This window comes from Thermobia domestica, chromosome 8, assembly GCF_964235325.1.
Source record: "Thermobia domestica chromosome 8, izTheDome1.hap1.1, whole genome shotgun sequence".
NCBI lineage: Eukaryota > Metazoa > Arthropoda > Insecta > Zygentoma > Lepismatidae > Thermobia > Thermobia domestica.
The window spans coordinates 286897997-287371196 of record NC_137461.1 but is presented as its reverse complement, the minus strand read 5'-3'; the positions used below and the strand labels follow the sequence as shown (position 1 = coordinate 287371196).

The following is a 473200-nucleotide window of genomic DNA, read 5'->3' as shown; positions in this document are numbered from 1 at the left end:
TGGGGACAGGAGGAGGAGAATTTGGGGAAGGGCTTCTCAGTGTTCTCCTCTGTGCTCGTGTGTGACTTACTAATCGTGGATCTAAAAATACCATTTGTATTTTTTCCCCCGTCGTGTAGCATGGACACAATTCTCAATGTTTTGTTGGTTAACTTGTTTTTCTGTGAGTGTTTCGGCTATGTGTGTGTGTCGATATAAAATATTAGTTATGTGTGTTATCTGTAGACTGGATGTTCGACTGCTGTGTTCTTTTGTTCTTACAGTTCTTTTCAGGGTGCTCTGTGTGTGTGATCTATAATTCGCCATGAGTAGATGTGATGATTTGGACTGGTTGATTGCAATATTTGTTTAGAGGTTTTCTGAATAGCTTTGTGAGTGTCTGCTGTTTTCCTGTCTCTGTCTTCATTGTCAGGATGGAAGCCACCCACTTCATGATTTCTGACATGGTTTGTTGTATTGGAGAATTTACAATAATATCTCTATTGATCGCTGGGGTGCTCTTCATCTGCTACTTGTAGTGTGTTGGTATTCTGATCCTCGTAAGGGCCGCTTCTGCCTGGTGTAACTTCTTCCTGGTTTCATGTGATGTTTGGTAGCGTGTTGTTCAGACTGTGTCTGGATCTCTTGGGACGTGTGCTGTGTCTTATTTCTTTGCATGTGATGCAGAAGTTGGCATTTGGTGAAGTAGAGCATCTTTCTTTATGTGCTTTCCTGCAGCGGAAACAGACTTTTGGATTGGTGCAGAAGTGGCTGCAATGATAATAGCGATAGTAATTCCAGAACGGTGTGGATATGCAGTCATGCGTGAGGCCTCAATTTTGTATTTTTGGTTTAAGAGCACAATACCAGAGATGAGTTTATTTATTTGTTCTGGTAAGTGTGAGAAAAGTCTTAACAGGGACAGAGGCTATCTTTGCGAGAATTCTGATTGTTGTTATTAATATTCTGTTTATCTATTTCTTCTTGGCGTTAGAGAACTGGGTTTGATTATCGGTGGGAGCTCATGTGGTCCACGTCTCATATCTCCTTGCTGCTGAAAGACAGACTACACTCAATATTGACTCAACTCTTTTTTTGACACCTCCAATGCCGACAACTCATACTCTGTAACATTTCCAATACGATGCAAGGGCTTGGAAGAAACCCGGAACTCAAATCCTGATAAACAGTGGTGGATCCATAAGGGGACTCGAGGGCATGCTCCCTTGAACTGAAGATACGAGGGGCGCTATAATGATTTACACTCACTTTTTACATAGACCTATTCTTTCAGGTTGCATGGCAACTGATGTGTCCACCTTCTCAATATAATCTCCCTTTATCTTCCTGAATTTTGCGAGCTGTGTGCCAGCTTCAGAAGACCCTCCTGGAACCAGTTGTTTGGAGTCCTATGTATCCATGTTTGGACAACTGCTCAAGTTCATAAGCATCTGCAAATCGACAACTGTTACCTTATACATCGTATAATGTAACATAGCCCGGAAGTTTTGGGCAACCAGTATATATATGAATTTAATATTTATTAAAATTTTATTTTTAATATATAATTAATCAATGACTTGATTTGAAGTAGACCGCAAAATTTGCGTTAAGTTCCTTGAACTAATGATTTTAGTATATTTAGAGGGAAATATATGGTAATATATTTACATTGAATAATTATTCGTATATTTAGCTAAAATATAATATTATTTTGGGAAATAAGGTAATATCTGGTCGTATTTAATCCTTTCCAATCAATTTTCATTCATATTTTTGGCTTAGGGGATCTTCAAAAGAATTCAAAATTTTTATTTCAAAAATCTTCTTTAAAATTTTTCATTTGTAAAGTCAGCCATAGTAGCTTCTTGAAGCATCCCTTTGTTTAATCTAAATTATCTGTGATTGGATCTTCCGCAATCACAGGTGTGGTTGAGATTTTTCGGCTTCTTTGATCTTGATAGAAACACCTATCATCGTATAGTTACGTCACAATGAACCTCCAATTAGGGATCTTCTTCCCTTTGTCATTGTCTTTTTCCAGAAGCGGTTTTTAGTGATGGACGTACGATTATCTCCGTCCATAAAAAAAAAAACGTGAAAGAGAAGTAGTTAAAGGTTTCGACACAAAATAATTGATACCTTTGATATCTGTGGACATAATATGGAAGGCAGTGAGTAGGTTGCTGTGCTCAACGGACATAGGATTTTCTGCAGTGAGAGCAAATCTTTCACGTCAGACCGAAAGTGGTTTGGGGGAAAAGCCATCTTCACTGTCGACTCATGGATGTCAGATCCGATGATTTTATTTTTTGTGCACTGAGGTAGGCTCTCCATCCTCGAGAGCTGGTGTAAAATAACAACAACCATCAGACGTGGGAGAGAAGTATTCTATATTTTTCCCATGGAATCCAAGTAAGTTATAGAAGATAGCATCAAAATTTTCTGTTGTTTTGGCCACGTGAGAACCTCTAAATTCTAACCTCTTCCGGATTGGAAAAATGTGTTATGTTATTGGTGTTGTGATGCCTTATAAAATGTGCTAAACGCTGCGTAGTTTTCCCTAAGTTATACTATATATAAAATCTGCGATGTGACATAAATCACTCGTTCAATGGAGGGGGGGAGAAATTGTTCTTTTGGAGCTTCAGTGTGGATGTTTGTTACCAACAGTCCAAGAAATGTGTGTACTCTCGAGTACATATATTTCACCCCAAAATTATATTTTAAATATGTAATCTCGTATATTCTTTTTTTTATTTATTATTTTTCCGTACTGCTATATTACAAAATTAAATCCATTCTCTGGTTTGTGCTTACCTTCACTTTAGTTTGAATACGATGAGACAAAATGTATACAAAGTTTCGACTCACATTGATAATAAGGGTGCTTGCATAGCTATTGGTAATGGGAGATGCTCGTCAACAACAACACGTTCGTCGTGTATTTTGAATTCCTTTCACCAGAAACCAGAAATTCGAATTTTAAGCACATAATTTAAGACTTTTTTTTTTTCAATTCAAAATTAAAGCTGAATGGTCGACGTCCCATACGTCCTCGGTAGAATGGCAGGGTGTGTGCTATATTATTAATCTGTTGAATAAAGTGATCTTTATATGTTTTAGGTTAAGTTAGTTAGATAGTTAGGCTAGGAACTAGGTTAAGTGTACTTTCTTTTCATGTAGATTTATTTAGTGTATGTATTGTCTCAAAGAAAATGTTTTGTTGTGGAATCAAAGTGGATGAGGTCTGAGCTCATACAAGGGAGGTCACCTTGTTGGTATAAATCCTCCGCGCTGACCCTACTTTCACAACGGTATCTAAAAGAGAAAATACTAAGAAAAGAAAGTATAGTATGTAGCACACAGCCGTAATAAGTGGTACCTGTGTAGTACAAGGCTCATGTGGTTATAGTAGTAAATGTCTTTATTTTCAAATTGTTTTTGACTAAACTAAACGTATGTAGAATTGTTCATGTTATGTGAAGAGAGTATGTAATGCAATGATGGTACCCATTCAGCTATGTCAAGAATTTCCTCAATTTCCAACCTTTGCGATTTTTTTTTTTAAATGTATTCTCCTGTTATTTCTTATCATACAGAAAGTTAGTGTAATAAAGTGTGCGAGTCGAAACAAAATCTTTCATTGTCCAGTGCAAAGCTAATTATTTTAAAACTATGTAGTAAAGTAACTTCAATAGTATTGTTGGTACTCAGAAAGTAAAGTGTTTAAAGCAGTACGTAACGAAAGTAAATATAGCGTCTTGAAAACTCACAGAATCGATTTCACTTAGTGTGACCGGGGTTGGAATCACAGACCTGCCAGGAAATTTCACTTCGTTAATAGGATCAACTAAATTCACTTTGGCATTCAGTTTTTTTTTTTTCGAAATTCCATCCCGTTGCGCGATTTAGATTTGATTCGAGAATTTTTTTATCTGGGTTAGTAAACACACACATTTAGATTTTCGAAGCACTCACCGTCAGTTTCACTCTTGGGTCAGTGTCTTGTTCTGTCGGATTGTAGTTTGTAACCTTATCTCGCGATGGGATGCAGGCTATGAACTGCGGATCGGGATACTGGGCTGCGAGTGAGAATGAAGGAGGCTTAGAAATCTTTATATTTAGGGTCAACTTGAGTTCTATTTTCCGGAGATGATTGGTGTAGTGGATGGGTCAGTGGGTGTTGATAGCTTACTCGTCTGGGCCCGGTGGGTTCGCGTTCAGCGGTCAGTGACACATTCACGCAGCCATAGTCTCGAGGAAAGGGAACATCATACAGAAACACAATATCAGTATCATCATCATTATTTTTATTTTTATTTTTATTTTTTTTACATTTTTTTTATTTTACATTTTTATTTTATTTATTTATTTTATATGATTTTTTTTTTTGTAAAATTGGCGTTCCACAGCCAGGATCTGTTATTCCAACCTTTCGCGAGTGCTAAGTGAATCATATTGAAAGAGCAGTGTAATGTAATGGGGACTGTTGTGACAAACGACTCCTTGAACGATGTGTAGTCACTCTTAAGTTTGTATATGTGTAACTTGGGGAAAACAATTTATATGAAATGGAGATGTCTGCTGGTAGCAGGTCAAGTACTGAATCCCGTAGCCCGGATGAATATGTGTGTTGTAGTGAGGAAATACAGGGCTTCAGTGTGTATTGTGACGGTTGTTCTGGATGGGTGCATGCACAGTGCTATGATATAACTAACGAGCAGGTAGAAGAATTAAATAAGTGTAGTGAGCCCTGGTATTGTAAAACGTGTGTGGCCAAAAAGCTGACTGTGCGCTCGCTTTCCAAGTCACAGGAAAGTGAAAGTGAACCGAACACCGCGACGCACGACTCGGGAGAGAAACTCTTACACAACGGTGGAGAGAATGTTGGAACTGCAGGTTCACCTGCATCCGTGACAGACCTTGCAAAAATGTTAGAACGTTTTAGTCAAACCTTAACTTTAACTCTGGACCAAAAATTTGAAAAGGTTGACAGTATTATGAACCAAAGATTTGAAAAGGTAGATAATAATTTGTACGCGATGAATCAAAAATTTGATTTGTTAAAGTCGGAAATGGAGCAAATTGTAAATGAAAGAGTCGAAAATGTAAACAAGGACGTATCGGACCTCCGGAACGAAGTTCGCGATTTATACACTTCGGTGGGGGAATTTCAGGATACGATAACAACGCGGGTGGACACCGTTGAGGAGAATCTCCGGTTGTCAGTAGAAAAGCAAAATCGCAGATGTGATCAGCTCGCCAAAGAACTATCGCATCTCGAGTTGAGCACCCAGAAATCTTATGACGTACTCGAGGCTAAGATCCAAACTTTGGTGAAGGATCAGGAGCAAAGTAAACCAGGTCGTGTCGGTCGCAAGCGGTCACGTGACTTTGTTGGTTATGAGGGGGTTGACTCTGACGGAACAGACTCTGACACCCGAGTGGATGTACCAGTCTCTTCGGTTGGGGAGACTCGTACTGTCCCAACGGTGACAGTCTCTGTCTGTCAGCCGACCAGAGTTCACGCTAAGAATGTCTGGCCGTTTGACTTAAATTCGCATTCGTTGGTCACGAACAATTCCAGTCCCGCCTGTGGGGATATCATGAGTGGTCAGGTTGCCTCTAGGGCTTTAAATCCTTTATTGACGTGGTCTCAGGCTTCGGTCTCGACTTCCAATGTATGTAGCTTAACTCATGTAGTGTCCAGTAGTGCCGCAGACAGGACTCCTTCGTTTGTTGGAATTCCGGAGGGAGTATGTAGTCACACAGTGGTATCGATGCCAGGCAACTTACCTTTTGGCCCAAATTATACCTCTTATTCGAATTTTGGACAAAATTATAATAATGCAAAGAGCCCTGTGATTGGCTGCAACTCTCCCCTGAATCCCGGCAGATATGAGGGATGTTCTGGAAATAGAGCGTTAAATTTAAGGCTGTCGGAACTAAATCACTTACCAAACTTCACTGGAGAATATGGTTTGGCCAGGTCTTTTCTTGAAAGTTTAGAACAGGCGTTTAAGATAATCTCTGCGTCGGAATACGAACGCATGGTTTTGGTACCGTGTTGTTTGTCGGCTGGGGCCAAGACTTGGTACCAAACGGTCTGCAAAGACATCAGCAGTTATGCGGACTTTGTGCGTCTATTTAAGGAGCACTATTTCTCGGCCAGGATGGAACGCCTGCAGAAGAAATTCATCCAAGGAATGAAATTTGACCGGTCCAAGTATAACCGGCTAACTGACTTTGCCTGGAAGGTCATAGCTGAATACTATGCTGTGGCACAACATCTAGATGAGACAGAACTCATTGAAATAGTCCTAGATTGTCTGCCAGCTGGAGATGCAAAATTGTTGCGAGCCGTGGAGCCCAAGAATATTCAGCATCTGATTGTTAAGATAGCCGAAATAGAAGGTCATCCGGAACCTGTGGAACCTGTGACAGATAAGAAATTCAAGCGTCTGCACATTCGGCAGGCGAAGATAGGAAAAAAGACCGAAAAGAACGGAAAGGCGCAACAGACTAAAGACACTTCGTCGCAGACGGAGGAGGACGAAGTAAAGAAGAATGGTGATGCCAAGAAAAATGGAAATGGCAATCAATTCTTGGGGAACCGAGGTCGAAGAAGAAATTTTCAGGCCAGAAGACCCTGGTTCAACAACCGAGGGCAAAACTGGGGGAACGGAAACCAGAATGCTCCATATGTTTCCAACCCTAACTACCAATCGGGAGCAATGAACTTTGGATGTCATCGAGGTGCATCCCAACAGTGCGCGCCGAGTTCGAACCACATACCGGGAGCGCAAGCCTATCCGGGATACATGCCGAATTTGCCTCCTGGAGGAGGAGTGGCAACTCCCACATCCACTCCTTCCCCAGCGGTGAACATGGCTATGTCCACTGGTTGGCCTCCGCCGTATACGATGTTCATGCCGCCGATGACGCAGCCACCGGAAGTAAATAGGAATAGTTCAGAGAATGCATGTCGCTGCTTTCACTAAGGGAGATTGAGGACTGCGATATGGATTCCTTGAACAGAAACAAAACATAGTCGAGAAAGAAAAAAAAAAGAAAGAGAATCGTAGGTTAAATTTAGATTAAGGTAATTCTTGTTTGTTTTGTGTCTATTTTGTGTCCAATTTTCTTTTCGTTCGTTTAGTGTAGTTATAAATTCTTTGTTAGGATTAAGGTCTCTGAAAAATTTTCAAAACATTTCCTATATTGATTGCATTGCATTAGTGTATTTTATGATTAAAATGTTAGGATAGGAAAAAAAAAGGAGCTTAACTTAGGAATTCTAAGTTAGATTTTTTTTTTCCCGAAGCTCCCGGAGGATGTTACCTTATACATCGTATAATGTAACATAGCCCGGAAGTTTTGGGCAACCAGTATATATATGAATTTAATATTTATTAAAATTTTATTTTTAATATATAATTAATCAATGACTTGATTTGAAGTAGACCGCAAAATTTGCGTTAAGTTCCTTGAACTAATGATTTTAGTATATTTAGAGGGAAATATATGGTAATATATTTACATTGAATAATTATTCGTATATTTAGCTAAAATATAATATTATTTTGGGAAATAAGGTAATATCTGGTCGTATTTAATCCTTTCCAATCAATTTTCATTCATATTTTTGGCTTAGGGGATCTTCAAAAGAATTCAAAATTTTTATTTCAAAAATCTTCTTTAAAATTTTTCATTTGTAAAGTCAGCCATAGTAGCTTCTTGAAGCATCCCTTTGTTTAATCTAAATTATCTGTGATTGGATCTTCCGCAATCACAGGTGTGGTTGAGATTTTTCGGCTTCTTTGATCTTGATAGAAACACCTATCATCGTATAGTTACGTCACAATGAACCTCCAATTAGGGATCTTCTTCCCTTTGTCATTGTCTTTTTCCAGAAGCGGTTTTTAGTGATGGACGTACGATTATCTCCGTCCATAAAAAAAAAAAACGTGAAAGAGAAGTAGTTAAAGGTTTCGACACAAAATAATTGATACCTTTGATATCTGTGGACATAATATGGAAGGCAGTGAGTAGGTTGCTGTGCTCAACGGACATAGGATTTTCTGCAGTGAGAGCAAATCTTTCACGTCAGACCGAAAGTGGTTTGGGGGAAAAGCCATCTTCACTGTCGACTCATGGATGTCAGATCCGATGATTTTATTTTTTGTGCACTGAGGTAGGCTCTCCATCCTCGAGAGCTGGTGTAAAATAACAACAACCATCAGACGTGGGAGAGAAGTATTCTATATTTTTCCCATGGAATCCAAGTAAGTTATAGAAGATAGCATCAAAATTTTCTGTTGTTTTGGCCACGTGAGAACCTCTAAATTCTAACCTCTTCCGGATTGGAAAAATGTGTTATGTTATTGGTGTTGTGATGCCTTATAAAATGTGCTAAACGCTGCGTAGTTTTCCCTAAGTTATACTATATATAAAATCTGCGATGTGACATAAATCACTCGTTCAATGGAGGGGGGGAGAAATTGTTCTTTTGGAGCTTCAGTGTGGATGTTTGTTACCAACAGTCCAAGAAATGTGTGTACTCTCGAGTACATATATTTCACCCCAAAATTATATTTTAAATATGTAATCTCGTATATTCTTTTTTTTATTTATTATTTTTCCGTACTGCTATATTACAAAATTAAATCCATTCTCTGGTTTGTGCTTACCTTCACTTTAGTTTGAATACGATGAGACAAAATGTATACAAAGTTTCGACTCACATTGATAATAAGGGTGCTTGCATAGCTATTGGTAATGGGAGATGCTCGTCAACAACAACACGTTCGTCGTGTATTTTGAATTCCTTTCACCAGAAACCAGAAATTCGAATTTTAAGCACATAATTTAAGACTTTTTTTTTTTCAATTCAAAATTAAAGCTGAATGGTCGACGTCCCATACGTCCTCGGTAGAATGGCAGGGTGTGTGCTATATTATTAATCTGTTGAATAAAGTGATCTTTATATGTTTTAGGTTAAGTTAGTTAGATAGTTAGGCTAGGAACTAGGTTAAGTGTACTTTCTTTTCATGTAGATTTATTTAGTGTATGTATTGTCTCAAAGAAAATGTTTTGTTGTGGAATCAAAGTGGATGAGGTCTGAGCTCATACAAGGGAGGTCACCTTGTTGGTATAAATCCTCCGCGCTGACCCTACTTTCACAACGGTATCTAAAAGAGAAAATACTAAGAAAAGAAAGTATAGTATGTAGCACACAGCCGTAATAAGTGGTACCTGTGTAGTACAAGGCTCATGTGGTTATAGTAGTAAATGTCTTTATTTTCAAATTGTTTTTGACTAAACTAAACGTATGTAGAATTGTTCATGTTATGTGAAGAGAGTATGTAATGCAATGATGGTACCCATTCAGCTATGTCAAGAATTTCCTCAATTTCCAACCTTTGCGATTTTTTTTTTTAAATGTATTCTCCTGTTATTTCTTATCATACAGAAAGTTAGTGTAATAAAGTGTGCGAGTCGAAACAAAATCTTTCATTGTCCAGTGCAAAGCTAATTATTTTAAAACTATGTAGTAAAGTAACTTCAATAGTATTGTTGGTACTCAGAAAGTAAAGTGTTTAAAGCAGTACGTAACGAAAGTAAATATAGCGTCTTGAAAACTCACAGAATCGATTTCACTTAGTGTGACCGGGGTTGGAATCACAGACCTGCCAGGAAATTTCACTTCGTTAATAGGATCAACTAAATTCACTTTGGCATTCAGTTTTTTTTTTTTCGAAATTCCATCCCGTTGCGCGATTTAGATTTGATTCGAGAATTTTTTTATCTGGGTTAGTAAACACACACATTTAGATTTTCGAAGCACTCACCGTCAGTTTCACTCTTGGGTCAGTGTCTTGTTCTGTCGGATTGTAGTTTGTAACCTTATCTCGCGATGGGATGCAGGCTATGAACTGCGGATCGGGATACTGGGCTGCGAGTGAGAATGAAGGAGGCTTAGAAATCTTTATATTTAGGGTCAACTTGAGTTCTATTTTCCGGAGATGATTGGTGTAGTGGATGGGTCAGTGGGTGTTGATAGCTTACTCGTCTGGGCCCGGTGGGTTCGCGTTCAGCGGTCAGTGACACATTCACGCAGCCATAGTCTCGAGGAAAGGGAACATCATACAGAAACACAATATCAGTATCATCATCATTATTTTTATTTTTATTTTTATTTTTTTTACATTTTTTTTATTTTACATTTTTATTTTATTTATTTATTTTATATGATTTTTTTTTTTGTAAAACAACCACGCAGAGGATTTCTTCATTGCCCTGAACAGGTGGTAATCGCTGGGATCCAAATCCGGAGAGTACGGAGGGTATGGCAGCACTGTAAACTCTAGTTGATTAATGGCAGCAGCGGTTTCCCGGCTGGTATGAAAACGTGCATTATCATGATGCAGAATCATTTCTTTTGCCCATTTTCCAAACCGCTTCGTTTGAATAGCACGTAGTAAGTGTCTGAGGACATCCACATGCTCTGTACTGTTAATCATGGCTCCACCTTCCGTATTGTCATGATGTTTCTACTGCATTGATTTCTGCTTTGTTGTCGGCTCATGGTAATGGAGTCAGGTCTCATCATCAGTCACAAGCCTAGACATGAATTCTTCGGGATCATGAAGTTACAGAAGTTCCTGCACGACTCCGCATGACATTGTTTTTCCTCTGGAAACGAGAGTTTTGAAACCCATCGTGCATTGACTTTCCCAACTGTAAGTGGTTGTACACGATGTGCTGCAGGACATTTTTGATTATTCCTGTGGCATTCTCCATTTCAGAACATGTGATACATTTTATCTTTTGAATGGTCCTCTCTACAATGGCAATGGTGACTGGTGTTGTGACTGTCACTTTTTTTCCGCCGAGGTACTATCCACTTTCCAATCTTCTACGCAGTTGTACACTTTTTCGCGACCGTGCATGTTCACACACTATCACAAATCGCCTATGGATTTCAACAGCGGCCACGCCCTCTTTTCATAGAATCCACGATGTCCAGCGCTGCCCTCCATAATCATTTTCCATGTTATCCGTTAGTAACACTCACAGAGGTTGAAGAAATGGGCTGCACAGGGAGCTGCTATCGTCCTGGTTGCTAGTGACGCTCACAATTGGTAGGAAAGATTTTAAATGCCTGTGACTGCCTTCCCAACTTCAATGGTTCATTGCACCTGGAACGACAAAAAATTAGTGTAAATCATTAGTACGTCACTCGTAAACTCTTTTTATGCTATCTCAGCGATACGAGAAGACAATATATATATATTTTTAAATCAATATATTAGATCAACAATCTGCTCTCAGTTTATTGTTTCTACAATCTACCTAATATCCAGAAGTGTCACATCAGGTAATATTTTGCTCCCCTTCCGAACCTTCCATTCGAGCATGAATGAAGAGATGTAAACTTTCCCTGGTCTATTGGCGAACCTATAAAGGGGTCCACGCTCTCTCAAGGGAAAATATAGCCTTTTCAGTGTTGTTTCCACAGATGACAAAATATTCTTTTTGTCAATATATGTGAGTAATGATCTCTAAACCGATTGTTGGTACAAATTAGCTAATATTCCCGAATGTTACAGCAGGTAATATTTGGCACCCCCTCTGAACCTATTATTATTTTGGGCTGAAATGGAGAGATGTAAACCCATTGTCGTCAGCAGCACATAAACTTTGGGGACACAGACTACCTGGGGGACTGGGGTATATGGAATACCCCCAGGAATGCGGAGGTCCGAGGGACCCTCCCGGAAAATAAGAATATAGTTTTCTTAGATTGCATTTTGAAGTATTTTTGATTAAGAAGCAAACAAAAATTTAAACATTTTTGTGTTTTGTTTTTACCTTTGATAGTTTAGTTTTTTTTTTATATAATGTGGTACTAAAAAAATACACACACTTTACAGCGTGTTTGATTATTCAAACAGCAAATTTAAAACTTGTTTTATAATTTTAGCTAAATTACACCAACTGTACGTCAAAAACAAAATAATGATTAAAAAAAGTAGTATGAAGTGAATACTCAGAAACAATAAAGTATTGAAAACAGGTTTTTAGCCCTACAAAGCTACAACTAATGTAAATGAGGCTCAACATTAGTTTAAAAATTAGTTCAATTTTTAAAATTATTTTTAAGCTAAACTAAATTTGCTTTACTAAACTAAATTCGCTAAATTCGCTATCTAAAAAAAAATGTTATTTTACAGTTTACTCCACCTTCATCTTCATAGGGCCAAAACTACCTTTTTCCACAATTTTTAAACAAATTTTTGTGTTATTTTCTTTATATCCACTTTGTCTAATATTGCTTTGTGAATTGCTGCATGGTTGATCCTTTTTTGTAGGGATGCGCACGAGACAAGATTTGTGGCTGTCTCGTCTCGAGAATGTGCTGTAAAAGTGATGTCTCGACTCGAAAAATGTATATTTCTCTATTGGAAGAGACGCGTCTCGACTCGAATTTTGTCAGGAAAATCCTGTCTCGACTCGTCTCGTGCGCATCCCTACTTTTTTCGATCATAGTTGACCTAAGATACTTAAAAAAAAAAAAAAAAAAAAACAACAACAATTGGAAGGGCGGACGAAAACCGTTTTACAAATATTGTGGGTACACGTCTTCAGTGGGATTGACACCTGTGTACAAACTTTCTGTTTTCCAGTCATGGATCTAAAAGGTGTCGCGCGCCTCAAGGGAAAATATAACTCTTTCAACGAGAAAAGATGATTAAGGTAGTTTGGTATCAACTAATAGTCTGGTATATGTGTATTGTTTGTACAAACTAGCCAATATTCCATACTGCTACAACCTCTGGTGTGTGGGGTCTCTGGTTCGATTTTCGATGAAGTAAATTTATGGTGGACAACATCGTGCCCGTGGGTTTTCTTGGGTACTCTTGTTTCCTTCCGCATTCTTATTCCGCCAATTCTTCATCAGCATTCACTTGCATTAACCATCCGTCTTCTTTAGCTTAAAGAGCATGGTCACGAGACGTTAAACTGAAATATTTCATTTAATTTTTTCTCAGGTGTTATAGCAGGTAATATTTTGCACATCTTCGAATCTTCCATCCTTTCCATATGAAATGATGAAATATTAACTCCGTTGCTTCTTAACGGATCCAGAAAGGATTGCGCGCCCTCTCTCTCACCGGAAAATATCATTCTTTCCGTGTTCTTTCACCCGTGTGGAGCTGCTGGTCTATCAACTGGCGCCTCCTCTAGGTAGCAGATAGGGGAATGCCTTCTAGATATAGAGGGTACCGGAAGATTTCGGGGTGAACCCAAACCGGCACTGCTGCCTTGCAGTTAATAGAGGAATCTCCAAAGTCTAAGGGAAGAAAACCCCGACAAAAAAATCCAGTCCTCCAGAGTAGGGGTTAGGCATGGTGCTAACAACTCTACACCCGAAAAATAAATTGTTACGAAACCTAAAGAGCAGCCTCGGAATGATGGATGTAAAGAAATGCGACTTAAATAATGGACAAATGGTAATGACTTGACAATGGCTACATGGAATGTAAGATCAATGAACCGGGAAAAATGAGAGAAATTGCTGCTGAAAGTGCTCCAAAAAATAAGATGAAAGGATTCAGGAAGAATAAAGAAACAGAATTATACAGTATTATATAGCGGACCTAGTACAAGAACAGGTCAGAGTTACAGGTTTCATGATCAATGAAAGAATTAGGAACAGCTTACTAGCATTTGAGCCGATTAGCTATAGCCTATGCACAATTAGACTTAAAGGACGGTTTAGGAACATCACAGTAATATCGGTCCACACTAAGACTGAGGAAAAAGAACAACAGCATAAAGAAGAATTTTACACAAGTTTAGAGAGTGTCCAAAAAAAAAATCCCAAAGTATGATCACCTGTTGTTAATGGGGGGATTTTAAAGCCAAGATAGGTAAAGAAGATTTCCTGAGTCATGTGGCCGGAAACCACACACTACATGAGGTCAGTAACGAAAACGGTAAAATGTTAGATGAATTTGCGGCAAGAAACAAAGTACGTGGTTCCCGCACAAGGAGATTCATAAAGGGACGTGAAAAATACCAGGTACGGGAGAAGTTAACCAAATATATCATGTGCTAACATCAGAAAGACATGGATCATCAGTAATAGATGTCAGAAGTTGTCAAGGACCAAACTGTGACTGAGACCATTATCTAGTTAAACCAGTAATCAAAGAGAAAATAGTAACAATTCAAAGCGTTGAAACGACAAAGAGAAAAATGTGGAATACCAACAAACTCAAAGATAAGACAGCAAAACAAGAGCATCAGGAAATATTATCAGCGAAGCTACAAGAAGACAATGAAGATGACATGAATAGGACTAGGAGGACATAGAAGATGACTAGGAGAAAATAGAAAATATGTTGAAGGATGTAGCCGAAGAAACAATAGGGAAAAGAAAAAAATGTAAGGAATGAGGATTGGTTCGATGAAGAGTGTAAAAATATCATGCAAGAGGAAAACAATGCTAGGAAGAAAATTGTGGCTAAAGAAACAAAACAAAACTGTGAGCAATACTAGGAATTAAGAGAAGCCAACAGAATGTGCAGAAAGGAAAAGAAAGAAAGTATAAATAACCAGGTAAAAGAATTGGAAAAACTCAACGAACAAAACGAGAGAAAGAAATTCTATAAGGCGATGGATAGACTGAAGAAAGGATTCCAATTAAGAATGATAGGATGGAAGAATAAAGAAGCCATACTACTAACGCAAGACAAAGAAATCCTGCAAAGATAGGCCCAATATTTTAAAGAACTACTAAATTTAAAAGAACAATCAATAAACGAAGAAGAACAGGATAAGAACGAGGGGAATGAAGAGGTAGTACACCGACTAACTAGAGAAGTATAGAACTGCATAGGTAAACTCAAGAATAATAAAGTTACAGGAGAAAACGAAGTAGTGGGAGGACTAATCAAATATGGAGGATACAGCATAATCAACGCGATCCACGAATTGATTGTAAAAATATCGACAGGTGAAAGAATGCCTGAAAAATGGACAATTGGAATTATTTGCCCAATTCTTAAGAAAGGAGGTAAAACAGCATGTTAACACTACAGAAGAATAACACTGCTAAACACTGCATACAAAATATTAACTGGAATAATACAGGAAATAATGAAGATGTACACAGAGAAAATAGTGGGAGAATACCAATGTGGATTCCGTCCAAACAGGAGTACTGCAGACCAAATTTTTGTGATGACACAGATGATAGAAAAACACATAGAACCAGGGTGGCCAAACTGTGGCTCGAGGCCCGATATTTGATTACGCTAAAACATATTTGTTTAAGAATATGATTGAAAAGTTGGTGAAAACACAAAATTTAACCAAGCAAAGACTAATTGTAGAAGAAAGTGGAGTAATTTAAGAGACTGAATATTTTTAATTGAAAATTTTGCAAATGAACAAAACTTGTAAATTACGTTATGACCCACAAAGTATGATTTGGATTATCATGAACTTCATTATTTGCTTGAAGATGCTTTTTGAGTTTCCATTGCCTTAACCAGCTTGCAAATCTCGGGGGATCATGAGAGGGACATGTCCCCTCCAATCTTGGAACTGGGGGACTATCCCTTCCAATAATCCGATTTAAAATGTGTTAAAAAAAAAAAAAGTGTCACAAAGGAAAGTGAGGTGTTCAACTGTTTTCTAGTAACGGCATGTTTTAATCAGTAGTCGAAGTGAGATGGTATGCAGTGGTATGCCATACCGCCTCTGGTATTTTAATGATGAAGGCATACCGCCTCTGGTTTTCCAATTATTAAAACATACCATCACTAGAAAGTAGATGCTAAATACCTTTAATAAATCCATTTTTATACACAGTAATTGACGAATAAATTTGCACGTAAAAGGTTTTATTTCTTGTGTAGAAAAGCTGACAACACCGATATTTTTCTTACCTTTTTCCTACTTTTGTTTTTAAAACGAGGTGTCTGCAAAGAAGTTCACATAGTTTATATTTCGATGTGCCATATTGAATTGTTTCTTTGTTATGTATGTGTGTCTTCTTGCCTTAATGCATATAAATGCCGTGTTTTGAGCATGGGCAGGTTTAGGATAGTGCTGTCGAATTTTCGTGACATTTGCGGGTTTTGAGAAAACCGGTTTTCTGAAAACCGAAAACAGCAAATGCAGTTTTCAAAACCGAAACCGCAAGTGCGGTTTTGGAAACCGAAACCGCAAAAGCGGTTTTCGAAACCGAAACCGCAAATGTGGTTTTCAAAACCTAAACCGCAAAAGCGGTTTTCAAAACCGACATTTCGGTTTTATGAAATTTCACTTTTTTCAAAAACCGGATTTCGGTTTTTTCAAAAACCGATTTCGACAGCACTAGTTTAGGAGTTGTCTGTTGTTGGAGCGGACCTTTCGGGTGTTAAGAATACCCTGGCACAGTCGAGTGGGGAACCGGCAGTTTTCCCGCAGGAGGTTAATAATATCCTAATTCGATATTAATAGAACATTTTCGTCTATAATTCTTTATAATACAACATAAGGGGATATTTTGTTTCAGAAAGTTGGAGAGGGTCGAAGTCTCTCCATGTCCCCCCCCCCCCGCGTTACTACAGAGAAGTTCTCCAATGGTTTTCAGTCATTATGTAAATAAAAATGCAATCTTTTTAGGCAATATACCCTCACTGCTTTTCAACATCGGTATGTCAAGTCAAAATCGTAATAAGACCTCTGGATTTTTTTGAACTTTGTACATGGTTTTAATCATTCAAGAAACAGAGACGGTATGCCTTCATCGCTGAAAACCACCGCATACCGTCTCACTTCGACCACTGATTGAATTCCATTACTTGTTTTGATACATTGTGGGGCAATGATAGCATTCTCTCATACTATAGAGCAGTGGTTCTCAAACTTTCCGATAATTCGGACCACCTGTTCATTCGAAAGTGATCTGCGGACCCCCTTGCAATGCTATCTGAAATTTCACATGGCATTTAAAAAAATATATATAGGGCCTATTAATTAGAATTACCACTGACGAGAATAAGATCAAGAAAATTAATTCAATAAGTAATTTATTCTTAAGATACATGATTCTTTCCTACTGAACGAAATTTCAATTGAAAATACAGTAACTTTCAAGACTGAAAATTAGTTTTTTTTTTCCTTTTAAGGAAATTTACTTCATAAGCAATATTCTCAAATGTGGGATCACTAAGGTGAGGAATGAAATTCTTTGTGTTTTTCCGTATTTGCGTTGAAATCTGGAATAATTTTTGCTACAATCAATCTTAGGCCTTATTCCACATTAAGACGATTTCGCTTTAAGGTTTTAATACTGCAAAGAGCAGGAAATATTTGCTCACATAAGAAGTGGTAGGGAAAGGCATCGAATGTTGAAATGCTTTTTTAGTCAACTTTTCACACTTATAGCGCACACGCAACCGAAACCTACAAAGTTCATTTTCTTTGAAAACATTTTTACATGAAGTATCGCAGGGTAGTTCCAACAGCTGTTCTTGTTCAATGTTAGAGAGATTCATACTCTATATGTCATGGATTTCTACGTTAGTGAAAGGATTTTCAATCCAACCATTATCAGGTTGTGAGACAGGGAAATATTATCGAAAATTTGCAGCTAATACTTCCAAATGTCCTACAAGTTTTTTGTGAATTTCAGCAGAGTTTTTCACCTGAAGAATCAATTAAGTCCTTGACCACTGGAAATGATGAATAGTTATTGTTTTGCACTCGTACTGTCCACAGCTGCAGTTTCTTAATCTTAAAAAATATTCTTGCATAACAGCTGTGAGTCCCATTTTATTATATCACATTTCAGATTTTAGGCGTCGCGGACCCCTTGGCTAGGTCTCATGGAGCCTACTTTGAGAACCAATGCTAATAGAGTACCGTACTTACTCCATTATTATACAGTAATAAGATAATTTTACCATGAAGAATGTAAAGTATTATTACACGTATTACTGTATAAAGATCATCCTACATTTCGGTTTAAAAGAGAACATACATATAAAAACACAGAGAAAAAAACATACCGGTATTTTGTTATTTTATTTGCTTGTTGTTTTCTCTGTGATAGATATAATATTTACTTTAGAAACTTAGAGCCTGCAGCAATCATGACACTATTAACTGAGGAAAACGTTAAATTAAAATATAAACGATAGATGGCAGCTTAAGCGCTTGCATGAAAATAAATCACATATTCAAGTTTTCTTTTAACACAATGAACTACTATTCACTTAAAAATAATTGAAATAATAATATATTTGTAAATAGAATTTTAACTTTTGAAATATTTGTGATCAGCAACATTGTTGTTTGTATTGTACTGAAGTTTTCATTCCTATTTTTGAATTAATTTCGAAGTGGGGGAGAGAAGTTACCGCCTTGATTTGCGATCAGTAGGGTTACTTCTAACCCAAACTGGTACATGATGATATGTGTACATGAATCTTTATGATTACGTACACGCACTATTGTACTAAGGCAACAGTACAATTTGTGCAATCTGACACCAGTTTAATATTTTGTTTTGAGAAGTTGAGGAATATATTCCTCCTAAAATACTAAATAATTTGGTTCTTTCAATACGGTCTTTCATTCTGCTTGTGATATAACCCTATCATGACTTGTGGCTCAGTATGGTCAGTGTTGAATTCAAACATTTTCACTCGGGGGGAATGTGAACTCCTCGGGGGGAAGGGTTGTTTTTCTGTATTTTTGCAAGAAAGCAGCATATTTAACAATTCCATTCACATGCACATTTTACCTAATATTGAGACTAATTGCTGATAAACATTCAATGAGAGATTATAATTAAAAAAAAAAAAAAAAACAATCGTTTAATTTTATCTAAAACATTAAATAAAGACTGACAAAAATATTTTAGACTAAACTTTAACTGCTATTTACAGTAGCTATTTTTATTATTTCCTATGTTCAGTAGTTACTGTTTGTTACTAATGTAGAAGTTTTCAAAAAGATTTAAATTAACGCAAATATTTTTTGTCCTAAAACAAACATACATAGGAATATCTTAACAAAAAGTTATCATTCTTTTCCACACTTCTGATTCTAAATCAAGCATATTAGCCTTGGTTTCTTCATTGCATACACATCAATAGTTTAGTTTACGAAATCTTCAGTAGGACTGTCTTCAGTAGGATTTTCCACGACTTTATGCCGTGTCATGGAAAATCAGCGCTTGGGGCGAGAGTATACGACGGTAGCCCCAAACGTGTGAGTGAGGTCGACAGACCAGCCGCGAAAGGTGAGAAAATTTTAAAAGTAAACCCTGCTTTTCCTTGATTTTGAGCACTTTTTATTACTTTTTTTCCTTTCATTATGTATGTGCGTATGTGTTTCATTCCTCTCTTTTTTCTTTCCTTCTTTTCTTTTCCTTTTCCCTCCCGAATTTTGCGCCCCTTACTTCGGCGCCCGGGGCCGTTGCCCCTCCCCCATTGCACGGCACTGAGCAGGATCTTCGTCACCTTCAATAGTAATCTTTCACTTATATACTACTATTATATTGATAATTCTATATAAATCTCTAACCCAGGAGGGATAACTGTTCCTCCCTGATCCCTCTGAATCTCACCCTTTAACTCACTTATTTTTAGTTAAAGAAAGGCGTGTTTACTTTAACAATCGTAAAACACATTTACGTCTGTTACTTCCGATGCGAGAAATGGAATTTAGGCACTCTATTTCAAATAATGCAAGAACTGTACGTTTTCAAGAACTGAATGAAGTCTGCTGACATCAGAGATCATATGGAATGATCAAAGCCCTATCTTTCCTTTCCTATCTCAATCTGTGCTAGTGCTACCTACAGTACTAATATATAATATAGGGTGAGAGTATAGTAGCTAAAAATACAAACCTTTCTTCAACAGTTGAAAATTTCATGTTCTGCCAAATTCGGTAATAGCGTTAAGAAATATAGGTTTTATTGACTATTTTGGTATTCTATCTTAGATGTTACATGTTTAATATTTATATAGAATGGGTCTGCGTCATTTATATGTATATTGAGAGATCGGATTTCGTCTGCACGTGCACGGAAAGAAAAGCAAATAATTGGGTGAAGTAATTTCTACATTTTGTGACTGAAATTTTGGAAGTTTCTCCGGGGGGGAATGAATTTTCTTCGGGGGGAGATTCCCCCCCGGGCTACCCCCTGAATTCATCCCTGAGTATGGTTAATATTAACCCTTTTGCCCTATTGGCTCTACAGCAACATTTGCATATAAAGTACGGAACAAGAATAAACGACCAAAGATCCCATTAAAATTAATAACGATTTTGGTCGTTTATCTTTGTCCCATACTTTACTATACCTGCATCTTTTATGGCACATTAAAATCATATATTTCTTGCAGAATGTGTCTGTTCTTGCCTGAATGCATGTAAATGTTGTTTTAGTATACGTTGTCTGCTGTGGGGGCGGATCTTCCGGTGTTTTGGAAAAATGAAATGAAATCTTTGAGTTTTACGTCTTACGATTATGTCGGCTAGGCTAAAGGAGACGGAGATAATGAGAAATGGATGGAATGGTGGAATGAAGAAAGTGAGAGGAAACGGGAAAACCCCGAGAAAACCCACGCACACGGTGTTTGTCCATCCACAGAGTTCACTTGGCGGGAGCAGGCTTTGAATCTGAGACCCTATGCACCAGAGGTGAACACTCTACCACTGAGCCACCGCGGCCTCCGGTGTTTTGGAATACCCTCTGTCGAGTGGGGTTCAGTAGTTTTCCCGCAGGAAATTGTAAATATAAAAAATCTTTTTTTTAGCATTTTCGTATATAATTCTCTATAATACAACAGAAGGGGATTTTTTAAAAAAAACTTTTTCAGAGAATTGCTGCCGGGGAATCAAAGTCTCTCCCTCCCACAACTACAGAGAAACTCTCCAATGGTTTTTAGTCATTATGTAAATAGAAATATAATCTTTAGGCAACATAGGGCCTACCCTCATTGTATTTCAACATTTAGATATTCGGTATGTCAAGTCAAAATCGTAATAAAACATACAGCCTCTGTTTTTTCCCCCACTTCGAACACTGCAGACGTGTATCCACGGGGAGGGTAAAATAAAGTTCAACTAATAGATGCTTATTTTAACATGTTTACTAAAAGAAATGCCGAATGTTTATAATAGAACAAGTACAAGTACCATTCTTCACACGTCAAGAATAACGTTTAAATGAATGCAGTGGCGTAGCAGCTGCCCCTGCAACCCCCGCAGTGTGGGGGGGGCCTCGAGGTATAGGGGGCCCCGAAGTCTTGCGATGAATAAAGATTTAAAGAAGTAGAACTTCAACCTTACTTCTGTCGGCTTTACAACTAGGGCCCCTTCTCTATACTTTGCGGGGGGCCCGCAAAAGTGTGCTACGCCACTGAATGAATGCATTGTTTCGTACCTTTAAAATAGAAAGATTTTTTGCTAGTATGAATCAATGATTATAAGATATTGCTTATCATTTATCCTCGGTAGAAAGACATACTACTTCAGATCCATCTTGATTATTATTGAAACAAGTTACATAGAGAAGAAGGTTACAAAATAATAAATATAGAAATTATAAATTTTAACAATTTACGCCTATCATAGAGGAAGACCTCCATGCACGAACTTATTATGTGTTGCTTCTTAGCATAATTAATTAAGTAGTTAGAGGAAGGCTTGATGATATAGGCTGAGGTCCATACTGACAAGGTCGACTCACGATGCCCGCTTTGACTGATCAATTGACTGACCCTTTGTTTACCATTTGTTTAATTTAAATACCCTGTTTTTGGCTTTTCACCTGTATTTCACCTAAATTCCTTATTTTGATTTTGTATTTTGACATTTTCACTTTCAAATTTAGATTTTACTTCCTTGAAAGTGCGTTTACGGAACTTCAACCTGTTTGTTTTTTTTATTTTAATTGCGTCTTGTGCTTATTTCATAAAAAAATCTATTAATTATTAAAATTGGAATTTTGTTCAGTATTCATTCACAGTCAATTAGTTATAATTTCGCCACTTTAAGTTAATATTTACAGGGAGATTACAGATATTGAAGAAATTTGCAATTGTAACAATTATTTGAAGAATTTTTGTCCATTACAATTTTCTACTTCTTTTTATCATTTACGGAGGGGGAGGGGGGGCGAAATTTTGTTTGCTTACACTTAAGAAATATCTAGAACCGGCCCTAATTATTCGCAGTAAAATAATTTCAACGAAACACATAACTAAACCTGAGAGACTGCAACACACCTCAAGCTGTTCACTGTTCAAGAGATGTTACTTTTCAGCGTTTCGGGTTCGGATAACTCACTGTACTTTAACCTTATATTCTGTCTTCTCAGAGTAGGTTCCATTTCGATACAGATTCCTCAGTAGTAAGTTGAAAAACAGATGATTTATTATTTGTTTATAATTAATTTTTGTAATTACACATGAGGGTTTGATGTCTATACGAAGTTCCCTCCCTAGAAAGCACAAAGGGAATGAGGTTTCGGGGAAGTGTTCGGAGGTGCCTTGGGAATTTCCCCCCTTTCCCCCTTCGATTACCACACTGCCTCTCCCTAGAGACTTCAGGGAATCAAGTCCAGTGCAGACTTGTCAGTCAGACTATCGAATGAACGTTTAGGTAGCAGAGAAGCACGTAGGAACAATATTTGAACAAATACAAAAACTATCGGGCTATCGAATAAAAACTATCGATAGTTCAAAACTATCGAATAGACTGAAATAGTGTGACGTCACATCCTTTTCGTTGCCATGGTGATGGCCATTTTATTTTCTAAACAACGAGTTGCCTAAATAAGAAAGAACCTAAATGCAAAGCGAGAACAGAGATGAACTATTTTTGAATTGCAAACATTAGAGTGAATGAAATATTTATGTTTCTTTTTAAACATTTCTAATCAATGAAACTAAAACACAAATAGAAAACAAATGTACTCATCTTGTTCATAATGAGATATTAACCTTAAATAATTCTGGAAAATTTTTGATTCATTAATATAAGTATCACAACATTGCGTACGTGAACATGATTAATGTTTTACGGTTGTTTAGAATATATGGATGAACCTTTTATAATTGGATGTTTTCTTGTAGTACTGTCTCTAAATGATTGTTTTTTTTTTAAAAAAAAAGAGAAAAAAGTTGATAGGGAATATGAGAAAATATCTGACCAATATCCACTGATAATCCGGATTGAAAATTTCCAAAGGCCTGCTTTTTCCCCTTTAGTTTGTAATATTGTAGATACTAATATTGTGTACAAATGGACATAAGAAAAGTAAATGTGCCAATAGAATTTATATTGCTCTTTTAAAAATCGTAAATTTTTACAGTTTTCCTTGGGCCGACAGTTTGTCAATTTGCACGTTAGGGAGTTTATGTTGTGTATAATTTCTTCTTAAGGTGGATTACATGATAATAACTTTTACATTAATTATTTAATTTCTACCTTATCACTTAGAGATGTGGCGCTTTTAGAAATAGGTTCCATAGTCTTTATATAGTTTCTTGATTTTATTCGTGGTTTCCTAAACGCATTTCCATATTCTAAATCTATACCCTTTCCCACCAACTTTATTAGTCGTTAAAACATTTTATAATTGTAGCTAAATTTACAGCCATTTTCCTTGTTTGTACTAAACTTTAAAATACACCATTCCCTTTACGCGTTTGTATAGAAAAAAACATGGCGATCACCATGGTAACGGAAAGGAACTGACGTCATCACTATTTCAGTCTATTATCATTCGATAGGAAAAAGTATTCGATAATGCCCATCACTGTGTGAACTACAATCATGTGGCATTGCTCCCATGTTTCCTACAGTAGGTTTTCTGAGTTTGTGAATATGCTCTCCTCAAGGCCAGATCTATGGGTGGGGGTAATTCTCGGGGCTTAGGGGGCGGGACAAGTTGGTTGAGAGCATGTAGGGGGCGCCATTTCGAGGCAAGATTCTGGCTAATTTGGAAGACCGCATGGACGATGATGGGATGGTTGGTGGAATGAAGAAAGTGGAAGGAAATCTGAGCTGAAAAATGTTCTCGCAGCATTTGATGAAATTATAACCACTTTCTCTAATTCAGAAGTCAAATCAGTTGCCAAAAACTATGAAATCAAAGATCTGAAAATTGTAACTAATTTAGTATTTTGGGACTCAGTTTTGCATGAAATAAATGGAGTTTATAAACAAATACACAGTGTTTCTTTCAGAAAAACGTTCCTTGGGGCATGACGTACGCAGGAATTTATTTCGGGAGGGGTCTAAAGCGTTTCGGGGGGTCCAAATACAATTTGAGGCTAAATTATATGAAGATTTCTAAAATTGCCCCTAAAAGTAGACTACATTTACAAAAAAAAGTCGGGATTTCAGGGGGGTCCAGACCCCAGGACCCACCCCCTGCGGACGCCCCTGCTTGGGGGCACACTTATTATTCGGAAGGAAACATATTATTTTTACACGGTACTATTTTATTTATTATTAAATTATATACGTATTATTTTGGTCTCCTCCGGGGGGCAGTACCCCCTAGAAACATGTCTGGAAGAAACACTGAGCAGAAGGATTTGACTTTGCAAAGGTTTCTTGATTTGTTATCTGATCTTTTGAACATCATCTCCAGGTTCAGAATTATGGATTTGACCAATGGCTATCGGAAGCGAAGGTTACTGTTAATTTGATAGATGTGGAAGATCAGTTCAGAGAAAAGTGTTTCCTGAAGAAGAGAATGTCAGGAGAGGATGAAGCAAGACTTTTTACTGAAGAGGATCGCCTGAGACTATCTTTCTTCAGAATTCTTAACCGCTTGCAGGAAGAGCTCTATAGTAGAATGGACAGGCTCAAAGAAGTAAGGAAGGACTTCTGCTTCTTCAGAGGAAGCTCACTGTGTGAAATATCTTCGGAGGACTTGAAAAACTCCCTTTGAAATACCAAGATAATTTGAATGCTGTAGAATTATGTGTAGAAATTGCGAGTCTTAATGACCAGGCTGTTGTATTCTTGTCGGATCTCAAGAAGTCCACCTCAAGGGACATACTCGACATGATCAGCGAAAAATGATCTTCAAAGTGCCTATCCAAACGTCTCAGTGGCTCTTAGAGTTTGTCTTACCCTTCCATGCAGTGTTGCATCTTGTGAAATAAGTTTCAGCAAACTAAAACACATTCAACTATACTTACGTTCAACCATGGGACAGGAAAGACTCTCTGATTTTACGACATTAGCTACAGAGAAAAAGAACGCTCAATTTCTTATGAAAAAAAAAAAAAAAATAGGACTTTTCAAAAGAAAGCCAACAAAACTATTTTTCTGAGCGCGTGTTACAAAACGAGAAGGGAATTATATATAATACAGTTATTAATAGATACTATAAATAAAAGTACTTGCTGTGTAATTATCTACCTTAAACTTAAGCATATTACTAGAAGAATTATTTACACACATATGGAAGGCCCATACATAGAGTGAAGCCAATATACATAGGCGAGGAAAAGACAATATAGACACGCGAAAAGCCAATATACACATGAGAAATGCCAATATCGCATGAGAAAAGCCAATATATCATGAGAAAAGCCAATATCACTTGAGAAAAGTCAATATACATAATCATCTACATACAGGTGGAAGGCCAGCACATAAAGTGAAGCCAAGCATACAACTGAAAAGCCAATATACACACACAGAAGGAATCATAAAGTAAGTCAATGAAGAAGAGTTTCCTCAGCCAACAGAAGAAGAGGAAGCTACAGGTTATCAAGTTAAGGGGCCGTATTTATAGAAAAATGTTTCTACATATAAAGGTAACCAAGGAAGTTCCATCGCTTTTTCACCCAGCACATTCGAACATCGATATGTGTTCGGCGTACCTGGAAAATAAAAAATAGTCCCTATCAGCATTGACGACCTTCTGCCGACGTTCTGGAAAACCATGGACTCCATCGCGGTAGAACTTGGTGAGCCGTGAAGCGAACAAGGAATCAAGTGCATTTTGCACCTCTACTAGAGATTTGAACTACCGTCCTCTAAGGTGATTGTCTAAGGAATGTAACAGATGATAATTAGACTGTGCAATGTTCCGGGAGTATGGCGGATGCAATAGTGTTTCCCATCCAAGGCGTAGCATGTTGTCCCGGGTCATCCTAGCCGCTGGGGCTTAGCGCTGTCCTGTAACAGGAGGACCCATTTGCGATTCAGAAGTGTTCTGTTGGCTTCAGAGTTTTGAGTTTTTCTTGAACATGGCTCAACTGCTGACAGTATCAGTTGCATTGATGCTCTGACCAGCTGTTAGCAGTTCTCGATGCACGATGCTGCGAGCAGTCCACCAAACAAACAGGGGAACCTTCTTCTGGTGCAGTGCTGGTTTCGGCTGTTTTGGAACCGGTTCATGGGATGCTAACCAATGATGACGGCGCCATGGAGCTTCGTACAGGACCCACTTCTCATCACATGTCAACACCCTGTCCAGACGAGACAGCAAAGAAACACAGGTGTCTACTCGCGTTGTTTTCTGGCCCGGAGTCAAATCATACCCATCGACCCAATTTGTAGAGGTTCCCAAGTTGATGGAGGCAGGAGCGGATTAAGGGCGGAGACAATGGAGCTCAGGCTCCGGGGCCCCGAAAATCCCTATCCTTAATAGTAAAATATAGCAGTCAACTTATTATATTATAGGCTTCAGACCTATGCTAATTTTTTTCCGCTCGCAGTATCGCTCGAATTAAGTCTTCTTCCACCTGTGTCTTCACGATAATTATTTTGTGAGGGAGTGAGCTATTTTGGGCCTCTGTTACAAACCAAATTATTAGCTTGTAGTGACAATTCCTTTGAATATTTGTATCATTTCAATGTCGTTTAATGACATAATAGAATCCTTTGCAGACCAAAAATGTAGGAAGAAAACTTTTCTAACAGTGTAGCCTTGTACAGCTTTACCTATTTGTATATTATTTTTTCCCCTTTACTCTACTAGTGTTTTTGTAGAGATTATTGGCAGTTTGGCTTGTATTTCGCATTTGTGTACAACATTGCAATATATGAGCATTAACTGTTAATTATGAATGTAATTAAACTAATTATTGTAAGCTTGGAGCTCATTAAAATGTTACAGCACGGTGTTTCGATAAATCTATATGGCTGTGGAAATCAGCAAAGAAAATTTATGCGGTGGAATTATTTGTAACATAGGTCCCCCTTGAAATAGTCGGATTCAGGGCCCCAAAAGCCTTAATCTGCCCCTGGATGGAGGTGCTGCCGAATGGTTTCTTCACTTACACTGAATTGTAGTACCAGTTTCTCACATGTCTGGTCACTGTTCACCTCAATTGCTGCCTGAAGATCTTCATTTTGGACCATGTGTTGGTTTTCTGGCACGTGGTGCATCTTCGAGTGTTTCGTCACCGTCCTTAAACTTTGTTAAACCACCGCTGCACTGTCCGCATAGTCACGACACCCTCACCAAAGGCCTGGCATCTCTTCCGTCTTGCTGCAGTGGCGTTTGACCCAGTTTGAACTGGTACAGTATACACGCCCTTATGACCCTCTGTGGAGGTCCCATGTTTACTCTGTCCTTACGGAAGTTCACGGTGTAACTGAACTGCCACAACCAGGTAGTATGTTGGATATACCCACATCAACAACTAACCTTCGCCTTATCTCCATTCGCATTCAACTCACGGTGTGAGGGCCAATGGAACACAGACCTCCACAAAAAAAGCGACTACCTTTAAAGCTTGTTCGAATTGTCATGTATATGTTTTTTATTAGAACTAATATTACTTTGCGTTAAAATCTGAAGGACATTTCACAATAGGTCCTAATACATGCACAGTCACGAACATTAATAAATGGAGGCTGAAGCCATTATTTTTATGGCTCCTGTTGCTACCTCTTCGCTGAGTCGAGTTTTCCCCTATCTAATAACATTGGAACGTTTTTCGTGTTTTTCTCAGCAAGCAATGAACAAATCCTTATAAAAATTTGCATAGAGTCAGGTCGATAATAAAGGATTTGTTATATGAGCTTATAATTTTACTAAAAGCCTCCAATTAAGTTATTCATTCCCCCCTTTTTTTCATGTGAAGATTTGCAACAGTGCGATCTCTGCTTCTCCCTGTTTGTATTAGCAGCGTGAGGGAAATTCGGGCTAGCCATTAAAAACAGGTTTTTAAACTCTGTCCATATCACATCTGTGGAATGAAATTTTCTAGCCCTCTCGTCCTTTTCGAGGACAGATTTATGGCACTGAGAAGGAGGGGGCGCTCTTTATTTTCTTTGCTAAACCTATTGCTTTTAGTATATTCGTCTAGTCTCATTCGGAGTTCTTGTGGTTACTGTCAAACATAGCAAGATGCCTCTTGCGTCTAATGTATTTCAGTCTTATAGCTGGTGATTGGTTATACAAATATAAATTAGCAGACGATTGTGATAGCAGATAAATTTCCTATGTGGGGGCCGCGGTGGCTCAGTGGTAGAGCGTTCATCTCAGTTGCATGTGGTCCTTGGTTTGATCCCAGCTCGCGCTAAGTGAACTTTGTGATGGACAAACATCGTGTTCATGGGTTTTCTCGGGGTTCTCCTGTTTTCTCCCACTTTCTTCATTCCACCATTTCATTCATTACTTATCATCACTGTCTCCTTTAGGCTAACCGGCATAACTGTGGGACGTAAAACTTACAGATTTCAATTTTATTTTCAAATTTCCTGTGTGAAATAATAATAATAATAATAATAATAATATTATTATTATTATTATTATTATTATTATTATTATTATTATTATTATTATTATTATTATTATTATTATTATTATTATAGGAAATTCTTGGCACAAGAGATTGTAACGAGCAAGGAATATCAGTGCGGCTTGGCACTAGTAATTTAGTTAAAATTTGTGGTCACCACATCGGTTCCTCCTTGCCGGTGTTTCCTTGACCAGAGACCGGCCGCGCTGCCGACACCAGTGAGGTTTTCACATTGAAAACACCAGCGCTCTTTGACTTTTGTAACCTCACGGAAACAGGTAAAGCAGTGGAGATAGCATTTTGGAATAATTATATATATGTATATGCAGACCCGTATTCAGGAGGATCTAGGGGTTTGCCCCCCTAAATTTTCGCTGGCCTCTCTAAACTTTTCACGGTAGGCTTGCAATGGATCGGGCTCCCCTAACTTCAGCCGCCCCCCTACATTTTTGGGCTGGCTACCGGCCTCTGTATATGTATTTGAAACTGTGAATAGTAGTATAGAATGTTTATGCTAAATAATAATAATTTCATTTTTACCACATACGAAGGAAATTTAGAAATAAACTTTTTTGTTACACAAATGTGTTCTTAGCGTGAATGCTGTCGAATTCTATTCCTAATGATGACAGATTTATCGGTGTTGTTTCAGTATCGTGAGGCAACTGGGAAACTGAAGAACTGACCACACATTACCCTTCTAACAGAGCACATTTGTAGGAAAAGTGAAGTGTAATATCAGGGATTCTTTTACTAAACAGAAAAACATGTATACATAATGAAATATGTAGTGTTAATGTAGATACAAACGTCATTTTCTTGGTAACGTCTTTTCTTGGTTATTAATTTACGAAATATGAATAGGGACTTATTTCTTGGTAACAGGGAATACGGACTTATTAGTGTTACCTGCTAATAATAACCTTGTAACTTACGCATTCTAAATAGAAATATTTATTTTCCAGATGGTGAACGCGAAATTTCATCTATAGCTTACAACATTATATATATATATATATATATATATATATATATATATATAGTACAACACATATTAACAGAATAATTTTAATTTTATGCATTATTTTTTCATGCTTCATTTTAAAATATACGGCTTTTTTTTGTTGAGGTACACCAATTTGTCATTGTCATACATATTAAACTAAAGCATTACCGTATGAGTATAAAAATATGTGATGGAATACTTCGTTACATCAAGCCACAACATTATGTAAATGAAGTTATTAAAAAATAATAAACAAGCAGTATAATCAAAATGCTAAATATCACCGAAGCACTATTCACAATTTAAATATCTATGAGCATACTCCAAAATCCCTGGTGAATTTCCACATTGAAAAAAAAGTAAACAAAATTCACAAGGCCACGCTAAACATAAATACAGGAAAAGTTAAAAAAAAATGTTATCAGTAAAATTTCTACTCTTCCCCTCCAAAATTATGTCTCAAATCAAGTAAGTAACTTGCTTAAATTATACTGGTCTACAACTTTTTAATTTTGTTGATAAGTGGTCAAAGTTACACTCAAAGTATTGACTTCAATCAATACAAATAAATCAAACAAACACTAATATTTCACATTTATTTATACAATGAGTATGTCATAGTTTTTTTAAAAAACCATTTTCATTTCATGTATAAATTTTAAAGAAATAATTCGGTTTCAAATGTTACTTTCACGCAAAAAAAAAAGAAAAAGAAAGAAAGAAAGAAAATATACTATGGTAAATTAAAGTGAGATTACAGTGTTACGTTAGTTCAAATAAGATGTTAACGAAATTTTGCGGACAACTCTCGAAACTTATCTGAGAAGCAACTTTAAAAATTGACAAAAGTTATAGATATACTTCATGAGTGAGTAAAGAAAGAATACAAATGTAGATTAAAAAGAGATCTTTTTAAAAAATCTGCAGTTAACAGGAATATAGTTAACAAATCTAAAAGATTCTATAAAATAGATTTAAACAAATCTTCAATCAGATCAATTGATTCCCTAAATTTTCTTTGTATATAAATATAAAAAATATATAAAAACAAGAATTTTAGGAATAATCCAAAAAATGGATCAATGGTCCAAAAAGTGCATAAAAAGATTGCGATCTTGCCAAATAATTAGTTTTTGGATCAGGGGCCACAAAAGTTAGCAACGGTTCCTAAATCGAGTTTTCGTATTTTCTACGGAATTAGCACATCATACTGAGTAAATTGTTAGTTTGGGTTTGGCTACACTACCTGTAGTTCTCCAGATATAAGGCTACAAGAAAATGTTTGATTGTATGAAATATATTGGATTTTTTGGATCAGGGTTCACAAAATTTTTGAATGGGCTCTAAATCGAGTTTTCGTATTTTTTACGGAATATTCACATCATGCAGGCTAAATTGTTACTTTTTGGTTTGGCTATACTATATGTAGTTCTCAAAATATGGGATGTACAAGAAAATGTTTGAATGGGTGAAATTGATTTTTTTTGGATCAGGGCCCACAAATTTTTAAAATGGCAGCTGATTTTTTTTTTTTTTTTTTTTTTTTTTTTACGGAATAAGCACATCAAGCTGAGTAAATTGTTAGTTTTGGTTTGGCCACACACTTTCTAATTGTCAAAATATGGGGCGTACAAGAAAATTTTTGATTGAATATAATATATTGAATTTTGTGGATCAGGGCCCACAAAATTTTTGAACGGTCCTTAAATCGAGTTTTTGTATTTTTTACGCAATAAGCACATCATACTAAGTTAAGTCATAGTTTGGGTACGCTATATGTAGTTCTCGAGATATAATGCCTACAACAAATTTTTTGTCTGAAATAGATTGCATCTTTTGATCCAATAGGGTCTAAATGTATACAATATATATTGGTGTTGTTGTCCATTATTATGTTTGATCTAAATCTATAGTTGACTGGTAATAGGTGCTGTTTTGAGCACTATTCGTTGTTACAAACGATACACTTTATTTTAAATTGAAGTATAATAAATAAAATACAAATAATACGTCACTATAAAAGTAGCTTATATATAAATACCTTATATATAGATAAAATGGGCACTGGAGTCAGGAAAGGTATGTCTCTTCATGTTTTAAAAAATGTAATAATAATAATAATAATAATAATAATAATAATAATAATAATAATAATAATAATAATAATAATAATAATAATAATAATAATAATAATAGTGATAAAGTGACATTCGCTTTCGTATACATTAAAAGTATCTTTAGTCAATAGAGACAGTTTGCTTCTAATTACTTATAACTGTCTATACTTGACGGGGGGAAAAGCTAATGTAAAGAAGAATGGATCTGTTCTCGCTGTGTTTATTTTTTTCTGCTTTCAGCAAAGAAAACGTACTCCAACACCTCCTCACTGAAATGCCATAAATATGTCATTGTTGAAAAGGGTCCCCTCACAGCTGTGGACAATGTTGAAACTTCAAAGTAACCCTCAGTTACTCGCCGCAACCTGCTAGAAGAGAGAACGCAGTGTCGTCAATGCGTTGTTGCAAATCTTCACATGAACAAAAAAGGGGGGAATGAATAACTTAATTGGAGGCTTTTAGTAAAATTATAAGCTCATATAACGAATTCTTTATTATCGACCTGACTCCATGCAAATTTTTGTAAGGATTTGTTCATTGCTTGCTGAGAAAAACACGAAAAAAGTTCCAATGTTATTAGATAGGGGAAAACTCGACTCAGCGAAGAGGTAGCAACAGCCTTAATGTTCGTGACTGTACATGTATTGGGACAGGGTTTGTCCAAGAATTAATGAGATTGGCCGCCGTGCAGCGCTCCAGTCGCCACTAGAGTGCTCTCAATAGGTAGTATCGGTGGTGGGGGTCATACGTAATCATCACAGCGAGCTGCAATAGCTTCTGAGCAGTAAGAGAATGAGGATCGATCCTTGCACAAAGTGTGTTTCTTTCATTTTGGTCACGGAATAAGCGAAAAATGGAGCGGACGATAAAGCAGCGATACGCCATCAAATTCTGCGTTCATTTGGGCAAAACTCCTTCAGAGAGTCTTGCGCTTAATTAAGTAGGCCTACGGAGACAATACCATGTCGAAAGCCCAGGTTTTTCGCTAGCATAAGGACTTAAAGACGAGCAGGAAACAGTTGAGGACAAAGATTGATCTGGACGCTCTTCGACGAGTTCTTGGGATGAAAACGTGTCAAAGGTAAAAGAACTCTTGTACTCTGACCGTCAGTTGAGTCTGCGATTAATGTCGGAAGAACTTAACAGTTGTAAGTCAACGGTACACCACATTATAACCAAGAAATTGAGCATGATTACCGAGTTTGTACAAAATTGGTACCAAAAGTGTTGAGTGATAAACAGAATTGATGTGTGCCTTGAAATGGTGGGAGTTGTGGAATTGTAAAGCAGACTTTTTCCTGTTCCCCAAAGTGAAAACCGCCCTGAAAAGTCGCCATTTTGATGACGTTGCCGCCTCCAGAAGGCCGTAACCAAACCTTTTAAAGACATTTCGGAAGCTGACTTCCAGGCAGCGTATGAATCATGGAAATTGCACTGGCAGCTCTGCATTGACAACCAAGGGGACTATTTTTTTTTTTTTAAGAATTTTGAGGAATTGTTAAAGTTGAATGAATAAATTCCTGTTTATAGACTCAGTCTCATTACTCAGGGGCGTAAATAAGGGCCCCGCAGACAACGCATTTCGGGGGCCTCAAGCCATAAAGGGACCCCAAATCATAAAGTGGGACTTAGAGAAGGGGCCCCTCTCCACGCTGTCTGCGGGGAGACCCCAAAGCCTTTAGCTACTTCTTGGACAAACCCTGTATATAACAATGCTGCATCTTCTACAACTATGTATTTCTTACGAGGAAAATCTTGAGAATTTTGTTTTCAGTATAACAGAGTTTTTTATTTTCGAAATAAATGAGTTTCAACAAAAAAACCGGTTTCAGAATTTAAGTTTTAAAAATATCAAATATTTAATATAAATAAAACGTAAGCATTGCATAATGTATCGGTTTGTGTTTCGATTAAACGGTAAAATAGCTTTTGATACTTCTCACTTTGTAACTTTTGAATACGCTTCGGATGTGTACACAGGCCTGTAGCCAGCCCAAAAATGTAGAGGGGTGGCCCGGCTGATGTTAGGGGGGGCCCGATGTAACCATATTATAGTTCATTTGCCAGTCTACCGTGAAAATTTTAGAGGGGAAGCCAAAATTTAGGGGGGCCCCTAAACCCCCCTTGGACACGGGCCTGTGTGTACACAAGTTTCAGTAGAAGTTATAAAAGGATGAAAGATGACAAATAATTTAAACTTTTTAAAATATGTTCTTTAACCTAAAATTGGTCCCAATTCCTAACATAAAATATATCATAAACTTAGGAGGAAGGGGGCGCCAGAAAAACTTCTTTGCCCAAGGGGCGCAATATTTCGTAGATCCGGCCCTGGCTTTCATCACCGTTTTGAGTCAGAGAAGGAACTTTGCCACTTACCGATGGTGTCCATGGCAGTAACAGAGACAGTCTATACCTATGGCAGTAGCAGAGGTACCAACATAGAAAGAGGGATAAAGGAAGTGGGATATAATAGCAACTATTACATATTAGTTTATCAGTTATTACATAAAGGAATATCGATACAAGATGTAATTGTTGCTATTATATCCCTTTCCCTTTACGCGTAAACCTAATTTTTATTTTGTTCTCGCAGTCAGGCACGTAGCCAAGGGGGGGGGGTCCGGGGGGTCCGGACCCCCCCCCCCTTCGAGACCAGAAATGAAAAAAATTAAGGAAGGATAAAACAAAATGAAATGAGAAAAGGAAGGATCAGCGTTAAAGCTTTTAGTTACTCTTTCTTATGAAGAAATTTGTATTACTTGCAGTACATGGTTGCGAGGTGAGCGATATATCCTGGAAGAGTCAGGGAATTTGAAATTTCTAGAAAAGTTGCGGGGAGATTTCAAGCTTCCAAAAGTATAGTACCATTGTGTAACAGCGTGGACATTTTGTTTTAAATCATTTTTTGACATCGCATCCTTGCAGTATCTAACATGTTATTTCAAAAACAATTTTCAACTGCTCCTTTAACCTGTCATTTGAAACAGACAGTAGTTTACGGAATAATAAAAACAAAAATATATGTGGAAAGAAAGTTCTGTTAACATTTGATTCAACAGAAAAAGGAACGCAGATATTTCAAAATATTTTACATTATTGAGTATGTACTTTTTATAATAGTGAATATGTACTTTTTATAATAGTTGAGGTCATAATGAAAGGAAAATTGTTATATTTGAATAAACAGAGGAAGGATGTAAATATTGTATAATCTTTTTCAATAAGTTTTTTTTTTTTTTTAAATTTTACTGGAGACTTCTTCATAGTTTATTAAAATACTTACCAACATATCCTCACAAACCAAAAATGTTGATAGTAAAGTAGTTTAGACTGATCGAGCTCCTGGGCCTTCAGAATTTCATGTCACTCCCCCCCCCCCCACCGGTTACGAAATCGTGGCTAAACGAACCAATATATGTTCCAGTAAAATAGTTTAGAATGATCGAGCCCCTGTTGTGATGACCACAGTGTTTCATGTCACGGACTACCCCCCCCCCTTCACGAAATCCTAGCTACGTGCCTGCTCGCAGTAGAATGTTATCTTATTCTAGTGTGTATGTAATGTTTACTTCTGGTAACCCTGCTTTGAAACAGGCCCGTATCCACGGGGGTCTAGGGAGGACCGGCCCCCTTAAATTTTTGATGGCCCCCCGAAAATTTTTACGGTAGGATTGCGAATGAATTATAATATGTTTGGATCGGGTCTCCTCTACATTTTTGGGCTAGCTACCGGCCTGCTTTGAAATATTTCAAACAATAATGGATCCGTGTACATCACAGGTTATGCCCAGACAAGCCAATTCAGTAAACATATTACTAAGCTAAGCAAAAAGGCTTTATGTGATGACAAGTGTTGTGTGTTTTAGATCCTTTCTCAGGTGTTTATTGATGATGCTACAAGCATTTCTTATGAACGTCCTTTCAGGTGGTTAGATTTTATTTCGAGAAAACTACAATTGTCATCTAAGCTTGTTTCTTGGTACGACGCTAAGATTCTCGATCTGTCCTTAAAAACAAGAATCTAACGTGGTCACTCTGAAACAATATATCGGGTGTCTCCAAAGTCCCCTGACACACAGTAACTGTTATTATTAGAGTTCCAACAAAATGCAAGAAGGGAAACTATCTTGAAATATAATGTTTTCAATCTAAAGTGAAAGCATTTATTAAATCGGACGAGCAGTTTGGGCTGTACACGCCAACGTTAAATGAAAATGCATCGTTGCCATTTACCTGAACCCACAAAATTAGTGAATGAAGTGATTGATTGTCTTTTACGCTAACGTGTGGATGACCAGCTCTCATTTCAAACAGTAACTTCATTTACTTACGTTGTAGGTCCAGATAAATGGCAACGTTACATTTTCATTAACATTGGGCGTATAAAGACTGTAAAGCCCAAACGGCTCGCCCGATTAAAAGAAAATCACTTTAGATTGAAAACATCATATTTGGAGAAGGTTTCCCCTCTTACATTTTGTTGTAACTCTGATAATAACAGAGTTACCCTATGTCAAGAGACTTTTGAGACACCCTATATGGGCTTATTTCTCACATTTCAACCTTGTTTTGTTCGAAGCTTAATAGCCTCTGGTCTCCCGTTTATCAAGAAGAAATCAATCTAGCATCGATATGAACTCACTTGTGATGATATCACTGTTATTGGGGAGCACAGAACAGAATCATTCAATGAATATTTCTATGGAAACTTTTCAACCCAATCAGTGCCAAACCCTGTTAACAGTATTGAGACTATGTGTTATTTTTCCCTATTCTCGATTTCAACTAGGTCCACTCACAATAACGACACAGTTTTCCTTCTCAATACAGCCGCGTCAATTGCTTATCCTTTTTTTGTTTTTTTGTTTTGTTTTATAGATGTTTGACGCAAGGTGCTTTTCCTCAGGCCTTGGAACAGGCTAACATTACTCCAATCTATAAATCAGTCATAAAAATTAATGTGTGTGCTTCTATAGACTTATTTCTCTTCTCTTTCCATTTTTAGTTCTTGGTGAGAAAATCACAAAGCACAGAATTTACAAGTTTACAGCCTCTAATTTGAATAACGCACAGCATGGCTTTCTTCAACACAAATCATGTTTTACTAACCAATTTGAATTTGTTACTTATGCTATCAATTGAGTTTCAGGCAGTTCTCAACAGGATGTCATATAATGGTTGATTTCTCAAAAGCTTTTGATAAACTTGACACCTAGCTTCTTCTTCATGAGCTTTCCAATAAATTTAATGTTCATGAGCAATTCCTGTCTTTGCTAAATGACTATGTTACTGATCTTTAGCAACGAGTTGTTCTGTGATATTCATAATTGAAATTTGTTTTAGTTCTTTCCGGTGTCCCACAGGGTAGCGTTCTTGGACTCCTGTTAATCCTTCTCTACATGAATGATCTTCCGTTCTATCTCTCTTTGCCGATACGAATAATTTTCTCTTCGCTAACGATTGTAAGCTTTTCCAAGACATCTTCTTCATGTATAATGCTTTACTGTTTCAATAATCTCTTTCTAAACTTTATTGAATAGGATAAGACCTGGAATTAACACTAAACCCTCATACCCTTAGTATTCCTTCAAAGAACAGTAAAATTCACTACATATATTGTATGAATAAGAGTCATATTGAAAGAGTTGTCCAAAAAGATCTCAGAGTGTTATTCGATAAGTAACTTACTTTCACTAATCATATCACTTCTATTGTGAGCATACTAGGTACTTTGTAGATGTTTTCTGGAATTCATGATCTGAAATCCTTCGTATTTTCTTTAAAACGTATCACAAAAATGGATTGTTCTAATCTGTCTTGCCTTGGCACTCTTCTTTACCCTTTTCCTGCCATTGGTAGACAAAGACTTCGGTGGGAATATTTAATAGCACTCCTTAATAAACTGAAAATACATACTCCCAGACACGACGCATGGTGGAGATTTGTTACTTGTTCACACGTTTATCAATGGAAAAATTAACTCTGAACTCTTGGTTTCCGTTCTCAATTTTCGTGTGCCCTCTCGCCTTACATGTAGTCATTCGTTATCAACATATGCAACGCCAAGACTTTCAATTGTTGAACATTCTTCATATTCCAGACTGGCATCATTGTAGAATAATTTACCCTCAGAATTTTATATTTTTGTCTTTGAGAAACATTTGAGAATAAAATTAATGTCTCTATAATTAACGTACATATTCCTTTACTTTTCTTTTAATTTTATCTTGTTTTTCTGTCTATTACATACGTATATTTTATGGGCATTTATTCCGAAGTTGATCGTCTGCCTGGTTTTTGACAAAAAGCGGAATAACAGTTACGTAAATTTAAAAATCATCAATTTTTAGGACTTTTTAAAAGATAAAATAGAGTAGGGTCGGGTTAGCTTATAAGGTTACGGAAGTTTGGACCTATTTTGTTAAAAAGTAATAGAGCGTAATTCCTCGTCTCTGCGTAAGGATACCAACTGGAACGTCTCTGTACGCCTACAGCCATCTTCAGAATACAAATGCTCGTTACTTTTCCACAATCAAACCATGCACTATCCTTGCGCGAAATAATTCCCTCTGCTTGCCAAATAGTTCCATGTTTACAACCGCTCATAAAGAAAAATAAACAGAATTTCCGCTCTCCATACATATTATCAAGCACATAAACATTTCTTCCCTGTAAATTTTCAAAATTTTGCTAGAAACGGATGACAAACTTTGGAACTTAATCCATTTTATGTTACATTATTTAAGTGTAAAATGGACTTGATCTTTGCAAAGTGTAAATAAATAAAATAAACAAACTATAAAATCAAACTGCTAGGTCAAAATAACATTATCATAATTATGCTTTGCAAAAATGTCCAACTATGTTTGCAAAATATGTAATATGGCTTTGTTTGCAAAATGGTTGACAAGAGTTGTGCTTTAGATATATCCTTGGACCAAGTTTCAAAAACTACCTATTTCTGGGTACTACAGAGCACTTTCTAAATGCTATTAAACCCGCAAAAATTTGTTTTTAAAATGTTTAAGAGGCCTTATCACAGCGAATTTTAAATCCGCTAATTTTACAGTAATTATGTGATATCTTAAAGTAGATAAAAGATAATCGAAATGTGAAACAAGAGCGCCCTAGACAATATTATTTTGTATGAGATACCGTTATCACGAGTCACCTAGTAGCTTTCCGTTTGCAGCCATTTTGAAACGCGAAAATAAATGTCGATTTTCAAAATGGCTGGGAATCGAAAGAAGATAAGTGAGTCGTAATAACGGTATCTCATGTAAAATAATAGTGTCTAGGGCGCTCTTGTTCCACACTTCGATTATATTCTATCTATTTTATGATATCACATAATTATGGTAAAATTAGCGATATTTTAATTTCGCTGTGATAAGGCCTCTTAAATATTATTTTATTTATTTTTTGAAATATATTCTCGTTAGGAATCGAATTCAGATCCCCAGCTTCAAAGGTGTAAATGTTAACTATTAAGCCATCACAGAGTCCCAGACAAATTTCGTTTCCACTCTTTTTCAAATTAGTGATGCCAACCTGGAACATTATAGAATTGCATCTTGAAAGACAGAAATTCCCATTTAGCTCTTAAATTTCCCACGCGTTATGCTAATTACAAAGTTTTCAAGAAAATTGAAACTATTATATGTTACTTAAATTTTTTCGATATTTGCGTGAATTATTCGTAAAATTCCGATCTCCTGAGTTCTTATTAAGTATTTTCCTTAACTACAAGAAACTATTGAAATTGTTAATGAAAACAAACACATTTTCTTGTCAGAATTTAGTATTTTTATTACGCTTTTGTGCCATAATGTTCTACTGAACGTAATGAAACTACACAAACTTCCTCCAGTTATTCCATATGTAGGACGTTTTAGAAATTAGGTGGTAATTTAGTTTTTTCCATTCATGATATTTTAAAACTCTAGAGTACAATTAACATTTCTTGTCGATTGCTTTTTGAGGCTCATAAGTTCCTGCATAAATCATTTTCATACTAACATGCACTTTCAAATAACAAAATTTTACAATTAGCACTAGGGGTAAAAGTGGATCTGAAAAGGTAGGGGGACGGTAGGTAGCGGCATGACGTCACACCGTTCCTCCTGCCAATCTTTGCCCATTGTATTTTTTTTTAGGAACTGGGGGACACCGTATATATTTTTTCAAAGTGGGGGACAGTGTCCCCCCGCGTTCTCCCTCACTTTTATCTCTGATTAGCACTAATTTCATGTTTATTCAAGCGTAATTAGCATACTTCCTGCTCATAGAGGATATTGTTGGCGTTGATGAAATAAATATATCAAAAAATCCCATATATGCTGCCAAGTTTGACGAAAATTCCCTTTATTCCTGTTCGAAAAAAAATGTTAAAAAATCCCACAAAATGGGATTTTCGCACGAGTTAGCAACACTGTTTCGAATATATCAGAATGTAATACATGAAGAAAACCAGTAAAATAGATTTTCAGACTTCAATATTTGTGTTTCAAAATTGTGAATTTGTGTTAATTGTTTCATTTTTCTTTTCTTTCTTGATTATTTAATCTAAGATATTGGTAATCGTTGCGAAAGAAACTTGAATGCCTGTATTAAGATCCTTTAAGTTTATTTTTGATAAAAATGTTCAGATAGCCTCGTTCTTCATCTTCTTCTATTTGGTGCTTTTTTCGTGTTGCAAATTGATAAATGTTAGAAGATATCAAGAAAGAAAAATATTTACAATATAATGTTGACATTGTAAATATTTGTGTTTCCTGATAGAAAAAAAAATCAAAAGAATGTGTCGTTAACAAGTATGCCACTCAAACATATCATCATTAAATTACATCAAAATGAACAAAGATAAGCTTGTCTTTTCTCTGATTCACACACATATAATTTATATTCAGTTAGATCTAGAGAAATGCTTGCTACAGTTGTTTTGTTGTTTTTTCTACCCAATGTGAGAACAAGTCAGCCGTCTTCACAACCAGCAGAAAATTTAGGAATACAAACTCATCCCTTCAAATTTGAGTTCCGGCCATGGCAATCACCTCCCGAATCAGGTATACAAACACGGCCATTGCGACCATGGCGACCACCAACTGACGCAGGAATCCAAACACGGCCGTGGAGATCATGGCAACAACCACCTAATTCAGGAATCCAAACACTACAGTTCAAACCATTGGAACCGCCTTCCGAATCAGGAATCCAAACATTACCGTTTAAACCATGGCAGTCACCGTTTGACTCAGGTATCCAAACATTGCCATTGAATCCATGGCAGCCACCGTCTGAATCAAGAATGCAAACATTACCATTCAGCCCATGGCAACCACCATCTGACTCAGGAATCCAAACACTGCCGTTTAAGCCATGGCAATCGTCATCTGAATCTGGAATCCAAACATTGCCGTTCAGATCATGGCAGCTACAGTCTGAATCAGGAATCCAAACATTGCCGTTGAGTCCATGGCAACCACCATCTGAATCTGGAATCCAAACATTGCCGTTGAGTCCATGGCAACCACCGTTTGACTCAGGAATCCAAACACTGCCGTTCAAACCATGGAAACCACCGTCTGCATCTGGAATCCAAACATTATCGTTGAGTCTAAGGCAACCACCATCTGAATCTAGAACTCAAAAATTGCCGTTTAGTCCATGGCAGCCACCGTCTGAATCAGGAATCCAAACATTGCCGTTTAGTCCATGGCAACCCCCCTCTGAATCTGGAATCCAAACATTGCCGTTAAGTCCATGGCAGCCACCGTCTGAATCAGGAATTCAAACATTGCCGTACAAACCATGGCAATCCCCCTCTGAATCTGGAATCCAAACATTGCCGTTGAGTCCATGGCAACCCCCGTCTGAATCTGGAATCCAAACATTGCCGTTTAGTCCATGGCAGTCACCGTCTAACTCAGGAATCCAAACATTGCCGTACAAACCATGGAAACCACCATCTGAATCTGGAATCCAAACATTGCCGTTAAGTCCGTGGCAACCACCGTCTGACTCAAGAATCCAAACACTACCGTTCAAACCATGGAAACCACCAACTGAATCTGGAATCCAAACATTGCCGTTAAGTCCGTGGCAACCACCGTCTGACTCAGGAATCCAAACACTACCGTTCAAACCATGGAAACCACCATCTGAATCTGGAATCCAAACATTGCCGTTTTATCCATGGCAACCACAATCTGAGTCTGGAATCCAAACATTGCCGTTCAAACCATGGCAGCCAGTCTCTCAAACAGGAATCCGGTCTTTGCTCTATCGTTCTGGTGATACACAGACCTTGCCACAAACAATTTATCCACAGAAAATTTGTTACAACATTAATTGTTATGGGACGGTACAATACACAGCAAGTGGTCCACATCTTTATTGCTGTGATTATTATCCCTGTGAATCTGAAGTGTTATATTTCTGCCAAAATTGTGTGCGTGTTGGTTCGAGTGCTATTTATAATTGTGCCTACTGTAGATCGTGGTCCACTTTCCCATCAATTAGTAATTTGCCTACATCTCCACCTCCAACAATGCCCACTGTTAAACCTTCAGATCTTCCCGATTGTTACCGTTTCTATAGAAAGACACAGCAATGGTGGTGCACAGGGTCTAGAGGGCCATGTTCTGAGATGCAAGTGTTTCTTCCAGCTGGTGATGTCTTTGGGGAGTGTGAATGCGATTTTAAACTTGAAAGATACAATATGTTAGTATATTGGCGAGATACAGATAAGTGTTATTGGAGACATAGTAGGGTGAGTATACTTATATTATTATGTGATTTGAAATAGAAAAAAAGTAACGAGGGAATTTTGATATACTTTGTTAGTGGTAGTTTAGTTTGTATGTACGAGGCGCATCCAGAAAGTAGTTTCCCACGCGTCCCATAGCTAGGAAACCGTATGTTGCGCGAAGCGACTGCTTGTACGGTGAGAGTAAGGTCATAGCATGGCACATGCACTAGCGGAACTTCCCTAATTCTCTCAGTAGTGTCGTGGCAGTGATTGAAGATTGGCGTTCCTATTCTAGCTCCCGTCGCGTGTGAAGTGCGAGCAGTGATAAACTTTTTGAATGTACAGGGCATAGCACCGATTGAAATCCATTGTTAGCTGTATCGTTGCAAAAATGTCAATGCTGACCCTGTGCGCCTTGCTTTGTGTTCTATTGTCAGTTGCTTCAACACAAAACTTCTTGATCAACAGGCACTCCGTGACAGTGGTGTGCAATAAGGAGCGGAAAATCTGCAGGATCTGCTTGCTCATGCCGTTAGGCCCATGGACCTGGCACAGCTGACGATGGATTTCGATTGGTGCTATTCCCTGTGGATTCAAAAACTTTATCACTGCTCGCACTTCACACGCGGCGGCAGCTGGAATAGGAACGTCCATTTGCAACTACTGCCACGACGCTATTGAGAAAACTAGGGAATTTCCGCTGGCGCATATGCCATGTTAGGATCTTACTCTCTCACGTACACGCAGTCGCTTCGCGCAACATACGGTTTCTTAGCTATGGGACGCGTGGGAAACTTACTTTCTGGATGCGCCTCGTACAGGCACGTAGCCAGGATTTCGTGAAGGGGGGGGAGGTCCGTTACATGAAATACTGTGGTCATCATAAAAGGGGCTCGATCACTCTAAACTACTTTACTGGAACATATATTGGTTCGTTTAGCCAGGATTTCGTAACGGGGGGGGGGGGGATTACATGAAATTCTGAAGGCCCAGGAGCTCGATCAATCTAAACATATATTGGTATGTTAGGACAATAACATGAGGATATGTTGGCAAATATTTTAATAACAAATTATGAAGAAATTTCGAGCAAAATAATAATAATAAAAGAAAGTATTGAAAAAGATTTTGCAATATTTACGTCCTTCTCCTGTTTATTCAAATATAACAATTTTCCTTTCGTTATGACCTCAATTATTATAAAAAGTACATACTGAATACTGTCTTGTAAACTATCTTCTAATATAAATAAAATAAAGAGTTTGTTTGTGTGTTTGTCTGTCTGTGTACGGCCTGGGACCAGACGAGTGGACCGAGAGTTACCAAATTTTGGTCAGGGGTACCTTGTCCTAGGCCCCAGATCAAGCCGAAGGGTTTTTTTTAAATTTCGAAACAGTGGGGTCTCAGGGTGCGTTTACCGGAACCGGCTTGTGAACCACACAAATTGACCGAGAGTTGCCAAATTTTAGTCACGAATACCTTGGTCCAGGCTCCGGACCAAAGTTAAACGTTTTTGTCGAAATTCAAACCAGGGGGGTCTCGGGAGAACGTTTACCGGGACATGTAAAAGTAGTAGAAAATGACCGATATTTATTTATTTATTTATTTAACAATCACCTGATACAGCTCAGAGGCCATTTTACATTGGATATCCAACAACATTAACAATGGAAAGGATTTGGGAAGGTATCGGCCAGGGCCTGTTTAGTAGATGCCATCCCGGCATTTGCCTGGTAGGACTGAGGGAAACCCTGGAAAACCTCAGACAGGATGGTAGGCAGCGGGATTCGAATCCACGACCTCCCGAATGCGAAGCCAACGCTCTACCACTTGAGCTATTAGTGTAGAAATTCATATTTTTGCGGTCGCTGAAATCAATGGTGAAACTCCAGTCGCATTAACTTCCTAATTCACGCTATTCGGCTCCGGGCCGTGGGTCACCGGAGGTGGGGTGAGGCACCAAGACATAAACCAAAATAACCTATATTAATATCAAATCCATAGTTTTCGCGGTCGCTGAAATCAATGGTGACACTTCCATTAGCGATGACTTGCAAGCATGCGGGCCGGGAGTCAGCGGGGGGTGTATACCGAAACATGTAAAAAAAAAAAAAAAAAAAAAGCCCAAAATAACCGATATTAGTATCAAATCCGTAGTTTTCGCGGTCGCTGAGATCAATGGTGATACTGTCACAGGCGTTCAAATACAGCCCCTGTGCCAAGCATGTGTATATTCAACTAGTTTTACAATATATGCGTTCCTTTCTCTGTTGAATCAAATGCTAACATATTTTTTTTTTTACATAATTTTTTTGTTTCCATTATTCCGTCAACTACTGTCGGTTCCAAATGACAGGTTAAAGGAACAACAGAAAATTTATCTTTGAAATAACATGTTTTATACTGCAAGGATGCGATGACGAAAAGTTATGATTAAAAATGTCCATGCTGTTACACAACGGCACTTATGCTTTCGGAAGCTTGAAAGCTCCCTGAAATTTCAAATTCCCTGACTCTTCCAGAATACCTCGTTTACCTCGCCACCATATTGCAAGTAATACATATCTCCTCATAAGAAAGGGTAAGCAAAAGCTTCCTGTAGAATTCTTTTTAATTTTTAACGCTGATCCTTCTTTTTGTCATTTCATTTTGTTTTATCCTTCCTTAGTTTCTTCATTTCTGGTCTCGAAGGGGGGGGTCCGGACCCCCCGGACTTCCCCTTGGCTATGTGCCTGCCTCGTATATACCTGTCGATGTGTTATATGTGTTTGGTAAAGCTGGGGTTCGTATATTAAAAAACAGAAATGAAAAAAGTTAAACACAGCCAGTAAACCGAACTCAGAACCTCCCAGAATGCAAATTTGGTTTCTGACCGAACTCGCTCACAAAATATAGCGTTCTTTATTTCCTGGACCAGTGGTTCCCAACCTTTTTTGACTGACGGCATACATTACAGAAGGTTCATGACTTGCAACATACTTGCTTTATTTTTATTAATCTATATTATAAAATTGAAAGTAAGTATGTTTGTGATTCAGTCTCGTGAATCGCCCGACCGATCTCAGTCAAATTTTCAAAATGGATGAGGTTCCGGCCTGGCAAGTTTTTTTTATCGTTTCATTTGACGGTAGAACGTAGGGGAAGGGGAGATATAAAAATAAATAAAACTTAATAACTCTTGAACCACCTGACCGATCGAGATCGAACTTTTAACATAGATGAGGTTCGGACCTGGAATGATCTATATTATTTTAATCTGGCGGTGCGACGTAGGGGAGCAGGGAGTAATCTACACCCCCCAACACCCCCCTAACACCCCTCCAAATTTATTTACACGCACCCCTGGATGGAAAAGGAATACTTCCCCAAATCCAATTGTATCAATCAGTATCATATAGGTTATTTATTACATCAAGTTTAAAAAGGTTTAGCGTTTAGGAGAGAAGGCAATATTCTTATTTATTTATTTATGTATTTCGCTTCAAAATTTCAAGCGACCTCGTTCTCATGTACGGCTTCGAGAACCACACGACCTCATTGTTTCGGGCGGTATTTCCATGAAAAGAATTGACGAAACAGACCTGCTCATACCTACCCTCCTGGGCTCCGCGGTCGTTTCCGACAAAAGAGATTGATGGACAGATGCAGATGACTGAAATTGGCAACGTCTTGAGCGGTCATTCACCTACCTCCTCCTCAATAAAGAAAAATATGACGATATAGTAATAAGCCTATACCAGATTCAGTTGGTAAGTGCTACTCTGCAACAGGCTCGCAATCAGAGAGGGGGCTAGGGAGGGCCTGGCTCTCCCTAAATTTTTCATGTCCTCTCCAGACTTCAATACAAAATGCACAATTTAGATATTTGTAAGAGAATTTTTAATGTCTTGGCCCCTCCTAACATATTCATGGCCCCCAAAGCTCTGTGGCTGGTTTCGAGCCTGCTTTGCAAGTAGTGTTTCAACGGGCGGACGTTAGAAGGGTGTAGTAAAAACGTTTCTAGAAATGAAGAGATTAATCGAAGTAAGAATTATATATTTTTTAGACTGAGTCTAGTGTTATGCGGGAACGCATTTGGCGCTAGCTTAATTTTTTGTAAAGTATATTTTTATTCATGTAAATTCATTGAGCGGAACAGGGCTCATAGCGAGTCACTTATTTAACTAAAATTTACTTTTTTTTCATGTTGGTCACTAAAAGTTACTTTTTTTTTAATTTGTCACTAAAAGTTACTTTTTTGAGAGGTAAAGTGATTTTTTCGTGTGATTTATGTTTTGCATGGGCAGTTTTCTAAGAAAAGTATAAAAACTAATGGAAAAAGGCTGAAACTTGTTACTCATTATTCTTCTGAAAGCTTCAGTACTTTCTGTCACATGTGAAACAGTCAGCTTTATTCTCACTTTAGCTTTTATTCTTTCTAAGGCGCAGTGGACGGTTGGTGGATGCTTAATTTCTCAAGGCGGGGTTGAGAACCCTTCTGTGTCTATTCTTTCTTCTATCATAATAGTCTTTTAGTTTTCTCTCGTAATAGTTAACGCTCCGTTCAAGGTTGTGTGTGTGTGTTTGTGAGGTTCATCATGTTCGTCTTGTGTTATGCTTCTTGTGTGTTCTTCTTAAGAGTAGCTGATGAATTTGAATATTTCACGTTTTTGAGAACTCTTAATGCTAAGTTAAATATAATGTCTGTGATGAAGAAATTCGGAAATAGTCCAGAGCTGGTTCCATTTACTTAGAAGCTTTTTACATCTGCTAAGTCAGCTTACCGTAACTACAAAGCATGTTTAGAAAACCTAAGAAAGGAGGAAGTTCAAAAAGAAGTAAAGAAGAAAAGATGAAACAAAACAACAAACAAAGAGAGATGCGATGGAGAAATTGACAAAGGAAAAGAGGAGCATGATGAGATTTTGGTCACTTTTTGCTCACTTTTTCGTTGTTTTTGGCCATTTTTGGTCTCTTTTCAAGTATCTACAAGAGACCAGACCATTATGAGTCTTGGGATTATTAAAATTAGGGTACATTAAAAAAGACAAAACAGATGATACAAAAATTTGTTAATTGAAAAACTGGATTTCTGGAAAACAACTAAATCAATGAATAATTTTCTTATGAGAGACATTCAGAGCCAATAACGTAGCCAAGAAGGGGCAGGAACGGAGATTGAGATCAAATATTACAACAATTAACGTTAACAACAGGGTTAGAACATTAAAATAATGAAATTCGTACTATGTATAGTATTAATTACTAAACGAATGTGATTTCAGCAGGGGACGAGAGAATTTTTTCCCAATTAATATTTTGGAAAAAAATCACCCACTAAAACTTGCTGGGGGTGAATAAATTGAAATAATGGCAGAATTTTGCAAAATGATTACAATAATTCGTATGTAATCAATTCATATGTAACTACTGGGTAAAATAGTGGTGGTTAATTCCTAATACAGTGAAACATCTCTTAACGGGCATCTCTCAATAGTGTACATCTTCATAAGAGGACAAACTTTCTTATTCTTCCATGCCATAAATATGTGTGATGTGGTGTTATGAGAGAGAACCCTTTCCTTTTAGGGACATCTCTCATTTACGGACAAATAATCTGTTCCACCGATGTCCGGTTTGAAAGGTTTCACTGTATTACTTACTTTAATAATAATAATAAATGCTCAAATGTGTGAACTTACTTTATTGAACCTACCACTGCGAAGAGCTGATATTATTATTATTATTAGTAGTAATAATAATAATAATAATAATAATAATAATAATAATAATAATAATAATAATAATAATAGTATTGCAATAGTTGCGTAACAAAATATACTGTTCTCTTTGAGTTTGTTTAAAAATGTATATCACTATTCTGAGAACACCCCCCCCTTTATTTTGAACACCCCCCCAAGTAAAAATTTCTGGCGTACTTACTGTAGGGGAGGGAGAGGGATTTTAAAAAAACAATGGAAAATGACCGATATTAGTGTCGAATCTATAGTTTTCTGGGTCACTGAAATGAACAATCACACTTTCGATGACGTTTAAATCCAAATTCAGCCCCGCAACTTGGGGTAATATATAAAATTGATCGAAAATGATCTATATTAGTTAGTGTCGAATATATAGTTTCCGGGCTCACTGAGACAAACAGTGATACTTCCGGTGCCGTTTAAATCCATGCCACGAAAAAGTAGCATATTTCACGGGTACGAAATACATGAGATAGGGAGTTGTGCATTTAATTTTTTTTTTTTTTTTTTTTGTTTTAACCCAGCGAAGCGAGTAATCGATGTTAGTAACAATATAAAGCATAATTTGTAGTGTAAGCCTGTAATTTTGTAGAAAGTAGTTGCTGTAGTACAACTTAGTATTGTTGATGTTGCCGGAGGTGTGAACTGATATGATAGTCTCTCAAAATTGATTATTAAATGCTGTATAATTTTTAAATTATAACATTTCGCGACACGAAGGTTGGGTACCAGTGCCTGAGTCAATGGCTACTTGCCCATCAAATTTCGTTCAGATCCGGCAAGTAGTTACCGAAAAACAAAATGCTATATAGATGAGGCAAGCCAAACCTGTGTTTGGCCGAGCTCGGCCACCAAATATAATAATCTTCATTTCTTAGAGAAGCAATACTTGCCCACCAAATTCTGGTTGGACCCTGCTTAAAAAAAAAATCAATGGATTACACAGGTCTACGATGGAAAAATTGTCTCAAATATAATAAGTGATTTTTATTGTATTTTTTTGCGCGGATACGGAAAAAAATAATGAAAAAATTCCATCACGTACGGTTTTAAGGTTATTTCATCAGACGTTTTAAGGTTATTTCAGTAGAGACCATCATTCATCGAACCGACAATGGAAAAACTAGCAAAATCCGGTTCAAACTGGATAGCTTTCCTGGTTGCTACCCCATCTCCTCAACCCCCTCCACAGTAGTAGCTGTCTAGTCTTTGTTTTACCCTTCTCCAGCAGTGCATCTCTTGACTCACAAGTAAAGGGTCCAAATAGATGAATCGAGTTGCGGGATGAGACATAGTGCCCCTGATAGAGGATGTGAAAATATGTATATGTGCAAAGTTATAGTGGCTGAGCGCCATAAGAAACGGATGGGAAAGGGGTCAAAGTTGGTGGGAGAAGGGCTATGCTATGTTATTGAAATATACCGTACATTCAATAAGCTGTTGAATCGTGAAATAGTGAAAGGTAGACAACGCAAACGGCGGTAGTTTCACATATTGGCAAAAGAGGAACGGGCAGAGTAGATTACGAACCTCCGCTGCCATCTTCAAATCCGCCATTTTGAAATATGTGATATTTGATATATCAATTAGAGCAGCATGTTCTCAAAAAGTCAATTATGAACTTTAGTGATCGTTATCTGCACTTGTTTGGAAGATTAAGGATCATGTCTATAGTTATTTACGAAAATCTAGCGGACATACTCATATGTTGAAAGTTTGGATTATCACAAAAGCACATGTAAATTAAACATACCTACAAGCCAAGAAAACTAACAGTGAAATGTGATAATCCAAGTTGTATATTATTGCACTATTATTATCAAATTTCACTGTTAGTTTTCTTGACTCGTAGATATGTTTAATTTACATGTATTTTCGTGATAATCCAAGCTTTCAACATACGAGTATCAGTCTCCTAAATTTTCATAAATAACTATAAAGATGATCCAAAATCTTCCAAATAAGGGCAGATAACGATCACTAAAGGCCATAATTGACTTTTTGAGAACATACTGGCCCTAATTGATATGTCACATGACTACCTTTCCATTTCAAAAAAATCACAATTTCAAAATGGCGGATTTCAAGATGGTGGCGAAGGTTCGTGATCTACTCTGCCCATTCTTCTTTTGCCAATGTGTGAAACCACCACCGCTTGTGTTGTCCATCTTTCACTATTTTCACGCTTCAACAGTTTATTTGATGTATTTCAATAACAGCATAGCCCTTCTCCCACCAACTTTGATCCCTCCCCCGTTTCTTATGGCGCTCAGCCTCTATAACTGTGCACATATGCACATTTTTACATCCTCTATCAGGTGGATTATGTCTCATCCCGCAACTTAATTCATCTATTCGGACCCTTCACTTGTCAGTAATGTACACATGCCTTTCTTTGTTTTATAAACTTCACTTTCTCCATTCACATCTTGACTACTTTCCAACAAATCTTGGTGCTATCAACGAGGAGCAAAGGAAGAGATTTCATCAATATATTAAAGAAATTGATAAAAAAGATATCAAGGAAGATCGGACACAAATATGATAGCAGATTACTGTTGGATGTGAAGATGGACGATCCACAACGGACACACAACAGAAAAAGCGCTAAAAGAAGTTTTGTTGGAAAGAGTAAATATTTCTATAGGGACTTATAACTATGTTGAATGTTTATGTTTATTTAATTCTTAAAGTGTTTTAATGCAGTTAAATTGTGTTACTTAAAACATTTATCCAATGTACCATAAACATAATTTGTTAAGAAATTAATTTTTTTTTTTTTTTTTTTTGCTAATTATTCTTAAAGTACTACTAAATTTTATGGCAAAACCTTACGTCATGAAAATAACTTAAACGGATTTCATTTTTGAAATCAGCGCTAAAAAATACATTTAAATAACCTACTACAGTCAAAACAATTTTTAAAAGGATTTTTTGTGGACCTGTGTAAATAGCCCCAAGCAAGGGCGCCCATCAGGGAGGGCAAAGTTGGGCGCTCGCCCCCGCTAAGAGGAAATTGTACTTGGGAATATTGAAAACCCAATAGAATTTTACATTAGTTACAGCAAAATTTGAAACTATATTTGAAACGTTGCTTATACTTGCCTCCCCTTGGAAACCACAACATGGGCGCCCTTGGCCCCAAGAATCAGATTTATTTTCCTTTTATCCCCAAATCCATGTACTATCCGGGGAAAAATTGGGAAAAAGTAGATTTGGAAGAACAATGTTTTCAATAAAATATATTATACCGTTCTCTTGAGATAAGCATGAGTTATTTTTGCAAAATACAGCGAGAGTCAATTCAAGCACCTAGTAAAAAACACTCGACTTTAATAACAAGGGACACTTTTCCATCACCAATTACATGGTATAATAAAGGAATATTTAGTCCTTACATTTTTTGAGGGAACATACACTCTTTCCGACATTTTGAAGGCGCATGGAATAATAAAACTAATTTCAATTCATAGGTGATCAATGTCATACCTGTATCAAGTAAGTTAGTGTTGTCAATACGTATGTCATTTTCTTTACGACAACAGGTCTTAATTTCTAGACAATTACGTTTTACAGTAATCACCAGTTGAATTAGAGACAGCAGGACTGTTGCAGCAGCCGCCCTGCAGAGGCTCCACCAGTGCATGTGAATGAAACGCATTGCGCGTGTACTGCTGCCGTGTGCTTCCTCTCTCGGTAGTGCAGTGTGTGATGGGCAAGGATCGGAGTGCATTTGAACGTGGTGTGGACACTCATCCGACCAATCTGCGGGCTCTGTGGGAGACTTTGGAGCATACATGGATTGATATGCCACAACAACACTTTAGGCGCCTCGTGGAGTTCATATTGCTTCGGGTAACCGCCGTTATGAGAGCGAAAGATGGCGCTACACGATATTAGGTACGTGTCTCTAATTCACCTGGTGATCAGTGTAAATCTAAGTATGATAATGTTAAACAAAACCACAAATTACGGGAGAATTGTGCGTCCCAAATAATTTTGTCGGAGACACCTGAACAATACTGTCTGTTCCAAATTTTCTCAACCCATTCAAAATTCGGGAAGTCCATCTTGCTTATCCTATTCATAAGGCGAAGCAACTAGGGAATGTATGATCTACACTTTGATTACACTAAATGTGGTTGACATTTAATGTCTATAGGGTTTTATATCACCGTCTTCAGAGTTCCTGTCTCTTCTTACCAGACAGGCCCTTTATGGAATCCCGAAGAATTGTTACACACGATGGCAACAGACTGGGGGAAGTTCGATCCTGAATCGCTTTTGCACTCGTGACGTTTCCGATGATACATTAAAACCACTTACGTTAATCGAAGATAAATTCCTATTATTCTTATAAGCATTTTGTGGTTTTCAGCGCTTATTTCAGAAAGTGTTCCGGGGGGCCCACTTAGTATTCCGGGGGCCACTGCTGACACTATTCTATTTATTATTATATTATAGACGTATTATTTTGGTCTCCTCCGGGGGGCACTATCAGAGCTCGGGGGGGGGGGGGCAGTGCCCCGCCAAAAAACAGGTCTGAAAGAAACACTGATGGTTTTTATAAAAGAAGCCATTAGCCACATCGCCTATTGCACTATAAATTGTTATAAAGTAGTAACATTGTAAAAACATTTGTTTGCACTGAAATGCTCGTTTTCACAAACTAAGCTATAACCAAAGTGTTAAACAATATGGCTATACAATTAAATTATCGTGAAAATGAAAAGTAGTGACGCCAGGAATGTCCACATTTTAAAAATTAGTATCCGAAATGAACTAATCTAAAAAAAAAAAAAAAAAAAAAAACACTTGTATTAAATAAAACATAGTATTATACTGGAGTTCGAGACAGTTTTTACTATTCTGACGCCATTTTGCCTCGAACTGATAAAGACAAATTGCTCAATGCTCACCTCTGGCGTTGTGTACACTAATGCTATCCGAAGAATTGTGAAAATCACAATAGAATGCCTTCAAGCGCTGAACGCATATATTGGAAGCTGAAATCTGAAAGTTCAATCAAGTCATTAATTTTCTGTTATTAATGTTCAAAGAGTGTAAACAGTATACTGGGACATTCTGTAGTTAAATTTCCTCAGGCAGTAATACTATGCTTGATAGATTTCCAGACCTGCCGAAATTCCTGATTATCGTTGCAAGTGCATTCCTGATTCTCGTTGCAAGTGCATATGTTCCGGGTCATGCTTTAAGCTGAGAGCTATGTCCCATGCAACCTCGGTAATTAAAAGGAACGTTAAACTAGCAAATGTTTTGTTGAAGTTTTAGCTGTTTATGAAAAGGTATTTTGAAAATACAGTTGTCTCATCTTAGTATTACCGTTTCAGTTCAGACCTCTGTTCTTTTTTTGCAGGGTCCATGTAAGAGCGGCGAATGGATTACTCTTGGCACCAATGGAATAGCTAAATGCGAAAGACATCGATGTCCTACGGATGGCTACGAGTACGAATTATGGCCAGATGGAGAATGTTACCGTTTAGCAACAAATGGACCTTGTGCACCGGGACAAATATTGACGAAAATACCAGGAAAGCGGTTCATCGGCTGTTATGCAGAACATTGTGCAGAAGATGCTGAATGCTTCCCTGGCTCCCGAAAGTTTACTTTGAGTCTGTGTAGAGCTGAATCTATTTATCACCCTTCATACAATGATCTTTGTGGTAGCTGTGGACAGTGGAATGCTACTACGCGACACTGTGATGCTAAACTTCACGGTTGATGGTGGCCTTAAATATTAAAGTCGTAATTAAAGCTCAAAACAACAATTCCTAGAGGGCGATTAACAAAGTAGAACCCTTATAAGTTTTTGGGACTCTCCACGAAAAAAAAATCATATGCTACATAGTGTGAACACTAGAAACTAGGAAAATTTCTTTTAATTGAGGAACTTCACCACATCAGTTGAGCAATTTCAACTGTAATAAATAGGAATAATCTGTAAACCTTAAAGGGAACAAAATTAATATTTTATGAAAACAATATATTTACAGAAGTTTGGAATGAATTCACTTTTACTCGCAAGTCCAACTACCAGAGTTAGGCTCTATTGAGAAGCCACAGATGTTTCATGAAAATTAAATAAGATGTAGGAAAATATCTTTAAATATTTTTTAAACGATGAGGTGAATACACCTCATTTCCACTATCTCATTTCATCTCCCAGGCACAAACTTTCCGGTATCCCAAATATGCGATTATCTCCTGTTCTTGCTCCCGTGATAAGCTACATTTCCTAAAACTCCTGACTATGTAATGAGATGGTTTTCTCGAATCAGCTCATCAACATGCGATTATTTCATTTGTTGTAGTGCGTGGCGTTATTTGCCAACCAAGGTAAGATTCGCTCCTGTAGGATGAGCACGAACAGTCCAAGGTTCTACGGCACTGATACCTACATACACAGTTCTCCCAGTAAATAACTGTCATTCTCCGATGCATGTTAATTGAAGATATATCTTTTGCTCTGAGAAATTCGATCATGTTACCCTGTTTCAGTCTAAGCAACAATGTGTTGTTACATACCGCCATGCTTCTTGCTATAGATCTTGAGCCCCAATGGTGACTAGTTTGGAACATGCACTGTATCAAGAGTAAAGTGTCATTAATATTTCAAATACATATTTACAGCTTAGGAAACAAATAAGGGATTAGTTTTCAGCATGACCTCGTATTTTTAGGGTTTATTGTCGTTTCTCTTATTTCAAGATCAAACTATGCCGTGCCTAAGAATGGCAAGTCTTATGAAACGAGTATATTCTTTGTCTATTGACAGATATTAGATTAAACCAGGAAATAGTTTTCTGATATAAACTCAACATCCCAAACATATGTTTTACCTCCACCTTTATCCCAATACTTAAAACCGGAAGAAGTAAATGTAAGAACTTCTGGTTTCAATATTTGATCCGCATAGAGCAATAACGGTAATAGCAAGAAACAGCTGTTTGCTGTGGATTTAGCATACAAAGAGAAGATTTCAATCCATTCTTCCCTGTAGTATCTCTCTACTTATACTGGAAGTATTAGATCCAGCAGCGGGTCCGTTTCTTCAATATTGAAATTGCTTGACAATATTAAAAGAAACTAACTTGTTTTTATATTCAACGTAAGCATTTGAATAAGACACACAATTATGTTTTATGGATATCAACTTTAATACAGTTTAATATCAAGATACTATGTAGTACATAAAATACAAAAATAGATATATCTAATTACATTGTAACTATGCTCTTTTATGAAATAAGTTTAGAATTTACAACAAAGAGAAGTATTAACATGTTTCTTATACAATACGTACTAGGTAATTCATAAAAAACAAAACATAGACAAACAATAATATATAACATACCTTTTGACAATGCAGTTATCGTATACTTTTTGCGTATTTTAGTCCTTGTTAAGACAATATTTATCTTGTTCCAATGTTGATATTATTTTGTCCTTATTCAAAACAAAGGTGATTTGACTTTTTTCAGTCGATATAATTGAATATCAAATGAGGACCGTTTTAACAAAACTCAACAAATACCATTTACAAAATTTTACAGGAGAGTTTTTTTTCTAAGTTGTACTCAATATCGTTGATTCAAAAGATTTCAAAAATTAATTCTGGTTATCCATGTAGATAGGGGTTGATGAAGGAATAATTGAAGTTCGTCAGAAACGGCCTTTATTGAGGAAAAAGTAATAAATTACAAATTTTTTTTTACAAAACCCAACATATCCACTTTTTCATGCGTGTTTCTCCTTTATTTTATTAAGCTAGATGTTATAAATAAACATTCTAAGCATTTAAATTTAATGGGGTCTTATGATTATTACATTTTGTACATAATATCACAATAAGAAGTTAACAATGTATTAGTAAATTTATATTTTTCTTTTCAGGTAACACGTGAATAGAAGTTTTCACAGTAACAAAATGTAAATCTGTTTCTCACATCTTACTTATTATGAAACTCATACACTAAAATAAAGAATAAAGCAATAGTACATAATACAATGTTAGGATTTTTAATGTTGTGTGAAAAAAAATACAGGAATACAGTCCTCTTTAATGTAAAGGTTCTTCATAACACACAAGTTTGTCTTCAGTATCAGTAGCATTCCCTTGTACAACTACTGAATTCTGTACTTTCCACTGAATCATTGTCAAAATAAGATATCAACTTCTTCACGTCATTAGTTTTAGTTTTGATTACATGATTTACTGATGGACGTTTGAGTGTTTCAAACATTATTGAAGCACTTCTCTTTCGAGGTTTAAGCACTTTAACGTCTATCGGTGAAGCGAACTAAGTATTTTGAGAAAGACATTGTGTCCTGGTCTTAGATCTTCTTACATAATGCAGTACTCTTGCCTCAGATATCTTTAAAGGCAATTTGGATTTCATTAAACGTTTAGAGATTAATTTTATATTATAACTATACCAGTCTTTACCCCAAACTTTAACTTCCTAAAACTTTCCCAAAATGTTATAATATTCTGAGGACACAGTGATTGTTTCGTGTTTTCTTAGTTCTTTTTCAATAAGGCCAAAAAAAACCTGTCAAGAGGCAAAAAGCAATGCCCAGGTATTGGGAAACAATTTTGAAAAATGGAGAATAATTTTAGAATCTTGAAAAATGAAGATGTCGAGTTTTGTGAAAATTTTTGCTATATTCAGGCACTTTTGCAATGCCAAATATTGTTACGTCGTATTTTCTGTTAGTCATTGTGTGAAGCTCATATTAAAGTACCGGAATCCGTTAAAATTATCATTTTGAAAAAAATAGCGTTTGTTGAGTTTTGATAAAACGATCCTCATATTAACCTCAAATGTAACTAAGAAAATAGTTCTTTACCTCTTGCAGTCATGAAGATCTGCTTAGAAGATGATATAATTTTAGGGATTGCGGCTCAGTGTTGGGTCTCTGATTCGATCACAGCTCGCGCCAAGTGGGATTTGCGGTAGATAAACACCGTGTGTGTGTTTGTGTGTGTGTGTGTGTGTGTATTGTTGGAGTTCTCCCATTTTCTTCCACTTTCATTGTTGCATCCCCACTCATTCTCACCATCACAGTCTCCTTTAGCCTATACGGAAACATAAAACTGAAAGATTTTCATGACATTACCTTGGGATTTTCAGAAGACTCATTTTAGTTCTGCGTATGGTGCAGGAATCTACCGTTTGTGTGATCTTCCCATAGGCTGAAGGCTCCGAGTGAAGGTCTTCCTGCATGGATTAAACCAGGTTTCATCAATCTATTTCACATCTAGATCTCTATTATATCCTCTTGCCTTCAGCCCTTCATAAGTAATTTTCAGTTTGTAATAAGCTTTTTGATTAAATAAGGTTGTTTTTGAATAAACGAGTTTCTAATAAACTATATTTGATAAGAAGTATTATAATAAAAATATGTCTATCGAAATTGGAATTTTAATTTAAAAATACAGTATATTTTCCGCTACTAGCTTCTATTTACATTTATTTTCCCCTACTTCCGCGACCCCCAGGTTGAGAAATCTCGGATTAACTTAATGGACTGCTCTGGTTTACGTTAAACTATCTTCGACAGTGGTGTATTTGAATGAACAATGGTGTATTTGACTAAAATGTTATTGCATATAAAACAAAATCAATTTTTCTTGTGCATCTTAGAAGTTAGTGAAATGAAAAAGTTGTCGATAACAGAATGTCGTGCAGAGAAATCACAAATATATTATCTAAAAAGAGTTTCGATTGTTTTGGGAGTGAGGAACCGTTAGACTCCCGAGGCTGTGTCCCTGCTTGAGATGATTGCTTATAAGTAGGGTTTCGCAATAAGAACCTCAGAACTTTAAATTACAACCTATAATTTATATGAATTGGATTCTGAAGGTCGAATTTTGCAAGGCTTTTGCACAAGTATTGCATCACAATGTGTCGTCAGTGTTTCCTTTCAGTTCACGAATTATTCTATATTCATGGCTTGTTTTCATAGACGTGAGACTTGATATAACCCCATAGAAAATAATTCAAGGAGGGAGAGAAATCAGATGATCTAGGCAGCCAGTTCATATCACCGTTAGTCGATAGAACGCGTCCGGGGAACTTTTCGTGCAATAAGTCCAATCTGGCGAGTTGTGTTGCATATTGCATTTTCCAAGATAATTTGCTACAGACCACTGCACATAGTTGCAACAGTCCATCTCGCCAACTCAGTCAATGTTGCCGAAATACGATTACGAAGTTTTGACATTCTTATTAATAGCCTCTTTAGTAGTAGATGCGACTTAAAGCTAATTTAATATATCAGCAACTAGGTGCTAAACTTTCACTTAATTCCTCACATGATAATTCATTGAAATACTAAACTGAAGCCCGAATACTTTTGCAGTTACGCATAAGCTTGTATATATATATATATATATATATATATATATATATATATATATATATATATATATATATATATATATATATATATATATATATATATGCCAGATGCGACAATTTGCTTTCTTGAATATGTGCGACAGGGTAGACTATGGTGGCAAATCACACGTCCGTTCGCACTCGGACAGTTGACAGGGTTGGAGGTTAGTTCACACAGCCGCACGGAGTACCAAAGAAAATAACTCAAGTGTGCGTTGTTCTGTTGGAAGAAAATAAGAGAAGTGTTGCTGTTCGTGAGTTCTAATTTATGAATCCATTTCAAACCAACAACCATATTGATTCCTCTAAGTTATTATAATGGTGACTTTTAGCTGTTTCCGAAATTAGAAAAAAAACTACCTATAAAGGACACAGATTTGGTGTTCCAAACATCCTGTACGAAGCAACAAACACACTGTCCCGTGCCCCGAAAAACGAATTCCAGGAAAATTTCTGAAAGGGCACAGTCGCCTATCAAAGTGCGTTGCTGCACAAGTGGGCTGTTTTTTCAACATGACTACAAGTTAGGTTATAGATTAACAATATTTTTGTGCATCCCAATCCTGGGTATAGTCACACCTTGTATATATTTGGTTTGTCTTTTCCACCCAACTGGTAGTAAACTTTAAAAATGCTAATACTTTTTTTTTTTTGTTTTCCGTGTGTTGATTAAAGAGTAATATTTGGAAAAACAACTATACAGAACTCTAGGATTTATCCCATCTGTGTGTTGTTAGCTCAGCACTTTCTCCATATGCAGTTTTCAAGTACTCTGTACCCATAGCACCATAGATGTAGATATCACGTGATGGATAACCAAGGTCTCGGAGACTAAACACGCAAGAGATAATCATTGGAGTTCCTCCACAAAGAACCACCTATAGAAAACAAAGGAAATTTAGTAAAGTGATGTTTTGTTTTACTTTATAATTGACACTGTTTTATTTATATTGTGAAATAATTAATAAAATTCTGGGTGATTAATAAAATGCTTCCGTAAATTCTTCCCAAGTATAAATTTTTCTGAGAGTTTGCTTCCGTAAAAAAAAAAAGTTACCAAAATCAATTTTATCTATAAACTCATTAATAAAATATTCAGTCAAGTTTTCATTTAAAGATATTTCTTCCGAATTATCTTTATTTGCAAATTCTCTTATAAAATACTCTGATAATCTTGAAGATACACAACAGTTTTGCTAATAAAATCTTGTGAATTTTTTTTCGTGATATTTCCCAATTGACTTTGTGTTGATATTTACTTATGAAATTTTCTGTAATATACTGAAATCTAAATTCATTGAAAAATAAAGAAAACAATTCGTTATCAGAGTGTTTTAAATACATCTTTAGACTAATTTATAATCAGAGACCAGATGTTACGCAAAATGCCTATTCTTTAATATTAAAGATATGATCAAAAATAACACTTTAAAGTTTATTTGGGGGTTATAATTTTGAGGGTTATAAGCCAATTTTATTTTGCCTATTTTCCTGCCTATATAATTGATTTAGTGCCTAATGTTAGTTATTCTATGCATTTTCTTCAAAATAAGACTTTATTGTTGAAAATATATAATTTTAGTATTTCAAGAAAGGATAATGCCTCTTCTGAGAAATTTAAGTGCTGTTTGTACTGACAAAATGTCGTAAAACTTTGGACTGCTATGTGTAGTGATAAAGTGCTGTAAAACTTTGGACTGGTGTCTGTACTGATAAAATATATAAAATTTGAACTATTATGTGTAGTGATAAAGTGCTGTAGAGAATGTATTTAGCAAATATACATGCAATACATGTCAAATTTTGTTTTCCTTTATACAGTAAAAAAAAATGAACAAACAGGTATGTTTCCATATTCTTTGAACAATATCTATGACGAATTTATTTTTTAATTGTATTGAGTATTTTATCTTCATTATTTCGAGTTACATTTAAGTACCTATTTTACTGCCTATATTTTAAAATTTTAAGTGCCTATTTGTCTGCCTATTTTTCAGATTTTTAGTCCCTAAACATCTGGTCTCTACTTATAATTAGAGATGCAAAAAAGCCGGCTTTTTTGAATCGATGGTTTTTTTCACATAAAAAGCCGGCTTTTTAGGGGAAAAAACGAGAATTTTGGAAATTTTGGTTTTCATTTTCATGATTTTTCTATCTAAATAGTTTTCTTATAGTATATTCTATAGTAGATAAGAATTTCATGACCTAAATGCCATATTTCGCTCTAAAATTCACCATCAAGATGGATGGAGCACATGTTTTACGAATTAAAGCTAACACGAAGAATGTAGTATTTGAGGGCAATTTTAGAGGCTATTTAACTTTATTTTAACTTTTGAGTTATAGACATTTTTTTATTCTCTAGATCATTTTAGTTTGTCATCCGTGTTTCATTTCTAAGAGCTTAGTACTCTAGCTTTTAGCGCAAAAGTTAAACTTATGTTTTTCTATATATCCGTCAAAGCGTACGTTTTTCAATATATCCGTCAAACCGTACTTCCACATTTCTGTTATACTGTAGCTGTGGAACGATTTAGCAATAATTTTCCGAATACAACTTTGAATACTAATTTATAGGCTATAAATATTCAGTAGTGGATTTAGAAAAGTACTTTGGGAGGGTTTTCTCTGATTGTTTCGTTTTCTAAAATGTCCTAATTTTATTTGTGAGGAGCTTAAAGTTTATGAGTAAAGGCATAACTAATAGATATTTCGTTTGTTTTAGACATTCCGTAATTTGGGGGCAGGCTTCAGTCCGAAAGACAGCCCCCTAACCTTCGCAAAACCGCCACTGCTGGTAATTAGTAATAAAAACAATAAGCAAGGAAATCGGCCAACTCACAGTACACGCACTATTTCTACTTCACAGATGGAATGAAGAAAAGCTTTGTCAGAATGGTCGAATGCTGGGTTGAATCCCGGACTTCCCAAAAGAAGCGCAAAAGCTCCACTCAGTCACGTTTGTTGTACAGTTGTATTTATCTTAACTTAAATGTATTCCGTAGTCCTTTTTTTTGTGGTGGTGGTGGTGGGGGAAGGAGAGTTCCGTAATGAATTGAAGGGTGTGAGTCAAGAACATGGTAACCAACAAATTTTCAATTGCTGAGTTTTGCAGCAGCAGATAGACAGCAACGCATACCGCTTCCTTTAATCCTTCATGTACAGTCTTATGTGAAAAATCAGCTTTCCAACTTTCAAAATGGATTGTGCAGCAGAAAATCTCTAATTTCTTAAAATAGTAAAATTGTGGGTTACCATGTTCTTGCCTCACACCTTTCGTATGTTGAATCCCTCGTGTTAAAAATTCAGAGAACTTGACTGAGTAAACCGTGATGATAGTTAGCTATATAACACTGTAGAATTTCAAGAATATACAGAACCAAAAGCTCTAGATATGCAGCCTTTAAGTGTATCATATAAATCTAAGTATTTCTCTTATGTTTTATTTTAATTTTATTTTGTTCCAAAAAGAGGGTATGGAATATTTTGAAGTAAAAATACTACAGAGAATTTGCTAGTTATTTATGTATTTTTTAAAAGAAGTATTTACTTTTAGGTTTGGCTGGTTTACATCAGCTGTTTTTTTCTTTTTAAAAAAGAAACAACTGGTTTAAACTAAAAAATTAAAAAGAATGATAAATGCGAATCGTGTGAACTTCATAGTGACGTTTCCACACATCAAACCATCTGCATTAGTTTTATTTCCTTTTCACCTTTTAACCAAGGTGTCCCGTGTTCAATTCTCAGTCGAACCACTACCCTTCTTTCATGCGTAAACAAAGTAGCGGTTCGGATGTCACTTTAAGCGAAAGTCTTCTCCTTGATAACCTAGGCATTACATAAGTATGTTAAGCCTAAACATACGAAACGAAACCAAATTATATATTTCTGCATGCCTGAATGGCTATTGTTTTATAAAGAAGACAAGGTTGCTTGGATTGGAGTTTCAATGATATCTACATACTAAATTTGTAATTTAATACCTCAGTTTTAGCGTAGGGCCGCGGTGGCTCAGTGGTAGAGCGTTCACTTCTGGTGCTTGGGGTCCCGAGTTCGATCCCAGCTGCCGCCAAGTGAACTTTGTGGTGGACAAACACCGTGTACGTGGGTTTTCTCGGGGTTCTCCCGTTTCCTCCCACTTTCTTCATTCCACCATTTCATTCATCACTCATCATCACCGTCTCCTTTAGCCTAACCGGCATAACCGTGGGACGTAAAACTCAAAGATTTCATTTCATTTCATTTTCAGTTTTAGCGTACTGATTATGATACGTTGACCTTTAAATTTTGCATGCAAAGCAATAACAGGATTTTTTCGTTATTGTTTTACATTTAGAGTAATGACGGGATTTTCCCGATGGCTAGGGCGGGAGTTGCCCAATTTAAGAAATCTACTGGCCGGACTTCTTTAAGCTTATGTGACCTCTTCCAGCATAACCCCGTTGTTGCATAATAACACCAAGGTCGAAACAAACTTATTTTTGTCAATATATATAAATACATAAAGCAAAACACCTAAATCCAATAAACCTGGTTTAAACAAAAAAAACTAGTTTAAACTCCCCCCAAACAGAGTTTTTTTTTGGCATTTTCGAAAACAACCATGGTTCTTGCCAACCCTGCTTACTTTTGTATATAGGAGGTTAAAAAATCTTATTATATACATTGGTTAATCCTTTGGAATTCATAATGTAAATATGTTGAGAAGTAAAATTGTTTGAAATATCTTTTCGAAATTCATGGTTTATTTTCGAGGTTTTATATTATTATCGACATCAACCACTAATTAAACGACTTTTTGTGTTATAGAGAAGCGAAACAAAATTTTCTTTATGAATTTAAAGCAGAATTTTGAAAAAAGCCCAAAATTTCCCAAGCAAAAAAGCGAAGCAGAAAAAACCGAGTTTTTTTCCAAAAAAGCCGGTTTTTTTCCGATCCCTTGCATCTCTACTTATAATACACTCACGAGAATAATTTCTATAAAGTATTTATTATTTTATTTAATGAAGTTTTTGAACAAATGTACTAACATGTTAATTGAGATACAAAAATTGATAAAATTTTCATCAGTATAATCATGACCAATTAAATAATCACATACATTATCAATTATGGGTTTAACAGATAATATTTCTTCAGTATATGGCATATTTAATGCATGATCAACATAGCATTTTCACAATGATCTTAAGATAATAGAAATATAAATAGAAAACCTAATATTGTTAGAAGAAAAAGAAATAATATTAAAAGAAAATCACTTAAAAGAAAATTAAAAATAGGGAATGGTAAAAAAAAAAAGATATAATTCAGAATCAAGTTGGGATGCATAGTTTCTAATCATGCTCGACCCTGGCCATAGGAGCTAGATACGCGGTTCTGATTGGTTGAAGATATTCGTTTTTCGCATGTATCATACATATAGCAGAAATCAAACGCTACGTGGCCGTGGTAGAGCGTGCTAACGCAACGGCCTAGCAATATTAATCGCTTACGGCGTGAGTTCAAACCCGGTTCAAAGAAAGTTTTTTATTTTTTAAAATTTTCATAACACTTTTTTCATTAAAATAAGATGAAAATAATACTGAGAAAAGTGATTTATTTCTGTTACGCTTGCAGTTTTGCTATATAAATCCATAGTATAAGTAGTGATAGTGTTAGTATGAGTAGTGGTAGTAATAATAGTAGTAGGAGTATGAGTAGGAACGGGTTAGAAGCCTCGCAGGGCTCATTTTGTTCCACCTTGATCCCCACGGATATAAATCTAACCTCGGCTGCTTCTTCAATTTTAACAAAGTGACAATTTTCTTTCATTACTATAACACACAATACATGCACCAGAAGGGTTGGACAATTGGAAACTCAACCAATCAGAAATGTGTATTTAGTTCCTATGGCTAGAGTCGACCGCAAAAAAATATGCAATTGAGATCATGTAAGTAAAATGACTGCCCAAAATTTATGATGTAGATTCCTAACTAAGTATACTGTATATGCTCAAAAATAAAAGTTAAAATCATTGACTTTGATAAGATGTTATGAAAGTTATAAATTTATACAGCGTGTTAATAAATGTAATGATTTAGAAGGTCACATGAATAATAACTGTTGTATTAGAAAAATGAAGATGAAGACACTTAAACGAATTTTTAAAAAATATTTTTGTAATAAATAAGAGACGAATTTTATTAGTAATAGTGTTAGAAGTAAAAACATAACAAAAATGAAATCAAATAAAACGATGAAAGAGAAAAAAAACAGAAATATGGAAAGTTTAGATAAAAATACTGTAATTGAATTAAAGTACTGTAAAGAAATGAAGAAAGGCTGAAACATTTAACCTTATAAAACATGATTAACTACAATAGGAAAGATTTTCTATAAAATAAGTAAAAAGATAAATTTTAGTAATAGTAATAGTGCTGCTAATAGTGGACTGAAAAAATGAAGTCAAATCAAATTATTAAAGTAGAAGACAAGAAGATAAATAAATGTATTGTAGTTGGAATAAAAAAGTTATGTAAAGAAAGACAGATTCACGGATATCTTCGACTGAGAATAGCTGAAATAATTAAGCGTATTCAATAACATGAAAACGAACAAAGCAAATTAACATTTACCATAACATTCGTTTCTATTGAAACAAAATCTATTCTCTAGACGTAAAATACCACAAGAATTGCCAAATGTAAGACAAAATTCATACAAAAGCTAATTCCATTTGATTATTTTTCATTTAAATGTGAAACATTACAAGATTGTTGGATTATGCAAACCAGTGTACAATCATAAATTTAAATTCTACGTGACAGAATACGAGATAAAAGTGATAAATGTGAAGTCATGAAAACATTAGGCAGTGCTGTAAATTATAGATTAACAAACCGAAGCAAACTTCCAATTTTAGAAAAAGGTAATAAAATGAGAATTATTGCATACAATGAGAGTTTTCAAACTAAATCTGTATCTACATGAACACGAACAGAACTCAATGCTAGGAATATGTTAGATCACATAAAAGAATTTCACACCTGATGAAACAGTAGATATTGAATAAACAACATTTTACATTCATGTAATTAGTATGCTAAGAGAAACTAAAAGTAATAAACGAATATTAAATGTTGCTGAAGATAGAAGAACTGAAAAATGTGTTACTAAAATAAATAAATATTTTTGCTGTCCTCGCGCTATAATTGCAGCTTTAACTTATTAAACCAATGTAATATTTGATAGATAATTGAGTGTACAGAAGATTAAAGATATAAGACGTGAAAGAACTCTTCAAACAGAATTAACCGTGCAATTATGTAACCGTGTACTACACAATACAATAAAGATGATTTTTCCATTAGACGGTGTTAGACAGTGTGAGCAACTACTAGATACTGAAATCAAAATTGTATGTGCTGGGAATATGAATGCCATTATTTATTGTGAAAAAGATATAGAAATTCAAACTTATCTATATAAGATTGGAAATAATTTTGACACAAATTATAATATCCAGAATTTCTTGGAAGTAATTATCATTGTGATAAATATGACAAAGCTTATGGTCATAGAGAAAAACAAAGAATGTACACCAAAAATACCAGTTCGTAAATTTGTAAAAAGCCCGGACACGAAGTTGTAGATATAAATAAGATTTTTTGCAAGAAACGTAATCCTTTTTGTTATTATCAAATATGTAAAGATAACTGTTGTGCATAAAGAAATAGTATATAAATATAAAGCTACTTCTTTGTAAAAGACTTTACAAATTAGTACAAAACACTCATGTGGATACAATTTTTATAAATTGTCAAACTGTTGCTAAAGAGAATAACCATCAAATTTAAAAGCCAAAAAGTAATAACGGATATGTAATAACGAGTGTGTGTGTGTGTGTGTGTAATACCAAAAGAAAATAAAGAAATCAGATTTATTTATTATCCTATAGAAATCATGTGATCTAAAAGGTTTAGAAGATTACACTATAAATATAGTCAAAAAGAAAAGATGTATGAACCCATGTCTAATTGAGAAGAACTAAAGGAACTGTATGATGAATGATACAATGATATTTTCAGTGAAGATGAATTTAAGCTACAAACTAAGGAGTTCTTAATTAAATACATTACACTTAACATCAAATGTAACAACACAGGAAAACATATTTTTTTGTGTACGAAGACAAGAAACAGGTATTGACAATTACATAGTAGTGCATGGGTTTCAGGTAATAAATATTATTTCGAGATAAATGATGAAGTCCTTGAATCGTTAATATAAAAAATATAATGGTAACACATGTATTGCTCACAATGCCAAGGATTATGACCCTTATATCATTCTCCAATATAAGAAATGTTCTTAAACCGTACACTATATGCAACGAAACTAAGCTAATGTTACTGCAAATACCAAAGGCTAATTTAAAAATTATATATAGTATTAATTTTGTATCACAATCATTATCATTCTTCCCTAAGACGTTTGGTTTTGCAGAGTAAAACAGATTGTTTCACATTTGTTTAACAACTTGAAAATAAAAAATACGTAGCATCTATACCTGATACAAAATATTGTGGAATTCGTACAATGAAGAAAGATAAAAATAGACATTCCTTAAATTATATCAACAAAAGGAGAGGAAAATTGTGTTTAATTTTTTAGAAGGAATTAAAAGGATATTGTAACTCTAATGTTGATATTTTGAGGAGAGATTATCTAGAATTAGGAAACCAGTTTTTATAAATAGCAAACATGGATCAATTCCAATATTTAAATATTGCAAGTGTGTAATAGATCAAATTAAGATGTGCAGGCATAATGATGAGCAAAGAATCATAACAGGAACTTGGACTACAGCAGAATTAAACAAAGGTCTAGAGAAAGAATGTAAATTAATTGAAATTTTTGAGATTCAACATTTTCTGAAACAAGTAATGAACTTTTTAAGGTCATATGAAATATTTTATGAAGATAAATTTAGAAACTTCCCTATGTCGAGATGATTATGTTAAAACTATTAAGAAACATTAGACACTGATTTAAACCCTGATTAGACAACACCAAAAACCAGTATCTAACAATAAAATCCAGGTAAAAGAGCGCTGGTAAAGATACATTTTAATTCTCTATGGAGTAAATTTGGATAAAGTAAAAACCTGACTCAAACAGAATATGTTACAAATGTTAAGAGGTGATATGAATTACTTTTAGATGATCAATTAGAAATATCAGAGTGTTTGTTTATAAGCGAAGAAATGGTTTAAGTTTGGTAAAAATTCAAAGACCAATATGTTGATAATTCAGCTTCTACAAATATACATTTTGCAACATTTACAACAGCACATTCAAGATTAAGACTTTATGGTATGTTACATAAATTGGGTAAAGATGTAGTAACTTATGATACTGATTCTATTGTGTATATTGTCAATGACAACGAAGTACAAACTACAAGTAATCTTGGTGAATGGACAGATGAGCTAGGAAAAGATAATTATATTGTTGAATTTTACTCAACTGGTCCTAACCCAGATAGCATATAAGCTTAAATCAAGGGTCGCTTTCCCTTGATTTTGGCTTAGCAATGTACAGTTGATGCGACAAGCGACAATCAACGTTTATTTTAGCTTGTTTTTAACTTGAAGAGAAGCTTGAATTTATCAACTGTCTACTAAGCCTATTTCAAGCTTGATTCAAAACGCTTGACGTTTGTCGATTGTTTAGAAAATGGAGCCATCTGTAGGATTGGTGAGTAGTCTTAGATATTTGGCGCTTGATTTCTTCCAAAAGGTAAACAAAGGTAAGCTCTGTGTATAAAATGTAATAGTAAGCCCTAATTTAGTTTTAGTTACAAAATAAAAAGGTGATTTTTGTTTTAAACTGGCGCGCTGAGCACTTTTAGGATAATTTTATACACTAGTGTTACTTCATTACTTTCGAAATATGGATGGAATTGAAATGAAATGAAATCTTTGAGTTTTACGTCCCACGGTTATGCCAGTTAGGCTAAAGGAGACGGTGATGATGAGTAATGAATGAAATGGTGGAATGAAGAAAGTGGGAGGAAACGGGAGAACCCCGAGAAAACCCACGCACACGGTGTTTGTCCACCACAAAGTTCACTGGGATCGAACCCGGGACCCCTAGCACCAGAGGTGAACGCTCTACCACTGAGCCACCGCGGCCCCATGGATGGAATTTTATGCTTATACTTTTTTTTTTAAGTATGTGTTCATCCGTATAATGTATACAATTTTTAGCCATTGGATTCTTTAATGTCAGTGATGGCTCTTGACAATTAACATCAGCATGGGCGCCCGAAGGGGAGGGCAGGGTAGGACCCGGGCCCCCTTCTGGCTTACAAAAATGTATACGTAATATAGCAAATATAGCATCCATGGAGATGGGCTCCTCCCTAGAAAAAATTTTTCGTGCGCCCCTGAACATCAGTACAAAAATTAGAGGGTTAACTTCAGCAGACGGCTTTACCATATTAAAAATTTATAGGTGGAATACTTGATAACATGTTAAGGCATTACTTTAACAGACGGCTCTACCATATTTATATCGATTTTGTGGTCATTTTTCACTAGATTTGAGATAATACTGTTACGTATAGATAATTTTGGAACTTGGGGGCCAAACTCAGCTAAAATCACCGTGTTTACAGGAGAAATGAGTTGGTGTTACGTAACTGTAATTACTAACATAACTAACCAAACCTAACGTAAATCATCAAAAACACAGAAAATATAGGAAGAAAGTACGAATTCAGGTAAAATCACCATGTAAAAATTATTGCGGATATTTTATGTATTTTTTTTTTACTTTCCTCGTTTATGTGCATATCCTCCGTCGCTGACATGCCTGCTCTCTACGGACGCAGCCCCTGACTCGGTTAATGAGTGCTTTTTTGTGGCCACCTAGCACAAGTTGGTTCGTGATTTATGCAATAGCTCCTCATTTAGTGGATATTTTACAAAAAGAAACCGGAAAATGCAATGTGTGAACATTTGGTAGAACCGTCTGCTCGAGTAATGCCCAAGTATCTTAACCCAGCCTAAGCTAAACTAACTTAACCTACCTAAACCAAAAAAAAAAAAAGTACAGAATATATAGCAAGAAAGTACAAGATTTAAGCAAAATATTGCCCCCCCCAGTTCCAAAAATATGACGTTATATAACACTTTACGTAGCATAGCTAAGCGAGCGAAGGGGAATAGAAGCCCCGCACGGCTCGTTTTTTTCCTACTTTTTAAGTTACACACGTTTGGCATTGCAACCATTGCAGACGGTCGTTTTCCAAAGCTTCATATGTACTTACTGCCATCTCATTCCTTGCTTGCATTCATCTGCCTACCGCCTTGTCAATTAGATCCACCAAAACATACTTAATTTCCCATTTCGTAGGATTCTATATAACAGATACGATTTATTAAGTCTAAACACATTAAAATAAGTTATTTAATTAGGTAGAGCCATCTGCTAAAGTTAACCCCATATTAATAGTGAAGGTAGTTAAATGATAATGTAAGTGTTTTAAACTCAATAAATTCTATGTGCAAATTAGTATACATGGGAAAATAAGTATATTATGGTGGAGCTATTTGCCAGGGCGGAACGCGGTTGAATACAAGCAAGGAACGAAATGCCAGTATTTGTATGTTAAGTTTTGGAAAATGACCGTCTACAATTGCTGCAATGCCAATCGTGTGTAACTTAAAAGATAAGGAAAAAATGAGTCCTACGGGGCTTCTAATCCCCTCCGCTCGCTCAGCTGTGGTTCGTAAAGCGATTGTAAAGTAGTGAAATCTAGTGAAAAAATCAACAAAATCGATATAAATTTGGAGAGCCGTCTGCTAAAGTATTGAAAATTACGTTTTATCTCTACAATCAAGGAGAAAACTGGTTTGAATTAATACATTGCCTAAGCTTGCTTGTTTTAGCTTTCACCGATACACTACAAATTTTAACTGATGTGGCTTCCCCAAGAATCGGTACGGATTATATTTAAATACAGCAAGCCTGGACATTTCACTCATTTTAGAATGCATCATGTCTATTTTCGTTCCTTATGTTCTTCCATATTTATTCAGAGGTTGGTGGCAAAATTGAAATAGTTCAAATGAAGAATATAAATACTTATGTCCGACTTTATTTGGTAACAATTACTTATTCTAAGGTATACTTCATCAATCTTAGATTAAAATGATATCACTCATTTCATCGCTTTACAATAAGTGCAAGGAAAGGTTCGATCAGGTATGGACTTTTGGGTTTAGGGTAAAAGAACGATGAATTTCGAAAAAATTACTTATTAGATATTAACAATAACTCAAAATGGATTATTACGCGAAAATAAGTTGGCATATTAGTTTGAAGTTTGTAAGTTAAGAAGTCGAGGGTGTAAATTTGAGGAAAACTAGGTTTTTCGTTGCTTACATTTTAATCTTTTTATCCTCTAAAAACAGTAACTTCTGTCTCTTGATTGAGTTTAGTGGTTTTGTTTACTTTTTTTTCTACCAGCTGAAGTCTGAATCTAAAATCTCAGAAAAATATTTGCAATCTGAACGGATGTAATAAAGAAATAATGCTATTTTTCAGGATTGGCAAAAACCGTGTTCTTTTTTTTTTTTAAAAAAAACTTTTTTTTCCACTTAAACCGGAATTTTTGCTTTAAACCAGGTTTCTTTTATTTAAATAGGTTTACCTTAGATTAAAATAGAGTAACCGTTGCGCCCCCTTTTTTTAAGAGTAAAGGTAATTTGAGGCTAATGATTCGATTGAACAAGGTCGCAACCTCGAGAAATGACCTCAACCCGCTCAAACTAGAGGTCGTAGGTCAACTAGTTCTGCAAACGATTTACCAGTACATCATAAATTATTCAGCAGTCTACTCGTTCAGCATTGGTTAAGCTTGAATTTTCCTTGTCGGAGGCATGATCGTCCACAAGTTGAGTGGGGGTGGGATTCGTGAAAAATACTTTTTTAACTTGTCTCTTTAATTGTGATTTTATTTTATCAAGTTTGGAGTTCCCGCCGAACTGCCTCTAGTGTCTGTCACACTAGCGGACGGTCAACAAAACTTTTCCACAGAAGCTGATCAAGTGTCTAAATTTATAACATTGGAAAGTAGATCGACGAAACAGAGATTTCTGTTAGGTTTGACTGGTTTTGTTAATAATAATAATAATAATAATGATAAAGGTTTTATTTAGAAAGATAGTATGAATGGTTCAGTACTATTAGTCACTTCTGGTATTGATTAGCAAATTAAATTAAGCCTATATTTCTGACTTTGACTAAATTAGATCTTCTGTACTATGTAGTCTTTTAAAATTGTCCATTGATTTAATGTGTATAACTGTAGAGTGATTCCACTTTGCAGTTCTTTCCCTTTTGGTTCTTAAGTGGCTCCTAAAATATTCACAAGTATGCAAGATCACTGCAACGTATTTCTATCAGTTGACCTCCGTGGATGATGAGTCTGTGGATTTATCACCTTTGTTATCAAGGGATTCTGGTTTCGAGTTCAAATGAAGAACAATATCTCTCGAGTGCAAACTGAGTAGTGGTTCGGATCTCACTTTTAGATGTAGGTCCCGTTCTTCATAACCCCGCTGTTATGTCCTTAACCATAGAAAGACGAAGGTTGGTCAAATTTACCCGCACTTTCTTTTTCTCTTTGCCCGAACAAATGAATTTTACAACGTTTGAATTTTTTTGTATTTTCTTCTGTAATCTAAACTTAAATTTAGTTTTATTAGAAAGCACATTATTGTGGTAGTTTTTTTTTTAAATAGCGCAGGTGACTAAATACATCTTTTTTAGCAACTTAGAAGTGTTAAGAGAAGTACAGTTTTACTTTAAAAGGATCATTGTAAACTTATCTATTCTTTGAATGGATGACTAAATTAACATAATCTACTTTTATACATTGAGCAAACTTAATACTCTCAGGTTTAGTATAGTAACTTGTCTACACAGGCTAATGTATTTAAAGCTACTTCATGTCTGCTAACCAAATGCGGTAGTAGTCTGTACTGGGACTTATATTTGTAATATTTCCTATTAAAATAAAATTTCACAAGTCTTAAAATAATTTTACAACTCACATTTATTAGTAGCAGCCATTAAATAACTTTAAAATACATTAGTAGGGTTAAAATTGGAATTTACAACCGCGAGCAAAATTGCCCCCCTTAGTCTTTCACGTGACCAATTATAGTTTAGTCTTCCTAGGATTAATGTTAAGATACACGGATGACTAATTATAGTGAATGATTATGAAGGAATTAGTGGCATGAGAACGGGAAAACCCTCACGAATATGATATTGTCCATCATAAACTCATGAGGCCGGAGATTGAACCAAAGATCCGTCGCACCAAAAGGCTACGTTCTACCTCTGAGCAATCAACCCTTTCCTTCCGCAGTACTGATGAATGACGTCATACTCTAATGACCTGGTCATAATTCTCCAACGTAGTGGTCTTCTACACACGTCTTCCTAATTGTTCCCCACTTTCCCCCCCAAGATTTCTAATTAAATGAACAGCGAAATCATATTAAAATAAAATCTTTGAGTTTTGTCCCACGGTTATGCGGGGCAGCCTAAAGGAGACGGTGATGATGAGAATGAATTAAATGATGGAGTGAAGAAAGTGGAGGGGAACGATAGAACCCTGAGAAAACCCACGCACACGGTGTTTGTCCACCACAAACGTACACTCATGTCCAAAATTATTGTCGCATGTCTATAAATATGTTGTTTTACGAATAAAATTTGATAACGAATTCGCCCTGTATTTCTTATAATGTTGGTATGTGCATAATCGGCAAAGACATGTATGTGGCAAATTTCATGTCAAAAGAGCAGTAAATAAGAATAATAAAACGAAAATAAAACTTTCTTGTCCATTTGTTTACTCATTCTAATTTACGTGCTTATAATTCTTTCCCTACAAAATTTTCTACAAATATACATTTCTCGATTATACACATAGTATCGGTATTAAAAGTATCCTGTAAAATCATTATCAAATTATATTCTTACAAGAAGACAGTTATAGATATGCGACAATCATTTTGGACATGAATGTACATTTTATTGTTTCAATGATTTGTGAAATAGTATATTTTCTAGTTATATTAACACCTTCAAAACAATATTTCCTAAAATTTATTGCAGATATCAGAATGGTATTTGGCCAAATGCAATCTACTTTAGCTGACCTTAGTGAAAGAGTATCTTCCGTCGAGAAGAAAGTCGACACACTTCTAAGTAATGATGTGAGTGTGAAAGCAGAGTCCATAAACGAAGAATCCGAACTTTTTGGCCTTCTGCCTCTGCGAACCTTGGATGATTTTCAAACATTTGAGAGAAAGCTTGAAGATCCTAAATTCGGAAAGAAATATGTAAGTGTCCTATCAAAACTGTACAAGTTATGAAGCAGGTTTCAAATCTTTGTTATATCTTTTAATTTACGTCTTTTTGGAACATCTCTTTTTTGACTAAATGTTAGCATCAACTCCATTTTGGCCAATTTAGCCATTATCATGTGTATTAGCTATGGACTATAATTTTGGCAGTAGCGGAACGTAGTCTGTACAAGCACCGGTTGCAATGTTGCAATATCAAAGGTATGTAGGTACGCGCAAGTGTTCCCCTCCCCCCCAAAAAATATTCAGGAAATATGAACCCAGACAGCAATTTAAACTTGCTGCAAGTTGCCACAAACTTGCTGTTGCAAGGTAAATTAGCTTGCCGCAAGCTATACTATGCAAGCCAATTAGCTTGCTTTAAGCTTGTGGCAAGCTAGTTAGTTACATCTGGGCAAGGCTTGGGGCAAGCTTGTCTTCACAAGTTAAACACAAGTCAAATTATCTCAAACGCAAGCCAATTTAAGCGTATTCTCATCAATGGCAAGCTTTATTAAGCTTATTGCAAGCGAAACACAATCCAAAGAAGTTATATGGAATCTTGCACTAAGCGAATTTAGATAAAACAGTATGAAATCAGTATAATTTAACCGACTGACTAAATCTATGCTACAATATATTGTCCCCTCACCTCCCCAATTATTGGAGCATATGCACAACCATGAAAACACCCAAGACACCCATCCGCTTTTGCAAAACATCAAAATAAGCATAATTGTTACGGTTTAGTTGTGACACGCAACGTTTTTTTTTTAATTGCTAGCCGAAGGCTAGCTCCCTTGCGAGGGTTACGCCCTCTATCCGGGGTGAGTGCTGAAAGTATTGGGGTAGTAAGGAGATTGGAGCTGGTCTATGGGATGTAGGAGAATTGGAACATCATGTAGTTAAGTAACACTTTATTATATTTCAACTTTATTTCATTTTATTATAGTATCCATCAGACATTATGATCTTGTGATCATAATCATAAGGGCAGGAAAAGATGATGGTGAGGTGCACTTCACAGGACAAACACAAACAAACAATTTGTTAAGAAGACGAATGCTGGTTATCTTCTTGTCCAGGGGCTACTCTGGACAGTGATGAAGACATGTGAAGCCCTGTTAGTATAATGGATTTACAGTGCAGTAAATGTGGGTGAAACATGATGGGGAAGATGATCGGAAGAATAGCCAGATGCGACAAAATGGTCGGGGTGATCAGGTGGAAGAGTTTTGAGATAAAGGGAGAAGAGCAGAGATAAAGGACAGGTGATGAAATTATAACCCAGATCGTAGTTGCGATCGATATCCATCGTGTCCACAAGTAGAGGGTGTCGTTGCTGAAAGCGGGTGGTTATGAACCTGAGCCTTAATTTTTCGATGTGATGAAGTAGGGTAGGAAACGTTATGCGGTCATACAACTCCTGCGTTGGACTCGGAAGCTTGATTCGGTATGCTAGACGAAAAGCATGTCGTTCGAGCACTTTTAATTTGTTGTAGAAGTAAGGTAATGCACTAACCCAGGCGGGATGTCCATATGTTAAGACGGGGCGCAAAAATACCTTGTAGGTATTGAGTACTGTAGAAGGCTGTAATCCCCATGTGGTACCTATAAGACGTTTAAGAAGGTTTAAACGATTATAGGCCTTGCGAGTGATTTCTTTAAGATGTGGGCGCCAAGTTAGATGATGGTCGATAGTGAGACCGAGGTAAGTGACCTGTTTAGTGGGTTGAATTCGTGTACCGTCGACACTGATGTTAAGGAGATTCGGATTCTTCTGTACTCGAGAGCGCTTGCGAGGTGGAATAAAGACAATTGCCTGCGTCTTAGTGGAGTTTATGTGAAGTCGCCACTTATTGCACCATCGAAAGAAGGAGTCAATTGCTATGCTGAGAGAGGAGTTAATCTGTTGAATGGTTCGGGCTGTACAGAGAAAAGCAGTGTCATCAGCATATTGGAAAGTGTGCACATTGAGAGGAAGTGCCGGCATGTCAGCTACAAACAGAAGATATAGTAGGGGTGAGAGAGCAGAGCCTTGGGGTACACCAGAGTGAATAAAAATCGGATGAGAGAAGGAGCTATTGATGGTTACATAAGAGAGGCGGTTAGAAAGAAAGTGAAATATGAATCGGAGATAAGAAAGCGGAAGTCGGAAGCGGTGGAGTTTGAACAGAAGAGCTAAATGCCAAACTTTATCAAAAGCTTTTTCGAGATCGAAAAGGATGAGACAAGACGGTCGAGCAGTATTATAATGATTGGTAATGAGATTTAAGAGTCTGAGCAGTTGATCGTTGATGCTAAAATTAGGTCTAAATCCAGCCTGATGTACAGGAAGCAAATTATGGGTAGAGAGATGGAGATGAAGTCTGGCGACGATGATGCGCTCGAGAATCTTGCTAAATACGGAGGTTAGCTGTATTGGACGGTAAGATGCAACAGAATCTGGAGGTTTGTTAGGTTTCAGAAACATTAAAGTAGAGGATGTTTTCCAGTCTGAGGGGAAGTAGCCGGTACGAAGTATAAATGTATAGACATAAGAAAGAAGAAGAAGAAGACAGTATGGTGCTTCTTTGATGTGGCGATAAGTTATCCGATCCAAACCAGGAGCTGTATTACGCTTGCGATTCACGACAGACGAAATATCGTCAGTAGAGATAGGAGCAGTGAGAGGATTATTGTCGGGAAGACTATGAGTTTCACTCGGTTGTAAGTAAGGTGCTGATAGGTTCAAGATGTCCGTGGGATGCCTCCGGGGAAAGTCTGGTGAAAAAGGAGTGAATGTAGTTTGCAGGTGGTCGGCAAAAGCGTTGGCTTTATCTACATCTGTTTGTAGCGGACAGTCATTAATAAGCAATGGATAAGGCGTCCTGGTAAGCTTGCCCGTCAGCAGATTAAAGCGTTTCCAGTACTTAGTTGGGTGCGAAGTTTCTGCCAAGGTGTTGCAAGTCTTGACCCAGGTCCGGAGTTTATATGCCTTAACATAGTTTCGGACTGTGCGCTGGAGTTTGCGATGATGCTGCAGTGCTTCCAAGTTCCCAGTGCGCTGAAACTCTCGGAAAAATGCGCGGGAGCGGTGTATAAGAGGTAGATAACTTGGTGGTAGGCGTGGTTGGAACCGGGAGATTTCAGTGGTTGGTATATGAAGTTCGGACGCATGACGTATAGAGTAGGTAATATCAGAAATGCAATTATACAGAGCATCTTCTGTGGTAGGCGGCTCAAGATTGGCTAAATCGGCAGTGATTGTTGAGCGATAATGTTCCCATTTTGCTTGGTCAAAACGTGGGACACGCCGAGATTCTGGTAAGGTTCGAGGACTATGAGGCTGTGGTTGATCAATGTGAAGTTTGATGGGTAGATGATCGCTACCAATAGAATCTAGTACCTCGAGAGTACATCGTTGGGAAAGGTTGACAGATGAAATCACTACGTCTGGTGTGGTTTCAGTGATAGGTCGGGTAGGTTTTGGTATGTCAAAGATATGGCCTGTGGTATGACTGGTGATGAAGTTAAGGAAACGTTGTTTCTGGTTATCTGAGCGGCTATGAATATTAATATCTGCCATAATGATATAGTATTTAAAGTTATTAGAGATATACTGAAAAAAGGAGAGGGGGATTGGGTGTCCAGGGCGCACATATATGGTGGCTATAGTGACATAAAGGGAGTGAAAATAGAGGGTGATAATGAGGTGCTCCGGTATGTTATATAAGGCAGGGTGGTATTGGCGATGACTAATGGAAGGATGAAAGCCAACAGCCACTCCCCCATTTGCTCGGCGTGCAGCTACCTTAGAATCACAACGTAGTAATGTATATCTAGGTATTTTAAAAGACATAGCTGGTGTGAGGTGAGTTTCATTAATGAGGAAGGCTTGAATAGATTCTTCTAAGAGAAGCTGTTCGAAAAGAGTATAATGAGTAGCGAGGGATCGAATATTAACAAATAAGAGCGAAATACCCATGATTACGGTGCAGTAGAAGGGTTGGAAGTTTCTGCGGAGGCATGTTCTTCGAATGGAGTGACATGAAAATACACGTGTGGACCAGAGTAGGTAGCTTGAAAGGAACATTTAAAGATCAGGCGAGCAGAGTGATTGACCACCCCGAGAATGTGTTGTCGAAGAAAAGGATGAATGTTTTGCATTGCGATAGTGAAAAAAGATAGTAATTGTTGGAGAGTAATAGGTTCGTCGATAGCTGGTGGTGGTAGCGCTTGCTGAGTTGGCGGTAAAACAGGTCGCAAAGGAACTGTGAGTTCCGGGCTGAGAGGCTCAGCTGTAGGTTTCGCTTTGCATCGATAACTATACGTCGGATGCTGCTCTGGACATGTGGAGCATTTAGGCGGTTTAGCTAAGTTGGTGCATGCCTTAGTATCGTGGGCACCGCTACAGTATCCACATTTGCTAGGTTGCGTACATTTTGAAGTCGGGTGGGAATTGTACGCTTGACAGCGCTCGCATCGCAATGGTAAAGGTGGAGGTGATTTTGATGGCTCGACGCGATGCTTTCTTTTATAAATGAAAGCGCCATAAGTTAGCAAGTCATCGATGGTGGTTTCGGAATTAGTAAGGACTCGTACCATGTATGTGGCTCCATGGTCGTTCTTAATACGTATGCACTTAAGTATAGAGTGCCCCTCTTGATTGAGTTCTTCCTGAATCTCATCGTCTGTCAGGGAAGGATCCACCCCCCTAATGACAACTGAAAGAGCCGGGAGTCTTCGTGGAGGTGGTGCCTGTTTAAACGCCTTTGATTCAAGTCGCTTCATTTCAGCATGTTTGCCAAAAATTTCGAAACTGCATTTGTTTCGTACAGTGGTTAAGAATGATGAATCGTATGACTTGAAGATTATCCCATTGCGTGTATGAACAATTTGAGCGACGGAGGCGCGTGGTAGATATTTTATGAGTTGTTGGAAAGCCAATTTGGTATTCTCAAATTTGGGATCAAAGTTGGTAAGCAGGAATGAATGAAGACGAGGTTTGGAAGAATCCAGTATTGTCGGAAATTCATTAGCGTCGTCGAGATTCATGGATGAAACAGACTGCTCGGATTCACTAACAGTATGATGACGCTTAGACGGTGGCTGAGTTGAAGAAGTGTGATGTTTGTCCGGTGTGCGTGATCGGGATCTACCAGAATTTTTGCCTTGGGAAGCAGATGGATGCCTTCGGTCAGTCCCCTGGCCCACTAACGTGGGGTTCAGAGACGGCCCAGGAGGTTGCGGTGGTAGTCCCGGATGGCCACCTGACGCCATCCAAATGGGCGCAAAAGACTTCGGCGAAGAGGATGATCGAGGAAGCCCACTGTGGCTCTCACTTGAGGCAACAATACGTCCTCGCGGAGATGTCGGTCAGTGCGAGCACTGGCCCTCCACAAAAGAGATGAGCAGACGAAAATGATGATGGCCACGGGCTCCCACTTGAGTCAGCAATACAGACTGCAAGGGGATGTCGATTGTCTGTATCAGAACAATCCTCCCTAAATGATCAAAAATAGTAGTAAATGCTCGTAGAGCGTTAGAAATCGAACTCAGACCTGTAAATCGATGAACGATTCGGAATTCTGAGTGGGTATGCACGCAACGCTTTTTTTTTTTTTTAAGGGTACGGGAATAGGGTTAACTTTATAAATCTTTATTCATCATTTTATTTTATAGGAGCAAAAGAGTCCTCTACTCCCAGCCATTAGAGGGTTACGCCCTCTCTTTGGCAAGGATTTTTAAAGAATTGCTATTGATGATAAGATAATTTGAAGATGGGCTAAGTGCAGAAAATATGAACATAAGGATTAGTAATCACGTAATAAGTCATATTTTTTTTTGAAGTAATAATTTAAAGTTGAGTGCAGATATGAGATTCAGGTGCTAAGGTACTAATAGGAATTAGAATACATGATAATAAATATGATAAAGAATAATGATGATTATGATGAATGAGGTGAAGTGCTAACACGCCACAAACATAGTTTGATTAGTGAGACGGATGCAGAGTTAGATCTTCTGTCCCGGGGCGACTCGGGACTAATGAACACATGGGGAAGCCCTTGTTAATGGTGAGGATCTAGTGCTGAGATGGAAAAAGATGCGGTATATGATGATCAATGACGTATATATCATATATTTCCCTTTCAGCCGCAGGAAGGTGCTCGTGTTTCACATATAGAGATATGAAAATATTTAAAGGTGAATGTTTGTATCGATAGGCTGCGTCGGTAAGAGCGTCAGTGTGAAGGATGTCCAAGAAAAGTGGATGGCCTGTTTGGATGCGAGAGCTGATGTATCTCAGTCGAAGTTGTGCGAGATGCTCGGTGATCTTTGGAAAGTCTATATATTCATATGTGAGCCACGTTGGGTATGGAAGTTTAATTCGATACGCCAGTCGAATAGCATGCCGTTCCAATATGCTGAGTTTTTCATAGAAAGAAACAGAAGCATTGCACCAAGCGGGATGCCCAAAAGTAAGGATCGGACGGAGGAAAGCTTTATATGTATGAAGCAAAACATCGGCTTTTAGTCCCCAAGATGTTCCTGTGAGACGTCGCAGAAGATTTAATCTAAGATTAGCCTTCTCCTTTAGTTTTTTCAAGTGAGCATTCCAGCTAAGCTTCGAATCGAAAACCACGCCTAGATAGGTAGCAGTGGTGGATGGGCGTACATGATACCCATCAACAGTTAGTTGTAAGAGAGTTGGGTTTCTATGGACTTTGGAACGACGCTTAGGCGGTAGAAAAACCAGAGCTTGGGTTTTCTCGGAGTTGATCTTTAACTGCCATTTCTTGCACCACTTGACGAAATTATCGAGAGTTGTTTGTAAAACAATGTTAAGCTGATGCACCGTTTTGCCGAGAGCTAGAAAAGCTGTGTCGTCAGCATATTGAAAAGTAAAGACATTGCGTGGTACAGAAGGGATGTCGGAAGCATACAGGATATATAGTAAAGGACTGAGAGCTGATCCTTGGGGTACTCCAGTAAGAGGAAAAATCGGCCAGGAAAGTGCCGTACCAACTGTAACATAAGCAATGCGATTTGAAATGAAAGAATATATTAGTCTGAGATAGCATATAGGAAGATTAAACGTTTGCAATTTTTTAATGAGACCATAATGCCAAACCTTGTCGAATGCCTTCTCTAAATCCATGAGAATGAGACATGATGGAAATGCTTTGTTATACTGATTAGTAATTATTGAGCTGAGGCGAAGTAGCTGGTCATTTATGGAAAAACCAGGGCGAAACCCCGCTTGATGAACAGGTAGCAGAGAAGTGGTATCAAGGTACTTATGGAGGCGGCACACGAGAATTTTTTCTAGTATCTTACTGAAAACTGAGGTGAGGTGGATGGGTCTGTAAGAAGTTACTGAATGTACAGGTTTATTCGGTTTATGGAACATACAGATTTTGGAGACTTTCCAATCTGAGGGGTAAAACCCGGTTCTGAGGATGAAATTGTATATTGTGACGAGGAGTAGTAAGAGAGATGGCGGGGCTTCTTTGATATGTCGGTAAGATATCGTGTCGATTCCAGGTGCTGTATTCCTTTTCCGTTTTAGTGCAGAGTGTAGTTCATCGACAGTGATGGATGAAGTAAGAGGATGATCTAGGTTAATAATATGCTCCGTGGATGGTTGTAAGGTAGGAATACAAGAGATATCGGTCCGTTCACAACGATTAGAAACAGCTGTAGGCGTAAAAACGGCCTGTAACTGAGCAGCAAATGCATTTGCTTTGTCTGCGTCAGAGAAGAGAGGAGTACCGTCGGCTATTAGAGGATATGTGATTTTAGTGCTTTTGCCAACAAGCTGGTGAAACCTCTTCCAATATCGAGAAGGATGTGCTTCCTCGGATAAGTTGTTACAAGATTTTATCCAGTTGCGACGTTTATATGCAACAAGATAATTACGTACCGCTCTTTGCCATTGGTGATGTAGGCGTAAATATGCATCGTTTCCAGTTCTATAATACTCTCGAAGATGGCGGCGAGCTTGCTGTATGAGTGGAACATATGTCGGCGGTAATTTCGGTTTGTGCGGATGCACTTGTTCGGTTGGAATATGATGCTTAGCACTAGTTTGTATTGCCGTGGTGATAGTTGTAATACAAGAAGCTAGCTCGGTTTCATTAGTTGGAGGCGTTTCACTGTGAAGTCTGCGCTCAAGGTCTTGCCGGAAAAGAGGCCAATTTGCCTTATCATATCGTGGAACATAGCGAGGTGCAATTTCTTGGCGTGGTCGTTGTCCTCGAGTGAGTGTTAGTTTCACTGGATGGTGATCGCTCCCGATTGAGTCCAGAACTTCAAGATGGCAGTCAGTAAGAAGATTTAGCGATGTAATGACAACATCGGGTGTAGTCTGACTTATAGGTCTGGTGTGCGAAGGAAGAACATGGAGATGTAGTTGGAGATTGTCAGTTAAATACTGATGAAACTCTGCTTTCTCACGATCACTTCGACTATGTATATTAATGTCCGCCATGATAATAATATTTCGATAATTATTGGCAATATGTTCGAAATAGTCTAGCGGGATAGGTTGTCGTGGTCGAATATAGATCGTACTAAAATTGATGATTATGGACGGAAAATATATGGAACAAAGAAGGTATTCCGGCAAAGTACTAAAAGCTTGTGGGTTGTACGAGCGAACTGGATACTTTGGAGGAAAGCCTATTGCAACTCCGCCTTGAGCACGAGCTAGGTGATCATGATAATCATGACGTTCTAGTTGATAGCCAGGAATGCGGGCTACCATGCTCGGTTTTAAAGCAGTTTCATTAAGCGCAAAGACATTGATATGTTCCTCCAACAACATTGCTTCTAATAACAGTTTATGCTGCGAAAAGGATCGAATATTGACAAATAAGAAAGTAATCCCCATAATGAAAAATACTATGCAGATTGTACTAAACAGCAGTTTCCAGAGAACCAATATGAAAATGGACATAGTTGTTAGAATATGTTGCATGTAGATTGATATGGAAGATGGATTTTGCGGCAGAAACGATGTGATGAAGAATATTGGCTCGCTGAAAGGGAAATATATTTTGAAGCACCAGACTGATGTAGCGGAGAAAATCTTCGATTGTTAGCGGTGGTAAGATAGATTGGTTTGGTTTAGTAGCCGTGTCAGTCGTTTTTAGCGGTACTGTTAGCTCCGGATGCTCGGGAGTTGGCTCTGGTTTAGCTTTACAGCGATAACTGTAGGTTGGATGAAGTCCACTGCCACAGGTGTTACACTTGGGTGGTCCTTTTAAGTTTGGACATGCTTTGGTTTCATGTAGACCCGAGCAGTATCCACACTTAGATGGATTAGAGCAATTTGCTGTAATGTGGTCATTGTACACCTGACATTTTTCGCAGCGTATAGGTAAAGGTCCCTGAGTTTTAGAGGGTTCGACACGATGTATTTTCTTATAAATTGGAGCACCGAATCGTAACAGATAATCGATTGTCTCCTGTTGCTTAGAAAGCACCCGGACCATGTAGGTCGGACCATTATTATTTCGAATACGAATGCATCTGTCTACTGTAATCCCCTCCTGTTTTAGCTCCTCTTGAATTTCAGCATCGGTAAGTTCAGGGGAAACACCCCTGATAACAACCGAGAGATATGGTGGTTTGCGAGGTGGCGGAGGTTGTTTCTGCCGTTTATCTGTTAATTTTGTAAGTTTGGCGCTCTTACCGAAGATTTCGTAGGATGCTTTGTTGCGAATGGTAATACCAAAATCTGGATCTTTCGATTTCAGAATATAGCCGTTTCTAGTGGGGACGATTTGAACGAGAGTATCCCGTACCCGTGGAACGTATTTCATAATTTGTAGAAAAATCATTTTAGGATTGGTGAACTTTGTATCGTAGTCTGTAAGAATGAAATGATAAAGAGGATTGGTATTTGACTGTGCAGCAGTAGTAGTTTGAAGCTCTGGAACAGTATTATTACGCTGTGGATTGACTTGAATGTCCATAGATTCTATTGGAGACCGTGACCGTATCCGTTTTGCTGACTGTATTGAATCATTTGATGGATGTCTCTCTCTAGATGTAGACGGGATTGGTTGACTTCCCCAAGAAAAGTGCCGAGTGCGACGAGAAGGTACAATGGGTGCCGGTTGTGCAAGTGCAGAGCTTGAGTTTGCAAGAAGAATAGCAGGTAATCCGGAATGTCGTCCTAGAATCGATTGTCCGTTAGTGTTGCCAGAGTCCGCCATCGTAATAAGGTAGCCAAGGGCCGAAGCCCAAATGAAAATGAAAGTGAAGTAAAAGATGATGAGATGAGATGAAGTTCAAAAAGCAAGTCGCCCTTCGAAAGTGAGAACTTCCGTCAACCCTCTAAGTGTTGTATGTGTGCTTTGCTCCCAAATGCGTATTGCAACACTTGTTCCTCGCTGGCACACTAACTAGCACAAGAGAGGTTAGGCTACTTGATTCAGTATGAATGCACGCAACGGTCACGGTCACGGTCACGGTAATGTTGAAGTTTTGTGAAGAGTATCGGGCCGAAGCCCCTGACTCCATGAGTAAGATGGCATAAAGAATATATATAGATGTGCTGGTGGCTAGTTGGGTATTACTATTGTTTTGTTATGTCTGGTAGTCTACATCTGCAACTGTCGCAGAGTAGCTGATGTTGTTATTTCGAGCTATGGAAAGATATTAAATGCGTGGCGTGCGATGAACATTCCGTAGAGCGCATTCAGTGCCGATGGTGGCTATAGCTGGATTAACATGTCTTGGTAAAGTATGCCAGAACTTATGATGGAGATGCCGTAGAACTTCTCTAACAGGAGGCAGCTCTAAATCTTCCAGAATTTGTCTGTTGCATGTGTATCTGTCGTGACCAGTGATGATGCGACCGGCCCTCGTTTGCACACTTTCGAGTGTTTGTAGATGGCTATTAGAAGCATGTTGCCAGGCAGGACATGCATAAGAAAGTGTGGACAGGACTATCATCTTAAATATGTGCACTCGAACCTCATGAGAGATTGAACTGCAGCGAAAAATGGGGTACAATGCCGAGATTTTCCGTAACGCTCGTTGCTTTATATCTTTGATGTGTGGGGCGAACGTGAGCCCATGATCTAATGTCACACCCAAATATTTCGCATGCGTGGCGCGAGGAATGTGTGCGTTCTCATATATTAGATTTCTAGGGGCGCGGATGCGTCTTCTACTGTGGATGACAGCGCAACTTTTGTCGGCATTTACTTTAATTCTCCAGCGCCTAGCCCATTCCTGAAAACTGTCTAGTTGACGTTGCATATAGATGTAGCACTGTGCAAGTGAACTACTTGTTGTGAAAAAGGCGGTATCATCGGCATACGTTGCGAAAAAGCAGTTTGGTAAAGTCGGAAGATCTGCTGTATAGAGATTATATAAGAGCGGTGAAAGTACAGCGCCTTGTGGGACACCTGCTTTAATTGGCCTAGACGAGGATTTGACACCATCAACCGACACATGAAATGATCTGCCAATGAGATAAGAGCGAAGTAAATGCAGAAAACGATCCGGAAAACCTTGAGTGTATAGCTTATATAATAATCCAGCTAACCATACTTTATCAAATGCTTTTGACACATCCAGGTATACTCCAAGGGTGTGGTGTTTTCTATTGAAAGCCACGGTTAAGTGATCAACTACTCGTACGAGTTGGGTAGTAGTGCTATGTTGAGCACGAAACCCAAACTGATGGAAGGGGAGAAGATCACTGTTGGCGACATGTTGTTTTAGCCTCCAGAGGAACACACGTTCAAATAATTTACTTAAGTGTGACAGAAGACTTATCGGCCTATAGTTTTCCGGAAGTTGCGGATTCTTTCCGGGTTTAGGGATAGTGGTGATACGAGCTTCCTTCCAGGTCTTTGGGAAGTAGCATATTTGAAAGATGGTATTAAATAAATGTGCCAAAAAGACCAGTAATTTTCGAGTTGGATGTTTCAGTAGCTCAGGTCGAATCCCATCAGGCCCAGATGCTGTCTTTGTCGGTAGACATTTGATGTGTTTTTCTATTTCCCGAGGTGTAACTGGGTTGATGCCATGTGTAGGGTTTTGAGTTCGTATACTATATAAGGTAGTTCTAATGTGCTGGTGGAAATAAGGATCGAGTTGGCTTCTATTGGGCTGGAACTGTGCTTGCAGAGAGTCAGCGAAAGTATCTGCTTGCAACTGCGGGTCTTGAGTCAGTCCTTGTGGTCCTTGGAGGACTCTAGCTCTGGAAGCATTAGTAGCCCGTTGGAAGGATTTAGAGTATGTCCAAATTTTACGATCATTTACTGTGAGGTTGCGAAAAGTATCTTCCCAGTACTGTTGGTTTTGTCGCTGAGTCAGCATCTTGATCTTTGCACGCAGTTTATTCCACAGTGTCTTGTAGGCTGGATGAAGTGTGTGCTGCCAGCGACGTCTAGCCCAACGTTTTAAATGAATATAGAGTTGCAGATGTAGACTGTCGTGTTGACCTGTTTGCGTTGGAGAGATGGTAGTAGTGGAGCTCGCTGCCTCTGCTGTACGAAGTGCTACAGTGATATGAGAAACTGCCTGATCGATGTCCTGAATGGTGGCGGGCCGATCTCTTAGGTCGATCAGTGTGTTTAATTCCTGTTTAAACAAATCCCAATCAGTTTCTATGTGTTTAAGAATAGGAGCAGTGTGGGCGATGCTGCGATGGGAGACATGAAAAATGACTGGATCATGGTCTGAGTCTAGGTCCGAGAGAACATATGGATGAGTACTAAAGGATACGTTTTTGCAAAGAGCAACGTCAAGCACGTCAGGTTGGCCGCCAAATTTGGGATAATGAGTTGGATCTGGTGGAGCACTGATGATAAAGATGGACGTGAGGAGATATTCGTGTAAAGCGTCTCCAGCAGTGTTTGGGATAATGGAGTTCCATTCTCCATGCTTTGCGTTAAGGTCACCAGCTAAGATAACTTTGGGCCCTAAATTTGCGATGATGTCGAAGTCAGTCGGTTCTAAATGTGTGGCCGGAGACCTATAACCAGTGACCAGTACTAATGGAACTCCTGGAGTTATTAGCTCAACAGCAAGTGCCTCTAAAGTAAGTAGTGGTGGTATTGTAAGCGACCTTACTGGTAATGACTTTTTGATTATGAGCAGCAATCCTCCTTTCTGTCTACCCACTCTGTCCTGTCTGTATACAATGTAATTAGATATGCGCCAAGAAGTGATGCGAGCAGTAAAATGTGTTTCTTGGATGAACATGACATCAACTCTATGCTTTATTAGAAAGCGAAGAAGCGTTTGTTTCTGCCCCTCAAGACCATCTGCATTCCACGTGGCAAGTATAAGTGTGTGGTGTAAGACGCCGGATTTAGAAACAGCCATCGTCAACCATTTCCGCTATTGTTTCGATTACTGCTGCAGCCTTGGAAGCTGAGTCTGCAGCTTGTCGAAAACGTGTGATACCACGTTTAATGTGTGTAAGTATTTTACGAAAATGTAAGCCCTTGAGAAATGAAAGAACTGATTTTAAGTCAACATCTTCGTTAGAGTTCTCTTGTTGGACGGCAGTAACTGGTTGGTTGTGAGAAGAGGTTGGAGCTTCAACATCATTGTCATCCTTTGTCACGGGTTGTATATTATCAGCAGTGGGAATGGAAATTTTCTCTGAGGATGATGTGTGTAAATTTTTCTTAGGTATACCTGGGTGTTTGTTCGGTTGTTGCACCGGCAATTTGAGAGCTTCTGAGTAGGATTTAAATACCGGACAGCCTCGGTAATTTGCTGGGTGATCTCCCTGACAGTTTGCGCAGGTGGCGGGTGTGGATGTGTCTGGTTTAGTACAGGACTGTGTAAAATGTGATTGCCCACATTTGAGACACCTCGGGTGGGCTTGGCAGGTGTCTTGCGAATGCCCCAAGCGTTGACATCTGTAACATTGCAAGACTGAGGGAGGCTTGTAAGGTTCAATTTGAACCCGGTAGTGAAGTAAGTTGTTTATAGCGTATATTTCTTTGACTGCTGCAGTTCGTTCTAAAGCAACCAAGAACAGTGGCATCATTATTTTCTTGTCTTCCGTCTTGCTTTTACGAGACATTTGATGGACGCTGGTTGGTTTGTACCCCAGTCGGGAGAATTCTTCCTTTAGGTCGTCTAAATCTGTGTCAATAGGTAGTTTTCGGACAACTACCTTAATAGGTCGTTCATTTTTTGCTACACCTGTGGCATACTCAGTCTTCGTTTGCTCACAGTAAGTTTTGATGGTGGTATAATCATCTTTGTTGGACGCTTGAAGTCGAATGCGCTCTTTATTTGGCTGTGCTAATGGAGGCTCCTTCAATGTTCTTGACAAGGTCTTTATGAAAGTATATGTATTTGTAATACCGTATATGAAGATGGGAGGAGGCTTATGACTGGGCGGCTGTTTTGGCGGAGCAATATTATTGCTGGCATTAGCATTATCTGCTTGGGTGGAAGACAAAACATCAAACCTATTGCTGACTGGGAGTGGCGGATAGTCTGCTTTCTTGAGGTTTTCCAATGAAGACCTACGTCGCTTTAGTGTTCCCACTACTGTAAAGTCCATATCTTCAGGCTTGTTTGAAGTAGCCGGTTGTGAGGCACTTGATTGCATAAGTGTACTTTGTTTTGATTTGAGCTCCCCTGGAATGGCTGCTTGCTTCTTCTTGCCCAAGGGCAGAAGAAAGTCTTCTGGTTTGTAAGTGGCTCGGATTATTTTGCCCCTAATAGCAGGAATCTTCGTCGATTGAGATTTTTTCTCAGATTTGGTGGATGTCTTCTGAGAAGCCATCTTTATTGTTAGAGTAGGGGATGGCGCCAGCTTACAAGAAAGGTAGTGGCGTTCCCAATAGATGGTATGAACTTAGAGCACTGCTCTAAGGTTTTAGTTTGTCAAGGTGCTTTTCCTCCGAGGAGGAAGCACTACGAATCGTTAGCCGGTAGAGTTGCCAAAGTCGTCAACGAAGTTTAGTTATCTCTGCCTCCGAAGAGGAGAGTATCAAAATAAATCGTAAGCCTAGAGAATCGCAAGGTTGTCAACAATTAAGATCAAATGAGGGTGTCAACCTCCGTGGAGGTATGAAAATACAATTCGACGGTTGTTTCCTAAACCCCAAAGAGGCAAGTATTCCAACCTATGTACGAAGATCGCGGATAAAAATAACAATTGGGGATGAACACACTAAGTGACTTGATTATTTTTCTTCGCCAGCTACGAATACCCTATTTTTTTACCTGGTTAGAGATTCCAGGTGGCCAGTTCGCACGCAACGCTTTTTTTTTTTTTTTTTTTTTTTTTTTTTTTTTTAAGGGTACGGGAATAGGGTTAACTTTATAAATCTTTATTCATCATTTTACTTTATAGGAGCAAAAGAGTCCTCTACTCCCAGCCATTAGAGGGTTACGCCCTCTCTTTGGCAAGGATTTTTAAAGAATTGCTATTGATGATAAGATAGTTTGAAGATGGGCTAAGTGCAGAAAATATGAACATAAGGATTAGTAATCACGTAATAAGTCACATTTTTTTTTTAAGTAATAATTTAAAGTTGAGTGCAGATATGAGATTCAGGTGCTAAGGTACTAATAGGAATTAGAATACATGATAATAAATATGATAAAGAATAATGATGATTATGATGAATGAGGTGAAGTGCTAACACGCCACAAACATAGTTTGATTAGTGAGACGGATGCAGAGTTAGATCTTCTGTCCCGGGGCGACTCGGGACTAATGAACACATGGGGAAGCCCTTGTTAATGGTGAGGATCTAGTGCTGAGATGGAAAAAGATGCGGTATATGATGATCAATGACGTATATATCATATATTTCCCTTTCAGCCGCAGGAAGGTGCTCGTGTTTCACATATAGAGATATGAAAATATTTAAAGGTGAATGTTTGTATCGATAGGCTGCGTCGGTAAGAGCGTCTGTGTGAAGGATGTCCAAGAAAAGTGGATGGCCTGTTTGGATGCGAGAGCTGATGTATCTCAGTCGAAGTTGTGCGAGATGCTCGGTGATCTTTGGAAAGTCTATATATTCATATGTGAGCCACGTTGGGTATGGAAGTTTAATTCGATACGCCAGTCGAATAGCATGCCGTTCCAATATGCTGAGTTTTTCATAGAAAGAAACAGAAGCATTGCACCAAGCGGGATGCCCAAAAGTAAGGATCGGACGGAGGAAAGCTTTATATGTATGAAGCAAAACATCGGCTTTTAGTCCCCAAGATGTTCCTGTGAGACGTCGCAGAAGATTTAATCTAAGATTAGCCTTCTCCGTTAGTTTTTTCAAGTGAGCATTCCAGCTAAGCTTCGAATCGAAAACCACGCCTAGATAGGTAGCAGTGGTGGATGGGCGTACATGATACCCATCAACAGTTAGTTGTAAGAGAGTTGGGTTTCTATGGACTTTGGAACGACGCTTAGGCGGTAGAAAAACCAGAGCTTGGGTTTTCTCGGAGTTGATCTTTAACTGCCATTTCTTGCACCACTTGACGAAATTATCGAGAGTTGTTTGTAAAGCAATGTTAAGCTGATGCACCGTTTTGCCGAGAGCTAGAAAAGCTGTGTCGTCAGCATATTGAAAAGTAAAGACATTGCGTGGTACAGAAGGAATGTCGGAAGCATACAGGACATATAGTAAAGGACTGAGAGCTGATCCTTGGGGTACTCCAGTAAGAGGAAAAATCGGCCAGGAAAGTGCCGTACCAACTGTAACATAAGCAATGCGATTTGAAATGAAAGAATATATTAGTCTGAGATAGCATATAGGAAGATTAAACGTTTGCAATTTTTTAATGAGACCATAATGCCAAACCTTGTCGAATGCCTTCTCTAAATCCATGAGAATGAGACATGATGGAAATGCTTTGTTATACTGATTAGTAATTATTGAGCTGAGGCGAAGTAGCTGGTCATTTATGGAAAAACCAGGGCGAAACCCCGCTTGATGAACAGGTAGCAGAGAAGTGGTATCAAGGTACTTATGGAGGCGGCACACGAGAATTTTTTCTAGTATCTTACTGAAAACTGAGGTGAGTTGGATGGGTCTGTAAGAAGTTACTGAATGTACAGGTTTATTCGGTTTATGGAACATACAGATTTTGGAGACTTTCCAATCTGAGGGGTAAAACCCGGTTCTGAGGATGAAATTGTATATTGTGACGAGGAGTAGTAAGAGAGATGGCGGGGCTTCTTTGATATGTCGGTAAGATATCGTGTCGATTCCAGGTGCTGTATTCCTTTTCCGTTTTAGTGCAGAGTGTAGTTCATCGACAGTGATGGATGAAGTAAGAGGATGATCTAGGTTAATAATATGCTCCGTGGATGGTTGTAAGGTAGGAATACAAGAGATATCGGTCCGCTCACAACGATTAGAAACAGCTGTAGGCGTAAAAACGGCCTGTAACTGAGCAGCAAATGCATTTGCTTTGTCTGCGTCAGAGAAGAGAGGAGTACCGTCGGCTATTAGAGGATATGTGATTTTAGTGCTTTTGCCAACAAGCTGGTGAAACCTCTTCCAATATCGAGAAGGATGTGCTTCCTCGGATAAGTTGTTACAAGATTTTATCCAGTTGCGACGTTTATATGCAACAAGATAATTACGTACCGCTCTTTGCCATTGGTGATGTAGGCGTAAATATGCATCGTTTCCAGTTCTATAATACTCTCGAAGATGGCGGCGAGCTTGCTGTATGAGTGGAACATATGTCGGCGGTAATTTCGGTTTGTGCGGATGCACTTGTTCGGTTGGAATATGATGCTTAGCACTAGTTTGTATTGCCGTGGTGATAGTTGTAATACAAGAAGCTAGCTCGGTTTCATTAGTTGGAGGCGTTTCACTGTGAAGTCTGCGCTCAAGGTCTTGCCGGAAAAGAGGCCAATTTGCCTTATCATATCGTGGAACAGTGCGAGGTGCAATTTCTTGGCGTGGTCGTTGTCCTCGAGTGAGTGTTAGTTTCACTGGATGGTGATCGCTCCCGATTGAGTCCAGAACTTCAAGATGGCAGTCAGTAAGAAGATTTAGCGATGTAATGACAACATCGGGTGTAGTCTGACTTATAGGTCTGGTGTGCGAAGGAAGAACATGGAGATGTAGTTGGAGATTGTCAGTTAAATACTGATGAAACTCTGTTTTCTCACGATCACTTCGACTATGTATATTAATGTCCGCCATGATAATAATATTTCGATAATTATTGGCAATATGTTCGAAATAGTCTAGCGGGATAGGTTGTCGTGGTCGAATATAGATCGTACTAAAATTGATGATTATGGACGGAAAATATATGGAACAAAGAAGGTATTCCGGCAAAGTACTAAAAGCTTGTGGGTTGTACGAGCGAACTGGATACTTTGGAGGAAAGCCTATTGCAACTCCGCCTTGAGCACGAGCTAGGTGATCATGATAATCATGACGTTCTAGTTGATAGCCAGGAATGCGGGCTACCATGCTCGGTTTTAAAGCAGTTTCATTAAGCGCAAAGACATTGATATGTTCCTCCAACAACATTGCTTCTAATAACAGTTTATGCTGCGAAAAGGATCGAATATTGACAAATAAGAAAGTAATCCCCATAATGAAAAATACTATGCAGATTGTACTAAACAGCAGTTTCCAGAGAACCAATATGAAAATGGACATAGTTGTTAGAATATGTTGCATGTAGATTGATATGGAAGATGGATTTTGCGGCAGAAATGATGTGATGAAGAATATTGGCTCGCTGAAAGGGAAATATATTTTGAAGCACCAGACTGATGTAGCGGAGAAAATCTTCGATTGTTAGCGGTGGTAAGATAGATTGGCTTGGTTTAGTAGCCGTGTCAGTCGTTTTTAGCGGTACTGTTAGCTCCGGATGCTCAGGAGTTGGCTCTGGTTTAGCTTTACAGCGATAACTGTAGGTTGGATGAAGTCCACTGCCACAGGTGTTACACTTGGGTGGTCCTTTTAAGTTTGGACATGCTTTGGTTTCATGTAGACCCGAGCAGTATCCACACTTAGATGGATTAGAGCAATTTGCTGTAATGTGGTCATTGTACACCTGACATTTTTCGCAGCGTATAGGTAAAGGTCCCTGAGTTTTAGAGGGTTCGACACGATGTATTTTCTTATAAATTGGAGCACCGAATCGTAACAGATAATCGATTGTCTCCTGTTGCTTAGAAAGCACCCGGACCATGTAGGTCGGACCATTATTATTTCGAATACGAATGCATCTGTCTACTGTAATCCCCTCCTGTTTTAGCTCCTCTTGAATTTCAGCATCGGTAAGTTCAGGGGAAACACCCCTGATAACAACCGAGAAATATGGTGGTTTGCGAGGTGGTGGAGGTTGTTTCTGCCGTTTATCTGTTAATTTTGTAAGTTTGGCGCTCTTACCGAAGATTTCGTAGGATGCTTTGTTGCGAATGGTAATACCAAAATCTGGATCTTTCGATTTCAGAATATAGCCGTTTCTAGTGGGGACGATTTGAACGAGAGTATCCCGTACCCGTGGAACGTATTTCATAATTTGTAGAAAAATCATTTTAGGATTGGTGAACTTTGTATCGTAGTCTGTAAGAATGAAATGATAAAGAGGATTGGTATTTGACTGTGCAGCAGTAGTAGTTTGAAGCTGTGGAACAGTATTATTACGCTGTGGATTGACTTGAATGTCCATAGATTCTATTGGAGACCGTGACCGTATCCGTTTTGCTGACTGTATTGAATCATTTGATGGATGTCTCTCTCTAGATGTAGACGGGATTGGTTGACTTCCCCAAGAAAAGTGCCGAGTGCGACGAGAAGGTACAATGGGTGCCGGTTGTGCAAGTGCAGAGCTTGAGTTTTCAAGAAGAATAGCAGGTAATCCGGAATGTCGTCCTAGAATCGATTGTCCGTTAGTGTTGCCAGAATCCGCCATCGTAAAAAGGTAGCCAAGGGCCGAAGCCCAAATGAAAATGAAAGTGAAGTAAAAGATGATGAGATGAGATGAAGTTCAAAAAGCAAGTCGCCCTTCGAAAGTGAGAACTTCCGTCAACCCTCTAAGTGTTGTATGTGTGCTTTGCTCCCAAATGCGTATTGCAACACTTGTTCCTCGCTGGCACACTAACTAGCACAAGAGAGGTTAGGCTACTTGATTCAGTATGGCACGCAACGCGCCGTTGATTCTTACAAATATCTAACATGTTGTTATATTAGTGGCGAGTACTTGAAATTTCTACCTTTTTATATAAAAACGCAGAAAAATGTTTATACTTTAAACACAGCATTCAGATAAAGTTTATAGTAAACTGTAAGATAAACTTGAAGTTTATATTAAAATATCTGCAACAGTTCTGTATTCTTTCGCGAAATAAGTAGGCTCAAATCTGCTGCCATCTATGTTCACATTTATGCTTTATACGTAAATACTACAATTCGTTATGCCTCATAGTTACCGAAATATGAGGAAATAAAGAGCGATATTATAGGTACGTGGGACTAGAGTACTAGAGTACTAGACGGAACAATTAAAAAAAATAATTAAGTTTGTCCTTTATTCAAGCTGAATGCTAACAAGACACTAACAACGCAAACACTACCTTATCGCCGAAAGTAAGAAGGTCAGCGTCACGTGGATTTTGAGAACAACTGAAAATCGAACGCGCGCTGGCTTTTTACTTCAATCTAAAGAAAAGCGTCTCGCAAGCGAAGCGTGGGTTGCCCGCACTACGGCTTGCGCTAAGCAGAAATAAGCTTTTGTGTATAAGCCAAAGCGAAATAAAATCAAATAAAAGCGGCAGGCAAGCTTGCGGCAAGCAAACATGCTGTCTGGGAAGAGGAAAGTCTTTTAAGCTCTATTTATATATTATTGATTAAATTGTTTCTCTAATATTGATTTAATATATAAGCTATTTCCTTTTTTTCAAACAACCACTATCAATGTACGTTTATACACTATTTATATACAAAACCTCTACACTCATGTTATTGAACACGAGATAAATCGAATATATAGTATGTGCTGTAAGCCATGAATGATGGATTTAATCCGAAAAGAAGAAAAAAAAGCAAGAAAATTTCATGCACGCAGTTAAACAAAATTATTTAATTATATAATCTATTCATTATTTTAGAATGGAAGGTCTTTCTTCGATCTTTTGGGCTTCAAATTTTCTATGACTTTATTGAAATCTGAAATGCTGCTCGCCAAGTTTCTCTGAATAGAAAGCATCGCTACCGCAAATATTTTCCGCTTTATTTTCTTTAGGGTCCAGAAACACCTTTCTCCTCCGACAATATGCATTTTGTTAGCATTTCTTTGTATAAATATACGGTACAAAAAGTCCATTTTCAGAAACCACGTATTTTTGTCTGTAAAGAAGCATGAAATCTAAGATGTTTTCCTTCGAAAATGAAAAAAAAAATAGTTTAACATTCCAGCAAATTAGGCTAAAGAAGACAGATGAGTATTGGAAGTGAATGATTTGATATTAATTTATGCTCTCCGCTGGAAATCGAACACAGAATCATGTGCACGAAAGACACAGAGCTAGGAATTAGACCAGTAGTAAGACATTTTCTTCTTCGAGACTCGATCGATCCCCCCCCCCCAGAATAGGGTTTTTTAAAAAATAAATCTTATCCCAAGAATTTTCACTTTTGTATTATAAATGTTAAATAAAATCTATTGACTTCGAACGACCGCCCCCCAAACTTTCAGCTTGGATTCGTCCCTGCTACCACCAGAGTTATATTTGTTCTTTGCGAGTTTGTTTTGTGAATAACTTCTTTTTTCCGAGCGTCTGTATCTCCCTCACCCTATGAATTGAGTCAAGCGCTGCTAAGCGGAGGAATTTGTAACTATTACAGAAGCTGACCAGTTGCGGAAGAAAGGCAACCGCAAGAAAGCTATACGGGAAGATAGGAGCGATGCAAGAATAAATCCACTTCCCCATGTTAACAGATAGGAGCTTACTGCCATATGCTCGATATTACTGCTTCCAGTGGCAACGTTCGCTGCCACCGGAAATGTAAATCTCTTTCTTTCTTTCCGTTTTTTAATTTACTTTTTTCAGAAATGCATCAATACTGTTTTTGCGCTCAAGAGCAGAGGTTTATTTTTTTACTGATACACTACATTAATACTTAAAAATAGTTTTAGTATTAAAAAAATATCCGGTTGCACAACCATGCAACATATAGTACCAGCCGCCGCTGAATTTTGGTCAACTTGCCATTCATACTTGCTAATATAGTCATTTAGGCGGCAATTAAATCTTTTGCAGTCAATTTTTTTAGAACATATGAAAAACCTAAAAAAAAAAAGTAGTTTCTCTTGGTATTTTTCTAATTCTTCTGTTTACAACATCACTTACATTGTCACAGTAGATTAGATATCTTTTATCAGTCTCACCTATCCGTCACGGTAAATTGGGATTCCTGAATCTGGTTTCTCCATAGTCAGTTGTTTGATTAGTTTCTAGTGTATTTTTAGTTTGGGTTGGGTTTATCTTGTTAAGATGCGTGCATGTGTATGTATATATTTTTGTGATAGATCAATAGTGTTATCAAGACATACCCAGCATTTGAAGTTGAAAATAATTAAAGAGATTTTATTACTTCTAGTCAATGAAGGAACAAATTATATTGTGAAACTGTTTGATTTGAGGATATCAAAAGATAAATAATATTAGAACATCTTTGTAAACTAGTAGACAGAAAGTACCAAATTTTTACTTTCTTTGTTCCTAAATTCTGTTACCTATAATTTAAGGTAAGTTGAACCATTTTTAGCTAGTTTCTGTGCGTCATTTAGCTATTGTCTGACACTACTTGTTGGCAGCACTGATTAACCCACTGTTTCTTGTTACTTTTGGAAGTGTATGTAATTTCCATATACATACACGCACACACACACACACACACACACACATATATATATATATATATATATATATATATAGTATTTTTTCTAATTCAAACGGACAATGGTCCTTTTAAATAACCGCAATTCCGATATAAAGCTGAAAGTTACCAAATAAATCCCAGGCAAACAGTTTTTGTTACTCACGTAGCCCATTTGATACGGCCTTCCATGAAACTCAGAACTCCACGCCCTTTTTTTTCACACTTCACATTACGGTATTTAAAAATTAATCTAGTTTCATTCATGCTTCGTTATTTTTTTCCACTGGTAGAAAAACATAACAATACGGACTCTTATATATATTGTTTTTCTTTTCGATTTCAGCATGCATTAGATCTAAATAATTTCCTTTTTTCAGGTAAAAGTATTACTGTCAATTGGTGGTAAGGATTTAAAAGGTTTCGCTCACAATGCAATAAGAAGAACTTTGTGCGACAAGCTCGCAATGGAATTCTCCTACTCTGGCAGGAAACCAAGGATCATGAAGCAAAAAAGCACACCTTTGGGTCCACCCAAATGTGCAAAAAGATCCACAGTAAGTTGATTTGAAAAGTTGTACTGAAATATTTAACTTCATTTATTTATTTATGCTAGTAACCATACAAAATTCCAGTTTGCTAATTACTAAGTCTTACTTCTCTCGTACTGGACGTGTGTTCTCATATTAGTATGTCCCAAGCAATCAGAAGTAATTCTTCATGAATAAAGTATGCTTTGAGTATTTTAGGATGCTTTTACTGTCAAGTAGTATAATATGTAAATGTGTTCACCCTTACTGGGTGAATATAAAATCTGTGTAGAATATATAGGAAATTCAATAACTAATCCAACACTCTATGTTGTAAACAAAGCTTTACTGGCAAAGTACCCATTTAAACAAATCTTTGCTTGAAAAAGCATTCAAAAACAATTTGTAAGGTGTACGGAAAACCTAAAACCAAATAAAATTCCATGGTAGGAATGATTCCAGGGCTAAATCAAGTCAATAGTGTCAACGAATTTAAATTGAAGTACAGTGTAGGAATCACTATGTGAAGTATAATTTTGCACCAGACTTTTCGTGTATACCTGTAAATTTGATACTGTCTACCCCACGAATGTAACTTTGAAAGAATATAACTTTGTTGGGTTGGCAACACTGTTAGTCTGGTAGTATTACATAGTATGCCAAACTGTGTCCCCTGTCGATATTTTAAAGGTGCAAAATTTCAGAGCTCTTTGTCTAACTAGAACGCAGATAAAACACTAGAAGAATATAGCTTTCGAAGTTACCATAATTCCAATATAAAAAGAGAAAAGTTGCAGGCTTTCAAGACGGCGAATAGTCAAACTTTCGTCTTTTTGTCGTCTTCGTCTTTCAATTTTTCGTGACAACGAAGTTAGCCAAAACCTAATGGTTTTTTGTAGTGTTATTTAAGGTGACTTGAAACGTTGACTCAAAACCATATCAGCACTAACAGAAGAAAGTCTTGTTACACTTGTATAGAAAAATGTAACTTTTCCATTATATAATATACCAAAAGTGTGGTGAAAGATAACTTTCTATAGTACCCTTACATAAAAATCACAAAATAGGGGCCTAGCTTAGGTGACTTGAAAAATAATATAGGAATTAGTTTCAGCTCTAGGTATCCACGTGTACAAACCATACCATAATTCCGTAAAGCTATTTAAGAGGGAAATTTATTTCAAATGACTGATTTTTTAAAGAATAAAAATCGCTAGTATTTGCTTGAAATTCTATCTTTCTTTTCAGCTGCTGTTCGTAAGATGTACACCGACGCAACAGAAGAAACGGTGAAGGAAGTATTGGGTCTTTGGCTGCAGCAGGCGAAGCCTAGACTACTGCGTAGGTAAGTATAGTTTTTCCTATTTTCCTTACAATCACGAGAGAGATCGGAAAGTTCTTACCATCACTAAATAAGCTAGGGATCTGCAACTTAGTGAAATGAGATAAAATGTTTACCTTGTATGTACTTATTATTTTATTATCCCTTATAATTTAGCAACTTGCCTGTTACTTTCCTCAGAGGGTGGAAATTTTAACTAAAATCGAGATTCATTACTGTTTACATTTTTATTTTCTTGTCTTCTGGAGGAAAGTACCTCTGTTAGTTTAATTTTATTTTTTGATTACTCCTATCTGCTGATGAATTTTTTTTAAGACTAACGTTTATTCCTTGATTAATTTTGGTGTTGATTACTTCTTTTCTATACTGAAGGAAATTTCATTTTTTGAAAACTGCAATGTCACAGTAATAGAGAGATAGGCACTTTCTGTTATGTTTGCCTTCTAAAAACATTTCCTACCTGCTGCATGAAAAACAGAAAGCAACTAACCTCTTTTTGTCTTGACTAATTTTAGTGTTATTTTACATCTTTTCTATCTACTGAACGAACTCATCTCTTGAGAGAAAAACTACAATACCACCCTCTTTCTTGATTGATTAGAGTTAATTACTTCTTTTCTATGCTAAATGAAACCATCTTACATTCTGGAAAACTCTGCAATGCCATTGTAATAGAGAAATATGCAATTGCAGAATCTTTCAGACGATAAGATTCTTTCGTTTAGTATAGAAACAAGCAATAAAGCACTATAATTAATTAAGATACAGAATGGTATTGTGGTTTTTTCTTCCTTCTCAAAAGATAAGGTTTCATTCAGGAGATAGAAAAGAAGTAAAATAACATTAAAACTAATCAAGAAATTTTTTTCCTAGAAGATAAAGACTTCAGCAGTTAGAAAATTTTGTTAAAAGACAAAATAATAGTAAATGCACATTTCTCTCTTACAAAGACATTCCCGAGTTTCCCGGAAGATAAGACTTCATTCAGTATGAAAAAGAAGTAGTCAACACCAAAATTGAACAAGAAACAAAGGTTAATGTTTTATCCACAAGATAAAGACTTCATTCAGCAGTGGCAGTAATAAAACTAAATTTAAAAAAAAGTAAGAGTAGTTTTTTTCCCCAAAGACAAAAAGATTTCAATAGGATGGAGCACGCCAAAGTATGCGTATGCGTAAACACTCAACAACAAATTACCAGAAAAATAAATAGGGAGACATAGGTCTTAAAATGCATTCAGAATTTGACTGGATTGAAGTAAATGAAGTGATTTGCCTGCTTTGTGCCATGTACACTGAGAAACGTTTCTGCTTTCAAAGATGGGATATAAAGAACTGGATCGATAGGTCGCACGAGTATTTATTACTTCTCTATAATGAATTGTGAAACGACGCTAATGATTCCGACACGACGTTCCATGAATATGGGTCAAATAAACTTAGTGTTACAGTTACGGTAATGAGTCATCCCTTCTTCATTTGATATGTATGATCCCTATCTTCCTATCTTCCTATCAGTGATTCTTGTGTTTTGAAAGAATGAAACGTTGCAAAGATGTATTCCTCCGCTGTAAGGCTCAGGATTGAAATCCGTTTGTTTTACTGTCACAAATAAATCCAGAGAATTGTTGCTCAACACCTCCTTACGTTTTAGTCACCAGTTACTCTTTTTTTAATATATTTTTAAAGAGAAATATTTCATTGAACCTCTAAGGTATGTTCCAAACTCGTTGCAAAATGGTACGAAGTTGTCCGTGTACACGGTACCTATTTTAGTAAATTCTTACGCTGTTCCTGTAAATTGCGAACTACACTTTCCCATGCGTTCTGTTGTACATTACGCAGGATAACGCCTTGTAGGTCATCATCTATCATTTGTGTTGCTCCGTGAAGAATACAAGGTATATAGGTTCACACGCTTATGGCCTATCTTTCCTGTGAATCGTGAGATCAGATTGCATTTCATACAAGGCATGGAGAGAAAATTAAAGAAATAAGTAAATATTTGTTCTTCCATCCCTCAGTGATTTCTTATATCAGTGGTCACTTCGTTTGTTTTTCGTAACGCCGTACTTATACAACAGTACCGAGTGAGTCAATATGACATTTTCTGGATTTATCTCAATTGATGCTCTCACAGAACAATGCACGTTTTCAGCTAGGAAAAAACTTCTACTGAAAATTTACTGGCACTAGAACATTGAAATAGGTAAAGTGAATAAATACCATGCAGTGGTACCAGTGATGAAACGGGTCACATACTTCGTGACTCGTGATCACGAAGTAGTCAGATCCCTGACCCTGTTTGACCCAGACATATCCGTGCGATCCCGAGACGACTAAATATCAGACTATGGGAGAGTATGTTGTAATTGTAACAAACGCGATTCTTTCCTTTCAAGTGTTTCTTATGAGTGATCGTCAAAATTTAATCGAATAAGGCTGTAAAACGTAAAATGGAGAATATAAGGGATTCTGCTGAATTGAAATAGTGTTTGCGTAATGTTTGTGTATAGTAGTGTTTAAAATTACTTTATTAATTTTCAGTATGGGAAGATGAATTATATTGTATTTGACATAGTCAAGACACTTTGAATAAGAAGTGTCACACTACAAATCTAACATCTGAATAGGTGAGCTCGATTAGGGAATATTAATTCACTATAAAAATTCTACCGTAATGCTATAGAGATCATATTTGGAGTGCTTTCAAGCCATGGATCACCAGATCTGAGAAACGAGTGCCAGACTCTGTAGCCTTGTGTGGCACTTACTTCAAAGAATAATATTGTATTTTAATGAAAGCGTATTTATAAGGTAAACAATATGAATGTTTACTTTTAACTGTGCAATCAATTACATGTTTTTCAGTACGTATTTATGATCGTTATTTTGCAGAGAACGAAGAAATTCAAAACCTGTAGTGGAAGGTGACACCGTTGAAGTTGAGGAACCCAATTAAGGAAATAAGTTAGAAATAATACAAAAAATGTAAATAAGTTCAATAAATAACATTGTAATACAAGCTGATTGTTTTCATGAAACCTTATATCAGTTATTGCGTAGAATGTAGGGATAATTTATTTCAATTATGTAGCAGCAGGATGCGAAATAATAACAGTTATGATCGGGGAGAGAGAGGAGTAGATAAATAAGTAAAAACAAAAAAATGCACTGGAAAGTTTTGAAATGAAGATTTCATATATTGAACATCCAAAATTATTGAACTATGTAAGGTTAGGGATAATGCTTAACCACTAGGTTGTCCACTAACTGCACAGATTTACTGTAAATAGTTTGTATACTTCTGACAGTGTCAGTGTCACCATATCTCGCCAGTAAATTATTGAGGATGAATTTTCTTCCAAAATTTTGAAGTGTGGGAATGGCCATCCTCAGTATTTCGCACCCTGTCTAGCAGTGGTTCTAGGATTTAATTTATTTCTTTCCTGAAATCTGATAATTTAAAAGTTTGCTTAGCCCTTGACGTTTGTCTAGTGGTGTACGTCTTTGCTGCGCCTAGGGTCGTGGTTGATTCTCAGTGGAAGACCTTACAAACACTGAACGCATTACTGCGGATTCTACAGGTCAGTGTCTCATATAAAGCTTCGTGCTGAAACGGGACGCTCAACTTCAACATCAAACTGTGGTTAATGGTAAACTAATTGGATGCTGATCTGCCAGGTCGCATAGTATATTCACCAAGGAACTCAGGAAAAGTGTTGCTTTCTATATTGAGATAAGATACTAATCTCAATAGACTGGAGTATGGGGTATATATTCAACACCAATGTTGTGTGAGACATGGATTTATAATTTAACATGATATCTCAATAATGTTACTCAACAGAAATAAACCTCGTGCTGCAAAGACGCATAATGGACGAAGGAAAGAAGCATAATACAGATTGTGAAAGTATACATATTTTGCTTTCATTTTGACCGAACACAACTATTCTTTTTCACAACATTGCTTATGTAGGTTTAACAGTTCTTTCGTCCTCACCTTTACGTTTATTTTTGCAGAATTGTTGTATATATGAGCTTGATTTCATTTTGTATAAGGTTTGCAGTGAGATCCAGTAGTGTCAATCTTGATACAGATTTATTTCTGCACGTGAGAAAATGATTCATCTGGTTGGCGTTATGTATAATGTTTGATGTGAAGGTTAGTATAATGTTCAGTGTGTAAGTTACATAAATGATGGTGTGTGTTCTTTTGCCATTTGAGGGTGTTTGGATATTGCCACCAATTTATTGGCATTCTTTTAAAAATATTGCAGAAACCATAGACTACTACTATGTTTACTATTAATAGTAAGTATGGTATGGTTTCCCCTATATATATTTAAAAGAATGCCAATAAAGTGATGACAATATCCAAACACCCTCAGATGGCAAAAGAATACACACCATCATTTATGTAACTTACACATTGAACATTATACTAACCTACACATCAAACATTATACATGTCGCCAAGCAAATGAATCATTTTCTCACGTGCAGAAATAAATTTGTATCAAGCTTTACTGAGAAGCTTGCAATAAACGAGACATATTAAGCATGTGCTAAAATTGAAGTGAACAGCTTGAAATAAGCTTGAGGTGACAAGCCTGTAGCAAGCATTATGTACCAAGTTTGAAATAGACTTGAGGTAACAAGCCTATAGCAAGCATTATGTACCAAGTTTGAAATAGACTTGAGGTAACAAGCCTGGAGCAAGCATTACGTACCAAGTTTGAAATAAACTAGAGGTAACCAGCCTATAGCATGCTTTATGTAACAAGTTTGCAATAAGCTTGAACTGACAAGCTTGAAACAATCTTGCAGTACAAGCCTACAATATGCTTTTCGCCTGTCAACTTCGTCGCTTGAATCAGCCTTGATATACGCTTACAGACTTGTCGTAACAAGCTTGGGACAAGCTTATATCCTTGTCACGACAAGCTTATATCATGCTTGTGGCAAGCTGTTTCTGCTATCTGAGAAGAGCTATTGCCACAAAACTGATAAAAGCAAAATTGTTCTGAAAATTAAGATATTTACTCTCCACTACAAAAATTCAGTTGAGCTTAAAAAAATATTTTTGAAAATGTTGACCGTAACTTCTCAGAAATTACTCTTCATTATAATAAAATAAAATAACAAGAAACAAAGCCACAAAAATTTGTAAATAAATCTGTAGCGAAAGAATTTAAAATGGATTACAATAAGACTGATATGTTGAAAGAATTAAATGGAATAATAGAAACAATACCGTATGGTTATTAATGTCTGTATATGATTGTAGGTGTTTGTATATATATATGTGTATTGCAATTTTATATATGCTGTAGTTTTCGTGTAATTTTAGATATAAATTCTTGATGATTAAAAGTAATAAAATTCTATGAGATTATGCTCTTTTAGGGATTGGTTTTAGGCATAGTGTTTTAAATAGCGAAGTTGATCGGGGGTAGATGAAACAAAGCAATGCACATTTCTTACCTATGTTAAAAGTTCTAAGAATTGCCCTAGGCTCGTAATATCCATCGTTTTCATTGGCAATCATATTGAATATTCATATATATATATATATATGAACCAATCTTTAATTAATTAATTTATTTATTTATTTAAGAAGAAGAACACAACAGGTTATTCTACCCAATTACAGTGTTCACATCAGAGTTACATAGAATATCTATAATATATTTGCGAAATCTATTCTGACTCATGCTGTATATATCCAGAACTTTTTTACATTTAATCAGTTTATTGTACACTGCACCCATCCTCCACGTTGGTGACTTTTGTTGCATTTGTTCGAGATTTCTTACAATAAAAGAAATTTCCATTGCCCACACGTATGTTTCCATTGGGTACCCTTAGATGAAAGACAGAGACCAAATCCTTACTATTTAATTTGTTTTTTAATATTTTGTACAAGAATATCATGTCATTTAACACTCTTCTGTGAATCTTTCTTCGTGTGGGGATTCCATATAATAGACGCATATTCTAATTTTGTTCTAACAAATTAAAAATATAATTTCAGTAAAACATTCGACTTATTAAATTCCCTTCCCATTCTCAAAATGAATCCAAGACTTCTGTTTGCGTCATTTACAATTTGATTTATATGATGCTCAAACGATAGTTTGTTATCATATATTACACCCAAATCATTGACAGTTTGTTCCCCCTTTAATTGTTTACTATCTATCTTATATTGAAATTTAACAACATTCCGTTTCTTAGTGAAGGACACGGTTTTGCGTTTATCTGAATTTATGTTTAACAAGTTGCTCTTGCACCATTCATTTACTCTGTCTAGATCCTCCTGCAAACTGACACAGTCCTGTGCTGTTATAATTCTCCTATATAATTTTAGATCGTCTGCATAGAGTAGTTTATGTGATGTTTTAATACAATTAGGAAGGTCATTAATGAATATTATAAAAAGTAACGGTCCTAAATTAAATCCTTGTGGGACTCCAGAAAATTGAATGTATTCAAATGATCTACAGGATTTATAAACCACATATTGTTTTCTGTCCATCAAATATGACTTCATAAGAGCAGTTAACTGATCAGAAAAGTTGAAAAATTTAAGTTTATTCATTAATAACGTGTGGTTTACCTTATCAAATGCTTTCGCAATATCTGTATAAACTACATCTATTTGATTATTATTCTCCAATGTATCAACAAGATGGTCAGTGAAGACAGCGAAATTTGTTACGGTTGATCTGCCAGGAACGAATCCATGTTGATAATCCGATATTACTGGTATAATGTGATTTTCAATGCGCTTATATGTTATGCTTTCAAATATCTTTGCAAATGAGTTTAGAATACAAACCGGCCTATAATTTTGAATTTCTTTACTGTCATTATTTTTAGGAATAGGACAAACTTTTGTAAGTTTCCATTTTGCTGGAAACTTGCTGGTTTGGAGTAATAGGTTAAATAGCATGTGTAAATGTAATAAGAAACTCTCTTCACAACCTTTTATTACGTATGATGGTACACCATCGATACCTATCGAACACTTTTATTTTAGTTTTCTGATTGCCATTCGAATCTCGTCCAGTTCTATTACCACTATTTGCAACATATCAATCTTTTCATACATTTCAACTAATGTCGAATCATATGTTTCAACCAACAGTGGTGCTCCGTCTGTATACACTGATTTAAAGTAGGTTGCAAATGCGTTTACTATATCTTTATCACATGCTAACTCTTTACCCTCATAACACAATACATTACCATTTAAATGCTTTGATTTACTCTTAATAAAGTTCCAAAACGTAGTTGGGTGCTCTTGTATTAAATATTCCGCTCCCTTAACGAAGTTTGTATATACGATTTGTATATCTTTCTTAATCATTTTTCGAAGCTTATTAAATTCGCGTTTATGTAAATCTATATTTGACTTTCCGACTCTTATCGCTTTGCGGTGACGAGCTTTCATTTCAATTTTAATTTGGGTATCGGTTTGGATGTTTTTTTTAAAAATAGAGATTTATATATAAAATTGAGGTTCCAAAAATGGTCCGTACAGACGCCAAGGGTTTGGATAAGAATGATTTAAGGCGAGATCTGAAAAAGCATTGTGGGACAAAAGTTGTGGTTTGTATGGATACCTGTGTTTCTATAATTTTTGTGTTTAAAATGCTTAAAAATTGTGGTTCAAAAAAGTGGCCCATACAGACATCCATACTACTGCGGGGCCTACTACATTTCTCTAGATGTGTGCTTTGGGATGGACTACAGTGTCTTATTAACGTTTATCGGTGAATACACCGCGTTCAAAATTTGAAGGTCGGTATGTCCATGCAACATTACGTTTCCCTAAAGAAGAACACCTAGACCATTAAAAATGATAATGTTCGATAATGTTCTAGCTTCATTGCATGTTTCCAACCCTCGCGAGATCACTACTCATACTGAATCTGCTATCATCTGAAGAGAGATCCCCGCCTGTGGTCAATCACAGTCTGTCTTCCGCTCTACATTGCCTGTAGTTCATAACGTTTCCCATGTACGTGAAACAATGTAGTGGCAACACTAAACTCCTGGAGCAAACTCGTCACATTTCACTTTTCTTCCAGTTTCATAATGATTTTTCTTGTATAAAGTCATCCAAAATGTCTTCGGTCCAAGTTGCTGTGAGTAACGGCACATGCATCTTAACAGCTATATGACTGACACAGATACTGTTTCACCTTGTTCATTCAACTGCTTTCTGTTGGGAGTGGAGACTCATTCGACGTTACGGTCACGTTGATGTCATGTCATGCATCACCTGCTTCCTATTTAAGTGTTGGACAGCTCTGGTAACATGCTGCTGGGCTTCCATTGATTGCTACCGAACACACGATATTACAATACACAATATGTTACTTTACCTTTCTGGTTCTCAAGATTTGCACACCAGTGTGTTAGTAAATAATGCTACTATTCTCATATTTTTTTAAAAAAATTAAAAACGTCTATTTTCATTTCATACGGAACGTATTACTAAGTAACACTACATCTCACCTTGATTTTATGACAATTAGGAGAAGGTAGATATTTCTTAAGAAAGTCCAAATCCAAGTATCCTTCCTCGCCATCCCAATCATCAGATGCATCTCCCACGGAGAATGTAACGCTTATTCGAGGATCAGAGGCTGCATGAAATGAAAGAAATAAAATGAACTTCAACTGTGTAAATGGACATTTTAATAAGAGATAAGAACTATGACTACAATTTTAATAATTAAAAAAAACTAATGCTGGTTATTCTTTTCAAATGTACGAATTGCTATCGTAAGTACACAGTAAAAATGTTTATGTCAATTCAATACAATGACCCTCTGTTACCCAAATTGTCTTAAATTTTAACATACCTAGTGATATTTCAACATCATTTTATCTTGAAGTAAATTGTTGAAATTGTAGAGGTTAAATAAAGAGGTTAATAGAGGCTGGCGCGGTATCTTGCAACATGGAGTGATTTTTAGGGATTCACTATTGACATTGTTGTGAATACAGCTGCCAAAACATGTTCTTTCTTCCTAAGTAATTAAACGGAAATAATTATTTGAGAGAGAATGGAGGGTGGCAAAAATAATTATCAGTGGTTACGAGGAACGAAATACAAGCGGCGTCCAATGAGTTATCTATTTAATATTTAGGCAGAAAGGAATGCAGATAGCAGGGGCGCCATTTAGGGGGCAATTGCCCCCTCAAATGTTTGAGGAATACATATACTTTAATCGACTGTCTACTAATATACTAGTACAAAACATGAAAGTCTTATGGCGGTGGTGCTCTTGCCCCCCCTCAATCGAAGTCTGAAATGGCGCTTGTGGCAAGTAGACTCACCCGGTCATCACTGTTTTTCGATGTAGTCCCCATGGAAGCCTATGTACTGTCGCCACTTTGTGGGCAGCGAAGAAATCCCAGAGGAAAAAAAATAGACTTTGCCATGTCCTACAAACCACTGGGAAACTGCCTGTTGAACCTCATTGTCGGACGAAAAACGTTGTTCCTACAGGTGTTTCTTCAGGTCTTGGAAGAGGAAATGGTCACTAGAAGCCATGTGCGGACCGTAGGAAGGATGATTCAACGCTTGGAAACCACAGTCAGGAAGTTGTCCTGATCTTCTTCAAAGAAGTTCAAGTCTTGGGACAGCTGCATCCGTAACTGCATCTGTGAAGGTTTGAGCATTTTGAGGACTCAACGAGCATAGAATTTTTACATGCCCAAGGTCATGCAGAATCATCAGGACGGATTATTTGGATATGCCACATGCTGCTGCAATCTCGGCGACCTTCATACGGTGATCCTGCAGGACCATGTCCTCAACTTTGCAGCACATATCCTTGGTGACTGCATCCGCGGGTCTCCCGGAGAGGGAGTCATCCTCAATGGATTCCCGTCCGCACTTGAATTGCTTTGATCAGTATTTGACCTGGAATTCTGGCAGTGCTGCATCCCGGTACCCTTTCAGCAGTCTCTCGTGGTTCTCCTTTGGTCCCTTCCCTTCTTTAGTGAGAAACTTGATGACCGAGCGGTGCTCCAACTTCTGCAAATCCACTATTCGCGGCGTCACACAAATATTCCCTATGCAGTGTAACTCAAGCACTCTGTTCACGACCACTGTGTTGCTTCGACTGAATTCAAATTGTGCAGCGGGATTCCCCACAGTGCCCTTGGCATGTGTGTCAGGCGTCATTAGTATCCGCCCCTGCCTTCCTGTATAGGCAGATAACTTATTGGACGCCCCTCGTATATTCACCGAGAAAGACGAATATCGTGGACTTTCATGTTCCAACTTGGCAACCACGCTTCGTGAATGAAAGAAGAGCATCAGCAAATGATCAGTAAAATAATGAAACACAGTATCAAATGTTCTTAGGTAAGGCATTTTGAAGAGTCTTTATGGTTTAAAAATGTCGAAAACTTTAAAATCATCGATAACAGATGGAAGCTCTTGTGAGAGTGTAAATTTTGTGAAAACATACGCTCAAAAAAGTATTTCGGTAAAAGATTACAGAAAATACTGGTATAATACGTTGTTCTTTACTTGATGTAAATACTGTATCAAACACCGTGTAAAGGCTTGCTATAGCTCAAGATAAGAACTAATACAAATTCTCAGGTACTTAAGATATTATAGGCAATGTCCGCAAGTTATAAATTACAGCGTATAAGTATTTGTCTGATGTACAGAATCTTGTAACGGCTGTGTTACTTTTGGTAAATCATTGTTCTTAGCAAATGAAAGATTTGTTGGATTACTGACGAATAATAGTTATTCGGATAACCCGCTGTTCGTCCACTATTAATCCCGGCCTAACCCAACCCACTTCTTTATCTTCGTTGAATTGGAAGCACGTGGGGTGAATGGTACGTTGCAATTTAGCGCCCGTCCCACAACTTTCCCAGCTATACGACTTTTGCTTATTGGTCAGACGTGGCAACAGCCAAGTGCTTTCAAGGATATGAAGTCATCTGCAGCCAACGACAAACGTGCTGTCTTCTGCTTTAGAGGATAGTGCTGCATGATTCTGGGATGTTCATACAGCGACAAGACCATAGCTACCCTAACAAGGGTTCTTTCAAGGACCTGAAGTTATAAGCAGTTAGCGACAAGAGCACTGTTTTCTGCTTTAGCCGGTAGTGCTACGTGACTGAAGGACGGTTCATGCAGTGACAAGACTACATAATCTCAAAAGCTTGCGTTCCAGCTGGGTATTACTAACAACGCGGGGTATATATTAAAAAAATACCTTGTCACTGTTCCCATTTCCGTGTTTTTTTCGCTCATTCACCTAGTTCTTTAAACAGTCTCGGTGTTATATTAACATTACACAACTAAACACCATCATTTAATTTAACTTCAGCTCCATACCAACAGGTGACACCAGACCCTTGATCCTGAAATAATACGCTATAGTATAGTACAGTCAGGACAGGATAATTAGTATCTGTTAAAATTTAGTTACATTAATATCATAATTCTTTGCTGTGCAGAGAATTTAAAAGGTAAGATTAGAAAATACGTAAATTAGATAATATTTAACGGCAGAATACTTAATGCACAAATAGTGGTGTAACTAAAAGCTTGCGGCCTCCTTGCAGACAGCGTGAAGTGGGGGCCTCTTCTCTATGTCCCACTTCATGATTTGGGAGCTCCTGGTGTCTTCTTCCCCGCAATGCAGGGTCTGCGGTGTCCTTATTTACGCCCCTGTGCACAAATCAACTACTTTCGTATTATTGAAGAGAATATATACCGGTATATCTTCATGTATAACTCGGAATTCCAGACACTGAACTCTTTCGTACCTACCAGTCAGCTGTAATAATAGTAGTACATTTGTATAATTTGTAATTCTATTCTTTGTGTTGAAAATGTAAACCTGTTCTGTGACTTGAAATATGAATTTAAATGAAAAGATGCTCATAGAACCACAGTTGTTTTCTCATAACATTATACTGGTACTGATGTTTTTTGTTGTGTATGTACGTATTTGTAGTAGTTTGTTTTATTACGTGTTTGCTGAAATTCCTGTTCTTCACACGAAGGAAATAGGTTTATGGAAAGTACTTGAACTCTTTCTCTGCTTAAGATAAACAGTTCGATCCCAGGTCAATGAATCTGTAATGGACAACATTGGAGTCAGTGGGTTTTCTCGGGAGACTTCCATACTATCATTCCACCAATTCTTTCACAATTATTCCCTTTCGTTCATTAGTCTCTCTTCGCCATTAGCGGGTACCGACACAAGAAATTTCACTTGAGAAAATGGCCTAATAATTGTAAGTTAAGTGCATATGAAAAACTGATTATATTTAAATTCCATGCTTTTTTCTGCTCTTACGGAATATACCAAATAGTACCTAATAACTGTCACTCCATTAATTACCATTTTCATTTTTACTTCAATAAAATATTCGATGTTTTCCTAAATAGAGCTCAAAATACGAGTAAGTTCGAAACTCATAGTGGATGAAAGCTCCTTTTTGTCATTACCTGAGACTTGTTCCAATTCGTTTCTGAAGAGCAGTTCCTGTGGATTTTCAGCATAATGTAACAAAGTCACTTTTGTCTCGTCATTTGGATCAGAAATTACGTGACGAATTACTTGCACGGCTGGAGTCACTCCTCCGCCACTGGTCAGCAAAATAATGTGATCCAAACCGTTGTGCTCAAGCTCAAATCCTCCGCAGGGGCCTCGGAAGTCCACTGTATCACCTGCACAGATATACAGAGAATGGTTTAGGAAGTTAGTAATAATCAATGACAAAGAAATATTACATTTTGACATATAACATCAGCATTCAAGAGATCAGACTCCTTGCCCTATTCTTTGTTTCTAGATCTATAAGGACCAATAATTAAGTTAGCGAATTCATCGCAGTAGAAGTGTACATAACGCACTGCTGAATAGCACTGTGCTTGTTGCTTTAAAGGTAGAGATGTTTGAACTCGCCAAACCGTATAATTCTCAAGTCCAGCAAGTGGATAACAAACCAGAGCTCTGTTCGTGAGAACTCGAGAACAAGCCTCAATGATCTTACTGAGTGAAAGACTCACAGAGGATTGCAAACCCGAATGCAAGCCTGAAAGAGCATATCGACCATCGTTCAAAGTAGTGAGCTCAAGTCTCACGGGGTGGTTTTTAAAGAGAATTCGTTAATCAAGCTTTAGTAATGCGATTAGTTAGTGTCGTATTAGCTCTGTACTAAGGAGGGTGTACTTTTAAGTATTCTGCGTCAGTGTTCCTTTCAGAAACAATATTCCAGGTGGCACTATTGGTACTATTCTGATTATTACTATATTATAGACGTATTATTTTGGGCTCCTCCTGGGGAGCACTCTCAGAGCTCCGGGGCAGTACCCCTACAAAAAAACGTGTCTGCAAGAAACACTATTTGGAGTCTGTATGAATTCAGCTCATAAGTTGATTTGGGAATGATTAACTATATAATCACCTTACACCGGGTGAGAAAACAAAATGTGACAATTACGGAAATATAGATGTTCGCATGCATAGTCTGTAAATACGAAATTCGAAATGTTTTCTGGATGGCGCGGTGGCTCAGTGGTAGAGCGTTCACCTCCGGTGCTTGGGGTCCCTAGTTCGACTCCAGCTGCGCCGTGTGGACTTTGTGGTGGACAAACACCGTGCTCGTAGGTTTCCTCGGGTTTCTCCCGTTTCCTACTACTTTCTTCATTCCACCATTTCACTCATTTCTCATAATCACCGTCTCCTTTAGCCTAACTGGCATAACCGTGGGACGGTAAAACTCAAAAATTTCATTTTCATTTCATTTCGAAACGTTTTCTTTGTGGTTTGAGATCACAACTTACAAATAGTTACGGGTTATAATTAACGTATTTATTTCTGATAGATGTATTTACGGGGGGATAAGTAGAAGTCAAACGACCCATTCGGGAGAGTAATGCGCGCCACTCTAGCCAGCTGTTTTAAGTTTGTCACAAAATTTATATCATAGGGGTCAAGGTGGAACAAAACGAGTCGTGCGGGGTATATAACCCGTTCCTACTACTACTACTACTACTATTTATCTGAACGAAAGTAAGTAAATAACTTTTTTGAGTATCACTTTCATCTTATTTTAATGTAAAAAATTTAAAAAGAAACTTTTTTTGGCCGGATTTGAACCCACACCAAAAGCGATATTCGTTATTAGCACATAGCGCTAATACGCTCGGTCACGAGGACTGACAGCAACAAGCGTTTGATTTCTCCTATTTGAATGCAACGTCGTAAGAAATAAATAACGCCAACCAATCAGAACTGTGTATTTCCTTCCTGCTTCCAGAAGCATTACCCTCCCGAGCTAGTCCTGAAGTCGATTAGTACTATTAGGTACAATAGAAGGATTATTTTGTAATTATAAGGGAAGATAATTTATCGATCAGTTGTGTGTATCCCTCAGAAAATTGGAATTTCTACTCTCAATGTTCACTTTTGGAAATAGTTCTGCTATTGTAGAGGACCCAGCTATATAGCTACATTATAGTTAATTCCCCCGATGACATAAATGGAAAGGAACGAAAGAAAGAAAGACAGGTAATTAATTGCCTTTGCATTCTCATAATGTAAGTTTATTGTGCTAAACCAAAATTAATTACATGTGATTAACTTAGTCAACTACTATATACTAAGAAATTTTGAATACACTTCTGATAATGATGCATCAAACCCTTATATGCCGCCAGGGACGTAGCCAGAGTTCTGAGTTTGGGGGGGGGCATATTTATTTGCTAATGGAATAACACACACACACACACACACACACACACACACATATATATATATATATATATATATATATATATATATATATATATATAACAGTCTGTAACAAATTAACTGCACCACTCAAGAAATTTACAGAAACAGTGAAATATGTTTTAATATCAAAATAATTATGTGCCCTACGATGTCGATTCGAGTCTTAAATTGTTACATGGTGCTACTTGATGCTTTTTTTGTACTATTTTCACTGCCGTCTTTAATTCTGCTTCACCCCAACTGGTGGCTCTGATATCTTCGTGGAAATGGCTGATGCCTATTAATTAGATATAGTGGGAGTAGTAATCGCGTCACTTTGCCGAACTTTTTGGCCCCTGGGTCCCTGCCTCAGGACCCATGGTCCCTGGCCGGGGTCAATGACCTAGGGGTACATAGGACCACCCCCTCTAAATTTTGGCAGGGGTACCATGGCCCACCCCCTAAATTTTGGCAGGGGTACATAGGACCAGCCCCCTTAAATTTTGGAAATTGCCAAATCTAAAAATTTGGTATGGTAGGGTACGACCATAGTATGTACCTCTATCAGTATTGGGGGTCTATGTCGTTCCCTTTCATGGGTAAAAAATTGCCAAAAAGTCAAATTTCGGGGGTTTTTGACCTAATTTATCCCCTTGGATGAGGTGTTATTACCCTATATGGTTATATGGGCGTATACAGGGGTCCATTCCCTTTCATAAGACATGGGTATATTAATGCACCCCTTGAAAATTTGGGAGGGGTACCTTGGCCCACCCCTTAAATTTTGGATATTGCCAAATCTAAAAATTTGGTATGGTAGCCTAGGACCACAGTATGTACCTCTATCAGTATTGGGGTTCAATGTCGTTCCCTTTCATGGGTAAAAAATTGCCTAAAATTCACATTTCGGAGGTTTTTGACCTAATTTATCCCCTTGGATGAGGTGTTATTACCCTATATAGTTATATGGGCGTATACAGGGGTCCATTACCTTTCATAGGACATGGGTATATTAATGCACCCATTGAAAAATTTGGGAGGGGTACCTTGGCCCACCACTTAAATTTTGGAAATTGCCCAATTTAAACATTTGGTATAATAGTATAGGACCCTAATATGTATTATGATAAATTTGGATGGTCCACCTCGTTCCCTTTTAGGGGTACCAAATTGCCAAAATATAAACGTAAGCAATACGTAGTACCATGTGTTTGGTTTTGACCTAATTTATCCCCTTGGATGAGGTCCTATTACCTTATATGTTTATATGAGCGTATACAGGAGTCTATTACCTTTCATAAGACCTGGATATATTGGTGCACCCCGGGAGGGGTACCTTGGCCCACCCCTTCAATTTTAGAAATTGCCCAATTTAAACATTTGGTATAATAGTATAGAGCCCTAGTATGTATCACTATAAATTTGGGTGGTCCACCTTGTTCCCTTTCATGGGTACACAATTGCCAAATTTTAGTACAACCACGTGTTTGGTCTTTTGACCTAATTTATCACCTTTGATGAGGTGTTATTATCCTATATCGTTATATGGGCGTATACAGGGGTTCATTACCTTTCATAAGATATGGGTATATTAATGCACCCCCAGGAGGGGTACCTTGGACCACCCTTTAATTTTGGAAATTGCCCAATTTAAACATTCGGTATAATAGTATAGGACCCTAATATATATTAATGTAATTTCGTTCCCTTTTAGGGGTACAAAATTGCCAAAATATAAATGTAAGCAATACGTTGTACCACGTGTTTCGTTTTTTACCTAATCTATTCCATTGGACGAGGTCCTATTACCTTATACGTTATATGGTCACGTATGGGGATTCATTTCCTATCATAAGACATAGGTACATTTGTGCACCCGAGAGGGGTACTTTGACCCACCCCTTTAATTTTGGAAATTGTCCCTTTTATATGTTTGGTATTATAGTATAGGACCCTAATATAAATTACTATAAATTTTGGTGGTCCACCTCGTTCCCTTTCATGGGTACACAATTGCCAAATTTTAGTACAACCACGTGTTTGGTTTTGGCTCAATTTATCCCCTTGGATGAGGTCCTATTACCTTATATGGTTATATGGTCATGTATATATTGGTCCATTTCCTATTATAAGACATGGGTACATTGATGCACTCTTTAAATTTTTGGAAGGGGTACCATGGCCAACCCCTTAAATTTTGGAAAATTTCCAATTTGAGCATTCGGTATCATAGTACATGCCTCAACATGTATCATGATAAATTTGGGTGGTCCACCTCGTTCCCTTTTAGGGGTACAAAATTGCCAAAATATAAACGTAAGAAATACGTTGTACCACGTGTTTGGTTTTTGGCCCAATTTCTCCCCTTTGATGAGGTTCTATTACCTTATATGGTTATATGGTCATGTATATGGGTTCATTTCCTATCATAAGACATGGGTACATTGACGCACCCTTTAAAAATTTGGGAGGGGTATCTTGGCTCATCCACTCGGTTTTAGAAATTTTTTAATATAAGCATTTGGTATCATAGTACAGGACTTCAATATGTACCACTATAAATTTGGATGGTCCACATCGTTCCCTTTCATGGGTAAAGAACTACCAAAAAATCAAATTTCGGAGGTTATTGACACCTATTTAGCACGTTATATGGTTTATTACCTTTATATGTTTATGTTCCCTTTTAAATTTGGGAATTATCAAATAACAAAATTCGGTAAACGTTTTCTAGGACCCATTGTCTAGGATTTGTTGGTGTTCCTCTTATGACCAAATATTTAAAATTTAAAGGTTATTGACCGGCTTTATTATTGAATAAGTACAGGATTTATTACTTTTTCATAAGACACAGGTGTATTTGCGTACCAATCTTAAATTTTGGGAGGAGGTACAATTCTTATTGTCATATCAATAATTGGTAATTGGATAGTATCTCATTCATTGGGTAAATCATTGTCAAATATGAGTATGATCACGTGATCAGTTATTAACCTATGATGGGATTAGGAGTCCAGAACATTGGTACATTGAAACTTTGTAGGATAATTTGAGAATGCGTCATTGGTTTTAATTATTCCCGCCAAATATAAACGTAAGCAAGACGTTGTACCACGTGATTGTCCTTGATGAGGTAGTGTACAGGGATTCATTTCCTTTGTTGTGGTACTTCTTAAGTTTGAGTACACACACACTTCTAGAAAACAGTTGGTTCTACTCAGGTAAACAATTGACGAACATTATTGACCTTATTGAACATATAATGATATGATTAACTCTAATACTTAGGTATATCAAGAGAAGTATTCTTTAAATTTGGGAATGGTGATAAACAGAATTTTAACATAAGGTGCGAAATTTGAAACAATACATTGAACTTTAGTCACAGCTCATAGTCTAAGATCATTGGTGGTGATTGATTTGAAATCTGATAGCTAACCTTATTGAATCTTATGACTCATAGACGAAAGGCAATACATGCTACAACAGTTTGAAATATAATCATAAGGTGATGTAATCTGACACTAGCAAAGTTATTGTTAATGCAATTTGATTGGATGATCACTATCTTTCCTGCAATCTGATTGGTTGATCACTATCTTTCGTGCAATCTGATAGGTTGATGAGTTTTAAATCTTTTTCTGCATTCAGTTTTAACATTTAAAAAGTTTTTGAATTTTTTTTTGTTTGAAACTTTGGTTTGAAATTTTTCGTTTTAAAAATTTTTTTCGTTTGAAATTTTTGTTTGAAAATTTTTTTCGTTTGAAATTTTTTGTTTGAAAATTTTTGTTCGAAAATTTTGTTTAAATTTTTTTTGTTTGAAATTTTTCGTTTCCAAATTTTTTGTTTGAAATTTTTTGTTTCAAAATTTTGTTTGAAAATTTTTTCGCTTCAAAATTTTGTTTGAATTTTTTTCGTTTGAAATTTTTTGTTTGAATTTTTTTTCGTTTCAAAATTTTGTTTCAAAGATTTTTGTTCTAAATTTTTGTTTCAAAGTTTGGTTTGACATTTTTAAAAGTTTGTGCACCCATTAGTAAAGAACCGGAACTGTTTAGAGCAAAAACCTTTGACAACATTGTGGTGCAATAGTACACGTCAGAACCTTGGGTTGTACTTGAAATGAAAAAACACAATTCATTGAAATGGATCATTTTATTACACTCCACATACATCCATACCAGATAGTGGTTCTGGATATTGTCGATACAATGTATTTTGAACTTCTTGCACTAGTTTGTCTTTAGCGTATAATTTTAATTCCAATTGAAGTCTTTTAAGGTCTATTGCAATATCAATTGGTGGAAACTCAATGTCCATTTGATCACAAATAAACTGTTTATCAACACAGGTATGCACCCACGAACGATGTTGACAACCATCACAATATCTAGATACATGTTGTACAATATGCAACACATTTTTCAAAATAGTACTTTTTCAGGAATATACTAGTTTTGTTGCACACTTCCACTGCATGTTTCACACACTGAAATAGGCTGATGAATTTGTTCCATTCCGTTTGTGTTAGATACACCATATTGCGAGGGACATGAAATGTACTCTTTTTACGTAACAGCACCATCTTCTCTTCGAGGACTGTACGCATCACCACTTCATGATTTGAGCCTAATGATTTGACTATGGTCACATTTAGCTCATCATGAAAATAATCGTTCATTTGGTCGATTCGTGAACATAATATTTGCCATTCTTCACAGGTCAGTTGTACACCAAATTGTTCTGCTTTGCCCAATCGAATCACTGGTTCAAATGTTCTAGCACTGATACCAATCATCACATGTTTTTGTTTGAAATATATTTATTGGATAATAGCTTGCGAAGATGAACTCTTTATCGTTAGAAGTACACATCTTTCCTCCTGAAAAGCACTTGCTCAAATGATTTCGTGGGATGACACTGTATTTGCTGGTTTATAGTTATTGCTGACGTCATTGGTAAGGAATGTGCTGACGTTTGAATTCATGATTTCATCACAGTTGCTGACGTCATGCCGACCAACCAAATTCATACAACTACGGCTGATGTGCTGACGTTTGAATTCATGATTTCATCACAATTGCTGACGAATCTGGCTGTGTACTAAATTCAAGTTGATGACTTCGACCCAAGAATCCTTTGTAACATAAAGATACAAATCCAGAATTTAAGAAACGCAGCAGTTCTTCTTGTTTTGATGCTTCCATGGGTAAATATCTTGCTGGTAAAATTATATTCTTATCATTTTCAAGCTTCACTACGATTCTTAATCCAAACTTTGTAGGGATCATTTGGCTAGCTAAGATTCTATAAGGTACATTCTGTTGTAAATCAGTAATCTTGGTAAATGATTTCATTACATCACGCGTGTTTAGAAACTGCAGACAAGTAGCCATGATGATGTTATCATGAATACTAACTCGAACGATACTTATATATGATGAAAAACTAATGACGTTGCATTATCATGTTCTGACGTGTACTATTGCACCACAATGATGCCAAAGGTTTTTGCTCTAAACAGTTCCGGTTCTTTACTAATGGGTGCACAAACTTTTAAAAATGTCAAACCAAACTTTGAAACAAAAATTTAGAACAAAAATCTTTGAAACAAAATTTTGAAACGAAAAAAATTCAAACAAAAAATTTCAAACGAAAAAACATTCAAACAAAATTTTGAAGCGAAAAAATTTTCAAACAAAATTTTGAAACAAAAAATTTCAAACAAAAAATTTGGAAACGAAAAATTTCAAACAAAAAAATTTTAAACAAAATTTTCGAACAAAAATTTTTCGCTTCAAAATTTTGTTTGAATTTTTTTCGTTTGAAATTTTTTGTTTGAATTTTTTTTCGTTTCAAAATTTTGTTTCAAAGATTTTTGTTCTAAATTTTTGTTTGAAACTTTGGTTTGACATTTTTAAAAGTTTGTGCACCCATTAGTAAAGAACCGGAACTGTTTAGAGCAAAAACCTCTGGCAACATTATGGTGCAATAGTACACGTCAGAACCTGGGGTTGTACTTGAAATGAAAAAAACACAATTCATTGAAATGGATCATTTTATTACACTCCACATACATCCATACCAGATAGTGGTTCTGGATATTGTCGATACAATGTATTTTGAACTTCTTGCACTAGTTTGTCTTTAGCGTATAATTTTAATTCCAGTTGAAGTCTTTTAAGGTCTATTGCGATATCAATTGGTGGAAACTCAATGTCCATTTGATCACAAATAAACTGTTTATCAATACAGTTATGCACCCACGAACGATGTTGACAACCATCACAATATCTAGATACATGTTGTACAATATGCATAACACATTTTTCAAAATAGTACTTTTTCAGGAATATACTAGTTTTGTTGCACACTTCCACTGCATGTTTCACACACTGAAATACACTGATGAATTTGGTCCATTCTGTTTGTGTTAGATACACCATATTGCGAGGGACATGGAATGTACTCTTTTTACGTAACAGCACCATCTTCTCTTCGAGGACTGTACGCATCACCACTTCATGATTTGAGCCTAATGATTTGACTATGGTCACATTTAGCTCATCATGAAAATAATCGTTCATTTGGTCGATTCGTGAACATAATATTTGCCATTCTTCACAGGTCAGTTGTACACCAAATTGTTCTGCTTTGCCCAATCGAATCACTGGTTCAAATGTTCTAGCACTGATACCAATCATCACATGTTTTTGTTTGAAATATATTTATTGGATAATAGCTTGCGAAGATGAACTCTTTATCGTTAGAAGTACACATCTTTCCTCCTGAAAAGCACTTGCTCAAATGATTTCGTGGGATGACACTGTATTTGCTGGTTTATAGTTATTGCTGACGTCATTGGTAAGGAATGTGCTGACGTTTGAATTCATGATTTCATCACAGTTGCTGACGTCATGCCGACCAACCAAATTCATACAACTACGGCTGATGTGCTGACGTTTGAATTCATGATTTCATCACAATTGCTGACGAATCTGGCTGTGTACTAAATTCAAGTTGATGACTTCGACCCAAGAATCCTTTGTAACATAAAGATACAAATCCAGAATTTAAGAAACGCAGCAGTTCTTCTTGTTTTGATGCTTCCATGGGTAAATATCTTGCTGGTAAAATTATATTCTTATCATTTTCAAGCTTCACTACGATTCTTAATCCAAACTTTGTAGGGATCATTTGGCTAGCTAAGATTCTATAAGGTACATTCTGTTGTAAATCAGTAATCTTGGTAAATGATTTCATTACATCACGCGTGTTTAGAAACTGCAGACAAGTAGCCATGATGATGTTATCATGAATACTAACTCGAACGATACTTATATATGATGAAAAACTAATAACGTTGCATTATCATGTTCTGACGTGTACTATTGCACCACAATGATGCCAAAGATTTTTGCTCTAAACAGTTCCGGTTCTTTACTAATGGGTGCACAAACTTTTAAAAATGTCAAACCAAACTTTGAAACAAAAATTTAGAACAAAAATCTTTGAAACAAAATTTTGAAACGAAAAAAAATTCAAACAAAAAATTTCAAACGAAAAAAATTCAAACAAAATTTTGAAGCGAAAAAATTTTCAAACAAAATTTTGAAACAAAAAATTTCAAACAAAAAATTTGGAAACGAAAAATTTCAAACAAAAAAATTTTAAACAAAATTTTCGAACAAAAATTTTCAAAAAAAATTTCAAACGAAAAAAATTTTCAAACAAAAATTTTAAACGAAAAAATTTTTAAAACGAAAAATTTCAAACCAAAGTTTCAAACAAAAAAAAATCCAAAAACTTTTTAAATGTTAAAACTGAATGCAGAAAAAGATTTAAAACTCATCAACCTATCAGATTGCACGAAAGATAGTGATCAACCAATCAGATTGCAGGAAAGATAGTGATCATCCAATCAAATTGCATTAACAATAACTTTGCTAGTGTCAGATTACATCACCTTATGATTATATTTCAAACTGTTGTAGCATGTATTGCCTTTCGTCTATGAGTCATAAGATTCAATAAGGTTAGCTATCAGATTTCAAATCAATCACCACCAATGATCTTAGACTATGAGCTGTGACTAAAGTTCAATGTATTGTTTCAAATTTCGCACCTTATGTTAAAATTCTGTTTATCACCATTCCCAAATTTAAAGAATACTTCTCTTGATATACCTAAGTATTAGAGTTAATCATATCATTATATGTTCAATAAGGTCAATAATGTCCGTCAATTGTTTACCTGAGTAGAACCAACTGTTTTCTAGAAGTGTGTGTGTACTCAAACTTCAGAAGTACCACAACAAAGGAAATGAATCCCTGTACACTACCTCATCAAGGACAATCACGTGGTACAACGTCTTGCTTACGTTTATATTTGGCGGGGAATAATCAATACCAATGACGCATTCTCAAATTATCCTACAAAGTTTCAATGTACCAATGTTCTGGACTCCTAATCCCATCATAGGTCAATAACTGATCACGTGATCATACTCCTATTTGACAATGATTTACCCAATGAATGAGATACTATCCAATTACCAATTATTGATATGACAATAAGAAATGTACCTCCTCCCAAAATTTAAGATTGGTACGCAAATACACCTGTGTCTTATGAAAAAGTAATAAATCCTGTACTTATTCAATAATAAAGCCGGTCAATAACCTTTAAATTTTAAATATTTGGTCATAAGAGGAACACCAACAAATCCTAGACAATGGGTCCTAGAAAACGTTTACCGAATTTTGTTATTTGATAATTCCCAAATTTAAAAGGGAACATAAACATATAAAGGTAATAAACCATATAACGTGCTAAATAGGTGTCAATAACCTCCGAAATTTGATTTTTTGGTAGTTCTTTACCCATGAAAGGGAACGATGTGGACCATCCAAATTTATAGTGGTACATATTGAAGTCCTGTACTATGATACCAAATGCTTATATTAAAAAATTTCTAAAACCGAGTGGATGAGCCAAGATACCCCTCCCAAATTTTTAAAGGGTGCGTCAATGTACCCATGTCTTATGATAGGAAATGAACCCATATACATGACCATATAACCATATAAGGTAATAGAACCTCATCAAAGGGGAGAAATTGGGCCAAAAACCAAACACGTGGTACAACGTATTTCTTACGTTTATATTTTGGCAATTTTGTACCCCTAAAAGGGAACGAGGTGGACCACCCAAATTTATCATGATACATGTTGAGGCATGTACTATGATACCGAATGCTCAAATTGGAAATTTTCCAAAATTTAAGGGGTTGGCCATGGTACCCCTTCCAAAAATTTAAAGAGTGCATCAATGTACCCATGTCTTATAATAGGAAATGGACCAATATATACATGACCATATAACCATATAAGGTAATAGGACCTCATCCAAGGGGATAAATTGAGCCAAAACCAAACACGTGGTTGTACTAAAATTTGGCAATTGTGTACCCATGAAAGGGAACGAGGTGGACCACCAAAATTTATAGTAATTTATATTAGGGTCCTATACTATAATACCAAACATATAAAAGGGACAATTTCCAAAATTAAAGGGGTGGGTCAAAGTACCCCTCTCGGGTGCACAAATGTACCTATGTCTTATGATAGGAAATGAATCCCCATACGTGACCATATAACGTATAAGGTAATAGGACCTCGTCCAATGGAATAGATTAGGTAAAAAACGAAACACGTGGTACAACGTATTGCTTACATTTATATTTTGGCAATTTTGTACCCCTAAAAGGGAACGAAATTACATTAATATATATTAGGGTCCTATACTATTATACCGAATGTTTAAATTGGGCAATTTCCAAAATTAAAGGGTGGTCCAAGGTACCCCTCCTGGGGGTGCATTAATATACCCATATCTTATGAAAGGTAATGAACCCCTGTATACGCCCATATAACGATATAGGATAATAACACCTCATCAAAGGTGATAAATTAGGTCAAAAGACCAAACACGTGGTTGTACTAAAATTTGGCAATTGTGTACCCATGAAAGGGAACAAGGTGGACCACCCAAATTTATAGTGATACATACTAGGGCTCTATACTATTATACCAAATGTTTAAATTGGGCAATTTCTAAAATTGAAGGGGTGGGCCAAGGTACCCCTCCCGGGGTGCACCAATATATCCAGGTCTTATGAAAGGTAATAGACTCCTGTATACGCTCATATAAACATATAAGGTAATAGGACCTCATCCAAGGGGATAAATTAGGTCAAAACCAAACACATGGTACTATGTATTGCTTACGTTTATATTTTGGCAATTTGGTACCCCTAAAAGGGAACGAGGTGGACCATCCAAATTTATCATAATACATATTAGGGTCCTATACTATTATACCAAATGTTTAAATTGGGCAATTTCCAAAATTTAAGTGGTGGGCCAAGGTACTCCTCCCAAATTTTTCAATGGTTGCATTAATATACCCATGTCTTATGAAAGGTAATGGACCCCTGTATACGCCCATATAACTATATAGGGTAATAACACCTCATCCAAGGGGATAAATTAGGTCAAAAACCTCCGAAATGTGAATTTTAGGCAATTTTTTACCCATGAAAGGGAACGACATTGAACCCCAATACTGATAGAGGTACATACTGTGGTCCTAGGCTACCATACCAAATTTTTAGATTTGGCAATATCCAAAATTTAAGGGGTGGGCCAAGGTACCCCTCCCAAATTTTCAAGGGGTGCATTAATATACCCATGTCTTATGAAAGGGAATGGACCCCTGTATACGCCCATATAACCATATAGGGTAATAACACCTCATCCAAGGGGATAAATTAGGTCAAAAACCCCCGAAATTTGACTTTTTGGCAATTTTTTACCCATGAAAGGGAACGACATAGACCCCCAATACTGATAGAGGTACATACTATGGTCGTACCCTACCATACCAAATTTTTAGATTTGGCAATTTCCAAAATTTAAGGGGGCTGGTCCTATGTACCCCTGCCAAAATTTAGGGGGTGGGCCATGGTACCCCTGCCAAAATTTAGAGGGGGTGGTCCTATGTACCCCTAGGTCATTGACCCCGGCCAGGGACCATGGGTCCTGAGGCAGGGACCCAGGGGCCAAAAAGTTCGGCAAAGTGACGCGATTACTACTGTGGGCCTTATGCAGAGTCGTTTCGACGTGTGATTAGTGCCATACTAAAGAGTTCGACTAACATATGTTTCCTGCAGTAGTCAGGCCTTTAGTATGACACTAATCATACATCAAGATGACTCTGCATAAGGCGGAGTCTGTTTACAGGTGAAAATTGTGTGGAAAATTGTTGTTCCGGACTTATTCAGTCATTAAATAGTTTTCCAAGAGTTTTCTGAGTTATATTGTAGCAAGTTTGTAGTAAGTTTGTGCAGTAGCTGTGACTTGTATATTTCATGGGTAAAGTAATAAGCGATACGTCACCACGTAAACAAGGAATGATACTTGCTCTGAAATTAGCGGGCTTTTTGCAGCAGCAGATAGTTGCAAAAGTTTGTGGAGAACAGTAGAAAGAGTTCTTAGGAAGCAAAGTAACCTTCCCACGTCATCTTTGAGGATAAATTGTGGGAGAGAACCAAAAATAAATCCACGTGTTGTGCGGAAAATAAAGGCAGTAGCATTAAACGATCGATCTTCTATCACAAAAAAGAAGAAAAAGAAGAAGCTCGAACTGTTTCTGATAGTGTTGGTGTTACTGCGTTATACATAACCATTGTCAGGGCACTGAAGAAAGAAGGACTTCCCAAGAAGAGGTCACGGAAAAAGCCTTGTTTTGCGAAGAAGCACATCAAAGCGAGGAAACAGTTTTGCGACATATACGGTGCCTGAGGTGTTGGCCACGTAATATTTTCTGACCGAAAGAAATTTATGCTACTTGGGAATGATAGCGATGTCAGGCTATGGATGAGTAAGGATGAGGTACTGAAGAGTCATTGCGTTTTGACAACACAAAAGTTCAATATAAATTTTATGGTGTCGGGTTGTTTCACCTCGAGAGATGTGGGCAAACTGGAAATTTGAACTGGGACCTTTTTTGCCGAACAATACACCACAATACTATCGATAAGTTTATTGTCAGATTCTAGAGATTACTTTTTATGCGAAAATTTAGACTACTTCATCTCATCTTCCAAGACTATAAAGCTCCCTGTCACAGAGCAGGAATAGTTAATACGTGGTGTTCTGAGATGGGCATTAACTGGTTGTGGTGGCCACCGAGCTTTCCTGATATGAACCCCATTGAGAATTTGTAGCACCCCATGTCCAGTCGGCTTCAGGGACAAACCTTTAAGACCAGGACAGAGCTCATTTAAGTCATTGCTGCCGTATGGTACCATAAATAAAAGTTGATGTGGGCCAAGCACTGGTATACAGGATGCCATACAGGTTCATGGGCGCCCGAAGGGGAGGGCAGGGTGGGGCCAGGGCCCCCCTCTGGCTCATGAAAATGTATTCGTAATATAGCAAACCACGTATATTAAATACCAGGCATAATATAGCAATCATGGATATGGCCCCTCCCTAGAAAGTTTCTTCGGGCGCCCCTGCACAGGTTGACAGCACTGAAAGTGGTTAAAAGATGGAATATGAAGTTCTGAGAGACATTTATAGGAAAATTGACTTTTATGTTTATCTTAATATTCATTAGGTACAGATACATTAAATTTTTGCTCATAATAATAATCATTATTGAAATGTTATATTTTGTAATATGTTTATAGTATTACTTTCTTCAAAAGCAACATAACCGAGATTATTTGTATCATTTAGACAAATTATGGCATGTGAACAATTAGTTTATAAGTTATTAGCATGCCACTGGTCATAGATAAAGTTAACAAAGAAGGTGTTAAATCGTAGATACATTTTTCATCGTTTAATCGCTGCCTAATTCAAGACCACATATTTTCCAGATGATACACAAAAACACATAAATGGACGCCACTCAAGAAGTTATTGCCATAGACGGGAGTGATGACGTGCTGAAACATTGATATTTGATAACGTCATAAATCCGTACTAAGGTTTATGGTAACGTTACCACAACAAACATACAGTGCCAAGTTTGCAAACATTTAATATAAGCTCTCACAAACTTCGTCTCAATTTTTCGGGAAGGGATAATGTTTTATTACACGGTATGTTATAATAGAATTTTCTGCTCTGTTCAGCATTTTGTATGCATACGGTATACTATGACTATCGATGATTTACTTGACGACAACGATTTATTCTCTTTGGACATTATAGTTATATTTTCTTCAATGGAATTAACTTCTGTAAAAAAAATTAGTGTTTAAAATTCTACCTCATCATTTTTATATCGTCTAGTAGGGAATTATATTGTTTATAATATACGATTAGTTATTATAGTGTAGTTTTTTACCTCTTAAGTATTTGTACTCTTTTCTGTGACACCAGTGCTCTCGCGGGGTCCAGTAGACCCCCAAATTGATATGAGTTTTTTTTTACAGTAAAAAAAATATTTTTAAATAATTAAGACAATGTAGCATAACTCAAGACATGTTTTTAAAAGTATTTGCTGCAATTAGATTTTTGTACTCGTTTTGACACATTTTAAAAATATTTTTTCATCAGGACTTCTGGCTAGCAACGCAAAAGTTACCTGCTTGGGGGTCTGTGAACACCCCGCGCGAGTAGCAGTGTTCGTAGGTTTCCTTAAGAAAATTTCCCGCAACGGACTCAAAATTTTCCCTTTTCTTATCATCAAAATTTCCCTAGTTTGCTGAGTATCCAAATCATATATGTGATAAGATTAATTTAGCTATATTAATGGAATAATCAATCACATTTGTATTAATCATTTGCTTGTTACTTTTTTTTTTTTTTTTTTTTTTTACAAAATATACAGCCAGCCGACGACTTTGAAGCTTAAAATATACAAAACTATAATCATGCCTGTTGTTCTGTATGGTTGCGAAACATGGTCGCTTAGTCTGAGGGAAGAACATAGAGTGAAAGTATTTGAGAACAAACACACACACACACACACACACACACAAACTTTTGCTATTCGATTGGTTTATTTCTGAAGAATAAATAACAATTTTAGCATTTATATGGGCCAATCAGTTAGCGCGATAATTTCCCTGGATTTTCACATTTTATCGAAAAAATCCCTTTTTTACTAAATTTAGCTACGAAATTTCCCAAGATTAGGGAAATTTACCCAAAACTACGAACCCTGGCGAGTACTTAAGGGTTTTAATTGATGACAATCAAAATTTAAACTTATTTTTATCAAAATAAGTTTAGCCTATGTTCTAAGTGTTTCTATTCCAGCAACTCAAATTAAATTGTAGATTTTAGAGTCTAAATAATAATAATAATAATAATAATAATAATAATAATAATAATAATAATAATATAATGAATAGTGAATGACTCACCAGGCTTAAGAGCTTTGAAAACCTGTGACATAAATCCATGGCTTTCAAATTTTAAAGCTAGTTCTAAACGTCCGAATTCATCCGGTCTTGACAAAGGAGAGAAGTATCTTAAATGTTCCCTTTCGCCTTCTTTTACACGAGCCTGTAACAAGGTAGAAAGACCTCATTAACAAAGATATATATATATATATATATATATATATATATATATATATATATATATATATATATATATATATATATATATATATATATATATATAAGATATATAAGATATATATAGTTTCAATACCTAATTTTAATGCAAGTTTGTCACCAATAATTTTATCTGCAACGAATACGAGGCTAACGAAGGGCAATGGTGCCGTGTTTCCAAAATTTATGTGGGTGCATACTAATGGCGGCACATGTTAGCCTATATGTTTTTAGGGAAGTCACGATATTTCATTCATTGATTTTTAGTTAAAATCTTTTATGAACACTCTTATGAAGGACTGTGTTGTGATAAAGTAAAATATATCGGTACTATAAGTTGGGGCTGCCCTAGCTCAGTCGGTAACACGACTGACTTAAACGCAAGAGAAACGGGTTCAAACCTGGGTCCAAACTAAAAAATCTTGTGGGTGCGGCGCACCTACAAGATTATTTGTGTGGGTGCCGGAGACCCGGAGCACCCATGTAATTGGCGCGCGTGACGGAGGGAATGGAACCTATTCGTGGAACGCGTAATTGATTGCAAAAAAATCTTCTTGATATATCTTACCGCTTTAGATTTGATACCCCTTGATAGATGGATGGACGAACAAACATAGCCGTTCTATTTGACTTTCAACACTTATGCATAGCATATTTTGGAAGTCTAATAATGGACATTTCCATTGACATTTGTTATTGCACTATAAAATACTACAGAGCTATCTGGTTACGGAAAGCACTTCCTTTCGCTTATCTGATGATTCTAACTAGTCGAAATTTGCGATTGAACTTCGCTCTGTTACTCGTGTGTTTAAAACAATGACCGCCATATTTCTACGTCATCTGTTGTTTCAGTGGAAAAATGCTTGCATCGCGCTCGCTAGGGAAACGGCTTAGAGAACGATACGATGCTTTTTTTTTTTTAATGTCATACAACAAAAATGAGTCTCATGGAAAGTCATATTGATCAGTGCATGAGTAACGTTTTAACACTAACTTAAATAAATTTCATGAGAGCGCGATGAAGGAATGAATACTAGTTAAGAGGCCTTATCACTGCGAAATTAAAATACTGCTAATTTTACAGTAATTCTGTGATATCATCAACTAGAAAAAAGGTAATCGAAATGTGGAACAAGAGCTCCCTAGACAATATTATTTTGCATGAGGTACCGTTATCGCGAGTCACCTAGTAGCTTTCCATTCGCAGCATTTAGAAACGCGAAAATAAATGCCGGATTTCTAAATGGCTTGAAATCGAAAGTAGATAAGTAAGTGGTGATAACGGTATCTCATGTAAAATAATATTATCTAGGGAGGTCTTGTTCCATTTTTTGATTATCTTTTATCTATTTGAAGATATCACAGAATTACTGTAAAATTAGCGGTATTTTAATTTCGCCGTGATGGGGCCTCTTAAGATAATTTCTTACCTAAAATTTTATTGCTTCACTTTGGTAACTTTGTTAGATATACGCAACGGATTTTCTACACAGCAAAAGTGATAAAATTTATACAATTTCATTTTAACATAAGCTAGTTGTACGAGCATGACAACCATCTTAGGATGTTGCGGTTAACACACCACTAAGGATCTTATGAAGAGCCGTTTTGACGCGTGATTAGTCCCATACTAAAGAGTTCGATTAACATATGTTTCCTGCAGTGGTCAGGCCTTTGGTATAACGTTAATCATACGTCAAAACGACTCTGCATAAGGTGGTAAGAGTCCGGAGTTGCTGTTAACACAGGATCCCGATGCTTTTGGTTTGACAAAGCCGATGTTGAGCAGTGTGAATAACACCTCGATTGTGTTAAAGAATTAAGTGGATGAACGAAGGAGCGCGAAAATAGGAACAGCGTCACGGTATAATCAAATTGATTACGTTTTAGTAGATAGAAGAAGACAATCTAGCATAATTGATGTTCGGTCGTTTAGAGAGGTTGATTGTGACACTGATCATTACCTGGTAACAGCGATAATACGAGAGAGATTATCGTTGAATAAAGGTAATATTCATTGTCCGAAAACGGAGAGATTCAATTTAAAGAAATTAGAAGAGAGCCAGGTAAGAGAGGAATACCAGATTGAAGTTTCGAATAGATTCTCGGCTTTAGAAGATTCGGAGTGCACTAGTGTTGAGGATACTTGGATTGAAATTAGAGATAGCATTAAAATTTCAGCAAAAGAAAAATTGGGACACGCGGAAATACGTAGGAACAAACCATGGTTCGACCAGGAATGCACTAAACTAGCAGAGAAGAGAAAACAGGCAAAATTACGTTGGCTACAAAATCCGAATGAAATAACTACATAAAATTTCGTAGACATCAGGCGGGAAACTTCCAAAACTTTTAGAACAAAGAAACGCGATTTTCTCAAAGCTAAAATTAAGGAACTTGAAGATAATAGTAAAAATAAAAACATTCGGGACATGTATAAGGGGATCAACGAATTTAAGAAAGATGATGGAACAGTTTCCACTGATACAGATAGCATCTTAAATAGATGGAAAGATTTCTTTAACGATTTGCTGAACACTCAGCCAAAACAAATGTGCGTAGAGAAAAGGAGATACACACCGCAGAACCGTATATTTCAGAACCCAACCGAATAGAAGTAGAAACCGCTATAAAGAAATTAAAGAAACACAAATCTCAAGGTGTAGACGAAATTTCGCCTGAGTTAATTTTATCTGGAGGCGAAAAATTGTGGAACAAGATACACAAACTCATTCTCCTTATCTGAACAAGGAAGAATTGCCACAAGAGTGGAAAGAATCAATCATTGTTCCAATTCACAAGAAGGGCGACAAAACTGACTGTAATAAGTATCAAGGCATTTCTCTTGTGTCAACATCCTATAAAATCCGTCCAAATATTCTATTAGCAAGATTGACCCCATACACAGACGAAATTATTGGAGATTATCAGTGCGGATTTAGACGAAATCCATCAACTATCGACCAAATATTTACCATTCGCCAAATACTCGAAAAGAAATGGGAATACAATATCCCGGTGCATCAACTATTTATTGATTTTTAGAAAGGCGTACGACTCGGTTAGGAGAGAAACATTATGCAACGTTCTTATAGAACTTGGAATACCGAGAAAGCTAATTAGATTAATTAAGATATGTTTAAATGAATCCCAAAGTAAAGTCCGGGTAGGAAATTTTTTGTCCACGAGCTTTCGCATCGAAAATGGACTGAAACAAGGAGATGCGTTGTCGCCATTACTATTTAACTTTGTTTTGAAATACGCTATAAAGAACATCAAAGATAGCAACCAGCGCCAAGAGTTGAACGGTATTCACCAGGTTATGGCATACGCTGATGATGTAAATTTAATAGGGGATGAGAGGAGAACAATAGAAAGAAATGCAGAGATTTTATTAAACGCTTGCAGGGACATGGGTTTAGAAGTAAATGCAGAGAAAACTAAATACATGGAAGTGAGTCGGGACCGTAATACGGCAAATTATGGATGCGCTAAAATATTAAGTAATACTTTTGATAAAGTTGATACTTTAAAATTAACGAAAATCATATCCACGAAGAAATTATATGTCGACTAAAAACAGGGAATTCATGTTACTATTCAGTTCAAAATCTCTTGTCGTCGCGAATTCTGTCGAGGAATTTGAAGCTTAAAATATACAAAACGATAATCAGGCCTGTTGTTCTGTATGGTTGCGAAACATGGCCGCTTACTCTGAGAGAAGAAACATAGACTGAAAGTATTTAAGAACAAGATCCTGAAACTAATTCCTATTCGGATCCAAGAGAAACGGGAATGGGGAATGACGGAAACTTCATAACGAGGAACTACATAATTTATACGGTTTACCAAACACTGTTAGGGTCATCAAGCCTAGGAGGCTTAGGTGGGCAGGTCATGTAACTAGGATGGAAGAAAGTAGAAACGCTTTCAAAGTCTTGACTGGAAGATCAATCGGAAAACGACCATTAGGAAGACCTAGGCGCAGGTGGGAGGACAATGTTAAGATGGATCTCGCAGAGATTGGAATACAAAGTAGAAACTGGATCCAGTTGGCTAAGGATAGAAGTCAGTGGAGAGATTTTGTGAACGCGGCATTGAACTTCCGGGTTCCATAAGCCATATAGTTAGTTTAGTTAGTTAGTCATGGTGTTCTTTCAATATGATCTTTGGTAATACCCAATCTCGAATGGTGAATGTAACCCATCGAGATACATATATATTGTAATCCTTAGCGTGCACATCGCCTTGCACGAATATCATAAACAACTAAATTTCAGACATTGAGACTGTATTAATTTTTATGTTTTGCCGTCATTTATTCAACAATTTCGAACTGCTAATTGCACCTTTTCTTCTCTCGCAAGGTTATGTTGGCAAATGCTCGGCAAAGCGAGCAATTATAATGTGAAGCCAATCTTGGTACTTGGTTATTCTTACCCTTTCCCACTTTGTTATGTGCCACATTTATCATTTATACCAGATAAAGAATAATGTATTGTATGTTCTGTAATCTTTCACAAAAAATATCTTTTTTACGCGTATGAATTTTCTGACACATCAGCAGAAATGTTTCCAACTATTTTCGAAATTAACCTTCTCGTGTATTTCAACCCATAAAGATTCTTCAGAATAGGGTTAAGTCAAGACCATTATTGAAATCGCGATTGATTACTGTAGTGATCATTTACGGATGGTTTTCTTTCATTCAAGAATCAGGATTGTCATATGGCAACATATTTCTCTTTCTCAGCGACTATATTTTATTCGTCGTAACCACTTATGGATAATTTATACCACATTTCATTATCTCTCATAAAAGTCTTACCCGATTGATAAGGAACATGTTTCTGCAAATCATAGTTGTTTGGCAACTATACACAAAATAATACAAATGATGTGTTACTAAACGGACTCCGCAGTTGCCATCTCAGGTACTATTTTAACCAATATTCTTTTAACAATTTACTACAAAATCTTATAGAATTCAAGTAGTACTAGGCATGTAGCAGCATTTAATACAATTAAGGCAACAAAGAGATATTGTATTGAATTAGTAAATCCATTTTTACACGACCCGCTCGGGAGAGTAATACTCCCCGAAGTACGTTTTTCCGCGCGCTACTCTAGCCAGCTGTTTTACGCGCTATCCTAGCCAGTTGTTTTAAGTTGGTCACAAAATTTATATCATGAAGTACAAGGGGAACAAAACGAGCCCTATATCATGGATTACAAGGGCATAAGTACTACAACTACTTATCTGCACAAAAATAAATAAATCACTTTTTAAGTATTATTTTCATATTATTTTAATTTAATGTGTTACAAAATTGTAAAAAAAATGTAAAAAAAAAACTTTCCTCTGGCCGGGTTTGAACTCGCGCCAAAAGACACCTTTATTACTAACATATAGCGCTAGAACACTCAGCCACCAAGGCCGACAGCAGCAAGTGTTTGATTTCTGCTATCTTATTGCAACGTGGCAAGAAGTGGATAACGCCAACCAATCAGAACTGTGTTTCTCGTTTCTACTTCCGGGAGCATTACTCTCCCGAGCTAGTCCTATTTTTACTGCATATTTATATCTAAAATCTATGGAATTATATATATATATATATATATATATATATATATATATATATATATATATATATATATATATATATAAACAATTGACCGAACTTCCCTAGCAACACAGTCGATAGGCAATGGCGGCACAATTGGCAAAATTGGTAACTGCAAAAATGAAATTGAAAAATACATTGTCTCGACGTAGTTTAAAGTGTGTGTTGAGCACTCAACAATCTACCATCATTTATACAATAATTTCCAGCTGCTAATTGCACCTTTTTTCCTCTCATAGGGTTATGTTGGCAAATGTTTGGCAAAAGAGAGTAACTATAATGTGAAGACAATGTTGGTACTTTGCTAGTCTTAACGTTTCTCAATTTTGAGCCTACTGCATGTGCTGCTAGGGTTTATATACGGAAAGTTAAATACAATATGATGATTAACTGACAAATTATCATGTCTGTTTAGCATTATGAGGATATTAGATATTGAAAATAAATACAAACATTTATGAAGTATTGTGGGCTTCTTTCTATTAAATCTGGAGTCTAATTACGTATCGGTTTGCGTCAACGAAACAGAAAATTTGTACGTATCTCCCTCGTTTCTAAGCAGGTAGCGTACGCGCCTTTGGCATCAGAGACCCGGGTTCGATTCACGGCAGGAAGTTCGGATTTCACGTCAAGCTGTAGGTCCAAGTTTTAAGTAGCCTCGCCGCTGAAAGGATGCAAAACTGAATGTAAAATTAAATCAAATCAAAAGAATTTGTACTTGAGTTTATGATAATAGATAGATCTTATGATTGGTAGTTGCATTCTTTTCGTTGCGATCCATACACTTAGAGAAGAGCGAACGTAATGAAGTTCTACTAGGTGTCCCATACAAGAGGAATGTATGATGAAGCCATATATTCAGTGGTGCCCACCCCCCTCATGTCCATGACGCACCCCCTTCAATTGTCTATCCGTAGGTGTTCTTCCATGAAAAAAAAAATCTTTTCGATTAATTTTTATACCCCCTCAAACATATTTATATAAATTTTTAACCCCCCAAATATTTCAATGACGCAGTTTGCGTCATAGACCCCCTTTGTGGGCACCCCTGATATATTCCTTCCTTTCTCCACTGTAATTCTGCTATTTTTGCAACAATTATACTTATTTTCTAAAAGAAGCTTGCATTTTCTATTTAGTACATAATGTAAGAAAACATTTTAATTGACCAAAAATTCATTATGTTTTTACAACAGTCTGCTTTCCCCTTTCTTGTACCAAAATACAATAATTTGCTTTTCTTGTTCATTGAGTTACTCAATCAATCACGATAACACGGGCCCTGTTCCGTAACAGTTTCTACAAACTTTGCGGAACGTAACGCAACTTATATATACGTTAAGGACTTTAGTGGCAAGTATTTGAAATAAATTTGCAGATATCATATGATTACAAAATGCTAACTTTGCAGCACTGACATCATATTGCAAAAACAGTATGTGAAGTCGAACGTCTCAAAGTAAAACGCAAATGTTGCGTTGTGTTGACGCAAATTGCTACGGAATTAGGCTTGATTTTTATAATTTCCGTCTGTGAATCAACTTTAAAGAATTAATTCTCAGTTGTCAACTTACAAAGTTAATATTTAAATTAATGTTTGATTTTAAAATATTATGATTATTATTTAGTGTTCATTTTAGATAGAGTATTTTTACGTTTTACTTACCTGTACAAATTGTCCTGTGTACATGCCGCTATGGTCGGTAGATTGGGGAAGAGAAAACACAAAGCGAGATGTTCTTTTACTAAGATCACAACGCTCCACTAAACTCAGGCTTCGGAAACATTCGGGATGTAATCCAGGGCCGTGATTCACGCCATCGTCTGTTACAATAGGCTACAAATCATAATAATACATAATAAATAATAGATTATAACAGCAATTTTCAAACAGCGTTCCGCGACGGAAGAACTGCTGTGCTGAAAGTTGATATAATGTACACTTTATAGAAAAGCTTATATCTTCTGCAGACATTTACTCCATTAACCCCACCAGCTTTTCAACATGATAAGCACTTACGAATAAGTTCAGTTGGATTACTTTAATGTAGGTTAGGTTAGATCAATATAGGTTTAAGTAAGGTTAAGTTCGCTTTGGTCTATTTCACTTCTTAACGGCACATAATTTTGCCCGGCGGGGCTTATTGGAACTTAACTCCTAGTCCATCATCTGTAATGATTTTTTGTATTAGATTGTATTTCTTTTGTACATTGTAGTGTTTATTTACAATCAAAAATATAAAATAACTCGGCACTAACTACAACAAAAACTTAAATTCTTAGAGATATGCCGTAGGTTACAAAATTACTATGCTAAAAATAAAAAAATAAAAAAAAAAAAACACTGAAAAATCTTACATTACGGCTTCCACGTGAGGACACAATATATTAATTATTGTCCTTATGACAGAACGGTTTGCGGTTTACGTAATTCGTAAAAATAGTAATACAATTATAATAAGAGGGTTAAAAATGTGAGGCGTTACAAGATTAATATTAGAATACTTACTTTAACTTCAGGAAAAATATTAGTAAAACTCATTAACTATACTTGCCTACTCACCGAAAATAATTAGGTAAAGTTATTTTCAATAGTATGAAAAGCAGTCTTTAAAGGACTTTAACAATATGGATAACGGTAATTAACCTATCAGAACAAGCAATTGTAATTAATATATGTTGGTGCAATAGAGATACTGAGCCACCAGACCATATAATCTTTAATTGTGTACAATCAGGACAATGGAATATATTAATAATCTTTATGAACAATTTGATTTTGGACTATTTACTTTGAAAGAAATCTATGAACAGTAACTATCAAACAGAAGAATGGATTAGAATTTTAAAAAATAAAATAAACATTGTAAAAAAATGTGTCTTAGCAATTGTATACGAGACAAATTCATTAGAACAGTAGAATACAAATTAAGCCAATAACGTCGAAATATTACATTACTAACAACATAGAAGAAATAAAAAAATATTAACAAAAATATTCGGAATATGCACTTGGATCAACTTCCTCCTAATTGTACCTTACTCTTTACAGATGCATCAAAATATAAGGGGAAAAATGTTGGTGCAGCAACATTAATTCCTGATTTAAACATCATTAAAACATACAAACTTCCAAAAACTTTCACAATTTTTGAAGGAGAGGCTTTCGCAATACAAGCTCTCATACAAATTAAAACTCTAAAACGAAATTATTCACGTATATGCTCTGATGATCTACGTGTATTTTATGCTTTATAACAGACTAATTGGACCATCAAAACTACATAGCTTCTACTTAATATTAAAATTTTATACAAACAATTACAAGAAAAAGGGTATATAAGCAATTTTTTATACAAAGTCACACTCAAAAATAAAATTTCATGATGAAACAGACCTGGCCGCAAAATCGGCATGTGATAACGGACCACCTGCATTAATCAAAACAAGTCATGTAAATTTTAAAACAGTTGTTTGCTTAGAACAAACTCAATTATTAAATGAATGAAAATCACTTAATAGACAAGGTCCAGACAAATATTACTGGAAAATCATGGTTATAAATACACTTAAACCATGGAATTTCATATATAACTGGACAAGATATCAAGTAATACTGTTTTACCGACTACCCTTTAATACCGTACTAACACCCTCCCAATTATATCAAATAAACAAAATTGAAACTACTTTATGTTGGTGCAAAAAAGATATTGGCTCTATTGATCACATAATTTTTGCTTGTGAAAACACTGGAAATTTATACTGGTAAAAATTTCTAGAAATCTTGGATATGAACCTTACTGCCTACAAAACCTTCTGGCAAGAAATAATTGGAATCTCATTCACATCATTATAGAATTCCTATAATTCAATGAAAATCATATATATATATATATATATATATATATATATATATATATATATATATATATATATATATATATATATATATATATATATAAAAGGAAAGAATCTGATGAAGTATTTAGCGAAAACTCATAATTACAAGATTATAATCAAAATTTACTAAACCACATCAAATCATTAATTTGTTTCAGACCAATTCGTAAATTCAAATATGATGTACTTAACATACATATATCCAAGACAGATATGATTTAACAATTTTAACTTTATGTATATCAACAGACAATAAAATCAGAGAATACTTTCAATAGCTGGTTTCAGGGATTATACTGAACCATATTGACAAGGATTATCACTCAGAGTTTCGATTATTAAGGCAGAACAGTCAACTCATATAAAGTATAACAAATAAAGTGTGGGAATATAGATTTAAGGCTGCCTAAAATCACATAAAAAACCTACGGCTGGGCTAAAGAAAGAAAAAGAAAAACAGTAATTTAAACAAATTCAAGGCTACATATAACAGGTATAAGATGTAGGCGATGAGAATTAATGTTTACGCCTAACGAATTCACCGTAGGAAGTTGAAGAAAAAAAGCAAAAGGAGAGAAAATAATAAACATATATGTTCAATTTATAAAATGAAATATAAACTCTGTATTTGAAGTGTAAATAAAGTTACAGATAATTACCTGATTTCGCCACTTTGGTTTGCAGTTGTTAAATGGATTATAGAAATCAATTTCCTGACCGGTTTCACGAGATGACTTTGCAGCGTCGCGCTGAATTTCTTCGAGCAAACTTTGTGCAAGATTTCTTTTCTCATCAATATTTAGCTTCTGCAGTTCTTGACACAAAATTCGGTGATTTGCAGACGCTGACCTGTGATAAATAGGACATATTATTATTTGAAAATGGTGTGTGTTGTATAACAAATAAACTGAATAATGTCTAACATATTGCGTCTCAAGAACCTCAAGTAGTGAAACCCAGAACAAATAAACTGAATAGTGTCTAACATATTGCGTCTCAAGAACCACAAGTAGTGGAACCCAGAACAGGTAGGCTAAGATATAAGTTTATGTTTCCACGATATATATAGGTTAATGTTTCCACGAGGTTACCAGTCGTAGTGCTAATAAATGTAAAAGAAAAAAATAAAATAATTTTATAGTTGTGGTGTGTGTATTAGAAGTGTTGCCACCAATATATATATGTATGTGTCTGTCTGTCTTTATGTATTTCATAGTATGTGTTTAATTTTTTTTTTTTTTTTTTGGGCCTTGTGGAATACCGGAGGCCATCCGGCCATATAGGCTGGTAGGTAAACTAAGTTTTTTTTATAGGCTGATAATAAGTCTCTGGAGTACCGGATAATTTCCGGCCTAAAAATAGATACACTATTTGTGTGTGCAGTGTGTGTGTCCACTATGTTCTGTATTGTTACTTGTATAAATAAATATAAATCAAGTACGTACTTTTCGAATAAGAGATATAACGGTAAAATTTTATTTTAGGAAATTCACTCGATATAAATACTATTTTAAAAAGATTCTATTTACATTAGATAAAAGCAGGGGTGCCCACAAAGGGGGGCTATGACGCAAACTGCGTCATTCAAATATTTTGGGGGGGGGTTAAAAATCTATATAAATATGTTTGAGAGGGTGTAAAAATTAATCGAAAAGATTTTTTTCATGGAAGAACACCTACGGATAGACAATTGAGGGGGGTTGCGTCATGGACATGACGGGGGTGGGCACCACTGATAAAAGTAATAAGGATTCAGTGAAGAAAGAGTAGATTAGGTTAATTTTAAAAATGAAATCAAAGTTACTTGGAAATCAAATCATTGAGGAATTTACCCATAGTAAAAACTTGCCAGAAACATGAATTATTATGATATTTTAAATGATATGCAGATACCAAGTACCTAGGTAGTTTAGCACTATGTAATGATTGTAAACATGTACTTTTATTTTTAAAATGCGTTCTCTGTAACCTATAGTAAGGTAGAGTATACTCATGAAGTAGAGTAACTCAGAGTAGCAAAGATTAGACTATAATAGAATAAGGGTAGTAACATGGTAGAGTGACGTCACAAAGAGTATTGAAGATTACTAGGCTAATATTTAGATCAGGTTAGGGTATCTTACGTTAATGTTCTAAGGTGCGCCGTAAGCTAACCAACTGTATGGCCTATGAAACTCTAACGTTCAGTTACGCCTTCACCACTGGCGCAAATCCCGGGGGGACGAGGAGGACATGTCCCCCTCAATCTTGGACCTGAGGGAGACTGTGCTTTTAAAAAGTCTGACTTAAAAAGTGCTTTTTGGGATAAGTATTATGATTTGTGTCCGACTGCCACAAAGGAATGTAAGATAAAATTGATTTCTCTTGGGTTTTTAAAAAGAATCGTATTCTGTAGTATTTCAAACTGAACTTCGTGCTGTAGTTCGTGCTGTAGTGCGTTTAGTAGTGTAATCAATATGTATTAATTCCACTTCCGCTACTTGGACAAAAATTACAATAAATGCCAGAGGAATATATGCCCCTCTCCTCATGCTGGAAAGGTGTCTCAGCTGTACGTACGGACACAAATTCCGTCTCGTCTCGTCTCGTGGCAACACTACAGATAAATGTGATGATTTGTATCCGACTGCCACAAAGGAAAGTGATATGAAATTTGTTTCTCTTGGCTTTTACATTTTTAATGAAAATGAAGACGTGCGACTGTGCGTCACGTAACTTGATATGAAATCTTATCTCCTCCTCTCCCCTAGGCCCTAGCACACGAAGACTATATATAAGACTATCCAATATCAGTAGAACCCATCTTTTCAGTAAATGCGTATTTAATCTATTTGTAGTATCAGCCTAGGCATCTATTCATGCTTCGTAAGCTAACTCTATAGCCTATGGAACCCGGAGGTTCAATGCCGTGTTCACAAAAGCTCTCCACTGACTTCTATCCTTAACCAACTGGATCCAGTTTCTACTCTGTATTCCTATTTTTGCGTGATCCATCTTAATATTGTCTTCCCATCTGCGCCTAGGTCTTTCTAATGGTCGTTTTCCGATTGGTCTTCCAGTCAAGACTTTGAAAGCGTTCCTACTTTCTTCCATTCTGGCTATATGTCCTGCCCAGCTAAGCCTCCTAGACTTGATGACCCTAACAATGTTTGGTAAGCCGTAATATTTACCTAGTTCCTCGTTATGAAGTTTCCGCCGACCCCCATTCCCGTTCCTCTTGGGTTCGAATATTCGTCTGAGCATCTTGTTCTCAAATACTTTCAGCCTAAATTTAGAAGGGAAGCCACTAAATTGGTAACACTGTCGATAATGTAGTGATCAATTCTTTTTTCCATGTTGTAATTAATAAAGAGAAACGACTTGAAGAAATATTGTTAATTCATTTAAGCTGTAATTTTCAAAAGAATCCAAAATAAGAGAGCAGCAAGCATGAAAAGCAAGCCAAAATCTAGGAAGAAAAGCAATTCTTAAAATACACAAGAGAATGTTAAAAACGGATTAGTTGTATTATTATTATTATTATTATTATTATTATTATTATTATTATTATTATTATTATTATTATTATTGACACACTGCCACTGATCCAGTGTTGCTAAAATGTTGACACAAAAAGTCGCTAAACGAGAGGTGGAATGACTCCAATTTTGGGTGAAAAGTCGCTAAAAGAAAACTTATTCGTAAAATCCGTTGTCTATAAGCATTGTTTTAAAGTTGTAGATGTAAAATAGGTATGTTGTACTCACATCTTTTTCAACAGGGCGCAAACAACCCTTGAATTCAGGGATCATTTCATATTGTTTCGGGACCTTTTGTTCATATTTTGGAGACATACCGTAATAGTTCCTATATAGTTAATACTACAGTAGTTACATTTTGCATTTAAAAAAAAAGTGCAGAATAATTAAACGATCCCAAAGGACAAATATATCAAAAACCCACTTCGCTTTTAATCACGCATCTATAGCTAATCTCGTTCTTATCGGTAATGCTGTAATGTAATGTAATGTCTCGCTCTTATCGGTAATGTCTCAACGGAAGCTCTGTGAACTAATCAAGTTTGTAATTGTTCTCCGTTAGAGGGCAAGAGTAACAGATAACAAGCGGAATTATGGGGGAGTGGGTACGTTGTATTCACAAATTCTTGATAACTTGCGCTCATTAAACCAAACAAAAAGAAAGCAAAGGACATAAAAACTGTCTTGAACTAATAATGCTTCTCTACAGATGAACAGGTTGTTTGCAGCAAAAGGTCGATAAATTTGTAAGTAAGTAGCTAAATTGTCATTCAAAAATCACTTCGGGCCGCGGTGGCTCAGTGGTAGAGCGTTCACCTCCGGTGCTTGGGGTCCCGGGTTCGATCTCAGCCCCCGCCAAGTGAACTTTGTGGTGGACAAACACCATGTGCGTGGGTTTTCTCCGGGTTCTCCCGTTTCCTCCCACTTTCTTCATTCCACCATTTTCATTCATTACTCATCATCACCGTCTCCTTTAGCCTAACCGGCATAACCGTGGGACGTAAAACTCAAATATTTCATTTCATTTTTAAAAATCACTGAAAAAGTCGCCAATCGAAAAAAAATTGTCGCTATCGTGGTCAAATTCCCCAGATTTAGCAACTTTCCCCCCAAATTGGCAACACTGCACTGATCACCCTGATGCACCACTCCATATGCATCCAATTAAAATTCAAATCGTTCCCACAATGTAACGAAAGTGATATAAGAGACACCGCCGGGTTTTTCTTGAACCATACTATTTCTTTGGTGACAACTATTGTGACAACTATAAATATTTGTGAATGTGACAACTATTAGTAGCAGCGTTGTGCTTCATAATACCACATGAACGTCACATCCGCTTAGCTACTTTCTAAAACAGATGGGACCTTATGCAGAGTCGTTTTGACGTCTGATTAAAGCCATACTACGAGTTTGACTAACGGGTGGTTATAAAAATTGTATTCAGAGTCTCTGATTAGGACGTCGTATTTGACGAAGTTAATCACATGTGACTAATTAATCTAGAGCAGAGGCTAATCTTTTACACACGGTTTAGCGTGCGACACAACATTTCGGATTTCGTAACTCATCTATTTTCATTTTTAAAGACTACGCATGCGCTCATCTACTTTTCCGTTGTTGCCACATTTATTGTTTCACCAATGCATTGGGGTTGTGTAAGTTAATCATACCCAAATCAACGTTTTAGTTGTACTCAAAGTAGACTCTGAATACCAAAAAAGTGCACCTTCCTTAGTAAAGATTTAGTATGCCATTAACTAGTCCGAGACTAACCCATGATTAACTCATTCTCTCTGAATACCGCCCATGAAGCTTAGTTATAAGCTATTAAAAAAAAGAGAGAGAGAGAGAGAGAAAGAGAAAGAAAATAAAAACGAGCCTACTCCTAGGTTTGGAACCGTTGAAGTACACACTTATTATTAATTAAATTTTTAACAAGTTGTAATTAAAATACTGTAGCAATGCTTATATGGCAGATAATACTGTACAAAGTCTCGAGTTTATACACTTGTTATACAAGTAGGATAAAAAGTATCAAGAGCCCAGACATAAAAAAAAAAAAAAAAAACTTACCAAACATCTGCCCCATCTTTTCCTAGAAGAATGTATTTGCCTATAGTATTTCTAATAAATTCGCCTGTGGGTGCCATTACCCATGCTGCCCTAGCGTCACGCAAAAGACGCTCGAGACCTGTAAGTAAGAAAGGGCTTCAATCAAGAAAACTTGGTATAGTCGTAACCTATCAATATTTTCATCAATTCAGTATTTGTTCTTTTTATATTGAGACACTAAAAGACTAAGTTCTGTATTCATAGCTGTATTTAAATGAACATTTTTCCTAAGATCTGTCTTGAGAAGTAAATTGCTGCTTCATAATCCCACTCAGTCAAGATTTTGAGATACAGATTTTCAAAAAGAACTTGATTTTAAAAAATGGCATTTTGACCTTCCTCATTAATATTTGTCAAGACAAGCTTTCGATCTCGCAAATTCAAAGTTGATAGCAGAAATGGCCCCATATTTTGTACAAGATAGAAATAACAGTCTTGACCAACATGCGTTTTCGCTAACAATTCTTGAAACATATTTATGAATAAGAGTTGCTTCAAGACGGAAATTTAAGTTTTACTGAAGACAAGATCTTGAGTAGGCATACATTATGAATATGGCCTTAGGATACTTCGACAAAATTTGGAGTCAAGAAATTTAAAAATTGTACTATATAAGTAGAGTCAAGTATTGGCTTGTGATATGAGTATAACAATATCGTAAAAGTCTGTCTTTTAGGGTAGAGCTAAAAGACGGTACACGGGAATTTTTGACTTTCTTATCACCTTTTCATTATAAAGATTCTTCTTACATACAGTAATAAATATTGCGGATAAAATGTAAGTTCTTCTAGATATCGTGGTGGTTCGCTGATTAATTTGTAGAAGCTTAATGACCAGGCGTCTTAGGGCGAGAGGAACCAACGCTCTTGCGGCAAATTTATAGATAAGTGCCTGCCAATGACCAGGCATCTTAGAGAGGAGGATAAAAATCCAGAGACCAGGCGTCCTAGGGAGTAGTTAAGCGTTTGCAGAAACCAGGTATCCTAACAAGAATGAACTCTCAGAGATCAGATGTCCTGGGGAGTAGGTAAGTACTTGCAAAGACCAGACGTACTAGCAAGAATGAACTCTCAGAGACCAGGTGTCGTAGAGACTAGTTAAGCTCTTGCAAAGACCAGGCGTCCTAACAAGAATGAACTCTCAGAGATCAGATGTCCTGGGGGAGTGGGTAAGTACTTGCAAAGACCAGGCGTCCTAGCAAGAATGAACTCTCAGAGACCAGGTGTCCTAGGGAGTAGTTAAGCTCTTGCAAAGACCAAGCGTGCAATTAGGGGAGCCTGGCTCCTAAATGTTTTGGCCTCCTAATTGTTAAGAGTAGTTATTGATAAAAGAAATCCAGAATTGTGACGATTGGACCCCAGGCGAAACCCATTGCAAAAACAGGCGTCCGAGAAACAATGAACTCTTAGAGACCAGGTGTAATGGGGAATAGTTAAGTACTTGCAAAAATCAGCAGCGGCGTAGCGTAAGGGAACGCCTGTATGCCCGGCATCCCCTGTTAATAAGAAAAAGTACGTATTTCATTATATTTATAAATTGTTTGCTTATAATTACCACAATTATTTCCACTGCAATCTTCTGGATGCGCTCTCTCGCTTTACTTTGGCAAGCGGAACTACGCATGCGCATCACTTATATGCACATTTTCTGTTTTTCCTCTTGTATGCTATGTTCCTTGGGCATCTAGGCCTACTGCAAGCATCGGGATTTTCGTCTGCTTTCTGTCGAATGCGCATGCCCAACTTCTTCTTTTCCTACTCCCCGTCATCCCTTGCAACCCCAACATTTGCTTTGGATATAAGCTGGCGTATGGCCAAGTACTGCCAACTCTATATATTTTGAACTAAGCTATGGTTTCTGTATAGAACGTACGAGCGCTGTCAAGGAAATAGAACAAAACATAAATAGTTAGTTCAACGCAATTATGAAGCATGTCGCTTATGTAAGTGATAGTATAAAAATAGTTATGCTTTAATCGTAATTAAATGCATCGTAATTGTAATCGTAATTAAAGGCAAACTAATAATCTACATCATAAATACATATCATGTCTCAGGGTATAGCCAGAAACTCTTTGAGAGGGCTCACATACACAAGAATCACGGTCACCAATCTGGTAAGCCAGGAGAGCTAGCACCCCCCGCCCTTCGCAAAGTTTACTTGGGCTCTTCTGTATCTTGATATCTGACAATGAAGTAGACGCACAGAAATAGGCCTCCAGAGTTGTTTTAAGTGCTTTCTATTTGCATCTTCAAATGATATACATACTCAGGCCCATATTCACGAACGGGCACCTAAGGTCCGGACAGAAGATGACACATTTCTAGGGGTGACAAAAAAAAAAAAAAAAAAAAACGAGATTGAAGTATGGTATGCGGAGAAAGAAGCTGCCCACGAGAGAGAAATAAAGGGAATTATACTGGAAACAATATTCATACAAGTCTCGTCACAATGCTAGTGGCAGAAAAGGAGCTGAGACAATTGCTTATTGGCGTCTAACGTAATCTACGCATTTGTTTCTGTATGCCCCACCAGGCGTGCAATTAGGGGAGCGTGGCTCCTAAATGTTTTGGCCTCCTAATTGTTAAGAGTAGTTATTGATAAAAGAAATCCAGAATTGTGACGATTGGACCCCCTAGCATATTTGTGCCTCTCTCCTAAACTTTAATGGCTGTTTGCGGGCCTTAATGAGCAGACTCAGCCTGTTAATTTTCTATTTGTGTTGTGTAATCGTATGGGATGGTTGCAAATTATCCCGTGCTAAATATAAAGCTTCTGCAAGTTTCATGAACATGGCTTTACAATCCATTTTTTTGTGATAAATTATTGGCTCACCTCTCCCTGGTTATGCCCTTGCGTTCTGTATTAGATTTATGCTTTTGATTAGCAACATTGATCGTTGGTGGTCAAGAAAAATTGGCGGTATAGAGTTTCTTTTGCGTTGTGACTTGAAATGAATAATTGTTTTATTGTTTTACTGTAGTATGAAGAAAAAGGCATTTATAACTAAGAGACAAAGCTGTGGAAAGTGTTCGTCTGCTACAAGGTATAGTACCTTATTAACTTTTAGCAAATGATGACTACAACAACAGTACCAGACACAAATTTAATTGATTTTTTTTGTTAACTACCATATCTCGGTTGACTTACGAGCAGCGTTGCTCTTTGAATGGGAGACGACCTATCCCAAAGCTCTTCATAAAAACAACAACTAGCAATCAGTCGCGAATATTTCAGTCTTCGTGGTATGATGATAGGTTTTCTTGGCTTTCTGGGTGTTCTGTAAGGAATAAAATATTATGTTTCGTCTGCATTATGTTTGGGGCAAAGGAGTCGGAGTGGTGTAATTTCATGAAGAAAGCTATAAAACATGAGTCATCGAAACAACGTTTGCTGCATAGTGAATCTTTCCACTTGTTAAGGAGAATACACATTGAACATATATTGTATTGTATTGTATTATATCAGACAAGTGACTAACTTTGTCATCCCCATTTCGGAATACCACGCTACGCTACTGAAAATCAGGCGTCCTAGCAAGAATGAAATCTCTGAGACCAGGTGTCCAAGGGAGTAGTTAAGTACTTGCAAACACCAGGCGTCCTAGCAACAATGAACTTTCAGAGACCAGGTGTCCTAGAGAGGAGTTAAGTACTTGCAAAGGCCAGGCGTCCGAGAAACAATGAGCTCGCAGAGACCAGGTGTCCTAGGTAGTAGTTAAGTACTTGCAAAAACCATTCGACCTAGCAACAATGAACTCTCAGAGACCAGGTGTCCTAGGTAGTAGTTAAGTGCTTGCAAAGACCAGGCGTCCTAACAAGAATGAACTCTCAGAGACCAGGTGTCCTAGGGAGTAGTTTAGTACTTGCAAAGACAAGGCGTCCTAGAAAGAATGAACTCTCAGAGACCAGGTGTTCTAGGGAATAGTTAAGCTCTTGCAAAGACCAAGCGTCCTAGCAAGAATGAACTCTGAGACCAAGTGTCCTAGGGAGTAGATAAGTTCTTGCAAAGACCAGGTGTCCTAGGAACAATGAAATCTCAGAGACCAGGTGTCCTAGGGAGTAGTTAAGTACTTGCAAAGACCAGGCGTCCGAGCAACAATGAACTCTCAGAGACCAGGTGTTCTAGGGAGTAGTTAAGTACTTGCAAAGACCAGGCGACCTAGCAACAATGAACTTTCAGAAACCAGGTGTCTTATGAAGTAGTTAAGTACTTGCAAAGACCAGGCGTCCTAGAAAGAATGAACTCTCAGAGACCAGGTGTCCTAGGGAGTAGTTAAGTACTTGCAAAGACAAGGCGTCCTAGAAAGAATGAACTCTCAGAGACCAGGTGTTCTAGGGAATAGTTAAGCTCTTGCAAAGACCAAGCGTCCTAGCAAGAATGAACTCTGAGACCAAGTGTCCTAGGGAGTAGTTAAGTTCTTGCAAAGACCAGGCGTCCTAGGAACAATGAAATCTCAGAGACCAGGTGTCCTAGGGAGTAGTTAAGTACTTGCAAAGACCAGGCGTCCGAGCAACAATGAACTCTCAGAGACCAGGTGTTCTAGGGAGTAGTTAAGTACTTGCAAAGACCAGGCTTCCTAGCAACAATGAACTCTCAGAGACCAGGTGTCCTAGGGAGTAGTTAAGTACTTGCAAAGACCAAGCGTCCTAACAAGAATGAACTCTCAGAGACCCGGCTTCTTTAAGAGTGGCAGGTGATCAATCGGTGAAGATTGATGCCTTCTGCGGTGTTCCGGCTCTTTTTATCCAGAAATGTTGGAGACTGCTTGAATCTACGTCATTTGCCGATCGTTGGCGATGATTGACGACGTCTTCTTCGTGGCTGTCGTCTGAAATGTGTTTACAGTCAGACGTGATGTTGGAAGCACACGGGGTACCTTGCAATTTAACTAAAATTGGAAAACAGGGGCACGGTGGCTCAGCTTGGAATGCTCAACTCTAAATACCAAAGGTCCCTGGTTCGATCCCAGGCTGTCACTTTGTCGCGGACAACTTCCCGTATTCCAGTTCTCATTTCATCAGTTGGTTTCATGATCAGTTACTTTCTTGAATTATCCACTTCTTTTCACGTAGACATAATCTTAGAACGTAAAACCGAAAGATTTCATTTAGATTGAAAAATAGTTATTTTTTATTTAATTTTTACAACTTTTATATGTTTAAATGTATTTTCTTTGGTATTTTGTTTATGAAAAAATTGGCGACCACATTCAATTTAAATAGACCTCGAACAACTTGGTTTTCCATAGCACGAACGTTTCTTACATCCAATAAACCGCACGTAAAGGGTGTACCAATAAGAGCGACGGATTTAATATGTGTAATAGAATGCTGCTTGGAGAAGAATTACAAATATTTTTACATTATTACAACGCGCAAGAATGCCAAATGTGTTTTACTTATCATGTTTTGTGATTCGATTGGTAACACTGCTCATACAAATAACGGTCTGGTGTGGGTTTTAGACCGATGGAGCGAGAAGATCGTATTTTTTAAGGTCGAGAATGGGAATATCGAGACGGTTTGTGGAGAACAGTACCAAAATATGAGTACTAGTTTTCTTGTGACTATTTGTATTGAAATGATATGAGAAACAAATGGTTTCAACAAAATATCGCTAGCTCCCAGAAGGTGATTATGTTGCTACGTGAAAAATCCCCAGACCAGGTCCTCTTTTGAAGTGCTGATAAAAACTGACCAGCTAGACCACGTGATCTTACTCTTGACTCCTTGTTGCTAAACCTGTTGGAGCTTCTAAAATCTTAAACGTCTACGCAAACAAACCTTGAACAGTGCGAGAACTCAAGGAGAAAATCGAACGTGTTATCAGCTATATCAATAAATGTCTGCTTTCGATGTCGTTTCAGTCGAATCACTCCCTCGAGATCGTGAACGTCTGCGTACCACGTTGTTGTGCACGATCCACTTCTTATCACCAGTTATCAATCGCTTCAGAAAAAAGATCGTTTTCCTCACGTTTAATGAGCACGTCGCACATGTCTACCCGTGGCTTCAAATGAACTTTGAGTTCATGACGAACACAAACATTGAGCTTGTTTATGTATCTCAGTTTCTTCAGATGTTTGGTTGACTAAAGGATGTTCAATATTTATGTATTCTTTCGTGTCATATAACGATAATTCATGTCAATTAATGCCTCTGTTTAGTCGTCCTCAGTCTCGGTTGGCCTTTCTTACCGAAAGGTGTCGTTGAGATCAAAATTACCAGCACGGACTGTAGTTGCTGGCACTGACATTCGTGTAGAGCATGGGTAAAAGTGGATCTGAGAAGGTAGGGGGACGGTGGGTGGCGGCATTACACCACGCCGTTCACTATGCCTATCTTTGCCCATTGTAATTTTTAGAAACTGGGGGACGCCGTAATAGTTTTTGGAGGTGGGGGACGACGTCCCCCGCGTTCCATCTCACTTTTCTCCTGGTGTAGAACATTGTTGCCATAAACTTTACGCAACTTTTCATTGGCTCTCTTCCCTTTCCTGAACTAAAACAATAAAATAGGACAGAAATGGAACTTTTGGTATTCCATCTTCCATGTGTTGTCAAATCTGTAAAAACAAACCACACAAAGAGCACTATCAATACACATGACACTCAACCTCTCATGACATGACAACAATTGCTTGGATGTAAATAACGCTAGTGCTTCCGCAAATCAACATTTGTCATCTCGCACCAAAATCTGTCAGCCGACTTTTCCGACAACTGGAGTTCTATTTTCAAACAATAATAAAAAAATAAAATAAAATAAAATAAAATAAAGACGTCTTGTAAACAATTCGACACTTGAAGGGTTAAAAAGAATATTGTTTAGTGAAATTATTTATGTTGTTGAAAGGGTTTCTGTTATTGAACAATACGCTTTCATTAAGAAGGTGGCATCTTTAAGAGACCACCTGGGAATCTCGACTCCACTCAAGGGTGGATCCAGGACGAACTCATGGGGGTAGGGAGTAGAGCAGTGCGGTAAACGATTTTCAGTTTTCTTTCTTTCACCGGGCTTTTGCAGCACTATGGTTCATATACCACTGAGGGGGGAGGAAGAACGACTCTTCGCCCCCCTGGAGGCGCCTATGAGCCCATTACAATATTTTGTGTAAACGAAACTTTTAAGCAGGTTTTAGAATCAGAAAATTTTGAACTACTGATAGTTGTGAACGTATAAGGAAATCAAAATTTTGGAAATATAAAAACAACAATATGTTATATGTATGTAAGTAAAATACATCAACTCGTTTCTTTAATTTTAGAACAATAATAGCACAATGAAAAATATTTCCCTTACCTAATTCCTCTTTGAATCCTGTACCACCACAAGCCTTTAACATGGTGTCGGTCACTTTCAATACATTTTCACACGCTTCGTACTTTACACCATCTGTCCAGAGTTTGTATGCTAACCTTGAAATTCAAATAGAAACACAGAATTTGAAATATAAAAGCAATATAGTCATCAAGAACATTCAATCCTTATGCGTCCGGATCAGGATCAAAGTGGAAACTATGCTATACGCGTATTTGTAGTCAAACTGCCTAAATCACTATCATATTAATATGGCAATGGACAAGTAAACTATACAGAACACAAATTTATAGGCCTGCCATGAACAGAATAAATTCAGATACTTGGCTGCGAAACAATCTGACGTTAGTTTATGAGATTTACCTTAATAAACCTCAAGAAAGAAAGCAAATAAATTTAAATAAGGTAAATTGTACTTGAATGTATGAACCAGTTGGCATTTTTGCCGATCCCAAACATTTCAGTATTCACGCGCTTCCCTGTATTATTTTCGCGCGCTACCCTAGCCAGCTCTTTTAAGTTGGTCATGTAAAGTGTACAGAAAAAAGGGCAAGTCTTTAATTTGACCATTTGATGTCCTGAACAGGACCCAAAAAACATCTGCGGGGCTTCTAACCCTTTCCTACTACTACTACTATGAATCCGTATAGTAAAACTGCAAGTTTATTTCAATGAAAAAAGTGTTATGGAAATTTAAAAAAATAATCGGTAAATCGCTTTTTTGGGTATTATTTTCAATCTAATTTTAATGAAGTGTTATGAAAAAATTTTTAAAAATAAGAAAAGCTCCTTGGTCCGGGTTTGAATCCTCGCCAAAAACAATTTTCATTACTAGCACGTTGCGCTAGCACGCTCGGCTACGAGGGACGACATCAGTTTTCGTTTACTTTCTGCTATATCTAGGTCGTGACACTTGATGTCCTATCTGTATCGGCCAATAAGATCAGACGATAGCTGAAACGTTTGGGATCCGCAAATATGATTAATACAAGAACACTGACAGAAATAGACATTTGGTATATCGTATTTAATATATAACAATGTTGAACTGAAAATCGAACAAGAGTTTCGGTATAAGTGTTCATATAACAGCATAAATCTTTTTCTATTATACATCGTACAGGTAGAATGATTTGATGTACTCTTTTTGAATGACTGCCTACTCCAAGCAATCGTCACACACGCTTTTCTGCTGGTCTGGGCACACCCATCTCTGGCATTTTCCAAAAGTTTTTTTACTTGTTGACTTGTTGCGAGAATGGCCACAAAGGAAACATTTTCCAAACCCAGAATCTCTGTCTTGTGATAATGGAACACCTTCACTGAACCCAAAGAGAAGTCTTCCTCTGCGTCGAAGCTCGTTTGGCAAGGATTTCACGGCTAAACGTTGGCTTATTGCTGGTTTTATCAACCTAGATCAAAACCTAGATCATGGAGGAAATTCTTTCGTCTGACATTCTCATTATTCTTATTTGCTCTAAATATATATTGAAAACATTAACACCAGCTATTTTTTCATCAATTCATCATCAATTAGGCATTAAAAAAGATGACTTGTGAGCCAAGCCTATGAAAATCTGGTATTATATTCGTGAGTTTATTGGCATTATGGAATTACGGGATCTACATACCAGCGAGAAGTTTTTACTTTCTTCTCTTTACCGATGTAGAACGCACGTGTATCGAGAGAAGGTGGTGCAACAAGATCCATGACTTCAATACTGGCTTGTACTGGTATGTTTTCTTCTTCTTCCGGTATATTGCCACGTACATCTTCGGTATCACTGCACTCAACTTTTTCTTTATCAAAATCTTCCTCGAGCTCCTACATGTCTTCAATCCCAAATTCACTTTCTGCCTCTTCTAACTAAAGACTCACTTCTCTGTCACGCACTGACATTTCATATATTACAAATACGTATTCCACAAAAATATCGTGAAAATGTAAAACGAAATAAGTCACTAGTAAGAAACAAACTTGTACGCTAATAGTCGCGCGATCTATAATAGTAGAACACTTATGAAATCATGGAACAAATCTGAGCAGGTGCAAGAACAAGCGCTGAAAATTGACTCGAATGTACATAAGGTTTTCGGAGAAAGGTACATAACCGCTTAAGGTCGAGTGTGTTGCCAATTGCTCAGGATTCTAAAAATAAAACACCTGTTTTACAATACTAGAACGCGCGACCACTGCAGTGTTAACGACTGTGATGTGAATAGTGAAAATTGGATACAATGTTTACAGTGTGATGAATGATTTCACCAGCTGTGCTAAGGACTGACAAGATACAAATCGCGCTTCCTTTGCGATGGATGCAGGATGGAAGATGACTGGGGCCAACTTTACAACACCCTCTACAGTTGGTATCCTTATGTAGGCCGAGAAATAGCACTGGGTTAATTTTCACAGAAGGGATCCAGACTTATTTTTATCTTAACCCAACCTAACCATTTCCTACCCTACTCTATCTTATCCTATCTTACCCTAAACTAGCAAAGTGGCACCGCGGAGTGTACTCGCTAACTCTAAGGTATGTTGTGAATTCGACCCCGGGTGAGGACATTCGGTCGAGAAAGTGCCAGCCTTCCTGAATGAGGGTTTCTTGAGTTTTCCTAATTCATACTAGGCAAATGCCGAGATAGTACGTAACATATAGTTCCTAGGTTGTTCCCTTCCTTCCCTTCCCTCGGATGTGATCGCCGAAGAACACCATCCCATATACTGACTGCCTAACATGCCCATAGATGATGAAGGCACACAATCTAAATGCTAATTCTAAGCTACCTAAAACAGTCGTAATTTTCGATGCGCATGGAGACGAACTAGTGCGTGCCATGTAAAATACTCGATGACTGAAACAGCTTATAACAAAAGAGACTCTATAGTTGTCAGTAAGTAACATTACACTCAAGATTTAATCATTATATAAGTAATATCACGAATTTAGCCGTATAGCATCACGACATTTCCCGTAATTACTGAATTTACAGAACTTTGTAGACTTTTTCTCAACGTATACATTTCTTGAACATGAATGTTTCACTTTTTTGAGCTCTGGGCTTTATTACAGTATTCTTTTTAATACACATTGATATCCAACGTACTTCTAAGTTTCTTTATTATGTTTTGGTAGGCTAAAAACCTTAATGTCACGAAAGAGTTATAACTGTGAATTCAAAGATTTAAAAACCAAGGATAAGAGATTGTTTACAGTTATGTGTGGAATATAATTTCAGGTAGATGTCTGTCGATATGGGCTCTGTGTAGCACATGATTCATGACAGTGGACTACACTTCCGGTCCAAATGCCCGTATTTCCGCTTATTTTCTTTGAGGCTATCTGAAACACAAATTATATGTGAACAAACCTCTAAAACACAGCAGCTCAAGGACAATATTCGTGCAGAAGTACGTGTGCTGACCCCTGTCATGAATCATGTGCTACACAAAGCCCGTATCTGTAAGGCCTATAATGACGGACATCTACCTGACAAGGGAGTTAGTGCAAGTTGCGATCGGAATTGCAACAAAGATTTGGTTTGTATGTACGAGGGTTACATGCAAGGGCGCCCATGTTGTGGTTTCTAAGGGGGGCAAGTATAAGCGACATTTCAAATGTAGTCTCAAATTTTGCGGTGTAATTATTCTAAAATATCTATTTGGTTTTCGATCTTCCGAAGCACAATTTCCTCTAAAGGGGGGCGAGCGCCCAACCTTGCCCCTCTGATGGGCGCCCTTGGTTACATGTACAGTATAAATATGCGCACAATATTTGCCATTGACAACTACAGTGCACATTGTAATCATGTGCATGTTCAGTCACCGAGTTCAAAAAATGGGCTGTTGGTAGCTTTGGGCAAAAGATTACGAGGATGAACATGACCATAGAGTATAAAGTGCCGGAAACAGAGTTGCTTATCACGCAGTCTTCCAAGTCACACTGCGTTTGAACATCACAAGTACGTTCGGGCGGTGTTCGAAACCTCTCTGGTGAGAAGTCATCATATCCAGTACCGAACAATGTCAGCGCTGGAGAGAAGAACTGATTATGTAGAACACACACAACAACGAAATTGAATCCTTTGACGATGGTATGAACTGATAACCGTGAAGAATAATGTGATTTTCAATCCGCTTCAGCACCGTCTTGAACTGTCGGAAGAATAGCACTTCAAGTGCCTGGATGTAAGGTGTGCACCCAGGAGGAATTGTCTTGACTTTATACACCATGTTTTGTGATCGGATATCATCAATATAAGTCCTGTCATGATATGTCCCGAGCGAATCAACCAGAGGAAGAGACTCCTCCGCCGCATATGGGAAGTAGACATCTTGAAAGAATTGCGTCAGGATTTGTTTCGTGATTAGGCGGGACTTCGAGGCAACTTGAACCAGATTTTGCGGTTTCAGCATGTATTGCACTACTCGCACTCCAAACTGATCTCTAAGTTCCTAGTAAGTTACCAGCATCTTTGGAAACACATACCCACTTTTCGATGTAACGGGTTGCATAGTGTAAGAAAAGAGTTGTCGCATGATCACTCCACACCGAACTTCTTACTGACTTCTTTCCCTTGAAATGCAGAGTTCGCGACGGGTGAAATTCCTTCCGTATACCACTGTGATCGGTATTATAAATCTGTATACATTCCATGGTGTTCAATAAGGACATTACCTCCTTATGAAATACTTCACATCTTTCATGCACGCCACCATTTATATTTCAGGTTTTAGTGGTTAAACATTTTGTTATTTCCCATGAACCAAGATGATGTATCTGTTTAAACCTTTGATCCAGTGAATCGTTCCAGGCATATTTCTCGGGCTTTTTCCAATATGTAAATGCATGAATATTGACAGCGTGAAGATTAGTGCGTAGAAGAGTTCTTGCTAACCTGAATTTTTCAGCTACATAATCGTCAAGCATGTGCAGTTTTGAGCGCTGGCCTGCCTCCCCTCTCTCTACCATCTGACGTAAGTATCGTAGATGATGTATGTCTTGCAGAATACGATATCATTTCTGTACTGTATTGAAACTTAATTGTTTAGTTTTCCCAGAATCCTGGAATGCAATTATCTCCTTTGCCTTTTCAAAAGATATATCAGGACACTTCTTTCTCTTCGGTGGGCTTGGCACATAAGCAGACGACTGGCTTTCATCACTTCGTAACAACTCTTCGATCTTCGCCACTATCAGGTTCTGGAACATCTGTACGTTATTCACAATCAGACAAGACTTCTGCGTATTCATATTCTTCAATATAGTCTATTGTACTTCCGTTATGTATATTATTACCACCATTTGGTTGCCACCGTTTTATCTATCACATTTATTATGAATACAGCTGTATTTCTCACCTTTACTGTATCTTTTTTGGATCTTCTTTTGTATGTGTAATAACTAACAATAATGCTTACTATACTTACAGGATTCATTATCACAGGATTGCGTTAACAGTTAGAGTAACATCACGCACTATGAAACCGGTAACACCACACGCGAACGAATTAACTGCCAACGTTGAAGCAACACGCACGGACTCACTATTATATTGGGTTCCTTGCTCTTATGCGTCGTGTCTGTCTGGTTCCCCTAGATGTCGCCTCGGACTCTTCGTCAGATGACCTTTGGTACGTCGCGGCAAATGTCCATCATAGCATACACTGCACATACCTACATTAGCTAGAGGAACACTGTTTACAATGAATACAGTTACTAACCTCACGATATCATGTTCGATACGGATCACTGTGAGCAGAATATCGATCCTCGTAGCTTACAGTGTAATTGGCGATGGTATTTACTTTATACATGTTTGTAAACAGCACAACAAACATATTCATACAAACCACAACTCAACTGCAATTGCGATCGCAACTTGCGCTAACTCCCTTGTGAGGTTATATTCCACGCATAAGTGTGGTCTTTAAATCTATGAAATACCAATGGAAACTAGTGATAAATTGAAAACTAGTGATAAATTTTAAAAAAAGTTATTCACAGTTACAATCCCTACGTGAGTTTTGGTCCATTCTTTATAATGTATACAAATCTACACAAGTGGGAGACACCTATTGCTTAAAATAAGAGCCATAAACGTTAAGTTACCTAGGTTTACAGTTCAAGTCTCTGTAGATATTCCAATCATTGCCAGAAGTAGCTTCATCTATTGTTTTACCAAGGCTATAAAGTGACATTCTTACATTTGATGTCTTAATGGAGCATTCCCCAAAATAGTTCTGCAAATTATATAAGAAAAAACATAGTTAAAATTACATTATTTAGTTTTTTCTGAATATTCTTAAGGTGATAGTATAAAGGATAATTTGTTCATGCAAACATTCTGTCTGTAACAGAAGACACGTATGTGTCTTCTGTTACAGATAGATGTATATATATATATATATATATATATATATATATATATATATATATATATATATATATATATATATATATATATATAAGATACGTGATCAATTCAAGCCATAGTACTATCGCTTTCAGTCGGCCAATGAGTAAAGACGTGTGCTGAGCGATCGTCGGATTTCAGTTTTTGTAAAATGACAGAAAAACTTGAGCAGCGATATTTTATCAAAACGGAAGCGGAAACTATTCGCAAGAATCAACAGGCTTTTGGGGACGATACCATGAGCATGCCATGCATAAAGGAATGGTATAACCGCTTCAAAGATGGCCGCAAGATTAGTAGACAGTGAACCACGTTCAGGTAGGCTCTCAACAAACTGGAATGACAATGTCATTGACCAAGTGCGGACTGTGGTCTTGTAAGATCGTCGTCTCGTATCACAGTCCGAGAAATTGCGAACGATATAGGGTAAGCATCGGATCGGTACATTCAATTTTGAACGATAATTTGGGCATAAAAAGAATGTCCGTGAAATTTGTAATTACCTGCCCATTCTGCTCATTTCACTTAGATTTTCAAGGCCAAACACAACATTCCGGTGTGTCGTCAGGCTCTCTACTAACCCGACATGGCTCCGTGTGACTTTTGGTTATTTCTGAAGCTGAAAATGACTTTAAAAGGAGCTTGATTTGAGTCAAGAGAAGACTTCATGCGGAATACGACTGCGTGGTTGTATACCATTCCGAAAACTGCATTCCACAAGCGTTTCCAATAATGGTGGGAACGCTGGGAGAAGTGTGTGCATTACCAAGGAGACTGCTTTGAAGGGGATGAGTGTTTCGAATTTCCAAATCAATCCAACCAAAGATTAGATACTTTTGGAACACATCTCGCATGATTACTCTCTTTGATACAAGAATTTCGCAATCCATCGAACATTTACTAAGGACCTACTATGATGTAACAACAAATAGAAGAATATTGTTTGCATGCTACAAGATGCTAATAGTTACAAAAATTTATCGGCTTAGGTAACACGATATTTTGAATACTTTTTAATGTTTCCTTTTAGATCCAGCAATTTATTTTATTCGTCTAGTGTGACTGTTCATTCTTGTTGAGGACCATTTCTCACGTGATCGGATTAAGAAATTCTCCATATTAGAATTGGCAACGCGCATTGTGATATAGTGGATATCGTGAAATCGTCGTATTCGAGACTTCAAGAAGCAGTCTCGGGTTGGATTACCGATGGGGGCACTTGGCCGAAAAAATTATTAAAGCTTTCTCAGGGGAGCCATCTTGAGTGAGGTTTTTCTGGGTTTTCCTCATCCACACGAAGCAAATGCCGGGATGGAACCTAACAATGGTCCCAAGCCACTTGCTTCCTTCCCTTTCATCGGATAGTGTGGTTGCCGAGGGACGTCATTCCCCATACACGAAGGGCTAAATGGCCTTAGATACAGACAGCCCAGAAATCTAATTCCTAATCCTAATCCGAGACCTCAAGACCTCAAATCCCTTGGCCAGCATACCTGACTAAGAACTCTTCACCTATCCAGTCAGTCTTATCAAGGGAATGCCAGAAAGATTACAAATAATAAGGTAATAATTACTTTGTCTTATCTCTGGTCGTCTTAGAGACACCTCGTAAACTTATAGGTAAAATCCTCTCACCGTCGCCTGTTTCTAAAATGAACACTGTTGATAAAGTACGATCTTACTCAAAGAAATTGCTTAAATGGAGAAATTAGAACAAAAATATAAAATTTTAATCAGATCTTCAAAACTTGATGAGAGATGACAATCAATCAAAAGGAATATCTTTAATTCACAAATTTTCTGTAAAGGGAAATATTATTCGGTATTATTTAATATCTAGGTGGAACGTTGCTCATTAATCAGTATAGTGTTCCACGGAAAATAACAAAACTACGCAAGTCAAGTACAAAAACAGGAGACTTAAATTTAGAATAAAAATCCCTTTTGGATTATAAATTCCTTTCAACTAGTTTTCGGCAAGATAGATAAAGATGGCGGACTGCCCTAGTTGTGCTATAACTGAGTATCAAAACAGGAAGGCACGTTACATATTTTTATCTTACTTTACCTGAATTGTTTCCACATCACAAAGACGACCAATGTTGCCAAGTGTTTTCCCTTGTATATGCCTCTTAGCGATATCCATGGCACCCATTGCAACACCAGTCCAGCAAGCGGCGAATGCCGAGGCTACGAAGCATGGAATCTCATCAAAGAAACGACGACCATCACCTGTCGTACAAAAATATACATTAAATTGCAATTTCTCAGGGAGGTAGTTAACCCTTTCGTGCATAACGTCCACTTGAGTGGACACTGCTGATTGGTTACGATTATGTTCTGTCGGAACTTTCTACCGGCAAACCCCAGTGCATTCTTTTTCATTATAAGTTACCTGGGTGGCCTGACGATCTGAATTTTTTTTGCCACCTAGCGTGAAACTCTGAAAGCAGGGGTGTGACGCCGTCGGTGCACACTTGAAGCAGGCATGAAAGATTCGTGGCGAGTTCTGAAATATCTGCTGACATCTTCTATGGAGGGTATGCCAAGCAAGTGATATTTTTTCTTTTCTTTGTTACAATGTCTGAAACAAGCTGACATCATGATATTATCTGGTTTTGTTCTTGTATCTACAGAAATCAACCAAACAGACATGTCCCATGTATTGGACAGCAACCACTTGAAGCACATTTGTCTGCAACAATATGTCCACTGTAGTGGACCTCATACATCTATTGAAGATATGATTGATTTTGCAAAAAGTGGTGTTTGCCACTCACAAAAATATAATTGGAGTCTCTATGGCAACCAATGAGCCTCTTCAAGACTTCTGACTAATATATGTGTGAAATCTGAGTTCGATTTCCATTTGATGTCACTACACTTGACTCCAACACGTTACGGCAGACAAAATTGGTATGTTCAAAACACCTCCCAAAAAGACCATCTTTGCAGAAATCAAACTGTAATCAGGAACATGTAGACCTGTACACACAAACTGCCTTGAACATTTGTTACTCGGTATATTGAGGATGACAGAAGTGAATCAGCATAAGGGAATGAAGAACACGAAACTGAAGATCCTCCTCTGAATAGAAGCAATCAAAGACGACAATAAGCAAAAGTGAGGTGGTCAAAATATGGCAATAAGTTTTCTCAGAATGTTTCTCCATTTCTTAAAAATAACAATGTAAATATTACAGAAAATGAAAAAAATGGTTTGTTTTCGCAGTTCTTTACAGGTAGCGTTGTAAATGACATTGTTTCAGAACAATCTGTGTGCGAATCAAAATGGCAAGGAACGCGACAGTGTTGGTCTTATGACAAAGTTTTTTAAGTTGTAGCTGACGTAATGTCAGTAAACCGGTTTGACGTTATATGGAGATATCTTCATTTCTATGATAATTTACAGCCTCGAGATGCGAATGACAAAAGTTACGATATGTACTGAATAAACTGAAGGAGAGATTCGAATCTGCTGTGAATGATGAAGAGTATGGATGCATTGACAGGCGAATCATGCCATTCAAGGATAGACGTAACATAAACCAATATATACCCACGAAGTCGAAAGTTTGGGGATGAAAATTTCGGCACAGAGTAGTGGTTACATGTACTATTTTGTTGAATATGTTCATTTTTAACTTTCATTACTTGTACCAAAATCACTTCGACAAGTTTCTACAATATAACGTTTATTCCATTTATTTTTAGTGTAATTTTGCAAACTTTATGTGTCATGTGTCACAATTCAGAAATGATTATCTTACCCAAGATGCATGAAGTCCATTCAAGTGGACAGATAAGGATAATAATTAAATTCTTCTAAGAAAATATCAAATTTCTAAATTTTCGGTTTTACATGTCATAGTACATCAAGAACAATTTGGAAGAAAAAAAAATAATCATCACATGTCAATTAGAACATAATTCATGCACGAAAGGGTTAACTACGAGGGTTAGCGAAAAACAAAATCATGGCAACTATTTTTTTCTTACAAAAATGGGAACGAAGCAAGGTTAGTAAATACGTGAACTTTATATGTAGATTGTTGGATGAACAGAACACGTGTATCTCTACCAGGATAAAGAAGAAGAAAAATAAGTACATCGAATTATTTGTATTACAGCCCATACGGCAGTTTGTGTGCAAATGTCTTCTCGCGTGACGGGGATGAAAAGTACATGAGGATCGACCATATTCGCCAGATTTAGCAGACATACCAAAACTTAAGGAGCCGTTGTGTGGAACACATGTAAAATACGAAAAATTTCGTTGTACTCATTTTTTTTGTGCTATACTTTGTATGTTCATCCAACTCCTTACATGTAACATTTATATACGTAGTAGCTTTCCATTTGCATATATAAAACTTGAATTATTCCCATTTTCGTGCACAGTTTTAAACTACGTTAGCCCAGCGTAGCCTAGGCTAATGGTTTGTAATTGGTAATTGCGAAAATAAAGCTTTAAAATACGTGTCAACCAATAATTTGCTATTTATCCAACGGAAGCGTTGCCAACGGAACGAGAAATTGCTCGTCTCGTCTCGTCTCGAAAACGAGATGAGAGTGAAGATGAAAACTACGTTTTTAAATTCGAGATTAGATGATAAATTTCAGGAGTTTCGTGGTCAACACTGGTTCATCCAAGTCTTAGATCTGAAACACCATTTTAGTGTTACAACTGATTCTTCTTCTTCTAAATCTTCTTCCCGGCTTTTCGGATCGCTCTCTTTCATCTTTCCTATCTTGTGTCATATCCCCTCTGATACCACTTTATTGAAGTTGAGCATCTCTGCAACACCGAGGCTATATGAGACATGGGTTTGCAATTGAAGGTGAATTCCAAGCAACGTAATGCGTTCAATGCTCTCCCACCGGAAATCGAACCTAGGATATTGTATACTAAAAATACACGCGCTAGCCTACACGCGAGCAAACGTCGGATATATCATACCCTAGAAAGTAATTAGTTACCGTGTACCGGAAGTGGATGACCGTATGTTTTGAATTTCGGTATGGATCGCTTTCTCTCATTGAGACAAGTTGATTTAAATATAGTTTGCATGTGCACAATCCCTGGACGCATTCCACCTTCGGAAACTAAATTAGAATATTCCTGACTATTTTGCTTACAAGCAAGGTTTTCCAAGTGTCCAACTCCGATTTTCTTGAAACTTCTGCAGTGAATATAGTAAGCAAAAGTAGAATATATGTGTTTTTTCATATCAACCAACGTGAGGGATGAAGATTCAAATACCCCCTAAACTGTGAATATAGGGCAATACGACACCTTTTGGCAAGGCCATAACTAGCAAAGGACAACGTAGATTTGCTTGGAACTTCTGCAGTGAATAAAGGGATTAAAAGTAAAACATAGGTATTTTTTATATTGGTCAACGTGGAGGATGAAGAGGGCAAACAACACCCCTTTATTCACTGCAGGAGTTTCAAGCAAAAGCACATTGTGCGTTGCTAGTTATGGCTTTGCTAAACACTATGTTCACAGTTTAGAGGGGTGTTTACCACCTTCAATCCCCACGTTGGCTGATATGGAAAAAAAAAAAAAACACGTATGTCTTACTTTTGATTCCTTTATTCACTGTAGGAGTTTCAAGCAAATCAGAGTGTGACAATTGCAAAACCTTGCTTGTCAGAATGTGCAGTATGGAGTACAGAAGGTCCATCCGCGTATATGTGTCCAATTTTGAAATAGCACTAACCTTATGAAAATCCATGGGACCACAATCGGTTGGCCTCAATGTGATGGCCATGTGTTCTGGCTATAGCCCTGTACCGTAACTTCCACTGTAGAAGACTACGACGAAGTACAGGAAGTGGAATCTTCTCGCATTTCTCCGGGCAGACTTTCCACAGGCCCCCTAGAGTAGTGACACGACGAGAAGAAAGTGCCCTTTTCAGTAGACCAAACCCCAGAAATCCATGGGACTGGCATCTGATGATGTCACTGGTATATCATGAAATGGAATAGCACGAATACCGGTGCCTGTCTCCATCTGCTTCAGAAAGTTCTGGGTGGAACGAGATGTATGTGAGGAGGCCTTATCCATATGCACAGACACTTGCTTTAAGGCATGCCCACAAAACGAGGCAGATCTTCTGTATAAATTGGGGTTAGTATATGTTGCTGAAAGAATGCAGAGTTGATTTTACAGTTTTTAGGGACCTGACGAATTGTTAACTTGTTCTTATAAGACTAACCGGTGACCAGTGGCGGCGGTTGGACGTTAAAAGTGGAGGGGCAAGATACGATCTGAACAATTGTATATCAATGTTAGATTTCCTGAGTGTTTCTAACACTGTTTGATGAAAGGTTGTATAACTAATAGGATACTATATTTTTTCACTTAAAATACCGCATGTCGTATTTCTATTTTATTAAGTAAATTCCTAAGTGCAATACAGGTAGGTATTAACCCTTTATACTCTTAAACAACGACAATGTAAGAAGAGATTTGAGTTCTTGCTAATGAACATCTTAAAATTCTGCCTGGAAAATTGTGTGATTAGATTATTTAATAAATTTGCAAAACAAATAAATAGAAGGGACAATATTAATCACAGTAATGAATAATGACGCTTGTTTTGCAGAAGTTATATTGAAACTAGGAATTAATGAACAACTTATACTTTTAATTCCACACATGCCATTAAATGAATGTTTTTACTCTTAGAAAATGAAATACAGTAAGTACTGCAAGCATATGCCACATTATTTAAAGAAATATGCAATTGCAATATTAATTGCTTTGAATTGCAATTAAAACGCAATTTCTGTAGTTTTCTTAACTCCACGCGAAAACAAATAACCAATACGTACTCACGCAATGGCAAATATATGGCACTATTTTTTCTATGAAACAATAATACATACAAAACCTTTACTAGGGTCCACATTCTGGAAAATAAGTGAAAGTCAGGGAAAGGACAGGAAGTAAAAATGTATCAGGTGAAGTCAGGGAAATGGCAGATTGATCATCAGGAAAAGTCAGGGAAAAATCATTTAGGTCCATTGTTCAATTACTGAATTTATGAAATAGGGTTGATTTCTTTACTGTTAATGGCTGTCGTTGACTTATGGTCAGTTGTGAAATTGTGCTTTATCTTCTTTCACGGAAACGCATTTTTTGAAAGTGTTTTCACAATAAATAAAACTCTCATTATTGAGAACTTACAAGAAGAATCTCTGGTGGCTCAACGGATCATATATGATTCTGTGATGAGAATAGGTGGATCATCAGGATTAATAATTACAAGAGGTATGATAAATTCAGTGAGAATTTCAATGAGACAATATCAGGTGTATTTGGAAAAGAAAAGAGAAATAAATGCTGGAGACGAGACGAGGAGAGAGAAACGGAAGATTCAGCAATAACTAAAGGAGCTGGAGGAAGAAGAGAAGAAAATTAAACTGCGAAGACAACAAGAAGGATATTCAGATCAATTAGAAGAAAACTATGCGAGAAAAGATTGAAACAAATTTTTAAATGAGTTGCATTTAACAACTGCACCAGCAAAAATATTTTACATAATGTGTGTGTGTGTTTTTTTTTTTTTAATAATCAGTAAAATCATGTATGAACTGTTTATTACTATAGGCAATATTATAATGCTGTGTAATTGGTATTATAATGTGTATTTTTTCATATCGTAAGTACTCTGTATACTGCACACTTTCGTTTGTAACAATTTGTGTAATATGTAGGCCTAATCAATATCGGCCTAATGCACATGTTTGTAAATTTACATTCGTTTGGAAAGAAAATTGAAAAAAGAAAGAAACAGAAGCAGAAGAGAACAAGGCCAGCTATTGGGAGTGTAGTGGCTGGGGTTTCTATATTTTTAAGTTATTCAGGGGTCAGGGAAACCTGGAACTTTCGTCATGGAAAGTCAGGGAAAAGTCAGAGTTTCTTGTTTCTCCAAATTGTGTAAACACCCTGTTTACATTTCCAAATAAAACTATATAAATTAGGGCGTCACTTCAAAAAAGTGGGGGGGCAACTGCCCCCTCTTGCCCCCCCTAATCGCCGCCCATGCCGGTGACAACCATAAATCCTTTCGAGAAAGTTGCTTTGCAATGACGGATGAACGCAGGACGGCTTTTTGCATCTCGCGAAGTGTAAGTTATCGAGCGAATTTTGCTACAATCTGATAGATACACCCATGTATCATCTAGTATGGCCACAAACTTCCACTTTTCCCCAAATAGATGGCGTTCATAGAGGCGCCTGCTGTTGGTCTTTCTCTCACGGCGATGGGCCGCACTTAGGTAATGTCCATGACTTTTAAAGACCCTCCAGAGGTTTAATTTCCCACTCAGGGCACAGTTAACAGTTGACTGTGGTGTGTGGAGTCGAGCTGCCTCACACATTGCGGAGGGGGATTTTCTTGTAATGCCATTCGCCGCAACTTCTGAGCTACTTGTGGAGTCACTGTGGTACACGCTCGCTTCCTCGACCCCTTAGTGGGTGAATGCTTACCTAGTATGTCTTCTTTTTTATACTGCTTGATTATGTTCTTGATAGTCATCGAACCCAATGCACAACCATTTTCTTTGCACTGCTTTTGAATTTTAGAAACCGAATATTTGGCGTGGAAAAGTCCAATTACGTAGCCCTTCCAAAAACGGTTCACCTTTGGAGCCATGATGCACACGATACACAGTTTCGCTTGGCAGACGATAAAATAGACCTCCAGGTATAGCATACGCGTTTAACCACTTGGTTCGGTCGCTTCTGTGGTCAGGGGTACGGGTGTAAAGTTGGACACATATACGCGGATCGACCTTCTGTATATATTATATTCTGTGGACCCACAAATGATAATATTCAAAAATCTAATTCTTCAATCAATAATTTTAATTTATAAAATATATTGAGAAAGATTTTGAAGTACTTACTACCATCATAGCCAATAATGCGATCTTTTAGGAAAGTTCCTTCAACAACCATTGGTCCTGATTGATTTCCTCGGAGTCCCATGGCAGCCCATTCGTCTGCAAAGGCACGGACTTCGTCCTGCAATGAGAATTCAAACATTGCACTATTATTACATTCTAATACGAATTATCACAACTCTACAATTATTTGGAGAGCATCCTCACAGGTATATGATTAACATACGCGCCTTTGCGCTAGAAATTCAGGTTCGATTCCCGATGGGAGCTGATATGGTTCGGATCCTATGTTAAGCTGCAGGTCCACACCTCATATAGCGTTATTCTTTGGGGTTGGGTTGCAGTCAATGAAGTATAAATAAGTAAAATCCACACTATGTTGCAAGTTTACAAATGCACATACAAGATAATTTTCCTATAATATCAAGTAAAAATTGATTAAGACAAAATTTAATATATATTTTTTTTATTTTTTTTGTTGCTTAATATTGTCATTCATTTATAATATTTCATTTTGAGTTAATACTCGAATAAATAAAAATTAAAAGCAAAATTGTGTAGAACTAATTAACTTCATAACTAAGAATAGCGAATAAATCCATTCTCCACATGTTTGGAAGTAGCATGAAAAGTATCACGGAGTGGACAAAACTTAGTTTACAAACTTTTCAGTCGAAAGTGTCCATAAATTCCGGTTCAATTCAAATAAAAACTTCTCCCATTTTTGAAGAAGGGAGGGAACGTAAAATGCTGACCGCATTACCTCTCTGTATTGCTAAACTAATACGCTGAACTAAATACTGTACACTTCTTGTATCTCCCGTCTTGAGATTTAATTTCGACCCAATTTCCTTCAGGAACTCCCTAGCTTCCCGGCTAAAAACTCCCATAGTTTCTGTAGCAAAGGCGATGAACATATGATCTTCTTTAAATTTTGAATATTTGGTGTGTTTTCGCTTACAGGCTGTCTCAGCAGCATTTCCTGTCTCTTTACATGTTGAAGGTAAATGAGAAGGTGCAAAGGTGTCAACACATGTAACGTCCCATACCAGTCGTTGCCCCATTTTCTAAAGGGTTAATGTCACTCCATCTGGTCGTTTCTCATCATCTCTGGGCAATCCTGATGGTTCTAAAATACTTGCGATATCAATACTGGCAAGAGCTCGTCTTATTATATTATTTAGCTCTCCATTACGAGAAATTCGACCTCCACTCCTAGAACAGCTTAGTGCGTGTAAGCCTTTTTCATCAACCTGTTCCTGACATGTGCATTTGAAACTATGGCAGATATTTAAACCGAGACATAGAGCGACACAAATTTGAAACGTGTTGCTGTCCAAGAAAGTTCCAATATTTTTTGGCGGTGCAACCTGTAGCCATGCACCAGATTCTTTTCTTTGTAAGGATTTAAAACGGGCAATATCAGATGTATTTTCAGGGACTAATTCTTTATCAATTATTGCTGTTAATATAATTTTATCCCAATTCTGTTGTGAGTCCAACATAGTGGGAATCTCATTATTGTATATGCCATTCCATATCTCCAATCTCTCCGTCAGGTGATGAATTTCCACTTTTCTTTATGACATTGGGTTTATCCTTACAGTTTGGTGTGAAAATTTGCCCCCACTCGTGCGTAAATTTCAAAAATATGTTCAGCGATATTGGTGTAATGTGTCGTACATTTTTTTGAAGCTTCCCAATCATCCTCTTCTACGGGAGTTATATTCTTTTAAGAGTACCTACCTGTGTTACAGTTTTGGTTACGTAACATAGCCTTCCTCAGACACATTATGAGAGAAATATCCAATATTGACAGCTTATGTAAATCGGAAGCAAGACACGTCCAATTTCTCTTTACAAGACTTTTAATTGGTTCTAAAAGGTAAATTTTTAATTAGGTGTTGTCACTTTCTCATTTCGCGCACCTGTTTATAACCTTTTACACCTGTTATTAAACTTTTAAGAACTAAACTCTTAATTAGGTGTTTGTTACTTACACTTTCTGTTCACTATTATCCACCTGCTGTTTTCCATTGCACACCAGTCCTAATGGCTCATGTTAATCCTTTTAATTCTCTCTTTCTATTTTTTCTATCATCTTTTCCCATAATTCATGTATTACAAGTCCACAAGACCAATTCATCAACTTCTCATTCCCGTATTTCTTAATCCACTGGGCTTCTTTCCACTTTCTTATCACACTCCTCTTCTCTCTTTCTAATCCTTTTATTTCTTCCCAATCTATCTCATGTCCTGTTTACTTAATGTGTTTATATATTGAGTTGTTCTCTCTTTTCAGTCTGACATTGTCCTTATGTTGTTTTATCCTTTGTTCTAATATATTTTCTGTTTCCCCTATGTTCTTTACATCGCGCTCTTTACAACTAACCTGGTAAACTACTCCTTCCTCTTCTGCTCTTATCTCCTTTTCTTTCTTCTTTCTCTCTCACTGTTATTCTCTTTCCTCCTTTACTGTAAGTTATAATCCTTTCCTTTCTCAGCAGGTTCTTCAGAACCTTCGACTTCTCGCCTAAACTTTCAATACCAAACCATCATTTTCCTTCTTTCTCTGCTTCTTCCTATTTTTCTTTCTTTTAAATCTCTTCTGTATCCGTTTCCCTTTAATACCAGGAACAGTATTTCTATGTCTTTTTTCTTTCTTCGTCGTTATCTATCATTTCTATCCCCTTTCTCATGTTCTGTATATTTTTTTCTTGATCACCATGTTTATGTCACATCTCTTATGGTAGTATAACCCGGCATCGCATTCTTTCCTGTACCACCTCGTCTCAAATTGCCTCATATTTTCTCTATTGTCATATCCATGAAGTTGATTTTCCTTTCTTCTTCTATTTCCATTTCTAGCCTAATCCTTTTTCTTTATCTTCAATTATTTTAACAAATTTCTTAGTTCCTTTCCATATTCCAAGGCTATCATCTACATATCTACAAAACATTATAACATTTTGTCCTCCTTCTTCTTTTACTTTCTGTTCCCACCTGTTCATTACGATCTTTCCTAGTACCTGGCTTAGTCTCGAACGTATGCTTAGCTCCTTTTTTATCCTCACAAATTGTTCACCAATCATGCATACACTATTCTCCCATATCAGCTTTAGGGCCTTCAACACTTTTTCCTTTTTTCATTTTCTTATAATCTTATTTTCCATTTCTTCTTCTATTGTTTTTAAAACGTACTCCCTCTTAATGCTCGGGAACACTACCTTACATCAACACTGAACAATATGGTACTCTGAACAATATGGTATTTTCTCTTCTGTCTCCCACCTCTTCTACGTTTTACCTCCTCCGTGTTTTTCACTCTGCTACTTTCTTGTCCTTCTTTTGCCTCTTCTGCAATCTGCTTTATTTCTTCTTCCAACGGCTCGAAAATGTTCCTAGAATCCATCACCGGACTTACTTTAATTTTTTTTTATGTATTTTTGGAAAACCTCTCATATTCGGTATTCTTTCTGTTTTATTCATTAATTTCTTGAAACTTTGCTTTTCTCCATCTTCAATTATTTTGTTTCTTATATCATCTTTCATATCTTTATCTCCCACTACTTCATACGCGTCATCACATAATTCTTCCAGTTTCTTTTTGTACCATTCCTTCTCCATTACCACTGTCGCCACTCCTTTATCTGCATGTTCTACCACGATGTCCTTTCTCCTCCTTAACTTTCTTAATCCTTCTTTCTCTTCTTTCTTAAGGTTTCCTGCTTTTCTCTTTGTTTTGTTTTATTATGGCCACTGCTTTCCTCCTAATTCTTTCTTTCTTCCCTTGTTCTTTTATTTCCATAATTGCTTGTTCTACTGTGAATACTACCTCTTTTACTTCTGTCTTCTCTTCTTTCCCTTTAAACTTGTAACCTAATTCCAAACATTTCTTGGCGTGTTAATTTTACATTTCCTATTACTACTACCTTATTTGCGCTTACTTCATCTTATTATCCAAATATCCATCTTCCAGAACCTCGGGCACTTGCACAATCATTTTCAGAGAGGCTGTTTGAGAATACTTGATCACTCTCCACCTACCTCTCTAAAAAATGGTGTGCAAGTATTGGAGCATTCTTAAACATTGATATTTGGATAGTACAGATACCAATTCCTCAGTGATGTCTTGACCCGACTACGATAGGTCCCATAGTAGTGGAGCTATGAACTTTTAAAGTTCAATTGTTTCATGCTTTCATCACCCTTTAACTCCGAAACTATCCACTTTTGAGCACAGATCAATATGAACTTTTTTCTTATTTTGGTGTGAGAAATCTGTTCCCAAAATATTGTGAGACATTTTTGTAACACCCTGTATACTTCTATCTCACTTCTAACTTATAATTGCTGACTAATTTTCTGTCTTAAGAGTCTTCATCCCGGCGAAATTAAAATACCGCTAATTTTACACTAATTATGTGATATCTTCAAATAGATAAAAGATAACTGAAATATAGAACAAGAGCGCCCTAGACAATATTATTTTGCGTGAGGTACCGTTATCACAAGTCACCTAGTGGCTTTCCATTTTCAGCTGTTTAGAAACGCCAAAATAAATGCCGATTTTCAAAATGGCTCGAAATCAAAAACAGATAAGTGAGTCGTGATAACGGTATCTCATGTAAAATAATATTGTCTAGGGCGCTCTTGTTCCACATTTCGATTTTCTTTTATCTATTTGAAGATATCACATAATTACTGTAAAATTAGCGGTATTTTAATTTCGCCGGGATGAAGACTCTTAATTAATATTGATGCTATAATCAGATAGCAGATGGAGTTACAATACCTTGAACACAATCATGTGGCTGAGATTACGAACGTTTTTCTCTCCGCTTGGCGTTGGGATGGGAATAACATACCAATCAGCAAAACCTGCACTAGTTGTCCACGATGCATATTTCAGTACTCTCAATAAATCTTCCGATATTAAGTCGCTTTTGCTCGAGATTTGAAACCAGAAATTGCTTCCTGAAATAAGCAGAAGATCTTGCAATCAAAATTCGATACAATTTATACCTATTTTAAATTATTCAAACATTATTCTTGAAAACTTGCAGTATAATTGAGTTGGCAATAGCAAGTGTGATATAGTAATCAAACTTTAACTCATATTGACTAGATGTGCTAGCGAGGATAGTATGCACACAATTAAAAAAACAGCAGAATACCTTATATTTTATTACTAAGAATTATGCAGTGATTTGTTGGTTACTGTGTGCACAATAACAGACTTCCAGTCATTAGTACAAGTATTGTGTTATTGTACTCTTTTTCAAAAATCTTAATTTGCGCAATGTCTTCTAGTAGGCTAGATAGATCACGCACATACGGTACAAGGTGAGAGTACGCACTACGGTCATGCTACAGAAACCACCTGGAATGATGAAGAATATATACATATATTGTAAATTTTCCGTGTCAGATGTAAACACTCTTCAGACGACATCCAAGAAAAATACGTCGTTCACCATAGCCAAAGGTCGACAAGTGACGGAGATCAACGAAGGAAGCCGACATTTTAAGGTAATAGAAGACAGCATACCACAGAAGACATCAGTCTGCCCGGTTCATGACTCTCTAAGACTCCTGATCATTGAGAGGCACCTAACCACCAACTCTCTAAGACTCCTGATCATTGAGAGGCACCTAACCACCAACTCTCTAAGACCCCTGATCATTGAGAGACACCTAACCACCAACTCTCTAAGGCTCCTGATCATTGAGAGGCACCTAACCACCAACTCTCTAAGACTCCTGATCATTGAGAGGCACCTAACCACCAACTCTCTAAGACTCCTGATCATTGAGAGGCACCTAACCACCAACTCTCTCAGACTCCTGATCATTGAGAGGCACCTAACCACCAACTCTCTAAGACCCCTGATCATTGAGAGGCACCTAACCACCAACTCTCTACTAAACGATAGATAAATTCCACCATATGATCGGAAGTGCGAGACTCATCGGGACTCTTACTTTTGCACAAGTATCATGTCTCTTCAAATTGGCGATACCAACTACGAATGTTTTTGAGTGGAGGCGGATGATTGTCAAATCGCCGACGAAAAGCATGCTGGACTGAAATCACTGGCTGTCTTTGCAAACTGTAGCACACAAAACGATTTCTATTGAGCGGACGCCATCTTACGTTTGACTCATTGCCAACAGAGAAGACGCATTGATTGACATCTAACGGCGATTTTCTGAAACTCTAGGCCACACCCATTCAAACAACACTCATTTCCTTGCCACCACGTCCCATGTTCCGTAATTATCACCGTCCAAAATCAGGTCATTCTGTTTGAAACGCGGAGTGAAAACAGGACAAAACTTACAACGAACATTTGTATGCTACTGTATGACATATTACTTAATATTGGTTCTCAAAGGAGTAATAGCACCCCTGACTGCTATAACTTCATTGTAACGGGTCCAGAACTTCTGGTGGTACCACAAACGCCTGGACAGATGTAATCCAATTTACATAACATTTCAAGCTGGCGACGACAAGTAATACGTCTGGGGAGCATTAAAACAGGATTTTACTGTTGCTGTGCACTTGATGCACGAAAACTTCTCCTTTTAAGATTTATCTCTGTTATTTGAAGCATGTTTCCCAATGAATGTCACATATCAGAGACATTATAACTCGTTGTGTAAGTAAAGTATATTTCACTACACACCTCATATGAGAAGAAACGAAGAAGTAGTGATCACACATAAGTTAGAAAATGGTTGAAATAAATCGAAAATATCATATCTGGAACAATATGAATTTATGTATCTTTGTCACGATTCATGGTCCTACTCCAATTCACCGTCATCCTCCTCATTCCATGATATCTTTCCTTCGCCAGAAATAAAGCTTATCATATTAAGTATGGATTAAAATTAAGATTGAAGCATGTTTACCCGATCTCCCGATCCGATCTCCTGCTTGAAATCCAATCCGGTAACTATTTACTTACGCTAATCAGTGCCTTGAGGTTGTACAAAAACAGTTAGCTAATTACAATCCTGTCATGTAAGTCTCGACAGATCACTAAACTCCTATGAAGAGATGATCATTAGATGAGTTATTTTCATCAAATTTTATTGTTTAGGTAATTGTTATAGCCTTATTATTAATAATGATCATTCCAATCCCTATCATTTCATACATTCAACCTGTTTCAGTTATTGTGGCGTATTTTAATTTTGGTGGCCATGTTGGTCGCCATATTTAATCTTATAAGATGAATTTGGTCTTTTAAATTTCTTCTTCTTATTATTATTATTGCAGTTTCAGATTCTAACTTGCATGAAAATAGTTATACAAGTCAAATAAATGTTCTGTCGAGAACCCCCTTTTGATGACGTCATTACAGACAGAAGAGCACCTTAAAACTTGGTGTTTGGGGCGTCTTACACTCATGAGGGACATAGTAGCATCTTAAGGGCATGTTATTCGCTGGAAGTTTTTTTTTTTCACCTTCCAACCACACTAGTAGATGTCACTTTGCATGAAGAAAGGAATCAGATTAGAGTCCCACACGGAAACTCGGAATTATTTCAATCTAGCAGAACTAATCAATTTGATCTTGAGGAATTAATCTTTGTATGTGATGGATTGAAAGAACCGAAACATATATTTCAATGTTCATACTTTCAGTTTTACTAAATTGTTCATAAGGAAGATAACTTACCAGTTGTGGGATCAGAGTAGGACAATGTTCCAACAAGCTTTTCCTTATCTAGTCTTGGTAATAAATCCGCAACTACCGGAGATACCTTCTGTGTGATGAGGGAAGTCGCTACAGTGCAAGTATGCATCACTGAAAGACAAAGGAATATTTAGCACAAGCGACAATTTAAAATAGTGAATTTGATGTTTTAAAATTAAAATTTGTTATTTACTTCACAATGTATGGAAATGTCTAATTTTGCATGTAATAGGGAATCACACTCTATAACACAATTAATTGATGGACTGAACTTACGCGTATGACGTCACAAACTTTGTACATGTTCAGAAAACAGGCTGGGATGCTGTCAGTTTTTGTTGAATAGAGTTGTCTTAAAGTTCATGAAGAACACACAATTTCGAGTGATTTTCTTGTAACAGTTCATACACAGACATTCTGCACATCTAGGCACGAGAAACGTTGACAGTGCATTTCGATCATGAATGGTTAATTAACGTACCATATGCCGTTGGTTTGTAAAATTTCGTGCCGTGGTGACACAACATTGAAAAATGAGCAATGTGGTCATTGACCAACAACTTATTCTGATGATCATCTTCTTGGAAGCCACCTTCGGAAGCAATTTCAAACGATTTTTATTTTATTTTCTGTTTAGCGTCTCCTTCAGCACGATGCTGTATGAGACGTGGACCTATAGCTTAACGCGAATCACATAAGTTCTCACCAGGAATCGAACCCAGATCTAAACTCGCTAAAGGCGTGTATGCTAACCGCTTAACCACAAGGGAGCTCCAACTTCAAACGAGTTACTGAGACATCACACCACTGTTGGTAGGCGGCAACGCGTAATTAGTAAGGTGAAAAACTGGAACTCGTGGTTGCAACTGGTATTGTCGTGGCAAACATCCATTATCGTCTGGAGATGTTCAGTTCTCTGAGTGTATGGAATAATCGGGAAGATTTTCTGCACCGCATCGTCACTTCTGAAGCAAAATGTAACTGCTACGGCAATCGTAAACCGTCTGAGGAGTGGTTGCATAGTAATCAATGCCCAACGACGATTTCCAAGACCACTAGAATAAGGCGTTGTTGCTTGTATGGTGGCATTTGGTTGGGATGACTTGGGTCTGCTTAATTATTCAGACGTATAAGTCTTTCTATTGACTTAGTTAATGGTATGGGGCCTCTTTTTCTAAAAAGTTTTAACTCTATGTGTATACCTAAATATTGTTTTTTAGTGTAGAATCGAAATTATTTGATGGTGATTTTTTCTAGTGAATCTCATTTTCCTCTTCAAATCAGAACACTCATCTACGCAAACAATTTTTATAACACTACAAAATGGAAATTAAAATATAAAAGAAAAGCAGCGATTAACGTCAACTGACATCTACAAATACTGTGGTCTGGCAACCCTGACAAATAGTGTTGAAAACCACCTCATCAACTTTTCCTAGGCCTTCTTGCTTAGGACAGCAGCGACAACGAAACAAGTGCAATTACTCATCAGACAGTTAACATCTATAATTCAATATTTTACGGAATTGAATATTTCAAAAAAAAACTTATATACGAGGATTAATTTTAAAGTAACTCCCGTTTGAGAATACCATTTCTAATTTCGTGTAGACGTACCGTCGAGAATGAGTGCGCTGGGAGGCTCCCGGCAACCCTTGCTTACAATTGGATGCTATTTACATTCACGGAGTCAGTCTCTGCTCTCCATAGTGTGAGCTTAACATTCTTAAGAAAGTCAAACGCCTCACCGATTGTGAAATACAGTTGAGACATACGATTCCAAGTAGCAAGAAACATGATTGCGGGAAATATTCATCGTCAAATATGTGAGGTGTATGGTGACAATACAATGAGTGACAATAAACTGCGAAAAATTGGTTAGATTGTTCAAGACAGGTTGGGAAAACGTCCATTACTCAAGATAGGTCAAATATTTTGGCTGGGAGGAATTCGATCATCCGTCATTTAAAAAAGATGAAATCTTTGAGTTTTACGTCCCACGGTTATGCCGGTTAGGCTAAAGGAGACGGTCATTATGAGAAATGAATGAAATGGTGAAATGAAGAAAGTGGAAGGAAACGGGAGAACCCCGAGGAAACCCACGTAAACGGTGTTTGTCCACCACAAAGTTCACTTGGTGGGAGCTGGGATTAAACCCGGGACCCCCTGCACCAGAGGTAAACGCTCTACCACCGAGCCACCGCGGCCCCTCATCCATCATATAGTCCAGACCTTGCGCCTACCAACTCTTCCTCATCTGAAGACCTTCCTGAACGCCACGCGTTAAGACACAGATGAAAAAGTGAAAGAAATCGTTAATAACTTATCATTTCAAATGACAGAATTGTATTAACAATAGTAAAAAAAAAGAAAAAAAAGAATTTGTTGGTTTGCGAGAAATTTTTAAATCGACAAGGAAAATAAGTAGAAAATTGTATACAAAATTCAGAAAACAAAATATTTTTTGAACAGTGTTTACTTGTTCCGTTTTTGTTGTAAATCGAGACTTGTTTATTTTTTTAATAACCTTTCTACATTTTGATATATGATGTAATTCGAATTAGATACTTATATTATATTCCATGTATATCTAAATTCTCAGATCATAATATTCTGAGAGAATTCTAGTGTGCATGTTTTTCTAGTACATCGGAGCATTTGGAAAACTTTGCTCTCGAGTTCAAACTTAATCACCTTGCTTGTCAATTGTTTTATATTTTTATATAATTAAATGAGTAACTAGCAATTTTCTATCTTATTATATTTCAAGAACAAGAAATTTCATAATAAATACTAGGCCTATATACTAACCATAACACATAGCAGTGCTGGTGCATCCGTAACGTGCTATTGTTTCAGTGACCATGTTAAAAGCTAAATGGCCTTCACCTTTTCCTCCATATTCCTTTGGGACAATCAGTCCCAGCAGTCCTAGTTCTGCCAAAGCATCCAGACTCTCCCGAGGAAATACACTGTGTTTGTCATAGTATGCCTAGATAACATAAACATATATGTCATATTTTGGTTATATCCTGCACTTAGACAGATGTAACTTGATTTTTATTTTGAAGTTTAAATCTTTATCAATGGCGGCTAACGAGAGAAGTTACATCAGTAAAATTTTGATTTTACTGCTACAAGCTGAGGGAAGGACTCTAACCTATTGTCCTAATTCTTGAATACAAAAATTAGGACATTAAGTATATTTTATTTCCTTAGCTAGTATCAGAACACTAGATAAATTTTCTTCCCTTAAATAGGAAAGGATTGGAACCTTAGGTAACTTCTCCTCCCTTAGTTGGTAAGAATCAGGACACTAGGTTAGTTTTCTTCTCTTAGCTAGCAAGAATTAGAACATGAAATAAGTTTTCTTCCCTTAACTAACAACAATTATAACATTAGGTATGTTTTCTTCCTTTCGCTAGCCAGAATTAGAACTTTTAAACCTCTAACTCAGCGTTTCCCATCCGGTGTGCCGCGAGGAAATTGAAACAAAATTGTTAATTCTATAGCAATCAAATTGCAAGACATAGGGAAACATGTATATTTGTATTTCACATTACTATGAACCTCTACTATGAATCTACAATTTTAAGTTTCATACTAACTTACTTTTCTGTACATTTTTAATGTTGAAAAAAGTATTTATCATTGTTATGACCATTATTGCTTTTTTATTGTTGCAGACAATTTCGTAAACAATTAATGGCGGCTAATGAGAGTCTGAAATGTTAAAATACCATTCAATCCTTTCGACAAAGCAAACGTGCATACAAATTACCTACATTTGTGTTTTAAAAGTAAGAGATTTGTTTGTTCGTTCATTATTTAGTGATCTTCCTTCTTTGTGAAAGGTTGGATACAGTTTTCGAAAAAGGAATTATATTTTTAGAAACCTGAGTCCTATATTTCATTGCAATTGTTGTCAAGTTTTAAATTAGAATGGAAAATATGCATAACGCTTTTTATCACGGGGAAAACCAGTGATCGAGCTTTCTTCTCTGTGAGATCAGTAATCACAGAGAAAAAATACCACTGTATTTTATATTTACAAATAATAATAATAATAATAATAATAATAATAATAATAATAATAATAATAATAATAATAATAATAATAATAATAATAATAATAATAATAATAATAATAGCTATATGAGTGTGCCGCAAGTTGAAAAAGGTTGGGAAACGCTGCTCTAATTAGAAAAGATCTGAGACATTTAGTACGAGAGGTAACTTTTATTCCCGTTGCTAGCAAGAATTGAACATTAGGTAACCATTCTTCCTTAGTTAGCAAGAATTAAAACACTAAGCAAGCTTCCTTCCCTTAACTAACAAGAATTAGAATGTTAGTTAAGTTTTCTTTGGTTAGTTAGCAAGAATCAGGGACATTAGGTAAGACCCCTTCCCTTATCTTTTATAATTCTACTGATGTGGCTTCTCGCACTAGCCGCCATTGATCTCTATTCTTTTACCTGTTATTTGAGAAGAGATATCAATTTCTGTTTTTGTGACTAAAAACTAGTATTAGGATAAGATATTCAGTTATCATTGCTGCTTATTTAAAAAGTCAAAATAAATCAATATTGACACAGAAAATCCTTCAATGACATTTATTTTTATTATTATTTTTTCCTTTAATTAATGTTAAGATTTTAAAGTTCGAAATAGAATATGAAGTCTTAGATTTAATAATAATAGAAAATAATATTGAAATGAATACAAAGTGCGAGGAAACTGAGCAATCTCAAGAAAATCCATGTGCACAATATTGTTCAACACGAACTCACACATTTCCTCGCAAGTACTCAAATCGCTAGCGGGCCCCTTTTGGTGAACGTGCTCTCAGGTTCAATTCACGGTGAGAAAACATTGAAATTTCAACGCATTGCAGTGGTTAGGATGCCATCTTAAACTGTAGGTCCATGTCTCATACAGCTTAGGTGCTGAAAAGTTACGGTAAACTTCAATTAAATAAACAAAAACATACTTATGAACTGGAATCGAACCAGCGGTTCTTCCCAGTCCCAACAATACGCCCTATCACTAAGCTACTGTTTCTCATGTCCAAATAAAAGAATATACGTTAACAAATGTGCATCGTTTTTCAGTATGGGAGTTCTCTCAAGTTGTCTAGTGGACAGTACGCACGACTTTAATGCACGGAATTCCTAGTTCGATTCCCGGTGGGCGAGCATTTGAACTTATCATAATGATTCATATTCTACTTGAAACTATAAGTACTTAGAAATAATTGAATTTTTTCTGGCGACGTGATTTTAGTAACTCTTCTCGGGCTATCAGCCATCCGACATTTCGAATGCAGACATCGTGTAAGTCCATACCTCATATAGTCTCGGTGCTAAAAAGAGAGCTAAGATCTAATAAACAAAGTTCAACAATAGAAATCGAATTTCAGGAAAACAAATTTGTTTCCTGATGTGTATATCGTCATTATACTGGAAGGAGCACCTAAGTCCAAAATATTAGTTTTGAGATAGCCATATACAGTTTAGGCTGTTTAAGGGTTGAAAAAATCTCTTTGGCAATATAAATTAATACCAATATATGTGTGATGTTCTTCGTAGTATGTCTTTACTACTCCTACACATCTTGCTGTTCTTGTGCTGTTCCGTTTTCTGAATTAATGTACAAAAAATCAGATTCAGGGAGTTAGTGACTTTTACCAGAACTATTACTACATATTATTGTTACGAATAGCTCAACATAATAGAAGTTGTAGAGATATCACACTTACAGCTTTTGGTCGTATTTTAGTTCTGCACAATTCAATTAACTGTCTTTGGAGATCTTTCAGTTCTTCTGACAGAAACCACTGAGGATCGAGAGAATATCCAAGGCCCCAAAATTCATGTTTTCCCCATTTCTTTATTTCTTCAGCATCCTTCTTCTGATGATCTGTCATTGTAGCTGGTACTTACAATCCTGGGAAAGCAGATAATTATTATTAGATATTAATTAAATAAACTCTTATATAAAAAGTAAAGTTTCGACTATTAAAACTTTCCCTTCTTCTCACGAAACAAACAGAAGGATGATATAGGATATTAGGTTGATGCAATTGAAATATCTGATTTTTAGGGATGCGCACGAGACGAGACGAGAGAGAATTTTCCTGACAAAATTCGAGTCGAGACACAGCTCTTCTAATAGAAAAATATACATTTTTCGAGTCGAGACACCAATTTTACAGCACATTTTCGAGTCGAAACAGCCTCAAATCTTGTCTCGTGCGCATCCCTACTGATTTTTCGTCTAGTGACAAACCACCCTTTGCAACACAATCAATGGACGAGCATAGCTGACGCGTATGACGTCACATACTTCGTACATATTAAAAAAAAAGCTAGGGTGTCCAATAAATCAGGGGCAATGTAGTTGAACATGGTTGTCTGAAAGCGCTCTTTCGAGAACTTTCCTTTATAAGTTTAAACCGGGACATCCTGCACAAGGAACATCAAAAAGTATCCATGAGCCATCAGTAATGAATGAATGTAATACGTGCCATTGGTTTGTAACATTTCGTGCCTGTGATACGAAATTCGAAAAAAAAAAGTCCCATGGGCGATCAACAGCATTTCTGATGACTTCTGAGGAAAATCATTTAAGTGAACCCTAGGAAATATTATCATGTTATCGCAGATGAACCAAGTATCAGAAAAGTGCGTCAATGAAAGCTTGACCCATGACCCACCACCCACCATGACCTACCACTTACTGTGAGTCACTCTGACCCACTACCCACCATAACTCACTCATCTCAGGTAACTAAATAGAAACAAATGAAAAAAGGAAGAAAAATTTAGGTCTTGATCTTGAAAATAAATCGTAGACAAATTCACCAGTGTTCAGAAGATGCTGTCTACAGTGCACTGACTGAGCAGATTGGGTCGATCGATCAGAGTGGGTGACAGTGGGTCGGTGAGCTGTTGACACGCAAATCGTGATCCACTTGACCCGCGACCCACTGACCCACTCCATATCTAATAAGTATACACCATACAGTGTCGTTTGCGGCTCCATGCAATTGATATGGTAGAAAAATTGGAATAATGGGTGCGACGGGAGTTATACCGGCCAACAAAAAATGCATCTGGAGATGTAGGACTCCCAGGGAAGGTTTCATGCATCAGATTGTTGCAATGGGCTAAAAGTTTTCGTTCTTATGTCTTCGTTCCGTTTTGGATCTGATATCCACCCAGCCTCTTTAAAATGAAAACCTTCAACAATCAAGGGAAATAAAAATGGAAGAGTAAGGTGTTGACTATAGGAATTGCAAAGTCTAAAAGGCGTTCCAAACTGGCCGATGCGTGACGATTATAACGAGAACGGAGTAAACTGTTTGTGAAAAAAAGGAGAGACGAGATAGGCATAATGGAATAAAATTACTGTTGTCAGGGTATCATTACTTGTGAAGACTAGAACAGTGAATCTAAAAAGCATTTGCATGCTTATAAACATTGTCCTCCATCAAAACTAGATTTGTTTTTTTGTGTATGGTGTACTACGAATACGAAGAATAATCCATAAAATACGGAGCATTCAGTTGATAATGACTGGATGTAAATGGTATATACATTCATATCGTCATTGCTTGTCATGCATCGTTTCCTTATTCTCCGAAATGAAAACTTTGTTCAATACGGAATAAATAGGTTGTAGCTATTCAACTTCCCAGAATTGAAGTTAAGAAATTAAGGTAAAATATGTTGAATTTCTATACACAACTTCAAGGAAAATAAATAAAAGGCACGGTCTATAACCAATGGGGCTATTTTACTTTTTAACAACCGGTTCTATATACAGGGTGTTTCAAAACAACACCGACGTCTTGGAGGTGATTCCTGACACCAAGATAAGACAAAAAGTACAGACCATCCATGGTGAACAAATACTTCCTTTCGGAGTTATAGGCTGCCGAAAACATGAAAAAAAAATGAAATTTAAGGGTCCATAGCTCAAATACTACCCTAGTCGGGTCAAGACTTCACTTGATAACTTGTATGTGCAATATCCAAATACCCATATTTCAGACTCCTGCAGTACCGTACTGCTGCAACAGGTTTTACAGAGGTAGTTGGTGAGTACTTCAAATTATATGCCCTTAGTCAAACTCCCTCTTTAGAAATTGTTACGTGAGTGCCGCAGGATTGTGAAACGTATTTTTGGATAGCGCAAGTATTAGTTCCTAAGTGAAGTCTTGATCCGACTGCGGTAGGTTCCATAGTTTTGGAGCTATGGACCTTTAAAGTTCATTTTTTCATGTTTTCGGCAACCTATAATTCCGAAAGGAAGCATTTGTGCACTCAGGTTGGTCTATACTTTTTGTCTTATCTTGGTGTCAGGAATCACCTCCGAAACGTTGTCTATGTTGTTTTGAAATACCATATAAATACGAGGGCCATGCCGAAAATTTTTAGCTCTGACCACAAGAAGCATCGAACTGGAACAAAACATTTACAGTTTTTCAAAGTACTCTCCACGGACACGAATACACTTTTGCATCCTTTCAAACCACTTAGAAAACTTTTCATTCCACACACTTTCGTCTATGTTGTCCACAGACACCAAATAAGCACCAATCGCATCTTCATCCGATGAAAAGCGACGTCCACACAAGTGTTCCTTTACATTGGGAAACACACACACACACACTCACACACACACACACACACACACACACACACACACACACACACACACACACAATCTCAAAAGGCCAAGTCCGGCGAATAGGGAGGTTGTGGCAGCACTCTGACTCTTTCCTGGTTCAAAAAGTACAGTTCTTGCAGCACTGTGGGCACTTGCATTGTAATGATGCAACAGAAGATGGCCGAGTTTTGATCTTGGATGTTGGGCCTTCCATTTCTTGAAAACAGTGGGAAGACAAATTGTTGAATACCACTTAGCATTCACCGTACGCCGATTGTTAAGCACAACAGTCGCAACATGTCTCTTGCGTGAGAAAAAAGACGCAACAATTTTGTTTCCGACACTCCGATGTCTCTTCACTTTGGTTGGGGGATCTTCATTCTCGAACTTACGACTGCTGCTTGGTGAGCGGATCATAATGATAAATCCACGTTTCGTCACCCGTGACGATGTTGTAAACATCACGACTTGCCCTTTGGTTGGGTTGAATTTATTCAACATAAATTCACACCATTCCACCATACCCTCTTTTTCCCTTTCCGTGAGTAAATGGGGGACCCAACGAGAAAACCTTTCCCTGAGACCCAAGTGTTCATGCATAATTGTCTGCGCTGCCGTTGACCCAATGTTGAGAGTCGCTTCGATCTCCAGGAAAGATACATGGAGATCACCTTTCACCATTTGATTCACAGCTTCGATGTTTTCGGGAGTCACTGCAGTGTTTGGTCGTCCGGAACGAGGTTCATCTTCAAGTGACGTAGTCTCCTTTTAAATTCCCGAAACCAATTTCCAATACTGGCTCGCGAAGGAGTAGATTCCCCAAAAGTATTCACAAAGTTTCAAGGCACTGTTCCGCGGTTAAATCCTTCTTGTAATCGTACAAAATCGTAGCGCGAAAGTCACGTCTTGACATCTCCATGGCTAACTAAATAATGGGTCACGCGCGCTTCCTTATCTGTCTTATCTCTGATCATGCTATCAGAGACTCATTGTTGCCATTGATGGCTGAAAGTCACAAAATATCAGTGTCAAATGCAATAAACAAAATGTTGCTGTGATGTTAGATTATTGCGCTGCTAAAAACTTTCGGCATGGCCCTCGTATATATATATATATATATATATATATATATATATATATATATATATATATATATATATATATATCTGTGTGTGTGTGAGGGAGAGAAAATAAATCATACAAGGTAGACGAAAGCAAATTTTTTACTGGATACCGCAGGTGACAACTTGACCTACAATACATCCTAATACAATATAGTGTCACGAAATTAGGTAGCACTAAGAATATCTTGGAAATGAATTATCCAAGACAGTTGGTTATCAAAAAGTATTGGAAAGATCTTAATCCAGCAATGGATCAACAATTGTTGATAATAGGATGTATGCCTTTCAAAAATATAAATAACCCTCACCACTCATGTGACTCCAGTTATCATTCTTGATATCTGAGCATTTGAGATTAAGAAATATACCTTGTTTTTAGAGATCATGTTTAAACCTGTAGTTAAGAATTCCTATATAAAAAAGATAAACTAAAATTTACTGTTCCTTGATAGAACTGGATAAAATTTACTGTTATGTTTGGGTATAACAAACGGTTCTGACATCTCGAAATATTTTAACAACCGGTTCTAGCGAACAGGTGCGAACTGGCTGAATAGCACCATTGTCTATCGCACTAATCTTTCCTGCTCCTATTTCTTACACTAAAACATGTTATGTTGCAGTTATTTTCTTGTGAAATAACAAACTAAATTATAAGACATTTTTAGGAAACTTCGTGCGAAAAAAGAACCTTCAAAATTGAACGAACTCTTTTGAATATTTCATCAGAGCTGCTTATGCCATTTGTTAGGGTTATTAAGGAAATATTTGTTTCCGAAATATGACCCAAATAGCATGAGTTGTATTTTAGGAAATCGTCGATAAAAAAGTCACCGCCAATAATAAAATACCCTTCATGGACTTGCTTCTAGGTCAAATAAGTTATGTCTTATTGTCAGAATGTTAATCAGAGACTTATTTATGAAATATGAACAAAATTATCTGAGTATTTTTTCAGAAAATTTTAAAAACAAAACTACTATTCCTCGTACATTTGTTTAAAACAAATAAGTTGTATATTGCCAGATTATTAATGAAGTATGTAGTTATGAAAGATAAACAAAATCATCTGGATCTGTTAATAGGAAATCGTCCGGAATGTACACACCGTCATGAGTAAATTACCACTCTTAGATTTTTCTTGGAGAAAGGACCTGTACTACAACATAGAGTAGTTAATGTAATATTGTTATATAAAATATAAATAAAATCATGTGATGAGTTTTCGAGAAAGTCACATTTTTTAAATTTTCAACCTTTAGTAAACTCCCTTTCTTGGGGTGAAGGAAGAAAATTTTAGAAGCTCTGTTAGGGAACTGTACATTATTTTCAGATTCTAGGTTTGAACGATATGATTTCTAAAGAGTGAACACGTTAGACTGGGACAGGCGCACGGATATTCAAAATTACTTTTCGATATGTAGGTCTAAAGACCATTAAATGTGAGAATTTCTTGAAATCTCGGATTTGATTTTTTAACGGTAATCATACTTGCTTCTGCTTCACAATAGCTTTTGTCACTCAGATATGACTGAGTTTGCAGCGAATAATTGGGATTACACTCATTACAGCTCTTGCAACGTATAAACATAGTTTCCGCCAAGTCACACTTCATTTTATGTCACAAAAACTTACGTAAAACAGAATCCGTGAAGTGATAAGGTTTGAAATAATCATTAATAGTAATAAAATTATAATAGAATAATATTAACAATTACCTAAATAATAAATTCATTGATGAAAAAAATAATTGACACGATGGGACACGAACCCGTGTCTACCGCTTGATAAGTTTTTACGATACCACGACGCTACATTTCTTCCGAGCATATGTGATAAATTAAAGTACTGGTTACGGAGGTAATACGTTTGGTAAGCATTTTTTACTCCAAAAGAATTGAAATCTAACTGGGCTTAGTATTACTGGATGTCTTGATACAATTTAAATAATTACAAAATAACGTCTACAATCTTTTCTTCTTCTTCTTAGGTTGCGGAACCAACATTGAAACCCCAGTCTCAGCTTAACCAAGTCTCGAGACATTTTCCTCATTGAAAAAGGTTTATTTGATCTGCTTCTGAGTTGAAGAAGGAAATTATGATTAGTTCAATAAGTAATCGTCTCTTCATACAAGCTTTAGTACCTGGAATACTCGTACATGAAAGATTTTCAATTAGCTAAATGTTTTTGTGTCAATCAGCTGGTCTGCGTAGGCAAGTGGTTACTGTATTGGCTTCCTACCAAGACTATGAATCTCTACAGGTCCGAAATTTTTAACGTGCTTCAATTTAAATTTTAATCTCTACTCTGTGTGATATGGAAGCTTTTCTCCTGTGAAGAAGGAAAGAGATGTTCGAATGACGGTGAATTGGGATAGGTCCATGAATGGAGACAAAGATTAACAAACTTATTTCCACCAGTCCTTCTAGATTTGACATTTTTACTTAATTTCAACTATTCTTGAACTCAAGCATGATCAATGATTTTTTCTTTCTTCTCACATACAGAATGTAGTGAAATCACTTTATGCACACAACGAATTACAGGGCTAATATAAATTATATATGACACTCATTGGGCAACACGCTCCAAATAACAGAGATTAATCTGAAAATAAAGAAATTTCTTCATATATAAAATGAACAACAAAAACATATTTCAGTGCATTAATGGCTTACCAACTTTCACCTTCTAGTTGAAATGTTAGGTGTAAATTGGGTTGCATCTCTCCAGGCGTTTGTTGTAGCAGAAAAGTACTAGATCAGATTTAATAGAGTTATAGCAGGGAGAAGAACATACTTTTGTTGCTGACTGTACACTGCTGGATATTTGCTGTTTTTGTTGAGGCTTTTCTTATATTACCCGGGATAAAAATTTAAAAAGTAAACATAGTCCGATAAATCTCCCTTGATCATTTGTCACCAACAGGATTAAAATTATACTTCAATTAGAAATTCTATAAACTAATGAAATCCTTCATTTAAAAAAAAAAGAAAATCACGCTATATAACCTAGGCACTGAAAGGGGACGCTAAACTCCACAACACCAAAGATATCAGATGGCAATATAAGGGAAAACAAAAAGGCACGCTTGACACCACTACAATGTGGCACCACTAGCACAATGCCCGTTTTTCGCACAGGGACAACATCTTTTATTTTAGACATAGAGCACCAAAACTGTCACCAACCAACTTATGAACCCCAAAAACTATGAATTCAACACTAATATCAGTCATTTTCAATTGTTTTTACATGTTACCATCTCCTCTTAGGAGTAGTAATGGGAGCTAAATTTGAATTTAAACGGCATCGAAAGTGTCATCGTTTATATCAGTGACTCCGTAAACTATGGATTCGACACTAACATCTGTCATTTTCGATCATGTTTTATGTATTTCCCTCCTCTCCCTCTCCCACGTTGTACTGTCAAAGTGAAACTTCCCAGGCCCGAATCTCATCTATGTTGAAAATTTGGTTGAGATCGATCGGGTGGTTCAAGAGTTATTAAGAGTCTCAAATATAGTCACTTTCATTTTTATACAGGGTGTTTCGAAACAACACCGACAACGTTTGGGAGGAGATCCTGACACCAAGATAACACAAAAAGTATAGACAGACCTGAGTGCACAAATGGTTCCTTTCGCAGTTATAGGCTGCCGGAAACATGAAAAACTGGACTAGCTCCAAAACTATGGAACCTATCGTAGTCGGGTCAAGACTTCACTTAGGAACTAATACGTGCGCTATTCAAAAATACGTTTCAGAATCCTAAGGTACTGAAGGAACAATTTTTATAGAATGAATTTGGCTACGGGCATATAATTTGAAGTACTCAACAACTACCTCTACAAAAATTGTTGCGCAAGTAAAACAGGATTCTGAAATTCAGATATTTGTATAGGGCACATGCTAGATCCTAAGTGAAATCTTCACCCGACTACTGCAGGTTCCATAGTTTTGGAGCTATGTACATTTAAATTTCTTTCTTTTTTTTATGTTTTCGGCAGCCTATACTCCGAAAGGAAGCATTTGTGCATCGAGGCTGGTCTATACTCTTTGTCTTATCTTGGTATCAGGAATCACCTCCCAAACGTTGTCGGTGTTGTTTTGAAACACCCTGTATGTATAGAGAGTAAACAATTACTCTTCCAAGCAGTACATATAGTACTCGTTCATTTCTATAATCATTAAGTCAGATATAGTGAAGGCTCTTAAAAGAAATTACACCGTTAGAAAAAAAAAGCGATAACAAATTTTTGTGTAACTTCCCTGAAGAGCAACTACTGATCATATACAAAAACAATTATCTGCAAAGAAAGTTATTTTTCAACAATTTTCAAGATTAAGGGGGAATTTTTATTAATTTATTGGGAGAATCAGTACAGTCAAAAATTCAATGTAACCATAATTGATTCTCAAAAAATAAATTTCAATTAAAGGAACCCAACGGTAAAAAATACTATACCGTTCGATGTCTTCTTTCCTTGACAACTAGGACTGCAGTCTTCCGCCTTGCTTGGAGTATGAGGGCCTTTGTATACAGATCCAAACACAGGTACGAAACCCACTTGTTAATATCACTTCGTAATCTAAGAGTTCAAGAAGCACAAATCACATCGACCACAAACTACAGTATTTTCTTAAACCACGTAAAAGCATGTATTTTCATGTGTTCGAACAAACTTTGGACTGTGACATAAGACCTTTATCTACACTGCATCCTTCCTATCTGTGCATCCCAGCTGTCATTGTTTTCACTAGCGACCTTGAATTTAACTGTTTCTGTGTATTTGCGAATATCTTTTATATTAATGAAGGTCATAATCCCATGGTTACAAGGTACACAATACTCTGCTATTAAAATATTCTATGTACGGCTTTCATTACATGAACTACTACAGCTATTATTTAATCATTTCTAATAAAATTTCTCTTGAGTTCACTCTCATGCATGTCCTTGGCTAGCAGATGTTACAAAGCTGAAATACAACGATGAGGGGGGAGGGAAGATAATTCCTGTGTGTCCAGCCTCCCATTCAAGCAATTTCCGCTTCACTGAAAGTTTTTCTTTTTCTGTAACGTTTACAATTCCTAGTAATTCTTTGAATATACGAGGTGTGTTCAGCTTTTGCTTTAAGATTTTTATTGTTCATTGTACATTTTGAGCATTGTCTCTCTCGAAATAGTCCTGTCTATTGACAATACATCTTTACCAACGTTTCTTTTATTTTCGAAAAGTCTCCTTTAACGCACTTTCTGGGATGGAGCATAGGTCTCTTGTCGCAGTGTCCTGAATACCTTCTATGGTTTGGAAACGTCTTTTCAAAGTGATTTTAAGTTTGGGAAACAGGAAAAAGTATGCTGGGGCTAGGTCCAGAGAATAGGCTGAATGGGGCACAGGAAGAGTATGATGTTTTGCTAGATAAATGCAGATGAGCAGTGAAGCATGAGGAGGCGGATTGGCATGGTGCACCATCGAAGTCTGTTTTTCCCACAATTTAGGCCTCTTCCTGTGCACAAAACCTCTCAACCCCTTATACAATTGTTTGTTCCATCTGACCACGTGATACAAAATCATGATGAACAATGGCATTGCCTTTCCAATCAAACAACACAATCAACATCTTTGATCGAGTTATGCGTGTGCTTGCTTTTCTTTTCTTTCTTTTTTTCGACGAGGAGACCCTGAATGTATTGAAAAGCAATTGAAATGTCTCTAAATGTTTTGCCAAGTTTGTAGCAAAATTTCACACACACGCGCTGTTCTTCAAGCTCTTTCAATAGCACAGTATAACTAAACAGACCAACAGCCTCTGCATGACACTGTTACTCACTTCAGCATCTGTAGCTCGTCGACTAACCGTCATAGCGAAACGAGGGAAACGGCAGTTTGATGTCTAATCCTGTCGCTAGGTGTGCTCAACAGCCGCAGGGTGCTTCCTCTGCCTGTTGGCGCGCTATTTGAGAAGTTCGGTTTCTTTTTGAACAAATCTCGTATATATTCAATTATAGGTATATTAATGTAACGCTTATTGAACGGAAAATTTAAAACTTAAAATGATAAAATACTTTCCTTCAAATAACAGAGATATTTATACTGTTCACGTCCAGGATATTAAATTGAAATTAAATTGAATGTCATTCTTGTACAGAGTATCTCCTTTTGTAAGTACTGCCTTAGTGCAACCTCCTGATATTAATAGTTCGCTTTTCCTCCTGGACAAAAATTTCTGGAAGAAATGCTGGATGTTTGTGTGTGAGTGTTCTTCTCAAATACCCTTAGTAGCTAGAGCACTGCTCAATTACCCTTACTAGGTCACTAAGCAAATACATCAATGAATAAGAAAAAATGAAATGAAATCCTTAAGTTTTACGTCCCACGATTATGCCGGCTAGGATAAAGGAGACGGTGATGATGAGAGATGAGTGAAATGGTGGAATGAAGAAAGTGGGAGGAAACGGGAGAACTCCGAGAAAACCCACGAGCACGGTGTTTGTCTACCAGAAAGTCCACACGGCACGAGCTGGGATCGAACTAGGGACCCCAAGCACCGGAGATGAACGCTCTACCACTGAACCACCACGCCCCCATCAATGAATAAGACAAACTCCTGGTTAATGGAGGCCCAGGTTCGGTTCCCGGCGAGCTCTCGTGCTTCGAATCCCAGATTATCCCTATAAATATCACAGGGGGGGGGATCGATTTTGTTCACGTGTTTGAATTTGTAAATTTTTTTTATAAGATAAAATGTTTCCTGAAAGCTATAGAATATTTTTACATTGTTTCTTTAGAAATGGAATGAATCTTTCAGTTCAACGTCCCACGATTATGCCTTTTTAGGCTAAGGAAGACGGTGATTAAAGCAAATGAATAATAATGGAAGGAGTTGGTAGAATGAGAAAGTGGGAGGAAACGAGAAACTTACGGACACGGCGTTGTCCCCCACAAACTTACTTGACCGGGGATCGAACCAACGGTCCCCACGCACCAAAGGTAAGCGCTCTTCCACTGAACCACCGTGCTCCCTGAAAAAATGAACACTGGACTTTCTTGTAGGAGTGGATTTTATTTAGGTGAGTTTCTCAAAAAGAGCTCTCTTGGCGTGGGAGACCCGGGTTCGATTCCCGGCGGGAGCTCATGTGGTTCGGATTCCACGTTAATCAGTAGGTCCACGTCTCATATAGCCTCGCTGCTGAAAGGGACGCTAAACTAAATCAACTCAACAACAACTCAAAAAGAGCTCAGGCGATTTTGTTTATATTTCATTAACAAATACTGTATTAACAACTCTAAATACTTTTCTGAAGCTATTTCTTCTGGAAAAACTCACAAGTTGAAGTACAGCTCACAGATAACGAGAAGAACCCTAAAACTGGGGAAGCGGGGAAAGGTCAACGACACGGTCAAGTCCATTTTCGGTTTTTGAGGTGTGGTCTATACTTAGATGATGTCTGCTACTCCTGGTAGTTATCTGTGTGCTATTCTGTGGTGTCATTTGAAACCCCTGTGCGAAAAGTGGGCGAGACCATACCTACGTCACTCTACTTCTGCTAGGGTTCTTCTCGTCATCTGTGAGCTGTATATTTTTGAGCAATTTTTTCAGATGATTTAATCAAAAGTTGCTCAGGCAATTCTGTTCGCAATTTTTGAAATAAATATTTCATTAACGATACTATAATATGACGTAAGTTGTTTCTTCTGAAGACACACAATGGCTAGTTTATTCTTGAAGTTTATTTTCTCGGGCAACTTTCTAGAAAACTGGTCAGCCGATTTTGTTCGTTTGCAAACAACCCTATAAAGTGGTGTAGGTCCTTTCATCTGAAAATATCCACAAGGCGTATTTTATTTTTAGACTGTACTTTTTTTCAAACTATTTTCTCAAACATTACTCAGGCAAATTTGTTCATATTTTTATAAGAAAACATATTAATAATCCTACAATATTGGCACATATCATTTCAAGTGAAGAGCTTCCTTGTGGCTAAGTGGTTAGCGTACGTGCCTTTGGCGTGGGTGACCCGGGTTCGAAACTCGGCGGGAGGTCATGTGGTTCGGATCCTACATTAAGCTCATGTAGCCTCCCTGCCGAAAGGGCGCTAAGTTTAAAATAAACTCAAACAAAATCATTTCAAGTGAAAAGTCGATAAGGAGTAGTTTTCTACGAAGTTTTCGCAAAACGTCTATTATATTTTGTAAATAAGTGTTTAAGTAATCAATACAGTATGACTTGGTTTAATTTCATAAATGGTTGCAAGGAAGTTCAGTTCGATGGAAAATATTTTTATTATACTCTTTAATTTAATTTTTCTTCATCTTATGATCACTAGATTATGCGTACAAATAGCTCTTACACTTACGATACTCAGGTTAAGGAAAAAAACAGGCTGATATTATTCGCGAAAGAAATTTGTGGCAAGAAAAATACTTAAACCATTGATTTAAAAAAATAATAATTCCATTACACTAATAAAATGGCGAACTAGCTTTATAACATACTTCAATAAAGAGGATTTCATAATATAAAGCCTTTCAAGCATCTAGTAGGAGTGTTAGTCTTTGTACAGCCAGCGACAAAAGTTATTTCCGTTTGGTAAAATTTATTTTGAGAATAACTGTGGTATAGCTGGAACGTACAGAAAATTATATTCTTTCTAATTTGCTGAAAACTGTACTCAAATTGTCCTTCCATTCTGAAGTTATTTACGAAACTAATTTCATTAAACGAAAAGAAATTTTGTCGCTGGTTGTACGTTTCATATGTACAATTGTTTAATAAATGATTTTGAAATACTCTATTATTATTATTATTATTATTATTATTATTATTATTATTATTATTATTATTATTATTATTATAGTGGGGAGCTAGAGTGAATGAATATAAGGATAATTATGCTTTGTCACTCATATAAGATCTGAATTATTATTGACGTAAGGAGGTTTAGAATTTTAAACAATTTTTTGCCCCCCCCCCCAACACGTATATGCCTCTGCGAACTTCTGTGACTGACTGCGGGCCTGACACACACCAAAAGTTGCATGTTATTACACAATGCAAGTAGGAGTTATATTCCATAAAATCAAGAAATTAAATTTAGATTTAAAATGTAATCAAAATTGCTAACTCTATAGTTATTGATGGTCTGTGAACTTTTTAAAATCATTATGATTGAAGCTGCAAGTCTCCCCGAGCATTAGATTGAGATTGCCTGGTTCACTATTTAGTTTCTCAGTGCTGAGTACACAATAAAAAGAATATTTTAATAAAATATTTAGCGTTGTTGTAATTTGTAACAGTACGTACCACAATGTTTTTTTTTTTTTATCTGTATTATTTGTTGCAGGGGGTAAGCAACATTGCGTATCGACCGTAAACACGTAACCGAATAGTTACGATTTTACACGATCGCTTTTTTTCTCGTTGGATCGTCTGCTCACTCAGTCGTAGAGACGGAACGAAACTCAAGGCAAACCAGGAAAAAGCCGGAGGTGTGGTGAGTAATTTCTAAGCAAAGATTTTCTTTAAAAATATTTATTCATAGTAATACTGTTAGCACAACAGAATATTGTGGTGGATATATGCCGCTTACGACTCTGTTTCTTGCGGTCTTATTTAAAGTTGTTACTGCAGTTGGCGGGGGTTGGTAACTCCTTTCGCGTGATTATTTTTGTGGACACATCTGAATTTCCTTTAATCACAAATTACCAATTTATTTTTTCATACGGAAACGTCATTTATTAATACATTTACGAGATTTATAGCTAAAACACATAATCAATTCTTGTTTTTTTTTTTTTTTTGTTTTGTTTTGTTTTGTTTACGAGCTTCTTCGTGACTAAGCAGTTAGCATTTGCATCTTTGGCGTAGGAGACCATGGTTCGATTCTCGGAGGGAGCATATGTAGTTCGAATTCCACGTTAAGTTGTAGGTTTACGTCGCACATAGCTCTGCTACTGACATGGACTCTAATCAAAATCAAATCAAATCAATCTATTTTTTATTTAGTAGACATAGTGACACCGACAAATGAACCTGGAATCACAAGTAACAAATGTGGGTGTCACAGGCCCGTAGCCAGCCCGATTTCTTAGAGCCATATTCGTAGATGCATCTTAATGATTTTTTTTTTTTTTTTTTTTGAATGTGTGTCTTGAGAAGTAAATTGTTTCATAAAGCCACTCAGGCAAGATTTTGAGAAATAGATTTTTAGTAAGAAGGTCTTAGTGACAGTGACATTTTGACCTTTTCAAAAATATTTCTCAAGACAAGCTTTCGCTTTCGCTAATTCATAGTTAAAGAAAGTTGATGGCAGAAATACTAGGGATGGCCTTTTTCGAAAAATCTGTTTTCGGATTTTCGGAAATTTCATTTTTCGTTTTTTCGAAAAAAAATCGTTTTTTTCGTTTTTTGAAAAAAATTTCGTTTTTCGAAAAAATTTCGCTTTTCGTTTTTCGTTTTTCGAAAAATTTTTCGTTTCCCATTTTTCGGTTTCGAAAAATTCATTTTTCGAAAAAGTATTTTTTTAAAAAATGTGTCCATCTCTAAGAAATGCTCGTAGTTCCATATTTTCTACAAGACAGGAATATCAGTTTTACCAAGATGAGTTTTCGCTAAGAAATTCTCGAAACATGTTAACGAATAAGAGTGGCTTCAAGACGAAAATGTCAAAGACTAAATTCTACTCAAAATACTTTTTACTTAAGACAAGATTTTGAGTGGACATCATCTATGAATACGGCCTTTAGGAGGGGGTGAAATGATTACTGGCTTTTGATGAATGGAATGTCTTTTGAAATTTTGGGCCAATCACAAAAACATCAAAGAACACCACAAAACTATTTATTTATTTATTTATTTATTAGTTATGGAATCTGTAACGACGGGCACCGGCTGAAGAGTTGGAGAAATTTGGAAGACTAATACTGGTGAAGATGAGAAGAAATTGGGGTTTCGGCGGCTCAGTGACAGTTGATAGGGTGCTCATCTCTGATGCAAGGAATCGCTGATTTGATCCCATCTGAGTGTGTGTTGGGCAATATCATTTCCAAATGTTTTTAAGTTTCTTCCCAGATTCTCATTCCACTATTTTTTCACAATAATAATTCATTTCTATTAATCATCTTTCTCCATTAGCTTGAAAGACAAAACTGTAGGACGTTTACGATTTTATTTATTTATTTTTTTTATTTTATAAAAATGAAGTTGTGTTAAAAGGAATGTAATACAAGGTATGTTCAGTGGTGGTTCTAGGCCAGGGCCGGGGAGGCTGGGTCCCTCAGTTTTCTGATGAAAAATAATTCAAGCTATACTTCATATATTTTTGAAAGTTTATAGTAATCTCATGATATAAATATCACAGTCTGGTTTCTGGTTGTCCCGTTTTCACTTTCTAGAACCTCTTCTGGGTATGTTAGAATGAAAACTAGGAAGCGATGAGTTTACAATTGACGGAGGGCATTAACAGGGATAACTGGTACAGAGTCACAGCGCCGGAGAGCGCTAGGGGGCAGAAACCCACACACGTGGCTACACCCTTCCTCAAACATTCTTTAGTGAAACTTAATTAATACAAAATTATCCTTTTCGATATACAAAAAATATCTGCCCCTGTACAATATCTCCAACGTTCCGTTTGATGCCCCTCCAAGAAATCAAAGCTTGCTCGTTGATGCTACTACATGAAGATAATCTTAGCTAAGGACAGTGATGCATGAAATTTTCTCGATTTGCGGCAAGTAAACTGCTAATAATTACAAAATAATTACGTTGATTATTTTGTGCTGGTACTCAAGGGCATCGACTTCTCTGTAACTTGGGGGGGAGTGGATTTAGATATGTGTTTCTTGCTGAAGGCCTGTATGGGGATTTTAAGATGAATTGAATTTAAATTATGCCAAATATTGTATATTCATAATAAAATACGAGGGGCCCGGGCCCCCCAGGATCGGCGCCTTTGCCGGTAGGCAAAGATACTTAGTACCTACACCTTTTTCTGAGGTGTTTTACAAAATGCTGTTCTATGCATAATCGTGAAAGAACAGAAAATAAGACCCGAAATAAACATAAGATATCATGATAAACCTATTCTAACAGACAGGCGCGGATCCAAGGGGGGGCTATAGGGGCTATAGACCCCTTGACGCTCAGGTTTACACTGGATAAAATAGGCTTCAATCCTGCTTTACACTGGATAAAGCGGTAAACTATGGTTTAGCCCCTCCCTTGATCGTATTCTGGATCCGCCACTGCTAACAGGTAATGCATGGCGATTGCTTTACCTTTTTTCCCCCTTATCAATGAGACAACTTGAATCAGTTGAATTCTTTCGGATTACAAGCTGTGGTAATCTGATATGTTTCTCATACTCTTGTATATCGTGCTTATAAGTAAGCAAACGTTGCACAAGACACATTTATTCAGCAGGTATTATTCCGTATCACATTTACTTTTTAATGGAATGTCTTTGACCCACACAAAGAATGACGCAATTGCTGTTTTCAGCTGGTAGCAGTGTTGCCATCGTTTCTAAATAATTGTCTAATATCTTTATTGTAGGTCTGCCGGAGGAGAACAAATATCAATTTACAATGACGTCTAGTTGGTCGAGGTTATTGCTAAGAAGTATACATTCGAAGCATAAAGAGTAAGTATTCATTTGTTATTCTACTCGTACTTTCTATTCTAATGCTAAGCGTGATATGCACTGCAGTAGTTGTTTTTAGGTTTTCAACATTTAACTTGTAATGGGGCGTTTACACTTGGTCGATTTAGTCGCACGGCTAAATCGACTCGCTGCATTTGCGACTAAATCAAAACAACTAGGCCGAATCAGATCGATGGATGTGTTCAATTGTTTCAACCGAAATTGAATGCTGCTTGTCGACTCGCTCTCCTCTGGTCGATTCGAAATCGACTGGCAATTTTAAAGATGTCCAAGCAAAAAGTAATTGGTACAATTTGCGGTGTTATAGCAGAAGAAAATAGAATCGACCACAGAAAATATAACGTCTTTCAATTCAGTTGCTAGTCGATTAGTCGCTTTCGATCAACAAGCGATTAAGTTGAAGTCCTGTTTACACGGTTGATTAAGTTGAAAGTGACGTCAATTCAACCGAATCGAACGCAAATTGACTAAGTGTAAACGCCCCATAAAAGGTTAAAACACAACCAATGGGATCGAGGAAACAAACTTTATGCTTCATTAAAACATTTAATTAATCATTTAGGAGTTTGGTTTAGCAAAAGTGCTTTACGTAGGCCCTATTTACCCTGTGTCTCTATCCATATATACGTCTGGGAAAGAAAAAAAATCTCAGGAACTAATTGATGTAGGCCTATCATTATGAATTTTGGCCAAGATGTAGAGCAGGGTTGTGCAACTTGGAACAGTGGGCGGACCAATCACACATGGCGTCGCGGGCCTCACTGTAGGTATATCATTTTTTACTACAATTGAATAGTTAGTATTAAATGATGGAACATGTTCATCGTAATTTACATCACAATAACACAAAACAACTGTTATACTGGTAACCAAAATATTTACTCACTAAAGAGGAGCAGAATAATGTATTTAGGACTTTGTAGGTACACTCATGTCCAAAATGATTGTCGCATATCTATAATTTATCTTCTTGTAAGAATATAACTTGATAATGATTTTGTAGGGTACTTCTAATACTGATACTTTATGTATAATCGGGAAATGTATATTTGTGGTAAATTTCATAGGAGAAGAATTATAAATACGAAAATTAGAATGAGTAAAACAAAATGTTGCTAAATGGAAAAGAAAATTTTATTTTCGTTTTATTGTTTTTATTTACTGCTCTTTTGACATGCAATTTGCCACATACATGTCTTTGCTGATTATACACATACTAACATTAGAAGAAATACCGGTCGAATTCGTTATCAAATTATATTCCTACATAAACATATTTATAGACATGCGACAATAATTTTGGACATTAGTGTACATCTAGCAATCCTTGTAAAAAAGAAAAATTATAATAATTATTGTTTTCAATAACTGACCAGCGGGCCGGGACACAGGGTTAGGCTGTTGCACATGGCTGATGTAGAGGGTGAAAAGTTCCGGAAGTGGTAGAAATTAACCATTTCCGGTTTTAATGCTGATCACTATAGAGCAGCGTTTCCCAACCTTTTTCAACTTGCGGCACACTACAGGTGTTACTTGGATTCTCGCGGCACACTGACAGATATTATTATTTGTAAATATAAAACACAGCGGTATTTTTCTTTGATTATTGATCTCCTTCTCACAGCGAAGAAAACTCTATCACTGGTTTTTTCCCGTGGTAAATCATTATGCTTATTTTTCATTCTAATTTAAAAATAGAAAACAATTGCAATGAAATGTTGGACTCAGGTTTTTAAAAATACGCTTTCTTTTTAGAAACGTATCCAACCTTTTACTAAGAAGGAAGATCACTAAATAACGGACGAACAAACAAATCTCTTTTACTCTTAAAACACAAATGTAGGTAATTTGTGGAAAGGATTGAATGATATTTTAAATTTTCAAGTTACGAAATAGTCTGCAACAATAAAGAAGCAATAATGATCAGAACAATGATAACAAATACTTTTTTCAACATTAGAAATGTACAGAACAGTAACCCGGTATGAAACTTAAAATTGTAGATTCATAGTAGAGGTTCATAGTAATGTGAAATACAAATATACATTTTGCCCTACGTTTTGCAATTTGATTGCTATAAAATTAATAATTTTGTTTCCATTCCTTGCGGCACACTAGCGGCCCATTCACGGCACACCAGTGTGCCGCGGCACACCGGTTGGGAAACGCTGCTATAGAGAAACAAGTGAAGTACAGAATGTAAAAGTACAGTAGACTTTCGAACTACGAGAATTCAGTGCTCAAACTTGAAATAGTACATGTATAACTGCTGGTTGCAATAGATTAATAAGATGAAAGATAGAACCTGTTCCTCTTACGCTGGTTCCATATCAGAAAGACATTACTCGCTTACTGTTTTGGTTCTATACTGATAAAGGTTGAAACTCGAAATCCTTAATTTGAACCACTTCTGGATTGAACAGATGGTTAAGGGGGGACATGAAACCCATTTTTGGGAAGCTGAGTGGATTGCGATATATCGATATATATATACTGTATATATGTCAATATCTCTTACGATTTTTTCTCTGTGAAAATCAGTATTGAAACCGGAAATAGAACGAACACAGAAGCAGAAACCTACCTGTTAAGTCTGAGGTAATTAAATAAATTTATCGTGTTCAATACACCCTGGTGCAGAAAAGGGCAAATAAAAGCGAATTGGGGGAAAGTTTCGTAACTTGAAGAATGAAATTACATCTTTAGCTTTAATCCACGGTTAAACTTTGTAGGTTAAAGGGGACAGATGGGCAATGAAAGTGAATGAATGCATAAGAATTGATGGACTATAAGTACGTGGAGGAAATGGAAAAACTTCGAGGGCCACGGTGGTTTAGTGGTAAATCATTGGGCCCCTGATTTGATCTCAGCTCGCATCAAGTCTGTTTTGTGGTGGACAGACAGCGTTACAATGAGGAATTAGATTTCTGGGATTTCAGCATCTATGGCCATAGGGAGCATGGTGCCTCAGTGGTAGAGCACTTACTCCATCACGAAGTCGCGGTCGGAAAGAGGGATTGACGCCGTCGACGGTGGCAGACCGCCGGAGGCAGCCAGGACTCGTCCGCGGCGGCACGACGATCTACTTGTTCAAAGTTGCCGACCTTTTGCCGAGGGGGCAAGTGGTCGAAAATCGTAAAATAAAATGCTCTTTGCCGACTCTTTACCGACTGTTGCCGACCGTCAGAGTCGGCAAAACAGTCGGAAAGGCCTCTTTCCGACCCTCTGCAGACTCATGCTGGCCTCTTTTCGACGGCGGCGCCAACTCATTTTATGCTCATTTAAGGCTGTTTGCTGACTGCTCGGCAAGACCGGTCGAAAATCGCGCGGAAAGACGCCAATGTCCGGCGCCGGCAATCCGACCGGCGGCATCTGATCGGCATGGACAAATTGTTCGACTGTAGGTGGCAGGATCCTGATGGGGTTCCTGGTTCGATCCTCAGCCAAGTAAGCTTGTAGTGTACAGCATCGTGTCCGTGGGGTTTCTCGAGGTATTCCCGTTTCCTCCTACTTTTTCATTCTACCAATTCTTCCATCACATTCACTTACTTTAAACATCATCTCCCTTAGCCTAAAGTGCAAAATTGTGGGACGTTAAACTGAAAGATTTCATTTTTGTCTATGGCCATGTTAACCCGGCACGTGTGAGAGATGACTTCCCTTGGCAATCACTTTACCCGGGGAAGTGGATAAGGGCGCCGGTTTCTCTGTAACTTTGGGAGGGGGAGGAATCCAGACGTGTGTTTGGTTGCAGACAAGGTTCTGAGAAGGCACATGTCAGGATATTAAGACAAATTGAATTCAAATTATACCAAATATTCTATATTTATAAAAAATACATATAACAATAAAAATACAGATAAAAATACATGGGGCACACGTAAGCATTGGGGCCTTCGCCTCCCGGCTCCTCCAGGATCAGCGTCCTTGGAAGTGGAGAAGGTAAAAAAGGAAGGGGAAGGAAGAAAGTGCACTAGGATCTTTGTTAGTTACCTTCCCGGCATTTGCCTTGAGTGAACGAGGAAAATGAAGGTAAATATCATCACAGGATGAATGGCTTGAAACAGCTTTTATACTTTATCGACCGAGTGTCTGCACCGAGAATCGAACCCAGGACCGCTTGCACCTAAGACGAAATTGTTGCCGACTACGCCACTTGGGCCCTCTGGACAGAAATCGTGTGTGTGAGTGTTTTCTCGAGGTTCTTTCAGTTAATTAATTTCACAACTTTATCCATTCTCATCATCATTGTCTACTTTAGTCCGCACGGTATAATTGTGAAATGTAAGACGGAAATGTTTCATTTGGAGAAAACTGATGCATACGATGTTTGTTCATCAGAAGCACTGCATGGTTTGGAATCGCAACAGGAATCCCTAGCACCAGAGCTGAGCGCTCTACCACTGATTCATAATGCTCTTTAAAATTTGTAACTTCTCTCACGGCATATTACTCTTCCAATATGCTGTATGTTATTTTAACAAAAGAAACACTGACCAAAGCTTAAAACACACTTTATTTTAAATTATAATTTGTAACGGTTTCGGATATCTAACATATCCTTCTTCAGACAGACAGATTTTATTTTCGATATTGTCTGAAGAAGGAGATATCCGAAACCGTTACAAATTATAATTTAAAATAAAGTGTGTTTTAAGCTTTGGTCAGTGTTTCTTTTGTTAAAATAATCAATCCAAAGCCATGTGTCGATTTTGCCTCGAGGCGCCAGTATTTTATTTATAGCAGTTACTGACACGGGAAGATCCCACAAGATGTCGCTAAAATCTGATTGCCACATAGCACATCTGATAGAGCATCATGAGAAATGAAAATGAGTAAAATTTAAGGTGCTATGGACAAGAAGGATAGGAGCTATGGGGCTTCAAAATTTGAATATCCAAAAAATTATGTCATGGAATTATGTACGTTTAAAGTAAACGTCTTGAAAATTATTAAAGCAATCAAAACAAAAGTTGCACAATATAATGAGAAAAAAATGCCTATCGAAATCCACAAAAGTGTTGCCAACTCAGCATAAAAATATTTTGTTTGAAATAGCACAATATACAAGTATACACAGATTCAAAATGCACTATTATCATAACAGTGAAATGTAGTAGTACAGATACGTGTGCTGAAAATGTTCAATGGAAAAGTCTGATATGTGGCTGGCAACAGATGGTAGCCTAATAAAGGAATCCAGGTCTCATACTATTAATTTAGTTCAAAGGCATAACACCGATAGTATAACTTAGCAAAATGTCAGCACTCACAAAATATTGATGCATTTGAAAAACGAAATTGACTGATGCCATTTTTACGTCCTGTGTCAGCTCCGAAGCTATATAGGACGGGACCTATAGTGTAAAATGGGATGCGAACCACTATGAAAGAGAAAGATAACAATGAAATGTAAGGTGAAAAGTACAAGAATATGTCCGAGGCAAGATTGGAACCCGCGATCCCTAATATGTCGGTTGTCTAACCTTCTAGACCACACGGTTATCCTGGCCGTCTAAAAATGAAATGAGGTAGGCCTAGTAATAAAATAATTATATTTCCAATGTGAATATGGTAATATTACGGTGTACAAACATAATCATATGGTATGTAGGAAAGGAAGTAAAATAATATGTCACTCAACACGAAAGACAGAAACCAAGAAACTACTCTTCCAAATATAATCTGGAGAACCAGTTTACAGAATTAGAAAACACGTGTTTCTTTGCTCGCATGTATCATTTTGTTTTCGTGATTTGTCTGCTTATTCATCGGGGCTACAGAAGAATAATGCAAAACCCTCACTTTTTCTAATTAATTCCTTTATTAGCATCTGTCGCCACATATCAGACTTTTCCATTGAACATTTTCTGCAGTCGTAGTTCCAAATAGTGTGCAACACTGTAGCATTACACTTCACTGTTATATTTAGTGATAACAGTGGATTTTTAAATCTGTGCACACTTGTATATGGTGCTATTTCAAACAAAATGTTTTATGCTGAGTTGGCAACACTGCTTCACGCATGGCAACACTGCTTGACCTATGGCAACACTGCTTCACCTATGGCAACACTGTTTGTGGTTTACGATAGGACATTTTGTTCTCATTATACTGTGCAACTTTTGTTTTGATTGCTTTAACGGTTTTCAAGATATTTATTTTAATCGTACATAATTCCATGATTTAAATTTTTTGGATATTCAAATTTTGAAGAGGGGCCGCGGTGGCTAAGTGGTAGAGCGTTCACCTCTGGTGCTTGGAGTCCCGGGTTCGGTCCCAGCCCCCACCAAGTGAACTTTATGGTGGACAAACACCGTGTGCGTGGGTTTTCTCGGGGTTCTCCCGTTTCCTCCCACTTTCTTCATTCCACCATTTCATTCATTATTCATCATTACCGTTTCCTTTAGCCTAACCGGCATAAGCGTGGGACGTAAAACTCAAAGATTTCATTTCATTTCATTTCAAATTTTGAAGCCGCGTAGCTCCTATCCTTCTGTTCCATAGCACCTTAAATCTAGTTTTTTTTTTTTCCCTCATGCTCTATCAGATGTGCTATGTGGAAATCAGGCTTGACCGACAACTTGTGGGACCTTCCCGTATGAGTGAGCGCATCGGGGCCGAGGAACTGAGGGGTTTCATTGTTACAGTGTATCCAACGCTTTTTTAAAGTTGCAAATGAAATAAAACGAAATATTTCAGTTTAACGTCCCAGAGTTATGCCTGTTAGGCTAAGGGAGACGATGATTAAAGCAACTGAATTATGATGAAAGAATTGATGGAATGAGAAAGTGGGAGGAAACGGGAACTTCGAGTTCTAATTGAATACTCGCCTTGTTATTTAATGGGAGTACGGTTTTCTTCTGCAATCAGAAAAAAGTGAGTAGTCTTAAGAATTAAATTATTCATTTTCGAAAATTGTCACCATTATTGAGCTACTTACGAAGGAAGAACAAAGATAAGGAAAGCAGCGAGCACATGTGACTTTTGTGATTAAATGGGTTACAAACATGAGAGTAATTGTCTACTTTTTGTTTATACAGGATTTGCAGAAGAAAGAAGATTTCTTCATGTCGATTTGTGCAAACACTGGTAGCAACAGATGAGCCGAAGCGTACTCTTCAGGAAAGTAAGTGATCTGTATTCAAGTTTTAATAATTTCCACAGAAAATCAACTATAGTTTAGTCTCCTTGGTCGACGTAGGGCCTGGGGTCAGGTACAGTGTAGTCAGATATGAAGATTAAAAAAAGTAGCGAGGTTGTGCTTCAAACGTAGCGGATTTGAACTATTTGTAGCCCAAACATAAAAATGTCAGATTTCTGGGTTGGCAATGGTCAGGCGGCGACTGCAGTTTCGAATTGTTGGCCATGGTGTTAGATCAAACGCTATAGTAGCTGTTAGAATGGCAGTGTGCAACGAACTTGGTAGGCGGTGATAGTATAAAACTAGCGACTTTTCTGATTTTCAAAGAGATATGCTTGCTCCAATCAGTTTTGTGGACTCTGAAATATATTTTACAACGTTTATGGTATGTTTATTTACTGCTATTTCTCACTTCTTTAATTCACTTACTATTTTTTTTTATCTGGGAGCAATGAAGTTTTGAAGATTTATTGTGGTACCGCGTAACATAGTCGCTAACGCTCTCGTCTTCGGTGCGATCGGTCCCGGGTTCGGTTCTTCCCGGTGGTGGCCCTCGGTCGAAACAGTGTATAAACCTCCTGGTCCGTTTGCTTCCCTCCCTTTCCCCGGATAGTGGGATCGCCGAGGGACGCCGTCCCTCATACGTGACGGGCTAAATGGCCTTAGTATCGAAAACCCAGAAATCTAAATCTTAAATCCTAAAAATCGAAGGTTTATTGTAAATTTACTTACGCATTATGATAATACGGACAATACAGGAACACAAATTTGCGATGTTCGTATTTACACAGCTTCGCATAACTATTAGGACAAAGCATTAATTGAGAGAGCAACATGGTCAATGCGTATTGCAACAGCGCGAACCAGTGGCGTATTTCGGGGGGAGGGCTTTCGGGCTTAAGCTCCCCCCCCCGAAATCGTACTTACTATAGTAAAGTATATGAAATATCTTGCACAATTTTCACATTTTGAGGCAAAGCCCCCCTCCCGAAACAAAATCGTAAATACGCCACTGGCGCGAACTCAACGAAAGTCTAGTGTTGTCAGATCTGGAGACTAAAAACAAGAATTGAACTAATACCGAACATGTTAGTTTTAGGAAAACTATTATTCATTGTGAATACAATACTGAAGAAACAAAACTTTTATTGCATTATATAAAATTAATACAGTAGAGTTTCGATTAACCGAGTTTTCGTGTTATCCGAGCTTAACCCCTCCACCCCCAAAAAATCTTTTAAAAGCTAGTCTGGTTACAACAATAAGTAGTCTGCAGGCTTTTGTTTCAGCAGCAAAGACAAAATGAAGCTAGCTTAAAGATAACAACCCCCGAGTGACGTTGCCACATTTAAGCCAGCGAGCTCTAATTCTTGCACGTCTTGAGTATCACTTCTTGCGCCGAAGTCACAGAAGACGTATTTTGTCTAACAACAGAGCAGTGTGAGCGGCGGTGGGTGTTTCTTTTAGTTCTCGTGACTATTTGTAGAAATGGTTGCAAAAAAAAAAAAAAAAGTGTTCTATCATTAGAAGATAAGCTTATAGCTATTAATCGATTAGATCAACGTTTCCCAACCGGTGTGTCATGAATGTAGCGCTGGTGTGCCGCGAGGAAACAACACAAAATTATTAATTCTACAGCAATCAAATTGCAAAACATAAGGAAAAATCTGTATTTGTATTTCATATTACTATGAATCTACAATTTTAAGTTTCGTACCGTGTTATACTTTTCTGTATATTTTTAAGTTGAAAAAAATATTTGTTATTATCCTCATGAAAATTATTGCTTCTTTATTGTTGCAGACTATTTCGTACTTGAAATTTAAAATATTCAATCCTTTCGACAAAGCAATGTATGCATACAAATTACCTACATTTGTGTTTTAGAAGTAAAAGAGATTTGTTTGTTCGTTCGTTATTTAGTGATCTTCCTTCCTAATGAAAGGTTGGATACAGTTTTCGAAAAAGAAAGCGCACTTAAAAAAAAAAAAAAAAAAAAAACAGTCCAATATTTCATTGCAATTCTTTTCTATTTTTAAATTATAATGAAAAATTAACATAATGATTTACCACGGGGGAAAACCAGTAATCGACCTTTCTTCTCTGTGAGAAGGAGATCAGTAATCACAAAAAAAAAAAAAAAAAAAAAAACAGTATTTTATATTTACAAATGATAAAATCTATGAGTGTGCCGCGAGAATTCATATTACATCCGTAGTGTGCCGCAAGTTGAAAAAGGTTGGGAAACGCTGGATTAGATCGTGAGAAAACTATCAAAAAGGTGGCAACTGATTGGTAAAGTGACCGTTAGTAACTTTTAAAAAATGGATAATTTCTTATGTACATATGTAGGTACTGTACTGTATGTCCAATAAAAATAATAAATACAGTAAATATAAAGAGAAATAATTAATAAACATCAATAATAAATACTGTACATTTTTTTAAATGAATACATCCGTGTTAACCGAGTTTTTGCTTATCCGAGTTAGCCCTGGTCCAGATTAGCTCGGATAATCGGGACTCTACTGTAATTTGTGATTTCTAGCGCATTCTTAAGAGTTGTAGCTTGCAGATAATTAAAAGTAGCCCAAAAAATAGCGTGTCGCCCAATTTGAAATTTTGGTAGAAAGGGCACTTAAAAATCGCCCAATCCGCTACTTGTAGCCCAATCTGGCAACACTGGTCGAGCGGGAAACTGAGGTTCTATGCTCACGGTGAGACCTCAATGTTTGCATTCAAATTTAAACTAGATTTATATCTCATATAGTTCGGTTGCTTAAGTCTCTGGCTATTTGAGAATGTGTTTTCGAAGCGTTACCCCCTAGAGCGAACGCAACCAAGGTGGCTATTTGGTAACTTTACTTTTGCCAGAGTTATAAATCATACTGTGAGCCAGTCAGGGTTCCCAAGTCTTTCTTGCTAAGTCCAGGTCTATAATAGCAGTGTTCCAATACTCTGCACAAAGCATCTTCAAAGCAGCTGTTTCTTGCTAAATTCCCCTTGCCTGGCAACACGTCTTTCCTTTTTCCCTTCCTTTTGACATCTTTAAAACAGCAGGCGGTCTATTGTTCCGAAACGCACCAAATACGCTCGAGCTGACGTTTTTATTGCTTTCGCGTTTGTGATTAGTCATTTAAATACATGGTCAGTGTATTCCAAGCGTAAGCATGAGCAATAAAAACGCGTTGCGATCGCTTCAAATAGTCGCCTTGTAAATTCCAAACCAAACAATCAAGTATTCCAGGTGATCCTCTTAGTTGAAAATGTCTACAGAAATTGTTTCCATCATTGAGTTTTCTGTTTGAAGGGAATGATTATACCTAGTTGTAATAGAGTTGGTGGAATGAAAATAGGGAAGGATACAGAACTCTGGAATATCCACTGTGGTAGCGTTGTCCACCACAAACTCACATAGCCTGGGATTGACCAGGGAGGGGGCGGACCAAGCCTGGGTAAATTATACATGTTTCAGAATCCGAAGATACTCACGCATCAATTTTTATAGAGGCAATTTGGCTACGGGCATATAATTTGAAGTACTCACCAACTACCTCTATAAAAGTTGTTGCGGAAATATCTTAGGATTCTGAAACATGGATATTTCGATAGAGCACATACTAGTTCCTAAATAAAGTCTGAATCCGACTACTGTAGGTCCCATAGTATTGGAGTTATGGACCTTTCAAGTTCTTTCTTTCATGTTTTTAGCAGCCTATAACTTCGAAAGGAAACATTTGTCCACCCAGGTTGATCTATACTTTTCGTCTTATCTTCGTGTCAGGAATCGCTTCCCAAACATTGTCGGTGTTGCTTTGAAACATCCTGTATAAATCCGAAAACATTCCTCGATTTGAACTACTAAGGGGAGGAGAACAAGCTAATGTGATGGTATGTATGTTCTTTTTAGCGACTTCCTAATATAGATACTTCAAGGTTAATTTAATGATTGCCAAGTGTGAGTGTTTAGGTAATTATTAATTGCGATTTACGATCACACCAATAGCATTGTTTTTTTTTTCAGTTAAGCAGGAGGTGGAAAAGCGAATGGACTTGAAGCCAGGTTACTCTCCGTTTCAGGCCGAAAGAAGTTATCTTTTACAATACCTTCCAAAAGACCAAAAGGAATTACCACCTCGAACCATGAAGGTAAGCAAGTATTAATTCTAATTACGTACAGTGTCGCGTATCTTTTACTTACTGTTTACAATGTATTGTTAATCACTATTCATTAAAGTTATCTCATTTCGTTCCTTTCTAATTCTTATTTTACAAAGTTATATTTACAGGGTGGCGCCGAGCCGACTGACACATTTGAAAATTGAATATTGCACAGGCGTAATAACTTTTATTGGTTGGCGACATGAAAACCGAAAAAGGAAAGAACGTTATATGGTCAGTTGCGATGGGGTACAGAACATCGTGTTACCCCAGTTTGTAAACTAAATCTGTGCCACATCCAACACACTACCAGTCTCTTCTAACTTCTTCACGCAAGCCAATTTGATATTCCGAGACGGAACCTTATACCATATCGACAGTGGCGTAGCACACTTTTGCGGGTCCCCCCGCAAAGTATAGAGAAGGGGCCCTAGTTGTAAAGCTGACAGACGTAAGGTTGAAGTTCTACTTCTTTAAATCTTTATTCATCGCAAGACTTCGGGGCCCCCTATACCTCAGGGCCCCCCCGCACTGCGGGGGCTGCGGGGGCAGCTGCTACGCCACTGCATATTACTATCGCCTTGGTGAAGGGAGGTCAAACAAGCTTATTTACGTCTCTCGTTTACATTAATTTTGAACTAGAACTTTCCCAATCATTCCCTTCACCCGGAAGTATATACATGTTTTGCCAACCTCTGCCTGAGCTTGGGACCGACTCAAGCAGAAGAGTTGGTAGCAACGTGTTTGGTCGCGTCCGAACTATCAACAAAAAATAAGTATTAGCAGAAAATGTTGATTTTACTTTTCTTTTTTTTTTTTTTTTTTTTAACCTGAATGCAAAGTTTGTCGCGAGTGATAGTTCACTACACAAGCATAATTGTAATTATGTACGTTCCGCGACCTGTTCTCGCGTACATGTTCCAAACTAAAAACAACAACAAACAAAATTCGAGGAAAGCAATAAGATAGAAACTCCGGGACTTAGTTATAGACTGTTCATATTTGACAAGAAGTAAGAGTAATAATCATACATGCACTGGACACTACATTATAAATCCTGATATTAAAATACACCTGAGCTGAAATGGACAACAAGCATTAAACATGGATATCACACAACAACATTTTTATCATTCGTATTAAATATACAACAACATTAGAGCTCGTATTATAAATGACAACTTTTCTTTATAATATTCCTAGCTAGCTAAAGACTGTTTAAGAGCAATAAAATTACATGTACTGAAAAATAAGAATACGCATGCGATTTTACTTCTTTTTTTTTTTTTTTTTTTTTAATGGTGGCCTGATTGTCGGATATCCATATGATTATCCTTTTTTTTTTTTTTTTTTAATGGTGGCCTGATTGTCGGATATCCATATGATTATCCTTTTTTTTTTTCTTTTAAGTCGACTTTTAACGTTAATAGAAGGCGATATGACTAGCACATAATTCACGATTCAAAAGACGCGATCACTCTCACCTTAAACTGCTGGTATATTTCTAAGGCTAGTAAAGTTTTGGAGGATGCACACACGAGTTCTGGTTGGGTCGCTCCTATCACATCAATTAATACTACTCACGCTTTGATGCTCCTTGAAAGTATTAAGTTGGTCCTGTTGTTTCCTCCGACATGCTGAGTTCCAATTCAACGCAATTCGTGATTTTAGAACTTTTACTTTTACGTGTTAAATCCACTCGTCTTTGCACACTAGGCACTGATTCTCAACTAAAATGACATTATTCCCAACAGAATATCACACAACTCGGGATGCACATCTTACGCTTTTAGTCACAAGGTCCCGATTATTTGACGCGCTTCCTCCAGTACACAAGCATGTGAGCAGAGTATACTTGGGATGCAACATAGTTTTTGATTGGTCAGTAATTGAAAAGTTGTCCAATCACCACTCACTTTAGAAAATCACCGGAAGTACGAAATGATCTAGTAGTTTCTAGAACATTCTCGAAGCTGTTCAACCGGAAGTTTCAACATCTTTGAGACAAAGAATCTCTGCTTTGCACACACACACATTCACAAGAAAAGTCAGTTTGTGGCGTCGAAGAGAAATCATGTGCTGAACAAGCATGCATAGAGTTGCCAACTACTATGTTTTATCACCAAAAGTCAATTATAAATTTAATAAACTATACGCATTAATTTTTCTTGCTGTCGGTGGTCGATAGCAAATGGCGCCCACAGAGAATTTGGCAATATTGTATTGACAAAATTGCCAAAGGACCCTGGGTGTTTACATCTGGTCCTTAATTTTGATGCACCCTGTATATGGTTCGATTTTACTGTTTCATGATAATGGTGAACACAACGTTTCCTTGTGGGGACGAACATAATAACACTATATAGGAGCAACTTGGGATAAATGTGAAACATTAGCATTATAATTTGGAGGAACTATTCACTGTTGTAGGAGCATTATTGGTGGAGCATTATTTACGAAGCACTAGTAACACCATTTTGCACTATTTTATACGCCTTGCTATTATTTTGAGCGATAGGTCTTTACACCTGTATGTTCGGTCACTTTTTTTTTTTTTTTTTTTTTAGTCACTTTTTATATAATTATGAAATGTTTTCTGTCTTTTAATGTCTTTTCATTAAAATATGTAATTTTCTATCATTTTGGTAATTTTCACTCGATATTCTAAACTATGGTTTCTCACCATGTGCTTATGTTTTATGAACATTCACTATCAACAAAATCTATTCACTACAGCATTACAAAAACGTTATTTAACAAGTATACAAGTCCCATTTGGGTGAATAGTTAAGATTATATGAAAAGAAATATTCTTTCGACCTAATGAAATTATACGTGACTTTTTTTTTTTTTTTTTTTTTTTTTTTTTTTTAAACTGGGAACGTATCGGAAACGGATTCGGGATTCGAAAATTAAAATGGAATCAATAACGGAATCGAATTTGTGCATTGCTTTACAATAGATAAACCTCAATACTTATTGGCTACAAACAAGTTTTGAAAAACTCCTTTTCTCTTTTTTTTTTTTTTCACGAACAGTACGGATATCTTTTTCGAGCATTTCAAAAGAAATCAATACAGTCTAAAATGAAAAATATTATCAATGTAATAGTCTTTGTCATTACAATTTAACATTATTAAACTCAAAAAAAAAATCTTTCACTTATCAATTTGGTGGGACAAAATTCAACAATCCTAAAAGTTATATTTCACAATAGATCTTATTCTCATATGTTCTATCAAGTGGTTCAAGATTTGAGAGGATCTTTAGAACAAAAGTTTGTTCTTAACAACGTTTAACTATCCTGTAACAATATGACGGCATCCATTAAGGCTACATAACTGTTCATGTATTTAAGAAATATCATCTCTAACGCTTTTCTTATTAACACATTTTTATCGCATCCACATTTAATTACATCGAGGGCACAACGTCAACCTCGGTAAACAACATTTTCATAAAATCATTTTGTCGCTACTACTATCGGAGCATAGCCTTGCTACTGCTATCAGAGCATAGCCTATTTTCTATCCCAGACATACTTTGTCAACGGGGTACGTACATATATATATATCCACAATATTTCTTGAACCCATTTGTAAGCATCGTTATATATTCACCTTATGCCTCAGATAATTTGTTACCTGTTATTATTCTTTTGCAGTCATTAACCTCTCATCCATTACAATTACCACTCGTACTTCTCGATGACCAAAACAAACTTGGAATACAAACTTATTTTATTCCCACTAAAACAAATGATTGTGGACTATGTTAACGAAAAGAAATTATTTATATATTCTTTCCCCCTTTCTTCTTTTTTTTTTTTTTTTGTTCAAATTAATATTCTTACTTTTAGATAAATTTACTTTAGAATTAGCGCCAAAAGTTTGGAAATATATCTGTGTGTCTCCGTTACCTCCCATTTTTTTTTTTTTTTTTTTTTAAATCGATAACCAAAATAATGAAGTAAAAATGTAAAAGTTCAATAAGAAAAAGAACATCTAATTCAATAGTATCTGCATAATTATTGAACTGAACTATATTTCGGGCATTACTAACTAACCTTCTTCAGTGACTTGCTTACATATGTTTCTTCGATATATTTACTAATAAACATCACATTTATCTAAGGACCTAAAAATATGAACCAACACATAATATGACATTGATTATTAGAACTACTATAGCACATTTCGTAAAATTATTATAATGTTTTATAAAAGTTATTAAAACATTTTATAAAAATCTTTAGTTATTAAAATAAACAAGATTTTCTTTCATATAAAAGGCATATTGCTTGTGCCTTTGGTCTTAACTATCGTAAATAAAAATAAAAATGTGAAAAATGTGTATCAAAGCTAATTCCCTAAATAACTCGGCTATTTATTACTTAATACGTGAACGTTTTATTAAAAAAATGTTAACCTACTTAATTGGAATATTGTATGCATCATTACGACTAAATTACACGTAATACAAATTATATTGAAAGACTGAAAAATTAGTATATTATATTAAAGTTCAACAAAATTTACTGTAATGTGCATTTCTGTGTATGTATATATATGAGTTTATATATTTTTTTTTTTTCATACAGTAAAACACAGTAACTTTTAAACTATGAATGCAAAATTTGTGAAACCTTACAAAAAAAAACCTAACATGTGAACATAAAAGGGTATATGATTAAATCCAAATCCTATATTCATTCACTAAATATGCAAAGTAAATATACTCAAAAAGACTTACAAAGTTTGACATTACTAATGATTTCTGTATGCAATACGTGATATTTGAATCTTATTATTATTATTGTTATCTTATATCTTGTTCCTTACGTATCAGATAATTGAACTATTCATATACAAGCTTGCTTTGCGTAACTTAACTAATAAACTATCAAACATTGGGGTACATATGTACAAGTATGAGTGAAACGGCGATTAAGCCTGACGTAGCGCTACCCTGTGTGTCATTGGTTGACAAAACAGGTCGTAAGCCATTAATTAAACAAAAATATAGGTTAATGATTTGATCCCGAAGATCAATGAGCGCTGGCTTACTAGTTTCTCATAGCTAGAGTGTGCGGGATCGCTGAACTTCCCGACGATTTACATAAATCGCTCTTGCACTAAATCCAAATCCCATCCCAGCTAAATGCTTCAAGCATTACAGCTATGTCATAATCGGGTAAATTGTTCCAACCCCTATTGGACTGTCAGTATCTAGACCTATAGAAGGTATTTCGAGAAAATAAAGACATGAAAAGGACAAGAAGAATACCCTGGGGGGGAAAAAGTTCGATACTACAGTCCCGTATCTCAATGTCATCAACCATTTATTAATTATTAATAATCTTTGGCCCGTTCCTACCTACAAACTTAGTAGGTTTACAACATATTCTCTTAAGGAACGCTAGCCGATATTAAAAATTGTGCGGCCTTACTGGCGAATTGCACTTATCAAATCCGGGTACATGGTCATATTTGAGATTAAAGTCACAATCGAGTTTATCATTCACCAATCTGACATCACAATAATCCATGACGTGAAATGACAATTTTCCAGTAAACTGATAGAATTACAAATGCGTAAGATAACGCTAATCGGCTTCCAGCACAAACGTGTCATGCTTAATTTTTCCATTTTTTTTTTTTTCAATGTGGAGACATAAAGAATAAGATTGTAATAACCTCAACGAAACAAGTAAATGAGGCCAACATTACGAGCCTGACTATGATTATCAGTGGGTTGAAAATGTTCAATTAAGAACCAACAGACTCTTTTCATAGAAGGAAGATTAAAAAGAACGGAAATTGGAAAATTTTCACATCCTGAATTAATTGTTACATTTAACAACCATCATTAAAAAAAATTAAAATGACATATCCATGGTTTACTTGATTCTACTTTAAACAATTATTATTCACATTTTTCATTTCCGAGAATAAATTTTTTTTTTTTTTTTTTTTTTTTTTTAAATTTAAAATAACACTTATCAAATTTTGTTTAAAGTTACCGACATCAATGAATTTCAAGGTTGATAATATTTTTGATTATTACGGCCAATCTATATATATATTATATATATCTTTCATTTTTATAAACCAATTTTATTACAATACCAATTTTATGATCCAAATTTATTGTAGGTAATTACTACCTAATTTAAAAAAAACATTTTATATGTTGATACCAAATTGTATCGGTGATTATTGGGTCCATCGCATCCATAAAATAATATAACATTCGTTCACCAACGACATGATGGCCTTGTCGCATTTTACCTTTACATACAAATAATACATTATTTTATTTTGTGGAAACGATGCACCCCGAAGAAAAGAAGAAGGAGTCGGTTTGATTAAAATCCAAACAGTTACAATTTAGTGTTTTACTCGAGTCAATGAAGAATGAACATCTGATAAAATATAAAATTTTAAGCGTCAAACTAGATATCTTGTCCTTAAATATATATATATTAAATGTCACAGACCGAAAGGGAATTTTGAAGTGTGTGTGTCTAAAGGCCAAATTCACACACTAGCTGAGGGCCCAACCGGATGCCAAACCGATTTCGTCACTGTAATTTTGAAAGAGAATAGTAGTGACGCCTCTAAGGGTTAGATTGCATTCTGACCTCTTCATTCTACTTATTTTATAACGTTATTACTTTTGAATTTTACTAAACCTTAAACTTTATTAATGTGATAATAAATACCTATTGACTTTGTATAATAATTATTCGTATGAATCAATTTGTGATCAAGTTTAACAGTTTCAACCTTGTTTTGTATTATTATTTTTTTTTTTTCAAACACATTTAATAATATCTTTAGAATTTTGACACTACAATGTATCATAGATGGCCATTTTCCATTGGGCTCGCTCGCGCTCGCGCTCACTTCTCTCAACTGAGCTCGCACTCACTCGCGCTCGCGCTCACCCGTCTCAGCTGGGCTCGCGCTCACTCGCGCTCGCGCTCACTTCTCCTAACTGGGCTCGCACTCACTCGGGCTCGCGCTCATCTCTCTGGACTGGGCTCGCGCTCACTCGCGCTCGCGCTCACTTCTCCTAACTGGGCTCGCACTCACTCGGGCTCGCGCTCATCTCTCTGGACTGGGCTCGCACTCACTCGGGCTCGTGCTCACTTCTCCTAACTGGGCTCGCGCTCACTTGCGCTCGCGATCACTTCTCCCAACTGGGCTCGCGCTCACTCGGGCTCGCGATCACTTCTCCCAACTGGGCTCGCGCTCATTTCTCTTAATTGGGCTCGCGCTCACTCGCGCTCGCGATCACTTCCCTCAACTGGGCTCGCGCTCACTCGGGCTCGCACTTACTTCTCTCGATTGGGTTCGCGCTCACTAATCTCAAGTGGGGTCGCGCTCACTCGGGCTCGCACTCACTAATTTCATTGGGGCTCGGGCTCACTCGGGCTCGCGCTCAATTATTTCATTGGGGCTCGGGCTCACTCGGGCTCGCGCTCAATTATTGAGCCCGAGCCCGGTTGAGCGTGAGTGCCGAGCTCACGAGCGTCGGGCTCGCGAGTTTGGACACCTATGATACAGACACGGACAATGACACGGAGAACCAGTCGTATTAACAAATGCTGAAACAAATCTTCAATTATGCGCTTATTCACCTAAAAATCACCTTCACTAACATGTCTGCTCACTAGGAGCGAATCCCCAGCGTGTACGTTAACATATACTTACGAGAGAATACCTATAACGACGAATGATGTACTCAGATTTTGAGTACAGTTTCAAAAGTTCATTTCCGTAAGCTGTAAAGGCAGTAATTGCTATGCTATCACAAATTGCTATCACAAATTAATTGCAACTTTTGAGTTGCATACACACAAACTACTAGGGAATGAAGAGCATGTACTAACAAAGAATACACTGGAAAATGAAATAACATGTTATAACAAAAATTAAAATAAGATGATAATCGATACAAATGTAGAGGATGAATATGGCATGTCCGAACTTCGCCAAGTATGGTGGAAGAAGCTATTTGTTTACTTCTTCTTGACCAACCGCTAAGAACATTTATAAATCCATATGTGGCTTTGTTATACGCAATTAGTACATTCAAATTCACGAACGATGACGAACTGAAGGGTACGAAGGTACAGTTGCAAGTAACAACCATAGTCATAATAATATAGTTCAACTAAACAACGTTGAAAATAGTGGACAATCAGGTTTAAGTAGAAATGACCAAAACTGAATAGTTTTGCATCGATCATTCCGAAGAAATTTGGAGTTATACTGAGCATAGTTTGGGGGAGAAGCGAGCATCCCCGGTGGATATACTTCAGCTGACTTCTTTGGGGGGGGGAAGAAAATGTGATTGAGGGGGAAATTCCCCTCATCTCTCCCGGTAATTTGCACCCTATATATATATATATATATATATATATATATATATATATATATAGATAGATAGATAGATAGATAAATAATTGGCTTGGGGCAATATAGTGCTAAGCCGCATTTGTAAAAACAAAATCTACCCGTTGCTGTTGACAAATTTGCAAAAATTGAGATTAGATGGCAGTAAATATCGTAAATGGTGTTCTTGCCTTCATTAATTTGTATTGTAGTGCAGCGATAAATTTCGTTGCACAATACGTATAAATGTGGCTTAAAGTTATATTACTCCAAGCCCTTCATATATATATATATATGCAAGTTAGTTGGAAACCTGGGGCCCGTAAAATAGTGTTTCTAATCGAGTCCCACGTCTTGTAATTCCATTAGGTTATCTTTTCTCTCTCACTTGAAGAAAGAAAACTAATTTTTTAACGGTGACTTCCCTCCGGAGCAGCCTCTACTTTTAATTATGTGTTTGCTGTTTGAAGGCATATTGTCCTGTTACAATACAGTAAATATGAACATTTCTTAATTTAAGTCAAATTTAAGAGTATTAAAACTGAATTTTTGAAATTGTGCGTTGATTATAGCCTGTAATTTGTTAAAACAAAACACCTATCAAAGAAAATTACAAGTTAATGAAAGGTCAAGCAAGATGTTTGTGAATATGAAACTTACATCATAATATCACTTTGAGTCAAGAAGTTATATATGATAAGCATAATGATAATGATAATGATAAGCATAATGTGGTTCTAGTTTTCGATTCATCTTTACATTTCTTTAAGTATATAAATGCCAGTTTTTAAATCGCATAACATAACGGAAAAAATAGTAGCTACATTATATAAAATGAGGTAATTTTACGAACTGCGTTAAAACAGGAAATACAATTATGTTAAAATATTGAGGTAGTTTGGAATCTCTTGCCTGTCAGATGTCAATTAACAGATTAATAATTTCCTTCTATAACAAGCAAGACTTTATTTTACATGAATTAAAGACCAAAATATAAATTCAGATTATGCTCTTTCGCAGGAGACCAATCCGACAAGCTTGGAGCCTTATATAAATGACAGCGTTTTGGTACTAATGAAAAATACAACTTACGGTATAAATGTTAATTTTCGACCCATGTTGTGTAGATGCTGGTCGATTACTCGACGAGATGCTGGTTGGTTGCTCAGATGATCCTTGGTCCTCTCCCTTACCTTTTTATATTGTATAAATTTCCTCAGTCAGACCCTGAGGTTCTCCATAACAGCCTTGTTTGTTCACTTAATTACTTTTTACGCTACGTGACTGCCGGAGAACCTCATTAGTCCACGATAAGTGTGACTGTTTATCCAAAATTCTTTTGTAACCTAATTTAAGTACACATACATTTTTTACATATAATTACTAGAAAACAGTGCTAGTTATTTCACTAAACTTTTTTGATATATTCCTTTTTGCAATATGTTGAGCTTTTTTTTTTCTCAACTCATGTCATAGTTCCAGTGGCGTAGCACACTTTTGCGGGCCCCCCCGCAAAGTATAGAGAAGGGGCCCCACTTGTAAAGCCGACACAAGTAAGGTGGAAGTTCTACTTCTTTAAAACTTTATTTATCGCAAGACTTCGGGGCCCCTATATATCGGGGCCCCCCGCACTGCGGGGGTTGCGGGGGCAGCTGCTACGCCACTGCATAGTTCCATTACAGTCCCCCACTGATGAGGAACTGTTCCTGAACATCACCGTAGTGTGTGTCACTCCTTTTTTTTCCTCAACTCATGTCATAGTTTCATTACACAACTGTGAGTTGAAAAAAAAAAAAACAGAAGTGACACACACTACGGTGATGTTCAGGAACAGTTCCTCATCAGTGGGGGACTGTATTGAAACTATGACATGAGTTGAGAAAAAAAAAAGTTAGCTCAACATATTGCAAAAAGGAATATATCAAAAAAGTTTAGTGAAATAACTAGCATTGTTTTCTAGTAATTATATGTAAAAAATGTATGTGTACTTAAATTAGGTTACAAAAGAATTTTTGAATAAACAGTCACACTTATCGTGGACTAATGAGGTTCTCCGGCAGTCACGTAGCGTAAAAAGTAATTAAGTGAACAAACAAGGCTGTTATGGAGAACCTCAGGGTCTGACTGAGGAAATTTATACAATATAAAAAGGTAAGGGAGAGGACCAAGGATCATCTGAGCAACCAACCAGCATCTCGTCGAGTAATCGACCAGTATCTACACAACATGGGTTGAAAATTAACATTTATACCGTAAGTTGTATTTTTCATTAGTACCAAAACGCTGTCATTTATATAAGGCTCCAAGCTTGTCGAATTGGTCTCCTGCGAAAGAGCATAAATTGAATTTGTATTTGGTCTTTAATTCATGTAAAATAAAGTCTTGCTTGTTGTAGAAAAAAATTATTAACCTGTTGATTGACATCTGACATGCAAGAGATCCCTAACTACCTTACTATTTAAACAATTATGTCAATTGACGAAGCTATCGTAAAATTTAAAATGTTTTGCGTTTTTTTTTTTTTTTTTTTTTTTTTTTTTTTTTTTTAGCAATTAGTATATGATACCTCATTTGTCCGGAAGACGAGAATACATACCACTTAATCACATTAAATCAATATGAATATAAATGCCTGGTAACCCTTAGCTGTTTCGTTAGGTATGTGCTAAACTTCACTGTAATATGATCTGATAAATCCGTATGAAAATATTGTGACAAACAACACCAAAATCGAGTAGTGGCAAACTGAATGCTATCGTTTCAGAGTAGATTTCGAAAAAAATAAATAAATAAATAAATAAAAAATAAAATAAAAAGACTTTAAAGGAAGGAAGTGTGTATGTATGTATGTATGTATGTATATACAGGGTATCCAATATACAATGCAATGCGGAGTTGGGATAGTAGAACTTTTGAACCTGAAGTGATACACGAATAATGGTTATACCAAAATGAAGCCTTGTTCATGTATATACTTTTAAACTAGGAAGCATAGATTGAAGTACACTAGGAACCACACAGTGTTGCTACATGTAACCGAAGGTGTAAATCAATTTTTTTGCAAAATATGTTAATTGAATCATAACTTATACGTATGGATGTTCTGTCATTAATTTTCAGTTTGTTTAGTTGGAGTAGCTTGGAAAGTATGGAGCAGAAAAAAGAATTTTTCATTTCCACCGATAACTAATCGGATGAGGCCCCTGTAAGGGGTTACTAGGGAAATCGTATTTTTCATAAATTAACACACTGAATTGGCAACTGCTGATGTTTCAATGCATCAAAAGGTGTGTTAAGGATCTGTCTACGTTATTCAATTCCTGAAAACAATGAAAAACAAACTTTGAAATTATCATGATAAAACGTTTACTTACATGCACCCGGTAACACTGCTACTATCAGAAATGAGTTACCAGCTCTACAACGGATGCTGGGAGTGTCCTCTGTTTTGATTCAAACACTGGTTCACACGTTTCACCAGGTTGGCAACAACTTTACGAAGATTAGAAGTGTTAATGTTCTCAATGGCACCGCGAATGTTCGTTTCCAGGTCTTGAATAGTTCGAGATTTGTTCTTGTATGCCTCTTGCTTTAAATAGCCCCATAGAAATGAATAGCAGTGTTGCCGGATGCATATAAGTAAAAACAAATTTCATTATAATTTCAAAGTTTTTTTTTCATTGTTTTCAGGAATTGCATAATGTAATTAGATCCTTAACACACCTTTTGATGCACTGAAACATCAGTAAAGTTGCCAATTCAGAGTGTTAATTTATGAAAACTACGATTTCCCTAGTTACCCCTTACAGAGGCCTCATCCGATTAGTTATCGGTGGAAATGAAAAATTCTTTTTTCTGCTCCATACTTTCCAAGCTACTCCAACTAAACAAACTGAAAATTAACGAAGAACATCCAAACATATGAGTTATGTGTCAATTTACATGTTTTGCAAAAAAAAAAAAAAAAAAAAATACACCTTTGGTTACATCTGGCAACACTGTGTGGTTTCTAGTGTACTTCAATCGTTGCTTCCTAGTTTAAAAATATATGCATGAACAAAGCTTCACTTTGGTATAACCATTATTCGTGTATTACTTCAGGTTCAAAAGTTCTATCCCAAACTCCGGGTTGCATTGTATATTGGACACCCTGTATATTTCTCCTTCTGGTCTATTTAAGTGTCCCTTGCTTTCAAATTTTCTAAAATATAAATATAATATTGCTTCAGTTTTTTAAAAAATAAATATTAAAATTGCATAGTGCAGTAATTAAATTTCGCGTAAAATACATTTAAAGATCTCAAGAAGAATTCAGTAAAATTAACTTGCTAAAACTGTCGTTTTTTTTTTTGTTTTTTTTTAAAGAATAAATAAAATGTTTCGTAATATAAATTAATAAGCTAAGAAAAAATTATGTTACATGTATTTAACACTATTAAGAGCTACTCTTGTTTGTTGAGATTTAAAGAACCTACAATTAAAATAATACATATTTCGCTCGTCTTTTCTATGAACGTAAGCTTCACATTAGTTGCTATATATAAATTTCTTACCTTGTAGGGTCAAGAAGTTTCCTTACTCTATGATCTATTAGAAAAAGAAAATGGCCATGGAATTTGCAAAACAAAAACAAATGCCAGCCTCAAACACCATTGATAATAAGTATGAAAAAATGGGATTTCCATTCCCAAAGATGTTTCGACAATGAGATCACAGGTCAGATGTCAAACATTCGTCGAGTGGATAAATATAATACACTTCAGATAGTACAAAATGCACTTTTCCTTCATTTTCGTTTGCATAGCGGTTAAAATCTTGCAGGTCGTTATAATCTGGACTTGGAATACATTTCTTATATTTTATTCCTGAAGCAAACACCTGTTTAATGTCGGTCTGCAACATAAGCTCAGCTATACACTACCGTATGTTTACGCGCGTAAACTAACGATGTGAGTTTATGCGCGTCATGCAGTTCATGCATTGTGCATGAATTTACGCATATAAGCTGAGGAAAGCAGTTGCAGAATGGATCGATCGAAAGCAAAGTTTTAAGGGTGGGTACTACCAATGTTATATTGTTGAGAAAAAGAATAAAGAAAAGACGCTAAAGAAATAGGTATGTTTGGACAAGGAATAGGATTTTAATATTAGACAAGGAAGGATAATCCAACTTTCACAGATTATATCCAATTTTTATTTAGATTGTGATGGCTCAGTAGTAGAAGGTTCATCTCTGGTGCGTGAGGTATCTGGTTCGATCGCAGCTCGTATCAAATGGGCAGGGGTGTAGCCAGCAGGTTTGTGTAGGGGGGTCCGTCGTTTTTGAGGGGGGGGGCAGCTACAATGTACAAAGCCAAAAAGTGTGTTGCTGCTAGTGTTTTTGAGGCCTGAAAGAAAGGAAAATTTTGGTTTCCTTCTGGAAAACTAAAAACACTATTTTAGCTTCTTCTTCTTCTTCTTCTTCTTATTATTATTATTATTATTATTATTATCCATAAATTATATTCAAGATAGTTTTTATTATGCTTAATCAAGAACTACTGTCCGGGACCAAACGCTATACTTTTGTGCATAACTATAAAGGTAACCAAGAAAGTTCTGTCCCTTTTCGTGGATGTCTGTGTTCAATTGGACCTCACACCGTGTGTTGAATGCGAGTGGAGATAAGGCGAAGGTCAATTGTTGGTGTGTATATCCAACCATACTACCTGGTTGTGGCAATTCAGATACACCGTAAAGACAGAGGGAACGGCTTGGGTACAAAACCTCGCGGGACAAAATCTCGCCGGGCCAAAACCCCGCCTGGACAAAACCTCGCCTGGCCAAAACCTCGCCACTCAAAACCTCGCGGGCCAAAATCTCGCCGGGCCAAAACCTCGCCTTGCCATAACCTCGCGTCCCAAAATATCGCCATACCCAAAATCTCGCCTAACCAAAACCTGGTTGTAATGATCGCGCGACACAGAATCTCGCCTGGTCTAAATTAAACGAGACGTAGTGTCGCCTGGGAAGAAATGTTGTCAGGATAAAACCTCTTCACGACGATTTCTTCAATGTAGAATGTTCTATCGCCAGATTTACAAAACTTATTAGGTTTTGAAACTTGACATTTTGTATAAATCTTCTTGCTCCACATGGGCACTAGCTCCAGATAAGACAATATTTTGCGAAATGCATGCCCTAAGCAGGAATGGGATGGAATGCCTTGAATGGATTTTGCCGTTCTCCAGATCTAAAAAAACTACTAAGCATAGAACCTTTACGTTTTGGTACAAATCTTCTCCTTGTACCATAAGAAGGTATGTTGCAAAATGCTCCTCGTAAGGGAGTGTTGAAGTTTGGATAATTCTTGAACGTTGGCTTGATCTCAGGACCCACGAGGTTTTGGCGGCGAGGTTTTGTCCACGCGATGTTTTGGGTGGCCCCGTGTCATTTTCCTGTTTCACTTTTTATTATGTTTATTTATCTCCAACCGTTTTCTGTTGGACTTCGCTTATCAAAATATTTCTAAAACTGGTTTACTGGTCCCAAAATCTAAAATTCAGAGTGGGGGTGGGGCGACTGCCCTCCTGCCCCACTGGCACCTCTGTCTAGCGGCTGCAATATGAAGCTATTCCACGCCCTTTCATATGGTTTTAGTTACATTTACTTCGGACTCTTGACTGCGAAGACATTAGGTTTTTAAATAAAATTAATTTGCTGAGCAAAATTGAACTTTATTGAAAATGAACTTGGATTCATTGTCCTCTGAACGTCCTAAATATTACTTTACTTCAATAAATTATTGACTTAAAAAACAACCAATTACATAGGCTTGCAGAAAATATTCTAAAGTTAGCACAACATGAAGTGTCCTTCAAACATTACTTTTGAAGCAATGGTTTTAAATGCAGGTACTATCAATGTTGTGTTGTTGAGAAAAAGAATAAAGAAATAGACATATTTGGACAAAGAAGTGGCTAATATTTAACAAGGCAAGAAAGAATAATCCATCTCTCACTGATTATATCAAAACTTTATTTAGATCGCGGTGAGTCAGTAGTAGAGGGATCATCTCTTGCGAGTGGAGTCTCTGGTTCGATCCCAGCTTGTGCAAAATGGGTTTTGTGGTTGACAAACACCGCGTGCGTGAGTTTTCTCGGATTGTCCCGTTTCCTCCTATTATTTTTACATTCCTCCTCTTTAGTGATGAGCGCAAGAGTCTTTGTCTTGCAGTTTTTACAAGAGTCTTCACCAAGACCAAAACCAGGAATCCCGATGCAAGACCAAGACCAAGACCAAGATCAAGTGTGCCAGTGCAAGACCAAGACTCGGTGTGCAAGACCAAGACCACCTGGGTCTTGGTCTTAGTCTTGAATTTGCTCATCACTACACCTCTTCGTTCATGTCATCGTCGCCCTCTTCTGTACCCTACACAGTAGCCTATAAGCGTGGAACGTAAAATTCGAAGATTTAATTTTCTTTTATTTAGAACATACAATGTAACAAGACTAATTAACATATGTAATTTTTATACTTACGAAAGTCTTCTATTCTGTACTTTCCTCCTGGAGATGTATTTTGGCGAATAATCTTCGCAAGAAATACTCAAAGTTTACATAGAAAAAATAAAACTGGGAGTAGGCGGCTTCAGCCTTTAATCAGGGGTTACTTTCCACCGGTCCAAAATATAGCTTAGAGAGGAAATTATTACTACTGGCACCTCCTACTTTCTAATTTTAGGTAAATATCCTATAAAGGTAGATGCTGGAATTAATTTCTTGTCGGAAAATAAATTGCGAACAATGGCGGATCCGCTTCATTCGCTTCACTCAGTAAGGCTTAGCTTTTTCTTTCTTTCTTTTCTTTTTTTCTTTCTTTTTCTTTTTTTGTTTTTGTTTTTAATCTCTGGACGTTTTGGGGGGCTTGAAGCTTACACACATAGGACTTACTAACATTATTTTTTTAAAAAAAGAAATCCTGAAATTTGGCTAGGCTTCAGCCTGAAATCCCCAAACCCCGTAAACCTTCCAATGATTACAGTTGGATGATATTCTTGGGCACAAAGAGCTACCAAGGGAAATCAGTTCACGGGGATTTTTTTTTTTCGTTCCTGAGTTGACATTTTTGTTGGATATATGCTAAAAAATCAGAATGTGGTTCCTGTGCCGGTCCAGAAAATACACAATTTTCTTTACAAATATCGATAAATCATACTAAGTACTGATACCAGTACCATGATTCTAATATCAATATTTGTAGATTTCATACAGTTTTGTGTAGGAAGTGAAATGTATAAATACTGAAGGGAAAACATTGCACAGAAACATTATGTTCCTATGTTCAACATATTTTTTGTATGTGGTGCAAAGTATCCTGACCTATGATGTTACTTTGCACCAAAGTTTATATTATAGTAATCACGGTCATCGTGAATGTTTACAAATGCACTTGCACGAATGTTTTCCTTATATATCTAGCTATTATATGTTTAAAATATAATGTTCTAAATCATTACGTTTATAAGTTACATGCGATTTTCTTTAAAATTCATTACATCTGCTGCAAAGTAACCCCGTCTTACGGTACTGGATGATCTTTGTCTTAAACAATATCACCTACTACAATATCACCTGTATACATTTCTTGGAAAAGCAATCAGAACGAACATAATGTTTCTGTGCATTCACTTTACGGTACCCAAAGAAAACCTTTTATCTGCAGCTATAACGCCTACAGGTAATCTATTATTGAAATCTAGGCCCTGATCTAGGACGGGCTCCTGGGAGGGAGGGGCAGTGAAAGATTTCTGCGATGGTCTGCCAGTGGGGAGCGGCGAATGACCCTTCGTCCCGTGCTGCAGAGATTTCTTTGAATTTAGTGCAGGTGTCTTCTGTGGTGCGTATTGTATTCAAATTTTAAAAAGTGGATCAAAGAATTTTCCACATAAGAAATATATACCATATAGGCCTATTACAAAGAGTATTATTGCTGGAATTTTAAACGAAATTTACTAAACTAATTTCGTGCAAATTACTAACTCAATCCTTTATATAAATTTTATATCTCTCTTTATTGTTAATAATTATAAGAAACAATATGTTGAAAGTTACTGTTGAAAATAACACTTTTTGAACCTCGTCACCGTTATCACTCTTACAATTTTCTCTACGAGACGAGAATTTTTTCGAGTCTGGTGAGCAAACTAGTTCATCCAAGTCTTAGATTTCAAACATCATTTCAGTGCTAAATGATCCGTATATAAAACCTATAAATTATAAAAGTAATTATACGATCACAATGAATAGCATATAAGAACGCCTAAGATATTCAAATCATTACACAATATACTCCAATAAGAAATATGGTTTAAATATTGTTAAATTACATCCTTCTTAGACTTCTCTCCTGAAGCAGAAGGATTCTGAGAACTATTAGATAAGGGAATACATTTTGTACTTAAATTTACAAAACGAGACGAGAAGTGAATCCTCGAGAATCCAGACAAGAAAGAAGTTTTCGAGAATTTATACAAGACGAGACAAGACTTAGGGTTCAGGAGAAGTGGTGTAATCACCAGTGGGAACTGGCAAGTCATCTAATTTAGATTCCAAATTAATATAGAGGTTTCCCTTTCATAAACCTCGTTAAACTTAATCAGTCAACTAAGCTTTATTAAGCTGAACGAATGTAACTTATGCGTCCACATGTAAACGTTTATTTACAGATATTTCTCTCGAAGATGGTTTGAATTATGTTGTCCAAATTTAGCGCTATCATAATGATCGTGTATCTGGTTTCAAAATTAACTAGATAAAAGGCCCATTTAAGGGCTGTATGTCAACTTGACATCGAACAACTTGCACCAAATTTACTTAAAGCTGGCCATTTTTCACTTCCATTCTTGGCAATTTGCCGAACAGGTAATTTTGTCACCGAAAATTTTGTCACAGTAATTTCGTCAGTGATAATTTTTTCACCAAAATATTAGCATATAGGTAATTTCGTCACCGGAAAATTTTACACAGTAATTTTGTCATCGGTAAATTTATCACCACAGCATTAGCATATAGGAAACTGTCACGAAATTTTTTCCCCTTTGTTGAACTAGGTATAAACAAAGTAAACGACCAAAACAGCTTATTTATCTTAATCAAACTTGGAAAATAATTTAGTTGGTGTTATATTGTCATTTTGAATTTATTCCTACATGCATATTAATATATGTATCTGTATACGAAAAACAACGTATCAGTCTCGGTCTTGTTTCGATCAATATTTGCAGCTCCTTCCTGACAAAGCGGTTAGCGTACGTACCTTTGGCGTGGTAGACCCGGGTTCGTTTCCTTGCAGGTTATGTGCTTCGGATCCCACGTTAAGCTATAGTTCGCATCTGATGTGGCCCCGCTGATATAGTCGCAAGAGCCTGAGCAACAGGAAATTTGTTTGAGATATCCTCGGTACCGAAAACCAACATTAAACCCCAATAAATAAAGTCCAACACTTTGCATTACATTATACTTGAATAGCCAGAGCACATGTCTTTGAAGCATGGGGTTCCAGGTTTGAATCTTGGTGGGAGATCATTAAAAAGTTTCAACTCATAACGGTAGCTTACATTCCATCTTAAACCGTAGGTCGACATCTCGTACAGCTTTGATGTTGAAAGGGACGCTAGATTCCAAGCCAACCAACTATGCAATTTATATTTTGATATTTTAACAAATACTCTGGTTTAATCTGATAGTTTTCCTTTTCCCATGATCTTGCCTTATACTGAAATTCTAATCTCTACCAATCGCTGCTCTGTTGAGTGAGCTGTCGGCTCGACTCGATAGTGAATGAGCTGTAAGCCGACCCGCTCGAGCCGTTCAGAACCCTAAACCCGAGCCGAGCAGTTTTGAACTTGTTTGGCCGGCGCTCTCTAACTTGTAACGATTTTTGGTTCGAGCCCAAATACTTGCTCCTCCAGAAATCAGACCCAGAACCACGTGAATAATGCCTTCCCTCCTAGACTTCACGACTACCGAAGTCAACAGTCAACTCGCTTTTAGTATTTAGATACAAATCGCCTATCTTTCATGTATATACACGGTGTTGTAATAATAATAATAATAATAATAATAATAATAATAATAATAATAATAATAATAATAATAATAAGTAGTAGCAGTAAGTATCATTAATAATAATTATATTGTCAATGTAGGATATCTGAAGAAAGTATTTGAAACTACACACAACATTGGGCTCGATTTGGCTCGACTCGACTCAAATTCGAGTCGAGTTTAGAGCCGAGTTGGAGGAAATTTTTCGATCCGAGTTTTCGAGTCGAGCTCAAATATGTCTGTTTCGAGCCGAGTTGAGTTTCAATGAAAACTCGCTCGAACTCGCTCGTGCCCATTCTTAACTGTCTCTCGTTCACGGTTTTGTTTAGGAGTCTCAAGTAAGGCTCGATCGATATGTTGTATCTCGGTCTAGTTTCGATTTACTAAAGTCTGTCTCGTCTCGAAATTTAAAGAGGAGAAACATGATACTTAGAGTAATCTCGGTCTCGGCATCACCATTAGAATATGTTACGTATGTTCAAGTTTAATTCTAGAACGCTTGGAGCAATTTCAACGAAGTTTGATACACATATGACATACAATCACAATAATATTGTAGGGCAAGATATCTCCGGTCTCCCTAGCGGTGGATAGAAGGGTGACGTATAAATAATCGAGAACGACCTACATTCATGTCGAATACACATTTTTAAAGAGTCGCTATACTGATTGTTGAGAGTCCAGATGACATTTAAGCTCAAGTTTAGTCTAATAGAACAATAGATCTCCGTAGAACCTTATGCTAACTGTTAGAAATGAATAGAACTATTGAACCTACTAGAAATTTTGAAAACAAATAAATTGCACGTCAAATATACATTTCAAATATTTTGAATAAACTTTTATTCTTCCGTGTATACAGTTCAAAGACTAAACCATATTCGATTACCGATTAAAGAAAGAAAAAAAAAACGAAAAAAAAATCATAATTTAACGTCAAACCATTAAGGTCTTTCGGCTGAAGGAGGTGAATGATTAATGAAAGTGAATGATGATGAAAAATTAAACTTTGTGCTCTCCTACTCTGAATCAAACCTGGAACCACGTACAACAAAGGAAATACGCGCTAGTCACTACACTAGCAGAGAAAATTGCTTATTGCACTCTTTCGAGTACAAAGGCTATATGACACGGTGACCTTCAATTTAAGGTAGAACCATAAGCACCGCAATACGATCAAATTTCAAGGATCTCCTCATCAGGACTCCAACCCAGGACACGGTGTGAGGAAGGCGCAAGTGCATGATTGTAAATATTTTGCCGTAATTTAAATGTGTTATACGAAGTATTCATATAGTTTTTGGCCAAGAAGAAGAAAAGAAAAGTTGTAAGCTGTTGTAGTTTTATTCATTGCTTATAGCATTGTTTCAAATTCTTTAGAAATAAATAAATAATAATAAAAATAAAAAACTTCCACTGAAATCTAGTTTCATACTATCCTTCGATATGGACAACAAACCCATGTGCAAAAATCCTGCTGCTCTGTAACAATAGATAGCAATTTCCAAGAATTGCCTCACTTCCCTCTATGCTCTGTACCTTCAACCATAAAATACAAGCATCATATGATCTCTGCATCTTTCGGAATGATGGGAGAATTTTGAAAACGCTACGTCTCATTCAGAGCTTACGAAGCAGAGATGGGTATTTTTGCTAACTCTCACTCACACTCACCTACCAAAATCTTCCTTTTCAATGCTGCACATGGAATGCGTTTCTTATGTTCTTGTCTCTGAAGCAAATGAGTCCACGTAAGCGCGAAGCGAGTGCGAGCTCGCGATCACACTCACTTCTCTCAACTGTGATCGCGCTCACTTGGGCTCGCGATCACACTCACTTCTCTCAACTCTGATCGCGCTCACTTGGGCTCGCGATCACACTCACTTCTGTCAACTGTGATCGCGCTCACTTGGGCTCGCGCTCAGTAATCTTAACTGCACTCGCGCTCGGTCGCACTCGCGCTCACTAATCGTAACTGGACTCGCGCTCACTCGGGCTCACGCTCACTAATCTCAAGTGGGCTCGCGCTCACTCGGGCTCGCACTCAGTTTTTTCAACTGGGCTCGCGCTCGCTTGGGCTCGCGCTCAATTATTGAGCGCGAGCCCGGTTGAGTGCGAGTGCCGAGCTCACGAGCGCCGGGCTCGCGAGTTTGGACACCTATGCAATGTATAACCAATTCAATTTCGTGGGTTTACTGTACTCTTACATATATTCAATGACAAAGACAATCATCGACGAACGAACACATTTTTTTTTTTTTCAAGACATGTTTCAAAATACAATTGTGTTTACATATTTCCGCCAACAAAGTAAACGACAAAAAAAAATGTTTGCAAAATAATTTTAAGTATGCATGTACTCTCATTTGTGATATATGTTCTCTAAAGATCCTATCAGAGTCTCTAAGAGTACCTAAGCAATCTCTAAAATTCCTATTAATGGCTTTAAACAGGGTTAACAGGTTTTTTTTTTTTTTTTTTTTTTCAAAATCCACATTTTTTTTTTTTAGTATTATGGTAATAAAACAACACAAAATGATATAGGTGAAACTTTATTCAGACCTCCTCTCCTTTTATCCTGAAATAAACACAAATACACAAACAAATCATTTAAAATTTCGTGAGTGTGGTAGCGTCCACACGAAATAATAATGGTTGGAAAATGGGTTGTGTTTATAAAATTTTGAATCAAAATACATTCGCGAACTAATTTCAATTTATCTTTACCTCTCCTTTTCCTTAATCATCCTTCCTGGATCCCTTTTCTTTCTCCTGGTCATCCTCAACTGGAATTAATCCTGAAATAAAATTTTATTAAGCACACATTTATTATCTCACGTACCTGTTGTAATGGTGAAAAATATGGCTGGCTGGATGGATGGTCTTCTTTGGTAAGCTGTAAGAGAAATCCCTAAACATACGGATTGGTGGGGTTCCTGACTTTTTCCTTTCTTTTTTTTTTTTCAACGGAGCAATTGTAATCCACTGGAAAAATTAGTCATAACTGCTTTATTTCATGTCTCTTTTCGGGATTCAGTTCAAATTCGGGGCAAGTTTACACTTCAATCACACTAACCCTTTCATTTTCCATCGATGCCGATTACACTTGTATGACTGTACTTTTTCACGCTTACGAACACTTCTCCAATTGTTTTTCCTAATTCTCGAACCTTTTTTTTCCCTCTTACTACAAGCTTATTGAATTTCCACGCGAGGGCACGTTTACGTTTGCAGTGGTTGGATCTGCCATGCCTAACGGTACCTTGCACGAATAACTGACTGCGCTTGCGTTTCTTAAAATTTCTCCGAGTCGGTGTTTTTACAATTTGGATGTTTAGTTCGGGATGAACTCGCTTATATTTTAACTTTGATTTACGTCTACTTCGTTTACGATTACTCTTGATTTGTTTCGGAGTATGCCTACTAGCGCGTTTTTCATTCATTCTGAACTCACCATCTAGCACATGTTTGGCATTTGTTCGCTTACATTGTGCACACATTTTGGGGCTAAGCTGACGAATATTCGAATCATCAAAAACAAGCGGCTGTTTTACTTTGAGTTTATTTGCATGGTTAAATTTTCTCTTTTCGTTCGTTCGCGGCGGCATGACACTAACTTTAAAATTTGCACGCGCAAAGAAATTGACTTTACTACACTCACGACTCACTTGTCTATTACCATTTTTGCGCCTACAAACCCTGATCTTACTAATTATACGTCGAGACAACCTTTTATTTCGGATTGACATACTACGAAAACTCGATTGATTACTCCGTACTGCCTTGCCTTTCATTCGTGTCGGATTCTTACACTTGACTCTTTTTGCTAGTGCGCGTTTATTTTTCAATCTACTTTTACGGACAGTGTTATTTTCTTGTCTGGTTACGGGTAAGAGTACTGGCGAATTAATTACACAAGAACCACTGATTATGCAAAACATAATTCTCTTTGCGGGCTTACACTTCAAACTCTTCACTTCAAGTTGTTGATCTACACCACGAAACTCAAAGTCGATGAGGACAGAATCGAATCGCAATATAAAGACGTAAGTCACGCTAAAAGACAAATACGGTACTACAGACGCATGTGTAGTTGTAGAATCACGCAGAACAATTCGTTCGCAACACAAATACAACATTAAATTCTCAACATCGCAGGAAAATAACAACTTAACTCTCAAGCCTTCGCTGGCGTTTCCGAGAGGGTGGGTACGCGCTTCCACTACGCTACCATTCGTTTTATATAATTCATCGGCATCTCTCGCCGGCACTGCAACTACATCTAAAATCTGTCTGCCTACAGATGCTCGCATTGAATCGTGATTGATTACTATCTCTGTATTGCCTACTTTCTCTCGTTTTTCCTCACATATGTTTATCGTCGACTTTTCTTCAAACATTTCACGCGACTCATTAATTTCCTGTTCGGCCTCGCAAAACAATTCTTTCGCCATTACGCAAAGATGTTTATTAGAATCGTATTCAAAAGTTTCGCAAACACTACTTCCCTGAACTACAACTTCCGGTGTAAACAAACAATTATTTTCTAATACAACATGATCTTTAAATAACTCATACTTCTCTTCTGTAACCTGAGCTTTTGCGTACACGGGAGTTTCAATTTCCAAATCATCTGCCACTTCGTACTCTACGCTTGAAATTACACTAACACTAGCCTGCTGTACTATTAAAGGTGGTGGTTCAATAACTATAGGTGTAGAAATCTGACATCGCTCCGTACAATTACTTTCGACGAAGGTGACTTTAGCTCGCGCTTGTTCTACAAAATTGTCCACTGAATTCTTTTTGCTTTCTGAGCGTTCAGACTCAATTGACCTACTTTCACAACTATCCGACTGTTTGACACTTAACGGTGGTGACTGAATTTCGACGGGAGATAAGATCTCATATGTTTCCTGACATGAATCATCTACTAAGCTTACTCGCGCATACTGCGGTTCGCTTTTCAACGGTGGTATTAATTCCCAACATCTTTCAAAATTCGTAAACTCAAAATCATAAAACGCATGTCTATTCCATACTTTCAGTTCACTTGCGGCTGTGGGGTGAGTCGATGATACTGACCTACATGACGGCTGCTTGCATGCATCTACTTTGAATGGATCAGCTGATTGCTTATTCGTAGTCTTTTGTTTCTTACGCCTACCGGGTTCACTTTCAAGCTCTTTCACAATTTGTTCGTGCAACGATTGATCATACCGCGAATCACCTATTTCCTGATATCGTTCTAAAAGAGACTGTAATTCTTGCAGTGTACGCCTACCTATTACTATAATTCGTCTTCGATCATCTGTTCGCACTTCCGCCGTAACGTTAAATATAAATGGCCAACTGTGTACTGTAAATATGACTTTCTTCGGAACATTCGTATTTTGATCTTTATCCAATGACTCAAAACTTTTTGACAAATGAATTCTACGCCAAGTAACATAGTTATTTTCTTCACTCTTGTCTAAATGTATATCGCAAAGACTTTCATCTATGAACACTGCAAATGACCTCATTTTGTTTTACTTTTTTTTTTTTTTTTTTCAAAAACAAAAACAAACTCACAACTGAACTTTGGACTCTTTCAAGCGTTTAATGTTAACTTCCATTTTCTAAGATTTCCCCTCAAACTAGTAACTAGTACCATTTTCCTTTACACTACCAACACTTTCAATCTGATCTGGTTTCGAACTCACGACCGTATCATTGATCTGTGCGGACTGCCTTTTGACTAAAACTTGGAACATGTTCCTTAATTCCTCAGACTCTGACATTTTGTACAGGTTCAATAATCAGTAACTAAAGAAAGCTAATAATTTCTCTAATTCAAGCTAAAAATGCACTCTATTGGTTGCTAATGATTTCTCTACAGAAACACAAACATAATAAAACACACAATTAACAACAAATTATTTAAAAGTAAGACACTCTGAAGCAATGCACAAATTGGTCGCGGATTTTACTTTTGTACTTATTAGTACCAGTGCAGAATAAGAATAAACAAGGTCACCGTATTATGAATCTGTCCCAAGTTGGTTTCTGGATCAAGTAACTATATCTTCCTGGGAAGGCAACGCCAATTAAGTATGCTATTATCAATCTGTCCCGGGTTAGTTTCGGCACCAATTAAATATACTATCGCCTTGGTGAAGGGAGGTCAAACAAGCTTATTTACGTCTCTCGTTTACATTAATTTTGAACTAGAACTTTCCCAATCATTCCCTTCACCCGGAAGTATATACATGTTTTGCCAACCTCTGCCTGAGCTTGGGACCGACTCAAGCAGAAGAGTTGGTAGCAACGTGTTTGGTCGCGTCCGAACTATCAACAAAAAATAAGTATTAGCAGAAAATGTTGATTTTACTTTTCTTTTTTTTTTTTTTTTTTTTTTTTTTTTTAACCTGAATGCAAAGTTTGTCGCGAGTGATAGTTCACTACACAAGCATAATTGTAATTATGTACGTTCCGCGACCTGTTCTCGCGTACATGTTCCAAACTAAAAACAACAACAAACAAAATTCGAGGAAAGCAATAAGATAGAAACTCCGGGACTTAGTTATAGACTGTTCATATTTGACAAGAAGTAAGAGTAATAATCATACATGCACTGGACACTACATTATAAATCCTGATATTAAAATACACCTGAGCTGAAATGGACAACAAGCATTAAACATGGATATCACACAACAACATTTTTATCATTCGTATTAAATATACAACAACATTAGAGCTCGTATTATAAATGACAACTTTTCTTTATAATATTCCTAGCTAGCTAAAGACTGTTTAAGAGCAATAAAATTACATGTACTGAAAAATAAGAATACGCATGCGATTTTACTTCTTTTTTTTTTTTTTTTTTTAATGGTGGCCTGATTGTCGGATATCCATATGATTATCCTTTTTTTTTTTTTTTTAATGGTGGCCTGATTGTCGGATATCCATATGATTATCCTTTTTTTTTTTTCTTTTAAGTCGACTTTTAACGTTAATAGAAGGCGATATGACTAGCACATAATTCACGATTCAAAAGACGCGATCACTCTCACCTTAAACTGCTGGTATATTTCTAAGGCTAGTAAAGTTTTGGAGGATGCACACACGAGTTCTGGTTGGGTCGCTCCTATCACATCAATTAATACTACTCACGCTTTGATGCTCCTTGAAAGTATTAAGTTGGTCCTGTTGTTTCCTCCGACATGCTGAGTTCCAATTCAACGCAATTCGTGATTTTAGAACTTTTACTTTTACGTGTTAAATCCACTCGTCTTTGCACACTAGGCACTGATTCTCAACTAAAATGACATTATTCCCAACAGAATATCACACAACTCGGGATGCACATCTTACGCTTTTAGTCACAAGGTCCCGATTATTTGACGCGCTTCCTCCAGTACACAAGCATGTGAGCAGAGTATACTTGGGATGCAACATAGTTTTTGATTGGTCAGTAATTGAAAAGTTGTCCAATCACCACTCACTTTAGAAAATCACCGGAAGTACGAAATGATCTAGTAGTTTCTAGAACATTCTCGAAGCTGTTCAACCGGAAGTTTCAACATCTTTGAGACAAAGAATCTCTGCTTTGCACACACACACATTCACAAGAAAAGTCAGTTTGTGGCGTCGAAGAGAAATCATGTGCTGAACAAGCATGCATAGAGTTGCCAACTACTATGTTTTATCACCAAAAGTCAATTATAAATTTAATAAACTATACGCATTAATTTTTCTTGCTGTCGGTGGTCGATAGCAATATCGAGGAACATTAAAGTTTCGCACTTCTGACACGAACTTAGTTTCGTAGTAACTACGAACTGAGATAGCACGATGTTCTGTGCTCCAATGCACCATTGCGACTGACCGTATAACGTGGTGTTCTTTCTTCTTTCGGTTCCAACCCTGCCAATCAATATAAGTTACTACGCCTGCGCAGTTTTCAAGTTTAAAATGTGTCAGTGGGCTCGGGACCACCCTATATAAACAAGAACTATATTTTGAAATACTTTTTTCCTTTACATAAAGCTTTGTCGTTCTTGTTCTGTTCATTTTCGTTTTATTAACAACAGGGTTTTATTTCTTTTACAATTAGAAAAAACTAAAGATTTATTTTTACTTATTACTGGGCATTACGGAATCTACGGTCTTAAGACCGTTACTGATGAGGGATGGCGTTCCTCGGATATCATATTATCCGGAGAAGGAAGAAGGAAGAATGCAGCCTGAGACCTGTATGTTAGGTTCCGTCCTGGCATTTGCCTGATGTGAATGACAAAAATACAGGAAAAACCTCACTCAGGATATCTGGCCTGGAAAAAACTTATACCTTTTTGATCAAATGTCCCTATCGAGAATTGAACCCGAGACCGCTTCCAGCACCAAAAAGAAACGAAAGAAGAATAAGTAAAGTCACCTGAGTAATCATAATGGGTTATAGGCTAGAACTAAGTGAGAGGTTCAAAAGAAACTAGCAAGTCTTTATACATTTCATATTAAAATGGAAAACATTTGTTGCAAGAGTAGCAAGTTTTCACACATTTCATATTATACTGGAAAACATCTGTTTCAAGCATAGCAAGTTTTCACATATTTCATTCATATTTTAATGGAAAACATCTGTTGCAAACATAGCAAGTTTTCACACATTTCACATTATAATGGAAAACATCTGTTGCAAACATAGCAGGTTTCCACACATTTCATATTATAATGGAAAACATCTGTTGCAAGAGTAGCAAGTCTTCATACATTTCATATTATAATGGAAAATATCTATTGCAAGAATAGCAAGTCTTCATACATTTCATATTCTAATGGAAACATTTGTTGCAAGCATAGCAAGTTTGCATACATTTCATATTATAATGGAAAACATCTGTTACAAGCGTAGCAAGTTTTCATACATTATATATTATAATGGAACACATCTGTTACAAACATAGCAAGGTTTCATACATTTCATATTTTAATGGAAAACATCTGTTGCAATTGCAAACATAGCAAGTTTTCACACATTTCATATAGTAATGGAAAACATCTGTTGCAAACAGCAAGTTTTTAGACATTTCATATTACATTGGAAAACATTTGTTGCAAACATAGCAAGTTTTCACACATTTCATATTTAAATGGAAAACATCTGTTACAAACATAGCAGGTTTTTAGACATTTCATATTATAATGTACATCTGTTGCATACATAATAAGTTTTCTACGTTTCATGAATGGAAGTAATGAATAGAACATAATTTTAAGGAACAGTTAGGTACAAGTGTAAGTGGTAAGTAGTAAGAAAGTTATAAGTTTTTAGATGGGAGATTTGATGAATGATTTTATTTATATTTGTTTGTACAATGTTAAGATGTGGTACAAGTTATTGGTATTTTTGAAAACTTTTTCTTGGAACAATATTTAATTTTATAATCTTTTATAGCAGTGTCATTTTAAGTTATATTTAAAAGTAAGTTCTTTTTCAATAACCTATTAAAATAATAATAATAAAGATTATTTGTCTAACATCATGGATACCATAGTTGTAACATTTTCGTCCTTCACGTTCCTTAAATTAAGAAATTAATAAGGTTTCTGTGCAGTCCTTTGGATTCACAGTAAAGGATCGTCTTCGTGTTCGACTCAGTCAAAGTTTAAAAAACATTAATTTCTATTTAGAACAAGAATGAGGGGAAAACAGCGTGGTGCAAATGAAATGTCAAAAAATCCAGGTACATCATTTCCAAACTAAAAAAGTAAAACCTATAGATGTGGGCATGAATTGTCGTGCAAGATGATTATACCATATCTATTGACTTTCGATGCATGCTTGTGGAGAAATTTGAGCTTATTTTCTGAATTTCCAGAGGGGACATTCGGTCGAAAAGGTGTAAGACTGTTCAGGTTTCTCTGATTCACACCAGGCAAATGCCGAACCTAACTTAAAGGTCAAAGACCGGTTCCTTCCTTCCCTCTTCCTCGGATATTGTGCTCTCCAAGGCGCATCATCCACCATACGTGACGGGCTTAAGGCCATGGATGCCGGTAATGCTCAGAAACATATATGAATAAAGAAATAAAATGCATTTAATGAAGTTTAGAACCATAACGATCCAGAGCGATGGTTTTGCCTCGACAGAACTACACATGGCACATCACACCTAACATAAAAGCGGCAACACCTTCTGTGGTAGAAAGGTGTTTGGGACATTGTTCTGAACGTTCATCATGATCCAGTCACTGTCATGGCCGTTTTCCATTATTGTAAGAGCTTCGTATTTTATCAGAAGTAACAATTGGATGTAGGAAATCTTCAAAGTTATTCCATACTCTTAAAGAACTGCACGTCCCCAAACAACGGTTTTTGTTGTGCAATGGCAACTCATGTGGCAGTGATGCGCCGACCTTTTTCACCTTACGGACTGAACGAAGCCATCAAAGATAGCGGCATGAATGTGTGTTGTGTGAGTAGCTCGTTTGCAAATAGCACGAACACTTTCCTACAGAACTTCTTCATGAAAGTTCATCCGAACATGATGTTGGTCGGTGTCTACGTGACTAATTTTGCAGTGCTGTTACCGCAACAAAATTTGACAAACCAACAGCGAATAGTGCGTTCGTTCGCCATTTCTGTCTAAAATGCACTGTTAAAATTATTATTATCACTTGAAATGGGGGGATTGCTGTGTAGAATGTTCCAGTTTGTTTAAATTCGTGAAGAAATATCACGCACATTCTGTGTTCTCCATGGTGCTCTTCCATACGACTATGTCCAACAACGCGTTGCGTTCTGACTATATGGGTACTTCCAACTTTTTGCTGGTCATGCACTGAGTCTATAACGTTAAGATACATGGCCTTAGTCCATCGGTGTATGGTGTTGTGAGTAGAGTTTCCCACCAGAAGCCGAAGCGAAGATTTCACTCGCTCCAACCTAGTAATAATAAAAATGATCTGAAAATCAATTTCAACAACAAATTGATCTAAATGTGTGTTCTATTTTTCTGTTTTAACAACTTGAAGTCGAAGTATTGTTTTAAGAAATTATTATTGGATATTTTTATTAAATGAAATCTATCTTTTGTTTGATTTGCTAGGAGAGCTTCGATTCTGCCATAATTCCGTTGAGTTCTGATGCCCCTTTAAGAGACAAATACATCACATTCTTGGGAAGCGTCAGGACTGGAAGGCTCTTAGAAGATATGGACATGTTCGCTTGTAAGCATTTATTTATAACATCTCATACCAATCAGTAAGATGTAACGTTGATACCTTCCCACAAAACCCAACAATAGTCTCTGTAGGTGGTAGAGCGCAAAACTAGAAAGCACAATGCTGCAGTCATGCAGGGAATAACATGTATCCTAGTATACACTACCAGGTACGCCCACAGAATTTCTTCCGACAGGACAAAAACTGACACATATGCATAGTCGCGAATACACACACATTTGATGCATGCGTGCACTTAATACATAATATAAAACAACACTTACCTTATAAAACAACACTTACAATATCTTTATTAACTATAGTACTAGAGTATTAATATAACTTTAGTATAGTATGTGAGCGCAAATTAGTATGCTTTAACATGTAATTCCGAAAACTGAACACCCTTCGAAAATCCTGCGGACAGCAATGTACACTACCGTAAACTTTAGATTCTATTGAGCGTGTAAATTTTTCTTTAAACAAATTTACGAGAATGGGCTGGAAAGTTCTAGCTGTTGATTAATATCAAGGTGAGCATAATTTAATGAAATATTTTTAAAAAAATGTGTGTCTTGACAGCTAGAATTCAGTTCTGGAACATCACTTTTCCGCACAGTCACCGTCCACTTTCACGCACTTGCTACAACGACGCACCAGTCTTTCCATGTTGTCACGGCAGAAATCCTTGTCTTTGGGCGATATCCACATCGTACAGCACGCTGGATGTTCTGTGATGAGTAGTGGGTGCCCTTAATGCATTCCTTCAGTTTAGGAAAGATGAAAAAGTTGCTAGGCGCAAGAACAGGGCTGATCGGGGTATGTGGGAGGACAGTATATCCAAGTTTCAATGTTGCGTCGGTCGTCAACCTGCTGGTGTGGGGTCTAGCGTTCTCATGGAGAAGAAGGCAGGCCCCGTTGTCAGGTCTGACGCGTGTCAGTCGAGCCTTTAGATTCTTTAGGGTTTCGATGTACCTCTCTCAATACATTGTGGTACCTTGAGAAGAAACTCTCTTTGTGAACAACACCATTGACATCGAAAAACAGACTCACCTTGACTTTTCCTGCAGATGCAAAGACCTTGATTTTTTTTGGGGGGGGGGGGTAGCGGGAGAAACTTTGTGACGGTACTCCGTTTACTGCCTCTTCATCATTTGATCATAGTGATAGATTCGTCGCACGAGACGATTTTCCCCAGAGAAGCATCGTCTTCGTTTCGTCGCAGATTTTCATCAGCCATCCGTTTCCTTGTGGCCTTCATCTCATCTGTTAGCATCCTTGGAACCCATCTTGCTCATACTTTGCGGTACTTCAGTAGTTCCCTGATTATGAACTCGACTCGTTCCTTAGATATATCGAGCTGCAGTGCAATCTCCTTCTGCTTGATTCGTCGGTTTTCACGGATCAAGTTGTCAACTACCTCTTGATAAGTCACATTACTGGCAATTACTGACCTTCCAGAACAAGGCTTGTCAGTAAACTTAAAATGGCTTGGGTCGGTTCCTCTGACTGCGTTGGCCCATCTTCGAACGGTACTCTTGTCCACGCAGGTCTCACTGTAGACAACTTGCACTCGGCGAAAAATTTGCGCTGGCGAAACTCCTTCCTCTATCAAGAATTCGATTACGACACGCCCATTAACAAGTTGCCATCTTCACCACAACTGTTTATCACGTGGGCATATGACAACAACTTCCGCTGTGTGGCGTTGTAGGTAAGGAATGGAAAAACGCTTTTCAAAAGTTCTGATATCTCTGCAAATAAAAGTAAGAGAGATATTAACAAACAGGCAAAACTTTTCAGCCCCTCTCGTACCATATAGGTCCTTCAAAGCACATGGGATTCAGGTGCAATCAACAAACTTGTAAGAAAAAAGGGACATAAAGTTTCTATGCTGCTTAAATAGTGGGAAAAAATTAATACTTTTTTTTATATATATTACAAGAGCTATTTACAATATTTGGGCGTAAATATTTTAAGCACTGAAGAAGCTTAAAGGATCCATGATAAAACTGACCACAAGTGGATTGAATCCTTTGTATATTGAGCGCCCCATACATGTGATGTTTCTTCAAATACTCATATCAGGAAAAGGGACTTACATTCTTTATGTTAGATTTATTATACAGTAAATATGCAGAAAGAAAATGACCATAAATATGGTTTTCTCCAGTGTAAATAAGTTACGTATTCATACAGCACAATATTTTATGTCCATGGATGGACCTATATGGGTATCCGACACGGACATCATGAGGACATAACCAATACTGAAAATGCCAAAATTGCAAAATTTTGAAAAAAAAAATGGAGTTGACTGAATTGTGCCTACGTTATGCTAGTTAATACTAATTTGCAATTCATTATTGTATTATTTAAATTGTAGTTTGAGCTACACAGTGTAAAGAGGGGTTGTAAATTGAAACACTTAACTACCTTCCCGAAAAGAAAAACTAAAAACGGATTTTTTTATGCAAGCGTCCGTTGCAATGTGGCTGACTAGCCAATTGAGAACGTTGTTTAAGGTTGGTTTAAAGGGACAAGTTTCGCCGATAGATGTCACTACAGTCTTCGTATATCTCTAATATAGTTTTTATCTTTCACGAAAATTCACTATTTCTCTTACAAATTTCAAGCTACAGACTTCAAATTTTTAGAAAAGGAACTTCATAACCTATTGAAGATAACAATCTGTGCCGATTTTTTATTTAGAATTTTCTTCATTGTTGAAACAGTATATTGTTAAAGATTTGAATATTCGGTTTCAACAATTAAGCCATTTCAACAATGAAGAAAATACTAAATAAAAAATCGGCACGGATTGTTGCCTTCGATAGGTTATGAAGTTTCTTCTCTAAAAATTTGAAATCGGTAGCTTGAAATTTGTAAGAGAAACCGTGAATTTTCGTGAAAGATAAAAAATACATTAGGGAGATACGAAGACTATAGTGACAACTGTCGGCAAAACTTGTCCCTTTAAACCAACCTTAAGTACGGTTCTACGTGTAACACAACTTTCTGTTGGCTATACACAGAAATCGCAAGCAACGAACGCAACGGAGACTTGCATGAAAATCCACCTTAACTATGCCATCCCAGTTTAGGCAAACATAGATTTGTAAAATTAACACAAGAAATATCAAATTGTTATTTCAGAAGAAGAATATTTAAGTTATCAAAATGTATGAGCAGAGTATCTTAACTCTAACATCACTAATAATGTTTTTTAAGAAGAAAAAAAGCAATCAAAACTGCTATCCATAAGAAAGCTATGATTAACTGAATTCCTATGCCAATGCAAGTCACAATTCTTAATAATAAAGGTCTCTGACACATAAGGGATCTAGTAACACGAGAAACACAGTGTAGTTGCATTTAACTTGCTTACGCTGCATAGGAACCCACACTCGAGTACCGCGAGCACACCAACTTCGAACTATTCTTTCGCGAGATATAGCTGTATACAATTCATGGTTTTTAGTGGTCACCGTAATGCAAATTGTTTCGTGTTTTTTGCACTCGTGTTTACGGCGTATGTTCGCACGCTTTATTTACACCCGTAACGGTTAAGCCCTCCTGAAGTGAATCTGTACCCAGGAATATAACTCCCCTCACAAGAAATGATTTATAAGATACTAGAAATGAATTTCCTGATGAAAACTACATAAATCGTGAACCCGATGTATGGTTGCCTAAACTGGGATAGGACCAAACTAACACTAGTTTTCTTTCTTTTTTTCATTTTGTTGTTTTTTAGCGCTCTCCATTCATGTGGCATATTATGTCATACCATGAACAGGTGACATCTATTGACTTCGTCTTAACACCTATTTTCTTTAGTAAATCTTCTTTCCCTCTTCTATTGTGTGAAGGAATGTTAAAGGGAAAATATATGACTGGCGCCAATCATCGTGGCTGAGGGTAATGACATCATACTTAAATCCCACTCGAGTTAAATGGGCAAAGAAAATGCATGTGATGAAACAAATTTTATCTAGTTGAAAACACAATTGATAAATGGTGTTGTAACAATGTGTTGTGATTGTATGGGTTCATAGGGAGTTCATAAAGTCCTGCAGGAAAGTAAAACTCTATAACTTGGAAACCGTTACGGTTAAGTGTATAAATTTTTGGGGTTGGAAGAAAGGAAGTTTAAAGTTTTGTTCTGGCCACAATGCTCGATGACGTTTGCGCTGGTAATCACGTGACTTAAGATGGCGTCTATTAAAGAAAAGGCACAATGTATTTTGTGGTTTGCGGTATTAAAATCTTACGTTTCAGTGCGGAGAGAGTTCCAAACGACGTATGGGAAAACACCCCCAGCAGAAACAAGTATCAAGAGGTGGTACGAGAAGTTCAAAGAAACGGGAAGTGTGTCAGATTTACCACACAGTGGAAGGCCAGAACGAGTGACGATGTGATTCACACATTGCAGGACAGCGTAGCCAGGAGTCCAATGAAGTCGCTTAAACGTAGGTCGTTGGAACTGGGAATACCGAAGTCAACGTTACACAAAATCGTACGCAAAAATTTGATGGTCCGACCCTGTAAGTTAAAATTTGTGCACGAGCTAATAGAGGAAGACTGTGACATGAGAATGGGATTCTGTGAGTCAATGCTTACCCGCTTACAAGAAGATGGTGACTTTCCGTCTCGATTTCTGTTTTCAGATGAAGCCACATTCCATGTGTCGGGAAAAGTAAACAAGCACAACTGCCGAATTTGGGGGGTGGAAAATCCACCTGAATTCGAGGAGCACAAGCGGGGTAGTCCCAAAGTCAATGTGTGGTGTGCTGTTTCAATGGATCACATTATCGGCCCTTTTTTCTTCGAGGAAGAGACGGTAAATGGTAACAATTATCTGAACATGCTACAGACATTCCTCTTGCCAGAACTTACTAGGTTAGGCATCCTTAATGAGGTCCACATGCAACAGGATGGGGCACCGCCGCACTATGCCCTTCAAGTTCGAAAGTTTCTTAACTCAGAATTTAAGGAGAGATTGATTGGCTACAGAGGACCCACACCTTGGCGTGCAAGATCACCAGATTTGTCGCATTGTGATTATTGCCTGTGGGGACACGTGAAGACCAAGGTGTATTCGCAGAAGCCAGCTAATCTGCACGATCTCAAGAACAAAATAACTGATGTGATTTTGAACATTCCAGACGAGCACCGCCAACACGCAATTCTTGGTTTCCCAAAAAGACTGCAAGATTGTTTGGACGTGAATGGTGCACAATTGGAGGTTTGGCGATGAACCTTAACTAGCTGAAACAAAACTTTGAACCTTTCTGTAAGTACATCAAAAAGCATTTGTTAATACATTACGTAGTTTCCAAGTTATGAAGTTTTACTTTCCTGCAGGACTTTATGGACTCCCTGTACATCGTCAAATATCGAAAAATGATTTATATAGCCCTCTCCCTCATTCTAATCTTCCATCTTTGTTTTTCTATTTTACTTTCCGCAAAGAAAAAAAGTTTTTTTTTTTTTCGAGCAGTGATAAGAGGTCTTTGATTGTGGAAGGATGTTTTTTTTGTCGTAGAAAGCTGAAACTTTTCTGGGCTAAGTGTTAGTTCCCGATCTCTGCTTATGTTAGCATCTGGAACATTTTATATTCGAAAGTTTTTAAATAATAATAATACTTGAGGTACTTTTTGTGGCTTAAAAATGAAATGCAAAAACGGAGGTAGATTTTTCCGCACGAGTAGGTCTTTGGCCCATGGCCTCCTGCTTATCAAAGTATATATACTAGGGCTGTTCCTAATTCCGGAATTCCGGAATTTTTCGGAACGGAAATTCCAATTCCGGAATCGGAACACAGTTTCAAGACGTTCCGGAATTTCGGAACGTTCCGGAATTCCGGAACATTCCGGAATTTCGAAACATTCCGGAATTTCGGAACATTCCGGAATTTCGAAACATTCCGGAATTTCGAAACATTCCGGAACTTCTTATTGAAAAAATAATTTTTGCTGTTACCCCGAACTGAGAGGTGTGCGCAAAACTTAGTTTTGAAACTGGATATTGATTCCGCTGTGCTGAAGGAAGGAGTTTTGGTCCACGGCAACTGGTTTGTTTCATTCTCTAGATCCGTTCACTGTGAACGATTGCGCATAAGATTTGAAACTTTGTCTGGTTATCCATAAAGTCTCAATCATAAGTGATTCAGTGTAAATTCCGTGATTTTGTTGCAGAAATCGGAACATAGAAATTCGAGCTAGTTCTTCCCTTTAGTTTGGTTTATCTTCCGAGAAACACCTTTTTTATAAACCACTTTGTATATTCTTTTTTAAATGAATACCGACTGTACCTGTTCCATTTATACGAGGCAACCCTAACAAGAAATTGAACTGCATATCTTTTGATGTATGGCCATTGTTAAGTATAAGTACCTGAAGGAGGGGCAGATAATCATTTAAAAGAAAATACGATTTTCAGTAATTAAAGAGATAGGATAGTCTGAAATATAAATGTACAATTATTATGCTGCTGTCCGTATTATGTAAAAATATGCATTATTGATGTTACATGAACTTTTTGGAAACTAGAATCAGTATTTCATATTTCAGGTTCAAATCACGCAAAGCTAAAATTATTAATGCATCGCTTGTATTGTATTTAGTATACTGCATGCTGCAAACAGCAAAAAATTTCTTAGAACAAGGGATTACTGTTTAATGTTTTTTGTAACTTCTATAATCATGATGCTACTGCTGTTTTTTTTTTTAAATGAAAGCTTTATCAAGCATTATTTGCATAACTTGTCAAAATGTACAACGAGAGTAAATCGAATAGAGGTGCAAACTTTACATAATAACTTATAATTATTCACATGTACGCGCTACTCTTTTCTTGTCCTGCGACACTTATTTGAATAACTAACTAAATAAAGGTGTCTATCAGTTAAATACTAAGCATTGGAACCTACGTATGAAGATTAGTTCTAACTATACTAATCAAAATTTTATGCAAGGTGATAAATGAATTGTGTGAGTGAAAAACATTTAAAATTGGTTTGTTGAGAAATTGTATTAATCACCAATATATTATCAATGTTGTGAAATTCTGATGTAAAAGCATGTTACTTTCTTTAAACAATTACATTGATACAAGCCAATAGAATATGTACATTTTCATACAAAGCTGCAATATGAAGGATAGTTATGTATTCAGATGAAAGGGTCTGCACCAATGACTAACTAAAAACAAGAAAGGTAAATGTTCAATTAGTATACCCGAAATTGTGAGTAGCGATGGTAAAAGTTAAAAATGAAAGAAATCATTTCGTAAATGTTAATATTCACATTAAAAGTATTAGCCTAATGTTCATATTTCGCTCTTACGAAATAATTAATTTGTATCAAAAACTATTCGTACTTCGCGTAAATTGATCTTTACAAAAATTGATGTCTTACTTTCCTTGAGTAGAAAAGTTGGCGAAAACTTTCTTTCTCCTGATTTCTCAAATAAATCAGATAAAAAAGATCAATGAGATAAAAGAAGTTTGTTACGCTAAAAGTCCCTAAAGCCCATTTTATGCGATGCAATTTTCTATGCAATCTTCCATGCTAAGAGTCATGCGTTCAAATTATTTCGTGTAATAAAAATTAACATTCAACTTTCCATAGTAAATTGCACGTATTTCACCTTGTTCGGAGATAGAACATGTGCAATCTACCATGGAAAGTTGAATTCTAATTTTTATTACAGGAAATAATTTGAATGCATGTCTCCTAATTTTGCATACATAATTGCCTTGTCTAATATCGTCTAAAGTCTACTTTCCCCTAATTTTTAAAAGATCATCTGGACATTTATATGAAAATTGACATTTAATACATGCCCTTATAATATTTTATCCACATCATTGTTCTCTAACAGTATTATTTTGTAGCACAGAAATTTTGCTTTTTCTTTCAATAGTAATTTACACTTACATTTTTGTTGCATTATTTGATGACGTCTCAGGTAGCATCAGTTATACCATTTCAGGGTTTCAGTTGTCAAAATTTTCACAATTATGTATTACTCATGTGTACTCCTTGTACTTTAGATTAAAAGTTCATTAATATAATTCCAAGTGACATGACTACAAATGTTTCGTATGCTGTTGTATTGTTTGCTTAATAGTAAAACAAATATTTTGGAATTAAAATGCCAAACATGTAAATTGTTTCCTTGTTGGTACTTCAAAATACAAAATGGCAATGATTGAAAAAAAATTGTAAAAGATAAAGATAAAATGCTGTACTTTATTCCAATAATTGTAAATACGAGAATGCATAACTGTTTAAGACATGTTGCTACTATATTCCATAGATATCAAAGTGAAAACGAGAAAGTATTTGCGAGTAAATTTGTGGGATTAAAGCCTTGTAATAATGTTTGAGAACCATTGCCTCAGGACTGTTTCGAACTTTTATATTCAAACTTCGAACTAATATTAATATTACGATTCCAGAATCAACAGTGAGCTTCAAAATTTCAGTCTTGAAAACAGTTCCGAAATTCATACTTTTGAGCATTCCACAATTCCAAACTTTTGGAATGTTACGGAATTTGCGGAACATTCCGGAACTTCGAAACGTTTCAGAATTTCGGAACATTCCGGAATTTCGAAACGTTTCGGAATTTCGGAACATTCCGGAATTTCGAAACGTTCCGGAATTTCGGAACACTCCGGAATTTCGAAACGTTCCAGAATTTCGGAACACTCCGGAATTTCGAAACATTCCGGAATTTCGAAACGTTCCGGAATTTCGGAACATTCCGGAATTTCGAAACGTTCCGGAATTCCGAAATTCCGGAACATTCCGAATTAGATGAATTCCGAATTCCGGAATACGAAATCGAATTCCGAACACCCCTAATATATACAAAGATAAGACAATGATGATAGAATCAAGGATGGACACGGGTTTATCGAAGGTAAAAGGGTTCGATCGAGCACGATTTAAAAGTGTGTGATGTTTGGAAACTTCACTACTGTGGCTAGTGGTGGCCCGAATGTAGAATTCGGTTCACTTGTTGACTTCAGGAGACCCTTGGTTGGCTTTGTATGTGAATCGAAGTCTCCATGCAAAAACAAGATTAATAATATCATATTATCAGCAATATCATTTTATTTTTATTTTATTTAGAATTTATACTAAATATTTTTTATTAAGTTCCAAATATATGTAAGGCATAATTATCTATACCGGTGGTAATTTATTCCTAATTCAACCAACGAATGCCTTTCCCTCATTTTATGAAGTATTAAATAAGTACATACAAGGTGAAGAAAAAACTGGACTGAAGTAATAACTCAGAGTATTTACATTGTTGGTTCCTGTCGGTGGTGTTGCCTTGAAAGTAACTTCAACACACTTCTTCATTCGCTGCTACCATTTTATGTAACATCCTTGGAAGTCGTGTTCTCTACGGGTCTTTAGTATGTTTTCAGTTTTTTTCTAACCTCATTAATGGAGGTAAAATGTATTCTTTTCAGTTCAGATTTGATTTTCGGGAACAAAAAGATCACAAATTGTAAAATCAGGAGAGTATGGCGGGTGTTCTAATATTGCAATATTTTTTCGAACCAACAATTGCTGTGATAGGGCCTTGTGAGCGGGTGCGGGGAACCATCTTCACACAAATTTTTGCATTTGCAATTCTTCCGTTAAGATGAGTCTGACTTTTCGTCCAAGTTCACAGCCTTAGCAAATGCTCTCTAACACTCAATCTGCGATCATTTCTTACAACACGACGAACATTTTCGATATTTCTTTCAGTTACAGAAGAACGCGAGTGGCCTGTTCGTTCATCATCATCACAGCTCTCCCTACCCACCAAAAACCTCTTATGTTACTCAATCATTTATGTCCTTGGCATGGAGGCTTCTTCCATTTGAAAATTTTCAGTGGCAGATTTTCGAAATTTCACGAGAAAGTTAATGTTTATCCTTCGTTCTACTTTCACACTTGTCATGTTTCTGCCAACGCACTGACACACGTGTTCATTCTTTGTCGCTTATCTCGCGAATGGCTGGGCCGGGTGAGTCCAATTCACTGTACTAGGTAGGGAAGATATGATAGTTTATCCTTGCAAAAATAATATACATTATGTTGATTATTTTTAGTATACATCTACAATCCGGTTTTTTTGTGTATGTGTGTGGGTGTGTCGCACCTTTTATCTAGTATTTGTTCTCTGGAATAACACATTTTTTAAAAAAGTAATAATAAGAGAAAGCTGTTTTAAATTTTAATTAATTTTTTTAATACTTTTTTTAGCCATTAAATCTAATCAATAATAGGTTTTATATTGTGTTTCCAGTGTACCTTGCCCAGAGGTATATAAAGAATCCAAAAGAGGATCCAACAAAACCTTTCCCGTATATATTGGTCACGGCACATATAGACCAAATAAAGTTCGAGGAAACGTATCCCAAGGTAAGTTCTTATTATTTAGTTTTACAACTTAACTCTGTCCTTCAGAATGTATTTTATTTTTTATATATACCGTTTTACTAGTGTTTTGTTGTTCTCCGGAAACCGAATCCGTTTCCACAGAAATAGTTTTATGTTTTCCAAAGGTTTTCACCGAAAACAGTTTCGGTGAAAACCGAACAAGTTTTGAAGAAAACTGAAACCGGTTTCGTTGAAAAACCGAACCGGTTTTGGAGAAAACCTAAATGTCGGTTTTTCGGTTTTCTAGAAACCGGTTTCCGGTTTTTATAAAAAAAACCGGTTTTGCCCATTCCTAGTTTAAGCGTCTGAGATGAATCTTCTTCCGGTAGTGCCTCTATGTCTTTATCTTCAAACTTTTTCGGCTGATCAGGACGCACTTTGTCACTCAAGTCAAAATCATTGATTTTGAATTGACGAAACCATTCTCTACACGTTGTTTCCGATAGAGCATGCTCCCCATACGTCTCCAGTAGCAAACGATAGCTTTCTGCAGCAGATTTCTTAAGATAGAAGCAGACTGAAAACAAATACTCTTTTCACTTCACTCGGAGATCAAATAATGCTCTGATAGCACTTCCAAATAGGTATCCTGGCACTTCAATAGTCCGCTGTGTTGCAATAGAACAAATACTGCCCTCTGTTCATCAACAGCGAGAATTAATGCAAGCACCCAATATTATGGTCCATCTATCTAACACAACATCATTATCATCATTTATAGAATTAGGCCATTTAAAAGTGCGTTGTAAATTTTATAACTTGTAATACCTAAACTGCTACTCAACAAGATATGGTATGTTTGAAAAATCACGACTTGTTTCCTTATTTGAGACAAAAGTTTGAGCGGGAGGTGGCGGCAAATTATTTAGAGCACAGGGGTGCACAATATGTAAATACGGGCCTAGATTACCCTGAAGACAATGCAGTTTTGGCATCGTTTAAGCAGGTGCATAATGTTTTGAGACAGATTCTCTTTAGCCTTGAACAGGAAACCTGCAAAGAGTGTGGGAGGATGGAGAATGAGACATTTCAACTCAGGTAGCAACTAAACATTTATATAAAAAATTAAAGTATATACGGGAACAACATTTTAAATAAGGATGCGTCATACTGCTGGAAGACATTGGAAATCATCATGAAGGAGAAAGCTTCAAAGAAAATATTCGTTACGAGAACTTGGGCACGGAGTACGCCATAGACTTTTGGAGAAGTATGCACTTATGTCTTAAGTAATCATTGCAGTAAGGTCGAAAAAGTTGTTAAGTGCTGGAAAATCTTCCTCTGGAGCGATAATTTTCGGTTTAGAAATAATAAGTAACCCACTGGATGGGCAAATGACATAAGTAACTCACTGGGTACTTCAAAACTGGAAACTTTCCCCCAGCAAAAAATCGTTGATTCGGAATGCAATAATGCATTATACTATTGAGATTTTGCTTGACGACGACTAATGCCTATGGGCACTTGTTATATGCAGCCTAAATTTCATCAAGATTGCAATAAATGTTAATGTAAGACATAAAGAATATTACACAAATTATGACGTATTAATGACTCGCATGTACTCGAATCAAAGGTTACATTGCTAGTCACCGAACTCTTTTTTTTTTTTTTTTTTTTTTTTGTACTAATCTTGTATAAAGTAAGTCAATCTGTAATCAATCAGAAGATAGCGAACGCTTTGAGGACACTTTCTGGCTATTTATAAACTAATTCTGGTTTCTGGGAGGTTTCTGGGAGACAGCACCCTGTTTGTAGTGGAGAGCAAGATTAAGAGAAAGGCAGGTTTTACATAAACATTATCTTCTCGAGTTACGCACCGCACCGTACCATATTATTCAAGCACCATGTGACATTAAAAAAAAAAAAAAAAAAACTACACTAGACTCTCGCTAATCCGACCCTCAGTAGTCCGGCCTCTCAGTAATCCGGCGCACATCCAACCAGGGCCGTGCCGTGGGGGAGAGCGAGTGAGGCGACGTCCCCGGGCGCCGAAGTAAGGGGGCGAAAAATTCGGGAGAAAAAAGGAAAAATTGCTTGGAATATATGTATGGGGGCGCCGTCGTATACTCTCGCCCAGGGCGCTGATTTTCCACAGCACAGCCCTGCATCCAACCAAAAATACGTGCACAATAAATTATCGTGCGCATGCGCAACAATGCTTAGTTAAACAATGCTTTATATACTGTACGTACTCGAAATTGTGCGACAGTTAAAAATTAGGGACATGTTTCATAGTGAGTGATACTACTCAAGGACTAAGTTTTCTTTGAAAATTAATGTATATTTGGATTTAATAAAGTATATCCTCCATGTTTAAAAATACGTAAATAAAAAACAAGACACTGTAAATAAATAAATCAAATAAATGTCAGATACTCAATAATCCGGCCCTTCCGCAAATCCGGCACCCATATGTGCCAGAATGGCCGGATTAGCGAAAGTCTAGTGTATTACTTTGAGAAATGATGCAAAAATTTAGTGCACAGTCTGTGATATAATTAACACCTAAAACTTTTTACTATTAATATTCGTAATGCAAGTAAACTTACGTAATCTATATTCTACGCTGAAACTTTTTGCTTATTATTTTGATTAATTAGGCTACAGCCCAGTGGCGGGTCCAAGGGGACGATTAGGGCGATCGCCCCCCAGAAGAGGAAAGTTTTTTTTTTTTTTAATTTTATATATAAATGGAACCCATCCCAGTTTCGAGCTCTTAAAAGTAGCTCTAAGTAGCAGTATTACAACCCCCTCCCCAGAAGTCCGTCGTGGATCTGCCCCTGCTACAGTCTTTGATGGAGAACCAACGAGGATGTTAGTGTTGGTGTGTAGATAGAGGGAATGAAGCATAATGTGAGTCCCTACTAGCAAGGCGGGCCCTAGGCAATTCGTCGCCCCATGCCATAGCATTATTTGCCGCCCTCCCTATCTCCAGAAAGAACAAATCTTAAGAGTCTTCATCCCGGCGAAATTAAAATACCGCTAATTTTACAGTAATTATGTGATATCTTCAAATAGATAAAAGATAATCGAAATGTGGAAGAAGAGCGCCCTAGACAATATTATTTTACATGAGAAACCGTTATCACGACTCACTTATCTCATTTCGATTTCGAGCCATTTTGAAAATCGGCATTTATTTTCGCGTTTCTAAACAGCTGAAAACGGAAAGCCGCTAGGTGACTTCTGATAACGGTACCTCACGCAAAATAATATTGTCTAGGGGCGTGCGTAGTCCTGGCCCCCCCACCATCACGCAATTTTTCGAAAACAATTTCAATCGTTTGTACTTCGTTTGCTCCCATTTGCTCCGCAGTAGCTCCGTTTGCTCCCTTACCGTTCCCGAGAAAATGGAACCTTAAAGTGGGGGGGCCAGAACAACGTCGTTCCAGCCCCCCCACCCAACTAAAAATAATAGCTGAGGGGAACGGATCGTGGCATTCGTTTGTACTTCGTTTGCTCCCATTTGCTCCGCAGTTTCTGCGTTTGCTCCCCTACCGTTCCCGAAAAAATGGAAATTTAAAGTGGGGGGGCCAGAACAACATGGTCCCAGCCCCCCCCCCACCCAATAGCAGAGAGGAACGGATGGTGACATTCGTTTGTACTTCGTTTGCTCCCATTTGCTCCGCAGTAGCTTCGTTTGCTCCCTTACCGTTCCCGAGAAAATAGAAATTTAAACTGAGGGGCCAGAAAAAGGTGGTCCCAGACCCTCGAATTAAAAACGGTCACAGAGAGGAACAGATGGTCGCATTCGTTTGTACTTCGTTTGCTCCCATTTGCTCCCCAGTAGCTCCGTTTGCTCCCTTACCGTTCCCGAAAAAATGGAACCTTAAAGTGGGGGGACAGAACAACGTCATCCCAGCCCCCCCACCCAACTAAAAATAATCGCTGAGGGGAAAGGATGGTGGCATTCGTTTGAACTTCGTTTGCTCCCATTTGCTCCGCAGTAGCTCCGTTTGCTCCCTTACCGTTCCCGAGAAAATAGAAATTTAATCTGAGGGGCCAGAAAAAGGTGGTCCCAGACTCCCCACCCAACTAAAAATAATCGCTGAAGGGAACGGATGGTGGCATTGGTTTGTACTTCGTTTGCTCCCATTTGCTCCGCAGTAGCTCCGTTTGCTCCCCTTACGTTCTCGAGAAAATGGAACATTAAATTGGGGGGCCGGAACAACGTCGTTCCAGCCCCTCACTCAACTAAAAATAATCGCTGAGGGGAACGGATGGCGGCATTCGATTGTACTTCGTTTGCTCCCATTTGCTCCGCAGTTTCTACGTTTTCTCCCCTACCATTCCCGATAAAATAGAAATTTTATATGGGAGGCCAGAACAACATGGTCCCGGGCCCAAAATCAATAGCAGATAGGAACGGATTGTGGCATTCGTTTGTACTTTATTTGCTCCCATTTGTTCCGCTGTTCCTAAGTTTGCATCCTTACCGTTCCCAAGAAAATGGAGCTTTAAACTGTGAGGGGCCAGAAAAAAAGGAACCCAGGAACTTCGAGGGGCCAGAAAAAAGTGATCCCAGCCCCTCGAATTAAAAGAAAATCACAGAGAGAAACAGATGGTTGCATTCGTTTGTATTTCCTTTGCTCTCATTTGCTTCGCAGTTTGTCCGTTTGCTCCCCTACCGTTCGCGAGAAAGTAGAATTTTAAACTGGGGGTTCCAGAACAACATGGTTTTTGTCCCCCACTCAATGGTAGAGAGGAACTGATGGTGACATTCGCTTCTACTTCTTTTGCTCCCATTTGCTCCGCAGTTTCACAATTTGCTCTCCTGCCGTTCCCGAGAAAATGGAACATTAAACTGGTGGTCCAGGAAAACATAGTCCCAGCACGTCGAATTGCAAATAATTTCAATGAGGAACGGATGGCGGCATACGTTTGTTCTTGGTTTGCTTTGCAGTAGCTACGTTTACGCCCTTACCATTCCTGAGGAAATGAAACTTTAAAGTGGAAACTAGAACAAAATTGTCTCAGCATCCCACTCAAATAAACATAGTAACATAGGGGAGCGGATGGTGGAATATTTTGTACTTCGTTAACTTCGATTTGCTTCGCAGTTTCTTGGGTTGCTCTCCTAACGTTCTCGAGTAAACAGAACTTACACACTTGATTTCAGCCACCCTCCCAACTTATATAATCGCAGAGGGAAGTGGATGTTGGCTATATCTCCTTTGTTAATATTTGCTGCACAATTGCTCTGAGTACTCATCTACTCCGATTGATGTTAAGAAAGAGGAATTTTGAAGCGGCTGGTGTAGAAATGTGATCCCAGTCCTCACCCCCCTAAAAATTGGGGATCAGTAGGGAAGAAAGTGAAAGAATTCCACAGCAATTCGCGGCAAATCACGCAAAAAATTATTTTTTACTACATTTTTTAGGATGTTGAGGACTGGGATCACATTTCCACACCAACCACTTCAAAATGCCTCTTTCTTAACAACAATCGGAGTAGATGAGTACTCAGAGCAATTGTGGAGCAAATATGAATAAACGATATATAGCCAACATAAACTTCCCTCTGCGATTATATACGTCGGGACGGTGGCTGAGATCACGTGTTTAAGTTCTGCTTACTCGAGAACGTTAGGGAAAGTACAAAATAATGCCACGATCCGCTCCCCTACGTTATTATGTTTACTTGAGTGGAATGCTGGGAGAGTTTTCTTCTAGTCTCCATTTTAAAGTTCCATTTCCTCAGGAATGGTAAGGGAGTGAACGTAGCTACCGCGAAGCAAACCAAGTACAAACGAATGCCGCCATCCGTTCCTGATTGAAATTATTTTCAATTCGAAGTGCTGGGACTACGCTTTCCTGGACCACCAGTTTAATGTTCCATTTTCTCGGGAACGGCTGGGGAGCAAATTGAGAAACTGCGGAGAAAATTGAAGCAAATGAAGTAGAAGCGAATGTCACCATCCGTTCCTCTCTATCATTGCGTGGGGGGCTAGGACCATGTTGCTCTGACTTTCCCAGTCTAAAATTCTATTTTTTCGCGAACGCCAGGGGTGCAACGGGACAAATTGCGGAGCAAATGAGAGCAAAGGAAGTATAAACGATTGCGACCATCTGTTCCTCTCCGTGATTTTTTTTAATTCGAGGAGCTGGGATCACTTTTTTCTGGCCCCACGAAGTTCCCGGGCTCCTTTTTTCTGGCCCCTCACAGTTTAAAATTCCATTTTCTTGGGAACGGTAAGGATGCAAACTTAGGAACTGCGGAGCAAATGGGAGCAAATGAAGTACAAGCGAATGCCACAATCCGTTCCTATCTGCTATTGATTGGGGGCCAGGGACCATGTTATTTTGGCCCCTACTTTAAATTTCTATTTTCTCGGGAACGGTAAGGGAGCAAACGGAGCTACTGCGGAGCAAATGGGAGCAAATGAAGTATAAACGAATGTCACCATCCGTTCTTCTCTGCTATTGGGTGGGGGCCTGGGACCATGTTGTTCTGGCCCCCAACTTTAAATTTAAATTTTCCCGGGAACGGTAAGGGAGCAAACGGAGCTACTGCGGAGCAAATGGGAGCAAACGAAGTACAAACGAATGCGACCATCTGTTCCTCTCTGTGACTGTTTTTAATTCGAGGGTCTGGGACCACCTTTTTCTGGCCTCTCAGTTTAAATTTCTATTTTCTCGGGAACGGTAAGGGAGCAAACGGAGCTATTGCGGAGCAAATGGGAGCAAACGAAGTACAAACGAATGTCACCTTCCGTTCCTCTCTGCTATTTGGTGGGGGGCTGGGACCATGTTGTTCTGCCCCCCCCCCAATTTAAATTTCCATTTTTTCGGGAACGGTAGGGGAGCAAACGCAGAAACTGCGGAGCAAATGGGAGCAAACGAAGTACAAACGAATGCCACCATCCGTTCCCCTCAGCTATTATTTTTAGTTGGGTGGGGGGGCTGGAACGACGTTGTTCTGGCCCCCCCACTTAAAGGTTCCATTTTCTCGGGAACGGTAAGGGAGCAAACGGAGCTACTGCGGAGCAAATGGGAGCAAACGAAGTACAAACGATTGAAATTGTTTTCGAAGAATTGCGAGATGGTGGGGGGGCCAGGACTACGCACGCTGTCTAGGGCGCTCTTGTTCCATATTTCAATTATCTTTTACGTTTCTTTTTGAAGATATCACATAATTACTGTAAAATTAGCGGTATTTTAATTTTGCCAGGATGAAGACTCTTAAAAGCCACGATTTTAAGTATGTTACCCCACCATGAACAACGAAGGGGAGGGAAAATGCACTTCCATTCAGAAAGCTCTAAACATTACAAATACAGTATCGTTGTGTTCTGTTTTTTTTTTTTTTTTTAATTTAAACAATAATCTATTATGTTAGTGAAAAGTAAAGCAAACACTTGCAGAGAAAAGATGGTAGGCTAATTCTTTTTATAGAATTCAATGTCGAGCTTCAATCTCAGTACATCAGTTTGCAATTCCAGTACAATTAGCTCTTTTATCTATATTTCCTGATTTTCCTTCTACATCTGTTTTAAAAAAAATAATTAAAAAAGCTTGTTTCCACCTTAAATGAGAAGGAGTTTGTTTATGACAAAGACAAGACTACTTTTCATATCAAAACTGTGAAGCTAACTAAATGGGACAGGCGATCGCTACTGTTCAAGAATTGAGTTCTTGAAGTTGACAATAATCAAGCAATTCATGCTGGGATTTGTTTGACCATTTGCTTTAGCACTGTCCATGTGACCTTAAACTAATGCTACCTAAACATGATTTAGAATGCAGTATTTAAATACAAGGTCAGCTTAGTAGACTTAACTACCGTCATCATGAAATCTCTTTTCCAACAGGAAATGTTTATTATAAATAATATAGTTATAACATATTTTGCTCCCCAGTTGAAATGTACGTGTTGCACATATCGCACATGACATAGAACAGTGACACAACTCAAAAATTTTGCGTTTTTGAGTTATTGCCACTGCGAGGCGCGCAATACTCTAGTCTATCTAGTAAAAAAATTTCACACTTGTAACGTAATTTTTAGCATCTAGAGAGCAGTATGTGTCAGTTTTCCATTTCCTGAACTTTGACTATTGTCCTCGGAGAATAGTGACAGAAGTTAGATGATCTTGGGTGGTTGAGTAGTTCTTCTCTGGTAAAGTGACATTTTTTAACATGCAACAGTGTTTGTGCAGCATATCAGTATAGTAAAACGACACTTTTAGGTTTAGGACGATATTGTCCGAAAAAAGGTGGGTAGAAGCTGTACAAGGTAATTGAATTAACGCACGAAAACTTCCTCGACTTTAAGGATCTTTGTCAAAACTACAGAAATAATTTCTCAAAAACCTACGATGAACAGCAAATAAAATTTGCCGATATTAAGATAGCAAAAGTTGAGAAAGAAACACCGGACGGATTTTTTTTTTTTTTTTTATCAAAACTTCATACGAACAGGCGGATTACCAAAAAAATGTTGTCACGAAGAATACACGCAAGTCTAGGCAGCGAAGAATGTCGTGCGAACTGGGAAAAGCGTATCCAGATAAATTCAAAATATCGGATCGCAAAAAGTCCGATATAATGGATCTTCTTGCTTCCAACACATTCCCCCAGCTTACAAAGATTTCTACACATCACTTTTCAATTAGTAGTTTCTATTGGACAGCTGATGTAAAGACATTGATATTTGGATCATTATTTTGAAGTTATGCCATAATTAAAAGTAATTGTTTTCTTGTAAAACTTCGAAAACTTCGATTTGTGTCACTTTTCCTCCTTATCATCATTACAAGGTGTGTCATCAGAATAGTCACAACTTGAAAAAATGACAATGATAAATAAAAAGAAAAGTGACACAAATCAAATTTCTCACCCCTGGGATGACTGCATTTTGTGTACTAAACACCTATTGTTTCCAGTAACAATACCTGTAAATATTTACAAAGTTAGAAGCAATTCATACACTATTTTCTTCGAAATGCAATTCTCATTGTAATACTAGAGTTTGTTTTTTTTGCTCTCCTGAAAAAAATACGTTTTTTGAGTTGTGTCACTGTTCTATGTCATGTGCGATATGGTAGAGCGGACCTGCCTCCTAGTAATTAGTATTAATTTAATTTAATTGACATTCATTAACAATGTTGTTAATGACTCTCACTAATTCAGGTGACGGCAGACATTCGGCTGTCTGGCCACGTCTCTTGGGTTGGCCATACGTCAATTGAGACGACAGTTTGGCTGGAGCAGAAGCGAGGAGGAACGTGGACTTTACTGACGAAAGCCGTTTTCTTGATTGCGGCACGAGACCCCACAAACACCACTTCTGCTGTTGTTAACGAGCTTGTTACAGAGACCGAAGGGGAGCAGGAGATTTTTCAGCAAGGCGAAGGTAACGTTTATTTAATAAGTATGTTACGTCAAATTAAGATATAAATAAACGAACAAAATGTATTTCTTTCTATACAAACTGTCCTATTGTTTTCTTATATTCAATACTTTTTTTTTTTTTTTTTTGCAGGGTACGCAATACTGGGAATCGTTTCCTGAAGCTTAAAAATATGCGATTTCTGTAGTTTTTTTTTTTATTTATTTCTAGCACTGTGTATTTATGAAATGAAGTTTACAATTTAAATCAATTGAAGGTTGGGACATCAGTATATTATATGCATTTTAAAAGATAATACAATCATTAGTGTGAGTCATTTGCTAATTTCTTCATCTTATATACGAGGTACGCCCACAAACTAAGTGAACTTATACAAAAATAGCCAATTCCCTTTAAAATGATAGCATTCATTTGATATAACTAGAAATGCCTTTCTCTAAGTTTCCTGTAAGCGTCTGTTTAAACCAGTTTGACGCAGTTTTTTTTTTTTTAATCTGAGCAAGCCTGCGACACACGCATGTACTGTGAAGTCATCGTACGACAGGGGCGGATCCAGGACCGACTTCTGGGGGGGGCGGTGGGTTGTCATACTGCTACTTTTAAGGGCTCCAAACTTTGAGATGGGTTTTATTAATATATAAAAAATAAGAAAATTTCCTCTACTGGGGGGGGGGCGATCGCCCCGATCGCCCCCCTCTGGATCCGCCCCTGTCGTACGAAACACGCGTATTGAAGTAGAACAACATTCTGACATAAAATATTATTACAAATTGGATAAATCTTGTACCGAAACGTTGCAGACGGTAAGAAAACTGTATGGTCATTGTATTAGTGGTACAACCATGGACACACATGAAAATGTTGAGGTTGATCCAATGTCAGATTTCCCTTTGACGCCAAAGAATGAGAAAAATATGAAGAAATTTCGTTAACTGATGAGAGCTGACAAACATGTAACCATGCAGCAACTGTCAACTGTTCTTCTAATAAGACTAAAGGGAGGTTTACGTTAATTTTAATCTAAGGCCTGAAGATTAGGAAAGTGTGTGTGTGTGTGTTTACAAAATACCTGGAATTTTTGACACAACAGCAAAAGTCCAAATAGAAGAGTCCTTTGAAGATCTGGCGGCTAGTGCAGTACGGAACATTAACTTCCTCCTAAGTCTATGGCCATTTGAGAATGCGTTTTCGAAGCGTTACCCCCTAGAGCGAACGCAACCAAGGTAACTTTCCTTGCGCCAGAGTTATAAATCATACTGTGAGCCAGTCAGGGTTTCCAGGTCTTTTTTGCCAAGTCCAGGTATATAATAGCAGAGTTCCAGTACTCTGCACAAAGCATCTTCAAAGCAGCTGTTTCTTGCTAAAATCCCCTTGCCTGGCAACACGTCTTTCCTTTTCTCCCCCTTCCTTTTGACATCTTTTAAACAGCAGGCGGTTTATTGTTCCGAAACGCACCAAATACGCTCGAGCTGACGTTTTCTTCGCGCTTTTATTGCTTCCGCGTTTGTGATTAGGCATCTACATGTAAATACATGGTCACCGTATTCCAAGCGTATGAATGAGTAATAAAATCGCGTTGCGAACGCTTCAAATAGCCGCCCTGTAGAGTACATCGTGGAATCTGAGTACAACAGTAAGAGGACTTCACACTATATGCGTTTGTCGCTCGTTTATCTAGATACAAACTGGATAAAAAAACCGGTTTAAACAGGCGCTGATAGGAAGCTTAGACAAAGGTCTTCCCAGTGTTTTCATGCTGTGGTAAGATTTTTAAGAAAGTTCACAGAGTTCTAAGAGTGTGCTTAAATATAAAACAAACAGTTCATGGTTTTCGTGAGTACATTTTAAAAAATTAACTGCCGGACATGCTCTTTACTGTCAAGCAGTGATGACAACTGAAGCAGTGAGGACCTGGACAAAAAAATAAAAAAAAAGCAAAAAAAAATCTGGGGCCCTCCTCGTCCCTGAGGTAACAATTCGCTGAATGAGTAAAAGTCATGCATTTTGTGAATCTTTGTTCAATTTTGCGAATTCTGTTTGTTCTTTTATGTGTCTAGGTCAATTAGGACTTTCGACTACAAACATTGTAAAGTAACTATGAACTTGGCCCGGTATGAACGACCTTACTTTACAGAATAGCTTTGGTAGCCAAAAAGTTAAGAAACCATATTTACAGTTAAGTCCCGCTTCAGGTATGTTGTGATGGCTAGCTACATTCTTCGTCTTCCTGTACTTATGACGTACGAGGGACTTTAATAAATCTTACCGTAAGAATTAAAACAGCTCGGAACCAGCGTTAACCACTTCCTCACAGTTCCGTTCTTCAAACGTTTCTAAGTCTTATTTTGCTCATTTTAGTGGTGTTGAGTGTAAGGATAATATTGCTTAGGACAGTAAATAGGATCACGCGAAACACATGTATGGGATATGGATAGCCACTGTTAAGATTATCCTCACGCGTGAAAGTCTTAACGGATTCACTCCATTAAGGAACTCGGTCCAGAGAATTCGAATAACAAAACCTACTTATCCTTTTATTATAGGTAACCAATATTTCTATGCTACTGTGCAGGTTGTATAGAAGTTAGGGAATGTTACAGATTTTAAACGACACATAGATATAGACCGTTACACGTAATGTTAACGAATTGACTCCATTAACGAACGCAGTCAAGATAATTGCAATAAAAAAGTTATTTCCCCTTGTATTATAGGCAACCAACATTTCTATCCTACTGCAGGGGTGCCCAGAAAGGGGAGCTATGACGCAAACTGCGTCATTGAAATATTTGGGCGGGGGGTAAAAAATCTATATTATTATGTTTTAGGGGGTGTAAAAAGTAATCGAAAAGATTTTTTTTTCATGGAAGAACACCTACGGATAGACAATTGAGGAGGAGTGCGTCATGGACATGAGGAGAGGTGAGCACCACTGGCTACTGTGCAGGTTGCATAGAAGTTAGGGAATGTTATAGATTTTAAACGAGATATGGGTAGACACCGTTACCCGTGAAAATCTTAACGGATTGACACCATTAAGAAAGCCGGCCCTAATAATCACTCTACTTATCTATTCCAAAAAGCAGAATTCAAAAATTTGCTTTCGTTCAAGAGTTATCATGTGAAGTATGTATTAGGCACACTGTATGACCCTAAAAATATATTTACTTTAAATAGGGAAGGTGAAGGGTGAAACAATCTATGAAGAGGAAGATACGAAAGGAGGGAATTGCTGCAGTGAATGGATAACTCTTAAAAACAAGCATTAATAATAAATGGAAGGAAAGAACTGAGTCAGTCATTGCTCAATCATAATCAATTTACTTGTAAAGTTGTTTTCATTAATTTCTGGATTTATCGTAACATTACGACAACGCAAGAAAAAGCATGGAGTTTTTAAAACTAAACAAACCATACATTTCTTCCATTTATTGCCGCCATTGACCCATCACTTTGGCCACACTTATAAAATCTTTCAGCGAATTGAAAGGGGGTTCCTTCAGACAAATTAGCAAATATGTCGACCATGGCTGCTCCAAAGTCGTAATTCTGCAACTGATTAAAAAAAGAAGATGGGATTTAGAGACGACGAGGATGTATCGGAAAATATGTTAAAAAGTGTGAAAATTGTTCTAATAATATATTCATAAATACCAACACATTTCCTTCTAGAAAAAAATCACAGCACATACCTAAACTCCCTGGCCCACGAGAAAGTACATCAATTTTAGTGGGCAACGATTTCTTTACGTTCTGCCTAATAACCTACATCACTTTGTATCACAGTTTCTCTCCATCTTATCTTTAGGAAGAATAGGAAATTCTGGCTGTGCTTTTGTTCTGGATGTCCAACATTCCCGAGTTCAGCTTCATCCCTTCTGCACCGTCTACACCGCAGAATTGGTAGCCGTTTTGGAAGCTCTTCAGCATGTTCATCGCTGCCAGCTTCGCGCTATAGTGATCTGCTCCGATTCCAGCAGTGTCCTACATAGCCTTGCCGATGTCACGTCTTCGCATCCACTTGTTCAGCAAGTACTACTTCAGTGGCATGGCCTACTTGCTGAGGGCTATGATCTTCGGTTTTGTTGGGTACTAGGCCATGTTGGCATCCCTGGAAATGAGCTGGCAGACACTGCTGCAAAGGAGGCTTCTCTTCATGGTCGTCGTTGCCGCCTCCCTGTCCCCAGCACTGATATTCGTCACGTCTCTTTTCTCGTCTTCTGCATCAGCGCTGGCAGTCATCATGGGATCAGCAGATCAACAACCAACTTCATGCTGTGAAACCCCGTCTTAGAGTCTGGTCGTCGAGCTCCCGCCCCTCACTATTGGAAGAGAGGACTTTGGCTCGTCTTCGGATTGGTCATAGTCATTTGACACACGGACACCTTCTGAAGAGAATCCTCCTCCTGACTATCACCTCTTTGGTCAACACTTGACTATTAATAATCTTCTTTTGGACGGCGCGCCTCGTGCGCCTGTGCGTGATCAGTTTGGCCTGCCCGCTGACCTCCTAACTCTGCTCAGCGATGATCCTGGCATTGTCTTGAAGGTGTTCCGATTTCTACATCAGCAAGTTTTATAAGCCATTTGACTTTTCTGTATGCTTCTGTGACTGTGCACTGTGTTGTTCTGTGGGTGCACCGCTTTTAACATTTGCATTATTTATTCTTTTATCTTGTGCATTTTCTTTTCTGTACTCAGCCTGGTACCCTGAGTGACTGTTTTAGTGTGTTCCTTATGACCTCTTCTACGGACAGTACGGTTTTTCGCTATGTGTGTTTCTATAACGGTCGCCAGGTTGTAGAAGTATTTTTGTGGATGCTCTGTATATTTTGGAAAGACAGTAATTATTTTTTCGATTTATACTTTATTCTGCGACGCAAATAAGTTCTTTCTTCGGTGGGAATTGCTTCTTTCCCACGCAATTGAATAAAGAAGTCTTTATCGTCTATTCATTAACGTTACATTGTGGTGAGAACATTTCAGTGAGCGACGAAGTTTCTCAGTGTTTTTCCCTGGCTTATTAATAGGCAAGAACTATATTCTATAATTACTTGGAACTGAATTAAGTGTATTCTCCAATCATTTATGGAAATACTGCGATTCAGAGAACACCAGGTGTCTTGAGCCCCAGGGCGACGTCAGCCACATCACTTTAGCAGTTCTTTATCTGAATGTTCCCACAGTCAAGTTATCGCAATGTCTTGTGCGCCGTGGCCAGTGGACTAAAATTAACGTCAACTCTTTTTTATGTTCTATTTGCATGTACATACAGGCGATTTAACCTCAATGCTTTTGAGAATGAACTGAGAGCATTGATCAGTTGATCAATGCTGCTCGTATCTCGAACCTCTGAGTTCGAGATGGCTTACTCCAGAATTGTGAGCAGCAACCACGCACGTTGCATCGGGCATCAAGTAGAATGTTGCGCTAAGGGGTATACGTTATTAGCTAGCCCCAATCAGTGAAATCTCATATTCGCACACCTTGCGCGTATAAGTTATAAACGCGCCCTCAAACATTGTCATTCCACTTTGGAGACTTCCTATTTTTACTGAGAATTAACGTCAACATTTGAGGATTGTTTGGAGCAGCAACTATATTACTTCGTGGGATTATCCCGGCAACATTTCTTAAGTGCTAATCTCCCGAGTGTATTAATGTTGTGAGAATAGTATATCTAGTGGAATCATTATCATAATCTTTAATTCTGATATATATAAAAATGATCGAGGGCTATAGTATAGTGAAAAAGCAAAGTGTAGTTTTATTAATGAATATAATTATACATATTGAGTATTGAGTGTTGTGATTGGTTTTCTAATCCGTTATTTTTTAACAGTATTTTAATAAATAAGCATAGTGTCATTTAATCCAGTGTGTTTTTGTTGTATGCATAAAAGATGTTTATGTGCGTTGTGGTCAGATTGACCGTCTGATCGTCTGTGAGGTTTTCGAGGCGCAACATCCGAACTTCTCGGTACCTAATGCTCATCTCATTATTGAGACCGACAGGCAATTTAAAAATAATTTTGTAATTCCTTTTAAGAGATGTCCTTCAACGCCTTAACCAGATAAGTCTAGATCTCCAGAAAACACTCATTGGCAGGACAACGAAGGACAGACCCCGGAAAGCAGTTATCTAAATAAGTTGACGCACGAACAGCGACTGGACCAGGCGATTACATTTGCGTCTCTTCCCGTCTACTGCGTGTATTTTTACCTAGTGATGGGTGCTAAAAGACCTCCGTCGTCGGCGCACCCACCCCAACGTTTTCAATTCAATTCAATAGGAAATCCATTATTCTAGAAGATAACGTTATACAGAGGTTGTTTTCGGTCTATGGTGACGATTTCAAATAGTGTCTATCTTAAGAAAAGCCAGGTCCCAATCACAGATGGTGCTGTTGGCCCACCAGAGTTTGGCTCTTGGATATTCCTGTTTTATCTACGAACTCTTTCCTTACCATTTGTTTCCTTTCAGTTACCGGGATAAGTACTGGACGTTCAACTGAATATTCTGTTTCATTATTTCATATTTATAAATGTCTGTTGTGTCTATACGAAGAAAGGCCAGAAAGTTCTTACCCTCACCATGATAGAGATGTACTGATAATGTAAAAAAAAAAATGCACAATGATAGGTTGCCATTTCAATAATATGTAAGCTAATTTGTGTCTTTAGGTTGTGTTGAATTGATTTCGGAGCCAGAAAACTAGGCAGCAGCAGCATGTTGGACAAAATTGAATACCGAGCTGTGATTAAGTTCCTCATTTTAAAGAAAATCGGCACAATTGATATGTGGAGAGATGGTAGCTATGTGTAGTGAGGAATACATATCTTATGACACAGTGAAACGGCAGAATCAAAATGTGGTCTCATAAGTTTACAGGGCCTCAGCGATATAAGCTCAAGCGTGGCAAAAGTTAAGGTAGATGTAAAACTATAATTGTTTAGCTAGGGAAGTGAATATTAGTTGTGGGCCTTTTCACACAGTATTACATGACATTCTGCATATGAGCAAAGTAATGGCAGTAAGATGGGTTCGCCGATTGTTGATACTTTTTCAAAAATAGTAACATATGTAGTGTGCGCCAACCATTTTGAAACTTTATCACAAGAACAAAGATAATTTTGTAAACAGATTAGGGACTTTGGATGAATTCTGGTGTATCTATTTTTTCCTGAAGTCAAAGGTATTTGCAAAGCATGGAAACATATCTTGTATTCTGCCCCTGAAAAAGCTAAAGTGAAGCATTCATCCAGCAGCGCAATGTTGTCCTTGTTCTGGGGCAATAAAGGGTTATCTTAACTGATTACTTACAAAACGGGCTACAATCATAATATGCTATAGAAACCTACTCCAAAAGATACAGAATGCTATCAAAACAAAGAGATAGGGTGTACTGTCGAAATATGTGTTGCTCCTAAAGGACAGTGTATCGGGAGCACTTCTAATGAGCTAATTGCACTACGAACCTTTGTTCCATGCACCACATTCGCTCAATTTGGCTTCATCTGATTACTTCTTATTCCCAAATATGATGGAACATTTGCGGATTAGGTTTTTTTTCGTATGATGATGAAGCCATGAATGCGCTGGAAATCTGGTTTGCCTCAAACTCCACATATTTTTATGCAGATGGTATTAAAGGATTTATCCGTAGATAAGAAATGTAAATCAATATGCAGAGAAGGACGCGTCCCTACCTTAAGTCTATCATGGTGAGGGTAAGAAGTTTCTGGCCTTTCTTCGTATATATAATACACTAACTTGAAGTCTATATACTTTATATGTAAAGATGCTTGTAAGATAGTAACATATTATTATTATTTCTAAACCAGAGAACAGAAAGAGGCGACTAAAAATGCATGATGAGTCGTTATTTCGAGTTGTACCCACGGAGCAAGAACAAAACATTGTCCACAACTTATTCTTGAAGACCATTGATGTGAATGACCCTACATTCCAGAAAAGGGTTCTACCACAGAACGGTGTTTGGATAGAATATGCTACTGTAACAAATCATATTATTTGTCATCCGGAGGTAGGTGCATTATCCACAGCGTACATACGAAATACAGGATTAGCCTAAATGATTCATCAGGTTTCAAAGCACTGTTTATTTACAAGTATACGACGCACAAATACGAGTGATACACGAGAAGATAGATACACTCACCAAGTTTCTGGTACATTCTACAAATTTTATATATACAATGTGCGTACTTCTGTGTACGCTCTTGGTAATCCGGCACACATCTAAACGGTAATCCAGTTTCGTCCATACGTTCAGTAGTATGTTTCCACCACCAATATGCGTCACAGAAGCAGTGATGCATTCCTACAGTTCCTACAGCGTTGTTGTCGTTGGCGGTACATAAACTTTGTCCTTAACCTCACAGTAAGAAACCATATAGCATGAGATTTGGGGGGGAGGCTTGAGTGAAACCCGATGAATCATTTAGTTTAACTCTGTATAAGAAATGAACAAATACTTAACTGCCTAATCGTTACCTTTGCTATCTTTTTTTTAATTCTGGAAGCAGTTTTATTTTTATAAATTTCACCTGTTTTTAAAGTAATGCGAATATTTACACTACAATATCTGTATTTGTAAAGGTATACATTTAGCGAAAATTCGGGTAACAAAATCTAATTAAACAATTCTGTCTGATTAGAACTGTACAATATGTTACCATACCACTGTAACAAATTGTTTAATAGCATATTTAAGGACAAAGGCAAGAAATTGCTGTAAAATACGCCTAGTTTACAGTATAGATTAATATATGAAAGGAGATTTAATATCATTAGTTCAATTAGGAGTTACTCTGTGCAAACTTTTCTTCTATGCAAAAAATTATACATACTTTACTATTTTTATTGTACAGTCCGCAGCAGAAAACCTGCAACAGAGCATGCAAGCTTACTGTGAAACTACGCCTAACAGCGCAGAGAATTAACATAACGTCTAAGTGGCAAGAATCACGCAGCAGAAACCTCGTCGTCCTCCCCTGCACACTTATTTTGGAGCAAAAGACTTCGTCGTTTTACAATTAACTTACATGCTCATATTCCACGTTTTTTGTTGCGGAGTGTACAATATGTTTATGTATGAAGAATTGATTTTGTAAAAACACATTAAGGTGCTGAAGGCAATCGATCAACTAGGCTATAACTTGCGCCATCAAAAAGACCAGACGTCCAAGCTTGACTTGCGTATCGACAATTTATTTATGTTCACTGTAAATCACTGTATAAGGTTTAGAACCACCCGATAGACGGCAAAAATCTTTTCAGGTGATCGCTCCTTTCGCCAAACATAGAGCCCTGCTTTTTTCCTTCTTTTCACGCGGAATGTTTACCTCTTCATGATCTTAGTGGCCGAAACCACACGCTTTGGTAGCCATTTTGTTGCGCATGACAGGAATTCAACCATCATGTGCGCGTATTCACATTTGATAGACTGTAATTAAGATATTTTAAATCTAGAGAGCTGCGATTTTTAGTTACATGCGCCCATAAAATAGTCGTGTTGTTCACTTATGGAATTCTACTACATGAATACTTTGAATCCGTTATTTGTGGTGATGGGAGCCGAGATGGCTCAGTGGTAGAGCGTTTACTTCTGGTGCATGGGATCATTGGTTCGATTCCAGCTCGGGCCAAGTGAGCTTTGTGGTGGATAAACGTGTCCGTGGGTTTTCTCCGGATTCTCCCGTTTCGTCCCACTTTCCTTCTACCATTTCATTCATTTCTTATCAACATCGTCACCTTTATGCTAACCATAACCATGAGACGTAAAGCTTAATGATTTCGTCATTTGTGTTGGTGAAAGATATATCTATATACATGTAATATCTGTTTATCTTAAATATCCCTCTGGTTTATGACAATATGATGATATCACTGAGTAATCTCTATGAAATTTATAGATTTTTGATTCTACATAATGATCGTCGCAATCAAAAGGATTTATATAATATACTTTATATTAAGGATAGAAAATTTACGGTGCCGGGATCAGATGGTATGTCATATTAAAATTACTGAAATATTAGGAGGCCTAGCATTGATCCGAATATGATACGCCATTCTGATATTGTGGGTATCTCTACATTGCACTACTTATTACCATTTAATTTCCAGATATATGGTACTAAGTTTGTATCAAATAGTATTTTTTATTATGAACAAGTCATAGGTAGAGGTCTGCACAGATACAAAATATCGCCACCGCACTCGCACCCACATAAGCAGTTAAAGAAATATTATGCAGCTTATTTGTTCATGAACAATTTTGTTTTGAAATGAAACCTTAGCCACAATTATGCTCTTTAGGCTGAAAGGGACGGATCATAAGGCAAGTGAATGATGATGGAAGAACCAGTTTAGTGGCACGAAACGGAAGTACCCCGAGAAAAGGCACGGACACGATGTTGTCCACCACAAAACTAACTTAGTTGGGATTGAACCAGGGACTTCACGCACCAAAGAGTTACCACTGAGCCACCCTGTCCCCCAATTATGATTTCAAAATTTTGATATCGTTGATTCGTCGAGTACTACAAGAATGAATCAAAACATCATGGGTCCCGTATACATGTGTCCCATCCTCATTTAAATAAATACATTTAAAATCGAAGACACGCAGTGATGTAATTTTTAGGTAATTTTTCGCGATTTATAATTATTCTTTTTTGCGTACTGATGAACGGTTAGTCGCGTGCCCCATATTGGGAACTGCTGGTTTGTATATAGGATAACATCAGTGTGTTTTAGATTTTTCTTAGGATTTCAATGTTTCATAATGATATACAGTAAAGACATCGATTGATGATTACATAATCTTGTTTACGGTGATAAGAATCCATAAGCACGTGTATATACAGAAATAGAATATGCAATCTTTCACTTGCACGTTTATACTGTGTAGGCCAAAGGAGATGAAATGATGAGAATAAGATAGGAACGAAATGGAACGAAAAAAGTGGGAGGAATCGGGTAACTTCAAAAAACTCATGCACATAGTGTTTGTCCACCACAAACCTGACTTGGTGTGAGCTAGGAACGAACCAAGCATACCACGCACCAGAGTCAACACTATACCACTTTCCCTTTTAAGAAAAATAATTGTTAAATCGAACCTTTCCCAGCCACTCATCTTCCTAATTATCTAATTACTTTATCCACTTTGACCCATTAGTCTCAAAGACAGGTCACAAACTCAGAAATATCGAGAACAGTTAAAATTTCAAAGTCTCACCATAAGCATCACACGCGCATGCGCTAGCCACTAGACCAGCGGGGAAGGCACGACTTAACCACTGAGTACCATTGCCCCCGACAGGAAATGAAATATAACAGAAATAAAAATTAAATTAAGAAGAAAACGTAATGTAAACGTCTTGAAATCACACATCAACTTCTTTGTACTTACAGAATCGTAATATCTACAACACAATCTTGGGCGGGTTTGTGATGGACCAAGCGTACCAGTTAGCGTGGACTAATGCTTTCTTATATAGGTAAGTCCTCGTACATAAGTACAGTATATTTCTTGTTGCTTGGTAACACTAGACTCTAATCTAATTCTAACAAATAGGTAGATAAAACATTAGAACAAATTGATCAACAATATTCTAATTTAAAAAATTATTTAAGAAATCAAGTGAAGCAAGGTAACAGTAGATATCTGCATTCGTACAGCCACCAGAAAAAGTATCTTCCCCCATAAGTGATCTAATTCCATTACTTGTGGTCCAGATCATTTGTAGTTGTGAGAACGCCTGGACAGATGCAACCCAACTTAGAAGTAACATTTCTCGGTACTTACAGCAATTGGTAGCCCTAATCCAGGTGTTTATGCAGGTAAAATTGTAAAGTAAGTGACTAACGAAACAGCTCTCCATTCTAAGATGAATCTCAGAAAGAAATTTTTATCATTTGTAATATTGATAATTCCAATGTAAGATAACATGGAAAATATTGTTTTTCTCAGTCTTAGTGTTGAGACGACCCTCTTCAGTGCATTCGCAATAGGAAAGTGAAATACGAAGTACGACTACATGGTGACGTCAGCCGTATAAACCTTTATTCGTACTGTCTGGGAACGTAACGTGTTTAGCGAACAATAGATTAATACGTAAGGCATATTGTTAATGCGTCAAAAATACGTCTGATCAAAACCAGAGATTATTGTTTGTCAGAAATTGCTTATGTTTCTAATATTTTGTTCTACTACTACTAGGTCTACTGCTAGAAATAATGATTTAAGCAATTCATATTTCAGATACTTTCCATATAATAAAAAGACTTCAAATTGAATAATCAAAAACTTCATATAATATAAAATATGTAGCCAAGTCTCGATTTTCCAATAATAATAATAATAATAATAATAATAATAATAATAATAATAATAATAATAAGGGAATAACAGAATTATTATACTAATTACGTAAACAATATCTTGTAATAAAGAAACAATAATAGTCAAACCCCGGTCTCTGCCATACGAGTTGTATGCTTTACCACTCGCTATAAATTCCTTATACAAAGGTAAGAAAATAAACTAGTAGTTATGGAAGAAAAAATAGAACTTTCAATTTCTACACATGTTGATACAATTCAAAGAATGCGGAAATAATGTCTGCAGTATTTTCTTCTTTGGAAATTACAAGTTAAGGTGAGAAAGAATAGTAATGTAAATCGGGACAATCGTTAAAAACGATGAGGTAGTCTCAACTTGAAGAACGTTTCGTGATATTTTCCTCATTGACGAAGGTCCATATAACTTGCTTTTGAGTACAAGAAGTACAAATCAAGCAAGGCATTCACATATGAAACGTCTCCTTATACGAACATTAATATCTTGCAATGAATTTAACTAGCTAATAGTTTGGGTGAAAGAAGAAGTGATGCGGTAGGTAAGTGGTTAGCGCATTGAACTTCTATCCGGAGCATCCAGGTTCACATCCCTGCCAGGTTCAAACTTTTACAAATGTTTCAATATCAATTTCAATGCATACTCAGTATGACAAGCAAGATCTTCTCTCCAGAAAGAAAAAGATGTTCGAATGAGGAGAATTGGAGAACTTCTGTCAATAGAGGCAATCATTTACAAACTTAATTCCAGCAATTGTTCTAGATTTGATAATTTCATCTGCTTTCAAGCATTTTCTGATTCATGTTTGGTCAGTATTTTTATTTATCTAAACATACAGCATATAACGAAATAATACATTACATACACGGTAATATTGAGGATAATATGTAGTGTTCATTGGGCAACACGATTCGAACCATAGAGATTCATCTTAGAATGGAGAGCTGTTTTCTTTAGTCACTTTACAATTTTACCTGCATAAACACCTGGATTAAGGCTACCAATTGCTGTCAGGGCCGAGAAAATTTACTTCTAATTTGGGCTACATCTGTCCAGGCGTACTCACAACTGCAAATGATCTGGACTCGAATTAATGGAATTAGAGCACTTAAGGGGGGATACTTTTGTTGGTGGCTACACATTTACTTTAGTGTAAATATGAGACAAGATGGCATCAGGATTCGATAGACTGTTTGGAAAACTCATTTCGTGCAATTAGATCCATTTGGTTTTGTATTCAATCTTTATAATGTGTGATCATACCTGGCGTCAACGTATTTATTATTTTTAACTTATTTACTTTGTAACAATCTTATCATTCAGTGCAGGTGGATTCGGGCTTATTCTCGCGCCATTTTGGTTTCGATTTGTGCCTTGAATATTTATGAATATTTAATGCAATTTTTCTACTTTGGGACAAAACTAGTGCACTAATCGACTTGGCCGAACTACTGCGACTGTAATGTTAAAAATATATCGTGTTTAATGATTGATAGGATGGATGGAAAGATCTGGAGTTCGAAATGCATATATTTTAATCACGCTCGACTCTAGGGATAGGAGCTAAATACATGGTTCTAATTGGTTGGAGTTATCAGTTTCTCGCCACGTAGCATATATATATAGCACAAATCAAACGTCTATTATTGCCAGTTCTGCCGGTGGCAATAGCCGAGTGGTCTCGGGCGTTCGGCTTCGGATCATGAGGCGCAATCCACTGGGGGTTCGAATCTCTCTGAAGAGTAAGGTCGGAATTTTAACTGTCCTTGATATATATGAGTTCGTGTCCCTGTATGATATAGGTCAAAGGGACCTTGTATACGAGGAAACTCGGTTTGGTCAGGAAACTTAGGTATGATCGGTTGATCTTTTTAGAAAAGAAAAAGTTATCGTAGCTGAGCACGCTAGCGAACGGACTAGTAATGAAAATAGTGTTTAGCATGGGTTCAAACCCGGCCCAAGATTTTTTAAATTTTCGTAACACATTTTTTATTAAAATAAGATGAAAATAATACTAATTTGCCGTTGTACGTGCTATATAATGCATAAATTGTGATTTTCTACCATCTATCTAGAGATTTCTGTTAGCCCTTATAAAAAGTGATGTTATAAACCATACATTTCTTGACCCATACAATTTCTGAACCTGAAGATAATTGAACATCTTTTGTCCATTTTGGAGACACATATCCGGCATGGAGTACTACATTCATTCTCTCTGTCATGGTACCTAGTGGTGCACTTCACGCGAAATGTGTAATATTCCATTTGCTACATTCACGACGTCTACGACTCCATTCCATGTCGCATCAGATCTGTTCTGAGGGCGAACGGTGATTCAATGCCATATATATCTAGTAAGTTACATACAAAAGAACCAAAAAAGCAGGAAAATTACTGTACTTCTGTATCATTATGTGTGAAATGTTATCTAATAACGTTTTTGTGTGAAACACAGTATTATTTAATAGCTTTTATGTGTCCAATAATATCTGATAGCGTTAATATATAAAATATTATCTAATAGCATTTATGTGTGAAATATTATCTAATAGCATTTATGTGTGAAATATTTAATAGCATTTATGTAAAATATTATCTAATAGCATTTATGTGTAAAATATTATCTAGTAGCATTTATGTGTGAAATGTTATCTAATAGCATTTATGTGTAAAATATTATCTAATAGCATTTATGTGTGAAATGTTATCTAATAACGTTTATGTGTGAAATACCATCTAATAGCTTTTATGTGTCCAATAATATCTGATAGCGTTAATATGTAAAATATTATCTAATAGCATTTATGTGTGAAATATTATCTAATAGCATTTATGTGTGAAATATTATCTAATAGCATTTGTGTAAAATATTATCTAATAGCATTTATGTGTAAAATATTATCTAATAGCATTTAAGTGTAAAATATTATCTAATAGCATTTATGTGTAAAATATTATCTAATAGCATTTATGTGTAAAATATTATCTAATAGCATTTATGTGTAAAATATTATCTAATAGCATTTATGCGTAAAATGTTATCTAATAGCATTTATGTGTAAAATATTATCTAATAGCATTTATGTGTGAAATATCTAATAACGTTTATGTGTGAAATATTATCTAATAGCTTTTATGTGTCCAATAATATCTGATAGCGTTAATATGCGAAATATTATCTAATAGCATTTATGTGTGAAACATTATCTAGTAGCATTTATGTGTGAAATATTACCTAATAGCATTTCTGTGTGAAATATTATCTGATTGCGTTTATGTGTGAAATATTATCAAATAATGTTATTCCCATCATGCACAAGATAAACCTTATGTTATCAAATTAATGGAAACAAACATCTCTACTTCGCAAAACGTAAGCTGTGTAAGATACTAGCACTTAAAGAGCGCAGGCGTATTACCTGGTAGTTGTTGTGGCGTATTAAGGTGATCGTCTATAGTACGTCAAGCGTAGTAGAACGGAGGCGTATATTGAGGCTGCATGCTTCTACACCCTCCCTGGCGAAAATGAGAGCTGCACCATACGAGAAATGGTATAATATTTATCTAGAGTCCATTCGTGGCTTATAAAGCTACGAGGGGCGATCAGAAAGAAGGTTACAAAGTGCAGTGAAACGTGTGTATATTTCATACAACCAATACAGCCCACAGATGGTATATACATTAGGTTTTTTCGACATAGTCTCCATAAAGTTGAGAGTTTATCACATCGTAGGATGAGTTTGAAGATTCCCTATTCCCTGCTAAAAATCCTGTCCTTGCGTGTTCAACCACGTGGTCACGAAATGTTTCCAGTACTGCAGAATATCATGCACAATGTGATGAAGGCTTCCGAACGACATTCCCAATTCTGTCATCAGGCCATAACGTGATCCTCCTGTTGTCCTGAATCAACTCCTCCATGCGTACCGTGTTCAAATCCGTTGATGCCGTACTGGATCGGCCACTGCGCTTTTCGTCGGTGACGTTTTATCTACCATCCGCAAACTTTGACATCATTCTGCGACGTGCTGATGACACATTACAGTCTCTTCGTAAACCTCTACCAGCTGCCGGTGAATTTCATTCAAGGTTACATGTTTTGCCCACAGAAATCGAACTGAACGGACTTCTCACGAGACTAGTTTTCCAAACGTGTCGCCATTTGTGTTCACCTACAACTAGCGCCGTATGTGGCGGATGGCTGAAACTCTGCACAGTTGTCAACTCCACGTATTAAAAAAATTACCGCACACTCCTCTTTCCTCTATAACAGAAGAAACTCCAGAAACATCAGCCTTGTAACTTTAGTTTCTGATTCTCCCTCGTACATTCCACGACAAATTAAAATTGTTTTGGGGGAACAACGGAAGCCAGTTTGTTTATTGAATCATGTAGTAAGGAAGTGTTTAAATACATGTCTAGCATGTTTCAATTCTGTTAAAGTTCTACTTATTTTATTTTATTCATTTTTTTTTCAGCAAGCACCAGCCAAAAGTTTGTCATATTAGTGACATTAATTTCAATAAGCCGATTGAAGTCGGATCTTTGATACGAATGCATTCTGTTGTAAGTATTTTTGTTTCTAATTCTGCATATTGATCTTGTTAGTACTGTAAAAATGAACCTCAAATTTAGCAATTACAAATGGGGGCGTTAGGCAACATCGATTATCATAGGGGGAACGAAATGTTATGTTTGTTGTAGTTCATTTGGCCGATGAAAGTTGCTGCGAGGGATTGATGTTAAGAAGCGATTTGATATTATGGGGAAAAGTAAAAGCTAAGCATTCACATAAGGAATCTACATTCTTACAATACACAGAACTCTTACGAGAAATATAAAAGTGGTGTGAACAGTCTGGAGCTGGTAGCTAGTTTTACTAAAAGCACACACACCTCCATTATTCTGACACTGTCCTATAGATGGCGTTTCCTCTGCAGCTAGTTTGGCACAGCTTCTCGTGATGGTATTTTGTCAAACAATGCATATCAGTAAGATATTGTATCGTTCAACCACATTCAAGGTGATTGCCGTAGAGAAGATAACTCCGAACGTGCAAGCATGGGAGCTCTCTGCCATATGACATGACCTAAAATCTATTTAAAGAAACTAATAAATTTACCTGAAATACAGTACTTATACGAGGGCAGTCAAAAAGTAAAAGGACGAGAAAAGGTACATTTATTCTAATGATAGAAAACTGAAACATACATTATTTTTCTACATAATCTCTGTGCACTTCAACACACTTTTCCCAATGTTTCATAAGTGTTTTGATTTCGTCGAAGAAGAAAAAGTTTTTTGGCTTCACCTGTAACCAATTTTGCACTGCATCAATGACTTCTGCATCGGTTGCATATCTTCTTGCCCTGAGCGCTTCCTTCAATGATCCAAACAATGGACATCGCGATTTCGTCCACTGTGATTCGTCTGTTTTCCATCGTTATACCCTCAACGACTTTCAAATTGTCCTCAGTCATTGACGTCGATGGCCTGCCCGATCTTCCCGCATCACATAAAGAAGTTATTTCCTGATTGAAACGCTCTGTCCATTCATAGATCTTGCTTCGCAATAAACAACTGTCACCATACTGCGCTTGCATTCGACGAACAATTTCCAGAGGTTTAACACCTTCCACGGCAAACAAAAACGGAATCACTGCCTTCATTTCCTCCTTGGTGCAGATTGATAATGGAGCTGCCATGTTTAACGGCCTCCTACACTCGAACGATTAACGCGGAAATAAGAGTGACACGTCGCATGGAAGTGTTGCAGACAACACTAATTCAGCTCTGGATACCAAACCCTAGTGCGAGAAATTGCAGGTCTCTTTACTTTTTGAATTCTTCTGGTATTATTTTTTTGGTGTAACACATTAATTGGCGTATCTTGTAAATCTTCTTTCGTACTAAGGTTTCAAGATGCTTGAAAGGTTGGCAAAGCTGAAGCAACGGGTAGGCTACCGCATCTATCTTCCATAATCAAATTAAACTAAAATAACACTTATGTTTCAAGTATATTTATTTCAAACTTCCAGTGGCGAAGGGTGGTAAAAGGTCCTGAGGCCAGGCCGGTAGCCAGCCTAAAAATGTAGGGGGGCCCGATCCAACTATGCCGTCTTGATTTTCTTTGATGCGTCCCAGGGGTAGCCTCCCCAGTTTGGTAACCATTGGAGTGTTAGATCTGTTAAAAAATATAAACAGATTACGAAACGTTGTGATTTAGGCATATCTTACAAGTAGTGAAGCGTGGGCACCCATTAAAAAGGAAAGGTCATCACCTATGTTGTACACTATCATGATTCTTACACAAAGTTAAACTATATTACATTTAGAAACATGCGTTGTATTTCCGTTACTATTAACGCATTGTAGAGTTTATTATCCCTTATATCCATAGTAAAATTTACCTATGAAAAGCTAGAGATTTCTTAAATGCAAGACTTGTAAGACTCTTGCATGCAAGACCAAGACCAAGACCAAGACTGGGTGTGCAAGACCAAGACCAAGGATTCCAGTGCAAGACCAAGACCAAGACTGGGTGTGCAAGACCAAGACCAAGGATTCCAGTGCAAGACCAAGACCAAGACTGGATGTGCAAGACCAAGACCAAAACCAAGACCACCCCGGTCTTGGTCTTAGTCTTGCATTTGCTCATCACTATGAACAGTTAAGGAGATTAGTCACGGATACGACTTTTAAGAAGGAACTAAGAGAGATATTTACAAGATGATACAACAATGCAATAATCCAAGTGATATTATTATTATAACATTGGGCCTACCCTGCTGAAACCAGGCCCGCAACCAGCCACAGAGGTTTGGGGAGGGGATGAATATGTTAGTGGGACCAAGTCATTAAAAATTCTCTTACAATAGCTAAATTGTGTTTTTATATTAATAATAGCATTTTGTGTTAAGGTCTAGAGGGGCTACGAAAAGTTTAGGGGGGCCTGGTCCCCCTAACCCCCCTCTGGTTGCGAGCCTGCTGAAACTATCACCCTTCGCCACTGCTTATATCTTATCTTAATAACAAACGCAGCTCTATTCCCAGGCCATGTGAGTTTGTGGCAGACAGCATGGTATTCATGGGTTTTCTTTGGATGCCCCTGTTTCCTCCCTCATTCACATTCCACCAATTCTTTCATAATCGTTTATTTCCATGAATCACCCTTCTCCATTAGACTAAAGGATATCACCGTGGGAAATTAAATATTTCATTTAAAAAAATGAAATGAAATCTTTAATTTTACGTCCAACGATTATGCTGTGTAGACCTGAGATGGAGTGGGTCCGTGAATCAAATGGGTCAAGATTTATGAATGGGTCAGTGGATCGTGGGTCAACAGGACGTGACCTACTGCGACCACCCACCCACCGTGACCCACCGACCCACCATGATAAACTCTCACCCACTCTGCTCAGTCAGTGTATTGTAGAGAGTATCTTCTGAACTCTGGTGAATTTGTTTACGTTTTACTTTCAAGGTCTCCATTTTTCTTCCTTTTTATTCGTTTCTATTTACATACCTGAGATCAGTATATCTAAGTGAAAAAAAATAACTTCAGGCAGTTTTGGATATTGATATTTGTAATTGAAATAATAGCAATAGAACGTACTACTTGGCTTTTGAGAGCTGTTCCGTGGCTAAGCAGTTAGCGTACACGCGTTTGGCGTGGGTGACCCGGGTTTGATTCGCAGCGAGAGCTCATGTCTTTCAGATTCCACGTTAATCAGTAGGTCCCGTCTCATATAGCGTTGCTCCTGAAAGGGACGTTAAACTCAAAATCAATTCATCAACTCGGCTTTCGAGACACAGTCGAATTTTACAGGTTTTTTTTTCACGTTCGCCTACTTTACCTTGATTTGCGACTTTTAAACTACATCTTATTTTCCACAGAAAAGTATCTGTAATTCAACAAGGAAATAATTATATATGACAATTAAATTGAAATTCATCGCAATATTTCCCATGGCAAACACTTTACCATTTTATATCGTAAAGGTCAGGGATCATTAACCCACGCCATCTTTGGTGTAGACTATAGGAGACGGCGGTGAGGAGGAGGAATGAAATAGTTGAATGAAGAAGTTGGGAGGAAATGGGAGAACTCCGAGGAAACCTTTGCACAAGGTATTTGTCCGCCAGAAACCCCACATGGCGCGAGATAGGATCAAACCAGGAACGCCATGCACCAGAACACTACTACCGAGCCGCCACAGCCTTGTTAAACATTTCATTTAATTTTATGAAACTTTCCGTACATGTAAAGTGAAATGAAATGAAATTTTTAAGTTTTACGTCCCACGATTATGCCGGCTAGGCTAAAGGAGACGGTGATGATGAGAAATGAACGAAATGGTGGAATGAAGAAAGTAGGAGGAAACAGGAGAACCCCGAGAAAACCCACGCACACGGTGTTTGTCCACTACAAAGCTCACTTGCCGTGAGCTGGAATCGAACCAAGGACCCCTGCACTAGAGGTGAACGCTCTACCACTGAGCCACCGCGGCGCCCTTTCCGTACTTGTAGTAGATGTTGAAAGTCCAATAATAATAATAATAATAATAATAATAATAATAATAATAATAATAATAATAATAATAATAATAATAATAATAATAAACTTCTATTTATATAATGATTTTATATGGCATTTGAAAATTGTAGGAATTTCTGGCCTTCGATGCTATGAAATGCACGGTTTGGTAATATAAAAATTAATAAAAGATGGCTCTTGGTGTTTTGTTCGTGTGTGTGTTGAAGTAGAGGTTTAAGTCTTTGCTTTCGTATTAATATTATTGACATTTCTTTTGCAAATAACCGTGAATTAGTATTTATTGTCCTTTGTATACTAACAGAGAAATATATCAGATAATCGCAAAAATATTGGCTTTGAAGTAATAAAAATTAAATTTTCTTTTTAATTTGCGATATATAAAACTGATATCCAGGAATATATATACATACATACACACACACACACACACACACACACACATATATATATATATATATATATATATATATATATATATATATATATATATATATATATATATATATATATATATATATATATATATATATACGCGTAAGAGATTGCATTACAGTGATTTCGTCGTCTAGTGGTTATGTTCCTTGTACGAAATCCCTGTTATAATTTCACTGCGTTTCACTAAATATAGTGTATTGCTCTTTCGTTATTGAGCGTGAAATTTTTATGTATAAACGAAAGTGATAAATATATATATATAGTACCATAAAAATAGCCTATGTAAATAAACCATTGTATATGTGGCTACCATCAGTGAGAAGTTAAGATATTGTTTAACATGTTACATTTTAGTGTAGTTTGTTTAGATTAGAAACAGCTCTTACTCTTAATTAACCACCATGCTGTTTACAAGTTTAGTGTTAACATTTGTTTTCATCTTTAAGGAAACGTGTTTTCTTCTGCCGTTTATTCTTACAGCAGAGTCATTCATGAGAGTTTCAGCCCAAAGCTAGTTGTGTAAGTAAACTTAAAAAGTGACATTAACAAAAGTAAATTTTTACAAATACACTGCCCAGAGAAATTCTTTCTCCTTGCTTCTGGTACTCTAGTGTTATTTGTGACGTGGAAACTGGTCTGACCTAATCAACGAACATAAAAGGTTCGTTACTGAATTCTCCATCTCTCTCTCTGTTTGTTTGTGTGTGTGTGTGTGTGTTATTTGGGAATTTTTCAATTTTGAGCCCTCCATTTGACGGAACATTAAATACTATCTCAAACAAGTGATGGAATTTTTCGCGTCACTCTTACCGTTCCCGAGATATTAGCCAAGAGAGTTCCGATTTCGGGAGATTATAAGAAATACTGGGCGGATTCGTTATCAAATTTTATTTCTAGAACAACATATTTATAGACATGCGACAATAATTTTGGACATGAGTGTACATTAGAAATCCTAATTTTTGATACCGTTCCGGAACGTACCTAGAGTTCTGATTTTGGGAAGCCATATTAGCAAATGGGCTCCTTCATATAAATAACTTTAAATAAATATTTGGAGGGCTAAGCCAACTTTTAGGGGGTCCGTGGGCCCCCATGTCCTCTCCTAGCTACGTTCCTGGCACCGTTGTAAGCATGCGACGAATGTACAATTTTTAACAGTATGACATAAATGCACATTCTTTAGGGTTTAACGAAGCGATCAACATAAAATATGCGCAACATTTCCATTAGAACAATAAATAACGCGAAAATACTGAAAGCATATTCCTTAACCTATTGCCTAGAATCGAGCAGAAAACTTGAATATCATGAAAGCCTTTCACTTAAACGCGAATTTTTTACAATAAATAAAAAAAATAAAATAAACAGACGCCACTTGGAACTGTCATCGACGAAAGACAGGGAAAAAAGTAGATAACGCCGATGTTGCTACTTAATATAATAAATCCGAAAAAAATTTACAAAGTGCCAAAAAAAAAAAACCTGGTCTGTGCTAATTTCAGGGTGATTTACCCTGTACTTTAATGAAACGAAACGAAACCATTTGCTATGTTGGGATGGAAACACTCTACTTCACATTGAGAAGCTAGTTCCAACTGAGCTCACTACAGGCGCTAGAAGCGACCTACGCAGGTGACCTCTCTTGACACTGATACAAACTACGTAGTGGAGCCATATCTCGAGAAATGTAAGTCGTAGAGATGATATTGGTGTTGATCAATACCTAATAGAATGGTGAATATTTACAACGATATTGCATAACTGATATCTGTGAATTACTTCCATTTTTAGTTGTAGCTATTTTGGACAACGGTGCTTAAAAGTGCACAATCTGTTGGGAAGAAGAAGAAGCAAAAATGTAGAATATATGTTGAGATCAGCGTTGCCAGATCTAGCATAATGATGCTAGATCTAGCATAATTTGCATGTCTTTAGCATCTACAGCAGATTTCAGATGAGAAGCGGCATGGCCTTGAGTTGGCTTTACGCGGCGTCCAATTGGCTTTGAGCGGTGTTGACAATTCGCGACAAGCAGTTCTGCACGCTGACTTCTCGCGCTACTGCGAATCTTGACAATAGCAGAGGCGCTTATTAGAAATATTGTATTAGCACATTAACTGCTCACTTTACGAAGTAGAGAAAAGAATTACGAACACATACGTGAAAACTACATCTTTTTATGACAACTGGTTGTCATGATACACGCTTTGAAAGGTTTCCATATAAAACAATTAGTAAAACGAGCGTTGAGTCCCGTCTAATTTCCAATGGATTTTTCTTCGATTTGGAAATGGAACTCAACTTTTATTAAAGGATAATCAGGGGTGTAACCAACAGGTTGTTCTAGGGGAACATTACTTTCAGGGGGAGGAAAGCTTTTCACACATTAAAAACAGAACAAATGACCTCTTTCAGAATATGAAAGCATTTTAACTCACCATGTATACTATACACATATTATGTTTTTTGCTCGATGCTACTTTAACAAAAGACGGATCTTGACAGTACTGAAGTTGAAAAGCGGATTGTAAGAGATAAATCAATAAGCTATTCATAAGAAAACAAATGCTGTTTGTAGCAGTCTATTTATCTGACTTTGTGTTAATGTAGATTAAAATACTAAAGGGGAAAAAAACTCGAAAAAATATCAACTCAGATATTATTATGCAATAATATAGTAGTGAGTTCACACGATGAGCGTCCAGTTAGGGAAATAAGAATATAAAGCATATAATTAATGTTAGTTATTTTAATTAGGCAAGGGCGTAGATCCTGGGGGACGGAGGGGGCAGGGCCCCCCAAAACTCATATGGGCCCCCCTATATTATTTGTAAATTTGCAATATTAGGCATAATTTGAATGCAATTTGTCTTAAAATCATCATATATGCTTTCTGCATCTGAATGCACCCCCCGCCAATTTACAGAGAAATCAGCGTCCTTGTAATTAGGTACAGAAACTGTATTGATGATGTTTTCTTTTTCTTTTTTTAAAAATCGTATTTTATTAAAAACGTTCCTAATTTGCATTAACTATTAAATAAGTTTACTAAACATATACTAGATGAACCTCATTTCGGGGCTGGAAATAGTTTGGAAAGTCAAGGCCCTCTTTTCCCCCGTTTCTACACCCTTGAGAATAGTAAGCGATCGAATTAAATAACAAGCCTCTGCAATTTGATTCATATATATATATATATATATATATATATATATATATATATATATATATATATATATATATATATATATATATATATATATATATATATTCGATTCCCGGCGGGAGCTCATGTGGAAGAACAGAAGGTATAAGACATTCGTAATATTGTTTTGAAATTGCCTTCATGCAAGATTCTTCCTTATTCGACAGAAGAAACGCAGTGTGATTTTTTTTTCTTCGTTTCAATACCTTACGTATGTGTGGCCAATTACGTGCTCCTTCTTAAGCACCAGGCGTCTGAGTGGTGTCATAAATTATTGTAACCCAAAACAAACTCGACCATATCGTGTTGCTTACGAATCAGATGGATTGTTGTTGTGAGACCTACATCAAGTATAAGAGTATGTTATTACATGGAAGCAAAGGAGCTGATTGTGTGTGTAGGAACGCAACTTCTCTTATAGCATAAACAGAATTCATTAGTGTCTAGGTTGCTTTCTTTCGTGGTAGTTCATTTGTTCTCCAAAATTATAGTTGACAATGTCTTTAAGGAAACCCAGTACAAGTGCGGAATTTTCTTAAAAAAAAAAAAAAAAAAAAACTGCTACGAAGTGAAGCTCGAATAATTATTCTTTGTGTTTACAATTTTTGGAACTCATAATAAAAAATTTACAAGAGTCAGATTCAGACAATGGCGAAATATTAATTGACATAGACAATAGTGAAAGTAGTGTTGAAGACGAACGTTTAGCAGTTCCACTGGAATAAGTTAATAGGTAGGTTATTCAGTTGCTATATATACTTCTAGGATACACAGCCAAAATCTTTGAGTTTGCTGGAATGGTATATTTACATTGTGAATAATGTTGCCAATGTATGTGTAATAATCTCAACTAGAGGAAGAGCGAGAAGGGAAAGGGGAGTCCGAAATCCGGCAACACCGCGCGGAATATCGCACAGCATTGGCTACTGCCCGTGATGCTTTACATCTGAAAAACACAATAGCATCTTGCTTTTAGCATCCTGCCCAAATCTAGCATAATTACAGCAAGTTTATCAAAAAGCCATAAAACCTGGAAATGAGAAAGAAGTTGGGCGTGGGAAGAAAAAGAACGGCAGAAATGTATCCTCTTCCATTGATTCATACAGCCGGTAAACCATACAGCCAGTCTTATTTTCCGAAGTAAGTTAGAAACGGCGTTGGTCTTTTTTTTTTTGTGTGTGTGTGTGTGTGTGGCTCCACCCAGGGTGTTCTAATCCTTTAACTGCGAGACATGGGCGGAGTTATGGGGGGCCGTTCTTCCCCCAACTTTTTGACAACTTCACCATCTTTATTTCTGATTTCATGACCATCTTTATTCCTGAAATGAAAGGTCTGAGACCACCCAAAGATCTGCCCCTCCTCCCCCCCAGCAGACAATTCCCAACTCCGCTTATGCTGCGAAGTAATTTTCTTTGAAAATATGTAAACAAACACTTTGCATTCATTTATGCGATATATACGCCATTGAGTCTGTCTACGACTGCACTAGTTTAGTTGAGTTAAAGCTTTGGTGTGTGAAGTATTGAGTTCTATCCACGCATTCTTGCGCTCTGCGTATTTTAAGTTACGTTATCGTATCTCAACTTCGTTTTTTTCTTTTAAAACTCCTGAATTAGTAATTATGAGGATCTAGCATAATTTGAACGAATCTAGCATAATTTCGATCAGGTTTTGGAATAATTCCGAGCTGTGAATCTGGCAACGCTGGTTGAGATAGATAGATATTTATATAATGATAGTGACAGTTTCGTGTTGCAATGAGATGGAGATTTGAGAATTAAAGTAAGTTGTGCTGTGTATAATTTTAATGTCTGATAATAGATGGTTGGTTCTTGCAAATTATATATAAGAACTAAATGTGCTAATGGTGGTGAGTTATTTATTTTAATCTTCGAAGTGGGTAATATAAAATATAACGAAAATCTCGTTATATAATAACTGGTGTTTCCGCCCGGGAGATAACTTGAGATTTGGTTGAAGCAAAGTAAGCAATCTCATAAATAACCGTCAACACGGAATATACTTTATTAAGAAGTAAAAGGAAAATTTATCGTAACCTTAAAATGGATATACACAGAGTTGACAGTATTAGTGATGAAGTTGATGATGTTGAAACACCAGGATCGGATACATCAACGAATGTGGCTGACCTTATAAAACAGCTAGGTCAGCAAATGAATACTAAATTTGAGCAACTGACACAGTAAACACAGCAAATGGATACTAAATTCCAACAAAAGTTAGAACAAATTACACAGTCTATGGCACAGCAAATGAATACTAAATTTGAGCAATTGACACGGCAAACACAGCAACTGACACAGTAAACACTGCAAATGGATAACACAGGCCTGCATTATTTCGGTTGTGTCATGTTTTTCAGCATTGGAAGATGGATTCTTATGTAACTTGGTGCGCTTAATCCAAAAATAACCATAGTTTGATCCCATCATGTCGGAATTGTTTGCAAATCTCAATGTGTCAAAATGTGCTATATGTCTATAAACATCACAAATATGAGACTACGAACAGATGTCAGGACATAGGAAATGCTGCCATCCGTTTGTTTGACTAAAACGATTCATTGTCAACACAAACCAGCAGATGGTAGCACTTCCGTCGTTAAACTTGGTGTACACTTCAACTGTTAGTGGTGGTGCAACCGTTCGTACATATCTTCCGTTATCAAAAGTCGGGTACAAAGTATCGTTTGTGTGTGTGTGTGTGTGTGTGTGTGTGTGTGTGTAAATGGGATAGCTGTGACAGGGACTACCATTAGAAGCAGAAAGACTATCCATAACGAGCGTAATTGCAACCTGGAGTAAAAAATGTATAGTCCCATAAATATTCCATCCTTCCTTGATCATTTGCCACAAACCACATGAAAATCTGACTTCAATTAGAAATTCTAGACCCAAATGAAATCCATGAGTTCTTTTCTGTTTTTGTTTGTTTGTTTAAAAAATCGCCCTTTATCGTTTGTATTATTTATTTTCTCTTCTAATATGCCATTTCTCAACTTAACACATAGTATACACCATTATATCATAAATGTACACATACGAGATATGAGTAAACGACTACCTAATAGTTTTTATACTCACGTTACTGTCGTATAATTTATATATGTTTTTACAACTTCATATTTTAACAAGAATGACTCAAGTATATTCATTTATTTAGACGAATTTATTATCAGTTAACTTAAACTACTCATTTTTATAATATCCTTCTAACCAAGGGCGCCGATTTCTCTGTAAATGGGGGGAGGGGCATTCAGATGCAGAAGGTATATATATATTTGGTCTAGGAATTAATTCGTGCGGTTGGTACGCACACATTGAAGCTGTAGTACAAACACAAAATACATAAATACCTTAAGAAAAATATTGTCCATCGCTAGCCACCACTTTCGCCCATCTGTCAGGCAATGTACGGATTCCGTGGCGAAAGAAGTCCTCATCCTTGGAAGCGATCCAGTCAGAGACCCATGTTTCGATATCTTCTGAAGAAATAAACCGCTGTCCAATCAAATCGTTGTTCATGCAATCGAACAAGTAGTAGTCCGAAGGAGCAACGTCTGGTGAATACGGCGGGTGGGGTAAAACTTCCCATCCGACATTTTCTAAATAGGTTTTGAAAGGTTTTGCGACATGTGGGCGAGCGTTATCATGTTGAACAATAAGTTTATCATGTCTGTTCTCCCATTCTGGTCGTGTTCTGGCCAGAGCTTGCTTCAAACGCATTAATTGTCGTCGATAACGTTCTCCATTCATAGTTTCACCCGGTTGCAGCAGCTCATAGTACACCACACCTTTCATATCCCACCATATGCACAGCATAACCTTTGCACAGTGAATATCTCGTTTTGGTTGTGATGGACCTGGTTCACCTGGTTTCACCCAGGCCTTTTTTCGTTTAGGGTTCTCGTAATGGATCCACTTCTCATCACCCGTAATAATTCGATGCAGAAACCCCTTTCTGCTCTGTCGTTGAAGCAGCAATTCGCAAATGGTTTTTCGTCTTTCAACGTCTCTGTCTTTCAATTCATGTGGAACCCAATGTGACATCTTTTGAATCATTCCCATGGCTTTCAAGCGTTTGGAGACTGTTGTTTGATCAAAGCCTAATGCTGCTGCAAGTTGTTCCTGCGTTTGACACGAATCCTGCTCGAGCAATGCTGTCAATTCTTCGTCTTGAAATTTTTTTTGGCTGTCCAGCTCGCTCTTGGTCTGCCAAGCCGAAATCACCACTTCTAAACCGTGCAAACCACTTCTGACACGTTCGCTCAGCTAGAGCATGGCCACCATACACTTCCACCAAAATACGATGACTTTCAGTCGCACTTTTCTGCATGTTAAAGTAATGCAGCAGGACACCCCGCAAAAACACTTTATCAGGCACAAATTGCGCCATGTTCACTTAACTACAAACTGGTGTTGTTGACGCTTTAATCGACTGCCCTATACTACGAACGATACGCGATGACAGGGGTTTGCAACACATGTGTGGATACACGGAACTGTGGGACGCTCCGTTCGTTGCGCCATCTCTTGTCCACCCGCACGAATTAATTCCTAGACCAAATATATGAGGATTTAAAGACAAATTGCATTCAAATTATGCCGAATATTGTATATTCATAAATATAAAAGGGGGCCCACATCAGCTTTGTAGGGGACCCGGGCCCCCAGGATCGGCGCCCTTGCTTCTAACGCCTGTTCGGACAGCTTGTTATTTATGAAAAGTGTTAGATTAAATATACTTAAGTAGGTCAATATTACCTTTCTTACATTCTCTTAAAATTTAACAAGATTCTTGTACATGAAACTAATGTTGTAGGAAGTAGCAGAGTCTTGTTGCAACTGATTTATACAGGGTGTTTATAAATGAATGATGCTGTTTTAAAAATTAATAATAAATATATTTATTTATTTATACGGGCAAACCTTACAGCATAAGCAGCAGCAGCTGTCCAAGTTTCTGACGAATTAATCACAATCCTTCAATTGTGCACCTTTGGTTACACGACACACATCTGCGCGGTAATCAAATTCTTCTCATACGCCGTCTAGATCGTCCGCCGTGATGGTATGCAGTACATGCGTTAACGGATCACAAACTTCCTCAAGGAACACGGGTATTGGCAGTGCATAAACTCTGTCTTTCAAACCCCCAAAGAAAGAAATTGCATGGTGCTATATCAGGCGAAAGGGATGGCCAGGGGAGAAGGTTGATGTCTTCTGTTGCAGCACGTACAAATTAAGAAGCTCTCACTTTGTCTGTTGATTGATATAAGGACTGGACTAATTGCACTTTGTACGGTTTAAAACACGGCCGTTTGTGCAACACCTTCCATTCTTTGGCATGTCCAATTCCCTGCTTGTTTTACTAAATGACTTGCAAGGGCTTCGCTGAAACGCCTGGCGCACTCTTTCAGCGTATTCGTCAGACACACGATGTTGACCAGAACTCTTGCCTTTACACAAGTATCCAGTTTCCCTGAACTGTCGGTCCCATTTATTTATGTTATTCTTGTGTGGTGCGTCATCCCTCAACCGTGAGCGAAACCCGCGCTGCAGTGTGACCACAGATCTGGACACCTCAAAACGGAGCACACAGAAAGCCTTTTCCTGTTGCAGCGCTATCTCGGAAACTGATGCTGCAGTCCCGCAGTAAGCATGACAAGCAAACATTAGGTAGCGCATGAGAAACTTGAACGGCTGGAAGGATGTTATAAAATATATTTTAAAATATAAAATCTATTTTATAACATCCTTGGACAGTTGCCACTGCTTATGGTGTAGATTTTACCCGTGTAAGGTAATAAATAGACTTATTATTAATTTTTAAAACAGTACCATTCATTTATAAGCACGCCGTACAGAATAATGATATTAATGTCTTAATTTTGCCACCTTTTCTAGGTTACTTTTACAGAAGTGAATTACATGCAGACGGTTGTGAATGTTGAAGTATTCGACCCTCGGAGCGGAGAGCAAAATACAACGAATGTTTTTAATTTAACTTTCAAATCACCTGAAGTAGTGCCACAAATTTATCCACGATCATACAATGGTAAGTTCCACGACAAGCTTTAAAAATTAAACAATGGTAAACCCATGTATATTTAGCTAAAATTTTACCTTAATATGTGATAACCAACTTGATTAGGTGCTAGTGTAGTTTTGGCGTACAACATTTTGGAAGATTTACACGTAAAATTCAATACTTTGCATGGGGACGCGGTGGCTCAGTGGTAGAGCGTTCACCTCCGGTGCTTGGGGTCTCTGGTTCGATCCCAGCTCGCGCCGTGTGAACTTTGTGGTTGACAAACACCTTGCTCGGGGGTTCTCCCGTTTCCTCCCACTTTCTTTATTCCACCATTTCACTTATTTCTCATCATCACCGTCTCCTTTAGTCTAACCGGCATAACCATGGGACGTAAAATTTAAAGATTTCATTCCATTTCAAATGTCGATTCAACACTGAAGACGATACGATCCAGAAAATCTTTATGGTCATGCAGCAACATTTCATTTGCGAAGTTGTAAGCGTCGCCTTAAAATTTTCCATACAGACGGTTGCACTCTAACTACAGATTCAATCTTTGCTAAATGTGAAACACAGAACGCTTTCTGCTTACTTGTCGCTATCTTTGCTTCTAGCACATTCTAACGGCAGACAGAGGAAACAGTGCAAGCACATGCGTGCGTATGTTAATTGTAATAAATACTACAAACAAGGGCGCCGATTTCTCTGTAAATTTTGGAGGGCCCATTAAGATGCAGAAAGTATATAAGATTTTAAGACAAATTGAACTCGAATTATGCAAAATATTGTATATTCACAAATACAGTAGGGGGCCCAAGCCCCCTCGGTCCCCCAGAATCGGCGCCTTTGAGTACAAAGCCTTAAAACTCTTATATTCATTTTGAAACACCATGTATATATATATTGTGAAGTAACTGTGTATTTGATATAAAGAAACATGAACTTTTGAAAACTTTGAAAGAAAACTTTGTTTAGAAGTGTACATTCTCAGACACATGTTGTAAATGCACATTTGTTAAATAAACTCGACTAGCTTCCTTCTTTCCTTTCCGCATACCTTCGAGCACAGCCTGATACTTCCCGATTAGGTCATCATTCTTGAATTGATCAAAACCACGAAGAACAGAACAACAAGGGGTATTCAACACACGATTGGGACAGGTGCAGGATCATCAGAGAGAAGCGGATCCCACCATTGGAGGACCACCGACTCCACAAGACAAAGAGTACCATTCTGACGGTTCATCGCCGCAGACACCTTTAAGTTTGTCACCAGAGTAGTAGAATGAAGATGTAGAAGGACATTATCGTAAGACGCTTATCGACGCCCCTTGCAGACCAAAAGGATTAAGATTCAGATGTTGACTGTCTTCAGCTAATCCAGACTTCTCCAGATATTCATCATTCCAGATGACCAGAACGACGCCAGTCTCAATGGATCTATCAGGCTAGTGCTCATTCCTATTCTTTAATTACAACCTTTCTCTTTCTCTCACCCTTTCCCCTTACTAGTCATTTTTTAAATTAGAAACATTTGAATTTTATTTAAATTCAACCACAATTTCACAGTTAAGTACCGTGTTCTGCATCAGTTCCATCCCCATTTGGTTGCATTTATTTGTTTCATATTCTGAGCTATAACTAATGACACAGCACCGGCACATGGCATATATATAAGTACCTAGTTATATGTAATAATAGTACGTAACCTCTTCTTGTACACCATAATGCCTGGAGCGATTCGTCAATTTTGTGACTTTTAAGAGTAAATAAAACACAAGAAAAGAATTTTCTCCATTTATAATTAATACTGGAAATTTGGACGAGTTTGAAGGTGATACGGAAGAAACACGTATGAATTTAGAAAAGACCATAGTCGTCCGAGTTTGCTTAGAATAAGATCTGATAATTGCATTTCTCATCGGAGTCAGTTCCTGGACAGGAGAGGATTAAGGTTTTTGGGGGCCCTATGTTACAAATAAAGATAAGAATGATTCTGTATTAGATTCTGCTTCGCAGATTATCAATAATTAGAGAGGATTTAGTTTCACCTAAGGCTAAGATATTGAATATTAACACACGAATAAAAGAAAATACTCAGAATGCTCTTTTGATAAACAAGAGCTCCTTCGTAGCTAAACGGTTAGCGTACGCGCCTTTGGCGTGGGAGACCCGCGTTCGATCCCCGGCGGGAGCTCATGTGGTTCGGATTCCACGTTAATCAGTAGGTCCCGTCTCATATAGCCTCGCTGCTGAAAGTAAGTTAAACTCAAAATCAACTCAACTGTTTTGATAAACAAGATAGCAATTGTACGTTTCAAAATTAATGGGAGAACATTTCATCATGCTTTTTGCGTGTTAAGTAATTTTTGAATGACTTTTTAATATCTCAGAGAGCCCAAATTGATTTCAATAGAAACCTTTTATTGTTAAGGATAGATGGAAAATCTAGATTTGCTCTAAGTAATGACAGAGATATTTCAAAGGAATTGTCACCACAAGCTAATAATTTGATTTGTAATAGAGAACTAAAATAGCTCACTCCCTCACAAAATAAGTATCGTGAAGACGCTGGTGGAAGAAGACTTAACTCTAGAGATACTGCGAGCGTAGCGAACGGGAAAAATTTTAGCATGGGTCTGAAGCCTATAACATAATAAGTTGATTGCTATATTTTAGTATTAAAGAGAAGGATTTTGGGGATCCTCTGACCCTGGGCTTCATTGACTTTGCCCTTAAGCCGCTCCTGTTCCTGGAGAATCGGAAGGAAACGGATTCGTTCCCTCCTGAAGTTTTTTTTTTTCATCTGGTTCACTTCTTTTAGAGCTTTGAAAATTAAATTGAAACATATCGTCGTAAACTGCTTCGAATACATATCCAATCTTTGCAATAATAATATGACATATATATATATATATATATATATATATATATATATATATATATATATATATATATATATATATATATATATATATATATGTATACAGTAGAGCTCCGAAATTTCGGCCTAATGTAGACCGAAGTATGGCCATGTTTGTGAAAATGCCGGATTATCGAGAATAGGGATAGAAAAGAATAAGTATGAGTGTTTCCTCAGAAAGTACAGTACTGTACTTGTGTATATTGTTTGCTTGAGAATACAACAGAGAATAAACTGCCCAATTACCCTTAAACAAAAGAAAAGTACGTACTTTATGAAAGCATAGAGCCTTTACTATACATGGAAATGAAAATTAATGAATACACACTGTACAGCAATGTACCTGATAAGACGGACGTCAGAAAAATACTTGAATGGGTCTGCACGCGGGTTTTTTTTCCGCCCTGCCAGAGTGCAGCCGAGTTACCCAAACTGCCAGTTTATTGAGTGCCGAATTTTAGGGACTTTACTGTAAAATAATTTTAGGGACTTTACTGTAAAAATAATTTTAGGGACTTTATTGTAAAAATAATTTTAGGGACTTTACTGTAAAAATAATTTTAGGGACTTTACTGTAAAAATAATTTTAGGGACTGTACTGTAAAATAATTTTAGGAACTTTACTGTAAAATAATTTTAGGGACTTTACTGTAAAAATAATTTTAGGGATTTTACTGTAAAAATAATTTTAGGGACTTTACTGTAAAAATAATATTAGGGACTCTACTGTAAAAATAATTTTAGGGACTCTACTGTAAAAATAATTTTGATTACATTTCATTTTAATCAGAGAATGATCCTCACATCATATTTCGAAAAGTTTTCCCTGAATTTCCTTCTATCTGAAAAAAAAAACTGTATAGGTTTCTGTTTAATAATTCTATTTTATTCCTTATTTCAGAGGCAATGATGTGTATTGATGGACGACGTCATTTCCAAGATTTTATGAACCAAAAGGGTCACTCACAAAAAGAATAAAAATGAATAATATACTGAGATTCTAAGTCCATTTTGTTTCGTATGTTTAAACCAAATAAATAAAACTCATTCGATTTATTATGAGTTTTACATTATGTAAAATAATAGGCCTGTTGTGTAAATAAATAAGCTACCGTTTTATAAATGTGTTTTTTTATTTATTTTGATTTTAGACTCATACCATAAACTTTATTTTTCAGTGAAATTATGTTTTCTTTAGTCAACTTAGACAGTTCTGAAACTTAAGCATATACAGGGAAGGCTATCACTGTTGGGAATGAGGCTACAAGGCTTCGGACACGTAATGTTACGACAGTGGTTCTCTACCTAATTTCTATCACGACCTCATCTTATCACACCCTCTTGCCAGCGAAGATTGTGTGAGATTTTTGTAGTATGCCTATTGCGGAGATGTCACGATATCCATCTATTTCTATAATAGTAGAATCCATTTATTGTATATAGTGGATATAGTAACTTCCCTCAAAGCGAATGAATTAAAATAAAATTTTATCAGTTCATTCATATTACAAATATCGAATCCGAACCATCATATTGTTTCAAAATAGAGGCCGTTTGAAAATTTTAAAACTTCATGACTCCCTTAAAATGGTCATATGATAAATAAAAGTGATTTCTAATTCTGGTTTTAAAAACTTGGATAGTAGTTAAAAAAAAAAAGTTATGGAGTATTTTAAATGACTTAATAATGTGCCACGAAGTTTGGACCGAACATTATTGTAACAGTGAAATCACACCGTACCCAGGTATCTCATTAAGTTAGCTTTCAATTTTAATTGTATTTCAATATGCAGGTTTTATTAGAGGAACTGTACCAAAAGTGGGCCCCCATTTTGTTTTTTCCATATATCTAAGAAAATATCGATCAGAAAAAAATAATATTCAGGCTGAATATAATATGATATGTAATTGCTTTGCTTGTTTCTTCCCATAACAATCAAGAAAAAAATAGGTTGAGAAAAAATGGATTTTCATATGGACTGCGTTTTCGGCATTCGAAAAAACTGTTCCAAAACCGGGCCCCTTTAAATTTAGATAAATTACACAAAACGAAAATTTGTATTACTTAAATGAGTTACGCATTTAAGCTAAAAACAACATCCTAAACACTGGGGATTGAAATAAAATGAAATATGAATGTTTAAAAGACTTTATTAGAAGAAATTGAAACAAACTCCGAAAAGTAAAGAACACACTAAAATTGAACTTAAAACTTAAATATTCTACATTCTAGTGGCCGAAATGCAATCTGAGAGTCTTTTTCTTAACTCCAGCACAACCTCCACTCTAGATTAAACTTGTAAACAGAAAATGTCTAAACTTAAATATTCCACATTTTACTGGCGGAAATAGCAGATCAAAAAGTCTTTTTTTCTTTTTTAAGCTCTAGAACAATCTTTCAAATAGACTGAAACTTTCAAAACTGAAATATTCAATATTCTACTGGTAGAAATAAGAAATCTAAACATCTCTCTTTCTCCAACCTACTTATTTGGCATTAAAAAAAAATCCTCAAACTTCAGAACCAAAACTTCCAAATTAAGCGTGATAAATGAAATGTTTCTCAAAGTTAAGACTTCTACTGGCGAAAGTCACAAATATAAACGACTTTGGCAGTCTCCTCACAATCTACATGGGCCCACTAAAAGCACATGACACAATGGACCCAAAGTTCAACTCTCGTATCACTCAAAAAAGTTTCAGTGCAGAACGTGCAGGTGGCATCGTTATCCGTGGACGATGTTTTCCCCGGTGGAACGTTTAAAGTTGAGAATATTGTTGATGCTTCCTTATATCAGAGATTGAGCCACAATTAGAATCGTCTTCCTTGGCTCTTCCTTTCACCTTCAGCGGTATCTTTTACTTTCCTGGATCATAGGATCTTGATAATGACTTGACACTACCATGTCCTCGATCACAATATTGAGTTATTAGTTTCGACTTTGTTTTGGGCATTTTGGTCCTCTTGAAGATTGTAAATAAATTGCACGAATCATGAGAATTTGGTATGAAACATATCTTTTAATTTTGCACAACATAGTAGGGGCTCGCTTTAGGATTGACAAGGGGGCCCACTTTACGACCATACATGTTTCTACTTTCGCTGCAAATAATTTGTCACTCCTACGTCTAAATTACTAGCTAATTACATAGAACATACCTCTTACCATTAAGATTAAATAAATAAATAGTTGGTTCAATTATCTCTTTACTAACTATGGAAAACAATGCTTGCTCGTCGGAGCTTCAAAACTTTCCACTGCATGAAAACTCGTCAGATGTTTATTGCAGAACAAAGGATTAACTGATCAACACAGGAACTAGCGCTGCATACAACAGTAACGGTAAACTACAATTCAGCTTATTTCTAGCATTCTACGCCAATACCCGGAGCAGCAATTGAGGGGGCCCGCTTTATGGACCCGGGCCCGGGTTTGGTACAGTTCCTCTACATTATTTTTCTGGTATTAGACCTATTTCTTGTTGTTGTTAACAGTATGTATAAATTCAAAATAATATTTAAAAATATTTTCCGGTATTATAGTATTCGCGCCGAGTCGTGAAGCTTGACCTAGATCTACCGATTTCACCACCCAATAGAACGCGAGGGTGTGTTCCGACCGTCAACCTCCACCCATCTAATTTTGTCAGTGTCTTCTCTCCCGCTACACGGAAGACATCTCCCAAAAGTACAGTGTTGTCAGATTGGCGCCAAGTTCCGTTTTGTTATTTGTTTTTTTTTTCCTTGCGTTATTTCTTCGTTCTTACTATTCGTGTTATTGTTACCGTTTTAGAATAATTGTTACTGTGGTTATTGTTATGTAGTGTCATTATTGGTAAATTTTATTTTATTATTATTATTTTTTTTAATAATTTACTATGTCTTCAAAGTTTGGTAACATTGTTGGTGAATTTCAGCTGTTTGACGTTTCCCCAAGTGTGCGCTCGAGAAGCGGCTCCACGAATTGTACCGAAGTTTTCAAATGTGTTGGAGCTCAAGCGAAATATTTCTATGATTGGTTTAGAGCCCAAGCTTCACGACTCGACGCAAGTACTATAGATTCTAATTACATTTATCTCTTCCGGTTATCTTCGCGACTCCCATGAAACCTCCAGGTTGAGAAGCCCTGTGTTACGGAATAATGGCACATGCCTATATGTTGAATATGTGTTGCTAGGTTACAGGAGCGTCATTTAGGGGGGCAGGAGGGGGCAATTGCCCCCCCCCCCAAGAATTTGAGGAATACATATATTTTAATCCATTGTCTACTAATATACTAGTACAGATGTGAAACTCTTATGTCGGTGGCGCTCTTGCCCCCCTCAAGCGAAGTCTGAAATGACGCCCCTGCTAGGTTAGATTCTGTGTAAACAAAAACATGTTGGATTGAAATCAGATCAAGATGGATTAGGACTGAAGGAATCTCCTATGTTCTCTCATGTAATGGAATCTCTTTCTCTCATTACGTTATTATGATTATATGAAGATTAGTTGGAGCACGTTTAGAAATAGAGATTTTATTTTGGAATATGGAATATGGAGAGTAATAAATATTTGTTGAGCGAATAGTGTGCTTATGTTTGATTTTGTACAGCAACTTAAATATAACTCAGAACTTAAGTACGTACTCTTATTATCGTGAGGTACTCACTTGTGAATTTAAATTAAGAATAATGTGGCACAGTTATACATTATGCGGACACTTTTAATATTTCAATAGTCACTACTGCCATCTAGCAGTGTTATTCAAAGCATTTAATTTGCATGAACCGGAGCACAACTTGCTTTCCTTGTAGAAATATCCTACACAAACGGTTGCCGTTTATTGCTCTCTGTAGGCTTCGAAGAGGTTTGGGTTTCATTAAAATCATGCAGTTTCATCAACTATGCTATGAAGACGTGGATGCAGAATTGTGAGACTACCGGTACTGGTTTTACACTAATGAAGGAAGATGAATGTGTGAGAACACTACGTACACTCGAGAATGAAGTGGCAGTGAGAGGTGTTCTCGGGTGTTTTAAAAACGACGCCCACTAACAACAGCGCTATTCTTAAAAAAAAAAACATGCACGGCGTCCCCCGTTCCTGAAAAAAATTAATGGGCAAATATAGGCGGGAGGACGGTGTGACGTCATGCCGCTACCTACCGTCCCCCACCTTTTCAGACTCACTGCCACCCCTGCTTAGAACCATTAGCGTTGCTCTACGAATTCATCAAACAGTTACATCGATTGTTATGCAAATAAGTGATGCTAGTGTCAACGTGTATAGATTTTAACTGTCACCTGGAAAGAATCGATGTAACTATTTAATAGATTGGTAGATTTACTCTGCTCAGCAACGTTGCACATAGTGCAAATCGTGTCTATAGACGAGGACCCGAAATGTATAAAATTATGTATATATATTTGTCGCTTTGACTTGTAATCTCTGTTGGTGCCATTTTTTTTTAGAACACCCGATGTAATTATATATGATGTACAGTAATGAGTATTTTTGCGTACTATTGTGACGCTTATCTTTCTCCCACCTTATTGAGTTTAGGGTATCAGACAAATTGGTTTGAACAATACACAAATAGTAATGTGTTGGAGGTAAGTAATTAAATTTAATAAATACGTTACTTTCGAAATTTTACCTCCAAAGAATTGAATTACTCCCAGTGGCGAAGCGTAATCCCACAAGTAGGGTAGGCCCGATAAACTAGGATTCTCATTTAGCTCCACTACAAATATTTTGAAGTGCAGTTCATATTTTCTTCTGTCTGCTATTTGCAGCGGGGTTGAGGGGAATTTCCTTCTCACTTGCTGTTTTCATTTTCTGCATATTTGAAAATGAGGGGAGAGAAAAATAAAAAACAATCTTACAGTTAAATGTCAAATTTCTTGGATAAGCGTTTGTTACTAAGTACAATACTGCATTTAATTAATGCATCACGTGGTAATGACTTTACTAGAAATCAGTGGCGTATTTAGGGGTGGCTTCCGGGCTTAAGCCCCCCCCGAAATCTTAGTAAAGTAAATTAAATATCTTGCAGAATTTTCACATTTTCAGGCAAAGCCCCCCTAAAGTTAGCAAAGCCCCTCCCGAAACAAAATCGTAAATACGCCACTGCTAGAAATGTTAATCCTAAGAATGAACTTTATTTGAATCAACGTAACGTTAGAACAATAATAGGTTTTGACACACAGAAATAACGCAGCATTGCAGTTTGGACACTTAGCTAAGACATGCCGTATGGGATTTTGAAAAGATAATAATTAAATAAAAGAACTGCTGGAAAATATAAAAAAAGTACGAATTTTTTATTTTCAAAAAAGTGTTCCTAATTTCGTACCCCAATATTTTGAGAGAAGAGTGTGTGAGTTTCATTTCTAAATGTAGAAATTGCTTTATTATAAGGGTACTACATAAAAACGCCAAAACATAAGAAATACTCGGAAAATGAAATATAATGCGTATAAAAATGAAAATTAAGCCTAGGAGTTTCTTTGAAAATAATGTCCACTTTGTAATACCTTGCCGCATGCAACGTCGCTTAGGAAAAAAAAGTTAATACTTAAGAAATTCTCGGAAAATGAAATATTACGCCTATAAAAATTGCAATTAAGCCCACTAGTTTCTTTGAAAATTTTGTGCACTTCGTAATAGCTTCCTACTTGCAACGTCACACACACACACACACACACACACACAAAAAAAAAAAAAAAAAAAGATATATGAAATACTCACAAGGAAGGGTCACGCAGTGGCTCCGCTGAGATCCGAACGAGACAATTGTGTTTGCACTTGATATGTAATAATTAGACGAATCCCAAAGTTATACGTGCTACCGGGCGGAATATCGTGAGTTACAACATATTTTGTAATATAAAAGCTACATAGCTGGCAGAATAGTTTGAACCAAGTCATTTGTTCGGAAACAGTTGGGTAAATGGAAAACTCGGACAATACGTATCCCATCATTTTCAACGACAAACATTTTTGGGGTAAAAACTTTGTCCCAGGGTCCCCCGCAGGGTCCCAGACGGGGTCCAACTCAAAATTTTCAAATAGCAAGGGGGGTTAAGTGGCACATCATTTGAAAGCTGTTGTAAAATGAAAGAAAATGCAGCATGTCTCGTCTCTCTACGACAACCCTGTGCAAAATGGCGGAGGGTCAAAATGTAAACAAAAACAATTGAAAAGTCCATGGTTACCCCTATAAATCGGAAAAGGTGAGACAAATATGAAAATAGGAAAGGGAGTGTGGCATTATTTTCAAAGTACAACAATTTTGTTGCATTTTTGTACATTTTGCATATTTTAGTCATTTACTAATCAACATTAATGCCAAATTTGTTTTCGTAGCTTCAGCAGTTTGGTATGCTTATCCTTTCGATATAGGTTTTAAGCGGCCCTCTTGGATTCAAGGTGTCCATAGATTTTCAATTAAGCTTTTGTTTACATTTTGACCCACCACAATTTTGGACAGGGTTGTCGTAGAAAGTCGAGACGTCCTCCATCTTCTTTCACTTAACAACAGCTTTCAAACGATGTCGTACCTCTCTTGCCATTTGAAACATTTTAGTTGGACCCCACCTGGGACCATGTGGGGACCCTGGGACAAGACGTTTTCACTTAAATTGTTGTACTTTGAAAATAATGCCACACATCCTTTCCTGTTTTCACATTTGTCTTACCGTTTCCGATTTATAGGGGTGACCATGCACTTTTCAATTAAGTTTTTTGTTTACACTTTGACACGTCGCCATTTTGCATACGGTTGTTGTAAAGAGTCGAGACTTGTTGCATTTTCTTTCATTTTACAACAGCTTTCAAATGATGTGCCACTTAACCCCCCTTGCCATTTGAAAATTTTGAGTTGGACCCCGTCTGGGACCCTGCGGGGGACCCTGGGACAAAGTTTTTACCCCAAAAATGTTTGTCGTTGAAAATGATGGGATACGTGTTGGCCGAGTTTTCCACTTACCCAACCGTTTCCGAACAAATGACTCGGTTCAAACTATTCTACCAGTTTTTTTTTTTTTTTTTTTTTTTTTTTTTTTAAGTTCTTACATTACAAAATATGTTGTAACTCACGATATTCCGCTCGGTGGCACGTATAACTTTGGAATTCATCTAGTTATAACATATCAAATGCAAACACAATTGTCTCGTTCGGATCTCAGCGGAGCCACTGCGTGACCCTTCCTTGTCAGAGAACGAAATATTGTGCTTCATTAAACTGCATTGAGGTTTCTTTTTAACAATTTAAACTAGGTATACATCACACATAAAAGATTTATTAGAAGGGGAAGAAGAACACAATTCGTGACACCATCTAAAGCATCTTGTACACCGTATCCACTTTGCCCGTTTCTTGTCTGCGGAGGACTTCCCACAAATGTTACCGTTAACATCCTCCTCCTCGCTGTCTTGATTGTCAGTCGATACATATGGGGTATCTTAGTCTTCTTCTTCTTCTTCCTCACTTGATAACTGACAATTAGTCATCTTCTCGGCTTCTTGTTCTACACAGAAACAAGATTTGCTCGTTTCCTAGGTCTAGATGATTCCTACTGAGACTCAATTCAAAACGTAGAGGTGCTTGGTTCAGTAGACCTATATATTTTACGGCTACTTTCTGCAGAATTTTCCAGAAGAAGTCTTCTTTTCGTGTCCCCTTTTTAAAGATTTATTTATATCAGTAGATACATAGTTAGAAATATTTTCGTTCTCATCTGCCTGCCGACGTTTTTCATGTGAGGAGATCCTCTGACAAGGGCATCTGAAATTAGGTGGGAAATGAATCATCAGACTGCATTAACATCTAAACCAAGACGAGAGAGAAATATTTGTTCCAAATTTCGTCCCGGGGATGAAAATTGGGTATACCTGAGGGGACGAAATTATGAACTCACCCATTCTCCAATGTGACGACGAATGCGCATAGTACTCGTGCTTCAAACAATTACAACTTTCCAATCTTAAAATATACATTATAAACTATTTCTAGACGGAAAATTGTGGTGTGTTTACTTACCTTTGGTGCTAAGAGTGTTATCACAACCAGGAAAACAAAATGTTCTTGCTTCTAATAATTATTAAACAACAGAATTATCACTACAAAACAAAACGACTTGACGCACCGATACGTCCAGCTCACAATTTCCTCCTTTATGGAAGTTTCAGTTAGGTGTCACCAGGTTGGAGGACTTATCAACGTAGATAAACCAGGTGACGAAATTAGGCGCGGGGACGAAATACGATACTTTTCCCCTATAAACTTTGGTGCAAAGTATGCTCAACACAGGAACATAACGTTTCTGTGTAATGTTTTCCCTTCAGTATTTATACATTTTTCTTTCTACACAAAACTGCATGCAGTCTACAAATATTGATATTAGAATGATAGTACCGGTATCAGTATTTAGTTTGAATTATCGAGATTTGAAAATAAAATTAAGTAATTTCTGGTATAGGCATAAGAACCGCATTGTAATAGTTTAGCATATGTTCCACAAAAATGCCAACTTAGGAACAGAAAAAAAAATCCCCGCGTACTGCTTTGCCTTGGTTATTTCTTATGTCTAAGAATATCATCTCTACCGTAATCAATGGAAGATTTACGGGGTTTGGAACTTCAGGCTGAAGCCCACCCAAATTGCATGATTTCTTTTTTTAAAAAATCTAATATTAGTCATTCCTATGCATATAAGCTTTAAGCCCCTTCCCCTAAAGTCTAATGATTTTTTTAAAAAAAAATGAAGCCCTTGTGAATGAAGCCCTCCTCAAACTACTTTTCTGGATCCGCCACTGTTCATAATTTATTTTCCAACAAGAAATTCATTCCGGCATCTACATAAATAGGAAATTTACCTAAATTTAGAATGCAGGAGATTCCACTAGTAATAATTTCTTATCTAAGCGGTATTTTGGACCGGTGCAAAGTAACCCCAAGTAGAGGCTGAAACCGCCTTCTCCCAGTTTTACTTTTTTATGACTTTAAAACGTTTCACATTTCAATTTCGACTATTGCATCAAAGTCTCATTATACACAGTAGTATTCTACGAAACTGACTTAACTTTGACAGAAATTCTTGTATGTGATATCTTTCAAATTTTGGCAGCCTTTACAGTGACTGCTTTCCATACCTCTACAACAACGATCCCTCCTGGAAATTAGAACTGATGTTAACCGCCAACATTATAGCCAAAATACAGTTAGATGTTCTATCTTTCTATTATTGATATTCAATTATATGTTTCTATTATTGATAATTTATTTAATTTAGGTATATACTCTCAGGAGTTTTTCAGAGTAGCTGTTTCTTTTCCTACATGGGGCCTGTACCATAATAGCTAGTAGAATATGATACATTAAACATATATACAAATTTACCAAACGCTACCTTAGAGGATAAAATAATATGTCTGTGCAATTTTAGTTGATTTTTCCCTTCATAGAATCAGTGGGGTATTTACGACTTTGTTTCGGGGAACTTTGTTTATTTCGGGAGGGGCTTTGCTAACTTCATTCCTGAATATGTGAAAATTCTGCAATGTATATAAAACAATAAAAAGCTGCGATAAAATTTCGGTGATTGCTTAAGCTCGGAAGCCACATCCTTAAATATATGACTACACTCAATACAATATTAGCTAAATATCTTCCGCTGATTCAAATGAAGTTCCTTCAGAGCATTAACATTTCTAGTGATATCATTATTACGCGATGTATTAATTAAATGCTGTATCGTTCTTACTTTAAAGTGGGAAATGCAAGTAACAAACGCTTATCCAAGAAATTTGACATTTAACTGTAAGAATGTACTTATTTTTTCTCTCTCTCCATTTTCAAATATGCAGGAAATGAAAACAGCAAGTGAGGAGAAATTCCCCTTATCCTCCCTGCAAATCCCAGACAGAACAAAGTATGAACTGCACTTCAAAACATTTGTAGTGGAGCTAAATAGGAATATTCCACGTATTGCGTGTTTTCCTCATGTAAATATTTGTTGAGTAATAATAATAATAATAATAATAATAATAATAATAATAATAATAATAATAATAATAATAATAATAATAATAATAATAATAATAATAATAATAATAATAATAAGCTAGTTTCCGTCTACTTTTGCCTATATAAATATTTATTCTTTCTTGTTAAATTAAACAGCAACAACAAAATACTACTACGTATACATGCACATCAATTTAACTTTAAACATTGTAAGAAATACAGCTAAGAAATTTCTTTAAAATAAATAGATTTTGTAGTTTCTTTTGTTTAACTCAATAAGGAAAATAGAATTCTGACTATAATTTTAAACATTTTAAGATATATTAAATATTATTTGGTTTAGTTCATCAGGCCTACCCTACTTGTGGGATTACGCTTCGCCACTGCACGTTCATATTCCACATAATCATTATATATTTTGCTTATTTATAATCCAGCTCAATCATACTTTTTTTTCTGTTTTTAGGGGCGGGGAAATTCCGAACAATTATCACTCTTTATAAATCCCTATACTGTATATTCTTACCCCAAAGAATGTGAATTTTCTGTGGTCAATGGAGATTTCATTCCACACAAAATATTGAAATTCGCTACGCTTGATTGTGATAATATGGCCTTTAAGAGAATATGAATGTGTATACCGGTATGTTATTTATTAGAGTCAGAGTATTGCTCAGAACTGGATGAGTTTTTTTTTTTTTTTCGTAAGTAACTTTCTGTTTAATGCAGGACACGTTAAATTAAAACCTTCATTTTTTTTTTTTTTTAATTCAGAGCTTAGTTTGTGTACTCAGTGTAGCTGCGTTGTATATACATTCGCTTACTAGCATTGCTTCAGCGTTTCGAATTCACCTAAAATACTCATTCCGACATCTGGGCAAAGTGCCAAGTGGAATGAGAGAATGTTTTCTTTCTTTCTTTTGGCTCCAAATTAGACGCTTACAACAGCCTGTAATCTACCAACAGCAACGGCGCCGACTTTCCAAAATTTATGTGGGTGCAAATCAATGGCGGGACATCTTGTATGTTTCCAGGGGAGTCTCGATATATTTTTGATGCCTGTGCTGTAATAAAGTAAAATATACCGGTGCTATAAGGTTGAGGCTGACCAAGCTCAGTCGGTAACACGGCTGACTGAAACGCAAGAGAAACGAGTCTAAAGTTAATGATAAGTTACTGTAATGAATATTTTCAACATACGTAATTGTAACATTAAGTGTATACTTTAAGTAACTTACATGATGCACAATGATTGCAAGAGGCAATGATATTATCATGTTACTAAAATAAATACCACATTCATACAAATTAAAATTTTAAAAAAATCATAAAAGCAAATAATTTTAATGGTATTACAGAAAGAATTTGCAAGAATTTTGTTGTGAACATAAACTACAAAGTCATTAACTTAAGTGTGTTGCTTGGTTGTCTTTGCACAAACGCATTTGAAACAAACAATTATGTTTTCAGGGCCGGATTTAGCATTTTGGCGCCCCTAGGCCCAATAATTTTTTCCGCCCCCTAGTCTAGTTAAATTTACTTTCCTAAAAACCTTTATTAAAAAATTACAGCCAGTTCTCCCGTGTTTGAGATCAATGTTGTAACGAAGTTGATGCATAATGTTGAAAAATAGTTTAACTTTACCAACAATTATTTGTTCCAATGAACTTCAAAATCAGAATGCTTTATTAGCCTGATTTTTTAAAAATCAATTCAAAAAATATGTTAAGTTATGGCTATTTATTTTTATTTCTAGATATTTTTTTATTTTTTCTCTCGGCCGTGCGCCCCCTTGGAGCTTGCGCCCATAGGCCCGGGCCTACCGGGCCTATTGGGAATCCGGCCCTGCTTTCATCTCAATGTATTGTTTGCTTATTATTTTTTGATAATGGCAAGTGAGAAATATTTATTTTGTTTCTATAAAACTAAAGATCTTGTGGGTGCGCAGCCGGAGTACCCGCGTAGTCGGCGTGCATGACCAACAGTATGCATACAAAGTGGAATAGCTTGATTTTCGACATAGAATCTCAAGAGCGACCATCGTTAGGGACATTATTAGAAGTTGATTTTTTTGTAAATATTATTTCTGTTTATAATAACTATTTAAATTCTATAGTAATTCTATTACTATAGTTATTTCTGTTATTAGATTCATGGGATTACACCAAGGCCGGCCAGGTGGTTTTTAGGTATCTATACTTCGTGACTTAACTTTTCGGTAATTCACAGACATTAGGAAATTCTAATTCTAGAATTCTTTCAGTATTTTAAATAACCAAAACGATAAAATCGATTAAGGTAACATTATATATACAAAAGCTGGAAAGAAAGAAGTGGCAACACATGGGTTCAAAAACCGAGTCATTGAATTGATTCAATCTTTGCTGTATGTGGACAGGAGGTGGACTGCCAGGGAATTGGATAACGAGATAGGAGCATCCCACACTATACTGTTGAATGTGTTGCACAGTGTCCTTGGTTACTGAAAAATTACATTCCGGTTGGTACCGCAACACCAACCAAAAATTGCACAGATAGGCCCTTTGCGGTGATCATTTGGCACCTTACAGATGATAAGGTTGCGTGTTCCTGAACAGGATCATCGCACTTGACGAAACATGGCTGCGCTCGTATGAGCCAAACTTAAGCGCCAATGAAATGAACAACGCCACTCATCTTCTCCCCGACCTAAGAAGCTGCGTCAGGAACCGGGAAATGTGAAGGTGATGCTGATAGTGGCATACGATGTACGTGTTGTCATATTACGACATGCAGTTCCTCCGAATCAGATCGTAAATGCAGTGTACTGCCGCAGGTTATTGGAACATCTTTGTCCTGCACTACGCAGGAAACGACCCAACTTCATAACGAATCCACTCATTGTTTTGCATGACAATGCCCGTTGTCACAACGTAGATGCTTTGAGGAACCTGTTTGCACGATGGGGATAGGAGGTTCTAGAACACCCACCCTATTCGCCGGACATGAGTCCATGTGACTCATCTGTTCTCTAAGGTGAAAGAACCACTGCGAGGAATGCGTTCCCGCACCAGAGAATCTATACTTCGAGCTATTGGGCGCTCTCTTGCAGACATCCACAAAGAGAGCATCGGTGCTGGTATCCTGCGACGTTCCCACATCTGACAAGGGGTGCAACATACTGCAGGAGATTACGTTAAAAGGTCTGTAGAAGTCTCATGATTGTATAATAAATGATTCACGAAAGATTTATATATTACCGTTTTTTTCTTTTCAGCCCTCGTACTTATGCATAAAAAGTTCTCATTCATAACAAATGGTCCATTTCACTTATGTATAAAATCAAATCTGTCCTGTTTCTCGGGGCAGCCCATATGTCAATAACTCTTTGGAAGTGTAGTTTTTACTATTTTTTTTTCTATTGATACTATGGCTAATACACTGAGATGATTCTGAAGTATATTTCTTTAAACGCTTTTATATTCTTTAATATAATAAAGTAACTCCAAGTTTCTGAAGTGAATATATCCATATTCACTATGATTTTCACGAGTTTTTTTTTTGTGTGTGTGTAGTGTGTGTGTGTGTGTGTGTGTGTGTGTGTGTGTTGGAAGATTCCACGTCTTTCTACGCGTTCATTATCAATTTCACGAAGATACACTAATAACATCTGCATTAGACTAGAGACGTTTGCTAATCTCCCTCGTGGCTAAGCGGTTAGCTTACGCGCCTTTTGCGTGGGAGATCAGAGTTCGAGTCCCAGCGGGAGCTCATGTGATTCGGGTCCCACGTTAAGCTGTACGTCCACGTCTTATGTAGCCTCGCTGCTGAAAAGGTCGCTAAACTCAAAACCAAATGAAATTGAGACGTCTGCTGTCTCGTGTACATCAATTGCCAGGCGATTTTTAAACTGACAAGCAACGTGAAATACACCAAATTATTATAACAGATGTAGAACTTCCTTTAATTACAAACGCCTTGTTCATATGTTCTTGGATTATTATCTACTAACACTTCATGAATTGTTTATTTCGTATTTAAGTTCTCTGTCAGAGGTTACGCTATAAAGGAAGAGATTTACAATTTAAAAATGAGAATACTGTATTGTGATGCTCTCCCACAGGAAATTGAACTCGGAACTGTCCAGTCATTAGCAGGGCCGGATTTAGCATTTTGGCGCCCCTAGGTCCAATAATTTTTTCCGCCCCTTAGTCTGGTTAAAGTTACTTTCCTAAAAACCTTTATTAAAAAATTATATCAGGCCTATATGTTAATTGGTTAAACAGCACTCCACGATGCAATTTTATCATTGCAAGTTTTTTGAGGAATTTACTTGGTTCTGAGTTTAACAAAACACCGTTAATATATTAATAAAAGATTGGTGAATAACTCTGGTTTTGTACAATTTAGCCATTCGGGAAAATAAATTTTAAAAACTCTGTAATACATTATAATATAGTTTTAATCTCAGAAACACAGCTTACATGAAGTATTTTGATAACGTGACACAAAAACTGTGTTTTAAAGTAGTAAATTGTACTAGTATAAAAAATGACATTTTTCCGTTCGATTACGAGATTGCCGCTCAACGACATCCCAACAGCCAGTTCTCCCGTGTTTGAGATCAATGGTGTAATGAAGTTGATGCATAATGTTGAAAAATAGTTTAACTTTACCAACAATTATTTGTTACAATGAACTTCAAAATCAGAATGCTTTATTAGCCTGATTTTTTTAATCAATTCAAAAAAATATGTTAAGTTATGGCTATTTATTTTTATTTCTAGATATTTTCTAAATATTTTTCTCTCGGCCGTGCGCCCCCTGGGAAATCCGGCCCTGGTAACAACTCGAATATTTGCAAGAAATTCTCTTTATTTAAACTGTTGTCATCTTCATCGCTGCCTCGGAAAGCCAATTCTTGTTGACCTAAATGGATCACAATCGCCACTAGCACTCGCGACAGGTAGTTACTTCTTCTCTAGATGCGTGGTTTTGTAGATCCAAAACATCTCCAATTTCTTTGGACCTCTGAGAACAAGTCATTCGCATGAATGCTTTGCTGTAAGGTGCTAGCAACGTCCTTAGCTTCTTCCTTATCAACAGTGTCCGAATGAATATTTTCCTCAGCAACAACATGCACCTAATCAGTTTCGCTGCAGGTACTCCTCAATTGTTTCTCACTTTTTCCATGTGAAATAAAATATCCAGGTAAGAAAACACGACTCTTTCCCGCTCAGCCTGTTGCCAGCGTCAGTACATATAGGGGTCTAAATAGTTTCTCATCTGTTTGCCAGAATCGTTGTTAAATATAATAAATACACGAGGTATCTACACTCAATACCTTCTAGTAAACTAATATGAAATACTACGTCGCAAAACTCAGCAATGGAGGAGAGGGATCCTCGTAGCCTTTGAGTCGAATCGGCCTTTCAGTTTTGTCTTACTCGGTTATAAAAAGTGCATTCGTATAGATCTTTAACCCTTAGTACCTCAAGGCGACTATAAGGCTGGAATCACTCTAAGGGCTGGAAGAACCTTCCAATGTTAACGAAGATGACGCCCAGCCCCCTAAGTTACTGATGTTATACACTTATTACGGTTAACTTAACATTAAAGAAATAGCCTATAAATGGATTTTAAAAATAACCTTTTCTTAGAAGTATGAATAATTTCTGTTTACTATGGATAATTTTTCATTTATTGTCGGATAAAAAAAAGTAACATCATTTTAAATAAATATTTGGGGGGGGGGCAAGCCAAGGTTTGGGAAGCCCGTGGCCCCCCTTAGCTACGTCTCTGAACTTAGTGGAGTCCTATATTGAACAATAATTCTTTGTCATTGAGTACAATACGCAAAGGGAAAGAAAAACTTGCAAAGGAATACATGAAGTAGTTATAAAACACCAAACCCCATTACTAGTAACGTCTAGAGGAATATATTCCTCGAATCAAAACAAAATTGCGAAAAAACTGGTGTCAGATTGCACTAATGTACTGTTGCCTTAGTACAAAAGTGCGAGCGCGTAATCACTACGATTCATGCACTCATTATCATCATATACCAGTTTGGGTTAGAAGTAACCCTACTGATCGCAAACTTTGGCGACTACTTGCTGACCCCAACAAAAATGTAATTCACAAATATTTGGGGAAAGTAATATCAAGCTGTAAAACGATTTTACAATATAAATATAAATAAAGTTTGTAATGGTATTTGACTAATTTAAATATTAATCTCTTACTTAAAAGTACAAATATTCTCTATTTCTTGAGAAAGAAACATAAAAAACTCATAAGAGTTCTATAAAGTTTACGAGCTGCCATCTATTGTCACTATAATAAAATATAAATTTAGTCGAAAATATGCTTTGCACAAGATATAAAATATTTTTGTTTGTCAACCAGGGTGTGAATCGATGGAGAATTCCCAGGATTTAAACTTTTTACAAAAAAAAAAAAAAAATTCTCCCCCTTGAAAAGAATATTTTGATCCATACTAGACACACATTTTCCCCTCTAGATTTTTTAAATTTTTATTTCGAATAATCATGAAGATAGAAATCTTTTATTTTATAGATGGAAGTACTAGAATTTTGAACAAAGCTTCTCTTGTATATGTGTGTTGAAGTTGACAGGTAAACTTGTATAAAATAAATAAATAAATAAATAAAACTGCTTCTTAGAGTGAGAGAAAATGTAACTTATGTGTGGTAGCTGTGTGCATATGTTAGCCATGACCAACTTCACTCCTCCCCGCACTTTCAGGCGAAAATAAATAATTCACACACTTTTCTCAAGCATGTAACATTAAAATGAAACATATGTATGTACGCACGAACAATTTTATTACATAAAGTGATACAATAAGCTCAGGCCCGTAGGCCCTACTTGTATATTGTGCGCCCCTGTGCTCTAAATAATTTGCAGCCCCCTCCCGAAAACGACCAATATTAGAGTTGAATTCACAGCTTTCGAGGTCGCTGAGATGAATAATAACAGTTTTATTCAATTCAACTTCAAGGTCATATTCCACTCCCCAGGAAGAGGGCGAGATTTTAAAAGTAATCGAAAACGACAGATAGAATATTAGTTTTCCATAGTTTTCGAGGCCACTGAGTTTAACGGTATCAGTTTTCATTACCGGTATATTCAAGTATATCCTCACCCCTTGAGGTGGAGGTGGCAGAGCTGATTAGGAACTGCTGTAATTAGAGCGAATTAAACACTTGCTCGCGCTTGCGTGAGATTCTGCGGATTGCTAGTTTTAAATATTACTGTTTTTGTGAATCTTTAAAAAAATCCAAAATTTTGCAGCCCCTAAATTCTGCCGCCCTGTGCTTAAGCACAGAATAACACTAAATACGGGCTTGAATAAGCTAGAGCTTATCATTGTTAACAAAGTTACCCTTGGTTAACTCGAGCACGCAGTTCTACGACCAAATAGAAAATTTAGCCTATAGGTAAGATATGATATGAAAATTTTTCGTGAAGGAATGAGAATATGAATATAAGTAATGTCTGTCAGTGCTGAGTATAATGAAATTAATTTTGAATGGTAGTGAAAGTATTGTAGACCCCTATGTGTAACTATTTACTGAAGCGAAATACGGTAGAACGCCTGAATGCAAATCATGTAGAGATAGTCGGCCGGAAGTTTCGATACGTACGTTAGTCATGGGCGTCTGGATGAAATACAAACATACGGTTTAACCTAACCTAACCTGAAAATGTAAGAAATCTGTCAAAATTTTGTAGAATCCACCTGAAAACTCTAAACCAACCTAAAAATGTGAGAAATCATTTCATTGGTAATAGCATTAACATTAATTGGCAAAAGTGTTCTTAAACGTCACATTCTGTTACAGCCTTCGCAAAATTTGCGGATCGTAACGCAACATTAAACATACAAACGGCAATTATTACAATCATGTCATTATCGCAACTTAAAACGCAAATTTCGCGCTGCGTTGACACAAATCGTTGGTGATTGTGTACCATATTTTTGTTATGTTTAGGCAGGAGATGGTAAAAGTATAATGGTAGATAATTTATTATTATTATTATTATTATAGCAACCATGATAAAATCGTATTTCATTTGTTTCCTGTCTGCTGTGAAAAAAAAAAAAAAAAAACACTGAAAATAGAAGAGTGTTGTGTTTGTGACATTGGGAATTTTAAAGAATATTTTATTGAAATGTAACATGAAAATTATTTGAACGAGTTTACTTGAAGGTTGGCTCTGTAAGGTAATAAGCTTTACATTTCTTTCTTACTTTTAATTGTTAATCATTTTTTTGTTTAAATGTAGTCGTGTTTACTTATGTCATGATAATCAACTTACGTAAGAGATTTAAATAATAGATGTTACAAAAGTAGAGCATAAAAACTCAGTGTTATTGTCGTTTTATTCTAAACTGTTTTGGGTAAACATTACAATACACGCTCCAGCTACGTATCTATAAGTAGCGTCACTTTAAAAGGATATAGTACAGGGAAGTATGGTTGGGTTAGCTTCAGGGTGGATTGATTTAAATCAGTCTGATTTAAATCACGATTTTAATCAAGATTTAAATCGCTTGATTTTTTAAATAAAAATCGTTGATTTAAATCAAATTCCGAAATGAATTAATTTAAAGTGAAAGTAAGTAAAATCCCGTTTCTCTTCTGTTATTTCGATTATAGAAGATAATAATCATAATACAATGAGACTCAAATATATGTAAGCACAGTATGAAAACGAGTATCATGTAGGGAACGATCAGGGAAAATCCCATTTGAACGGGTTACGGGTGAACCCTGCTTTCTTCTCTTTGTAACACAGGGTTTTAAAATTTCTATTCCAACGGGGAAATCACCATGGACATTTAAGATGAAAACTCTTTTGTGTCCACGTCTATTTGTTTGTTTCCAGATAATAGGGACGTATTTAGAGGGGTCAGATCCCCTCTCCGAAAAAAAAAGATTTTAAAATTTTGGGCGAAATTTATGTACTAAATACATAGAAGTTCCTCGGGATCGTAATGCGACAAATTTTGGATGCGTTAAAATATCGAATAATACTTTTGATAAAGTGGATACTTGACCCCATTGCAGAACATGCCGCGATCTGTGATGTGATCGCAGAAAATTTGCAGCGCCTGTGCAGGAAAAAATGTCAGAGGAAATAAAATAGCCAACAGAAAAGTATAAAAACGTGCCTGCTATGTATAGACGTCTTAAATGCACGGACATCTCGCATTTGAACTGTTTTTCACGTCACATAAAGCATATTTTTAACAATCACAAGTGTTTCTTCTTCTCGAAATGATCATCATGATTTTATTTATTTTGGAATTCGTTTAGGGAATTTGTGTTATTATTCAGTTCAAAATCTCTTATCGTCGCGAATTGTGTCGAGGAATTTGAAGCTTAAAATATATAAAATGATAATTATGCCTGTAGTGCTGTATGGTTGTGAAACATGGTCGCTTACGCTGAGGAAAGAACGCAGACTGAAAGTAATTGAGACTAATCCTGAAACGAATATTCGGAACCACAAGGAACGGAAATGAGGAATGGCGAAAACTTCATGATGAGGAACTGCATAATTTATACCATTCACCAAATATTGTTAGGGTCATCAAATCTTGGAGGCTCAGGTGGGCAGGACATGTAGCGAGAATGGAAGAAAGTAGGAACGCTTTCAAAGTTTTAACTGGAAGTCCAATCGGAAAACGACCATTAGGAAGGCCTAGGCGCAGATGTGAGGACAATATTAAGTTGCATCTCGCAGAAATAGGAATACAAAGTAAAAACTGGATTCAGTTGACTAAGGATAGAAGTTAGTGGAGAGCTTTTGTGAACATGGCATTGAACCTCCGGGTTCCATAGGTCATAGAGTGAGTTAGTTAATTTTAGGCGAAATTTACGTACTTTATATGTATTTCGTGCCGCTAGCTAGTTCCAATTGTTTAAAAATATCCCCCTGCCAAATATCAGTAACTTTCGTGAAAAGAAAAGTGTCATGTTGATATACATTGCTGTACTTTTTCCTTAATGCTTAAGAAACATTGTTTGGGGTTAAAATAGGTTAACGATTGGGAATTAATTCAAAATTAAAACCCAATACTTTCACTTAAATGACATAATTAACATTTAATACTGATTCCAAATGTTTTTTCTTCAATTCGCGACTTGTATTATACGAAGAAAAAGATTTGATTTAAATCAAAAAAATCGATTTAAATCAAAAAAATCAACAAAAATGATTTTTTTTGAAAAAAATCATGATTTTTTTCCACCCTGGTTAGCTTAGAGTTAGGCGAGTTTGGACCCATTTTGTTAACCCTTGCACAGAATTATAATAAGGTTCAACAAAGTTATTGGCTAGACATTTACATCTTTTCTGTGAAAACATTATTACTCCTCGTAAATAATAATAATAATTGGAGTTACGACTTTGCTTTCATGAAGGAACGTCATCAAATGTGTATGCAAATGAAGTGTTCAGTGGCAAGAAACCATTACTATAAATATTAAAAATCCCTGTAAAGCGCTTAATGCGAGTGGCAACTTGTATAATAATATATTTGCTGTTTGATCGTAAAACAAGCATAAATAAATTAATGACGCTGGTTCGGAGCACCTTCCCTAGCACAAGGTGACCAGACGTCCCGTTTTAGCCGGGACAGTCCCTTTTTTCCAACCGTTGTCCCGTTTTTTTCTGATTCTCGAACGGGACGCCTAAATGTCCCGTTTTTAAGTAAAATAGTCGTAGGTGTCCCGTAATTATTATTCAAAATATAAATCGTCAATGCAAATTCTACTCTCTTCCGTACAAACACTCGTTGTCAAGGTTCAGCCGTGTCTAGAACTTCTGAATTTTCAAATGGGAATTGAGTGTTCGTGGTTCAAGTGGGAATTGAGTGGGAATTCTGAGTGTTCAACTAGTTAAAAGAATTGTTGGGTAGAACTTGCAACCGGGAACCATTATTTGTTGTGTGGTACACGTAAGTTAGAAACTGTGTGTTATCACTCTTACTTGTGTGTTTTGTAAATTGAGAACACTGCTGAGTCCCAAAATGCAATCTGGAAGTCAGATATTCCCCCGTAGCCGATTCGTATGTGTCCCGTTTTCGCAAAAGAAAATTCTGGTCACCTTGCCCTAGCAGTACCACTAGTTGCCATGGCTTCGGTGTGGGAAGCTCATAATTATAAACATTTAACTAAGTAGAATACTGAGGATATTACCATTTACTGAACATTTTTGGAAGGGAATATAGTTGCCCCAAATTGATTGTGTAAGCCAGTCTTTCCCAACCTAGGGTTCGCAAGACGATCCCAGGGAGTCCTCAAGAAAATCTAAAAAAGGCACACGCAGTAGTGAAAACTACACCATTTTAAGTTAAATGATCGAATTAATAAGACAAGCCAATTTGCGTGAGAAGTGATAAATATTCGACCTACGAGAAGTTGCCTATACTCCAGAAAAATATTTTTTTTTTCTATATCTGGTGATTAGGCTATTGTGGTTTAGTTTTGTTTACGTACTGACTTAATTTATAGACTTGTAATATGTTAGTCAAGGTGTCCGGCTCCAGGTTTGAAACCCAAGACCACCCGATTACGGAGTAGGCATCACATATATACCACTGGAAAGAAAGAAAGAAAAAAAGCACTCCTGCCCACCTGTCTCTCTCTCTCTCTCTCTCTCTCTCTCTCTCTCTCTCTATATATATATATATATATATATATATATATATATATATATACACTACTAATATGGGAAGAAATATAAATACTAACAGTATGTATTGCAAAGGGGGTCTTCACATACTCAAAAGGGGGCCGCAGTGTGAAAAAGGTTGGGAAAGACTGTTCTAAGCTAATATGATATTTATATTTATATTGTGTGTATTTTTATTGTGATGTACATTGTGTCTGTGTGATGGCGCTGGTATGAGTAGTCTTGCCAATTTAAGTGTTTCCCACTAAATTTGGTGGCTTTGAACGCTTGTTTGGTGGGAACGTTTTCAGTCTGGTGGCTAGGAAAAAACTAGTGGGTCGTTTATTACTTTCGGTGGAAATCTATCTATCTCTCTATGTGGGCTCCATCATTGTACTTGTAAATTTACAATATTTGGCATAATTTGAATGCAGTTTGTCTTAAAATCCTTATATATGCTTTCTGCATCTGAATGCCTCCCCCCAAATTTACAGAGAAATCGGCGCCCTTGTAATGGAGTGATCCCTTGATATATGTAGTCTTACTGATCAATGCTACCTGCTTTCTTTCTTTCTTTCTTTTTTTCTTTTTTTTTTTTTTAACTTTAATTTGAAGAAACAGTGAGTGAAGAATTGGGAACTATTCATATTTCCCATTTTTTGCTTTCCACTTTTGTACTAGTCGCGATTTGAATACCTTTTAAACCTTTATGTTGATATTTTGGTGGTTTTAACACTTCGATTTGGTTGCCAATCATGGTAATGTGTATGTAGCAACGCCGAGTATGATCTGCTGTGTTATATGTCATTTGTTACGGATGATGTCGAGACCACGTGAACTTTCCTCTGGAGACGGTTTTCTGGGTATATATATATGTGTGTGTTTGTTTTACTTTTAACTTACGTAAGTAGAAATGGGTTATTTGAATATTGAAATAGTAATTTAATTACGTGTTGGGAAGGAAATTGACGACAGTATATGCAGGAAGGATTACGTCATTGCTGTGTTACAACCTTGTGTACTGTGTGACTTGGAATTTGTTCCTTTTAATTTTTTTTTTTTTTTTTTTTACTTTACTTTCTGCTTTCAGTTTTAGTAGTTTTCTTCCAGAAATACAATTAGATTATTACTTTGTCACTATTCAGATAACTGTTTCCAATTTTTTATTAATTTACTAAGTATGCCAACTAAGAAAATGTACCCTTTCCAATACTTGGAAGGATTAATATGTGCGTCAATTTCCTTCGAAATTTGTACACGTTGTTCAGATCCATCATGTTTGATTGCACACTGTGCGTAATTATGTGACTTGACGTTAGTTGTGTAAAGTAGGATCGTAGTTTTAATGTAGTGACTACAATTTTCATATTTTAAAGTGCATCAGATGTATAAATACGTACCCAAAACAAAAAAATCTTTTTGTATAAAAGAAATAAAGGTTTGTATAAGACTCTTATGTCGCTCCAGTGTTAAGACTTACTATAACAGTAGTAATATATTTACAATTATAGTCTTCATCTTATGGTACGCATAAAATACAGTTCGACCAAGTTAAGGAAACCTACAAGGTAGGTAGAAATTAATACCTTACCTATCTTCTTCTATGGGCAGTCACTTGTAACTTTTTTTTTTTTTTTTTCATAATTATGCGCAAGTACTTTAAATTGAACGGTCAGCTGTTTCAAAGTTGAGATGTACTAGTACATAGGATTATATTGTGATACTCTTACCTTAGCAGGGGCCGCGGTGGCTCAGTGGTAGAACGTTCAGCTCTGGTGCTTGGGGTCCCTGGTTCTATCCCAGCTCGCGCCAAGTGAACTTTGTGGTGGACAAACACCGTGTGCGTGGGTTCCCTCGGGGTCTCCCGTTTTCTCCCACTTTCTTCATTCCACCATTTTACTCCTTTCTCATCATCACCGTCTCCTTTAGCCTAACCGGCATAACTGTGGGACGTTAAAGATTTCATTTCATTTAATTTCTTACTTTAGCACCCTTTTTCCCTGCACAGTTAGTTTAACAGAGTCATTCATCTTTATAATGTAAGTGGGTAAACTATAGTGCTTTTCAAATATGTTACATGGCCTTAAGCGGGCTGCTTGCTTTCTTCAATCGCAGTTATGCAGTGTTTCCTATTGGGGGCAGACAATATAATATATTGACTTTTCACACCATTTTGAATGTTGTCAATACCAAACGTGCTACCTAGAAATATTATATTACTATATTAATTGTTGTCTTTAGTAAGTAGAAAACTAATTCATGAATACGTACGTGCAAACTGCATGTTTCTCTTCTCAGCTGGTTGTCATGATACCAACTTTCAAATGTTTTCATATAAAACAATTGTGAAAATCTTTAGAATATGTTGTACCGCAACACTGCTAGTGGATTTTGATATAAACTTTTGTTCAATATTTCTCTCTTATATGAAACAGAACCTGTAACTCCTCAGGGAATAGGAAATAAAATAATTAACACTACTTCAGGTCTCTGTACTACCACTATATAAAATATCCTGAGATGAACAGAGTAGTCTTTTTTATTCAGTTCATTCTTTTTTTTAACTCTGCTCTGTTCATCTCAGGATGTTTTTTTTTTTTTTTTTTTTTTTTTTTTTGTACGTTACTTTTATATAGTGGTATGTATTCCTGGTTTTACTCCTTTTATCTCCTTTCCGTTTTAATCCTTTTGACCTTGCCACTGAGGAAGGAACCAGCTGAGAGTTCCGAAACGTCAAAATCTTTAAATTTTTCAATGGAGGATTCATTGGTAAGTAGCCAATTTTTTGTTAATCTCCCTGTTATTTGTTTAGTAAAATTAATTGGCTACATAAAATGTTCTGAAAACCTTCCGTTTTTAGGTGAGGCTCTGGTTCTTGCAAATTTTCTTTTTCTTTTTTTTTCAATCTTAAGAAGAAAAACCGGGACAAAAAGGCGTCCCGAAAGCCTTTTTCGGGACAGTTAATTCCTTCATTGAAAACCGGGACGTCTGGCAACCCTACTGTTTCGAGACGCGGAGAGCTAATACAATTCGGCGGGAACAAAGCTTCTTATCTTTAGTTTTTCGAATTCTTTCTTAGTAAATAAAATTCGCGTTCTGTTTTCGTAAGCTATAGACAATGTATTTAAAAAAAGTAGTTATAAGTTGTTTAACCCGTAACTTACGACGCCCGAACGCCCAGTATGCTTCACGGTACAGCGGGATGTTTAAATGATAGTCTGTAGGATACGAAACAAAAACGTATAGCATCGCTTCTATTGTGCACAGAGACATGAAGTAAAAAATATTTTGTTGTCCAGGGTCTACTATAATTTTTGGTGGCATTTATGATATTTTGTGCAAATTCAGTAGGGTAAACGAAGAAACACGTGTATGAAGGACCCACATGGCGACGCGTGATACTACGTCAACCGTACCGGACGATTTACATTTTTTTGCCTGATATGACGCTCACCGGTTTCTAAGGCTTAAGTGGTTCCAGGAATTGTTTTTAGAGTATGTTTTTTTTTTTTTAAGTAAGAAAGAAATTCTCATCAGAGTAAGAAAAGCAAAAACTTAATTTTCAAAATTATAAAAACAGAGGATTTAGAATTCATCTTGTTTGTATGACTCATCTGTGCTGCTGTGCTGAAGCAAGGAAGGCCTCTCTAATCCAACGTGATGCTCATGGTACAAAATCTAAAGTAGAAACAGGCTATAAAAAAAGCTGTGAAATGTTGATATGCCAAGCTACCATTCGGTAATGGTTACTCACTCTCTTACAAACAAGTACTATAGTGTTAAATTAATTTTCACTTATCGTGTCGGGGGCAAATAGCCTCGATGCTGACGGCTTCTAGTTGATGCTTATATGAACGTACATTTCGTCGGCTAATTGTGATTTTACTTTCAACACTTTTCGGTGCAAACCAAATATTACACTTTACCAGTATCTCTATTCGACCCAATGTTACTAATAATTTTTCAGAAATATTGTTATAAATCTCGTAATTGTATTCATTGTTTTAAATGTTTATGATTGTAGTAATTTTAAATCATCTCATACGTTAATAGGCTATTTGGAAAGAACGTTCCATTTATTGTGACTTTTTTTTTTCGGCGTATTTTGCCCTAACAACTTAAATATTTTAGTGGATGTTCAATGAAGCAACTCAATTCATTTCGTTGGTGAAAAGTTTTAATCAGCATGATGCTATACTCAAATATTACTCTGTAAAAGAAATATATATATATATATATATATATATATATATATATATATATATATATATATATATATATATATATATATATATATATATTCAATCTGAACTGGCGTGTGGGGCCGCGGTGGCTCAGTGGTAGAGCGTTCACCTCTGGTGCTAGGGGTTCCGGGTTCGATCCCAGCCCCCGCCAAGTGAACTTTGTGGTGGACAAACACCGTGTGCGTGGGTTTTCTCGGGGTTCTCCCGTTTCCTCCCACTTTCTTCATCCACCATTTCATTCATTACTCATCATCACCGTCTCCTTTAGCCTAGCCGGCATAACCGTGGGACGTAAAACTCAAAGATTTCATTTCATTTTCTGAACTGGCGTGATGGATCAAATTTGCCCTACGCATATTTTCTTCTTCGCAACCAGGACATCCGGGTTCAAGTCCGGATGTCGACCATCTTGATTGGTTTCTCTGAGTCGTTTCGTTAGTTTAGTGAGGTGAATTCTTTATTAGTATGTGGCAAACTTCCTTTCTCATCATTATTGTTTGTTGTTATTTGTTACTGATTCCAAAGTGAAAGGTCGTTGTAAGTTATATTTTGAAATTTGTTGAATAGAAAGAAATGGAAATTTTCCAATGCAGCAGAACATCCTTTTCTGTAATCTTATGTGTAAATTAGAATTTGTACTCATATTGTCAATATTGTTTCATAAGTATGCAAATGCTAATTAATAGTAATTTATTTTTGAATGGGGTTAAATTTGACCTTGCAATGATTATAGTAGAATTTGCTCTGACATACGATTTACTACAGATCTGATGATGAACAGTCAATTTATTTTTTTGCAGGTTCAGTTGTTGAATCCTCGAACTATCTAGAAAGATGTCGGCAACCGTGTCTAGGTTAATATGGAAGAGTGTGTCCTTTTATAGACAGTAAGTATTAATTGTTGTGTTGCAATACAGGTCATGTCTGCCACATATTTGTTTAATAATAACAACTATTAACGATTTTATCTATTTGTAACTGTGAGTCCTGAGAATCGTTTGTACTTTCTAACTCTCGGGTCTTTTCTGGAGCCTTCCCCCGCCAAGTGAACTTTGTGGTGGACAAACACCGTGCTCGTGGGTTTTCTCGGGGTACTCCCGTTTCCTCCCACTTTCTTCATTCCACCATTTTCACTCATCTCTCATTATCACCGTCTCCTTTAGCCTAACCGGCATAACCGTGGGACGTAAAACTCAAAGATTTCATTTCATTTTTTTTTTCTGGAGCCTTGTGCACGGAGGATAAAAAACGGAGGGAGGGGGGACAATAAAACACTGGCAAAAATAAGGAAAGGAATTAACTTACCGCATATACTTGGTATAATCAGGTTAAAAGGGATACACGCTCCGACAGATTTTAAACAAAGGCCATCGACAATAAGTGGGTTCGAGTACTTATATTCGCTAGATTGACACTCCATTAAGGGAGATTTTCTACGCAGCATGGTTTTCGAGCAACGTTGAAATCCCTAAAATGTTACGAAAGAATTGTCACTCAATTTAAGAGTACTGTGCAGATCCCAATGAAAAAATTAGGTGTCTGTCTAGATGATAAAATACAGTTGCCTCGAGGGTTATATAACACAAAAAAAAAAAAAAATAAATGAAAATTTCGGGTCGAGAAACATTTCAGAGATGCTAAAGCGGAATATCTATCTATCTATCTATCTAATATATATATATATATATATATATATATATATATATATATATATATATATATATATATTGTTGGTTCAAAATTTTTATTTAAAGCCAAGAGTGAAATAGAAATACTTGTTTATGAAAATGTTATCATTTTCTTGAAAAATCTAAAGCTTAACATAGATAAGAGTTTGCTAAGCAAGCAATGAGAGACAGTAATTAAGGCTGTTGCTACCTCTTCGCTGAGTCGAGTTTTCCCCTATCTAATAACATTGGAACTTTTTTCGTGTTTTTCTCAGCAAGCAATGAACAAATCCTTACAAAAATTTGCATGGAGTCAGGTCGATAATAGAATTCGTTATATGAGCTTATAATTTTACTAAAAGCCTCCAATTAAGTTATTCATTCCCCCCTTTTTTTTCATGTGAAGATTTGCAACAACGCATTGACGACACTGCGTTCTCTCTTCTAGCAGGTTGCGGCGAGTAACTGAGGGTTACTTTGAAGTTTCAACATTGTCCACAGCTGTGAGGGGACCCTTTTCAACAATGACATATTTATGGCATTTCAGTGAGGAGGCGTTGGAGTACGTTTTCTTTGCTGAAAGCAGAAAAAAATAAACACAGCGAGAACAGATCCATTCTTCTTTACATTAGCTTCTCCCCCCGTCAAGCATAGACAGTTATAAGTAATTAGAAGCGAACTGTCTATTGAATAAAGATACTTTTAATGTATACGAAAGCGAATGTCACTTTATCACTATTATTATTATTATTATTATTATTATTATTATTATTATTATTATTATTATTATTATTGTTATTGTTACATTTTCAAAACATGAAGAGACATACCTTTTTTGACTCCAGTGCCCATTTTATCTATATATGAGGTATTTATAATAAACTTCTATACTGCTAAAAGAAAAGCTACTTTTATAGTGACGTATTATTTGTATTTTATTTATTATATTTCAATTTAAAATAAAGTGTATCGTTTGTAACAATGAATAGTGCTCAAAACAGCACCTATTACCAGTCAACTATAGATTTAGATCAAACATAATAATGGACAGCAACACCAATATATATTGTATACATTTAGACCCTATTCGATCAAAAGATGCAATCTATTTCAGACAAAAATTTTCTTGTAGGCCTTATATCTCGAGAACTACATATAGCGTACCCAAACTATGACTTAACTTAGTATGATGTGCTTATTGCGTAAAAAATACAAAAACTCGATTTAAGGACCGTTCAAAAATTTTGTGGGCCCTGATCCACAAAATTCAATATATTACATTCAATCAAAAATTTTCTTGTACGCCCCATATTTTGACAATTACAAAGTGTGTGGCCAAACCAAAACTAACAATTTACTCAGCATAATGTGCTTATTCCGTTATATATATATATATATATATATAAAAAAAAAAAAGATTCAGCTGCCATTCAAAAAATTTGTGGGCCCTGATCCAAAAGAATCAATATATATTTCACCCATTCAAACATTTTCTTGTACGTCCCATATTTTGATAACTACATATAGTATAGCCAAACCAAAAAGTAACAATTTAGCCCGCATGATGTGCTTATTCCGTAAAAAATACGAAAACTCGATTTAGGGCCCATTCAAAAATTTTGTGAACCCTGATCCAAAAAATCCAATATATTTCATACAATCAAACATTTTCTTGTAGCCTTATATCTGGAGAACTACAGGTAGTGTAGCCAAACCCAAACTAACAATTTACTCAGTATGATGTGCTAATCCCGTAGAAAATACGAAAACTCGATTTAGGAACCGTTGCTAACTTTTGTGGCCCCTAATCCAACAACTAATTATTTGGCAAGATCACAATCTTTTTATGCACTTTTTGGATCATTGATCCATTTTTTGGATTATTCCTAAAATTCTTGTTTTTATATATTTTTTATATTTATATATAAGGTGATACAATGAAAATTTAGGGAATCAATTGATCTGATTGAAGATTTGTTTAAATCTATTTTATAGAATCTTTTAGATTTGTTAACTATATTCCTGTTAACTGCAGATTTTTTAAAAAGATCTCTTTTTAATCTACATTTGTATTCTTTCTTTACTCACTCATGAAGTATATCTATAACTGTTGTCAATTTTTAAAGTTGTTTCTCAGATAAGTTTCGAGAGTTGTCCGCAAAATTTCGTTAACATCTTATTTGAACTAACGTAACACTGTAATCTCACTTTAATTTACCATAGTATATTTTCTTTCTTTCTTTCTTTCTTTCTTTCTTTCTTTCTTTCTTTCTTTCTTTCTTTCTTTTTTTTTTTTTTTTTTTGCGTGAAAGTAACATTTGAAACCGAATTATTTCTCTAAAATTTATACATGAAATGAAAATTGTTCTTTAAAAAAACTATGACATACTCATTGTATAAATAAATGTGAAATATTAGTGTTTGTTTGATTTATTTGTATTGATTGAAGTCAATACTTCGAGTGTAACTTTGACCACTTATCAACAAAATTAAAAAGTCGTAGACCAGTATAATTTAAGCAAGTTACTTACTTGATTTGAGACATAATTTTGGAGGGGAAGAGTAGAAATTTTACTGATAACATTTTTTTTTATTATTTAACTTTTCCTGTATTTATGTTTAGCGTGGCCTTGTAAATTTTGTTTACTTTTTTTTTTCAATATAGAAACTTACCAGGGATTTTGGAGTATGCTCATAGATATTTAAATTGTGAATAGTGCTTCGGTGATATTTAGCATTTTGATTATACTGCTTGTTTATTATTTTTTAATAACTTCATTTACATAATGTTGTGGCTTGATGTAACAAAGTATTCCATCACATATTTTTATACTCATACAGTAATGCTTTAGTTTAATATGTATGACAGTGACAAATTGGTGTACCTCAACAAAAAAAAGCCCTATATTTTAAAATGAAGCATGAAAAAATAATGCATAAAATTAAAATTATTCTGTTAATATGTGTTGTACTATATATATATATATATATATATATATATATATATATATATTGTAGCTATAGATGAAATTTCGCGTTCACCATCTGGAAAATAAATATTTCTTATTTAGAATGCGTAAGTTACAAGGTTATTATTAGCAGGTAACACTAATAAGTCCCTATTCCCTGTTACCAAGAAATAAGTCCCTATTCATATTTCGTAAAGTAATAACCAAGAAAAGACGTTACCAAGAAAATGACGTTTGTATCTACATTAACACTACATATTTCATTATGTATAGTTGTTTTTCTGTTTAGTAAAAGAATCCCTGATATTACACTTCACTTTTCCTACAAATGTGCTCTGTTAGAAGGGTAATGTGTGGTCAGTTCTTCAGTTTCCCAGTTGCCTCACGATACTGAAACAACACCGAAAAATCTGTCATCATTAGGAATAGAATTCGACAGCATTCACGCTAAGAACACACTTGTGTAACAAAAAAGTTTATTTCTAAATTTCCTTCGTATGTGGTAAAAATGAAATTATTATTATTTAGCATAAACATTCTATACTACTATTCACAGTTTCAAATACATATACAGAGACCGGTAGCCAGCCCAAAAATGTAGGGGGCAGCTGAAGTTAGGGGAGCCCGATCCAACCATATCATAGTTTATCACCATATTTAATTTCATTTGCAAGCCTACCGTGAAAAGTTTAGGGAGGCCTGCGAAAATTTAGGGGGGCAAACCCCTAGATCCTCCTGAATACGGGTCTTCATATACATATATATAATTATTCCAAAATGCTATCTCCACTGGTTTATCTGTTTCCGTGAGGTTACAAAAGTCAAAGAGCGCTGGTGTTTTCAATGTGAAAACCCCACTGGTGTCGGCAGCGCGGCCAGTCTCTGGTCAAGGAAACACCGGCAAGGAGGAACCGATGTGGTGACCACAAATTTTAACTAAATTACTAGTGCCAAGCCGCACTAATATTCCTTGCTCGTTACAATCTCTTGTGCCAAGAATTTCCTATAATAATAATAATAATAATAATATTTAATAATAATAATAATAATAATAATAATAATTATTATTATTATTATTATTATTTCACACAGGAAATTTGAAAATAAAATGAAATCTGTAAGTTTTACGTCCCACAGTTATGCCGGTTAGGCTAAAGGAGACAGTGATAATAAGTAATGAATGAAATGGTGGAATGAAGAAAGTGGGAGAAAACAGGAGAACCCCGAGAAAACCCATGCACACGATGTTTGTCCACCACAAAGTTCACTTAGCCCGAGCTGGGATCAAACCAAGGACCCCATGCAACTGAGATGAACGCTCTACCACTGAACGCTCTACCACTGAGCCACCGCGGCCCCCACACAGGAAATTTATCTGCTATCACAATCGTCTGCTAATTTATATTTGTATAACCAATCTCCAGGTATAAGACTGAAATACATGAGACGCAAGAGGCATCTTGCTATGTTTGAAAGTAACCACAAGAACTCCGAATGAGACTAGACGAATATACTAAAAGCAATAGGTTTAGCAAAGAAAATAAAGAGCGCCGCCTCCTTCTCAGTGCCATAAATCTGTCCTCGAAAAGGACGAGAGGGCTAGAAAATTTCATTCCACAGATGTGATATGGACAGAGTTTAAAAACCTGTTTTAAATGGCTAGCCCGAATTTCCCTCACGCTGCTAATACAAACAAGGAGAAGCAGAGATCGCACTGTTGCAAATCTTCACATGAAAAAAAGGGGGGAATGAATAACTTAATTGGAGGCTTTTAGTAAAATTATAAGCTCATATAACAAATCCTTTATTATCGACCTGACTCTATGCAAATTTTTATAAGGATTTGTTCATTGCGTGCTGAGAAAAACACGAAAAAAGTTCCAATGTTATTAGATAGGAGAAAACTCGACTCAGCGAAGAGGTAGCAACAGCCTTAAAAAGTAGATACAAGATTTACACCAAAACAAAAAAACGCGAACGTGAGCTGACAACTTTTTTTATGTGAACAAAAGAAAATGCAGAAATGAAACAAAATACACTTTAAAAAAAAAAAAAGGAAAAAAGTTTACTGTAGAGTTAAAAATATCTTCAAAATTAGTTTATAATAAAGATTACTATAAAATCTTCCAGTCAGGGTTCCCACCGATCTGGAAAAGTGAGGGGATTCAGTTTACGCATGAGAATTCATGGAAAAATCAGAGAATTTTATGAAAAGCTGAAAAACCTGGGAAAGTCAGGGAATTTTTACTTCTCAAACCCCGTTTCTCTTTCTTCTACTTTTCTGATTATTTGCAGGGTATCTATATATATAAAAGAGAACGCACAAATCCTTTGTTACCTCATCACGCTAATACGGCTGAACCAATTTATTTCATTTTTGGGGGGTTATTAGGATTTGGACCCTAGATGGTTTTTATCATATCACTTTAATTTTTAATTACCAGTGTCTTGAGATAATTGACCATTCAAGTGTCCATAACGTACAAATCCTTTGTTAGTTCATCATAGGTAAAAATAAACGTATTTATATGCAACCCGCATGACCGTGTCACTCGGCGGGTTAACATAAATGACAGGCGATATAATGTTAACATTTACTGCAATCTACTATGGTTTTTATCATATCACTTGAAAGCGAAAACTTCCGGGGTGACCGCAGCGAAGCGGGGCGGGTTAACATAAATGACAGGCGATATAATGTTAACATTTAATGCAATCTTCTATGGTTTTTATCATATCACTTGAAAGCGAAAAAGTAAAAATTATCTAAGTAACAAAGTTTATTGCGTTCCGGGGTGACCGCAGCGAAGCGGGGTGAACGCTGCTAGTATTTTATAAAATAAATTAGTTTGTTCTGCAAAAGTTTACCTACACTCTCGCTATATACATGGTGGGGGAAAACTATATAGTTGCCTTTTATATGTTGACATATAGACCTGGAAAACCTGGAATAGTCAGGGAATTTGTGCTTGCCGAATGAGTGAAGCCCTGCCAGTTCAGTACCAATTTTTGTGTATAGATACGTTGTTGTATTTTACCTTTATGCTCTTAAAGAACGTCTCACAAATGTAAAAGCAAGAACTGAACTGAAGAAGAACTGAAAATTTTACAGGCATTTTTCCTTTTTGGGGAGGGGAAGGGGGAAGAAGAAAGAAAATGGAATGAATAAAGTTCTGAATAGATAAAGGTTGACAATTTGTTGAACTAAAAAGAGTTGTAAATACAGTGTTGAAACATTAACAGTGTACGATTTCTTACCTAAAAAGAGTCATTCATAGCTAACTCTCGGATGGGGCGCGGTGGCTCAGTGGTTGAGCGTTCACCTCCGGTGCTTGGGGTCCCTGGTTCGATCCCAGCTCGCGCCGTGTGGACTTTGTGGTGGACAAACATCGTGCTCGTAGGTTTTCTCGTGGTTCTCCCGTTTCCTCCCATTTTCTTCATTCCACCATTTCACACATTTCTCATTATCACCGTCTCCTTTAGCCTAACCGGCATAACCACGGGACGTTAAACTTAAAGATTTCATTTCATTTTTTTCAGCTAACTCTCGGTGCTCCACACTTGACACAACTTACTTTCCGTTCATAGTTTTCTGTGATAACTGAAAAAAATGTTGACTTTGTTCTGTAAATAGACACATTGAGCTTCCTGAACAAATTTTAATATCGTATTCTATTAGATTAAGTCTAAAAGTTTGCTAATTAATGAATTAAGTAAGCACTAAAGAAAGAAATATTCTTTTGAAGCGAAAATGAAATCTTTCAGTTTAACGTCTCATGATTATGCCCATTAGGCTAAAGGAAACGGATAATTAAGGAAAATGAATGATGATTAAAGAATTGGTGGAACGAGAATGCGGAAGGAAATGGGAGTACCGTGAAAAAACCTACGGACACGATGTTGTCCACCCCAAACTGACTTGGTCGGAGATCGAACCAGAGACCCGACGCACCAGAGGTTAGCGCGCTATCACTGAGCCATCGTGTGTCCCAACTATTATTTTGAGATACAAGGTTAGTGCTTATTTAATTTTGTCCAAAAGTATTGTTTTTTAGTTTTATGATTTTCTTATGTTAATTGTGTGGTGTAATTAATTCCCTGTGAAAGACAATAGAGGGGTTAATCATTGACACAACGAAAAAATCCTGTGATCTGGAACAATCTTCGTATGATGCATAAGTTCTTTTTCACTCTTCTTTAGTTGAAGTTGCTGATGAAGAAGCGCAGCCTTGTGAATTAAATTGAAATATTATTATTTATATATATATTTTTAATGAAGTGGCGACCCTGTTATGTATAGTTATTAGTTTTCTTTAAAGATTTTTTTTAAACATATTGTTTCATCCTTATTTACAGCAAAAGTGCAAAAACTACTTTGAAGTTAGTCTGTAGGAGCTATGCTCAAACAACTGATGCGGTCCCACCATCTACAGGAGAAAAACAGGTGCCTGATCGAGGTCTGTCGATTTCAGAATTGGCTGCAATTACAGTTCCTTCACAAAATATTTCAGAAGGTCAGTGCTGAATTATTTCCTTTAAGTTATTTTAACATGATATTACTTTGAGAACATTGTATAAGAGTTACAGTGTACAGTATATTACAGTGTATAAGAGTTTGTCTCACTTCTTCTGCTGTTGTGCAAAATTAAATAATAAATTTTCTGTGTGTATATACACACCAGTATCAGAAGCGTCCGTTTTTCGCACGGGAAGAGTAAGGTTTTATGAATGTGTAAAACCGGAAGTTAAATATTCTAGAAATTGCTCCCTCTTTTCCTTTATGAGCAGCTTTTGAAAATACTGAAACACTTATTCCCTTATATTATATTTAATGCCGAGATTTATCTCCCTAATTTCAGGGGTTCGTATGATACTCTATTAATAGAAAAAAATATATTATCATTTGAATTTGACTATCATAACATAAAAAAATCCTTTTTATGTAATTAATAAATAAGTTCACAACACGACAAAGGAGAAATAGAAAATGAAAGAGGAGCAGTAAGATGAAGGAGGTAAAGGGAATGGGAAAAGGGACGAAGATAATGTAGCAGGAAATAGAAAGTATCGTGGAAGATACAGAATTAACACAAAGAAAATTGAAGAAAATGGGAGGGATCTCGACATACAGGAAAAGAGGCGAGAAGTGACTGGAGGTATTAAGGGAGAAGAAGAGGTGGCAGTAATGGAGAAAAAAAAAAAGTAATCGATAGACTCCAGTGCAATGAGTGTGATATGTGCTACGTTGGTGAAACAGCGAAGAAAGTACAGGCGCGAATTGAACAACATAAGGTTAGATAGAGGCAAATATGCAGTCTACAAACACATGAGGGATACGGGGCATACAATTAATTAGAGTGAAATGAAAGTACTGGACCAAAAGGATGGAAGGATGATTAGGAAATGGAAAGAGGCAAGATTCATCGAAATAGAAGGTGATAAAATGATGCACTGGAACTCTGAAATTAAAATTCATGAACAGTAGAATGAGTTAAGAAGTAAATATTGTATATAAAATATAAGTAAATATAAGTTGTTCTGTAAATTCAACATAGTTGGTGTTTCCTTCCTTATCGAGTATGTGTATATACTGTCCAGCAGGAATGAGAAGGGAATTCATCAGTTTTCGTATCGTTTCAGTTTGTAGAAAACAAGTTTCATCCTACAGAGCTATCTCTCTTCTATCTTTTGTGTCGATTCTTTGTGAGAAAATAAGAGTGTACAACTTTCTCAGACCTTTTTAAGTAGCTGTCAGCTTGGTTTCCTACCTGGACGCGCGTGTTTAACAAATTTGTCAGTGTTAGTCACTCATGTGGCCCAAGCATTCATGGCTAACTCCCACCTTGATGTAGTTTATTTTGACATATCAAAGGCTTTTGACATCATAAACTCAATTTGCTTCTTTACAAACTCTCAAATAGATATAACATTCATGGCACGCTCCTCTTTTTCCTAGATTGTTATCTCTCAGGGAGAGAACAACGTGTCACTCTACCTGGATCCGTGTCTCCGTTTAGTCCCGTCTTATCCGGAGTGCCTCAAGGAAGCGTGCTAGGCCCGCTTTTGTTTTTATTGTATATGGACGATTTACCTAGCAACTTCTCGACCTCATCATCAAATATATTACATTTCGCTGATGACTGTGAACTCTTCAGAGTCGTTAACACTGTAGACAATGCTTCTTCAACTGCAAGCTGACGTAGATATGTTATGTAATCGGTGCTCTACCTTGAATCTGTTTCTAAATCATAATAATTGTACTACAATCTCTGTTTACTTAAAAAAGAATGTTCTTCGACAGATATATAATGTTAACAATGTATCTTCTGTCAAATCCGTCTCATCTCAAGGAGATCCAGGTGTTGTTTTGATGAAAAACTCTCCTTTGCAGATTATATCACTTGGATCTCATCCAGAGCTATGAAACTACTTCGTCTACTCTTTAGATTTCCGAAAATACAAAATTTCTTACCGTTATAATGTTTTATAAGGCTTTTCTTTCTTCGATCGTTGAATATTGTTCACCTGTATGGAACAAGGCAGTACCTACTAATCTATCTCGCATTAACTCTAATTAAACTTCTTGCTTGCCATTGTTAGATTTAGAATTCCCGAGTTATGTAGTTACTCGAAACAAGGACTAATGTCTTTAATGAACTTATGTTCTCACAAGCGACACCGCGGACCTTATTTACTTTACCTGTATAAAATCATCAATGGCAAAATTGATTCTGTTTTTTTACTATCGCAGATTAAATTTCGTGTTTCTCGGCAGCAAACTCACTCTCTCAACTTGCTAACTTATGAGACACCTAGGTTATCGATTGTAAAGCGCTCCTTGTTTTACAGACTAGCGCACTATTACAATACATTGTCAACTGGATGCAAGTTTTTTACCTCTAAGAGAAATTTTATAACTCAGTTGGTGAGAACTTTGTATATTGAGAGGTGAACCTTTTTTTCTGTATTTTATCTCTTCATTTGTTTTTGTTTTTCTTGTTGTCTTTATGTTGTACAGTTTCAGCTAATTGGCCTAGTGCTGAATGAAACTGTGAATAAATAAATAAGTATACTGTAAGGGAATTGGTTGTCAGCTACCAATCAGGATACAGAAAAGCGTAAGTTGTCTCATAGTGTTTAATCTGCTGTTAATACCCATGTAGATCGTAGTGTCTGATGTGACCAAAGTGTTTAGTTGGCGAAACTGTAACACGATATGAGTTTTATGAAAAGATGTCTGTTTGCTTTGGTCAGCGAGTAATTTATTATTTAAGTATACTTGTAATATGCAATTTATTATTATTTACAGTTCGCCGAAAATTACGTGAACACATGGGAGTGAAATATGGTTATCTTCCTTTTGTACCAGAGAAGAGTCATTTGATGCAGTATTTACCACAATCTCAAGAGGAGTTACCAACAAGAACACCTAAGGTATTATGAATAATGGTTATAGAATGAAGGTTGAATAAGAGTAATGGTAGTAAATCGTGATGTGCTGATATTATTATTATTATTATTATTTAGATTAATGGCTCACGGTTATGCCCTTTAGGCTAAAGGAGATGCATGATAAATGGTAATGAATCATTGTGAAATTAAATTTTTTGTTCTCTTCTACCTTAAATCGAATCCGGGACCACGTTTACGAAAGGCACACGCGCTGGCCACTAGACCAGCGGCAACGGCTAGCTGATGGCGCTAAGATGGTTAAAGTGTAGGGGATAGTTCTGAGAATGCTCACAGGTCCATTGGTGTCCACTATAGGCTCAGAGTCTAAGATAAGAACTAGGGATTCTTTGCACCAGTAGTGAACATTCCATCTATCGTGTCCTGGCCCGAGAGAAGATTACATTGTAATATCCCACGTGGTATTGTGTACAACAACACCACACGGTTTTACGTGAAGATACTATGGATCCACTACAACCAGCAGACGATGGACTTCTGGCTCCTCCCACGAAGCAGACGACGACATCGGAGCAGCAGCGCCACCGCCGTCTATAAATTCGGCAGCCGACAGTGGATCAGTACCAGTTCACTGGTGTCTCTCCTACTGTTTGCTTCAGAACATTAGGAGTATTTGAAAGAACACTCATCGACATTCGTAACAAATAAGGATGTACATAATCATAATACGCGAAATAAGAATGATTTTCATTTGTGTAATCACCGGTCAGCAATGTATCAAAAAAGTGTAAGTTATGGTGGTGTTAAGTTGTACAACATGTTGCCTATTGATATAAAGTATGAAGAAAATATGAAAAGGTTCAGACAAAAGTTAAAATTATTTCTATTAGAAAATTCTTGTTATACGATTGAGGAGTACGTAAATATCATGACAAGGTAATATTACTTTATTTTACTCCTGTAAATTTTTTGTACATATGACGCATGTTACACTTACTTGAGAACATTCCTCGTACTTGTAAGTTCATACAAAAGAAATAAATACAATACAATAACCTAACCCCAAGCCTATAGTCTGCTTCGGGACTTTTGGCTTTTCCTTTCACCTGGATTAGCCTGCTTCGGGGCTCTGACGAGAATCCTACACCCCATTGCTTAGTCTGCTTCGGGGCTCTGCAATCACTAACCCCCTCACTGCTTGCCACGGAGCTTTGGGGGAATCCTTCACCACTCTCTACCTAGCCTGCCACGGGGCTTTGTGGAGATCCTGTCTGCGACCTCTCGGCCAAAGACTACCTGTTTCTAACCTTACAAGTATAGAAAAATATATCTGTTGTATTTTTGTAAAGTACTGCTAATTAGTGAAATTTTATAATAAAAGCTGGTAAAATAAAAAAAAAATGAAATCTTTGTTTTTACGTCCCACGGTTATGCCGGTTAGGCTAAAGGAGACGGTGATGATGAGAGATGAGTGAAAATGGTGTAATGAAGAAAGTGGGAGGAAACGGGAGAACCCCGAGAAAACCCACGAGCACGATAAAAGCTGGTAGTGGGAGTCGATTCAGGACACTCTTTTTATTACCTCGTTCTACCTACGTCCTATATGGGAGAGAGTTTTAGAATGTATAGCTCTTTAATTTAAAATCTATAAACAGTTTTTTAAATATTTTCTTAAACTATGCTCTGAACCATGTTAATTTCTTATTGGATTGTGGTATTATTTTTTAACTTCTGTTCCTTTCTACAGGACAGTTTTGACACTGCGACAATTCCTTTGGGCACAGATCCGATTCTTCAAGAAAAATACGTAACATTTCTTGGGGGTGTTAGGACCGGTAGGCTGATGGAAGATATGGATACGTTTGCCGGTAAGAGCATAATGTGAGTTTTCGCTAACACTTTAATTCTTCTGTTACTTTTCTTGAGGACATCGTAAAATTTGTATCGATAATCAATCTTGTTATTAAACAAAAGTATTAATTAAATGTAATATTATAGTTTATTTAACATTTATTCCTACTTATTTCTTACTGTTCAAAATTAGGATATTAAAATTTGATTTCTGGTCTCTGTTGATTTGTATTCAGAAATTGTCAGATTAGTTGTGATTCAAGAAGTAAGCAACACAGTTACAAAACAGACTATATTACTGGTAGCCAATTACGAGGAGCGTCCAATAAGTTATCTTTCTAGACACGAAGAAGTGCAGATAGGCTCACTGGTCATCACTGTTTTTCGTCTATCCAGCGTCGCCACTGTGAGCAGCGAAGAAATCTCAGAGAAAAAAATAGTCTTTGTCATGGCGTGCAAACCACTGGAAAACAGCCTGTTGGACCTCGTTGTCCGACGAAAGACGTTGTCCCCGCAAGTGTTCCTTCAAGTCTCCTAACTTCTGCAAATCCATGGCTTACGGCTTAACATAAGCATTGTTCACGGGAACTGCGTTGCTCCGACTAATCTCAAATTGTTCCCCACAATGGTCTTGGCGTGCGTGTCAGGCGTCATTATGCTCTGTCGCTTTCCCCACAATGGCCTTGGCGTGCGTGTCAGGCGTCATTATGCTCTGTCGCTTTCCCACAATGGCCTTGGCGTGCGTGTCAGGCGTCATTATGCTCTGTCGCTTTCCCACAATGGCCTTGGCATGCGTGTCAGGCGTCATTATGCTCTGTCGCTTTCCCACAATGGCCTTGGTGTGCGTGTCAGGCGTCATTATGCTCTGTCGCTTTCCCCACAATGGCCTTGGTGTGCGTGTCAGGCGTCATTATGCTCTCTCGCTTTCCCCACAATGGCCTTGGCGTGCGTGTCAGGCGTCATTATGCTCTGTCGCTTTCCCCACAATGTCCTTAGCGTGCGTGTCAGGCGTCATTATGCTCTGTCGCTTTCCCACAATGGCTTTGGCGTGCGTGTCAGGCGTCATTATGCTCTGTCGCTTTCCCACAATGGCTTTGGCGTGCGTGTCAGGCGTCATTATGCTCTGTCGCTTTCCCACAATGGCCTTGGCGTGCGTGTCAGGCGTCATTATGCTCTGTCGCTTTCCCCCACAATGGCCTTGGCGTGCGTGTCAGGCGTCATTATGCTCTGTCGCTTTCCCCACAATGTCCTTGGCGTGCGTGTCAGGCGTCATTATGCTCTGTCGCTTTCCCACAATGGCCTTGGCGTGCGTGTCAGGCGTCATTATGCTCTGTCGCTTTCCCCACAATGGCCTTGGCGTGCGTGTCAGGCGTCATTTTGCTCTGTCGCTTTCCCCACAATGGCCTTGGCGTGCGTGTCAGGTGTCATTTTGCTCTCGCTTTCCCCACAATGTCCTTAGCGTGCGTCAGGCGTCATTTTGCTCTGTCGCTTTCCCCACAATGTCCTTAGCGTGCGTGTCAGGCGTCATTATGCTCTGTCGCTTTCCCACAATGGCTTTGGCGTGCGTGTCAGGCGTCATTATGCTCTGTCGCTTTCCCACAATGGCTTTGGCGTGCGTGTCAGGCGTCATTATGCTCTGTCGCTTTCCCACAATGGCCTTGGCGTGCGTGTCAGGCGTCATTATGCTCTGTCGCTTTCCCACAATGGCCTTGGCGTGCGTGTCAGGCTTCATTTTGCTCTGTCCCTCCCTTCCTGTCTTGGTAGATAATATACTGGACGCTTCCCCGTGTGAATCATCCACCTGACAGCATTCCGTTCTTCACCCGCTCAATGATCAGATTTTTTTTTTTTTTTCTTATTCAACGTAGTTTTGTTATACAGTAAAAATTCATTGCAAAACTGAAATGTTTCATCTTTTATATATCGGCTGTGGCACGCAGAGCATATTAGGAGAATTAAAATGATCTCGTACTCACTTCACCTATCTGCTCCAAAGGAAAAGCAGTTTCTTTATTTAGTGACTTCTCTCATTTTCTCCAATCAATAATTTCAAAGTTGAGAATTGTTATCTCTTATTTTAGTGAGATATTCTCATCTTTAATATCAAGTATTGCGAGCGGTGATGATGTTTAGAAAGAAATGTAAGCAAAAGGTTTGTACTCACCACAAAAAGTCTTCTACGATTAAATAGCGCTTTCGGAAGATCCTTCTTCCATCATCAGCTTAAATCCAGTTCGAAGAGGATTTAAAACATGGAGGGGAATGTGGATGGGTAAAAAACTGGTTAAAAGGATTTACACAAATTGAATCCCCAACAAAGTAGTGGCGTTTATTGGGTTAAATGTCAGTGTGACAAAGTATATATAGGTCAGACAAAAAGGAATATTTGTACCAGAATAGTAGAGCATATTCGTACATCGAAATTTCATAGCTTGCAACAGTTATCTGGATTGGCAGCGCATCTTAAAGACTATGACCATAGCTTTGCGGATTCGTGCTTAATAGAAAAAGCAAAAACAGCAACTGAACGAAAAATTAAAGAATCTTATTACATTCATAAAGAGAAACCTACACTTATTTAAAGGTGAAATAAATGTGATTTGAAGCATCCTTTTCTTATTACATATTTCCGCCGTCTGGAAGGTAAAGAAAAAACAAGGAACAACTGTGAAGAGTGGCAAGTGAGTGACCATTTGCGGTTTTTTTTTTTTTTTTTTTTTTTTGTGACAGGAGACTTGTGCTCTACACTTTTAAATCCTTTTAACCATTTTTTACCTATTCATATTCCCCTCCATGTTCTAAACCCTCTTCGAACTGGATATAAGCTGATAATGGAAGAAAGATCTTCCGAAAGCGCTGCTTAATCGTAGAAGATTTTTTGTGGTGAGTACTAGCCTTTTACTTTACATTCCCATCTTTGTTTCTGAAAATAAATATTTGTCCTTACTAATGAAAACAGTACATTCAGCTTTGTAATGTTTCTGTTGTTTTACCGTTCTAATCTTCTGGCTAAACAAAAACAATGTTCCCAAAAAGCTTTGGTTCATGTGTATGAGATAATTTGTAGATTATGGCGCTTAACTTTCAATTTCAATCTTATACCTGAAGAAGAAGCCCGCTGTGATTCGAAACGTTATTAAGAAAAATTACGTATCTGAATGGTGAGTTCGAAACTTTCTATTATCATTGTAAAGATCCATTCTTTGGATCAGTTTCCATTATGTGACAGTTCAGTTTGTTCTGCGTGGGTGATTAAGAAAGTAATACCTCCAAGCCCACTACTTGGCCAATAGTACTGCAAATATTCTGAACTGTGTATCATTAATGTACTGATATTTAAGCTATAGAATGTCACTTGTTTCACCTTCCTATCTCTTCTCGTTCCGTGGCATTCAGTGGTGACGACCGGTTGAAATAGCGGGTTGTCATTGAATTTCTGACTGCGGAAGGTTGTGTGCCCAAGAACGTTCATCGCCGGCGACGAGTCGTGGATACACCATTACGACCCCGGAAACGAAGCGTTAGTTGGTGGAGTACCGTCACACGTCCTCTCCTCCGCCAAAAATATTTAAAGTTGTTGCATCTGCTGCCAAAGTGTTGTTAACATTTTGCCTCATCCTACCTATAGTCCGGATCGTACATCCTGCGATTTTAGACTCTTCCCCAAACTTAAGGAACACTTTAAGGGCCAACGCTACAGTTGTGATGCGGAGGTGGAAGCAACAGTTCGGCAATTCTTCGCCGACGGCATGAAAAACCTTGTTTATCGTTGGCGCAGGTGTGTTGTCCGTAATGGGAACTATGTTGAAAAATGATGCCACCATTTGTAGCTGACATTGCAAGCTTTCCACTGATACCTGTATCGGTGCTGCCTGTCAAACACAAATAAAGGTATTACTTCCTGAATCACGCACGTATATGAGAGTGAAGCGTGTAGTTTGTAAATCTATCTATTAAAATGCTACAGCACGAATTAAGAGCGACCGAGCTCTAACCTATAACCTTAGCTTACAAACCTTTGATTTACGATTATTTGTGATTTCACGTTTATAACAAAGACAAATATTTTTAAAAGAGTGTTCTTTAAATAAATTACCTAAAGAAATATCTTTCAGATAATTTTTATCCTTTTAAATTATTGTTCGAAGGCCTTTGCCTTTAATAATCCTTCTCCGAAATAAATGCAAACAAATTGTGCTGCCATCTTTGGAGCTCTTTTAAACTACATTTATATGTTTGTGTCCAATCTTTCGACAATGAGATCTCGGAAACTACAGGCTCTAGAAAAATGACGTTTTCACTGATCGATTGCAAATTTCATGTAGATTATCCAGTTCTAATTGAATATTTAAAAAACATGGGCACTGTTTCTTTATTACATTTTTACGGGTACATTGCAAGTGTTGAAATTTAAAAAAAACTAAAGCATCACATCCTAAGCATTATACATTCCAACACCACACTGTTGTATATAGGGGTTGTATATGTCTCAGGCGTTTCTTTCATGGCCAAATAATAATGGAAAAGAAAGGATAACCATTTCTCCAGTCTAAGATGAACCTTTTTTTGGGAGTGTTTTGCCCAACGAACACCATATATAACTGACATTATAATTAATTGTGTATGTAATGTATTTGCTTATTACATACTGCATGCAAGAAGAAAGAAAACACTGATCATACATGAATTAGAAACTCCAAACGGAAGCAGGCACAAATCTTGCAAACCTTGCGAGATATTCAGAAAAATAATCGAAAAAGTCTCCCCTTTATGATACCCCTTGGCTTTTTTTAAAATCAATACGTCTTTCACTTGTGTCTGTAAAGGGACATGTATACATCGGGACAGCTTTAAAGAGCTCTTTCCCCAACCACTGCTTCTTTTCACCTCCACAATCCTCGGTTAGTCCTCGCGAGCGTTTAAGCTGTCACTGCTCTCAGTGTTGCCGTACCTCGGATCCACTTGTGTAGTTCAAGTCCGGCAAAATAAGGAGAAAACTTTCCTTCCTATTCTCAGTTAACAACAAAAATTAAAAAAAAAAAAAATTAACTAGGAAAAAGGAATTGAGGCAACATTGGTGTTTAGCCAGAAGGGATCATAAATCTCTACCACGTGTCGCGGAGACTAGTTAGCGGAAGGTTTAGAGGGGTGGACAGGGTTTTCAGAATTCCTGGAAAAAGAGCCCTCTCTTTCTGTCCCAATGTATACAGATGTTGTAAGGAATGATAAGGAGATTTATGCTCATATGCGAATGATGCGCTGTGTAGAGAGCGCAGGTTCGGCTAGTATATATATATTTTTACTGTAGTTATGTTTGATATAATATTGTGTTAGTGTTTATAAAACTTTGTAAGTCATGGATTGAAGAAGGTAAGTCACCACCAAATATAAATTAGAAAGTGTTTTTCCTTTCAAGCGGAGAGGTGAGTTTTTATCTATTTTTCTTTCTTTCCTCATTCGATTAAGTGAATGAATACTGAAAGTTTAGACTAGAAACTGACAGAAAGTATACTTTCCCAGTGGTCTCATGTAAATTTCATTAGGATGTAGTGATAAGTCTTTAGAGTTACACACAAACACCACAACGGGTGCAATATAATACTGTAATCTACCGTATTTATAGTGTGTATGTTTACATATAACTTCGACATCGTTGCGCCGATTTATTATTATTATTATTATTATTATTATTATTATTATTATTATTATTATTATTATTATTATTATTATTATTATCATCATCATCATCATCATCATTCCTTACAACATCTGTATACATTGGCACAGAAAGAGAGAGCTCTTTTTCCAGTTAGTTAGTTAATTAGTTAGTTATTATTATTATTATTATTATTATTTGTTTCTTGGAAAGAATACACTTTCGTGATGGTCTCGTGTAAATTTCAATAGTATTCAATAATAGTTTGTATAGCTAGATGATGAAACTCTTCAATGGCTGACAGAGTTAATACCATAATTGAGTGTAGCTATGTTCACGTATAATTCCGTATAATTCCGTAGATCGATTTGAAGAAAAAGATACGTTCACGCACTTTTCGTTAGCTAAGCCATTTTATAGGAAGTTAGTATCCTATCTTAAGTTTAAGTACGTACGTAAACTACTGTACTAACGAAAAAATGCAAAAATAAGGCTGAAAATCAATATTAACCGACTTTTAAAAAGCACTAGAAAGCAGAATTTATTTTAATGTAAAAAAAAAAAAATACCAATTTCAAAATAAGTTTTAAAAAGAAGTATATATATATATATATATATATATATATATATATATATATATATATATATGTGTGTGTGTGTGTGTGTGTGTGTGTATAATATACAAAAATGAAAGTGACTGTGTGTAACAATAAGTCTTGAACCACCCGACTATTCTCGATCAAAATTTCAATATAGATGACGTTTGGACGTGGGATGACATCTGATCTGTAGGTCTCAGGCGACATCTGGAGAAAATACTGATACATAAATAATTAGTAAGCGCTGTTGTACACCATAGGTGTCACAGATAATGCAAATGAACTATCCCACTCTTCATTTCCTTCTATTCCTCTTCTAGCCGGCTGCAACTATGGTTTTCTGTGTAAGTTACCTTGAAACTTGGGGTGTCGCTATTTTTTTCTTTACAAAGTGTAGTACAATTCACAGTGGCACGACTTACACGAAAATTACGCGCTTGACGCATTTGTATAACGCGTGTCGCCGTGAACTTAGCGTCGGAAAGGGTCACCGTGAACTCCTCCCAGACAGTTTCGGCGGCATCAGATTATGTCCAACCACACTGTTCTACTACGTAACTAACAATATACTCTTGCTTAACATGTGTATGATACATGCACATTCAGCGAACTGTCACCTTAAGAGGATCAAATAAAATGGGAAATGACCCCTTAGAATTTATTTGTCCTGCTCAAGAATTAATTATTGTAAATTCACTATCATTGAACTAGGTAATTAAAAACTAAACTTACTCTAGTACCCAGTACTACTTCTTTTCTTTGATGATTTTATTTTCCTCTATATTTCAGGTTTCTAGAGTCTTGGACCCGAGCTAAGTTTCCCAGTTAGCTGGGAAACATTAATTTGACTTCCTGTTCTTTCTTTGTCCTGTGAAAGAGAGATAGTGTTGCGAAAATACTTTAGATTTTTAACTTTTTAAGACTGGTATTGCGTCAATCCACTAACTAAAAATAAATGAGGTGGTTGCATCTGATAATTTTGTTTTATAACATAGATACTTTTCATTTCCAGCTTAGTGTTTTCTAACTAGCAGCTCGTGTCCAAGACCCCGAGCGAGTTTAAATACGAGGAATGATCAGAAAGTAAAGTTACAAAGCCTGTAGTGAAGCATATATATATAAAATTATTTTTATACAACCAATACAGTCAACATACATTAGGTTATTTTTCGACATAGCCTTCAAATCGATTGAGACACTTGTAGCATCGTGGGACGAGCTTGAAGATTCTTTCTTGGTAAAATTCCTGTCCTTACGTGTTCAGCCACGTTGTTACGAAGTGTTTCATCTCCTCTGAAGCGAAGCGACGGCCTCCTAGGTGCTCCTTTAAGTGTGAGAAGAGGTGAAAGTCGCTTGGAGCTAGGTCCGGGTTGTAGGGACGGTAGTCGATGTCCCAGCGAAACTGCTTCAACAGCGTGGTGGTCTTCTGGGCTCACGTTGTCGTAAAGGAAGATGACACCCTTGGCGAGAAGTCCTGGCCGTTTCCTCCTGATTGCTTCGTGTAATCGTGTCAAGATCTCACAGTATAGCCGTGGTTACATGTTTCGTCCACAAGAGCGGACTTCTTCACGAGACCACTTTTCCAAACGAGTCGCCATTTGTGTTTAACTACTACTAGCGCCGTAGGTGGCGGGCGGCTGCAACTCTGCACAGTTGCCAACTCCATGTATTAAAATTACCGCACACTCCTCATTCCTCTATAACAGACGGAAGTCCAGAAATACCGACTTTGTAACCTTAGTTTCTAATTTCTCCTCGTATAGAGGAAGATAAACTCATAAAGAGAAGTACCGGGTACCAAAGTAGGTATATCTCTAAATGCAAGTCTTTATCGTTCTCAAGGAAAGAAAATCCCATCAATTATCCGTATATAATTAATGGCATATCTCTGTGTAAACCAAATTCAGTTAAAGATTTAGGAGTAATTTTTGATTCAAAATTGACCTTCTCTCATCACATCGATGCAATCTCTAACGCTGCATTCAGAAACCTCGGCTTTATCTATTGAATGGGTAAAGAGTTTAGAAAAGAGTCAACATTCATTAATCTTTATAATTTGTACGTAAGGTCCCGATTAGAATATGCTTTCGTTATTTGGACACCGAATGTAAATAAATACTTACAAGCAACAGAAAACATACAATTTAAATTTCTAAAAATGCTTACGTACAAGAAAACAGCTTTCTATCCGAAACAGATTCCCTACGTAGACTTAGTAAGGAGTTTGAATTTCCTAACGTTGACGAATCGACGAAAGATGTTTGATTTACTGGTTTTTTATATAAAGTATTAAATAATAAAATTGACTGTCCTGAGCTACTCACGAAAGTATATCTGAGCGTTCCAACAGGCATAACAAGACCAGGAAATACTGGTATATTTTTCTCTGAAAGGGCACGAACAAATATTGTCTGTAAGTCTCCGCTGTGGAGAATGTGTGACTCCTACAATGAATTAAGTCATAAAACTAATGTTTTAGATATATTCAGTATGTCAGAATATGTATTTAGAAACAGGATTATTACCGAGTACCTGACACTCGAAGTGAATTGATTAATTGTATGGATAAATGTATATATATGTCTATATATATATTATACGACACTATAACTAGGCATTAAGCCTGTTGTGTTGTTTTTCTAAATAAATAAGTATAGTTTTATATTAAAATGTACTCTATAACATCTGTTACTAATTATAGGTAATTAAAAATAATGTTTGTAGTTGAGCATTATTGATATTAATGACAGTATTTTTAAAATCTTTTTCTCGTTCCAGTATGGGTTACGCACAAACACATAGTCAATCCAAAGCAGCCTCCGAATGTGCCTACACCATATGTAATTGTTACTATTTTGGTAGATCATATTGAATTCAACACGGATGCCAGACGAATAGTACGTATACTTGTTCAGTTTGTCATTGTTCTACGTGTACATATTTGTTACCAACAGTCAAATAAACAAACTGTTATCAACATCTACTCATACTCCTTTGCAGTTTTCAGTATTTAATTTATTTATTATTATTAAGATAGCGAATATTGTATAGAAAATATAGGTATATCGTATATGAATATTAAATTATAGGATCAGAAATCGTTCGACAGTTGTAACATTAAATTCTGAATGTGAAATACAAGGAACTATCTGCAGATATTTGATATTATATGCTGTTTATCTCTGGTATATTTAATTGATATCATAATAAAGTAATATATTAGCTTGTAGGCGCATAACTTGCAGAAGTTTGATTGGTGTTTTTTAAAAGATAACTTCAGTTATTTGTTTTTAAAATTGTATTTTTGAGTTGAAATTGGAATTTGGATGGGATAGTTTCTGCGTTGAACTATCAAAGTGTTCGGCCTCCATTTTTGAACACCTGGAAATAATTTCACCTGAATTTATGAGTGTTTCAAGGCTGTAGTTTTTCTTCGTAGTGATAAAAATAGAAAGAACTTTGAAATGAAATAAAATCTTTGAGTTTAACGTCCCACACTTACACCTTTTAAGCTAAGGGAGACGATGATTAAAGCAAGTGAATGATGATGAAAGAAATGGTGGAATGAGAAAATAGGAGGAAACGGGAGTACCCCGAGAAAGCCCACGAGCACCAGAAATTAACTTGGGCGGGGATCGAACGAGGGACTCCATGCACCAGAGGTAAGCGGTGTACCAGTGAGCTGTCGTGCCCCTCAAATAGAAAAACTGTTTGAGGTTGTAACAGAACGTTCCAATCTGTGACATTTGTTTGTTTGCTTTAAACTAAGTTAGTTCACTTTTTCAATTTTAATGTATTTCTTTTTACTTTGTTTCGTGCATTTGTATTCGTAAATATGTCCCGTCATTACGTTTAATATCTTTGATGTTTATATCGAACATCTGTAATATTGCAAAATCTGGTAAAACTTTGTTTTACGCCTTAATCTGTACTGCAAACTACAAATGTTCGATATACTATATAACATGCAGCACACTACAGAACATGAAAAGTATGCGCATAGTGAGATATCGAACAACGTGTTTTCCTATGATGAAACTTGGTATTCATGTTTTGTAGGGTTGAGTTCTGTTCAGTGTATTCGAGAAGAAAACGAACTTCAAATTCAAATTTTGGTTACGCCTTATTTACCAAATAGATTTTGTATTGGTGAAGTATGTATTATCAATTGAAAAAACAAATTAATTGATACTTACCTTAGATGCTAATGCTTCTCACATCCAGTTTTCCATTTTTAACGCATATTACAAGTACTTATTATTCATCACTACCATGTTTTTATGGAATGCAATTGTAGCCATGTACTAGATCATCCGAACAACAATTGTATATGTATCGTATTTATTATGAAGTTCGAAACGAATCCAATTGTAATCGAGAATTACAAAAGTAGTCGTGTTACATTTAATGTGGATCTATATTCTGCTGATATAAACGTGCCACTTTTTTTTCCTTCCTTCCTGATACCAGCTCAGTGTACCATCGTAGCGTCGACGCTGTATAGTGGCCCCGAGGACACTCGGTCGAGGAAGTGTAAAAGCTTTTTCACTCCAGCCGATGGTTTCGTGGTTTTCCTTATTTACACCAGGCAAATGTCGGAATGGTACTTAACATACAGATTCCAGACCGCTTCCTTCCTTCCCTTTCCTCGTATAGTGTGATCGCCGAGGGACGTCATGCCTTATACGTGACGAGCTAAAATGGCCGTAGGTGCCGAAAGTCTTGTAATCCTAATCAATGCTATATAAGACGAAATGTGGGTCGAATTCGAACTATATGTGGCTGTATTAAAATCGCAGCAAAAACAACAATTATGTTTTGCATTATACTTACTAGAATTCTCTGAGAAATATTGTAAAGAATTACCTGCAAATCAAAGATTAGAAGGGACACGGTGGCTCAGTAGTAGAGCGTTCACCTGCGATGCTTGGGGTCCCTGGTTCGATCCCAGCTCGCGCCGTGTGAACTTTGTGGTAGACAAACACCGTGCTCATGTTTTTTTCGGAGTTCTACCGTTTCCTCCCACTTTCTTCATTCCACCATATCATTCATTTCTTATCATCACCGTCTCCTTTAGCCTAACCGGCATAACCGTGGGATGTAAAACTTAAAGATTTCATTTCATTTTCTCGTAATACTTTATGTAAAACAATTATTGAGTTGAGTTGAATTTCAGTTTAGCGTCCCTTTCAGCAGCGTGGCTATATGAGACGTGGATCTACTGATTAACGTGGAATCCGAACCACATGAGCTCCCGCCGGGTAAAACAATTATTATTGCAAAACTTTATTAACCACAGTAGATACGAGGGAGGATCAGAAACTAAGTTTACAAGGCCGATATTTTTGGAGTTTCTTCTGATATAGAGGAATGAGGAACGTACGGTAATTTTACTACATGGAGTTGGCAACTATGCAGAGTTTCAGACACCCGCCACGTACGGCGCTAGTTGTAAGTAAACACAAATGGCGATTCGTTTGGAAAAGTAGTCTCGCGAAGAAGTCCAGTCAGCTATTTAATTTCTCTGGGCGAAACATGTAACCGCGGCTGAAATTCACCGCCAGCTGGTAGAGGTTGACGAATAGACTGTAATGTCTGGTCAGCATGTTGCAGAATGGTGTCCAAAGTTTGCGGCTGGTACAGAAAACATCACCGTCGAGGAGTGCAGTGACCGACTCAGCATGGCATCAACAGATTTCAACACAGCTTGCCTCGAAGATCTGATTCCGGACAACAAGAGGACCTCGTTCCAAGGAATTTTCACCTGTTCCCGCACTTGAAGTAGCACAAGGAGGCCGTCGCTTCGCTTCAGAGAAGGAGGTGAAATACTTCGTGATAACGTGACTGAGAATGGAAGGACAGGATTTTTACCAGGAGGGAATCTTCAAACAGATTGAACGATGCGACAAGTGCCTTAACCGATATGAAGGCTGTATTAAAAAAAAAAAAAAAAAAAAAACAACTAATGTATATGCTGTCTGTTGGCTGTATTGGTTGTATGAAATAATGTACACACTTTTCATTGCAGGCTTTGTAACCTTACTTTCTGATTAATCACTCCTCGTATACTAAATAGTGTAGTGGGTGAGTAAGCAAACCTAATATCGTTTGACATGTATTTTGAAGAACCAAACCTCTTTCGAATATCCATGGAAAGGTAATTGCTTCATTTGTCTCCCGCTGCACGCATTCATGCTAAGAAGTGAAACCAACTTTCATGTGAGTTTCGCAGAAAGGCAACAGAAATCGCTGAAAGAGTTTCGTGCATTTGGACCTCATGAAATTGTTATATTTTTGTACAAATTAACTATTGTATGTGTTATTCCCTTTCTTTTTCGCTAAAAACAAAAGTGTTGGCTGCACTAATGAGAAGAATAGTGTATAATTTGTTTCGTTCTCATACAAATAAGCCTATGTACACTCATGTCCAAAATTATTATCGCATGTCTATAAATATGTTGTTGTATTAATATACTTTGATAATAAATTCTCCCGGTATTTCTTATAATGTTAGTAATCGGCAGACTTGTGTGTGGCGAATTTCATGTCCAAAAAGCAGTAAATAAGAACAAAAAACGAAAATAAAACTTTCTTGTCCATTTAGCAACATTTTGTTTGACTCACTCTAATTTTCGTAAATATAATTCTTTTCCTATCAAATTTAACATAAAAATATACATTTCCCGATTATACACATAGTACCAGTATTAAAAGTACCCTGCAAAATCATTATCAAATTATATTCTTACAAGAAGACAGTTATAGATATGCGACAATCATTTTGAACATGAGTGTACGCATAGCTGTTTCTATGATAATAGAGCTGAAATTGTGTTTTTTAAAATCCAATTGACAATACCTTTCGTTTTGCAGCCTGACAAAGACCTGCGAGTGTGTGGCCATGTGTCATGGGTAGGGAAATCATCAATCGAAGTGACGGTGTGGATAGACCAAATGCAAGGCGAGAACTGGGTGTGGATAGCAAGAGCTGTTTTCTTAATGGCTGCCCGAGATCCTAGCAATGTGGGATCAGCTGTCATTAATAAGCTAGTCGCTGAGACGGAAGCTGACACAGAGATGCTGAAAAAGGGAGACGGTAAATATGCAATTAGAATCGTTTGTGTGCGCGCGCGCGTGTATATATATATATATATATATATATATATATATACGCTCTCTCTGAGAAAGAATCATACCAATTGCATTTTTAGTACTTGCTTCATTGAGAGTGAAAAATATGAGGATCCCAAAAGTAATTGTCAGACGCGTTAGTACATTTATCCGACTGAAAGATGAGACGATCAATTGGAGCCTTGTAGAAGGAGTTAGGTCGCTGACGGATCCACAACCTCATCCATTCTTGCACTTCCTCGTCCGACTGAAACCGACGTCCGCGAATGTCTTTCTTCAGATCGCCAAAAATTTAAAAATCAAAAGGGGGGAAAGATCTGGGCTGTACGGAGAATGTTGAAGTGTTTTCCAGCCAAAGCTCTGAAGCGTATCCCTCACCAGATTGGCAGTATAGGGACGGGCATGATCATGCAAAAGAATGATTCTACCCGACTGCATTCCAGGTCGCTTTGACTTTATGACACTTTTCAGTTTCTGCAAAGAATCTTCATAGCGCTTTGCATTTATTGTGACCCCACGCTCGAGTAAGTCAACAATCATAGAACTCCCACAGTCGAAGAAGAAGCTCATTATGACTTTACTGAAACTTGTGTGAACAGCTTTGGATTTCTTTCGCGGGGGAGAATTGGGGTGTTTCCATTGTTAGCTTTGCCGTTTGCTCTCGGGGTCAATTAGTCCCATGTGACGATACGGGACAGAAACGCATACTCTTCGTCGTAGTTCAGCTGCAAATGCGTTAGACATTAAAGCTATTCTGTCCATCTTTTGTCCCTCCATCAGTTGATGCGGAATCCACTTCGCACAAATTTTTCGCAACTGCAGGCGTTCTTTGATAATGGCATGTACGGAGCCATGGCTAATTCCGGCTTGAATACAAATTTCTTCCTCTGTGATGCGTCGGTTTTCCCGGATAAGTCCATCAATCCGTTCAATCAGAACAGAGAAATGACTCGATGGGCCTGTCCTGGGTGCAGATCATCTTGCAGTGAGTGCATCTTTCTCGGAATCTCTTATGCCACTCCTGCACACTTGTCAGTGACATACAGTGTTCGCCATACACAGCCGACATGCAACGATGAGTTTCGCGTGTTCTAATACCCTAAGCCACCAAAAAACGAATCACATATCTCTCTCTCTCTCTCTCTTCTTTGCTTGCCTCCATTTCTAATGCAGGACGAACACACTTTTCACTACGCTCACCTATAGAGCAATAACCAAACAACTGTGTGTACCTGTGAGTTTCCACTATGTGTTCCCCTTCTCGAGAGATGGGTAGTATCCATAAGTGACAGCAGTGTTGCCAACTTTTGTGAGGAATGTGTTTTATGTAGGGTGTTCGATTTTCATCTGACTGCTCCTTATACTTTAAGTAGATCAACATAAATATATAAATTATATTAGGGTTCAGATTTTGTTGCTCTAATTATTAAAAAAGGCTGAGATTAAATGCAATCAATTTCCATGCTTTACTGTGCTCCTTCGTTGACATGTGGCTAATGCTGGAGTAACCTGACTTGAAAGTCAAGGTAGTTAAAATGAGTCAGGAAAAAATGCTTCAAAATACACTGAAAGTCCGGAAATATGCTATATTTCACAGGAGAGGCAAAATTATATATATATACTTCTGGATGAGTGTATTCAGAATCCAAGATACTAAAACTATCATTATGTATGATTACTCTTTGATACTGGTGTATTAGGAAAATTTGACTCATACTAAGTATTCACAGTAAGAAAATAGGCTTATACTGTAGAAAGAAATATAAGTAAAAACTTAGTACTAACCGCAGACCAAAATATTCCTCTAAGAAGCGCTTTCGGAAATTACGATTTCCAACATCAGCTTAGCAGTTCGAAGAAGTAAATTTAAACATGGAAAATAAACATGGATGAGTATAAAATAGTGGTGGGCACAAAAACCGGTTCGGTTTTCTTCAAAACCGGTTCTTTTTTTTTTCAAAATTTGTTCTATTTCTGACCAGAATAGTGTTTCGTAGTTCTCCGAAAACCGATTCCGTTTCCACATAAATAGTTTTGTGTGTTTTGCAAAAGTTTTCACCGAAACCAGTTTCGGTAAAAAACGAACCCGTTTTGGAGAAAACCGAAACCGGTTTCGGTAAAAAAAACGAAATGCCGGTTTGGAGAAAACCGAAATGTCGGTTTTTCGGGTTTCAGTTTTTCTGTTCAGTGGAAACCGGTTTCCGGTTTTTATAAAAAATCGGTTTTGCCCATCCTAGTTGTTGGGAATCACTTGGTGCAGTTCATGTTTAGATGATACCCGGGAGGATGTTGGGAGTCAAAAGTGTTAAAAGTTTCTGGATAGATTATATAAACAAAAGAAGAACGTAATTAAGATTAGGATGGTTTTAAAAGAAAAAGGGTAACTAGGTGATTGTTTATATGTGTAATTGAGTTGATGACTGAAATGAGCCAGATGTGGCTGAAGTTATTTATATATGGAATAAGAGCCATAAGTGGCTGTAGTTGTTTATGTGTTTGATTGGAGCCATAAGTGGCTTAAGATATTTATATTTAGGTAGATGAGCCTAGAGTGACGGTTTATATTTTAGGTTTAATGTAAGGCCTAGATGGCTTACGTTATTCGAACACTTAGTGGAATACAGGAAGTTTATTGGCTTGTCGTTGAAGTATAAACCAAATAAAGGTTGGCTTTGGAAAGAGTAGTATCGGCCTTCATTGAGTAACTCTAGTTGATTTGAAATAATACTTTGCTCTTTTTAGATACAAAAAGTAATTGGATTATTCTAACACTAGTATAAAAACAAGCTTAAAAAGAAATAAAAAATATGAAGTAAAAAACTTTTTGAGCTGACGAATTTTTTTTTTTTTTTTTTTTTAATTTCAGTAAATAAGAAGAAGCGTCAAGATATACAGAGTATGTCTCTATTGAAAGTAGTACCTAATGTGATGGAACAAAGGATTATTCATGACATGTTTCTAAAAACTGTGGACTTCAGGGATCCAACTTTCCATAGAAGAATTCTTCCGCGAAGAGGTATATGGATGGAGAACGCAACGATGAGCAATGTAGTGTTTTGCCATCCAGAGGTAGGGCCTCCTACATTATTTAAAGCATCTAATAATAATAATAATAATAATAATAATAAAAAAAAAAAAAAAAAAAACGACTGTTTGCAAGTCTCCAAAGTGCACTAGCAGCTCATTAATAGGGTAGACCGAAAAAAGTAAAAGTAAGAAAAAAATTCAGGTTGTAATACCGCGGAAAAGTTGCGAATTACAAAGATTAAAATGGGGTAGAAATAAAATAAAATAAAATCGATTTATATCTTCCGACCGAAATTTGAAAAAAATCACATTTTATAATAATTTTTGACATTTTTAAATTATCCTCTTTCCGAATGTAATAACTCAAATTCTTATGCATTAGAAGCACAGAAAACAATGTATAAATATTATTTAAATCCATCAACATCCTCCGGTTGCATATTGTCATCAAAGTTAATAAAAGGTTGAAATCCCTTCCATCAACTTTGGACCCCTCTAGAGTGGCCCCGGGTAAAAGCACACAATCCAAATGTATCTCAAAAAGTAGCAAAGAGATAAGAAATGTGTATACCATGTTTTGTATTGCTAGACAGAATAGATATGAGGGGAAATCATGTATTGGTATACAAGGAAAATTATGAGAAAATAGAAGAAATTATAAACATGGAGAAGAGGGGTGCATGCGTAATTGTAATGGGAGATTTCAATACAGTTGTGGGAGAAGAACAGGAAGGTAGTATCGTAGGCAAATATGATTTAGGCGAAAAAATGAAAGGGAAGAAGGACTGGTCAATTTCTATAGACAGAATTCACTAGTAATTGGAAAAAACTTGGTTTAATCAGCAGAAGAGAAGAAATATACGTGCAGTTCCTCAATAGACGGCTGAAGATATCAGTTAAACTATGTAATGATTCAGGACAGAGATCGGAATAGCTTGGAGAACGCGAAGACTCTTCCTGGGGCCGACATTTTCTCTGATCATGACCTTGTGCTGGCCAAAGAGGATATTCAACGGAAACATGTAGACAGAAGAAAAACGGGCAACAAGATATTAAATACTGAAAAGTTGACTTTTATTTCTCGTTGTATTTTAATTGTTTTTCACTATTGTTGTTGTTATATATTTTTCTCCGTTGTTACCATCATTAGTATTTATTGTTCTATATTTAATATTTATTGTTATTGTTATATATTTGTTTTTCTCATATATTTATTATTTATCTCTTCCTTTGTATTTTTACTTGTAGAAACCTCGGTGGCTCAGTGGTAGAGCATCCACTTCTGGTGCGTGGGGTCCCTGGTTCGAACCCACCTCGCGCCAAGTGGACTTTGTGGTGGACAAACACCATGTGCATGGGTTCTCTTCCTTCCACTTTATTCATTCCACCATTGCATTCATTTCTCATCATCACCGTCCCCTTTAGCCTAGCAGGCATTTCTGTTGTAGTAGTACTTGGTTATATTTTCATATATTTCTTTAATGTTATTTACAGCAGTCGCTTTAATCGTGACGGGGACAAATAGTCTCAATACTGACGTCCTCAATCAATCCTAACTAAATATGTTAAGAACGGGGAAAAGAGGCTACTCATAGGTAACCCCTCATATCTATTTTATTGCAAAACCCCTTTTTTCTTGTTTTTTTTTTTTCAGTTTAATACATAAAACGTGTGTGTAATTGAGTTTTTGATAAAAATTATTTTTTGTTATTTCAGAACAGGAATCTCCACAACAAAATATTCGGTGGATACTTAATGAGGCAATCGTATCAGCTGGCGTGGACAACAGCTTATGTATATGCGTAAGTAGTACAAAATGTCTAATTGAAAATTAAAAAAAAAAAAAAAAAAAAAGAAAGGAAACGTATTCAAACTTCTTCGACGGTCAGGTACTCCATCAAAGATAACCAATCATTTTGAACCCTATAAATCTTTCTTCCTCAAGGATGTATGCTGTTATATATATATATATATATATATATATATATATATATATATATATATATATATATATATAGATAGATAGATAGATAGATAGATAGATAGATAGATAGATAGATAGATAGATAGATAAATAGATACAGGGTGAGTCAAAATGATATTCCCAATTTCAAGGATTATTTTTTTGCATTTAATTACACGTATGTAAACAGAGATTACATACACTGATTGATCAACTCAAAAAGTTTTTTTTTTCTAACGTATTATAAATATCTATATGCAGCTCAAGTTTCTGCCAAACTTTTCCTAGCATGTCAGGGTCGATATCGGCCACAGCTGTAGTGATGCGCTCACACAGTTCAATCACAGTTGTAGCAACTGGCGGCACAAATACCCTAAATTTTCCACAGAAATGCCGTTGAACTTGCACAACGGACCTAGTCGCATAAAAATCAAGCAAACAGAACGCTTTCTGCTGGCCTGTAGAACCATATTGCTCACTTCGACTAAACTGCCTCCTGGTGGGCGTATACAGAACTACGCCTCTGCAATAGAAAGAAAAGAAAAAAACAGATTATATTCCAGAAAAAAATTATATTGGCAAGAAAAGCTCATTACTGTTCGAATAATAAATTAACAAAATCGGGAACTTCATTTTGACTCATCCGGTATATCTTGATGAATACTCAATTTTTCCCTCGTATTAAATTTTAAAAGCACGTTTCTTAAGAGGAAGAATTACAGGCTTTCCAATGCTCCTATATATTTGCATCTCTTCCTATAAACTCCTATATTTCCTACATTTTAACGAAACCTCCTATATTTTTGTGGCATTGTTACTTCCACTTTTGAAAATGACAAGAAAATAAGATGTGGGTGGTTCATTACACCAAACAATATACAGTTAGGGCAAAAAGTATTCATACACCTACAAAATGGAACAAAAAATAAACTAGTTTCGTCGTATTCATTAAAACGTTGTATGGAGTAGTGATTGTAAAGTTTTGTAAATCATTTATTTTGGTGTATCAATACTTTATGCACTAACTGTAGGCAAATAATTGTAGAATATGTTACACATAGTTAATAATCAAAAAAGGAAGTAACATAGAAACGATAGGATTTTGCAAGTGATTAAATTATTCACATTAGGGAGACAAATATGATTATGTTTATGTATTAAGGGGTGATATGCTTATGTACTGTACTTATAAAGTACACATATCACATCCACAGCTAATGAACTGTATGATTAAACTCATTTTACTGATTCACCCAGATAACATGGCGGAACGAAAAGTAAGACTTAACGAATATTTTAGATGTTATTTGCTTCAATTCTTATTCAAAAGTACATGCGTTAATATGATAAATATGACATGCTTTGTTCATATGTTAATATAATGATATAATACTTAAATATTAGTACAATGAATTACTTATCTTAACTTGTTTCTGAGTAATTATTTGTCCAAATGGTTGCTTGCTAAACGATCACACAATTTTGTCTTCGATCACACATAAACTGAGTAGCATTCTAAAACACTGTTAAGAACATGTAAATCTTGTATATTAATTAACATGAGTGTTTTTCTAAAAACTATGAATAAATATGCTTTTCTAAAACTATGAATGAATGCTTTGTCTAGTTGAACTTGACAACACACTGTACGAATGCAGAGACACCACTTGAATAGAACACTAAAGGCACTATTACCAGGCAATGCAAACACAACTCACTAAAACTCACCCCTTTTTTTTATCCAATAATAATTTTTATAATTGTATATTTCTAAATTGGTCCTTTATAAATTAAGGAATATACGCTCTTGTAAATGAAACTGGATTCAATTCGAGATAGGTCTATATTAAATGTCCGTGCACTTTCATTCCTATTTTACGTCTTAAACATCAAGTAACTAGTAATTTCCACACTTGTACACAAATTTACAAACGATATTTCTTTTACCGAGTCGCTCTTCTCCGAAACTCCTTGTTCTAAAGGTTTCATCGTTTCCATCCCACGTTTACCTTCTTTCCGCTGACTCGAAATAAAAATGAAATGAAATCTTTGAGTTTTACGTCCCACGGTTATGCCGGTTAGGCTAAAGGAGACGGTGATCATGAGTAATGAATGAAATGGTGGAATGAAGAAAGTGGGAAGAAACGCGAGAACCCCGAGAAAACCCACGCACACGGCCGAAATAAAATATCGGTATAGACACTTTTTTTTTTTAATACATTACAGCCCTTGCCTGAGCGTTATGCAAAATAAAGAACACTGTTGTATTTCGAAAGTGGAGGCCTATTACCTCAGGAAAGGAATCAATTTTTGAATTAGAAATTAAGAAATTAATTATTTTGACTGTTCAATAGGCCTACATTTTTTAAAAATGTTTTACAGATATAGCCTATCTTTTGATTTGGTCATACTGTGCTGTCTAAAATTCTTTTAGATCTACCGGCCACTTAAAATTGTAATGGACCAGCTCCTGTGGGAAGCTCTACAACTCCACTATGGCCCCTGGCTCTATCCCTAAAACTACTTTTTCCCGAATAAGAATGACTTTTTCCCACGGCTCCATATGAACTTTTTATTTATTTATTTATTTTATTTTAATGTAAAGAATCACTTCTTACAGTTTGTCGGTATAATTCATTAACATTTTGTATAACATATTTTATTTGATTTTGGTGATACATCATTTCAATAGAATCCTACTGATATGTTTTCCGTATTTGTATGTTTGCAGCAAAATAGGACGTCCTAAAATTGTGAAGATGAGCGACATTAAGTTCCAGTACCCAGTAGATGTGGGGTCCTTACTTCGAATGTTTTCTCAAGTGAGTACAAAAACATACTTGTCTTAGTATATCCATTTTTAGAATGACGGCTCTAGGACCTAATAGTAAAACAATCCGTGTCTCGGTAGAAGCGTATTACCAACCATATTACCAAGAAACAAGAAAAAAAAAGAAAACTGCTAAACTGGGCTTTCAAAATGTTTGTGTGGAGGAGAATTTATGTAGTGAGCTAGATCGAACAAAAAAAGATTGAAAAAGTATGGAACAAAGTATGAATTATATAAAAAAGTATGAATTATATGAAAAAGTATGAATTATATAAAATGTTTGTTTGTCCGGTATATAAATTCACACCGTTGATTGGCATACTTCAAAGTAATTTTATCAAAGAGACCATAGTCTGGAAGAGACCTTATGTTATATATATATATATATTTTTTTTTTTTTTTTGGTTCTTATCCTAAGGAGGATAGGACGGGGCTTCAAAAGGAAAGAGATAGCTTAAAAATTAGAAATAGGGAACCTGACGAATTCCTTAAGTTAGGAACATGAAACTTGGTGTGTAAACTCATTTCTACAAATAAGTTGACATACACGTATTACAATCTGAAAAAAAAAAAAGGAAGGTAAAGATTCCTCTTAGGGAGTGGTATCTGAAGGGAGTAACATGTAAAACAACTGATATTAGTGTCGGGATTTTCGGATTTTCGGGGTCACTGAGATGAATGGTGACTCTTGATGGCGTCTATGTCCAAATTCATCCTTCATGGACGTTACTTTTTATCTCAGCGACCCCACTACAACGACACTCAAATCGACCGTTTATGATCATTTTACATGTCACCTCTCCTATCCCCCTAGGTATGCTCGAGAATGTTACACACACTGAGGGCTGAACTTGGACTTAAATGATATTGGAACTATTTTTTTTCTCTCTCTCTCAGACGCGCCTCCTCAGTTTCGGCACCTGAAGAATTTAACCGAAACGGGTGTCGTCATCGCAATTTTATTTTCTCCAGCCTTTTTTCATCATCATGATTCTTCTTCTTCTTCTTCTTCTTCTTCTTATTATTATTATTATTATTATTATTATTATTATTATTATTATTATTATTATTATTATTATTATTTTGAATTAAATGGAAAAAAGGGAACAAGGACCGACAAGGGAGAAGAGGGACAAAACCACAGCACAACAGAAACAAAACAAAACAAACAAAAAACAAAACAAAACAAACAACAAATAGCATCAGACTTGAGCTTTCTAAATCCTATATTTTAAGCAAGCGCAGGGTTCATACACTACCTAGAAAACCTGGAGAACCTGGAAATCTCAGGGAAATTGATTTTGGAAGAAAAAATCTGGAAATATCAGGGAAATTGAGTTCAAAAGTATTTACTTATTAATTCCCTTAGTAGGGTTCTCAACCTAATATTTTTTCAACTTCTGTTTTATTTATTCTAATTATTAATTTTCTTGTGACAATATTTAATTGCTATCGTTCATTGGAAAGAAGGGTGGCCATTCTTAAATATATAAATATATTATTCTTAAAATTTGTGTGTTCTCTTACTGTTAGTTTCTTCCACTAGACCTGGAAATTGCAAAATTAATACCTGGAAAAGGTGGAAAATTGAGGGAAATTGAGTTCAATATTTTTGTAAGAACCTTGAAGCGTCTTTATTAAGCAATTTTAATTACTAAACTACTCCTAATCCTAACCTCTAAACTCATCGTCCTATTTTATATGAATGAAATCAATAACTTTGCATTTATATCTGCACTGTTGAGCTCGAAGTTCATTTTGACAATTTAGTATGATTCCTTACGGCTGGATTCCTCTTCATTTTCTTAAGTTTTTCAACTATATGTTTTCTTCTTCACCCGTATGTTTCTCTCCTGTGATATGATTTCCTCTGTGTGGTTAATAACTACTATATTCACTACATTTACACTAAACACTACACTTACACAAAACACTTCACTATAATTCACTTGTGTGGCCTTCACATCACTTCATTCACTATTTATTGTTTGCCGTTATAACTGTAATTATTAATGTCGCTGTATTGATCAGTGTTCTCGGTTGAGTTTAAAGCACATCTATCGGACCTTAATGTATCGGCTTGAGGTCCAGGGCTCACTCGGAGCGCTTAGTACAAGCCCTAGTCAGTTTTGTCCTACCGCCGCGTACACCCGGACCGGAAGTCGCACGCTATCGTAGCCAAATCGCTAACGGCTTCGAGATGATGCTCTTTCCCGAGTCTTCCTTATTACAATTGGGATATTACTTTATTTTGATTAATTTTGCTATGTAATAGCATATGTTTTTAGTTTATTCACACAAATAAGTAAATACTCATCCCAACACCAACACATCACAGACACACTCCCAGAGCATCCGGAGTTCCTTACCGAACTAATGCCGGAGTTGCCCCAGGCTCTTGCACACCATCAGTCACAGTCTTCCATCCTGGCGCGCCTCCTGGAGTTGCCTCCGGTCCAGGAGGGATCTCATTCAGCAGTCATTCCCATTTCGTTTCCATTTAAATAATATTATCTCCATAAAAGGATTTTCTGCATAGGTCTCAATATTCCTCTGCTACGTCTGCCAGGATTGTATAGTCCTCTTCTGATTCCAAGATGTCTTTGATTCCTTTACGTCTAATTTTGTCGCGGTCTCTCAGGCGCTCCTCTAGCAGTGGACACCACAGAACACTGTGTTCAGGTGTACCCAACTCTCCACAATCACATCTGTCATTTTGTTCCTTATTCATCCTGTAAAGATGGATGGGATAGGGATCATGTCATGTAAGTAGATGTATTAGTCCTTTGTTAGGGTTGAAGTAATTCCAGTTTAGTCGTATCTCAACGTCTGGGATAAATCCGAATAATCTTCTAGATGTGTCATCCTTTTGCCAATCTTTTGTCGATTTTTGTTGAATTAGTTTTTTTTTTTTTATTTCCTCTGGTTTTTCTGCTTTAGTTCCTATCAATTGTTACGTCTTATTTATATTTCTTTTTTCTGCCAATACGTTGCCGCTCTCGGAAGTACTGTTAAATACATAGATTTAATGCCCATCAGAACATACAGTGCATTGTTCAATGTCATGCCCAAGGCGCCACCGAGCCGAATTAGTAAGTTTCTTTGTGGACAATTGATTTTTACTTTTAGGGAATTATTTTCTACTAGACGATGTGCCTATATACTGGAAGCATAGTTCATCGACGCGCTTAGGATTACCTCCTGATAGGTCTTAATTAGTTTTTTTTTTGGGTAGCCTATACTTTGTTAACGTCAGTGAGATGAGTTTATTGCCTATTCTATGACTCTTTTCAATAACGTAATTGATATACTCTCGAAAAATTTAATTTATCACCCATCATAATTCCTAAATCTTTAAATGCTGATACTCTTTCGATCTTACTGTTTCCAATTTTAATTATAAGGCCTCTTAATAATTTAGTACCAAAAATCATATACTTCGTTTTCTTTTCCGAGATTTTTAATTTAGATTTTTCCTACCATAATTCATTTATAACACGTGATGCCTTTCCTTCTAGATCTTGCCTAGAACTGGCTGAGATAATTATCGCCAAATCATCAGCAAAAGCAATTACTCTTACAGTATCCTCTAACTCGTTTAATTTTTCTAAACACGGCTGGAATTACAAATCCCACATCAAAGGTCCTAGAATCGATCCTTGTGGGCATCCCTTTTGTGCTGTAATTTTTATTTTGCCCGTGCTCTCATAGATATAAATCTGTCTATTCAGGAATTATTCCCTTACTATATTTATTAAATATTGAGGTAGTTATAGTTCTTTTAAACCTTGCAATTAGTGATGGCGTCCATAAATTATCAAACACCCCCTCTATATCGAAAAAAAGAGGTTGCTTTGATATTGGAACTGTCACCAATCAACTTAGGAGCCCCGAAGACTATAGATTCGACACTAATATTGGTCGTTTTTGGTTATTTTTACAAGTCACCATTTCCCCCCTTCAGAGCTGCTGATGGGGCCTGAACTTGAGTTTTAAGTGCATCAGGAATGTTACTATTCATCTCAGCGACACCAAAAACTATAGATTTGACATCGGTCGTTTTCGATTATTTTATGATTCATCCTTTGGCTCTCCCCTTAGGTGTGCTTTGGGATCTTACCCCCACAGTACTATTTTTCAGACTGTAAATAATATGTGTACCAAATTTGGTTAAGATTGCTCTAGGCATTCCAGAGTTGTGCTGGAATATACACTTAAATACAGCGTGTCCATAAAAATACTATGGGCGCGGTGGCTCAGTGGTAGAGCGTTCACCTCCGGTGCTTGGAGTTCCTGGTTCGATCCCAGCTCGCGCCGTGTGGACTTTGTGGTGGACAAACACCGTGCTCGTGGGTTTTCTCGGGATTCTCCCGTTTCCTCCCACTTTCTTCATTCGACCATTTCATTCATTTCTCATAATCACTGTCTCCTTTAGCCCAACCGGCATAACCGTGGGACGTAAAACTCATTTCATTTCATTTCATATTTAAATGAAATTGGTCACATTTGAAAGAAAAAGTCAAAATACTTTTGTGCATGTCAACAATGGACAACGTCAATAATGGACGGATCAAACACAGAAAAAGTAAATTCACTCATGTTTACTTTGTGAAGTTGATATGGATTCAACGTTGGATATTCACCAAGCAGTTGATGTTTTTGCTGGAGGTCACTTGGAAAAGCTTTTTATGTTTCTGTATTGTTATGCCGTAATGTGCTAACGTATATTTATTTCCATTCGCTGTGTTGTGTTATTATTAAAGAATAAGCTTTAAGGTGTTATGGCGACCCCACAAGAACGAAGTTGTGTGTTGGTGGAATATCACAGCACGCAGAGTCTGGCGCAGGTTGACAGTGTGTGACTTCCTTTTATAAGATTACGGAATCTAAGTTTTACGTCCCACGATTATGCCGGTTAGTCTAAAGGAGACGGTGATGATGAGAGATGAATGAAAATGGTGGAATGAAGAAAGTGGGAGGAAACTGGAGAACCCCGAGAAAACCCACGAGCACGGTGTTTGTCCACCACAAAGTCCACACGGCGCGAGCTGGGATCGAACCAGGGACCCCAAGCACCGGAGGTGAACGCTCTAACACTGAGCCACCGTGCCCCCTTATAAGATTACATAAAGGATTGTGCCTATGTATCTCTATAACCTCAAAACCTGCAAGAACTGCAAGTACTTATCAGTGCTGCCATCCAGTCCGTTTCATGAGATATGTTGGAGCTTGTGTGGCGTGAAGGGGATTATCATCTTTATGTCTGCATCACACTCGCGGGGTCCACATTCAATGTCTGTGAGGTATAGTAAAAAATATTTGAGTTTTTTTTTTTTCAAATGTGATAAATTTCATTTAAATACGGTTATCCAAAGCGACATAATACCACTTTAAAGTGTGATTGTATTTTTATGGTCACGCTGTATATAAAGGTTGCTTAATTTCATATCTACGCGTATTATCCAATTTGTCGGTGTTTTATCTTATCACCCTGTGTAATAGATATATATTCATTGTTTTTAAGTGTGTGATAGTTATGATGATCGGATCGAATTGTGACTTTGCATACAATGTAATCCCACGTTAACATTCCGCATTTAACAAAGTATTAATTTGATCAAGAGAAGTAACGCTATATACGTAAAGCATTTAAATATACATTTAAGGAAAATTATATTAGTCAATTTCCTACATTAGTAAATACGTAGAAAATATTGATATACATCGCTCATGGGACGCCATACTTCCTAGGCTCGATATTTTCATCGATTGATCTTGTGGCCATCAATTCATAATTGTATTATTTTTCTGAACTCAAAAATGTGAGCAGTTTTTTTTCTTCATGTTTTTGTTAGGATTTTTTAAAAATGTATTTAGTCATTTTTCAGATATCAGTACGGTATTTTTCAGTCTTGAAAAGGGAAAAGCTTTGATAGGGTGCATATTTTTAAAAAATAATAGATTAGAGTCAGTGGTTTGTCATTTAACAACTTATTGGAAGCAAATTCTATATTTCTGTATTTATTTAAAAGTGTTAATTTTGTATTGTTGTAAAACACAATAACTGTTAAAATATTAAAATCTCATGTTGTAGATATACTGAAACTATTTTTTATGATGCGGATTTCATTATATGACACCTCTATTTTAGTGAAAACATCCACTTAAGAAAAAAAAAACAGTTCGGTAAATACGGAGTATTACGAAGGGTGATCAGAAAATAAGGTTACAAATCCTGCCATGAAACGTGTTATATATTATTTCATATAACCAAAACTGCTACCGGGTAGTACATACATTTTTCGACATAGTTTCTATATCCGTTGAGGCACTTGTCGCATCGTGGGATGAGTTTGAAGATTAACTCCTAGTAAAAATCCTGTCCTTACGTGTTCAGCCTGTTGCCACGACGTGTTTTACCTCCTCCTCTGAAGCGAAGCGACGGTCTTTTAGGTACTCCTTCAAGTGCGGGAACAGGTGAAAGTTGCTTGGAACGAGGTCCCCTTGTTGTCCAGAATCATTTCCTCCGGGCAAGCTATGTTGAAATCTGTTGATGCCATGCTGAGTCGGTCATTGCGCTCCTCGACGGTGATGTTTTCTGTACCAGCCGCAAACTTTGGACACTATCCTGCAACATGCTGACGGGACATTACAGTCTCTCCGTAACTCCTCTACCAGCTGTTGAAGAATTTCAGCCGCGGTTACATGTTTCGCGCACAGAAATCGAATAACTGAGCAGACTTCTTTGCGAGACTAGTTTTCTAAACCAGTCGCCATTTTGTGTTGTGTTTGCATACAACTAGCGGCGTAGATGGCTGATGGCTGAAACTCTGGATAATTACGAACTACACGCGCCTCATTCCTTTATAAACAGACGAAACTTCAGAAATATATCGGCCTTGTAACCTTAGTTTCTGATCCTCCCTTGTAACCTTAGTTTCTGATCCTCCCTTGTAACCTTAGTTTCTGGTCCTCCCTTGTAACCTTAGTTTCTGATCCTCCCTTGTGACCTTAGTTTCTGATCCTCCCTTGTAACCTTAGTTTCTGATCCTCCCTTGTAACCTTAGTTTCTGATCCTCCCTTGTAACCTTAGTTTCTGATCCTCCCTTGTAACCTTAGTTTCTGATCCTCCCTTGTAACCTTAGTTTCTGATCCTCCCTTGTAACCTTAGTTTCTGATCCTCCCTTGTAACCTTAGTTTGTGATCCTCCCTTGTAACCTTAGTTTGTGATCCTCCCTTGTGACCTTAGTTTCTGATCCTCCCTTGTAACCTTAGTTTCTGATCCTCCCTTGTAACCTTAGTTTCTGATTCTCCCTTGTAACCTTAATTTGTGATCCTCCCTTGTAACCTTAGTTTCTGATCCTCCATTGTAACCTTAATTTGTGATCCTCCCTTGTAATCTTAGTTTCTGATCCTCCCTTGTAACCTTAGTTTCTGATCCTCCCTTGTAACCTTAGTTTCTGATCCTCCCTTGTAACCTTAGTTTCTGATCCTCCCTTGTAACCTTAGTTTCTGATCCTCCCTTGTAACCTTAGTTTCTGATCCTCCCTTGTAACCTTAGTTTCTGATCCTCCCTTGTAACCTTAGTTTCTGATCTTCCCTTGTAACCTTAGTTTCTGATCCTCCCTTGTAACCTTAGTTTCTGATCCTCCCTTGTAACCTTAGTTTCTGATCCTCCCTTGTAACCTTAGTTTCTGATCCTCCCTTGTAACCTTAGTTTCTGATCCTCCCTTGTAACCTTAGTTTCTGATCCTCCCTTGTAACCTTAGTTTCTGATCCTCCCTTGTAACCTTAGTTTCTGATCCTCCCTTGTAACCTTAGTTTCTGATCCTCCCTTGTAACCTTAGTTTCTGATCCTCCCTTGTAACCTTAGTTTCTGATCCTCCCTTGTAACCTTAGTTTCTGATCCTCCCTTGTAACCTTAGTTTGTGATCCTCCCTTGTAACCTTAGTTTGTGATCCTCCCTTGTGACCTTAGTTTCTGATCCTCCCTTGTAACCTTAGTTTCTGATCCTCCCTTGTAACCTTAGTTTCTGATTCTCCCTTGTAACCTTAATTTGTGATCCTCCCTTGTAACCTTAGTTTCTGATCCTCCATTGTAACCTTAATTTGTGATCCTCCCTTGTAATCTTAGTTTCTGATCCTCCCTTGTAACCTTAGTTTCTGATCCTCCCTTGTAATCTTAGTTTCTGATCCTCCCTTGTAACCTTAGTTTCTGATCCTCCCTTGTAACCTTAGTTTGTGATCCTCCCTTGTAACCTTAGTTTCTGATCCTCCCTTGTAACCTTAGTTTCTGATCCTCCCTTGTAACCTTAGTTTCTGATCCTCCCTTGTAACCTTAGTTTCTGATCCTCCCTTGTAACCTTAGTTTCTGATCCTCCCTTGTAACCTTAGTTTCTGATCCTCCCTTGTAACCTTAGTTTCTGATCCTCCCTTGTAACCTTAGTTTCTGATCCTCCCTTGTAACCTTAGTTTCTGATCCTCCCTTGTAACCTTAGTTTGTGATCCTCCCTTGTAACCTTAGTTTCTGATCCTCCCTTGTAACCTTAGTTTGTGATCCTCCCTTGTAACCTTAGTTTCTGATCCTCCCTTGTAACCTTAGTTTCTGATCCTCCCTTGTAACCTTAGTTTCTGATCCTCCCTTGTAACCTTAGTTTCTGATCCTCCCTTGTAACCTTAGTTTCTGATCCTCCCTTGTAACCTTAGTTTCTGATCTTCCCTTGTAACCTTAGTTTCTGATCCTCCCTTGTAACCTTAGTTTCTGATCCTCCCTTGTAACCTTAGTTTCTGATCCTCCCTTGTAACCTTAGTTTCTGATCCTCCCTTGTAACCTTAGTTTCTGATCCTCCCTTGTAACCTTAGTTTCTGATCCTCCCTTGTAACCTTAGTTTCTGATCCTCCCTTGTAACCTTAGTTTCTGATCCTCCCTTGTAACCTTAGTTTCTGATCCTCCCTTGTAACCTTAGTTTCTGATCCTCCCTTGTAACCTTAGTTTCTGGTCCTCCCTTGTAACCTTAGTTTCTGATCCTCCCTTGTAACCTTAGTTTCTGGTCCTCCCTTGTAACCTTAGTTTCTGATCCTCCCTTGTAACCTTAGTTTCTTATCCTCCCTTGTAACCTTAGTTTCTGATCCTCCCTTGTAACCTTAGTTTCTGGTCCTCCCTTGTAACCTTAGTTTCTGATCCTCCCTTGTACTGTATATTGAAGTTAAATCAATAATGTACAGTTAATTGTTGACTATGATTAGTTAGACACATTTCATAGATATTGAAAATAATCTATAAAATTTATTTTGTTCAATTTAGGTCACGTATACGGAGCGTGATTTCATGGAAGTAATGGTGAGGGCTGAAGTTTCCGATCCGAAACAAGAGCACACTAATACCACAAATGTCTTTCATTTTACCTTCTATGCGCAGGAGATTTTACCAGAAATAATTCCCAAAACCTACAACGGTAAGTATGCTTTCTTTATAGATGTTAAAGAGAGGAGGTACGTGAAAGGCTTAAAACAATCATGTATGCAACTTAATTCATTGATTTAGTATGTGATGCAGTCGAGAAGAATTTTAAGACTGGATGAAAAGGGCATTCACTAGCACTTAATTTCGCTTTTCAAAAGTGTTGTAAGAGACAGGGGTAATAACACAATTTATGTGCATAAATTTTGTTTACAAAATAAAGTAATACTTAGCAAAGTGCAGTATTTGCTGAGATATTGTGTGTATATATATAATTATTAACTATTCACTCACCACCAGATCATCCAAACTACTTCATTTCTAAGATGCTCTAATTCCGCTCCATCCTGCTAATTTTCTCCATTCTTCCCCATACCCACATTTCGAAAGCTTCCTGTCGTTCCTCATCATTTTTACATAATGTCCATGTTCGTTCCAGTCACCATAGCTATTGTCTTTCTAATATTTATTTTCATCCCATATGCTTCACAGTGCTTCCTCAAGTTTTCTAACATATTGTTGATTTTCTCTTCAGATTCTGCAACAAATGTCATATCATCTGCAAAGTTTATACATCTAATCATTCTATTTCCTACTGAAATGCGACCTTCCTTTTGTAGACTCTTTTTCACTATCTCTTCTAAATAGATATTAAATAATGTGGTCGAAAGACGACATCCTTATCGAACTCTCCTTTCAATTGCATTTTCCTCTGTCATAACCCCCCCTTCCCATTCTAACACTTGCTTGTTGGTTCATGTATAAGTTTAGGTTGCAAATAAGACGGAATTTTCCGAAATGCGATTCCTAAGAGAGGAAATGGGGATTGAAAATCTTCTTGCCGTTCACCAAATCTCTGAAACTGTTGGGTATAGAACCTTTGAAATTTTGTACAAATAATTTTCTTGTGCCCCGGGCTGCAGATAAGGTGTTATTTTGCGAGATGTGACACTTAAAGGGGAATAAAACGGGAATTATCTGTTTGACGTTATTCAGATCTCCAGACGATTAGGTATAGAACCTTGATGATTTATATAAGTATTGACCCTTGTACTCTAAGCTGATGATTAGATTGGATTTTACGAAATCAGAATTAAAAAGGGTAGGAGTTTTTGTTTGCTTTTACGTTCTTTAAATCTCCAAAACTGTGGTAATGAACGTATATATTTATGTATGTTGAAGGTAATGGTAATGTGTTTTTTTTATATACAGTATAACCTCGTTAACACGAACTCGCTTAAGCCGAACACTCGGTTGGGACGAACAAAATTTCGGTCCCGGCATCGCTGTACGTTATCTTATAGGAAGTTTTATGGGTTAACACGAATTTCGGTTAGCACGAATTATGAACTCATTTTTAGTCCCTTGAGTCAGTAAAGGTTTTCATTTAACTCGAACTTTCAATCCTTTTTTTTTTTTTTTTGTTTTGTTTTGTTTTGTTTTGTTTTGTTTTGTTTTGTTTTGTTTTGTTTTGTTTTTTTAGATCATTTTTCTTATTTCAGATTTCACTCCAGATCAGTTTTGTCATACAGTATTTATACGGACCAAAATTCTCTTGTAAATAAGAGAAAAAACAGAAACAGGTACTTTTCCTCTCTTATGAGGTGTTGATTCTGCCCTCCGTCAAGCGCTGAACATGCAAGAGCTTGGCAGACGAGCTGCTGGTGACAGCTCGAGACAAAACATCTTCTCTCCCCTGTAACTCCAAACTGGTGACAGCAGTCATAAATACCTCTCCGTTACTAGCGGTACCCAACCTGCTAGCGGAGTTATCAATTTTATAACTTGACCTGGATTTTCTGCGTGGATTTTTTTTTTTTTTTAATCTTCAAAGATAGGATAATAAGATTACTGTAGTGTTTTCACTTTTCAGAGGACGGTACCGAGGCCGAAACTAGTCTCGATCTCGATCTTAACTCGAATTTGAGACCAAGCCGTGCTTTTCGAAATCGAGACGAGACAGAAACTCTTAGCCTCATCTCGATACAATTCTGTGGATGGTATCAAGACGGAGAAGAGTCTTGGTCTCGCCTCGAATTTGGAACCGAAACGAGACCTAGACTACTCAGTCTCGTCTCGATACCATCTCTAGTATTTTCTATGACATACATAATATACTGTAGTGGTATGTATAGTCTGTATACTGTAGTGCGTATATATGGAGAAAATGTATTCGAATAATAAAATTTGGGTTCCCGGTTTACACGAATTTTTTTTTAACACGAACTCCTGATTTTTCAGTCCCTTGGAATTCGTGTTAACGAGGGTTTACTGTATTTATTTATGTGAAATTCTGTAACCTTATTATGGAGAAGCCCAAAGGCTTACGTTCTTAAATCGTTGGAAGTGTTAAATATATATATATCAGCTATCCTAGACTGACAATGAGATAAAATTTTAAGAAACATGATATAGGATTTCAGCAAAATCGAACTTGCATCAACAAGTGTTTTGAAACTATATATGTGGCGCCCACGGATAATACAGTGCTATTTTTCAGGTCAAAATAAAACGAAATTGCTATATAATGGTCGGCCTTCTTCAGCCGTTATGGGGAACAAAAATTTCACTATGTGGCAACGTCGTAGATTAACTTCCCACCATTAGCATTGCTCTGCGAATCCATCAATGAGTTATATCGATTGTTACGGTAATAAGTGGAATTAGGATCAACATCTATCGACTTTAACTGCTGTCCGAAAAGAATCGATGTAATTGTTTTGATTGGTTGGTAGATATATGGTTCTTTATGTGCGACGTTGCCATGTTGTCATATAGTACAATACTCGTCTGCAGACGAAGGCCCGAAAGGTATTCCATTATATATAAAGAAAAAAGTTCTAATAAACATGAGTCGAAAAACGTCTCCTTTCAGAATTATGAACTACCGAAAATTCGAAATATCACGTTTCAAAACGCCCTGGCTTAGAAACTATAGGGCCTATCTCAAGCGGTTTAAGGAATTACACAGAAACTGGTACATACGCTCTATCTAAATATCCATGTTTCAGAATTCACCAGTACTAGCGAAGCGAACGCACCACTAATACTTAAATGAGTATCCCTATACTTCAACTTCCTTTTTACAGTTCCTTTCACCGATAACGAAGGATGGTAAAACAGTTTTTCAAATATTTTTCATAAATATTACTCTTTTTGTGTCAAAAGCTGGCGTTCTGCCAGTATTGTCATCTGTACACTGATTTTGAATTTTAGACACAGAAAACTTGGCATGGGGGGGGGGGACAGTGGCTCAGTGGTAGAGTGCTTTCTTCTGGTATGTGGGGTTCCTAGTTCGATCCCCGGCCAAGTGTGGGTTTTCTCGGGGTAGTCCTGTTTCCCTCCACATTATCATTCCACCATTTTTTTCATCATCATTCACTTGCCTTAATCATCCGTCTCCCTTATGGGGCGTTTACACTTAGTCGATTTGCGTTCGATTCAGTTGAATTGACGTCAATTTCAACTTAATTGACCGTGTAAATAGGACTTCAACTTAATCGCTTGTTGATCGAAAGCGACTAATCGACTAGCAACTGAATTGAAAGACGTTCTATTTTCTGTGGTCGATTCTATTTTCTTCTGCTATAACACCGCAAATTGTACCAATTACTTTTTGTTTGGACATCTTTAAAATTGCCAGTCGATTTCGAATCGACCAGAGGAGAGCGAGTCGACAAGCAGCATTCAATTTCGGTTGAAACAATTGAACACATCCATCGATCTCATTCGGTCTAGTTGCTTCGATTTAGTCGCAAATGCAGCGAGTCGATTTAGCCGTGCGACTAAATCGACCAAGTGTAAACGCCCCATTAGCCTAAAGGGCAAAGTGTGGGACGTTAAACTGAAATATTTCATTTCATTTTCATTTCAAAACTTGACATGGAAAAGTACCACTATATATTCTTCCCAAAATATGGTAGTTGTGGGAGCCATGCTGCACACACCACATATTTACGATAGCGGAACACTATTACAAGGTTGTAGCCTTTCGTTAACTTTCAAACAACCCGGTGCGATCGATACTGTGTGCATGGGGAGAGGGTTGAAAGTTTGACGCGCACACATGCGAATCAAGCCTTTTTATTAAGGTACTTTGCTTCACTTGTTGAAATAATGAAATTATGCTTTTTTTTTTTCATTTGAAAGTAGTATTTTAAGATCATTACTTAAAAAAAAAAAAAACTCGTTTATTTTACTTATTTTTCAGAAGCTATGATGTACTTGGATGGCCGACGCCATTTTAAGGACGCAATGTCGTCGAGCACAAAGTAGAAGTGGTGTCTTATGTGAGAACAATGGCTTAAAGAATTCCGTTCTCGTGGCAGCTTATTTTTTTTTCTGAGATGTAAGCGTATACCAAAGCCTTACTTGATAACAAAGATAATTGTATACTTTGCTTTAATACTGTAGATACGAACATAATACTTTGTATACAGAAAAATAATGTTATTCTACTATCGCTGTATATTTTATTGAATATACTTTATTTTCGAGTTTTTACTTGTATGTTATCCGTTTCGTATGGCTGTGTTTGTAAGGGAAAGTTTTATATATAATCCCCGTGTCTTCTGAACGTTAGACTGAATGTACTGTTTGTTAGGCTGTTTATTCCAAATTTATATTCTTTACTTAATTAAGGCGAGGGAGAGTGAAAGTTAATAATAATGAAATATTGTAATATAACTAGTCAACCAGTTTCATATTTCTTGCCACTTCTGTATTCTATGCTTCACGGCATATTATTGATGATAAATAATCTCAAAATCAATATGCCTAAATGTCTTAATTAGGAATGAATTTTGTATGGAAAATAATAAGTAAAAATTGATTACTCGTGTTATAAAATCTGTACTTATTTATTTTCTTACGTGATATGCACTTTCGGATAATTTTAACGTAAAAGTTCTCTACAAATTTTATGTTTTGATACGACAGCTGCCCAGAAAGTCCTAGACGTTTTGGCCTATCGCGGCAGCGGGGAGGCTAGAATCGCCATCTTGGTGTCAGAACGTTGTGACACTCAGTACACATTCAGGTGTGGTAGCAAGAGGACTGTAACGCTCTTACTGTGCTTTCTGTAACGTGTTACAATGTGCGCTACGATAGAAAATCCCGCCTACGTTGGCAAAAAACCACAAGCAAATTGAAATCCATCGCCAACTGTGTGAACTGTACGGACATGGAATAATGAGTGAAGGTCAAGTGAGGCAATGGTGCATGTCCACACACGGCCAAGCGTACCCGAGAGCTTTTGGATGGTTTGCGATAGGAGGTGTTTGATCGCCCACCATACAGTCCGGATTTGGCGCCGGGCGATTACCATCTCTTCCCAGCGATGCAGAGACATGGCTCGCTACACAGAGCTTTAATACTGACGCCAAACTCAATGTCAATGTAAGGTAATGGTTGAAATCGCAGGCAGCAGATTTCTACCGCGACGATGTTGATAAAATTGTGCCATGGTATATGATAAGTGCCTTAATTTGCATGGCGATTATGTGGAAAAATAGTTTAAGAGTGTACCTTTCAAATGTATATAACACTATTTGGTTTGTTCATTCTTTTTTTTTTTTTTTTTTTTATTTATTTATTTCAAAACGTCTGTTGCTTTCTGGACATCTGTCATATATAAAATTCAATTTACATAACATTTTACTTTTTTATCTTGTTTCTCTTAGAAAGTATGTCAAATTCTATGTAAGATACGGTTATAGTGTGTCTTTTCTTGTACACAAAAGAAAAAAGGGGAAATAGTTATGTTTTAAGAACTTCTAGATGAACAGTGTGGAAATATTTTGATTCCCTAAAAAACGAAGAGTTGTACAATATATTTTATTTTGTAAATTAACATATTGTAAGCATATGTGCGTAGTATGCAGAACGTGTATTATAGAGAACGTTACAAATAGGCAGATTGAAGAAATGTTTGAGATGAGTACGAATTAGTGAGATTAATATAAGTATGTCATGTATTTTGTCTAAAAACATGTTCTTCGAGCTGTAATTACTATAGAATTTCAGGATCGTGTGTTATCATTGATATCTCGTAAAGAGTTTCCTTTAGTCGGCAAACTATTGTAGTTTGTGAGAGCTGCAATTTTTTCAGCATCATTTACGTACTTAAATGTATCTGTGTTCCTACTCTCTAGCCGTCAGTGTTGGAGAAACTCGTAATTTTTCTTTCGATCCAGAAAAACAATCACTGATACTTCTAGTATACAATTTCTCTATCTACGTGTCCAAGAACATGCAACTCATTATAACAGTAGGGGGACAAGATGGCTTAGTGTGAGATTGCTCGCCTGTGGTATTGTATGAAAGCAATAATGCCAATTCAACAATCACTGAAGTTGCTATTTGTGCGTATAACCCAATAGAAAACGATGTTACTTGTAAGCAACAGTGTCAAATAAAGGGTTAAGTTATCTGACACGACTCTGAACAACGGTTGCCCATTAACTTGTAGCCCATTTGAGTATATAGTAAGACTGCTCTGTCAGTGATGGCGTTGTTTTGCCTACCAGCGCCTCTAGTGGTCAGAGGCGGCCGCGATGGCTCAGTGGTAGAGCGTTCACCTCTGGTGCTTGGGGTCCCTGGTTCGATTCAAGCTCACGCTAAGTGAACTTTGTGGTGGAGAAACACCTGTGTGTGGGTTTCCCCAGGGTTCTCCCGTTTCCTCCCACTTTATCCATTCCACCTTCTTCTTTAGCGTAGCCGGCATAACCATGGCACGTAAAACTGAAAAAAAAAATATTTCTAGTGATCAGCTTTGGAAATAATGGTTCTTAGGGTTAATAAATGAAGGTTTGCCATTCACATTACATCGGTATTTTCACGATAAATTCATTATGGCAGTCATTTTTCACGCTTTTGATAGTCGGTCAGAAAAAGGAAAGATAACTCAATGGAGCCACCCCCTGGTTTTAACCGTCTATTACTACCTCATTCCATAACTTTTATTCCGTTTCTTATCTTTATCCTTGTTTTTAATTACTTGTTATTCTTTATTATTACTATTATAATGATGATAAGTATTATTTTGTATTATCTTTCAGTATCGTTATTCTTTTGTTGTTACTTATATTTTTTATTATTTTCAGTTCTTTTTTAAAATCATTTCTGTTGCTATATAATTATATTTTTTTCTGTCTACATTAAATTGTACTTTACACATTTTTCCTCATTATCTTCTCCATTCACCTTTTCCATTTTGAACTTGGCTACAGTTATCGCGGGATAGCAAATTCTTATATGGCGGACAACTATGTGCTTCACAGATGATGATGATGATAATGATAATGATTATTATTATTATTATTACATTTGTATCTTTATCTGAGGAAAGGTTTAGCGAAAGAGCTTACTGTTTACTTCTGCGATAAAGTTTTTACTAATTTCTGGTAAGAAATATATACGAGGTGTCTTTAACAAGTATCGAACCGTTAGTTGGGGAAAATACATTACTGATTTTATTGATTTGAAAATTCGAAACACTAATCCCATTCAAAGTAATCTCCTTGGTATGCACACACTTCTCCCAGCGCTCCCGACATTGTTGGATACACTTCTGGAACGCAGTTTTTAGAATGGTGAGCAACCGTGCTGTCCTATTCCGCGTGATATCTTCTCTCGACTCAAATCGGGTCCGTTTTAGTGGCATTTTCAGCTTGGGAAATAACCAAAAATCATATGGAGCCATGTCGGGTGAGTAGGGAGCCTGACACAGGAATGTTGTGTTTGGCGATGAAAGCCTGAATCAAATTTCGAGCACTCTCCTCGTGCCCAAAATATCGTTTAAAATTGAATGTACCGATCCGAGTGAATGGTTTCCGCGTGGATATCGCCAAACTTTTAATCTAGGCAAAATTTGAGGAAATATCGCTGCTCAAGTTTTTGTCATTTTACAAAAAACTTAAATCCGACGACCGCTCACTACATGTCTCCACTCGTTGGCCGACTGCCAGAAACTGACGATTTCTGCGGGCGGGATGAGTGTTCGCTCTACATCTACACTGAAGGAAGTTTCCCGCACCTCATTGGTTTACGCGGGAAAGAATAACGTTTGATACTTCTTGAACACACCTCGTCTATAAAAGAGTTGCTTAATTTAATTTCCAGATAGCGGAAACTAGGAGTGTAAACTTTAAAATATCTTCTCAAAGTACTTCCTTCCATAGTCTGTGCAACTTTGAAACTGTGCTTAGATGCACCAAGCACGTCTTCTTTGACAGGGTCTGCAACTTTTTGCGGTTGCATTTGAACAGTACCTCCTGGATTGCCACATCTATATATATACATATATTTTTTTTTTTCACTTTTGAGATTAAGAAGAAGCCAAATGATCCCAGATGTGAAGATCTGAACTGAAGGCTGGGTAAGTAACCACTGGACACACAGCTCCGATTTTAATTATCAGCAAAGCAATGTATGCAGAATTGTCTCCTCTCTCTCTCTCTCTCTCTCTCTCTCTCTCACACACACACACACACACACATATATATATATATATATATATATATATATATATATATATTATTCTTTTGTATATCTTTCGAGTCCTCGTCTGGAGACACAAATTGCGCCATGTAGCAACGTCACAGATAAAAAGCCATAGATTTGATCTACCAATCTATCAAATAATTATATCGATTCTTTGGAGATGGCAGTTAAAGTCAATATACAGGGTGGTCCAAAAGTACGTATACAGTCCCGTACTGATTAATTCATTCCTTTCTATATCATTTCTTATTGTTATCCATCAGGTAGACTCAGTTTCTTTATTATTTGTTCGTAATGTCTTTTTACTTATATCTTAAGCTCAGAACAGCCGAAGCCAAATAAACCTATAAGCTAGAATGTTCTACTTGAACAATGCATGGGTATATACGTACTTTTGGGCCACTCTGTAGATTGACACTAGCATCACTTATTAGTGTAGCAATCGATTCAACTGCTTGTTGTATTCGTAGAGTAATGCTAATGGATTCAAGTTAATCTGCGACGTTGCCACATTGTGAAATTTTGATTCACCCATAGCGGCTGAAGGAGGCTCCGGAGGGCATACCATATAATATTTTCGGTTTATATTGGCCTTTAGAATAGCGCGCTTTGTGGTTCATGAGCACCATTTTTAGAACACCTGGATATATATGCATGCATGCTCCGGCCGTTGTTGCTGGCACACTTCGCTTTTACAGAGGTTCCTTATCTGCAAAGATCTAAGAAGCCAACTGATGTTTCGTATCATATCGATTCTAGCTCTTCGTCACGTGATGCGGTTATAGAGTTTTATTTTTAAATTTCTGGATGATTTAGGGCTGCCATTCCACCAGGGTTTTTTTTTTTTGTTTGTTTGTTTGTTTTGGTCTCCTTACAGCGAATGATATTAATCGGATTTTTTTTCTCGTAAAAATATGCTTATGTAAGATGGTGTATCCTGAACCAATATGATGCTTAGAGTATGTTGCGATACACCGTTTAAGAATCGTGGATCCATGCGAAGTGTGCTCTCAAACAATCTCCACATTTTCGACAGTCACAACCTCGACAAGTCGTCCAGAACTTATTTTGTCTTTCCAAGATGCCCTGATGTGCTAAAATTTACCAAACCACCAGTACTTCTGTCTCCGTAGTGGACTACGAATGCTTCAGGGATGCAGTTGTAGTTAAATCATGTACGAAATCAAAAAAATAATCACACAAAATCGCCCTCGTACGAACTCCATTGCTTCAAGCTAGTTAGCGGACTGCTGAGAATTTTCGCCCGAAAATTGCTCATATGCAAGTGCACGGACAACACCATATTTTCGAGTCCTTACCAACCAAACGAAATTACACCAGAAATTTTTCACAGTGTGTTATGGTTTGATGACATCTGTAAATTAAATTAATTAGCGAACTTTTTGCATACAGATATATAGAAATCAATGAAAGCTCGTTGTCATAATAATAATAATAATAATAATAATAATAATAATAATAATAATAATAATAATAATAATAATAATAATAATAATAATAATAATAATAATAATAATAAAACATATTTGATAAACTTTCTTACATGTTATTTGTGAACAAAAATATAACAAAGAAACTAAGTAAAGGTACTTACATTTTAAGATTAAACTTTTGTTTATCAAAGTAAGCAAAACACAAATAATTATAGTTATAAAAATCTGGTAACTTTAAGCATATACATAGGGAATAATTAAAGGTAAAAAAAATAGCATTATAAATTCTGGTTGGTTTTAGTTTCAGATTTATCCTGCTGTTTTCTCAGATTTTTTTGCGTGTATAAATACACATGAACATGATATATATAACAATTTCAACTAGATCTTTTCTGTAGTTCCTGTAATGCCATTTTAAATATGAATTGCTCAGTTGAAATCAGCGAGTGAATTACTGACTATTTACAGGATGAAATTTGACAAAGAATATACAGTAAAACTTGTCTTTAACGGAATCGAACGGGTCTCGCAAAAACTTCCGTCAAAGATGGGTTTCCGGTTAACAAAGGTAGAGCTATTCAAAACACACACACACACACATATATATATATATATATATATATATATATATATATATATATATATATATATATATATATATATATATATATATATACCGGTATCCATGTATATGATGAACATACCAAGATAAAATAATATGTTGTACATACTTTACCAATTTACAATATTTCTACTACGAGTTAATACACGTGAAACCTACAATGAATATTAAAAAGTACCTTACGCACGTTAACTTTATTATTTCCATAGTCAAGGAGAGTTTTCTGTACATAATGCAATGTAGGTCCTTTAAACTTTTGCCGAAATCTTGATAAATCTTTACTCTACACTCTTCTTCCAGCAGAATGCCATATTCCTCTTCTTCTTTCAGAATTGTCGTATAATTCTTAATTAAAGCTTCTATATCTGTCATGTGTGTTTCGGTTTGCACATCACTATCTGTTTCGGTGACAACGTAGTGTGTTATGTATATGTATTTATCTCTCAGTGGATGTCAAAACTTTCTAAACGCTCTATCCGGAACTTGATTTTTTCCGTTAAAACTAGGCTGACCGTAAAATGTTCAACTGAAACGTTGAACGGAAATGTTGAACTGAAAAGGTTCCGGCATTTTAAAAATGATGAGAAATAGGTCAGTGTGTAAATTAGTTCCTGTTTACTTTAACAATACGTAATACATTAATTGTAACACAATATATATTTTAACTATAAAATATAAACGTTTTACTGACTTTTGCAATGTTGCCAACACTCAACCAACACCCTCGCCCGGTAGGTGCAAAGCTGCCAGCATCTCTCGCAGTGCCCTTAAGAAATTTGGCGATAAAAGATTTCGCGTTTAAATTTCTTCTATCTACATACAATTTACTTGTAGTGACTATATTTTTAGAGACGTAAGAATGAATATGAAGCTTGGCTATAAAATGGCTAGAAGTGAAAAGAATGTGTCTAGGATTGCTACTGCTGAATTAGTAACCCTAGACTTTTAGGCCTATTTTTGTTTCTGTGAACGTCCTTATATCAGAGCTCCCCCCCTCTCTTTCTGTTTCTTTGTTACAGGGCGGGGTCAAGTAATTCGATACTTACGAAAAAGGAAAGACATTGAAATTTTGTTCAACAAACAATCAACTGATAAAACCTTTGCTGCCTTTCGAGCAATATTGCGAACTTTTTTTTTTCTCTTTGTTATTATTAATTATTAACACCTTTACACAAGGGCACAAGAGATGCAATTGGATTATTAAGGGCGATCGGTGAAAGATTTATAGAAAAAGGGAAAGAGGTGTATGTTATATTTATTGATCTAGAAAAGGCTTTTGACCGCGTGAATTGGAAATTGTTGTTGGGACTTCTAACGAAGATAGGGTTGGAATGGAAAGATAGAAGACTCATAAGAAACTTATACATGAACCAACAAGTAAGTGTTAGGATAGGGGAAGAACTGACGGAAGAGAATGCGATTGGAAGGGGAGTTCGACAAGGATGCTGCCTCTCGCCAACACTATTTAATGTCTATCTAGAAGAGATAGTGAAAAAGAGTTTACATGATGATGATGGCATTTCGATAGGAGGTAGAATGATTAGATGCATAAGATTTGCAGACGATATGGCGCTTGTTGCAGAATCTGAAAAGAAAATCAATAAAATGTTAGAAAACATGAGAAAGGGCTTTGAAGAATATGGGATGAAAATAAATGTTAGAAAGACAAAAGCCATGGTGATTGGAACGAAGGGGTCTGTGTCAAATATAAAAGTAGGAGGGGAGAAAATAGAACAAGTGAATAGTTTTCGATATCTGGGTAGTATTCTTAATAATAACATGAAGTGCGAACGTGAAATAAAAGCAAGGATAGGAATGGCGAAAGAAGCCTTTAGGAGGAAGAAAAGTCTGTTTTGTGGGACCTTGAATAAAGAGTTGAGAAAAAGACTCATAAAATGCTTCGTGTGCAGTGTTGTACTGTATGGGGCGGAAACGTGGACATTACGTAAATGTGATGAAAATAGACTGGAAGCCTTCGAAATGTGGGTGTGGAGAAGAATGTTCTAACTCTTGTAAAGATATCTTTCAGAAGCTGTTAGAAGCTTTAGTCTCTTAATTTGTAATTAGGTTTTCTTTCACAAAATTTTGTCCGGAGGGAGAGGGCAAAATCAAAATAACATGGGGCTACACTAGGACACTATTTTGATATATTGGCAATAGGAACTTAATTTTTCTTAGTTCTGAGGGAACAGTTGTCAATTCTGGGCTCCGGCTCCTGAAAGTATGCATGCAAGAAGCCCTGCTTGTAACAATAGATATAGATAGATAGATATATGACGGTGTGACTCTCTCAAAAGATAAGATAAATTGATCACATAAGACCGCTCACAACGAAATTAATTCCCAGTAGGTAGCTACACCAGGGGCGGATCCAGGACGGATTTCTGAGGGGAGGGGCAGTGGATTGTAATACTGCTACTTAGAGCCACTTTTAAGAGTTCCAAATTCTGGGATGGGTTTTATTTACATATAAAATAAAAACTTTCCTCTCCTAAGGGGGGGGGGCAATCGCCCCAACGCCCCCTGGATCCGCCACTGAGCTACATTATAGACATTGATTCTCATTGGCAATGGTCTTTGGATCCCTTTCGTAATGAACACACTGCAGTAGTTTAGATTAATGCTGTTAAAATTTCTCAAATATTTTTTTCTGTTGTTATTCGAATGTTCAAAATATTCGTTTTCAATATTCGATATTCACTCGGATAATTACTCCAATAACGAATATTCGAAGGATTCTGTGTTCGAATAATGAATTTAGCAACAGTTTAGATCTCACTCTCAAGTTTGCCCTATTGTTCTGTATGTAGTTCTAAATAAATCCGCTAGATCGCGTGACTTGCAGATCCCTTTTGAAAGGGGTTCCTTCCTTTGTTGCCATCTGTTGATGAAAAATGGAAATTATATTACATGTTCCGCTAAAGGTGAATTGTTTCTATAATGACTTCAAGGGGATCATTCAGTACCACTCCTCGCAAAAGTTTGTATACAACAACGTGACGCAAAACTGTTATGGAAAGTGCTCGCAAGAGTCTTCTCTCTGCTGCTATCTTGTAACGTACCAAATAACATTCAACTCTAAGATAATTTGCTAAATTGCGTAACGTTTCTTGTAATCCATCTCCTTTGACCAGCAAAGACTGTTAAAATACAGCCTGATTTCGATTATTTTTGTATTTCATTTCTAGGGGGATTTTAGTGGGTGCTAGGGGCATCTCATCCCAACGTACTTTATCTGGACTATATGTGATATATGTTCCAAGCAGGGGCGTAATTACTACGGCGCGAAACCCCACAGTGCGGGGGGATCACTTCCAAGGGGGCTCATCACCCTTGTCTCCTAATAGAACAAATCAACATGCTTTTCAGTTTTGTATTAGTCGGCAATGTTCTTCCACCTTCCCCTTTTTGGGTCACTGCAAAGAGGTAAGCCCATCTTTCGTTCTGAAACTTAACAAAAAGGTTTCCATTTATGAATATTTAGGCCTAGTTGTTGCATGCATTTAACTCATTATTCACAGATCCAGGAAAGTATGTTTATTTATTGTGTTATCTATCATTCCACAAAAAAATATTCTCTATTTCTCTTGAGGAGGGGGGCATGAAACATAGTTACGCCACTGGTACCAAGCTTCGTTGAAATTGCTCCATACATTCCACAGTTATGATGAAACATACATACACACACACATACATGCATACATTTTTATATATGGATACAGTAGGTGACAAACTTTGAAGTTGTATTTCTTATGAACTTTCTGAAGTAGTACAAAGCAAGAAATTTTGTGTTTGAAATGTCAACAACTAATAACAGTAAATGCACATACATTTTCTTCAACAAAACATTATTTCTTTACATACTTTTGTAGTTTACAGTCACTGAATTCAAGAAACTCAATTGAGGGATGTAATGTTTTCCCCTTTCTTTCTACCTAAAAATATTTAAGTATTACATGTGCAAGACTTCCAGGTTGGGCTTGGTCTTGCGACTATGTTGATATGGACAATAATCTGTAACGTATGATAGCAATTTCTTCTATGCCCAGACCTTGTTAAGTTTTGTGGGGTGGCCAGACGTGTATAAACATAAACATGTATAAACGTATATAAACATGTTTTTCTAGACAGTTCTGATATAATACGTAAAGAAGCTAATAGAGGATGTATTTTCAAAGTAATTTTGTAAAAAATAAAAAAGACAAAAGCAGAAAATCTTCGGAAATACATTAGTTTAAATGTACTTTATCTTGAATGTTATTATTGAACATTTAGTGAGTAAACTACGTTTTAATTAGTTCCAGAAATTCTGAAATAACGAACTTAGGGCAATATATAGATGTTATACGATCCTAAGATTTATCTTGGTTTTGCGCCCCTAGGTCTCGGTCTTGGTTTTGCATTGAGATCTCTGGTCTTGTCTTGGTCTCGGCAGAGTTGGCGTGGGTCAATGAAAATTTGACCCACGACCCACTGACCCACCACTCACCGTGACCCACCACCCACCGTGACCCACTCTGACCCACCACCCACTGTGACCCACCATGACCCACCACCCACCATGAACCACTTTCATCCACTGTGACCTATTCTGACTAACCAAAATCCATCGTCATCAACTCTGAACACGATCCACGGCCTCTTCTGTACTGACTAAAGAGTTTACACTTTAAATAAAACAAGACTGTGAAATTGTCACTAATCGGAGTTCGAATTTCTAGTCAATCGCTCAAGCACCACTCTGTTACAATAACGGTGGATCTGACCTTTACGATATAAAATGGTAAAGTGTTTGTCAGTGAGGAAATTGAAACAGTTCGAGGTGGGGGGAAATTAGTGTGTGCCTAAAATGTACTAGGAGAGTTTTCTTGCAAGTGTTAATTTCTGAACGCATTCCAAAAGAAACTTCTATTCGCAGGAAAATACCGGTATCCCTGTACAATATGGAAAAAGTTATGATTTCTCAGTTCACAGTATTTTTCTCAGAAAAAAAACTTGAAAAATCAGTTTTTCATAGTTTATAAAGGTGCCCGGGTACCCTATGTGAGAGCATCTCCATAAAGTATACTCATAATTGTAATTTGTGTAATCACTAAAACACCACGTTAAATTTAAGTTACAAATATGCATAATTGCAATTATTATGAATATTTATTCAAAGTAGTTTACCTAAAGCAATGAAGAGACTTACTAAAAAATAGGTACAAAGTTGAATAACACAAATAAGCCATTACTAATACAAGTATATATTTTCTATGACTCGTAATTTTCCACCTTAAAACAAATCTGAAATCAGGTTTATTTCCTGTTGGTAACTTTTTCGTGGTAAATCATCCGCAGCGGAATGATGTCCATCCCTCAGCCAAGAAATAACTAGCTCGTGTACTTTGAGCTTGTCTAGCGGTGGGCCATTAACATTGATGTGTAAATTCATAAGGGGAAATCTCCGTTCGCACTCTGTCGTGGAAATTGATAATACTTCTACCCGATTTCTGCAACTTCTCATCGACAATCTGCTTGTTAGACTTAAGTCTGATAACGATTTTTCTTAGTCAGTTTTGAAATACTCAGCAAGAAGTATCATCTCTCTATCACCATACAACATCCTTTCCATATCGACCACGTCAGTTGGCAATGTCGACTCATGGAGAACAGAAACTTCATCTACCACGCCTTCAATAGGGAATCTTGTGAATAAATTATCAATTAAAGCCTGATAAACTGATGATTTCTTATTTGTTTATAAATTTAATTTTTGTAATTACACATGGTTTGATGCCATTACCAAGTTCCCTCCCCCGTCTAGAAAGCGAAAGGGAACGAGGTTCCTGGAGTGCTCGGAGGTGAATGGGAATTTCCCTCCTTCCCCTTCAATTAGCACACTGCTGTTTGCCATGTGCCAAATTACGATGAATTTTACTTTTCAGTGGAAAAAAAGGATGAAATTTGGAAGTTCCAAATCAAGGTAAGTAGACCAACGTAAAAGGAAAAGAGTGTAAAATTTTCCATATAATTATGCATACAATCCAAACTTAAAATTTCCGTGTAATTAAGCTTAGAGTACAAATTTTATGCCTATTTTAGTCACAAGTTTTTGGGTTGACTGCCCTGTGCTGTAAGCGCTCTATATAATAAATATAAGCTTCAGCAATTATTATAGTAGAAAGCAATGGATATATGAAGCCAAGCACTGTATTTTTTGTTTCTGATTTTTTTTCTTAAATAACATCGATCGTTGTCGATCGTTTTTACAAACCAACTCACTACCAATTTTCCATATATAGAAGGTGTCCCCTCCCCCATACACACACAAAGGAGAATTTAAAAAAATGCTAGGACACATTCTGTTTATTTTCAATGAAGAGTTAATACACTGAATTTCAGCTCCGTAAGTTTAACGGTTTGCGAGATACTAATTTATTTATTTATTTATTTATTTATTTTATTTATTTTATTTTATTTTTTTTTTTTTTGTAAAAATTCGGATCCTCTGTATCTCCTTAGGATATTATGCATTGTAATAAAAGCAATATAACATCTCAGTTTGGATTAAGGCCTAACTATATACCAAAAGTAATTTCATTTGACTTTGCAATTTGACCGTGATGATCAGGCACACATAGTTACATTCAATTTTTTATATAATAATTTATATATTACAGTAATTCAAAAATGTATTTTTTCCAGTAGTTAGCTCATCTAAAAAATCACAGATCTCGAAAGCCTAGTAGTAGAAGTCCTATTGCTATTATTACAATTAAAAATATCAATATCCAAAAGTCCTGAAGTTCTTTTTTTACTTGGTTAGATATACTCACCTCAGGTAAGTAGACAGAAACAAATGGAAAAGGAAGGGAAATGAAGGTCTTGAAAGTAAAACGAAGACAAATTTACCAGTCTTCAGAAGATACTGTCTACAATGCAGTGAGCAGAGAGGGTCGGTAGATCATACTGAGTCGGTGGGTCGCAGTGGGTCACGGTGGGTGGTGGGTCGCAGTGGGTCATGGTGGGTGGTGGGTCGCAGTGGGTCATGGTGGGTGGTGGGTCACAGTGGGTCATGGTGGGTGGTGGGTCACAGTGGCTCAATGCTGTTGACCCACGACCCACTGACCCACTCAGAAAACTTGACCCACTCCATCTCTGGGTCTCGGTCTTGCATCCAAGGCCAAGACCAAACCTGCAAGACGATTACTCTTGTGCTCATCAAAACATTTTTGCATTATTCTTAAAAATTACTCGATTTTGATACAGTTTAGCGGAATTTCGTGTGAGGCTTTTCAATGACCCTTCTAACAGGGTTCTAACCCTTCAAGAATAAAGGATATATTTTTAAAGAAGGTATAGTGTGTTTCCCTTTGAATCTCTTAAAGATATTCAATTTTCATAAAATATGATTTTTTTAAAGTCAACATTTATACCTCTTAGTTATCATCGTAGGTACTCAGCCATTATTGCCACAAATCCATTACTTCCTCCTCACTTCTCCGGATAGTGTGTTCGCAAAGAGATGCCATCCCTTAACACTAGAACGGCGGCTGGGTCATTTTTGACCCATTTCGAACTTTAGGTTTTAACAACTTTTCTATTTTCTTACGAATCGGATTGAATTTTTGTGACTTTTACTCATTCTTTTGAAGAAATATTTGTACTAAGTATCATTCTTATCCACACTTTGCCGTTTGAAATACCAAACAATTATACCAGAACGGCGGCGTGGGTCAATTTTGACCCAACTCTTTTGTTAGTGATATTTTGTTGCATTGTAGCAACACTGCTGGCTAGCGTCTTTATCTTGCGACCGTTCTTTCTTATAATACTCTTCTATTCCACCTCGTGTTCGACACCAGCCTCTCAGCAATTTTGTCAGTTTAGTTGGAGTTAGTGATACTTTAGAGAGTCTGTTGATTAGGAGAATCTCATTATTTTCGGACTGATGTGCTATTTCAAACACTCATCATGAGCAAGAAACTGATAACACTGGATGAAATACTTGCAAATTTCGATGACATAAGTGAGTACCTGATGAATAACAACGAATATGATGATTTCGGATGAAATATCGGATGAGGAAGAGATAAGCACCGAAAACCATACTTCTGCAAATAAGCGTCGTAAAATAGGTATTATTATTATTATTATTATTATTATTATTATTATTATTATTATTATTATTATTATTATTATACGTCTTATATCGTGACAAAATATTCATAATAGTTTCAATCATTTTAACAAAAAATTTGCAAACAATTTGCATGCTATTGTGAAAATATATAGCTAGTGTTTTTTTTTTTTTTTTTTGTATGACTATGGTGAAATGTTTCATGAGAAGACGTTTATACCACAAATAAATAATAATAAATAAACCACAGCCATATTCGATCCAATATTGGATGAGGCCTCTCCCCGGAGGCAGGACTTGGTGTACTGCTCCCACGCTGACCAGACGGGTTGGGACAAGGTTCCTATATACCAGACGGATTGAAAGAAGAAAGCCGAAGCTCTCATTGTGATCGCCACTAGTATGACAGCCCCGCTGGTCTAGTTGTGAACGTGGCTAACTACGGACTGAGGGATTCGGCTACCAAGAATTCTTATACTACTAGCCTGCGGCGTAACCAGAAATTTCAAAGCTACTGAAACCAAAAAGTTTAGAGGTCTAAATGCGAAACAACTTACTTTCTCGTATGTTTGGATAAATTATATTTCAACCAAAGAAGTAGAATCTGTAAAGAAGTTGTTCGAAAAAACAGGTAGTTTACCATTCTTTTTATGTCAGAGCTTTCATGATTAGAACCTAGTATATCTTACTTAGAAAACAATCACCCTATACTGTCTTTTTCTGGTTTGAACTACTGCAAGTTTACGACTGTGTATGCTATTTTAGGGTATGTCAGGTTATGTGTTTCCACAAATTCTAAATAGAGAGAGGAAAGTTATAGAAATGCATAGATGCGTATTACAACCATATTAGTAAAATATTTTTTGTGTAATACGTCACGTTTTTATTTGTGAACAATGTTTTTGTATGACTTTTCTCCTTGTAGAGGAGTGAATGAACTTTGTTCTGTGTAAGACTGCAAGTTTAGATGTGTGTAGAATAGGTTAGTTTAGTTCAGTTAGGTCATGCACTTGAACAAACTACCTGAGAATAATAAATATCTAGGAATTAGAAGGATACATAACATTACTATATAATAAACTGACATGTATATAATACATTTAATAATATCATTCTAACAATATTATATTCATAAAAAAAGTATGTTTCTTAAATTTGTATTATTAGCAAGAAACACATTGATCAATAAATATTAAGCTAGACTTCAAAGAAGTTTTTTGTTTTACGGAATGAAAGTCACGTTTTATTATGCAATAAATATTAGTGGTTTAGAATACAAATATTTAATAAAAATGGAATGGGTCATTTTTAGAGAGTATCAAAAACACCGCTGTTCTAGTGTTAAACATGACGAGCTTAAGATCATAAACGTCAATATTATCCAGAAATCTGTATAAATAAATAAATACTTTTACTGTTTTTATGCAACCGTACAATACATAACTGTACTGTTGTATTGCATAAACATGGGAGACATGAATGTTTCTTATATTTTCAGATTGGCATTAAACAAGTTCTAAAAAGTGGGTTTGGGCGTTTTAGTTGTTGTAGACACTGCTCGCAGAGAACGTTTGCCATTTTGCTTTAGATGCGCGTACATCCATCATCAGTAATTACATAGCAACATTATTTAAAGCTAACCACACATTCAGCTTAATTTTGTATTCAAATGTTAGTCAAAGTGGGAGAAGAACGGGTTAAGTTATATGAAAAGAACTAAAATTGCTAGCCTTCTGGTCTCCGAGTCTGAAATACATTCTACTGACAAACTATCTAGATGCATGGGCTAAAATATTAATTAAGTATGTCAGTTAGCCTTATAAGTATACCGGATGAGTAAAAATGATGTTGCCCCCGCCAAGTGAACTTTGTGGTGGACAAACACCGTGCTCGTGGGTTTTCTCGGGGTTCTCCCATTTCCTCCCACTTTCTTCATTCCACCATTTCACTCATCTCTCATCATCACCGTCTCCTTTAGCCTAACCGGCATAACCGTGGGACGTAAACCTCAAAGATTTCATTTTTTTTTTTCAAAATGATGATATCGATTTCGTTAATTTATCATTCGAACAGTAATGAGCGTTTCTTGCTAATATATATTTTTTCTGGAATATAATCTCGAAAAGTTTTTTTTTTTTTTTTCACTTTCTATTGCAGAGGAGTAGCTACGTAACGTCCATCAGGACACAGTTTATTCGAAGTAAGCAATATGCGTTCCACAGGTCACAGAGAATTCTGTTTGCTTGAGTTGCATACGATTAAGTTCGTTGTGCAAGTTCAGTGGCATTTCTGTATATATATATTTGTATTTGTGCTGCCACTTGCTACAACTGTGGTTAAATTGCGTGAGTGCATCACCCTGACATGCTGGAAGAATTTGGCAGGAACTTGATTATTGATTAGATGGGTGTCGTGTAACTCGTGGAACGCATATTGAACATTTATAACAGGTTAGATTTTTTTTTTGAGTTGATCAATCAGTGTGTGTAATCTCTGTTTACGTACTATTATTAAAAAGAAAAAAAATTGAAATGGGGAACATCATTTTGACTGACGCTGTATGATGTATTTAATTGTTGTTACTGATTTACAAATAATTATATTGTTATTGTAACAAAATGTTAAATTTAAATTTCCTTCATTGTTGTGCAGGCACCTGTAAAATCGCCCCTAGCGTTAGGCAAAAGTTACAAAATAGTCAAGATTGGAGAGAAGTGTCAGGACCATCAGGACATACCCTCTGCATACGTCAATACAACTTGCTAAATGTTAAACGGAAAGTTTCCAGGCAAATTTCAAAGGAGAAAGTAGGGATACTGAACTCACAAGAGTCATAAGAAAATTTGTTTTTAAGTAATGGTTATACCGGCTAAGCTACAGAAGACGTTGATGATGAGAATGAAAGAAATATTGGAATAAAGAAAGTGGGAGGAAGCGGAACCCGGAGAAAACGTACACACAGGGTGTTCGTTCAGCACAATGCCCACTAGGCGAGAGCTGGGTGGAAAAGGGTGAACCATTCACTTAACAACACTTCAGTAATAATAATAATAATAATAATAATAATAATAATAATAATAATAATAATAATAATAATAATAATAATAATAATAATAATAATAATAATAATAATGGTATTAAAAGTTTTAAAGTTGCCCTAAAATTTGGAAAAACACACTTAAACGTAGGGATTTCGGAGAAGGTGTTTCGTACCTTCAATACACACCTCTGCAACTACCCAAATTTAAACGAAAGCTTTCCATTAAAGTTTCATGTAGAAAGTATTCTACTGTACGTTTTAAGGTAAATAACCGTAATAACGATAACTGAATATCATTGAACAGTAAGGCATATAATAAATTAACTTGTAGAATATGCAGATGTAATTATAAAAGCTTTGCTACAAAAATATACACAGACCATGATTCTGTGAGCTCTGAAATACAAAGTAACAAAATAACGTATAAGATTCAGTCTACAGAGAATTGTTACTTAAAGAGTGGCATATACTATTTCGAGAATCGAGATAAGACGAAAAATGTTTACGATACTCTTGCGCCTCGTGTCGATTCTCATCTCCAAAGTGAGACGATAATTTGAGTTAGCCTTGTTCCGTCTCGAATGTAAAATGTTAAGTCTCATCCCGATTTTTTTTTGTTTTGTTTTAGAATCGAAATGAGAAATTTCTCTTCTCATGGGAAACCGAAATATTTTTGCCTATTGTCACGTTTCTGCTTGTAATGGTATGACCTGAGCGATAGTAAGTTTCTAATTTTTAATCTTGTACGAGATTATTACTACTACTACTACTACTACTACTACTACTACTACTACTACTACTACTACTACTACTACTACTACTACTACTACTACTACTACTACTACTACTACTACTACTACTACTACTACTACTACTACTACTACTACTACTACTACTACTACTACTACTACTACTACTACTACTACTACTACTACTACTACTACTACTACTACTACTACTACTACTACTACTACTACTACTACTACTACTACTCCTCCTCCTCCTGATTTGATAGTTCAAGTATTGAAACATCCGAGTATTCAAATATCTGCATATAACAAAACGTGTGTCATCGCCGATCAATCGCCATCAACATTCCTAAAGTAGGAAAAAATGCCCGACGTGGATTCGATCCAAGAACCTCTAGATTACTGACCAAGCGCCTTGACCACTGAACCACAATCACTACGCTATAAATGGTTCGTCTTTAGTCTGGTTACGTTAGGTTTCTTTGTCTCCCGCTTGCAAAGTTTTATGTTATTTTTCTTCGTTTCAAAAAGTCTTTCGTATTTCTTTTATGATTATATAAGTTAATAATCTTCGACAAAGTTTATATTAATAACATGAGTTGTTCTTAAACCTTTCTTTCACAAGTTTGTTTCTTCTTCATACGAAACTACAGATATGACCGGTTTAATTCTCATAGTCTGCATTTGTTTCAAAGCAGTTGCCATTACCTGGTCAAAGACTTATGTCCGCCACGATACAAGACACTAGGCCTATGTTTATGTAGGATCGAACGAGTGTTATTCTACAGCCCCCCCCCCAAAAAAAAAATTATAATTATACTTAAGTACTGATATCTATACTCTCACGAGAAATGATAAAATTAGGTTGTTTTTATCAGCTAAGAAATAGTATAGATGATAAGGTCAAATCTTTAGTCTATATCAGTGGTTCTCAATCTTTTTTGAGTGACGACACACTTTATTAAACCTTTAATACATCGCGACAGACTTATTTGATATTTTTTTATTATAAATAATAATAATAACTATTATAATAGTGAAACCAATTAGTTTTTATAATGACTCTATATAGCACTAAGCATTATTGCTACTGCTGAAGGTGTTGACTGGTACAGTCTGTCTCGATTTTAATTAATTATTATTAAATTCTTCATGATTTTTAAATTTCTAAAATTTCACGAAACAGCTTAGGGCACTGCGTGTGGCACACCAGTGTGTCGCGACACATCGGTTGAGAGCCACTCTTCTATATCAATATTTCTATGGTAAACAAGTATAGTCTTATGAAGAAAGTGTTCAAATGTATGTCGAGTTACGAAGTGTTGGGAAGGGGGCGCGGTGGCTCAGTGGTAGAGCGTTCACCTCCGCTGCTTGGAGTACCTGGTTCGATCCCAGTTCGCGCCGTGTGGACTTTGTGCTGGACAAACACCGTGCTCGTGGGTTTTCTCGGGATTCTCCCGTTTCCTCTCACTTTCTTCTTTCCACCATTTCATTCATCTCTCACCATCACCGTCTGCCTTTAGCCTAACCGGCATAACCGTAGGACGTAAAACTCAAAGAATTCATTTACGTAGTGTTGGGGACGAATCCGGTAGACATCCCCAGCGGGTGTGCCCCTGGTCACGAGATTGGCGAAATAGTTCGTCTCGTCTTTAATTTCGAGACGGGAATTGTGATGTTTTTCGTCCCATTTGGCATTTGAAAAGATATTTTCTGTGTCGCATCTCGTCTCATTTCTCGAGACGAGACCAGTATTTCTTCCAGACCTGTTTTTTGGGGGGCACTTCCCCTCGGAGCTCTGAGAGTTCCCCCTGGAGCAGACGAAAATAATACGTTTATAATATAATAATAAACAGAATAGTATCAGCAGTGCCCCCCGGAATACTGAGTGTGCCCCCCCCCGAATATTATTTCTGAAAGAAACACTAGACGAGACGAGACAAGAAATACTTAGTCTTGTGTGCAACAGTAGTTGCAATTACTTTGTGATAATCGTATCTGCTCTGGAAGGAAATTACATGTAGCGTACACTAATGCAATTGAAGCCTACATCATATTTTATTTACTATTCTAACAGCACAAATAATAAAAATTACGCGTTAACAAAATATTTTTTTGTGGTTGTGGCTATAAAAAGACCAGTAGAGAAAAATAAAAACTTGTGACTCATCAACATCATGCACAGACCTTCCACAATTCACTATGGAAGAACTTATCGCTTGATGGATCAGTGACAGATGACGAGCGTTGCGCGTTTCTAACCCATCAATCTGCCTCGTGCCACAATTTCTAGCCTTTTATTCAACAGATATTGACTGACACGGGAGAAAAATTGTGTAGGTGAGGACTGGGAGTGTTAGAAGAATTTGAAATAAATGAACAATTGTAGGAGTTAATTATATCAGTCAGTGTCATTACTCAGGAACTGTTGTAGATTAAAGGATACAACACACGCAGGAAGGGGTGTGATTCCGATCTTCTCTGTTCAATAGGTTAAATGGGTTCGTCCCCACATATACACTTCTGTGTACAATGGCGCACAAATGATTTATTTATTTGTTTATTTATTCAATCAACAGGCTCTAGTCCCAGCTACAGTATTGTTACTTTATAAATACATTTACTCACAGCTATGTATTTTAACAAGATAATACATTTATACATTTTCATTATCACATATATTTTTAAATATATTCTTATATAGTATTTTCGACATTCCAAAAGCATATATAGCAGATATTCTTTCAATTGCATTGTAGAAAGCACTCACTCACTCTCCATATAGGAGACTTACCGAGGATATTTCTTCTTACCCTTCTGCAGTAAAGAAAAGCGGGTTTTACCTGACGGGACATGCAATTGAACCTTCGAAATAAGATCGGGACAGTCAATTTTACCATGTAATGATTCTTGTAAAAATAAAAGATCCGTATGTTCTCTCCGCTGTTTCTGTACTGAAGTTTTGTATTATTTTTGAATATGACTCGTATTTTGGAAACATGCCAGTTTTTCTTTAAGTAAATAATTTCAAGAATTTTGTTTAATGCTGTTTGCTTTGCAACTAAAGGACAGAGTGTTGCACTTATTCACGTTCAATTTAATCTTGCTATTGTTAGTTTAAAGAATCCTGAGGTTCATCACCACGGAAAAAATTCTTACTGTACATTCTGTCCTGTGCAAAACGATATATATATATATATATATATATATATATATATATATATATATATATATATATATATATATATATATATATTCCAACAGACTTTTCAGATTATAATTTCAGAATTCCAGAAATTTCAGATTATAATGATTGAGAGATCCATATTCGATTTCCGGTGGGAGCTCATGTTGTTTGGATCCTATGTTAAACTTTAGGTCTACGTCTGATATAGCTCTGATGCTGAAAGAGACGCTAAACTCTAATGCAACTATCCAATCAAACCATCAACTGTAAAATATTTTTTTAAAATTATTCTCAAATATAAGGCCTACCGCTCACTGGCGACAAAACAGTTGCGCAACTATCTCGTCGCTGTCGCCTGCAGTCAGCAACTTCAAGGAGACAAAACAGTTTTGTTGCCATACCCTCGCTCACTGGCGACGGCAACAGAAAAGTTGCCGAGCATTTGATATCACAATTTACATAATCGGCAACCGGAACAGTTCACATAATCGCTGGTTTCGGACATAAAAAAAAAAAACCCTACCGCTCATTTCAATGGTTAAATAAATAAATTTAAATAAACTTTTGAAGGTAGCGTCAACAGGGGCGTTATTTCAGACTTCACTTGAGGGGGGCAAGAGCACCACCGACATAAGACTTTCACGTTTTATACTAATATATTAGTAGACAATTGATTAAAGTATACGTATTTCTCAAACTCTTAGGGAGCAATTGCACCTCGTCCCCCCCCCTCCTAAATGACGTCCCTGAACGTCAATGAGTGACAAAAATAACAGCATTATGTAAGCTAATGCGAACAAGAACAATTATTCGAATCAAAAGATAACAAGAATAACGAAACTATAAAACGACTGGAAATAACTAACAGAACGAAACTAACAAAAGCGGCAATCCGACAACACTGTACCGTAACTGTACTCTCAGATGTTCTACGTATAGCCATAATATAAAAATTGGCTTTCTTCGTTCTTCCTGTGTATTCTTCACGTTTTAAAATCGGCTACTTTTATAATGTACCATTTTTTTCTTTTTTATATTTGAAATGGAAAGAAAATTGATAATGATAATTTTATCTCTATTTTTCTAGTTGTGGGAAATTAATGAAAGTAGTAGTGTGTAGTATGACAGCGATATGTCATTATCGATTAATGTACACTCATGTCCAAAATGATTGTCGCATATCTATAACTGTCTTCTTGTAAGAATATAATTTGATAATGATTTTGGAGGGTACTTTTAATACTGATACTATGTGTATAATCGGGAAATGTATATTTGTGGTAAATTTCATAGGAAAGAATTATAAATACGAAAATTAGAATGAGTAAAACAAAATGTTGCTAAATGGACAGTAAAGATTTATTTTCGTTTTATTGTTCTTACTCTTTTGACATGAAATTTTCCACATACATGTCTTTGCTGATTATACACATACTAACATTATAAGAAATACCGGGCGAATTCGTTATCAAATTATATTCCTACAAAAAACATATTTATAGACAATAATTTTGGACATGAGTGTACCTATCTGTGTTGTTTTTTCTTGGATGGAAAGCTCATTCTAGTTTCTTACAACAGCAAAACACACTTCCTCCAATAATTTCTTCTTTATATATATATTTCTTCTTTATATATATTTCTTCTTTAACGCTGGGGGTTTCTCTATTTCCTCAATTAATTTTTCATAGTCTTTATCACTAATTAAAGACATGCTAGTCACTAATCAAAGAATGTGTTAGTTTGTATTGCGAACACTTCTTTTCACGCTACACACGGAACGAATTGTTACGCGAAAAAAACTTGTAGAAAACATTTATTTTTTATCTTTCTACTTGGCGGTACCTCGGCAACTTTTCTGTCGCCGTCGCCTCAGTGAGCGGACTCCCATAAGACTCAATGCATTTTTAAATGTTGCGCAACTGTTCCGTCGCCGAGATGTTGCCCTGCTGTCGCCCTGCTTGGCGACACCTCGGCAACTTTTCTGTCGCTGTCGCCTCAGTGAGCGGACTCCCATAAGACTCAATGCATTTAGCCAGAGCGACAAGATAGTTGCCCGACAAAATGTTGCCAGTGAGCGGTAGGCCTAAGAGGATCCAATATTTATAGTGAAGATGTTATTTAGTGGCGTGAAGACGTCAACATTTTACAACATGACAACTTTTTCTATGTATATATACATTATTATGTACACAGGATTGGTACATCCTATTCCAAACGCTTTACTTTGTATCGTCTTTCCATTTTCTTCTAGGTCTACTCATGAGGTCTTATACACACGAAAGCTCAACAGTTGGAACATGATATTCCTTCCGTGTGTTCGAAATAACTTTATATTAGGTATTAATTTGTTCGCCTTGCTATGACTACTTAAAAAGTGTACGTATAAAGTACGGGACAAGAATAAACGACCAAAAACACCATTGAAACTAATGGTGATCATAGTAGTTTTTCTTGTCCCGTAGTTTATATATATATATATATATATATATATATATATATATATATATATATATATATATATATATATATATATATATATATATATATATATATATATATATATAGGGTGAGTCAAAATAGGTATTACAAGCCAATATCTAGCGAATCATACATCAAATAAGAAAAATGTTAAGAATCAATACAGAAGGGCTTAACAAATGAGTCAAACACAAGGTTTCCCCGCCCCCAATTCTGGGGGAAGGGAGGTGTACGTGAAATTTTCAAATGGGAACATAGATCGAGTGATACCTCGTTCGAAAGGTCTTGGAAAATTGAACAATTTTTGTAGGAAACAATTTTTGATATGGGGCACCGTTTCCAAGATGGCCCTCAAAATGGTCCTGTATCAGATAAAATTTCCAGTACTTATAAATCAGAAACAGCTGAGTAGAAAAAGGTGAAATAAAAAATGAAAAAGGAAAACGCCATAGGCAACGTAGAAGGGTGTTGCTGTGGTGTCCCCAGAGGCCCCATCATGGGGTCCCTTGACCAACTTGAAAATTTCAAATGGGAATATAGATTGAGTGATACCTTGTTTGATAGGTCGTGGAAAACCAAACAGCTTAGTACAAAATTTGTTTTGATTTCGGGCAACCCTGTTTCAAAATGGCCGCTGAAAATGGTCCCACATTCAGATACAAAGCGTAGTGTTCAAACTGAGTGTTACAAGCCAATATCCAGCGAACTATGCATCAATTAAGAAACACGTCGAGTCAATGTACAATACCGACAGGCCTAAAAAATGGGTCAACGCGAGGACGTAATTTTGTACTAAGCTGTTTGGTATTACACGATCTAACAAAGAAGGTATCACTCGTTCTATGTTGCCATTTGAAAATTCCACGTACACCCCTCCCTCCAAAATGTGGGCGGGGGAACCTCGTGTTTAACCCATATTTTAGGCCGTTTGTACTGTATATTGACTCTTAACACGTTTCTTATTTGATGCATAGTTCACGGGACATTGGCGTGTAACACTCAATTTGAACACTGCGCTTTGTATCTAAATGTGAAACCATTTTCGGCGGCCATTTTGAAACAAGCTTGCCCGAAATCAACACAAATTTTGTACTAAGCTGTTTGGCTTTTCACGATCTATCAAACAAAGTATCACTCAACCTATATTCAGATTTGAAATTTTCAAGCTGGTCCTGGAGACCCTCGAAACACCGCAACAATATCATTCCACGTAGCCTATGGCGTTTTCCTTTTTCATTTTTTGTTTCACTGTTTTCTACTCAGCCGTTTCTGATTAATAAGTACTGGAAATTTTATCTGATACAGGGTCATTTTTGGAGGTCATCTTGAAAACGGTGCTCCATATCAAAAATTGTTTCCTACAAAAATTGTTCAATTTTCCAACCTCTTTCGAACGAAGTATTACTCGACCTATGTTCCTATTCGAAAATTTCACGTACACCTCCCTCTTCCCAAAATGGCGGGCAGGGGGACCTCGTGTTTGACTGATTTTTTAGGCCCTTCTGTAATGTACATTGACTCTTAATATTTTTCTTATTTCTAGTATAGTTCTTGAGATATTGGCTTTTAACAATTATTTTGACTCACCCGATATATATAAGAGAGAGAGAGAGAGCGTTCAAAAAGTCTCTATACACCTGAATTGTCACATATTCAAAGCAACGAGAAAATTATTTTACTCAAAATTTATTATATTTTAAGGCATAAAAGCATTATGTACAGGGCGTAGCATACACACACACACATTTCACAGCAAATGTTGGAAATGTCCCCAATGAGCCTCCAAACATGCTTGCACACGTTCCTTCTTGTTCTCAAATACTCTCACAACTTGTTCATGTGGAATGCTATGAGCAAAATCTCGAATAGCTGTTTCGAGTTCTTGTAGCGTGTGGGGATTCTCTTTATAAACAGAATTCTTTGGATGACCCCAGAAGTAAAAATCCGGAGGAGACAAGCAAGGAGACCGAGGTGGCCACAATCCCTTTGAAATTATTCGATCTCCGATAATTCGAGACGAGATCGAGACCGAGACGGACTTGTATATACCGAGACGAGATCGAGATCGAGATGGACTTTTACATACCGAGACGAGACCGAGACCGAGACAGACCTCTATGAATCGAGACGAGACCTTGGTCAGTCTCGAAAGTCTCGGTCTCGTCTCGAATATTGACAGCTATTTTGCCTTTACTCAAAATTTGTTTCGCTGCTGTGTGAGATAATATGTGAACGGTTGACTGATGTACAGTGGAGTATTTAGGGGGTAGGTGTCGGGCTGAAGCCCCTCCCGAAATAAATTTGTGATCATTTTTTCGCATTGCACGTACAACACAAATGTTTCTTACCCATTCCTCAAGTTTCTTCCGAAATAAAATCCACTGCTGTAGTATATAATCTTCTCTCTCTCTCTCTCTCTCTCTCTCTCTCTATATATATATATATATATATATATATATATATATATATATATATATATATATATATATATATATATATATACAGGAGCGGATCCAGGATATGATCAAGGGAGGGGTTAAACCATACTTTGCCTCTTTATCCAGTGTAAAGCAGAATTGAAGTTCATTTTATTCCGTGTATACCTGAGCGTTAAGGGAGGATATGGCCCCTATATATAATACTGAAAATTTGTACCATGTTGTGTGAAATATTGAAGGGAAAATTCTTCTAGATACTCTGCAATACCACTAGATAAACAAGCAGTGTTGGCAACGCAAAATAAAGTTGTACTTTCTCAAATTGCACTATGTAAGGTATTACCTATTTCTAATTTAGATATTAACCCTAGAAATACCAAGGGGGGGTCAATTTTGCCCGCGCGTCTTTTTTTGTTCAATTTGAATACCTTAAAATGCTTTACGGATTCTCATTTTTTTTGTTATTGTTACTTTTGATTAGAAGATCATTTTGGAATTTTTCCACCTATGTTTAAAGCAGTGTGGTTTTATATAAAAAAAATATACATGTTACGCGGGCTGATTTGACCCCCCCTTGGTCATAGGTGCTACCCATTCTTTTATTTTTTGATGATTTCTTAATTTTGTTTTTTATGTCCAAAATTTAATTCTTTTAAACTATATTGAATTTCCCTTTATATAAACACTTAGCCTTACATAGAGCCGGCCCTAAAATACCATGATATCTTTCTGATTGGATAAGATAACCAAATGGTCATGAAAGTAAGAGTCGCTTTTATATAAAGTGATACATTACTTACAATATCACAATGGACCGATACTATACTTCCATTGAGTTAGCTGGCGAATTATACACCAACAACAATCTGACAGTCGTTGGAACTCTCCAACTGAATAGGAAAGGCATACCAAATGAACTGAAGGACACTAGAGATCGTGCAGAACATTCGTCAAAGTTTGCGTTCACTGACCCTTCTACCGGTAAGCCACCTGTTACGCTAGTGTCATATATTGCTTCGAAAAAACCACTACGAAACATACTTATGCTTTCCACCAGCATAACGACGATCAAGTAACCCAAGTGAATCCAACAAACCTGATATAATTATTTACTATAATGAAACAAAGGGTGGGGTGGACATCATTGACCAAATGGTTCGACAGTATTCATCGAAGCGGGGAACTAGAAGATGGCCTCTCTCGCTTTTTTACACACTCGTGGATGTTGCTGCTCTAAATAGCTACACACTATTTCTACTAAATTTCCCCGAATGGAATAGCAACAAAATGGAAAGAAGACGACTGTTTCTGCTACAACTTGGGGAATCTCTTTTAAAACCGTACATTGAAAAATGGGTCTTGAACATAGACGGCCTCAAAAAGCCAGTAGTATCAGCAATGGAAAGCGTTCTGGGAAGGAATGTCCGTCCAAAAGTATGAGAGGGACAGCATTTAACGAGAGTAACTTACATCTCAATAATTTTAAATTTTTGCCTAACCTTACATAACCTGAACTTTATATTTTAATAAATAAAACAAGCATTTTCGTATAATATATCAGTGATTTCACGCATTTTTGGTATATATACACTACCAGTGCTGGAAATATTCTCGGTTTTGAAATTTGTTCAACAGTTTAACCATGAGTCAATAAATAAGGTCAGCAAATTACTTGAACCGAGCGCGGGCAAATTTGACCCCTCCCCCCGTGGTACTTCACGTAGCTGTCGCGAGCATGGTCTTTCTAGGGTTAAATAAAACCACAATACCACATACATTATTCAGTTTAACAAAGGACAATACAGTATCACCAACATCAACATTTTGGAGATCTCTTATAACTCAAATGGCATAGACGGTGCAATGTGCATCATTTGTATCTTACAAGGGAACCTTCCGAAAATGATAGTTGCAGTGAAAGATGTGGCCTATGCCAATTGAAAGAGCTGTAACAGAGATGAGCATTCCCAAAAAATTAGCTGCCCATAGCAATAGGTTCAAGAAATATAAGGGGTGGAAGTGCGGGAAACAGCAAGGTTGGACAAGGGAGAAAAGTGCAAATTCCGCAAAAAAGAGGGGCACGGCAAAATACAATGTTGACAAGTGATGTATAGAAAGAGACATGCCACAATAGGGAACAAAGGAAGGCCACCAGTGGGGTTAACAGTGTTGCCAACTGCAGTGAAAAGTACATGTTTTGCAAAGAGCACTATATGAATTGAGTGCAATATTCAGTGTCATGTAGAACATAAGGTATGACGTGTATAATCAGTGATACAATCTAACAAAAGAGAATAGAAAAAACAGAAGTACGAAAAATACGGAGAAGACGAAGTTGGCCATAATGCGCCACATTTGATCACGAGCTGTGCATATTAGAATGAACAAAACAAAAAGCACCAACTATGCAGGAAACCGACGTACCTAGAGTCGAAAAGAAAAACGAGTTCCAAAGTTGGCAGCACTGGCCATGAAAATCCAGACAATTCTAATATAGTTAGGCCACTCGCTTCACAAAAAGAAAATTCCGGCAAGAGGCATTAGCCTTCGCATCATTTGTACATGCTCGTCCACATTTTACGTGCAATTGTTCGATGAGACAATGGTCCAACCAGAAGATACATTTGCAGTGAGCACAGCGGAATACTGCCAATCCGTCATACATGGTACAATGATCGCCTGTGAATGTCTTGAAACAGTACTCTAGAGGTGTCGGAACCTTTCGTGGTCTTTCTATCACATAACCACACCAGTAGAAAGCAAACATAATCAAAGGTTTGATCTGCTGTGTGTTGCTGTCTGCAGTACTATCACCGCCTATATGATGTATCCAGAGTGTCCCACCTAACTCTGCGACTGAAATAGTTTCAAAGCGAAAAAAAATGTGACACATTCAGTTGTGCAGGAATGTACCAATGTCAGCGGGCGAGAAACTTCTGTGAGACGCAAGTGCTCCCAAGTACCCCATCATAGGGTCCAACTTCAAACTTTCAAATAGCACCATCGGTCGAGTTATATTTCTTTCGATAAATCATGGAATATGCAACAACGCACATCAGAAATATTTACTATATGGGATTTCAAAATGGCCGCCAAAAATATCTGCTCGGTGACAAGAACAACGTGCATTTTTGGCGGCCATTTAGAAACCCGTGCTTCATATGGCAAATGTTTCTTATATGTGTTGTTGCACATTCCATGTTCTATCGAGAGAGGTACCACTCGGTCCCTGTTGCCATTTGAAAGTTTGAAGTTGGCTCCTGGGGCCCTATGAAGGGGATCCTGGGGGCACATGCTTCTCACAGACTTTTATCATCCCCTGACATTGGTACATTCCTGCACAACTGAATCCGTCACATTTTTATTCGTTTCTCAAATCTTTCAGGTCACAAAGTTTGGTGGGACACCCTGTATATTCCCACATACGACCCAACCATGACATAATGTTTACTTCTATTATAGGTTGTTGGCTCAACCCAACCATTTTATGTTCCCCGACTTGGCATTGCCTCAATCATTCTAGCATTGGTGCATTCCGAGTGATGCCTGTTGCCGGAAGTTTTTTTTTTTTTTTTTTTTTTTTGTGAAGCGAGTGGCCTAACTATATTAGACTTGTCTGGATGTTCATGGCCAGTGCTGCCAACTTTGGAACTCGTTTTTCTTTTCGACTCCAGGTACGTTGGTTTCCTGCATAGTTGGTGCTTCTTGTTTTGTTCATTCTAATATGCACAGCTCGTGATCAAATGTGGCGCATTATGGCCAACTTCGTCTTTTCCGTATTTTTCGTACTTCTGTTTTTTCTATTTTCTTTTGTTAGATTGTACCACTGATTATTCACGCCATATCTTATGTTCTACACGACACTGAATATTGCACTCAATTCATATAGTGCTCTTTGCAAAACATGTACTTTTCATTGCAGTTGGCAACACTGTTAGCCCCACTGGTGGCCTTCATTTGTTCCCTATTGTGACAAGTCTCTTTCTATACATCACTTGTCAACATTGTATTTTGCCGTGCCCTTCTTTTTTGCGGAATTTGCACTTCCCCTTTTGTCCAACCTTGCTGTTTCCCGAACTTCCACTCCTTATATTTCTTAAACCTATTGCTATGGGCAGCTAATTTTTTGGGAATGCTCATCTCTGTTACAGCTCTTTCAATTGGCATAGGTCACATCTTTCACTGCAACTATCATTTTCGGAAGGTTCCCTTGTTAGCCTCAAATACTATGATCATGGTATAATGTATTTCGAATGAATGAATGATCAAAGTTACAAGAAATGAAAAAAATAACTTTTTCTAAAGACTTCACTTCGAAAAACGTGCTGACATATCACGTCTCATCATGTAGATGCTTCCAAAAGACTTAGGTGATCATAAGCCTTAATCGTGATGTACACAAAACCATGGTTAATTAAAAGTTCTAATTACACCCTACTTACATTTCACTTGTTTTAGCTTGACCACCGACCACCTCAAACTCGATCCATACCATATACAAGTAGCTGTATGCAGTTATTCAAGGACTTACAGTTAGTAATAGACATTGTGTTGATTTTTGGTTTGGTTTGTTTTAGTTTAACGTCCCACGATTATGCTAGGGCGTCTAAAGGAGACGTGGAGTTAATGATAATAATGGAATCCGAACCACTTCGGTCGTTCAACTGTTCTCCCACTGGAAATCGAATTCGGGACCACGCGAACCGAAGTCAAGCGTGCTAACCACTAGACCAAATGGAGTCCTCACACTGTGTTGACTTTAAGCATTGAGTCAGTGTTGTCAGATTCGAAGTTCAAAAACTAGCGTGTCTGTGCTCCAAAAGAAGTGGATTTGAACTATTTGTAGGACAAATATATACAGTAGAAATGAATTATTTGGCAACCAATGACTAGTACTTATGAAATGATTTTTAATATGGACTGGAAAATGTGCTGGACATATAGCAAGAAATTATGATCAATGAACAAAAACAATTCTAGACAGGATACCACGAGCTATAAACAGCCTAGAAAACGTTCTTGTACTAGAAGGTTTGACGAAATCAAGGACAATTGGGGAATAACCTGAGAAGAAAGAATTGCTCAAGATAAATATTTGTAGAGAAGACTTGGAAAGACCTTCATCTACCAGTGGGTTGATAATGGTTGATTATGATTATGGTTATGATTTTATTATATCTGGACCTCAGAGGTAGACTAAAGCAAGTCATAATTTCGTAATTTTACAAGAGAAGCGAAAAACCAGTTCCTGAAGTAAGACCTTTAGTACTGTTTTTCAAACTATACTAAGTAGATACAAAGTAATAGGATGCTTTTAGACTTATATTATTACACCACTAGAAAGAAGATAATCTATTAAAAAAAGTATTATTAAATCAATTTCGACCAAAAAGTGACTTAGCATAGTCTACCTCTAAAGTTCATATATATATATATATATATATATATATATATATATATATATATATATATATATATATATATATATATATATATATATGAACTTTAGAGGTAGACTCTATATATATAAACTTTTACTGGGTAAGGTAAGGTAAAAACGGATCCAAAAATTAACGAAATTCGTACAGCGATAGAAAAAAATATATTGTTGACTCTTCATATTGCAGCAAAACTACGAAAATTAATAGAAAAGAAAACTAGAAAGTTAAGAATCACTCGTATTGCCGGGACAGAGAAAATAAATACATATAGCTCGAATTACCTATGCACTTATATAATATTATGTCCATGTTTCGCAAGTAATTTTCAATCAATATAAAATTTCAACGTAATGAACGCTCGATTAGTTTTCTCGAATAAAGATCACATGCACCGCTGAGAGTTCAGGAATAAGCTTAATCTATGTTACGGCACTGGATATATGCTTATGTAATACATTACGACCTTATGAACTTGTATAAGAAACAGAATGTACTTAAAGTGAGACGCGAACTATACGAAACATCGGACTTTGAATCTAACTCGTTTGGTGATCCAACCCGAGACCACAGATAGCAAAGATGAGTGCCGTAGCTCCCACCACAAGGTTAAGGAAGTGCATGTTTTAAAGTGTCAATTAAACACTGAGGTGAAACGGTAATAAAGCATTTGATCAATTTGAAACAAAATATATTGTAGTAATAATTTACTGCATTTGTTAAGATAATGAATATTATATTCTGTTTTTAAAATGACAGTCAAAGCAGAATGCATTGGATAATAACTGAGAAATTGTAAAACATTCGTGCTGCTATGTGTTGCGTTATCCGTTAGGAGGTATTGAACAATTCTGATTCAAAGGAAGGAAATAAACTACTGTATAGTACTGGGGTTAATTTAATAGAGTTTAATTGTATAGGCAGTACTGAAGCTATTTGAGACAAAGCCTATTGCTGAAAGTGAAATATGAGTTGCTATTAGGGTTTCATCCCGGCTATGTTATACCCACTGATGATTGAACCTAGAACACTCATATGGAAAGCATTAGCGCTAGCAAATTAGCTACGAAGAGGTACATCATACCATAATTCTAAGTCAAGAATGAAGGCAAAAAATAAGAAGCGGAAACGACAGACTGTACGATAATAATACTTTCACAATTTTAATTTCACACTATATATTTCGAGACTTTCGAGACGAGACCCGAGACGAGACCGAGACTTGGCCTTCGAGACCGAGACCGAGATCGAGACAGGCATCTGTTAACCGAGACGAGACCGAGACCGAGACGGCGATTTTTGACTTGAGACGAGATCGAGTCCGAGACCGCTACTTATCAACCGAGACGAGACCGAGACTGTATAAAGTCTCGTCTCGTCTCGTCTCGATACCATCCCTAATAGGGATACTCCTTTAAGTACTAATGGCGCGTTCGTTTCGCCGATAACGGAGGATGGTAAAACATGGATATTTAGATAGATCGCATAGTAGTTCCTGTGTAATTCCTTAAACCGCTCCGGATAGGTCCTATAGTTTTTAAGGCAGGGCGTTTCGAAACGTTATTCTTTGAATTTTCGTCGGTTCATAACTCTGAAAGGAGACGTTTTTCAACCTATGTGTATTAGAACTTTTTTCTTTCATTTCATATAAGGAATCACCTCCCAAAGTTGTTCGGTGATGTTACCTACCATCCTATATCTATCTATCTATCTATCTATCTATCTATCTATCTATCTATATATATATATATATATATATATATATATATATATATATATATATATGAATAGATAAAGGTAATAGGTTATTGTCTACTTTTCAGGGTTTTTATTATTTTCTGTCATTTACCCATTTTGATTGGAAGTCGGTTCATATTTAAAAAGAAAAGAGCTTTAGTATGCAACATATGATATATTTTCTTTGAAACTTGTCAATTACTGTATTATTTAGGATTAAAATCTATCAAAGATGTAAGGGCAGGCTCGTATTGTGCGCCCCTGTGCTCTAAATAATTTGCCGCCCCTCGCACAAATTTAAGTTTCAAACAAGGAAACAAGCTGTGATTTTGCGAACATACCAGCTCTTGTTGAGTAGCAGTTTAGGTATGACAAGTTACAAAAGTTACAACGTAATTTTAAATGGCCTAATTTTCTCAATGATGATTATGGTGTGTTGTTCTGAACGAAGGTAGGTATTTGACCCGAAGATCTCTGGGCAAGGTGAACCGATGGTAATCTGCCATTGCCTTCCATGGGATAATGATGTACTAAGGACGAGAACTAAAGCTCAACTTGGGATCCGAACCAGAGTTGGCGTGGGTCAATGAAAACTTGACCCACGACCCACTGACCCACCACCCACCGTGACTCACGACCCACTGACCCACCACGCACCATGACCCACTCTGATCCACGACCCACCATGACCCACCGTGACCCACTCTGACCCACCACCCACCATGACCCACTCTGACCCACCACCCACCATGAACTACTCTCATCCACTTTGACCTACTCTAACTCACCAAAATCCATCATCATCAACTCTGAACACGATCCACGGCCTCTTCTAAACTGATTAAAGAGTTTACACTTGTAATAAAACAAGACTGTGAAATTGTCACTAATCGGAGTTTGAATTTCTAGTCAATCGCTCAAGCACCACTCTATTACAATAACGGTGGATCTGACCTTTACGATATAAAATGGTAAATTGTTTGTCAGTGAGGAAATTGAAACAGTTCGAGGTGGGGGGAAATTAGTGTGTGCCTAAAATATACTTGTACTAAGAGAGTATTCTTTCAAGTGTTAATTTCTGAACACATTCCACAAGAAACTTCTATTCGTAGGAAAATATCCCTGTACAATATGGAAAAGGTTATGGTTTCTCAGTTCACAGTATTTTTCTCACAAAAGACTTGAAAAATCAGTAGTTCATAGGGTATAAAGGTGCTCGGTTACCCTATGTGAGAGCATCTCCATAAAGTATGCTCATAATTGTAATTTGTGTAATCACTAAAACACCACTTTAAATTTAAGTTACAAATATGCATAATTGCAATTATTATGAATATTTATTCAAAGTAGTTTACCTAAAGCAAAGAAGAGACTTACTAAAAATTAGGTATAAAGTTGAATAACACAAATAAGCCATTAGTATTTAATACAAGTATACATTTTCCGTAACACGTAATTTTCCACCTTAAAAAAATCTGAAATCGGATTTATTTCCTGTTGGTAACTTTTTGGCGGTAAATCATCCGCAGCGGAATGATGTCCATTCTTCAGCCACGAAATAACTAGCTCGTCTACTTTGAGCTTGTCTAGTGGTGGGCCATTAACATTGATGAACAACAAGTTAGACAATGTTTGAGCACTTAATCTATTTCTAATATCAGTCATCTGTAAATTCATAAGGGGAAATCCCCGTTCGTACTCTGTCGTGGAAATTGATAATACTTCTATCCGATTTCTGCAACTTCTCATCGACAATCTACTTGTTAGACTTAATGGGGCGTTTACACTTGGTCGATTTAGTCGCACGACTAAATCGACTCGCTGCATTTGCCACTAAGTCGAAGCAACTAGGCCGAATCAGATCGATGGATGTGTTCAATTATTTCAACTACAGAAAATAGAACGTCTTTAGATTTTGTTGCCAGTCGATTCGTCGCCTTCGATCAACAAGCGATGAAGTTGAAGTCCCGTTTACACGGTCGATTAAGTTGAAAGTGACGTCAATTCAACTGAATCGAACGCAAATCGACTAAGTGTAAACGCCCCATAAGTCTGATAACGATTTTTCTTGGTCAGTTTTGAAATAATCAGCAAGAAGTATCATCTCTCTATCACCATACAACATCTTTTCCATATCGACCATGTCAGTTGGCAATGTCGACCCATGTAGAACAGAAACTTCATCTACCACGCCTTTGATAGGGAAACTTGTGAATAAATTATCAATTAAAGCCTGACAAACTGATGATTTCTTATTTGTTTATAAATTTAATTTTTGTAATTACACATGAAGGTTTGATAACATTACCAATTTCCCTCCCCCGTCTAGAAAGCGAAAGGGAACGAGGTTCCTGGAAAGTGTTCAGAGTTGAATGGGAATTTCCCTCCTTCTTTAACTTCAATTACCACACTGCTGTTTGCCATGTGCCAAATTACGATGAATTTCAATTAAATTATCATAGTATAATTATTTCTTTGTTGAATTATCAATACTTTTCAGTGGAAAAAAGGATGAAATTTCGAAGTTCCAAATCAAAGTAAGTAGACCAACGTAAAGGGAGAAAAAGTGTAAAATTTTCCAGTTATGCGTACAATCCAAACTTCAAATTTCCGTGTAATTAAGCTTGCAGTACAAATTTTTTGCCTATTTTTCTCACAACTTTATGGATTGATTGCCCTGTGCTGTAAGCGCTCCAAATAATAAACATAATATACCAATAAACATAATATATAAATAATATACCAAAAGTAATTTCATTTGACTGCAATTTGACCGTGATGATCAGCCACACATAGTTACATTCAATTTTTTATATAATAATTTATATATTACAGTGATTCAAAAATTATTTTTTTCCAGTAGTTAGCTCTAAAAACTCACAGGTCTCGAAAACCAAGTAGTAGTGTGAGTCCTATTGCTATTATTACTATTAAAAATATCAATATCCAAAAGTGCCTGAAGTTCTTTTTTCACTTGGTTAGATATACTCACCTCAGGTAAATAGACAAACAAGTGGAAAAGAAAGGGAAATGAAGGTCTTGAAAGTAAAACGGAGACAAATTTGCCAGTCCTCAGAAGATACTGTCTACAATGCAGTGAGCAGAGAGGGTCGATAGATCATACTGAGTCGGTGGGTCGCAGTGGGTCACGGTGGGTGGTGGGTCGCAGTGGGTCATGGTGGGTGGTGGGTCACAGTGGGTGGTGGGTCGCAATGGGTCACGGTGGGTGGTGGGTCACATGCTGTTGACCCACGACCCACTGACCCACCCAGAAAACTTGACCCACTTGACCCACCGACCCACTGACCCACTCCATCTCTGATCCGAACCACTTGTGTCCCTACTGGAAATCGAACCCAGGACTCCCTGATTACAAGGTAACGCGCTTAATCAATCATTCATTGGGAACACACTCTCTCAATACTGGCATGTAGGTTTTAATTTACTGTCCGGAGAAATTGAATTCTATTAATTCTTAAGCTGTCTGTCTGTAGCGCTTTTCAACTCCAGAGCCACATAGAAACATGAAATTTTAATGTTTTAAAGCTCTCAGAGAAATGATCCAAATTACCTGTTCTAGGTCCCTACACCTCAGCTGAGATATGAGGATGCAAAGTCCCCATAAGAATAACATGGAAGCATTTAAAAATAATCGCAAACGAGCAATATTAGAGTTGAATTCATAATATTTGGGGTCGCTGAGATGGATAGTGACAGTTTTAATCCAATTCAAGTTCAAGGTTATACTCCATTCCCCAGGGAGGGGCGGAATTTTAAAAGTAATCGGAAACGACAGATATTGGTGTTGAATTCATAATTTTCGAGGTCGCCGAGTTTAACGGTATCAGTTTTCGTGATGTTCATTCTCATCTCTTTGCGTGGGGGTGGGAGAGGATAAGTTTTTAAAAAAATAATCAGATAAAGTAGCTAATTAGTAACTATTATAATTAGAGCGATTAATATATTTTCTCACGCTTGCGTGGAACTCCGCGAGACTCTGCAACTTTTAAATACTGTGTTACTTTATTGTGAATCTTTAAAAAAATCCAAAATTTTTGCCGTCCCCTAAATTGTGCTGCCCTGTGCTCTAGCACAGAATAGCACTTATCTAAATACGGGCCTGTGTAAGGGTAAATTCCCCCTTCCATTTACATTAGATATGTTCCATGATAATTTTCATTTCTTAAAAAAAAAAAAAAAAAAAAAAAGTGTTTGATTTTGAATCAATACAGCGTGTATTTCCTTAGAGACTTTCAAATGGTTTCCACTGCATAGAGTTAAAAGCAAAGAATGTGGAATTAGCCCCCCTTCCCCTGTGACTTTCGTAAACATTTTGATAGACTATATGGTGTGGTCTATAAAGTATTCCAAATTGCTACTGCTTGAGGTTGAAATGATTCGACAATCAGCAGTGGTGGGTCTTGAGGGATGTCAAATCGGTAAAAAAATTGAACTTTCATCGCTTCAATCTAAAAGAAGAAAACTTAGGTAACGCTCTCATTCTTCTATTAATAGGCGAATTCTCTTCCGATTAAATACATATGTATAGCAGGATCTTGTTCAGTCTGTGTTCTTTCCTCAGAGTAAGCGATCATATTTCGCAACCATACAGCACAACAGGCATAATTATCGTTTTATATATTTTGAGTTTCAAATTTCTCGACAGAATTTGCGATGACACAAGATATTGAACTGAATAACACGAATTCCGTGTTTTTAGTCGACATTTAATTTCTTCATGAATATGCTTTTCAGCTGTTAATATTGATCTTCGATACTTGAAGGTATCCACTTTGTCGAAAATGCCATTTGATATTTTAACACATCCATAATTTGCAGTATTACGATCCTGTCAAATTTACATGTATTTAATTTTCTCTGCATTTACTTCTGAACCAGTGTTCCCAGGCACGTATCCAGGATTTCATAAAGGGCGAGGGGGGGGGGAGTCCGTCACATGAAATACTGTGATCATCACACCAAGGCTCGATCATTCTGAACTATTTTACTGGCAACATATATTAATTTGTTATGACAATAAAATGACTATTTTAATAACAAACAATGAAGAAATCTCGAGTAAAACAATATTAAAAAAGTATTGAAAAAGATTTTACAATATCTACACTCCTCCCTTTGTTCATTCAAATATACAATTTTCCTTTCATTATGACCTCAACTATTATAAAAAGTACACATCCTCCATTATAAAAAGTACATACCCAATATTGTCTTGTAAAATATTTTACACTATCTGCGTTCCTTTCTCTTTTGAATTAAATGTTAACAGAACTTTCTTTCCACATTAACTTTTTTTGTTTTCATTATTCCGTCAACTACTGTCTGTTCCAAATGAGAGGTAAAAGGAGCAGTAGAAAAGTGTTTATGAAATAACATGTTTGATACTGCAGAGAAGCGATTACGAAAAATTCTGATAAAAAAATGTCCACATTATTACAGAACGGCACTATGTTTTCGAAACCTTGAAATTTTCCTGACTAGTAGCAGAAATTCTGAGAATTCCGTAACTTTTCTAGAAATTTCCAAGTCTGACTTTTCCAAGATATCCTGCTCGTTCGTCACCATGTATTGCGAATAATACAAATCTCCTCATAAGAAAGAGTAACCAAAAGCTTGATGTAGCTTTTTTTATTTTTAACGCTGATTCCTCTTTTTCTCGTTTCTTTTTGTTTAATTCTTTTTGTTTAATTATATATATTCCGTCAAAATTTCGTAAAACAATCTACGATTTTTATTAAATGTAATGAAATTGTTGCAGGATAAGGCTATGAAAATCTCCAATAAAAAAAAGGGAAAGAAATGAAAGAAAAAAATCTTTCGCTGCTTTACAATGTAAGCAATACTTATCGTAATAAGGTAACTAGATAAGACGAAGTGTCACAGGAATTTCAAAAGAGTTGAAAGGGTTACGGGAGAAAGGAAGTTTATAATATTGTCATGGAAATGGTTCCGCTCTTCCAATACGAAAACCTCAGTCTATTGTACTTGCTTTAATTACACATATTATTCGGCGATCCGTTGTAACGTTACAAGTTCCCCACTAGCTTTAAAAAGCCTCTCTTCTCAACGCGCGCAACTTCCTTTCAGTGTGGCGAAAACCAATGGTAGCAACTCCAACAACAAAGAAATAACTACGTGATACGAAAGATGCACTCGTATGGCTGTAACGGGATCTATAATATGAAGCGTGGAATATTCAGAGTCAAAACATATGCCTTTATACTTCTCTTATATTACTCTTTATCCTTTCTTCTAATTTGTAAAATGAGGATGTAAATCCTTTATCACCCTCAGAGTTTTCATGAAATAAATTTACTTTTTACTTTAAATTTACGAGAAATACAATCTATTATAAATTTAATCGAGATACAATCTATAAATTTACAGAAGACACAATCCATTGTAAATTTACGAGAAATACAGTCTACTATACATTTACAAGAGAGAAAATCTCTAAAAATTTACAAGAGACAATCTACTATAAATTTACAAGAGTTACAATCTGAGTATACAAATAAACAATCTATTCCAAGAGAACAAAGCTACGAATTAATATTAAGAAGAAATGCTTAGAGGAAAGTACCTAAATATGGAATAGGGTTGAGAATATGGAATACCATCGTATCTACCCTGGTAGGTGGTGCACTCTCGTGAAGGTGCCCGAAGACGCTTGACTATGTACCCTGTCATGCGTTTCTGGTCATTTTGTGGTGAAGTAAGCAGTTTGTTGCACGTAATACTTCAAGGAGTGGATGTTCGCAATTGTTGATTATCGAAGGTGAGTGTTTCAGAAGTAATTTTCTTAGTCACATTGTAATTTGAAATTATTGACAATGAATCACGCGGAAAGTCGGTGTTTTCTAGCTATAGGCTATGCAAATTAGATTATTTTCTACCTAGGCTAAGTACCATTTTTGTGGGTATGAAAACAAATATGGCGAGGCTTGCAATATGGAATACCATAAGGTTTTAAATATGGAATAGTATTCCATATTTAGAGTCTTATGCAATCTTTTTGTTTCGTTTCCCAGATGAATAAACAACGGAAGACTTGGGACCGCAACGAGGACTGCAATTCACGATGTGAGGAAGAAGAAAATGGGATTTTTGAAGGCGGCCAAAATATATAATGTACCTCGGACAACACTTTTTCACTTGGCGTCATGTAAATTGAGTCCTGAAGAAGCTGTTGTGAAGAAGCTAGGAAGAAAACCAATTCTAACACCGGAAATGGAGGAGGAATTGGTTTAGTACCTGTTAGTTATGGAAGACAGATTTTTTGGTCTTACTCGGAGGGATGTGCGAATTATGGCATATCAATTAGCCAAACAAAATGGACTTGCACACTCGTTTTCAAAGTGCCACGAGTTTGCAGGAAAGACTTGGCTGAAATTGTTTATGAAGAGACATAAGGTAAAACTTTCTTTCAGAAAGCCGACACAAACTTCATACAATCGAACCGTTGGCTTTTGTAAAGAAAAAGTGACCCACTTCTTTGACCTTTTGTAATGGGAGATTGATAATAAGAACATTTCTGCTGATCGCATATTTAATGTTGATGAGACAGGTCTAACTGTCGTTCAATCAAAAGTTCCTCAAGTTCTTGCACACAAAGGAAAACGTCAAATAGGCGCAACTAGCTCTGCAGAACGAGGCTCTTAAGTGACCGTAATAACGTGTATGAGTGCCACGGGTATTCATGTTCCTCCCATGGTAATATTTCCAAGGAAAAAGTGGTCAAATAACCTCATGCGCGGTGCTCCTGAAGGATCTATTAGAGCGTGTCATCCTTCTGGCTGGGTACAGAGTAATCTCTTCACTGAATGGTTCAGACATTTTATTAAACACACAAGGCCATCTGAAGAATCTCCACTGTTGCTCATTCTTGATAGCCATTATGCCCACTCAAGGAATTTAGAAGTTTTATATTTGGCGAGAAGCAATAATGTCTCCATACTTTGTATTCCTCCACATTCGTCGGACAAACTGCAGCCTCTTGACAGAGCCTTCATGAGTCCCTTAAAAACGTACTACAGTGAAGAGATCAGGATTTGGATGAGAACTGTTAGGACAGAAGACGGTTGTTTGCGGCCTTTCTCTACATTTGAGGTAGCATAACTCTTTGGAAAAGCGTACATGAAAGCACAAACTGCTTCAAACGCCATTAATGGTTTTAGAGTGATGGGAATTTGGCCCCTCAATCCCCACATTTTCAATGATAGTGACTCTTGAAGCAAAGCACGCACAACAATATAGATCAGTATCTGGCTTTAAACCTTCAGATCTCTCTTCCACTCCTACACCACTACTACGCTCTGAACCTTCACCTGGACTCCCTCCTCCTCTTACATCAATCATATCAAACACTTCCCTCCCATATACTTCAGGCAACCTTTCTCCTACCTCTGCTTGTCCAATCACCATTGAAGCTTCAGCAAGTGGATCATCTGGCAGCAGTATAACTCCATGGCAAATATCACCAGTGCCCGCAGTGAAGAAGAGGGAAGGCAGTCGAGGAAGAAAGGCTGGCTCTGCAGTCATAATTACTTCATCACCTTACAAAAATCAGTTAGAGAAGTCAGTAAAAGCTGTCGATAGTGGAAAACAATTAAAAATGAAGAACAGTGCAAAAAACAAGGGTAAGAAAAGAAGAATGCAACAGAAGAAAAGGTACAATTAACTAAAAAATGCACGAAAAGTACGTTACGAAAGAAATGTGATGAGAGTCGTCCCCAAAGTGAAACTTTAGATTCCGAAACATCCATGTCCATCAGCGCATATGATGATCAATCATCAACGTTTAGTAGCATTCCCGATAATGATCAACCAGAGAGAGAAGAAGACGCTGAGTGCCTCTTCTGCTCATCAAAATTTTCTGAAGATAAAGGCGGTGAAAAGTGGGTGATGTGTATGATGTGGCAATCCTGGGTTCACAATGAATGTGCTGGATATGACAAAAGTGTTTATATCTGTGACTTCTGTAAATAGACATAGGTTTTTCACTGGCCATTTTGCAGCATATCTAACACTAGGCAGTATATCTAATAATTTTTATTTTACCTAAGTTCACAATTCTAAGATATAAAGGTATCCTTGCAAATTTTGCTTCTTTGCTTCCGTGTTTCTTTTTGTAACCTTACAGCTCACTTACTACATTTTTTTTTTTTTGCATTTTTCAAATAACTTTGGAAATTTGCATCTTTATATCATGTAATTAAAATATTTGTATTGGCAACTTTCTTTGTTTTACTTAGCATACCTATATTAGAAGCATGTAAAACATTCTGGTATATTTCATGAGAGTTCTTTATGGTATTCCATATTTAGAGTACTTTTTTTTCGAGTAACAATTTTGTACGGTTTTGATTTTCATTTATTTTTGGGGTCTCTTTTTTGTTATTGACTGACTTTAAATGGCAGAAGTTATTACCATATGTGTCCAGAATGCACATACATTTTTTCATATGTAGAATCGTGTAAGGTGAGCTGTAGTTGCCAAAAAATGGAACGGTATTCCATATTTAGGTACTTTCATCTACTTTTTAAAGCCATAAAAATCGTATTTCTCATTTTTTTTCGAAAACTACGCATTGCAATTTACTCTCATTTTCTTGAGGCTGATATCATCTAGCGATTGATATATTAAAATATTAAAGTTAATCATAATTAGATGTGCTATACCTCATTAACCATACTTATACTATTGTTTTTCTAACATCACAATGAATAGCTGAATGATGGGAGACTTCTGCATCAGTTTGGTCATAATAGATGGCGTGCCTATCGCATAATATTAATTTTTATGTTAGCAATAGATATATAAGGGACGATCAACTGAAACCCGTTCGTTCCACATATTATTGGTACAGTGTACAGGAGGATATTGTTTTTCTTTAATAGTGTGTAATGGCTAATGTCCCTGTGTGTTGGGTGTAGGAATGTTGTTGATACGTGTTTTCGTTTTGTAGGTATAACGAGTGAAAGATGGCGGTCAAGATCCCCAATCCGTCCAAACAGGACCAGCGTGCCGTCATTCAGTTTCTGAGTGCCGAAGGTTGTTAACTAGCTGAAGTGTTCCGGCGTATGAAAGACATGTATGGTGATGCATGCGTCTCCAAAACAACAGTGGTGGACTGGGCCAGAATGTTTCGGAAGGGGCGTGAACAAACCACTGATTATCTACGTCCTGGTCAAGCTCATGTTGTTGCCACAGAAGACACGCGTGAAAAGGTGAATGCGGCTATAGTTGCGCATAGACGCATTAGTATTCAATTCATAGCTTGTGACTTCCACATCTTTGGGAATATACAGAAGGCATTGAAAGCTCAGAGATTTCATTCTGACGCTGTGCGTGATTGGCTTGATAGTCAGCCGTCCAAATTTTACATGGACGGCATTTGTAAGTTAGTGACACAGTGGGACAAGTGTCTCAACGCTCATGCTGACTTCTTCTGAACAATATTTTTACTGCACGCTAACCATAGACGCTTCTAGATAGTGTACAAGTTTCCGCTCGAAATAAAATTTATTTCATGAATTATGACCACTGAACGAGTTTCAGTTGATCGCCCCTTATGTATATAACTTTGACGGAGCAACTTTGGGGAGGGGGAGAGACATTTAAAATGATCGAAAATAACTACAATATCAGTGTCGAATCCATAGTGTTTGGGGTCCCTGAGATAAACAGTGACACTTCCGATGCCATGCCCCGCAACATGCGAGAGGGGGATATACAAAATCATCGCAAATGACCGATATTACTGCCGAATCTATAGTTTTCGGAGTCGCTATGATGAACAGTGAGACTTCCGATGTCGCTTGAATCCAAATTCAGCCACGCAACATGGGGGAGGAGGAGCGGAAAAAATACAAAAATTTATCGAAAATGACCGATATCAGAGAACATTTCAGTATAAGTAAAAAGTAATTGACTAACGGAACATACTTTTAATTTATTCTTAATGTCCTGTATTTGTATTCAAAATATTTATAAATGATCAGAGCAAATTCTATACCCTTTAGTTGAAATAATTACGTATAGAGCCATTTTTGTCACCAAGACTCATTGAGAATTTCTAGGCGGTGCCTAGAACTTCTGAATGCTCAAGTAGGAATTATGGCGCGCAAAAAACAGTGTAGGCAGATTCGTATGTTTTAGCAAGTTAAAATTTTGGTCACCTTGGTTATAAGGTAATGTTATTATAGGATTGGCCTATATAGTAGTTTAGACCTTTTGCAAATGTATAATCATATTTCAGATTAATAGTTTTGTTCCTTTCGCGCTTTAATCGATAGAAGAAACAGGTTCAGTAAATCTCAAACAGGTTCCGTTTTACGCGTAAGTGGCTAACGTATAAATAAAATTCAGCAGCATTGGTTGGTAAGAAACACCCTGAGATTGTATCACTGTTTCTCAAACTAGATATAAAAAGAGAAATCCAGCTAATCTCCCTCACCAAACATTTTTTTAAAAATATATACTTCTTAGTTTTTTTCTTCAATAAGAAGGGGAACAGATTGTCGAGATCAGCACCCGCATCAGAAGAGAACGAAAACTTGTTGCAAATCACGTGTCTAAAAGCATCACGTGGTTGGTGCGGGTCCACGTCATGTTGGACCAAACATGGTGGCTGGATGGACATAATGGTATTTACTATTTAAATCTCCTCATTGTATGTGACGGGGCACGTGACTTTACCCATGAAAATCTATCCAGTCAACAAATGCTTATTATTTTTTTTTTTTCGTGGAACTCCTTACCACTAATTGCTCATAAATTTAAAGCTGTTTATAGACATGAGCTATAAATTTAAGTACTAAGTACTTTTCTGTTAAATGCATTGAAATTGAAGTGTGCCTCTGGCGTACGTTTGTCGATGTACTTAGCCGAACATTAGTATTAAGCTTTTTGTTACTAACAAGTGGTAAACATCAATGGAGTTCCTACATAAAAATCAACTCTTTGTGCAGAAAATTTTTAATGTTTATCATATTTCCATTATGTTGCAGACATAATAGTTATTCCTCCACGTGACACTATATATTCTTCTTCTTCTTCTTCTTCTTCTTCTTCTTATTATTATTATTATTATTATTATTATTATTATTATTATTATTATTATTATTTAACTTCATTTTATTATCTGGTTGTACCTGAATTGCTTCTTGCCATGAGGCAAGGAAGCACCCACCTGGGGGTCCACCGGGTCCTAACCCCTCAAACTCCCATAACTTTAGTTGCGTCTCGTGCCAAAATTTTTCGGTAGTTCAGAGACGATAAAAAAATCTAATTCTGGAATTATTTCAATATTTTAAATAAGAAAAAATCAACCAAAATCAATGAAAGTAACCTTATGTAAAGGTAACCGAGAAAATTCTGTCGTTTTTCACCCACCACCTTCGAACATCGAACATCACCTAAGACGTAACTGGAAGATCAAAAATAGTTCCCATCAGCATTGACGACCGTCTGCCAACGTTCTGGAAGGCCATGGATTCCATCGCGGTAGGAACTTGGTGGGCCGTGAAACGAAGAAGGTATCAAATGCATTTTGGACCTCTACTAAGGATTTCAACTGGCGTCCTCTAAGTTGATTGTACAAGAAATGAAATAGGTGATAATCGGACGGTGCAATGTCCGGGGAGTATGGCGGATGCAATAGTGTTTCCTATCCAAGGTGTAGAATCGTGTCCTGGGTCATCCTAGCCACGTAGGGCTTAGCGTTGTCTTGTAACAGGAGGACCCCTTTGCGATTCAGAGTTTTTAGTTCTCCTTAAACACGGCTCAACTGCTGACAGTATACAGTTGCATTGATGATCTGACCAACTGGTAGTAGTTCCCGATATACGATGCCGCGAGCAGTCCACCAAACACACAGGAGGACCTTCTTTGGTGCAGTGCTGGTTTCGGCTGTTTTGGAACCGGTTCATGTGATACCGGCTGAAGTTTGGATGCTGAGCAGTGATGATGGCGCTGTGAAGCTTCGTACAGGATCCACTTCTCATCACATGTCAATACTCTGTCCAGAAATGGCTCCTTCCTCAGACGAGACAGCAAAGAAACACAGGTATCAGCTCGCGTTGCCTTCTGGCCCGGAGTCAAATCATGTGGGATCCATCGACCCAACTTTTAGTACTTCCCAAGGCGATGGAGGTGCTGCCGAATGGTTTCTCCACTCGTGTTGAATTGTAGTCCGGCACATGTCTGGTCATCGTTCGCCTCAATTGCTGCCTGAAGATCTTCATTGTGTACATGTGTTTGTCTTCCGGTACATGGTGCGTCTTCGAGTGTTTTGTATCCGTCTTTAAACTTGTTAAGCCATCGCTGCACTGTCCGCGTAGTCACGACACCCTCTCCAAAGGCCTGGCATATCTTCCGTCCTAGTGCAGCGGCGTTTGACCCCAGTTTGAACTCGTACAGCATACATGCCTTTATGACGCTCTGTGGAGGTCCCATGTTCACCCTGTCTTTACGCAAGTTCACGGTGTAACTGAACTACCACAAACAGATAGTATGTTGGATATACAAGGTCTGTATGATAAGTAATGAGACTCGCCGCGCCGCGGCGCGCGTGTCGCTGGAGCGGGTTTGTCGGTGATGGAGGATGTAGGGGGGGGTCCGAGCAAAGCAACGCACCGCGCGTCAGTTGGCTCCGAGCCTTAGTGGAGCGCGGACAAGCCTTGGACAAAGCCCTTGTGAACATTCTTGTCACGGCGGAAAATCAACAAACATGGAGGGTTCCATCGAACAGCGTTATGCGATCAAATTTTGCGTTCGCCTGGGGAAAACGGCTACTCAGACGCTTTCTCTCATCACGGAGGCCTACAAAGAGGAAGTCCTATCCAAAGCCCAGGTGTTTCGTTGGCACAGTGCGTTCCGGAACGGCCGGGAAAGCGTTGAGGATCTGGAGAGGGCTGGATGCCCGACAACAGTGACTACGGACGAAACTGTGGCAAAAGTGAGGGATCTCCTGAACTCAGACCGTCGATTATCGTTGAGATTGATTGCTGATGAACTCGATATGAACCACACAACAGTGCACAAGATTGTGACGGAACAATTGGGAATGAGAAAAATCTGTGCGAAACTGGTGCCGCGAGTGTTGACTGACGAACAAAAGCAACGACGTGTTGATTGTTGTCAGGAACTGTTGAACCTCATGAACAGTGACCCTAACTTTGAAGATGACGTCATAACAGGTGACGAGTCGTGGGTGTTCCAGTACGACCCTGAAACGAAACGTCAAAGCGCGGAGTGGCACACTCCTGCGTCCCCGCGCCCCAAGAAGGCCAGAATGTCGAAGTCAAAGGTGAAAACAATGTTGATTGTTTTTTTTTGACAATGTGGGGGTGGTCCACAAGGAGTTTGTACCCCAAGGACAAGCCGTCAACGCCGCCTTCTACAAACAAGTCCTTGAGAGACTGCACAGGAGCGTCAAGCGGAAAAGACCGGCGATCGCTAGCCGGTGGAAGTTGCATCACGACAATGCCCCTGCCCACACCGCCTTCTTAGTGACCTCCTTTTTGACCCGGATTGGGGTGGAAGTCCTTCCACAACCACCCTACAGCCCAGATGTGAGCCCGGCCGACTTCTTCCTCTTCCCGAAGCTGAAGCCACGCTTGAAAGGAACCCGTTTTGCAGACGTCACAGCCATCCAAGCAGCCGTGACCACATTTCTAAAGGACATGCCGGCTGCTGACTTCCAGGGGGCGTTTGCAGCGTGGAAACATCGATTGCAGAAGTGCATCGACGCAAGAGGAGAGTACTTCGAAAGCTTTTAAGTCCCTGTACAGATCAGATCAATAAAACAATGTTTCCAGACCTGGTCTCATTACTTATCATACAAACCCTGTACTCACACCAACAGCCGACCTTCGCCTTATCTCCATTCGCGTTCAACTCACGGTGTGAAGGCAAATTGAACACAGACCTCTACAAAAAAAGCGACAGAACTTTCTTGGTTACCTTTATAATTATATATTTACATATAATAAAAAAGTACCCATTCATAAACAAATGCTCCATTTCATTCGTATAAGAAATCACTTTTGATGTTCTTCTGGGCAATCAACTTGTCAATAACTTTGCGGGAGCTCATGTGGTTCGGATTCCACGTTAATCAGTTGGTCCACGTCTCATATAGCCTCGCTGCTGAACGGGACGCTAAACTAAAAAAAAAAAAAAAATCAACTCATCAATTAATTTTCTGAAGTTTAATTTTTACAATTTTCTTTTCAGTTTGTACTATAGTTAATGCACTGAGACTATTTTAAGCTACTGCACTCTTTTAAATGCCTTTATATTCTTTAATATGGTAAAACAAGTTGCAGTTTCCGAAGTCAGTGTCAGATTATTTACTATGATTTTCATGAATTTTGTTGTATGTCATTCTCTTTCTGCAGACTCACTTTCAATTTCTCGACAGTATACTATATGGAATCTCCATTAGTTTGGAAACGTCTGCTATCTCGTATATTTGAATTGGCAGGTATGCTGTTTTGTGAACTTTTAACAGTATACACAGATTTAAAATTTAAAAATGGAGATTACTGTAATGTGTTTGATCTCCCACCTGGAATTGAACTCGGGGCTTGTCCACCAAAGACATGCACTAGTCACTATACGATTGAGGAGGACAGGACACTTCATAAAGTCAACTAAACCTCGGAAAAACACTAGAGCTACTAGAATCTTCGGACTCCTAATGGAAACACACAGCATATTCAAATACTACAAAATCTGATGCAATCAAACAAAAGAGAGCGAATGTGACTTCTTTCTCTGCAAGATTATTATGAGTCTTAATAAAAATGTTCAAGTGGTCAAAATGATCAAATGTTCAAGTGGTCAAAATGATCAAATGTTCAAGTGGTCAAAATGATCAATGTTCAAGTGGTCAAAATTATCAAATGTTCAAGTGGTCAATATGATCAAATGTTCAAGTGGTCAAAATGATCAAATGTTCAAGTGGTCAAAATGATCAAATGTTCAAGTGGTCAAAATGATCAAATGTTCAAGTTGTCAATTGATCAAATGATCAATGGGCAAAGTTTGTTGTCTTGTCAGGGGACTATGTTAAAAAGTAACACCATCCATAAACTCTCTGCTGCTCCGTTCATAGACAGGCTTACAACTTTTATAACAATCCTCGTACTTGTATTTTGCTCAACAATAACGTCAGTGGATGCGTAAAACGAAAACTGACATTTGCTGGGGGAAATATGTTTAAAGTTATGTAAAGCTAAAAAATTAAAATGGCATTTAACTGATAAAATACTATTTATATTTTTTCACATTTTGTAAATATACAGGGGTTTCAAAACAACACCGACAACGTTTGGGAGGTGATTCCTGACACCAAGATAAGACAAAAAATATAGATCAACCTGGATGCACAAATGCTTCCTTTCGGAGTTATAGGCTGCCGAAAACGTGGAAAAAATGAACTTTAAGGGTCCATGGCTCTAAAACTATTGGACCTACCGTAGTCGGGTCAAAACTTTACTAAGGAACTAATGTGTGGTCTATCCAAAAATACATGCTTCAGAATCCTGCAGTACTTCCGCAACAATTTTTATAGAGGTAGTTAGTAAGTACTTCAGATTATATGCCCGTAACCAAACAGCCTGTACAAAAATTTTTGCGTAAGTATCTTGGTTGGTTGGTCTATATTTTTTGTCTTATTTTGGTGTCAGGAATCACCTCCCAAACGTTGTCGGTGTTGTTTTGAAACACCCTGTATATTTTTCTCGGATATTCTCTCTGCTACTTCAATAAATTTGATAGTTCTTCAGTTAATCCGATATATTAATGAAATAAAGTATCATTTCGATTAATATTTTCAGGGTGTACGTATATCTTGCAGTTCGAAAACAATTTTAATATACTGCTTAGAATGACTATATTCGTCTTACTCAACATGCTTTTCTTTAACTTATATTGCTTCAACTGTGTCCATTTTCCTACGTCATACAATGATAACATTTTGCACAGTGATTGGCAAGGGCGCCGATTTCTCTGTAAATTTGGAGGGCCCCCATTCAGATGCAGACGGCATATATATGAGGATTTTAAGACAATTGCATTCAAATTATGCCAAATATTGAATATTTACAAATACAATAAGGGGGCCCGGGCCCCCTGACTCCCCAGGATCGGCGCCCTTGGTGATGGGTGTCATTTTTATATATTTCGAGAGGGGCACGGTGGCTCAGTGATAGAGTGTTTACCTCTGGTGCGTGGATCCCTAGTTTGATACCCGGTCAATTATGTTTGTGGTGGATAACCTTCTGTCCGTGGATTTTCTCCGGAGACTCCCCTTCCTTCCCACATCATCATTCCACCAATTCTTCCATCATCACTCACTTGCCTTAATCATCCGTCTCCCTTAGCCTAAAGGACATAATCGTTGGACGTTAAACTAAAAGATTTCATTTTATAAAAGAAGAGAAATAATTCTCATTCCACCAATTCTTCCATCATCATTCACTTCTCTTAATCATCCGTCTCCCTTAGCCTAAAGGACATAATCGTTGGATGTTAAACTGGAAGATTTCATTTTATAAGAGAAGAGAAATAATTCTCATTCCACCAATTCTTCCATCATCATTCACTTCTCTTAATCATCCGTCTCCCTTAGCCTAAAGGACATAATCGTAGGATGTTAAACTGGAAGATTTCATTTTATAAGAGAAGAGAAATAATTCTCATTCCACCAATTCTTCCATCATCATTCACTTCTCTTAATCATCCGTCTCCCTTAGCCTAAAGGACATAATCGTTGGATGTTAAACTGGAAGATTTCATTTTATAAGAGAAGAGAAATAATTCTCATTCCACCAATTCTTCCATCATCATTCACTTCTCTTAATCATCCGTCTCCCTTAGCCTAAAGGACATAATCGTAGGATGTTAAACTGGAAGATTTCATTTTATAAGAGAATAGAAATAATTCTCATTCCACCAATTCTTCCATCATCATTCACTTCTCTTAATCATCCGTCTCCCTTAGCCTAAAGGACATAATCGTTGGACGTTAAACTGGAAGATTTCATTTTATAAGAGAAGAGAAATAATTCTCATTCCACCAATTCTTCCATCATCATTCACTTCTCTTAATCATCCGTCTCCCTTAGCCTAAAGGACATAATCGTAGGATGTTAAACTAAAAGATTTCATTTTATAAGAGAAGAGAAATAATTCTCATTCCACCAATTCTACCATCATCATTCACTTCTCTTAATCATCCGTCTCCCTTAGCCTAAAGGACATAATCGTAGGATGTTAAACTGGAAGATTTCATTTTATAAGAGAAGAGAAATAATTCTCATTCCACCAATTCTTCCATCATCATTCATTTGCCTTAATCATCCGTCTCCCTTAGCCTAAAGGACATAATCGTTGGACGTTAAACTGGAAGATTTCATTTTATAAGAGAAGAGAAATAATTCTCATTCCACCAATTCTTCCATCATCATTCACTTCTCTTAATCATCCGTCTCCCTTAGCCTAAAGGACATAATCGTAGGATGTTAAACTGGAAGATTTCATTTTATAAGAGAAGAGAAATAATTCTCATTCCACCAATTCTTCCATCATCATTCACTTCTCTTAATCATCCGTCTCCCTTAGCCTAAAGGACATAATCGTAGGATGTTAAACTAAAAGATTTCATTTTATAAGAGAAGAGAAATAATTCTCATTCCACCAATTCTTCCATCATCATTCACTTGCCTTAATCATCCGTCTCCCTTAGCCTAAAGGACATAATCGTAGGATGTTAAACTGGAAGATTTCATTTTATAAGAGAAGAGAAATAATTCTCATTCCACCAATTCTTCCATCATCATTCACTTCTCTTAATCATCCGTCTCCCTTAGCCTAAAGGACATAATCGTAGGATGTTAAACTAAAAGATTTCATTTTATAAGAGAAGAGAAATAATTCTCATTCCACCAATTCTTCCATCATCATTCACTTGCCTTAATCATCCGTCTCCCTTAGCCTAAAGGACATAATCGTAGGATGTTAAACTGGAAGATTTCATTTTATAAGAGAAGAGAAATAATTCTCATTCCACCAATTCTTCCATCATCATTCATTTGCCTTAATCATCCGTCTCCCTTAGCCTAAAGGACATAATCGTTGGACGTTAAACTGGAAGATTTCATTTTATAAGAGAAGAGAAATAATTCTCATTCCACCAATTCTTCCATCATCATTCACTTCTCTTAATCATCCGTCTCCCTTAGCCTAAAGGACATAATCGTAGGATGTTAAACTGGAAGATTTCATTTTATAAGAGAAGAGAAATAATTCTCATTCCACCAATTCTTCCATCATCATTCACTTCTCTTAATCATCCGTCTCCCTTAGCCTAAAGGACATAATCGTAGGATGTTAAACTAAAAGATTTCATTTTATAAGAGAAGAGAAATAATTCTCATTCCACCAATTCTTCCATCATCATTCACTTGCCTTAATCATCCGTCTCCCTTAGCCTAAAGGACATAATCGTAGGATGTTAAACTGGAAGATTTCATTTTATAAGAGAAGAGAAATAATTCTCATTCCACCAATTCTTCCATCATCATTCACTTGCCTTAATCATCCGTCTCCCTTAGCCTAAAGGACATAATCGTAGGATGTTAAACTGGAAGATTTCATTTTATAAGAGAAGAGAAATAATTCTCATTCCACCAATTCTTCCATCATCATTCACTTCTCTTAATCATCCGTCTCCCTTAGCCTAAAGGACATAATCGTTGGACGTTAAACTAAAAGATTTCATTTTATAAGAGAAGAGAAATAATTCTCATTCCACCAATTCTTCCATCATCATTCACTTCTCTTAATCATCCGTCTCCCTTAGCCTAAAGGACATAATCGTTGGATGTTAAACTGGAAGATTTCATTTTATAAGAGAAGAGAAATAATTCTCATTCCACCAATTCTTCCATCATCATTCACTTCTCTTAATCATCCGTCTCCCTTAGCCTAAAGGACATAATCGTTGGATGTTAAACTGGAAGATTTCATTTTATAAGAGAAGAGAAATAATTCTCATTCCACCAATTCTTCCATCATCATTCACTTCTCTTAATCATCCGTCTCCCTTAGCCTAAAGGACATAATCGTAGGATGTTAAACTAAAAGATTTCATTTTATAAGAGAAGAGAAATAATTCTCATTCCACCAATTCTTCCATCATCATTCACTTGCCTTAATCATCCGTCTCCCTTAGCCTAAAGGACATAATCGTAGGATGTTAAACTGGAAGATTTCATTTTATAAGAGAAGAGAAATAATTCTCATTCCACCAATTCTTCCATCATCATTCACTTCTCTTAATCATCCGTCTCCCTTAGCCTAAAGGACATAATCGTAGGATGTTAAACTGGAAGATTTCATTTTATAAGAGAAGAGAAATAATTCTCATTCCACCAATTCTTCCATCATCATTCACTTGCCTTAATCATCCGTCTCCCTTAGCCTAAAGGACATAATCGTAGGATGTTAAACTGGAAGATTTCATTTTATAAGAGAAGAGAAATAATTCTCATTCCACCAATTCTTCCATCATCATTCATTTGCCTTAATCATCCGTCTCCCTTAGCCTAAAGGACATAATCGTTGGACGTTAAACTGGAAGATTTCATTTTATAAGAGAAGAGAAATAATTCTCATTCCACCAATTCTTCCATCATCATTCACTTCTCTTAATCATCCGTCTCCCTTAGCCTAAAGGACATAATCGTAGGATGTTAAACTGGAAGATTTCATTTTATAAGAGAAGAGAAATAATTCTCATTCCACCAATTCTTCCATCATCATTCACTTCTCTTAATCATCCGTCTCCCTTAGCCTAAAGGACATAATCGTTGGATGTTAAACTGGAAGATTTCATTTTATAAGAGAAGAGAAATAATTCTCATTCCACCAATTCTTCCATCATCATTCACTTCTCTTAATCATCCGTCTCCCTTAGCCTAAAGGACATAATCGTTGGATGTTAAACTGGAAGATTTCATTTTATAAGAGAAGAGAAATAATTCTCATTCCACCAATTCTTCCATCATCATTCACTTCTCTTAATCATCCGTCTCCCTTAGCCTAAAGGACATAATCGTAGGATGTTAAACTGGAAGATTTCATTTTATAAGAGAAGAGAAATAATTCTCATTCCACCAATTCTTCCATCATCATTCGCTTCTCTTAATCATCCGTCTCCCTTAGCCTAAAGGACATAATCGTTGGAAGTTAAACTAAAAGATTTCATTTTATAAGAGAAGAGAAATAATTCTCATTCCACCAATTCTTCCATCATCATTCACTTCTCTTAATCATCCGTCTCCCTTAGCCTAAAGGACATAATCGTTGGATGTTAAACTGGAAGATTTCATTTTATAAGAGAAGAGAAATAATTCTCATTCCACCAATTCTTCCATCATCATTCACTTCTCTTAATCATCCGTCTCCCTTAGCCTAAAGGACATAATCGTAGGATGTTAAACTAAAAGATTTCATTTTATAAGAGAAGAGAAATAATTCTCATTCCACCAATTCTTCCATCATCATTCACTTGCCTTAATCATCCGTCTCCCTTAGCCTAAAGGACATAATCGTAGGATGTTAAACTGGAAGATTTCATTTTATAAGAGAAGAGAAATAATTCTCATTCCACCAATTCTTCCATCATCATTCATTTGCCTTAATCATCCGTCTCCCTTAGCCTAAAGGACATAATCGTTGGACGTTAAACTGGAAGATTTCATTTTATAAGAGAAGAGAAATAATTCTCATTCCACCAATTCTTCCATCATCATTCACTTCTCTTAATCATCCGTCTCCCTTAGCCTAAAGGACATAATCGTAGGATGTTAAACTGGAAGATTTCATTTTATAAGAGAAGAGAAATAATTCTCATTCCACCAATTCTTCCATCATCATTCACTTCTCTTAATCATCCGTCTCCCTTAGCCTAAAGGACATAATCGTAGGATGTTAAACTAAAAGATTTCATTTTATAAGAGAAGAGAAATAATTCTCATTCCACCAATTCTTCCATCATCATTCACTTGCCTTAATCATCCGTCTCCCTTAGCCTAAAGGACATAATCGTAGGATGTTAAACTGGAAGATTTCATTTTATAAGAGAAGAGAAATAATTCTCATTCCACCAATTCTTCCATCATCATTCACTTGCCTTAATCATCCGTCTCCCTTAGCCTAAAGGACATAATCGTAGGATGTTAAACTGGAAGATTTCATTTTATAAGAGAAGAGAAATAATTCTCATTCCACCAATTCTTCCATCATCATTCACTTCTCTTAATCATCCGTCTCCCTTAGCCTAAAGGACATAATCGTAGGATGTTAAACTAAAAGATTTCATTTTATAAGAGAAGAGAAATAATTCTCATTCCACCAATTCTTCCATCATCATTCACTTGCCTTAATCATCCGTCTCCCTTAGCCTAAAGGACATAATCGTAGGATGTTAAACTGGAAGATTACATTTTATAAGAGAAGAGAAATAATTCTCATTCCACCAATTCTTCCATCATCATTCACTTCTCTTAATCATCCGTCTCCCTTAGCCTAAAGGACATAATCGTAGGATGTTAAACTAAAAGATTTCATTTTATAAGAGAAGAGAAATAATTCTCATTCCACCAATTCTTCCATCATCATTCACTTGCCTTAATCATCCGTCTCCCTTAGCCTAAAGGACATAATCGTAGGATGTTAAACTAAAAGATTTCATTTTATAAGAGAAGAGAAATAATTCTCATTCCACCAATTCTTCCATCATCATTCATTTGCCTTAATCATCCGTCTCCCTTAGCCTAAAGGACATAATCGTTGGACGTTAAACTGGAAGATTTCATTTTATAAGAGAAGAGAAATAATTCTCATTCCACCAATTCTTCCATCATCATTCACTTCTCTTAATCATCCGTCTCCCTTAGCCTAAAGGACATAATCGTAGGATGTTAAACTAAAAGATTTCATTTTATAAGAGAAGAGAAATAATTCTCATTCCACCAATTCTTCCATCATCATTCACTTGCCTTAATCATCCGTATCCCTTAGTCTAAAGGACATAATCGTAGGATGTTAAACTGGAAGATTTCATTTTATAAGAGAAGAGAAATAATTCTCATTCCACCAATTCTTCCATCATCATTCATTTGCCTTAATCATCCGTCTCCCTTAGCCTAAAGGACATAATCGTTGGACGTTAAACTGGAAGATTTCATTTTATAAGAGAAGAGAAATAACTCTCATTCCACCAATTCTTCCATCATCATTCACTTCTCTTAATCATCCGTCTCCCTTAGCCTAAAGGACATAATCGTAGGATGTTAAACTGGAAGATTTCATTTTATAAGAGAAGAGAAATAATTCTCATTCCACCAATTCTTCCATCATCATTCACTTCTCTTAATCATCCGTCTCCCTTAGCCTAAAGGACATAATCGTAGGATGTTAAACTAAAAGATTTCATTTTATAAGAGAAGAGAAATAATTCTCATTCCACCAATTCTTCCATCATCATTCACTTGCCTTAATCATCCGTCTCCCTTAGCCTAAAGGACATAATCGTAGGATGTTAAACTGGAAGATTTCATTTTATAAGAGAAGAGAAATAATTCTCATTCCACCAATTCTTCCATCATCATTCACTTGCCTTAATCATCCGTCTCCCTTAGCCTAAAGGACATAATCGTAGGATGTTAAACTGGAAGATTTCATTTTATAAGAGAAGAGAAATAATTCTCATTCCACCAATTCTTCCATCATCATTCACTTCTCTTAATCATCCGTCTCCCTTAGCCTAAAGGACATAATCGTTGGACGTTAAACTAAAAGATTTCATTTTATAAGAGAAGAGAAATAATTCTCATTCCACCAATTCTTCCATCATCATTCACTTCTCTTAATCATCCGTCTCCCTTAGCCTAAAGGACATAATCGTTGGATGTTAAACTGGAAGATTTCATTTTATAAGAGAAGAGAAATAATTCTCATTCCACCAATTCTTCCATCATCATTCACTTCTCTTAATCATCCGTCTCCCTTAGCCTAAAGGACATAATCGTAGGATGTTAAACTGGAAGATTTCATTTTATAAGAGAAGAGAAATAATTCTCATTCCACCAATTCTTCCATCATCATTCACTTCTCTTAATCATCCGTCTCCCTTAGCCTAAAGGACATAATCGTAGGATGTTAAACTGGAAGATTTCATTTTATAAGAGAAGAGAAATAATTCTCATTCCACCAATTCTTCCATCATCATTCACTTGCCTTAATCATCCGTCTCCCTTAGCCTAAAGGACATAATCGTAGGATGTTAAACTGGAAGATTTCATTTTATAAGAGAATAGAAATAATTCTCATTCCACCAATTCTTCCATCATCATTCATTTGCCTTAATCATCCGTCTCCCTTAGCCTAAAGGACATAATCGTTGGACGTTAAACTGGAAGATTTCATTTTATAAGAGAAGAGAAATAATTCTCATTCCACCAATTCTTCCATCATCATTCACTTCTCTTAATCATCCGTCTCCCTTAGCCTAAAGGACATAATCGTAGGATGTTAAACTGGAAGATTTCATTTTATAAGAGAAGAGAAATAATTCTCATTCCACCAATTCTTCCATCATCATTCACTTCTCTTAATCATCCGTCTCCCTTAGCCTAAAGGACATAATCGTTGGATGTTAAACTGGAAGATTTCATTTTATAAGAGAAGAGAAATAATTCTCATTCCACCAATTCTTCCATCATCATTCACTTCTCTTAATCATCCGTCTCCCTTAGCCTAAAGGACATAATCGTAGGATGTTAAACTGGAAGATTTCATTTTATAAGAGAAGAGAAATAATTCTCATTCCACCAATTCTTCCATCATCATTCACTTCTCTTAATCATCCGTCTCCCTTAGCCTAAAGGACATAATCGTTGGACGTTAAACTAAAAGATTTCATTTTATAAGAGAAGAGAAATAATTCTCATTCCACCAATTCTTCCATCATCATTCACTTCTCTTAATCATCCGTCTCCCTTAGCCTAAAGGACATAATCGTTGGATGTTAAACTGGAAGATTTCATTTTATAAGAGAAGAGAAATAATTCTCATTCCACCAATTCTTCCATCATCATTCACTTCTCTTAATCATCCGTCTCCCTTAGCCTAAAGGACATAATCGTAGGATGTTAAACTGGAAGATTTCATTTTATAAGAGAAGAGAAATAATTCTCATTCCACCAATTCTTCCATCATCATTCACTTCTCTTAATCATCCGTCTCCCTTAGCCTAAAGGACATAATCGTAGGATGTTAAACTGGAAGATTTCATTTTATAAGAGAAGAGAAATAATTCTCATTCCACCAATTCTTCCATCATCATTCACTTGCCTTAATCATCCGTCTCCCTTAGCCTAAAGGACATAATCGTAGGATGTTAAACTGGAAGATTTCATTTTATAAGAGAATAGAAATAATTCTCATTCCACCAATTCTTCCATCATCATTCATTTGCCTTAATCATCCGTCTCCCTTAGCCTAAAGGACATAATCGTTGGACGTTAAACTGGAAGATTTCATTTTATAAGAGAAGAGAAATAATTCTCATTCCACCAATTCTTCCATCATCATTCACTTCTCTTAATCATCCGTCTCCCTTAGCCTAAAGGACATAATCGTAGGATGTTAAACTGGAAGATTTCATTTTATAAGAGAAGAGAAATAATTCTCATTCCACCAATTCTTCCATCATCATTCACTTCTCTTAATCATCCGTCTCCCTTAGCCTAAAGGACATAATCGTTGGATGTTAAACTGGAAGATTTCATTTTATAAGAGAAGAGAAATAATTCTCATTCCACCAATTCTTCCATCATCATTCACTTCTCTTAATCATCCGTCTCCCTTAGCCTAAAGGACATAATCGTAGGATGTTAAACTGGAAGATTTCATTTTATAAGAGAAGAGAAATAATTCTCATTCCACCAATTCTTCCATCATCATTCACTTCTCTTAATCATCCGTCTCCCTTAGCCTAAAGGACATAATCGTTGGACGTTAAACTAAAAGATTTCATTTTATAAGAGAAGAGAAATAATTCTCATTCCACCAATTCTTCCATCATCATTCACTTCTCTTAATCATCCGTCTCCCTTAGCCTAAAGGACATAATCGTTCGATGTTAAACTGGAAGATTTCATTTTATAAGAGAAGAGAAATAATTCTCATTCCACCAATTCTTCCATCATCATTCACTTCTCTTAATCATCCGTCTCCCTTAGCCTAAAGGACATAATCGTAGGATGTTAAACTGGAAGATTTCATTTTATAAGAGAAGAGAAATAATTCTCATTCCACCAATTCTTCCATCATCATTCACTTCTCTTAATCATCCGTCTCCCTTAGCCTAAAGGACATAATCGTTGGATGTTAAACTAAAAGATTTCATTTTATAAGAGAAGAGAAATAATTCTCATTCCACCAATTCTTCCATCATCATTCACTTCTCTTAATCATCCGTCTCCCTTAGCCTAAAGGACATAATCGTTGGATGTTAAACTGGAAGATTTCATTTTATAAGAGAAGAGAAATAATTCTCATTCCACCAATTCTTCCATCATCATTCACTTCTCTTAATCATCCGTCTCCCTTAGCCTAAAGGACATAATCGTTGGATGTTAAACTGGAAGATTTCATTTTATAAGAGAAGAGAAATAATTCTCATTCCACCAATTCTTCCATCATCATTCACTTCTCTTAATCATCCGTCTCCCTTAGCCTAAAGGACATAATCGTTGGATGTTAAACTGGAGGATTTCATTTTATAAGAGAAGAGAAATAATTCTCATTCCACCAATTCTTCCATCATCATTCACTTCTCTTAATCATCCGTCTCCCTTAGCCTAAAGGACATAATCGTTGGATGTTAAACTGGAAGATTTCATTTTATAAGAGAAGAGAAATAATTCTCATTCCACCAATTCTTCCATCATCATTCACTTGCCTTAATCATCCGTCTCCCTTAGCCTAAAGGACATAATCGTTGGATGTTAAACTGGAAGATTTCATTTTATAAGAGAAGAGAAATAATTCTCATTCCACCAATTCTTCCATCATCATTCACTTCTCTTAATCATCCGTCTCCCTTAGCCTAAAGGACATAATCGTTGGATGTTAAACTGGAAGATTTCATTTTATAAGAGAAGAGAAATAATTCTCATTCCACCAATTCTTCCATCATCATTCACTTCTCTTAATCATCCGTCTCCCTTAGCCTAAAGGACATAATCGTAGGATGTTAAACTGGAAGATTTCATTTTATAAGAGAAGAGAAATAATTCTCATTCCACCAATTCTTCCATCATCATTCACTTCTCTTAATCATCCGTCTCCCTTAGCCTAAAGGACATAATCGTTGGACGTTAAACTAAAAGATTTCATTTTATAAGAGAAGAGAAATAATTCTCATTCCACCAATTCTTCCATCATCATTCACTTGCCTTAATCATCCGTCTCCCTTAGCCTAAAGGACATAAACGTAGGATGTTAAACTGGAAGATTTCATTTTATAAGAGAAGAGAAATAATTCTCATTCCACCAATTCTTCCATCATCATTCACTTCTCTTAATCATCCGTCTCCCTTAGCCTAAAGGACATAATCGTTGGATGTTAAACTGGAAGATTTCATTTTATAAGAGAAGAGAAATAATTCTCATTCCACCAATTCTTCCATCATCATTCACTTCTCTTAATCATCCGTCTCCCTTAGCCTAAAGGACATAATCGTTGGAAGTTAAACGGGAAGATTTCATTTTATAAGAGAAGAGAAATAATTCTCATTCCACCAATTCTTCCATCATCATTCACTTCTCTTAATCATCCGTCTCCCTTAGCCTAAAGGACATAATCGTAGGATGTTAAACTGGAAGATTTCATTTTATAAGAGAAGAGAAATAATTCTCATTCCACCAATTCTTCCATCATCATTCACTTCTCTTAATCATCCGTCTCCCTTAGCCTAAAGGACATAATCGTAGGATGTTAAACTAAAAGATTTCATTTTATAAGAGAAGAGAAATAATTCTCATTCCACCAATTATTCCATCATCATTCACTTGCCTTAATCATCCGTCTCCCTTAGCCTAAAGGACATAATCGTAGGATGTTAAACTGGAAGATTTCATTTTATAAGAGAAGAGAAATAATTCTCATTCCACCAATTCTTCCATCATCATTCACTTCTCTTAATCATCCGTCTCCCTTAGCCTAAAGGACATAATCGTTGGATGTTAAACTGGAAGATTTCATTTTATAAGAGAAGAGAAATAATTCTCATTCCACCAATTCTTCCATCATCATTCACTTCTCTTAATCATCCGTCTCCCTTAGCCTAAATGACATAATCGTTGGATGTTAAACTGGAAGATTTCATTTTATAAGAGAAGAGAAATAATTCTCATTCCACCAATTCTTCCATCATCATTCACTTCTCTTAATCATCCGTCTCCCTTAGCCTAAAGGACATAATCGTTGGATGTTAAACTGGAAGATTTCATTTTATAAGAGAAGAGAAATAATTCTCATTCCACCAATTCTTCCATCATCATTCACTTCTCTTAATCATCCGTCTCCCTTAGCCTAAAGGACATAATCGTAGGATGTTAAACTGGAAGATTTCATTTTATAAGAGAAGAGAAATAATTCTCATTCCACCAATTCTTCCATCATCATTCACTTCTCTTAATCATCCGTCTCCCTTAGCCTAAAGGACATAATAGTTGGACGTTAAACTAAAAGATTTCATTTTATAAGAGAAGAGAAATAATTCTCATTCCACCAATTCTTCCATCATCATTCACTTGCCTTAATCATCCGTCTCCCTTAGCCTAAAGGACATAATCGTTGGACGTTAAACTAAAAGATTTCATTTTATAAGAGAAGAGAAATAATTCTCATTCCACCAATTCTTCCATCATCATTCACTTGCCTTAATCATCCGTCTCCCTTAGCCTAAAGGACATAATCGTAGGATGTTAAACTGGAAGATTTCATTTTATAAGAGAAGAGAAATAATTCTCATTCCACCAATTCTTCCATCATCATTCACTTGCCTTAATCATCCGTCTCCCTTAGCCTAAAAGACATAATCGTAGGATGTTAAACTGGAAGATTTCATTTTATAAGAGAAGAGAAATAATTCTCATTCCACCAATTCTTCCATCATCATTCACTTCTCTTAATCATCCGTCTCCCTTAGCCTAAAGGACATAATCGTTGGACGTTAAACTAAAAGATTTCATTTTATAAGAGAAGAGAAATAATTCTCATTCCACCAATTCTTCCATCATCATTCACTTCTCTTAATCATCCGTCTCCCTTAGCCTAAAGGACATAATCGTTGGATGTTTAACTGGAAGATTTCATTTTATAAGATAAGAGAAATAATTCTCATTCCACCAATTCTTCCATCATCATTCACTTCTCTTAATCATCCGTCTCCCTTAGCCTAAAGGACATAATCGTTGGATGTTAAACTGGAAGATTTCATTTTATAAGAGAAGAGAAATAATTCTCATTCCACCAATTCTTCCATCATCATTCACTTCTCTTAATCATCCGTCTCCCTTAGCCTAAAGGACATAATCGTAGGATGTTAAACTGGAAGATTTCATTTTATAAGAGAAGAGAAATAATTCTCATTCCACCAATTCTTCCATCATCATTCACTTGCCTTAATCATCCGTCTCCCTTAGTCTAAAGGACATAATCGTAGGATGTTAAACTGGAAGATTTCATTTTATAAGAGAAGAGAAATAATTCTCATTCCACCAATTCTTCCATCATCATTCACTTCTCTTAATCATCCGTCTCCCTTAGCCTAAAGGACATAATAGTAGGATGTTAAACTGGAAGATTTCATTTTATAAGAGAAGAGAAATAATTCTCATTCCACCAATTCTTCCATCATCATTCACTTGCCTTAATCATCCGTCTCCCTTAGCCTAAAGGACATAATCGTAGGATGTTAAACTGGAAGATTTCATTTTATAAGAGAAGAGAAATAATTCTCATTCCACCAATTCTTCCATCATCATTCATTTGCCTTAATCATCCGTCTCCCTTAGCCTAAAGGACATAATCGTTGGACGTTAAACTGGAAGATTTCATTTTATAAGAGAAGAGAAATAATTCTCATTCCACCAATTCTTCCATCATCATTCACTTCTCTTAATCATCCGTCTCCCTTAGCCTAAAGGACATAATCGTAGGATGTTAAACTGGAAGATTTCATTTTATAAGAGAAGAGAAATAATTCTCATTCCACCAATTCTTCCATCATCATTCACTTCTCTTAATCATCCGTCTCCCTTAGCCTAAAGGACATAATCGTAGGATGTTAAACTAAAAGATTTCATTTTATAAGAGAAGAGAAATAATTCTCATTCCACCAATTCTTCCATCATCATTCACTTGCCTTAATCATCCGTCTCCCTTAGCCTAAAGGACATAATCGTAGGATGTTAAACTGGAAGATTTCATTTTATAAGAGAAGAGAAATAATTCTCATTCCACCAATTCTTCCATCATCATTCACTTGCCTTAATCATCCGTCTCCCTTAGCCTAAAGGACATAATCGTTGGATGTTAAACTGGAAGATTTCATTTTATAAGAGAAGAGAAATAATACTCATTCCACCAATTCTTCCATCATCATTCACTTCTCTTAATCATCCGTCTCCCTTAGCCTAAAGGACATAATCGTAGGATGTTAAACTGGAAGATTTCATTTTATAAGAGAAGAGAAATAATTCTCATTCCACCAATTCTTCCATCATCATTCACTTCTCTTAATCATCCGTCTCCCTTAGCCTAAAGGACATAATCGTAGGATGTTAAACTAAAAGATTTCATTTTATAAGAGAAGAGAAATAATTCTCATTCCACCAATTGTTCCATCATCATTCACTTGCCTTAATCATCCGTCTACCTTAGCCTAAAGGACATAATCGTAGGATGTTAAACTGGAAGATTTCATTTTATAAGAGAAGAGAAATAATTCTCATTCCACCAATTCTTCCATCATCATTCACTTCTCTTAATCATCCGTCTCCCTTAGCCTAAAGGACATAATCGTTGGATGTTAAACTAAAAGATTTCATTTTATAAGAGAAGAGAAATAATTCTCATTCCACCAATTCTTCCATCATCATTCACTTCTCTTAATCATCCGTCTCCCTTAGCCTAAATGACATAATCGTTGGATGTTAAACTGGAAGATTTTATTTTATAAGAGAAGAGAAATAATTCTCATTCCACCAATTCTTCCATCATCATTCACTTCTCTTAATCATCCGTCTCCCTTAGCCTAAAGGACATAATCGTTGGATGTTAAACTGGAAGATTTCATTTTATGAGAAGAGAAATAATTCTCATTCCACCAATTCTTCCATCATCATTCACTTCTCTTAATCATCCGTCTCCCTTAGCCTAAAGGACATAATCGTAGGATGTTAAACTGGAAGATTTCATTTTATAAGAGAAGAGAAATAATTCTCATTCCACCAATTCTTCCATCATCATTCACTTCTCTTAATCATCCGTCTCCCTTAGCCTAAAGGACATAATCGTTGGACGTTAAACTAAAAGATTTCATTTTATAAGAGAAGAGAAATAATTCTCATTCCACCAATTCTTCCATCATCATTCGCTTGCCTTAATCATCCGTCTCCCTTAGCCTAAAGGACATAATCGTTGGACGTTAAACTAAAAGATTTCATTTTATAAGAGAAGAGAAATAATTCTCATTCCACCAATTCTTCCATCATCATTCACTTCTCTTAATCATCCGTCTCCCTTAGCCTAAAGGACATAATCGTTGGATGTTAAACTGGAAGATTTCATTTTATAAGAGAAGAGAAATAGTTCTCATTCCACCAATTCTTCCATCATCATTCACTTGCCTTAATCATCCGTCTCCCTTAGCCTAAAAGACATAATCGTAGGATGTTAAACTGGAAGATTTCATTTTATAAGAGAAGAGAAATAATTCTCATTCCACCAATTCTTCCATCATCATTCACTTCTCTTAATCATCCGTCTCCCTTAGCCTAAAGGACATAATCGTTGGATGTTAAACTGGAAGATTTCATTTTATAAGAGAAGAGAAATAATTCTCATTCCACCAATTCTTCCATCATCATTCACTTGCATTAATCATCCGTCTCCCTTAGCATAAAAGACATAATCGTAGGATGTTAAACTGGAAGATTTCATTTTATAAGAGAAGAGAAATAATTCTCATTCCACCAATTCTTCCATCATCATTCACTTCTCTTAATCATCCGTCTCCCTTAGCCTAAAGGACATAATCGTTGGACGTTAAACTAAAAGATTTCATTTTATAAGAGAAGAGAAATAATTCTCATTCCACCAATTCTTCCATCATCATTCACTTCTCTTAATCATCCGTCTCCCTTAGCCTAAAGGACATAATCGTTGGATGTTTAACTGGAAGATTTCATTTTATAAGAGAAGAGAAATAATTCTCATTCCACCAATTCTTCCATCATCATTCACTTCTCTTAATCATCCGTCTCCCTTAGCCTAAAGGACATAATCGTTGGATGTTAAACTGGAAGATTTCATTTTATAAGAGAAGAGAAATAATTCTCATTCCACCAATTCTTCCATCATCATTCACTTCTCTTAATCATCAGTCTCCCTTAGCCTAAAGGACATAATCGTAGGATGTTAAACTAAAAGATTTCATTTTATAAGAGAAGAGAAATAATTCTCATTCCACCAATTCTTCCATCATCATTCACTTGGCTTAATCATCCGTCTCCCTTAGTCTAAAGGACATAATCGTAGGATGTTAAGCTGGAAGATTTCATTTTATAAGAGAAGAGAAATAATTCTCATTCCACCAATTCTTCCATCATCATTCACTTCTCTTAATCATCCGTCTCCCTTAGCCTAAAGGACATAATAGTAGGATGTTAAACTGGAAGATTTCATTTTATAAGAGAAGAGAAATAATTCTCATTCCACCAATTCTTCCATCATCATTCATTTGCCTTAATCATCCGTCTCCCTTAGCCTAAAGGACATAATCGTAGGATGTTAAACTGGAAGATTTCATTTTATAAGAGAAGAGAAATAATTCTCATTCCACCAATTCTTCCATCATCATTCATTTGCCTTAATCATCCGTCTCCCTTAGCCTAAAGGACATAATCGTTGGACGTTAAACTGGAAGATTTCATTTTATAAGAGAAGAGAAATAATTCTCATTCCACCAATTCTTCCATCATCATTCACTTCTCTTAATCATCCGTCTCCCTTAGCCTAAAGGACATAATCGTAGGATGTTAAACTGGAAGATTTCATTTTATAAGAGAAGAGAAATAATTCTCATTCCACCAATTCTTCCATCATCATTCACTTCTCTTAATCATCCGTCTCCCTTAGCCTAAAGGACATAATCGTAGGATGTTAAACTAAAAGATTTCATTTTATAAGAGAAGAGAAATAATTCTCATTCCACCAATTCTTCCATCATCATTCACTTGCCTTAATCATCCGTCTCCCTTAGCCTAAAGGACATAATCGTAGGATGTTAAACTGGAAGATTTCATTTTATAAGAGAAGAGAAATAATTCTCATTCCACCAATTCTTCCATCATCATTCACTTGCCTTAATCATCCGTCTCCCTTAGCCTAAAGGACATAATCGTTGGATGTTAAACTGGAAGATTTCATTTTATAAGAGAAGAGAAATAATTCTCATTCCACCAATTCTTCCATCATCATTCACTTCTCTTAATCATCCGTCTCCCTTAGCCTAAAGGACATAATCGTAGGATGTTAAACTGGAAGATTTCATTTTATAAGAGAAGAGAAATAATTCTCATTCCACCAATTCTTCCATCATCATTCACTTCTCTTAATCATCCGTCTCCCTTAGCCTAAAGGACATAATCGTAGGATGTTAAACTAAAAGATTTCATTTTATAAGAGAAGAGAAATAATTCTCATTCCACCAATTGTTCCATCATCATTCACTTGCCTTAATCATCCGTCTCCCTTAGCCTAAAGGACATAATCGTAGGATGTTAAACTGGAAGATTTCATTTTATAAGAGAAGAGAAATAATTCTCATTCCACCAATTCTTCCATCATCATTCACTTCTCTTAATCATCCGTCTCCCTTAGCCTAAAGGACATAATCGTTGGATGTTAAACTAAAAGATTTCATTTTATAAGAGAAGAGAAATAATTCTCATTCCACCAATTCTTCCATCATCATTCACTTCTCTTAATCATCCGTCTCCCTTAGCCTAAAGGACATAATCGTTGGATGTTAAACTGGAAGATTTCATTTTATAAGAGAAGAGAAATAATTCTCATTCCACCAATTCTTCCATCATCATTCACTTCTCTTAATCATCCGTCTCCCTTAGCCTAAAGGACATAATCGTTGGATGTTAAACTGGAAGATTTCATTTTATGAGAAGAGAAATAATTCTCATTCCACCAATTCTTCCATCATCATTCACTTCTCTTAATCATCCGTCTCCCTTAGCCTAAAGGACATAATCGTAGGATGTTAAACTGGAAGATTTCATTTTATAAGAGAAGAGAAATAATTCTCATTCCACCAATTCTTCCATCATCATTCACTTCTCTTAATCATCCGTCTCCCTTAGCCTAAAGGACATAATCGTTGGACGTTAAACTAAAAGATTTCATTTTATAAGAGAAGAGAAATAATTCTCATTCCACCAATTCTTCCATCATCATTCGCTTGCCTTAATCATCCGTCTCCCTTAGCCTAAAGGACATAATCGTTGGACGTTAAACTAAAAGATTTCATTTTATAAGAGAAGAGAAATAATTCTCATTCCACCAATTCTTCCATCATCATTCACTTCTCTTAATCATCCGTCTCCCTTAGCCTAAAGGACATAATCGTTGGATGTTAAACTGGAAGATTTCATTTTATAAGAGAAGAGAAATAATTCTCATTCCACCAATTCTTCCATCATCATTCACTTGCCTTAATCATCCGTCTCCCTTAGCCTAAAAGACATAATCGTAGGATGTTAAACTGGAAGATTTCATTTTATAAGAGAAGAGAAATAATTCTCATTCCACCAATTCTTCCATCATCATTCACTTCTCTTAATCATCCGTCTCCCTTAGCCTAAAGGACATAATCGTTGGACGTTAAACTAAAAGATTTCATTTTATAAGAGAAGAGAAATAATTCTCATTCCACCAATTCTTCCATCATCATTCACTTCTCTTAATCATCCGTCTCCCTTAGCCTAAAGGACATAATCGTTGGATGTTTAACTGGAAGATTTCATTTTATAAGAGAAGAGAAATAATTCTCATTCCACCAATTCTTCCATCATCATTCACTTCTCTTAATCATCCGTCTCCCTTAGCCTAAAGGACATAATCGTTGGATGTTAAACTGGAAGATTTCATTTTATAAGAGAAGAGAAATAATTCTCATTCCACCAATTCTTCCATCATCATTCACTTCTCTTAATCATCCGTCTCCCTTAGCCTAAAGGACATAATCGTTGGATGTTAAACTGGAAGATTTCATTTTATAAGAGAAGAGAAATAATTCTCATTCCACCAATTCTTCCATCATCATTCACTTCTCTTAATCATCCGTCTCCCTTAGCCTAAAGGACATAATCGTTGGACGTTAAACTGGAAGATTTCATTTTATAAGAGAAGAGAAATAATTCTCATTCCACCAATTCTTCCATCATCATTCACTTCTCTTAATCATCCGTCTCCCTTAGCCTAAAGGACATAATCGTAGGATGTTAAACTGGAAGATTTCATTTTATAAGAGAAGAGAAATAATTCTCATTCCACCAATTCTTCCATCATCATTCACTTCTCTTAATCATCCGTCTCCCTTAGCCTAAAGGACATAATCGTAGGATGTTAAACTAAAAGATTTCATTTTATAAGAGAAGAGAAATAATTCTCATTCCACCAATTCTTCCATCATCATTCACTTGCCTTAATCATCCGTCTCCCTTAGCCTAAAGGACATAATCGTAGGATGTTAAACTGGAAGATTTCATTTTATAAGAGAAGAGAAATAATTCTCATTCCACCAATTCTTCCATCATCATTCACTTGCCTTAATCATCCGTCTCCCTTAGCCTAAAGGACATAATCGTTGGATGTTAAACTGGAAGATTTCATTTTATAAGAGAAGAGAAATAATTCTCATTCCACCAATTCTTCCATCATCATTCACTTCTCTTAATCATCCGTCTCCCTTAGCCTAAAGGACATAATCGTAGGATGTTAAACTGGAAGATTTCATTTTATAAGAGAAGAGAAATAATTCTCATTCCACCAATTCTTCCATCATCATTCACTTCTCTTAATCATCCGTCTCCCTTAGCCTAAAGGACATAATCGTAGGATGTTAAACTAAAAGATTTCATTTTATAAGAGAAGAGAAATAATTCTCATTCCACCAATTGTTCCATCATCATTCACTTGCCTTAATCATCCGTCTCCCTTAGCCTAAAGGACATAATCGTAGGATGTTAAACTGGAAGATTTCATTTTATAAGAGAAGAGAAATAATTCTCATTCCACCAATTCTTCCATCATCATTCACTTCTCTTAATCATCCGTCTCCCTTAGCCTAAAGGACATAATCGTTGGATGTTAAACTAAAAGATTTCATTTTATAAGAGAAGAGAAATAATTCTCATTCCACCAATTCTTCCATCATCATTCACTTCTCTTAATCATCCGTCTCCCTTAGCCTAAATGACATAATCGTTGGATGTTAAACTGGAAGATTTCATTTTATAAGAGAAGAGAAATAATTCTCATTCCACCAATTCTTCCATCATCATTCACTTCTCTTAATCATCCGTCTCCCTTAGCCTAAAGGACATAATCGTTGGATGTTAAACTGGAAGATTTCATTTTATGAGAAGAGAAATAATTCTCATTCCACCAATTCTTCCATCATCATTCACTTCTCTTAATCATCCGTCTCCCTTAGCCTAAAGGACATAATCGTAGGATGTTAAACTGGAAGATTTCATTTTATAAGAGAAGAGAAATAATTCTCATTCCACCAATTCTTCCATCATCATTCACTTCTCTTAATCATCCGTCTCCCTTAGCCTAAAGGACATAATCGTTGGACGTTAAACTAAAAGATTTCATTTTATAAGAGAAGAGAAATAATTCTCATTCCACCAATTCTTCCATCATCATTCGCTTGCCTTAATCATCCGTCTCCCTTAGCCTAAAGGACATAATCGTTGGACGTTAAACTAAAAGATTTCATTTTATAAGAGAAGAGAAATAATTCTCATTCCACCAATTCTTCCATCATCATTCACTTCTCTTAATCATCCGTCTCCCTTAGCCTAAAGGACATAATCGTTGGATGTTAAACTGGAAGATTTCATTTTATAAGAGAAGAGAAATAATTCTCATTCCACCAATTCTTCCATCATCATTCACTTGCCTTAATCATCCGTCTCCCTTAGCCTAAAAGACATAATCGTAGGATGTTAAACTGGAAGATTTCATTTTATAAGAGAAGAGAAATAATTCTCATTCCACCAATTCTTCCATCATCATTCACTTCTCTTAATCATCCGTCTCCCTTAGCCTAAAGGACATAATCGTTGGATGTTAAACTGGAAGATTTCATTTTATAAGAGAAGAGAAATAATTCTCATTCCACCAATTCTTCCATCATCATTCACTTGCCTTAATCATCCGTCTCCCTTAGCCTAAAAGACATAATCGTAGGATGTTAAACTGGAAGATTTCATTTTATAAGAGAAGAGAAATAATTCTCATTCCACCAATTCTTCCATCATCATTCACTTCTCTTAATCATCCGTCTCCCTTAGCCTAAAGGACATAATCGTTGGACGTTAAACTGGAAGATTTCATTTTATAAGAGAAGAGAAATAATTCTCATTCCACCAATTCTTCCATCATCATTCACTTCTCTTAATCATCCGTCTCCCTTAGCCTAAAGGACATAATCGTTGGATGTTTAACTGGAAGATTTCATTTTATAAGAGAAGAGAAATAATTCTCATTCCACCAATTCTTCCATCATCATTCACTTCTCTTAATCATCCGTCTCCCTTAGCCTAAAGGACATAATCGTTGGATGTTACTGGAAGATTTCATTTTATAAGAGAAGAGAAATAATTCTCATTCCACCAATTCTTCCATCATCATTCACTTCTCTTAATCATCCGTCTCCCTTAGCCTAAAGGACATAATCGTAGGATGTTAAACTAAAAGATTTCATTTTATAAGAGAAGAGAAATAATTCTCATTCCACCAATTCTTCCATCATCATTCACTTGGCTTAATCATCCGTCTCCCTTAGTCTAAAGGACATAATCGTAGGATATTAAACTGGAAGATTTCATTTTATAAGAGAAGAGAAATAATTCTCATTCCACCAATTCTTCCATCATCATTCACTTCTCTTAATCATCCGTCTCCCTTAGCCTAAAGGACATAATAGTAGGATGTTAAACTGGAAGATTTCATTTTATAAGAGAAGAGAAATAATTCTCATTCCACCAATTCTTCCATCATCATTCATTTGCCTTAATCATCCGTCTCCCTTAGCCTAAAGGACATAATCGTAGGATGTTAAACTGGAAGATTTCATTTTATAAGAGAAGAGAAATAATTCTCATTCCACCAATTCTTCCATCATCATTCATTTGCCTTAATCATCCGTCTCCCTTAGCCTAAAGGACATAATCGTTGGACGTTAAACTGGAAGATTTCATTTTATAAGAGAAGAGAAATAATTCTCATTCCACCAATTCTTCCATCATCATTCACTTCTCTTAATCATCCGTCTCCCTTAGCCTAAAGTACATAATCGTAGGATGTTAAACTGGAAGATTTCATTTTATAAGAGAAGAGAAATAATTCTCATTCCACCAATTCTTCCATCATCATTCACTTCTCTTAATCATCCGTCTCCCTTAGCCTAAAGGACATAATCGTAGGATGTTAAACTAAAAGATTTCATTTTATAAGAGAAGAGAAATAATTCTCATTCCACCAATTCTTCCATCATCATTCACTTGCCTTAATCATCCGTCTCCCTTAGCCTAAAGGACATAATCGTAGGATGTTAAACTGGAAGATTTCATTTTATAAGAGAAGAGAAATAATTCTCATTCCACCAATTCTTCCATCATCATTCACTTGCCTTAATCATCCGTCTCCCTTAGCCTAAAGGACATAATCGTTGGATGTTAAACTGGAAGATTTCATTTTATAAGAGAAGAGAAATAATTCTCATTCCACCAATTCTTCCATCATCATTCACTTCTCTTAATCATCCGTCTCCCTTAGCCTAAAGGACATAATCGTAGGATGTTAAACTGGAAGATTTCATTTTATAAGAGAAGAGAAATAATTCTCATTCCACCAATTCTTCCATCATCATTCACTTCTCTTAATCATCCGTCTCCCTTAGCCTAAAGGACATAATCGTAGGATGTTAAACTAAAAGATTTCATTTTATAAGAGAAGAGAAATAATTCTCATTCCACCAATTCTTCCATCATCATTCACTTGCCTTAATCATCCGTCTCCCTTAGCCTAAAGGACATAATCGTAGGATGTTAAACTGGAAGATTTCATTTTATAAGAGAAGAGAAATAATTCTCATTCCACCAATTCTTCCATCATCATTCACTTCTCTTAATCATCCGTCTCCCTTAGCCTAAAGGACATAATCGTTGGATGTTAAACTAAAAGATTTCATTTTATAAGAGAAGAGAAATAATTCTCATTCCACCAATTCTTCCATCATCATTCACTTCTCTTAATCATCCGTCTCCCTTAGCCTAAATGACATAATCGTTGGATGTTAAACTGGAAGATTTCATTTTATAAGAGAAGAGAAATAATTCTCATTCCACCAATTCTTCCATCATCATTCACTTCTCTTAATCATCCGTCTCCCTTAGCCTAAAGGACATAATCGTTGGATGTTAAACTGGAAGATTTCATTTTATGAGAAGAGAAATAATTCTCATTCCACCAATTCTTCCATCATCATTCACTTCTCTTAATCATCCGTCTCCCTTAGCCTAAAGGACATAATCGTTGGATGTTAAACTGGAAGATTTCATTTTATAAGAGAAGAGAAATAATTCTCATTCCACCAATTCTTCCATCATCATTCACTTCTCTTAATCATCCGTCTCCCTTAGCCTAAAGGACATAATCGTTGGACGTTAAACTAAAAGATTTCATTTTATAAGAGAAGAGAAATAATTCTCATTCCACCAATTCTTCCATCATCATTCGCTTGCCTTAATCATCCGTCTCCCTTAGCCTAAAGGACATAATCGTTGGACGTTAAACTAAAAGATTTCATTTTATAAGAGAAGAGAAATAATTCTCATTCCACCAATTCTTCCATCATCATTCACTTCTCTTAATCATCCGTCTCCCTTAGCCTAAAGGACATAATCGTTGGATGTTAAACTGGAAGATTTCATTTTATAAGAGAAGAGAAATAATTCTCATTCCACCAATTCTTCCATCATCATTCACTTGCCTTAATCATCCGTCTCCCTTAGCCTAAAAGACATAATCGTAGGATGTTAAACTGGAAGATTTCATTTTATAAGAGAAGAGAAATAATTCTCATTCCACCAATTCTTCCATCATCATTCACTTCTCTTAATCATCCGTCTCCCTTAGCCTAAAGGACATAATCGTTGGACGTTAAACTAAAAGATTTCATTTTATAAGAGAAGAGAAATAATTCTCATTCCACCAATTCTTCCATCATCATTCACTTCTCTTAATCATCCGTCTCCCTTAGCCTAAAGGACATAATCGTTGGATGTTTAACTGGAAGATTTCATTTTATAAGAGAAGAGAAATAATTCTCATTCCACCAATTCTTCCATCATCATTCACTTCTCTTAATCATCCGTCTCCCTTAGCCTAAAGGACATAATCGTTGGATGTTAAACTGGAAGATTTCATTTTATAAGAGAAGAGAAATAATTCTCATTCCACCAATTCTTCCATCATCATTCACTTCTCTTAATCATCCGTCTCCCTTAGCCTAAAGGACATAATCGTTGGATGTTAAACTGGAGGATTTCATTTTATAAGAGAAGAGAAATAATTCTCATTCCACCAATTCTTCCATCATCATTCACTTCTCTTAATCATCCGTCTCCCTTAGCCTAAAGGACATAATCGTTGGATGTTAAACTGGAAGATTTCATTTTATAAGAGAAGAGAAATAATTCTCATTCCACCAATTCTTCCATCATCATTCACTTCTCTTAATCATCCGTCTCCCTTAGCCTAAAGGACATAATCGTTGGATGTTAAACTGGAAGATTTCATTTTATAAGAGAAGAGAAATAATTCTCATTCCACCAATTCTTCCATCATCATTCACTTCTCTTAATCATCCGTCTCCCTTAGCCTAAAGGACATAATCGTTGGATGTTAAACTAAAAGATTTCATTTTATAAGAGAAGAGAAATAATTCTCATTCCACCAATTCTTCCATCATCATTCACTTCTCTTAATCATCCGTCTCCCTTAGCCTAAAGGACATAATCGTTGGATGTTAAACTGGAAGATTTCATTTTATAAGAGAAGAGAAATAATTCTCATTCCACCAATTCTTCCATCATCATTCACTTCTCTTAATCATCCGTCTCCCTTAGCCTAAAGGACATAATCGTAGGATGTTAAACTGGAAGATTTCATTTTATAAGAGAAGAGAAATAATTCTCATTCCACCAATTCTTCCATCATCATTCACTTCTCTTAATCATCCGTCTCCCTTAGCCTAAAGGACATAATCGTAGGATGTTAAACTGGAAGATTTCATTTTATAAGAGAAGAGAAATAATTCTCATTCCACCAATTCTTCCATCATCATTCACTTCTCTTAATCATCCGTCTCCCTTAGCCTAAAGGACATAATCGTTGGATGTTAAACTGGAAGATTTCATTTTATAAGAGAAGAGAAATAATTCTCATTCCACCAATTCTTCCATCATCATTCACTTCTCTTAATCATCCGTCTCCCTTAGCCTAAAGGACATAATCGTTGGATGTTAAACTGGAAGATTTCATTTTATAAGAGAAGAGAAATAATTCTCATTCCACCAATTCTTCCATCATCATTCACTTCTCTTAATCATCCGTCTCCCTTAGCCTAAAGGACATAATCGTAGGATGTTAAACTGGAAGATTTCATTTTATAAGAGAAGAGAAATAATTCTCATTCCACCAATTCTTCCATCATCATTCACTTCTCTTAATCATCCGTCTCCCTTAGCCTAAAGGACATAATCGTTGGATGTTAAACTGGAAGATTTCATTTTATAAGAGAAGAGAAATAATTCTCATTCCACCAATTCTTCCATCATCATTCACTTGCCTTAATCATCCGTCTCCCTTAGCCTAAAGGACATAATCGTTGGATGTTAAACTGGAAGATTTCATTTTATAAGAGAAGAGAAATAATTCTCATTCCACCAATTCTTCCATCATCATTCACTTCTCTTAATCATCCGTCTCCCTTAGCCTAAAGGACATAATCGTAGGATGTTAAACTGGAAGATTTCATTTTATAAGAGAAGAGAAATAATTCTCATTCCACCAATTCTTCCATCATCATTCACTTGCCTTAATCATCCGTCTCCCTTAGCCTAAAGGACATAATCGTTGGATGTTAAACTGGAAGATTTCATTTTATAAGAGAAGAGAAATAATTCTCATTCCACCAATTCTTCCATCATCATTCACTTGCCTTAATCATCCGTCTCCCTTAGCCTAAAGGACATAATCGTTGGATGTTAAACTGGAAGATTTCATTTTATAAGAGAAGAGAAATAATTCTCATTCCACCAATTCTTCCATCATCATTCACTTCTCTTAATCATCCGTCTCCCTTAGCCTAAAGGACATAATCGTTGGATGTTAAACTGGAAGATTTCATTTTATAAGAGAAGAGAAATAATTCTCATTCCACCAATTCTTCCATCATCATTCACTTCTCTTAATCATCCGTCTCCCTTAGCCTAAAGGACATAATCGTAGGATGTTAAACTGGAAGATTTCATTTTATAAGAGAAGAGAAATAATTCTCATTCCACCAATTCTTCCATCATCATTCACTTCTCTTAATCATCCGTCTCCCTTAGCCTAAAGGACATAATCGTAGGATGTTAAACTGGAAGATTTCATTTTATAAGAGAAGAGAAATAATTCTCATTCCACCAATTCTTCCATCATCATTCACTTCTCTTAATCATCCGTCTCCCTTAGCCTAAAGGACATAATCGTAGGATGTTAAACTGGAAGATTTCATTTTATAAGAGAAGAGAAATAATTCTCATTCCACCAATTCTTCCATCATCATTCACTTCTCTTAATCATCCGTCTCCCTTAGCCTAAAGGACATAATCGTTGGACGTTAAACTAAAAGATTTCATTTTATAAGAGAAGAGAAATAATTCTCATTCCACCAATTCTTCCATCATCATTCACTTCTCTTAATCATCCGTCTCCCTTAGCCTAAAGGACATAATCGTAGGATGTTAAACTGGAAGATTTCATTTTATAAGAGAAGAGAAATAATTCTCATTCCACCAATTCTTCCATCATCATTCACTTCTCTTAATCATCCGTCTCCCTTAGCCTAAAGGACATAATCGTAGGATGTTAAACTGGAAGATTTCATTTTATAAGAGAAGAGAAATAATTCTCATTCCACCAATTCTTCCATCATCATTCACTTGCCTTAATCATCCGTCTCCCTTAGCCTAAAGGACATAATCGTTGGATGTTAAACTGGAAGATTTCATTTTATAAGAGAAGAGAAATAATTCTCATTCCACCAATTCTTCCATCATCATTCACTTCTCTTAATCATCCGTCTCCCTTAGCCTAAAGGACATAATCGTAGGATGTTAAACTAAAAGATTTCATTTTATAAGAGAAGAGAAATAATTCTCATTCCACCAATTCTTCCATCATCATTCACTTGCCTTAATCATCCGTCTCCCTTAGCCTAAAGGACATAATCGTTGGATGTTAAACTAAAAGATTTCATTTTATAAGAGAAGAGAAATAATTCTCATTCCACCAATTCTTCCATCATCATTCACTTCTCTTAATCATCCGTCTCCCTTAGCCTAAAGGACATAATCGTTGGACGTTAAACTAAAAGATTTCATTTTATAAGAGAAGAGAAATAATTCTCATTCCACCAATTCTTCCATCATCATTCACTTGCCTTAATCATCCGTCTCCCTTAGCCTAAAGGACATAATCGTTGGACGTTAAACTGGAAGATTTCATTTTTTAAAAAATATATTTTTAAATTAGACATTTTATTTAACTTTAAAGATCGACATCAGCCTTTTCGTATGCAACCAATTCTTCTCTTGAGTAAAGCGAGATTACATAATACACAGGGGTTAAAATCTTAAGTTCAATCAAAATCTGAGATTTTCACGATTTTTTCGTGACACATGTGAATAATAAAATAAAATATATATTAAAAACAAAAATATAAAAGTAAAAACAATTTTGTAATAAAAAAACATGCCTACAAACAAATCGTAATGAAAGATAAATAAAATTTATTTTGAAGAAAATTACTTTAAAGTAACATTTTCTATTTACTTTAAGAACAAATAAGTAAAGCAATCGGAGTCACACTGATCACTTGATTTCCATGAGATATTATAAATTTAATAATTGATTGTATGTGAGAACGCTCTCCATGCTTTCCTTATTTATTCTTAAAGTAAATAGAAAATGTTTTTTTTAAATACATTTTTTTCAAAACAGAATTATTACATTTTTTAAAACTTTTTAATACTTTTCAACGAACTTAAAAAGTGCATTACTGAATTCTCTGTCAGTGTTGAATTTAGACTTTTGTACAAGACGGGGCAATAAAAATTTAACGGGGGAGGGGGCTCTGTTCTAGATTGCAATAGAGCAACAGGAATTTGTCGCAACAAGACTCGCGACTTGTTATTGTCTGGTTGGTTGCAATAACCAACGCATTGCCATTTTTCAGTAACTAACGTTGTAAAGCGTTTGTGTGCGTCTAATTTCCAAGTTTTTTTTTTTTTTTTTTATTTAACTTCGACTTTATACGAGAACGTGGTTTGTTAATTAAAACAATTAGGCTCAGCAAAACAAAAAACTACTTTTTTTAAAAAAAATCTTTGCTTACAAGACTTTTATTTCCGAAAAAAATAAACAGAAAAAAGCAAATATTTCAATGCATGTGTATAGATATTCTAGGGAAGGCGCCCTTGAACATACCTGTAATTAACACTGCTCTGTGTGTGTTTGCTATTTGCTATTTTTACAATTTTGAGCCCTCCATTCGATAGATCATAAAAAACTATCTGAAAGAAGTGATGGAATTTTTCACTTCACTCTTACCGTTCCCGAGATATTGGCCAAAAGGAGTTCGAATTTCGGGAGATTTAAATAGCCATATTTCGAGAACCGTAAGTCATGGAGAGATCTTATTGGTGTTTTTGATCAACACTAAGAGGTTGGTGAACATTTTGTACCAAATAGTAACCGGTGGCCACTGGCCAACTGGCCATCGTTCCCCAGATATTGGCCAAAAAGGAGATTCGATTTCGGGAGATTTAAAGAACCATATTTCGGGAACCGTACTGTAAGTCATAGAGAGATGATATTTTAAGAATTTTTTCAATTTTGACCCCTCTATTTTGAGCATGTGTGTTCGTAAAACAACATATGGTAGAACGTTTTAACAAAACATGTGGAAAAAAAATTAGTACTCAAGGTAATTATAAATGGATAGATATATTACAAGAATTGTTTAATGAGTATAATAATAAAGTACATAGAACAATTGCTATAAAGCCCGTAGAAGTTAAGAAAAATTAATTCTTTTTAAGTTCATTCTCGGAATGCTCTTGGAGCATTCTCAACTTGTTAACTTTCTAGATTTATTTTATTTTTATTTTATTTGGTACTTTTTTTTTTTTTTTTTTTTAAGAAAAAAGGAATGGACCATTCCCCCTCATTTCCTCAAATATCAGTCACCTCTGTTGCCAGAATATATTTTTAAAAAGCAAAAGAACAGATATACAATTTCCCATCAATTCAGGAAGCAACAGGTTACAAGCAGATGTTTTTGTGCTTCGTGAGAAAGTTGTTTCGCTTCTCCAAGTATCGTTTTTTCTGATCAATTCAAATGTCTGTTTTTGCTAGTACTTGTTACATACAGTGAATACTCGCCAGAGGTCTCCCACATCGTGCAAACGATAAGAATCTGGGTCCGCCTGACTCGTTGCAGTGCTTGCGTCATCAATTACCTTAGCAGTCAGATGTTTCTAGGGATGGCACACGTCGCTATGCTGGTCATCATGCGCTACTGCACACGCTCCGAGGGAGAAGGGCGGAAAGGTTGTGAAACCAGAAAGACCCCTTTTTGGGGTGGGTTTATGGAAGGAGAGGAGGGGGGAGGTATTTCAATAGACACAGTGGAAAAGATAAGTGTCGACAATTAAAGAGACTTGACAGAAACACAAGTGGTTATTCCGTGGGCTTCTAAAACTAATACAAAAGATACAGGAAAAAGACTCTTTCGAGATTGGGGTGGGTTTTCCTGCCTTTCATTTGTGGTAGTGGTGGATAGAAGCAAAAAGGATTGGTGAGCATAAAATAAAAATTCTAAAAGTAAATAGGATTTAAGCTTATGAATACAGAGGTTAGCGCCGCTAACATTGTGTTCGATTAAATGTGGAACGTAATTTTCTGCCCATTTTACTAATTCCCTTATTTACACAATAGAATCAGGGAGATAAAATGTTTTGTAAAAGAATGTTATGAATGCGACATTGAACATGTGAGTTTCATAGGCTAAAGAGTTAGTTAGTTTGGGAGCAGTAAGATTCAGTGTAAGAAAATTCGGTGTACAGAAAAATCAGAGTGGGGAATACTAGGTGTAAAGAAATGTTCGTGTTAGTAGATCGTAGGGTCTATTAGAAACTTAATTCCTTGGTTCGATCCCAGCTCGCGCCAAGTGGGATTTCTGGTGGACAAACACCATATATGTAGGTTTTCTCGAGGTTTTCCCATTTCCTCCTACTTTCTTCATTCCACCATTTCATTCATTTCTTGTTATCACCATCTCCCTTAGTCTAGCGGCATATGCGTGGGACGTAAAGAATTTTTTAAAGTTCCATAGGCTGTAGACTTAGTTTATATTGAATAAAAGAATGGCAAACGACAGTATACTTATGTGATTAGACTAGCAGTTCTTAAACTATGGTCTATAGACCACAACTAGTCCTCGAGATCTATCCTTGTAGTCTCCTGAGGTTGAACATTAGTCCAAAAAAGGCAGAGAAAATAAATTTCAAGGTAGTTGTGTACAGTATATTGCACACACCCTGATCGAGAATCTCAAACAATATAAATTTAAAAAATAGTAGTAGTAAATTATGCATTGTGATGAGATAAAGATTGTACAAATTTTAATAGCATATATAAGCCTATTATTATAAAATACTGGTAGTGGCGTCTGAGCCTTCAGCCCGTTCCGGACTATAGGTTAAAATATGGCTTAATTGAAAGTTCTAATTGTTTATTTATTTTGTTTTATTTTTTGTTTATTTACTATTTCCAGGGTCTATGCAGAATGTAGTTAAACCAGGGGTTCAAGCTCCTAATTTCATATAACTCCATGTGTTTGTATACATATCTTAATATGGTAAATATTTATTTATGTAGTGGCGTATTTACGATTTTGTTTCGGGGAGGGCTTTGCTAACTTTCGGGGGGGGGGCTTTGCCTGAAAATATGAAAATTCTGCAAGATATTTCATATCCTTTACTATAGTAAGATTTCGGGGGGGGGGGCTTAAGCCCGGAAGCCCCCTAAATACGCCACTGTTTATGCATAATATCTTGCTGGAAAGGAGGCTTAAAACCCCGAAAGCTCCCTGCATACGCCACTGGTTACTTTGAGTTTGCCTACCAACCAACAAGTGGTTACACAAACATTAATGCTAAAATATAAATATGGTTACAGCCCTTATTCTAATAGTAAACAGCGAAGCATGTTCAAGTTCAGCATAATCAATATCCATTTTATGTTGAAACACACAGTTTATTAATCTGCAATTAAATCGTAACAATGGTTTTATGTCGGACAATTGATAGCACGCTAATGATATCTGTTGCCACCTGACAGCGAAAGTAGACTGTGACTCACATACTTTTAATATGACTCATAGACTGAGACCCTTTTATAATGATAGAATATTCTTGATAACCTTTATTATTTAGAACAACTAATGTGTATTTCCTTCTGTTGACACTAAATAAAATTAAGGGAATTTTAATTAACCCTTTCTTGAGCAATGGGAAGTACACTTGCTCTTCCCACTGTCCTAGTGGCTAGCGCGTATGCCCCTGGTTCGATTGCCCACAAAAAACATTAAAAACATTAATTTCAGAATAATTCACTTTCATTAATAATCTGTCTCCTTTATCCCAAATTGCATAAACGTGGGACGTTAAACGAAAACAATGAAGTATACCTCGAACCAAAGGAGTGTGAGTATGCTGTTATTTGCTCCATTGGGAAGCGTTATTCTGAAAGCCATAAGACTTTTCCACTAGGGGGATGGGAATTGCAATCGAAAACTGATTTTTCTTTTATTGTTATTTCTGGAGCATGTGTCGCGAAACTTCGAAGACGCATCGTCCTTTCACTTCTACGAAAAAAAAAAGAAAAGTGTCTCATGAAATGGTTAATACTATCATTCAATATGCAGCGTGTATCAAGAAGAATCATCCGGTTTTAAACAATAATATCTATTCTGTCTTTTCAGAAATGTGTGTGAACAACGTACTGCTGGAAATAGGAACATTGCTAGTTGCACGTGGTTTCCGCTAGGTAGCAGCAGTGTGCTTGAGTGAACGCCCACTACGGTTCTGGTTAAAATGGCATCTGGACAACAGAAAGCGTTTTGTGTACTACGTTTTGCGGAGTGCAAGTCAGTGATAACTGTTCAGCGTGACTTTCGTAATAAGTATGGTGTGGATCCTCATACTGCACAGAGCATTAGACGATGGCATGAACAATTCCGAACAACAGGTTGTTTGTGTAAGGGCAAATCACCGGGACGTCCTCGAATGCCCGACGCTGACGTGGAGCGCGTCCGTCAATGTTTTACACGTGGTCCGCAGAAATCCGTTCGTCGTGCAACTCGACAGCTCAACATGCCCTCGATGTCCGTCTGGCGTGTGTTGCATCGTCGTTTACACATGAAACCATACAGAATTCAGCTACTGCAAGCTCTTTGTGAAGGTGACAAAGAACGACGTATGGCGTTTTGTAATTTCATTCTTGGCAAGATTGCAAAGGACGACAGTTTTGTTCAACGCTTAGTGTTTAGTGACGAGGTAACATGCCATTTCAATGGAAATGTGAACCGCCATAATGTGCGAATATGGGGAACGGAACACCCACATGAAGTTGTACAACGTGAGAGGGTCTTGCCAAAAGTTAATGTGTTTTGTGCAGTTTCTCGAAAAAAAGGTGTACGGTCCATTTTTCTTTGCCGAGAACACTGTGACGGGGATAACCTACCTTGATATGCTTGAGTACTATCTTTTCCCACAGTTGGAGACTGATTCGAATGATTTCATCTACCAACAGGATGGAGCACGGCCACACTGGCATGGGAAAGTGCGTGGATTTTTAAATCGAACGATTCCAGAACGATGAATCGGTCGCACTGGACCAAATGATGCAGCGTTACATTACTGGCATCCAAGGTCACCTGACCTTACTGTATGTGATTATTTCTTGTGAGGGTTTGTAAAAGACTCCGTTTATGTGCCTCCGTTACCAAGCACATTGAATGAACTGCGACATCGCATAACGGCAGCTGTGGAAGCTGTAACTGAAGACATGCTGGCTGCATTTTGTGACGTATTTGAATACCGCATGGACATATGCCGTGCATCTCACGGGGGGCACATTGAACACCTATGAACAGGTGCAATAAAAACTTTTTGAGTTTCACTGTCATGCAAAACAAAAACTATTTGTATATGTTTATTAGTTTGAGAAATACAGACTTGCCAAAGTGGATGAATCTTTTTGATACACCCTGTATATATATATGCTCAAAACTTTAAAGAATTATAAATTTGCTTTCGAAGAGCAAAATGTAGACAGAATGGGTCCCTAGAACATTGTGATTAATAAGTTACTCTCTACTCAGGGCGAAAGCGAGAAATGTCATTATGAGGAGTGTATTTCGGAAACATGCTAAATCCAAAAATGTCCGATTTTGAATTGAATATGGAAGAGTGTACCATGGAATCTCTTACGTTAAATTTTGTAATTATGTTGTGTGAAAACACATTATTTTCTTTGGTGAATTCTGTTTGAAATATTACTTGCCATAGTGTTTCAATGTAAAAAGATATAGCTTTTTGGCCTTTCTGAAGAATTCTAACAAACGGGTTTAGCATGTTTTGGAAATTCACTCCTCATTTGGGGAGGGGTTCGATATTTCCACTTTTGAAAGTTTGTGAAAATTGCTATTTAATTCTCCATAAGTATTTTTTTTAAATTCTATGAGTCATAGATAGAGTTTCTAAGCATTATTTATGAAATAATAATAGACTATTTTTTTTTAATCTGTGCCTTTTTTTAAAAAAAAAATAAATAACCAGTGTTGCCCAAGAGATGAGACGAAAGATTTTTCAAGATCTCCCGGAGAAAACTAATTCATTCAAGTCTTAGATTTCCAACATTGTTGTAGTATAGTATAAATTAAAAAAACAAAAAAAACTATAAATTGATGAATTGATCGTACGAACACAATGAAGCACGTTTATCAACGTTTAAAGATACAGATGTACAACATACTCTAGTAGTAAATATGGTTTAAATGAATTACACCGTTTATGGGCCTCTAGTGACGCGAAAGAATTCTGATAACTTCTAGATAAAATAAAGAAGAAAAAATCAGGGATAAATTTTGTACATATATTTACAAAACGGGACAAGATAAGCTTTTCCAGAATAGTGACGAAAAGAGACTTCTACAAAATTTTCAAGAAGAGACAAGAAAACCTTATTTTTCCCGTCTCGTCGGGCAAGACTATCTATTCTTAACTCTCTATATCAGCGTTTCCCAACCGGTGTGCCGCGGCACACTGGTGTGCCGCGAATGGACCGCTGGTGTGCCGCGAGGAAATCGAAACAAAATTAATTCTATAGCAACCAAATTGCAAGACATAGGGAAAAAATGTATATTTTTGTATTTCACATTACTATGAATTTCTACCATGGAAAAAATTACTGTAATTGTAATATATTATTCTACATCTATTACTGTGTAGCAGACAGTATTTCGGCTCGTACACATTTTCACGGTTAGCTGCTATGTTACGATTGAATCGAGTCATACTTACACCGAGAAATGGAAGCACTTGTACGGTACGCGTCAAGTGAATGTTCATAGAACACTCATTCGCACGTGAATGACAGAACAACACTTTGTTCAACAGCTGTGTTTTGACTTCCACGCATCGCAAGCAGTGTGATTGCAATAATATGCACCGGTTTTGGTTAAAACAGCAAAGTTACGTACAAGACATTTGTTTGTTCGTTCGTTATTTAGTGATCTTCGTTCTTAGTGAAAGGTTGGATACAGTTTTCGAAAAAGAAAGCGTATTTTTAAAAAAATTGAGTCTTATATTTCATTGCAATTGTTTTCTATTTTAAAATTAGAATAAAAAATAAGCATAATGAATTACCACGGGGAAAAACCAGTGATCGAGCTTTCATCTCTGTAAGAAAGAGATCAGTAATCACAAAAAAAAAAAAAAAAAAAAAAAACCATGGTATTTTATATTTGCAAATAATAATAATAATAATATCTATGAGTGTGCCGCGAGAATTCAAGTTACACCCGTAGTGTGCCGCAAGTTGAAAAAGGTTGGGAAACGCTGCTCTATATTAAAACCCGAAATGGGAGAATATATATATTTCTCATCTCGTCGGAGCAAGACTACCTATTCTTAACTTCCTCTATTAAAACCGGAAGTGATAGAAATACACTACAATTTCCGGTTTCAATAATGATCTACATAGAAAAAAAAACAATAAAAGATATCGATAAGTGTTTTATTAATTAATTTTGTGTTTTAAGTGTAGGTACCATATTCTCCCTTAACCCTCTATTCAAATCGTTAATGAGCTCATTCGTGGCTAAACGGTTAACGTACGCGCTTTTGGAGTGGGAGACCCTGCTTCGATTCCTGGCGGGAGCTCATGTGGTTCGGATTACACATTAATCAGTAAGTCCCGTCTCATATAGCCTCGCTGCTGGAAGGGACGTTAAACTTAAAATCAACTTAACTCAAATTGTTAATGACAGAAAGCAACCACTTCCGGTTTTAACACTGATAGCTATTGAGTAAAAACTGTAACAGATAACGGGGAGCGGTTTTCGGCAACGAATATTAAAACTGACAAATCTAGTACCACTTCTGGTTTCAGTTTTAATTCATAAAATATCACGACATACAAACCAAATTCTTTGACGTAGTGTACACGACATTGTTACTTATTATTATAACGAAAGTAAAACAAGAAATTGCTATTTACCGTAAAAGTTTGAATTGTTTTTGTTTCTTCTTAATTTTGTGCGTGGGGAGGGTTTATGGATTGCCTTTGGCTATTTCTCTGTTCTTGTCCCCATTTGAAAATCATTTGAGAAATACTGTATCAGACTATACCAGAGTTGGCATGGGTCAATGAAAACTTGACCCACGACCCACTGACCCACCACCCACCGTGACCCACGACCCACTGACCCACCACCCACCATGACCACTCTGACCCACGAACCACCATGACCCACGACCCACCATGACCCACTCTGACCCACCACCCACCATAAACCACTCTCATCCACTGTGGCCTACTCTGACTCACCAAAATCCATCGTCATCAACTCTGAACACGATCCACGGCTGTGAAATTGTCACTAATCGGAGTTTGAATTTCTAGTCAATCGCTCAAGCACCACTCTGTTACAATAACGGTAGATCTGACCTTTACGATATAAAATGGTAAAGTGTTTGTCAGTGAGGAAATTGAAACAGTTCGAGGTGGGGGAAATTAGTGTGTGCCTAAAATATACTTGTACTAAGAGAGTATTCTTGCAAGTGTTAATTTCTGAACGCATTCCACAAGAAACTTCTATTCCCAGGAAAATTCCCCTGTACAATATGGAAAAGGTTGTGGTTTCTCAGTTCACAGTATTTTTCTCACAAAAGACTTGAAAAATCAGTTGTTCATAGGGTATAAAGGTGTTCGGGTACCCTATGTGAGAGCATCTCCATAAAGTATGCTCATAATTGTAATTTGTGTAATCACTAAAACACCACGTTAAATTTAAGTTACAAATATGCATAATTGAAATTATTATGAATATTTATTCCAAAGTAGTTTACCTAAAGCAAAGAAGAGACTTAATAAAAAGTAGGTACAAAGTTGAATAACACAAATAATCCATTAGTAATACAAGTAACATTTCCCGCAATTCGTAATTTTCCACCTTAAAACAAATCTGAAATCGGATTTATTTCCTGTTGGTAACTTTTTGGCGGTATATCATCCACAGTGGAATGATGTCCATCCTTCAGCCAAGAAATAACTAGCTCGTCTACTTTGAGCTTGTCTAGCGGTGGGCCATTAACATTGATGAGCAACAAGTTAGACAATGTTTCAGCACTTAGTCTGTTTCTAATATCAGTCAACTGTAATTTCATAAGGGGAAATCTCCGTTCGCACTCTGTCGTGGAAATTGATAATACTTCTACCCGATTTCTGCAACTTCTCATCGACAATCTACTTGTTAGACTTAAGTCTGATAACGATTTTTCTTGGTGGGTCACGGTGGGTGGTGGGTCACAGTGGGTCACATGCTGTTGACCCACGACTCACTGACCCACTCAGAAAACTTGACCCACTGACCCACTCCATCTCTGGACTATACTATTTGTTTGGTATATTTAATTAATTAATAGCATACTCGTCCTGAATCTTTAAGTTCAGGGGCGATCGAAGAAAATTTTCTAGAGAAGGCATCCCATGGTTGTTATATTACGTCTTGTATTTAATATAGGTGCTTTGCTACGTTACGTATACATTTTCGTGAGCCAGGGGGGGCGGGCCCCACCCTGCCCACCCCTTCAGGCACCCATGTTTAAGTAATATCCTATTTCACATATCCTCGGTGCTGAAGAAGGTTTATATTTCAATTAAAAATATTGAATCTTGCATGCTTTAAATTTAAACTGAAGTAAACCACCTGAATTCATCATATAGGGCTACTTAAACATTTTATTAAAAGGTGCAAATCCTAAATTATAAGCTAATTATGAGTCACTATTGTATTTTTTTAAACACCATTGTCAGTCCGTGATTTCAGTGGAGTGACACTAAGCAAAAAAGATATTATCAGTAAATGATTCTTGTTGCAGTCATTTATAAAGAATCACCCGCTACTGTCACTAGCATATGCAGATTTGACGGTGACGAACATGCGGTTCTCCTGAATAAACAATTGTAGCACGTGACTTTTTAAATATCCCACGCCCTCCATAAGTAAGCCTTCCAGTTTGCCTTACGACACTATTGAGTGTTGAAACAGTTTCCTGACAAGTGAGGAATGAGCGTTTAAACTACCCCTTGTTTCGATACGAACACCATCTTCGCTACTTCATGTTTGCTGCTATGATTAATCGCTTGTTCTTCGCGACTTGCATACATAATTAGCGCTCCTAGCGGTGAGAACTAGAAACGTGAGTAGCATTGCTGCTGTTATCCAACCCTTGACCTTCGACTCATTAAACACGCCACAATACGCGCTGACCTCCATTAGAGGGTATGAACCAGTTTTTAGCCTTTGTGTACAACTGCACTCTTCGTGCAGAGTAGATTTATTGGCGTTTTGCGAATTGCCATGAGAATATATTTTACTTTAAAGGCAATTAAGATCGAAGTGTTTTCCAGGGCTTGCTAACTTAACATAATGTGCGTTATTTTTAATTCGTTATTTGTTACCATACCTATATGATAACAAAAACTAAGACTAAATGAATAACGTTACTGCGTTAAATACCGTTTTAGCTGTTACCGACACAATTACGGTACTTATTAAAAATAACGTTATTGCCAGGCGAAGAGAGCATTTCGTTATTAAGATTGGGTTAGTACTGTAATAAAGTTAATATATGGTACCGTAATAGGTCTCATAAAAATGATAACGTTAAAGACATAACTGTTTAACTTAATATCATTGCATTTAATTGCAGTAAATGTATTCGTTATTTGTTACCGTTCCTATATCCTAACAAATAACGAAACCAATTCAGTAACGTTATTGCCACGAGTATTATTTCAAATGTTACTCTCACAATTACGGTACTTATTAAAAATAACGTTATTGGCAGGAGGAGAGAGCATTTCGTTATTAAGGTTGGGTTACTGCTGCAATCAAATTAATGTATGGTAACGTAATAGGTTTCATTAAAATGATAACGTTAAAGACATAACTGTTTAACTTAATATCATTGCATTTAATTGCAGTAAATATATTCGTTATTTGTTACCGTTCGTATATCGTAACAAATAACGAAACCAATTCAGTAACGTTATTGCTATGGGTATCATTTCAAATGTTACTCTCACAATCACGGTACTTATTACAACTAACGTTATTGGCAGGCGAAGAGAGCATTTCGTTACTAACGTTGAGTTATGCTGCAGTAACGTTAAAGTATGATAACGTAATAAGTTGCAACAAAATTATAATGTTAAAGACATAACTGTCTAACTTAATATCATTGTATTTAATTGCATCAAATATATTCGTTATTTGTTACAGTTCCTGTATCGTAACGAAAAACGAAACCAATTTAGTAACGTTATTGTCATAGGTATAATTTCAAACGTTACTCTCACATTTACGGTACTTATTAAAAATAACGTTATTAGCAGGCAAAGAAAGCATTTCGTTGTTGAGGTTATCGTACCACCGGTGCCGACTTTCCAAAACTTTTGTGGGTGCATATCAATGGCAGGACTTGTTATGCGTTTTCAGGGGAGTCTCGATATTTTTTCATTGATTTCCTTTTAGTTAAAAGATTTTCTGAACACTGTCATAAAGGGCTGTGGTGAGATAAAATAAAACATATCGGTACTATAAGGACAAGTTGGGGCTGCCTTAACACGTCTGATTTAAACGCAAGAGAAACGGGTTCAAACCCGGGTCCAAGGTTAAGGATAAGTTACTGTAATGAATATCCTCAACATATGTAATCGTACCATTAAGTGTATACTTTAAAATAACTTATATGATGCACAATGATCGCAAGAGGCAATGATATTATCACCACGTTACTAAAAGAAAACACCACATTCATACATATTAAAGTGAAAAAATCTTCATAAAAACAAATAATTTTAATGGTATTGCAGAAAGAACTGTATAAGGGTTTTGTTGTGAACATAAACTACAAAATAACTGACTTACAGTAAATGCATGCCGAAGATACCTTGCGATCGAAATCGAGATTTAAGTCGCGGTCGCTACCTCCATGTTTAGGTCGCGATGATGAAGGGCGCACATAGCGAGGAGGTCGCACCCTCGCTGTTAAGTTCTCAGTTTAAGGGAAAATATTGCTGTGACGCATGTGAAATTATTCCGTCAGTGCACAAAAATCACTGCAAAACCAGAGTTTGAAATTGAAAACACCAAACAGTTTATAAATAGGGATGGACGCGAGACGGGATATGAGAAATACCAAAGTCTCGTCTCTTGTTTCGCAAAAATATTTGAGTCTCACCTCTTGTTCATCTCTATCAATATTCTAAATCAAAGACTTTTACATTTTATTCAATTTTCTGTGAAGAAAATGTCCTCTTTCAGCACTCAGGCGAGAAGTCGTTTCCCAGTAAAATTTAATAAATAAATAAATCAGGTATGTCTTCAGATTTTGGGGTGGAGGTGGTATTAACTGCAGCAAATGAAATTTCAGCACTGCAATTCCATTATTCGACATTTCCTCCCAATGGATACGTGCCCGTCTTTACAGGTATTTCTTTGCCTTACGTCAATAACGAATTTAGAAGAAACCCTTTTTATTCATCTCGGAATTGGGGGAGGGCGTGGAGTTTTTAAGCATAGATATTATTTACAATAGCTTCTTAGCAACTGAAATGGGAATGTCAGATAAGTTATTTATTTGAGAATTATACTGTAGGTTAATCCCTTCGGGATCCTATGGTACAATTTGTACCATATGCACTTTTCATGGTACATTGCGTTATTTCTCTTCTATTTGAGCTTTTTCGTCCGGGTTCTTTTTTTTCCAAGTTCAGAGGTCTTGCAGAAGACATTACGTATGGTTTCAGACCGTCCTGCGTCCAGACATAGGAGGTGATGACGTCATAAGTCAAAAATTTATTTTCTCATTTTCTAAGCGTATGTTCAATATTTTTTGGCGGGCTTATTTTTCTACGTAGAAGATTGAAATTTCGCACAAACATTCAGTCCACGGAGTAGTATGTACCAAATTTTTTGTTCCGATGTCAGTGCTAAAACAGGGGGGGGGGGACCAGAGGGGCGAAGGGGTAAAAATAGGGATTTTTACCCCAAAAATCCCGTTTTTCGTCATTTTCCCGCCTTACACACATGATAGGACCACGTGAGTCATGCCGTCTGAAAGGCAGTTCCATTCTGAAAAGAACGACGGTTGAATTATTATCCTAGGGTAATTAGGGATGTCTCAGGGAATTTTTAAAAAATATACTTCTATATAGGGTAATATGGGGCATTGTCGGTGTATATATTTTTGGCGGACTTATTTTTGAACGTAGAAGACTGAAATTTTGCACAAGCATTCAGTCCACGGAGTAGTATTTACCAGATTTTTTGTTCCGATGTCAGTGCTAAACCAGGGGGAAACCAGAGGGGCAAAAAGGTAAAAATAGGGATTTTTTGCCCAAAAAATCCCGTTTTTCGTCATTTTCCCGCCTTACATACATGATAGGACCACGTGAGTCATACCGTCTGAAAGGCAGTTCCATTCTGAAGAGAACGACGGTCGAATTATTATTCTAGGGTAATTAGGGCCGTCTCAGTGAATTTTTATCCAAATATACGAGGGTCGTTCAGAAAGTAAGGAACGATTGCGTATTGGGCGCGGCTCCGACCCCCTACCACTGCGATCGCGTGCGTGGCAGTAGCTCCTTCCTTTATCTCAGTGTGAGCCGAGTCTCAATGCTCTGCGGTCACGCTACTTGTTTTTACAGCGATTCAAAATGGCGGCGCCAATCGAAAATCCCGCCAAATGTGAAGTACGGAGTGTCATTCGTTTTCTGAAGGCGCAAAAAAGTTAAGCCTGTTGAAATTTATAGGCAAATAAAGAATGTTTATGGCGATAGTGCAATGAACGAGTCATCACTGAGGAAATGGTGCATTATGTTTAATCAAGAAAGAATCAGCGTACATGATGAAAATTGGAGTGGGAGGCCATCACTTGTTACGGAAGAACTGAAGGGAAAATCTTTTGTCATCCTTCTTATAGTCCTGACTTGGTACCAAGTGATTCTCACTTATTCCCGACAATTTTGGATAGAAAACAGTTCGCAAACGATGAAGAACTCAAGCAAGCACTGACAGCCTGGTTGAAATCTTTGGCGGCAGATGAGTATAATATCGGCATTAAAAAACTGGTCCCACATTATAACAAGTATCTCTACAACTATGGCGATTATATAGAAAAGCAAAGTAGAGTCCTGTGGCTTTGTAAATGAAGTTTTGTGTTGATATCTTTTGTTTTTATTTAATAATGCTAAAACATTCTTTACTTTCTGAACGACCCTCGTACTTCTGTATAGGGTAAAAGTGGGGCATGGTAGGGATTTTTTTCTGACGGGCCTATTTTTTCACATAGAAGATTGAAATTTTGCACAAACATTCAGTCCACCGAGTAGTATTTACCAGAAGTTTTTTTCCGATTTCTGCGTAAAAACAGGGGGGTCCAGAGGGGCAAAAGTTGAAAAAAGGGAAAATTTGCCCCCAAAAATCCCTTTTTTCAGGAATTTCCCGCCTTAGATACATGATGGAGACATATGAATGGTACCACCTGAAAGCCAGCTCTATTCTGAAGAGAATGAGGTATGAACCATGATCCTAGGATAAATAGTGAGGATACAGTAGCTGCTTGACTGAAAGTCTAAAAAATAGCCCAAAAAGCCAGGATCCGGAAAGGGTTAATACTCGAAATGGGGGGGGGGGCGTGGAGTTTTTAAGCATAGATATGATTAACAGTAGCTTCTTTTTTTCTTTAAAAATTCTACAATTTATGGACTTCAGTCCGAAAACCCCCTTCCAGTGACCGCCACTGCCTCAGGCCCGTGCTGGCCCACCGGGACACCGGGACGTGTCCCGGTGCGCCCTCCGAAACATCACAGTATAAATAAAGTTACAAGTTTTTAGTAATAAATTCTTACAGTTTTATTGGTAAAGAACCCGTGAAAGGTGCAGTGCGCCCTTTACATTAGGCGCCCTTGCGATTTCACATAAAAGATGAACGATTTTATTTAATCATCTCTATACCACTTATGTACAATAAATACAGTTACTATTGGTAAAGAACCCGTGAAAGGTACAGTGCGCCTTTTACATAAGGCGCCCTACGAAACATCACATTATAGATAAATGGTTTTATTTATCCTGTGTACAGATTTATATAAAAAAAATTTCAAATAATGATTGTTAATAAAGAAGCTGTGAAGAATACAAGGCGCCCTTTACAATTCATACAGTTGCTATTCGCAGAGAACAGGTAAAGAGTATAATCACTTACAAAAATAGTATAAAGTTATGTAGCTATAAAACGAAACAACGTGATACATCAAGAATAGTTCGGATAGTCAAACGTACGATGCATTCATGAAATACTACACTGACACTAGTCTCTAATTTACGATTTTTACTGCATCGAAGCTTTCACAGTCTTAATATGCATCCACATATCCGAGCATATTGATTGTTCCTGTGTGTTTTAAATCAGTGTTCGGTAAATCACTACCTATTGTAATTCTAAAATATAGCTATATTAATTTCCGTAAAATGTGGTCTTTCTGTCACCACGGCTCGGCACGTCCTCAGGTTGTGGATCGAGGAGAAGGCCTCTGGAACATGGAGATTAGCTGCGAATATACTGAATAAGCAGTCGCGGACAGACAAGGGGTGATTCTCCAGCTCGGGGATTTGGTGTGGGGCTAACAACTCATCCTGTAAAAAAAAAGGCTTGTTCAGATATATTCGCAGAATCCTCGGATCAGAACTGATAACTTCGCACGAACTCAGGAAAGTAAAATCGACATGAGAATTGGAACATGGAAGATAAGAAGTCTCTATAGGGCAGGTGCGTTAAAATGTGTAACGAATGAGTTTAGAAATAGCAGATGGAACTAGTGGGATATCAGGAAGTTTGATAAGAAGGAAATGGAGGAGTCAAGTCGGGAAATTTTACGTTCTCTTACGGGGAACGGATTAAAAATTACCAACTAGGATCAGGGCTTTTCGTTCACAAACGAATACGTAATATCAGCAATTACATGGGTTGAACTTGTTAATGTTGGTTTTTGTTTTACTACCCTTAGGGGTCGGTGGTGTAATATTATTGTTTTAAATGTACATGCCCAAACAGAAAATAAGGATGACAATAAAAAGTTTTTTACGAAAGAATAGAACGGGTATTTGATCATCTCCTGCAATACCATACGAAAATTCTGTTAGGCGGTTTCAATGCGAAGGTAGGACGAGAGGGTGTTTTCAAACCGATTATAGGGAATAAATGTCTGCATAAGGAAGGTTGTGACAACGGCATTAAACTCGTGAACTTTGCAACATCCAGAAACCTTATCATGATGATTACAAAATTAACACATCGCCACGTTCATAAATATACTTGGACCTCACCAGACGGAAAAAGAATCAAATCGATCACGTTTTAGTAGACAGAAGAAAACAGTCTAGCCCAACTGATGTTCGGTCGTTCAGAGGAGTTGATTATGATAATAAGGGAGAGACTATCGCTGAATAAAGGAAATTTCAATATCTGAAAACGGAGCAATTTAATTTAAAGAAATTATAGGAGAGTCAGGTGAGAGGGAAGCCACATTGAAGTGTCGAATAGATTCTCGGTTTTAGAAGGTCCAGAGTGCACTAGTGTTCAGGATACTTGGTTGAAATTAGAAAAACATTAATATTTCAGCAAAAGAAATATTGGGACAGGCAAAAATACGTAGGAACAAAGCATGGTTCAACCAGGAATGCACTAAAGTAGTAGAGAAGAGAAAACAGAAGAAACAGCGTTGGCTACAAAATCCAAACGAAATAACTACAATAACTAAAATTTCACTGTCATCTGGCGGAAAACTTTCAAAACTTTTAGAACAAAGAAACGCGATTTTTGAAACCTAAAATTAATTAACTTGAAGGTAATAGTAAAAAATAAAAACATTCCGGACATGTATAAATGCATCAACGGACTTTAAAAAGGCTATCAATTTCGTGCTTATATATGAAAGAAAGCTAAAGTAACAGTTCTCACTGATCAGGATAGATCTCAATTAGATGGAAAGATTTCTTTGACGATTTGCTTAACACATAGCCAAAAACAAATGTGCGTGGAGAAAGTGAAATGCATAGAGCATAACCGTATACTCCAGAACCTAACCAGACAGAAATAGAAATCACTATTAAAAAATTAAAGAAACATACATCTTCGGGTGTAGACGAAATTCTGGTTGACTTAATTTTAGCTGGATGGGGGAATTGTAGAGCAAGATACACAAACTCATTCTGCTTATCTGGAACAAGGAGGAATTATCGCAAGAGTGAAAAGAATTAATTATTGTTCCAGTGCAGAAGAAAAGCAACAACACTGATTTAATAATTATTGAGGCATTTCTCTTCTGTCAACATCCAATAAATTTTCTTGAACATTCTATTTGCAAGATTGACTCCGTACATATTGGAGATTATCAGAGCGGATGTAGGTAAAATCGATCAACTATCGACTAGATATTTACTATTCAACAAATACTTGGAAAGAAATGGGAATACAATATTCTGGCACATCAATTATTGACTTTAGACTAGGGTAGGAGTGAAACATTGTACAACATGCTTACAGAATTTGCAATACCTAAAAAGGTAGATTAATTAAGATATGTTTAAATGAATCCCAAAGTAAGGTTCGAGTAGAGAAATTCTTGTTCACGAGCTTTCACGTTGAGAATGGTCTGAAAGAAAGAGATGCGTTGTTGCCATTATTATTTAACTTTGTTCTGGAGAACACTATAAGGAAAATCAAAGACAGGAATCAGGTCCTAGAGCTGAATTGTATTTATCAGGTTATGGCGTATGCTTATGATGTAAATTTAATAAAGGATGATAGAACAATATAAAGGAATGCAGAAATCTCACTTAACGCTTGCAGAGATATGTGCTTAAAAGTAAATGCAGAGAAAACTAAATACATGGAAGTTTGTCGGGATCGTAATACTGCATTTTATGGATGCGTTAAAATACCAAATAATATTTTCTTTAGACAAAGTGGATACTTTCAAATATCTAGAATTATTATTAACAGACCAAAACCATAATAACCAAAAAAGAATTATGTCAACTGAAAGCAGGGATTTCGTGTTACTATTCAGTTAAAAATCTTTTGTTGTTGCGAATTCTGTTGAGGAATTTGTAGCTTAAAATATAAAACGATAATCATGCCTGTAGTGCTGTATGGTTGCGAAACATTTTCACTGACTCTGAGGGAAAATCGCATACTGATAGTATTTGAAAACAAGATTCTTAAACCAATATTCGAACTTCAAGACGAACGGGAATGGGGAATGGCGAAATCTCCATAACGATGAACTGCATAATTTTATACCGTTTACAAAAACATTGTTAGGGTCATCAAGTCTAGGAGGTTCAAACTGGCAGGTTATGTAGCCAGAATGGAAGAAATTAGAAACGCTTTCGAAGTTCGAACTGGAAATCCAAATAGGGAAACGAAAATTAGGAAGACCGAGGCGCAGATGGAAGAAATATATTATAATGGTTCTCGCAGAGATTGAAATATAAAGTAGAAACAGGATCCAGTAGGCTAAGGACAGAAATCAATGGATAGCTTTTGTAAATGCAGCACTGAACCTCCTGTGTCCATAGGCCAAGGAGCTATTCTATAAAAAGTTGTTGATAGATTTAGCTTCTTTTTATTTGAGAGAAATGTTACTACAAGAACTAAAAAGTTTTTCTCTAGTAAAGAGGATTTCGATTCAAGGTTTCCACAAATTAGCTATTTACGTTAATACTAAAACAAATTTGTGGTGATTTTGAAAAAAAATCTTTGAGTTTTACGTCCCACGGTTATGTCGGTTAGGCTAAAGGAGACGGTGATGATGAGTGATGAATGAAATGGTGGAATGAAGAAAGTGGGAGGAAACGGGAGAACCCCGAGAAAACCCACGCACACGGTGTTTGTCCACCACAAAGTCCACTTGGCGGGGGCTGGGATCAGGTGGCGATTTTGATATGGAAATGCATCTATACTTTCTTTCAAAGTATATATATATATATATATATATATATATATATATATATATATTCCCGTTTGTATGGGCGCCCTTTTAGTAGGCTTGTCCACCGCCCTCATCAGTATCCCAGCACGGCCCTGCACTGCCTTATATAATAATAAGCTACAATATAATTCTCAAATAAATAACTTATCTGACTTTCAGTTGCTATTTTCTTCCATTCTGTATTTAAAACGTGCCTATTATGAAGTTGTTTGTATTTCTTATTCCATATTGCTGGAACATTATTAGTTCTATTAATATATCTTTCATAGGGCCAATCCTACCATCTTCTGATATCTGTCTGATATAAATATCCTCCTGACATTTTTCCGATAAGTGTTCTACAATGTCCTGATAACAATCAGGTGGTTGATAAACCCTTTCGGCTGGTTGGTACTTTGACAGGAAGTTCAATTGCCTGTTAACAGCTATCAGCTACTTGTTAGTTGTCGTGTAGTGAATCATGGACGAAATCGAAGAATTGTTGATGTTGTCCGAGGACGATGAGGAGATTGTTCGATATATAGCGAGGCCTAGAAGACCATTTTAGCTCGAATATATGCCAATTTATAACGATAAGTAGTACCCGTTGGCTACAAGTGCCCGCACATAAGCGCCATGTAATTTGTATAGTTAGAAGATGAAGAAATATATTCTATATAAAATATAGAATTTAATTATTGAAATTGAATGATCTATAAAATAATATATAAATTATTAATCTAATTTACATATTTTTAGAGGTGGATTATCAAATAAATGAATTAATTAAAAGCTCAGATTATGTTATTACGTGTAGTCAGTGGCGGCGATTGGATGTTAAAAGTGGGGGGGCAAGACATGATCTGAATATTTATTTATCAATATTAGTTTCCCTGGTTGATGCTAACCTTTTTTGACGAAAGGTTGCATAACTAATAGGATACTATCTTTTTCAGTTAAAATACCGTATATCGTACTTCACATTTTATTAAGGAAATTGACAAAAGCAACGCAAGTAGATACTAGTCTTTCTACAGTCACGAAAGACAGTATTCTTCAGGTGACTAAATTTCTTTTCCTAATAACTCACAATAAATTAACCTATTAGAGTACTGACTTTGGCAAGCTGTCAAGTTATAACTATTCTAAGGATAACAACAAAAAGATCCAAATTAATTCATTTGTTCCCGAGTTATTGGCAAAAGAAAATTTGTTAACTGTCAAATATTTTCTTTTCCGTGTGTACTCTTAAACAACGAAGGTGTAAGAAGAGATTTGATTTCTTGCTTATGAACACCTTAAAATTCTGTCTGGAAAATTGTGTGATCGGATTATTTAGTAACAAATTTGCAAAACAAATAAATAGAAAGGATAATATTAATCATAGTAATGAATAACGAGGTTTGTTTTGCAAAAGTTATATTGAACTTGGGATTAATGAACAGTTTATAATTTTAATTAAACACATGCTATTAAATGTATGTTATTACTCTTTGAAAGACAGTAAATATTACAAGCATATGACACGACATTTAAAGAAGTACTTTTGCAGCTTCCCGAAACATGTTAAAATGAAAATGAAATCTTTCAGTTTTACGTCCCACAGTTATACCGGCCAGGCTAAAGGAGACGGTGATGAAAAGAAATGAATGAAATGGTCGATTGAAGAAAGTGGGAGGAAACGGAAGAGAAAACTCACGCAGGCGGTGTTTGTCCATCACAAAGTTCACTTGGCTTGAACGGAGATCGAAATAAGGATCCCACACACCGAAGATGAACGCTCTACTACTGAGCCACCGCGGCCCTTCCGAAACATATTCGTTGCTATTAGGTGCAGTTTTCACTTTCTTGGGATACATCAAAACTCAACAATACTTAAAATCACTCCATACTGCAGTTATACAAAATAATCCTAAAACCTAGAATTATGTTAAATTCACTGAATTTAATTGTATATGCACTCGTACACCCCTAAACACACCACTTCACTCGTATTTACACTGCAAAACAATGGAAAAGGTAGAAGTTGCTTCTTATGACTCTGTTTTTAATCCTTAGTATTAGAAAGAAGAAAATACATTTTAGGTATTGTCAATTTTTGTTCATTTAAAGAATAAATTTATAAGAGATGTTTTTCTGTGTGTGCGCGTGTGTGTGTGAAATGTTATCTCAATTAGTTTCAAAGCGGCTGACTAACATATCGAGCCCTTGTAAGAAGAAACTAAAGTACACTGGAATTGCGCTCCAATACATTAATTTTTGTGCCATTATCCGTGGCAATCACAATGCAGTTCTTGTAGCTTCCTTAATTCCACGGGGAGACAATCAATACGTACTCACACAACAGCAGATATTATATGGCATCATTTTTTCCTATGAACCAGTAATACATACAATAACTTTACATTTCCAAATGAAACTAGATATATACATTAATGGGTCACTTCAAAAAAGTGGGGGGGGGCAACTGCCCCCCTTTGCCCCCCTTTGCCCCCCTAATCGCCGCCCATGCGTGTAGTATTATAAAATGGAGTGTAATATATAACGAAAATGGAGTGTAATATATAACGTTATATATTTTAGTAATGCTTCTTAGGTTGTAAGGACGAACAGCAATATTTCTATGTATATAGTACCAATGCATATGTAATTGTAGCCTAAAAAGTGTTTATTACTTAAGTTTGTGTTTGCCTTTACGATAGTGTACCCCTGGACAATAACGTGCATAAGAAAAAATACCGGTACTCATTTCTGTTTCCCATGTTTTCAATAGGATAATTTAAACAAGCATACTGAAAACGCACTTGACGTTTCAATTGTTTTCTGTATGAGCAACAGAAAACCAACCAATCAAATGGTCCGTTAAAACCTTGATTCGGGTTAACTATTTGACAGAGTATATATCAGGCACAGTATATTGTAGAACGAACCACGGATTAAAGTAACTGACAACTTCCTGATATCTAATTCTGACTGATAGTAATCAGAAAGAATATCAGGATATTGTAGGACTGGCCCTAATCAAATATAATAGTGCAGCAAAACCTTGAGCATAGACACACTCAATCCGCTACAGACGAACTTCTAAACAAATGAAGACTTTATTCCGTGCAGCGCTTCAGGGAGAACCAATGAAAATACGAGCCACAGTAATGCTTCCGCTGAACATCGATGTCAATACAAACTCAGTTGTTCATCATCGCGACCACTAATTCACCCTCGCGGTCGACCTCTAGGTCGTCATGTAGCGTACGTCATCGGCATGCGCTTACCCATTTGAATCCATGTTTATGTGCTAGTATCGAGGGTGCGACCGCGACTTAAACCTCGACGTCGATCGCAAGGTTTCTTCGGCATGTCCTGCCCTTAAGTGTGCTGTTTGGTTGCCTTTGCACAAACACATTTGAAACAAACAATTATGTTTTAGAGGTTAGAAATTTTAACTTCCATCTCAATGTTTTAATTGCTTATTATTTTTTGGTAATGGCAATCAAGTGAGAAATGTTTATTTTATTTTATTTCTATCAAATTAAAAATCTCGTGGCTGCGGCTCGCCCACACGGGCGATTATTTGTGTCGGTGCTAGATCCTCGGAGCACCCACGTAGTCGGCGCACATGTATCGTACAGTTGCAATAACTTATTGAATGCTAACTTAATAGATTGGATTATAATTTAAAAGACAGAACTTTTAAACGTAATATAATTTCATTAAAATATACGTTATTACCATTTCCATTTGTATAAAAAAAATAATGTTATTGACAGAAAAAAAAAAACAGCATTTCGTTACTACGATTAAGAATCAGTTGCGTACAGTTGTATTAATGTTATTGAATATTAGTGTGGTAAGTCGTAAAGAAGAAGACTTGCTAAAAAGAAAATGAAAATAAAATATTTGAATTTTACGTCCCATACTTATGCCGGATAGGATAAAGTGCATGACGATGGTAAGAATAAATGAAGTGATTGAAGAAAGTGGGAAGAGACGTGATAACCCTAAGAAAAACCACACACATTGTGTTTGTCCTCCATAAAGCCACTTGGCGCAAGCTGGCATCGAACCGGAAACCCCACGTTGCATTGGTGAACGCTCTACGACTGAACTACCGCGGCCTCATTCCTTTTTCATGCACGACTAATATCCTTTATGTAATTAAAGAAAAGTATATTAAAACTTAACCAATATCCAATATTCGTTAAATTTACGAATACGTTCTCCCAAAGGGACAGAGTATTGGAATTCCATCCATAGACGCTTCAGAAAATGTTAAGCACGGAAATTGAAGAAATTTTGATGAATTATTATCCTAACTCGTAAATGTTACAGGAAAGTGAACTATTTCAATTTTGAATCCAAACGATTAAATTATAAACAGCGTTTTACTTCTTCTGGGCACTTGTCTTTTGTGCGGGACGCCTGGGGTTGATTTCCGCCATGAGCTCATGTGATTTGGATCCTACGTAGGACACATCACACAAAGTTTTGACAGTAAAAATTACATTAAACTCCAGACATGTAAGCTTGTTTTAATCACTCTTCAATGTCATATTTTCCATTGTTTATGATTGGTTAATTGATTGGTCTGGAGTTTACCCGTATTAACCACTGAAGCTATGTGAGACGTGGTTCTATAGTTTACGTAGAATTATGAGGACTTGATTTTCTGCCAGGAATCAAATCCTGCTCTCCCACACCAAAGGTTTGTACAGTAATCATATAGCCACGAAAATATGAAGTGTAGTACTTTAAAATTTGTGCCTGCTTACGATGGAGGGCGTTTATTTTTAAACAATAGCATAAAAAATAATAGAAAAAAAACAAAGCACTCGGACTTCAGATCCATCAATTGCAACAGCACTATGAAACCTTTCAAGTAAAGTTATCTTCCAGTGTAGTTTACCAACAACAGTTCATCCAATGAATTTACGTTTATGTGAAAAAATATGAAACATTTTGGTTCACTGCTATTTCAATTCTATAAATATAGATGTGAAGGTCTTTCAGGCAGGTGAAGTTTACGTAAGGATTACTCCAGTAACGCCTCATTTTCTTCTTCATAACTAACTGACTTGACGAATTCTGTGGCCTATGGAACCCGGAGATTCGAAGCCGTATTTAAAAAAGCTCTTCGTTGAGTTCTGTCTTTAGCCAATTGTCCTTTGTACTCCTATTTCTGTGAGATCCATCTTAATTTTGTCCTTCCACATACGCCTAGGTCTTCCTAATGGTCTTTTCCTGATTTGCTTTCCAATTAATATTTTTAAAGTGGTTCTACTTTCTTCCATTCTCGCTACATGACCTGCCCACCTGAACTTCCTAGCCTTAATGACTCTAACAATGTTAGGTAAATGGTATAAATTATGTTAATCGTTATGAAGTTTCCGCCATTCACCATTTTCATCCCTCTTGGTCCGAATATTCGCCACAGGATTTTATTTTCGAATACTTTCAGTCTGCGTTCTTTCCTCACAGTAATTGAGCAAGTTTTGCAACCATACAGTCCAAGAGGCATAATAACTGTTTTATATATTTTAAGCTTCAACTTGTTTTTCTTTTTAGAGAATTCACGAAGACAAAAGAGTTTGGACTGAATTCAATGCTTTCAATCGACATTTAACTTCTTCACGGATATGATTCTGGTCTGATAATGTGGATCCTAGATATTTGAAAAGGTCTACTATGTCGAAAGTATTGTTTGATATTTTAACGTATCCATTACTTGAGTATTGTGATCACGGTGCATTTTCATGTATTTAGTTTTATTCTGTATTTACGTCTAAGTCCATATCCCTGCAGGCATTTAATAAAACCTCTGCATGTCTTTCAATTGTCCTCACATCATCTCCTATCAGTTTGACATGATCAGCATAAGCCATAACCTGCTGAATGCCATTAAGCTCTAAGGCCTTGTTGCTATATTTAATTTTCCTTATAGCATATTCCAGAACAAATTTGAATAATAATTGTTTTAGTCCCTCTCTCATTATTTCCTCCCTCTCTCAGTGCATCTCATTGTTTTAGTCCCTTCTGTATGTGAAAGATCATGGCAAAATATTTTCCTACCCGGACTTTTCTTTGAGTTTTATTTAAACATATCTTTACTAATCTAACTAGCTATTTTGGTATATGCCGAGTTCGGTAAGAATATTGTACAATATTTCCCAAGTCGTAGGCCTATCTAAAATCAATAAGCTGATGTACCCGAGTGTTGTATTCCCATTGCTTTTCGAACATAAAGAAATGGGAATTAATTCCTTTTCTTCTTTACAAAGTTATAAACTAACTATACGAAAGCAACTAGTTTCCTGTGAAATTCGATCTTGAATGCGTATCCATTAGGGATGGCCAGATCCGGATCCGAGATTTCGGATCTTGGATCCGGATCCGAAAATCCGAATCTTGGATCCGGATCCGAAAATCAGGATCTTGGATCCGGATCCGAAATTTCGGATCTTGGATCCGGATCCGAAAAAACGGATCTTAGATCCGGATTCGAAAATCAGGATCTTGGATCCGGATCCGAAATTTCGGATCTTGGATCCGGATTCGGGAAACCGAATCTTGGTTCCGGATCCGAAAATCCGGATCCGACATTTTGGATCTTGGATCCGGACCTGAAAAACCGGATCTTGGATTCGGATTCGAAACTCCGTGTCAGAAAATTCGGGTGTTCCGAATCAGCAAAATTTTCGAAATTATTGACAAAGTGATTTTCATTCCTATGCTTAAAATAAGATTTTAAGACACTTTTGGTATCTGATCGTGTGACAGCCTTGCGTTCTCTTCATTCTGTTGATATTTGGTTTTCGTGCCTTAATATGTCACAATTACTCCAAATTTGATTGAGTAAAACTGTCGAGTTAGGTGAGAGCAATCTCACTGTCAGATTCGATTCTAGTTGAAATACTTGACCGAAAAGGTAGTAAATCTTTTTTAAAGCGGTCGTCCTCATGGAAATTTGTCCTTTGTTTTCTGTAACACTAGTCAAATGCTGGGATGAAACCTTAGTCTCAAGCCCAAGCTTCTTCATTAGACTCAGGCTGCTTACTTTTCTAATTCTTTCTGAGTTATTGTGGTCACTGAATGAGGCCATTTCCTAGTCGTGATGGGCTAGGCCATTGCTAATAGAACAGCCCATAAAATATAGATCAAATCAAATTAAGGAGCAACTACCTTTTCTTGCTCTTGATGAGCTTTTTTTTTTTCTTTCTTTAAAAATACGTTTCTCTGTGACCGTACCACTCCAGTTAGAATTAAGAATTGTAGTAGAGATGAAGTTCTAAATGGCAATTAATGTATCAAAATCAATGTATTAATGTACTGTATGTGTATACAAAATACCATATGGAGCCTCGAGCAGTAACATGTATCTTTGTAATTAGTAATCCACTACTATTAACTCTGCATAGGTTGTATAAGGAGCTATATCATTCATGTAAACACACAGGCGGATGCAGGGGGAGGGCGAAAAGTCGGAGGGTGGTGGCTCAGTGGTAGAGCGTTCACCTCCGGTGCTTGGGGTCCCTGGTTCGATCCCAGCTCGCGCCGTGTGGACTTTGTGGTGGACAAACACCGTACTCGTGGGTTTTCTCGGGGTTTTCCGTTTCCTCCCACTTTCTTCATTTCATTTATTCCTCATAATCACCGTCTCCTTTAGCCTAACCGGCATAAGCGTAGGACATAGAACTCAAGGATTTCATTTCATAACGAATTTTTGTTCAAATAAGAAGTTTCATTTCTCTAACATTCCAGGATTCCGAGATATAAAAGTCTTTTCTCCCCGCCCCTTTTCTTCCCCTCTAAGACATACATAAAAAAACGCTTAAGTACATACCTAATTATTTCAAATGTAAAGTCCAAATACCAAATTCTATGCTCCTAACCTTCAGAGGTTCCCAGATATCGACATGTTATTATAAAAATTACAATCCCCACCCTCTTTCCTTTCCATCTCTTTTCTTTTCCTTTTTACTAAAACGTCAAAAAACACTGAAGCATATGTCAAATTATTTTCAATGAGAAATGCAAATACCAAATTTCAAGTCTCTAACCTTAAAAGATTGAACATATTAATACAATAATTGTAATCCATACTTAATTTTCTTCTTGCCCTTTTTCTTCCCTTCTGGGCCACATATATAAAAAAACGTTGAAACACGTATCTAATTATTTTAAGTGAGAAGTCCAAATACCAAATTCCATGTTTCTAATCCTTTAAGTTTCCGAGATATAGGCATATTATTATACTAATTGCAATAATTGCAATCACCAC

The 473200-nt window shown here is 36.8% G+C and overlaps 5 protein-coding genes, 1 long non-coding RNA gene and 1 other non-coding gene across 13 annotated transcripts; 5 read left to right on the top strand and 2 right to left on the bottom strand.

Moving 5' to 3' along the window:
* Positions 1–10433: 10433 nt before the first annotated feature.
* Positions 10434–217261, bottom strand: LOC145693676 (uncharacterized). 6 transcript variants are annotated; one of them, XM_081769923.1, is made up of 16 exons: positions 209277–214735; positions 179676–179863; positions 176729–176909; positions 173900–174028; positions 171001–171182; positions 166209–166326; positions 159354–159517; positions 156982–157112; positions 150851–150966; positions 143508–143625; positions 138570–138759; positions 135674–135844; positions 128186–128327; positions 111471–111692; positions 107489–107619; positions 10434–11183 (listed from the first exon to the last, which is right to left on the bottom strand). In XM_081769923.1, exons 2-16 carry the CDS (start codon positions 179841–179843, stop codon positions 11175–11177), a joined length of 2172 nt encoding a protein of 723 aa, XP_081626049.1. In that variant the 5' UTR covers positions 179844–179863; positions 209277–214735; the 3' UTR covers positions 10434–11174. The 6 variants fall into 6 exon arrangements, with proteins under 6 accessions (XP_081626049.1, XP_081626047.1, XP_081626044.1 ...); XM_081769921.1 differs by lacking the exons at positions 10434–11183; positions 209277–214735 and adding exons at positions 59368–59700; positions 217187–217261; XM_081769918.1 differs by lacking the exon at positions 10434–11183 and adding an exon at positions 59368–59700 and having other exon boundaries at positions 209177–214733.
* On the top strand, positions 40421–55700 carry LOC145693677 (uncharacterized). The gene is made up of 2 exons (XM_081769924.1): positions 40421–42678; positions 53776–55700. Exons 1-2 carry the CDS (start codon positions 40831–40833, stop codon positions 54139–54141), a joined length of 2214 nt encoding a protein of 737 aa, XP_081626050.1. The 5' UTR covers positions 40421–40830; the 3' UTR covers positions 54142–55700.
* On the top strand, positions 97480–101981 carry LOC145693679 (uncharacterized). Its single transcript, XR_014132816.1, has 3 exons — positions 97480–97642; positions 98864–98960; positions 101855–101981. It is a non-coding gene; the product is annotated as an uncharacterized LOC145693679 (long non-coding RNA).
* Positions 138754–292891, top strand: LOC145693678 (acyl-coenzyme A thioesterase 9, mitochondrial-like). Its single transcript, XM_081769925.1, has 13 exons — positions 138754–138938; positions 193067–193216; positions 196279–196366; positions 203431–203516; positions 207556–207680; positions 238281–238401; positions 248719–248834; positions 257988–258210; positions 266053–266255; positions 269654–269739; positions 275081–275168; positions 288733–288883; positions 292684–292891. The coding sequence occupies exons 3-13, from the start codon at positions 196311–196313 to the stop codon at positions 292758–292760; spliced, it is 1332 nt and encodes a 443-aa protein (XP_081626051.1). The 5' UTR covers positions 138754–138938; positions 193067–193216; positions 196279–196310; the 3' UTR covers positions 292761–292891.
* A 15861-nt stretch (positions 292892–308752) lies between these two features.
* On the bottom strand, positions 308753–308870 carry LOC145693757 (U8 small nucleolar RNA). The gene has a single exon (XR_014132834.1). It is a non-coding gene; the product is annotated as a U8 small nucleolar RNA (small nucleolar RNA).
* A 2004-nt stretch (positions 308871–310874) lies between these two features.
* On the top strand, positions 310875–368137 carry LOC145693675 (acyl-coenzyme A thioesterase 9, mitochondrial-like). Of its 2 annotated transcripts, none has more exons than XM_081769915.1 (12): positions 310875–311025; positions 319528–319614; positions 327720–327877; positions 330673–330797; positions 332521–332641; positions 341658–341776; positions 345753–345975; positions 348877–349079; positions 350754–350839; positions 353732–353822; positions 363134–363284; positions 367500–368137. In XM_081769915.1, the coding sequence occupies exons 2-12, from the start codon at positions 319562–319564 to the stop codon at positions 367562–367564; spliced, it is 1395 nt and encodes a 464-aa protein (XP_081626041.1). In that variant the 5' UTR covers positions 310875–311025; positions 319528–319561; the 3' UTR covers positions 367565–368137. The 2 variants fall into 2 exon arrangements, with proteins under 2 accessions (XP_081626041.1, XP_081626042.1); XM_081769916.1 differs by lacking the exon at positions 310875–311025 and adding an exon at positions 315905–316051.
* Positions 368138–408760: 40623 nt separating this feature from the next.
* LOC145692602 (uncharacterized) lies at positions 408761–409198 on the top strand. Its single transcript, XM_081767923.1, has one exon. The coding sequence runs from the start codon at positions 408761–408763 to the stop codon at positions 409196–409198; it is 438 nt and encodes a 145-aa protein (XP_081624049.1).
* Positions 409199–473200: the final 64002 nt, after the last annotated feature.

Excerpts from the sequence above, each read along its gene's own strand:
- LOC145693677 (XM_081769924.1), top strand. The coding sequence starts at position 40,831 with ATGCTTGCTACAGTTGTTTTGTTGTTTTTTCTACCCAATGTGAGAACA. Across the intron at positions 42,679-53,775 it reads GTTATTGGAGACATAGTAGG|GGTCCATGTAAGAGCGGCGA; the intron begins GTGAGTATACTT and ends CTTTTTTTGCAG.
- LOC145693676 (XM_081769921.1), bottom strand. The coding sequence starts at position 179,843 with ATGACAGATCATCAGAAGAAGGATGCTGAAGAAATAAAGAAATGGGGA. Across the intron at positions 150,967-156,981 it reads GACTTGAACTGTAAACCTAG|GTTAGCATACAAACTCTGGA; the intron begins GTAACTTAACGT and ends TTGAATTTCAAG. Across the intron at positions 138,760-143,507 it reads AAAGATGGGGCAGATGTTTG|GTCAGCGTCTGCAAATCACC; the intron begins GTAAGTTTTTTT and ends TATTTATCACAG.
- LOC145693678 (XM_081769925.1), top strand. The coding sequence starts at position 196,311 with ATGACGTCTAGTTGGTCGAGGTTATTGCTAAGAAGTATACATTCGAAG. Across the intron at positions 258,211-266,052 it reads GATTTTTCAGCAAGGCGAAG|AGAACAGAAAGAGGCGACTA; the intron begins GTAACGTTTATT and ends TTTCTAAACCAG. Across the intron at positions 275,169-288,732 it reads TGATACGAATGCATTCTGTT|GTTACTTTTACAGAAGTGAA; the intron begins GTAAGTATTTTT and ends CACCTTTTCTAG.
- LOC145693675 (XM_081769915.1), top strand. The coding sequence starts at position 319,562 with ATGTCGGCAACCGTGTCTAGGTTAATATGGAAGAGTGTGTCCTTTTAT. Across the intron at positions 319,615-327,719 it reads AGTGTGTCCTTTTATAGACA|CAAAAGTGCAAAAACTACTT; the intron begins GTAAGTATTAAT and ends CCTTATTTACAG. Across the intron at positions 330,798-332,520 it reads TACCAACAAGAACACCTAAG|GACAGTTTTGACACTGCGAC; the intron begins GTATTATGAATA and ends TCCTTTCTACAG.
- LOC145692602 (XM_081767923.1), top strand. The coding sequence starts at position 408,761 with ATGAGTGCCACGGGTATTCATGTTCCTCCCATGGTAATATTTCCAAGG.